We start from the raw sequence: 576,716 nt of genomic DNA on the forward strand, positions 1-576,716 counted from the left end.
CAGTCTGCTCATCCCATTATATCCACTCTGCTGCTCCCAGTCGTCAGCTATGACGAGCCTTCACCTGAGTTGACAGGTGACTGTCCCGAGGCAGCGCGGCACCCAACAGGGGAGCCTTAACCTGCCAACTTTCTGTCAGTCCCCCAAAACCAGCTCTGTCATGTCATCTCCCCCACGCCAATCACAGTGACACATCAAGTTTGTGTCAGGAAACAGTGTTGGAGATTACAATCTAATACAACACTGCCCTGGGCAAATGGGAGGACTGGGCCATCATTATAAGACAGAGATGATTGTGTAAATGTTCCAGGGTCACACAAAAACAACATTTTAAATAGGATGGTTTTGCTACAGGGTAAACCCCTAATATGATTGCGTGTGGAGTATGTATTCCCAAGAGAGAGCAGCAATAAGAACATTGATAGGCTAAAGAAACAAGATATACATTAAATTTTATAAAACATCGCAAGTCAATCCCAATTATTAGAGAGAGAATGTAGATATAGTTTAGTTGAATCTAATCCAGTATTGTTTTCCCCACAAACAGTGCAGCAAATGGTCTACCTAATTTACAGGATGTAGTGACATCTAGTGGAACAACTGGAAAGTTGCAATCAAACAAACTTGAATCCCTCCCCAGCCTATATCCTCAAACTACCACGCCCTAAAATAAATAAATAAAATGGCCCATTCAAGTGTCACTTTTTAGTTTGTCCCTCCAGGGCTAATGTAGTAATGTGGAGGTACAACATACCAGAGGGGTGAGCAGGAACATTTTTAGGATCACAAGATTTGAGTTATCAATTTACTATGACAATATTCCTATAATCCTTGCTGCTTTGTGTGAGTAATGTGCATGGCATAAACTTTTACATTAAACAAACACTCTCTCACAGAGCATATGAGGATAAAAACGTGTTGGTTCATGAGCTTTTATACTTTAAATGCGATATAATCAAAGCTGCACCTTCATCTTTAAAAGACTTGGATGATGACCTAAAGAAATGGACTCTGAGTGTGTTACCCTGTGACGGTTCTCACATGAATGGTGCCCATGGCAAGCCCTCATTTTGGGGAAGGAAGAAATTTAGTATGTTTTCACAAAGCATAAAACATAGTGTCCATAGTATCCAGCAGCAAGCAGGGGGTGCCTGCTCAACACAGGGAGGTATCTGGTTGCATGTGCATGAAGACCCAATTGGTACCTAGTGGCCAGTCTTAATTGATCACCTGGTTTGGTTTCTAGTGTTATATTCAGGAGAAATGTAGAGGGCTGGCTGTCCATGTGTTGGAGGATCAGGGTGATGTTAGAGCCATGCAGTTGCAGTATAAGCAAGGTAAAAATATAATTTAATTCAGTATTGATCTGGCATTTTCTTTGATTTTAGAAAAGCTGGAAAAACATTAATTGTTTTTGGCTACTTTATAGAGTAATATCTGCTGCAGGTTAATACAACCAGAGATACAACAACCAGGATGCCAAACACTGATGAGTTGTTATCCATCATAAAAGGATGCTACTAAGTTACAATTTATGAAACTTTAAATTATACCTCGTGTTATCTCAGCAGTGCTCAGCAATGCTGTAACAATTCATAATCTTTTTGGGAACATGTGCAACACACTCTTACTAAAACCACAGGTTCAGCTTCGAGAGGTTGGAGTTCAAGCTGTGAACAGGGTGAATAGTAGTCATGTGAATAGTCGTCAACCAGTTGCTTCCACTAGTTGCACCATCAATTATTCCTACAGCAACACGCCCAGAATGAAGAGGAGAAAAAACTGAAATCACAGAAATAGAGAGAAATACACTGAAACGTTTGTCAGATCTGTAGGAAAAAACATTACATGTAAAGTGTAAGATGCTACACTTGGTATACAGACTCAGATTTCTGGGAAAAACAGCCAAACAAACAAGTAAAGATTTTGCTAATAAATGGCTCAGCACACTGCCAAAGATGAATGTGGAGCATATTTTCTGCTTGTTCCACATAATAAACACCTTTACAACCTGATGTTTCCTATAACATACTCTGAGGCATCCATGCTCTCTTTCTAAAATATGTCTTTGTTTTGCTTTATTTCTGACTAGATGGAAAATCATTTGTGCATTGGCAGAGGTTATGGTGACATAGCATGGGAGTCACGGATTTTTGAATGTTAGGAGGGAGAGAAGCAGCCTGTGCCATATGGCTAACGATCGCAATAATAAATCAATTTCAAACTCGCCATCATAATTTGTCTGAGATCTTTTTTTTTCCATTCAGATGATTTCAGATAGTTGTAGGGTTTTTTACTCTCAACCGGAAAGTAGTATGAAAGCAAAGCTGGGAGAGTTCTAACCTGCTGCTGCAACTTTACGTGGGACTAATATGAAAGCATTCACAATCAGCTGACAGAGTTCCTCATATGTAAATGAGTAACCTTTAGGAGGGCTCTGGGTGGCAGAGGTGACAGATGGGCAGCAACCATTATGGAGTGATTGGTGACTTGAATAAATATCCCATATTCTGGACCTCAGCTAGTTTGGGCTAAGCTAGACACACTTAATGTGTAGGATTATGGTGGATCAAGGCTTTGACATCAAATATAATGCAAATTTCATGTGCACAGACATAAAGGTTTCAGTGTTCACCAAAGGACATCGTCAGATGCAAGAGATGTGAACAAAACAGTGAAAATGCTCAGTTTTGACTTCATGTAGAGTTTTTCAGCAGCACTTGCAATAAGCACATCTTACAAGCTGCACAGGTACCGCTGCCTAAAGTGCATCAACTTGATGATAAGGAAATTGCATTACAACAAAATAATTACTGTTGCCTGAGCTTTGGCCGCCCTAGTTCTGAAACTCTGCTAACAAGGCAAACGAATGTACACATAAATCATGCATGACTTATTTTACAGATCTCATGTGCTCTGTAAGAGAATAACAAATACATGTATTTGATTTTTTTTGGTGTTTTTTTAGACAAATGCTAAAATTTCAAGAAAGTAAAAAACATCGGTAACAGAAACAAGAATTAGCACTTATTACAAATCAAAGGTAGGAAATGAGTTTAAAATGCATGTGAACCAAATGTGCACACCTACAAATAGAACCCATGCATTTAAACACCTCAATAAACTTGGTTGAAAAGTGAAGTGTATCATTGTGTTTGGATGAATGAACAATGAGGGTGTATGAGGGTTATTAACCTTACTGGAGTGTGGCCATGGATTTGGCCATCACACCAGGCCAGGACAGCATTAGTTAGAGAAACAGCCAAAAGGCCAATGGTATCTCTGGAGGAGCTGCTGAGATCCACATAGATAATGTTTCATGTTTTAAAAATGTGAACCTGCCCAAAATGAAAACAGAACCAAAATAGATAGAAATTAGAAACAAGTTTTGTTGTCAAGTCAACAATTACACCAGAGAGGATTCTTTTATTTCAGTAGCTGGTGCAGAAAACAACAAACATGTAAAACAGCAGACATGGAAGAATGAACCCTGCCTCACTTCCAGTCCGCCATCTTGTGTGGCTCCGTGTTGCTTCACAGTTCTTCACAACATTGAAACACTGCATACGTTTTCGCCCATGGATAAGTATCTAGAGTTGTTACAGCCTCCTGATGAGGCCGTGTACCTCAAGAAAATTGCAGTCATCAGCAAGGTGGATCCATATGTGCTGCCCCTTGGTTTGTTTAGTGCAAATCCGGACGACTGGCCGCACAAATCACACAATGAAGGAAGGGTAGGGCTCTCTCTAGGGTTTTAAAATACTTTAAAATATGTGACAGTCCGTTAGGGCTCATTATATGTTTCTTTCTTTATGATTATTATTGAGGAAATATTGCTTAAGATAATGCTTGTATTTCATATATATATATTGTTAATTTAATCATGTAAAAGACATTTCATTACTGATCAGATCACGGTCTTGGCAGACTACTTTCTGGAATATTATTACAATAAATGTAGGTGAGCATTATTTATTTACCTGTCATCAAATGTGCCCTGCACACTTGGGCGTGAGTGAGATTCAAGCCGTCCAAATCCACCCTGGATATCCAATTCAGCCACAGTAGTTGACGTTGTGTACTCAGTGTTTTTGTTTTCTCACACTGATTTTCTATCACAGCTAGCCGACAGTAGAATGAACGTTGGTCTTGACCACCACGTGCAGCACAACCCACAATTATGCAAGTTTTCACCGTAGTTATGGTGGAATGGTCCAGAGTTTTGCTTCACTGATTACGCTAAAACAAAGAAAACAGGCTGCAGCTGCCACCCAAGATGGCGATCCCGAGGTGTGGTCATGTGGCCGCAACGCCATGTGAAAACCCCCAATTGTTTTAACAGTAATATAAGCATATCAACATATTTACAAAATAAGAAGATATAAACATCAAATAAGATTGAGAACGTTAATATACAGGATTCATAGAAGCCAAAGCATTGTGCAGATATGTTTAAACCAAATGGTTTGGTGCAGTAACCAGTATATGTTGTTATTGGGACAATGATTGTATGGTTCATTAAATAATTTTTGCATAAACCAACTTTAGTCTCAGTCTGAGACTGAAGTTTTGATAGGGTTAGGGTTAGAAATCCACTTTGGTCTCAGCCCATCTTGGACTAGCCGTCAGCTTCAGCCTCCCCAAAAAACCTATCTGAATCCATACTAACGTAGACATCACGAGTATTACCTTGTGTGTAAGATAATAGCCGCTTCAAATCTTACGTCTTCTTCCTTTTAAGACAGACCCCTGAACAGAATCAGAGCAGAATCTCTACATTGAACAGCAATTTTAAGGTGTAAACCATATGACAAATTAGGCCTCTCCACAAACTGTAGAGCTATTGATCAAAGGAAACTTTGAAAAAAAGAAAATGTATTTAACATTTAAGTTGAATTTTTTAAGGAAACTGTTAAATTGAAGTTAGAGCACAGCGAACAGTTTCCTTAGACGTTTCTTTGCTTAAACCCCCTGGCAATATAATATTTAACTAGGAATTCTTGTAAAAATACTGCACAAGAGGCTTTACATAAGTATTTGTAAAAGTGAAAAATGAGAGGGAAAGAGAGTACAACAGGAGAAAGAAACATCTGGAGGTAGACAGATATGTGATGTTACAGTAGACCGAAGTAAGAAAAGGCTGCAGAGACCATATCATATCATATCATACCATACCATACCATATTTATTTTTATAGCACTTTAAAAGGCAACATATGGTTGACCAAAGTGCTGCACAAGTAAAACACAAGACACTGAAAAAATATCCTAAAAGCAGTAACATAGCTCAATAAAATCAGGCTAAACAGTACAATCAATGCCAAACTCCCATTATATTAAAGATTAAAAGTGTGTTTTCAAGTAAAATTTAAAAACATCAACTGGGGGCTTGTCTTATGTGCAGAGGCAGTTTGTTCCAGAGCTATGGAGCCACAACTGAAAACGTCACAATTTATTCTGTAATTTAGGAACCACCAGCACCATCTGGTTGGCTGACCTGAGGGAGACTTAAAAGCAAATAAAAGGACTTTAAAATTGATCCTGAAATAAATAGACAACAAATCCAAGGAGGCTAATACTGTAGTGATGTGCTCTCATTGTTTGTGCCTGTTAAAAATTGTGCTGCTGCATTTTGGACTAGTTGAAGGCAGAGTGACCTAGCTGGATTACTAATTCCAAGTCCCACCTACAAAGGAGAGGCTTAATCTTAGAGAGACATCTAAGATGAAAAAATATGATTTCACCACATCATTGACAGGGTTATCAAACCTGTGGGCGGCATCTATTGACAAACTGAATCTTAGTTGGTACCAACAGACCTCAAAGGAAGGGTCAGGATGGAGAGTACAGCACTGGGGAACCTGACAGAACATTTGGGACTAAATACGTTCATTAAAATTAAATAAATTAAGGGCTATCCATGATTTGATGTCACTAAGACAGTAAAGAAGGGGCTGAATACTTTGAGCATCAGATTGCTAAAGGGGGGACATAGATTTAATAGTATATAAATGGAATGAAATCCCATATTTCCATAAAATAGTACAGGGAAAAAAGAAGTAGCCCAAGAATAGAGCATTGTGGTACCCCCCATGGCTGATCAGCACAGGATGAGGTAGAGTTGCTAATCCTCAGACAAAAACGTCAACTATCAGAGAGGAAGGACCTCATCCACTGGAGAGCTGACCCTCTGATTCCCACCCTTTGCTCCATCTGTGTAATCCGAATATCATGGTCTACTGTGTCAAAGGTGAGATCTAGGAGTACCAGCAGTACATGTTGCTAAAAAATATCGTTAACAGTTAACAGAGCTGATTTTGTGCCGTGGAATGCTTTAAAAAGCATACTAAAATACCTCAAATATTTCATGCTCATCCATGAAGTTCTCTTGAGTTGGGAGTAAACAATCGTTTCCAGTATTTTACACAGAAAAGGCAACTTTGAGACAGGTCTATAATTGGCTAATATAGCTGATTCTAGCCCAGGTTGCTTCAGCAGAGGATGAACAGCCGCATGCTTAAAGTCATTTGGTACCTGGGCCATTGTCAGACTGCCATTAATTAAGTTGAGAATAAAAGGTCCCTAATTGAGAAAGACCTCTTTATCCAGTCGAGGAGGAACAATGTCACATGGACTGCCACATGGTTTGGTAAGAGACACAAACTTCTCTAGAGTAGAGAGAACGACAGAGCAGAATTGGTCAAGCAGACCTGAACAGGACAATAGCATAGATGGGTTATGGGAAGATAGTAAGATCAGAGATCTTATAGTAACAATTTTTCCACATAGAAGTTAGGAAAATTGTTACACATCTTTTCCGAGGCCTGCACAGATATCTGTTCATTCACATTTAAAACAAAGTTCAGTGTATTATAAAGAGCATGAGGGTCCTGCAAGTTGGCAGCAATAATCCAAGAAAGATTATTCATTTTCGTAGCTTTTGCTGCTCTCTGATAACAACTCCAGCTTTCCTTTAGCATTTCAAATGAGAATCGAAATCTGTCTTTTTTCCACTTCCTTTTTATCCTCCTCCACTCTTATCTTGAGTGTTGTGATTAAACCAAGGCTCTGATTTGGGCTTTGGCCGTTTTAACCTCATGGGAGCAACAGTATCCAGGACAGATTGACAAACTGAGTCAAAGTGACACAGTAAATCCTCATGGTTGGAAGACGCTGAGGTTGTCCAAAGATAGCCCAAAGCTGTACAGCAGTAACAAAGTTAAAAGCACTTGACTCACCTGGGGAAATCCAGGTCTCAATTAAACAGAGGAAATTCAGACCACAAAAACAAAAGTCTTATTTGTCACTGATCTAGCATTCACTAAGCCCATCCTGATGGACACTGGCTCGCGGGGTTCATTGTTAAGTAGAGTGCACACCACCAGGCTGCAGATTCTGCAGGTTCGCTCCTCGCCAGTGCAGGAATCCTAGAGGGAAATGCAGAGGCTGAGATGTATCGGCAAAAGACCCGAGATTCTCCGGGAGTGCACGACAGTCCGACCTTCAGCTTGATGAGACACAAGCCACGCACATCCAGGCAGGGCCATAGCCAGACTTTAAAAAATACTAAGGTCCAGTTTCAATGAAGACCAAAGCTTAATTAAAATGGAAGCATTTATTGAAAAACATAAGCAACTTGAATGTGACATTTATTTGAGTGTGTGTGTGGTTGTGTGTGTTAATCCATGGGGATTTACATCTTCTGAAGCAACAGGGACTCAGGGCACAACCATGATGAATCACTGATATGACATGAATTAGTTAATATGAATGTTGATTGTTCACACTGCACAAACACAATGAAAACACAAGACTTTAGCATACTTCTTACCTCTGTACTCACACTATCACCTATCTCTCCTGACAAATCAAAAACAGACTAAGGTTATACACCTGACTTAGTCTGTCTTTAAGTCTGAATTAATTTTACAGGTGCTTCTCAAAATATTAGCATATTGTAATAAAGCTAATTATTTTCCATAATGTAATGATGAGAATTTAACATTCACATATTTTAGATTCATTGCACACTAACTGAAATATTTCAGGTCTTTTATTGTCTTAATACGGAGGATTTTGGCATACAGCTCATGAAAACCCAAAATTCCTATCTCACAAAATTAGCATATCATTAAAAGGGTCTCTAAACGAGCTATGAACCTCATCATCTGAATCAACGAGTTAACTCTAAACACCTGCAAAAGATTCCTGAGGCCTTTAAAACTCCCAGCCTGGTTCATTACTCAAAACCCCAATCATGGGTAAGACTGCCGACCTGACTGCTGTCCAGAAGGCCACTATTGACACCCTCAAGCAAGAGGGTAAGACACAGAAAGAAATTTCTGAACGAATAGGCTGTTCCCAGAGTGCTGTATCAAGGCACCTCAGTGGGAAGTCTGTGGGAAGGAAAAAGTGTGGCAGAAAACGCTGCACAACGAGAAGAGGTGACCGGACCCTGAGGAAGATTGTGGAGAAGGGCCGATTCCAGACCTTGGGGGACCTGCGGAAGCAGTGGATTGAGTCTGGAGTAGAAACATCCAGAGCCACCGTGCACAGGCGTGTGCAGGAAATGGGCTACAGGTGCCGCATTCCCCAGGTCAAGCCACTTTTGAACCAGAAACAGCAGCAGAAGTGCCTGACCTGGGCTACAGAGATGCAGCAATGGACTGTTGCTCAGTGGTCTAAAGTACTTTTTTCGGATGAAAGCAAATTCTGCATGTTATTCGGAAATCAAGGTGCCAGAGTCTGGAGGAAGACTGGGGAGAAGGAAATGCCAAAATGCCAGAAGTCCAGTGTCAAGTACCCACAGTCAGTGATGGTCTGGGGTGCCGTGTCAGCTGCTGGTGTTGGTCCACTGTGTTTTATCAAGGGCAGGGTCAATGCAGCTAGCTATCAGGAGATTTTGGAGCACTTCATGCTTCCATCTGCTGAAAAGCTTTATGGAGATGAAGATTTCATTTTTCAGCACAACCTGGCACCTGCTCACAGTGCCAAAACCACTGGTAAATGGTTTACTGACCATGGTATCACTGTGCTCAATTGGCCTGCCAACTCTCCTGACCTGAACCCCATAGAGAATCTGTGGGATATTGTGAAGAGAACGTTGAGAGACTCAAGACCCAACACTCTGGATGAGCTAAAGGCCGCTATCGAAGCATCCTGGGCCTCCATAAGACCTCAGCAGTGCCACAGGCTGATTGCCTCCATGCCACGCCGCATTGAAGCAGTCATTTCTGCCAAAGGATTCCTGACCAAGTATTGAGTGCATAACTGTACATGATTATTTGAAGGTTGACGTTTTTTGTATTAAAAACACTTTTCTTTTATTGGTCGGATGAAATATGCTAATTTTGTGAGATAGGAATTTTGGGTTTTCATGAGCTGTATGCTAAAATCATCCGTATTAAGACAATAAAAGACCTGAAATATTTCAGTTAGTGTGCAATGAATCTAAAATATATGAATGTTAAATTTTCATCATGACATTATGGAAAATAATGAACTTAATCACAATATGCTAATATTTTGAGAAGGACCTGTAGGTTTGACTCACAGTAATATTTTTCTGAAAGAACACAAATATAGTCAAAGCGTGCTTTATTAAGTAATACACATATTTAATAGTGAAACTGTAATTTTGTAATGTATTCTTTGCAATCAAATTTAGGCTGGATATCACTGTAATAACTTAACTTTCCGTGGTCAGTAGTAGTCTAAAGTGAATGTACTAAAGACAACACAAATCAAACAACGTCATCAATGGGCAGTAACTATTCTAACCAAATTTAAACAGCGTTATGAAGGATGAAGACTAGTGAACTGTTATTTGGAGAAGAATAAAATTGAAGTAGAATATTTTTAGCAAGTTACCACTGTTACATCTCAACATCAGCTGTACTCTTCTTCTTCTGGTCTTTATTTTAGCGGTAGGGTATGCAAAGCTGCACTCTTCGTAGACACTGAGTTTGGCTGCTTTACACAGTTGCAGCGCCTCCTACAGTAACCTGGTGGAACTACCCAGAGAACCATGCCGGCAAAAGTATTGTTTCGATTATTTTGTTATTTTATACACAGCAGAAAAATACTGAGGTCTGGACCTCGACTTCCTCAATGGTAGTTACTGCCCTGCAACCAGACGTCTGTGTCACTTCCTCCAGAGAGGTGGAGCTGGAATATGGAGTAGGTGAGCAGGTACCTCAGCCTGAAGAGGAGCAACAAAATTTTTTTCATTTTTACCAAACTGCACTAGTAAGTCTGCTGACAGATGAAGCTCCGGGAGTATGTAGGCATTCAAAGAGCGGTATGGAACTGACATGTTGGACGACACACATTAAAATCACCATAAACGTGCAAAAAGTAGAAACGGTAGAGGGCAGGCCACGTATACAGGCGCCTGTCAAGCCAGGTCTCCCTGCTCCAAATTTAGAGTAACTCAAAAAGCAAAGGAACACCGAAACACCGCATTTTTCCCAGCAGCCTTAAATGAGCATGACTGTTGCTTCCTCACTAATACAAAAGTGAGTGATTAGTATTATCATTCAAATTGTAATTTGGCAGTTAATTAAACTGACCTTGGTTTCTATTGCTGCTGTAAATGGGCACCCAGAGTGCCGTTCTGATTCTCGGCCGTCTGTGAGACCTCTGTCACCAGTGCCCGCTACAGGATTAAGTCACCCCAGTGACAAAATCAAATTAAGCAGCTGCCACTTCCTACCTGCAGCTCGGAACTTAAAATGATCAACTTATGACCAGCAGGGGAGAAGAGATGTACCCCCATCTCCATCCTCCTCCTTGGTTTAAGGCATTTCTAATGATTAGTTTTATTACTTTTTTTTATTAAGAAAGTGAGACATTCTAAGTGAACTACATGAAACATGTCTTCACACTCAATAATTTGATGAAAAAACTGTGACGATGCATTTAAAATGTAACTGAGTGTGTTTAACAGTTAGTTTTTCAGTTGTAAGAGTGGAAAATTGTTTTCTGCGCTCTAACTTAGATTTAAGCATGCAAAATGGAGAATTTAAAATGCAAGAGACTGAGATCTCTTGTGTGAAACGCTCTCGAAACATTCTTGGAGAAATGGGATGAAGTCAATGAAGTAGTAAATGTAAAATAAGAACTTCAGAAATGGCTCCCCTGCATCACACAAAGGCAAATGTCACACATACAGGATTTGAATCATTCTATTAGAAATATTATTCATATTTGAAATACCACAATCTTGCATGTTACCTTTCTCAGTGCATTTTACACACGGAGATCATTGGTGGTGCACTGCCTCCTACCTGTACATTGTGTGTAAATATTCAACAGCTTTCCTGTAAACAAGCACCCAATGCCAACATGACAATGGTTCAAAGGCTCATAAAATCACATAAACCACTTTTAAAGGAAAGAATTAAATAGTTTTAAGACATGAAAAGTCCAATCTGTTCTGTAGCTTCAGACTCAGATAAGAAACAAACTGCTGTTAACCTAATGGGATCATTTTACATTAAAACTGAAGAAGTTTGTAAAGGAGGACCAGCTACGCACTTATGAATGAATGCCATCATTTTTATCAATTTGATGGTTTCAGATTTTGTTTCCGTTATTATGTATGGCAGGGTCTTAATTAATGTCATGTTTTTAATTTGCATTGATTTGCACTTTAAGCCTCCTTTTTTGTGATCTTAGCTAAGCTATGGACAGACATTGCAAAGTACCTTGTCCCTACAAAAATGAGCTGGTTAATTTAAATAATGAAACCTTTTAATAGAACCTCACTTCTAAGATCCTGAACTGTCCCTTTAACAAGACCAAATTCCATTATATATATATATATATATATATATATATATATATATATATATTTATAGGTTTTGTGTGTGGCATGGTTCCTACTGACCTAAAAGACAGTCCATACATGTAATGTAATGTTCATGTTGCTAAAGTTGAAACAGGTAGGAGAAATGGTCTGTGTGAGATGAGTTTGAGAAGGATTCAGTAACAACAGAGTGCCTGACAAAACGGTGCCGTACAATCAGAGAGCAAGTAGATTTGATGTCAGCAGGGTCTGTATTTCATTCGTTGGATATTTCTTCAAGGTACAGATGAAAAGAAAATCTCCATATTGTCTTTTGCATACAAACAAGATCAAAGCTAAAAGTTTTTTATTGTAACGCCTGTGAGACCATGGGATCTGTTCATTTTCTGGGCCCCAAACCTGTCTGTGTCCTTACCAGCCCCTGCTCCTGTGTACTGAGTCAGTCTCGTGACATGAACGGCACATTTATCTGCTCTGTGAATTGTGTGAGGTAATAAGCCGTGTCTCCAGAGAGCATTTAACCTGATAGGAAAAGCTGATTGGGACTAAAGGGCCCTGAATCTCATTTCTGCTTCCACAGTGACAGGTGACTACTGAGGTAAACACACGTCTATGGCAACAAGAACTAGGGGAAAGAAAGTTTGGATCCTATTATGGCAAGTGCTTCGGAAAAAAAAATGCCCTGGAAAGAGTGGTGTTCACCTCAAGAACTGCAGCAAGGGAATATAATTGGAGGTAGATGCATGTGGGTAATTTTTGCCGACCATAAAAAACATAAATTCAGATTATGCAGATTATGTCACAAAACCAATAAAAGCTCATGAGGATGCTGCCTTGTTTTGCTTTGTTTGCTTGAGCCTGAGAGAAACAGAGAGGGGAAGGCAGCATGGTCAGACCAGGCAGCAGCTGTATCCACAGATGCTCACGTAAAAACATCCTTATTCACATGTTCCCCTCCACTTGTTTGTTTCCTGGTAATTTAGCCCTTCAGCACAAGAAAAAAGGAAAAGGAAAATGCTGCTTTGTTTTCATACTAACAAGGCAATTAGCAATCATTACAAATTTACACACTGGGCTGGCATACAGGCAGATAATGGTAATAATTAATCAATGAATTTCATGTCCAATTTATGCATGTGCCTGTGTAAACATGTACATTATTTAGACAAAAGTGAGACACATGAAACATAAAATCTTTATCTACTTTTTAGTCTCCATTGCAAAATAGCTCAAGCTCAGCGTGATTGGATGAAGATCATATATGAACAAATCTTGCTACTGTTTCTCATTTGCATTTATATCTGGACTGTACCACTCTTTTACATTAATACACATTGATCTAACATTTCCATTGAATCTCTGGGTGCATCTTTAGTGTCGTTGTCCTGCTGGAAGATGGACCTTCACCCCAGTGTCAATGCATTTGCAGCCTCTAACAAGTTTTCTTCCAGGATTGTCTTGTATTTTGCTCCATCCAGTATTCCATCAACTCTGACCAGCTGTCACCTGGCTGCTGAAGAAATGATGCTGCGACCACTGTGTGTCTCATGCTGGGGATGGTGTTTTCAGGCTGATGCACAATGTTAGTTTTTTTGCCATGCATAGTTTTGCATTTTGTCCAAAAAGTAACATTTTAGTCTCTTCGGACCAGAGAATTATTCCCTGCATGGCTTCTAGAAAATGTAGGCAGGACTTCTTATGGGTTTATTTTAACAATGACTTTCTTCCTGCCACTCCTCCATAAGGTTTGTAGAGTGCAAAACTAATATATAAGATTCTCCCAACCCAGTTGTGGATCTCTGCAGCAATGGTCTTTTGCTTGATTCTCTAATTAATGCTTTCCTAATGCTCTCCAACCTCTCAGTTTAGCTAGACGGCCATATCTTGGCAGATGTGCACTTTTGCTACACTCTTTCTGTGTTTGAATGATGGATTGATCAGTTCTCTACAAAGTATTCAAAGCTTAGAAAATTGTTGTAAAAGCTAACCATGTTTGAACATCACCACAACTGTGTTCCTTGGTCCTCATGAAGCTGTTCGTTCACCAGTGTTCTCTAATGAACCTCTGATTTATACAGAAATTAGGCTACACATTGTCATAATTTTTGGGGTATCAGAATAAAGTTGACTGAATACAAATGTATGCAACTCTCAGGTTTTTGTTTGTTGAAAAGGGGAACCACTGCTTCTGTCTCAAGATGCTGCCACCACCATGTTTCAGTGGGGATTGTGTATTCAGGTTGATTTGCAGTGTTAGCTTTCAAAGTGTGATAAAACTTTACAGCAATATTAACACAGGCAGAACAATATTTGTGTGCTCCTTGCAAACAAGTAACAAGGACATCTGAATATGTGATAAAATTCAACCTCTGTTCAATGAAAGAAAACAATGTGCCCTCCTACCTGTTCTGCAGGATAATTTGAAAGGCCCGAAAAGACAAAAAACAAAATGTTTGTATTTTTTATTCAGGTTAGGAATGACAAGCATTTTAATTTAAGTTGCATTATTTCCTTATAAAGATAAATGTTTTCAATTCAAGTCTGTTTAGACTGCTTAGGGTCATGAAAAACAGATATCTGTTTTGCCAGAGTTGTATTGACTTAACTTTGTTGAACTTACCAGTAAATCAGAAAAAGAATTAGCATTTCTGTTTTTTAAGAAATAAAATGACTGGTTTATGATTGTATGCCTCATTATAGGTGCAAACCCTGCATTTAGTTTTTTATGCATGTGGGGTGTCAGCCGTAAAAGTATGCCATCTACTGTGCTGCACTCAGTACTTGGTTGGGGCACCTTTTGCATGTACTGCATATTGGCATCAGCCAATGCTTGTGCTGAGGCCCCAAAGAAGCCCAGGTTGCTTTATAGTGATCTTCAGTTTTTTATCTACATTGTTGGTCCTGGTGTTTCTCATCTTCCTCTTGACAATGACCTCATAGATTCTCCAAAGCAGGTACTGGTAGTTTTTGCGGTGCTGTAAACTGCTGTAAAGTGCTGTAAAACTATATCGAAGGCTGTGCCAACTCTGGACTTGAGAAAACACAGTAGACCAACACCAGCAGATGTCATGCCTCCCAGAATCATATGTGAAATGAACTAATGTTTTGATTATACTTGGATTTATTGAGCTGCACCACATGCCACCCTCATATTAATGAATGTTGTTTTAACACTTAACATGCACTTGTTCTCATACCAACTACGTTTAGCTTATAATTACCTGCTATGGTCAATCAGCTAATACAAAGATTTTAGTTTGCTTGTTTGTATTTAATTGTTTTGGTTCTTAATTGTCTAAATGCTCTGGGACAGGCTAATTCAAAGCCCAACACCTCTGTGGAGATGAGTTTTTATCCTACATTACACAGTACAAAAACATAACTCCATTTTAAAAGCAGGTCTTTAAATTAGATTCGGTTATTAAGATGCAGGAATGAGTTTCTCAGCATCACCCTATTTTTGTGTGAATGTGTGTGTTCTTGTAAATGCCGCCAAGAGAGGACCAACAAAAGAGACGTTTAAGGACAGTGAGGGCGTTTTCCTGGTCCTCACTTTTTCCTCACTCTTTTTAGGTTAGGAGGTTAGGTTTAGAACTAAGGTCTAAATGGAGTTTAGGTTAGGTTTAGGGTTAGGGTCAAGGTCAAGCAATAGGAATCAATGGACAATTAATGGAAGTCAATGTAACGTCTTTGTAATGATAGGACAAGAAATGTGTGTTTGTGTGTCATGGAGTTTAAACGAAAATTCAACATGGAAAACTCACCATTACCTCCAGCTTCGTCTAATTACTCCTCCATGCAGCTCTGCTCCACCAATCAGCGTCAAGTCTGCATTTCTCCCCGGCGAATAATCCTTCAAGGCTCCACTTTAAAAGATCTTCATCTATGGAACCCTCCGTTCTGCAGCTGGACTTTGACCCTCCTCCACCCCATCTCCACCATTTGGCTTCCAAACTCTTTGCAAATCTCCTCAGGCCTCCACTCCACCACCAGGATCGGATCCCAGGGGGGAAGACATCTTTAAATTTAACCCTAAGATGTTCATTCAAGCCCATGTCATTCTCAGCATTCACGTCTTCCACCGGAGTGCGAGCGCCAAAGATGTATACATTCACTAATAAACTTTTCTAATTGCATCCCTGTCTTCTCTTGTGAGTTTCCAGGTTGAATTACCGCTTAGACAAACTGCATAGTAGGTCTTGACTGGCTGCTTTGTAATGTCAGTGGCAAATTTGCTCTAAAGAGGGGTCAAAGTCATTTTGTTCTGTTGCACAATTGACTTTGGCAGGAAAGGCTTTAGCTTATTTTTACATTACTGGTCCTAAATACATCATTTCAAGTGATAAGAGATGCAACAGCACTGTAAAACCCACCTCATAACTGTACATTGCCAATAAACATTTCCTTTCTGAGCAGTCACACAACAGATGCAGGGTCTTCCGCTTTTTTTCATCACGTTCATGGTCGCCAGCTCTGTGTGGCCTCATTTCATATGCAGATTCATCTGGCTTGGGAGCAGCAGTGGCCCTTGCTGCAGAGTGGCCCCGATCGTCCCCAGGGTCAAGCCCTCTGTTTAGTGTCCCCATGGGCCAACCCCCTCCTACCCCTTTTTACCTGCTTCATCTCATATAAGCAACTATTGCTGCCATATGTGAGGCAGCAGGAAAGCAGATGCTGTTTTTCCATTTGTGAAATCAAGCTTTTGGAAAGCGCGTAGCATTTTGATGGACCGCATGAAGTCACTGAATGAGTGTAAAGGGGAGAGGGCAGTAGAGAGGCAGCAGGCACACCTAATTGGTGCTAACACTGCAAGTCCTGATCAAAACTGTGAAGATATGCTGTTCTGACTAATTAGAAGAATGGGTTTAGTTTTGTATGTGTGTGAACACTGGTATTCATCTATGTAAGTACTAAGACCTTAAAGACAGTCAGTGCACTGATGTCTGTCCCAGTGTAAGCAGTTTCTGCTGATACTCACAGACAATACGGGGATGAGGGTGTGTGTCATTAAAAGAAAAGCCTGAATAAAATGACACACTCTCTTGCCATTCGTCCCAATCATCCATCTTTCACTGTCCCCAAACGTCCACCATCACCGAGAGCCACGGGAGAAGCTATGACAAGCCTGACACCTGTCAGTCATGCACTCAAAGACAGGATGGGGAGGACAGCAGCAGTCACAGTTCCACATGTTACAACAGAGCTGTCCTGCATCAAACAACGGTTAGACATCCAGAGCTACAGTGCCTTGCAGAAGAATTCACAACCTTTGAACTTTCAGCTAGAACATTTAGTCACGTTACTACCACGGACTTCAATGTGTTTTATTGTGATTTTATGTGACTGGTACATGATAGAAAATGATTCACGGTTCTCATTTTTTTATAAATAAAAATCTGAAAAACGGTGTGCTTCTGTATGCTTCTCCCTCTAGTATGATAACCCTAAAAGAAATCCAGGACAACTGATTGTCATCAGAAGTTACCTAATTATTATGCAGAGTACACTTCTGTGTAATTGGTCTCAGTATAAATCCACCTGTTCTGTGAGGGCCTCAGAAGCTTGTTAGAAACCATTAGTCAACAAACAGCATCGCGAAGACCAAAGAACATGGCAGACAGGTCAGGGATAAAGCTGTGGAGAAGATTAAAGCAGTATTAGATTATAAATCCACGTCCTGACATTTAAACATCACATAGAGCTCTGTTCAATCCATCATCTGAAAATAGAAAGAGCATTGAGGAACTGCAGAGATAGACAGCTCATGTGGAAGAATCTGTTAATAGAACGGCTATTAGCTGTGCACTCCACCCCATTTTTAGTTTGCCAAAGGCTATGCAGGGGAAACAGCAAATATGTGGAAGAAGGTGCTCCGGTTAGGTGACAATAAAACAAAACTGTCCATCATGTAAAACATTACATGTGGATGAAAACTAACATTGCTAACACCAGAACACACCATCCTCACAGTGAAACACAGTGGTGGCAGCATCATGCTGTGAGGATGCTTTTTGACAACAAGAACTTGAAAGCTTCTCAGAGTTAATGGAGAGATTCATGAAGCTAAATACAGAGTTATTCTGTTAGAGGCTGCAGACGACTTGAGACTGGGGAGATGGACAACAAACCTGAACACACAGCAGGAGCAACAACGCAACGATTTGGATCAAAGCATGTTAGACGTTGTTCCAGTTAAGGTTCAGGCCTAAGTCCAGTTTCTAATCTGTGGCAAGACTTAAACATGTCAGCTCACAAATGTTTTTAACTTTTATCTGATGGAGGTGGACCTATTTTACTAATGAAAAAGGTTGATTGCAGAGAAAGGTGGTTCAACAAAGTAAGAGCTCATGGGGTTGAAAGAAAAATGGATGGAACACTTACCTGATTTTTTTTTAAATGTTGTAATTTTTCTTTTGCTTCATTGTTATACTCTATTTTGGTTGACCACATAACATTCAAAATAAATATTTTAAGGTTTGTGGTTGCAAATTGACATAATGTAAAAAGATTTGAATAATATGAATCCTTTTGCAATTGTTTTCCATTCAGATTTTATTTTTAGGAACTTAAATAAAGCAGAGGCTGTTTAATTCTATCATTTTTTTAACAGTCCAAAAGCAATAAACCATTAAGATTTACATCCCAAATATCCCAAATGTTTTGATGTGGTTGACATTAACACCACAATTAAAGTTTTGCTGACTTGAATTTTGAAAGGTTAGATTTTCCACAATTATGTGTCAAATCGTTGAATGACTTGCAGCCGCCCACTCCCTCCTGGCGACAAATTTCATTACCAAACCTGATGTATACAGCAAACGCAGCCACAGTTCAAATGGAGGACATAAATTTCAGCCTGTGGGGTACAGCAGTCACATTACAACTAATCAACTTTGCTCTCCCTGTACCCGCCGTCCATTCAGATGAGTGAGGGGAGATGAAAGGAATATACAGTGTGATGTGTTATTTTTAATCAGCATAAATTACCAACATACATCAGGTAAGGCTCAAATTAAAATCCTCATCTGACAAAGCAAGGGGAAATGTGCACCTTCAATCATGGATCTGTTGATTTAATGCATTCACGTAAAGGCCCAAAGAAAAAGAATCCACCCAGTGTTCCTGCTGCATATTTTTCCATTAAATAGATAGGCTCCTATGATGAGGGTCAGCCAAGTCAAAACACAATTCTGGGGTTAAAAAAATAAACAGAATTTGCGAAGATTGGCAAATACATATTTTATTGATTCTGTGAGAGAAATATTGTCAATATAAAAAGCTTTCCCCAATAATTCACTTGCAGAAAAAAGAAGCATAAAATGTGTTTCCCCTGAAAACTAACAAAGTTGAAGAAGGCTGTTATTGTATTGCCTAAAACATCAGGAAGTGCCAGATGTATTGTATTAACATGTCCATATGTGTATAAGTCACCTATGAAAAGCTACCACTGTGACCATTGTGTTGGCCTATCACTTAATCTGGCTGCTCTGAGTTGTACTGAACAAGCCATACCTCTTGTCATCCTGCTTATCTATCCCAAACCCAGTGTTTGATCTGTTTTTGGAACAACTTTACTTCTGCTAAATTGTGTCCAAGTTTCAATCATTTTTCCCTGTATTTGCTCCAAGAATTTGGAGATGGTTCTTCCTTCTTACTCCCTGTGCTTTTTGTGATGCACCAGTGGCACTGGAAGTGAAAGTGCCCCACAGCATGATGCTGCCACCACCATGTTTGACAGTTGGTACTGTGTTGTTAGGTTTGAAACCCTCTTCATGATTCCTCCAAACAGCTCATTCTTTGTTTGATCTGACCATAATAAATTTGTCCAGGAGGCATTTGGCTTGTCCATGCGGACAACTGCAAACTTCAAGCTTCAAGGTGCTGATTTCACTCATTATTGAACTGACATCCATACTGCACCTGGATTCTGAGTCAAATCAAACCTTAAATTACTTGTTTGTCCAAGATTAAACATAGTTGTGGTCTATGAATAAATGGATTACATCGCTTTCCACATTGCTCTTAAAAATGAGATCCATCTTATTTTCTTCCTTCCAAGTTTACTGTCTGATCCACTGCCAACAAGAACACAGTCATAATTTCCTTCTGATTATCTGATCAAATGTCCATCAGTTAAATTTGTTGTCAAAAGAAGGACAAATGTCCTGCCTTCATAGTCACCAGACAGAGTGATAAAACTCCCTGTTCCCCTAAGTCTGGTTCTCATAGATCCTGTCCTTCTAACTGGGTTGAACCTACAATGACACCATATCCTTTAAGTCTTTTTTACTGCAGATATATTGACATATTGACAGCACCCTTTCCACAAGAATTTTCACCCCTGGTTTATATGTGTAAAAGCTTTAGAATAAATTAATCTTTTATCGCAGTAGAGTGATCTCATGCTGATTTTATTTCTTTAAATCTAATGTCAGGATGTGTCAAATTTTCATGTACTGTATCTGACCCAAACTGACACCTCTAATAAACGAAAGCAGGTCAAGATGTTCAAGAGCAACCAGAACACCCCAAGGCTCAAGCTTATAATAAACTGGAACATGCTGGAACAGCAGTGTGAATGACCACAGTAAAGCAAGTTTTACATGAACCTGAACTGAAAAGGAGACGACCAAGAAAGAGATATTTTCAACATGGTCTAACATGAATAAAATTTGTGGCTATTTACATGGACAAATCAACTGTCTTCTGGAGAAAAATATTATGGTCGGATGAGACAAAGATTAAACTGTTTGGCCATAATGACAAGAAGACAAGGGCGACTGTGGCTCAGTAGGAAGAGTAGTCGTCTTGCAATCAGAAGTTTGTGGGTTCGATTTCACCTTCCTCCTGCCATATGTCGATGTTCCCCTGGGCAAGGCACTTAACTTCAAGTTGCCTACCGATCTGCGTATCGGTGTATGAATGTGTGAGCGTTAGTGAGTGCGATTGGGTGAACGTAGCTCTAGTGTAAAGTGCTTTGAGCGGTCTGTATGACTGGAAAAGCGCTATATAAGTTCAGTCCATTTACCATTTACTTCAAAGCCTAAGAACACTGTAAAGCCTGGTGGTGGTAGCATTATGCTGAGAGATTGCTCTTGGTCTGTCATCTTGGCGCTTGTGCTGCTGCTTCTTCTTCTTCTGCTGGCGGTTCGCAACAAATTCAGAGGTGCATACCGCCACCTACTGTACATCATTGCATAGCTCCACCCACTTTATTCTATGTTTTAGTTTTGTAAAAACAATGCTTTATTTATAATACTCTTGATTTCCTCCCTATCTCCCCTCTGTTCCTAATATTCCTTTTAGACTGAATTATCTCCCATTCTGGCACTACGTTTACTGGCGGTGAGGAGTGTGACAGCGCATGCGCAACGCGAATCGATTAACTCTAACCCTAAAACCTACAGCTAGATGTTTGAAACTTGAACGCAACATGTTCCAACAAGATAATATCCCAACCACAGGTCAGAACTGGTTTTGGAATGGCTAAAACGGGCTAACATTATCTTCTGGGATGGTGCTGACCTCAACCCTATTGATAGTGTATGGCCTATGCTTAAAAGCCAGAGAATTTTAATTAGCTCTACCAATTCTGATAAGAAAAATGGTTATATATCTAGCCCAACCTGTTAGGGATCTAACCAAATATAAATATTTTTTCACATTGAAGTTCTTTTTGTATAATCCTTCCACCATGGAAAAAAAAACAGTTAAAAGCATCCATAAAAAGCTAAAACTGATATAATAATGGATAATTATATCCATGATGTACACTTGGGAACAAAGTCATAGTTCTAGAAACCAGACCCTGGACGAGGAGGGGAGTTGGGTCAAGTGTCTTACCAAGCTCACTGAAAACAGCTGTGGGGTAAATAGCTCAAAAGGAACATTATGGGAAATAGTTGGTATTACAGACTTACAATTTCATAAAGAGCATCCCACATTTATTGCCTAAATTGTCTAAAAAAGATGCAAAATATGTCTAAAACTCCTCACAATTCTGGTTTACCGCTTTGTTGGCACTGGCCTGATAAATCATGGTAGCAAGTTAAAACAATTCAATTTAGGTGAACGTTATGTACTCTTATTAAACATTTTGTTAACAACAGGATCCCAGAAGGGCCAACAGAGAATCCAGAGAGTCAGTGGTCACAGAGTTATTAGAGCTGAAGGGACAAAGAAAGCACGATTTGGATATCACCTAAAAGCCAACAGGTCTTTTTTGTTAGCTGAATTTATGAACCTAATTAGTGCAATTGATCTAATTAGTAGTAAAAGTGCACATATTTAACATTTGTGAAAATATTTAAAAGTGGATGATTGAGAGTTCTTGGAAAGACCTCAATAAAACACTGGAGGTAAGGAGAGGCAATGGGACTCGTCCAATTAATCAAATAAGTGTGGTAATTACCTAAGTAAGGGCTTAAGGAGTGCAGTGAATGTAAGGACAATGACTTCCTGAAAGCGCTTAAGACCTCTTATTTTATAAGAGCTATAATCTGAAGGTGGTTAAGAGTCTGAATTTATATATTGAGGCACATAGCGGATGATTGCATTTTAATGAAAAACATAAAGACATGGAGGAAACACGGGAATCTGGGAGACAACAGCGATGACAACAGATTACCCGACAATGAAGAGACAGAAAACAGGAACTTAAATACAACTAGAGTAAAAAAACAGGTGGGTGCAATTAACAAAACACAAACTGGTACAGATCATGACAGAAACTAAATACCCTTGTGATTTTTCACACTTTTGTGACATTGCAAACACAAATTTTAATGTATTTTATTTTTATTTTATAAAATACTTTAGACCAACGCAAAGTTGTGTGTAGCTATGAAGTGGAAGAAAAATGAAAAATGATTTTCAAATAAATAAATAAAAAGAAACCTGAAAATTGTGGTGTGCACTAATATCCCCCCTGAGTCAATACTTTGTAGAACCACCTTTTGTGGCATGCCCCTGCCAGCTTTGCACATTAAGATATTTACATCTAGGACATTCTTCTTTGCAAAATAGCTCAATTTCAGTCAGATTGGATGGAGATTGTCTGTGAGCATATTTTTTTTGAGTCAGATATGGATTTAGGACTGAACTTTAACCGAGCCATATGACCTTTGATCTAAAGCATTCTATTGTAGCTCTGGTTGTATGTTTGTATGTAAGGGTTAGGGTTAGGGTTCGTACATGATCAGACCAACTTTAGCAGATTTTCAAGTGTTGGAATAAAGATTTATAACCTAACCCTGCTTTAAACATCTCCACAACTGTATCTGTGATGTTTCTGGTGTGTTCCTTGGTCTTAAGATTAAACTGCACACAGATGGGTTCTATCAGGTAGATTGTTCCACTTCACAATCATGCACTACCCTGTCATCCATCCCATAAATGAAATACACTACAACTTGTGCTTGTAATATCGCAAAATGTGTAAAATTACAAAGCGTATGAAAACCTTTGGATGGTGCTGTAGCTTAATAAAAAACAAAACAGAAAACCTTTTGCAAATGAAAAAAATAATACTATTTCTAAACCTTGTGTCACTGAGTTTAGAGACAGAAACAAATGCAATAAGGACGGTCTTGGAATCAGTGCCTAGATTACTTTTATTGAACAGATGGCATTTCAATTTTGAACTTTTGCACTGGTGCAAAAAAAAGCTTGGAGAGTCAGGCTGTTTTTCTCACATCACTGACAGAAGCCGCGCATCAGATGAAGGGGATGTGTGAAATAGTGTTCCTAAGCATTTGTGTCTCCATGCTCAGGACACAGACACTCAGACAGAGACGATGTGGAGGCTGGACCATGCTGCTCTATCAGATGTTAAATTTAAAAAAAAATCTATCAAAGGCAGGAAAATCAGGACAAACTTTCTACCAGTGCTGCCACTGTTTCATTGTTATATGTTGTACTATTAAACGATAGGTTGTAATATACTGAATGTGTTGGGTTTTGTGAGGTTCTATGTAATTATGTAAATTTGTAATGAAATAAACAAAGATAGCCAAATTGTTGAGGTTCCTGTCACATCAAAAACTGATAACCAGTCGCTGATTTAATGTCGTTCCTCCACCATCCGCTGTTATTGCCCCACATTAGCAGCATCATGTTCTCAATTTTCCCCCAGCAGCATTGCTCGTCCTGGCAGCCAGCTTGCCCACGCAGGCACGAGTCGAGAGGACAACTGGAGAAAGATCACAGTTCAGACTCAGTCAGATGGAAAATATGGAAATCAGGCAGCGGATGGACGGACCGCTGTGTGTTCCCCCTGTTACAGCAAGCTGCCACAGTTTGACTGACAAACTGACTTTTTGAGGTTCCTGTGCCCATTCCAGTCAGAGTTTATTGAAGGTGATTTTGATCTCCTCCATGAGGCCACAGCAGTGGTGCCGCCATCTGTCACCTTGATTGCATGGCGGCCTCTCTGGGGGGAGCGCCATGGCTCCTGATCGTTTACAGATTGTGCTGCTTTCGCCTCCATAAGGGCCACATGCACAGGGCCAGATGGTGAGCATACACGCTTATTATGAGTCTTTATCTCTGTGCAGGAAGGAGTGGAACCATTAGGCCTCCCTCAGGATCTCCGCTCCTCTCTGCAGCCATGCTGTTCATCCACAAATACAGTCCTCTTCCTCAGCTGTCACTGGCCCGCGACAATACGCACACACGCGCAAGCAAATGCATAACACACAGGACCACTTGTCAAAAAAAGCAAACACAGACTACTACTCAGGACACATGAGATCCTTGTTAAACCATCAGCAAACACAGACATACACAGACACCTGTTTATAATGCCAAATAAAGGGAGTATATGGCATGCAGTGAAACGATGTGGGGGATGGGTGTTGGGCTCATGACATGTGTGTGACATGTAGGACTATCGACATACGCTGGGAATGTCACACCTTTATGTGTCACGTTACAGGCATCCTGCTGGATCATTGGACACATGAGCTTAGGTTAGGTGTGCCTAAAGATACGTCAATGTGTGTGTCAGGGAACAATGAACAATGGGTGCCACATGGTTGTCTAGATCTTATGTCAGTGTCACAGCCATGGTGCATATATACATCCATATTCAATAAACTAAAATTGCCATTCCAATGAGGCTCGTTTGTCAGAATAAAACCACCTTTGGAAAATAACAACCAAGCAGGTGTTAAACAGACTTTTCATTAAGCTCACATTTCTGCATTAAAAATGTTTTATTATTGGTCTGATGTAATATTCTGATCTTAAATGCCATGTTTTCGTCAGCTTCAAGCAGAAAATCATCATTACTAACAGAAATAAAGGCTTGAAAATCTCACTCTGTTTAAATAATTCATATAATATATTTCACTTACTAAAACAAATTAACTTTTAAATAATATTCTAATTTACTGAATATATATGTATATTTATTGCAATGCTTTCTATGGCAATCTTGTCACCCATCATGGTGAGCTAGCTGATGTATTGCTTCTATTGGGGAGCAAAGATAATTCATCTTCTACTTTCTCAAGTATATGTCTGGAAATTATCATCAACCACTGAGAGCACCATGCTGTGAAGCAGAGTTAGGGTGCACAAATGTCCGTTCATGTGTGGCTGATTTACACAGATACGGCCTGGTATGAAACTCTGGCAGGAGGCTGCTGTCCCTATCCCTGACATATGTACAGCATGACCAGGAGGGTAAAGAGTATGTTCGGGATTAAAAACCGACATGTGTGACGTCAACACGCATTTGTCATGCTCATTTAGAGGCCCAAAGTTCATTCACTTTAATGGCATTCACTGTTTTGTAAACTGGGAGATTTTACAGCTACATGGGATAAAATGTACCAGTAACCGTGCCCTAATAAGCATTACAAACCTCTTTAAATTCCATTTGATCCCAAATAACAAAAAGCATTTTAGTGCAGATGTAATACTAAAGGCTTAACTGCTCACAGCAGAGTTTCATTTCTTTCAATTACATCTAATCTAGTGTTTGAACTGCCTGAGTAAAGATCCACTATTCAAGTGATAACATGATCTAATGAGTGAAGAAACACTCTATTCCATAAATAGCTTCTCAAAGTCTTAACAGCTGCAAACTGAGTTTAACAAGTTGTTTAATAGAGATAAACATGAAGCCTGAACTCCATTGTCCTTCGCTGTCCCTGATTTTCTTCCCTCAAGCAATACGGCAGTGTGTTGCACTTTTAGGACAACAGCCGGCTTTCTGTGAGGGTAAGCCCCCTCATCAGTCTCCTACACGGTGCACAAACTGACATACTGTTTGCCAGCCTGTGGTCATATTTTCGCTCCGAGCAAAGTGGAAACGCTCTGCGTCCGCAGACTGCCTCATGACTTTGATCAGACCACGGCAAAGAAACCTTGAAAAACATTAAAAACACAATCCATAATTCATCAACTAGTTTATTTGTTTGGGCACAAATAATTGTCCTTTAACAGGGTAAAGAGAAAATACACATTTTTTGTGGCCATGAACAAGGTTTTGGCATAATTCTTACTGAATATTTAACCACTCTTCTCATAAGAAACAGTAGAGTTCATTTAAACTGGTTGGTTTCATGATGCATGGATAACTTTTAAACATTCACCATACATTTTCACTAAAGTTAAGATCAAGCTCTATCCAGAAGCTTAATGTTAGCCTTCTTCATTCATTCCAAAGCAAGTTTTCAAATGCTTTTAGAATCCTTGTCCTGTTGTAACATCCAGTTGTGTCCAACTGCAACCATCTCACCCAAACAGTGACACTCAGATCAAAGTAAATTGGTCAGGATGTTCAGAATCAACTCAACATTTTACAGTCAGGGGAGACCAAGACTGAGTTGTTTGGCCACAATGACAAGAAATATGTCGGGATGGGTTTAGCTTGGGCTTTCAAACCTAAAAACATTGTACGAGCTACCAAGCATGGTGGCAGCATCATGCTGAAGGCCTCTTTAGCTGCCAGTGGTACTGGTGTAATGCACAATAATGAGTATGAACGACTACCTCTAAATTCTTCAACTTCATCTTGAATCAACAACCAATCAGTTCAAACTTGTACAGAATTGGATTGTCCAGCAGGACGACATTAACCATCTGGAATGGCCATGACTTCTGCCATGCTGAAAATGTATGGAAAGGCATTTTAACAGGGTGTGTAGAATTTGTATTTCCACTCTAACTCATAAAACATTTTCTTTTAACATGACAGTCAGCGATGATGGTTGTATATAAACCTTTGACCAGTACTGTAACACTTCAATCCATCATATTGCATTTACATATATTACAAAATATGGCAAAACCTAAAGCTGCAATAGTCACAAAAAGTTGAGAAGAGAAATGTGTATTTGATCATCAAAGAAGGTAAACTGAGCCTGATGGGGTGCTGGGCTGTACAAAGCAGCACCTGAACAGGAACCAAGTACAAATCAGTTGGGTATCATTGGGAAGTGCCACAAGCAGTTGACCATCCTGTCACCCACTGATGGTTTTAACCCAGGAAACAGCAGTTAAATTAACCGCTGTGAGCTGCAACTAACCACAGCCTGCAGCATGCCAGCAAAGTCCAACCAAGCTCTTTCTCAATCATTGCCTGGTCCCCGTCTAAGAAATTTGTCCTGGAAATTTGTCCTAAAATTGAATATTCTTTTACAGTAATCAAAATGTATCTCACAATAAAGGTTCAGCAGAAAGTTTAAGCACCAACAGGTCCAATTTGGCAGTGATTCTAGTACATATGTAGACCAGTGCTAAGTCCAGCGCAGTTGCAAAGAACTGGAATGTCCAGAACACACACCAACTAGCATAAATTGGGCCAACACAAGAGGAGCAAAGGTGTAGCCAGGCAGTTGCTGAAGCATCTGACAGTCAATAAAAACAGTGATTGAAGGTCTTCAGATTTAGAAGCTGCCTCTTGGTCACGTCAGGAATCTTTTAGCCACTTGACAGAGAGTAAATATTGATCATGATGGATTTGCATGGGGCTAGTAGTTACTGCCATATGAGTCATGACAGTTTATTGAAATGGACTTGTCTATGGAGAGAGAACCAGTTTGGTGTCACATCAGGGTGTAGCTTAAAACCTCTCTTCCAGTAAATGTTTTAAACTCCTTGGATTAGATTCAGAGTCTTTCTGGAGGATTGCAGTTTGAATAAATCACATAATCTATCTTAATATCTATCTGATGTCCCTATATCAATTCTAATCAATTTAGCTTTTTTACATAGCACCAAATTACAAAAAATGTCATCTCAAGGCACTCTACAAGAGCAATAGATCTAATTCATATCTAGATGTATACTATTGAACTCAAAGTCTAAAATTGGTGCCCAATTTATCTAGTTTTTTCCAATACAATGATACCCATCATATCATCGCATTAAAATCTAATTACATACAACCCAATTAGAATACAATAGAATTAAGTAACTCACCTGATGCTAATTATAAAAATATCTATATAAGAAACTCCAGTCTATTACATTGGCTTTCACAGCAAATTTGAGCATGAACGTCCTGTTTACATTGATTCTGTAGTATTCCAATTGGATTTCACCACAGGCTTTGACTAGGCCTCTACAAAACATCCACTTTGTCCTTTTGAGTCATTCAAAGGTGGTTTTGCTGGTGTGCTTCATTGTTCTGCAGCATAATCCAAGAGTGACTGAGCATATGTTCATGAACAGAAGAGCAGACGGCTGGTCATTATTTCAATAATCCAAGTCTGCTTGAGCTTAAGGTTAATTGATGGTCGGACATTTTCCTTCAGGATTTTCTGATACAGAGCAGAATTCATGGTTCCATTAAATAAGGCTAGTCAGTCAACTCTTGAAGCAGCAAAGCCCCTCCGGACCATCACATTACCACCACCATGTTTGACTGTTGGTGTGATCTTCGCTTTGTAACTGTCCCAAGGAGGCCATTTTTGCCCAGTCTCTTTCTTATTGTTGAATCATAAACACTGATCTTAACTGGGGCAAGTGAGGCCTGCAGTGGTTTGGATGGTGTTCTGGGTCCTTTTCTGACCTTCTGGACGAGACACCAATGCATTCTTGGACTAATTTTCTTATGCTGGCAACTCTTGATAAAGTTCACTGCTGTGCCATGTTTATCCCCATTAGCATTAAGAATAGCTTAGTAAGTCTTTTCAAACCAATAAATGTCTGGGAGTTTGTTTTTCATCTGTTCCCGAATTTCTTTGGATCAGGGAATGATGTATTGTTTTTAGAGATCATTTAGCCTATTTCATGTTATGAGACAGGCTCTATTTAAGTGATTCATTGTGTGTTCTGGTCTGGCAGGAAGGACCGTGGGTCTGACTTGTAAAATTAAACTAAAGTTTCAGAAAAAGTGATAAAACGCAGCTGACAATGACTTAACAAGGAAGGTTGATTACCTTTTCCCACAGGAACATGTTGGTCAGGATGGTTTTTCACTTAATAAATTAAATCATGATTTGAAAAATGTGTTGATTTCTGACATTAAAAAATGTTTGATAAATTAAAATACTTAAGGGTGAAAACAGAAGAAATCTGTAAAATGGCAGATACTTTTTAGTGCAGTTCGTTTTAAGAAAGAAACTTGTACAACACAGGGATCCAGTTTGATGGGAATAAACGTCCAGACAGACAATGTTGAAACAAATGGGTAAATGAAGGCTTTCACACAAGTGTCCATTATTACAGAACCCCCATGACATCTGTACGTGCTGTTCGGACACATGTAGTGAACTCTTTACAACATGATGAGGAAATGATACAGCATGCATGGGTATCTCCATGTACTCCACTGATTAATCTCATAAATATTTGCAAAGAAGCACCAACAATAAAGCAGAAACAGGCAGGTGCTGCAACGCTGTTTGTTCCCAGGACCTGTTGAACTGTTTTTAAATAGAACAGTAAGCCTTAGACAAAGATTCAGTCATTTTGAAAATATTTTTAATAATCATGTCACTCAAACACACTAGCTATGTTTTATATGAGATTTGGTGGCCAAATGACTATGTTACTGAGGAATCGTTTTCAGATTCCAGTGAAGACATACCATTGGAGAACACCAGATCTGAGTTGTTTAGAGAAAGCTTCCTCTTGTTTGTGCTGGCATTGGCTCAGGGAGCAAATCCACACATACACACCAGTTCAGCATGCACACTTGCTCTCAGCCTTTTTCACCCCTCTGCATCAATCTGTTCCCAAGCTGTTCCCACATTTTGGTGAAATTCCCAGGCTTATTCCTTGGCAGATAGGGACACTGGGGCTGATTGCTCTAGCCTGAACCCATCAAGACACCCCAGTCTGGATGTTCCAAAAAAAGCAGCAACCTTGAGCTTTTTAAAACAACTCTAAATGTTATGAATGCAAGATCACAAATTACAAACTTGCTCTAATTTTAGCACAAACACTTAACACTATAGCTTCCATGCTTTACTTCAATGCAGAACAGCAAATATAACAATCATTGAGGAACATAAATATAAAATCGTATCTGGCACAAATTCAAATGCATATTTTCTCCCTATCTTTATGTCTCATAAATTACAGTTCTGGTGCGCTGCACAAATATTACCAAGCTGTAAGACAGCTGTGCCCCATTAAAATGTGTTATGGTTGCTGATTTCCTACAGCACATGGTCATCTCGCCAAATCTATGACTAGTAATTAGCGGAGATGAAATGTTTAATTGTGCCTTAATTTTGATAAAATTTGACTGTCATCCATCCTATAATCAGGCATTATGCTTGCAAATCAACTTCAGCAGATGTAGGCAGGGAGACATGTGCTGACCTGACAGACATGTCTAGATGTCACAGCCACTCTCAGACTGCTTAGACCCCTGGAAACAGGTTGGTACATTATTGCTGATTAACGCGGTGAGAGGATCTAATGTTTTACAATCACAGAAAATAAAATTGTTAGTCAACACTCTATGCAGTTTGTTAAACGGTACCCTGCAAAGCATTTTGTCGCAATTTTATAAGATTTTATGTGACAAACAAATCTATAATTTGGAAGTAGAAGAAAAAACATTTCCTACAAACAAGAATCTGAAAAGTGTGGTGTGCATTTGACAGCTGATAGCTTTTGGGGTATGTTTCTACCAGCTTTGCACATGTTGAGACTGAAATTTCTGCTCAATAAACTTTGCTGAATAACTCAATCTCCGCCATTACTGTGTAATTTCTGCACTTCTACTGGGTCATTCCAATACATATACTTTAATCTAAACCATTCAATTTTAGCTCTGGCCAGATGCTTAAAGTCATTTTCCTGCTGGAAGATCACTCGCAAGTCTTTAACAGTTCTTAACAGGTTATTTTTATAACGATATTTCTATGTTTAGTTCCTCCCATCTTCCCATCAACTGATAAGCCAAGCCTTCCCTGCTGAATAAAAGTCTCACCACAGCATGATGCTGCCACTACCATGTTTTACCGCAGGGACTGCCTGCACAGAAAGCCATGTGATTTTCATTTTTGTTAACAAGCCTTTCGCATGCAGGCCAGAAAGGTTGAATTTGATGCATATGATCAGAGCACCTTCTCTGATGTATGCTGTGTTCCCTACAAGGCTTGTTGCAAACTGTAAACATGCATTCTTTCGGTTTTCTCTTGTTTTGGCCACTCTTAAACAACAGAATATGCCTGCTCAGAACAAAACCCCAGAGCATTATAGCCATCGCCATGTGTCACATTTTACCTTATTTTGTTAAATACAATAAATTGAAAACCATGTATCATATTTCTTCTACTTCACAATTCTGCATTACTTTGTGTTGGTCTGTCTCATAAAATAAAAAAAATTGGATTTTGTGGCTGTAATGTTACAAAATGGAGAAAATTAAAGGGGGACTAAATACTTTTATGAGGCACATAATATATATAAGGAAAAATAAGAGAGTGCTGATAATCTGATTAGGTCACAGTTTTGGAAACAATCGCTGTCCAACAACAGCGGAGCACGCAGTTGGTCTTGTCAGAATCATAGGTCTACAGGAAGGAAACTTTCTCTGACAGATGGATGATAGGAGTGCAGGAGTGGGAGAAGGTCAAGATGGGAGAGACACACAAAGCTTTCCTCACTGACGGGCAGAGAGTGTGCGATTTCTCAGAGTACTAAACCGTGTGGCACTGCCAAAGCACGACGCAGGCAAACTGACAAGGGCTGCTTGTGGGGATGAAAGGACTCAAGATGATGTGGAGGAGAGGAGCTATAATAATGATGTAATGCAACAAAATCTGGGCCATTGGATCAATATTTAACTGCTACGAAAAATACTAAGAAAGAGTTGGAGGGATTTTGTGAAAGAGTTGACCAGTGAAGGCGATTTGCATATTTATGATCAAAGTCCTCTGTCTAAGAGAGGCTGCTCCCTCCCCTCGAGACATTAGGGGTGGTTATTGTCATCTCAGTGCAAGTCGGTTTTCCCCAACATCACAGCATAAAACATATAATTACAAAGGGCCACGACAGGAAATGAGACACAGGGCAGCCCTCCAGGAGCAGCCCTTTCTGATCACAGCGGCCAACTGTCACCCCCGTCCATATCTGCTCGTCTGTCGCAGCTTTAAGCAGCAAGCGTGGAAGGATTTCACTGCAAACTTCTGAGTGGATCTGCAGTGGTAGGACATCCTGCCTAACATGTGGCACCCACAATAATTACGGCAAAATTAACACAGGCGGGTTTATGGCCCTTCTGCTGCCGGGAGACGGCTGCCAGATAGACACAGGCCTCATGTTTGAGCAGCCATACTCAGGTCCAGACGCCCACCAGTATCCAACACTTCTCACTGCAACAACTGTTATGCAGGGGAGGACCACTTTCAGCAGAGCTGCCTGTCATAAGCCCTCTCATCCTCGCTGCAAAGAAAATGGCAGATTACAAAGTGAGAGGAGCCAAATGAATATTGTTAGTGGTGGACTTATTCTCAACCACCTGCTTCATTTGTTATCAACCCGTTACATTATTACCATCTCAATAATGGGCATTTTAGTTTTAAAAGTAGAACTGTAGTTTTTTTTTTTAATAAACTAACACAATAAATCACTTTTAAAATGTAGAAGAAACATCGTTCATTTTTCTGATTTAAAGATTTAAACCAGCGATGTCCAAACATTTTCCCATGTTGACCCTTGGGTCCCAGAAATCAGAATTTTCTTTATTAAAAACAGAAAAACAACTTATATAAAATATTACTTTGACCTTATTAACAATAAACTAAACAGGCAATATTTCTATGAAACAAGCATAGTAGGCCTTTTTTTTGTCAAGACAAGATTTGTAAATCATCATAGATTGGCATGTCTAGCAAAATAAATTTCCTTCATTATTTTATCTCCTCAGCCTCCCTGGTAAGGCCTACGCCAGGGTATTGGAGAGGAGAGTCCGACCGATAGTCGAACCTCGGCTTCAGGAGGAGCAGTGTGGTTTTCGTCCCAGCCGTGGAACACTGGACCAGCTCTATACCCTCTACAGGGTGCTTGAGGGTTCGTGGGAGTTTGCCCAACCGGTTCACATGTGTTTTGTGGACCTGGAGAAGGCATTCGACTGTGTCCCTCGTGATGCCCTGTGGGGGTGCTCCAGGAGTATGGAATCGGGGGCCCTTTATTAGGGGCCATCCGGTCCCTGTACGAGCGGAGCAGGAGTTTGGTCCGCATTGCCGGCACTAAGTCGGACCTGTTCCCAGTGCATGTTGGACTCCGGCAGGGCTGCCCTTTGTCACCGGTCCTGTTCATAACTTTTATGGACAGGATTTCTAGACGCAGCCAAGGGCCGGAGGGGGTCTGGTTTGGGGACCAGTGGATTTCGTCTCTTCTTTTTGCGGATGACGTGGTCCTGCTGGCCCCCTCTAGCCAAGACCTACAGCATGCGCTGTGGCGGTTCGCAGCCGAGTGTGAAGCGGCTGGGATGAGGATCAGCTCCTCCAAGTCCGAGGCCATGGTACTCGACCGGAAAAGGGTGGCTTGTCCTCTTCAGGTTGGAGGGGAGTTCCTGCCTCAAGTGGAGGAGTTTAAGTATCTCTGGGTCTTGTTCACGAGTGAGGGAAGAATGGAGCGGGAGATTGACAGACGGATCGGTGCGGCTGCCACAGTAATGGGGGCGCTGTGCCGGTCCATTGTGGTGAAGAGAGAGCTGAGCCGAAAAGCAAAGCTCTCAATTTACTGGTCGGTCTACGTTCCTACCCTCACCTATGGCCATGAACTTTGGGTCATGACCGAAAGAACGAGATCACGGATACAAGCGGCTGAAATGAGCTTCTTCCGTAGGGTGGCCGGGCACTCCCTTAGAGATAGGGTGAGGAGCTCGGCCATCCGGGAGGGGCTCGGAGTAGTACCGCTGCTCCTCCACATCGAGAGGAGCCACTTGAGGTGGCTCGGGCATCTATACCGGATGCCTCCTGGACGCCTTCCTCGGGAGGTGTTCCAGGCACGTCCCACCGGGAGGAGGCCCAGGGAACGGCCCAGGACACGCTGGAGGGACTATGTCTCTCGGCTGGCCTGGGAACGCCTTGGGCTCCCCCTGGAGGAACTGGAGGAGGTGTCTGGAGAGAGGGACGTCTGGGCGTCTCTGCTGAGTCTGCTGCCCCCGCGACCCGGTCCCGGATAAAGCGGAAGACGATGAACGAACGAACAAATTTTATCTTGGTCTAGGAAAACGGTAAACTCTATCCTCTTCAACAAGAAGGGAATGTGGGTCACTTTTCCTTTAGAAATGCCACGTTTAGTCAAGTTTAACAAATAGTGCCTCCAACAGCATTTTTGATTAAAAGCTGTTATACGTTTGTCATACTTACTATAAAATTAAACTGAAAGCAAAAAATATGGGTAATAAAATATGAATCCTTTGTTTTGTAAGTATTTATTCATTTGAAGGTGATTTTAACCTTCCTAATAAAACTCTTGACCTACAGTACAGACCAAAAGTTTGGGCACACCTTCTCATTCCAAGAGTTGTGTTTATTTTCATGACTATGAATATTGTAGCTTCACACTGAAGGCATCAAAACTATGAATTAACACATGTGGAATTATATACTGAACAAAAAAGTGTGAAACAACTGAAAATATGTCTTATATTCTAGGTTCTTCAAAGTAGCCACCCTTTGCTTTGATTACTGCTCCGCACACTCTTGGCATCCTGTTGATGAGCTTCAAGAGGTAGTCACCTGAAATGGTTTTTACTTCACAGGTGTGCCCTGTCAGGTTTAATAAGTGGGATTTCAAGCCTTATAAATGGGGTTGGGACCATCAATTGTGTTGTGCAGGAGGTGGATACAGTACACAGCTGATAGTCCTACTGAATAGACTGTTAGAATTTGTATTATGGCCAAAAAAGCAGCTAAGTAAAGAAAAACGAGTGGCCATCATTACTTTAAGAAAGGAAGGGTCAGTCAATCCGAACAATTGGGAAAACTTTGGAAATGTCTCCAAGTGCAGTCGCAAAAACCATCAATCGCTACAAAGAAACTGGCTCACATGAGGACCGCCCCAGGAAAGGAAGACCAAGAGTCACCTCTGCTGCGGACGATAAGTTCATCCGAGTCACCAGCCTCAGAAATCGCAGGTTAACAGCAGCTCAGATTAGAGAACAAGTCAATGCCACACAGAGCTCTAGCATCAGACACATCTCTAGAACAACTGTTAAGAGGAGACTGTGTGAATCAGGCCTTCATGGTAAAATAGCTGCTAGGAAACCACTGCTGAGGACAGGCAACAAGCAGAAGAGACTTGTTTGGGCTAAAGAACACAAGGTACGGACATAAGACCAGTGGAAATTTGTGCTTTGGTCTGATGAGTCCAAGTTTGAGATTTTTGGTTCCATCCACCGTGTCTTTGTGCGGTGCAGAAGAGGTGAACGGATGGACTCTACATGCCTGGTTCCCACCGTGAAGCATGGAGGAGGAGGTGTGATGGTGTGGGGGTGCTTTGTTGGTGACATTGTTGGGGATTTATTCAAAATTGAAGGCATACTGAACCAACATGGCTACCACAGCATCTTGCAGCGGCATGCTATTCCATCCGGTTTGCGTTTAGTTGGACCATCATTTATTTTTCAACAGGACAATGACCCAAAACACACCTCCAGGCTGTGTAAGGGCTATTTGACCAAGAAGGAGAGTGATGGGGTGCTGCGCCAGATGACCTGGCCTCCACAGTCACCAGACCTGAACCCAATCGAGATGGTTTGGGGTGAGCTGGACCGCAGAGTGAAGGCAAAAGGGCCAACAAGTGCTAAGCATCTCTGGGAACTCCTTCAAGACTGTGGGAAAACCATTTCAGGTGACTACCTCTTGAAGCTCATCAACAGAATGCCAAGAGTGTGCGGAGCAGTAATCAAAGCAAAAGGTGGCTACTTTGAAGAACCTAGAAAATAAGATATTTTCAGTTGTTTCACACTTTTTTGTTCAGTATATAATTCCACATGTGTTAATTCATAGTTTTGATGCCTTCAGTGTGAAGCTACAATATTCATAGTCATGAAAATAAAGACAACTCTTTGAATGAGAAAGTGTGTCCAAACGTTCGGTCTGTACTGTACATAAAATTGAAAAAACTGTTCATCTGCATTAAAACACCTCTGCTGGCGGGGGAACTTGTATCATTGAATTACGATTCAAGATCGCAGGCCACAAAACATCATTCAAAAGGCCACAAATGGCCCGCCGACTGCTCTGTGAAAAAGCCCTGATTTAAACTCACTGAGGAATCCACTTGTGGAATAACTTCAATGAAATCCGATCCTCTTGTCTATGAACAGGGGAGTTTGTTTGTAGATGACAGAATAAACTTGTGGATATTTGGTGACTGAACCCGGTAACCAGACCTTTTAAAGCCTTGTTCCCCATCCACATCTATGAAGTGCCAAAAGGAATGGGACATCAATACAAAAGAGGCAGCCACCCTTTTGTCCTTGATTTCCTTGTTTTTTTGGGGGGTTTTTTGTTCCAGGATTAAAGAAGAACATTTGCATTTCGAAACACGATGATCAAAAACAATTACCCGCCTCCATCTGTATTTTTCTCACAGCAAATGAAGCGGATTACAAGCCTTGCGGAGCTCCGGCTTCTTACACGCCTCTTCTCACCAACAATATTTGAAGTTTCCTGCAGTAACTTCATTAGCTGTACTTTGTCCAGAATTAGTGGAGCGTGCTGAAAATTGCTAATGACAGATGTTTCTCCACACTGTCACACTCCTTGTATCATTTGATTTGGAAAGCAACATAAGGTGTTCTGCTCCATCAGTATGTCACAGACTGTCTGCAAACAGCTGGTCATAACTCAGTTCAGTGAAAACCATTACTTTCCAATGAGGAGCTGGACGGGGTCCAAATTGGGGTTCTGGCATGGCCTCGGCGGCGCCCGTGACGCACTGCAGCTCTGCATATTGCAGGTATACATGAAGGAGAGGGGAAGAGGTTTTACATGAGTGCTCTGTCCCTCTGCCGAAAGCAGTCAAACAGACTCAAACATGGTTTAAATTTAATCTGGATAGGTCCTTGTATTTATACCTGTTGGACTTTTACACATTTTGCTATGGTACAAAAACGTATGATCAATGTATTTTATTTGCACTGCGTACGAGAGACCAACACAAAGTGATGCATTACTGTGAAGTGAAAGGTAAAGGATGCAAGGTTGTAATATTTTTTTTCACGGTCAGCCAGACTGCATCAAGATTGTCTGTGAACATTGGACTTTGACTAGATCATTCTACCACATGAATAGGCTTTGATCTAAACCAGCTTTGGATGTATGTTTTAGGTTGTCATGCTCCTGGAGGGTGAACCTCTTCGCCAGTTCTAAGATTTTTGCAGCTTTCCTGTCCCTTCTGAAGAAAAGAATCGCCTCAGCATGATACTGCCAACACCGTGTTTCACTGTTGGGATTGTATTTAAAGGGTGATGTGCAGTTTTTTTTTTCCTCCAATAGCATTCTGTTTGTAGGTGAAAAACTTTATTTGGTCTCCTCTGACCAGAGCACCTCCTTCCATATGATTGCAATGTTCCCTGCTCGGCTTGTGGTAAACTTTAAACATGACTTCTAATGGCTTTCTTCTTGTCAATGTTCTATAAAGGTGAGATTTGTTGAGTGCAGGACTAATTGTTGTCCTGTCAACAGATTCTCAAACCTGAGCTGTGAATTTCTGCAGCCCCTCCAGAGTTACTAAAGGCATTTTAGCTGCATCTTTGATTTAATGCTCTCATTGTCTAGCCTAATTTTCAATTGAAGTCTTGATTGCTTTCCATTGTTAGATGAGTGATTGAATGGTGCTCAATGACATCAAAATATTCTGTTGATTTACCTAAAGATCCAATAAAAATGGATTTGTTATATAATTTGTCATGAACGATGTCATGAACGACCCAAAGGCTAGAGTTTATTGGAAAAGCAAGCTAAAAACTTTGAAAGACTCATGGCTCGAGACACAGTTAATAAGGCTCGAGTCGCAGCAAATTCTGGCTTTTTGGAAACAAAACCTCAAAATGTAAGAGAGGACTCGATCCTTTATTTTACAGCACAATACACTTGAATAAATACACCTTAAATTTCACCTTAAAGCTTGTCTCATATCATCGCTGTCAGGCAAGAAGCTCCATATTTAGTCATTGGTGTAAAAACCACTAATCACCCTTCACATCTGTTTCATGTTTCATTGATTCATTTCGAGTAAAAAGTATCAAAGAGAGCATATAACATTGACCATAGGTTCATACCATTTCAGAGTGAATGTGATGATGATTAGTGATCTTGGTAAGATGATTTTTCATTTAGAGTTAAAACCTTGTTTTCTTTCTGAGCCAGATATTTTCCTGTGCTTCGTGGCTTGCTGTACATCTTACTGTAATTTGTAGCTACAAAGATCAAGTCTGCAGTTGCTGCAGCATTTGTGCAATTTATGTTAATGTAAAAAAATTGAAGTGTATAGCTGCAATATTATTTCAATTATTTTCTTTTGGTTGAGATTTTTTTGTGAAGCTAAAAGCTCTGGCCAGCACTGTGTGCCAGGACATCTCACAGCTCAGCTGCCGCCGGCATTCAGCAGAAGTGTCTTTGACACCTCGCTCCATCTCTAAAGATAAGGCAGCTATGACGTTCTGTGTTCCCAGGCTCTGTGTGTTAGTCATTATTGGGTTTAAGTGGTAAAGATCTCTGCAACAAATTAGCATGCTGATGGCATATGGCAAATTAATCAAAAATTCTTCATGTTAGACACATCTTCCTCTTACTGAAAAAAAATAAACAAAGGAAGGATTGTTTTTCACTTGAAGATTATATTGTGCAAAATTGTGTCTGAGATCAAGATCAATTCGTCAGTGGTTCATTCATGGTGTAATGCAAAAGTATTTATACCCCTATTTCCATTTAGGCACATTACAACCAGAAACTTTTTATTTTATTGCCATTTTATTTCATTGACCAACACAAAGTGGGGGGAAATTATAGTACTAGTATGGAAGTATAATGAAAATGCTACATAGTTTAATTATTTACTGATAAAAATCTTAGAAATAAGGCATGCTGAATTAAATCCTTTCTCTTCCCGTGTCAGTGCTTCATAGAGCCACCTTTTGCTGAAGTTACTCATCCAAGTCTTAAGACTTACATTCTTTTTTGCAAAGTATTTCAAGCTCAGTCAGGTTAGATGAGAATGGAAGATTTATCAAAGATTCTCAATTGGATTTAGGTCTAGACTTTGACTAGGCCATTTCTTGTAGCTCTATTTTTTAGGGTTGTTGTCCTGCTGGGAGGTCCTTGCAGCCATGTCTTCTGCAGTGTCAACCAGGTTTTTTCCCAATATTGTGCTTTATTTAGCTTCATCCATCTTCCCATCATTTCTGACCACTGCCTCTGCTAAAGACAAGCATGCCCACAGCACGGTGCTACTATAACCATGTTTTTATAGTGGGGATGGTTTGTTCAGGGTGATGTGCAGGGTTTTCTTTTCCACATGTATAGTTTTGTGCCTAAAGGCCAAAATGTTCAGTTTTGCTTTCATTTGACTACAGTACCTTCTTTCACATATTTTCTGTGTCTTCTACATGACTTGTGGTAAAATGCAAACTAGACTTGTTATGGCTTTCCGTGAATAATGGCTTTTTTTCTTGAAACTCCAACTTCATCCCTGACCTGTCTGCTGTGTTCCTTGTTCTTCAAAAGGCTGTTTGTTCACTAAGATGTTTCCCAGAACTGCTGTATTTATACTGAGATTAAATTACCCACAGATGGAGTCTATTTGCTAATTAGGTGACTACTGAAGGTCATTTGTTCTGGCAGAGATTATTTAAGGGTATAAGAATATATTAAAAAAACACAAATACATGCCACAATTCTCAGATTTTTAAATAAAATTTTATTTTGAAAACTTAAAGTTTATGATTGTTAGGTGATCAAATATGAAAAAGTTCAATTCTAATAAATTCAATTAAGTTTATTTATATGGCGCCAATTCACAACAAATGTCGTCACTTTACAGAAAACTGTTTTGCATGGCACTATATGTCCTTGTCATCATTGTCTGCCCATTTTTGGTGATAAAAAATCCAAAAACAACATAACCCAAGAGATCTTGGGTGCCAACAACACAAAGTAGTCCTGTTTACAGTATCAATCAATATCTGGTGATTTTGTGTCAGCACATCATTGAGAAACTGACAAAAAAAGGGAGGAATTGAAATAACGAAGACGAATGTTTTGACTCAGTTCTATGGACGATGGGCTTTCTGGTCCCTGTGGATTGAATCTGTGCCGCGAAGCCCTGTCATCTCAATCACTATAATATGGCTAATCCCAGTCAGAGCTCTGATGTCTCGGGGATGAGGATGTCCTCGTTCTATTCTGCACAAACTGGAGTCCATCTATTCCTGCACTATAAACTGTATACAGGCAATTTAAAGAACCCATATTATACCAATTTAAGGTCCACAGCTTTGAGGTCTAGATGATTTAATTAAATAGGCATTCTAGTTCTTTGTTGGCACATCGTTGAAGCAGGTCATTCCAGTGTCTTCTTTGAATGTTCTTGTCTTTTCAAGGCTGTTCATCCAAAAAGACAACATCTGCTCGAACTGGTCAACTGGCACCACTACAGCAAGGCAAAGGTAAGGTTGATCAGGGCCACATTTTAGTTTGAAAGAAAGGAACTGTAAGCATTGAAGTGCTGGAGAAGAGAGGATGGGCCAACAGCTGGTGTGAATAAATGTTTTTTTATATTATTTTTTTGAAAGCTACTGTAAACCTAAAGCTCACCTCATATTCCCAAGACTAAGACTCTGATGTAAAACCAGAGTTATATCACAAGCTATGAACATCTCACAGAGCTCTGTTCACTCCATCATCTGAAAATGTGAAGATTATGATGCAACTGCAAATCTTCCAGTTAAACTGACAGGCCGTGCAAAGACAGTATTAATCAGAGAGGCTGCCAAAAGGCCAATGATAACTCGGGAGGAGCTACAGTGATTCAGAGCTCAGGTCAAAGAATCTGTTGACAGGACAACACTTAGTTGTGCACTCCACAAATCTGACCTTTATGGAAAAGTGGTGAGAACAGACATATTCTTAAAAGAAAGCCATAAAAAGTCCAGTTTGGAGTCTGGCTGAAGTCTTGTAAGGGACACAGCAAACACACTTTTATCTAAAGGAGGTAGAACATGATGGTGGCAGCATCAGGTCATGGGGTCATGATGCTGGTCAGAGTTAGCAGGAAGGTGGATGGAGTTAAATACAGGGTAGTACTGGAAGAAAATCTGTTAGAGGCCACAAAAGACTTGGGGCAGTGGGGTAGGTTGATCACTTGGCAGGACAACAATCCTAAAAGCTACAATGTAATGGTTTACATTAAAGCAAATTAATGCGTTACAAGGGACCAATCAAAGTCCAAATCTAAATCCAACTGAGAATACATGCTCAGAGATGTTCTATCTGTATATGACATGCAAGTCTTTCTCTTACAAAAGAAATGTTTTTATTTATAAGCTGTAAAATTCAATTAAGAAAACAATTATTCACATTAAGTTTTGTCATCTAAAATGAAAACCAACTTTAACCATTAAAATGTGTTGGAACTAGCAATTGTTTAGTTGTTTAATGATTCTTTAGATATTTACTCACAAGCAACAAAGAGCTGTTGTGTTTCCTCATTAACTCCAAGTTATTGTTATCGGATCATCAGCGGGACAGTAGAGGGATTCAGAGCATTCTGAAGAGATATTGTCCATTATGCTGCAAAGTTGTGTCTGCAAGGTTAAACCCATTTATATCCCTCATGTTTCTGTATCTTTCTGTTCAGAACAGTGAAGTGATGCTGAACATGAACATAATTTGTGCCTTCATTGTCACATAGACATTAGGCACACTTTTCAGAATGCATGGAATGCTCCTGTTTTTAACGGGATGTTTTCTTTTTAAGTGAGTTGTAAAAAGGCATGTCTAATGAAGCCCTACCTCCCATTCCACTCTTTGTGGTGCAGCGATGCGGTTGCCCTCTCTTGCTTTATACAGTAGGAGTCAAATTAAGGCAAAAGTGACAGTATTAATACCGTTAACACAACTAATTGCTGATAATAAATGAGATATCTTACCACTTTTCTACGCTGATCGTTGTCTTCAATCCCCTGACCCAAGACTGACGATTGTGTTAATTACTTCTGATAAGGTTAGGTGGCGCAAATTTACATTTAACTATGTTACAGTGAGAGGAAGAAGACGTGGCACCCTCTGATTCATCAGCTCAGTCAACACTAATGATTCTAATTCCTATTTAAATTTAGTATTTAACACAAATCAAATTGAGGCTCAACCCAGAAAAATCAGACTGGAAATGGTAGAAAGATGTAAAACAGACAGGCTGATGATCTTTTAACATTTTCTGCCAAGAATATGGAAGACAAAAAGTGTCAAAATAAAATGCTAACTTATACATGTCATAATAATAAAGAATAATAAATAAAATAATAAAAAAAAATAATAATAATAATAATAGAAATTGAAAATAAACAAAACTTTTATCCATAAGTATTTACTAAATGTCATGCCTAATCTACCAATGCATTAATTAAATTATGAAATATAAAATTTGAATTCATCGTATGTTAAGAATGTATATGATTCTCTCAGTATTTGATTATTTCATTGTACCTACGTTCCCACCTACTGACACTGATAGGTAAGATATAGAATAAAAGAAATTCATCATGTGATACAGCACATAACCAAAATTAATTATCATATTAATTATTAATGTTTTCTGGGTGAAAAAAAAAACAATTAAGGAGAACTTATTTATTTCAAAATGTATTTCAAAAATGTTTTTTACATTTATTAAATATCAATAATATATTTACCAACATGTACTCACTCTATGCATTTTGCATGTATTTATCTGCAGTTTGTTTTATTATTCAATGACACATTAAGTGATCATTTAATGATTTACATCAAGTGACATTAGTATTGGACATGTCATTTTGAAAACCTTAAGGTAAAAAAACAGCCCCACGCCACATCCAGACATCACTGATGGAGTGGTGTTTTTGTGGTGATGAGCAAAGAAATCCACAGAGTTACATTTGAGCAGACTATTGTCTCCCAGTATTTCCAGTATTGCCATCCTGCAGCAAACTTTAAAAGAGCATCAACAGCTTTTTCTTCAACAGTGGAGTGTTGTGCGATGAGGCTGTGCACAGAGGCTGTTGAGGCTGAATCTGTTATTCCAGGTCTTTCTGAAGCTCTTTGTCAGTGTTGCATGTCTCTTAGACAACTCTTCTTCTAATGATAAAAAATAGGATTTTCACTAACCTTGGTACATATACATTTAATTCTATTTGTTTGTTGAAATACCCTGTCTTGTTTTAAATAAATACATAAAAACTGAAATTAGGACTAAGCCACATGATAATTAATTTGCTCTCATTAGGAGCAGGACTGTTGTTTAGCTATTTTATTAGTTTTCTGTATGTTTTTACACCTGCAGGTGTTAATATTAGTTATGCTTTGTGTTATTCTACTTTATTGCACATGACTGATCCTACGATGGAGTGGCGACCTGTCCAGGGTGTCCCCTGCCTCTCGCCTGTAGACTACTGGAGATAGGCACCAGCTCCCCCGTGACCCACTATGGAATAAGCGGTATTGAAGATGAATGAATGAATGATCTGTTTTGTTCTCTTGAGTTGTCACTGACATATGTTTTGAATTTCATGTCAACAGCCCCATTAGTAAAACATTTACTGAGAAAAACTTTGACCTGTTTAATACTAATAAGAATTTATTCAGGATTTAAAATTCCTAAATTGTGGCACTTTTATCCCTTGATACTAGGATGTCTTTTAATAAATGTTATGCTTTAATATTAGAAAAATCTAATTAAGTGAAAACTGAAATTAGTGTTTATGTTTTAGAGTTTTTAAATACATTTAAATACTTTTTAAATTAGATTTTTTTCAGTTTTACTGTGTTCATCTATATCTTCTGACCTTCAAAGTGTGTCTGTTGATGTCTCTCTTACTCTTTCTCAGACCATGTTTCTATGAACATCTCTGAGCTCAATCTAGCATGCTCCACTTTGATTTCTTTAAGAGTCCGCTTGCAAACAAAAACTCACATTTATCTCTATAATGGGTCGCAGTATTTAAGTAGACAATGTGGTTATTACCGCATTCCTTCTTTCACCTCTTCCCCTCCACTGCTCATTTCATCGTCTCTCTCTATTTATTTTATTTTTTTGATGAAACTGTTGAGCTGGTAAGTTCAATGCGGAGGCACGTATGCACTCTGGAAAGGTAATCTAGCAGCCAGTTGAGCCATGACAAATAGGGACAGCTGGCCTAATTGAATCATTTGAGCTAAGACAGCTCAACTTGGTTATCCCCTCTGCAGTGCACACTGATATTAGTGGAGGAATCATTAGCCATGAAATCATGTCTGCTCTCTTCGACTGCATCTTTTATGACATGACAGCCAACCCGGCTTGTCTCTTTCGCTCTCGCACCGAGAGGAGCCGTTCATCAAAAACAGGCAGAGAAGGAGGTAAGCAGGGCTGAGTAGGATGTCTTTTTGTCTATTTCTGGGTGCTCGTGCTTATTAGGCTGTTTCACCAGATGACAAGAGCAGTGCAGCAAAGTTACAGCAAAGCCTTAGAGTAAATAAAAGATATTTTCCTCTTCCAGAATGTATTAAACATGTTGCTTTAGAAGATATTTTTCAGGAAAGCATTTTATTATCTTTCTGTCACATGCTGCTGTCCTTAATGAGGCCCAATATACATCAATTGAACATTTCAGAGTAATGCAATCAGGTGAGAATGAGGAGTACCAGCGGGCCTCTCAGTGGAGGAAAACCACATGTTCTTACAGCCTTCTTGTGTCACGCCCTGTTTTCTGTGGTTCTCTCTGCAGGTTTTAACACCGCATCCTGGGCAATATTAGAGATGAGAGGCTTGAAAAAACCACAGTGATCTCCACAAAAAGGGAGCAAATAAATAAGTACAGAATAAATGGGGAATTATCTTATTATTTGCATTTTATTAGGATTTAATTTGATAGACCAATGGTTTTAAAGTGCATGAAACTGAGTACAAAGGCACACCACACTTTTCAGTGTTTTTCTGTGAAAAGGTTCCCTGGTATGCGGATGGGACAGTGAAATAATCTCCTCAGTGGATGGTTGTGCTCTGCCTAATAATGGATATCCATCCCAAAGAGAGCTCACCTGGTTTAATGGTGCTCATACTGGGGATACTGTGCAATGTTCAGGCCCATTTCCTTTTGACTCACATTGCAACAGGGGTGGCATGACCCCAATGAGACGCCTGCTTTCCCCAGGTGGCAGTGAGCGATGCTCCTCTGCAGTGCAGGAGCAGGAGACCGAGGAGACCCCTCTTCACCCAGTGGGTTGGGCTGAAGAAATGGACGTCCACACGGGTTTAACTGCTCTCAGCTGCACCCTTCACGCCCTCAGGGTCTCCTGCCTACTTTCTTGGAAATTTTGACACAAGCAATTATTGAGTGTTAGGAAGTGACAGGTCTATTCCAGGTTTCAAACAGGCCTACGGAGCGGATGCGGGCTTACAATTGTGTTGAATACCACTCCAGTTAATCCAGTCCACTGAACTAACTGAGCTGTGTGTCTGTTTTTTCCCCTCCGGGCTCTTTAGACAAGGCTCCTTCCCCTCTCTCTGGATGTTTACACATCATTAAGGTCTTTCTGTCCAATCTCTGCCTTGTCTTTAAAAGACCAGGGCTGCTGTAGGGCCGTTGTGGAGCAAATGACACAAAGAAAACAGTGCTGCAAAGGAGGCAGCAACTGAAAATCTGAAAAATGTGGCTTGCATTTGTATTCAGGCCCTTCTATTACCTCTAAATAAAATCCAACACAAAAAAAATGTCTTCAGAAGTCACATAATTAGCAAATAGAGTCCCCCTTGTGTTTAATTTAATTTCAGTATGAATCCAACTGTTCTGTGAATGCCTCAGAGGTTTGTTAGAGCACATTAGTGACCATCATGTAGACCAAGCAGTCAGGTCAGGGATAACCTGTTGGGGAAGTTTGAAGCAGATTTGAAAACATCTTCAGCTTTGAACATATCACAGAGAAATGTTTAATCTGTCATTACAGGAAAACGATTGGCACAATGCAAACCTCAAGACAACCATGTAAACTGGCAGGATGGGCAGGGAGGGAGAGCGTTAATCAGTGAAGCAACCAAGAGACCAGTTGTAACTCTGGAGGATCTCAGATGGGATAATCTGCCCACAAGACAACTATTAGTCATGTACTACACACTCTGGCTTTAAATAAACTCCTCGGCATCTGTACATGAGGATGTTTTTCTTCAGCAGATACAGGGAAATTAGTAAGAGTTCATGGCTGCAAGTACATAGTCCAGCAGGACAATGACCTAAAACATACAGCTAGTGATACAATCTGATGGTTTAGCATATTCATGTGTTAGAATCGCACAGTCTATATCATGTTCACAGAAGCTCCCCATCCTATCTGACTGAGATGCAGCTGTTCTGCTAAAAAGCAGACAGAACTCTAGAAATGCAAAGCTGGAAAAGACATATCCCAAATGAACTGCACCCTACATGTAGTGAACGGCTGATCTACAAAGTATTGTCTCAGGAATAAAAATGCAGAGCACTATTTACATTTTTAATAAATGTAAGGTAAAACGCTTTCAAAAGCCACGTGTCATTTCACATTTTCTTTCACTTCACAGTTGTGCACTACTTTGTGTTGGTCTGTTACACAATATCCTAAGAGAATACCTTGAAGTTTGTGGTTGAACACAACAAAAAGTGAAAATTTCAAGAGGTGTGCATATTTTAGCAAGGCACTGCATTTCATCTGAATCATTTAATTTTCTGCCATTTTATACAGTATTACGATGGTACGTTTGGCACGAATGCATTTCTTTATGTTTTGGTTCCAAGGAGCTGGACTTTCTTGTGACTTTTTAAACATTTGTAGTCCTCCAGGCTTTCTGAGTTTTTCTTTGGACTTTGCCTATTTTACAAGAAAGTCTGGCTCCTTGAAGGGAAATTATAGCATTTAAAAAAATCTTTGAAAAACTGATTTCTGAAAGAAAAAAGTAGCAGCAGTGTGGCAGACACGTTAGACAACACTGGTAATGAAGCATTGGCAGAAAGCGATAATTATTTTAATTAATGATAATGGTTTTAATGATTCAACATTTTGGCTAATTGATTATGATTGATTGCACATTACCAAACAAGGAAAGTGAATCAGGGAGGTAATCAGGGAGATGACAGCACAGGTCAACACTACAGCGTGACGGAACATACACTACACATGCTAATCAGACCCGAAGAAACGGAGAGAGGGAGATGCAGAGACCAGCAGATGGAGGCAGGGTGGATGAGTGGAGCAGGAAAGGGAATTAAACGGTCTTAAAGATAACAAAGCCACAAAGCACGAAACAGTTGAAAAACTTTCTCTTACTGCTTTATATTTCTTTGTCAGTTGTATGCATGCCTGTGTGCTGGATTTTAGGTAATCTTCAAAGCTTAAAGTACCTCACTGTCAGGGAGGAGGTGTTCCATCTCCTGCTTCCTCATCATATCATACAGGATCACCTTCTGACCCAGACAGTGATTAACATTTGAATCTGGAGTTCCTCTTCTCCATCTCCTCTTCCTGCACTTGTCACAAGGATTTTACCGCTTCTCAGGCTCCCCACTCCACCTCCATCATCAGCTCCTATTGTCTAAACCTCTCCTGTAGCTGATGGAGCTTGTAACATGCAAATCTCATGCAGAGGTGGTGCATGGCATGGTGGAGTGTCTTGCCCTCTGAACTTCCCCCACAGTTTTCTGTACATGGGTGGACTGGGTTTGAGTTTAATTAATGAAATGTATGATAATGTGATTTCTTTAATAGAATGACAAAGTCTAATGGTGTTGTGTGATTATGATTAATACGGCACTCTGGTGGGAGAGAGCATCAGCCAGCCGCTAAATGAGGACCTCAACTCCCCTGTTTCCAGGGCTGGACACATTTCAGCTTTGCCTTGGACCTCTTAACTCAGACAGTGCAGAACATCTTGCAGTTAACTTTGCTTAGTACTTTCTAAAGGAGTAGTGTAAGATTTTATGGAATAGTTTTTCTGATGAATCACAGTACATGGATCAATGTCATGCCGCTTCAACAGAGAGATTGCTCCTATTGAACACATAAGACTGATTTATAGGGTACATTGCAGAACAATGTGTTCTGTTTAGTTTTAAATGTTTGTTCTCTCTTGGTCACCTTCATTTCCTGTTTTGTTTGGTTTTATTAGTTCCCTGTCATACATCCATCCATCCATTCATTCATCAACACACACCGACCAACCACCTTATAGAGGAAGATCATTTCTGCTACTTGTATCGGGGATCGTCAGAACAAAAACAAAGGTGTGAACTGGTTAGAAACTGACTGCGCTTTAGGCTTAACGCTGAATTGAATGTTGAAATATGAAATCTGAGTTCTCCTCTGTTTACAGTGTGTTTTTAAAGAGGAAGAGGCCTCAGATTTCATCTTTCAAACGCATGCAATTCAGTATGAACTGAACATACAGTTCAGTTCAGTAAGAGATTAATTGGGATGCCCAGCCAGTTTCAAACCAGTTCACACCTTCTTGCATGTGACCAAAACATCTCTCAGTGATCCAGGCTAACAACGGCACTAATGACGCCCTATTGTTAACAGTATAATCTGGAATGCAACATTCCTTTCTCTGGTTAGCAATCTGCCTCAACCACAACCTGGGATGGTCCCATTCTGAGTTACTGAATCGTGATTGAGAAGTTTTTCCCCATAACCTCTCTGAATTTCTGCAGCTAGAGAAGATTCTGGCCTCCTGGTACCTGTCAGCAGTTTAAGGACTCCCCACAACCACCCAGAGCTCGACCATCACAGCCGGTTACCGCTGCTGTTTACATTTGTCTGATGACCTTAATCATGAAAATGTGACAAATAAAAGTAAAACCCAAAGAAATCTGTAAGACGGTAAAATACTCATGACAAAGCATCTTCTCTGCTGAAAGATCTAAGCTTCAGCTTTACAGCTAAGACGTAACATGCATCTTTAACAGTTAATTAAACCTTTTAGATCAAAACATTCATCTCCCAACACTTTGCATCACCACCTGTCTGAAGGTTGCTTGAAGGACACATGTGCAGCCTTTGTCTGGAGAAACAGTAGGTCTGAAGGAAGCGATTCACCACAATCGTTTGTCACACTGATATTTGGTAAATGTGATAATTAATACTGTAATTTTGCTAAACCCACTCTGTGAGGTCCATAATTAAAACTGATGTACCTACTTAGCGCACCAAGCATCACAGGTGGGCCCAAATTAATCTGCAAATAGAGCTAAATTGCCTGTGCTTAGCATTTTCGTCAACATCCCTCACTTTGGGGGGAAGAATCGGTAATTAATTCTGATATAACAAAGCCATAAATTTGAGGTGAAACGCAGCCTTGACAACAGACGCAATGACAGCAAGAGACCTCATCTAGACATCCCAGATGGGATCCAAGAGTCCGCTTTCTCCCAAAAACTTGGCTGAGACTTCTTTTGACAACTGTTAGCTACAGTAAACACAAGAGTTGAGATTCAGAGGTAGAATCTCTTCCTCTTCGCTGTTCAGCCTTTTTGGTAGCACTTAAATAAATTGCAATGAAAGCCACATTTGAGGATGCAGAGACAAGATGTAAATGATTAGATCTGGAGGGAAGCCAAATGAATGAATGCATTTTTAATAGTGGCGTGCAGGGAAGTGAAGAAGCATCCAGACAGCGGTGGAGAAGCACTTTCAGGTAGAGGTTTTTCACATTTCTGCCCTAACTTAACAGAAGGTATAAAGTTTTTTAATAATTCAATCTCACAGCCTGTTGAAATGATTGAGAAACAGCTAATCGTTTTGTTTCTGTGTTCCTAACAAAAACTTTTATTTTTCTATTCCAGCTGAAACAGGAGCATCAGACGTCACAAGGATTGTTTGTATTGGATAGATGTCAAGTGAGAACTAAATGTGTTTCAGATTTGAGAGATGTAAATTATGGTCATTGGTTCAAAAGTTGGTGAAGCAGTTTTTGGCTTTCATGAAAGAAAATGTGTAATCTTGCTACTTATTGATTATAATGTAAGTACCAAAAGTAGACTGTAAGGTCTACAAATTGGTGATATGTCATGCAGATAAGGTTTTTATTATTTTATTAGGCAGTTTTTCTACCAGACCCACTACTTGGTGGTTTTTAGTTGTTCTGTTTTAAGCACTACAGGAGCTTCAAACGATGATTCCCATAATTATGAGGGAAAAAACTAACAAAAAGTGGTTACCCCCTTTGTTAAATCACAAATGAACTGTGATTGACCAGATTTTGTTTTTGTTTTGATACCATTTTACAAAACATGTGCCGGTTTCATCAGTCGCTCTCCTGTAGAATCATGTATTCTCTTAAATAGAACTTGTGTGACAGCATGAAGTAGGCAATAAAATTCTCTAAGAGCAACACATCCTCAATCTAAAGTGATTCATCAACAGATGAGAAAAATATACTGACATCTATCAGCATGGAAAGGGTTACAAAGCCATTTTTAATGGTTTGGGTCTTTGGGAAATCAAAGTGAGGGCTCCACTAATGGAGAAAGCAGGAGTTCATGAAAGATTAAAAAGATTAAAAGATCGGCTGGCCTTACTTGCCTCATTTAAGATCAGATTTTATGGTTCAATCATACAAAAGAGACAAGAGTGAAAACACCTCATCCATGACCCAAAACCACTGCTGACCAAAAAGAACACAAAAGTCCATCTCACATTTAATAAAAAACATCTTGATGATCCCCAAGACTTTCAGGAAAATATTCTGTGGCCTGACGAGACAAAAGTGGAACTTTTTAGAAGGTGTGTGTCCTGTTACATCTATAGTTAAGCTAACACAGCATCTAAGTAAAAGAATCATACCAGTGAAACATGGTGTTGGTAGTGTGATGGTCTGGGGCTGCTTTTCTGCTTCAGGACCTCCTCCCTAGCAGAAAACCCTAACAGCGAATGTCCAGCCATCAGTTTGTGACCTGGAGCTTAATCACACTTGGGTTATGCAGCAGAATAATGATCTGAATCACACCAGCAAGTTCACGTCTGAATGGTTCAAAAAATTAACAGAAAGTTTTGGACTGGCCTAGACAAAGTCTGGACTTAACTCAAACTGAGGTTCTGTTGTATGTCCTTAAACAAAACCATCCAATGTGACTTTTATGAAGAAAACCTACAAAGAAGAGTGGGTCAAAACTCCTCCACAGTGATGTAAAACTATTTCACCTAGGGACAGGTTGGTTTGGATAGCTTTTTCCATTAATAAATGAAATTATCATGCTAAATATGCCTGTTGTATATACTGAGGTTATCTTTATCTGATATTCTGATTGTCTGATGATGCAAAACATTTAAGAGACACAAAAAAGTGGAGCAAATATATTTTTTTACTAAAATAATGGAAAGTAAAAAGATAATTGACAAGCACAAGACATTAACAAACACAAAGATGATATGAAGTGAAACTAAACTGAAAAGCTCTTAGCATTAGAGATTTTTTTCTGGTTGTTTTAGACAGAGCACAAACCGGCTCTATTGTTCAGGGGAAAACACCTGATTAAACTAAACAACAGTCAAATCAAAGAAATAATCACGTATTTATGAATATTTAATATGGTCATGGCAAATAAGGCGAGTAATTAGGACTTTCCGTGATTTAGCAAATTGTTATTCCATGTTAATGTGAGATCTTCAGCGTATTCCTCATGAATAATTTATGAAAGAAGCCCAGAAAGTTTTTTGCGTGGAACCAATCAGGAAGTTTTTGTTGATCAGACGTGTACATGTGTGCAGAGACAAACGATTGCACAGCTTTGTTTAAATTCTTATTGTTTTTGTTTCATTTGGACTTCTGGAAATGGCAAAATGTTTTATGTACAAGGCAGTCGGCTCTGAGTAGTTCTGGAAAAAGAGGTGATACTGGCATCCCGCACAAGCGCCTGTTCATGGCCAGTTTTGGTCAAGAAGAATCCAAAGAGTAACAGTTTAGAAATTACAAAAAAAGGGGATAAATTTGTGAGAAGGAAGACAAATGTGCCACTGGCTGTCAAACGTTTACTGAACGCCAGGATTTTGTTAGAAATGGGAGAATGAGGAGATCCTGGCTGACTAGAGGCGGGGGGGGGGGGTCTCCTTCAAAGGGGTTAATGTGAAGGCAGGGGGAGAGGATGTGGGTGTGGCAGGAAGGGCAGCGAGTCAGAAAACAAGAGCAAAACAAATCTGTGATCTGGAACTCTGAGAGCAGCTACTCAGGAGGGATTAATGAGAAGTAGGAGGCTGTGAAATTATGTGGCCTTTGAGTGGGGAGAATGGCCCTAGCGGAGCGTGGCCCTGAAATGAGGTGAGACAAACTTCACCTGATCCACAATTAATGGCATCATGCGGATGGGTGACACAGAGGAAGGAGGAGGGGAAGAAAACCACAGTTCACTTTGTGAAAATTATAATCCTTCAAAAAGAAGCAACCATCGGAAACTGGAGGCTTTGTGAGAAGACAAAAGGATTTTACATGTGTGTGTGTTTTTTTTTTAATGTAAACAAAGACGAAATTGTGGAAAGATTTAGGCAAGACGAGGGCAGAAGATAGTTGTGAGACAAATAACAGAATGGAAAAATATAAATAAGAAGCAAAGGAGCGAGAGACAGAAGGGGGAAAATGAGGCAGAGTTGATTGCACACAGGGTGAAGAGCAATAACAGGAGCCCGAATGATTAAGTGGTGTTAGGGACCAGGAACACTTGTTTGCAAGGACAATCTTTGTGTGCTTTTGTTGTCTGCCGGCCGCCTTTATCTTTGTGTAATTCTTCGTCTGATGAAATGTGTTTAAAGAGATGAATTGGGATCGGAGGAGCCGTCCTGACATGATTATGAGGGATTCATCTGCAGCCATCTGCCACCGTTATGAAGGGAGGGTTGGGGGGGGGGGTGCGGGTTGTGGAGAGATAGAAAGGGAGGGAGGGAAGTGCAGACCTTCTGTTCGGGAGTCTTGCCACAGAACCACTATTACACAGGCCTCTGGCATCCAGTTCATCATGAAGACTTCCTTTATCCCTGTATGTGAAGGTGAGCTTAGAATCAAATAAAAAAAGGAAGGCCTTCGTTTGCGCAGTCGCAGTCAGCAAAACACATTAAACCATAACCTTATCTTTCTGTCAAAAGTATATTGCATATCATTGCTGGAATTCAGGCTGCAACATGGCAGACAAGAGGGACCTGCAGAGGACAGTGAGGGGAGCTGAGTTAAATAGCATTAGTATTAACAATATGATTAGAATCATACTTGCTAACTGTAAAATCAAATGTACTCTTTTTTTATTCACATATTGTTTATTTAACAAGGGAAAAAAAAAACCATTAAGATTAAAACCTCTTTTCCAAGATTTATAGTTTCACCATTCATAGAGTACTCTCGAGATTTCACATAGCTTTAAACATTTGGGCAGTTACAAGAACCTAGTGAGCAAATTTCTCTGTCCTTTAAAATTCACTTCAATTGCCCTAAAGTTATAAGAGAAGACATTTTTTAATCATTTTGCTTGTTATTCCAGGTAGCAGGAGTAGAAAATGTAAATGCCTTTTTTATCGAGTTCAGTTCTGACATTTGGCACCTGAATCATGATGATGTCATGACAGTTGGGAAAAGTTGGATTTCCTACACAGAAATGAGCATAAAGAATCCCAAGAATGCATTTATAGATAAAATCAACCAGTGAGAGAGTCTGCAGACTGGTAGAGATGGACAATTTGCTATAGCATACAAAGTACAGTGATATACATGATAGCTGCAATCAGTCAAAAACGCAGAACACAGTGATACATAATATCCAACTCTTTCAAAAACTGGGCAGAAGTGTTCATAAATAACAAATCTCCATGATCCATCAGGGGGAGAAAGGTTGAAGTGATCAGGTGCTTTCTGACTGTCTGTGAGAAACATTTTTTATTTCTAAAAAAGGACCCCAACTTAAGTTTCATGTTAACAACCAGTTTATCAACATGAGATTTGCAAGATAAATGATCATCAGTCAGAATACCTAAATATTTGTAGCATTTGACAATTTAAATGTTGACCCCTTGAGCAGTTAACAAGCTGGAAGAAGAGGTGGGAGCTGCTTGCCATTCGAAAACAGCACAGCTTTTCATTTATCTGCATTTATAGCCATCTTAAGCCTAATCGGACGGGCCTGAACGGTGTCAAATGTAGATTGCAGATGTTTAACTGATTGAGAGACTGAAGAAGATGAACAATAAATAATCACCTCATTGACATAAAGATGGGACACATCAGCTGGCAAGTTATCACACAAGTTGTTCAGATTAATTGTGAACAACAATGGTTCTAGTATGGAGCCTTGAGGTACTTGGTTTTAGGAGTTTAGCTCGTCTGATATTGGCTATAGCACGGTGATTGCTTATGTCATTACAAGTTAGTTAAGAACTTTTCAAGAAGAGAGGATTTCTCAAGATTTGTGTGTGTTGCCTCATGAACCATTTGCATTAAATTAAAATGATTACAGATTTAAAACAGGCAGAGAAGAGGGGATAGCCAGCCCCAGTTCAAATCACCTGTAAAAAGAATCTTATTGAAATCTAAATTTAAAGCTGATGATTCAAAGCTGAAAGGGACTCATTGATGGTGGGCTGTAGCAACCCACAACAGAGATAAAATGACCCAAAAAAGCTCCAACTTCAAAGCAAGAAATTCTGTCTGGACAGACATGACTAGACTGGAAGAAGAAATTTCTGTTTGACATATATCACAATGACACCACCTTTTTTGGGACGGTTACATCTAAATACATTATAACCTTTGATGGCAATCGCTCTGTCTGTGATGGATTCTTTAGCCAAGTTTCTGACAAAACCAAAATATCAGCATCAGATGAATTATCCCAAATTTTCACATGATCTAATTTGGGCATTAGACTCCTGGAATTAATGTGTGTAACTCCAAGCCCTGATCAAGATTTAAAGTAACTTGGAATACTGAGACAATCAGTACTTGGGCCAGGGTTAGGGTCAATATTACAAAATAGTGTTCAGTAACTGTAAAGAGTCCTCCGTGCAGAATACCAACTGCAATTGATCACATCAGGGTTAAAGAGGGTAAACTGAGAGACAAATGTTAGGAGGGCAATTATCACTGCTGCCATGATGAAAAGAGCAGCAGAGGGTGACTTGCAGTCACAAACTACTGGGAGCTAGCTTGGATGTTGTCATATCATAGCAGGTACTCTAGTTGCAACTTGACGGACAAAAAGGCCATTTAGAGGATGGTGAGGGAACCAGGACTATTTCTGTTATTATTAGCATGATTACAATAAGCTCATAGTAAAACCAAATCTGGTTCTCTTTATTCTACTGTCATATTGCACGTGTCATATTGGAGCTGCTACTCCAAAATGGTAGACACAAAGGGTCCTGCAAAGAATAGTGAGAGGAGCTTAGATTAGTAGCAATAGGGTTATGGGTACATTATATTGGCTCAGAGAAAAATCAAATGGTGTTCGTTTTATCATACTGCTATATAGTATTCTACAGTTGGTACTACAGCTGCAACATGGTAAACACGAGGGCCCTGCAGAGGTTGTGAGGGGAGCTCATATTAGTAGCATCATAATTAGCATTATGATTAGCATTATGGGTGTTCACTCTTAAATCATTGCATAACATCATCTTGTATTTTGAAGCAAGCGCACCAACGTCAACATGGTTAGACAAAAATGGCAGTGCTGAGGAGAATGAGGGTAGCTGAGATTATTAGCGTTATGATTAGCTTTGTAGGTGCTGGTAGTGAAATGAATTGCAGTATTTTTTGTCCTTTATTGAAGAGAGCTGAGAGGATCATTGGAGTTGTGAATATGGTGAACTGTTGTAAAACAATATGTACTCTACATCATCTATTTATTAAAAGACATTTTCCTTAATGTCATCGATTCCAGAGAAGCGCTGTCTCTTCTGTTGTATAGTCATTTGTAAACAATTAAATAAAAAATGGATTTGATATTTTCCAGGTACAGCTTGTATTAGCTGTGTTCCACCATGATGAAAATAGCACCTTCAGACTAAATCCTGTTCACACACCAGTTGGAGAAGAGGGCACAGCAGATGGGTCCGTTGCTCATCACAATGTCCATTTGTTCTAAAGGGGAAAGCGGGGGCCTCAGACAGCTTGCCTTAAGTTGTGTAATCGGCTTTTAGTGTCACAAATAAAAATCACGCATTGGCTTTTTTTTTCTCAGGTTGTTTGTTTCTTCGCCATCATTTTTAAACTCGGACATTTTCTGGCACCTCTGAATGTAAGAACATTGTATAGCAACATGGACTCATGGCAAAATTAATTCTTGAACATCCTTTTTTCTTGAAAAGTGTTGCTGCTTCAATGGCATCCGGCTTCCAGTTGGTCACAAAATCAGTTTTGTTAATTGACAGTTGTTCTGACTTTTTTTTTTTTACAGGTGCCAAAATGAAGCAGTTCTCCTGTTTTAACAAAGCAGCCTCATTTCACTCTCTCCCACTTTACAACTCAACCATCTCTTCATATTACAGGTCAACGCTGCGGTGCTTAATTATGTGCCGGCTGCTTGGGGGCCTCTAATAACCTGTCATTGAGGGGAATTTGAATGTCACACCATTTTGTTGGGCCCTAATGGCAGCAGGCAGATCCACTGATGAGCCGTTTTGGGACAATTACAGAGAATATTCAAATCACAAGTCCTGGGTGTGTGGTGAAGAAATGGTGCCGCGCACAGCCTTGTTAGAGGGTTAGTCCAAACCGAGTACATGCATGAACACGTGCACATCCACACTTGTTGTATCTTGACCCTGCAATCCACCTCACTTGACACACATGAAAGCTACGTCTCCCCCCACTACTGTTGCTGCAGCTCAGACAGTTTCACTGTAGCCTGAAAGCTTTTATTATCCATCTAATCCAGCGATGTCATCAAGCAGGGAAGATATGCATATCATGAATTATTTTGACACTGAGACCTTTTAATTTTCACTGGCAATATTTCATCCCACCAATCAGAGCCCGGAGTGGTTGTCGCCAGGCGGACATAGTGGTTTCAGAGGACGAGACCCCCCCATCCCCTCCCCCATCCAAATCATCCAGGGGACTATAATGGGTTAGGGCCACAATTGTGTGTGTGTGGAGAGGGGGGGGGATGTGCGCGCACATCTCATCAACGCCCCATGCAAGCCGCTGCAGGAGGCAATGCACAGTGCGAGAAATCATATTTTATGATAAAGATGTATACATTCAGCATTAAGACATTTTTAAAAGTAAGATGGCCATAAGAGCAAAAGCTAAATTAAAAAGAGTATATGTACACTTCAATTTAAATGTCATTATTTACTATATTGTATATAAAATAGGGTGTCAATATATTAGACTTAACCTATTTTAAGTCTTGGAAGACTCATTATTCTGTTGCAGTTTACCCCTGTGCAGTTTGTTGCAATCCAGTTTTTACTATGAAGATAAATTGTGTACACTATAAAGTTCAAAATGATCACAGAGTTAATATAACAGTTCAAGTCTGTGTTACCTATAATAGAGTTAAATTCAGTCCGATTTAAGTCGGTTGATGAGTGGGATTTATACCACTTTATGTGCTCCTTCTACTGTACTACCATATTCTTAAAAGCTTTGTGAAAATAAAGGGTTTCCTGTCAAAACGGGATACAGAAAAACTAGTAAATGCTTTAATTTTTCGTAGATTAGATTATTGCAACCGGTCTCTGTAAAAAAAACAATCAGGTAGCAACAGGGCACTATTAAAGCAACCTGGGCTTCCTGAACAACTCAGCAGAACCACAGGCTGATCATCTCCATGCCATGCTGCAGTGATGCAGTAATTCATGCAAAAGGAGCCTCAAGCAAGTATTGAGTGCATATACTGTGGCTGAAATTTCTGTGTTTTAATAATTATTTTATTGTTCGCATGTAATATTCCAATTTTTTGAGTAGCTGAATTTAGGGTTTTGTTAGCTATAAGCCAGAATCATCTACATGAACAGAAATAAACTTAAAATATATCACTCTGTTTCTGCAATGAATCTATATGAGTTTCAAAATTTGATTTAACTTACCGAACTGCATGAACGTTTCCGTGATATTGTAATTTATTGAGATGCACTTAACATGTACTTAATGAATAGACTACCTATATACTCACAGAGTTGCACTGAATTCCCTCACCACTGAGTGCCTGCAGCCTCAATGTGCAGTGTGCTACTGTGTAACCTCATACTCCTCACCCAGCTCCCAGTAGAGCGGGTATTATGTGAGCAAATTGGATGCTCAAACAGTCAGTCCGTGACCTTCCCTCATCCTGGATGTTGACCCCCGTATAAAGAGAGACATTACATCTCGTTACACAACAACACGGCCCCGGCGCCTTGCCGCAGATAAAGAAAAATGTCTCAATTAAATCTTCACTGGGGCCCCTCCGTCGAAGAGTTATCGTCGCTCCGGCAGAGCTGATCGCTTACACTCACACATCCTCAAAAGTTGACATAAATTGCAGGAGTCACATCATTTCCTGCCACAGTCTGAGCGGGATTTATGGCTGATCCCATTGACTGGGAGCTGAACCTCCAATAAAACTCTTCAGGAGACTCACCTTATCTCCTCTGCATCAGCGCCCCATCTTCCCTGAGTACAGATTAAACATGCAAATACTCACAGGTGGGAGGGTGATACCGAAAACATGCTTATGCACATGGAGCTCTCTGGATGCAAGCGGCCTGATATGGGGTGGAGGACTGAAGCTGATTGAGTTTTATCAGCTGGAGTGAGAGTGAAAAGGAGGGTTTGCATCGCTGCTTATCGGAGATTTAGAGAGGAGGGAAATTATATGAAGGTTTTATTTGAAAATGAGAGGTGAGGGCTGCATGTGCCTTGTGTGAACAAGGCTAGAAACCTTTAAGACAGCATGAATAAAGAACTGAAGAGATCATTGACCGCTGAAACTATGTGATTGAGATGAATAAGGCTCAGTAGGAAGAGTAGTCGTCTTGCAATCAGAAGGTTGTGGGTTCGATTCCAGCTTCCTCCTGCCATATGTCAATGTGCCCCTGGGCAAGGCACTTAACCTCAAGTTGCCTACCGATCTGTGTATTGGTGTATAATACAGCCATGTTCATTTAATAAAGTATGAACATGGCTGCTGTTTGTTAATTGTTATAACAAAGTTTGGACCCAACATGTTAAAAACGTATGTCCAATCCATCTTGTATCCTCAATCAAAAACAAGTCCTTCATTATATGAGATGAGATTGGTCTGGACATCTCATTTTTTCGTCTGCTGTCTTTCTGTCTCTCTCTAGTGGTGAAGTGCAAAAAACAAATTTCAGAAATGTGTTTAATGTGTACACTGGCTTATTAAGAGGTTTTTACTTAGTGCACATTTAGCTTTTTATTGCATGAACAGCATAACCTCAGAGCCAGAAATCTGGACGAAATTATTAGTTCTCTAAAACTCTGACAACTCAGGGTTCAGACCAGGAAGCAGGGTCGTAGTTTAACACTCCTCTCTGCAGCTTCTGTACTGCTACCCACCCATTACCCAATTAAGACAGTGTCTCACCCACGGCCAAAATTGAATAAATTAAAAAATAATCTAAAAGGAGGAAACCATTAAAATCTCATGAAAATAAAGACAACCCACAGAAAAAACACAGTGGAGGGCAATAATTTTGTTTCTTCCCCTTCACAAATTCATTCTCTTGTTGATAGTGTTACTTCATCATTGCGTGGTGCATTAGACAATGCAGCCCCCCTGAAAAAGAAGGTAATTATTCATAGGAGACTGGCTCACTGGTTTATTTCAGAGCTGCGTACTTTAAAGCACAATTTCAGAAAATTGGAGAGAAAATGGCGTTCTACACACCTAGACGATTCCTACTTAATCTGGAAAAATAGCCTACTGTTGTATAAAAAGATACATCACAAATTAGAACAGCTTATTTCTCATCATTGATGGAAGACAACAAGAATAATCCTAGGTTTCTCTTTAGTACAGTTGCTAAATTTACAGTCATAGCTCTGTTGAGCCATTCATTCCCCCAGCTCCCAGCTGTAATTACATTATGGGATTCTTTATAAATGAAATTGATTCTATTAAAAATATGATCATTGACATACTCCCGAAGATGTTAACTTCATCCTCAGTAAGTGAGACAACATTGGAAGTAACTGTAGAACCTGATTTGTGTTTAGACTGTTTTGATCCTGTGGAGCTTCCTGAGTTATCAGAAATAGTAGCTTCATCAAAACCTTCAACTTGTATGTTAGACCCAATCCCAACCAAATTATTTAAGGAAGTGTTGCCTCTGATTACCAGCTCCATTCTAGATAGGATTATTCTATCCTTAGTAAATGGATATGTACCACAGGCTTTTAAGGTAGCGGATCATTATCTGCTGACCTGCTGCTGTTAACAACTTAGAGCTCACATTTAACAGATGATACACTTGGTCCTGTATTTCAATGTTTAACCCTGTCTCTCCTAGACAAAGCTACTGGCACAGCTTCTACTGTGACTAACTGTGTGTGCTCTCTTTTATACTCTAGGCTTGAAAACTGGCTCAGAGTTCATCTGCTTAGCTGTCCTTCACTCCTAGGTGAAGCCACTAAAGAAGCTACAACCATTATTGTTTCACTTTCTTTCCTATAGAAAGTATCCCTGGATCAGTGCTTCTGTGTTATAATAATAATAATAATGATGCATTTTATTTGACAGCGCCTTTCAAAACACCCAAGGACACTTTACAACATTAAAAACACAATTAAAACATTGGGGAAAAGAATAAAATAAAAACATAAAACCACAAAATAAAAACCTTTAAAGTGAGAAGGCTAACTTGAACAGATGAGTTTTCAATTGTGTTTTGAAGAAGAGAAGAGAATCAAAATTACAGATGTCAGGAGGAAGAGCGTTCCAGAGTTGGGGAGCAGAGTGACAGAAGGCTCTCTTCCCCGTGGTACAGAGACAGACAAAGGGCACACTGAGTTGGATGGAAGAGGAAGAACGAAGGGAACGTGAATAGGTGGTGATATGTATCGGACAGATAAGGAGGGGCGAGGTTATGAATTGCCTCGAATGTGTACAGCAGGATTTTGAATTGAATTCTAAATGAAACAGGAAGCAGGTGAAGTTGCTGTAGAACTGGAGTAATGTGATCAAATGAGACCGTTTTAGTAACGATGCGAGCAGCAGAGTTTTGAACCAGTTGAAGTTTACGGATTGATTTCAGAGGCAGACCAACGAGAAGAGAATTACAGTAATCAATTCGAGAAATGACCAGACTGTGAACCAGGATGGAAGCAGAGTGCAGGGAAAGAGATGGACGAAGTCAGTTAATGTCACGAAGGTGGAAATATGCAGACCGGGTAATATTATTAATATGAGAATTAAAAGACAGAGTGCTGTCCAGAATGACACTTTTGACCTGAGGGGTTATTGTATATTCTAATATATCTCTAAAGTTATTGACTCTAGAGAGAATTGATTTAATGTCAATGAGTAGAAACTCAGTTTTATCACTGTTTAATTTGAAAAGGTTGGATGTGAACCAGGATTTTATTTCTGCTAAGCAGGAAGTGAGTGAGGAAGGAGGGAGCAAAGAGTCAGGTGCAGTGGATAAGAAGAGCTGGGTGTCATCAGCAAAACAATGAAAGTGGATGTTAAATTTACAGAAGATACTACCAAGGGGGAGAAGAGCCCTGGGGTACACCAGAGACCACGGAGGATAAATGAGACTTGAATGATTTAAGCTGGATGAACTGAGTGCGGCCAGAAAGATAAGACTGAAACCAAGCGAGGGGTGTGTGTGTGATACCAATGGAAGAAAGTCTCTTTGTGTCTCTGCTCTGTTCTCTCAAACCCCCAGTCGGTCGTGGCAGATGGCCGCTCACACTGAGCCTGGTTCTGCTGGAGGTTTCTTCCTGTTAAGAGGGAGTTTTCCTTTCCACTGTCTCTACATGCTCCTCCAGGAGAAATGAATGCTGTAAGTCACTGACTCGATGTAATCTGCTGGGTTTGCTTAGATAGAAAAACGTTTTAACCATTTTTAATAAATAACTGAATCTGACTGAACTGTTCGATAGTTAGGATTAATTTGAAGGTATGTACCTGACTTGAAATCTGTATGATTTAATTGAACTGACTTTGTAAAGTGCCTTGAGTGTTGTGAAATGGCGCTATATATAAAAAAACTGAATTGAACTGAATTTTTAAAAAAATCTAATCTTTAATTTAGCACATTTATTTTATAGGGAAAAATAGGTTAATCTTCAAACAAAAACGTGAACCCTCAACAATTCTTTCAGAAATGTCACTGAAGCAGTTTTTTTAATTATACTTTAGATTTTTAAGTTGATCAGAGTAGGAACTTTTAATTAGTTGTCCATGACACCCTGTTTCCCTGGGGTGCAAATAAATATGCGACACAGACAGGACTTCTACAAATTTTTCAAGTAAAAATCCCAAACTTTTTGTAACAGCTTTTCAGAGTTCTCAGTCCTTCACATCTATTTTTAAATATTAAGCAGCAAAGTTAAACATTAGTTTTTGAAAGACATACCTATAGTAGTTAGTCTTTAAATATGGACCCTCTAAGAACCAGAAGCAGCAACGAAGGACCAAGGAAGTAAAAAGGGACACAATGAATAAAGGAAGAACATAAGGAATGGAGGTAGGACACAAAGAAGACAGGAAAATGAAAGAAGCAAAGTAGATAGGATAAGAAAGGAAGAAAGGACACAACATAGGGAGGAATGACAAAGTAGGAAGCAAGAAAGAAAATAAGGCAGGAAGGAAGGAGGAAGAAAATATAAAGACCACAAGGAAGGAATCATAGGACACCTAATAGGAAAGAAAGTAGGGAACAAGGAAGGTGAAATAAGATGGAAGATAGATAGGAGAAGGAAGAAAGAAAGAAAGAAAGAAAGAAAGAAAGAAAATGACATATAATAGAAAGGAAGAAAGGGCAGACACAAAGTAGGAAAGCACAACATATAGACATTGAAACAGGAAATAAAGTCTGGAAATACAAATATTTTTTCATATTCTTTACTTTTTATTCCATACCTAAAAAATACTGAAATCAAATTCAGTATTTTTCCATTCTGCATAGGAAACCTGCACAGAGGCCTACTTCCCTTAGCCATTAGCTGCAAGTTTGGACCAAAACCCACAAAGACGGGCATCTTATGGTCACCAAGCCTCCATACATACCAGATGCCAATTGGTTGTTTGGAAGACATGGCCTACCGTGTATCCCTACCATCAGAAGTGTTCACTTTTGGAGTTTGCTAAACAAGGCTGAGACTTTAACAGGGACCTAGTGTTTTAATTAGATGATACAAATATTGAGCTTTTTGCAAACTATCACTCCAGGTGTGTTTGGCATGTAACAAAAGATAAAAGTGTGGAAAAGCACCTCATGCCCACTGTTGAGTACAGAGGAGGATCTATGATGCTGTGGGTCAGTTTCTCTTCTAAAGGCCCTGGAAAGTGCATGGCATGCTGAACTCTTTGAATTTCAGGGAGATTTTAGATAAAAGGCTCTAGTCCCATTAACTGAAATTGGGTCAACATTGGGTAGAAAACATATTGGTCAATAAGGACAGAAAATGTTCACCAGATACAAAATCAACCTTCTTTAATGGCAATGCCCGTCCCCAGAACTAAATCGAATAAAAAAAAACATCTGGGATTGTGCAAAGAGAAATGAAGAAACAACATTCTCTTCTTATGCTCTAAACTTGTGAAATAAAAACAAATTAACAGTATAGGGGGAAATAATTTGTTGCATAGGTGATTTTGATGTTGGGACATTTTGCCCCCTTTTACTTAATATACTATAATTGAAAGATGATACATTTTTCAATGTAAGATAACAGTCCTGCGGTAAAAGATTAAGTATATCTACACTTCTTTACCAGCAGTGTCAATAAATGCGGAGGCTGCCTTATGTGCTTCAAATTTATGTAAATAAATTTTAAAGTGAGAACGTTGTATAAAGGACTAAAGCAAAACATATTAGTCAAGACTGCACATTGAGTATAAAGTGGCCAAATAAAAATAAAAAATGTCTTTAAAAACACATTCCAGTTAAATGAAAGGTCCAGAAGGGTCAGAATTGAAACTAAACATTATTTCCAGTCAGAATCCATCCAGATGATGCAGTAGCTAAGTAAAGGCCTTCTCCACAGCTTGGCACAGGATTTCATTGGAGGCTGAGAATCAGCATCATCAGTGGCTCCAAGGCTTCCAGCTGGACTTGGCTGCTACCTCTGACTGCCTACCAGCACCTCGGCTGTGGGGTGGAGGGGGTGGTAGGCAGGCCACAGGATAATCCTGAGGCACCTCGATTATGCACCAGTAAAGAAAAGTGAATTTGCTTCTCCCTCTCTTTCTGTGCAGGGAATGTTTGCCGCCCTCGGCGATCTGATTTGACACAGAGAGGAGGCCTGGACAGTGATGTGAGGATAAAGTACGCCATGTAAAGAAAATAAAAAATCAACAGCGACAACAGAAATTGAAAACTGGCACCGTTTCGCTTATTTTGTTGTTTATCATCATTCGCATTAACAGTGTACAGGAATCTACAGCTTTTAAAATCTGCACGGGTTATATTACATCTGCCGAGTTTGTACACAAGAAGTAACATTTCCGAGGACTCTGTCAGTTGTTCTTTCTTAATATTACAGCTAAGGCAAACGACAAAACAAAAATCTGAACAATTTTCAAGTATTTTCTTTGCAAAATGAGCTGAAATACTGAAAACAAACTACATGCAACAAAGATTAACTGCAACACGGACAAATAAAAAAGACAGTAATACTGCTGACATATGCACTTCCTGCTGACATTATTCTGTGGGTTGTTGTTGACCTAGGATGACATAAAATGCTAAAATTAATGCTTTTCAGAGCATGGCCATCACGAGTTATGCTTTTCTCTGCTGTTTTCCCAGTTTGAATCCAACCCCATTTGACATCTCCGTACCACAAAAGACTGAAAGTGGCCTGGTCAGCACTGAATGTAATAACTGTTAATGACACAAGTCAAAATAATTAAACCTGAGGTGAATTCAGGAGATAAAAAAAAAAAACTTGGCTGCTACGAGCTCTTATCATTATTTGTGACCTATAATAAAAGCCAGAATTATTCAAACAAACCAAAAAAAAAAAAAATCCTTCATGTCAGGGAATGAGGCACCATTTACAGAATATACATGAACCATCTCCTCCACATCGCTTGTTTAAGTCCTTCCAATGTGTGAGTGTGCACCAACATGATCGCTGGTTTAAGGACACTGCCGGCTAAACTGTGGTGACGACACTGCAAAACAAAATAGCTGAGGAATTCCAGGTAACTCGGGGATATATTTAACAAGCAAGCAGCTTACAGGTCTATCTTTTTCATGCAGAGCTGTGGTGGTACTAAAATGACAGAAGATCACAGCCCAGGTTGATGTGAAAGAGGAGGCTGAGAGCGGAGGTAGCTTAGGGAGCCTTCAAAGAAAAACAGGCAAGGGGCGGGGCGCGGCGCTAATGGTGTAGGGGTTAAGCGCGCGACCATATACGGAGGCTACAGTCCTCAAAGCGGCCGTCCCGGGTTCGAGTCCCGGACTCGGCGACATTTGCCGAATGTCTCCCCCTCTTTCCTGTCTGCCTATTGTCAAAAAAATAAAAATAAAGGCCACTTGTGCCGGAAAAAAAAAAAAAAACATTTGAAAGAAAAACAGCCAACCGAGGAGCGCAGGTTTGGGTTTTTACCTGCATAATTATGTCTTAGATGGATCGACCTTTTACAAAAACAATCAAACAAATTAACGGGGTGGAGGCAGCGGCATCTAAATAAATGAAAAATCATCTAAGTTACATTATTTCAGCATTTCAATTAATAAAGTGAAATATATAATAGCTGGAGTCATTACATGCCAAGTGAAATATTTCAAACTTTCCTTTCTGTTAATTTTGATGATTAAGGCTTACAGATAACAAGCACCCAAAATTCTGTTTCTGTGACAAAAATGTTATCTTATACCTACACCATCATGGGAAAGACTGCTGACTTGGCAGCTGTCCATCAGACAGTCACTGACAGCCTCTGCAACGAGGGTGAGCCACAAAATGTCATTGCTGAAAAAGCTGGCTATTCACAAAGTGATGTATCCAAGCATTAATGGAAAGTTGAGTGTAAGGAAAAAGTGTGACAGAACAAGCTGCACAGGCAACAGGGCCAACCGCAGTCTTGAGAGGATTGTGAAGTTAAAGGCTAGAGATGCACCGACATGAAAATTTGGGCTGATGTCGATATCAGATATTAATATTGCTGTTGTGAGTGATAACCGATATTTACCGATATTATATACATGTATATTTCCCTAAAACCCCACAATCCTTATCTGCATCTATATCACTGTCATATGCCCAAACAAATACCTCAATCGAAAAAATAGTCAACAGATTAATCTACTGGTAAAATAATCGTTAGGTGCAGCTCTAGATGGAAGTAAACACTGGTTGTTGATATCGGCCCGGTTTTACTTATGGCACAAACACTGTTATAATGGTTATAAAATGGTTAACATCGGCCGATACTGATGTTAATGCCAATATATCGTGCATCACTGTAAAGCTCAATCAAGAAATTTGGAGAAGATTAACAAGGCCTGGACTGAGGCTGGAGTCAGAGCTTGAAGATCCACCACACGGAGACATATCCAGGATCTGGGCTACAACTATCCCAGCCAGTGATGTCATCTGCTGGTGTTTGTCCACCATGTTTTATAAAGTCCAAAGACAGCAAAGACATCTATTAGGACATTTTAGAGAGCTTCATGCTTCCTGGCCCCCGCCCAACAATACCAGTACCTGGTTTTATATCTATGCTGTCACTGTGCTTGATTGGGCAGCGGACGTGACCTAAACCCCATAGAGACTCTATAGAGTATATTGTCAAGAAGACAAGGAGACAACCCAGACCCAATAATGCAGACAAGCTGTAGGATGCTATCAAACCAACCTGGGCTTTCTCAACACCTCAGCAGAACCACTGGCTCATCACCTCCATCCCCTGCCGCACTGATGCTGTAATTAACGCAAGAGGGGTCCCCAACTAAACTGAGTGCACACACTGTGTACATACTATAGACAAAGCTTTTAGTAGGCTGACATTTCTATACTAAAAACCATTTTTTATTGATCTAATGTCATATTTAAATTTTATGCAGAGTTGAGTTTTAGGTTTTATTGGCTGTAAACCAAAACCAATAGAAATTAGGCTTGAAATACATCACTGGGGGGAACAAATCTATATATAACCTCCACATTGCGGGCTGAATTACTTTAATAAATTAACGTTTGGATGACGTTCAAATGTATTTAGATATCCCTGCACTAATCAGCCAAAAAGGACATAAGCTGTGATTTAAAAATCACAATTCAGTGTAATGCATGTGAGCCAGTGGCTGGTGTCTACTTGTTCTTTGAACTTACTGCATTTTCTCATAACGCTCAGATCATTTGAATGAAGTATGAATAAATAATTACAATTAAATCTCAAAAAACACGCAAATTATTTGTGGATGTAGGCATCAGGCGAGATTGGCACACAACATGCTGAAAAATAAACAGAACAAAAAAAAAAAGTGATTGAAAATGCGACAAATTTAGAGGACAAAGTATTCAATGAACAAATATTGGAAAAGATGCAAGAAAATAAATTTATGCACAAAAAGAGATGACAGTTAAAAGAACCTCCCGTTAATCTACTTGTTCAACATAGCGTTACTTAATTCCAGAAAGCTACCGTATTTGGTTCTGTTGGATATAGAGTCCTTTGGCTATGTCCTCTAGATATATCTGCAGTTGGTCTATAGTTGTACACAAACAACCTTGTTGCGGGATATGTAGCCTAATATATGCACATGTTGAAGTTATTGCATGTTCCACTTGGCAGTCCGGCACATGTGCTGTTGAGAGGAGAGCCGAAAACTAGTAATGCAGGGTGAAGTCCAACACCACACTGAGAGTATCTGCAAATGGACGTAGCAGGGAGTAGAAGAAGAAACATAGGAAGCTGTCACCAGTAGAATGAGCGTGTCAGGAAGTTGGCAGCCGTGCTGAGCCAGCCCAGGCCATCTGTGACTGATCCTACGCGAGTGACGGCCTTGTCCTGCTCCTGTGATGGACTCTCGTCCTCAGGTAGGTAGTCTGGGATGTCTGTGTTCTCCTCAACCAGCACTGATGAGTCCTCCTGGAATGGTAACATCAGCTAAGAGAAAGACAGAGAGCAAAACAAAGGATATGAAAAGTGATCTGATTTAAAAGAATAAACCCAAACAAAATCTAATCTAAAAATGGTGTCATGGTAGTAAAAATGGTAGTAACAGCTGATAGCTTGATAGTTTGACAATAAAGCCAAGAATCTTCTCCTGTAGTTGCAAGACATAACTGAGGTATGACTGACCCCTGCTGGCCACATGATGTACTGTTACAAGTGTTCCTTCTGTGTGCGTTTCCACTGCAGGAACCTTTTCCAGAAATCAGGGTCGTTTTCTGGTACCAATATTTTACTGCAGGAACCAGGGCCACATCAGATTACCAGCAGGCCTCCACGTACATTTTCATTGTAATATCAGCATGCACAATCATAATATCACAAAGGATTGATTAGAAGACAGTAATTGCACGTGGCAAAAGCTGCCACTGTAATATTCAGTCTGTAGGACGGAGTCTAACTGCCCACAGCTGGCGCTAAAGATAATGTCTAAAATGCTAAAGTCACCAAGAGGGTTAGAAGCCAATATGAGGAAAAAAATAGGGTTATAACAGATATCGCCATGGTAATATTAACAAAAATATCTCGTGATTTTCCAATATCGTAAAGCAAAACAATCCTAGTAGAAATCTACCCCAGAAAACAGCCCAGATATTAAGGTAATACATTTTGGAGAGACCTTAAACCAAAGACGTGCATTGACTGATCCCCTAAAAAAATATTTTCCTCAGTGACTTAATTTTGCAAAAACCCCATTTTAACCCTGACCCACAGTTTGGTTCATTTCCAATGTGAAGCATAAAATCTGGTTGTTTATGTAAGAGGAATGCTCCTTGTTTTTGCATCATTCACATACACTTGGCACAGTTCATTTAAAGTCAATAGCTTGGATTAACTTTACTTTGCTTTTAAACCGTAATCGCTATAAAACGATCTGAGATTAATGCTGTATTAGTCTGGTTTCGTCGTTTTTTTTCAACTCGTTCTGGACTCTGCTGTGACTTGAATCTATCTTCCCAGATCTCTGATTCTGAAGCAGCAACACTTCTGCAGTTGAAGTGTCCCTTTCAGCGTCAGCGGCTAAAATTTACGTAACAGAACAGTTCTGTGGTAGAATTGCAGACGACTGCTGCAGAAAAAACACAAAAACCAGCGTAATGGGTTAAAAATTTTACATCGGTATTTGATCTAATTCCTGTAAAATGCAACAAGCTCAGCCTGAGGCAGAGATGTGACTACTCGTGTCAGCTTGAAGGTCTGAGCCGTGACCAGTGAACTACATAACCTGTCAAACAGATACACACCACATCTAACACACTGACCTTTCATCTGACTTCCTGTGTGGGGGGTTATTTTATGTAAAGTAGTTTGAGTAAACAGTGCAACACTAGCTTCTACCTCCCTGCTGTCCTCACCTCTCCGCCGTCATCCGTCTTTACCACCTGCTGAGCCTTCATTACTTTGGTGGAGTTAATTGCTGTTCCCAATGCCTGAGAGAAGACACCCAAAGTCATAAAATTAATCTATAACACAGAGTATCAGTTTTTTTTCCCACAAATAGAGGGCAAACTTAAGTTGCTATCCATATCAAAAGGAATACCTCAGCCTTAAGGTCGGAACGGATGCGGACAACGCATCGTTTGACAGCCATCTGGAAAGTAAAACTGATGACTCCTCGAATCTTTAACAAAGCCTCCTCACACAGGCTCCTTCGAGTCTGACAAGAAAAAGGAAGCAGGTGAAAAGCGTGCAAAGAGTTTCCATCCTAAAGGTATTTGAAACTACAAATTAGTTTGCATGATCTGTTAAATGTGTACACAGCTTAGTGAGCATTACACAAACATTGTGCATGTTGAGTTTTGAGCTTCCACAGCGTCCTGGTTAGTGCGGCCCACCAGAGGCCGTCTGTCTGCTGTAATGTAATCTGGCTAGATGCAGGCTTCCTGCTGAGCAACATTCAGGTTCAATCTCAGCATCCTGCTGTTCGGTGGCAGACATTTACAACCTGTGCCCTCAACCCTCTTCTTAGGTGCCACATAGACAATCCTAAGATGCTGCGGCACATCTGTGATTATGACAGCAACAAACATGATGATCTGAAGAGAGATATTTGCACATCAACCAACACCAGGTGTGTGTTTGAATGCGACAGATGCGGGGTAAAGTCCTGATGCATCCTGTGAACACTTACAGAGTCGTCCAGTCCGTCAATGTGCAAAACTACAGTTTTGGCCCTCTTGTTGTTGGAGCCCAGGAAGAAGTGGGCTTTACGTTGGCAGGAGGCAGCAGCTGCTTCGGCCCGCTCAGCCTCTTCTTTACCAGCTGACTGCAGAATCTCATATATCTCAGACGCCAGCAGTTTGGTCTCCCCGGGTGACGAACTCCTTCAGGATGAGAGAGGACAAAAGTAAAATATTGAAAACACAAGGCAGGTGAAAATAAAGTGAAATGATCAGTGCCCGTGGGGAGATTAGTCACCATACTTATGTAATGTGTAGATCTATAATGATGCTGTTGGAGCAATGCGACTTAAAGGTAACCACAGTATATGTTAACATTTGCACGTGAACTATAAAAAACATTGAAGTGCTCTAAACTGAGCTTTTTAACAAATCCAGATTACAGCACTCAAGCTGGCATCGTAATGGCAAACCAAACATTGTATTAGGTTAAGTTTCCATATGTTGCTAGAGGGGTCCTATTAACCCATCCTATTAAACTGACCAAATAAAGGGGCTGGTTTACCTCAGGGCCAGTGTCACCACAGACCCTTAAATAAAACTGTAATGAAGTCTGACACCTCCACACACCTCCCTATGATAAGACAGGAGCGGCCGTCATTTATTAAGCCCGAGTAGGAAAACTGCAAGGGTCTATTGTAATTGCAAGAATTCTTATTCTTTGTTTCTTCTGTTGCCTCTTTGCGGGGCAATTTGGGGACTTTGCCATGGACGAAAACGCGTAAGATTTTTCCCAAAATTGTCCCCCGCGTAAAATTCTTGTTCCTTAATGTCATGGTCAGTGGGCGTGGCCAAACCACTTAGCCATGCCCCCAAATTCCACCTGTGTGTCTCAAGAAGTCAAGTGAAGATGCAACTGGAGAGACTGAATAGGAATAAGACTGCAGGTCCAGATCATGTCAGCCCTAGAGTTCTGAAGGTCTGTGCAGAGCAGCTCTGTGGGATTCTGCAGCACCTCTTCAACCTTAGCCTGGCCCAGAAGAAGGTTCCAGTGTTGTGGAAGACCTCCTGTCTTGTTCCGGTACCAAAGAAAACTCACCCATCAGTCCTCAATGACTATAGACCTGTTGCCCTGACATCTCACATCATGAAGGTCCTAGAGAGACTCCTGTTGGCCCACCTGAGTAAGCAAACAGTAAACCATCAGGACCCCCTTCAGTTTGCTTATCGCTGTGGAGTTGAAGATGCCATCATACACCTGCTTCAACAAACCCACTGTCATCTGGACGAAGCCAGTAGCACTGTGAGGATCATGTTCTTTGATTTCTCCAGTGCATTTAATACAATCCAACCTGATTTGCTTTGTCAGAAACTCCAGAAGACTCAGGTGGAGGCCTCAACAATCTCCTGGATCAAAGACTACCTGACAAACAGACCACAGTTTGTGAGACTGAAGGGTTGTGAGTCTAACCAGGTAGTCAGCAGCACAGGAGCACCACAGGGTTCTGTACTCTCACCATTCCTTTTCACTCTGTACACCTCAGACTTCCAGTACAAGACAGACTCCTGTCATCTGCAGAAATACTCGGATGATTCTGCAGTCGTGGGGTGGATCAGAGATGGACAAGAAGCTGAGTACAGGAAGGTGGTGGACCACTTTGTGGCATGGTGAGGAAACAATCATCTCATTTTGAACGTGACTAAAACAAAGGAGATGATTGTAGATTTTAAGAGAAACAGGAATAAGTCAAAAACTATTTATATTATGGGAGAAGAAGTGGAGGTGGTGGAGGAGTATAAATACCTCGGTGTTCACCTGGACAACAGACTAGAGTGGAGATGTAACTGTGAAGCCATCTACAAGAAGGGACAGAGCAGACTGTACTTCTTGAGGAAGCTTAGGTCCTTCAGTGTTTCCATCAAGATGCTGCATATCTTCTATAAGTCTGTTGTGGAGAGTTTGATCTCTTCTACCATTATCTGCTGGGGAAGCAGCATCAGAGCCAGGGACTTAAAAAAGCTCAATAAGCTGATAAAGAAGGCTGGTTCTGTTCTGGGGACTCCTCTGGAACCTCTGGAGATCATTGTGGAAAGAAGGATTCTTCATAAAATGAAGAACATTATGGAGAACCCTGAGCATCCTCTTCATAAGACTGTCCTACAACAACAGTGTCTTCAGTCAGAGTCTTCTTCAGATCTGCTGTAAGACGGAGCGCTACAGGAGATCATTCCTACCCACAGCCATCAGCATCTACAACGACTCTTTGAAGAAACCTTCATAATATGAGCTATAAAAACATTTAATTTCCCTTTGGGATTAATAAAGTATTTTTGAATTGAATTGAAACGTGAGATAGGCCGAACCGTTAGTCGTAGATATCTGAAATTTGGCCCACAGGTAGAGCTCCTCAAACCAAGAAAAAAAGTCTCTTGGGGGTATGCCCTAAAACGCACAGGAAGTCGGCCATTTTGGGTCAAAGGCCGATTTTTGGACGTTTTTCACTTTTACTCACCTCGAACTTTAACGAACTCCTCCTAGGGATTTTGAGCTATTGGCTTCATATTTGGTCAATGTGCAGTGAAGGCATGGGGGATTAAAAGTTATCAAAATCGTGAGTTTTTGGCCATGTTTAGGAGGCGTGGCCGGGGCACGAACTTGGACTTCGCGCCCAAAGTGAAAAATTGCAATACCTTTCCCAAATAAATCCCAAATCTCACCAACGTTGGCATGAAGGAGGACCATCGGGTTCCCGACGATCCAATGGGGTAATATGCTGACATCATCAAAGCCACGCCCCCTGAGAACAGGAAGTCACTTTTTTCACTTGGAAAGGTGCCTCTATGACCCTCTTAACCCAAACAACTTGAAACTGTGTTAGGTGACTGATAAATAGTGAATCTAACTTCGTTTGAAGCACAGTGACTTTTCATAAAAGGCCGTGGCGGCGCGACCAAGTTGGACGTCACGCCATGGCCATACGTTTGGCTCTAATTTCCACATACATCATCTGATCTGCACCACATTCAATGCGATATTCTAGTTCAGTCTCCAACAGAGATCTGATGACATATTTGGTGGGTGTGGCCTAATTCGTCCACAGCGCCCCCTAGAAAATAAAATAAAAATCAGCCCCAAGCCATGCTTTGACCGAGGAATCTGAAATTTGGTACACATATGTATCTTCTCAGGACCTACAAAAAAGTCTCTTAGAGCATTGGTCCAAACCCCACAGGAAGTCGGCCATCTTGGATTGAATTTGCCATTTTGACCCCGGTTTTGACCCTTCTAGCCCGCATATCTGAGCAAACTTCTACAGCTTTTGACTTAGACACTTGAAAACCACTCAGTATACTCTTAAGGCATTGGGGATCAAAAGTTATCAAAGGCTTTTTGATACATGAAAGCGTGTGGGCGTGGCCACGCCTCAAAATAGGACTTCTCGCCATAAAAGACGAAATTGATATAGCTCCTACAAGGAAAGTCACAGACCTGAAACCTTCTGAAATTGATCTGCCTCTAGGCCTCAACAATATTCAATGGTCAGATAATGACATCATCAAAGCCCCGCCCCCTGAGAACAGTTAGTGTCCCATTTTCCTTTAGAGTCAATGTTTGATGTTCTTCACCTAATCAATGTGAAACTGTCCCAAGTAACAGATAACATGATGGTCTTAGACAGTCGCCAGTACTGACTGCTTTAACTGGAGAGTGTGGCCATGATGGCGTGGCAAATTCTGATGTTACGCCAAGGCCATACGTTTGGCTCTAAATTACACATGCATGGTCCAATTCACTCCAAAATAAACATGGTTGATCTTTGTCAGCCCCTAAAAAGCTCTATTGGATTACATTGAAATTTGGATCAATAGCACCCCCTAGGACACTTCAAGGGCTATATCTCCCTCATACATCATCGGATCCACTTGAAATGTAGCTTACATGATCATTAGTTAATCGTGGACATGTTGACACAGTCAATTGATGACATGATTTTAGCCCCACCCAATAAACAAATGACTGTAGCTTCCATCTGGAAGGTCCGATTTACTCCAAATTTTGAATGCTTCTCGCCAGACCAGAACTCTGCATGACCGATGATCATATGACATGTCGCTCACAGTCCCTCTTAGTGGCGACATTTGGAATTGAACGGCGGCCTCGTTGGTGGCATGCGGCCAGCGATGCCGGGCTCCCGCGGTCGCTCCACAGGCCGAGTTGCGCTGAGGTGCGAGGGCCTTCAAGGCTGCTTGCAGCTTTAATTTTCATTGGTTTTCAAGAAACTACATTAAAATATAAAGGTATGCACTGCACTTGTAAAACTAACTAAATCCCCTTAAATCTATCCCAGGATCAGTTGAGAACCATTTCTGCCAACGGTGTTTCACATTACTGCCACCCTACAGTACTTCAGCTTTACAACCACTCAACCATGAGACAACAAGTGAAAACCAACATCCTGTCATGAAATGTTGCAGACTAGCAAACACTGTCTAGCAAAGAAAATAAATAAATGTCAGGTTAAGGTTTTATGAGAAAGAAGGTGCCCTGTAGGCAGGCGTTTCTGACGCGGCGAAGACAGCGACTTACTTCTGCATGATATTCTGCAGACTCAGCATCATGCCCAACTCGCCCTTCAGCTTCTCCCTGTTGGCTCGACATTCTGCCAGGTAGCGCACAGCCTGCAAGGGAAAGGGCAGCTTTTATCTGCCTCCTATTAAAAGCTCTGTTATAAGAGGATCATTTTAAAAGGGGCGCCCAGGTGCAGCTGCACATATATTACATAAGCTCTGACTTTGCGTTCGTACTTCAGGAGTTTCTTACATAAAACCACTTAAATGTGTACCAGCAGTAACAGGTCATGTGCTGCAAAAAAAGAGTTTCAGTGAATCAAAATGCTGAGAGGAAGCCTGTACTGTATTTGCATCACAACAGGCAGTAGCACAAAAATCAGGCTGTTTTCATGCCAAAAATAACCTTACAGCTGCTTCAATGTGGTAAAGGTGGGGGAGACAAAAACATAAATATAGGAAAGCCAGTAGAAAACCCATTGAGAACAAGTTTAAATTGTATGCTATTTTATTAATATAAACCTACTCCATCCCTGTCTTTAGATGACAGAAAACATCAGAACTGTATAGATTCCTTTAGGCAGCAGGTAACGCTTACCAACAGTGCTGAGTAGACAACCTGTGGGTTAGGATGGTCGAAAAAAAGGATGAGACCCGGCAGGCAACCTTGGTCTTCAACTATGGCTCTTCGATTCAGGGGGTCCGCAGCGAGATCTCTCAACTGGTTTACCACAGTCAGTGCATCCACCTCCGCACTCATGGTGCCTCTAGCTTTGATGGCACGTGCATCAAACCAACCTATTCTCTTTACTGGAAAAATAAAAACAGGACAAAATGTATGATCTGACTTTCTGAAATGTAGGTGAACACAAAACTATAATTTTTTGTATCAATTATCAGGTTAATGAACTGTCAAAACTTAAATATTATATACTAAAAAACCTGATGTAGAGGTTTTCATTCTCTTATTCGATCTTTGTATATCCAAAATTGAGTTCAGGTGCATCCCTTTCCTACTGATCATCATTCAGATGTTTCTACAACTTGGTTGGATTAAAACTGTGGTAAATTCAGCTGATTGAACATGACTTGAAATGCAACGAACTTGTCTTTGTTACATTGTTACGTTAACAGTGCAAATCAGAGCAGAAACCAAACAAACAAGTCAAATAGATTATCTATAGACCCATGAGACCAGATTGTCTTAATGCACAAAACTGCTTGAGAATTTTTAAAAAAACAATTTGGCAACACTGAATATCCCAAAAGCATGCCGCCTCCATTATTTGGAAATCTATTAACTCTGGAACCATCATGATCCTCCATACGTCTGGCTGCCCGACCAAAATGGGAATTTAGGGAAGAAGACTCTTGTTCAGAAAGGTAAACAAGAACACAATGGTCATTAAGACAGAGCTCCAGTGTTAATCTGTGGAGATTGAACAACAATCCAAAAGGTCAACTCAGTTCTGATGAAACCAGACTAGAACTTTTTGGCCTGAACTCCAATGATTATATCAGAAGAAAAAACTTGACATGGCTAACAGCATCACCACTGTGAAGCAAGGTGGTGGCAGTATCATACCGTGGGTGTGTTTTTCTGCTGAAGAAACTGGATAACTAGTTCGACTGGTGGATAAGAAGACAGCAATTAAATACAGATTGATTTATTTAAAAAACTTGCTCCAGAATTATTTGGAAGTCAGACGAAGGCGACAGTTTATCTTCCAATAGGACAATGCACTAGAACATAGTTAAGAATACAAATTAGAGGCTGTAGGAGCAATTTGTGAAAGTCCTTGAGTGGCCCAACTATACCTCAGACATCTCTGGAAAGAGCTAAAAATGTCTACTGATGCTGCCCATCCAGCCTGACTGAGCCTGAGAGCTCCTGCAGAGAAGAACTGTAGGAAACACCCCAAAATTAGGTGTACCAAGCATGTAGAGACATGCCAAAGAAGCTGTAATTTCCACCAAAAACTATTATAATTATAATTTTTTAATTCTTACATATTTAATAAATTTGCACTTTTTCAACTTGATATTATGAACTACTCTGTGTGCATTTAAAAAAAAAATAAAACTGCTCTTGTTGGTTATAGAATAAGTCTGTAAGGTAACAAAATGGGGAAAAGGTGAAGAGGTGTGAATACTTTCTGGATGCATTGTATATTTATGCATATATAACACATAATATACATTTGTGTTGAAATAAATTATTGAATTATAATTGCTAATAGGTTTTATATAATTCGCAGTCAATGACATGCGCTATTACAGCAGTTGACTGGATATAATTTGATTTTATTGACACACACTAAGAAAACCGCAGCTATCATAAGAAACAAAATATATTTAGGTGTGTGGTGGTAGGTACATTCTATAATAATTCCGTTTACAAAACTACTTTAAGACTGACTTGTTTAACTGTTTGTAACGATCAACTTAAAATACTCGTTCTTGTCCACAGGCTCACCTTAAATCACGCCCTGTGGTACACAACCGATTGCGGCTAGGCTAAGCTAACAATCCGTGCTCGAAAGCTAGCTTTATTTCAGTTGGTCATTAAAAACTCCCGAGCGAAACCCTGGTCGGTTTAGCCAGTAGGTGTACAAAACCGACACCAGAACCAACTGTTAAGTTACGAAACAACCCAAAATAAACCGTAACAACAACAATTTCACCACCACTTGGCCTGTGTCCCCTTTCTTCCCCTGCGCTTCTTTAGCTAGCAGCTGTGCACAGTAGTGTTTGGGTTTGAGGCACATCGAAAGGGTGCAGCTGTTTTGTGATCAAGGACATTCCAGTGTCCCAGACGGGATGTCCGTAAGTTTACATGACATTTTTCCGCCGGGATGTGTGGGGATATAAAACAAACGTAAAAAGATGTCCTAAAATCTGATTGGATATTGTAGCTCGATAGAGGTATTTATGGTACGTTCAATTTCTATTCGGAAGTCGGAATTTTTCACCACCGAAAAATAAATTTCAACTGGAACGCCCGCGAAAGTCGGAAAGTCGGGGCAACACGACCATACCCGACTTCGCCATTCAAGATGGTTGCTACTCGCATCAATAGTAGACATTTGTTTTTACTGTGACTGTTTTAGTAGTTATTTGTTATTTATGTAACATTTAGTCCGTCATACACGTACTATGTATCAGTGTTTATAATACGAGTTGTTTCAACGCTGTGTATATGCCGCAAAATACCGCGTAGAACAGTGTTATAGTTGTAAGATTGCTGTTGCAGTTGCTAGCAATACCAATGAAAACAAGCAGGAAACTGGAACGCTACAACTCGGAGATGACGTAAACTCCGACTTACTAGTTCCGAATTCCGAGGTTGATGGAACGCAGCATTATACAACTCTATGCGTTACATTAACGCTCAGCTTGGACTCCTGCTTTACTTGCACTGCCATACTTGCACACTGATCACCTGCACTGTTGTACTGCTCTCGCACCCAATACTGCTCTATATTTACTCTCACTCACTTAAAACTGTGCATATTTATTTATATTATATTGTAGATATGTTTATACTGTTTAATTTGTACTGCATTGCACCGACTACGCCAAAACAAATTCCTTGTATGTCCAAAAACGTACTTGGCAATAAAGCTTTTCTGATTCTGATGTCTATGGTAATATGTACGTATGTAGCAGAAAGATGCCGCATAGGCTTCGTTGAGATGTCAGTGCGTTCGCCATACTGTGAGTGGCATCACTTTAGAGAGAGTTTTCTGATTAAAAGCATAACTGTTTACGTTCCACTAACTTTGGTTAAATATATGTTGATATCAGTACTACAATATCTGCAGAAAAAATGTAACAATTTTACAAACAATTTTAATGTTTTGTTTTTCAGATGTCAGGTATAATAATCCATTCATCCACTGGGTTGCGGTGGTGGAGGGGGTATTTCCAGTGATCACCGAGGTGGGATACACCCTGTACAGTCCGACACAGGACAACACAGACACACGGCACAGAAAACCATGCACACAAACACTAATACATAAAGTGAAAAACAAATGTCATGTATAATTTTCATAAATGTTATTTGAAAAAAATACATATTAGAGAGTTCAGCCTGCTTAAAAGGAATAGTGAGTATAAAATTAAAATTCTTGCATCATCGGATTGAAAGTGTGTAATTACTGACAAATTGTCTAATCGCTAAAAGCATTGTTTCAGGGATCAGTTGAGTCAACACACACACCTATAAGCCGTAACATTACTACTACCTGCATTAAGATCAAAATACAATGATGGAGAGGCTCCATTCGTCCAAAACGTGTATTGCTTACCTGAGTTGGATATCCACCATTGGTCCCCAAGAACCATTGATGGAGGCCAGAGACATAATGGTTTATACCCAAATGACAAAGAGATGAGTCATGCTATTCACATCAACTGTCAATGGCCATAATATCATGCCTCATTCTTTAACTACTTACTGTTACTCACTATCTAATGTGAAACAGAACAGACTGGTTTTGCTAAGGCCTCAGAAGACCACACAATCACACAGCTTAACCTGAAAAACCTAATGCCACTCAGAATATGGCGGCGACGTTGACGTAAGATCCGGACACTCACGCAGTCCCTGGCTTATTTTCTCCATCTCTATGGTCGTGGTAGCAAATGGCAAAATAGGATTGGTCGAACGGCAAATGTTGATTGGTCAAGCGATGTGTCAATCACAATAATTCGCCAATCCGTGCTCTGTAATTCCCATAATCCAATTGGTTAAGAATACATTCCCGAAGCTCTTCCTATATTAACTTCTCTGTGTGTTACACGCGCGGCGTTGGTTCTGGAAGCTACCTAAACTAGCGAAAGTTGTGTTTTTCAGTAAGTTTAACTTCTATGCAGCTGATATTCGACCACAAATACAACGGTAACAACTCAGATAATTGTAGCCACCGACGTTTCCATATACTACATAACGTGTGTGGTAATTAAATCTTGAGAAGTGGGACATTTGGGATTAGCCAACCGTCGCTGCTATCGCTAGCATCAATTAGCACGGTGACCGTGGGAAAATCCAGTTAATTGATGGTTAATCTCGTTTAAAGCATGGCACCCGCTGTCCTTTTTGAACTGGTGTGTTTTGTTGGTTTAAAGGGGCCAAATGTCAAAATAAACGTCGATGTGTTGTAACTTTGGCTAAAAGCGTTTGCCCTGCATGTTTATTTCCACGGATACAGTGAAGGATAGGCAAGGTTACACTGGGAAGTTGAATACTTTCTGGGAAATCAAAAAACGGAGAAACAAACGCAAACATTACCATCAGAGGTCAGGGTACGTCTGCGTACTCGCTGTATATTTGCAGTACTTTCTCTGTTAGAATTTTATTTCTTTGCACAGTTTTACCACTTCTTAGAAGGATTGGTTAAGAAATGCAGTTGTTTTTTTTAGATCATTATTGGCACTAATGATAATATTGGAGCACAAACTTGTATTGCTTTTAAAAGTAAGTGTTGCCGAACATAATAACAAAGATTGCCATAGATTATGTGTAAAAAGCATCCCCTGTTTGCTTATTGTATTGTTTATTTTCCAGCTGCTTTTTTCAGACTCTTGTGGATCATGTTGATCTGGAGGCATGTTCCTCTCTGTGTTTTTGAAACCGATCGACAGAAATGAGTAAAGAGCATGCAAGGATTGAGATGGACCTGGTATGTGACTGCCTTTTTTTTTTTTTTTTTGGATAATTGTGATTTCCACTTGTGCAACACGGCAAAATTCATAGTGTCATTGTCATTGGTAAACCTTGTAAGAAGATAAGCACTGCTGCTCATCAGAATACATTTTTACCATAGTCATCAGATATTTCCTGCTGAGACTTTGGTTTAATCAAAGGAATCCTCTCTAGTTTTAACAGCATGGCGCATATACAGAATACAAATGTTTATTTTTTTTACTCAAGTAATGACTTGTACTGATCTCTCTCCCAAAACTGAGGTCTTCTTTGTTCTTGTTGCATCAAAGTCCACCTAAAAGGTAGACCAGATGAAGTGGTGTTCATAATCCACAGATCTTGGGGGGTTTTTTTGTTTTTTGTTTTTTTTAGGTAAGGTTTTGTGAACAGAATCTGGTATTTCTGTTTGCCCTGTTTTGTAGATCTTGGTGATGGATGGGAAAGCTCAAGGAAAGTGGTGGGGACATTGTGATTATAGAATAGAGCAGTGAGAGACATATAATGGCACTAAATATTGTCTTTAGTGTTCAGCAGTAGTAACATGTCCTGATATCCTGCAGCTCTGAGTTTTCATAAAGCACCAGTCGTTATTTTAATGAACATATAAAGTTTCCTTTCATATCAGATTAATGGGGTTTGTTTTATAGGGGATACTAATCTTTTGTCCCCTAAGTAAACTGGACTCCCTGTAATAAACCTTTTTTTTCCCCTGCAGGCTTTTGGCTCTGCAAAGCCCTATGGTTCTTCAAGAAGTTTGGTAAGGAGAATCGCTTCAAATCTTCCCATTAAACCGTGCCCCAGGGTTCATTTCCAGGTAAGGGACAATGTGCCATGACCTTGTATTTATTTGCAAAGGTATTTTATCCAAATCTAAAATGTCTGCAGGGATTTAAAGTTCTTTAAAAGACTCGTTGATTTAGTCCTGGCTTTCCACTGTTGTTCCGCCCATTTCTCCAAAGTCGTCAAAGTCGTGTATCAACAAATTTCATGCCCTCATTACTGTTTGCTTTCTTCTTCTTCTGGCTGTTTTCGCTTATGAACCATAAACACAGAAAGTCACTGAATTCATTTTCACACTAAGGACTTTATAATGAGAAATCTGACTGTTAGGGCAAAACATTTTATGCAGAGCCTGTTGGGGATTTAATTGACATTGGATTTTATGAAATTTTTTAAACAGCTTTTCTACTTATTTTCTTTTCAAAACTGTGCTCTTTCTTCTTTTTCTCTTCATTCTCCAGCTGCCCTCCCTCGCTGTGAGGAATGCAGTCTGTCTGCTTTAGGTCAGTCTTGCTCAGCAACCTTCATCAACCTTGAGCTTCATAAAGACCCACTGAGAAATATACTCAAACTATACAGGTCCTTCTCAAAATATTAGCATATTGTGATAAAGTTCATTATTTTCCATAATGTAATGATGAAAATTTAACATTCATATATTTTAGATTCATTGCACACTAACTGAAATATTTCAGGTCTTTTATTGTCTTAATATGGATGATTTTGGCATACAGCTCATGAAAACCCAAAATTCCTATCTCACAAAATTAGCATATTTCATCCGACCAATAAAAGAAAAGTGTTTTTAATACAAAAAACGTCAACCTTCAAATAATCATGTACAGTTATGCACTCAATACTTGGTCGGGAATCCTTTTGCAGAAATGACTGCTTCAATGTGGCGTGGCATGGAGGCAATCAGCCCGTGGCACTGCTGAAGTCTTATGGAGGCCCAGGATGCTTCGATAGCGGCCTTTAGCTCATCCAGAGTGTTGGGTCTTGAGTCTCTCAACGTTCTCTTCACAATATCCCACAGATTCTCTATGGGGTTCAGGTCAGGAGAGTTGGCAGGCCAATTGAGCACAGTGATACCATGGTCAGTAAACCATTTACCAGTGGTTTTGGCACTGCGAGCAGGTGCCAGGTTCGTGCTGAAAAATGAAATCTTCATCTCCATAAAGCTTTTCAGCAGATGGAAGCATGAAGTGCTCCAAAATCTCCTGATAGCTAGCTGCATTGACCCTGCCCTTGATAAAACACAGTGGACCAACACCAGCAGCTGACACGGCACCCCAGACCATCACTGACTGTGGGTACTTGACACTGGACTTCTGGCATTTTGGCATTTCCTTCTCCCCAGTCTTCCTCCAGACTCTGGCACCTTGATTTCCGAATGACATGCAGAATTTGCTTTCATCCGAAAAAAGTCAGTGACTTTGGACCACTGAGCAACAGTCCAGTGCTGCTTCTCTGTAGCCCAGGTCTGGGGAATGCGGCACCTGTAGCCCATTTCCTGCACACGCCTGTGCACGGTGGCTCTGGATGTTTCTACTCCAGACTCAGTCCACTGCTTCCGCAGGTCCCCCAAGGTCTGGAATCGGCCCTTCTCCACAATCTTCCTCAGGGTCCGGTCACCTCTTCTCGTTGTGCAGCGTTTTCTGCCACACTTTTTCCTTCTCACAGACTTCCACTGAGGTGCCTTGATACAGCACTCTGGGAACAGCCTATTCGTTCAGAAATTTATTTCTGTGTCTTACCCTCTTGCTTGAGGGTGTCAATAGTGGCCTTCTGGACAGCAGTCAGGTCGGCAGTCTTACCCATGATTGGGGTTTTGAGTGATGAACCAGGCTGGGAGTTTTAAAGGCCTCAGGAATCTTTTGCAGGTGTTTAGAGTTAACTCGTTGATTCAGATGATTAGGTTCATAGCTCGTTTAGAGACCCTTTTAATGATATGCTAATTTTGTGAGATAGGAATTTTGGGTTTTCATGAGCTGTATGCCAAAATCATCCGTATTAAGACAATAAAAGACCTGAAATATTTCAGTTAGTGTGCGATGAATCTAAAATATATGAATGTTAAATTTTCATCATGACATTATGGAAAATAATGAACTTTATCACAATATGCTAATATTTTGAGAAGGACCTGTAGCTCTTCTGCACTTTCTCTGTCTAACCCATTGCTTATTTTTCTAATTAACTTACACATTTATATATAATTAAGATGTTTATATAAAGACAAAGGTGTAAATGTTACCCAGTGCCTTGTAAAAGTGTTTATACATCTTGAACTTACACAAATTTAAGGTTTTCCTTGGTTTTTATATTATTACAATAAGGTTGTCTGAGGACTTAACCAAACAGATGTATTTCTGAGACTGAATTACACTTTATTTTCTAATTATGTGACCTCTGAATGGAATCTGCTGCACAGGCTTTTTTAAGGGTACCAAAATAAAGGAAGCCGAACACAAATGGATGCCAAATTTTAAACATTTTATCTATTTTTTTTATTTTTCTCATTGAAAACGTGTTTAATTTTTTTCCTCTTCAGGTATTTGCTACTTTATGTTGGTCGGCCGGTGTGTGTGTTGAAGCACTGTTTGTCCTCGTCAGATTACTCTAATAACCTTTTATTACATAAGATTCAGTGCTGTTAGATGTTGTGACAGGAAATTAGAGGCACATTAAACAGATTTACGTGTCCTTCAGGATGCAAGACCAGCCCCTTTTCTGTCTAGTAACTGTTTAAGGTATGTCTCATAAGCGCTTATTGGTTTTCAGCTAGTCTTTTGGCATTTGCTGTCTCTGAGTAGGAGTACTAGCAACACAGCATCGGTGTACATGCTCATGATCGCCCCTTTCAGAAATGCAGAGGTACTGTCTGTCTCACGTTGTGCTAGTCCAGTGCAGCTTAGCGACTCATTTCTTGGTTAAGTGTAGAAACAGAGGTGTTGTCTCTTCTGAGTAGGTTGTGGGTAAAAGGCAGGGAGCTGTGTTGATTAGCCATGTTGAATGTGCTTTGGTAACGTCTTGGTAAAATAGAAAAATACCTTTTTGTCCAGGAGTCTGGTCAGATGTCCAGATTTATTTTGTGTAAACTTGGAGGCTAATGTTTTGGAATTGACTGTTTCTGTGCTTTTTCATCCAGAGGGCACTGTATTATTTGTTTCACTGCTTTAGATATTCTTCATCTTCTGGCTGACTATAAGGTCTATTTGAAGATGCTGTGACAAACTGAGAATGGTTTCAGAAGTAATCATTTGTGCTTCACTGATGTAAGCAGGGTTTGTGAGATTCTTCCTTTTAAATGAAGCCAGATGGCCAATTAACCTCAACATACATGCACAGTTCTTCTTGTATGTAATATTTTCCTATAAACTCACCATTTACAATTGATTTATTGAACTACTGCGATGTACTGATGTCTAATGTTTTTAGTTTATTTTAGGTACAGCACTTTGTAATCTGTCTTAAATGGTATTATATAAAGTTTTCCTCCATCCCTTGCAGCTCTACCCATACACTGAGGAGGCTGGAGTCCTTATCAGTGCCAGGAGGCAGACCAGCCGGGTCACCTCTCTTGCTGATATTGCCTGGATCGAAGGGGACGAAGAGGATGATGGAAGCTACTGTGGCAGACCCAGGTGAAAGCTCTGAACAGTGGAGCTGATGTGCTTCTGTAAAAAAAAAAAATTATACACAGCATTTTATTTGGATTTCATGTAATAAGCCATCAGAGTACTGCTTAACTGAAGTGGAAGGAAAATCATACATTGCTTTCACAAATGTAGTTTAAAAAGTGGGTTGTGCATTTGTATTTAGCCTCCCTGATGCCTCTCAAATAATTTAAGACAATATATTGCCTTCACTTAATTAGTAAATAGTCCACCTGTTAGTAATTGGATGTCATTATAAATCCAGCTGTTCTGTGAAGGCCTCAGAGGTTTGTTGGAGAACGTTTGTGAAATAACCCAGCATCATGAAGACCAAGGAACGCAGCAGACGGGTCTGGGAGAACGTTGTGGAGAAGTTTAAAGCAGGATTACAACTACCAAGACATGGCTATCTACCTTAACTGACAGACGGGACAGAGAGACACAATAAACAACCAGAGAACCAGTTAAAGGCTTAAAAAGACTGATAGGTGTTTCTACAAAGTATTCAAGTATTTCAGGTCTCTATTTGTAAAATGTTTTGAAAAGTCCCCTATAATGTTTCCTTCCACTTCACCATTATGCACTGCTTTGTGTTGGTCTATCGCACAAAGGTCTAATAAAATACATCATTTGTGGTTGAAACGTGAAACAATGTGACAAAATGATGGGATTAAAAATACTTTTGCAAAGCCCTGTATGTAAGTGTTGGAACATTTCTGACTTGTGGCCTGGTTGAAGCAGGCCAGGGGTCCCACCAGGCTTCATGTTTCGAGCTCAACAGCCTCGTCCTCGGAGAAAACTCCTCACCCGTCAAAGGTCCCTGCCCAGTCTGCACGAAGGAGCTCCTGACCTGCATGGTCCGACTGTTTCAAACGATGAGGCGATCCAGAAGATCAGCGCACTGGAGACAGAACTGGACAAACTCAGAGCTCAGATAGCTCAGATAGTCTTGGCTCAGGAAAAGACTGCACAGTCCGGTACCAGAGTCATTATGCATTCACCAACGTGTCCACTAGATGGCAGCAGACCTTCACATGATTTACAGCTTTCTTTCTTTAACCATTTCACTCCAGCTGCTGCTACCGGAGCTGCTCCACCTTCTGGCAGCCCCCCTCCTCCTCCTCCACCTCCTCCACCTGCACCAGCACTACAGCGAACGTTTTCAGCCATAGAGCTGATAAAAAGGAGAAGAGGCAGGAAGACGGATGAGCAGACGGCTGTGGGTTCAAAGCCAGCAGAAATCCCCAGCATGCTGGACATCCTGAAGGACATAGACAAAGTTAAGCTGCGGTCTGTGAGGAGGTCTGTCTCACAACTTCAGGCTCAGATTTGGTGCTTAAAACCTTCAATCACAATTTTTACCTGTTTTTATCCCTTGTTTTTTCTAGTCGTTTAGAGAAAGTTGAGGTCAAAATGATGTCCAAAGATCCAGCCGACCCAGCAGGTTTCATCGCCGAAGCTCTTAAACGCAAATTTGCCCATCGGTTTCGGAATAACAGCGGACAGGAAGGAAGCGACAAGGAAGATTGGAAGGTTTCCATCCCCGAAGCCAAACCTCAAACTGAAACCCTTCTGGTGAGACGAGTGTCTTCATCCACTAGAAGGTGAACATTTTGAAGCCAAGTTTGCAAGTAAGTTCATTCCTGATCTGCTTCGTTCTGTCTCGTCTTCAGTTTGGGCAGCACATGTTGAAACCAACTGGAAAGAAAAAGTTGCTCTGACCAGAGGGACCTGAGCCGGTTATCCAGAAGGTCTGTGGATACTTGGCAGTGGCTTCTTTCTGGTGATCTTCTCTGACTCTGGCCTGGCTGGACCAGTTATTAATCATCTCATAGAGTCCAATGTTGGAGATGTTTTTGCACTTTTATAACTGCTATCTTTATATTTAGAAACACTAGCGACTGATTAATAATCTTATTTTGTTATTATGAAGTATTTGTTTTAACTTGTTGCACATGGAATGGGTGATCAAGTCTGCATCCCCATTTTTAAGGAGCAGGAAAAGCTCAAGGAGGAGGCTCTCTCGGACATGTTGAATCTGGTGCAGTATTGTTGAAGTACTTGTACGAATTGTAGTGTGATTTGACTGGGAGTTATTTATGTTGTGGCAAAGGTAGATGCTGTAATTTGTTTTTAACAGGGAATAATGTGCCGGTTTTGTCCGTTACGAATTTAAAGAGACTCGGATTGACATTTGAAAGTATTTTATCTTCCGTGTCAGGATTTACCAATTTAAGTCATTTCTATTTTATTTTCCTTTTTTAAAAGCCAAAGATATTCTTCTGATTCCCTGCAGGATCCTGCCTTATTTTGCATTGTACATTTTTCCCCAGTTTTATTAAAGTTCTTGTTAAAAGTGAAGTAAATCAGCCTGTGGTTTAAACTGACATTTTGAGGCATTGTGTTGGTCTTCATATCATTTCACATTATGGTTGTATAGCTGCTTATTTAAGTCTTTGTACAAGGGAAGGACAGGTTGCCAGTGACATGTAGCTTTTAATGTCAAAGATTTGCAGAAGAGTTCTCTAACAAATTGTAAATCATCTTTAATAAAAGTTTGTCTCTCTTGACTTTCTTTTTTGGTTGTTTTTGAATCAACTTTATTAACATTTGACTAAAACAGAAAAAAAAAGAATTTGGTGGGAATTTATATTCAGCCCCTTATCTGTTAAACCAAGGAAACCTGCAGAAAACTGGTCCATTTGACACCAATCTGGCTGGACCTTGAGCTATTTTGAAGGAGAATGAGGAATACATTTGTACCACATATGCCTTTTTAAATACAAAAATACACAGGGGAAATAAATGCCTGTTCTCCAAACATGGTTAGGATTCATTGCATAAAATGCCCGTTTGGTTCTACATTGGGAAACTGCACAGTAAAGCACAAATGTTGCACTCAGAAACATGAACTGACCCCAACGGCAGCACATCTTGGTGAGGCAAACCATCCAACGGCACCAGAGAGGTTTACATACATTACATTTTAATTTAACCATTTTATTTTCATGGAGCAATGATCATACAAAAAAAATATACCTTTTATATATACATTTTCTGATTACAATTACAGTGGGGCTAAAAAGTATTTAGTCATACACTGATTGTGCATGTTCTGCTTAGAAAGATGAGAGGTCTAATTTTCCTCATAGGTACACTTCAACTATGAGAGTGCAGGAACACAAGGTAGCACAGGTGGAGTTAATATGGCATCTGGTTAGTTTTGAATAAAGTTCAGCTCATGGCTTCAACAGTAGGACGACAGTTCAAACGAGCGGTTCTTGTCTTCTGTACGTCTGTGCTTCGAAGGCAAACTGTGGAGCCGACGGGAGTCACTTCAGTTCAAGGGGAAAAAGTACAACGAACATGGAGATGCGTAAACAGTCTTCTCAGAGGCAGCAGAAGGACTGGGCTTGTCACATTTCTTCTTTGTTTTTACATTAAGAAGAATCTTCAGTTCAAATGCGAAACGACATACTATGAGAGACAAAAGGAGAAGAAAAAAATCAAGGAAATCACATTGTAGGATTTTTAAAGAATTAATGTGTAAATTACAGTGGAAAATGAGTATCTGGTCACCCAGAAACAAGATGTCTGGCCCTCACAGACCTGTAACTTCTTCTTTAAGAAGCTCTTCTGTCCTCCACTCGTTACTTGAATTAATGGCACCTGTTAACAGCCTCAAACAGTCAGACTCCGAACTCAACCATAGCCAAGACCCAAGAGCTGTTGAAGGACACCAGGCTGGGAAGAGTGAATCTACCATAAGCAAGCAGGTTGGTGTGAATAAATCAACTGTGGGAGCAATTGTAAGGAAATGGAAGCCATACAAGACCATTAATAATCTCCCACGATCTGGGGACCCCCGCAAGATCTCATCCCGTGGGGTCAAAATGATTATGAGAATGATGAGCAAAAACCTCAGAACTACACGGAGGGACCTGATGAATGACCTGCAGAGAGCTGGGACCAAAGTAACAAAGGCTACCGTCAGTAGCTTAAGCGAGTACATGTCCAGGCCCGTCTGAAGTTTGCCAGAGAGCATATGGAAGATTCAAAAGAGGACTGGGAGAATATCATGTAGTCAGATGAAACCAAAATAGAACATTTTGGCTCAAACTCAACTTGCGTTTGGAGAAAGAAAAAGTCTGAATTGCATCCCAAGAACACCATACCTACTGTGAAGCATGGACGACTGATCTATGTTAAGGGAAGAATGAACGGGCCCATGTATCATGAGAGTTGAACTTTTATTATTGACCAAATACTTATTTTCCACCATAATTTACAAATAAATTCTTTAACAATTCTACAATGTGATTTCCTGGATTTGTTTTCCCCTCATTTGTCTCTCATAGTTGAAGTGTATGATGAAAATTACAAACCTCATCTTTCTAAGCAGGAGAACTTGCACAATCAGTGGCTAACTAAATACATCTTAGCCTCACTGTATACATACAGGCTCAATGGATTCCTGCCAATATGGGGTTTTATTACTGGCAGGCTGTAGCTTGACTTGACACAGACCTCATTAAACCTATTGCACAATTATTCCAACAAAATGTCTGGACTGAACTAATAGTTCTTCCACCTGAGCTGTAGATCTCTACAGCTCCTCCAGAGTAAATTTAGGTGGTACGGTCATCTCTTGGTAGGTTTGCAGCTGTGACTTATGGCGTTCATTTTCAGGTGATGGGTGTAATTTTTTTGCATGTCGTTTTATAACCTAACCTCCCCGACCCCTCTGCTGTGTTCCTTGATCTTGATGATGCTGGGTTATTTCACTGAGGTTCTCCAACAAACCTGAGGCCTTCACAGAACACGAAGGTGGACCACATCCTTAAATTAGGTTACTTCTGAAGGCAACTACACTGCTCAAAAAAATAAAGGGAACACTTAAACAACACAATATAACTCCAAGTAAATCAAACTTCTGTGAAATCAAACTGTCCACTTAGGAAGCAACACTGATTGACAATCAGTTTCACATCCTGTTGTACAAATGAAATAGACAACAGGGGGAAATCTTTGGTGATTAGCAAGACATTCAATAAAGGAGTAGTTCTGCAGGTGGGGACCACAGACCACTTCTCAGTACCTATACTTTCTGGCTGATGTTTTGGTCACTTTTGAATGTTGGTGGTGCTTTCACACTCGTGGTAACATGAGACGGACTCTACAAGCAACACAAGTGGCTCAGGTAGTGCAGCTTATCCAGGATGGCACATCAATGCGAGCTGTGGCAAGAAGGTTTGCTGTGTCTGTCAGCATAGTGTCCAGAGCCTGGAGGCGCTACCAGGAGACAGGCCAGTACACCAGGAGATGTGGAGGAGGCTGTAGGAGGGCAACAACTCAGCAGCAGGACCGCTACCTCCACCTTTGTGCAAGGAGGAACAGGAGGAGCACTGCCAGAGCCCTGCAAAATGACCTCCAGCAGGCCACAAATGTGCATGTGTCTGCACAAACGGTTAGAAACCGACTCCATGAGGATGGTATGAGGGCCCGCATGGCCCTCCATGTGCTCGCTAGAGCTAGCCTGACTGCCATTAGGTACTGAGATGAGATCATATGCTGGTGCGGTTGGCCCTGGGTTCCTCCTAATGCAGGACAATGCTAGACCTCATGTTCCTGGAGTGTGTCAGCAGTTCCTGCAAGATGAAGACATTGAAGCTATGGACTGGCCCACACGTTCCCCAGACCTGAATCTGATTGAGCACATCTGGGACATCATGTCTCGCTCCATCCACCAACGTCACGTTGCACCACAGACTGTCCAGGAGTTGGTGGATGTTTTAGTCCAGGTCTGGGAGGAGATCCCTCAGGAGACCATCTGCTGTCTCATCAGGAGCATGCCCAGGTGTTGTAGGGAGGTCATACAGCCACATGGAGGTCACACACAATACTGAGCCTCATTTTGACTTGTTTTAAGGACATTACATCAAAGTTGGATCAGCCTGTAGTGTGTTTTTCCACTTTAATTTTGTGTGTGACTCCAAATCCAGGCCTCCATTGGTTAATAAATTTGATTTCCATTGATAATTTTTGTGTGATTTTGTTGTCAGCACATTCAACTTTGTACAGAACAAAGTATTCAATGAGAATATTTCATTCATTCAGATCTAGGATGTGTTATTTGAGTGTTCCCTTTATTTTTTTGAGCAGTGTAGTTGCACTGGGTTTTATTTAGATGCATCAACGTAAAGAGTTGTTGAACAATGTTTTCTTCCACTTCATAATCAAGCTGCTACGATGTGTTGATCAATATACCCCTCCAGAAGCGAGGGGTATATAAATACCTTTGCGATGCTAAAGTATTAGACCGCATACTCATGGAAAATTTACCAACAGGTTTTATTATTCAAATCGTAACTGCAACAGGCATGTATCAAAAAGGTCAATACAGCAAAGCCTTTACAAAAATCTGGCTCGACACTGAAGTCTTCCGAAAAATGGCTGTCGCAACAAATTGTAAACAGTTGTGTCAACAGTCTTACAGCACTTTACAGCAAAATACAAATCAGCTAAAGTAAGAAACAGCACCTGTTATCGTTCCAAACGTTTCAACACAAACACGACCTGTGCCACTGTACAGAGCCAAAACAAACAAACAAAAAGGAATGGAATGTTTGGATTCACTCGACTGTGTTTGTACGAAAAGGAAGAAATAAAAAAAAGAGCTGGAGTTGTCCCTCACAACAGAAAAGGCAAAGGGGTTGGACAGTGCATTCAAAAACAAGCACACTATGCACTTAATGGGAACAGGAGTTGGTTTGGTCACTTAGCGTAGTTGTGCATAGTTATAAGGCATCAATCGAGCAGTTTGTTAGGTTTCATGTAGCTGTGAGAGACATTCTGCACAGAGGGAGTCTCCTTCCATTTAGCCAAGCCAACAACGGGAAAAAAAAGCAACCTGCATCGTCTGTAGCCTCCTCCTTCCCCCCCTCGTTCGCTGGATAAAATAAAAGACTGGTAAAACCCTGAGCGAGTGGAGTTGCATGAAGTGGAGATCCAGGTGAGATCTAGGAGAGTCTGACCACTCTGGTCAATTAGGACTGGGATGATGAACATGATCGGGACCTTCCCTGGCCAGGGAGACCATACGGAGTGCAGGAACACAAGGTAGCACAGGTGGAGTTAATATGGCATCTGGTTAGTTTTGAATAAAGTTCAGCTCATGGCTTCAACAGTAGGACGACAGTTCAAACGAGCGATTCTTGTCTTCTGTACGTCTGTGCTTCAAAGGCAAACTGTGGAGCCGACGGGAGTCACTTCAGTTCAAGGGGAAAAAGTACAACGAACATGGAGATGCGTAAACAGTCTTCTCAGAGGCAGCAGAAGGACTGGGCTTGTCACATTTCTTCTTTGTTTTTACATTAGGAAGAATCATCAGTACAAATGCAACACGGCATACCCAAAAAGTCTCAGGAGGGTCTTTGAATACTCCAGTTGTCCGACAAATCGGTTTTTTTTATCGGTCTTTTCAAATGGCACTTCAAAAAAACCCAAAACAATTATTTTTCAGTTTATACTGTTTTCCCCTCAACGTTTCACTACAAAATAAGTGGCATATTTAGTCAATAATGCCTAGAATACAGTCCCCAAATAAATAAAACAAAGCAAATAAAAGAAGATACAGCAGTTGCCAAATGAGGTATCTATGTATTGCTCTATGCCAAAAAGAGAAATTAAATAAATTAAATAATAATAATAAAAAATAAAAAAAATCAGTGGTTTATCGAGATGGGAGGCAAAGCAACATATCAACAAGGTGTTCAAATCAGGCCGGGCCAGCGGTGGGAGCTCCACTTGCCCTCAGTGTGTGGTGAGGCCCTGGGGCCAGGGTTCAGGAGGTTGAGGTGAAAGGGCAAACAAGGAGTGTCAGTATTCTCTGCTTCCCTGAGGTATTTCTTTGGAGTGGCTTCCTCCCGCGTCTGCGCCGGCCGCGCTCAGCTCCGCCTCCTCGGCAGTGGTTTGCTCCTGCTGCAGGCCGGCCCAGCTGGCCTTGTTCAGCCCCATGTGTCCCAGCATGGTCTGAGACAGACGCGTGTCGGAGAAACGGGCCCACTCTCCGAACAATGGCTCCGCCACGTACGTCATAAAGCCTGGAGACGATAGATCAGCAGAGGCATTAGTTACGTTTACATGCGTGGATGTCATTAATGTTGCACTTGAGCTCTTGCCCGTTGACAGCTGGAGATAGGCCCCTACATGCATGCATGGACGGATTAATTTCAAAGGCTTAATGTTTTGTTCATTCCAAAACCAGTTTTGATGTGTTTAGATCATCACGCTGTTCGAACTAAGTCTTAGTTTAATCATCTAGCTGCTGATTTGATGTGAAGTTGAAGAATTTGGAGGTAGTTTCATCCTTGACCAGTGCCACTGGCAGCAAAAACAGGCCCACAACATGATGCTACCACCACCATGCTTGAGAACCAGTCAGTGTCCTTAGGCTTCAAAATCTGACCTGGACTTCTCCAAACATGCTTCTTGCTATTGACGCCAAATAACCGAATGTCTGTTTCATCTGATTATAAAACTCTTCCTCTGAAGACATTTCATCTATATTATCCTGGTTACACAGAGACCCAGAGGTTCCAGCAGTTTCGTGTTAATGATAAGGTTCACCCTTGGTTCTTGGTTGGTTCCTAACCAACCCCCTTTTCTTCTGAGGGTGACAGTTCGGGTCAGATGAATGAAACACCAAAAATGGATTTGGAGTGGATAAAGTTGGCTTCTGCAACAGCAACCAACCTCGATCCTATTAAAAATGTATCTATGCTAGAAGCTTGTTGATAGCTGTAAAAGCTTCTCTGCAACTTGATATAGCACCTTTATCCATATATTTATTGGGGTGTGTGCATATTTTTTAGTTTATGTAGGACTTTGACCATGTGTGGATTAGAGAATAGATTTAATTCAGACTTTATAAACACAATACAAACAAAAGAATGATTCAAAATACATCATAAATCCCCACATTAATATGACATGCTGCTGATCACAAGTGTATGGAAATTCTGACCAATATAACAGGAAATATTATTCATAGCTACCATCCTTACCTATTTGGATGTTGCCAACAGTATTCGTCTCTCTGTCACAAAGTGGGCTGACTGTAAGTTTGTGTTTCTTCTCGATGTCTCCTGCATGAAACAAGCAGCGATATGGTCAAAAAAAAACAACGAATAAACAGTTTTTAGAGTTATAACAATATAAAACTAAAGCCCAAAACAAGTGACCAAACATAACGCATGCAACAGATACCCTGTTGGAAGAACTCCTCTGTCACTTTCTCGCTCCACTGTTTGCTCAGCTCCCAGGGTCTGCAGGGGTTGCAGATGTCTGCACACTTCAGAGCCATCTGCACAGGAGTGGAGAGACAAACAAGATAAGAACCTGCTGGTTTGCTGACAATGTGAGGTCCAGCACTTGCAGCAAATATATCTAACCTGCAGGACAAAGTGACGATGGCTGGCGGTGTTCAAGCACAGGCTGTCCTGGTCCAGATGCGTGCGAAACCTGGACAGGTAGTCGTTCTGTCGGCTGATGTCTGTTGCCAGAATTAAAGAGCCTAATTCCCTCTCCATGTTTATGCTGGGGTTAAAGAGAGAAAAGCAAGATCAGGCTTGTCTTTGCACTCCGGAAGACAGAGTCAAGAGGACTGAACGTGTTCTCTAGGACTGCATGTAGTTTCCAGGTTACCTGTCTTCAGCCGGCAGATGAGAGAACAGTCCAGTTTCTCTGAGGAGACCCACCGCTGATTTCCAGTGGTGGTTTTCAAGAACTGAGGTATTCTGTTTAATCAGGGAAACAGAAAGTTGCACACATTTTACTTCATGCTTCCTGAGTTAGGCATGTTGCTTGCTAACATTTACAACGTCTTACTCTATAGAGTGTGGCTAAATAGTGGTCAGTCTTGATGAGAAAAGGCTGGTTGACCCCAGGATGGTCCAGGTCATGTGTGGCAGCAGCAAGGAGTCCCAGCAGGATGTCGTAAGACGTTAGAGACTTTGACAGCTGATGTGACAACAGTAACAAGACAATTATGAGACACAACAAATAAAACAAGGAAACTCTGGAGTTAGAAATTTCCAGCAGGTCTTTTCCTGGCTGAATGAAAGCTTGTTCAACCGGAATTCGTCGAATGTCTCACCATGGGCTCCTGCAGGTAGCAGTACATGGCTTGTGTAACATCTGCAGCATGAACGGAGTTGTGATATGGGTTGTCGTTGTGGTAGTCTTCCTGCACCAGCACCAGAAACCTCCAGAGTTTGACCATATCCAGCTGGAAGAGGTCCACCAGGCCGTACTGGTTCAGCAGGTGGAGGGTCAGGGTGATCAGACTGTTTCCTAAAGGTGAAAAGATGCACTATTAGCTTCCCTACTTTGTTTTGGTGAGTTTTTAGTCTTTATTTGTTTTACTGTTGAGTTTAATGTCCTTGGATGTATTTCCTTTCTTTATAAAGGCACTTTATAAACCATTCTTTTGTAGCTCTGGCTTTATGGTTCGGGTCGTTATCCTGCTGGAAGCTGAACCTCCATCCCAGATTAAACTCTTTTGCTGCCACCAACAGGTTTTCTTTCTGGATTGTACTTTATTTAGCTCTAGCCACCTTCCAGTTACCTCTGACCAACCTCCCTATGCCTGCTGAAGAAAAACATCATCATGGGGATGGTATGTTCAGGCAGGTGTGCTGTGTTAGCTTCCCACCCCACACAGCGTTTTCCATGTAGGCCAAAATGTTCAATTCTGGTCTCATCTAACCAGATCGCCACCTTCCACACGTTTGCTGTGTCTCCTACATGGCTTGTGGCAAACAGCTAACAAGACTTTCAACAATGGCTTTGTCCTCGCCACTCTTATAAAAACGTAAGATTTGTGGAGTGCATGACTATTAGTTTTCCCACTTGACCTGTGAATCTCTGCAACTCCTCCACAGTTACCAGGGGCCTCTTGGCTGCTTCCCTTACTAATGCTCTTCTTGCATGGTCTGTCAGTTAGGTAGATGACCATGTCTTGGTAGGTTTGCAGTTGTGCCAAAGTCTTTTCGTTGTCAAATGATGGGCTGAATAGAGGTCGTTTCAATCCATCCTCTACATCTTTCTCCCTGTCTGCTGTGTCCCTGAGGTCTTCTGGATGATATTTGTTCATTAATGCTCTCTACTGAGCCTCTGAAGCCTTCATAGAACAGATGGACATACACTGAGATTAAATTACACACAGGTGGACTTTGATTTCTGATCAGGTGACTTCTGAAGACAATTAGTAGCACTGTATGTTAAAGAGGGCTGAATACAAACGCACACAACATCCTTCACGTTTATGTACTACCTTGTGTTGATCTGTCATCCCAATAAAAAATACACAGACATATGTGGCTGTAAGGTGACAAAATGTGAAAACATTTAAGGGGTAATGGCACATTATAAACTAACTATGGATTTAACATATAGAAAACATGGCTAGCCCCTGACTGGTAATTCACTCGGGCTGATTTAGTCACTTGCAGAAAGTTGATGATTATCTACTGCTGGTAGATTATCCTGATTATCCTTTACAGATTTATCAGGACTAAAGTGAACAGAGACCGGAAGAGGAGAGATTGAATCATTTTACATTCTTCACAAAAGGTTTAACAGAATCCAAATCTATATATTGAACAGGTCCATCATTCCTGCAAAATTCTTCCTGCAATGATACATTAAACCTTTGACCTCAGGCTTTTAATTAGAGGTTTCTCTGCCTAAACGTTTTTAAAAACGACTGTAGGTCCCTGTGTTTTTTTAAATGGTCTGAAATTTCCAAAATAAAATAAAAACGTGTTTTTCTTATCCTTTCTGTATTTTTTGTTTTACAATTTATACATTAAGCCATCTCAAAATTGGCTTTTATAAATAATTATCATTTTTCCCTAAAAACAAATGATAGTTGCAGATTTTTCATGTTATGCCTCCATCTATAAAACTCTCCATCAATCTGTCATGACGTGAAATGATGAATGATGATATATTTTAAAATGTTAATACAGATTTTTCCACACCAAACTTTTATGAATTTTTTTAACTGATCTGTAAGCCTTTGATCTGAAGCTAAACATGTGAGGACTAAATTAAAATTAGGTGATTGAATCGTGAAGGTATGTTTACACAGGAAGGTCAACCAACAGATGGCAGCATTGGTAGCAGTTTAGATGGTTGCAGAACCTTTAGGGTCAACACATTTTGAGCAACCTTTACATTTTGCAGATCATCACATCTTCTACTCACCATTTGTCAGCTTATCAAAGAGGAAAATGTCAAAATTCCAGTTGCCAACTTTTTCCAGCATGCACTGAAAGAGAAGGAAGAAAAGACACAAAATTAAGGATACAGGGGGGGAAAAAAAACTTGTTTTTATATAGTGTTGAGGTGTTATTGTAAGAACAGTGGGCATCATACTTTAGCCTGTCCGCTGTAGTCTTCATCGAGGATGTGGAGGGGGATCTGCTGTGGGATTCCTCGCAGCAGGCGGGACGAGTGCAGGTATCTCTGGAAGCTGAGCAGCCTGTGTACCCTCTTTTCAGTGCCAGAGTCGGCTGACGCGGACCCGCAGCTCAGCCGTGCTGCAAACAGAAATATTTTTCTAAAAGATGCAACATATGCATGAAACTTTATGTTGCGTCTCCGCCCCACCCCACCGAAGCTCATTAGGCTTGGAGAAGCATTTGGCTGGGCATGGGCTCGGTGGGGATCCGACACCAACACAGCGGTATCCAAACAGTCGCTGCTGACACAGCCGCCTACTCATAAGCCTTTCGTTTGGGACCACACGGCAGACATGCTTTGTCAGTGGTCTCCCTCTTTCACGCACACTCAAACACACCATGTACAGAGGCAAAGTGTCTGTATAAACTGCAGCTGTGCTCCGGAAATACGTCGGAGGGAGGTACTTTGAGGTCAGGACATAATTTCTTAATCACATAAAACAAAGACACACCTCGCCAAGTCTTCCAGTAGAGGAAGAAACCGTTTTATAACGCCTCTTGTTATCAGAGGCTGGTATGTTCAGTCAATTTGCCATAAGGACCTAATTCTAGTTATACTCGAATGACCAATAGAAAGGCTTGGATCATTTAAAGCAATACCCGCTTTTTTAAAAGACATATAGGTTGCTTAGAAGTTTACATACACTCATCAAACTTCAATGATTTTTAAGAACAAGAACTGGGATCACAAGTTTGAATTTATTTTCTCTAATCCAAATAGGTTCAAAATTAAGCATTAAGGCTCCAACATATACAGGGGTTGGACAATAAAACTGAAACACCTGGTTTTAGACCACAATAATTTATTAGTATGGTGTAGGGCCTCCTTTTGCGGCCAATACAGCGTCAATTCATCTTGGGAATGACATATACAAGTCCTGCACAGTGGTCAGAGGGATTTTAAGCCATTCTTCTTGCAGGATAGTGGCCAGGTCACTACGTGATACTGGTGGAGGAAAACGTTTCCTGACTCGCTCCTCCAAAACACCCCTAAGTGGCTCAATAATATTTAGATCTGGTGACTGTGCAGGCCATGGGAGATGTTCAACTTCACTTTCATGTTCATCAAACCAATCTTTCACCAGTCTTGCTGTGTGTATTGGTGCATTGTCATCCTGATACACGGCACCGCCTTCAGGATACAATGTTTGAACCATTGGATGCACATGGTCCTCAAGAATGGTTCGGTAGTCCTTGGCAGTGACGCGCCCATCTAGCACAAGTATTGGGCCATGGGAATGCCATGATATGGCAGCCCAAACCATCACTGATCCACCCCCATGCTTCAGTCTGGGCATGCAACAGTCTGGGTGGTACGCTTCTTTGGGGCTTCTCCACACCGTAACTCTCCCGGATGTGGGGAAAACAGTAAAGGTGGACTCATCAGAGAACAATACATGTTTCACATTGTCCACAGCCCAAGATTTGTGCTCCTTGCACCATTGAAACCAACGTTTGGCATTGACATGAGTGACCAAAGGTTTGGCTATAGCAGCCCGGCCGTGTATATTGACCCTGTGGAGCTCCTGACGGACAGTTCTGGTGGAAACAGGAGAGATGAGGTGCACATTTAATTCTGCCGTGATTTGGTTTTATGTTTTTTGGATACAATCCGGGTTAGAACCCGAACATCCCTTTCAGACAGCTTCCTCTTGCGTCCACAGTTAATCCTGTTGGATGTGGTTCGTCCTTCTTGGTGGTATGCTGACATTACCCTGGATACCGTGGCTCTTGATACATCACAAAGACTTGCTGTCTTGGTTACAGATGCGCCACCAAGACGTGCACCAACAATTTGTCCTCTTGAACTCTGGTATGTCACCCATAATGTTGTGTGCATTTCAATATTTTGAGCAAAACTGTGCTCTTACCCTGATAATTGAACCTTCACACTCTGCTCTTACTGGTGCAATGTGCAATCAATGAAGACTGGCTACCAGGCTGGTCCCATTTAGCCATGAAACCTCCCACACTAAAATGACAGGTGTTTCAGTTTCATTGTCCAACCCCTGTAGATTCAGCCCACCAATATTTGGTTAATGTCTCTTTTAAGCAAGTTGCACAGAAACCATATACTTTTTATAGCAATTAACAGGTTTTTGGCATTGTCCTGACTCTATATTTGACCAATTTTCTTAGAAATGGTAGAGCTAATGTACACTGATTGGTTTCCTGGTGCAGCTTCTGCTTTTAGGTGTAGTGTATATATTTTCAATAAGGCTGAGGCCGGGGCTATTACAGAAACCATATGTTAATAAATTCTGTCCAAGTTTCAACCATCAGACACAAACTGTTACCTCAGATGGAAGGCAATTAGCTAGGATGTTAAAGGACAACCCAGGAACCGCCGACGCTCAAGCTGCCTATAGACTGAAAACTCCTGGACTACCAGTGTCATTGTTCACCATTAAGCAAGGTTTTAATCACTCTGGACTGAGAATGTTCGACCAAGAAAGAAGCCTCTCCTCCACAATCAACAAAGCTTGACTGAAATTTTTGGAGAAAGGTTAAATGGTTACACTAGAAAGATTAAGCTTGTTGAAAATTGACAAGAAGAATGTCTGGAGAAGTCAAGGTGAGACTTTCAAACAAAAGAACACTGCACCACGTGCCAAGCATGGTGGTAGTAGCGTCATGCTGAGTGGCTGTTTTGCCGTAAGAAGGCGGACTAACCTCAGATTCTTCACCTTCCAGTCAACAGCTAGAGGGGTGGAAACCTGGACATAGTTAAATGTTTCAACTAGAAAATAACCCTAACACACATCAATATTGGTTTGTATTGGTAAATGTGTGGGTTATGTTTAAAAGCTGAGTCACGGCCAGGAAACCAACAATAGCCATCTACCACAGCAATCCAGAATTATGTCAGGACTGGTTCCCATGCAACTTGCAAAGGGAGACTTAAAATATCAGCGGGGCTATATGTGTATATATAATTTATATGTAAATTGTATGTATAACTTTGACGTTCTCTGGATTAAAGAATATTCGCAGTATATTCAAACCTGTACACAAATTCCTGTTAATAAAAAGCAGAGAAGTTTATCTAGTATATATCAAATCCATCATTAAAAAAACCCAAAATATATATGGATGTATGTAAACCTCTGATTGGCACTATATGGTTTAACTGCTTAAATGCTTGGTAAACATTGTTTTAGGTGTTCAGCAGATTGCCATGGGTTTTGCATCTCGTGGGAATGATTTAAGACACTGGACTGGGGTCCATACTCACTGTGAAGAGTTCGGAAGTCTATGCAAAGGTACGGGTGGGAGCTTCGTCGTTCCGGTTCAAATCCAACCTGACTTCTTACTCTCACATCTCCTAGAAGAAATTAACACTTATTTCCTCAAGATTCATACCGTGCAAAAAAATAAAAAGCATCAGTGTTCTCATAGATGTACTACTGGGAGTTATTTTGTAGGACTACACTGATTTACAGGTTATTCGTTTTGTTTTTCCTTAAGTGCCATGAGAATGGGCTTTACCACATGATGATGTACGAAGAAGGCGAATAAATCAAGCGCACATTTTAAAAGGACAAAAATAGTGGACACTAAGAGCTTTTGAAGGACAGCCATTCTAAACGATCCTGGGTTTCTGGAAACATCCAAAGATGGAAAGAGTGTGGAAATAAGTCAATATGGTTAACTCTTAGCAACTATTTTTGTCTGGGTTATTCAATTTTAACATGTATATTGTTCCAGATTGGGTTGCTTTACACATGTCTTTCCCTTTTTGAAAAGTGGCTAGGAGAAAGTGGGCTTTAGGTGGTTTCCCATTAAAAGAAACCTCTTCAGGAACTCGGGTAGTTTTTCCTCCCTCCCTTCGTTCCCATAGCAGAAAACAAGATCAATCTGACAAAAACGGTTGGAGGTGTGTAGGTGGAGCTTTATGGTGTGAGGATGCTTAACGTTTTTCACTGGTTGAATATCCACGGCATTTTATTTCGGTTATTTCCTCTTCTGCTGGGCAACATTTCTGTTAACTTTAAAGTTCCCTCAGGATTTTTGTATTTTATTTGCCAACCCAACAATTCAACTCAGCTACTCTTTGTGAAAGTTTCAAAGTATTTTACAGAGTTTGCATTCAAATCTGTGGATAAAATCTGCCAACCTTGGTGGAAATATTTAATTTAAGAAAGCGCTGTCTTCTGCTTTCCGCTTCTCCTCAAATATGGAGAGAGAGAGAAAAACTCTCATCAAAGCCTTTTTACAAGGTTTTAAGGTAAAGTCAAAATATTTTTCAGCGTTTGACTGAGATAGAGATAAAAGTGATCATATCTGCCCAGGATTGTTGATTGTTCACAGATTTTAAGTTGGAATGGAGCAGAAGTGCTGCAGGATACTGTTGGGAGACATTTCAGAAGCTTCTATTATTAAGGATCTATAGATTACTATTAACTTCCTCCATATTAGAAGTGATTTTGATTTAGAGCTTAACTGCTGTATAGTTGTCCTAAATATTTGTTTAGATAGCCAATTTGGAATCCCGATTGGAGCTCTCCTTTCTTCTTTTGTTTCCGCGAGTCGGGTTCAGTGCAGTCATTTTAAAAGTTTCAAGTGGCAGTCCAAGGCTTTTAAACCATAAACGCTGTGAAGCAACATCACGATTTCACCACATAAATCGCTTCAGGGGAGATAATCTACATAGACGGCTTTCAGTTTTCGGACTTGGTAATGAAAACGAACAGCAAAAACAGCGCAGACAGATTAAAGGTTCCAGGAAGTTAAGATCTAGAAAAAACAAAACGTTCAGGGATCCATTATCGTAACGCGCCTTTATTGTTACGAGGGAAAACAGAAGTCATTGGTAACTACTTAAAAGTTGATAAACTGTCTGATGAACTTACAAAAGTCAGATATTCAATTACAATAAACTTCAGTTACATTTATTTTATATTAACTGTTAGGTGTTTTGATAAAAATTTGTTTCTTAATGTGAGCTTTTTCTCACCACTAAATAAAATTTTAAACAAATGTTGGACCTCACTTGTTGAACTATAGAATGTATTAATTTAAAGCCTATTTTCACATCTGTGACATTCAATGTGGGATGCACTATAGTTGCATCTATGTGTATTTGGCAAATTTATTTTTATATTCAATCACTGATTTTCATTTACAGTGTTACATTTTCAATTTAAAGCTTATAAGGAATCTGACAACACTTTGTTCAAAGCATACCAAACTAGGCTCCAGTCTGACACTGTTTCATGATTAATCCGAGGTCGCCTTCTAAACGGTGCCTTTTAAACCTGTGCTCCACAACAAAAAAATATTAATCTGCAAGCTTTGTGAGTCTGCAGATATTTGCATACACAAATATCTATTAAATGTACTCAAAGAAGGAAAAATGCAAAATGCATCTTGTTTAAGCAAAGGAAATGAACTTAATTTTAAGTTTGTGGGGTGTTTTTTGGAAAATGCAAATAAAAATTAATTAAATGGGGCCTTTTTGGTATAGTTTTCCTTTACTTTGGAGATTTGACAGAAAACCCGTCGAATGACCTGAAAATAAGAATTTGAAGACAACTCTTCATATGGATAAATATAATCAACTCTAATATGGTAAAACCCATCACGCTGGCATTCTCAGAAAACTAAGAAACAAGCAGAAGCTGTGATTTCGGAAAGTACGATGTGACCCAGGCCTGGCGTGTGCTATTCATGTGCAGGAACAGTCACACACAAACACACACTCCCATGTCCCAGAAGAGGAAACAGAAGTGAACAGCTGAGCATGCAATGCCATGTCAAGAAAGTCTGCTCTACTATTAGTACTCAGAGCCACTGAGAGCAATCTAGTGTCAACCTACGACTGTTTTAATTAGTCAGGTGGAGGAGCGGGCTCCAGAGCTGGACCCCACAGACGGTGGACGGATCAGCATGTAGACTACACTCAGAACCGAGAATATAGTGAGGTGGCAGAACGATGCTGTGATGCTGATGCAGCAAAATGCCAGAGCGCGACTCCAGGCAAGGCTCTACAGTGCCGCGCAAAAGCATTCATGCCCCTTAAAACTTTCCACATTTTGTTATGTATCAACAACAAACTTTATTATTTTTTTTGGTTTTGTGTTATAGACCAACACAAGGAAGCACATCATTGTGAAGTGCAGGGGGAAAAAACATATACATTTGTATTCAACCCTCCTAGTCAATACATTGTAGAACCACCTTTGGCTGCAATAACATTTGCAAGTCTTTGTAGGTATGGCTCGTCCAACTTTACCTATTTAGAAACTGAATTTTTTGTCCATTCGTAGTTGCAAACTATCTCAGGCTCAATCTGATTGAATGGAGAGGGTCTGAACAGCAGTTTCCTTCTACTAGGGGTGAGGGATAAAACCACATTTTCGGTGCATCAAAATGTAAACATTGACGATTCTGACTACAACAAATGTAAATACTCATTTCTCTTGACGTTAATTTACGACCTAATTTTGAGGAATGCAAAAGGCCGAACTCAGAAGTACATTTCTCATGTACATATAAGGTTGTGTGTACCGCACCCTGCGCCCTCTGCACCAAAGGGAGAAGGATTTGGACAAGAGCCACACCGTATGCAGGTCGTGTAAACCTAAAAGGAAATGTTTTGAAACACGACAAATATGAGGAACTTTGTTTGCACGATTTGACACAGATGGGGAAATAAAACGGCTGATATTTATTACCTGTGACATTAAGCCAGTAGAGCATCAAGCTAGCGATGTCAAATCTTACCCTAAAGCTAATTACAGGGTCGGTTGCAATTTTCTCTGCGAAGTATCTGCGACTATCGAGAGTAGTTAAAAATCAGGTTCGCTGTATCCACTACACGGTCTGTGGCAAACTGAAAACAGGACTTCTTATGGCTTTCTTTTAACAATGGATTCCTTACTTCCACTCTTCCATTAAGTGCAAATGTATGAAGTAATCGCCTAATAGTTGTCCTGTCAACAAATTCACCCACCTGAGCTATGGATCTCTGCAGCTCCTCCGGAATGACTGTGGGCCTCAAATGCTTCCCTAATTACTGCTCCCCCCAACAGGTTTGCACTATGCAATACTCTTTTCCTTTTTGGATCAGGAATTAAAAAGTACTTTGCAAGATGTTTGAAGCTTGGCATATTGTTCTATAGAGAGAGAGACTAAATCATTATTTGTAAAAACAAATATATAAAAAAATATTTCTTTCTTCATTGACAACAGTTTACTGCTGTGTGTTGGTCTGTTACATAAAATCCGAATAAAAAACAGTGATGTTTGTTGTTTTTAAATGGTGAAAAAGTTTGAGGGGTAATATTTTTTTTACGAGGCTCTGTATATAGACGTAACCTGATCAAGGGGCTAAACACTGAAATCTTACGTTTCCAGCATGGCATGTCAAATTGCATCACGTGTGCATTGAAATTAAAGAGCAAAGTTGCACGCATGTGTACCCACAACCAGCACGTTACTTACTTGGAAACAGCTGTTTGAACACTACACAAGCTCCTATCAAAATACCAAAAACTAAGAATTATAATTCAAGGTATAACAATGCTTCACATTTTGTAGAGAAGGTCTTTGATCTGTGCAAAAAGAGAAGACAATGGATAACCAAAACCATAAGAGTGCATGCATTCCTGGGAACTGAGTGTGCTTGAATGTATAAGCATCTGTCACATATGGAGATGCATGTGCTTAGGCTCAGCGTGGAGTGTGTGTGTGTGTGTGCGTGTGTGATTCTTGTGTTTTCGAGTGTCACAGAGTCCATGTTTCCCCCAATGGTGCATTAGTGCCAGTACTTTGGGGTGGATGTAGGTCTGGCCATTATAACCGATGTGGCGAAAGCTCTGAGTGCTGCTATTTGAAAGCACATCAGCATTAAGTTAGCTGACTAAAGCTGGGCCCAGGCAATCACCAGTCTGCATTAGCATGTTTCTCCTGCTCACACTCAGTTTAATCTGAAAAAATAAAACAATCCTGCAGAGACAGATGCTTTATGCCAATGACGCAAGAGACTGCCGTCATACTTGGCCAAGGAAAATGATTAAAACGCTAAAAGGTCCTATAGTCAGCTCAGCAAAAGCAGTTGCTCTGAGTAGCTCTTTTGTGGAAGAATTATTATAGCCTCATTGAAGATTTTTTTTTTCCTGAATGGATTAAATCATCTTTAGGCATTAATTCATTATTTATTTTCTTTTTTCAAATATCTGCTTCTCAAAGAGTTTTTCCACAAGTCCAATCAGGTGATCAACATACGTTTAGACTTTGAAATGTGAATGTGAGACATTAGGAATATTTTACATTGAGTGGGAAGTAAATATAAACAATATAAAACATTGCTGTTAAGCTGATGTGTCCACATGTTTTAATGTTGTTCAGGGCCATGTAAGAAAATGTACTCCTCAGCCGGTGCTCTACATGCTCCTCTCTCATCCTCCCCTTATTCAGCCCTTTGTTGTCCACTCTTCAGAACCTCCCTGTTCAACTGTATTTTAACAATGGACATTCCCACAAAAACAACACAAGCATTGTTCAGATGTGAGTCATCAGTAAACTCAGTGGAGGTATACAAACCTACAACAATCTGTACAATGGAGTAACACAAAAACAAAACACCCTTCACTGAAACTGGTTCTTTCTGAGCTTAAGAAGCCACTTGCTCAACATCTTCAACTCCACCGTCTTTACATCTAGTAAATCCCTTCATTTCAGCTCCACTACCCTACATGCAGGTAATTATTTCACTTCATCCTTAGAAAACAAAAGATACAAGCTTAATCCAGAGTTTATTGCTTACTTTTCCAGAATGTCTTTTCTATTTTCTTCTGCAGTTTTTATAATATTCTGGTCTTTTGAATACAAATATTATTGGTCATCTAAGTATTCCATAAAACACAACATTGAAACGCGCCCCTGGAATTTGGGCTAACTCAAAATGCAAAATCTGTAACCTTTGGACTTAAGTAAGATCTGGAGTATCCTACACTAAAAGCATATTCTTGAAAGTACAGTTTGTGAATTTTGGCATCTTCACATGGTTGGAAAAACAAAAAAATAAATAGATAAAAGCAAAATCATGAATTTGAGTTATCTTAAGACCAAAATAAATTGTGAAATTGCCCTTTTTTTCTGAATGACTGTAAATTTAGCAGCAGGTCAAAACCCAAAGTACTGATGATTACTGATGAAACACCAGGCATATAATTTAGAACCTATTGGCCTAACATGCATGGTTTTGAACTGTGGGAGGAAGCTGGAGTACCCAGAGAGAACAGGGGAGCGCAACAAAAAGGCCATGACCAGGAATCGAACCCCAGACCTTCTTGGTGCAAGGTTCTATGAGGCTCTCATACTATGAAAGGCCAGGGTAAAATATTCACATTTACAGCTTACTACTGGCAATGAAGAAGAGTTTTGCTCAGCTACGCTAGTTGGTTAGTAAGGAGTGACACACTCTAGGCAGTGAAGTGGCTTTTATGGAAGAATATCATCAACACACACACACACACACACACTCTTGTTTTGCTATATGTAGTGAGGACCATGTGTTGACTCCCATTGACTTCCATTGATTTTCAGTCATTTTCAACCCTTTCTATGCCCTAACCCTGACAATAACCCTAAACCTAACCATTACCAGTGCTTACCTAACCCTAACCTTAACCTAAAGTCAATTCATACCTTCGTCCTAAACCTAACAGTTAGCAAAATAGGTCGTGAGGACCAGCAAAATGTCCTCACTTTGGTACAAACGGTCCTCAATTTGTTGGTGAAATCGGGAATGTGAAATCTCACTGTGATGCCAAGACAGGAACACACACACACACACACACACACACACACACTTTTAAGAAACGTCTAGAAAAATGGAGTAGTTTAGTAAATGGCTCTTATGAATAAATAAAAATATAAATTGTTTCCTGCCAAACATATTCTACAGGTTCAACCCAAAAGGCCAGCATTTGAACACCCCTACTTCAATGTTTCCACTGAAAAAAAAATGTTTGTACTAAATGACAGAAGCTGCCTGTATGCTCCCACATCAACGTTACACAGACAGACCTCAGAGTTTTAACCTGACTCTAATCGCATCCATCCCCAGTAACCTTATTGATTAGGAAGCGGCTGCTGATCCAGCTTCTTCCCAGATGCATTTTGCTCCATCAGACTGGTAGATCTGTGAACCCTTCATCCTCTCTTCCATTTTCTTAACTGCTTACTCTGTTTGGAGTTACTCAGGGCCAATGGATACCCCCACACGCATGCAGTATGTACACAAAGACACAAGCAAAAACAGCAGACTCACCAGCTGACCAAATCCAAAAGACTCAGCATTGCAAATATACACAAACTAATCTTATTGTGACTGAGATTAAACAAGCAGGAATCAAGTTGTTTGAAATATGTATGCTAGAGTTTCATCTTATCTTCATAATGTCTACATCCCCAAATCCATCCTCCATTTTCCTGTTTTTTAGGTTGTTGGACATTGAAAACTGGCCACGATCCTGGGGGATGGAAACTTTTTGATATCAAAGTGTGCATGTGTGTGTCTGAAGGTGAGAACAGGGAAACACTTACCTAGCATACGAATGTACAGCGCTGTCTGGTCAGAGCTGTCATAGGAGATGGCCCCTCGTCTCTGAAAAGAAAGATGTGATCAACCAAAGTTCGTAATAAAATGATCATGTTCTCCATGTTTTCTTCATTTCTGGATAAATGCTCCCACTGTGAGGTCTCAAAGCCTCAAAATTATTTCTCATTTGCTTTTTGATTTCTTCAGATTGAAGCATGATACATTGCTTTTTAGGATCTTTTTTTGATATCTCACTCAGGTGATCTTTGGTATTAAAAATGTATTTGATGATCTGAAACATTTCAAACTGAAAAAAGCAAAAACGCAATAAATGTAAAGGGGGTTCAAATACTTTTTCCTTAGCACTGTCAACAAATACCGGCATCATTTTTAGAGTTTAACGTACTTTCACTACTTGCCAAGTGCAGGGTAGTGTAATGCTGCTAACGCTCGGTTCTAATCTGTGTGCAGAGGAGTGTGCATGTACATCATTGCTACACTGATAAACCATGTTCCTGCTTCATATCACCAGCCTGATACGGTGCGGCTATCAGTCATGTGAGAAACACATGTGCAATGAGGAAACTTACACGAATAAATGCGACCACAAACACACACTCGGCGTTCCACATGAAGGTAATTATAACCTCTGATCCCAATGTGACCCCACCCAAGAGCCGTGGTTTTTTGGGGGTTTTTTTGTCTTATGTTTAGTTTGCTTTGAAAGTCGGCCAGAAAAAAGCCGCTGTTAAAACACAAAAAAGTGTAGATAAAAAAAAACAAAAAAAAAACAATGAATAAATAACTCTTCTCTCTTCTGACGTCAGCAGGTGATACGAGTTAGACCAGAAAATTTGCCTCTGGCTACAGTCTTGTGTATTTACATTTCATTTGTAAATGTTCCTCAATATATGCTGTTCCTGTTTTTAAATAAAACTACACTACAACTACAGCTTGAAGGCATCTGAGCTTTTATATATAAAAAGCAAATCTAAATCTAAAATGGTACGTCTGCTTTGGGCTTTTTTAGCACATATGTCCCAATCTGATCCCAACTCATGGTCCCGCCAAGGTCTTTGATACAATCACTTACAAAGTCCTTGACTACACTTAACTCCCAGTACCTGTTGTTGTTGAACTGCTGGAATTTTGTGTCAGTCACGTCCAAAGCTGTGCAGCGGCTTTTTGCACTGCCAGTTTTTCTATATAGCCAATTTTTGTGAACATGGCTTGCAAAGATGTATTCTAGGAACACTATTTTTTTGCTCAAAAATAATCTAGGTTTTCTTCCAATTATCTGTTTTTCACCCTTTACAATGACATGGACAGCGAAAAAGAGACTGTAATGGTTGCTGTAATGTCCTTTTTTGTGTCATGTGACTTGCTCTGTGTGCTGGGGACTGCATAGAGAGCAACAGAGACAAAACAATCAATCGGGTTTGCAGAGAGGGTCATGAGGGCCGATCTTGCCTCCATCCAGAACTTCTAAGGCTGTCTGAACACAATTAACACTTTACAGCATATTTGCAATATTCTAACCTCTCTTGAAAAATAACAAAATGGGTGTACAGCGTTATATATTTGTTCTTTATAGTTTTGTTCTTTTCTATGTTGATTTATGTGCGATAAACTTAACAAATAAAGCTGATTGTTAATTAAATTTATAAAGCAGGGGGAACATTTCTTTCTGTAAGATTTGTCTGCAGATGACTCACTAGATGAAGTGAAATGCATTACTAGCTAAATTATCAACAAGACATATCAACACAGAGAGTAGACTTCAACAAACTAATACACGTGAAAACAATCCATGGGAGAAAGATGCGAGTTAACTGACAAATGCAGCTCTATGTGGCGATTCATATCTTTAGTAACAGATAAAGATATGATTAAAACTATGTGAGTTTTAGGTGACATTTCTTAACCTCAACAGCAGCTTATTAAGCCTGTACTGCAGAAACTGCTGCTGAGGCAAGTTATATTTTTCTTTTAAAGAAAAGAACAAACATGCTGGGTTTGTGCAGAGCTATGGGACTTTGTGCACCAAACACATTTAAAGAATCAGAAAAAGGCGCACATGCCGAATATGGAAATATATTTTTTTCCTCATAAGGCTAATTTGATTTAGATTTTTAAAACCTGTAAGGCTTAAAATTATGTTTTGTTGCAACAACTGCAATGTTTTGTTATATACTGATGTACTTTATTTGGAATCATTGACAGTTCTTCACAATAAGCAAAGGAAATACATAAATAAGTGTAATGTTTCTCCATTAAAAACACTTTGACCTAAAAAAGCCTCTGTTTGATTTATTGTATTTTATTGTTAATAAGCATTAAATAAAACAAAAGAACCATAAACAGTCACAGTTTTTAGTTCATATTCCAGTTTTTAAAATAAACATTAAAACTGGTCGCCACATTCACAAAATCTCCCGGTTAGTTGGATTATGCGATTGTTAAACACAGAAACTCAGACGCCACCAGCTAAAGAAGGGATATTTCAACCACCAGCGTTATGGAGCTTCTAACTGTGCAAGGAAGGGTTGTGATGATGTGCATCATTCCTTTATGCAGTAGGGAGCAACACGTGTTTTCCTCTTCATCTAGCAGTTTCTAGCTACCAGGTGGCCAATAAAAGTCAGTTACCTTTTGGTTGGGGATAATCGGTCTTTGGAATGGCTTAAGGTGTTACCAGACTGGACTACCAGCATTGTATTTTATGATCATTTAATGACAACTGTCTGGTCAAACCTCAAACACAAACACAGGCACACGCAGACGTAAATGATCCTGCTCCTATGCTCATGACTTCATATCCTTAGGCTTACCTTTGGATCCATTTCCCACACACACCTGACGATGTCTGTGCGATGAGCTCATGACAGCCGCCAATCCAAAGCTAATATTTTACCAGCTAGCAAACACCTCGAGTCAGGGTGTGCAAAGCTGTATTTTAGTGTCAACAAGGCTCTGTTTTTACTCACAGTGCCAGTGTTTAGTTTTAGCATTATATATTGTGTGCACGTATGCATGGGTTCACGTGTGCACAAGTGTAAGAAGGTGGTAATTAGAAAGTGTGGGATCTACATGATGCATGCTTTAGGGCTGAGAATTGAGACCGATTTGAGCGGTAAACCAAACTTTTGATCAGAATTTACTGAGAAACAAAGCTCTAAATGACATGTATCCAAAGTGTTGGCACACGGTTGGTGTCAAGGTCAGGTTTATGTCCTGAACAGAGAGGAAAATTTAGTTTTACTGTCAAAAGTGGCCGAAAGCAGACACCCCTTCCACATGGACCACACACCCATCACTCTGTCTAGGTCCAGCAAAAACTGCTGCTGATTCGGTGTGTTTGAGCTGAAGGTCATTTGTGGCAGGTTAGGGTCAAAAAGTCTTGGACTCAGTGTCACAGATGCAAAAATTTATTTATTTAGAATAGTTCTTCCTGACCCCCTGTCTTGGGGGCACAACACTGTGCAGATTTTAGTTGTTTTTCTGATTCCAACACATCAGATTTAAAATGAGGGGTAACCAACAGGCCGTCTGCAAAACATGACGTGTTTACACCAAGTGCTGCAGCAGACCCATGTTTAACATGGAGGGGACGTGTTCTGAGTTACCAGAATCAGAAATAATAATTGAAATGTTTTACATTTTTAGTCTGTCTTGATCTCTCCCTTGAAAGGAAGTTCTAATTTAAATGAAGCACTTATTTAATATATCTTATCTTATTAGGCCTGGTCTCTTATGACAAACTTTTGTTAGAAAAGAAAAAGTCACAAAAATTGAATACCAAAATATTTAACATTAATGTGTTGCTTTAGTTTAAAACACTTACTTCTCCGTTTCAAATATTTCAACATACTGATTTGTAAAATAAATACAAAAAATATATTAAAGCAAAAATACAGTGGTTACAGTGCTTAATATTGAACAATTTAGTCATTCTACTCTTCACATCAGTGCATCTCCATCACAAAATCATGGGAAAGTCCATTTATTACAAAAGGCGGAGCGTTCCTGTCATTTCTGGAAACTGGCCCATGCCTGATTCTTACTGGAGGCAAAACGTGACGTTTTTCACAACAAATGAGAGCCCTACACTTTGCACAGCTAACACCAGGAAAAGCCATCTATGGTCAAGATAAGATACTGAATATTTTCACAATGAAGCATCTACAGGTCCTTCTCAAAATATTAGCATATTGTGATAAAGTTCATTATTTTCCATAATGTCATGATGAAAATTTAACAAAAAAGTACTTTGGACCACTGAGCAACAGTCCAGTGCTGCTTTTCTGTAGCCCAGGTCAGGCGCTTCTGCCGCTGTTTCTGGTTCAAAAGTGGCTTGACCTGGGGAATGCGGCACCTGTAGCCCATTTCCTGCACACGCCTGTGCACGGTGGCTCTGGATGCTTCTACTCCAGACTCAGTCCACTGCTTCCGCAGGTCCCCCAAGGTCTGGAATCGGCCCTTCTCCACAATCTTCCTCAGGGTCCGGTCACCTCTTCTCGTTGTGCAGCGTTTTCTGCCACACTTTTTCCTTCCCACAGACTTCCCACTGAGGTGCCTTGATACAGCACTCTGGGAACAGCCTATTTGTTCAGAAATTTCTTTCTGTGTCTTACCTTCTTGCTTGAGGGTGTCAATAGTGGCCTTCTGGACAGCAGTCAGGTCGGCAGTCTTACCCATGATTGGGGTTTTGAGTGATGAACCAGGCTGGGAGTTTTAAAGGCCTCAGGAATCTTTTGCAGGTGTTTAGAGTTAACTTGTTGATTCAGATGATTAGGTTCGTAGCTCATTTAGAGACCCTTTTAATGATATGCTAATTTTGTGAGATAGGAATTTTGGGTTTTCATGAGCTGTATGCCAAAATCATCCGTATTAAGACAATAAAAGACCTGAAATATTTCAGTTAGTGTGCAATGAATCTAAAATATATGAATGTTAAATTTTCATCATGACATTATGGAAAATAATGAACTTTATCACAATATGCTAATATTTTGAGAAGGACCTGTACTTTCATAACGGCTTTCTCTTGAAGCTTGTCCTTGAAGAAATCATGGGTGGTACAGTCCGCATATCTTAGCATTTGATCAATGACGCTAACTGGAATGTCATAGCAAAGGTAATCTGCCCGGTGATCACAGGAAAACAAAAACAGATAGGGGCCCTCTGTTAACTTTTATTTAATCACCATCTTTGTTGGTCATGAAGTCACAGAAGCAAAAACAGACGGGACTTAACTCACCAAAGAAAGAGATAAGGTTGATTTCCAAACAGAATATAATGGATTCTTTTTTTAAACACTGGCTTCATTACAGGAAAATAGTTGGCTGTATTCAATTCTAGATAAAGCCAACCTTAATTTAAACCGGGGTATTATTGCTACCACAATAACGGTTTTACTTGCACAGAACCGATCGACAAACCTACAAGATAACCAGCAAACTTAGATTACCTGCCTTCTGGATTCTGTCATTCAGAAATAAAGTGAGCAACACAAAAACATCACTCTGAGTAAGTAGTTCAAAGAAAGTCATCCATCCATTGTCTGAATCTGTTTTTTCCTACTGAGGATTGCGTGGGTGCAGGGTACAATCTGGCCAAAGCGGACAGTCCATCAGAGAGCAGCACATAAGACAAAGGAGACAAGCGGAAAGAACCTAAGAGGTACCAGGAAGCCGTAGCAACAACGTTCCTCAGTGTGGACTCTGTTGCTGAGCGGAGAAGACTCAGTCGGCCATTTTCAGCATCAGTGAGATGTTTTAAAATAAAGTCACTGGAAAAGCGTTAGAAGCCATTTTAAAAAGGAAAGTGTTTTTCTGCAGAGGCATCATCGCATTTTATTCTGGCAACTACTTACAGAGAGAGCAAGATTTTCAGCAGAAAACTGGAAGGCTGAATGTATAATAGCAAAGTTGCACCGCTTCCTCTTTTGAGATTTCAGCCTGCTGTTATGAAACTTGCTAGATCTGAATATGCAGGCTGCCGTTTGGAAATATACAAGTTAGGGTAGCAAACATTCACTAGAGAACGAACAGATTGATCTGTACTCACCGTGCTAATACATGATGCCAGTGACCTCCTGAAAACTCTTGTCCACAGCAGTTGCTCTCACCCAACAGCGTGGGGTTGTCTCTGCTCGTAAAATACCTGTACATCAGACGTGTCTAAAGTGCGGCCACTTGTGTGTGCCCCCCCCCCCCCCCGACAGCAGTTCAAGAATAGTAAAAGTTTGGTCCCCCAGCAAAGGGAGTTGATGCAGAAGGACACTTTTTGTAATTTTTGAAAGCTGACGTTTTCAGTCACAAATTGAAATGTTCTTAAACTGAGAGTGTTAGGTACTTAACAATGTATTTTCTTTTATTAGCCATGTTAATTTCCTTTCATTTCAATATCAAGTAGTGACGCAAACATCCAGCGCGTTTTTAAACCACAACAGACTTGGCTACACCTATTCAATAAACCTGGATAATTAAAGCAAAGGGTTTTTGAAGAAAGGTCTTGTCCTCGTAGCTGGAAACAGACTAAAATCAATTTCCAGACCAACAAAGTAGAAAACATTTAACCTAAAACACCTTTTTCTCCTTTTATCAAACCTACAATATTTTGTTCTCTTTGTTTCAGTAAAATACTGTATAAATAGTTTATTGCTGAGCAGATAAAAAGGAATATAGTTTACATTAAAATTATTTTAATATTTTTTCAAAAAAGAAACAAACAAAAGCCCCTGAGTGCTTTTAACTTGAGTTGGGCCCTCGGTGCAAAAAGTTTGCACACCTGGGCTGTAAATAATTACAGAACGCCCAAAGCAGGTAGGCTGGTAAAAATATTTTCAATGTTCTTCCAACAGTTCTTGAGGCAAAATCTGAAATGGCTAAATTCAACATTGACAAGTCAGAGTTTTGGAAGAACATGAGATCAGAACCCGACCACCAAGGTCCAGTTGGTTCATCTGTGATCATTCCTTTAACCTTTGGGGGTCTGCACCTATTTTGGCTGTTTTTAGATGCCTTTATATTAAACCACATACAATAATGTCTATTATAGCCACGTTTCAGCACATCTTTACCTATATGATCTTGCGTTTTCACTTTAACATACTTTCTAACTTAATTAGTGAAATTATACACAAATATTTTCCATAAAATACAGGTAAACCCTGAGTTATTCATATCCATGGCAGATTTAAGTAGACTGAAAGTAAAATTAACGAGTCCAGGCTTGAATCTGAGCTAAACATTAGGGTGATGTCAAGGCGGCCTTTAGTCCCCAAAGACTTCGAGGTTATCACCAATGATATTGTCGATATACCAGTGGAAACATGCAAAAAGCCACTGAGCAATTGAAAGGTTGGTTTGAAATGAGGATGTTGAGTTTACTCACATAATCAGACAACGGAGGAAAAACAAGACTAAAGGGTTTACCCCTCTGTATTTATTAGGTTCAGCACTTTTTACGGTTGAGGTTGGACCACATGGTCCACTAGCACTAGTATATTCATCATGTAGAGTTGCATCAGATGACTGGACCACTTTTCTGTCCCCGTTTTGTAAAATGGTGTCAAATGATGACTATAATCAAAGAAATGCAATGCCAGCCCATCCCATTCCACTTTTACATTCTGATAAATATATAAAATCAAATATCTCAGGTTTTGCATGGCCCGTCAATGTCAAAATAAAACTGACGGCATGTTTTGAGTGGAGTTGACAGCAGTGCTCCAGGTGACCCAGTTCACCTTGTTTGTGCCTTAAAAGTATCACGTGATTTGATCACATTGACGTGTTCATCGACTCCCACGAGTTAACAGGCCTGGTTTTCTTTTTCTCCGCTTTCCCTGAGGATTTCAGTGAATCTACACATCTCCTCGGCTGTAAAGTATGTGAAAAGGCTGATTTCAGGAAGGGCTTGTATGAACTTGTGACTACAGGAGTTGAAATGTGGCTTGCAAGCAAGTGCAGAATTTCAGTGATTGTAAATGTTTATATCTGTAAGCATGAATACATGCAGATTTCTGCTTTTGAGTGCATCTTCCCCTGCAGTCCTCCAGTGTTCTCCATATTCGATTCATCTCAGCCCTCAGAGTTGCACTTAGCTCGCAGCAGCTTGAATACAAACTAAATACTGTTTTGTTTGGTGTTTGCTGCAAGCCCAACAGTCTGCTCATTGTGCTCGCTACAGTTCCTTGTTAGCTTGTTTACATACGTCTTTGCTTCTTATCTGTGGCTTAGTCCAACAGCCTGAGGTCAGAGCACTCTGCTTTCTGAGGTCAGGACCTAATGTCAAAATTCCTGATAGAGTAAGCAGTCCCAGGGCTTCAGTGTCTGTCATTTTCTGACTCCTATAGTCCCGGGGATAGTATAAAAAGAGCAAAAGCTTCATATATGTGAACTCAGATGACCTTGCAGGCATTTGGTAAGAATTTTGGCAAAGGATGATAAAAGTGAAAAATAACATTTTGTGCCATTTAACAGCTCTCATATGATTTAAGTTCCCAGTAATATTTCATGAGTAAAACACAGGCCAAAGCAGGTTTTAAAGGAAGAAGGAAAAAAATCGTGTTTGACCTCCTATTTCAGTTCAATGCCCTTCAAATGATATTCAGAGCATTCTTAAAACGTCCTTGTATCAAAGACGGGTTTCAAACCTGCCTTTATGCGTTATTGCACTTAAACACAGGGTGTAACCGAGGACAGAATACCTGCAGACAACCAGCTGAGGCTAGGCAAATGAGCCCCAGCACTAACTGCATGTACCAATATATCACTAACAAAGAACATCACACACACACGTAAATTTCCCCCGAGATAAAAGCAGCAAGACTCGATGCCATTTCACAAACTAAATGTTTCTTGAGTTATGACCTCTCGCAAAGCTTCGCTGTGTGGGTCAACACATTCCAGTAACCCCGTGCTAAGCCATAAACACGGGCAGAGTTGGAGAGGGTGAGTGACTCTGTGCGTTTTGCGTTAGAGCACCAGCAGCTACGTACACAAAAAGTGCTGGATGGAGCCTGCCTGCTGGAGGAGTGTTTCATGAGCACCATGTTCAGTGTGACACACTTCAGCTGCTGTGAGTTTTAAGAGTAGGCAGCTGGATTGATGAGGGGGCATCTGGGGTGTGTTGACCCCTCCGATGCCTCAGCGAGGGAAGTCACAAGGAGCGTAGCTGCAGAACAAAGTTGCACGCTGGTTGCACTTCTGATTTTCTTTTTTTTTTTTTTTTTTACTGGCAGGGAAAGTGCCATAAAATAATTCAGACCTCTTTTCTTTACAGAGTGCTATAAATGCTCTTTGTGTACATGGGCTTTTAGCAACGCTGTACGAGTCGAGAGGTGGTGCTTCAGGTTTTCACAGCCTGTCTACCCTGTGCAGGAATTTCATTCATTTAAATACTATCCCCAGGCTCTAATTGCTTCTCAGGGTCAGCTTAATTGTCCCCTTCATTTGAACCTTCTGAGGAGTGCTAACAAACCCCTGTCCTCAATGTAGGTGAAAGCTGCAATGATACAACTTGTGATAAATAAACATGTTTAAGTTCAATGGTTGAACTATTCAATAAATAGAGGTCCATATTTGTAGTTACTGGGAAAAACTTAAAAGACTTAAATTATTTCAATTCCTGCAATGATTTTTTTTTTATAGGTAAAGGAAAACAACAGTTCACTGCTGCTGACAATAAAACCTCTAAACCTCTAAAACCTCAATGATTTCCTAATATTTACTGCTGACCAAGCCGTTCTTTGGGATATTATGTTGCGTTAAGATGACGATACATTTGAAACATATTGAGCAACCCTTAGTGCATCTTTTTCTACCACACTTTTTCCTTCCCTTAAACCTTTCATTAACATGCTTGGTTGGATACAGCACTCTTAATAGCTATGACTTTTTATGGCTTACGCTCCTTGTGGAGGCCATCCACGATGGTCTACTGGACAACTGAGCAGTCAGCAGTGTCCTTCAGGATTGAATAAAGCACAAAATAATATTTCTGTAATAAAATCCTTTTTTTTTTTATTAATCTAATATTCACATTTCAATGGAAACTAAACAGGCTGTAATGCCTGGTTCACACATCAAGATTTTAAAAATGTCAGGTGATTTCAAAACCTGAGAGACAACATGTTGAACATGCCCGATTTAAGGTCGGAGCAGTCCTGACGTCCTTCCGAGCCGACTGGAATACTCTTAACACACCACACATGGCAGGAATATCTCAAAACATGATGGGGGCAAAAATCGGCATACAGGTCCTTCTCAAAATATTAGCATATTGTGATAAAGTTCATTATTTTCCATAATGTCATGATGAAAATTTAACATTCATATATTTTAGATTCATTGCACACTAACTGAAATATTTCAGGTCTTTTATTGTCTTAATACGGATGATTTTGGCAAACAGCTCATGAAAACCCAAAATTCCTATCTCACAAAATTAGAAAATCATTAAAAGGGTCTCTAAACGATCTATGAACCTAATCATCTGAATCAACGAGTTAACTCTAAACACCTGCAAAAGATTCCTGAGGCCTTTAAAACTCCCAGCCTGGTTCATCACTCAAAACCCCAATCATGGGTAAGACTGCCGACCTGACTGCTGTCCAGAAGGCCACTATTGACACCCTCAAGCAAGAGGGTAAGACACAGAAAGAAATTTCTGAACGAATAGGCTGTTCCCAGAGTGCTGTATCAAGGCACCTCAGTGGGAAGTCTGTGGGAAGGAAAAAGTGTGGCAGAAAACGCTGCACAACGAGAAGAGGTGACCAGACCCTGAGGAAGATTGTGGAGAAGGGCCGATTCCAGACCTTGGGGGACCTGCGGGAGCAGTGGACTGAGTCTGGAGTAGAAACATCCAGAGCCACCGTGCACAGGCGTGTGCAGGAAATGGGCTACAGGTGCCGCATTCCCCAGGTCAAGCCACCTTTGAACCAGAAACAGCGGCAGAAGCGCCTGACCTGGGCTACAGAGAAGCAGCACTAGACTGTTGCTCAGTGGTCCAAAGTACTTTTTTTGGATGAAAGCAAATTCTGCATGTCATTCAGAAATCAAGGTGCCAGAGTCTGGAGGAAGACTGGGGAGAAGGAAATGCCAAAATGCCAGAAGTCCAGTGTCAAGTACCCACAGTCAGTGATGGTCTGGGGTGCCGTGTCAGCTGCTGGTGTTGGTCCACTGTGTTTTATCAAGGGCAGGGTCAATGCAGCTAGCTATCAGGAGATTTTGGAGCACTTCATGCTTCCATCTGCTGAAAAGCTTTATGGAGATGAAGATTTCATTTTTCAGCACGACCTGGCACCTGCTCACAGTGCCAAAACCACTGGTAAATGGTTTACTGACCATGGTATCACTGTGCTCAATTGGCCTGCCAACTCTCCTGACCTGAACCCCATAGAGAATCTGTGGGATATTGTGAAGAGAACGTTGAGAGACTCAAGACCCAACACTCTGGATGAGCTAAAGGCCGCTATCGAATCATCCTGGGCCTCCATAAGACCTCAGCAGTGCCACAGGCTGATTGCCTCCATGCCACGCCGCATTGAAGCAGTCATTTCTGCAAAAGGATTCCCGACCAAGTATTGAGTGCATAACTGTACATGATTATTTGAAGGTTGACGTTTTTTGTATTAAAAACACTTTTCTTTTATTGGTCGGATGAAATATGCAAATTTTGTGAGATAGGAATTTTGGGTTTTCATGAGCTGTATGCCAAAATCATCCGTATTAAGACAATAAAAGACCTGAAATATTTCAGTTAGTGTGCAATGAATCTAAAATATATGAATGTTAAATTTACATCATTGCATTATGGAAAATAATGAACTTTATCACAATATGCTAATATTTTGAGAAGGACCTGTACAAATCCTGCCGTGTGAACCAGGCATTAGTCATAACCAACCAAAATAAACAGCAATGACACTTCTGAGTACTGAAATAAATATTTTTTCAATGATACCGCAATTATACGAACCTGTATTAGAATGTTTGGCTTGTGCATAAATAATTCTGCAGAAACGTAAAGCTGATATTCTGTGGCCACAAGTAACTTAATGTTACTGAGGTGTACTGGGTGTTATTGGGGCCACTTGAGTAAATGTAAAAGCAATTGCTTAATCCAATTTTAAAGTTTAGCCCTTGTAACCAAATTATTTTTCATCGGTTTGATCTAGCCTAAAAATGCATAAAGCTAAGAGCAGCGTGTACATGTTGACATACAACACACAGGTATTGGGGAAAATACAAGTTCTTTAACAAGGCAAATGAATGCAGGCATTTAAAACCAGACCTGAGGCTTAAAACCCAACCAATACCTTTCTGTAAAAACTACTAAATTTACACATGTGCACTATATATGATCCAGCTTTATTAGTTATTATGTGTGTGAAGGTGTGTCAATGTGTAGAACCACTTCTTCATGAGTGATTTGCAACCGACGCTGCAGCACAAAAACATGACGGTCACGTGACAACAGCCCCCCACGTCACATGAATCATGAAGAGTGCACGTTTTTCAGTGAAGACAGGATGTTGTCCATTTACCACAAACGAAACACTCATAAAACCCCTCCAATAGCAGTCTAGCTCATATATGCAAAGCAGGTTTAAAACCTATGTTTTGGTACAGCAGGGGTTAAAAGTTTGTGAAAGATTGCGAAACGGGCTGGCTCAGAGTCTGAGCAGCTCCTTTAGCATTCTTACCACATCCTGAAACAACATCAATCTGATGGCAGTTTGAATCAACAAAGTAACTCCCAGAGAAAGCACCACTGCCCTGTGTTCTCTTATCAATCTGTGCAAAGAAGCATCTACACCGAGCTGGAACAAACAGCCATCTCCTACCCTCATGCACAAGCTTATCATCTTCTTAAACATCTCGGATTTGAAGGAGGTTATCTCCAATCAGATGACAAAACGATCTCGACAGCTTGTCTGACAGTGATGTTACAGACTGAGTAGATCTGCGTACAGCCTGCGCTGCCTTCCTACCATCATCTAAAAAAAAAAAAAACAGCGTGACAACCCAGAACAAATCAATGTTGTATTTGTATCCCAGTTTATTAACCAGAATGGTTATTAACTAGACGCGAATGAATGTAGTTTTGGAAAAAGTTGTACGCATTCATATTTTCCAAAACTAGCAAAAGTGCCCACACCGCTTGAACTTTTAACAGTTTGTCATGTTTAAACCACCATTTCCAATATATTTATTTGGATTTTATGAGATGTATGGGATCTTTTATGATGTGTTCAGGGGAATGTGCATTGGTATAAAATCCCAATGGAATACAATTACGTTTGAAACATGACCAAAAAATAGAAGCATATGAATACTTCAGCAAGGCACTGGAAATCCTCAATGATGTTCTGCTCAAACTTTGTAAACAATTTTAAATTTTCCAGCTTATTTGTCACATTTAAATTATTTCTGAACTGTGAAAAAAAGTGCCTCCGCAGCATGATGCTGCCACCACCATATTTCAAGATGGGGATGGTGTGTTCAGGATGATTCACAGTGTCGTTTTTTTCCCGCAACACAGCGTTCTGTATGTAGGCCAGAAAGTTCAAGCACCTTTTTTCAACATGTTTGATAATTAACAAGGTGATTTCTGAAGGTTATTAAATGCATTTTAGAGCATTAGAGGTAGCAAAGTAAAGGCGAGTGAACACAAATGAATGCCACTTCGCATTTAATTTTTCTTTTATTATTTTGATACAAAAATGATTTGCTACTTTGAGTTGGTGTATCACATAAAATCCAAATAAAAAACATTGAAGGTACATTTTGGCTGCAAGCGGACAACAATGGGAAAACGTTTAATGGTTACGAATACTTTTGCAAGACACTCCATCTGTAAAAATGCATGCAGCGATGTCAAGCTGAGCAAAAGCAACAGTGTTTCATGGTTTATTTGAGAACCACATGACTCGTTCCTGCATCTTTCTGCTTGTCTGGTAATTCCAGTCCTTTCAATTTGCGCCAATTTAATCAGTTGCCATTTTGTGTTTATACATTGCTTTTCTTCAGAGAGAAAATTACAGGGGAACCAGGATCCCCAACTGCATTCAGACAAAAACCTCACTTTATCTTCTAACAATCCAGGAATCAAACATGTGACACACACAAACAAATAACAAAAGAGGAAAACAAATCTGTTCATTGCTGCAGTTTTTTTCCCTTTGACCAAATCATAAGCATTCCACAGCCAGCGAGTGAGATATCCTTCTGAGACCGAGTTGTGTCTTCAACCCAACTCTTTTGTCCACTGTTTACATCTGCGAGTGGGTGGGGGGTGGGGGTAGAGGAGAAAGAAAGAGAGGCAGCTTGTGAGTGAGCAGAACAAGATAGCCAGAGAAAAAAAAGAGAGACTGAAACTCCGGCCATCTGTGAATGTGGAAGCGAGCCAAACCACTGCCCACAGAGACCAGGCACATGCCTAACTGCCTCTTTCTGCCATGGCAGCTCTGCCCTGCTTCCACAAACAACAGGCTTGTTGAACCACACACAAAAACACAGTAGCCATCAAGGACAAATGGACCCTTATGGTCATAAATAAGGCCTAAACATAATATTTGTGGAAGTGTAATTCCTCTGTAGCAAAGGTTGAGTGACACTGCTGCACGAATGCATGCAGGTTCACTCATTTTTCTGCCCGTGTTTGTTTGAAAAGAAGACGGACAAAGCATTTCGACTGCAGGTCTTTTTGTTACTCATTTGCCACGTTTTTGTTTTCACTTTCATGACAAAGAATAAATGCAAAACACCAGGACAACCAACACAGAGTGCCTGAAAAGGAAAAATCTTCTGGTAGACCCCATACTGGAGGGACGGTGTTACAACTGGTGTCTGTTAGCAGATAAGCGGCACAAAATCGAGTCACAATGTAAACTCTGAGGCGCTGCAACCTTTCCAGAGAACTTTCCCTTGTTTTGGTCCGAGACGCAAGTTCCAAGAATGGAACTGACCTGCATTTAGCTCCATCCATCTTTCTACCACCTCTAACCACATTTAGTGGCAAAACAACTAAGTCTTATTACTGAAAGAGGCAGAATGTTGCAACAGAGCAAAAGGAGAATTTTACTGTATTGACCAAAACTATTTATTTCCTGAAGCTTAATTTAAACAGGAGCCCTCTTGAGATCAACACCTCTTCTTCAAGGGTGATAGGACTGCACACATTTACAGGTTACAAGCTAAACATTTGACATCAACATGAAAACACGTAAGCAAAATAAAACAGTTTGGAGTCAACATAGGTCCAGCTTAAGAACGGTACATCTTGTAAACTCCCCTAGAGAGACAACACCATTTAGCTTTAGTGTACTCTGAAGGTTATCCTATGCCTAAGGTGTCAAACAAGAGAACAAAGCTCTCCAAGTTCTGAACAAAGCCTGGGTTGAAAGAAGAGTTTACCCAATATAACTATATACAAAAAACAAACCAGTACTGTTATCTCATTAGGCTCATTGAGGGCCTAGATTATAAAGTGCAACAGTGATGGATTCTGCACAATGGACTAGATGTAAAACATTAAAAAAAAGTGTTCTACTGAATCCAATGTAAGCAGCTTCTACACCTGGGCAATAGATAAAATATATTCAATTTATCACAATATTGTTCCAGGTGACAACCTAAATGGCAGCCATTTCAATCTGCTGGAAACTCGATTTCTTATTCAGTGTCAGAGATGTTAAATCAATAGACAAACAACTTTCTTTGAACAGGAAAGCAGCTCTGGATCAATGACTGGTTTTGAGGAAGAAACAGTAAATAAATGGGATATTTTATGCGACAAATCTTCCTGCACAAAAGAGATCGCAGCTTCCAGCCATCCAAATTTCTTAAGTTCCGTGAACGCTACAGTCTGGTTAATAACCCCTTGAAACAAGAAAGGAAAATTTTAAAACTGTTTGCTGTAGCAAGACTGAAAGACTTATGGAGGCGTCAAGGAGGCATACAGAGCATGCCATCACGGCGCAGCCGACAAACATTTAGCATACCTAGAAAGTATCCTGTAGTAACCACTTTCCGTAACAACATGGTTTGTGTCAACAGGGGCTGTCTAGTCATTCCTTACTCAGTGCTTGGCTTCTTTCTGTGGCATTTCTGTGTCAGGTATTGTGATTTAGTTGTGTGTTAGGCAGGTAATGTGCCCTCTGGTCAGTATTTAGGACCTGTGTAGTATGATTATTCGTCAGATGGATAAGCATTTTTCTCATACCATGTGTTATGGCTTGTTTTTACAGATTTGCACATATTTCAAATCAACAGTTTTCACACTTGACAACCAAACTGCTCCTTGACTTTTTTTTTTTAACTGAACTGGTTAAAAATCACTTCTATTTTTGGATTATGTGAAAGGACAGCTGGCCCTAGCAGCATGTACATAAATAAGATCACCACAGTCATGAACACTGAAAAATATAGCCTGACAATGTTAAAGGCACACCCTAATGCTATAAAGTCCTAGTCTTACCCTCAGCTTTTTTACTAATTGCTCATTTTGCATTCTGAAATAAAGGCTATCATTAGGGGTGCACCGAATGCAGTTTCCTGGCTATCACCGATCTTTAAAAAGCCTGACATGCTGATTCCAACCGATACCAATTTGTTTTATAACTGACACTGTCAGGTCCCAATGCAGTTTTCTCCTTGGGCATAGAAAGCAATTTCGGAGACATAAATAAAGTATAGTGTCATCTGCAAAAAGGTGCACTTCAGCTACTGACGCTGTCTTCCAACCATTTTTAATAATAACGGAAACTAAAATATGATAGCTGAACTGTTCAAAAGTGATGTTAAGCCAACTAATGAACCATTTCACGACATCAACCAGTAGAATACAGTGAAAGGCCACGTTAATTTCTTAAGACCATGCATTAGGACTTCACAGACCTGCCTGTGAGGATGGATGACAGGGTCATCCAGTTTTACACAAACAGCTATGTGAAGTAGAAACTGCTGCACAAAACTCAAGTGGACATCCAACTAAATAGGGCACACATACACAAATGAGCTCTGCACAAAAGCCGATAGCCAGAAAATGACTGGCAAAACTTACAATGCAACCAAAAGACATCAAGAAAACTACCTTAAAAATGCTAAACAACATGTATAAAAACAATGCAGAAAAATGTGAATTCCCAGTGATTTGTGTCTACATCTTCTTCCCTGAGCTCACATTTTACACCTGGTTATGTTATTCTTCTGAACAAAGAACTAATGGATGACACATCAAAGACAAATGCTATGAAATGACTCAGTACAGGTTAATGCAATGTAGATGCACTAAACTGTGTTACTTGTTTCTCTACAAACATAAAAGAAAAGCAGAAATGTGAACTTACGACCTAAAGACGGTTGTTTCTGCTCACACTTTTTATCTTTAACCATACAGCAGGTGGAATAAATAGAGGCGTACTAACCAGAGGGATATTTTTAATACCCTAGAAGAAAAAAGGAAGTTCAAGTCTTACTCAATTTATGCTATGTCAATGTGTCACCATATGATAGCATAAATAACAGAGTGGCACGTTCCTTCTGATAAATTCCAGGAGGAAACTCAAGCGTAAAGTTAGTGCTGGCTGAAAGAGAAGCCTTTTATCTAAGGTCAGCACGCACAAATTCAAAGCTGGGAGACGGCTTCTTGTCTTTCGTAAAAGATCCAACTGATAAGAACATGGTGAGGGCTTCTGTGCAGCTGAATGCTCATGTTGTGCGTGTGTCTGCTTACTAGGTATGGGCCGAGTACCAGTATCAGAAGAATATCTAGGTTCTAAAAAGTTACCCTACCATAACTGTTAACATTTTTACATTCTTGTGGTTTAAATCCTTTTCAATGAGCTGCGAGATGCTTGAAACGGAGTTAAACTGTTAAGCTTTTGTTTGTTATTTTGGATTCTAGTTTTTCACAGCTTTTATTGTACACCGAGATATAAACAACAATGCCAAAAACTGCTGTAACGTGCATAATACTTAACCTACATAGCAGTGGTAATCATTTCAATGTTTTTAAAAGCTCTTTTAAATTAAATGTTGCTTTGACATCAGACTTGAAAACTTTGCAACCATGCCAGCTGGTATTCCATAGAGAAAACAAAACCTGATCCAAATGTAGTAGAATGTAATGTATGGGTTAGTGGTAAGGGGTGAACTAAGTTGAAGTTAGAGGTAGGCTACACAAATGAACAAATATTGATTTATGTGTGCAGTAATTTAAATACCCATCAACCACCTATAAGATTTCTGCAGATTATTAATTCAGTATGTGGAAATAGGTTTATTATAAGCTTGTGTAATCACCACTATGACTGTATAGTTGTCATAGTGGATATTTAGATTCTGTTTTACCTGTGTTACCTGTCCTGGATCAGGTGCCCCAAAAGTATACATACAAGCTTTAATATAAACATACACTCAGAACAATATTTCTTTGTCTGTTATGTAGTCGTACCTTAACCACTCGGTTCTTTTTAACAAGTTTCTGGCATACTTCTGGATATATACATGACCACTCCTCTTGGCAAAATTGGTACAGCTTATTAGATTCCTATTTTGACTGTTTTTAGGCATCAAGCAATCATTTTAAATATGTTTGGCTGTTAGGCCCCAACCATAAGCTTAGTGTTTGACTTGTGTAGCCCGATCTGTTATTGTTCATTATTGAACACCCAGTTGTGTCCATGTTTCAACCACCTAGCTGTTGATTTGTTGGCTGTTGGCACCCACTTTGTGCAATGAACCAGTGCCTCTCAGGCAGTGAAACAGACCTTCAGCATGATGCTGCCACCACCATGCAGTTGGGTGTCTGAAAGCTTCACATTTGACTACTAACAATAGTTTAGAATTAAATATCCAAATAAGGATAGAGATACAAATTAGTACAGGTGTGTGTGTGTAGGAACTTCATTATTCAACAACCACCTGCAAGATTCCCGCAAATTATTAATGCATTTGTAGGGAAATTGCTTATTATACACTAGTGTGATTCCCACTATAAAAGTAAAATAAGAAAGTTTTTTTTTTTTTTTTACCTGTGACAGCTGTCTTGGATCAGGAGCCCCGAAAAGGGAAGAGCTGGAGCTGAAACTAATGGCTCCCCTCCGGCTGAGGACATGCTTGGGAACCGGCCTGTCTAAAGGCAAAACCGGTAACTGATAACATACTTCCATTGAACAGTCAGGGCTGGTTCCGGATCAAAAATATAAAAGAAAAAAATAATACATGCAATATAAAAAGAAATAGATGAGTGATGAATTATAAAAAATCTCCAACAAAGGTGAAAGGAAATAGCTTTCAGTATGGTGAAAACAATCTGACACGAAGCTGTAGAGTGTTTCTGTTCATTATGAGCGACTCAAAACTTGTCCAGATCTCCTTCATCGATGCTGCGTCTTGTCTACCTCCGCCGTTTTACCTCCCTCGGTGTCATTCTGTGAGAAACTATTCATGCCGTCGTTGCTGCTGTTGCATTTGCCCCTTTCTTTCTCATTTTGCTCAAATCCGGGCCCACGGACGACGAGACCTTCCTGTCATTTTCTGGGTCTTTATGAAATCGCTTCCTCATTTTTCAAAGCAGAGCAAAAACGTCCGCTCGCCCGGGCTTCGTGGCGTCCCCGTGGATCCGCATATTGCAACCCCCGAAATGAAAACAAAAGGCACGACCGCTTCCAGAAAATATCATCAACATATCATTTTCTGGTGCCAACACCGGCGGGCGAAGGAGAGCAGAGGCAGCTCCGGGGATGGGGGGGATCCTGACGGCGGCGGTCGGCAAGGGCTCCTCTCTCATTCAGGACTCGGCCGGTGGTGAAATCTATTCAATATGCAGGGGCTTTTCCGACTTTTTTCTGAAGCTGCGTGATGTCTAATTCACCGCTGGTCGTAAAACACAAAGTGTCTGGCTGAGAGAGAGAGGGGGGAACCCCGACGTTGGTCTCATTCAACGCCGCTCCTCTGGGGGTACCGCAGTGACTTAAATGGTACAAACATAAAAGCATAAACCAAAACAAAAAATAACCTAAAGACAGCTTAATGCTCTACGGCTACCTGCCTATCGTGCTATAAAATGACCACATTCTGTTGTTTTAAAGCGCACAACACCTGCCAGAGATGGTGCTGTTGGAGCGAGCCACCTTTAAAAACCGCCCTTTTCTACGGTTAGCCAATGGCGTGAAGGCAGTGTTTGTAAACTGCACGGTAATTGGACAATGCTTTCAGCGCTGTATGTAACGAGACATGTGAGTGGCTGCAGAGCCAGGGCGGTCCCTAGAATTATATGAGCAGTCATTTGCAGACTGCGTGGACTTTCTCAAGGGTATTCCTCCACAACGGGGCTGGCCCTGCAGCGGTCCATATCACTGCCCGTGATTACCTTTCTCTCATGAGTCATACTACTTGGGAGCTGTTTGAAACACAGCGCAGCAAACGTTTTAAAATGTTGCATCTCTGTTAAGTTATGGCAATTTTGCTGCATAAGTGTGGTGACTCAAAAATTCATTTTATGTTAAATTAGCCTAATATGCCGGTTAACATTACTGCAAAGGTATTCGCACTGTTGCCACGTTTTAGCCAAAAACCTCAACATATTTTTGTTTGCCATTTTATGTGACAGAACAACACAAAGTGCATAAGTGGCGTGAAAGTAAAAATGATCCTACATGGTTCTCAGGTTGTATTCACTACAAATAATCAGAAAGGTATGGCATGCATTTGTATTTTACCCCCCTGAGTCAGTTCTTTGTAGAACGATCTTTCACTGCAACTCAAGCTTTGACACTTTTGTGGTATGTCTCTATCAATTGTGCACATCTAAAGACTGAAATTATTGCTCACTCTTCTTTGCAAAGCAGCTCAAGCTAGGTCAATTTAGATGGAGATTATCTTGCAACAGCAATCTTCAAGTCTTACAGATTCTTGACTGAATTCAGGACTGGACTTTGACTGGGTCTTTCTCTGACATAACTGTGTTTTCATCTCAAATTTATTCTAATGTAGCTGTGGTTGTATATTTGTTTCATCTTAAAAAAGTTTTTTTTTAGGATTTAGCTCCATCCATCTTCCCATCAACTCTGACCAGTTTCCCAAACCCTCCTGAAGAAAAGGCTACTACACTTTTCCATGCTAAGAAAGACAAATTTAACTGTTGAGTAAATATTTCTGGTGGCAAAAAACCCCCGAATACAATCATGGCGTGGAAAGTAAATAAATGCTACCCATCACTGTTATTGAAGTAATTATGTTTTAAAACTGCAGCTAGAAAGCTATCATAAGTGATGTGTCTGTTTAGCAGCTGACTGCAGGTTGGCTACCTGGTATTGACCCTTTCCCACCTGTTGTCGGGAACTGCCACTCAGCTGCCTGAAAGAAGATTAATACAATTTTCCTTTGCTTACACAAAGGACACAAAAACATGGAAACTGAAAAAGCACCACATAATTAAATCACACTAAACACCTTTGTTTAAAATTATTTTGTTAATGCCATGATATTGTGCTACTTTTACATAAGGTTAACATGTTTGTTTTCATACCTGCTGATGATTTCATTTTAGATGCACCCTTTTGCTTTACATTTATTATCAATTTTTTCAGAAGACTAGCTGCCTTCCTGCACTATCCAAGTGTCACCAATGAAGAATATTCAGCAGCCATGCAGAATATGACAATTTTCACTCAAGGTTTCTCATGCCATGTCCATGTGTTGAGGGACAATGAGTGCACCATGGCAACAGCCATCCAAGGCCAGTGTCAGCACAAGCATATGCCTCATGATGCCTATTTCTGTGATCCGGAATATGGTTGCCTGCCATCATCCCCCCCCCCAAGCAAAATGCATTACATGTTTAAGGGCAAGTATGACACAATTCTTTTTGTCCTTTCTTGCATTATTGTATTTATATATATTTATTAAAAAAACACCATACACCTACTCCTGCTGTAAAGATTGAGATTTTTACTTATAGAGAAAACATGTGAATGTTTAACAAGACAGTTATGTCAAACATATGATTCTATTTTCAAAAGAAAATCATACATCTAGGTTACACATTATGAGAGTCAAGCTTTGTAAACAAAAAGTCAGCCTAAAGAAGGTTAAGCTGTTTTTTGTTGGACTGATAATGCCAGTCAAATGTTTACATATATTAATCAGTGTCTTCCTTCTTGGGCAACACTCGCTCAGTCCATTAAACTCTCTCCGCTGTGCATTGTGACACTGGTGTTTCAGCATCTTCCAGTTTATACATTTGGGATAGGTCTAGATTCAGTCATGGTTCACTTTTATGCAGATGATAATATTATTTATACAATAACAACTTCCTCTTCAGATATATACAAATACAATATACTGTGATCAGTCTGCATTTGATCTTTTTTTCAAAATTCTTTGGTCAAGCTAAAAATGATCCCCAATGCCAAAACGGCTAAATACAGGTTTTCACACATTTCTGCTTTTCAACAGCTAACTTTGCACTTCTTCTGGAACCTCAACCATACTAAAAATCTATGAACCATGCCTAAAGGCCAACTTCTGGGAAACCAGCCAATTTAAATGAAATCTTGCATTTCTTATTAAATGAGCTGGTTAAATATAGATTTATGAGAGGACTTTGAAGATGACTATAGAAAGTGTGTGGTTTCTCTCCAACCTGCTGAAGAATACTTGTGCAAATATTGGTGAGGATATTTGTGGATATTTCATGTATGTATAGTTTTGTACCTTTAAGGATTAAAGAAAATACAGCAATAAATATTGAACTTGTGCAGCAAATTTTTGTTTTTAAAAATACTTTAAAGTTGTATGTTGTGTAATCTTGCAGCAGTGGAAATAGAATGGGTTAAATGCATATTTAAAGGCTAAAATTAATATGACATTTATGCTGATGGTGACCTGTAATATTTTTACATTTCTGCCACAGCAACACCCATGAAAAAGGAGCTCCCTCACTAAAACCTGTCCCCTACAAACCAGATAATTTTTCTAACTCTATTAAAGGTGAATAAGCAGTACTACAATAATCAATTTTCAGTTTAATTACTTACGCTGTAAAGATAGAAGTAAAATATTATTAAATCCTTACATCTAATATAAATGACAACCCTATACTGAAGTTGCACTACTACCTAGATGTCTGTTGTATCCTGCTACTGAGATGAGCTTAGAGTCTGCAATCATGTTACATGATGACAGGTTTAATCAGTGTTACAGCTGTGCCAGTGTGTGCACACAGCAGCATATATTTTACACCCACTACATCAAGAGCCCACAAGGGACAATGATTTAGGAAGCCTTTGTGTTAATTAATTTACACCACAATGTTTTTTTGCCATTCACAGTATGCATAAACAAACGGCTGAACATGCCTAGGGACACACCTTTGAGGCAGGTATGTTGAAACTGTTGCGTAATGGTCTGAAGAGCCTTAGGAATACAGGTGTGCTGCGAATTTTCTTCACGGGTGCACTACATACTTGTGGTACTCCCGAGGGCAACCCTCACAGAGTTCACCAGAAAAAAAATATTTACTCAATGCAGGCAGAGCCATCTTGTGGAAAAATTGGGAAATTACAATGGCACTCTGGTAAAAGTTTACGTTGTTGTCTATTGCTAACAGCCACTGTGTGTAAAGACAACAATCTCTCTCTCTGAAGGCAAAATGAGATTGTTGTGGACCTTGGGAGCACACACAGCATGCTCCTCTGACCATTAAATGTTCTGTTGTGGAGAAGGTGAGCAGCACCAGGTTCCTGGGTGTGCTTATTACAATATATCTCTCCTGGACTCCTAATGCTGCAATACTTGCCAGGAAAGCCAAACTGTCTCTACCTCTTCTGCAAATGAAGATGAGCCAGACTCTCAGCAGTTGAGAAGATTATTGGTGTCTCTCTCCCTTCCCTTACGAGATTTACACAACCCGCCAAAAACCTTTCCATCAGGCTGTCATATACCTCAACTCTCTTCATGCTGTGCCCTTTCTCTTTGTCTTGCCCCCTAATCATACAAACCTTGCCCTAAGTTACTATTTTTTCTACTTGAATTTTGTGTTTGAATTTTGTTACACTTGGATCTTGTATTTCATTTTATTTCCTTATGTTGCATAGCTGCCCCACAGATCCTAGAGCATCTCATTTTAAATATTCTGTATTCCCCATAAAGATGGTTTATCTGACAATTAAGCAAACTTTGACTTAACTTTGATTTTGAAAAACATTCCCACAGCATGATTCTGCACAACGTGATTCTGTCTCCACAGCTTTATCACTGACATGTCTGCTGTGTACCTTGGTCCTCGTGGTACTATTTCTTCTCTAAAGTTCTCTAAGAAACCTCTGAGTCTTGTTCTTCACATATAAACTGGATTTTTAATTAGATTAAATAACACACAGGTGGGCTCTATTCACTAATTAGGTGAATTCTGAAGGCAATTGCTTTTGGCTTTTAGATTTTGTCTTGGGGTATCAGGGTAAAGGGTTCAGACTCCACCCTTTGGCTTTTATATATATATATTCATATAAATGTGTATATGTATGTTGCTGTGTATATATATATTTTTTAATCCATTACTGTAGTGAAGAGGTGAAAACTGCCATAACGTCACCGTGGAGTTGTAAATCTACTTGGCAATGCTTGCTCTTCTTTTGCCACTAGGTGGCATCCTTTTTCTGTGTTAATACCTTATCAGGCTTCAGGTATGTTTGACCAGCCTAAGGATTTAGATAATTTGCAATACCGGGAGTTTATTTTATTAATAACCCTTTATTAAAATGTATCTGTGAAATTTCCAAAGTCATTTCACTGGAGTACAGACCTCTGATCTCGCTGGGGATTGTGAGACATCAGGAGCCGTTCTTTCAAACAAACATCACTCCTGACTAACATCCTCACAATTTCCTACAGGTGGCTGCAGTTCAGAGTGTGTTAAACTTCTGCATCTGAGCTCGGTACTCCAACTGCAATGTGGCGGACAAGAGCGCCTTGGAGTGGACGGTGAAGGGAGTTTGATTTCATTTGATTTGAAAAGTCAGAACTTGCAACGTAAATTGGCCCCATTCACTCACAATTTCTGACTTACGTTAAGTTGTCATTGCAGGATCATCACTACGAAACGTTAAAAACCTATTGTAAGAGAACGTCTCAATAGTTTGTTTCAGTTTTATGCAAAAAAAAAAAAGAAAAAAAAAAAGCCATACCTCATGTTGGAACCACCAACATGTAGGTAAATGTATTTTATTTTGGTTTTATGTGATTTATCAACAGCAAGCAGAGCATTGTTGTGAAGTGGAAGAAAAATGTAACGTTTTTTTTTTACTAATACAATCTGAAAAGTTTGGTGTGGGTTTGTATTCAGTCCCCTTTACTCTGATACCACTAAATAAAATCTAGCATAACCAACTGCCTCCAGTGGTAAATGGAGATCACATGCGTGTAATTTAGTTTTAGTGTAAATCCAGCTGTTCTGGGAACTACAGCCACTGTTAACTGTACCTTCAGTGTATTGGAAGCAAATCATGATGAATCAGATCTCCAGCTCCATAGCGGTAAAATTCCTCAGCTTCACTTTTCTGTGAAGAAATCAAGGATTAAACATTTTGTGGTTTAGAGGAGATGGGGTTTAAGGCATTCTGTTGAGTGTATCTCAGTTTTGTCTTTAACCTAGAGTTGCACTGGTTCCCCTCAAAGCAGAGTGACGTCTTTTTACGTCATCTCATGGAAGATGAGGTTACATAAATTTCCATGTGGGAGTTCATCTTCGTTACAGTAAAGTTGATATATCTTAAATATGATGTTAACTTTCTAACACAACACAGGGCTCATATATTATTCATTGTGCAACTCAATCTGAATATCCATCTATTGCTAAACGTTGTTATCTTGGAGGAAATGTGCTGGATTCTTCTACCACTTTGGAAAACAGAACTGCAGGATTTCCACGCTGCTGTTAAAAAAGTGTGACATTTCACCAATGTACTATATTAATACAACATAAGCTGTTGATTTAATGCTATGCATATAATATTACAAGAACAAAAGTATTGTACACTGCTCCCCTCAGCTGTTTTATAAATATGAACACCAAGCCATTCATTCAGTGCTAGCTTGTGAATTTCTGTCACTGACATGTAGAGGATGCTCACATTCTCCAGGTGAACATTTAATTATTTTCTGGAGGGAGGGATGGATGGATGGATGGATGGATGGACGGATGGATTAGTGGATGGATGGATGGATGGATTAGTGGATGGATTAATGGATGGATTAGTGGATGGATTAGTGGATGGATTAATGGATGGATGGATGGATGGATTAGTGGATGGATTAATGGATGGATTAGTGGATGGATTAATGGATGGATTAGTGGATGGATGGATGGATTAGTGGATGGATGGATGGATTAGTGGATGGATGGATTAATGGATGGATTAGTGGATGGATTAGTGGATGGATTAGTGGATGGATTAATGGATGGATTAGTGGATGGATTAATGGATGGATTAATGGATGGATGGATGGATGGATTAATGGATGTATTAATGGATGGATTAGTGGATGGATTAATGGATGGATTAGTGGATGGATTAGTGGATGGATTAATGGATGGATTAATGGATGGATGGATGGATGGATGGATGGATTAGTGGATGGATTAATGGATGGATGGATTAATGGATGGATGGATGGATTAATGGATGCATTAATGGATGGATTAGTGGATGGATGGATGGATTAGTGGATGGATGGATGGATTAGTGGATGGATGGATTAATGGATGGATTAGTGGATGGATTAGTGGATGGATTAGTGGATAGATTAGTGGATGGATTAGTGGATGGATTAGTGGATAGATTAGTGGATGGATTAGTGGATGGATGGATTAATGGATGGATGGATGGATGGATTGGTGGATGGATTAATGGATGGATTAATGGATGGATTAGTGGATGGATTAATGGATGGATGGATGGATGGATGGATTAGTGGATGGATGGATGGATGGATGGATGGATGGATTAGTGGATGGATGGATGGATTAGTGGATGGATGGATGGATGGATGGATGGATGGATTAGTGGATGGATTAATGGATGGATTAGTGGATGGATTAGTGGATGGATTAATGGATGGATGGATGGATGGATGGATGGATTAGTGGATGGATTAATGGATGGATGGATGGATGCAACTTTAAAAGAATGGGATAGGTTATACAATTTTTTAAATGTAAGTTTGCTTCCATCCCAGACATATTTTCTTTCCAGACTTATCCAGATCTGGAAAATGCCTAAATCAAATTTCCAGATTGTATAGGAACCCTATGTACGAGTCTATTTAAAAAATTGTACAGTAAAGGGAGTATCAGACAAACATTTACACCTTGACAAATACTGATAATTTGCAACAAAGAAGAATAAAAGCATAGTCTATATATCGGTACAAAGTGCAAAGCTGTTTTCCAGTTTTTCAAAATCCTTGGTTTCTGTTTACATGGTAATAAGGAACTTGAATGTAAAAAAGAAGAACATTTCTTTGTGTGCATCGGATGAAGATCTGTGGCCTCTTTCAGCACAAAAATGTTTTGCAGATGTCCTGCACACAGTGGGACAGTTAGGACGTGAACCTGAAACCACAACAGAAGATGCTCTGACTCTCATGGCCTGAAAGATTGACAGTAAAAAAGAAAAATACTTGAAAACCAAGCATGGATTCAAAAAATATTACCAAATTATTAATAAATTAGATTAATCCCTCCCAATTAACTTAAATCATTTGATGAAGACCCACAGTTTCAAAGATGAATACAATCAGTGCTTTTTAAAGGTATTAATACCTTTTGAAATTGTCCACATTTTGTCACATCTTAACTACAAACTTCCATGTATTCTACAGGGAGTTTAAGTGATCGACTGAAACTAAGTAGGACAGCACTGTTTAGAGAAAGGGGATGTTTACATGGATTCAAAAATGTGAAAACTGTGGCGGACACTTGTATTCAACACCCTTTACTATGATACCCCCAAATAAAATCAAAAGAAACTAAATGCCTCTAGAACCCATGCAGTTAGTCCAGCTGTGCGTTCCTCAATCTCAGTAGCTGTTCTGTGAAGGCCTCAGAGATTTGTTGAAGAACATTAGAAAACAAACAACAAACAAACAACACTAATGTACTACTCCACTAATCTGGCCTTTATGGAAGATAGGTAAGAAAGAAATCATTGTTGAAGAGGCCAAAAGAAGTTCTGCTTGTTGCAAGCATTGTAGTTGATTCGGCAAATATGGGGAGGAAATGCTCTGATTAAATGTGACCACATTTAACTCTTAAAAATGGCATGTGTGAAGGAAAACTAACACTGCACTTCACCCTGAACACATCATCCCCACTGTGAGACACGGTGGTGGCAGCATCATACTGAGGGGATGCTTTTCCTCAGCAGGGACAGGAAAGCAAATATGTGCTATCCTGGGAGAAAACCTGATTGAGGGTTCAAAAGACTTCCAGTAGGACAGTGAACATAACCATTTAATTTATAAACATTACACATGTGGACTCCGCTTACTTTTTCTGAATGGAATTTTATATATGTGTAAGAATAAAAGGTGATAAATACAAATTGCTCAAGCATAAAATGTGCACAACTTAAAGCTCCCCCATCCCATAACTCATAACATCTGTGATGAAAACATGTAGAGATCCATATTTAGTTCAAAACCAATTTCCAGAATCGACACTGAAAATGTTCAAATATATTTGGACAGAAAGATCCTCTCTCTCTTGTACAAAGACTTTTTAAATCACAGCCAGTGATTGCTTGCCATGTGACTTCCCCCTAACTGAAATATTCATACAAGAGAACAGATGGCACCCTTTGCTCTTGCTTCCTTTTCTCGTCCCGTTCACACTTTTATCTTGTGAGTGAGCTGTTTGTGCGCAGCTACATGCGTGTAAAACCTCCTCTCGTGTAACTTAGAAGTGCCTGCAGACCTTTTTTGCTATACATCCTCAAATTACCGCTGAGCAAGGAGTTTCACACTGCGCTCTTTAAAGCTGCTTCTTTCAGCTTCAAAGGCAGCACTGTCTGGCTTTTATATTAGCCTTTCATCTTTTTAAGAAGTCTCCATACTGCTCTTAATTTGTCAATCTTTATTGGAGTTTTGCCAGCCGCCGCTGCAATATTATGAGTCAGGCGGTAATGGCTTTAGAATTATGAATTCACTTTAGTCACACAAACACAACCCAGAACATCTCTCTAATTGATCTCATCTGAATTCACTTTAAGGCGTCAGCTAAATGGTGAGGACCGGAACAGTCCTCTCTCGTTAATGAACACGTAATCAGACCAGTTCAGGCTTTTTAAAGATCATTGATTAAAACTGAATAAACTGGCGTTCCCAGAGCTTCATAAAAATAATAAAAAAAAGAATATTAATGAGTAATCCTGCATTATAGGAGAAGTACTCAAACTGTAGAGGATTGTGGTGAAATGACAAATATTAATAAGATTGCTTTTATTGACATTTGAATAGATTTTCAGATCAAATGAGGCAGCAGCAGATTTATGCTTAAGAACTGGATGTAAAAGTGGTGTTTTATTTTTATTTTTATGTTTTTCTCACCTTTAAGGCATTAACTGGGTACATGCTTGAAGCTGTGGTTCCACACCAGCATTCTGGTGTCCCTGTGTGGATTGGTGAAAACAAAGGGAGAGAAATTAGAGGGAGTGAGAGACAGAGGGAGAGAAAGAGACGTTCATTATTTTCAACAACATCTGTCTAAGATGGTTAAACATGACTCACTGACTCTGATGCTTCGGTGTGAAAAGCACTGCATTCATTTCCATGCAGCCGTACTATAAAGGGAACAGAAGTGCAACATGCGGCTGTCATGTTGTATTAGTCAAGAGGAAAATGGCATACTAGGTATGCACTGATGGGTCACAAAATGGTGAAAAATCAGTCTTTCATGTAAGGTAATTAATCTATGATTTAAAGCATTTCAAAAAACGTTGTCAGACTTGTAACATTGCATAAAAGTTAATAAATAATTGCTGAAAACACAGCATATTTGTTGAAGCATAGCAATAGAGCATCATTTCCAACCTGTAATTCACTTTTATTGTTTTTGCTGCATTTATCTCATGGAAAAGACCAAACTGAAATATATCCATGATATGAGATACCATGCTTCGCAAAATTGATTCATCTACAGGTACATCTCAAAAAATTTGAATATTGCATAAAAGCGTAATAATTTTTTGCCACTCATCTCAGAAAGTGAAACTGAATCATTACACATAGAGTGATATATTCCAAGTCATTGTTTCTTGTAATTTTGATGATTATGGCCAACAGATAAAGTAAACCCAAAATTTAAAGTCTCAGAAAATTTGAATACTGTGAAAAAGTTCATTACTGGAAACTGTTCTTGATTGGCCAGTAAACTGTCCTGACCTGAACCCCATAGAGAATCTATGGGCTGTTGTCAAGAGGAAGAAGAGAGACACCAGACCCAACAATGCAGATGACCCAAGGGCAGCTATCAAAGCAATCTGGGCTTCCAGTAGTACTCGTATTCCCACAGAAAGACTGGTATGCCATAATGGTGCGCTGTTCAGAGTGCCCCGGTGGTGCAGCTGAATAGCCAGTCATGTGCAGTTGCTAGGGCAAATGACTAAATATATATGGCCAATCAGGTGTCACAGAACTTAATGGCTTTGGGGCCCTGAAAATGTCGCCCCACGCAGGTAAAAAAAAAAAAAAAATGCTTGTCAGAGGGATGATGGCGAACTTAACGAGTGAGGTGCAGCTTCCACTGAATTCAGTGAGATCCTTATTTATCTATCTGTTCGCAAGAAGGACAGTGGAGGAGAAAACCCGGGTTAAGGAGCTGGGACCCAGCAGAGCAAGGAGAAAAATCAAGTCTACAATTGGAGTTTTTGCAAGAGTTGGTTCGAGCGCAAATCGTGGCTGACCAGCTGTGGAACAGCCAATGCTCTTTTCTGTTTTGTCAGCATTCTTTTTAAAAGTGCCAAATGTGATTTAACGTGGACACCGTCAGGACAAACCAACTTGAAGCATCTCTCCGAACGCATTAAGACGCATGAACAACCAAGAGTTCATATGGAAAACTGTGTCAAGCTAGCTGTGCTCGGAAAGATTAGCATAGCGGCGCAGCAGGAAGACGGACACCGCGTTGAGGTAAGAAGGCACAATGAAGAGGTTGAGAGGACTCGTCATATTTTATCTAAACTTCTTGACTGTTTTAAGTTTTGTGATGGTTTTGGACCTGGCATTCTGTGGGCATGATGAAACGGGTGCTGTTCAACTTGTATTCTTGTCTCACTGTTGATTGCATTTCCTATATTGGAGTAGGTAGAGAAATGTATTGTTACATCAGCCCCACCAAGAATATTTTTGACCAGCCGCCACTGCGCCACCTACCATCAAAAAAGAGAAGAAAAATGGCATGCTAGTCACTCTTCAATGCTATCACCAGCCATCCATTGCTAACGCAGGTGAGTACTCTCCTTCTCATTGTCCGGCTGCTCAGGTACTGGCTCCGGCCTGTCATTAATCAGATTAGTCGCTGGCTTCGGAGTGGATATAGCCTCCTGCAACAAAGAAGTATTCACCGCTGGGTGTGCAATAGTCTTAATTTTGCTACTGATACCGCGCCATCGAATTTCCCATTTGGATTTAAGTCTGGACTTTGATTGGACAATTCTAATACATGAATTTGGTTAGATCTAAACTGTTTTGTAGTAGCTGTGGTTGTATGTTTAGGGTTGCTGTCCTGCTGGGAGATCAACCTTTGTCCCAGTTTGAAGTTATTTGGAGTGTCTATAGGATTTTCTGGATTTAACACCACATATCTGTCCATCAACTCTGACCATCCTTTCTGTCCCTGCTGAAGAATAGCATCCCACAGGATGATGCCACCCCCATCATGCTTCCTGGTGGGAATGGCTTTGTTTCAACAATGTTTTTTCTTTTTTTGGTAGGTTTACAGGTGTACCATATGCTTTCCCTCTTTAAATGTTGGATTGAACAGTGTTCTTTGAAGTCTTTAGAATTTGGGGTATTGTTTTAAGACCTACTCGGAACTTTTTCACAACTTTATCCCAGACCTGTCTTCAGTGTTCCTTGGTCTCCACAAAGATGGCTGTGTTTATACTGAGATTAAATTGCACACATTTGGACTCCTTTAAAACACAGGTGACTCCTGAAAGCAGTTTGTTGTATTGGACTTTATTTAGGGGTATCAGAGTAAAAGAGGTTGATTAAAAACACAAGCCACACTATTAAGATCTCTATTTGTAGAAACTTTTTAAAAACCATGTATCCTTTTCCTTATGCTTCAGTTATCATTTTATAGTCTATCAAATTAATTCATAATCTTAACACTGAAGTTGCCTTTGAAAGGCACTGTACACTTTTAGCATTAAAGCACAGACATATCAACCTAGGCACTCACACACAAACCTGAAGATGTATCTACACAAAATGCTTAACAGGCAACCCAGAAGTGACAAAGAACATGAGGCCAACTACAACAACCTCCAAACAAGTAAAAAAATGCATTATTAGTGTGTGGTGTGTGCTACTGTCCTCTACGCAACTAGTAATTATCACCACTGAGTCATCCATCAAATGTATCTGCAGTGATGTTATTAGCCATTTTATGGTCAGGCTAAACGATAATGTTTGTTGTCAGCACAAGTAGCAAGCAAATCAGAGGCAAAAACTATCAGTGTTAAATTACACTTTCACAGGGGTGCTTGCAGCAGGGATCATTTGTCAGTTAACACGCTGATCAACGATGCAGAGCATGTAGCATCCCCTTACTGAGAGGAGACATGCTGTAATTATCCAAGCTAGTGTTGGCAATAAAAGTTGGTTTGGGAATTAAAAGATTTCACTTAGCTCTGTTATGAAATATGAATCAATTTCTATTCATCCATTGCATGCATTACAAGGAAAAATAATTATTTCAACCTATTTTTAATCATCAAGATGCACAGAGAAATCGGCTGGTTTTTACACTTGACAGGCCCTAACTGGTGATTAGTCACCCTTACTGTTTATTCTAAACAGTAAGGGTGACGAGGGGCATCCATGTCTTATTCCTCTTTTGAACCTAAAATCTTGGGCTTGTACTGTGATTTGGAGAGACAGAGCTGTATAGTATTCCCACAACATTGAGGAACCTTTGTCCAAAGCCAATATTAGGGTATGGTCTGCATTATAAAAAGGGGGCTCAACACCATCAGAAGCTTTATAAAAGCCTAAGAATAACATAAAACCCCCTTCATTAAATAAGTCACTATAGTGAAGCAGATCTAACACAAGTCAGATATTGTTGGGTATTGATCGACCTTTTAAAAAAACAGACTGTTTTAACCTAATTATTGTTAAGATCACTTGTTTTAATTGTGCAGCAATAACACCAGAGATACTTTTTTATGGTATGTGTTTAACAAAGTAACAGGTCTTAAGTTGTTAATTATTTGTTTATCTCTTCTGGATTTGGGGATTAAGATAATTAAACCTTCTTTCATGCTAGGAGTAAACTCTTTTCTCTCTATACATACATCTATAGCCCTAAGTAGAAGATCTTTTTTATCTTTTCAGATAAATCGATAAAAATTGGTTGTAAGACCCTCAGTGCCTGGTGATTTATTAAATGGCATTTTGGAAACCACTGTCTCTAATTCCCCAGGCTTGAAGTGTGAATCACATACATTTTTAAATGACTCTTCAATTTGTGGACTTTTACTTTGGATTTGCTCAAGGAGATGATTAGAATTGTCTCTGAGAAGTCAGCGGAATATAACTAAAGATTTATTTTCCTATAATCTCACTGTCATTGCATCCCTCATCCTTAATCAATAAGTTAGTTACTGAGTTCTTTTGCTGTTTACTTTTTCTGAGCGGCTAAAATACAAAGAGTTATTTTTCTCTGGCTTCAATCCCTTTTACTCTCAACCTGACATACAGGTCCTTCTCAAAAAATTAGCATATTGTGATAAAGTTCATTATTTTCCATAATGTCATGAGGAAAATTTAACATTCATATATTTTAGATTCATTGCACACTAACTGAAATATTTCAGGTCTTTTATTGTCTTAATACGGATGATTTTGGCATACAGCTCATGAAAACCCAAAATTCCTATCTCACAAAATTAGCATATCATTAAAAGGGTCTCTAAACGAGCTATGAACCTAATCATCTGAATCAACGAGTTAACTCTAAACACCTGCAAAAGATTCCTGAGGCCTTTAAAACTCCCAGCCTGGTTCATCACTCAAAACCCCAATCATGGGTAAGACTGCCGACCTGACTGCTGTCCAGAAGGCCACTATTGACACCCTCAAGCAAGAGGGTAAGACACAGAAAGAAATTTCTGAACGAATAGGCTGTTCCCAGAGTGCTGTATCAAGGCACCTCAGTGGGAAGTCTGTGGGAAGGAAAAAGTGTGGCAGAAAACGCTGCACAACGAGAAGAGGTGACCGGACCCTGAGGAAGATTGTGGAGAAGGGCCGATTCCAGACCTTGGGGGACCTGCGGGAGCAGTGGACTGAGTTTGGAGTAGAAACATCCAGAGCCACCGTGCACAGGCGTGTGCAGGAAATGGGCTACAGGTGCCGCATTCCCCAGACCTGGGCTACAGAGAAGCAGCACTGGACTGTTGCTCAGTGGTCCAAAGTACTTTTTTTGGATGAAAGCAAATTCTGCATGTCATTCGGAAATCAAGGTGCCAGAGTCTGGAGGAAGACTGGGGAGAAGGAAATGCCAAAATGCCAGAAGTCCAGTGTCAAGTACCCACAGTCAGTGATGGTCTGGGGTGCCGTGTCAGCTGCTGGTGTTGGTCCACTGTGTTTTATCAAGGGCAGGGTCAATGCAGCTAGCTATCAGGAGATTTTGGAGCACTTCATGCTTCCATCTGCTGAAAAGCTTTATGGAGATGAAGATTTCATTTTTCAGCACGACCTGGCACCTGCTCACAGTGCCAAAACCACTGGTAAATGGTTTACTGACTATGGTATCACTGTGCTCAATTGGCCTGCCAACTCTCCTGACCTGAACCCCATAGAGAATCTGTGGGATATTGTGAAGAGAACGTTGAGAGACTCAAGACCCAACACTCTGGATGAGCTAAAGGCCGCTATCGAAGCATCCTGGGCCTCCATAAGACCTCAGCAGTGCCACAGGCTGATTGCCTCCATGCCACGCCGCATTGAAGCAGTCATTTCTGCAAAAGGATTCCCGACCAAGTATTGAGTGCATAACTGTACATGATTATTTGAAGGTTGACGTTTTTTGTATTAAAAACACTTTTCTTTTATTGGTCGGATGAAATATGCTAATTTTGTGAGATAGGAATTTTGGGTTTTCATGAGCTGTATGCCACAATCATCCGTATTAAGACAATAAAAGACCTGAAATATTTCAGTTAGTGTGCAATGAATCTAAAATATATGAATGTTAAATTTTCATCATGACATTATGGAAAATAATGAACTTTATCACAATATGCTAATTTTTTGAGAAGGACCTGTAAGCACCTTGTACTCTTTGCAAAAATAGAGCATCTACTTTGGATTGTAATTCCATTAATGTTTGACTTTTTGAATCGGAAGAGTTACAACTTTGATTAATTTCTTTGAAAAAATCACATTCATGTCGTTTTTCCTTCTTCCTTGGCAGAAATATATAGTATTTAATCTTATATTGCAAGAATTCTCCTTTATTTATGTTATCTGTGATCGTCATCAGGTTCCACATCCTTGATAATTTCTTTAATCTTAGAGCAATATTCTTGTTGTCTAATAAACTGGTATCAAATTTCTAATATCATTTACGTCTCTTTCTCTTTATACTAGGTCCTACTTAAAACTACTAAGGAATGATCACTGTGATTTGGCGACCATCTCTATACCCATAAGGACCGAAAAAATAAGCCACTCTTCCCGCTTTCCTGGCTTGATCAGTAAGTGGCCCAGTCCTCTTTGGGTAGCACTTCAACAAATTTAATGCCTAACTCTTTGCAGTAAGTGGAATCTTTTGTTTTCCTCCAAATTTATGTCTTGATTATCCTCTATGTAAATACAAAAATTCACTGCTTTGGCTAGACTAGCGAGCGTAGCACTGCTATGTGTCACCTGTTTACTTTTACTAAATACTTCAGTTTGCCTTAGTACTTAGTTTTAAGGGATTCATGTGAACAGTATGGAGGACCAATCCTGCCATAATTAGGAATATATACAGAAATAAATAAATGCTCAATAAATTAATAAGCATACAAATCAATGCACAAAAAATACAGTAAATAAATAAATGTAGGCAGTAATTAAAGTATTCAATGAGACATAAATGCATATATCTAATTTAATTAGCTTCTTTATTTATTCACCTTTGTAATAATTACCTCATTTATTTATTATCCATTACACATTTCTACTTTATTAATGGACTGAATTTATATAGCGCCTTTCCAGTCATACAGACCACTCAAAGCGCTTTACACTGGAGCCACATTCACCCTGCCACAGTCGCCTCCTTAATGACTCGTGTTTATATTTACTTTTTTATTTGTTCAATGCTATTTATTTATGCTGGGCTTTGAACATTTTCGTATGCATTTCTGCCTCATTATGCAAATGAGGAGGAGCTGTGTCTTCAGACGTCAGGTTCTCCCTATTGGTTGGTTAGCATTAGCCTGCATAGCTCGAATCTGCATGGCTTTTCCCCACAAAAAAGCATTTAGCAATGGTTATCTCAGCAGATAGACATTTGGTGTCCTAACCCTAACCGTAACAGCATTCTAATTCCCCCAGTCTATTAGCAGCTTCAGAAATGTAAAGAGCACAGGCATAAATAGCATTGAACAAACACGTAGAGTAAAAAAATACTAAGGAAAAATCCAACGTACAGAAAATATTAGAACAAAAACATAAATAGCCTTCACTTGTATAGCACTTCATCAAGTCCCAAGAGACCCCAAAGCGCTTTACACTACAATCAGTCACTACAACCTATTCATACACTGACAGAGGTAGACTGCATTGACAGAGGTGAGGCTTCCATACACAGGTGCCACCAAGCCCTCTTACCACCATCAGCAGGGAAGGAGGGTGAAGTGTCTTGCCCAAGGACACGACTGAGACAGAGTAGGGGTTCAAACCAGCAACCCACCGGTTACAGGACAAACCTCTACCAGTGTCGCCACCGTCGCCCAGGATATGCAGTTATTCACATTTAATCACTTTGTGTATTTAATTGTATGCTTATTTATTGATCATTTATTTCAGTATATATTCTTAATTATGGCAGGATCGTCCCTCCATACTCGGACCTGCTTTCAAAATAAAACCATAACTCAATGACGGACTTCTTTCTCAATCTAACCAGAGCAAACATATTTTAAGAACTTCAATGTTGAAATAGCGTCTTTAACATTAATATGAACATTTTTTTTCAAAAATTAAGCTTGTATTTAATTACTATTTCATTTTAGACTGAACGGAAGACGTCAAGTGTTTTTCAACAATGTATGGACTTTGATGGAAACGCAAACATTTGATAGGGGGAAAAAATAAAAAGCTTCTCCTTCGAGCCGGAGTCGAACCAGCGACCTAAGGATTACCGTGTATACCCTACAGTCCTCCGCTCTACCAACTGAGCTATCGAAGGGAGATGGTAGAACTCCAACATCCAGGTTTTTGTTGCCGACGTGGCTTCCACGCCGCTAGCATAGATTAGCATAAACTCGTTCATTGTTTAAATCCAAATCTACGTGAGTCCCCGCGGGAAGCTAACATAACTTCTTTATGGCTTACTGCCAGGGAAGTCTACAAATGCACACAAGAACGCGATATATCGGATGTCATAATAGATATGTAGTGATATACACACGTAGTCGTTTCAGATGTGGAATTAGCTGAAATGGTAGAGCGCTAGCTCATATCGAGCCCCCTCCCCGCACAAGGGAAAATGACGCAAAATGCACAAAACAGTGCGAGTTTTCACGGAGTAGTGAACTGAGGATTATGGGGAGGCATTTTAGCATATTGTAGTTCATAGATTTTAGAGAATGTATTTAACGGAAGGTGGTCGCGAACCCGGAAACCTTGATTTAATCTGCGTCGTTCCTAGGCCACTTTGCATAGTCCCTTACAGGAAAGCATATTCTTTCATCCATACATTAAAATTATGTCAAACTTTGTGGATTGTTTAACACAATTGCACTGACTTGGCAAACTTTGTACTAAAACATTTACAATTATAATGTTTATATATAATAGTTCATATGTGTAGTTTATATGTACCATGGCAAATGAAGTTCAAATAGTGTAAAATGCCCCTTTTTAAATGAGATATAATATTATTGTTTAGTCTTGTAGACGTATACAAAAATAAAGTCAAAATCGTTTTTGTATGACGTTAAAAAAAGTAAATGTACATCACATCTACATGGTAAATGCAAACTTATTTTGATTGTTTAAGCCTACTACCTCTCATTAATGTAACAATAGAGTACCTGCACTAGTATTAGCCTTTGAGATTGAGCTTGCAGCAAAGAGTAGAGTAATAAAATTTCACCACGGGGTCATCAATGTTATGTGATGAACAGCGCCTGCCCTGACCTCCCTCCGACCCTCAGCAGGAGCCTGTTGTTCAAAGACAAGCTGCTGGGACTTACAGTGGCCCTGGCCTCAGTTAAGTAAACATTAAACACTCCAATCCAAGGCAATTAAAAGCAGCACAATGAATCAGAATCTATGAACAGCATTTGTTCACAAAAACAGAGCACCACACACAACACACTTCCATTTATAAACAACTAATAATATAATAGAAATAATACAGTATTATAATATAACAGAAGTAATATAATAGCAGTATTCAGTAATATAAAGAAAAAAGACACGGGGCAGTGGGTGCAGGAGCCACTTGTTTGGCAGGTAAAACCGGAGTTGGAACCAGTGGAGGGGCATCTGAGGGGTGACCAGCACCCGCTGCCATCACCATCGACCCAGGGTTCAGTAAAATAAACTGGAGTGGTGGCACAGGAGCTGGGAGTGGAAGAGGAGCTGCTGGGGCGATGGGCAGCACAACCGCGGCACCAGCAGGTCATCTGCCTGGGAGCCTATCCCGATCTCTTCGGGGGAAGGACAAACTCACGTGGGAGCCCTGATGTGGAGGGAGTTTGATCCAGCCTTTCCCACAGAGCTGGAAACTGAGCTGGCCACAGCGATGCCACCTTCAAAAGCAAGGCCCTGGGTAAGGACACCTAACTCCTGGGTGCTCGAATAAACCTGCAATCAAAAAATTGTCATTATTATAATTAACTGCAATATTTTCTTTCGAATATCTATGTAAAAAACTACTGTGCTTACCACTGTGTACGAGTCCTTTGATTCAGGACAAAAGGCACTACATCAGGGTGTGGCAGTTCAGCACTAGGTCTCAGATGTGGTGGTAATCCGTCCTTCTTGTTTGGATACTTGTGCAGTGAACACAGCTTTATGCACAAGGCCTCAACTAAGCGACTGGTGCTGGGCCACTGAGCCGGACCCCCTGGATGACCAATCAGACGCCTCTCAACACTTTCCACAGCCCGGTGTCACTCCTGTGTTTTTAGGGGCCTTAAGTGACCCTGGGCCAACTTGTATCGGTGTCTGGGCTGATAATTGATCTTCCTCTTGTCCCCATCAGGAAGAGTAGTCCACCAGCGGATGACCGCTGTGACCTGCTGCTCATCCAGGTAGAGTGCCTGACAGAGGGACACCGTGTACCCAACCAAATCCTGCACCTTATCATAGCCAGGGATGCCATCAGGTCCAAGAATTGGAGCCTGCAAGAAAGTATTAAAATACGAAACACAGCATGTAAAATCTCAGAGTGTTAAAGCACATATACTGTATGAATAATGTGGCACTGCAGCTAATGAGTAGTCTACTCACAGGGGCCTGGTCTGCAACACTGCACCCAGCTGATGTTGCAGGACCAGAGGCTCCACTTGGCTCAGCAGGACGATGAAGAGGTGGGTGCAGAGGAGGCTGGGATGGTTGCTGATATGGAGGCAGTCCTTGGCTGGATGTGGAAGGCTGTGGTGATGATGGTGCAGAGGAAGAGGGGTTGGAAGCCTATGGGATGCTGCTGTCTATTGAGACGGTACTTCCTACTCCATTTTTGAATTGAATGAAATGTAAAAGTATTTTAAATAGTGGTTTCATTCAAACACATCAACAAAACACCACCGGCTCATTCAGTTTCTGTTTGAATAGCTTTAGACCTTGTTTGGTAACAACCATTATTCATTATGAAAAAGAAAAAATCTTCATTAAAATACAACACATTTAACTCTTTAAAGTCTACTACTAATGGGTTGCTTCTGTATCTGTACTTTTACATAAGTAAGAAAATCGAGTACTCCTTTTACCGCTACATATCAGTGTTGAAGGTTTCTTGAAAAACATCGCCATAAGAAAACCATTGCTGCATTTCAAGACACACCTGTATAATAGTTTTTTCTTTTGTTAGGGTTTTCGTCCGCACATCTGAGGTAACATTAATCATTCTTGCCTGTGTATGCCCCAGGAGGTTGGTAGCGCTCGTCCAAGGGTCTCTTCAGGATCTTGTGGCTGAGTCGGTCTATTGCCTCCCTATCAGCGCTGCTGTAGGTCCTCAGCTCAGTTTCCTCTCACTGCTTCCTCCATCTGGTCCTGGTTTCAGCTCTTCAGACCTTCCAGGAGGTAAGCCTGGAAGTGAGTGTCACTGGTACTGGTCCCTGCAGGTTAAACAAAGAAAATGACATAAACTCTCTGTGTTCAAAACAAAAAAAACATTAAACATATAATCACCCAACTGGGATGAAATGATTTAGGTGGAAGTGAAAGGACTCCAAGGGGGTGGAGCCACGACCACACCGGCAGCAGCAGAGATCCACACCACCCTTCTTCAGTGTCCCTGTCTCTTGAGGTACAGAGGAAAGCCCTCAGGGTCCTACAGGCAGTGTGTCTCTGCGGGTCTTTCCAGACCTGTTGAATGCACTCATGGTTCAGCAGTGATACTGCCAAAGTGTCGGAGGTCAGGAGCAGAGGCAGGAACAGGGCCTTTTGAGGCAGCAGTGGGTGTAGTGGAAATAAAACAATTATTTTGTTAAGTAAAGATTGTCACCGAATGTCTATTTCAGCACTGCAGGACAGCTACTAAGGTTACAATGTTTAGTGCAAAGCATTATGTTTAGTGGAGAGGCAATATGATGAGACAGATGAGTTAAGGAAGGAAGCAGTGAAAATCATTCTGATTTTCATCCAAGCACCATTAAGTCAAATACAAGAAAAGTGAGATGGGATCAGCCAAGTGTGAAGCAAAGCAGTGCAAACACTGACACTTACTACAACATTCTGCAGCCACTTATTCCAGGGGGAACGGGGGACATGTTAGATGACAAGAAGGAGCTGATTAGGATAAAAATTTAATAAAAGTTCACATAACTTTTAAATTCCCTTTTTGCTTTGAAGAGCACATGTAGACTGACACTCAATCAGTGCCAATTCTCTGTACAATACCATAAACGAACATTTTGTGTCATTTAAAAAATAATTATATCATAGAATTATTTGTTAAACATTGTTTGGGATCTACATACCTTGAGGAAGTTGTTCCTCAGCTTGCGAGGCCACAGTCGCCATCTCCTGGTCATCTCCCTCCTTAAAGAAATCCCCAGCAGCAGTGTCTGTAAAATAATACAGAACTAAGCACGTCACCAACACATCATCAACATAACTGAAGCTCACCACGGACTCAGACAGAGAGGGGCGACAGTGTTTGGCTGGGGACTTTACAGGACCTTCTCAAAATATTAGCATATTGTGATAAAGTTCATTATTTTCCATAATGTCATGATGAAAATTTAACATTCATATATTTTAGATTCATTGCACACTAACTGAAATATTTCAGGTCTTTTATTGTCTTAATACGGATGATTTTGGCATACAGCTCATGAAAACCCAAAATTACTATCTCACAAAATTAGCATATTTCATCCGACCAATAAAAGAAAAGTGTTTTTAATACAAAAAACGTCAACCTTCAAATAATCATGATACAGTTATGCACTCAATACTTGGTCGGGAATCCTTTTGCAGAAATGACTGCTTCAATGCGGCGTGGCATGGAGGCAATCAGCCTGTGGCACTGCTGAGGTCTTATGGAGGCCCAGGATGCTTCGATAGCGGCCTTTAGCTCATCCAGAGTGTTGGGTCTTGAGTCTCTCAACGTTCTCTTCACAATATCCCACAGATTCTCTATGGGGTTCAGGTCAGGAGAGTTGGCAGGCCAATTGAGCACAGTGATACCATGGTCAGTAAACCATTTACCAGTGGTTTTGGCACAGTGAGCAGGTGCCAGGTCGTGCTGAAAATGAAATCTTCATCTCCATAAAGCTTTTCAGCAGATGGAAGCATGAAGTGCTCCAAAATCTCCTGATAGCTAGCTGCATTGACCCTGCCCTTGATAAAACACAGTGGACCAACACCAGCAGCTGACACGGCACCCCAGACCATCACTGACTGTGGGTACTTGACACTGGACTTCTGGCATTTTGGCATTTCTTTCTCCCCAGTCTTCCTCCAGACTCTGGCACCTTGATTTCTGAATGACATGCAGAATTTGCTTTCATCCGAAAAAAGTACTTTGGACCACTGAGCAACAGTCCAGTGCTGCTTCTCTGTAGCCCAGGTCAGGCGCTCCTGCCGCTGTTTCTGGTTCAAAGGTGGCTTGACCTGGGGAATGCGGCACCTGTAGCCCATTTCCTGCACACGCCTGTGCACGGTGGCTCTGGATGTTTCTACTCCAGACTCAGTCCACTGCTTCCGCAGGTCCCCCAAGGTCTGGAATCGGTCCTTCTCCACAATCTTCCTCAGGGTCCGGTCACCTCTTCTCGTTGTGCAGCGTTTTCTGCCACACTTTTTCCTTCCCACAGACTTCCCACTGAGGTGCCTTGATACAGCACTCTGGGAACAGCCTATTCGTTCAGAAATGTCTTTCTGTGTCTTACCCTCTTGCTTGAAGGTGTCAATAGTGGCCTTCTGGACAGCAGTCAGGTCGGCAGTCTTACCCATGATTGGGGTTTTGAGTGATGAACCAGGCTGGGAGTTTTAAATGCCTCAGGAATCTTTTGCAGGTGTTTAGAGTTAACTCATTGATTCAGATGATTAGGTTCATAGCTCGTTTAGAGACCCTTTTAATGATATGCTAATTTTGTGAGATAGGAATTTTGGGTTTTCATGAGCTGTATGCCAAAATCATCCGTTTTAAGACAATAAAAGACCTGAAATATTTCAGTTAGTGTGCAATGAATCTAAAATATATGAATGTTAAATTTTCATCATGACATTATGGAAAATAATGAACTTTATCACAATATGCTAATATTTTGAGAAGGACCTGTATTTTTTGTGCCAGCTGTGAAGCGGACAAATGCTTCCCCCGTGCAAACAGGGCCTTCACACCAGCAGCCGTCAGTGGCCTCCTCTGAGTAGGGGAAGGAGGAGCAGTAACAGTCGCAGTGGGCACAGCAGCAGCGGCAGTAAAGGAGGCAGACACAGTGACAGCAGGGAGGTGGGCTTGAGCTGAAGCCTGCTTCTTCAGCACACAAGCCTTGAAAAGGACCATGTTGCTGTTTGGCCTGTCTTCAGGTAGGTGATGAGAGCCTGGGCCTCTTTGCTTGCATCCTCATACACCTCCTTCATGGACCTGTCCCCGAACTTCACCATCAGACACCCAGAGTTATTGGTCCTCTGGGCCTCCTGGAGCATGGCCTGTTTTATTCTGGTACACCTCCACAGCTTCTCCTATCTCCCTGATCTGGGAGGTGTACCTGAGGAACAGGTGTTTACTGGCCGACAGTGGGTTGTCTCTCTCTTCTTCCCCCATAATGCTGCTGACCAGATAGACTGCATAGCCGAGGAAGTTCTCCAATGGCCACCGGAAGCTCTGGCCCTGGTATTTTCCAAACTGGATCTTACAGTGAGGAAGAACCAGGAACTGGTCACCAGGACCCCCTCCATTCTGCCTCCTTATGCTGAGCCCTCCCTGCCACCACAATCTCACTCCTATTCGCCTCCTCAGTTGGTCCCATGAGGAGCCGACCCTGAGGATTTCTGCAGAACAAGGGGTGTGCATACATAATCTGAAAGGAAACAGGCATAAACACAAAGTTACTTGTATAAATATTGTTTGAGATAATCAATCATTACACTTTATTTCGGCCATTTTTTTCAATATGTTTCAAAGAACTTACAAATGAGCAACATTTATTCACCATGCCTTCACTGCTGCTCTGAAGCAAAACTAAATAGTATAATTCATTATCAAATATTCTACCATCTTATCGTTTTTAGCTCTGTTGTGCTGCCAACGGCATTAAGAACCCCGTTGTTTTAGGTGGGACATAAAATTATTTTGGATATTAAAAAAATTTGACAAATTTATTAATAACAAAAAATAGCACTAGTTGGTATAATCTTGTTGCTACAATACCAAGTGTAATTTCTGTTTATTTCTTGGAGGGGGGGTTGACAATATCAAATATTAGGCACGCATGTTTGACGATTCATAGAATTATTATAACTGGGATCGAAATAGCACTTAAACATATTGTATTCAGCTGGGCACAGCCTCCAAAAAAAAGCACAGATTATTATAGAAGCTGCACAACGTGATTATGATGCAAACGTCGCCATATTAATGTATAAATATGTACAATAACAAGCAATGTTCTTTATTATCATGCATTGACGAGTTACTCCACTTGCGCTGCAAAAACCGGAGATGTATAGCAGAGAAAAAGATAGTATTCTGTGCTGTCTTTGTTGTGTAATGTGTATTCAACATTTCTAATAAGTCCAATGAGGTATATGACCACGACGCTACGTGATACGCAGTGTTGTTTTTACTAAAAATGTTAGGCGAACAACAGGATAAACCTAGAATCTGACATACATTTAGCTGTTAAAAAAGGAAATATGTTTTAATTTACCGCTCGCAGAAGAAGTACAGTCAGACATCGATGAAACGATAAAAGCTCCCGAAGTTACTCCGAGAGTTATAAAAGATTCAGAAGGTGGAAGGTGATTGGTCAAAAGTAAGCCAAAGTAAGCCCACCAGCTCAGGACGTGATTGGACCACCGGAATATGAGGCGCTCAGCGATTGGCCGGTTGGGCTTACTTTGGGTTTAATTTCAGCTTACTTTATCCCTATGTTGCTGTCATATCGAGATGCTCCAGATGGTTTATAACGACAAATATTTAATGATATTCGCCTTTTTTTTGTGTACATATGGGGAATTAGCTCAAATGGTAGAGCGCTCGCTTAGCATGCGAGAGGTAGCGGGATCGATGCCCGCATTCTCCAGCTTTTCTTTCTTTTTTTTTTTTTTTTTTTTTTTGTATTAGAATTGAATTCTACAACTATGATAGCCGGATGCTTAGCGTTAATTAACCCCCTGTAGGTGTACCATACCCAGCCTCGCATAGAAGTAAGGCAAGGCTTGTCTTTCCCTAAATGTACCATGCTGTGACAAACATCTTTATCCAGAGTTTTATTCATATTCTAATGCGGCTTATACATTTTTAAAAGTAAAAGTGAAACTTTGTTTTTCCATCTGCCTGTCCTTGCTTTAGGCTGACTGAATTTATTTCCGTAGTAGAAGCTCAGATTAGCCGTGTGGTGGGTGATAATGGGAGTGGAGAATGTCTCTCACCTTTTCTGGGACTCTTTTTTTTTTTTTTTTTTTTTTTTTAGAAGTGCTTGCGTTAGATCAAGTAATTTAGCACCCATAACTTTGCCACTTTTACTATTTGTTTTATTCTGTTTTTGTGTCTTACTAGTAGGTTGCCAAACCAAGTGAGAAAAGCAAATTGTACACAGTGATCATGAACCTTTTAAACTCAAAACTGATTTAATTTGTGGAGGAAGTGCAACTATTGATGTGCTATTTTTTGCGGACCTTATCAGACTGTTATTTTAAATTGTAAGTGGTAATAGCTACAGTGCCATGCAAACGTATTCATGAATTTCAATCTTTTTCATACCATGTCACGTTTTATTCACAAGCTTTATTTTTTTAAGCTTTTATGTGATAAACCACCACAAAGTAGTACATATTGTGAAATGGAAGAGGGATGATACATGATTTTGAAAATGTTTTACTTCTAAAAATCAATACATTGGTTAATGCCCCTCTCTGCGCCAATTTCAAAATAGCTCAAGTCCCAACCAGCTTTGCACATCTAGAGACTTTATTTTTTGTCCATTTGTTGGATTAGATGTAGGGCACCTGTGACTTTGACTGGGCCATTCTATCAAATGAAAATGCTTTGATGCAGGCGCGTAGTTAGACCTGGGCTTCCAGGGCCGAAGTCCAGGATGTTTTCTGAATCGCCCCGGACTTCTTTATAGAATACATTTAGAAGTATTAAAAAGATGCAGCCACAAAATGGTATTGGAATTCACATTTGTATTTAAAAACAATCAGATTTTTTCAATTGTGTTGCATATAATCACGTCCCGCTCCACCTAACCAGACAATGAGTTATAGGGAGAAGACACAAAATACTTATTTGCGCACCACGAATGACTACGCGCACAGCCAGAGACGGACTCCATTCTGGAGAAGTCCAGAACAGCAGTTTACTCCAGGTCGACCTGCCTCCTTCATTACCTGAAAAGTTACACTGAACGCCTCGAACAGGGCTCATCATTTCAGAGCAACCACAGAGCCAACCGGAGAGTGGGAGCCTGGTGTATTTGTGTTCAGGAACAGGTGGAAACAGAGCGGTATAAACCAGACGAAGATGGCGGTAAAACCTGAATGCTGACTCAGAATGGGATGATTGTAAGTTACAGCTAATCACTGATTCACCCAGCAAGACATGAGGTGGAGATTCACTCTAATGAGCATCTTCAGGATCATCATGAGGAACTTTCACCTGAGCTACAGGTGAAGTTAAATGATCTGTGATAGAAAACAGCAGCAACCTTCTCTGTGAGCTTCTAGCGGGATTTGCATCATAATGTGAAAATATCTGGTCCTTTACTTCAGTCAAAATAAAAACATTTAATCCTAACGTAGCTGAACACATTAAAAGTCCTTCAGATCAACACATTACATCTCATTGCTGCAGCCGGTCTTATAGTCTAGTTCTACATGTAGAAAGAACCAGGTGTTGCTCAATAAACCAGGAAAATATCTCCTGGTTCCAGTAAGATGTAGTAGAAAGAGCAACAGTAAGCCTCCCTCTTCTCTTTCTAATTTTCTGTGCTGATTCTAAACATAAAGTTCTGGCTTTAAAGATGCAGTATAATTAAGAAATAAATCATCCCAATTTACCACAGGTGGACCATTTATTAGTCAACTATTTTATTTTTCTGAATTATGCATGTAATATTATATAAACTAAACTAATTAAACAAGGATACAGTTTTACTAAAGGTAAGACATACATACCATATGTATACAGTTATTAATAACTGTAATATTAGTACTGATAAGGTCCAGGACGAGGCTCTATGCTCTATTTTAAAAACCACAACTTAATAACCTTTCCTCTTAAAGTGTTTAATAGTAAGAACTGCACTAATGTCTCACCTGTTCAGTGCAGAACAAAAGACTGTGTTGTAAAATGTTTCATTTATTATTTTTGGCAGGCTAAATTTCTCCAGAAGTGGAATGAAGGGCTGAAAAGATGGCAATAAAAGAGAACAGGTTAATAAAAGAAGGAACAATTTTAATAAAATGTTTCCAAAGCTCTTGGCATAATAAAATAAATGTGTTTTAGGATTTTACCATTTGACTAAGATTTAGGAAAATCTACTTTATACCACTTTCCTTTTTTGAAATATAAGAATAAAGACAATGGAGCCTCAGGAGTGGAAAACTTTGATGAAAATGTAACGTTTTAAAAAGGTTATTTATGTAGATGACAAAATAAGCACATTTATCTGACCCATAGTAAACATCTTTGAGTTTAAGAAAAACTTTTGTCAGCAAAAATTCAGATTAAGTTCTTTTCTAAATACCTCAAAATGTGTCATTATTTGCTTCAGCAAAATGGTTTTCATCAGGCCTAAACTCTGTTTCTCCTTGTCCTTCATTCAGCTTCTAACAAAAATAAAGAGTACAATTATTGCAATAGTTTTTTGTTTGATTCACAATAATTTACATTCAGTCTAAAACCAGCCGAGACAGAGAACTGGTACAATATGACCTATATTATTTTAATTTTAAATCCCCTATAAAGTGTCTTATTGAAATCTAAATATTTTGGATTTTGGCTAAAGACCCCAATGTTTAGAGACATGACATTGTAACTTTAGCTGTATGTGTAGTCCTGTTGTTCTCCACCTATTTAGATCTCTGATCTGTGAAAACATGCCATTTATCACCCTTTTTCTTCTTTTGCCCTCAGACTAAACCAAACATTTGAACACAGCAGCAACTATAACTTTAAATAATAGCAGTGAGAACTACTTTTACTTTTGAATTAATCTGCTGCAACCTGTTATTTTCTTCTTTTGAGATAAATTGAATCCGTAAAACCTGTAATCAACTGTAAAGGTACATTCCTTGGATGTATTTGTTGTGCTTGTTTTAAAACGTTTTCACAGTCTCCGAGTCAGACTTGATCGAGCCCTCTTTGCTACTTTGAGATTTGTTACCCTTTTATAGAGAGAAACTTGACATTTCTCTTAGCTTCAACATCATTTTTTTCACCCTGTAGGGCATGTTTAGAAGCTGTTAGACAGCTGTGAATACTGGCCTGCTCAGTTTCAAATATGGACAAGGTAGAAATAGGAAGCCAATCTAAAAAAAGAACTGACACCAGCTGAATTGGACCGTACACCGCGTGACTCAGCGTGACTCAGCGTCTGGCCGTGTATTTCTTCTTCACGCGAACCTTTACTAAAGCGTTGGTTTGATTGAGTTTAGGTGGAGTTTAAAGTTGTTTTCTCAAAGCTAAGACCATGGAGAACTTGGAGAAGCAGCTGATTTGTCCCATATGCTTGGAGATGTTTACAAAACCTGTGGTCATACTACCCTGCCAGCACAACCTATGCAGAAAATGTGCCAATGATGTTTTTCAGGTAATCAACTAAATAAAATCCACTTATTTTTGCTTTACATAACATTTTAAGAAAGTAATGGAACACTGTTGTTTGTCTTTTTAAAGTTATCACTTAAAAAATGTTTGGAACACAAGTTAGTGTTTAAATGGAAATGTACGGCCAGTTAAAGACCATTTATATGCTGGGTTGGAGCATTATTAATGTAATAAATTACAAGTAGAAGCTTGGAAAAAGTTGTTCCAAAGTATTATATTTCTCTGGATTTACACGGTTCTCAAACCTTATGAACCAATTTGCCGTTTTCCCAGCACAGTTACACCTTGGCGCTGCCTTCCTGTTAATCCCCTCGATTAACATTTCATAACTGTTTATTGAAGAGATCTACTTATCCATCATAGCCTAGCTAAGACACTAAATATAGGGTTTGAATTGCTTTTGCCTCCAGGCTGCAAACCCCTATCTCCCAACCAGAAGTGGCTCGCTGACGTCTGGTGGCCGTTTCCGATGCCCGTCCTGCAGACACGAGGTGGTTCTGGACAGGCACGGTGTCTACGGCTTGCAGAGGAACCTGCTGGTTGAGAACATCATTGATATGTTTAAACAGGAGTCGAGCAGGTGAGACAGAGCAGAAACAGTGCCTCGCAAACATTTTGTCATGCAACAACCACACCGCGACCAACACAAGTTTGCACATAATTGCAAATAAAATAATATAAATTTGCTTAGTATAATAATAATGTTTAAAAGTGAACAGAAAATGTATCGAAAAAAGGTTTTCTACTGTTTGAAAAGCAATGTGAAAACTGTTGTGTGCATTTCTCTTCAACCCCCTTTACTCTGGTACCTCTAAATAAAATTCAGTTCCACCGATTCCTTTATAAAGTCAGTCAACTTGTAAATAAAGTACCCAGGTGTTTAACTAAATCACAGGAGAAGTACAGATGTTCTGTGGAGGCCTCGGATGTTTTTGTAGAGAACATTAGTGCATAAAGAGCCCCATCAAGACCAAAGTAGTTGTGTTGTGGCTTCCAACATCTCATAGAGGACTGTTCAATCTATCATCTGAAAATGGAAAGGGAATGGCATAATGAGAACCCTACCCAGATATGGTGGTCCACCTAAGCTCAGGGTCCTTGCAAGGAGAGCATTAATCACAGAGGCAGTCAAGAGGTGATTCTAGAGGGGCTGCATAGATCCACAGCTCAGGTAAGAGAATCTCTCGACTGAAAAAAAGAAGAAGAAAACCATTGTTGAAAAAAAGCTATAAGAATTGCTGTGTGCAGTTTGCCACAAGCCATGTAGAAGACACCTCAAACATGTGGAAGAAGGTCCTCTGATCAGATGAGACAAAATGAGAACACTTTGTTTTACTCAAAACCTACACCACTGCATCACCCTAAACACACCATTCTTACCGTGAAACATGCTGGTGGCAGTTATTGTTTTTCCAGATTGGTAGTTTGGTCAGAGCTGGAGGAGGGATTGATGAAGCTAAATACAGGGATGTTTTAGAGGAACATATGTTAGAGGCTGCAAAATACATGAGTCTGGAGAGGTGTGTCACCTTCTAAACATACAGCCAGAGCTCCCACAGAATGGGTTGGATTAAAGCATATTTATCTTAGCCAAAGTCCAGATGTGAACCCAATTAAAAATATGTAAGAATATGTAAAAACGCTGCACACCTGCGCAGTTGGTAGCACTGTTGCCTTGCAGCAACAAGGTCCTGGGCTCGACTCCCGGCACACAGTCCAAAAACATGACTGTTAGGTTAATTGTTCTCTCTACATTGCCATTAGGAGTGAATGAGTGTGTGCAAGGTTGTTCTGTGTGTGTCTGTGTTGCCCTGGGATGGAATGGCGACCTGTCCAGGGTCTACCCTGCCTCTCGCCCGTAGACTGCTGGAGATAGGCACCAGCTTCCCCGTGACCCACTATGGATGAAGCGGTAGAAAATGACTGACTTAAAAACTCTCAGTCAAAGCTGTCTGAGCTTAGGCTATTGAGCAACTGACTCAGAATACAAATGTAATAAAATGTAAAAGAATTCAAGTGGCATGAATAGTTTTGCAAAGCACTGCATTTGTTTATGATTTGCATCTTCTTGCGTGCAGCAAGTACCTTATTTATAAGACGTAAAAGGGAATAAACAGTAAGTGTCCCAGTTACTGATATGGTCTAAGCACCTAGGCTTTCTGAGTCAGGTCGTTTGAATTGTTTACAGGATATTTCTGGTAGCAGTTGTGTTCACCGACAGTTTATCCAGTCAGTAATTAAATATCCAAAAGTAAATGTCGCATAAAAACCCCACAACCCACCAACTCATAGATTCAAAATGCTTAATTTCAGACACAACCAAGAGATTGTGACCTAGTTTTAGAAAATCCAATCCTTGATTATTTGTTATGGTATCATAAGATTGAGCTTCTTATTAGATGTTTTAATTCATAGTGAGTAGAAATCCTATCGCACCCACACCTGTGCACTCATCAGCATACAGCTATATCGATTACCTTGCTGGCAGTGCGTGCGTTAATGGAAAAGAAATGTCTGACGGATCGCCGATAATATGCCAAGGTGTGTAACAGTGACATTATCAAAGCGACGTCACATGTCACATCAGTATGCAATGAAATGACGGAAAGGTTTTGCTGTTTTTCATCACACCTCAACAGCAGTAGCAGGCCAACATCAGAGAGCAAGGAGGAAATGCCCATGTGCGACGTTCACAAGGAGGAAAAGATCAACATTTACTGTGTAACCCACGGCGTGCCCACGTGTTCAATGTGTAAGGTTTTTGGTGCCCACAAAGACTGCGAGGTGGCGCCTCTCAGCAGCATCTCCCAGGAAAAGAGGGTGAGGGCTTGGAGTTTTAGATGCACTCTTCACTAATGGATGAAAAATTGTCTGTCATCACCATAAATGTTATGAATACAGTTTAAACCAGAAATGTACACACACTATATAAAAAAGTCAAGTCTGAGAGTAAATGAGACTAAACCTTTCCTGTTTTAGGGTAGTTAGGATTACCCACATTATTTTTATTTGCTAAATACCAGAATAATGAGACAGAATGTTTTTTTTTTCATTTCTTTCTTCAAATTCAGAAGTTTACATGTCTTCAATATTTGCTAGATTTAACTGTATTACCTGGGTCAAACATTTTGGGTCTCATCCTACAAGCTTGTGAATTTTAGTTTGCTGGAATTTTATTCCACTCAACCCAATTCAACACCTGGCCACTCCAAAGCATTGACCTTGTTGTCCTTAGGGCTACTTGTCACTCACTGTCCATTTGAATGGCTCATTTGCTCACAATCTTTAACATCTTAACTCAGGTCTTAAGATGTTCAAATAGTGTTCTTTCCACATTTTGGGGTCTATTTTATGAAGTGGACCAACAAAACACCCATGATGCTACCACCCTCGTACTTCACAGCTGGGACAGTATTCTCAGCCATGCGAGCTTCCCCCTTTTTCCCTCCAAAGGCGATGATGGTCATTATGGTCAAACACTTAAATTTCAGTTTTATGAGGCCAAAGGACATGTCTCCAAAAACATAGGTATTTCTCCCTGATTGTATTTAGAAACCTTAATCTTGCTTTTTATGCTTCTGTTGGAATAATGGCTTCTCCTTTGCTAAGCGGCCATTCAGCCCATGCCTGTACAGGACTTATTTCACTCTGGATAATGAGTCTCTCTTGTGTCTCCTTCCTGAACAGTATGATGGTTGGACATTCCTAGGATGTTTATACTTGCATTTAATAGTTCGAACAGATGAAAGTGGAATTTTCAGGCATCTGGAAATCACCAATGAAGACCCAGACTTGTGTAGGTCTGTTGTGAGTTAGCTTATCGGAAGCTGACAACGCCAAGATATCGTCATATTTTCTTCAAATTTCTTTCAAATTATTTAAAGACATAGTAATCCTATTTTTTGTAAAAGAGGCAAATGTGGGCAACCCTTTTTTGTGAGGCAAAAAGTATTTTTATGCAGTAAATGTCAACAACTGGTTTCAAGTGTCTCTGATTTCATTCAATAATCCCTCCCACCTTGCCTTTGTCTGCAGACCGAACTGAGTGACGGGATTGCCATGATGGTTGGGAACAACGACAGGATCCAAGGCATCGTTAGCCAGCTACAGGAAGCCTGTCATGTCATAGAGGTCAGTGTTGAGCGCCTGCAGCATCCGGCTGCTCGCAGCGGGCCTCAACCTGTGCATGCACTATCCCACCTGTAGAGGCTTACAACCTGATGTAATGTGCCCTTGCCACTGTCACTCTTTATGCTTTTTTCAGTAACAGTTTGTGGCGTTCACACAAAAGGAGAGAAAGGAAAATTGCTGTTTTTAGTGCCACAGTGTTCTGTTCCCTCACTCCCTTCACGCACTTTCCTTTTCTTCCTGCCTCAAACACCTGATGTCTGCTGTATTCCCTGTAGCACTGACAACAAAACAAGCAGTGTAATGGATGAGGAGGAGAACAGGCAGCTTTCCTTTGGTTTATGGTTCACAGTTAGGCCTAGTTCAGAGAAAGCTGGATTGGCTCCAGTTCCCAATGTGTCACCTTTAACAGCTTTACTCAGATCAAACATAAGGAAGGAGGTTACTGTCATGTACATTGCCGTTCAAAAGTAATTGTACCGCTTAAAGTTTTTGTCATTTTGTCACATAAGAAACAGCCTTAAATGTGTTTTACTGGGATTTTATGTGATAAACCAACATAAAGTAAGTAAGGGAAATGAAACTTAGTTAAACTTTGTCTTTATTAATCTATCCTCTTAAAAAAATTATTCTTCCCCCTTTACCCTGATTTTATGAAGTATTATCCTGTACAACCTATTAAATTCAGGGTGTCAGCCTCTATTAATCAATATGAAGAGCAGTAGTCTTGTACTTAGAAGGTTGTCGGTTTAAATTCCAGCTTTTTTTGTGTGCTACATGTTGATGTGTCCCTGGGCAAGGCACTTAACCCCAAGTTGCCTATCAGTCTTCATATTGATTAGTGGGGCTTGGTGATTGTGGCTCTAGTATACATTGCTTTGAATGGTCAGTCTGAGCTCAAAAGCTCTATAATAAATTCAGTCCACCATTCAAAAATTAAATGATTAGAAATGAAGAGTCCACCTGTGTGTAATTCATTTTTTGTATAAATACAGATATCTTTTAAAGGCCTCAGAGGTGCTTCATAGTACATTAATGAACTAAGAGCATCACGATGACAAACCTTGAACATGTCATTGAGTAATTTTGAATCCATCATCCAAAACCGGAAGGAGTATGACACAACTACAAACCTACCTGTCCAGCTAAACTGACAGACCAAGCAAGGAGAGAATTAACAGCCAAGGGGCTTGTGGTAACTCTGGAGGAGATCCACAGCTCAGGTGGACATTACCTATACCGATTTTAAACTTTAGAGGATGAAAAAATAAGGATAAAGGAGCTGTATGTGCATGTATGTGTATGTATACTGAATTGTTTTTCTATATATGAAGAAAAAAGAAAGGCAGGTCGTGCAAATATGCTTATTTGGTTTCACAGCAGAGTAGCTGACCAGTCAGGTTGTAAGGTGTTCATTGTGTTCATCAAGGAGATAGCCTGGGGTAAGAAACTGCCTCTCTGGTGGATGGTTTTTGCCATTAGCGCTCTGTAGTCTTGGCCTGAAGGTAAAAGTCTAGACAGTTTGTGTCCAGGATGTGTGGGGTCTGCAGAGATATTAGCTGCCCTTTTCCTGACCCTAGACCTTTACAGGTCCTGGATGGAGGAAAGGTCAACCCAGAAAATTCTGTTTGTTGCAGTCTGGACCTTTGCTGTTTTTAATGGAAGAGGGGCAAGTAGAAAGTCATTATGGGAAGAAGCCATAAGAAGTCAATAAGAAACCATTTATGGCACACTGCAAACATGTGGAAGAAGGTGCTCTGGCACGATAAGACCCCAATTCACCTTTTTGGCCTCCATGCCAATCTCTACCAGTTGCACAAAGCTAAGACTGCATCCACACACCATCCCCATAGTGAAACATGGTGGAGGCAGGTCATGCTATAAGGCAATGCTTTTCTTCAGCAAGGACAGGTAACCAGTTCAGAGTTGATGTATAAATACAGAGTAATTCAATTGACCTTTTTCCACCTGTTAGAAGCTGCAAGCGACTTGACACTGAGACGCAGGAGAGCAACCCTAAACATGCAGCCAGAGCTGTAGAGGAATTGTTTGGATGACAGCATATTCATGTGTCAAAATGGCCCAGTCAAAGTCCAAACCTAAATCCAATTGAGAATCTGTGGTAAGACCTAAAACTTACTCCAACTGGTTCAATCCGACAGAACCTGACCAACAAAAAAACAACATTTCAGTCTCTAGATGTGTAAAAAGCTATAGAAAACACAATGAAGTTGGACAAAATATAAAAAGGTTTAAGGGGAATGAATACCTTTGTGGGGTGTTGTGAGCGAAGAAAATACACAAAATAATAACACAAAAAATCTAGCTGCACTTGTTTTTGGTTTTCAATATTCAAAGCTGGTTTCTCCCACAAATTACATTTACATACACTCTCTCAGCTAACCTAAATTATTAATGTAGATTGAATTTCCCGTCTTTCCCCCACATGCTTGTATGTCTCTTTTTTTCCCCGGCTCCCAATCCCAGGAGAACGGTCGGAGGCAGAAGACTAAGGTGTGCGAGAGGTTTGACCAGCTCTACTCCATGCTGGAGGAGAAGAAGCGAGAGATGAGTCAGAAGGTAACAGCCAAGCAGGAAGAGAAGGTGAATTACATACAGAGCCTGACAAGAAAGTACGGAGACCATCTTGAGGAGAGCTGCAAGATCGTGGAGAGGGGGATTCAGACTATGGAGGAGACAGAAATGGCTGTTTTCGTTAAGGTCAGCAGTAAACTTTTACTTCTAGTTTAAAATAAACTCTGCATTTATAATCTAAAAATATGACTTCCTGTCTCTTTCAGAATGCAAAGGATCTTCTTAAAAAGTGAGTCCTTGTTTATGTCCACATAAATATATAACTGCAAGGCCGAAAACAATGTATATTCCTTCTTTATGGGTGCTCCTGTGGTTTTAAACTTTTTTATTGATTTTCTTGTGAATGATTCACCAAATCCCCATCTGCTGCTACACTCTAATGCAGCTAGGTCACACCTTCTCTCTGGCTGATGTGAAAAATAATTCTGCGAAATGTTGCAAATTGCTATCTTGAGCTGTGGCATCCTGAAATAACCTGTGCAAAGTGCTGAAAATCACAAATGTAGAAATACACTTCAGGAGGTGATACCTGGAGTGTGTGCGGCTGGAATTTAGTCAATGGATGTGCTGTTTTAAATAATTGCCCTCAGGATCGAAGACGCATCCAGTACGGCACACTTGGACAAAGTTGAGCGCGATTATGAGAAAATGGATCACTACAAAGTTGACTTCAGAAGAGAACGCAAGGCTCTGAGCAGCATCGACTTCATCCGAGGTAAAGGGATGTAGATTATTTACCAGGGGCATCTTTTTTCAGTAGTTGTCTGTGTTTTTTCTGACCGTGGCTCACTTTCATTACAGATGATGATGACAAGGATGAAGAGGAAGTTGATGCAGAGGTGGGAGAAGGTGCACAGACTGTTTCTGGAGGGACTGCAGTTTCAGAAACCCCTGGGCAGCCTAATGCTCCCCAGCAAATAACCTCCTCCCTGAGCCCAACCAGGAGCTCTGCTTCAACCTAACTGTTATCCGTCAAACAGGCATCTTAACCAAGAGCCAAAGAGCTGCTGCTCCTTGGTGTTGATTTCTGATCCGTTGTGATGCATTTTCTCTCAGACTGGGGAAAAAACCATGCAAGAGAAATTTTAGATCTGTGAGAAAGGAAATCTCTGATTTGACGAAGGCCAGACCTAAAGGAGGATGATAACAATAACACAAATCAGTCTTATTACTTTTCTTCATATTTATATATTTTAATTCATCTGTTTTGATCATTTTTTAAAGACAATGTGTTGCTATTGGCCTTTTCCAGAAATCAGAGATATTTTTCATGCCGCTGACCTTTAACAACTCACTGCTTAAACTACGTAATTAGACGACAAGGTATTCATTTCCTCTTTTGCCCCTATCATGGTGTTTTTTTATGACCGATATAACTTTATGAGGGCAGCAGAGAAGTGAAGAAAAAAATCACAGTGACATTACAGTGTTTCATTACTCATTTCTTCTATTTTTGGTCACATAAAACATGGATATTTTTCCTATATTTCATTTCATTTTGCCCTTTTTGGCAGATTTTAATCATTGTGACATTAAATTTGATAAATTTGAACTGTATTTCTTGAGAATTCTTATAATGATAATGCACATTACTACAAATTTCTCATTGTAACATCTCCATTTGCTTCTTAAAATATTAGAATATTATGGATAAGTTCATTTGTTTGAGTAAATTCATATTATGTTTACTCATTATACACTGAGGGACATATTCCAAGCTGTTATTTCTGTCAATTTTGATGACTGTGGCTTACAGCAAAAACCAAACATTTATCTTCTAAAAACATCAGAATATTACATGAGACAAATAAAATAATAAAAGCATCTTTTGGTCTACACAATCAAGGGTCACTCTGTGGTCCATTAGACATTAATCACAAGGAGTGTAAGCCACAAAAGTCATTGCTAAAAATGGTAGCTCTTCGCACAGTGCTGTATTCAAACACGTTATTGGAAAGTTGAGTGGAAGGAAAAAGTGTGGTAGAAAAAGTCCATAGTAGAATTTGGGCGAATTGTAGACATCACTTACAGTTGGAGTCATCGCTTGAAGAGCCACCACACTCAGACATACCCAGCTGCATCTTTTGAATTCCTTGTGTTAAACTACCACTGAAGCAGAGACAACAGAGAAGTGTCTTACCTAATCAAAGAAGAATAATAACTACACTGCTGCTCAGTGGTCCAAAGTCCTGTTTACTGATTAAGTTAAATGTTGCACTTCATTTTGAAATCAAGGTCCCTGAGTACCAGGATGAGTGGAGAGGCACAAAATCCATGTTGCTTGAGGTCCAGAGTGAAGTTTCTACAATCAGGGATGATCTGGGGATTCATGTCATACGATGGTGTTGGTCTACTGTGTCACAAGTCAGCATAGCCATCTACCAGGAAATGTTAGAGCAGTTCATGTTTTCCTCTTCTGACAAGCTTTATAAAGATGCTCGGAAGGCCGTCATTAAGGCAACCAGGGTTTTCATTACACCTCAGCAGTGACACAGGCTGATCGCTTCTATGTCAAACTTTAAGTAGGCCAACAATTGTGGATTAAAAATCCTTTTTCTGTTTTATGCCATAATTTTCCAAGAAGATAAACTTTGGATTTTCATTAGCTGTAAGTAATAATTTTAAAAATTACCAAAAATGAACGATTCCACTATTTCGCTCTGTGTGGTGAACCCATTTAATTTCAGTTAAACTTTTTGATTTGCATATTAAAATAACTTTTTGATGACATCTGATTTATTGATATACACCTGCACAATGTTTCTTTCATGTCTCCATGTTTTTGTCAACCACTGAATGATCTTATTCAGTTTCTTTGGCCGAAGGAACTCGTTCTCCACCTCAAAGCCCACTCAAGAGATTATACAATTGTCCAGTTCGTGCTCACGACTCAAGACCGCAGAGGCTCTTTGTGGTCTCACCTTGACACAGCTTCACTTCAGAGATAGTCCATCACTGAGTCCCATCAAATCACTGCACAGCATCACTCTGCGAGTTGGATCCTTTACAAATGATTCCCAGAGTAGCACTAGGAGCTCTTAGAGCATACGTGAGCTATAGAGGATGAGTCACTCAGTGCACAGATCTTGTTTAGTATATCCTGACTCTTTAAGGTCAGAGGTCAACACACAAGCACACATAATGTAGTTTGCACTCATTAGTGGTGCATATTTGAGCTGTCTATGGTTGCTTCTTGATGGCGTAATGAGAAGTGCCTCTTGAGGATGCAGGTTGCAGAGGAAATGACTCTTCCGTTTGCACCTGCAGGAACTCCCAAATCTTTACATCTTTTGGAAATTGTTGCTTTTTGTTTGTGCTTTGGTTTTACTGTTTGCTCTGCTACAGTTATCTATTGATCTGTACAATTTAGTTAAAAATGCTATGAAAATGTCTGCTGTCATTTTTATTTCTTAAAGCATTCCGGCTACACATGTCTAAACCTTAGAAATAGATTTAATTCCCATATTTGACTGGAGCTTCAGTGTACTCCTGTAAGGATATTGACAGAGAAGTGTAAGCGTTGCATTTGTTTATTTTTTATTTAAAAATATAAATATAAGACGTGTCGTTGCACAACAGAAAAAATGTCTGGTTGCACATAAGTTTATTAACAAACATAAATATCATAAATACAGCGGTTCATAATCTAAAACAAAATACAAATTCATGTCTGAACCAAAGAAAAGTGCATCTTCTCAAACTCTACAAATTCGACACCAACATCAAAATGCCAAGGTATAAGCGGACCAGTCCAGTCCGTTTACGCTCCATCATTTTCAGGTTAAAGCTTTAAATTATAGAGTGATAAAGCAGCACTATATTGCACACAGCATGTTTTTGTGCTAATAAATGCAGAACGAAAAAAAACAAAAACAAAAAACAGAGGGAACTGAGATCTTTGGCGGACTGGAGAGATGGTTTCATTTCCCAAACAGCTCCATCATCCTTCTGTTGTTCTGCGCCTGCTGGGCCAGCTGTTCCGCCCGGGACATCTCCATCATCTCCCGCAGCAGGTGGAATGTCAGGTCCAGGGATATCGGCGGGTCTTCGGACCTCTTCCTCCTCTCCATCGACTCGTCCCCACGGTCGGCGAAGCCGCCAATGAGCGCCCTGATGTTGCCAACTTTCCCCTGCAAGAGGCGCCGCGTCAGCTGGAGCTGCTGCGCTCTGTTGAAGATGGACGGGGATCCGCCGGGATAGTACAAGGATGGGAAAGAGTTAGAGTCCCCGTTTCCCAGCCGGATGAAATACTCCTCACCGAGGCGCTCCAGAATGGGACCCGGCTGCTGCTGCTGCTCCTGCTGCTGTCGCTGCTGTTGTTCGGAGTTTTGGCTTTGGAGAGCGGGGATGCGCAGGGGACCGCCTGGGCTCTCAATAGCCCGACATTCGTAGCGCGGTAAGAAGGCAACGAGCAGAATCACGGTGGTTCCGAATAAATTGAGCTTCATGTCAGGATTTCAGCTGGAAATCTGGGAAGAAAAACACGCGTTTAGGATACATGTTCGTGGGAAATGTGCTGCGTAAAGAGAGAATTACGCACGAAAAACACACCGGGAAAGACCTATTGGTGTTCCAGTTTATGGATCTGTAATTTCCGATAAATTCTATTTTACCAATATTCATACATGCTCGTGTTAGAATTAATAAAAATATTTTTTACAGACTGTGCGCAGAGTTGGTTTTTGGTTAAGATATTACACCCTTCTACTCCAATGTTACAAATTACAAAAAAAAAACAACAAACAAAATCAGCACTAATAATTGAATAAACATCTATTTTGCTTTTAATTGAAAATATAAACCATGCCAAGTAAAACATAACATAGGATTAGGCCAGGAAGACGTCCCTACCTTCAGTACAGGTAGTCCAGAGGTCTACAACCGAGCAGGTTGCCAGGTATAGTTGGCGAGATGCCGCCCTCCTTCACTTCTCCGAAGAGACAAGAACACAGTTTCTTAAAGGGGGAAGAAATGCTGAATGGACGTATATATAGCTACCGTCACTACAAGCGCGTCGCTGCCAGCCCCAGATTGAGTCTGCGCGTCCTCGCAGGGGTGCAACGTGAATGGACGCCTCTGACAAAGTGCTTTAGTTAGGATGGGATGAGTCATACGTGAGCGTGCGCGCGTGTGCACAAGCATCTACCTCCCCCCCGTTTGCGCTTGAAGATGAGGCCTATAGGTGCCACACCTACAGGCATTTTTCACTGGAAAGGGTTTGTTGGAAATTGTAGAAGCACTTTGCTTAGAAATTAACGGAAGCGTTGGATCAATATAAGCTCCAAATTGTGTTTTTTTTTTATATCCATGTAATTAATTCAATGTTTAGTTAGTATTTTTGCTTTTCGTTGTTGAATATATTGCACGGATAACACACATGTTCTGAAAATGAATACTTGCTTTTTAACATATGCATTCAAAATGATTTATTTCTGCTTGTTGCACCAAAATAATGACTCTAAAGCAGTTCCTCAATTGACCTGAGTTGCAATTAATGAATGTGCATTTGCAAACACCTCAGGCTCAGAGAGAGACATTGGCTCCAGTGATTCATTGCTGCTGCTCATATGTACGTCACTACCTCTCCGCCTTACTGACTTGGCCACCTTGTTTTAGAGGGACCTGCCACCGTAACTTGCTTTCAAAATGTAGAGCTCAGTGTGGTATCCGACAAACCTTTGGAATGTTAAATGATTTCAATCTTTAATGCCACTGTTTCACTTGTTTCTCGATTTTGTTGTAATACCTCTGGATTTCTCCCTGACTGCTAATAGTAAAGCGTGTGGTTCCAAAGAAGTTGGCACTTTTTCGCCTCAGCAGAAACTAACCCTTTTAGTGAGTCACCTTAACAATGTGATAACTTTTCCCATTATTCCTAAAGAGAAACCCAGACATTTTGATCAGGAAAATTATGTTCCAGACATATATCCAGGGGTTAACGTGATTCAGTTAATTCTGTGCTCTCAAGTGAAAGCAGCCAATCTGTGACAAACTTATGGAGGAAATATCATTTTTTGTACGTGTAGCATGAGGCAAGATTTTGATATGAGAGATCAAAACAACGTACTGCATAATTTTCAAGTAAAGTCTTTATGAAAGAGTGTCGGCAAGAGTTATTGTTAAAAGAAAGAAATTTGGTGTCCAATACAGGGCAATCCTGGATGAAAACCTGTTAGAGGCTTTATTTCAAAGTATATATTCAATGATTTAAATTGCCTAGTCAAAGTATTGACTTAAATCTAACTAGAAATGTGTGGCAAGACTTTAATGTTGACGGACACCTTCTATCCAATCTGACTGAGCATGATCTGTTTTAAAAGAAGGAATGTGCACAAATGTTAATTTCTTGATGTGCAAAGCTAGTAGAGACCTGCAACTGCAACTACAGTGAGAGGTGGTTGTACAAAATATTGACTCGAGGGTGCTTCATACAGGGGCACTCTATATTTTTCAGATTCTTTGTGGGTAAAAAGCTTGTAAACCATGTATGCTTCCACCTTTACAGTTATGTGGTGCTAACTGAAAAATGTAGAACCTAATGATTAGCTCCTGGATTTTTAAAAATACCTCTCATGATTTTACTGGGACATCCACCCCTGTGATTTTAGCCAATGTCCTAAATGTTTTCTGTGAATTCTGATAGTAAAAAAAATACTTTAGAAAGACAAATTTGAAAGTGTTTAGAAATAGCCTTCCAACTCTTCACCGATAGAAAGACAGCAAGTCTTTGTGATGTATCAAGAGCCACGGTATCCAGGGTAATGTCAACATACCATCAAGAAGGACGAACCACATCCAACAGGATTAAATGTGGACGCAAGAGGAAGCTGTCTGAAAGGGATGTTCGGGTGCTAACCTGGATTGTATCCAAAAAACATAAAACCACGGCTGCCCAAATCACGGTAGAATTAAATGTGCACCTCAACTCCACCAGTTTCCACCAGAACTGTCCGTCAGGAGCTCCACAGGGTTAATATACACGGCCTTTGGTCACTCATGCCAATGCCAAACGTCGCTTTCAATGGTGCAAGGAGCGCAAATCTTGGGCTGTGGACAATGTGAAACATGTATTGTTCTCTGATGAGTCCACCATTACTGTTTTCCCCACATCCGGGATAGTTACGGTGTGGAGAAGCCCCAAAGAAGCGTACCACCCAGACTGTTGCATGCCCAGCATGGGGGTGGATCAGTGATGGTTTGGGCTGCCATATCATGGCATTCCCTTGGCCCAATACTTGTGCTAGATGGGCCAAGGACTACCGAACCATTCTTGAGGACAATGTGCATCCAATGGTTCAAACATTGTATCCTGAAGGCGGTGCCGTGTATCAGGATGACAATGCACCAATACACACAGCAAGACTGGTGAAAGATTGGTTTGATGAACATGAAAGTGAAGTTGAACATCTCCCATGGCCTGCACAGTCACCAGATCTAAATATTATTGAGCGACTTTGGGGTGTTTTGGAGGAGCGAGTCAGGAAACGTTTTCTTCCACCAGTATCACGTAGTGACCTGGCCACTATCCTGCAAGAAGAATAGCTTAAAATCCCTCTGACCACTGTGCAGGACTTGTATATGTCATTCCCAAGACAAATTGATGCGGTATTGACCGCAAAAGGAGGCCCTACACCATACTAATAAATTATTGTGGTCTAAAACCAGGTGTTTCAGTTTCATTGTCCAACCCCTGTATATTTCCTCTTTAATCCAATGAAAGCAACAAGACTATGCTGAGTTTTTAATTCACAATTCCTGCCTTTTGTCATTGATTTGTCTGGTCTGTGTTCCTGTAGGCTTGGAGTTAGAATTAAACATCCTTACAACCTAGTGAAGACCAGATCATTAATATTCTGTCCTGAAATGTAAGAACTATTAATGTGTGTGCTTTTTTATGATGACCACACAGGCATATTAGTTGATAACAGCATCATTTGGAGCCCATGTGAAACTGGTTCTCATACAGTGCCCTCAGTTCGCCAATCCACATGCTCCAGGGGTTGTTGTCAAGTCCCATCATAAGGAACACATGTTCCCTGACACAAATAAAACACCACCAGAGGAGGGAGAGGCTGCTTGTGGACATCTAATGTCACCTCATTTTCAAATCACTGTCCATGGACAGATCACTGCGACAGAAATCCTCTCCTGTGACGCTACGCCGGAAACTCAGGCTTAAATTTTCATCCCCTTGTTTCCTCAATTAGAGGGAGCCTCTTAGATGATTGTGTTGGATAAAGCTTTCATTCCTGGGAGGAATCATGGGAAATAGGGATGCTTTTTAGTTGACAGGCAGCTACAAAATACTGGAGTGTGTTTAATCAAATTTACAAAGGACAAACTCCACCTGCAGTGTCCCAAAGCGGCTGATTCATTAATTGATCATTTGCCGTTCTGTTTCTGGTTTAATGCAAGAAGGGGACAAGTGCTTTTCACACAACTATCACTTTGAAAGCATTCCCACCTGAATAAAGTCATGTTTTTCTGAACATCTCCAAAGCTCTGCAAAACTTTAATTAACCAGTCAATCTTCACGTTGAAGTGCTTACAGTGGCTGGGACTGCAGAGTTGATACTTGACACTACCTGACCCGAGTCCTGTAGCTCAGGTGGCCCTCTGGTTTATAGTCCAGTGATACAACCTTTAATTAAAAAAAAACCCTGGCCTTTCGTTTTACAAAAAGACATGGAACATTTTCGGGAAATGGCATTTACTGTTATAAAGCTTAGTACACATCCACCTTCTAACCCGTCATATACAATCAGCTGCTTATGACTAATTGAATGTATGGTAAACTATAAATATACCAGTAAAAGTGCAAGAAGAAACTAACAGCTACCTTAAATGATTTTAATGTCCATAAATCAATCACTGCTAATTAAAACCTGAACCAGTCTAATAGCCTGTCAATAAAGTTAATTAATGTAAAGATGAGTTCTTGATCTTTCCAGGAAGTTTAACACTACAGTCAAGAAGAAGATGAGATTTCCTATATTATTTGAAACAAACAAAAGAAGAATATATGGAAAAATTAAGTTTATTACCGATTGTAGGAAAAAAACCACATATCATTCTTATCAATATCTAGCTGTTCCTAAATGACAAAATTAAAGAGAATTGTCATGGTTTACTTGATATCGGACCCCAGAATGCAGACGAGCAGGCAGCATGATGGTAAGTGAAAAGGTTTTAATGACGAAAAAACATAAACTCACTCACAGCTGGAGGCAGGAACAAAACAACGGACGGGCAGGCGAGACAGGCATGGCATGATCCGAAAACAAGACTTGAGCATCAAAACTTGACATGAGCAGGAGAACAAGACATGAGAGTCAAAGCTAGAAATGAGCATGAGAGTGAAAGATGTTTCCGCGAAGACAAACAGAGCAGGTGTGAATATATCGAGTGAAAACCAGGTGGAGCAAGGGGACAGATTAACTTGGACAGGTGAGCCGGATAAACTTAATTGACAGACAGAACAAAACGTGGCAAAACAGAGACTCTAATAAACAAACTAGAAAAACATGAAGCTAAAGCATAACCAGATCCGAAAACCAAACTTGACAAAACATGAACAAGACGACAAAACTAAAGCATGACCAGGAAAATAACAGAAGCATGATTCAAAATCTAAGAAGAATAATAACAAAAGAACGAGTCAAAACCTTAACTGTGAAAAACATAAGAAGAAACCCGAAACCAAAAACCAAACAACCCTACATCATGACAGAGAATAAAATAATATTGCGGGATAAACAAAACAAAGTAAGCTTAGAGCTTGGGAATAGGAAAGAGGAAGGGACTGAAACATTGGGAGATCGCCCTGACAGGTTCAAGGGTTCATGACTGGTTCTGCCTGAATTATTTGCAAAATTCTGCCTCTGCAGCAGCCCTGACTCAATGCACAGCAATGGCACATGAGTATCATGCAGTAATTCAGTAATATACATATCAATGGTTTACATGCTAGCTGTGAGTGTATGTTTGAGTTCCTTCTAAGACAAGAGATATCAAAGATTGTATTTAGTCTGATTTTGATCAATTTAGAAATCAAAAAATCTTTAAAATAATACATTTATTTCTGCAAATTCCAATATTGTTTTTATGTGTCAAACTTTTAATGTAAACCTGTTAACTATAAATGATTATATTTTTGAAATGACTGAACGTGAATTTAGCCTCAGTCATGAGATACTTATCAAGGCTAATATGATAGACTGTAGACAGTTTTAGTACTTAACGGGTTTTGTCTGACCTCTAGAGGAGGTGCTCTAGAAAAAAGTACAATACATTAATTGTTGGGCTGTAAAACAAGATGCCGTTCTCATGTCATCCGAAGTTCGCTTCTGATTGGTTGATCGGTCCCACGTGACAACTCCTACCCCGGAACTGGCTGTTTCCAACATGCAATGTTAGAAACCAAGACAGTATATTAGAATCAATTCAAAACAAAACTTGCTTGACTATATAAACACAATGTGATACATTATGTTTATATATTTTTTTCTAAAATTTCAGAAAGATTTTGTTTTGGGTTTTTTAATGAACACAATGTAGTGCTGCATTTTAATCTTACCTGGGGGAGGTGCCACTAGTATACATCAGCCTCACTGTGATTCAAAGATAGGAACCACTCCATTCAACGACCTGGGCCAGAAGTGATAGCCTGCCTGTCACAGAGCAACCTTCAGGTCATCCTAGATAGCTGTTGTGTCAAATGTTTCCTGTCAGTCACTCAGAGAGAGAAAGGGGATTCAGAACCATCTGTTTGCTGAGATCCAGTTCTAGAGTGGTGGGTTACCTTGATCCAAACCAAAATAAGACACTCAGTTCTTAGCAGTACTAAGCATTTGTCTTCTATTGGAAGTTGATCATTCCAGCCATTCTGAAGACAGAAAATATAATTTTTCCCAAATTTCCAGTTCCAGTTCACAGTTAGAGATTAGAATCAGAATTAGGCCGTAAAAATACAATTCCTTTTGGCAGAGAGACAGACACACTCTTAATAAAGTTTGCAGATTACGTTGTTATTTGTTTGTAAGTCTTTATATTTTTTTGTTTGCTGGCGTGTTTTCCCAGGTAATCATTAGTGAGAAGATACTGGTTGATTAATAACAAATTAAATTTTTGATTTTAGTATTAATTAACTCTTTCCTATCTTTCCCTGTTAATTGAGAAAATATTCTGATTATTCTTTTAATAATAACAATAATAAAAATAATGTAACAAAAAGCTATCCTGGAAAGGTGAAGAATTTATCCTTCAGGCTGATTTTGATTGATTATTAGAATGACTGATTTATGAACATAAATTTATTTTAACAGAGCTTATTGCTGCTCTGAGGATTTTCTCAGTGACTTTCTCATAATAAATAGTTCTGTGATGTTGCAGGAGTGGGTTTTCTTTGGTTCCTCCTGTAAATTTACATCCACCTCAGCAGATTCCTCATCAGAAACATAAGTGTCCATACTGAATCAATATTCCTGCAGGCTATCCAGCCTCTAACAGTCTATCATGTAGGTCGAATGTTGAGTTTGAGGTTTCCCTGACATTTCGTTAAGCATAGTGATTGCCTATCCTGTCGCAAAGGGGATGTCAGAGTAAAATAACACCTGAAAAAAACCCACTTATTCTCACTTAAACCCACAGTTTATGGCCCAATTAATCTTTTAAATTATTTTTATCATCTTTTAAATATTCAGAGGAGGTAAAGCAACATCAAGCTTAAAAAGCATGCTTTTTGAAATTATAAGGAGCACAAGTAGTTTTATGTTATAACCTAAATGTAAGTTCTTTAAAATTAAAAATCAACCTGCAGTTAAAATAAAAGGGATAATAAATATTGTAAGAGATCGTGAACACATCCTCGGACATGAATCTAGATTTTATAGAGCCGTTTTAAAGTAAAAACCAAACAAAAACAATGTCTTTTATCTTGTTAATTTGTCTTTACACCTTTGCATTTTGCTACACGTGGCTTAGTGTTTTCTACCTTCTGGCTCCCAAAAAGACAACAATATACTTTTAAAAAGCCTCATAAAGGTTGTAGTAATTCTCAAGAACATCTGGGCGCTGGTGATTTTATCAAAGGTTACTGAAAAAGGACCAAACATAGCAGTCGTTTAGGACCAGATTTATTGTGTACAACACAAGGATGGTATCTGTAGTAAATGTCATGGGCGCTTTAAGGAGGGAACATGTTACACAGTGCAACAGTGAAGCCTCATTATGTGTTAGGTCATTTCCTCAACAACAATTCGTACAGGATTTTGATATAAGTACATCTCAATAAATCCGAATATAACTAAAGATGTTATTTATTTCTTTAAATCAACTCAAAAAGTGAAACTTATATAAATTATACATATTTATTAAACTCATAGTTATATATTCCAAGTATTTATTTCTCTTCAGTTTAATTATTTTGGCTGGTGGCTAATAAAATGACCAAATTTAGTCTCTAACAATACGCAAAACCAAGAAATGATAGATTCATAATACAGAAATGTGATGCTAAAGCAGATACAATCATGGGGAAGATGATTTGTAAGTTGTCCAGCAGACAGACATTGACACGCTCCACATGGAATATACTGTAAGCAACAAAAGGTCATTGCTAAACAGGCTGGTTGTTAAGAGAGCTGTCTCCAAACATATTTATGGAAAGGTGAGTGGAAGGAAAAACTGAAAGAAAAAGTGAAAGTGCAACAGGGTGTAATGGAAATTCTTTTATTAAGTGCTCCAAAGTGTATGACCTTTAGGTTACCTCACTCCTCAGAACATCTGTGTTAAAGGAGGAAGCTGTAAAGCCATTATCAGAAGTTTAATGGTTAAAACCCATCATTTAGGGTGATGTCTCAGGAAGAGCAGATGGGTCTGTTCCTAGATAACTTTGTCACCTCTGAACCCGAGGAGGGTCTGGGCCATAAAACACAGACTCTTTGAAGTTGAGATAACACTGTCATGTTTGGTATAAATACTGTGTGTAAATGTTGATCGGGGCTCTGCTTCACTGACTAACCTCAGTGACAGGGTCTTCAAACGCTTAATGCCTTTGAATAAAACTTATAAAGACAAAGTCTGGATTTTCTCTTGTTGTGAGTCAACTTCTCTCCACTTTGATAAGAAAATTCCAATACCATTTTGGCATCACGAACAGGATCTAATGTGCCAGAGGAATCCACAGGAGGGAACACGGACGCCTGGCCAGCCTGAGACGTTGTCCTCAGTCCACCTCCATTTTACGGAGGGGAGTCCTCATGCGGCTTCTGGCCGATTGGATCCGAACTATTTGTCTTCAAATATATCTGGGTGAGAAGTTGCTCTGTATGATATAATGTATATTATTTTTTATTACACATTAACCATCATCTCCTAACTAATTAATTAGGTTCCGGAGTTGCGAGAGGGAGGACATCAGCTGAGGGCCTGGTCACCCTGTTAGGAAAAACAGGGAGGTTGTTATTGGTAACAACAAGATAAAGCAAAACACAGGGTTTTGCGAGTGGTTTTTTGCAATTTTCTACACCTCATAAAGGAGAAGAGCCAGATGACAGACGTGCCGCTGAACGGGTAAAAAGGAAAAAAAATGGTTCCGGAACCTTGAGGCATCAGGGGTGCCTCCTTCTCCAGACTCTGTGATTTATAAAATAATGAAAGGAAAAAGTGGGGATGATTGTGTTAAATGTGCTTTAATTTGGAAGATAAGTTTGGGTTTTCACATTGTGTAAGTATGAGTGTAAATAAGTTAAATAGTTGAAAAAATATATATATATATATAGTTTAAATAGTTTCAAGTAAAACAGTTGATGGATGGAGATGGAAAAAATAAAAAACATAAGGAAAGATTAAAAAGCACAGAGTGCATCAATTACGGGGTTAAAGAGTTAAAACTTTCCTGAAGGAAGTTTCGTTTGTCTTAAATATTGCGATCAGTCGGAAAAGAAGGTAAAAGTGAAAAGGGACGTTAGAGATGCGAAAAGAAAGTTGTTTTAGAAAGGAGTATAGTGCATGTTGTGGAAGGAAGTGACAGGCAGATGGACAACTGATTGACTGACTGATAATATTTCTGTGTGCAAAATCTGAACCTATACTAAACTTTTTCTTCTGCCTCTCTCACACACAAATACACACATATATGGGATTTGAGTGCAACATCTGCATTTTTGAGTCTGGACTTTAGAAACCTGCCCTTCCCATGGCTACTCCGCCAGAGACGCTTCTTCAGCATGGCCTGAAAAAGAGGGAGCCTGTCTGCCTGCTTGCTGCAAATGAGAGTGTGAGTTTCCACCAGAATGAAACTCAGAAGAAGTCTGGCCCCAAACCCACTGAGATGGACAATGATCCATGCTGTTTGCCAGAACCAGAAGAGCGATACACTGGATTTATATTGAAAGCATATCTTATGCGGGCAGAAGAGAAACAGGCCGGAGCAAAGTTCTTTCTCCCTCTTGGAGAAGTTAAATTGGACAAAGAAGGATTGAATGTCCCACCAACACACCTGGGAAGGGCCTGGTTTTTTTTTGGACTGATAGAGGACTGTGTGCCATGACAGTCTGACTCTGGAGCGATTAAGAAACTGATGGGGGTAACGTACAAACACACACACATTTGCATAAATCTTTTCCTATTTTCTGCAACGAAGAACGCTTATTAACCGCTGCTCATGTGACTTGCTTGCTTGACGTTGACAGATATAGCGGGTTAAAATGTTAATTTAGGGTTAGAAAAGTATTTTTAAAAGAGTGATAACTTAGCTCATTTGATACTTTCCAGTTAATTCTTTTAGAGAAGCAAGTTCTCTTTCATCGTGGAATATTCAGGGTAAATTATTCTAGTTATTAAAAGTTATTAAAAAGCAGAGGAAGTTACAACATCTCCAAAACTCAGCAGTAACCATGTGTTTCTATGTCATTCTCAGGACAGATCTCATGAAGGAGCATTTTTAAAACCCAGCGCATGCGTAACACCTGATGGGTTTCTCCTTCAGGCATTGTTTTCTGTTGTCAGAGTTTGTATCCCATAAATCTAATGGGTAGAGACCTCATTAAAACAGGCTTAGTTCTACTGCAGATGGTCCTCATACAGTCTCTGACACAGTACTTACAGTGGGGTGCAGTTTTTGTCCGCAAGTGTTAACTGACGCTTATGGAAGGTACAAATTCATTGTTTTTCACAGCAGCTGCTGGGAAGAGGTTATATTAGGGTTTTTTTTCCCCTCCCCTCTTCTGATTCATGCAGCGTGTTGATTTACACTGTACCTTATATCAGGTCCTGACAAAAACTATGAAAGGCTTGGTTCTGCAGTTTCTTTTTTCTCCCTTTGGAGAAGGAAAGGGAAACCTAATCAGTTCTGTGCTGCACAGAAATATTAAAACACTTGTTGTTTTCTAAGAAATCACCAGTTAAAACTTTTAAAACTTTTGAGAGTAATTGGTTTTGTTAAACACATTTTCCTTGGTAAAACAAACCTTTAAAATGAGAATGGAAAAAATTGGGTTATTTTTGAAGGTAACAAAGATTCTGATTGGACAGTGGTACCACACAAAATTAAACTAATCTCATGTTCCCTAAAAGACTCTGCATAGAAAAGGCCTTCAGAATCGTGGAGTTATTTTTCACCACAGTACCAAGTTTTTAAGCATGCTTTTTCTTTATTTTAAAACAGATCTGTGTGTTTGTTTTGTTTTTGGCTTTTTAGCATAATGTTTGTCTGAAGCTTCTTATGAACTGGGTTAGGAGCAAATATGATCTGAGGTAAATTAGGAGTTGTGAACAAGTGATTTTTAAATCTGATTATTGTCCAAGCAGAAATAATACACTAATAGGTGTGGGGATATTTAGCCAATCCTTCAATCTCTGCAGAAAGCTAGCATCATTGTTCAATGCAGTAGTATTCAACCTGTGGTTCTTGGGGGGTTCTGAAGCCCGTGAGCCATAGATTTTGGGTCCATAAAATTATAATACTTAATTAAAGGTAGACTGATTACCTATTAAAATAGATCTAAGCCAATGATGAGTTCCAGTCATTTGGTGGCTTTGAAATGCAATAATACTCAAAATTTCAACTCTGGGGAACACAGATTGGGGTTGAAGAGTTTTGTTTTGGAACCACGGTTAGGATTTTTATAAAGGAATAAAGACAAGTAAAATCCTTTATTTTAGGGAAAAAAAAGACAAAAGAAATAAAGGTCCTCTCAACACTAAAGAGGATGGCCGGCTCAAACTCCAGTCTCCTTGTTTGATTTCTTAGGGTTTAAAGATTAAAAGAATACCTAGGAGTACAAAGGTACTCAAGGTGATTTCAGATTACTAAGAGATAAAATATTGGAACATTTCTCAGCATTTGGATTGTAAAAGAGGGGTTCTAGTAATAAGTTCTCCCCAACTCTCTGTTCTCCTTTTGAAACACTATGTTGGAACAAAGTCCAGTTTGGAGTCAAGCTTCTTAGCTTCATTTCTGGTTAAGTTTAACACTGCATAAAAACGTCAATGCCGACTTAAAATACTTCTTTGCATTTAACCTGAAATTCTGGAATACAGCTGCGATCAAATTGAGCCAAACAAAAAGAGAATTATAACAATAACTCTCAGGGTTGTAGTTATTATTATTACAGAGTTACAGTACAAAGAATTGGCAAAAGGTTTCAGCATCAGTTAATTTGGATTAATTTAAGAGAAAACTGTTGCTGTGCTTCTAAATACTTTGAGATCTCTGTGGACTATGTGCACTCATCTTAAAAAGGATCCTGACGATTGTCATAACAAAATTGATCAATTATAGCATTAAAAGATATGGCTGAGAAAACATATTTTGAAAAGAGATTGTTAAAAATATCTTTGAATTCTTGAAGCTTCAAATTTGGCCATTTGTCTGTCTTTGATGTTTTGTGTTTGTTTTATTGGAATTAATGTTTGTTTATATGTTGCATGACACAATAATCCATGTTTAGAATAATGTTTCTAAATCCCAGATTGATTAAAACTTTGAGTTTTCAGGAGAGTTAAGAAGCAGCTTGTTTCGGAGGTAGGTGCATGTTAACAGTTTTGCAGTTTAAGGTTCACTAAGATGGGTTTGAATGAAGAAACTGTGGGTCCGCCCATAGGCTGTCAATCAGAGGTTAGTTCTGCCTGACTCCGCCCACCTACCAGGTTGGTTCATGCCTTTGTTTTCATGGAAACGCTCAGCACCTCCCTTCCTGAGTTTTAACACTGTTTATGAGATAAGAGAATCAAAATGCTTGTATTGATTGCCGCCTTAATAACATGTTTTTTTTTTTTGGATGTAGCATGACTTTTAGATTTATGTGTTTTACTATTAAAAGGTTAATGAAATAGTTTAAACTAGTTTGAAGAATTAGTTTTGTATGCAGAATCATTGGTGATTTATTAGATTGAAAGTTTTCCCTGGTACCATTAAGCTAACTGACAGTTCAAGATATGCCAAAAGTAAGGAATATATTTTTGATACAGAATCTGAGTCATGACTTCATACATGGTGGGAATTATTTATTAGATTCAATTTGTAGGGTTTATGCATCCTAATTACATTAGATGTCCGTTAATCTAATACTTATCTTCATACAAGACAAATCAGGATGATATGTGACTATTTCTAAGTGAGACATTGATGAACTGAATAACTAAAGTTTGTGTTTAGTTGTTAATGGAACTGAATTGCAGTTAAAAACATCTGGATTTTCTTTATGTTGCTTTCGTTAAATTCATAGTGACACATAGTTATGTCAGAATTCATTTCTTTGGTTCTAGGTTATGTGATCTTGGTTACTAGAACATTTTTGTACAAACGTTTTGCTGGATTGTCGCATGGGTTGGACCCTGCGCCAGAAGGGGGGAATGTCAGAATAAAGCAACATGGGGTTCCAAAAGTTTTAGCACTCATGGGAAAAAGGGTAGCTCATACCTCCAGTGAGGACTTAGTGACAATGCGAGAGAAACGTTGTACTTTGTTTATATAAATGGTGCATAGCTCCCTAAGACCACATTCTGAAAATCTGTCTGAAAGATATGGTGTTGATTCTTTTGTGAAATTTTACATCTCCACCGATTAGACTATTTTTTTAAATTCTCTTTGGGTATTCTGAAACTATGGAAATATTGACCTGTAATCAGACCTTCCTCAAATATCATGTCACCCTTTTGATATTCAGAATATTTAGCTGATGGTCACTGCTAGTATATCAGGTGAAGTCAGAAGATCAATTATTTTGATTTTGTTGGATGTTTTGATGAAGTTCATGTAGTTAAGCACTTAGGCTTGAGAATGGGACTTTGAATTGAAAATTAGCCAAGCGTTGTGAAGGTCCTGCTCTCACTTATATGAGATTGAGACAAAGGACACAGGCAAATCTCAGTCCTTTTGAAGTGCTGTGTGGCAGGTCTCCTAATTTGGACATGGGGATATTGCCAAGATCATTTTCTTCCACATCTTTGTGTGAAGATAGGATGTTGTTTTACTGTCAAAACCTGTCCACTGTGTTTCCTCAAGTTTCACAGACGGTGAAGGCTGCATTACCAGAAACAGCCACTTCCACCCTCCAGTCCTTTATTCCTGGCAACTGGATTCTGGTCAGAGTATCTAGGAGAAAACACTGGAAGTCCAGGCGCTGGAATGGCCCATATCAGATTCTACTAGACACCCAGGAAAGCTGCAGGAAAGCTCCAGCTCCTCCAGCTTCATCTGGCTTCCAGGACACAAGTCATCTTAACTGGATCATCCACGGCCTGAAAGGTGTGAGGACAGCGGACCACCACAAGACAAAAAACTGTAAGCTGATCACTGGCGAGTGATTGAAGAGGTGGTTGAAGAACACTGTTCTTACAAGGGCACAATAATCTCTTGGGCAGTGCAACGTTATTTCCGAATCTACTTAAGGCCATCGTATTGCACTGACAGTTAGAAATCATAAGGTCATTTGCCTCATTGCACACACACCACAGTGAGAGACACATAGGAAACATACAGGGAAGACCTCTACACATTTGCACATAACCTTTCTCTGGATGATGGACTGGCGACGTCTGCAACAGAGAGATGGTCAAACATGCGCCATGATGCTTATTCTCCTTAATTTCTTAACATTTGGTGGCTACTAGGCGCTCCTTTGCCTAGACAGCAAGGGTCAGCCAAATTCTTTTCTCACACTTTGACAGCGAAACTGACTCTGAGGAGGAAATCTCGGATGCTTTTATCTAACTTTCATGTTTATTGCTTGATATCTATCATTATGGTATTATTACAAATTTGAATGTGTTCATTTCCACTGTTGTTTAGTTGGACTATGGAAGCCTAACTTCCAGCAGGTTAGAGTTCCTGTTTCTAAACATTTCTCTAGAGGAGCTTCCTACGACCGCCCACCTGTACCAGACTGGTAACAGGGCAGCTTGGAGTGCAGAAGCCACTCAGGAGAGGCAGCAAGATTTTTGAGTTTTGTTTATGATTTGTTTTTTTTGAAAAAAAACTGTTTGCTTTCAGTACCAGAAGAAAGGACATTCCACTTCAAGGTCACGATGCAGTTATGTGGAACATGGTCTGATTATGATGCTAATGATTGGTATTGCAAGTATTTTATTACCTTTGTGTTCATTTGGGGAAAGGTACAGCAAAGATCATTTGTGGCTAATCTGAGTAATTACGCCAATAATACTCATCAGCTGATTCGAAGAGAGATTCATCACTTTTCTGACTGCCATGATCATGCTGATAATGTCTGGTGGCACCTGATGCATCAAACCGATAAGAAATGAGGAAGATAAGAAATGATAGTATGTGCTACTACAGGAATTCTTTATGGATTTTGGGGTAATAGGAATCAATTGGATATCCAGATATAGGTACATATATTTGTATCGCACAGGAGGAAAACACAGCTTATTTCATTGGGAAGACAGAAAGTTGCAAAGCTATTATATCTGTTTCATGTGCTTTAATCAACAGACATAAATTTGAGTCATGTCCTATCAGAACTGCTGCTTATACTATTTCAAGATCTTTGGTCCCAGATCCTTTTGTGTTAATTCTTAATCTTACAGCCTTACCGAATGGAAGTCAATTGTATGACCAGGCAGGTAAATTAACCAGGGTTCTTGTTACTTTTCCTAGTAGAGATGGGTACTCTTGTCCGAAGACCATGGTTTGGATGTGTGGAAATAGATCATATCTGTATCTGCCTGCTAATTGGTCTGGAGTATGTTATCTAGCTCATTTACTACCTACATTCACGACTTATAATTCAATCAGCCCATTATTAGAGAGGAAGGTTTCACTGTTCTGACCAAGGAGCAGCAAGCTCTTAGAACGATTAGTTTGCAAAAGAGAATGGCTTTGGATTATCTGTTAGCTGAGAGGGTGATGGTTTTGAAGAATTTTCCTTTAGTTGTGATTATCTTGTAATCAGAAGAAAGGAGTTGTAATGGAAATTCTTTTATTAAGTGCTCCAAAGTGTATGACCTTTAGGTTACCTCACTCCTCAAAACATCTGTGTTAGAGGAGGAAGCTGTAAAGCCATTATCAGAAGTTTAATGGTTAAAACCCATCATTTAGGGTGATGTCTCAGGAAGAGCAGATAGGTCTGTTCCTAGATAACTTTGTCACCTCTGAACCTGAGGAGGGTCTGGGCCATAAAACACAGACTCTTTGAAGTTGACATAACACTGTCATGTTTGGTATAAATACTGTGTGTAAATGTTGATTGGGGCTCTGCTTCACTGACTAACCTCAGTGACAGGGTCTTCAAATGCTTAATGCCTTTGAATAAAACTTATAAAGACAAAGTCTGGATTTTCTCTTGTTGTGAGTCAACTTCTCTCCACTGATAAGAAAATTCCACTACAATGGACAATCAGAACCTGGAGAGGGCTGCTAAGCAAAGCCCATTTAGGAGTTTGGGGGGAGATTCACAAGGCGTAGGATAGATCTGGAGTCAGACATTCAAGAACCACCACATACAGATGTGTACAGGACATGAACCACAACTGTCAAATTCATTGTGTTCTGAACAACATCAAAGACATTTTACCCGGACTAAGGAGAAAACAGGCTGGACTGTTTCTTAGTGGTCCAAAATCCTCTTTTTAGATGGAAGTGAATTTAGCTTTTTATTAGGAAATCAAGATCCCAGAGTATGGAGGAACAGTGGAGAGACACAGAATCCAAGCTACTCGAGGTCAAGTGTAAACTTTTCACAGTTATTGATGATTTGAAGAGTCAAGTCATCTACCTTTTAGAGTGCTTCATGCTTTTCTCCATTGATGAGCTTTATGTAGATACATATTTTAATTTCAATCAGGACTTGGTACCCACTCGCACTGACAAAAGCACCAACCTGCATTAATGACTGTGTGGTCCACTTTGTTTGAATGACCTAAAATCAGGCATGACCCAAACCCCACAGAGATGTTATGGACTATTGACAAAAGAGACTTGCAACCCAACAGTGCAAGCGAGCTGAAGCCTGGGCTTCCTTAACAGCTCAGCAGAGCCACAGTCTGAAATAAGCACTAGAAATGAATTAATCTTTTTAATGTATAAGGGTGCATTCACACTGCTGGTCCGGTCCAGGGATCGGTTCAGGGATCAGTAAAAGTGAGAAAATCCACACCTTCAGTTGGACCAGTTTACTTTCACACTGGTTTTACACAGACCCAGCAAAGTCATGCAGTTGCAATGGATTGTATCAGGGGCAGTACTGCGCTGATTGAGAAGAAAAAAAGCAAGAAGAAGAAAGTTCATCTCATCAGGGTTTCTGTTGCTACTTTAGTGTTCAAATGTTGTGCGCCTGCACCTCTTCACTACTCCACGTAGACCCATGAGTCATCTTCAAACTCTTTCGTCTTTGGATTCGCGCTCTTACTTTGTTTTTCCTCTGCTGCTAAAATGAATTAACTTTTAAACATTTAAATTTATTGTACAACATACACAGTCATAATGAATAAATTTGAATATTATTGAAAATGATACTGAATCAGATTTGAATATTCCCAGTTAGGTGTGCTTGGATCTTTAATAAACTCCACTTTGCTCTAATAATGTGAGAGAATGTGGAAACTCTGCTTGCTGTGTGAGAAAGTCTGCTTTATTCTCATTATTGAACATACACTTAAACAGGATTCTATAAATTTAAAATTACCAAATGTTCTGTGCATGATTTCACACTGTTATGATATATTTCATTTGAATGATACGTGGCTTCTAGAAGAAATTAAATGCAGGAAGATGTCTGATGTTTTTTTACTTTGGTTTTGTGTGGAAAAGAAAATTCAGTCTGAGTAGAAATCTAGGCCAAAGTCATTCTACCAAGATTGTAACCTAGTTTTCCACTTCATAAAACCTATAGTAGTGGATCCATAAATACCATTTATTGCTTTTACTATCTCTCCCTTGTAATATAACATATAATAATGTAGCATATAGTGAATAATTCAATCAACTGTATTCAGCTGTAGAGAGAGAAGGAGAGAAACAACAGAAGAACTTTGGTTCAAAATGACAGAAAATCTATGTTCTAAATGTAACTTTCTCAGAGCACCAGTGACCTTAAACACGCTGACTTCCCTTCAAAATGGCGATCCTTGTTCATGTAACAGAGGTGTGAAGGCTGTAATGGCTGAGTGGGTTTTCTCCTGTCTTTGTGAATGTTTGTCAAACTGCTCTGTCTTACAGCAATCCGTGGTCCGCTCAGAAGATGTTATGTAAGGGCAAAAAGGTTTTGCAGGAGAGGCATGTCTGTGTCTGCAATCACTACTTTGTCTTTATGTAAAACCTAAGTTTCTATGGCAACGGACATCCCTGATCTATGTTTTGCTCTTAAGGTCCATTTATTCTTGGGGAAACAGAAAATGTGTTTAATGTGACCAAGTGTAAGATGGAAGTCCTGGGCAGTATATTAGCATATGTCTGTGGCTAAAGACTGAAGCTCATAAACTAAGCAGTAATTTTTCACTTAGGTAGAGATGGTCATAAAAATGTCATAGTTAGCGCTGGCACTGTTATAGAGTAGGAAAGAAAAATAAAGACCACATTTAAAACTGAATCTCCACAACTGTTTTTGTTTAAGCTAGCATTAGCGCAGTATAGCTAGTAGCTCAGTATCGGTGTTCCTCTGCCTCAGCCCTGCTTGTTGTGGCTAAAGGATAAAGCTTGTAAACACAACAGTCACTTTACACAAGCGACAAAGAATATTTTTTTAATCTGAGATGTTCACAAAAATACAGACTTTGCCCTCGATCAGTTCATCCCTTTGCCAGTTTGTATCCCCATTTCACACCTAAGCGTTGCTAGTTTGTCCCTTCCTACTTACATTTCCTACTGGTAAACAAAAGATTTTGTATACCCATTACATATCAGGATACGAGCTGCTGCAGTTCATTATGTGCATGAATTATGGAGATATATGAAGATAAAAAAATGCCTAAATCTCACATATGATTTAAATCAGTTGTTAGATGTTTTTTATCTACAAGAGTTTATATCACACACTTTGGTTCTGATTCCCGTTTGAGCTCCTGGAGTGTGTTGACACCAAAAAACAAAGAAATTAAGACTACCTACCATTGGTAGATATTGATTAGAGCAATGAGATTTCCTTATGAGTAAATTACTTTTTATTGTCAGTCATCAAAGTAGGTACAGAACCTCCTTTTGGCAAGTACGAATTGAGGCATGGTCAGTACGAAACATCGCCTCTTCGTCCCATAGGTATGAAGAGGATGTTTCATGACTAGCACATATTGACATCTCTAATTGGTTGTTAATATGAAAGCTAGTATTAGGTAGCTGATACAGGAAGATAGAAAAATAAATGTTTAAAACCACCATGAGACTATCTCAAAGGTTGTGGGATTGTTTATTGATTTATTTCCACGTGCACATCGTTTTAACAAATAATTATTGTTGTCATTGTGTTTAGTAGTCTTTAGGAATGCTGTTACTAAGGAAATTGTTTTAATATCACTGATGTTTAGGCACCAGATTTTTTTATAAGAAGTATGTTTTTTAGGAAGTAATATTTCCTTCTGTGTTTTAAGTGGGATCTAAGGACTTAATTTACTTGAAAGGCTGCCTTGTCTCTCAGTCACCCTTTATAAAGCCAAGCATTTTCCTGCAGTTTCATTCTGGTTTAGATGGAAACAGATTGTAAAAAATGCACATAGCTCAGAAACCGTTAACACGTTTAGCCAAGAAACTATAAAATAAGGATGACCACCTCAAGCTTTCAACTGCAACAAAGTCAAAGTTCTCTTTATAGCCTTAATAAAATGACTGAAAGTTCACATGTTTTTCACTTAATGTGCGTGCATAAGCAGAAGGGTTTGCTTCCTCATTTTCATGCCATGTGCACCAAACATTCAGAGGCGATCTCTGTGGGCATTTGCATCATCGCTTTATAAATTAATGGATGTCCACCATTGTGTAACATAGGATGCAACTCAGTGAAGATGCAGTGAACTCTGTAGTAACTGTGAAGGATTAGATGCACTCTGGTTTTTGTACTTTTACAATAGCATAATGAGGATAAAACCAAGGAGCAGCGAACTAGGTTGAAGGTCATTCCCAGTCATTGCAGATAATGCACTCTCTACTTTGGCATTTATGACATTAGAGGATAATTGGGATGGTGTCTGTCCAACGAAGAGATGCTGTACATAACTTCTTCAGTTATGCATGTTTCACTCCTGAGTAAATCAAATGACTCATACTTTGCCATCTTTTTTCGGTGTGTTTATCTGGTTAAGATCAGATGATGGGTGAGAGTTTTCTACTGTAAGCCGAGAAGTGTATCCCTCTTCTCTAATTGGCCATGTAGGTGTCAATGTTCCCGCTTTGTTTTGTCTCTGTTCCTGCATAGGGTGCTAGCAGGCACTGATCACATGACGGTAGTGGGCCAAAATCAAATGAGAAAATTGCACTTTACAAGCAGCAGTCTGAAGCAGATCCTCTGTTCTTTCACAGAAACTAAACAAAGCACCATCAATCATTTGTATTTCAAATACTGTAAAGTGATTATTGCTTTAATTACTGCCAACTCCAGCTCTGCACTGCTTTAAGTTGTCTTGTGCAACGAATATATTCTTAATAAACATACTGAGGTGCTGAGAGCATTAACTATGTCAGAGCATCATAGTTGGACCGAACCTTGTTCTTTGTGCTTAATTCAATTGAGTGGCTGTAATTTAAAAGCTTTGAGAGCTCAGCATCAATCTACTGAACCAGCTGAATAAAACTAATGCAATGAATCAATCATCGGAGATACGCACATTAATCCAAGGCTTGTCTTTGTCAGAAACCTTTCAGTGACAGGTTTAACTCTCCAGGGGAACGGTGGTATGTGTATGTAGCAAGAGGCAGTGTGATTTGAGGCAGAGTAGATACAGAAAAATATAATGCTGGTGCAGTAAGTTCATCAGGGGGAGTGTTTGGCTGACTAAGCAGTGGCATCGTTTCTTGAAATGAGCAGATGCAACTGTCACATGTGATAGTTGATGTGCAGGAGCTGGCCCCCCTTCACCCACCTTCATCAAGCGGTGTTGAAGGATCGTCCGAGTATTTAGCAGTGATGTGTTTGTAGCACCAGTTTGTAGCACCAGTAGACAAAAAGTACAGCTTGAAGTTGTCAGGAGGTGGAAATGTACAAAATGAGATTACTTTGAGTAAAATGTGTTTTTTAGCTCATAAGCAAATATTTATCTACAATTTTAACAGCAGATATTTGAAATTTTGGCATCATCAGGTGCAGGTTAGTCACCTGCCTCCTAGTGCACACATTTCTGCTTATGTATGATTTCCAGTAAATATGTTAGGCATTTTCCAATGTGGAAAATAAGATGTTAATCTGATGAAGGTCAATTTTTACAACAGGTGACCCTATTTGCAGTTAACTAAAACAAGCTGCTCCCCTCTATTTCCAGGCTTTATGCACTCCTTGTTTATTGTTCCAAAAATCTGGTCTTCATAGAAGAGGGGCAGATGTGTGGAGTAGAAAGACATTACAGACAGAAAGCCATATAGCGGACACAACAAAGATGTGGAAGAAGGTGCTCTGGTCAGAGGAGGTCTAAATTGAACTTTTCGGCCAGCTAAAAAACTAGCACTACACATCACCCTGAACATACCATCCACACAGTAAAACATGGTGGTGGCAGAATCATGCTGTAAGGATGTGTTTCTTGAGCAGTGAGCAGGACAGCAACCCTAAACATACAGCCAGAGCTGCAATGAAATGGTTTACATCAAAGCATACTCGTGTGATAGAATGGCCCAGTCAAAGTCCAGACGTAAATCAAATTGAGAATCTCAGGCTAGACTGAAAAAGAAATTCACAAGCACATCCCACCTCACTGAGTAGAAGCTGCGTTGCAAATAAGGATGGGTAAAAACTTTCAGTCTCTAGATGTGCAAACCTGTAAGGGTCCCCCCAAATACTTGCAGCTGTAATTGGCTGTTTTATAGTATCATATAGTAATATGACAACAATCATGCCAGCCTTATGAGAGGACACTAAGCACCATTTCCATCACTCAAATACAATGACAGATAAAATGCATCATCATAAATTATGTTTTTGTCTCCTTTTTAAACTTAGAAATATTGTTACTAGTTTTTCTTACAGTCCTACAAAATATTTTCTACACCACTAGATAAAGTAAAATAATATAAATTGGTCTATACATTTTTCTAAATAGCGGCTTATTATTATCAATCTTGTAAAAACATTGCAAGCATGCATGATGGTCTTCACCCAGATGAAGTATAATATAATGAAGCTCTTCTCTCTGTATTCTGCTCCAGCTGCATTTGCAGATGCAGTGTCATCGTGTTGTTGATGCACTGATGTTTTTTTACATTCATTAAGTCTTCTGCAGCCTTGTTGTGACTTCTTTGCTCCATAAGCCGCATCTTTCTGCTCAGCTGGTCTATTTTTATATCTACTCACCCTACTTTTGGCTTTTCTTGGTCAAGTTTAGTACTTTTGAATCCTCTGTTGAAAAAGCTAAGTAACCCAGCATCTCTTCATTTAGCAGTTTCACTTTACTTGCGAACACTGACTTCTGTATGTGGCGTAAGCTGCTTAGCGCATCCTGCCTTGACCTTTAAATCTGCTTTTTGTTGTAACCTTCCTAATCTTTGAAAAACCTCTAAAGTTTCTGGACTATTATAATTTTTTTCCTGCAATAAGTTTTCTTAAATATTCGCTAGAAATTCCTCTCATCAGTATATCGTTACATTTCAAACACTGTCTTAAATTTACAGCAGGTGTTTTTTTCTTATTATAGTCTAATTGCAAAGTAAGTTAAGTTTCCGTTGCTACTTTTGCCATTTTAATGACATTTTCTCTTTGTCCCTCTGTAAAAGTCCATCTGACGGGCAGAGATGTTGTTTGCCTTATTAGTTCTTTTGAAAATAAAAGTGGAAATAATATATGTCACATGTGCTAAAGGTTGCCTTTGTTGTCTTGCCCCATTGAGACAGCAATTTATATTACCTTTCATGAGACCCTGCAATTAAATTACGGTGGTGCTTTCAAAAACCCAGTAAGTGCTCAACGATGGGAGGTTTTATGCTCATGCTAAAAAAAAAAACCATTATATTAGAGTACCTGTATTTTAGCTAATTATTGTTCTGACTCACTAATGCTTGTTTAATTATTTTGACTAACCTCTCTTACATATATGTGTATATATGTTTTTCACATAATTATTTCATAATTATTTCAATTATTGTTTTAATTGCTACTTAAATTGGACAAGACGCAGTGGGCAAATATTCACTGATCAAAGCTAGACGTTTTTATTCATGCATTCCAGAAAACTTATCATTTGATTACCGAGTTGCTTCCTGACCAGAGTTTTGTAATTAGATTGTTTTTACCCCTCTCAGTCCCTCCTGATGTGTCCAGCTCACTGGGCTGTACACATTACTCCCACACAGGCAATTGTCCACTCAGATGGGCTTCCCTAAGCTCCTTGACCCCTTTCAGCATCACCGAGCATGAATTTCATTACCTGCACTTATATAAACATTAATTAGATGAGGGATTTGGAAAGTGACGACACGCCGATCTTTTATTCTGCAACAAGCTGGAAGTCATCTTCCCTCTGTGAAGTTTTGCAACCGCACAAAAGTTGGGAAGGTATTAGGAGGGAAGGAATCTCTCTGCATCCCATCATAATCATGTTTTTAAAAAACATATACACAGTGCCTTCATACTACTGGAACCTTTTCACATTTTGTGATTTAGATTGTTTTAAACTAAATCTGAAAAGTCTGGTGTGCATTTCTGTTCAGCCCTTTTTATTCTGATACCCCTAAATTGAACAGGTTGCAGCCACTTTGCCTTCAGAGTTGTTTTGATAACTGAACAAATTTCCCCTGTGTGTAATTTCATAAATATATAACAGCTTTTTTGCAAAGAAAAGTTGGTTAAAATTTAGTTGAAGGTTTTTGCTTCTCTCTATTTTCTGTGATTGCAGCCTTTTTCTTTTGCAACATTTTTCTGTTGCATTTCTTTTTTGCATTTGTGCGTTTTGATATTTGTATCATTTATGTGTTTACAGCGTGTTTATGTGATCGCTACGCGTTTAGCCATTTGCTGCACTTTTGCACCTGTCGGCCACCATACTTTTCCCTGTAACTGTGGCGAAAGGTTGTTTCTTCATATGGACTTTGGCGGACTGAATACAAATGCACCCCACACTTTTCAGATTTATATTTGAAAGAAATTTCAAAATACATCCAAAGTATATCTAACGTAATTTTAATGCTAAACACCTGTTTGAAATTATCTGTAGTGTGCAGAAACATTGTTTAGTTTGAAACTACAGACTAAAACTCCTCCATGCAAATAAAAGAAAAATTAGTAGACATGCTTCCGCTACCATCTCGTGATGAGCTTTGAGGGGAAATTGAAAATTGGCCAGTTATTTTAAAAGTCAGAGTTTTTTCCCAATTCATACAACCCGGTTCTTTGACGCTGAAAAGAATAACCAAATAGCTTTTTAGAACAAATTTCAAAGGCCAGCCATCTGTTATGATATTGATGTGCATTTTGTACGTATGCACATTTCTCTGAACGCATCTTTGTTGCAACAGTTTGTGCAGCGTTAAAACCACATATGTTGCAATCCAGACCGATCTTTACACATAACACCTGTTAGCATAGTTAAAGAATCCTGAGCCTAAAATATGTTGTCCCATAAAACAGAGAAATTCACACCATGCCTATACTACCCAAGAACGTTTTGATCAATATTTTTACCTCTCTCTGTAAAAAGAGGGGCTTTAACAGTGCCTTCAAAAACACAAAAAAATCATTACAGCACAAGCAGGAAGCACTAACATCGACATCCTATGGTTGGTTAAGCAGCCTGGGTGTAAAGATTATCCCAAAACAACTGCTGTTTATGTTTCCTTTGACACCATTTACCATTTCCACTCTATTATCGTTTTTCAACACATTTTTACAGTTTAATGGAAACAGAGTCAAGACAAAGTGAGACATAATTTAAGGAAAACTAATACACAGCATTATCCTAAAAGGTTTGCCTGTGCAAAAGCAACAGACATGTTTGGTAACTACCCATGTCAGTGTGTAAAGATGGTATTGAAAAAAAATAATTCAATCACATTAATGTGTAGAATTTGGTACACTTTTCACGCTTTAGGGTGTACTTAATCTTTCACAAACCTTTCCATTTTGGTTTCTTTGTTTAATAACTAGCAACACTAAAACATCTGCGGTGAGTGTCTTTGTACTCTTGGGGTTAGAACGTAGCATGGTAGAGACCAGGTTATTTGTAAGTTAAGATCCTATACCTGACAGAGAGGTAAAACCTTTTCTTTTTACCATGATGCCTTGCAGAAGTATTCGCATCCCTTGAGACTAGGTCAAATTTTGTCACATTACAATCACAAACTTCTGTGTATTTTATTGCAATGTATTCTGAGAGGCAAAAGCAACTTAGTGCATGTTCATGAAGTAGAGGAAACGTGAGAAATGGTTTTCAACTGTTTGCAAATACAAATCTGGAAAGTGCGGCATGCTTTTGTATGTGCCCCGTCCTGAGTCAATGTTGTTTGCAACCACTTTTGCTGCAGTCAACTGCAAGTCCTTTAAGTCAAGTGTACCAGTTGTGGAAATTCAACAACATCTTGGCAATTTCTCTTTGCAAAATCTCTCAAGCATGCAGGATAAAGAATCTGTGAAATGTGATTGCTCCAAGTCTTGCCAAAGTTTCTCAATTGGATTTAGCTCTGGATTTTGTCCCTTGTCTTAAGGTGTGAAACCTACTGGGCCTGTGGAAAAAAGATAACTTGTTGACCTTTACAACATTTCCCAAATTAAAACTCTGTTTATTTTATTATAAATGTAACCAAAAACACAAGTTTTATTTTGAGTTTTTGGTTTCAGTACAAAGAGAAGCTTCGGACTTTCAAAATGAGATTAAAAATGTATAGTTTTTTGGAGCCGCGAGTCATTTACGTATTTTAGAAGACGAATAAATAAAATGCATAATTTCCAGCCTTTTGAAAGAGCCTAGAGAAAAAAAATCCTTGCACCCCTAATGTCAATTTATTTTAGAAATTCTGAGGAGAAATTGCATAAATCTGTTAAACCCTGCCATTCTATTGCATCTCTATTTGAAAACATTGTTTGTCTCTATACTCAATTCACCCAATTCACAACATGGGCTGCAGGGTGGCGCAGTTGGTAGCACTCTTGCCTTGCAGCAAGAAGGTCTTGGGTTCGCATTTCTGCATGGAGTTTGCATGTTCTCTCCGTGCATGCGTGGGTTCTCACTGGGTACTCTGGCTTCCTCCTACAGTCCAAAGACATGCCTGTTAGGTTAATTGGTCTTTCTACATTGCCCTTAGGTGTGTGAATGAGTGTGTGCATGGTTGTTGCCCTGCGATGGACTGGCAACCTGTCCAGGGTGTACCCCGCCTCCTGCCCATAGACTGCTGGAGATGGGCACCAGCTCCTCTGCGACCCACCATGGAAGAAGCGTATTAGAAAATGACTGACTGACAATTCACAACACATGTTGTCTCAAGGCACTTTACAAAGTTAATTCAGTCGAATCATACAGATTTCAAGTTGGGTACATACATTCCAATTAATCTTAACAAACCGTGCAGTCTGATTTAGTTTATTATTCAAATTGGATAAAACGTTTTTCTATCTAAGGAAACCCAGCAGATTGCATCGAGTCAGACACTTGCAGCATTCACTCCTCCTGGATGAGCATGTAGAGACAGTGGACAGTCACTGGCGTTGACTTTGCAGCAATCCCTCATACTGAACATGCATGTGGCGACAGTGGAGAGGAAAAACTCCTTTTAACAGGAAGAAACCTCCAGCCGAACCAGGCTCAGTGTGAGCGGCCATCTGCCACGACCGACTGGGGGTTTGAGAGAACAGAGCAGAGACACAAAAAGAACACAGAAGCACTGATCCAGGAATCCTTTCTATGGGAAGGAAAAATGAAACAATAATGGTTGTAGTTCCTTTAGAGGCTTCATCTAGGAGAGAAAGACAGCTAAGCAGATAAGCAGTTTTCAACTCAGTAGTATGAAAGAGAGCACATACTGTTGGTCACAATAGAAGCTCAGCAAGCAGCTATGTCCATGAGAGACAGGGTTAAACACTGAAAGACAGGACCAAGTGGATCATCTGTATATATATCAGTTGTAGTCATGGTTACTAAAAGCCATTAGAAAGGCCCAAGGAGCCAAATGCAGCTCTGGACCCGCAGGCTGTAGACCCTCAGAGTAGACATTCAAACACATAAATATGCTTTGATTGAACCTGTTAAAGGCAGCTTTCATGTCAGAAGATGAGCCTCTGCACCAGTCTCAAGTCCTTTGCAGCCTCTAACACCTTCCTCCACATGCTTGCAGTGACCGTATCACAAACTGCAAACAGAACTTCTAATGGCTTTCTATTTGCTACTGTTCAATAAAGGCCATAATGCATGCCACACTTTCAGATTTCTATTTCATTCCACAATTATGCTTTTCTTTGTGTTGGTTAGTCCCTTACAATCCAAATAAAATACATTAAAGTTTGTTGTCGTACTGTGACACAGCGTGAATGGGGTGTAAATACCTTTACAAGGCCCTTAATATGCTTGGAGTTGGGACTAAGCATATGCAGCAACATGCCTGACTGGGTTGTGCAGGACAGCAAACAGCTGCAGGGTGGACAGAGTTCAGTTTAACTTGGTGAGGCAATGACTTTCAAATAATGCAGAAGGAGCAGGAGCCTAACCAACCACAAGCAAACCGTACATAGCCTGAGGTGATTCACACAACTGCGTCAGGATGCTGCTTTGTTGCCCTCCTTCTCCCTGGCAGCAACAAAATGTAAAGAATCATAAAAAGGATCTGCTAAGTGTTTGAAATCACGTGAAACTGACTTATCTTGTTTTATTTTGAAGCAGATATGGAGCCAAGGCTTTTCTGGTTGTCACTCCACATTACTCTCTGCTGTGCATGCAGGCAAGAGAGAAATTAAATGGAAGTGTAAATTACCCCCAAACCTGCGCTCCAGAGAGATGTCAAAAAATAACACAGAGATTTAACAGTTGGGATATTTGCTTTGTTTTTTGAAAGGCTCCTGTATAGTAAACCTTCTCAGAACCACGGTCTAGATTGTCAGTTTGATCAAAGCTCAGCCTTGTAACTTTTCCTCACTTCCTTGTGAATGCGAAATGGGAGCAGAACAACGGGAAAGGCACCTTCTGAAACGTCCCATCTTACCTGGTAGCGAGAGGAGAAGCAAACAGAATGAGACTCAATAAAATGAAGAACCTCGGAGTGCTTTCAAAAACGGATTCAAGCGTTTTTGAGATGCTGTATCAGTCTGGAATTGTGTTATCCATTGGAGGAAATCCTGTCTTTGAAGGATGAAGGTGTTGGAAATCAGCTTTGCACGCCAAGATCCAAAACTCCAAAGAAAGGTCTATTGACAGCCACTGCATAGAGGGCTGATTTTGAGCTTCTTACGTCAGGGTTCTCTTCTTTGTGCACGGCTTTAGAAATGGTTCCTGCAAGGCCTACCTCCTTTTCATAGGAGCTTTGTGTTTAGAAGGTCACAACCTGTATTCTTCTTGAGAATGACTGACAGAGGTGCAGGATCCGCTTAGTGATTTTACAGAAGTCAGCATATTTGAGGCACATGGCCACTTATCTTTAATGGTTTAATGGCTTTCTCTGCTAATGCACTTTATGCATGCTGGTCACATGCTGTTGTGATTTATTTGCCACCTGGTACTTGTCTCATAGAGCAGAACAAAGTAGAAATCTCACTTTTAACAGCAGAGATGCTTAAACTTAAAGTCCCAATGGGATTTAAAGGAACATCAAGTGTTTTTCACCTGAGTCGCTTAACACAATTCTTCTATGAGACTCTAGTGCACTCTAGGGAAAAGTGAGGAGATGAAATCTGCACATCAAAGCAGCCACACTCAGACCTGAGGGCTCCAGTTCAGATAAATGTGATCTATTTTATTTATATCGCAGGAGCGTCCCCCCCTGAGATCAAGAAGCTGTTCGGCCTCTGTCAAGCTACCAGTAAGGACAGGCGCCTTGCAATTACAAGCTGTTGCATGGCGTTAATTCAGCTGGGTGAATAGTGCGTGAGCAACATTTAATCAGAAACGTTTTTGGAGAACAAAGCAAATAGACTGTCAAAGATCTCTTTCAGAGACTCATGAGGAACTCTTTATATCATCATCGCAGACTTTCTGATCCTTCATGAATCCCATCATCCAGAGATGCTTGCCATGCTGGTGACAACAATGCTCTGCTAGAAATGTGTGACAGTGGCCCTGAGGGTGAGTGGAGGAAGGTGACTTCTGCCCTTTAGCTAATGAGCAGCTCTCGTCTGGGTCATTCAGCCACGTTGACTGGGGGGAACAAAGTTATTTCCTCCTCATGGATCTCTTAAAATCTATTCAGGGCACATGAAAAGTGCTCTACATCGGATGGAAAACTTCATTTAAATGTATGCGAGCCAACAGTGCAAAAGCATTTCCTACTGGAAATGTAGAAAGACGGCAAGTGTAATAGTGCATAATAAACTAGGCTATTTTCTTGTTTGAGTGACAGAAAAAGATATATATATATATAGATAGATAGATAGATAGATAGATAGATAGATAGATAGATAGATAGATAGATAGATAGATAGATAGATAGATAGATAGATAGATAGATAGATAGATAGATAGATAGATAGATAGATAGATAGATAGATAGATAGATAGATAGATAGATAGATAGATAGATAGATAGATAGATAGATAGATAGATAGATAGATAGATAGATAGATAGATAGATAGATAGATAGATAGATAGATAGATAGATAGATAGATAGATAGATAGATAGATAGATAGATAGATAGATAGATAGATAGATAGATAGATAGATAGATAGATAGATAGATAGATAGATAGATAGATAGATAGATAGATAGATAGATAGATAGATAGATAGATAGATAGATAGATAGATAGATAGATAGATAGATAGATAGATAGATAGATAGATAGATTGCATTTACAGTACCTGCAAAATTAGCATTACAACCACAAACCTCAGTTTAACCTGATGGGTTTTTATATGGAAGAGCAACACAAATAAGATAATAATTGTGAGGTCAAAGGGAAAAACTAAACAGTTTTCAGATTTTGTTTTCACAATTGAAAATCTGAAATGTGTGCAGTCAATACTTGTCACTGCAATCATCTGCAAGTCTTCTGGGGTATATCTCTACCAGTTTGGCACATCTACAGATGGCATTTTATGCACATTTTGCTTAGCAAAGCAGCTCAAGCTCTATCAGACTGAATGGAGGGCCTCTGTGAATATCAATTTTCAAGAGTTGCCACAGATTCAGATTAAGGTCTAAATTTTGACTAAGCCTGAATATGCTTTTACCTGAACCAGTGGTGTCCAGACTTTGTGCCACGCAAGCCAAAGTCATAGTCAAGTTTAAATTACCCCTGGTAACAAAAATCTTTATTAGTTTTAAATTAAAAAACACAAAAGTACCTGTTCAACAATGCACTAATCAAGTAGTAATTTTGTATAATGAACAAAGTAGTCCTGATTGTTGTAGGAAAGGATCTGTATATTATTGTAGAACCAAGATATAAAAAGGGTCTCACCCAAGACATTTAATTTCCAACTGTTTTGGGGTTGGCTGTTTTCTATTTTGTTGGTGAAGAAGAAAGGTTGATTTTATTCTCAGCCAAGTTAAATTTATAGATGTGTCCAAGTTTCCTTTAGAGTTAAAGTCGCTGGATGTTTGTGGTACTGTTACTATGAAATCAAGCAAAAACTGTGTTTTATATTAGAAAAATTGTCATGATTCCAGCCCTTCAGCTCTACCTTGACTGTGCTGATTACTCATTACCTTCACCTGCACTGGGCTGCTCCCTATTTAAACAGCTGCTCGTCACCAGCTCAGTGCAAGATCATTTGTTGCCCCAGTCACAACTTTCAAGCCTTGTTTCATGTTCCAAAGGAGTTTTCTGGTTTTCTGATCCTGCCTGTTTTTTGAACACAGATTTTTGCCAAGTCCTTCTGCTGTTTGGAGGAGTTCTGACCTCCGATTGCTGAAACCTGCCTGTCTCTGACTCTGTCTTTTGATGACTGGACTTTCATTGCCTGAGACCCTCCCGTGCATTACCCCGGATCATTTCACAACTCAGCATCTGGTTGGTGGATTTTCTCCCTGTTGTCTGTTTGTCCCCGGAGCCCCAAGACCTCCCATTGTCCATTACCCCCACCCTCCCCGGCTGGATTCCAGGCCTCTGTGGACCCTCCATTCCTGACCTACCAGTTTGACCACAACCTGTGGAGCCCTTTCTACCCTATTATTTTTGTAATAAAACTTTTGGTGAACCGCCCTCTTGTTTGGTTGCGTTTTGGGTTCTGGTTGATTTTGCTTTAACGTTACAGTACGATCTCGCCAGTATGAACCGACAGCCAAATCCCGATTGGTGTTCTAAGATAGAGGGGGCTATTACTGGCCTAGAAAGAAATGTCCAGGAGCTTTTACAGGGACTTTCTTCTCTTAGGGTCTCCCAAGCCCAAGCTAGGCCCTCAGTTACGCGGCCACTACCCTCTACTGTCACTCCCACGGCTAACGCTAACAACCTCTTGTTTGGCTGCGTTTTGGGTTCTGGCTGATTTTGCTTTAACGTTACAAAAATACTTTGTGCTGTACTCAACATGTTCCATTTTAAACATGTCTTTTGTCATCTACATTCTTGCCCTACAATTATATAAAGACGTGCCTGTCTGCATCAACCTGCTGTGCTTTTACCAATGGGCAACACTTTGGACTCAACCAGCACTCCAATGGACTGGTTTATGTGTAGGGTATTTGTCCTGTTTGAAGAAAACCCCCACTCCACACTCATGTGCATGATGCTGCCAACACTATGTTTCATCATCCACATGTTGTGCTCAGGGTAATGCGCTGCCCGATGTTTCCTCCAACTAAAATGTTTTTCAAGTTGTGCAATAGTTTAATTTTGATCTTATCTGACCAGAGCACGATGACCATTGACCATGTTTGTTGTGTCCCCTACATGGCTTTTAGTAAACTCCTAATGGCTTTGCCATTCTTCCGTTAAAGGCCTGATTTGTAATGTTCATGACTAATAGTTGGGATACTGTTTTATATCCTAACTCTGCTTTAAACTTCCCAGTAACTTTATCTCTGACCTGTTTTCTGTATTCTAGTCTTCAAGATGTTTGATCTCTTATATTCTCTAACAAACCTCTGAGGCCTTCACACAACAGCTAAATTTACACTGATTTTAAATCATATAGAAGCAAACTTATTCCTTTATTAACTAGGTGATTCTGAAGGAAATCTTGGTTGCACTGGATTTTATTAATTGGTAACATACTAAAGGGGACTAAATAAACAAACTCTCACCACATTTTTCACAATTTTGTATAAAAAACTTTGAAAACTGTGTATCATTTTCCATCGACATCATAACATACAACCACACAGAAATCCCCCTATAAATACACTGAGCTCTTTAACTAAAACCAAATCTCTACTAAAATCTATAGATTCCCAAATAATTGACCGTTTTTAAACTTTAATAAAATGGTAAAATATATTTAAAAATAATTTTTCTTATATGACTTATTTCCTGAATTCATTGCAGCCATTTGTAGTTTAGTTGATGTCTGTAGAGACTGAAAGCCCTCGCTGATAAAACCTGTCACAGACACCTCCTTGAAACTGTTTTGTTTAAATGAGATATTTTCACAAGCTCCTGTTGGCTCTCATTAAGTTTCATGTAAAAAGAAATAGCCCTACCAAATACTAAATACATCCTAACGGCACATTATATTTTTCCCCTCACTCAAATACTCTTTCATGGGAATTCCACATCCATCCTGAAGGAAAATTTCACTCATGGGTTAGTGACTCTCCACTTTCATTAAGCTGCTGGTTGGTCTCATTACCACTAATGTGCATCTACAGACTAATTAACAGCAAATCAATAGGGGCCCTGGATGCTCCCTGCACAAGGGCCCAGCGCTCAGACAAACCAACCCTCATTATTGGAGCTGCTCGGAGGCTTCAAAGAGGATTTCTCAGGATCTACCAGAGGTACCGGATCACACATTAGCCTGCAGGCTTGGCAAAAGTTTAAGAGTCTCACTGTTCTTCTTGCCTTTTTCTCTGTGTGTTTGCATGGGAAGCTGACTATTTTATAAAAAAATATATATATATTTATTTAGAGTAAAATCCTACATGCTGAAAAAGATCAAGAACTTTTTACCTCAAGAGCCATATAGAACGATAATAATAATAGTGATAATTAAAATAAGTGTTCCACAAATAGACATTAGACACAAAATATCTCCTGCCAGTTATTTCAGCGTATTCCAGATTGGAAAGTCAGCTTTACTCCAGGGCGTCATAATGTGTGTGTTTGCAATAGGATCCAAGTGCTGATGGAACCAGAGGTGAAATAGAGAAGAATATAAAAGGACAACTTACAACTTAACACTGAAAACAGGAGTCACGATCGAAAACAGTCGGCTGGCATGTGAGGACATGGAGCAACAGACATGGAACAAGTAAGCCAACAGCAAAATCCAGCAAATAAGAGGAGAAAAAACAGGCCGCTTTATACAGAGGAGAGTGAGGAGAAATGGCATGGAGAACAGGAGAGAGTAAGCAGGCGAGTATGAGAAACAGCTGAGACCGATGAGGGCTGAATGGACTGAGGGAGAGAAGAGTACATGAGAAGAATCTGAGCAGGGAGAAAACACAGGAAGACTTCTAACAGAAATATCTAAACATAACAAAGTGCAAGAATAAACTAAGACAAAGGTGGTCAAAGCAATGAACTAAAATGGTAACATTAAGAGAATATACAGGTCCTTCTCAAAATATTAGCATATTGTGATAAAGTTCATTATTCTCCATAATGTCATGATAAAAATTTAACATTCATATATTTTAGATTCATTGCACACTAACTGAAATATTTCAGGTCTTTTATTGTCTTAATACGGAGGATTTTGGCATACAGCTCATGAAAACCCAAAATTCCTATCTCACAAAATTAGCATATCATTAAAAGGGTCTCTAAACGAGCTATGAACCTAATCATCTGAATCAACGAGTTAACTCTAAACACCTGCAAAAGATTCCTGAGGCCTTTAAAACTCCCAGCCTGGTTCATCACTCAAAACCCCAATCATGGGTAAGACAACCGACCTGACTGCTGTCCAGAAGGCCACTATTGACACCCTCAAGCAAGAGGGTAAGACACAGAAAGACATTTCTGAACGAATAGGCTGTTCCCAGAGTGCTGTATCAAGGCACCTCAGTGGGAAGTCTGTGGGAAGGAAAAGTGTGGCAGAAAACGCTGCACAACGAGAAGAGGTGACCGGACCCTGAGGAAGATTGTGGAGAAGGGCCGATTCCAGACCTTGGGGGACCTGCGGGAGCAGTGGACTGAGTTTGGAGTAGAAACATCCAGAACCACCGTGCACAGGCGTGTGCAGGAAATGGGCTACAGGTGCCGCATTCCCCAGGTCAAGCCACTTTTGAGCCAGAAACAGCGGCAGAAGCACCTGACCTGGGCTACAGAGAAGCAGCACTGGACTGTTGCTCAGTGGTCCAAAGTACTTTTTTCGGATGAAAGCAAATTCTGCATGTCATTCGGAAATCAAGGTGCCAGAGTCTGGAGGAAGACTGGGGAGAAGGAAATGCCAAAATGCCAGAAGTCCAGTGTCAAGTACCCACAGTCAGTGATGGTCTGGGGTGCCGTGTCAGCTGCTGGTGTTGGTCCACTGTGTTTTATCAAGGGCCGGGTCAATGCAGCTAGCTATCAGGAGATTTTGGAGCACTTCATGCTTCCATCTGCTCAAAAGCTTTATGGAGATGAAGATTTCATTTTTCAGCACGACCTGGCACCTGCTCACAGTGCCAAAACCACTGGTAAATGGTTTACTGACCATGGTATCACTGTGCTCAATTGGCCTGCCAACTCTCCTGACCTGAACCCCATAGAGAATCTGTGGGATATTGTGAAGAGAACGTTGAGAAACTCAAGACCCAACACTCTGGATGAGCTAAAGGCCGCTATCGAAGCATCCTGGGCCTCCATAAGACCTCAGCAGTGCCACAGGCTGATTGCCTCCATGCCACGCCGCATTGAAGCAGTCATTTCTGCCAAAGGATTCCCGACCAAGTATTGAGTGCATAACTGTACATGATTATTTGAAGGTTGACGTTTTTTGTATTAAAAACACTTTTCTTTTTTTGGTCAAATGAAATATGCTAATTTTGTGAGATAGGAATTTTGGGTTTTCATGAGCTGTATGCCAAAATCATCCGTATTAAGACAATAAAAGACCTGAAATATTTCAGTTAGTGTGCAATGAATCTCAAATATATGAATGTTAAATTTTCATCATGACATTATGGAAAATAATGAACTTTATCACAATATGCTAATATTTTGAGAAGGACCTGTAAACAGGGATAAACCTGAGATAAATAAATTTAAACTCCAACACCTAATGCTACAGGATCATGACGCAGGGTGCTCTACATACATCCTAATGAATATTTTTTGTTTTACTTATTATTTCTCGTCATAATGGGTTTCACAAGTTAAATAGACCCTGGAGCTCCTTTTTCAGATTTTTTGGGTAATTCTAGATAGTTGGATTCTTGTATGTTCATAATGTAGGTTTAAGTACCAAGTTGCTTTAAATCCACCATGTTTTAATCTAACTCAAGTCATCGCTGTCTGAATATTGGGAAATGATGAGCTGCCAAGTATCTTCCTAAAACGTTAAACTCTTTAAAATGGGTTAATTGGTGCTATACACACAAAAGGAGAGCTGATCAATAAGGCAAAAGATCACATGTGAGAGTGGCAGCTATGTAATCAGCCGAGGTGAGTATGAAGAGCCTTAAACATTGCTGTTGCATACAAAGGTGAGTTTGGTCTTGTATGGAAAAACATTTGAGCTTTAATCAAGCAGGAGATTAAGAAATGCTTATGGGGTGGGGGGTGCAATGTGCAAACAATTGATTAGCTTTGTGTGATACGCAAAGAATGTAAACATTTTCTGACAATAAATTAATTTTATTAATATGTAATTAATAATTAATTAAATACATATTAATTAATACTGTAATTAATATGAAGACTATGTCAATATTTGTGAACACCTTTTTACATTTTTTGGAGCTGTTTTGATATGTGGACAATCTAGTATACTAGTTTTACCTAAATGTACCATCGAAAGGCACCTGATGGTAAAACACCTCCACATGTCTGCTGCTGTAAAGACTGCCAGGCTTTTGTGGCTGGTTGAATGCTACAGGCAGCTGGACTTGGACTTTTGCCTATTTTTCTTTGTACCAGTGATTTACACTCAGCTGCACATAGTTTTAGGTGAGTAATTACGCCCAGTATAGAGCAAATTACTTATCCTAATACTGATGTAAACTTTGGTCAGTTCACCCTTCTTTCTCCTTCATCACTATAACTGAATGAGAAACCTTTAGGATGGCAGAGAGTCTGTTACACACCTAGTAATGGAAAAAGGTTTTGTCAACTTTTCTATTTAAGGATATTACTAGAGAGTTTATCCCTCACATGCAGCAAAGCACTGAAAAATGTTGGCCGTGCCCATCGCTTAGGTGGGCCAACATTGGTCTCACCTTGGCTAACAGTGTCTTACAAAGTATTTATACTCCTTAAACTTTTCTATGGCCGTACACCTAAACCAACAGGCTGGGCCAGGAAAGCATTATTAGTAAAGTAGCCAGGAGGCCTGTGGTAACTCTGAAAGAGCAGTAGAGATCCAGACTCTGTTGACTGGACAACTATAATCATGCAGTCCACAAATCTGGCCTTTTTTCAAGAATGGCAAGAAAAAAGCCATAGCTTAAAAAAGGCATGAAATGTTTAGAACTAACTTTTATAGCAATTTCAATCCTCGGAGGCTGGTGTCCTGCAACTTTTCGGTTCATCCCTGCACCAGAGTACCTGAATCAAATGACTGAATTCCCTCCTCAGGTTGCAGTCAAGCTCTACAGAGCCCTGCTAATAATTAAGTTATGTAGTTCGGTTATATTGAAGCAGATACACATCTAAAAGATGCAGGACCCCTCAGGAAAAAAAATACCACTGCACATGAGCACATTGTCCCCTGGATGAAACACAGTGTTGGCAGCATTATGCTGTGAGGGGGTTTTTGTTCAGCAGCAACAGGAAAGCTGTTCAGAGTTAATGGGACAATGACTTGGCTTGAGTTATTTTTGCAAAGAACAATGGGCAAAAATGTTTGTTTATAGATGTGTAATGCAGGTAGAGAAACACTGCAAAAGACTTGCAGCTGAAACGGCAGCAAAAGGTGGTTTTATATAGTTCTGACATAGGGAGATTAAGTACATATGAATAGCACAGTCCGTAGATTTGTATTTAAAAAAAAACTTCTCAGTATAATGCATAATGTTTCCTAGCATTCCAATGTTGTGCACAGCTTTGTGTTGTTCTGTCACACAAAACCCCAATAAAACCTATGAGGTTTGCGGTTGTAACGTAACAAGCTGTGAAAAGGTTGAAAGTGGATGAATCCTTCTGCAAGATTGTGACATTTAGATGACATTATGTGCAAAATAATAGTCTTACAATGGGCTTAAACTTCAAGGTTTAAACAATTTATTCGTCTTTCTAATATCTTAATATAAATTGTGTTTGTCAATGTTAAGGTATAGGTTAAAACTGAGTTCTAAAACATAAACAACTAATTCCTAAGTGTTTAACCTGCTTTTCAAGAAAACTTGCCACTACACTGCTTAGTGTAAGATCATTTATATTCTCCTGTCTTTGTCTGTTGATGCAAGGAGCTTTTTGAAGCACTGGCAACATATGGAGGAGCAGCACATCAGGCCATGGATGTCACTGAAATAATGATTTGGGATGACAAGTCCCAGAAGCTGTTAAGCTGAAAGGAATGAAAAGGGAAGAAAAATAGAATCCTCAAAAGAAACATTAGTTTGAGGAAAGTCATTGTCTATGATTGTTGTGTGGACTGAAACTCTCTTCTGTGTTGTTTTCAAACTGAGACCAAATCTTAATTGTGTTAAAGGTAATTGGTTGTTTTGGCTCCTTTGGGAAGTGGAGAGTAAATTATAGAGCAGCAACCCTTGTGATGACAAAACATAAGTATTGCAGTTTTCAGAAAGCTTACAGTTGTTGCACAAAGAGTTAATAATCCCATCTTCACCGGCAATCTTTTTAGACATGATACATTTTCCAAATTTAGGGCGGATCACGATAAAACCCTGATTTGTGCAATATCTCCAAAGATAAAGAGACATTAGAAATAGAAGCACCTGAATATTAATTTTGCTTGAAGGTTATTAACCCACCAAATGATTCAATTAAAATACATAAATAAAGGATATCAAGATGAAAAAGAGAGAAAAAGCTGTTGTATTTTTAGGTGCAAAAACCTACTTCAGTTGCACTGCAAACACAGATGGTTGTAAAGCCCTTATGCAGAGCAGCAGCGCTGCATTATCTTCACAGGATGTCTTCAGGCACTGTGTTGAGTTGTGGGACACCTAAAAGCCCAATCAGCCCAGTACCATGTCACCGCATGATACAGTCACAGTTTATGTTACCTATTAAAGGTTTGGGCTTGGACCACAGATTTAAACTGTTTTCATATTAACTTTTTTATTATTTATGTAACTTGTTACAAAGTTGTGCTTCGGTTAGGATCGGGTTAAATTTGAGTAAAACTGGAAAGAGGTTTCCATTGTTAGAGCACAGACTTTTGGAAAGGTTATCAAAAACAGGGTCCTAAACTTCCACACTTTTACAAACAAAATTTTATAAAGATTCCAGGATTTCTTTTGCCCAGGTGAAACAAGTACACATTTCCATTATGAATCTATGGCAGACATTTCTACAGCAGTCAGGCTTTCAACCTGGAACCTGAATAAAAACAGCAACGAGACCACGGGTCCACAACCTGCAGCTCCGGAGCCGCAAGTGGCTCTTTGGCCCTTCCACAATGCCTCTTATTAACTTTGTCTAAAAATGATAAATAACCAAACCTAATGTTTTTATTTATAGAAATAAAAAGATACAGGTTTTAGCAGCTTTTCAGTTCTTTTTTTGTGGAACATCTGTTTTGAATTTCAACCACTGAGTAGTGAGGGTAGAAGTTGGTGAATAAGTATGGGTTCCTTTATTTCTGATGCCTCAAATTTTGTGAACTTAATGGAGAGATTTCTTATAGAACAGGATCTCTTGCACAGTTCTTTCTGATATAAGGCTGTTATTCAGCAATTATTTCCTATTCACAAAATGTTGTTCTATTCTTCTAGAAATGTTTTAATCTGATTCTCAGGTGATAATTTGGTCCTGACAATCCTGGGAATGCAAATACCTCAAATTAGGAATTCTTTAAAGTTACCATATTGTCTAATGGGCCACTGTCAAATTAGACATCTCAATGATTTTACCCCCATTTTGTAACCACATGTGGCCATTTTTATTCCCACCGATTTCCATTTTATACCCGTTAACAAACCATTTTGTATGTCGTTGCTTAACCACTGTGTGTTAGTTTATTTCTCTTGGTATTTAGGGTATTTATTATATATAATAATCTATTTGCATTTTTGTTATGAGCATCATATACTACACCCTTTTTGTATGTTGTGGTTCTGATTCCTGATTTGGCCCACTGACCAATTAATTTTCTTATCTATTTCACAAAATGACACTATTCCATGATGATCGGTCACATAAAAACCTACAAAACACATTGACGTAGGTGGATTTGATGTCCATGTGGAAAAGATAAGAGTTTGACAGAGAAAGATTCACTTGAATTTCCTTTCAACCTACACCATCCTATTGTTTCCAAGCAAACACTTTACACTTCCTATAACCAATAAGGTCTTAACATGTCATGAGAAGCACAAAAGGGAAAATTTGTGAAGGAGAATAAAAGCTTTGTTAATCATATATCCATTGTTCCTCTGACAAAGTTGTGAGAGACTATAGTTTGGTGGAGGCCGTGACTCAAAAGAGCATAGGGTGTATGTGATGACATCAATGTAAAAAAGCTTCCACTGTGCAGCAGATTACCAAACTGAGGGACGACCTCTGTAAGTTACCATAACACCAAGCTCTACCCAGGTCTGCCTGCGTCCAGCATCCAGCATGGAGCCACTTCAACACACCCTCGCACAAACACATACGTAATGCTTCTGCTTGCATGGTCAGACCCCCTCTCTCCTACGCACACACACACACACACACTTGGACATAATGTTGTTGGAATGATATCTCAAGGACTCTCAATGCCATGCTGGGTCCAGGCAGCCGGCCAGGTTGTTGGGAGCAGGATTGAACTGGACGGAGAAGGGCGGCACTTCCAGGAGACCTCAGCTATGTTTCTTGCTCATCTGCAAATATTACCGCTGCCGTCTCCTGGCTTCACAGGACCGGTCACAACTCTTGGTCACAACAAGGGATGTAGGATTGCATTTTAGCCACTTTTTGAGTTTAATTGAAAGGGGAAGCCATTGTTAACACTCATTCCCACTGCAAAGCAGATGATTAAGTTTATTCTCTGATCTGTCAGAGTGGAAGCAGCAGGTATCTGTGAGGCACTCCTCATTGCCAAATGATAATTCTGTCCCAACTGCAGATCAATAAAATCTCTGACCTCAACTGTCAGCCAACTAAACTCTGTTCACAATGGGACACTCGGTTCCTGAGTGGTATGGAAACAGGAGGGAGAGGGTTGTAAGACCAAGACTGGCTTTTTTGTGTAATTTACCACAGGGATACGTCTACAGTGCTGTTAAAAAACATTTGTTTTGTTTTCACTTTATTTCTAATAAATGTTATTACAAGACAAAACAGGCTGTGTAAATGCAAAAACAGTATTAAAATTATGATTTTATTTATTAAGGTAAAAGGCTATGCAAAACAACCTGACCTAATGTGAAAAGGTAATTGCCCCAAACCTAATATCTGGTTTTGTCGTTCTTGGTGGCAACAACTGCCATCAAGTGTTTTCAATAACTGGTAGTGAGTCTTTTACATCACTGGGAATACGTTCTGGCCACCACTTGCAGGATTGTTTTAAATCAGCCACATTAGTGGCCATGAAGGCCTGTTGAAGGTCATCCCACAGCATCTCAATTGGATTTAGGGTTAGACTTTGACTAGGCCATTCCACAACCCTTCATTTTGTTTATCTGAGTCATTCAGAGCTAGACTTGCTGATCTGCTTAGGATCATTGTCCTACTATATTTACACCAAGTGCTCTTGAGCTTAAGGCCACGAACTTATGGCTTGACAAATTCCTTCAGGATTTTCTGCTAGAGAGCAAAACTCATGGTTCCATCAATTACAGCAAATTGTCCAAGATTCTCCCATAGATGCCATTTTGCCCAGTCTGACCCCTGTTGTTTAACCATAAACTGAGGCAAGTGTTGTTCTGGGTTCTTTTGTGACCTTCTGGATGAGCCAATCCTGGGAATGTTCTTGACAATTCCATATTGTCTCCATTTATGGATAATGCTTCTCAGTATAGTTCAGTGGAGTCCCAAAGCTTTAAAATATTGATTCGCAAACTAATGAATTTCAAAAACAATGTTTCTCATCTGTTTCTGAATTTCTTTAGATTGACATAATGATATGGTGCATTTGAGATTACTTATAGCCTAATTCATGTTGTCAGCGAGGTCCAATTTAAGTGATTTCCTGTTTCCACAAAATATTTGGACCTGGGTGTGCCTGGTGAAACTGAGCTAAAATTTTTTGTTAAGTCATGATTTAACAAGGAGGACAACGACCTTTTGACGCCGGGTCAGGTTTGTATGGTGTCAGGGTGTGGTTTTGGGTTGGACCAAAGCGCAGACAAGAGCTTGGCAGCAGCATAATCTGAATAATCTTCAGCTTTATTCCAGGGTACAAGCGCAACAAAATCACTGCAGGTAAACCAGAGATCCAAAAACTTACATCTGCAGGAACATGGTAAACGTGGCAGTAGCGGGTAGACCCGAGTTGTGTAACGAGCAGGCAGAACAGAGTGTAAACGAACAGAGGAACCAGCAGGGAACAATGAAACAAAACCAACTAATATACTGAGGGAGAACAAATGAAAGTAATCAAAGGAACTAAGAACAGGTGAGACAAGGAGGCAGGGAGGCAGAGGGAGCAGGTGAACCTAATAAAACCAAAGCATGAGGAAAGGGACTAAAGACAAGATAGTAAGCAGACCTAAATGAAACTATAAACCAAGATAAAAATAAAGCATAAGAATCAAGGATAAACATGAACTGAAGGAAACTGAGAAACTGGAGGGAACACAACAACCTAAGCACTTAGCAAAACAGAAACCATAAGGAAACCCTGACTACAAAAGTAAAGAAACCTAAGAAAACAATAACTAAAGCTAACCTATAAAGGAGAGGGTGGAAAACAAAGATGAACTAGAGGAACAAAGCTAAGAAGAACTGGAGAATAAAGGGAACTTAAACTGAGTAATAACTAAAAGGGGAAAACAAATGACGAGAGAAGTAATAGAAAAGAAACTAATAAATGAGAGTGCAAGGGAACCAGAGAACTAAGATAAATAATAATAATAATAATCATAAGGAAACCATTCTAAGAAAATAGACAGGAAAGCAATGCCAAGGGAACTAGGAGAGCACACTGGATGACAGAAGATAACCCAAAACAGAAAACCACAACTAACATAAATACAAAACACAAGTAAAATAACATCAAGCTAAAAGGTAAACAAAAACACAAAACCACAAACAAAGTCCAAAATGTCACATCCTGACATATGGATAGTTTTTTCACCTAAATAATAAATTAAATTACCATTTGTAAACATATTTTTATGTACTCAGTTGATCTTTGTCTAATATCAAATTTGTTTGATGATCTGAAACACACTAGCAGCTTTTCAAGGATCTACCCCGACCCGCGCCCAGTGACTGGAGATAGCCACCTGCCCAGTCCCAGGACCCGGCATGGATAAACGGGTACAGACAAAGTGTGAGAAATAAAGGAAAACAGAATTGTAAGGGAGCAAATACTTAAGGCTACATTTAAGTGAACAAGAGAAAAACTGGTAAATTGGATGAAAGACCAAATCTGAGGTGTTTGACACCTCTGTACATTGGCCTAGTCAAAATCCATACCTCAACCCACTTAAAATGCTGTCCTTAAGGCAGCTGTACAGACATTGTAGTCCACAAACAGCAATGAAATAAAGCAAAGTTTGTGCTAAATTTCTTCCAGCTCCAAAAAGCAGATCTACAAGCTATTTAAATATGGGTTTACAAACATTTTGACAGTAATAATAACTCTCTTTTTCATATGATCATGATGCATCTGTGACACATTAACTAAAACATGATCTGATCCCCCTTTATCATGAGCAATTAAATAGACTTTATGTTGTAAAACAAACTTAAAATATAGCAAGGTTTTTGAGAAGATAACAGAAATATATTCCTCTTGACAAAATGTATAAAAATACTTTCTCTGTCCTTAGGCCAAGTAGGTCAAACAATTTTATGTAATAAGTGAAGGACTAAAAATACACAAGCAAACTGTCAGCAGCTAATCATGTCTGATTTATGCCAGGATGGTGCTGATGAGATTATTTTGCTCCTCTGTGTGTGGGCCCGCGGCACTCTCATCTCCTCTTTCATGCTAACAGGTCAACTTTAGGAAAGGGGAAGAAAGTTTTAAGCCTCAAGCCAGTTTTTGCATGGCTGAATTTTTTTTTTTTTGTTATTTCACGCCCATGTAACATGGGAATCCAGTAATCTACCGATAACTGTAGCACTCAGATTTTGTTTTCAAATGACATGCATTTTAGCTTCAAAGCTAAATAGAAAAACGTTACATGAAAATGGACCAATGTAATATGTTATCTGCGCGTGCATTTGATGTAATGTGCTGCAACGTGCAGCTTTAATGTGCTCTGCAGCCCTCTGAATATAGCAAACCACTGATCCTGTTAGGAGGTTGTCCCTGCTTGATGAACCATTCACCAGTGGTATTCATTCATAAAAACCATAAATGTGCAAAGCCGCTTACAGTCTTTATTTATATCTCAGTCATTCAGTTACACGACAGAGAGTCTTTCACAATGATAACAATCAAGCGCCATTTAATAGATTTCACTTGCATTAGGTTGTCCTGTCCTGTATGGAGAAAATATCTTTAGATTTGTGGATGTTGAATGTCTACTCCATTTATAATGTTGTCAGAGTTTATATAAATATCTCAGGAGCTGTTTTTAAACTGTGAACTCTTTTCAGCTCTGCAGCCTCTACCGATTATCTGTCTAAGACCCGTCAAAAATAAAGAAAAGAAGATTAACTGTCAACTATCTTTAAGTTTTCTTGTAATCATTATTCATGCTGAGTGCTTCTGTTTATTGTTTCTTGTTCTTCTCTTGATTCCTTAGTCTATTACCAGCTTTTCTTTTCATTCATTTCTTACTAATCGTTACACCTGTCCTGTGTCATTCATTACTTCAGTAAGTATCAGTAAATATGCTGCTTTCACCTATAGCATAGTTCTGTCTCACTTATCCGGTTTCAGCTATTGGCATGGTTTTGTTTTCCTTATTTCAGGAATTGTTAAATCCTAACTGCCTGCTTGTTGCCTGGTCCTGTGTTTGGTGTCTTTTTCTTCTTGAGAAGGCTTGAGAAGGAATGAAAACCAGCAGTCGAGGACCGTACGATGAAAAGAGGCAAAAACAGGCTGCAGCAATATTTTTTTTTCTTTAATTTTAAAGGTTTTTTTTAACCGGTCTCACCATTTGCAGTTGCAGTTTCTGGCACCAAGGCCACAGCAACAGCACATTAGGCAGGAATGCTGCTTGTTTAAATAGATACAGATATTACCACTGGTCATATTTAGGGGGAATCTCATAAAGTGTGTATTTACCTATAAACTAATGGATACAATTTACCACTAAAGTTATTTTATACACACATATAAACACACCCTCATCTTTATCGCAATGGTCCGCCCCAATCGGGTGGATGATTAGGGAAATCCCTCCAGGTGTAGCTGTAAGCCTGTCATCCTGTGTGAATTTCAGGAATCTTGCCTTTAGGAAGTTGATTTCAAAGAACGGCAACTTAGTGGTCTTCAAAATAAAAGCACAACAAAACTAAAACAAACGTCCTGCCGGTGTGTGCTTCACCTTAGTGAGGAAGATGCTTTCCAGCAACCTCTCACCTCTCAACCATGGAAAGTTCTCAGTCACATATACTAAACATTCATTTTCCACATTTCTTGTTATATTTGATGTGAGATGAAAGAAAGTATACTTACTCACAAGCCCAACTTCAGTTTTACAATATACAATGAAAAACATGTTCTTTAAAACTGCTGTCATTATACTTTATGCTTTACTTCGCTATACCACAGAGGGACATTTATTTTTCCTTAATGTCCGACAACTTTACAGTACCTTGCAAAACTAGCCTTGAACTTTTCCATATTTTGTCATGTTACAACCTCATTTTCAGAGAATTTACTTGGATTTTATGTGGTAGACCAACACAAAGTAGTGCACAGTTTTGAAACGACGGAAAAATTACACATGGTTTTTAAGATTTATTTCTGATACACCTCAATAAAAGCAAGTGCAACTCACAGCCTTCAAAGGTCACCTAATTGTGTTGTTCTGTAAAGGCCCTGGAGGTTTGTTGGAGAATGTTAGTGAACTAACGGCATCATGAAAGCCAAGAAACACAGCAGAAAGTAAAAGGATAAAGCTGTGGAAAACCTTAAAGCAGAGTTAGGTTAGAAAACAATATCCCAAGCTTTGGACACCTCACAGAACACTTTTCAGTCCATCTTCAGTCCAACCTAACAAGTAAAAATTGTCTTGAGATCTGTAAATCTGGTTAAGATGAGACATCCAAAAAAGAAATGTGGTCCTACAATTCAAGGCTACAAGGCTAAATACAAATGCATTTTTCAGATTTTTGTAAATGGTTTTAAAAGACATGTATCACTTTCCTTCCACTTTAGAAATTTCTACTTCTTTTTGATGGTCTATAACATCAAATCACGGTAAAATACGCAGATGATAATGGTTGTAATGTGACAATTTGTGATTAGGTTCAAGTGGGGTAAGTGCTTTTGCAAGGCAGTGTAACAGCCTTCTTTCACTGCACAGAAGATGGTGAAACAAGAGTCCAAACTTTCTACTTTTTGCAAAAGTAAATAATGATATAAAACTCAGGTTTTAACTTCTCCCACTGAATCTAACTAATAGAAAATACCCTACAGCTGCATGTGCTTGTTTACTGAAAGCAGTAATATGTCATAAAAGGGACTTTTTCTGAGCCTCCAAAGCCATGGAGTTGCAAACGGTCAAGGCTCATACAAAACTTAATCCGGTGTGTGCGGTGCATCTGTTCATTCAAAAATAATCCTGTTTAGCTGAATTCACCCTGGATATAAAATCAGGGAGAAATGACACCAGCAGCCGAGGCCAGCTAGCTAACAAGAGGACCATGTTTAAATAGGGTGATTTCAGACGATATCTGTCCGCGTCACTGAGGACCTTATGGACCTCACTTAATCACACCCAGGGCTTTAAGGCCACTAATTACGCTTTTCTTCCTCACATCTCCAAACAGAGCATCACTTGTGACCTTATCTCTGTGTCCGCCAGAGTGTTAGCATTCACATGGCAAGTGTGGCGATGAATGTGATTATTGGAGGCTGAAATAATAACACTGACATCTTTGAGCCACCAGTAGCCATGCAGTAAGTTGTTGTAGAGCCCCCACCCCACTACCCTTCCTCCTCCAAATTAGAGAAGACAAGGATAAAAATAGAGTCATTATGATGCCGGATCTTTGGGAGAAACCCATACACAATGCAAGATGTGTCTGTGTGTTGGGGGGGGTTGATATTAATAATTCAGGGAATTTAATCTCTCATACAGACACCTACAGCAATCCGGTTTTAAAGTTTATCACAGCTCCGGAACCTAGAAAAAAAATGATGTGCCGGCACATCAGAGCACAGGAACATGCAGCACACAAATTACCAGTTTAGTGCTTCATTTTCAAGTAATACAACCTCATATAAAAATGAAAGATAACGACTTATAAGCTTTGACTGTCTAAACAAAAGCGAGTTTGTTATGTTGGTTTAATTAAGATTGTATTGGATTCTTCTGTTTACTTATGTAGTGTGAAAAGGTTTTTGCTCCCTTACAGATTTCTTGTTTTTGTTTTCATTTGTCACTTATATGTTTCAAATCTAACCAGTTTTAATAGACAAAATGACCAGCTTAATCAAAAAAACAGTTTCAATAAATAAAATCAAATTATGATTTCATTCAATTTGGGGAAAAAGCTATCCAAACCAAGCTGGCTCTGTCAACAAGTAATTGCCCAATTTAAACCTAGTAACTAGTTGTGCCACAATGCAGCAATGGTTGCTATCAAGTGTTTGTGATAACTGGCAGTGAGATTTTAAATCGGTGTGGGAGGAATTTTGTTTGCAGCAGCCCTAGGCAGACAGACAAAAGGCATTAGCCCAAGGCAGCCATATGCCCCGCACAGAGCCCCCAGGCCAGAGGCACAGGGTGAGACACAGGGCACCGAGCCCCTCTGATCCAGCCATACTGTCATCTCCAGCCATGCATGCCAAGCTCAGCACCCAGTCCCCCATGCAGCCCAGGACTACTCAGCACCAAGCAAGGGAGACCTCCTCAGAGCCCCGCAGCATGCTGAGCAGCCCCTGAGAGGTCAAGAGTGAGGGATGCCCACCAGAGCCCAGCAGAGTCCCTGCAGCCCAGCTACCCATAGGCCTCCAGACAGGAGCCCACCACTCCAGGACTTACCCTTAGCACCCATACGAACAACACCACCCACAGCAGGGTAGGCCACTGCTGGCCCCCCACATAACAGCATCAGAGATCCCCAAACTGCCAGTCTCTGCCAAACCAGCACAGACACTGGAGTTGGAGCAAGGGGATTAAGTTTCCTGCTCCCCTACGTGTCTCTGATGTATTAAAATTGAGGTGCAGGTGGTGCATGGTGCTCCCCCCTCCATCGTTCCACACATCAAGACCCTACTGATGTGTGGTGTGGCATTTGAAAATTTGCTGGTGTTCTTTGAATTATTGTCCTACTGCATAACCAAAGTGTGTTTCAGCCAGGTCAGACTTTGTCCTTTAGGATTTCCTGATATGGAGCAGAATTCATGGTTCCATCAATTATTAAGTCATCCAAGTTCTGAAGGAGTAATGCCACCCCAGCCCATCACACTACCACCACCATCTATGACTGATGGCATGATGTTCTTTTTCTGAAATGCTGTTAGTTTTACACCAGGTGTATTAGGATTGTCATCAAGTTGTATAGTGGTGAGAATCCAAATGCAGTAAAGCAGATCCAAAAGGCAAATATTTATCAAAAGGACTTACAAAATGAGGAAACGGAGAGCTTGGTTTAGTGTGCTCGATTGCTAGTTTTTCAGCATTTCAAACGGTGTCACAAAGTTTTTCATTGGTTGCTTTTTCAATCAATTTTAGTCATTTTAAAGGCACAGAGTGTCCATCTCCTGATGTCTCTGCAGTTACCAGATCTCAATCCAGTAGAGCCCCTTTAGGATGTGGTGGAACAGGAGTTTTGCGTCATGGCTAAACAGCCAACAAATCTGAAGCAGCTGCGTGATGCTGTCATGTCTGAGTGTACCTATACTATTCTTAAATCTGTGAAGACAGCTTATGGATATTTATTTTAATGACTAATACAAAGTTTCCATAGTCCACATTCGCTCATTGTGTCGGCAGGTGGATGGTAGCAAATCTGATTTGAGCTTTTCTGGTTGGTTTTTATGTGTATGTTAAAAAATGTATTTATTTATTCATTTAGACAGGTTTCCTATACAGTATGGGAAAATGTGTCTAGAAAAGTACAGAATTTAAGTATTTCCCAGACTTGCAATAGTATGAAAAAGAAACCAGAGTATGAACAGTATTTATATTTCCAGATTTTACTAGCCATGCCATTCTCTAAACGTTCTATCCACCATCATCTTTCCATCCGTTGTTCTTTTCTTCCATCCAATAATCCATTTGTTCATCATTCATCTGTCATACATAAATCCACCCACCCATCCATCTACCTCTATTCTCCTATACCTTCTTCCTTCCTTTATTCCTTTCTTCCCTCCATTCTTGAGCCATTCCTTTACTTATGCTTTCTTTTTCTTCCTTTATTTTGCCCTTCCTTACATCCTTCCTCTCATCCTAATTCCTTCTTTCCATTCTTCATTTCCTCATTCCATTCTTCCTTCACTCTTGTCCTTCCTTTCTTCCTCCATGATCCTTCCTTCTATCATTCTTCTCTTCCCTCATTCCTTACATCTTTTCTTTTATTCCTTATTACCTTCATTCATTCTTTTTTTCCTTCCATTCATTCTTCCTTTTTCCCATTTCTTTTATTCCTTCTTCCCTTCTGTCTTTTCTCCTGTCTTATCGTGTTCCTTCAATCGTTGATTCCTTCCCTAATTCTTTACACCCTTTTCCTTCCCTCCTTACTGCCATCTTTCTTTCCCTCCCTCTTTTATTCTTTCTTTTCATTCTTCCTTCCTTCTCATCTTTATTTCTTCACCCCATCCTCTTTCCATCCTTCCTTCCTTTCTTTACGATCAGTTTTTTTCATGTTCCATATTTAAATCCGAGCCACTGTAGAAATATGTTTCATAAAATCCCAGGAAGCTCTTGTAAATTAAAACGTTCTCAACAAGACAGCGAAGTTTGAACATTTGATTAAACACTGCCACCTTGTGGCCATAATGGGAACATTCTCTGTCCACCTATGACCCGGAAATAAATGCTCGTGTTTGTTCCTGCTTCACACGTGCTGCTCTGTGAGATGACCAACATGGCGGCGTGCAGTGTGGAGGAGCTGTTGGCCAAAGCTGAGGAAGAAGAGGCCGAAAAACTAAAGAGCGTCTCCGTCCAGAAGGAGCTGGATCTGGAGTTTGACGTCGGAAACCTCCTGGCTTGTGACAAAAACCGCATCGAGTCCCGGGACTTCAGGGTGCAGAGAAAGGAGGACTTCCTCCGAGCCTTAGCCCGGGACAACACGCAGCTTCTCATCAATGAAATATGGAAACTACCCACGGAGAGGATCGCGGAGGTTATCGTAGCCAAACTACCGGAGCAGACCACCCGACTGCCCAGAGAGAAGCCCCCACCGAAGCCCAGACCCCCGACCAGGTGGGAGCAGTTCGCCAAGCTGAAAGGCATCCAGAAGAAGAAGAAGACTAATCTGGTTTGGGATGAAACTGCCAAGGAGTGGAGGAGGCGCTGGGGCTACAAGCGAGCCAACGATAGCACCAAAGACTGGCTGGTCGAGGTCCCGGAGACCGCAGACCCGAACGAGGACCAGTTCGCTAAACGGACCAAGGCCAAGAAGGAGCGAGTGGCCAAAAACGAGCTGAACCGGCTGAAAAACATCGCTAGAGCGCAGAAAATCAAAACCCCCGGAGTGGGGCTGCTCCCCAAAGCCCAGCAGTCCAAAGACGAGCTGGCCAAAGCCGTGAATGTGGCCAAGACCTCCACAGCTTCCGTGGGGAGGTTCCAGGACCGCCTGCCCAAAGAGAAACCCCCGAAGAACTCCGGTAAGAAGAGGAAGTTTGAGCCCCTGATCGGGGACTTCTCCACCGAGAAGCAGAAACAGCTGGAGCTGCTGAAGCTCATGGGCAGCAAGATGCCCAAGCTGGACATCACCAGAGCTGTGAACACACAGATGAGACAAGAGGACAGAGAGGAGGCTGCGGCCAGACGGAGGAAGGGTGCTGGGGGCAAGGGGCGCAAAGGCAGCATGGCAGGGAGAGGGAAGGGCAAGGGGGGCAAAGGAAAAGGAGGAAAAGCTGGAGGAGGAGGGAAGAGAAGAGGAAAACCAGGGAAGCACTGAGGACATCTGGAGTTAGACTGGACATTTACTAATGTACCCTGTGTATGAATAAATCTGTAAACTGATCCAAGCATTCATGGATGATTGATGAAAATACTTATGTAATCTGAATGTGAGTCACGTAAAAATATACTTCAATATTGCTGCATAACAATTGAATTAAATTCACCTGGAGTATTCTGTTTCTTCAGAATATGGTCAAACCACCACTGAGGCTTGATGAAATATGTTTTGTAATAAATGTAAGTATTTTAATATTGCAGTGAAATAACTGGGTTCATTTCGAGTATTTGGTCTCTTTAGAACAAACATATATGATGTACTGACCGATATGTTGTGAAATGAGCTCAAACCATGATACTACCACCACTGAGGTTGGATGAACTAACATTTAGAATAGTAATGTAAACAGTGCTATAAAAACGGATCTGATTTGGGATGTCGGTGGATTTTGTAACAACGTGTCAACTTTAACAACATATTTCATTTCATATCAAAAGTTGAACAGTTAAAAAGCAAAGATTGTATAACGTTTCATTAAATCACTTGTTTGATGCAGGTTGTGTCTTCCTGCCTGTTCTGCTTTATTTTAATAATCCGTTCAGTTGAAGTAGTCACATTTATAGCTTGTTCTAGTGTGAATGCAGCAAACTGGCCTCACACTGACAGCCACTGAGAACTGATGAAAAGAACACATTTTAAATATTATTGTGAACTGCTTGAGAATTACACTTTCATATTGCAGCGAATAGTTGGATTTGTGCTTTTTCATTCTGTAAATAAATACAGGACCGCATCACAGCTGGAAGATAATTAGCTATATCCTAATATTTTTATGATTAAATGGTTTCATTTGCAACTATAGTGAGTGGTAATTTTGTGAAAGGGGGATATTTTGATCTGCTTGTATCTCACTGGTAATATTTCTAAAAGAACATTTTAATATGGCAAAATAACCATCTTTGAAGAAACTATTTCAATTTTTGGTCAAGTGAAAAGCCTGTGAAGGCTGAATCTGCTCAAAACAATGTTTAAGCTTAGCCAGAAATCACATCTTACTACAATTCAGTACATCCTGATCTCAATATTTTGGATTGGACACACAAAAGAAAATGTACCGTGATTTAAACTAGTGGTGTCCATTTTTGATCCTTGATCCTGGATGTTTTTTAGACATGACGTTGACCCAGCAAAGCTGATTCAAGCAGGGAAACTCCTAGAAAACGCAGGACATCAGCCCCTGCCCTCTGACACTGGTCACTACGAACCAGTTAAACCAGTCAGTTTAATAACAGTGAATACAGAAATTTGTACAGCGGTCATTGGGGTAGTTTCAACTAGAGAGGGGAAGGGTTATCAATCTGATGTGTCTGATCATTTGATTCTGGCTCAGATAGCAACCTGGTGAAAATGCTGGGTTGTCTTGACCCGATTATGGTCACTGAAGTCACCCTCCTGCGTTGCAGCTCAGCGTGGTCAGCCAAATTATGCACATCAACAATAATCTATATAAAAATGAATCTCTTCAAATAATATTGGATTTTTGAAAAATAACAGCACTTACAAACAAAATGATCTGCTCTGAGCCCAAAGGTGGCATTGTTTTGATTTTAGGTCAAAGTTGCACATCAGAAAGGGAAAACATGATCCTTAGCAAATTAAAAGAAAAGGCAAAATAAAAGCCATTTTATATAATAAACCAACGAAACATTGCAATATTTCCCAGCATGTTCAGCCTCAGCAAACTGTTGACTTTATCTAACTAATGGAATAGAAACAAAGATCCATCTGAATAAAACAGTAAATAAAAAAAGCATTTTGTAATAAATAGGTGAGATAAAATAGAATCCTAAAGCCACCACTAACCTTGAAAAATGCATCTCGAGTGCCATCTAGTGGTGGTCAGTGGCTCCTCTATCATGAATATCAATGAGCAGTGATCCAACCAAGCAGGGCACTTAAACTGAAATACCTGGCAAGAAAAACATTAATAGGAAAGGCAAAAAAGCTTCCCACAGATTTTCTTGCAGGTGGGAGAATCTTTAAAAGGAAATTAGTCATTTACTCCACATATTTGGCCTTCAGGGAAAGTGGCATGAAGGAAGCCCTTGTTGAAAGAAAGCCCTGTAATGTCCAGCTAGCAGTTTGATACAAGCCATGTTGGTGACACAGCAAATATGTGCTATGAAGAAGGTGATATGACAAGAGAAAAAATATAACTTTTTTAGACAACATGCAATTTGTGGCAAAAGAAAACCAACCACTGTACCACCCTAAACACAATATAGGAGCACGGTGAGACATGGTGTTGGCGGCATTATGGTGTGGGGATGCTTTTCTTATGCAGGGAAGCTGCTCAGAGATACATACAGGGTAATTCTGGAAGGAAAGCAATGACATGGTTTAGATCAAAGCATGTTCATGTGCTTGGATGGCCCAGTCAAAGCCCAGACCTAAATCAACATGAGAATCTATGACAAAACCAAAAAACTGATGTTGGCAGAAACTATTAATCCAGTCGGACTAAACTTGAGGTATTTACCAAAAAAGAATGAGAAAAAATCCTAGTTTCTACATGTGCAAATCTGATAGAGACACGGTCCAAACGATTGCAATTGAAGCCAAATGTGGTTTTATAGAATATTGTTTTAGAGGGGACGGAAAACAAGTACGAACTCAGCTTTTAAGTTATATTTATTTAGAAAATGTGAAAACCCATGCAACAATTTCCTGACATTTCCCAGTAATGCACCACTCCCTGTTGGCGTATTAGATAAAATCCTAACAAACTCACTGAGGTTTGTGGTTGTTTTGTGACAAAATGTGAAAAAGACCAAAGGGAATGAATACATGCACAAGGCACTAAACATGACACAATGCTACGAGGACATTTCTTGCCTCAGAGACTTGTCTGATGTTCCTAAGATTTCCTCTCCAAGGTCAGGCCAGGAAATGTGATCTAACTTCAAAATAAATACAATATTAACTGAGCTTTGATGCTGAAAAGTACCCCAGAAATGTAAAACACTTACATTGTTTTCTTTTTGTAGGAAGTGAGCATCAGGACGTTTCCTGAGAGGCTTCACTGTAGTTTTTGGTTATTTAAAGATTGGGAACATCATGCTGAATTAGGAGCAGTGAGGAAAGTGACAGCTCGCAAACCCAGGATTTACACTTTCAGTGTTTCGGCAAACAACATAAACTCAATAAGCAACACTTAAAACGAGCACAGTGCTCGTTATCTGAGTTTGTTTGTGCATGTTTTTTTACATCCTGCATGTTTTCAAAGTGACTTGTCTTGCAGCCATTCAGGGTTTTTGCTGACGGACGTTTCCCATGGTTTGAGGTGTCTTCACTTCACATACAGTACGATCGTCTGGCTGAGTGACTCCTCCTGTGTGTAATTGATGGATGCTTTTTAATTGCTGACACAAGCACACGACAGAGCAGGAAAGGGGAGGAGGAGCAGAAGTTTCTATCACCATCTGTTGAGCAGCCCATCACCAAGCGTGTTGGTCTTTGTTCCTGCTCAGTCATGCCATGGGAAAGTGGGACACAGTCAATAACCCAATCAATCAAGCCCTGTTTTGATTAAATGATTCATGAATTATTTCTGCTCTGCACCAGCAAAGTGGCCAGGTGCTCATAGAAAAACGTATATTTAACAGATTAAAAACCTTCTGATTAGTATCTGCGTTATTTCACTGGGTTGCCAGTGAAATACATGGAAAAATCTTGAAATACATGGAAATACATGGAATTTCCCAGGATGAATAAGGATGGAAAAAACAAGAGCATGTGAAAATATTTATATTTATATTTCCTTCCTTCCCTCATTTCCTCCTTCCTTCCTTCCTTTTAACAATATATTTCCTTCTTGTGTGTAGCCTCCCCTTCTTACTTTACTTTTATGTGACTTTTCTTCCTTTCTTTCCTTCCTTGTGCCTTACCTTCCTTACTTCTGTCCTGCCTTCTTGCATATTTTCTTCCTTTATGGTGCCCCGACGTCTTTGTAGTTTCTTGTTTTTGGCTCCACATTCAGCGCCTGTTTGATTGAGAAATTTCTTCAGTACATTCATATTAAACTTGTTTATATTATATTTTAAAATGGACATAAAGGAATAAGAACTCTGGGAAGTTGAGTCTGGAAAAGCCCTGCATTTTTACATGAGAAGCAACCCTGTAGCAACCCTGAAGTAAGGTTAATTTGTGCTCTGCATGTTTGTGTAAAACTCACTGTTGGAAGGAAGGAAGGAAGGAAGGAAGGTAGGAAGGAAGGAAGGAAGCTCAAGGCGGTGCTGCAGTGGATTAGTCAGCTGCATTTATTTTGAGCACAGGATCTTCTGTCTGGGTCAGATTTGCAAGATGCAGCACATCTACATGCAGAGCAATGAACATTTTGAAGTCTTCACCACCGTCCTTTCTCCCCAAGGTGAGTGGATGCACATCTGCAGTGAAGTCTGGTTTAGCATGACATTATTTAGTGTTATTATTAGATCAGGATCAGTGGATTCTTTGCTTTCTCTCCCGGTGGATTTGATCAACTCAAGGATGCTGCTGCAGGATGCCTCTGCACATGAACTTGTGTAATTGTGTTTTGTCGTGCATGATTGATCTGACTAAGTTTTTTATTTTATTTCTTTATTTTTTGCTGATTCCTCTCCTCTTTCTCTGGACAACAGGCAGATATGGATACAAAGCTGAAGCTGGAAAGGCAAGTTTGTATTGTTTCTTTAATCAAACATCCCTCAATAAAAAGAGGCTATGACATCCAGAAATTGTTACATGTGAAAACACTTTAGTGGCTTTTTGATTGATATTGTGTTAAGCATGCATTATATTTATGAGAAACATACTGAAGAGTAACCCCAGACTGAGGGTTTCTATTTTCCAGCGCAGGAGTTAATCTCTGAGCTTTGGCATTTAATCCTCTCCATTCACATTGTCCTGCCTGCAGACCGCACACATTAACATTACCATCACTTACACAGTTTCACTTTTAAAACCTAATGTTTTACTTATTTAGAGCAAAGTCCAGAATTGTCTCTCTTATTTGAAGACAATCAAGTGTAGTTCTCTCTGTGTCCGTTAGGTGGTGGTGGTGCGCAGCCACAGGCCCCACTGGCCAGACGAGCTGGCCCTGGCTCCAGGTGACGTCATCCTGGTGCTGTACAAACATGAGGAGGGGAGTTGGTTTGGGCGGCTGCAGGACGGCCAGTGGGGCTACTTCCCCGCCTCATGTGTGATGGAGCTGGGCCAGGTTGGTCGGCTGCATGAATGAATGTGCTCAGTAATGCTGCAGAAGAGGACTGAGCTTCTCCTGTTTACACTGAGGGCAGATACAGGGCTCAGCACAAGTATTCACACCCTTTGAACCTTTTTACATTTTTTCAAGTTATCGCTACAAACTGATGCTCAGCCCCACTAAGGTTATACTGTGTACAACGTTGTAATTATAGATGCAGAATCTTTTGAGGTTTGTCTCAAAAGTTTGTTCCTCTTCCAGAGAATGAAGTACTTTACCATTCTTCATGGCAAAATAGGTCAAGCTTAGTCAGACTGCATAGTTTTTGAACATGGATTTTAAACCTCTACAAGAGATTCTCAATAGACTTTATCTCTGGACTTCAATTGGATCATTTAAACATAAATATGCTTTAATCGAGCTAATTTAAGCCATGCTGTATGTTTAGGGGAAAGTTAAGGTCTTTTGCAGCTTCCCACCGCTTTTCTTGCAGGACTCAGACATGGTGTGCAGAGATTTCCTTGTAGACCACAAAGTTCAGCTTTTGTCTTATCTGACCAAATCAGAGTCTGATGCACCCCTCACATTGCTTCTGAAACACTTTAATTGTTACTTCTTATGGCTTTCTTTCAACCATGGCTTTCTTCTTGTTACTCTTCCATAAAGGCCACATTTAATAATTGTCCTGTTGACAGATTCTCCCACCTGAGCTCTCTAATGTTAGTTGCAGTGGGTTTTATTTAGGGGTATCAGAGTAAAGGAGTCTCAAAGCAAATGCCCTCCACAGTTCACTTTTTTCTTTTTTTGCAAAAACGTTCTAAAGACCATGCATCATTTTTCTTTCACTTCCCGTTTGAAGCACTTTCACATGAAATCCAAATAAAATAAATAAAAAATTGTGATGGTAAAGTGAGAAATATGTGAATGCTTTTACAAGGGGACTGTAGTCGTTTAATCCTTGACAACATGTGTACATTTTAGTGTTCTTTTTGTATCTGCAGAAACAAAATTAGATCTAAAGTAGAGATTTCTAAGGTTTGGGTTCGGGATCCCACTCTATATAATGAAACGGCAAGTGTAGGAGTTCTGAGAGGATTTCCAAAAATCCAAAATACATGTAAAGATATTTTGTTTCCTTTTCAGGCAAATCTGCCAACTAAAGGATTGCAGAGAAGGTTATCTCTGAAGGTCACAGCAGCGAACACTGAAAGCAGCAGGTATGGGAAGGAAGGATCAACACTACAAACAACCACATAAACAGTTGCACGCATCCCCCACTTTCAACAAGCCCGCACACCGCAATTCAAGCTCAGTATCCAGCAGATGTTCCCTTCATCCCCCCATGTCCAGATCACATCCCACTGCTTTCCTTCCAGTGCCCCTGAACAGGTGGCCCCTCTCTCCTCTCATTAGATAACAAAGCACACTGATTACCAAGCCCCCCCATCCCACACACACACACACACATGCACAGAAGCCAGCCCCCTCTTTTTAACGGAGGGAGAGAGAAATGTTCCTGACTGTGCTGATAATTTTTCTCGTTAGAAGGTTTTTAATCGAAGCTATCAATATACTGAGAGACGTGCATAGAATTAAGAGATGCTCTTTCGGGAAAACTGCTGCGAACCTAGACACCTCTAGTCTTCTCCACAGCTTCTTGTCCCTTTTGTCCCTCTGCTGGCAGCTTAATTTAGGCCACGGGGAATAAACAGGGTCTTTGTGTTTGTTATTTCCTCTTTGTCCCCCAGTGGACACATTCTGCAGGCGCTAAGGAGGGGGAGCAGCAGACGAAGAGGTGGAGGAGCAGGGCTGGACATGAGCCAGGTTAAGCGCGAGGGCCCCTTCCTGGTGCAGAGGCCTCAAAGCCCTGTGCCCGAGTCTGTGGCCTCCCAACCTCAAATGCACAGATCTCCAAGTTTGCTCCACAGGATCTTGTCCAAGTGCCGAAAAAAGAGTGAATGCCAAGGAGCCACCAATGGGGCCTTCGAGGGTGACTAAGGAGCAACCTTTCTTTGTCTGTGGTAACTGAGAGGAGTTGACTTTGTAGGGAGTATTTTTGAGATGAGATGGTTTTCTGAAGCTTGTAAAAAAAACTTTCTGGGCCTGAAGTCGACTCTTCTCGACTTTCATACATTTCAGCAGACAAGCAGGAGTTTAAAGTGCTGAATGTAAACAGCTAGATGAATGCTGTTGTCAGGTTGCACCTTATAGATGATGGACAATATTGTGGCACAAAGCAGTAAGCAAGACAAGAAAAGCCAACTTGGGTAATCTATGAATTAACAAAAATAGTCATTTCCCTGTCTCTACTAGCTTTGTACATATAGTAAATGAAATTTAGCTCAAATTGAACTTTGACTGGGCCATTATTACACAGGACTCTGCTTCAGTAATTCAGGATAACATGAAATCTCTACTATTGCTGAATTCTGTGATGTTGATATTGATTAGGATTATTTCTACATTTGCTTCCCTTTCTTTCATCACAACGTCCTTACTGCTCTTTGTAAGCTTTAGCTACTCGGTCAACAAAAGCTTGGGCAGAAAAAAAATCGAACAGGCCAAAAATATTACTGTCATAGAGAGTAACCCTCCATGGCATCATCCTAGCAAGTATGGTATCAAAGCATTCCCTTGCAACTGTAATATTGTGATGTAAAATGTGATTTGGTATTTTGCGCAGCTCTAATCTAAACCAATACAGCTTTGGCCTTATTTTTAGGGTTATTTTCCTGCTGTAAGGTGAACCTCTGCCCCAGTCTCTAACAGGTTGTCCTCCAGGTTTGGCCTGCATTTAGCTCCATCCATCTTTCTTTTATTAGCTCTGATGAGCTTCTACTGAAAAACCCAACCCCACAGCATGTTGCTACCACCACTGTGTTTTGCAGTTGTTGGTGGATAATTTCATGATGATGCGCAGTATTAGTTTTCCTCCACACACAGTATTTCGCATGTTAGTTTAAAAGATCAAATTTAGCCAGAGCACCTTCTTCCACACATTTGGTTTTAAAAGTACAATAGAAATAATGCGCACATCTCCCACTCCTTGTTCCATTATAGAGGGGAACCGCATGTAAATCCTAATAGAACATGCAGCCTCAAACCCAGCAAGTAAAGTCATATTTAGGACCAATGTCATGGTTGAAAACCACAGTCTAATATATACTATAATAAATTACAGTCACAGCAATCATGTGGTTTAGTTGTAAGAAGTGTTTTGTTTGAGACGTGTATATTTGTCATATTTTTTTCCCCTATGCATGCACATATGTTTTTGCTAATTACATAAAACATTATGAGGAGAATAAAAACCCATAAATCTTCCACTGGCCTATACAATTTCCATGTAAAACATTTTCAAGTCTCCGCTCAAGATCCTGTTCAATTTCCTTCAAATACTGTGACCCTCCATTTTTTTCAGAAAAAAAACGAACCCAGAAGCAAAGGGAAGTGTGAGCTAGTTTTTCCAAAAGCCTTGCCAGAAGAATAGGAATGACGCCCGTTGTCCCAGCAACACAAAAGCAGCTCACAGAAACTGCATGTCTTCTTCTGTGGTGCGTCTCAGAACGGCCCTGCGGCTGTTGATCACACCTCCTTTCAGTGGAAACAAACTGCAAACTCAACCCCAACCTTGGCCTTGACATCCATGTAGGAAACTCCTCCACCCCACCCCTCTGCGTGGTGTTTGATATTCTGTGTTGTATAATCTTTTGTTGTCTGAGGCTGTGGGAGGCAGTCACTCTGGGGCCAGCTTCTGGGAGGCACGTCTTGCACAGGAACAGTTGTAAGGGTTGCAAAGGGAGATGACTTCTCCAGTCATCTGAGCTCAATCTGACACACAAGGAGAGTATTTTAGTGACCTTTACGTAGCAATGGGTCGATCTTGCATGATTAGAATGACATGCTTTGCAAAGGAGTCATATTCCTTGATCTTTTTCACAAGTGGAGAGAAATGTTGCATGTTTATTTTTCAACACTTGTTACAAATAAAAATCTAAAAAGTGTGGCTTGCATTTGTATGTAGCTTCCCCATCCCCTGAACCAGTACTTTGTAGAACTAGCTTTGCTGAAGCTACAGCTGGAGATCTTTTGGGGCGGGGAGGTACCAATCTAACTGAGCTGTCAAATCAAATGCATTTGGGACCTGCAAGCATTTTTACCTTAATTGTGGCTTTTGTTGAAATTTGTTGTAATTTTCTCTAATAGTGTTTTCTTCCAGGAAAGCTTTATCCATCTTTCCATGAACTATGAAAACATTCCCTGTCCCTGCTTAAAAAAATAATCCCCACTGCATGATGTCACCACTGCTACATTTCAAACTGTTTAGTAGTGTTTTGCAGATGTGTGCAGCGTTTGATTCCCGCCACACATGGCGTTTTAAATGTAGATCACCCAACGTCTTCTCGACCAGAGCACCTTCTCTAGATGGTTTGTGACAGACTACAAACCGGACTTCAGCCTAATCCCTGCTCGTTTTTAATGTGACAAAATGTAAAAATGATTTCAGTGTTGTTAAAAACAGATTTTCTACTCCTTTTGATGTTTCAGAATGAGAACTATCTCCTTTAATGGTGAGCAATGACTCCACCTATATCATTGTGATTTAAATCAGATAACAATATATGAGGTGTGAATACAAATGCCTTTTCCACATCGCTGAAGTCGTCAGCTCCTGATAAATTCAAATAAACTTCAGCCTGGACCTGTCTCACAGGGACTAATGTATGCAGCAGTGGAAACAGTGACCTAATTCGGCCTGAAAAGTCCAATTTTAACACATGCGCTTTTGAGGGGCTGTGGAGTCTCCCGCCTAAAAGGCCGTCCTCCCCCTGCTGTGTTGGGTTGGGTGTCTGCTGAGGGAGCGAGGGAATGGAGGGGTAACGGGTTGCCTGCCAGATGACTGCTCCGTCATCCCTATAATGGGCTCCCATCTGCTGTCTTGCGCACACATAAAGCCATAGTGTGTTCATTGGAGTTTGTGCAGATGCTTACAAGTGTGTGTGTGTGTGAGGGGGTATTTTTTTTAGCATTTCCTTCATTTCTGCAGTGCTGCAGGCATTTCTACAAATGGACTCAAACATACCTTACCTTACTCTGTATGATCATTACAGATTCCCCGATCCAAGATTGTCTTCATATCAAAGTAGATATCTGTATAATCTAACTAGATCAGCCGGATGTGTCTATAAAAAGAAATTTACGGGCAATTGAGTTTGATGTAGAAAATGCTTCCCTCTTTTAGGCAAAGCGTACAAGCATTTGGTATCGTACTAAACAAAGATGCTAAGGAGGTTATCTACCGCCTGTTTGATATTGACTACTTGTAAGTATTCAACTGAAACTCACTTTAAATATTCTGAAAGATCCCTTTAGAATTCTGCACAACACAAAAGGTCGAAGGTCATGCCCGTTTAGGACCAACAAGCTTCTTCATTTTGGTCGCCCACAAACAAAAGGCCCCCTCATCCTCGAATGACAGCAGAGGCAGCGCCAATTGATTGAGTGGTGTGTTTGTGGTGCCCATGTGGAAATTGTTTATATGCACGCGTGCTGCTGCTCCTCCAGCATTAAACAGGTTGTCATGCTCTCTGCCTCACTCCATTTGTGGAAGGAGGGGGGGTGACTGAGTGAATAGGCCTGTAAAACCAACAGCCTAAAAGACAAAGGACCCTGGGGGCATTAAGTCATGGGTGAGTGGGCCCCTTTAGGGCCAGCAGCTGACCCTGTGGAGAGGCGTCTTGTTCTGGTGGAAGGGGCTCGTGTCCCTGGACCTCAGGCCAAGATGACATCATGCCCAAACATTTACATTAAAGTCATCTTTAACCACTCTTATCAATTTTCAACCTCCGTTTTCCTGAAGTACTTGCAGCTCCAGCTAAGGAACCCAGATCAATTATAAAAAGAAGTTTCACAGTTTTCGTTCTCTCTCCAGCTTTTGGCAAAGAAATCAGGATGTTTTCCACTCCTGCTGTGACCATGTCAGGAACCTTAAAGGATCATGACAAATCTTTATTACGTTGGGATTTGAACAAAGACGACCAGGAAAGTGATGCAACAGATGCGTTTATTTTTCAGAAATGAAGTACATCTTTACAAAGAGAGCTGGCAGGATAACTATGGCAACATAGTGATGGCTTTAACTGCTACATTAAACAGCACGTTTTATAAATGTGCTTCGCCGAGCATCTTGCGTTTATTGCTCATGCATACCTACAGTAGTATACGGCAGCTGCTTCTATCTTGTGCATGTAGTTATTTTCCTCAAAACCTATAATCTGACATGGTCAAAGCATTGTTAACTTAAAAACAAATGAACTCGCACTTCATGGATGGAATTTACAAACATAAGTCAAACCAGCCAGCGGGAACATATGACACAAATATAAACAGGTTCGACACATCGGAGTATAAATCACTTACATAGATGTTAGTCTACCGTCTGTACCAAACTCCCCCGATCTTCCTCCTTGATAAGATTCTCTGCTTATTCTCACTCAGAGGTTTAAAGGAAGGATAATCCAGATTACAGGCAATGCAGGGTCCACTAAATGCTGAGAATACAAGATTTACAGCTGTAGTGCAGATTATAAAGTCGTATAGGAGTCATTTTAATGGAAGACAACGCGGATTGTACCGTAACCCTCGTACTTCCGAAGCAGAATGTAGAAAAAAAAAATACCTGCATGATCTGTAATTATCATTTAGGTGTTTTGCAACTGAGCCAGAACTTTACAGGTTCTATAAAACAACCAAGCCTGGTTTTTCACAGCTAGAATAAACGACTCGGAGCCGAATCATTATGCCACTAAAAATGTCTGTCCCTGCAAATAGCCGAGCCTTATATAGCTAGCCTAATTTATACTGGTTGCTTCACAACTTGGCCAGTTGATCTCCAATCAGTACCAGTGCTGATCTTGGTGTTTAAATGATGCAAAGTCCGAAGGCGGCTTGTGAGGCTGGATTTTAACGCTGGTCTTGGGGCTAAAAACAAAGATTTTGATGCTTTTATTTACACCTGGAAGCCAGACGTTCATTAATGCCACTGAGTTCATATTTGCTATGCTAGCTGCACTTAAAACACGAGAGAAATCAGTAGGAATAAACTTTATTACAGTAAACCAATGACCCACAGTAAGATGGGCTTGTACTGCTAACTAGGGCTGCGACTATCGATTATTTTGTTAATCGATTAATCTCTCAACTATTTTTTTAGATTAATCGATTAATAATCGGACAGCAAAAGCCGCTTAATAGGAGACTTTTCACAGAATTTGAACCAGGTGAAACTAAAACTATGCCGCTTGAGGAGTTCTGGATAGAGCAAATTTGCAGACAATAAAGGTTTTTCAACTTAAATGCAAAATGTTGATATTTGTTGTACAATTTTTTGCCTTGTTACTGCTCTGAGTGTGCTGTTCTTTCTGCAAATGACACATTTTAGAGTCAGTATACTCCAGTTGACAATTATTCGATTACTCAATTAGTTAAAAGATTACTTCAATAATCCATTAATAACGACTAATCCGCTTAATTGTTTCAGCCTTACTGCTAACAGTAGTTTTCACCGCAATTCATTTCCCGAACAAATACAACGTAGCCTGAAACACAAACGGCAATTACAGATCATGAAAAAAAAAAAAAAAAAAACCAGTGAGGAAGTTAGGATCGGTTCAGGGAATGTCAGCAGGATACAAGCAGACACTGGCTGCTCTACTCACAACCATCTTGCCTAGAAAATACCTAATTGCAAGGCTTGTTTTTTTGTTAAGTAGTGTAGTTAAAATACAAACTTCTGCAGCCAAACAAGAGAAACAAAAGATCAGGCATTCATTACAAACTAACCCAGACACACAAACAAAGAGCTACGTCATGATGATGAACAAAAGTTTAAATTTATACGTATAAAAAAGTGCAGTTTGTCTATGATTAGATTTTAGAGATGGAGTCCTGCTATTTAAAGGGGGATAAATACTATCTAAATGTTACAAAATGATCATTTTCTAAAAATCGGGAGATAAAACGAGCATAAAATAAGGGGCAGTGCATGTTGTTTTGCCTTGGAGATATTAAACTGAATGGCAGCCCAGTCCTGTTTTTTTTGTTATTAAAGAGAAAATACAATAAAATTCTTTAATAGTTTCTCTGAAAGGTTTCCTTTTCAACGAAATAAATAAATTAGTTGATATTAAATAAATAAAAATCTACAACCTAAAAACCTGATCCTTCTCAGCCAAATGTTTGTTGCTTGTGATGTGAAAACCTGTCAGTATCAACCGTCACAATGAAACATCTGACAAAGGGGATTTCTTGTATTTATTTAAACAGTGACATGCTTAGAGCAAATGTTTTTTAGGCTGTTTTTATCAGCAAACTAAAAAAAAAAAAAGAGGACGGAGAAAACTTCATGGTGTCCATTTTATTTATATTAACATCTACGCTTCAGAAGAGCCTGAAATAAATTAAATAATTAGAGATAAACAATAAAAGGTACCGTTCCACGTTTGAGGTTCTTTCACATGTAGATTGCAAGGAAATACATTCAACTGACGTCTCCACGGACTCCGTGGCCTCGAATGGGAAATGCTGTGTTGTAAAACAGACACCATTGCGAGTGCTGTCCAGTTTGCCCTTTTGAAGAAAAAAAAAAGACGGAAGAAACACACTGCTCCTTTCCCAGCAGCAAAATCATCCCAGTAGTGCAATTCTGACTGAAAGTTGCTCATTTTCTTCCTCGAAACCTCACACCAGCGTCTTGGATTAGCGTCTCAAACGACTGCTACTACATGAAGACACAGAGCTGCATTTTGTTGCTTCAGTTTAAAATGAAGGGAGTGTTATGTTCTGCAATGGGTGTCTAGTTAAAAACCTGTAGTGTGATTTTAAAGCATGTTAAGCCAATAAAAAGCTACACATGTGGTACGTGTGACTTTTGTTTTTATCAAATTGAACTAGGTTAGCAAAACAAGCTGAGAGAGACACATTATGAAATGTGTTTCTTGGCATTTAAAGATTATATATAAAGAATATATCACTTGGAAGCAGCCAAGGCTAGTAATATACACGCTATTTGTTTAGATCCTAATGTAGGCAAAGTTGTAGGTGAGCGAAAAAGACTAGGTGACCTAGAAATATGTTAAAAACAGTACCAGCGGTCAGGGTTTTGTGTGCACATTCTTGGCAGTGTTGATCTGGACCACTGGATTGTCTCCTTCAGGACTCAGTGGACAGTTGTAGTTGCTGGACAGATGTAGTGCTGCTTGTGAGGCTTGGGAGCGGAGGACGGCTTTAAAGGACGAGAGCCTTTGAGGCAGAGCCAGACGACAGATAGGGGTTCAGATACTGTCGAGCCTGTTCTGTCATGATGAGCTGATCCTCGGTCTTCCCATAAACCACTGCTTCCCACTCGCTCACCTGTAGGGAAGGTGACTGGTGGTTAGTTTGGCTAACACATGCTCATAGCACTGACGTGTACTTTCCACAGGAACCTTCTACTGTACGCTGGCTGTCAGTCATGGGTGTTTCCCACTGCAGGGCACAAAAACAGGCAATTCACATAAATGATGTCCCACAATGAGAGGAGAACTCCTACTGAAGGAGTGCTGCTTCTGTGATCTGGGGAGAGGGACCGTAGCAAGCTGCAACGGTAGAGTCCAGAATGTGATTTAAAAGGGCTGTATCAGACTAAAACAGCATTAATATCAGATTGTTCCACAGCAGTTATGGTTTAAAAGCTTATTGAAGTAACTTCAAACAAGGTGTATATGTGCAACTGTAACTCATTTTAAACTACTGCCTCAATTCAATATGTATGAAATTATAAATACTGTCATTTTCAGCAAGAAAACTAGAAACTAGAACTTTTTTACAGCGGTTACACTTTATAACCTATGTAAAGCACCTCTATCCAGACTCATTGGAAAACAGTAACTATAATAGACTTTAAATTAATTTAAGAGCAGTGATTTTGTCTTGCTTAGAGAAGAAGAGTGATGTAAAACAAGTCTGTGTTTTACATCTATAACTTTGACAGCATTTACACTCTGAAACAGAAATAAAACAACTCAAATATGAGGAAATCTGTAAGTTTTTAAGTTTTTTATAGTTAAAGCCTGAACTGCGTGTCAAAGCAGCAATAACCTAACATGCAAATGAAGCATCTGTTTTTTTGTTTTTTCATGATACACTATTCTGTTATCTCTGATAATAAATGTGGTAAAACCATGCATCATCCCAAAAGAGGGCTTTGATTATACTGCTTACTTTCTCTTTACCTCCACAGACGGCTAAAAGCAGAAGTCCACACATCATTTTAATCATGTATTAGTGGCGCAAAGCAAGATGAGTGACTTGGTTTGAATTGTGTTTTTGCAAAAAATAAATAAATAAATACTAATGACTACAATTAAAAGCTCAAAAAATATATGATGTGCAGACGAGTGTAAACTGGAAGATGGCTAAAACAAAATGCTGGGGTAGTTCAATCAGAAAGAAATGTTCAGTTCCCTCACAGAAAACTCCACCCTTGGTTCAGAGTACTTCCAAAAAGCACTTCCTTCCTTTGAGGGACTATTTATGGGATTAGATTTCTACCCCAGTAATCTACATGGAAAATGGTTCCTACAGTGGAAATAGTACAGGGTTAATAGACCCCAGAACACTAAGCTGGTTCCTGGAAGAGGCTCCTGCAGTAGAAATTCACCTAGTTTTGGACTTTTGTTCATGATTTTGTTCTTTATTAAACTGTCATTCAGACTACGTTTGGTTTCACATACCTGTTCAGGTGGTGATTTTGGTGCGTTGAGTGAGGAAGAACCTTTTTCCATTTCAAGCCTGGAGAAGTGGTGGGTTTGACTGTGGACTCCTAATAAGGACTTGTCATTCTCAGAGGTTGACTGCCTGCCCTCCTCTTCCTCAGCGGTCGGGTTGACCAGTGAAGAGTTTGTCATCTGACTTTCTTCTGAAACCTGCAGAATGACAGGAGGTAAATGACGTCCCTAAAATAAAGTTACTGCTGTTATTATTGTATGTATCAAGCAACACCCAAAAACCTTGAAACACATGAGGGAGTAACAATAGTGGATCCGGGACGTCACAAGACTGTGGACAAGAATGGCAGTGGAATGAGGGGTGAGAGAGTGATGGAGACAGTTAATATTACCAAGGTGAAAATAAGCAGATCGAGCAACGTTATTGATGTGGGACGTGAAGGAAAGTGTACTGTTCAGGATAACACCCAGACTGTTGAGAGTTGTTAAATGGGATGAGAAAGCAATCAGATTTGGAAAGACTAACAAGAATGAGCTGTTTTTTTCACTGGTTAGTTGGAGAAAAATTGTTATAAAACCAGCGATTGAGCTCCCTGAGACAATCAGTAAGGCAGCAGAGTAGGTTTGGTAGACAAAGGTCGTTCTCAGATCGATGAGAATGAGGATGGACAGAAGACCAGAGTCAGCAGGGAGAAGAAAATTGTAATTTTTATGACAGCAGTTTCAGTGCTGTGGTGGAGTGAAAAACCAGATTAATACTGTTCAAATAAGCTATTAAATGTGAGTGAAGTTGGCCGGCGATTACCTCAAGAACTTTGGAAATGAACGGTAGATTAGAGATAGGATGGAGATTACTGAAATTAGAGAGGATAAGATATGACTTGTTGATATAAGGAGAAATGGCAGCAGATTTAAACAAAATCTTGAATTGATTGTTATTCAGTTCAGGTTTCAAGGGAAAATCTGAACATAATAAATCTCTTCTGACAAGGCCAATAGCTGCCCTGATCCGTGGGCCTTGTAGTTCTGTCACATCAAAACATCTGAATACCTCAGTCAGTGGTATTCGGAGGTACACAGAATGAGTGAACACATCAGAGCACACTCAAATAATGAACAATTGCACGACTCATCTCAATAAATTATAAGAGCTAGCAATAAAATTCTGGAGATGGTTAAGTCTTTTAAAATTTGGTTAACTTTTAAGGCCCTACAGAAATCCTATAAAGATACAGCATAAAGATGTCATGATCTGAAGACAACTTACTTTTTGAAACACTAGTAATAGAGTTAGTGAGGCAGAGAGAAAGGTCTTTCTGAAAGAGTTGAATTGTAAAGGTGGATGAGTTCAGGTATCCAGGGTCTGGGGGACAATATAGAAACAGATGAAGAAGAGGGTGCAAGCAGACTGGAGGCTGCATGGAGATGACCATCAGGAGAGTTGTGTGGGAAAGGGGTGGCAGCAAGATTAAATGGGAATGTAGGACCTAATACAATGTTTAGTCTGGAGATAGTGGAACTACCTACAAGATAGGAGGCAGAGATGGAGGTGGCAAAATTGAGGGTACCGAGAGTCTCATTAGGAGTAAACAGGAAGGACAGGATTAGAAACAAGCAGATCAGAGGAACAGCTCAGGTTGGCTGGTTTAGACAAGAAGTTAGAGGCAAGGTTGACATGGTATGAAGAGAGGATGTGTATACATTGGACAGAGGATGTGGGAGAAAATCTGGCAGGCAGGAAGAAAAGAGGAGTAGCCAAAAAAGAATCATGGACATAGTGAGGAAGAAGATGGTGTAAAAGCAGAGGATGCAAATGACAGGGTGAGATGGAGGTAGGAGATCCGCTGTGGCGACCTCTGAGGGAAGCAGCTGAAAACAGAACCAGAAGTATTACAGTTGATGTGAACCTGTGATTTAAGACTATCAGACTGACTCACCTGTGCATTGTTGAGCTGCTCTTGGAAGAGTTGGAGATCAAGGCTGTCTTTAACCCAAGGGTCCAGTACAAGAGACTTGCGCACCTTTCTGGCTGGACCATCCATCTAAAGTCCAATATTTATTGTAAAGGTTACATCAATATTTCTTTATCGGGAATGTAAAATAACCATATCAAGCATATGGGGGTCAGAGTCAGACATACATTATGTTTCCATGCTCTGTGGTCACACAAGTCTGCTTTGTTGAAGATGTCTCTTCCTGTCTCCTGCTTCAGAACTTCTAAAATGTCCTCTTCCAGAAACACCAAAGGTTGTGGCTGCAAACCACAACAGGAGGAGTTTAAATGACAACCATCCTTGAAATGTAGTAATAACAATCAACCTTATGATCAGTGCCTTACCTCCATCCTCAGTGGTCCGTGCATTTTCTCCTGGGCTGCTAAAGCTTTTTTGAATGGGGTCGGGGTCCGTGGGGTTGGAACTGCTGCATTTTTACGTAATTTAGGGGTCCTGGAACTGAAAAAATGTCTTTAACTACAACATTTTGATAAATAATGACATTTTGAAGTTTATTTCTCACAATTTATGTATTTACCCATCATTTTCTTTCTGATGTTTGGGTGTGTTTTCCTTCAGGAGAGGTGTATTGAGGAGGCATCTCTGACCACACACAGGAGTTGAGGTCAAGGCGGGATCATCCAGGTTCAGATGCTCCGTCACTGATATGTTGCAGAACTTAAATGACAGATACATGATATTTAAACCAGAAGCAACATCTCTATATTAATTGCAAGAGGACACAAAGGTCCTAATATGTGAAGACAAAATCTTCCACTTACTCTTGATGGGGAGAACAGCTGAGACTTAGTGGGCGTTTTCTTTGGAGAGTTTGAGATATTCTCCAAGAACAAGGAGCAAGTCCTGTCGCACAGAGGTTGTCCCCTGTCTCTCCTTTTCTTCCTCTCACTGGAGTCCTTGACGGATTTCGAGCTGTTGATGGGTGTCTGGGAGGCAGCGGCTACCAAACCATACGGTGGACAGTTCCCATCATGGCCAGCGATGGCAGTGGGATTGTTGACAGTGTAACCTATTGGATCATAAACTGTCCTCTCCTGCAAGAGATCTGTGAAGCCGGTTTGGCTGTGCCTGGGCAGTGTCGCTGTGTTCGATAGATTAAAACCGGCCACATTACTCCATGTTCCAGGGTTCTGCTGGGAAAAAAAGAAAGCCTCTGTAGATACATCCATCATATCTGATCACCACAATTATTCTGCTGTTTTTGCTTCTGGAACTTACTGAATCGAGGAGCTCCATGGTCTCTGCAAATTCTGGAATGGTCTGAAGGCTGGAGAGCACAGCGCTAGCCTCTGCAGTCAGGAACTTGCTGGGGGAGACTGGAAGCTGCTGAGGAGCTGCTGTCAGAATCTCCGGACCTCTCCAGGACCCCCTATCTGCTTGCTCCTCCAGGCTGCTGCTGCTTGTGGTCATTGAGTCCTCAGACAGACTGTCTGACCAGGCTGGGTACGGCTCCACATTCTAAGGATCAGCAGAGGAAAAGAAAGATCTATAAAACAGGAAATGTCGTGTAGGTAGTTTGCAGAACAAATGTGCTAGTAAAAAAAATTTTTTTAGGGAATTTAAATGGTAAAAACATAAATTATTGTGTACAGCGTACATAATAATAGTATTCACACCGCTTGATCTTTTTTATATATATATGTCATCACATCACAACCTTAAACCTAAATTTGTATTTTATGTGATGGTGAAGGGTATTAAAAATCATTTACAGTTGAAATTGTTTGAGGATCTGAAAAGTGTGGCGTGCATCAGTCCGACCTGAGTCAGTACTTTGCGGAACCACCTTTTGCTGTAATTACAGGTTTCTTGGGGGCTTGTCTGTTCCAGCTTTGTAGATCTAGAAATAGAAATATTTACCCAATCTTCTTGGTAATAACTCAGGTTCAGTCAGATCAGAAGGAAATCATCTGTGAACAATAATTTTTAAATCTTGCCACAAGTTCTCATCTCTTTGTAGGTCTGGACTTTGACTGGGTCATTCTAATACATTGTAGCTACAACTGTATGTTTACAGTCGTTGTCCTGCTGGAAGGTGGACCTCCGCCCCAGCCTGGGGTCTCCTCGAACAAGTTTTCTTGCAGGATTGTCATCCATGGGGATGTTGTGCTCGGGGTCATTTTGCATGCAGGTTAAAATGTCAAGTTTAGGTCTCATCCGGCCACCACATCTTGTATCAAACATTTGCCATGTCCTCTATATCTTGGTTGCTTCCCTGCTGGTTTAGGTGGACAGCCATGTCTTGGTACATGTGTGGTTGTGCCATACACTTCCCCTTTCTAGATGATGGGTTGAACAGTGCTGTGATGTGTTCAAAGCTATGGATATTGATTTATAATGTAACCATGCTTTAAAAAGTTCTTCTCCCTGACCGGTCTACTGTGTTGCTTTGACTTCATGATGCTGTTTATTCACTAATGTTCTCTAACAAACCTCTGAACCCTTCACTGAACAGCTACATGTAAAGCAAACTATTTACTAATTTACTTTTAAGGGTAATTGGTTCCATTCCACACTTTTCAGATTTCTGTTTGCACAGTGTGCTACTTTGTGTTGATCTATTGCATATAACCCCTTTTTTTTTTGTCAGGGGGTGTGAATACTCTTGTGAAACACTGTTCGCATGAATGAGGACAGAGTAACTCAATCTTGACAGAGTAACTGCAGAGACAGACTACAGGGTCAAAAAAGTAAAGGCTTCATGTGTGAAGCGGATGGTGAAGGGTTCAGGACAACAGGAGACGATGGAGCAGCTTCATGGGTGGAAGCGCAGTTACTGTAGGAGGTGAGGTGACTACAAAGCACAGCTTAAGGCCAATCCCGGGGAAAATATGAGATGGCAATAGGTTTAAATATAGCAAGACTACAGGCTCACATGGAAGCGCTCAAATCTTGTGCTCACACATAAACACAGAAAAAAGCTCATTATGGAAAGTCAACCACCAGAAGTGTCATTTATTTGTTTCCATCAAATCAGACAACCTAAAAATAAGATTTTCTCACTCTGATATTATATCTCATTGTTTATCAAATTCTTTACATTTATGTTAAAATGAGCTTTTTTTAACAGTATATGCAAGCTGCAAACCCACACAGGCTGCTAACTAAGTCTGCTAAAACACACGTACGGAGTGTGTTCTTACACGTGAACCTCTGCACTGCACTTGTCGCTGGACTTCGCTCTCTGCTGACATAAGCAGCAGCTCAAGCTCCTTAATTCTCTGTTCTCTGTCAGGATCATCCAGGCAGGATGGCTGGAGTGTGCGAACATCAGGGAGGAGAGTTCGACAAGAAGACAGGAAGGGGAAAGAGTTAAGAGAGTTAAGATAATCAAAGAAAGGGGACAAAACACAACAAATTCACAAACATCGATTGTTTCAGTGTTAGGTGAAAAAAAAACAGGACAGTCAAGTGTTTCATTGGCTTGATTTGTCCAACGTTAGCAAACGACAAGCGAGTGTAACAATAAAGATAGGAAAATTAGGACAGGTTGATGTCTTTTCATGCACAATAACTCAAATGCAAAGACTCACTGATATGAAGCTGGAATTTTCAGGAAGGCCGTCGATGACGTGTCCGCTGGGAGGATCGTAGGAAAAACTAGCCAACTGCAACACACAGTATCAAGCTGAAAGGTGCTCAAATAGAAGACTTTAAAGGAATTGTGAAGCGGAGGCTGAAAAGGGACCTGGTCGGGAGCCTTCACAGGCAGAGGGCTGTGAACACTGTCCTGTGTCTCTGGACAGGATCTGTTGTTACGTCTTTTCCCGTTACCGGAGGAGGAGAAAGTCCTGCAGCTGTCTTGTAGGTAACCTTCATGCTCCACTTTCCTCCTCATGGTGGAATTCCAGTGGTTCTTGATGGAGTTGTCTGTACTGTAAGGAGAAAGGATTGACAGCATCAAACGTACAGCCAGATTCCTTGCTGGCTGGAAGAAAGAACACGCATGTGAGGCAACATTACCGGCCAGGAAGCAGCTTCGAAATCTCTGCCCAGCGGTTGCCGAGCCGTTTATGGGCTTCATAGATGATTCGATCCTCCTCCTGAGTCCACGAGGACTTCTTCACCTCCGGGTTTAGGTGGTTGTGCCAACGCTCACGGCACTGTTTTCCAATCCTCCCTTGCAGGTGCTTGGCAATTACTGACCAGCGCTTTGGGCCGTACTTGTGCACCAGGTCAATCACCTGCACAAACACCAGAACATGAAACTGTCTGTCATGTAAACCTTTCACAGACAAACCAAATGTCTAATCTTTAAACAGGTGCACTATCCAACACATCATTTCATTTACAAAACGATGGAGTAAAGATGGATATACATAGACAGTCATTCAGACAGAGAATTGTGATGCTCCAAAGAATTAGAGGTGTTCAGGGGGCGCTGAGTGTAGCTGCAGCAGATTGTTTTCATCCCATTCTGTCAGAACTAAAAAATGTTGTGATGTTTTGGTTGGGAGGTCAAGCTAACAGTAACAGCTCTGATTAGATATAGCTAGCTTTTGTAATGTTTGGATCGAGAGAGGCATGATCTGTGATATTTTTTAGCAACAGTGACCTGCAAAGAGGTTACAAAAAGTCGAGCATTGAACTGCAGCTCCTTGCAAGAGTATTGATTTCATGTGATTGACTTACATTAATCAATGTTTGGTTCCAACATGACAAAATCAGAAAATGGATAAGTTTGCAATGTAATTAAAGAGCTTTGTTTTGCTTGTTTTGTTAGGAATGGTGTAGTGGAGAGTAAAAATAGGGAATGGAAGTTAAAAAAAAAGAGCTTGCACATGTGCAGAGCGTAGTTAGCCTTAAGGTACATAATATGTTGCACATTGTGGCATTTTGTGTTCGTCAAGTACTCTATCACAGCATCCCTCTTTCTCCAATATGATCTTCTTTTTAGTAATCCCTCCTTGTATCCAGATCAGCAACTCCCAGCTCCACTTACCTTTTGATCCTCTTCTTTTGTCCAGGGTCCTTTTACCAGCTCTGGATTGAGCACCTTCTGCCAGCGGTGCTGACACTGACCATCTGTCCTCCCCTGTGGCAGCAGACACGTAAAGTTCAAAAACAGCTCATCACCTTAACCCAGCGGCCAATCTGCCACCTGAAAACTGTAACTTACTGGGACTTTGCAGCCACAGTGGGGCCTAATGCAACTGGTAACAATCTCTTGACTTAAGCCCAAGCATGGATGAAATGTTGTCTTGAGATAGATGGAAAATACTCACTGGAAAAAAGGTAGCTACTAATTTCCAGGATTCGGTTCCATGCTGCTCAACAAGCTTTTTCAGTTTTTCATCCTTAAAAAAATGAGAAGAGAGGAAAAAATTCAATAATGAATATGTTTCCGTTGTCTTTTTTCATTGTACAAACAGTTGCAAACCAGCTAACTAATTTTATTATGTTTAATATTGAAAAAGTATGTGACTCCTAAAGTCAAACAGCATCTCCAATGGATTTAGGTCCAAACTTTGACTGGGCCATTCTGAAACAATTATTTTGAGCTATTCAGAGGTGGACTTGCTGATGTCCTTTTAATCAGTTTCCTGCAGCATAACCCAAGTTTGAGCTTAAGCTCTTGAACTGAAAGCTGGATATTATCATTCAAGATTATCTGCTAAAGAGCAGAATTGTGTGGCGAATGAAACTAAAAGCAGCAAATATGGTTATTTACAGTTGATCAATGAACAAGAGGGCAATTACTTTTCCACACAGCGCCAGGTTGGTTTGGATAGCTTTTTTGCTTAATAATAAAATCATTAATTAAAAACTGCATTTTGTATTTACTCTGGTTATTTTTACCTACTGTTAAAATGTGTTAGATGACCTGAAACAGGTCTCCCTAACTCTACTTTTCACAGCACAGTCTGTAAAACCATTTAAACACGCTACAGTTGGCCACAGGTCACTATGCAAACATTATGGAGTCTCTTTCAGTTTCAGCCTCTTATGCTCTCAGATTCTCAGGTCACACCCTAGATGTTTTATTTCATCCTCTTACCTCATCCCGGGACCATTTCACTTTGCACAGGAGCTTTTTATCTTTGCTCTTCTCTTTACTCTCTGGATCGGTGGAGTGGAGCTCTTCATCCTCATCAAGGCTAGAATTACTACAGAAATAACGTAGAAAGACAGTAAAACAAGAGGATATGTCAGTAGAAGAACGAAATGACATTGTTGATTATATTTACAGCATCACAGCCAGTACATCCAGACACTAAGTCCAACTTACAACAATGTCTATTTCCCCAGATTTAAAATATAAAATCAAAAAAAGAAACCACACGTATGCCACGCACAAATGCACAGATGACTGTCTGATTTAATGAAGCATAAAACAGAAGAAAACAGTGCTACAGGTTCGTAGAATGCAGTATTTGAATGCCTCTGATTTGGAAGTTATTGCTCAACATGAAGAAGGTTATAAGGTGGACAAAAAAAAAAAAGATTATCCCACGCAAACAGTCTTTCACTCACAGGGATGCATGAGTGGGTGAGTGAGTGGGTTTGTTGATGAGGTGGAGGTACGATGGAAAGGCGCAGCAAAACCCGGAACGGTTAAGCTGTTTAAAAAGTAACAAAACCTTCTGGCATTTAAACTAAAGCAACCTGTTGCTCAAGGCATCAAATTGCTCAACAGTTTTCTTTTTGCTTTAAATAATCCAAATGGAGGCAACTTTGTATTCATTAAGTTTAAGCCAGAGTATGTTTTAACTGTCTGAACTCCTGGATATAATTAACCCGACAGAGAGATAAATAGGTCAGTTATTAACAAAACATTTGATTATAGTTCTGAAAAAAATATAAATAATCTAACTTTAAATGTTTTAATCATGAACAACATGGCTGTGTGTAAACAAGCTTGTTTTGTTTTTGTTACAAAAGCAGGCTGGTACTTTCTACATAACTTCACTTGCTACATACAGGAACAACCATAGATGTTATGTATTATCAGACACAAGCCTGGTCTGACCTTGCTTATCATCTGCATCTTCTCTGTTTTGTTATTATGTGGGATTAGATGAGAAAGGAGTGGAATTATTGTTAAGGTTTATATAGATCTAGGCCTGGGCAGATTAACAGTGCTAACTTATATCAAGGTTTTTAAATGTTACAATGTGTTCCTGTGCACTGTGGGTCAGCGGGTTGAAAGACGACTGCAACACATTTTCTTCGCTTACAAGAGAGACAAATTCAGCTGTTTGAAATATTTACATTAGAGAAACCCCATGGTTTGATAGCTACAGGGAAGCAACCCATTATTCTAATTAAGGTAACAGTTTGAAAAACAAGTTGGTAAGCTGCAAACTGTGTATAAAGCAGCTGATCGCAGGCTGGATAACTAAAAAGATTGCCCGACTAATCAACCAGCTAATATCAGCTTGTTGGACTTGATTCACGTTCTAAGAATCACAGCAAAACGGCTTATGCAATAAGCACTTAAAATATATTATACTTAAGTTATTCTAAAATATTTTCTCACATCTAGGCATTGAAATAAAATTAACAGAAAATTACATTTTAACTGTAAAAAATCAACATTTATTTTAGTTGCAGCAGTATGAATAACAAAAGCTTTTCTGTTTGACATGAAAGCAATTAGATCAGATTTTGCGTTTTGAATTGTTGTGTAAAAACTGTGACACCTTAAAGATGCCTTTAAGGCAAATCTGTTATTACATAACTATTACCAGTGCTCTTTAACACTAGTAATTGTATTCATCTCTAAGAGCAGGTGCACTTGTATCATTGTGGAGGTTGTGTAATTATAGATTATTGATGCCCTTTTTATTTGGGCTACTATATTTGCATTCTACCATAGCTTCAGCTTTATACTATGTTTGCCCATATTTTACGTGTAATAACTATTAGCAGTTGCTCATTATTAGCTGTAATTCACTAGACTCTGGACCTGCTTAAATGTGCAGGGGCTCTTGTATGATTTTTGAAAGCTGACGCCCTCTCCTACAGGACAATGACACGAACCTATGTAAACCAGATGGCAGGCGAACCACACGGTGACACGGCTCTATTATTGAAAGCGATGGCACCTACCTGCGTGTTTTCACGGTGTCCATGACAGCCGGCGGGACGGTTGAACCTCTTCAAAGACGAACCTATGTTTGGCAACGCTCTAAAATCCCACATGAATAACTGTCTATCCATAGAAATCGCCGTTAGTCGTCTGTGAGATGCTGTTGCATTCAGTTGGTAGAGCGTTGCTAGCCAGCGAGCTAACTGGAGGCAGAGTTACATCAGATTTACAGGGTAACAAAAAAAAGCGCCATTCACCTGCTATAACATCGCTCCAATAAAAAATAAAAAAAATGCGTCACTCTATGTTTTTTTTAGTTCGTGTCCTTTAAAATGCGATGTACCCGTATAAAGAGCCAGCAATCACACGGAGGAACTAACATGGCTCTCCTCACTTTCATTCAGAGATGTTTCTAGCAGAGCCTCTCCTCCGTCTCTGCCTCTGTGTGGCGTTATAATTTTTGTCCATCCCGCCGATTCTCGCGCCCAGCCCTCTGTGCAGGCGGCCTCACCGCTGATTGGGCAAAATTGGCCAACACTCTAAACTAATAGGTCATACGTTTGGAGGCGCTTGTTGCTCATTGGTTAGATCCACTAAAAGCTTTTCTTTCATTGGTTGGGATTTTGAAGAGGCGGGTGTTCAATTAGCCCACTGTACTGTCAACTTCTGCAGCAGAATGGATCTTTTCATTAAATGTGTGGGGGCTGAAAGCAGGGTGTTTGGGATTTCAGGAGGCCTTTTTAGGGGAGGGGATGTTTTGTCAAGGGGTAACAGCTTTTACTAGGCTTGAGGCATCTCCATAAATTAGAATTTCGTTGAAAAGTTAATCAATTTTAGCAACTGATGTCAACAAGTGAAACTTTTTGTAAAGATTCAGTACAATTACACACAGAGGGATATATTTCAGATGTTAATTTCTGTTAAACTTTGTGCCCTCCTCAAATTAGGGCATAAATAATCTATAATTACACAACCTCCACAATGATACAACTAGACAGTCTACATTCACTAGCAAAGCCCCATCCACTGTATTTTAATTTATGGAAATAATAATATTTGTTCATTTAGAAAAGTTTTTTTAAAATTATTAATAAAAAAAATATTTAAAAGGTTAATATCCCGACAATTATTGAATGTTTAATAACTTTGATTAAGTCTGTGTTTAAATGATTGTTATGTGTTCTTTGGCCTTCACATTGAAAAAAGGCAGAGAAAAAGAGGTATGAATGCAAGGTGATTTATTTGCATTATTTATTCGTTAAGCATGCGTGTGTTTGCGTGGAAGGTGTCACCAGCATGCAAAATGCATCACTACGAAAACATAAGAAAGGCAAAGGATATAATAAAATTGACTACAAAGAGTTCCAGCACCATTTTGCACCACAAGCTGTTAGCTATAATCTTCCCTGAATGAGCAAAACAAAGTTTGAACTAATAAAAACATGCTAGAGACATATGGGTTCATTGGTTAAGTAGCTGGCTGTTCACATAGTGCTGTATGCAGCTATATTATTGGAAAGTTAAGTGGAAGGAAAAAATGTTGTAGAAAAAGGTGCAAAACAACATTGGCAACAGCACAATACAATTCCCTTTCCTTGCACTTGACAATTATGTTGGTTTATCTGATAAACTCCCAATAAAATACATTGAAGTTTGGATACAGATAGGACAATTTTACTGTCCACTCAAATGGACTGGTTGAGGGATAACAAACAAGTGAAGGATCTAAGGAAGTAACCCGTTCCCCGTAAATTGCTTTTTTCATTTCGGCCAGGGAGCAATGTGGAGAGTGTTAGACCTCTGATTCCTGGGAGTTCATCTTGAAGAGGACCTTACCTTGGGCATGAACATCTTGGAGCTGCAGAATACATGATACTTTAATATATGGTGTAATGCCCCTATGTATGCTTGTCTGTGTGTGTTTTTATTCATCTGTTTTTATATATGTTTTGTTGGTTGCTTTTTAAATGCTCTGATTAGATGACAATTTCATTTTATTGTACACGTTACAATAAAAGTGCTGACTAGAAGAAAACATTTCTGTGGATTTATGTTAAAATAATAATTAAATTCCAACTTTTCCGTTTTTAGTCAGGTTTTATGTGTAAACATTAGTGATTTCATTTTAAACCCTTTTAAATGCTTTTCCAATTTGTCACATCTCATTTAGTACTCTGGGACAAGAAAAAAGTGCCTATTTAAAAACATTATAACCCTAAACTCTAAATAAAACAAGACTGTGTTGTTGCAGTGTTAGATCTTACATGCCTTAGATTGTGTATTGGCACCTTTAGCTTTGTTATATCATTTTCAAGTAATATGTATAATGCCGCTATCAGGTGCACAGGCGATTAAGACAACTTTTTTTGGCACTACAAGTTAATGAAAATGTATTTCTTTGAAGTTTGTATAAAAGCAACATGTTAGCAAAAGGAGGCTGTGGGTGAAAGGCGTAATAAGATGCAAACTGTTAGTGTTTTACTGTGGCTGTCACTAACTTTTGTAGGCAAGGCAGCCATATTGGATTTTGAGGTCGGGATTGGTGAGGAATCTCCAATTTTTCTACCCGGAATTAAAATTTCCAGGAGTTTAAATTAACTTTCCCAAACTTAAACTTGGTCATTTTGGCTTCTGATTATGATGGGACATATAATTTCACCATATCTGTCAAACAATCATGCGGTGACTTAGGATAAAAAAATTAAAAAAAAGAATTTACCAATTTATTTCTATTCAACTGTTTGTCAGTAGGGTGGTACTTGGAAAACGTGGTGTTTACCGAGGTGGTATTTGTTAAAAAGAAAAGTTTGAGAACCATGAGTTGATAAAGCTGCTGCGTTGTTAGGCCTTCAACCTGTGTTTTGCTGCCATCCTGTGGACACATCTTCTGCGTCTGGACTGTCTGGATGTTGTTTTCCAGAAGACAAATTTGTCTCTAAAACAGCTTTATTTGGAATTTTTGTTTTGTTCATATGTTAACAGTTCTATAACTAGTATAACTAATTGAAAAATAGCTAATTATTGAATGAAATGTAACAATAAAAAGTCAGCTGAGTAACAGTTTGGATGGGCATGGATTTAACAATGCAATGGGCCTATAGAAAAATATTAATACATTGTATGCAATGTTCAAATAAATAAAATATTATATATTAATACATTATGTATTGTATAATCATTATATTAGCTAATAGTCCATTAACTAATTTAACACTATGCTCTTGCTGCTTTAATTCAGTTCAAATATATTATAAGTAGGCATAAACTACATGTATGACCTAAAATCTGTATGTTTTATGATGTTAAGGGGTGGATATTAGCAAACTTGTGCACGGAAAATAAAAATCCAAGTTATTTCCGTGCTCATTGTGCAATGTGAAAAGTACCAAGGTAAGCAATAGGAGGAAGTAAGTCAATATGCAACCATTAAGTGTCACTGCAGTCTTGTTGGAAGAAGTCCCTAAATAATATTATGCAATGTGAGAAAATAACTTTTTATCAGGACAGGAATAACAGAATCACTTAAACGTTTAGTCACTTGACTTTTTTTGGATCACACTCAGTGGCTATGAAGAGAACAGAGAGGACAAAACGCGGATAAGAACCTAAATAAAGGAATGTAATATAAGGTTTTTAATCTTTTGTAACTTCTTCACATAACACAAAAATACTAAATCAGTATCAGTTCTACAGATGTTAATTGTAGGTTTATCCTGTTAGAAGCTGAACTTCTGTCCCAGACTCAAGACACCTGCAGTCTTTATCAGGTTTCCTTTCAGGATTACTTGCTACCTCCCATTCATTTCTGATCTGCTTACCTATCCCTGCCTAATGCATGCTGCTGCCAGCATCATGTTTCACTCTGTGGATGTTGCATTTTAGTATGATGTGCACAATCAGTCTTCCTCCACACACGGTTTTGCAAGTACAGAAGGTAAAAAAAATTCAATTATTTATATATCTGTGCTGTCCTCTACATCAGTGATCCTAAACCCTGTACCTCAGGGCCCATTGTCCTGCATGTTTTATACACGTTTCTGATTCTGCCCAACTGATTCAAATGATACGGCCCTTTCAGCATGAAACCAAGTTCTGCTGAAGCCTGTTAATGGCCTGTGCATTTAAACCTGGAGCAATATTATAAAACATTTGTGTCTTGAAATAATGGATTTCATCTCCACTCCTCCATGAAGGTAAGATTTGTGAAGTCTCCAATGAGTATTCATTCTGTTAACAGATTCTTCAGACCTGAGGTGTGGATGACTGCATCTCCTCCAGAGTTGCTAGGGGCCTTTTGGTTGCTTCTCTGATCCATGCTCTCTTTGCCAAGCCTGTCACTTTAGGCCGAGATACAATTCTTGTGAAGTCTGCAAGGCTCTTGTGTCTTACCCTGGCCTTTAGAGAACAACTGTATTTACAGCGCCCTGAAAAATTATTTGGCCCCTACAGATTACAGGAATTGATTTTCCTCTGAACATCTATTTTTGCTTTTCTTATCACATCTAAATATTCCCAGATCATCAAACAACTTTTAATACCATACATCATTTATTTTATGAAATGAGGATTTCCTTTATTAGCCACATGTTTAGTTTAATTTAACAAGCCACACCCAGGTTTGAGTACTGTCAGTTCTCTAAAATCAAGGAATTACTCAAATATAACCAGTCTGACAACACTAAGCAACCTAAAGAACCACTGTAAACATGCACAAATGTGGTGAACAATTATGAGAAGGGTTAATTGCTATAAAGCAATACAATACAATACATATGTTTTCTTATTGATGTTTGAGAAGGGTATAAATAATTTTCTACATGCCATTTTCAAATAAAGTACACATAGTAATTGATAAATAGCTGTTGTTTTTCAGAATGAATGCTTATTTTAAATCGCTTTAATCTTTTTAATTGATACACCTGTTTAGGTTCGAAAGCAAATTGACTGACGTATGAATAATTTTGCACGTACTTAAATTTGTTAAATTGCTTTATTTTGAAAAACCCGCCGCCGGAAGTACAGTTGCTGCCCAGTTTGGTCGTAGAGGTGGGTTGGAGCTGCGCGCTCCCGTGACTAATTTCATTGGAACTTTCTGCGGCAGAAAAAAGCCCGATGTTTCCTGCTTCCCTCTCATTAGTGAGGCGTTCATGGGCAGCGACCAAAACACACTTTTGGTTTGAGTGGCCTTCAGGGGGCTTTAGCCTCGCCTCTGACGGGAAATTGTCAGCTGTTCGGACGTTTTAAACGCTGCAGTTTGAAATATCCCCTCTGGAAGTAAGAAGAGGAGCGAGCGCAGCATCAAAATACTGTAAGGTACGTGATGTCCATGTTCAACAGTTACCTTGTCCTGGTTTTCAGAGCGTAGTTTTAGCCAACTCTTTCGATGTAACATGTTCTGCTGTAACCTAGTGTTTAATGGTTCTTTAAGTAACCGTATAACTTAGAGATGTTGCATTAAATGACACAATAGTGTTTAAAAGAGGGTAATAGCGGTGGAGTTAGCCGCTTTACTGCGTGGGTTTGACAGTGGGATTTTTGAGCATAGGCTGTTACACACATGATAGCTTGTTGGATCCTGTTCAATGTCTCATCTCCTGCATGTCTTCATTTTCTCTGTGAGTGTGTGTGGTCAGCTCCTCCCTACTGTGGCTCATTTCCCCCCCTCCCCTGATCTCTGCTGGAGAGACTTTCCCCCTAATCCACGTAATACGTGTTTAGATTTAAGAATAATCACTTGAGAAAGTGAAAAATACACAGTAATGCTGGAGCAGCTGAAACCATTCATTGCCCTTACGTTTTCTTTAAACCTTTTGTTCACTGTTCTTGATTTGGAAAATACTTATTGGTATCTACACAAAACGCTGCATAATTGTAAAGTGAATAAAAGTCAATAATTAGTCATTGTTCAAATAGTTCAAGCTCAGTGGAACTGGGTGGAAAGCTCCTGTCAACATCAACTTTTAAGTTTTCCCCAGTTCCTTGATTGGATTTAAGTCCCATTCCAACAAGACTCTTCTCCTGATTATCTATCGCTTTAAAGCAACTCTTCTTCTGTTGTTTTGTTTTTATTTACAAGTTATTAAAAAGCTGCCTCTGTCAATTTTTCATTTTCTCTTGAATCTTTGTTGTTTATTCCTTGATGTCAACAGGTGGTTGTAGGAGGAAGATGGTTTCCAGTTTAGTAACCCCTTCCACATTTTCAATGAATCCAACTTGTATTTAATGGCTGACTTATTAGGAATGGTAGATTTGGTACTGGTTGTGCTCCAATTAAAAGAAACAATTATTCAAAACAACAGGCACTCTTTTAAAAAATACCCACGGGAAAAAAAACCAGTCTGACCTAATTCTAATTCGATCAGTAAATAAAATCAACAAACCGCAATGATTTGCTCTAAGAAGAGGAGACATGGGTGTTGGCCCATATCAGAAGTTTAAAACAATGAGAATGAATGAACTTGAGTCACAATTGTAACCTTTAACTTAAGTCAAATTTTGAGATGCAAAAAATTGCAAGATTTTTATTTCAGTTCACAAAAAAGTTTCCCACGTTCAGCTGAATGTTTTTGAACCTGTTGCTTTAAAAATAGTCCTACTTACAGATCTGTTAAATGTATTGCAGCTGAAATGGTGCAGTTTAAAGGCTAAAGAACAGATGCATTAATTCTTAGATGAAACCACACACAGTTAGACTGGCGTCTTTTCAGAGCATCAGAGTAAAGGGGGCTGAATACAAATGCACGCCACACTTTTTCAGATCTGTTGGCTTTGGTTCGACAATTTGATAGAATTCCAACAAAATACGTATTAGTTTGTGGTTGACCAGATTTTTTTTTTTTTGTAGCAGGACGCCGTTGTCTCTGTGCGCAGCCTGTGTGTAGTGCTGAGTGTTAAGTGTTGCCCGGGTTGTCACGTCAGGTTCAGGATCAGAGTTAATGGATGAGAACGACTGCATGGATCAAGGTTGACTGAGTTCACGCCAGGCAAGCCTCCCCAGCTGCACTTCCTCAAACAGAGATCTGTCTCTTCTGCATTTTAATGAGATGCCAACATGTGAAACTAGTCTTAATTGTCCTCTCTTAAAAACAATGGTTCAAAATTGGGCTTTTCACCAAACAAACTAGTCGGATCCAAACCCATGTGGTAAAACGAGAGGTTTCTTGTCGATGACGGTTGCATAACTCAAAATTCTAGGTGAGGATAATAGTTTTATTTTGTCAAACAGGTTTTCATCCTGCTCATGCAACAGGTCCCCGCCTTCAGTTTTGCTCATCTTGCACACTCACTGCTTTGTTTATCTGAAGCCACACACCCCGCCGAGCCGTCAGGTCAGGCCTCCCACCCTACTGTCTCTTCAGCTTTGGTTTTTCCGGCTCAGATTCCTTGACATGTGAAATTCAGAACCACATGCAGTAAGAATATATGTTTAATGTCCCCACAGGGTATTTGCGGGTGAGCTCAACACTAGCGAAGTTATTTCAGATCCTCTGTTGTAGTCAAGCCTATCACCACAAGTTAACTCATGTTGAGCATAGAGGGCTTGAAGGAATGTGCTTAAAACAACCTGGTCTGCTTCCTTTTCATCCTCATGGTCGCTCAAGCGATTTGTTCTTAACAGCTATGATAAACTTGGCAGTGTTAGCTGGTGACCTGCAGGAGTATCGGATTGATAAAATGCGAGTTACACAAGGCGATCACCGGTTATCTCCGTTTTAGAAGGATTTCTGGAATGTTAAAAAAAAGTGTGTTCAGAGCGTTTCACCATGAAAACGGGAGCAGATGTGAGACGATCCGGGGAAGTGCCAACCATTTGTTTAGTACATGCCAGCCTCTGTTGCATAAACTGAAGCGTTTCATAACAGGAAAAGGCCTTAACTTAACCACTTTTGCTGAATCGCTGTCCTAACTAGAATTTCAGCAAAGCTCGCTTAAGGAAGGGTATCTAAAATTTCACCGATCTGTCGTTTGTCTTCAGAAATGGGAATCAAAGTGAAACTAAAGCAGGGCTTGCCGTAGCAGCGATAGAGAGAGCGCAGTTCTGGACTGGGCTCGTTTCTACGAGCTGGAAGACGTTTACCTTCAGGAGTGGAAAACGGCAGAAACAGAGAGAGAGATTGCAAACAGCAGGGAGGTTTTTGGTTCATAGACAAAATCTACTAAACAAACTGGGCTGACCTCACTAGCATCAAACAATGGACAAGTCAGAGCAGTAGACTAAAGGCTTTGTTGCAATGCAGACATTGTATAACCCCGAGGTTGTGCTTCTTTGTTTTACATTTGGTTAGATCGCACGGTGCGAGGAACCTACAGTACGCCTTAAACCTAATTACACATCTCCTGTCATCACACTCCGCTTGTGTCGTTATTTTGTCTAGAAGTTAAGCTCATAATTATTCATACCACTGTGAGATCTAGGTTTGGAGAAATCTTTACCAACATGTTTCTTTCTAGCTGGAAGTAATCCAATCGTATCTGGAGAATCCTCCTTTTACATTCCTGTCTCAACAAACTTCTTGGTTGAAAGAAAAATAATTTTAAAGCTAAATCTGCCAGGGGTGTGAATAATTTTGGGCTTACCTGTACGTTAGACAGAGCAATGCCATTATATTTATACCACCTTCTGGTTTTGTGATGGAAGCCAACTTAAAATAAGATATAAACTTGCAAGTGGAAGTAAATGCATTTAAGGTACTAAGTAACTTTAGGACTTTCAGTGTTTGCAGCAAGATGCTGCATATCTTCTATAAGTCTGTTGTGGAAAGTTTGATCTCTTCTACCATCATCTGCTGGGGAAACAGCATCAGAGCCAGGGACTTAAAAAAGCTCAACAAGCTGATAAAGAAGGCTGGCTCTGTTCTGGAGACTCATCTGGAACCTCTGGAGATCATTGTGCAACAAATGACTCTTCATAAAATGAAGAACATTCTGAGCATCCTCTTCATCAGACTGTCGTACAACAACAGCATGTCTTCAGTCAGATGTCCCTTCAGATCCGCTTTAAGACGTACCTCTTTTCTTGCAGGACTACCTGATATTTAATTCCCATTGTCATCAACTCTGACCAGTTTCCCTGTCCCTGTCTATCCCCACAGCATAATGGTGCCATCACCATGCTTGACAGTGGGGAGGATGTGTTAGGCCTTCACAGAACAGCTGTATTTATTCTGAGATAAAATTTTACCCGGTTGGACTCTAGTCTCTTTTTGATTAATAGGCGACTACTCAACTCAATTAGTTGCACAGGATTTTCTTACAGCTGAACCAGTTTAAAAAGGCTGTGTGTAACAGAATGTGAAAAGGTTTAAGGGTGTGATTGTTTTAGCAAGGCAATAACCTTTCGGCAACAAACAGGAATGTCACAGACTGCATGTGTGAGAGGCGTGTGGGCGATTGATGGCAGAGCGGGTGAATGAATGCGGAGGAAGGTTTTCACAAATGGACTCTAACCTCTCTGCAATACGCAACAAGGGGGAAAAAAAATAGACGACAATTACACATCAGCAGTGAAATTGAGGACATTATGACGAGGCTCACAGACTCATTTGTAGCCAACAGTGTGCTCTCATGTTCTTCTTTGAGAAACTGAAAGCACCTCTGGGCCTGGTTGTTTCTAGCAGTGGGGTTAAACTATAAGCAAGTAGCAGGACATGTAGAAAACAAATCTGTAATTTGACTTTAAACAGGTCAAAAATCTGAATACCTTTATTTTAAGTTCTTTGCATCTTATTTAGTGGTGGTGTTCCTAACTTGGACTAGAGTCTTCTCAGTTAAAGGGCCAGTATTTTACATGGATTGGCTCTTTCTGGTATAAGTCTGCTTGTTTTGACTGACAAGAAGAGATTATTGAGGCCTAGATGCACTATTAGAAAAGCCGTCTATAAACTCATACTAAAGAAATGCAACACAAAGTCTAACTGATGACTAAACGCAGCTTCTACAGTTGCAGTTAGTGGGACACCGTCACCACTGGATGACTGTCGCTACCCCATGAGCTGCAAATGGCCACTCTTGTATGAAAAGTAAATTCAGCAAAGGAGCCGCGACAAAAGCAACATGTTACATCTTTGTCTTGGTTCGTTGATTAGATAACAAGAGTTTAGTAGCAGTTATTCTTAAGAAATCTCTCGAACATAAGCAGCGTGCCTGAATCATAAAGTCTGTAAGCTTTAATGTATTTTTATTGGGATTTTATGTGACTGACGATACAAAGTTGAGCCTGATTCCATGAAGACCAAGGAAGGAATCTATAATCTACAAATGGAAACACAATGGCACAACTGCAAACCTACCAGGGGGAGCTTTAATCAGCGAAGTGAACTGGAGGAGTGGTAAAATAAACTCACAGGGGACACAGCTAATGTGGTTGAAGAACGTGCTCTGGTCAGACGCTGTGGTTGGCTGCCCTTCACCTTGAATTCATTGTCCACACTGTGACACATAGTGGTGGCAGCGTCATGTTGTGGGGATGCTTTTCTATAGCAGGGACAGTCGGAGGCAGTCAGAGTTGATTGATTTACGCACACTATCCTGCAGAAGAATAGAAGCTCTTCATCTTTTATGTGTGATTGAAAACTAGAGCAAACCTATTGCAGTTAAAAGCTTTTTTGAGCACAGGCCAGACTAAATGGTGCATGTGGGACTCAACAGACACAACAGGCTGACATGTTTTGAGCTCAGGCTAACACCAGTTTCAGTTCCTTTTTTTCAGAGTTGTCTGCCCTCTGTCCTTCTGTGCAGCAGAGTCTAAGCATGGGGAATGGCCGCTTGTACATTTGAAGCCTTACCCAGGAGAGCTCATTACTTCATGACCCAGGGCCTCTGAATGCTGACAGACTCCAAGATGGAGGAGCACTCCAGTTTCCCTAATGTCAGCATACCCTGCCACAATGAGCAGAGGGACAAGAAGAAGCGTTACACAGTGCGTTGGCTACATTCATGTATATGTGTGTGTGTGTGTGTGTGTGTATATATATATATATATATATATATATATTTATAAATACATGACACTTTGCATATGAAAACTGTTGCTTTTTTTCCCCCCAGGTTTACAAAGTGATGGTGTCAGTTGGACGACAGGAGTGGTTCGTCTTCAGGCGATATGCAGAGTTTGATAAACTCTACAACACAGTGGGTCCAATTTTGGCTTCATAACTAAATGTGCAACTTGGCAAATTTGAGTCTTTAATTGAATTGTTTGTTGTACATAATGATATCAACAGGTATGCTAACGGTAGACTCTTCATTTTTATTTTTTTCCAAAACATTTATTAGTTTTCAACAAAACAACAGAAAAACTGAGATACCCTGAGAATCACTTATAACTACAAAACAGGAAATAATCCATCCACAAAAAAAAACAAGAACAAAACATGAAAAACAATAATAATAATAACTGATCCCTCCTCAACAGGCGTGATAGTTCATCAGGTAAGGGGTTAAACAGAGGAAACCAGATTTTAGTAGACGGCTCCTCGTTTCCGCCTAAAACATCACATATTTTCCCATGAGAGATGGCTCTAATTATTTCCCTCTACCACAGTGTGACAGTAGGTAGTTTATCTTTTCTCAAATTAATGAGAGTACCTTTATGAGCCAGGAGTAGCAATATATTGCATAATTTATACTGTGATGGAGTAAGCATACTTGCCTTTGAGGGACGACCCAGACTAAAACATGCAGGGTCTTTCCTGACCCAGACCTTGAAGATGCCCCTCAGCTCTTGAGATAAAGCACCCCAGAACTTAATTTAATTCACTGACAAATCCAAACGTAATGTGCCAATTTCCTTTTGGCATTTTGTATGTAGAGGTGATGCATGGAGAAGAATTTTATGTAGAATTTTATACTGAGTTTCCTACAACCTTTTACAGGTAAAGGTGGATCTAAACACAAGTATGGTTTCTTCCCAGTCATCATCAGTGTACAGATTGCCAAGCTCTCCCTCCCATTTCCATATTATGCTTGTAGTACCAGTACTAGGGGCCTGTGAGCCCTGCCTCCTCGAGTCCAAAGAAAGCTCTCCAGGTCATCATACACACCCAAATCATAAAAATATGAAATTTTATCTTATGAAACCTGAAGAAAGCTATAAAATGTTCATTGGAAATACTGAAATGTGACTGTAGTACATGTATCTGGTTTAGGTCACCAATAACACGCACCCACTCCATCAGTGAAGTCTGAAACAAAGTGCAGTCCTCCCTTCCCATCCGCCTGTGTATTTCCCACCCCACCCTGATTGTGTTATGCATAACAAGGTTATTCTTAATATCTATGTAACTTTTTTTCTGTCACCAACCACTAAACTCCATGAAGGACTGTAACCGGTGGACTTTTGATAATAAAATTTTACGTTACGTTTTTTCTTTCTGATTCAGTTAAGAAAACAGTTTCCATCGATGAACTTGAAAATTCCGGCAAAAAGGATATTTGGGGACAATTTTGACCCAGGTAAGTGTTTGCCAGTACGACGGCTAAACTGAAAGCTCTGATAAACGTGCTGATGTGTTTTCTATTGTTTCTGTTCAAATATGCACCCAGAATTCATCAAGCAACGAAGAGCGGGGCTGCACGAGTTCATTAAGCGGATTGTCTCACATCCTCAGCTATCCAGCCAGTAAGTGTTTCTGCAAATACGGTGTGGAGAGGAATAATTTGATGCCAAATACTTAGTTTTATGGTGGATTTCTTGGGATGTGGAGAGACCGAATACCAGCCAAAAATCCTGAAGCATCAAACCTAGAAGGAGATTTAATGTCATTGAGGCAAAATCTGGCTGCCGCAGATTGGTTATGTGTCCATGTGGGACGGATATTACAATCAATCAATCGATCCATTGATCAATTCTAGATTCTCCTGACCTTAAAGTTGTATATAAAGCACAAATAATTCATTTCATTCCATCTTCTCCTCCAACATGGATAGGATCAGTCAGCTAGATCTGCCCAAGGATAGAATTGCTCAAACACCATCAGTGAAAAGAATGGTGAGAAAGGGACACTTTCCTGCCTTCGTTTTTGTTGAGGTGTAATTTGTTTAAATAAAATAAGAACAAGGAAAGAAAGGAGTAGGGCCAAGATTCTGCCTGAGATGTTTGCAAACCTGGTGACTCAGAAAACAACCCCTCACTGGTTCGCCTGCCATCAATGTTTATCCAGCAAATATGAATTTTGTCCTGCAAATATTTATCGCACTGAATGAAATGTAAATTAGTTTCTAACATGAGATTGGGTGGATTTAAAAAAAAAAATGTGGCGGGTTGAAATCAACCGTTTCCATCCTCCTTTGTGTTTTATTAACCTTTTTAAAAGATAATCTTCTTCTGAACTCTGACTGGAAATCCCTTGAAACTACATTTATTACTACTGTAAACATATTTGGTTCTGCTTTCTGTAGAGGTTCTTACTGCTGTTTTTATTTTATACATTACAGCGAAGATGTAAGGAGCTTCCTTCTAATGGACAGAATGCACCAACTTTCAGATGCCTCTGAGGATGAGGATGACAAAGTAAGTTCAACATTAAAGACTCCTCCTGGATCATGCTTTATGGGTTTATTTCACTGCTGAATGCAGCATGTGAACAGATGCATGAAATAGGCCATGGTTGTGTTTTATTGCATCCTGCTTAGTCTGGATGTCTCTAAATATGCTTGTTGCAGGTGTGCAGATCCTATCGCAGCTTTCCTCCTCGGTTTGTTATGTCCTGGTAGTTAATCTAGATAATGTTTGTCTGGTGTTTAACAGCACAGCTCTACCTCCAGAAACATTAACCTGGGACCCTCTGGAAATCCACAGTACGTTTCCTGCTTACGTTCATTTTTTGTGCATAGTTTTTATTAAGCATTTAATCCTTCATGAAGTAGGGGCACAAATTATCCCCTGGTAACATTAACATATCTTTCTCTTTCAGGGCAAAACCTACAGACTTTGACTTTTTAAAGGTTATAGGAAAGGGAAGTTTTGGAAAGGTACGGAAACCCTGCAGTACTGGGACATATGCAGTCCCTTGCATAAGTATTCATACCCTTTGAATGTTTTATTTTTTTTTACATTTTGTTACAGTGAAACCAAAAACTTCAGTCTGTTTTATGTGGTAGACTAACTTAAAGTGGTGCTTAATATTGAAGTTGTAATGAAGTGTAATTCCTTGCAAACATAAATATGGAAAGTGTGGTTTGCATATTTATTTAGTACAGCAATTTGTACTCTGACACCCCTAAATAAAACCTAGTTGGACCAATTGCTTTAAAAAGCTCCAAGAAAGTACCTAATTAGTGAATTTAGTTTAAAAAACCCTTTTACTAAGAAAATCTAAAGTGTAGCATGCAAATAGTTCAACTAATTTGCCTAAAATGTCACCTTATAAGTAAACAGAGGGAATCTGAAGGAAAATGTATTCAACCCCCATTACTCTAATATCCCTAAATAAAATCCAGTACTACCAGCTGCCTTAAGAAGACCTCTAACTAATGAAAATAATCAAAAAGGCAATTAGTTGACCTCCTTACCTCTAATGCCCCTTAATAAAGTCCAGGTCAACTAATTGCCTTAAAATGTCCCCTAATTATTAGGAGAGTTCATTCTGAAGACAGTTTTATTCTTTTTTTTACAAGATAATCTGAAACATGTAATGTACTATTATATATTGAACCCCTTTTAATATGACACCCCTAAATAAAATTTATTTAAACACATTGCCTGAAGAAGTCTCCTAAGTGGTAAACGGTTGAATAGTGAAGGGAACAAAGAAAAATCCGAATAGTGTAGCATGCATAGGTGCCAAGACCCTTTTCAGCCCGATACCTCTAAATGTAGTCAGGGGCTATAAAATGTTCCTCAGAATTGACCTAATTAGTATATAGTGCGACTTCTGGAGACGTGGGGTTCAACTGGAGTTCTTTAGAGGTATCAGAGTAAAGGGGTCTGAATGCAAAAGCATGCCTCACTTTTAAGATTTGCGTTTGTAAGAATATTTCAAAACCATTTCGAATTTTCCTTTCGAATCACAATCATGCAGTACTTCGTTTTGGTCTGTCAAATGTAATCCCAGTAAAATACCCTGAAATTGGTGTTTAGAGCGAGAAAAACAAGAGTTCCTATCACATAAAGACTAACCACACAAATTGTTTTAGCAGTAATCTTTTAGACATCTATGTGTTAAAGTTGGTTAATATGAATACTGCCTGTGTTTTGTGCTGGGGAACAGCCAAGTTTTTGTTCTGCATGTGTTGGCCTTTCCATTCAGGAAGTGAGAGTCGCTTCGGGAATTACTTTGGTTACGTCCCTGTGCGACGTCTAATAGGCTTCGTTCTCCTTGCAACGCAGGTTTTCCTCGCCAAACGAAAACACGACGAAAAATATTACGCAGTCAAAGTCTTGCAGAAAAAGGTTATTCTCAACAGAAAAGAGGTAAGTTTACAAATCACTGCTGCGTTGGGTCATGTGAACCTGTTGGTCTTGCTGATCCATGTCGTAACCCTCCCTGTACGTTATTCCCCCAATCAGCAAAAACACATCATGGCAGAGCGCAACGTGCTGCTGAAGAATGTGAAACATCCCTATCTGGTCGGGCTTCACTATTCCTTTCAGACCACAGACAAGTTGTACTTCGTCTTGGATTTCGTCAACGGAGGAGAAGTGAGTCGTTTCAGTTAGTGGGGAAATAAGGCGCTCACACAAGACTGACTCACATGACTCAGCTGTGGAATGAAGTAATTCAGGATATAAATATGGAGCAGCTTTGATTGACATGACCTTGGAGCTGTGTTCCTCCTGGTTCAAACATCTGAGTGTGTGAAATTCCTTTTAGAAATGACAGCATAACTCTGAGCAAAGAGTGTGACTTTTGAGTGCGACTTCCTCTGGAGATCTGTCGAGTATGATTCTCAGTCTTTTTAAAGCTGCCATTTGTGACCGTGAGAGTGACTAACAGCAGCCTACGTCCCTGTAGGTCTGCCTCTTGCCTACTTGTAGACTCTTCAGATACATTATCAAACCACTGGATTTTAAATCTAGATAAAAACAAGGGTATGCTGCTGTGTCTTCAGAAAAACTTATTGGAATATTCTCATTCCAGCTTTTCTTCCATCTACAAAGAGAACGGACCTTTCCAGAACCCAGAGCAAAGTTCTACATTGCTGAAATGGCAAGCGCGCTTGGGCATCTGCATTCTCTCAACATTGTTTACAGGTACGCTGAACCACGCTTTGTTTAGGGTTGAGGCTTTTCTGGCATATTTGAGAAATGTGCTAAAAAAAATAATAGCACATTTTTACTTCCTGTCATTTCAAACACAAACCTCAATTATTTCATTGGGAGTTCATGTGAAAGATCAACACAAATTAGTGTATAATTGTGAAGTGGTAAGGACATAGAAAAGGTTTTTTTTTTTCTTATAAAAACATTAAAGTCTAGCATGTATTGGCATTTAGCCCCACTTGGATACGTCTAAATAAAAGTGCAACCAATTGCCAGCTGTTTTGTGAAGGCCTCCGGGGTTTTTACAAAAACATTAGTGAACAAACAGCATCATGAAGACCAAGGAGCACAGCAGACAGGTCAGAGATAACGCTGTGGAGACACAATTGAGACATTTCTGGCCATCTAAACAGACGGAAATGGTTAATCAGAGAAGCAGCCAAGAGCCCCAGCTCTAGAGGAGCTGCTGTGATCCACAGCTCAGGTAATCTATTTACAAAACAACTGTTAGTCATGCTTTCTACAAATCTGGCCTTTATGGAAGAGTGGCAAGAAAAACTCACTATCCCCACAATCAAAGTGGTGGCAGCATCATGCTCTGGGGAGGCTTTTATACAGCAGGAACAGGTAAGTTAGTCACATTTTATTGAGAGAAGCATGAAGCTAAAGACAAAACATTCCTGAAAGAAAACCTGTTGGAGGTGCAAAACACCTGAGACTGGGTCAGTTCACCTTTCAGCAGGACCCTAAACATACAGCCAGAGCTACAACAGAATGGTTCAAATCAACGGTCATTTGTGTTGTTAGTTGCCCAGTTAAAGTCCAGACCCAATTTTAATTAAGAATCTAACTAAACTTGAACTACTTTGCAATGAACAGGCAGAAATGTCAGACTATGTCTGCAAAGTTGGTTGAGAAACTCCAAACACTGTAGTTGTAAGTGCAGGAGAAGCTGGTTCTACTAAGTATTAAGTCAGAATGGTAAAATACATTGAAGTTTGTAACATGACAAAATGTGGACAGATGCAAGAGATATGAAAACCTTTGCAAGTCATTGCGTGCAAGGTTGTGAAATTGCACAGATCAAAAACTAGAAAATAGATCTAAATTCAGTTCACACCGATTAAAACTGGGTTAATTGATATAAAGAGAGATATAGGTAAAAATTGTTAATTAAATCCACTTTCTCAATATGATCTGCTATGAAAACTAGTTTAATGTTGATGGATGACACCGTTCATACATTTGCATATTTTATGCATCGTTGTGTATCATTGACATGTCTGGTCTGGACTGATTAGGTCACATCTTCTTGTTCCTCTTCTGTTCTATGGCCTCACAGCCAATTTAATTTAATTAAACATCTGCTGACAGCCACATGTACTCCTTTTATCGTCATCTCTTCACAAAACGACTCAAATTCGGTTTGAAACGTGATTCGGTGTTATATTTGTTAAATAACCTTCATTTTTAAAGCTGAATGAAGATGATTTAAAATAAAACTTATTAATGCTGTACTTCATCATGATTTAATCTAAAAATGTCATCTGAGAAGACAATCTATGTGCTGTTATATCAACAATATTCGCACGTTCAATGGTCAGGAGAAAAAAAGGCTGTGTAGTTGACAGCCTGACCAGCAGACAACCAGTTCTTGGTTTTGGGAGTTCATATCCCAACTTTTTCTGTGTAAAGTAGCTGAAGCTTGATCTAAATATATTTACCATTCGAGTATACGTTTAAATCTTAGAATGTCATTTATTGGCCCCACAATAAAGAGCGCTAAGTTTAAGTTATCCAAGTTAAAACCCTGTGTGTTACAGCTAATCACAAACATGCTGATTTGAACAGGTTTGTGCGTAACACTGTTTAGGTGTTTATGTCTTTTTGTTTATTTTTCTTTTAGAGACTTAAAGCCAGAAAATATCCTGCTTGACCATGAGGTGAGAGTTGATTTTTCATTTCAACCCTAAATACACACTGGAGTCACACTCCATCCTGTGATTTTTTTTTTTATCCCAGTTTTCTAGGAATACTTTTGCCCCGACGCTGTAATTTCCTGTCCCAGCTGGATGTGAGGCATGTGATTGGATTAGGTTTTTACTGTGTCCTGCTTGTCCTGTGAGGCACCGGTGAATGGGACTGACCGAGCTACATTGCTGCCAGCATTCCTGGCAACAATGGCAGCCTCAGTGTCCGGGGGGATATTGAAGTGCTTGTGTGGCACGTTATCTAAAAATGTCCACGTCTTGTCTTTGAAGGGACACATCGTGCTGACGGACTTTGGGTTGTGCAAGGAGGGCATTTCCCAGACAGATACCACCTCTACGTTTTGTGGGACTCCTGAGGTAGCATGTCTGTTGTTTGCTCCAGCCTAAATAGAAGTTTTGAGTCCATTTTAAATGCGTTAAAATCATTTGTATGACTTAGTTTTTTACAGGGAAAACAGATTGCATCGACACAAAAATGTTAAACTAAAACTTTCTATCAAGTCATGTCATATTAATCTTTTTGTTCTTCAGTATTTGGCTCCAGAAGTCCTTAGGAAGCAACCGTATGACAACACTGTGGACTGGTGGTGTCTGGGATCTGTGCTGTATGAAATGCTCTTTGGTTTAGTGAGTTTCACTTTAGTTGTTGAATCAGTTTTGAATTATCACACGGTGTCACAGGTATGCTAATGCTGTTTGTTATGTTCCAGCCGCCCTTTTACAGCAGGGACACACATGAGATGTATGACAATATCCTCCACAAACCCCTAGCAATGCGTCCTGGAGCCTCCAGCATAGCCTGGTCTGTCCTTCAGGGTCTGCTGGAGAAAGATTGCACACACAGACTGGGCTCCAGAGATGACTTTGTGAGTCATAATTTACCTTTCCTTTCCACTTTTAACTTTTTTTTTTTTTTTTTTACAGTTTTTCATCCTACAACTACAAAGTTTAATGTATCATTCAGGAATATTATGTGATAGATCAACAAAAACTGTTGTGTAATTTTTTTTAAAATGATACGTGGTTTTCAATAATTTTCTGTTTTTTACAAATAACAATGTGAAAAGTGTGCCATACAGTTGCATTCAGCACCTTTAAACCCGATACCCCTAAATAAAATCGAGGTCGGCCATTTGCCTTTAGGATTTAGGGAATAAGTTGTGGAGAAGTTAAAGTAGATTTAGGGTGTATTACCTGTATCACCTGCTTTTAACATCAGAGAGATGGGAAGGCTTTGGCATAACTGGGAACCCACAAAGACGTGGCCCTCCACCATAACAGGCAGGCCTAATATAAACATGGATGAAGGCTTCTGCAGACCAGTTTTTTGTATGTGTTTTTAGCTCTCTCTGCTGGCTGACCTGGAAACAGGGGTTTCGTCATAGTTTGGAAAAGTATGGAATTTCATTATTTTTTTCTGCAGGCCTGGATAAGTATGGAAAAAGAAAAATAGTCTGGAGATATAATAGGACTTCCACTCTATTCCTTTTCCCGTTGTCTAAAAGTTGTCTCCATCCATCCAGCTGTCCACTCTTTCATGTGCCCACCATCCATCCAACTTCCTTCCTTTCTTTGTTCCTATCTTCCTTCTGTCTTTCATCTGGTCCCTCCCTTTGTTCCTTCAACCCTTGCATCCTTCCCTCCATCGTCCGTTCCTTAAAGGGACAGAGAGGTCTGGAAATGTGAGTTTGGAAAAGTATGGAATTTAGACATGAAAAATGTGTAGGAAGTCATGATATGTTTGGTGTTTTTTTTTTTTTTTTCAGAATGAGATCAAAACCCACAGTTTCTTCTCATCAATCAACTGGAATGATCTGGAACAAAAGAAGATCCCTCCCCCATTTAAACCTAATGTGGTAAATATTTTGGTTCTTCCAGTAATTCAAACCTTCACATTTGCCTTGACTGGGTCCTTTGTAGCAATTTATGTTGTTTTAAATAGCAAATTGTACAGTATTCTGCATTTTAAAAAACTTTTAGGGTTTTACTTAAAATTTGAAACCTTTATGAGATAAAAATCCAGTTATGCTCATGCAGTTTGATATATTTAATAAGCTTTCATTTTAAAGGACACCGCTTTCCTTCATTGCATTTTACTTATGTGTAATTTAACACTATATTTAGCCCTTTCCGTGTGTTTATTATGTAAACAAATGAGCATCATTGTTGTGTTTTTAGCCCTACATGTTTTAAATGTTTTGACAGAACTCATCCTGCGATATAACAAACTTTGATCCTGAGTTCACGGAGGAGACGGTTCCCAACTCCATCTGCTGGACTCAAGAACATTCCATTGTCAACGCCAGTGTTATGGAGGCTGATGATGCCTTTTTGGGTTTCTCGTACGCCCCGCCCTCGGATGACTCATTCCAATAAAGTCTCCCCAATTGGGGGGGTGGGGGGGGTTATTTGCCTTAAGGTTATTTGCCTTAACCTTTGCAACATGTTTTTGACTAAAGGGAAAAAGTTATACAAAAAAAGGGGTTTTGTTGTTCTGTGAAGCCAAAGCAAGCAACGGAGAATAACGTGCACTTAAAAGTGAGTTTGATTGGAAGAAGGTCTTTATATTTTACCTGTTTTGTATTTATATAAATATGTATAACAGATGCTATATTTTAGAATGAAGCTAATGTGATTTCAGGTCTTTTCTAAAAATGAGCCTCAAAATTATCCCTGAAATAAAATCAGTAAGCAGGTGTTTGAAAACTTGAAACAGTTCACTGTACTTTAAAAGAAATAATTTTAACTGAGAGATTCAATCGTGTTTGTCCATGTTCTTATTAGAAAAACTAAACATGTTAATAACACAGCTGTATGAAGGTTCTGCTTAGAAAACCAGTGGATTCAGCATTTTGGTTCATAGGTCATACCAGTTCAGTTGCCTAACAGTTTCTGTTGTTTTCTTTTATACTGGAATATTTGTTTGTTTTTGATATTATCTTCTTCAACACATCTGTTCATATTAGTTAAAGATTCGCAATGCTTGTCTTCAGATGGCCTTCTGCAGTAATGATTAAAAAAACCAAAGGCAAAAAGTTCACACTGTGTGTATTTTATTATTTGGGCTTTAAATCTTGTTTTAATATTATCTAGTTCACTCTGTACCAAAAATATATAATTGGAAACAAGACATTTTGTCTGTGAAAACAAGGATCCTGAAAGAAAATGTGTGAACATGGAACAAAAATATTGATACTGAAAAACTCTTGGATTTAAAAAAAATATATATTTATAAAGACAGCATTTTCTTTAGGTGAGTCTGTTCTGTCGTGCTGCTGACTCAGGGTTCAAAGCTACAAGGCCCAGTTATCTGATTTGCATCAGAATTGCATGCATAGGAAGGTTCATCCTTCCTGTAGACAGCTGCCTCTGACTTGATTAAAGGGCCATTCCTCTCAATTGAATGAGTCTGGAAGACATTTGACCCGCTCTGTCTCGAAGCTGGAAATACGTAAAACTAGAACTGAGATATTTTATGTTGACCAAAGGCATTTTTAAACAGGGTTTGTGATTTGTAAATCCTTTTAAATTTGTGAAAAATCAAAAAGAAAATGTAGATAGACAAATTTAGATTGAGTTTACAACACAGGAAAAGCTTAAACCTTGACAGAATTATTGTACACTGACCGATCATAAAAAATACAGTTTAGTTTGTAAAACCTTTATCCAATGTTTGACAGTCTCAAACATAAGGCTTTTTTTTAGCCTGAGAACTTTAGAAAGTCCAACTTGAAAATTATGCCACCCAGGTAGCCAAAGCATGGAGAGAATTATTGTACATTAATGACAGATTATATAAAACACAGTTGGTGATTTCTGAAGCCTCTATCCAATTAGTGAAACTTTGAAAATGACAGATTTTAAGGTGTTTTTTTATTTCTTTTTGTTTTGCCTGCAACCACCTCAGTAGGGGTCCAACTTGAAAACAGCAGATAAAGAAATCATCCATGCTGAGATGGAAGAAAGGTGAGATAAAACTGTAAACACTTTCAGAAAGAGGAATCTATATATATATATATATAAAAAATAAACAAGAAAAGATGCAACAACTTGAATATTTTCTCTTCTGTTGTACTGAGTGGAGCCTAAAAATGGAGACCCAGCCAACTATAAACTTCCAGCTAAAAGGTATGACACAAAAACCTTTATATTTAAATGCCACAACTATAATAAAGCTTTGAAAAGACCCAAGCTGTATTTTTAATCGGTCATTAATTTGGAATAATTCTGTCTAGGTTTGAGCTAGTTTAAGCAGAATGTGTAGTTTTCATGTTAGACTCCTAATGAGGCCTCAGCCACACAAAAAAAGTGCCTTTCCGTCTTTTTAGAAGAAGGTTTAAATTTCCCAAATATCAAAAAAGCACTGTCTATAATCTGGGATTATCTGTCTATGTATGTAGTGGTCAAATAATTATTAATTTGTCTTAATAATAATAAAAAGAAATTACAAATCATAAACTCTGCTTTATAATATATATATATATATATATATATATGATGAGAACGAAACATCTCAGTTTAACTTCGATTGCTCTAAATGTTTTAGATTTAGAGGTTTAAATGTCCTCTAGATTAAAGGGCCTTTAATCAGGAGCCCCGAGCTAATGCCGCGAATCGGAAGCTAACTTCATCGTCGTGTTGAACCAAAACCAAAAACCTTCGCTAGATTTTCTTCTTAAAAAAAAAAAAAAAAGGATTTTAAACAAATGGCTGATATTTTATCGTTGAAAGAATCAGTTGTGATCTATTTAGACAGAAGTGGTGGTCTTCAGAAGCTTGCGGGCGACTGCAGACTGCTACACGGTATTGTTTTGCTATGGCGTAGCTGAATGTGAAGGCTAACATCACTTCTGGTTTAACGTTTCTAACGTCTGCTCCTTATCGCCAGACTCCCAGCAGACCGCGGCAGTCTACAGGTTCAGGGTTCTGGTAAATCCTTCAGATTTAATAGAAGTAGATCCTGGATTAGGGGACTATGTCCTGCATGACCCCCTCAGGGCGACTGTGCTGTTTCAGTCAGTAAGTGAAAACTTTAAAACCACCTAGCTAAAATGAGATTCTTCTGAATCTGTACAGTAAGGCTGACTGTATGTCCTCATTTCTTCATTCAGGTTTGTTTCTTGGCTATAAAGACACTTTCACTTACTGAAAAAATACATACAGCGAGTCAGGTATGAAACCATGTATACCTGATAACTAAACTGTAATGACCAATGGAGTTTAGTTAGATTATTACAAACCTTATTGGGATTTTGAATGACACATGGTATTCAGAGATTTCTACAAATAAAAACCTAAGAGTGGGCAGTTAGCCGAGTCTAGTAATTAAATCTCAGTTTCAAGACATCTTGGAAGGTGTCAGAGGTGTGTTAGAGAACATTAGTGAACAAACATCATGAAGTCCATGGGATGCATCAGGCAGGTCAGGGAGAAACAGAGTTAGTTCATAAAACAATATCCCAAACCACTCAACATCTTCCAGAGGGTATGGCACCAACTTATCAAGACATGGCTGTGGACCTAATACGGCAGGCTAGGCAACAAGCTTATTGCTCAAAAGAAGCAACCGAGAAGCCCATGGTAACTTTAGAGGAGCTGCAGAGATTCACAGTTCAGGTGGGAGACAATATTGACACGGCTATTAGTCATATCCTTCACAGATTTTGCCTTTATGAAATAAGAAAGTCATTAGAAGTCCGATTCACAGTTTGCCACGAGTCATAGAGACACCGCAAACATGTGAAAGAAGGCGCTCTGGTCAAATAAGACCAAAATAAAACAGTTTGACCCACATCCAAGACACTGCATGTCACCCTGAACCCAATCACCCACTATGGAACAACACAATGCTCTGGGGATGCATCTCTTTATTAGCTGGTCAGAGTTAATGGGAAGATGAAGGCAGGAAATATAGGACTATCATAGACGAAAACCTGTTAGAGACGGCAAAAGACATAAGGCCAGGGTGGAGGTTCACCTTCCTTCAGCACAGCAACCCCAAACATGCAGCCAGATTTACAATGTGTTAGATCAAATCATATTCTTATGTTTGAATGGCCTAGTCAAAGTCCAGATTTAAAATATGTAGCAAGACTTGAAAGATGTTGTATACAGATGTGTTCTATCTAATCAGATTGAGCTGGAAACTTGTAGCTGTACTTTTGGCAAAAGGTGAACTTACAGAGTATTAACTTAGGGGGCTGAATTCAAATATTTCACATATTTATTTGAAAACAAATATTTTAATTTAAGCTTTTTCATTCTTTCTACGGCTGTGCACTAGTTTTGTTGGCATATTACCTAAAATCCCAATAAAATACATAGAAATGTTTGATTATAAGGGACATGAATACTTTTACAAAGCACTGTATTTTGATTTATGTATTAATAGAAAGAGTCCAGGTGCTTCATGCTGACTTTATTTTTCTTATTTTCATTTGAGGTGAATGTTTCTCTGTCTTTTACACACCTTCCTCCATTCCCCGAGTACACGCTGGACCTTCGTAGTTTCCACCGAGTGTTTGGTCCTATGACACCGGTCTCCATGGAAGGGGCGGTCATTGCCATGACAAGGGTCACGAAATACACCCAGGGCGCGAGGTTCCTCTGCACTGATGACGACTGCCCTGGCTCTACAGGTAGATTTTACAAATGAATTTTGAACACATACCTCTCTGGGGTTCGTTTGCTCTATTCAGTACTGTTAGAAATCTTAACCCACCCATCATTTTCATCGTATTTGTTGCCAGCGTGCCAGACGTCTTCACATTTATTTTTATTCAAGTAGTCTCGAAAAGTCCCTTTCATCTTTTTTTCCTCTGGTGTTTTTTAGTTTTCCTATGAATCATTCCAGCATAAGAAAACAACTTAACCAAAGGACTAAATCATATCTGTCTACACATAAGAATAAATGATCATAGCAAATACTGACTTTCAAACTCCTGAGGGCTGCATAAACTCTATATTGCCTTAAATCCTTACCTTATGTTTAAGCAAAGTTCAACAAATCAGTGCCATCAGTTTTTTTCTAGCCAAATACAAAGAAATTAGGGGTTGTTAAAGCCGTTTTCACTGGTTTGTACATGCGGACTGCATTTTTTAGCGGTCTGACAACAGTTGATACACTTTTAGGTTGGATTTGCGTTTTATTAAACTCTCTGAGCTACCTTTGTTTAAAAGGGTTCCACCACATCCGAGTCCATGCACCCGGAGCCACTGAATCAGCCACTGTGAGAAACGACTTCAGCTGCATGATCTGCAGCTCACAGCTGAAAGAAGATGTGAAGTTTAGAGTTTTAGGAGGTGATGTCAGATTGTTTATGAATTGCTATGTTTTTTTTTTATGTGCATATTTGATTAATTCTCTTTTGGAAACAGACAAACAGCTGGTGGAGCTGATCCATGTTAAAGCGCTAGATGTTCTGAGAGGCCATCAGCAGAGCTCATTCAGATACCAATCTGTCACTCTGTTTCTGAGAGGTAAGTGTGCAAGTCTACAGCGACTCTTCTGTTTCTTCTTTTTAACAATGTCCACGCAGCCTTGCAAAAGTAAGTGAACTTTTGCACATTTCATCGCGTTACAGCCAAAAACTGCAACATATTTTGTCTCGTAGACCAACAGAAAGAAGTGCATAACAGCCTGACAGAAAAATCTAAAAACATTTTACTGTAGTTATGGCCAACGAGTTTATTACAGATTGAAGCTCAGTCAGGTTCAATGAAGATCTGTTTTCCATCATACAGTATCTCACAAAAGTGAGTACACCCTTCACATGTTTTGTAAATATTTTATTATATCTTTTCTTGAGACAACACTGAAGATATGACATTTTGATGGAATGTAATGTAGTCAATGTGCTTGTATAACTGTTGTAAATTGTCCCTTCAAAATAACTCAACACACAACAATTAATGTCTAAACTGCTGGCAAAAAAAGTGAGTACACCCCTAAGTGAAAATGTCTAAATTGTGTCCAGAGTGTCAATATTTTGCGTGGCCACCATAATTTTCCAGCACTGCTTAACCTTCTTGGGCATGTAGTTCACTAGAGCTTCACAGATCCTCTTCCTCTCATTCCTCTCCATTACGACATCACAGAGCTGGTGGATGTTAGAGACTTTGTACTCCTCCACCTTCTGCTTGATGATACCCCACAGATGCTCAGTAGGGTTTAGGTCTGGAGACATGCTTGGCCAGCCCAGCACCTTTACCCTCAGTTTCTTTGGGAAGGCATTGATCATCATGGAGGCGTCTTTGGGATTGTTATCATGTTGGAATACTGCCCCGCGGCTCAGGATCATGCTTTGCATCGGTAGGTCACGGTACATGCTAGCATTCATGGTTCCCTCAATGAACTGTAGCAAACAAACTGTTTGTGGGCTTTCTTGTGCATCATCTTTAGAAGAGGTTTCCTTCTGGGATGACAGCCATGCAGACCAGTTTGATGGAGTGTGCAGTGTATGGTCTGAGCACTGACAGGCTGACCCTCAATCTTCTTATAGCCTAGGCCATCTTTATGTAGAGCAATAATGACCGCTGGAGATAGGCACCAGCCCCCCGTCCTGTGCTTGCAAGGTCCACCGACCCTGCAAGGACAAGCAGGTATAGACGATGGATGGATGGAAACTTGCATAGAGTATTATTTGTTTGCACAACCAGATTTTTTTCCATTACCTTCGCTCCCAGTCATGCCTAACGGGGTCAGATTTGCTTATATTTGCAGTCACATCTATTGATGTTAGCCATTCGTTTTCTGCAGCTATCTAATTGAGCGTTCATTCTGCAGCATAATCTTAGAAGGAGAGAGTAAATGGATTTTCGTGCAACCAACAGTGTCTCATGCAGGGATATTAGGTGTTTCTGTCCCTTCTAATAATAATGTCCTGCCAGGACCCATGGGAGCTCAGCAAATTTCAGCAGCAGGATTAACATATTCTGTTGACCCAGTCATGTGGAGGAACCCAATACACCGGGTTCCTGTTACTAAACATATATGTTAATAAGTTCAAGGAACACTCATTAGCTAGCCGTGCAGGCCGCTCACAGAGAAATCTTTGTTCTGAGCGCCTCACTCTGTTTCTCTTGGCAGGAGCTGTAATTAGTGTGCATGTCTCTTTAATAATTGTAAAGCAAAAGAGAACAGCGCCTGTTGAGTGTTGTTACTTTGTTTCCTTCCTTCTCACACAGATGAGCTTTGCCACTCCATGACAATCGGTCGACTCTACAGGGTGGTGGGCATTCCCTCGCTTGTGTATCAGTGGCCAAGCATCACCTGGAGTGTAGAGGCAAACAGTGTCCAACCGTGGGAGCTACAGCGTAAGACAGCTCACATCCATACAGTGATAGATTAATAGAAATCTTTACACGTTTTTATTTATTTATTTTTTTTTTTACATTTTTTACTTATGAGTATTTTTTTAGGATGGCTACTTTTTACTTTTACTTTGGATAATTATGTTAAACTAATGCTACTCTTGTGTACCTTTTTTGGCTACTCTACCCACCTCCGGTTACAACCCCAATCTTCATGTATTGTTCTACAAAGATTTGAGTTTCTCAGTCCCTGCTGAAACAAAGTATCCTCGCAGCATGATGCTGCCACCACCATGCGTCACAGTGGGGATTGTGTGTTCAGGGTCATGTGCAGTGTTAGCTTTCTACCACACATGCCATTTTTTTAATCTAATCTGACTAACTTACCTACTTCCTCCTTTGTCTCCTATAGTTTTTAATTGAGCTTACTTGTGGTTTTCTTTTTGCCACTCCTACACAAAGGTCAGTTTGGTGTATTTAATGATTTATAGTTATTGTGTCAATAGATTAGCCCACCTGAGCTGTAGCTCCTCCAATGTTAACAAGGGTTGCCTTTCTGTTTGAAACTGTCATTTTCCTGCCTGTTAGTTTAGGTGGACGACCGTGTCTCAGATAGGTACTTTTTACATTTTCAGATGATGGATTGAACTCTATGAGATGTCCAAAGCCTGGGATATTGTTTCAAAGACAACTCAGCTCTAAGCTTTTCCACAACCTTTTCATTGACTTCTCTGGACTTCCTGGTCTTGGTTTACTAATGTTCTCTATTAAAACCTCTTAGGCTTACAGGGCAAATATATTTATACTGAGATTAAATTAGACACAACTTTACTCTGTTTGCTAATTAGGTGGCCTCTAAAGGCAACTGGTGACATGTGACAGTGTGTTAAAGAGTTTATGGGATGTACATTTGGCAAGGCACTGTTTCTCTATTAGGTTTTGTCATGTTTCACAACTCTGCCTGCAGGCTGCCATAAAGCGTCCCCCAGATTCCTGGAGCTGTCAGACTGCATGGCCTCTTCTCCTTGGAGGTTCCCTGCCATCGTAGCTCACTGCTTCGGGTCGGACCTGACTCCTCCTGGCTCGTATAACACACTTAAACTGTGCCTGCTGCTAAGCTTGGTGCAAACTAGAACAGATGCAAACGAAGCGTTTCACAATTTGGATCTCCTCGCGGTCACAGATGATACACTCGTATTAGACAGGTAAAACGGGGTTGGTGACGAATCAACCATAATTGGATCAAATATATACAAAGCTGGACTCCAACGGCCCCCTCCTTGTCTTTGTGCTAGGCTAATGACGTACAGTTTGAGTTTGGCGTGTCGTGGGGTCAGGCATCAGGCCTTCGGGGAGATATTCGCCTGCCTGTCCCGAGACGAACACGGAGCCGGCACCGCCAACATCCACGCTGGTTCTGCATTACTCGCCTCTGGGGGCACTTGCATGCTGGGAGATCTTGGCTTTTACAAAAAGGACAAACTGGACTACATACAGTCAGGTTTACTACACTCATGGTTTATTAAGAGCAGAAACTTTTCCGTCAGACATGAAATAAGGATTTTTTCTGCATTTTTAATGAAGGTTTAGGAGTGGATGTCTTTATTTTGTCAGTTCTGGAGAGCCGATCTGTATCTGTGTTCATCCCTGGGAAGAAGTACGGCGAGGAAGCTGACCAGCAGCTTTTCTTTCCAGTCCAGTGCAGTTTCTGGGCCCTCACAGACTCCTCTCAGCGGTCTGGGAGGATGGACCCAGCTATACTGGGAACTGCAGTGAGTGTTGTCACAACCTGATGTTGACATCATGCAACAAGATATTTCTGGGCAGCATTATTTCTTTGATGTACTTAGAGTTTCCCTCAACCCAGTGGTGACATGAAGGCAAAAAAGGAAGATAGAGCGGTTTAGTTGTCCTAAAGGGCTTACATTTCACATCTACATGGTCTTGTGAAGTCTGGAAGAAAATAGAAATTGCATTTATCATTTTCCAGGTCTAAGTATGGAGAAATGTTTGAATTTCAATGGCTTTCTTACTTATTCTTTTTTCTAAAAGGCAAAACTGAATAAAAAAAAAAAAACACTAGATATTTTAGCACATTGACTTTTATTTAGACAAAATAATTTCCCTTTGAATTACAACATCATACCTTCAGTTTGAACATCGCCATTTTGTTACTTACTGGGAGCTCACAGATCAAAGGGCCATTTTACAGCTTTTCTGGTCCTCTAAATAATTATAATATTAGATTTTTGAAGTAGATCTGATTCTTCCCTTGAGTTTTCCATAAATTCCAAACAAAGAGTTGAAACCGCTATTTGTTTGATTTTTTCAAACAGAATAAAGGATCATCAGCTAGCTTTAGAGAATTAGCTTTTAGTGTAGGTTAACCCCATCCTGATTTAATTGGTCTAAGTGATAAAAATAAAGATTTTTTAACTAAACCTCATCATAGTTTGTCTAGATGTATAAAAAGCTGTAAAATCGACCTTTACCACATAAATCAGAAGCTAACTTCAGCCTCGTCTTGTTTAATGATTTGTAGAACGTGCAGAAAATGGATAATGATTATTGTACAACGTTTTACAGGAAATGCTTTGTATTCAAGTATTATAAAAGCTCAGGAAAAATCTGAAAATTTGAGTATGAGGAAGTCTGAAATTTATAAATCAAAAACTAAAGCAGCGTATTTGAAAAGAAATCTACAAATGTCAGAATTATGCTGGGAAAAGGTCAAATTTATGTTCAGCATTTAAAAAGAGACTCCTGGTCATTATGCTTTAAAAACAGCACTGTGGACATTCATTCTGATTTATTTTTATTGTGAGCAGGAAATGGGTCCTGTTCAAGCACGGCTGGCAGAAACCTTTGGCCTCGTCATTCAGTGTGGAGACAGGGTGGGAGAGCAGGGCGTATTCGCCCAGGCTGTCCACACCCTCCAGCAGGCTGTACAGCATGGAAGTCGCCCCCATCCATCTTGCTGGGGGTTTTCCAGTGACGATTACAAGGAGGTTTACAAACAAGTTTTATTCCAAAGTTCTTTGTATTGATTTAACGTTTGTTTTATTTTATTTTCTAAGCGCTTGGTTTTTCAGTTGGTGGCTCATTCTCGGGGTTTGCAAGCGGAGCTCAGCCCTGAAGCAAAGAAACTGATCCATGGTTACTACATGGCGAGCCGTCGAGCTCGGACTCAGAGTCAGGGTGTCAAGATTTCTCTGGCCTCGATCAAACTGTTGTAAGCTCTCCTGCAAAATACCAACCACTGTATAACACAACATTTGCCCAAGTACCATGCTTTCCAGTGTAATTTCAGCATCATCCACTGGATGGCATGCAAACTCAAAGCTTTGCTCCCTCCACCATTTTTCACTAAATTATGACAACTGTTTACAAATCTCTTCTACTGTGGTGACACTTTTATGTGGAGCTAAAAGCTATGAAAATAAATCTGTTTTCACTAAGTAGGCAGAAGAAGGAAGCCACATTATGCTCTTAATCTGAAGACATTTATTTCACAAAACATCCAGCAGCTTTGATTCACTGATTTAAATCTTAAATGACACAGTTTTAATCATTACCTGTAGAAAATCAGTTTTCAGAACGTCAACAAGCATGCATGCTGTCATTTGCACGGTCTCATTAGTTTCCTGTTGTTTGGTCACAGAATCTCTTTGGCTGAGGCCCACTGCAAGTTATGCCTCAGGACTAAGGTACTGGAGGAAGATGCAGTGATCGCTGTGCTCCTGTGTGAAAACTCTGTCACTCTCAAGCACGGTAGTAGTTTTTTTCCATGCCCCCTAAAGTGTGCAAGCTGCAGTTTTATATTTACATCATCATCTAGGTGGGAATTATTACAGTTGTTGGGGACAGATTCAACACACTGTTAATTTCTGTTCATTTTATTCAGTCTGCCTTATAACTAATTAAAACCCACATTTCACTATAGTGCACATGTCAATGTACTGTACAGTATACAGTTGGGGCTCCTTTTGCATCAATGCAGTGTGGTCTGCTGGTGACCAGCCTGTAGCTCTGCTGTGGTGTTAGGAAAAGGTTGCAGCTCGCCCACGTCTTTTCATCTTGCTCTTGACAATAACCTACTGTCTTACTGTGGGCGTTTAGGTGCAGAGTGTTTTTTGGCCAATCCTGCTTAGTGATACTATAGTCATAATTTTAACTGTTGGCAGGTACCAAGTCCTCCTGGAAAATTAAATCAGAATCTCCATAATGCTCGTCAGCAGATGGGAGCATATATTGCCCTAAAATGTGCTCAGCTGATTGTGCTATTCTCAATCAATTAGAATAGCATGAATCTTTCAACGCTATTGGAATTGATTGAGGAGCCACTTTAAAATAGAGGCATGCATTTATGTTTTTTTGTTATCAGTCCCATCTAGTTTGTATAGGATGAACCAAACAAAATCAGACATCACCTACAAACTGATCTGGTTCAAAACTGCAAGAACAAAACCTCCTCAGGCCTCAACAGCAAGAACAGACCTACCTGGTGGTCCACATCACATAATCACCTCACCACAACCATAACAAAGAGGGAGATGTTATTCGTTCTTCGCTACCAATACAGTTATTGTCCAATAATTTTATCTGTCAGCTATATTTACAACTTCTTTCAACCCTATTTTTAATTAATAACAAGGAAGAGATAAAGCAGATTTTAGAAAATGTTTTTTTATGTTTAGAAACACAAAAACCGACCTTGCGCATACTTATTTTTATGCAGATATAAACACTTATTCAATATTCTGGTCAAGAATAGTGAAAATGCACTTAGGTGACATTAAATTGAACTGATAATCCTTTAACTGCACACATTGGGCTCCTGAAATTGTCCAAAAAATACTTTATGTGTCTATGAAGCTACGACAAAACCAAACATTTACTAAACTTTAATTGCTCTTTAAATTACGATCATTCCCCGTTAGGGTAAACCTGTAGGTGTTAGACTTTAAAGGAATACACTAACCCCTGGATGCTGGACCCAGTTCAGATGTTTTATTTACCAAAATCATTCATCTTTCAGAAAAATACGTTTTTGAATCGCTTACAACTCGGTTCTGAATTTCACAAACTGGCAAACCGAGTCATCTGGGCCGAGATGAAATCAGCCAGTTCCTTTCTGGGGAAACAATCTTGAAAGCGGGCTAAACAAATATATATATTTTTTTACAATTTGATCATTTTAAACCATAATTTTAGATTTGCAGTTTTAATACTGTGATTCTTAGAATGAATATAATTGTATAACATATTCCTCTTCATATTCAACATTGTGTTCTTTGTGTGACACTTTTCTATACATAAAAAGGGTCATAGGATAGAAATGAACACTGGCAGCAAAATGAAGCAAAGACCCAAACTCTACAACTTAAGTCAACATGATTTAACAGAACCAACACACCTAATGAATACAGCCAACATGGACTATATTATACCCACCAACTTCCCTCTGATAATTCCCACCATGATAATGATAAATGCTATTGTTACATCATGCGGTTTATTTTGTAGAAAAACCTGATTCAGATATTGTGAGACTACGTTGTTTTATTGTACGTTTTGTTTTCTCTTGGACTGGTGTCTCCCCCTCCAGGGGCTTCTGCCCTCGTCGTTCCACCCGACGCGGTTTTTCCTTGCGACTTGGGAGATGTGGATGGTCTACGAAGGAGAGACGCAGCTCTGGACGAGCTCCACCAGAACATCTTGCGCTTCGTCTACACATTCGCACCAGGAGCAGATTCGTACATTACAGAGGAGTAACGTCTCAATATATTTCATAAGGTAGAACCAAATAAGCAACACAAATCAAAGTCACACAAACTGCAGCAGTTGAGATTAAAAGTTTATTAGTGATTGCAAAAAAAAAAAAAAAAGTGGTCCAAAAGTAAAAAAAGGCAAATAGAAGCATGCATTTTCACATAAAATAAAAAACAACAAAATGACAACACACACTTACTCGATATAGCATTCGTAATCCATAGGATTCAATATGACGTTGAGGTCAGGACTCTGAGCAGGCCAGTCAAGCTCCTCCACACCAAACTCTCTAATCCAATCTTTATGGACCTTGCTTTGTGCAGTCATGTTGGAAGAGGAAGAGGCCATCGCCAAACGGTTCCCACCAAGGGGGGGGGGGGGTTGAAGGCCACACAAAGTTTGGAGGTCTGTAATGATCGATGATCTGTGCGCGATGAACGTCAGCATCACACAACTGGTTCAAAATCCATACTCCTAAAATAAAAATCAGTAAATCAATCAAAATGAAAACAATCATTGCTAATAATAGAAAAACAGAGTTTTAGTTCAGTTTGTCACATTTTCAGCACCCCTTTTGGTCTGATGGGTAAACGGCGAAAAGTGAACTCATCATTACAACTAGAAATATAAGCCAGTCCCAAGGAGTAGAATAAATGCAATAACTTACCAGCACTCGATTTGTTGTTCTAAAAATCCTGCAACCAATCACCTGAAAAATTCAGACCGTTTTAGAAGCGTCAAGAAGCTATTTGGCATGATGAAATGTAATGAAATAACACATTAAAAAGAAAGACTACAGGTGAAACTGAGGCTGCAGCTGGAAATTCAGTCATCACAATCTCACCACTCTAATGTCTGATGGGTAAACGGCGAATGGGTGAATTCATCACAATTCCAGCTGTGAATGATGCTACTTTCTGTAGTTTCAACTAACTCAAAACAGCAAAAATTTTGTAAAACTAAGACACCAATACCAAAAGCAATATTTTCCATAATTTTATTTTGCCTTCTTTTGGTTAGTTTTTTTTTCTAATTTACAGAGGAAACCTCAACATTTTTGAGGAGCACTGCACTGTTTTAAACTTGTTCTGGTCATTACACATCTAGTCTGATATATTTAATTGGTATATATGTAATTCATCAAAAGAAATTAAACAAGATTGCTCACCTCGTTCTGGAAGCAAACACAGGATTGCACCTCTGATGCTTCTAGATCACCACAGGAAATCTAAGTTATTGGGAAATAATTAGAGAGAAATTATCTTTCTTGCCATACCTATTGCATATTACTAGTCAGAAAGGCCTTTATATCGTGCTGGCATTTCAGTTTGTCACATTATCACCATCTTATCGTCTGACGGGTAAACGGCAAAAAAGTGAACTCATCACTACTGCAGCAATTGCCAGGATAAGAATACAGAAGTGTTATAAACTCACCTTAGAGAGCCACATGGTGAAGACTGATGCACATGATCTGAAATGAGACCAGAATGGACAAGGTAAGGGCTTCGAGTTTTCCAGCCTGAAAGATTATTCCCTCTCAGGCACACCATGTGTTTGGATGAATGAAATGTACTGAATGAACAGCCAATATGGTGAGGACAGATGACTGATCACCTGAAGGTCAAAGGGCACAGCCTAACACAGCTTGGGAGCACAGCTAACATGGCTAATCTGAGGACAGGTTCAACAGCAGGTCACAACCTTTAAAATCACCATACCTCCTTTGTGATGGTTTTCTGAACAATGGATCTCAGCTCGAATTAGAATATGGACACCAGGGGACGTGTTTCCTCCTTTCAAGTGTCGAAAAAAAATGATTTATTGCTGTCCTTCAGTGAAAGGCCCCATTCTTAATGAAACACGTGGGGGGTTATAAACGCTGTTCTCTATAAAAACATTAACACTTGATATAAATGTGGAAGTTGTTCTGATCCGAAATACTTTCTTTAAATGAAAAATGCACTCACCCAAACCACGTGGCCTTGCGGACCGTCTTAAATATACAGTCTTAAATGTACAAACCAAATAACAGAAATCACCGATTTACCATCGTTTCATATACAAACAGGACAACAGCCTTTTCACACGTAGAGGTTCAAAAACAAAAAGACCATGCTGCTCTTAAACCACGTGGCTGGGGTGCTATCTATGCTAACCACTCGCCAAAGAGCTAACTATATGGGGGGGTGGGGGGAAACTAGATCGATTTCTACATTTAACAAACTAGGATACGTACACATAAAGCTCACCTCTACTTACCCACAAAACGCATCAGTAGTGGTAGAAATACTAAGCAGCGAGGTGGTAGGGCTGCTCCGATTATATTCTCGGCGTTGAATAAGACTTCTTCCGCTCTGCCTTTTCCTACCTGCGCGTCAGAGATGCGCATTGCACCGAGACGCACAGCACGCTGTTAAACCACAATATCTAATCGACAACTGCAATACCGGTCCTATAAATGTGCTGTCAATCAAGTAAACTCCGTTTTATGTTTCAGCAATAAAAAAATAAAAAAATAATAATAAAAATCGGTTCATGTATTTCTGTCATTTGTGCTAAATTTTGAACACATCTAAAAACGCCACTCCTCTTGTTTAATCAAGCAGTGAACCAGTACGGGTAAAAAAAAAAAAAAAAAAAAGATACCGGCATCATAATCGATGCATCAAAATTTGTCGTAGGATTAGTAAAAAAAAATAATTAAAATCTAAAATTCAGACATGTGTTGTATTGTGCATAATTGTCTCAAACATTGTGGTTCCCAAGTTTTAAAATTGTGACCTCAGAACAAATATATTGGACAATTTGTTCTACTCGTTAATGTGTTAAACAGCAGTATAAACAAGTAGGCTGCATATCAACTGGTTATTTTGTGTTAGTTTTTTTGAGACTCTCGTACTTTAGTGTACAAAGCGACTACAATTTAGAGCTATAGGATAAAGCAGCTTTATTTTACATTTTCCTTTGGTCTCTTTCTGTAGTTTATTACTGATGCTATTTGAAACGTTATTATAAGGATACATATAAATATATTTTCTGATTTGATCCGTTATTCCATATAAAAGCAAACACCACAACCATATTAGACTGAATGTTATAATAGCCTACATTATAAACAGCATTTGTAAATATAATAATATTAATCCCAAATGTCCAGTAATGATAATAAAAAACACATTTTGTGTCATTATAGCCAGCTATACGCGTTTTAAATTCTTTGGAGACTTGTCTTTTTGCATTCTCTTGTAATTTATTCACAAAAACACATTTACAGCCATGCATGTAAAAATAAGAAACATGAGATAAAGAGCCTCCATTGTCGGCACTCTGACACACCACTTCACATGACAGATGCTAAGTTATTCACACATGCATTTAGTGCAAATGTCTCAAGTCACAGTGCACGCTCAAGCATGACGGGCTCCACCGAATGTCTGCAGAGATCAGACTTGGGACATGCGTGGAGCTGCATGGCGCACACACAAACAAGAAAATACATGCTTTTTTTTGTTCACAAATTATATACAGTAAAATTCACGGAATATATTAATTTACATCAGCTTGGAGCTGCAGTGGAAGGACAGTCTGATTTTTTTTTTTTTTTTTTTTTTTTTGGAGCTCTTGCGAATTTCAACATCGGTTTCAACAATTAGGCCTACTGAGAGGAGGAGGATGGGCCTTGATTCTCTGAATCTGAAGGATTTTTCAGGAACTGTCCAGTTGCTCCGACGTACAATCTGGATCGCATTGGCCATTTCTGTAAAAACAATTTTAACTGAATTAATATAAGTTTCAGTTTTAACAAGCAATAACTGATACTATGAAATTGTTTAATAATTGTACAAATTTAGTCATGCCCCAGCATTATGATGATGATGATTGATAGCACTGACCTTCACAGGGTGCAGGTATCCTTCACCTTTCAGTGAGTGTAACGCCTCTGTTTGTTTTGTGCTCTCTCCTTCATCTGCGCCTTCCTCCTGCAGTGTTCGAGTCAAATGGGCAATATAGGTGGTGGCTAGTATCAACACGTCGAGTTTGGACAGCTTGGTATCCGGCGGCACTGACGGCAAAGTCCTCTGGAGCTCCAAGAACGCGTTCCTCAGGGTCTGGACCCGGCTCCGCTCCCGCGCCGCGTTGGCCGCCGCCGGGCGTCCTCTGCCGCCGAGCGCGCCGGTCTGGAGCGTCCTGGACCGGTGGAGCTCACCGCGACCACGGCCGTCCGGACTGGGACTGGAGCTGGGACTGGAAGCCGGGCTGTCATCCACATCCACCACCGAGCCGGAGCAATTACCGCTGTCCATCTGGGGCGACTAACTTCCCACTATATGGGTATTACAAATCTGTAGATTTAATGTCAGAAATATATTATTTACTGAGGCCAGTTAGAGACAAAAATATGATTATTTATTGTAGTTATTTATTTCTTTTAACTGTTAACTTGGATTCTATAATAAACTTGCTTAAAGTGCAGTTTACATGTCTCTGATCTTGTTTGTGCAAATTAAACCGACAAACAAAACTTGAAAAATCTAAATACACGCAAACAGCTTTACTGCAACCCAAATAAATGCTCTGACTGCTCTGGTGCACCAGGAGCCCTTTTTTTGTAGCATGCATTTTGTTCTTATATATGCATATGTGAGATTTACCTCTGCTATTTATCCAAATGGCTGTATTGATAAACGTCATGAATACAGTCCAAAATGGCCTTCAAGTCGTCAGATTGCGCAGACGTAGTTCAACATGTATCCTCAGTATCATTCAAAGGCGCGCATCCAACTCCTCACCTGCGTGCGCAAAAGTCTCCGGAGCTCCTAATTTATTGGAAACATGTGGCGCAAATTCTCTCCGAGTTTATTAATCCCTCGGCCCATAGCCTAACACTCCCTCACAGCGGAGCAGCCGGCTCTTCGCTCAACTTTTTCTCTGTCTGAAGGCTTGTTTTCACCGCCAGAGGCAGGGCTCTCCCTTGCTTTTTAACTCGGACGGCCGTAGCCCTCCCTAATTGGCTGCGAACCTGACGCTGCGGTATATTTTCTGCAAAGGGGGAGCCTATAAAAAAGTTGCAGCGGGAGGAAACGTATACCTTCGCCCGCTCCCACCACCCCACACACCATATTGATCGGATATAAATCCACGTAAATTGCTGTTTTTCATTGAAACAAACAGACAAGATGGTATAATTTCTTTTATTTTTTGACGAATTGCCAGGCTGTATTGGGTTGCAAGCTCATTGCAACGACTAATAAATAAAATCCGGCGCTGCAATCAACAGACGGGCCTTTAGGAAATTCTTACGAGACCCATAAATTAATCACTCTGATTTCCATGGCTCCAAACGGAGATGTCGGCGAATTAATGAGAGGAATTATTCATATTATGTATATTCTCAGACTGCCTCAATAAACATTGTTTTTATAAGGATGGGGTAACTGCTGCTCCGGGCCACTAATTATGAGGCGGACTTTGGAAAGGTTAAGTAAGCTTGTTCTCCTAATTACCCCGCATCTTACAGGGGTTACCCGGCCACGTGGCTCCTTAAGCCCCATTCAGATGACAATAAATACATCCTCATTGTTTCAGATCATTCATCAGAGTTGTTTGAATAGAAGGATGTGTTGTTAGCTTAGCACTTGTAATAAAAGGGCAGGCGGATCATTTAGTTTGTGCCACTTTACATCTTGTGGTTCACTCATTTAACCAAAAGCCTTTTGAAGAAAAAAATAAATAAAATACACACACCATAAGGAAAAGTTGTGCAAATGATTTATTTCTTTAGTAAAATCTAATCAGAGATAAAACAGGTGGGATTATCAGAAGAACTGCTGTTTTACTCTCTCCTAGATTATTAATTCAGTTAGCTACTGAAATGAAATAATTAGAGGATATGCCATTAAAACAAATGAATATAATCCAACAGGTTTAGAACATTTCAGCTCCAGACTGCCTGGCTTAAAGATAAAACATCGACTTGTGATTAAAAAGTTGTTTAGACAAAACAGAAGCAGGCTGTACTGGAATCTGATGGTTTTCCAGTACAGATCTGAAGACTTCAGATGGGTGGTGAGACAGCTACATGGCTGACTTTGTTGTGCCCTGCACATTAAAAAGGGAAAACAAAAATGGATGATTACTATACAAAATTTAAAATATATACAAAAAATTAGATAGAAATTAAAATTAGCTTATTCTAATATTTTTACATGAAAATATTTTTTTTCCAATCAAAATTATTTGTCAGAAACAAAGGTCACTGATTTTATTAGGTAAGAATTTCTACTTCTGGATTACAGATACAAGGATAGTTATCAATGTACCACACCAGTAATAATAATAATAATAATAATAATAAAAATAAAGTATTAATTTACTACCTAAGAAAACAGAGTCAGACCCTGACTTTGATTAACCGGTAGAATGGACCTAGGTGGCTGCTGTGGCTCCCAGCCTTGCTTGTTAACGGGTCGGTAAATGCGGCCAGGATGTGGACCCTGACCCACATCAAAGTCATCTGCAACATAAACAAAGTCACAGACTCAGGAGAAATTCTAACGTGCCCAAACACATGCAGGACAAGGGAAATAATGATGAATCAGAGGGTCTCTAACATGCAACCTTCATCTGGGACGTTTCTCTGGTGTGTTCTCTATATTCTACATGAAAGTCAAAGTCAGTGTGGGTTAAGGAGAGTTTTCAAATTGTAGCCACAACAACAAAAGAATTAAATCAGAAACTGACACAAAAAATAAGACTGGTGAATTTTACTGTAGCCAAAGAAACTCAATATCATTTATAAGTAAAAGATCAATGATGGATTCAATAAGACAAAGAAGTTTTGTGACTCACTTGTTTGAGGATGAGTAACCACGGGCCAAGCCGACATTTCATTGTTGTTTCTTCTCTTGTTGGCTTCTTTTGATGCTTTCCAGTTAATAAGGAACTGTCTGGTTAACTCATTAATTTCTCTACCATCAAGAGTCTCTGTATAAACAAATCAGTCATAAAAAAAAAACAATTGGCTTTTTCAATGTTTTTATATTTAAATAATTGTTTTTATATTAAAACGGCTAGAGTAAAGCAGTTAAGCGTGTGTGTGTTCAGGTGGAAAATTTATAACATTTACCAAGTCTTCTGCACACAGTTATAAGGCGATCTCTGTACTTGTTTTTTTTACACACAGGATTTCCACTCAGATCGAGCACAAGCAGCTGAGGCCAGAGCTCGAACACACCCTCCATCTCCTGCAAACAGAAACATATCTACTTATTGTCGTGTTGTAATCGCTGCTGATTCCAACGGGACCATCAGTGCCTTTACTGTTGTGCTTGTAAATTAAGTAGGAAATAATTTTAACGTTGCTCTGAACAAAACAACGCATGCCTGCAATATGACAGCAAACAGAGACAAACACATGATAAAGCCTCAGAGAAGTGGTAAACGGGAAGGTTAATGTGAGGTACAAGCCAATAGGAAAAAAAAAGGCATAAATAACACATCAGTCTGTTTTAATAAACAGTGTCGCCGGTGTCATGTAACTACTAGTTTTCTCCTGGGGCAGCGCTGCGAGGCTGGCTCCTCCAGCTAGTTGCCTGCAGTTGTATGTTTATCTAAAGGCACATTAATCCAAGTCTGGAAATATGAATACTCTCTGGACACGCTCTGATTGTTCATTGCCTTCCTGTCTTGGCCAAAGCGCTTCCACTTTTCCAGACTGAGCTGCAATCAGTTCAGAGGGGACCCCTTGAGCACCACGCGCTCCCAGGCTTTGATAAATGATCGTGTCAAGGCCGTCACTCAGAAGGCCCTCACTGAAGAGGAGCCCAGCGCCAAATTGCCCCCCAACGCGGGGGCTTGTGGAGGAGCACAGGCTGGAGTCTCACTAGACTTGGCTGCCTCTCCTTACTGAACTAATGATGGGCCAGTTATGAACCTGTATTTGACCAGCACTTCGATTCCTCTGTCCTCTCTGCCCCGTGCGTGGCTAACAGCCTCCGAAGATGCTCCCCATTTGTCACCCAGGCTGACTGGTTGTCATAATCTATTTTAAAAATCCATAGTGTTTCCTCAGGATTTTCACCAAATGCTGCAGAAAAAGAAATTGATCCTTTAGAGAGCTGTCCTTGCAGAATCAATGGTGGCAGACGAGTTGTATAAATTATAGGAGATATCTGTTGAGGGTGACACATACACAACAATTACCTACATCAGTGGTCAAAAAAAGAAACTTATTTGCATCAATGAAGAATCAGTCAATTATAAAAGGCTTGAAAAGTGCTGTCAAAGTTGTGGAGTTTAAAAAAATCAGCCTCTTTGGTTTGTAAATCAGTTCAAGACGTTCACATGCAAGACAAATCTTCATTAAGTGATATTCTGTGAGTTAAGGAAATCAAACATGGGATCCTAAGGTACTAAAGAAAAAAAAACACCTTTCAAGGAAAGAGAAACTTGTGCTAGTTAAAAGCTGTCAGTGAGAAATGTCTCTGGGGAGCAGCTTGCTGATTTGCTGCATAATTTGGATCCTTTGCAAGTCGTGCAAACTGGGAACCTCTGGTAGGAGTTTTGCAGGATTTGGTCCCCTACAACCCTGCTCTCCATATCATTTCACACACCACTGCAGAAAGCTACAGAGCAATAACAACGTGAACCTCATTAGCTAATTTTACTATACCTTGTCTGCGTATATTCTATAATAGGGCACTCCCTAGTTACACCAAGCTTTCGGTTCAGAACAAGTTCACATCTTCTACAGTGACAGCCTTAGAGGTTTTTCACATTTTATCACCTTAGAACCACAAGCAGCAATGTTTTTTATCGAGATTGTATTTGACAGACCAACACAAAGTTGTGAGTGAAGGTGGTGTGTATTTGTGTTTCACTCTGATTCCCCTAAATCAAATTTGGTTTCAATTCAGAGGTAAATAAAGTCTGCTAGTCGTTAATTTTGTATAAAACCAGCTGTTATATGAAGGCCTCCAAAGTTTGTTAGAGAACATTATTGAAAAAACAGCATCATGAAGGCCAGGAAACACAGGAGACAGGTCAAAGGTAAAGTTGTGTGACCTATGTATGAAGAAATCCGTTGTTGCAAGAAAGCTAGAAGTCCTGTTTAAAGTTTGTAGAGGAAGGTGCTCTAATCAGATGAAACTTTTTGGCCTACATGCAAAAGGCTATGTTATCATCCTAAACACACAATGCCCAGAGTGAAACACGGTGGTGGCAGCAGCATGCTGTGGGAATGCTTTTCTTCAGCGGGGGCAGTGAAGTTTGTTCGAGTTAATTTGAAGATGGATGGAAAAACGCACTGAGGAGGTAACTTAACCATTTGAACCAGGCTCGTTGGAGTAGGGAAACATGTATTACATGCAGGACTGGTTTAATTGGACTAATTTTGGACATCTCTGTTTAAATGTTGAAATGACCTAGTCAAATCCAATTCATAATCTGTGGCTAAAGATGAAAACAGACGTTCACAGATTCTCACCATCCAATCTGAATGGCCAGGTGTTATTTTTGCAAAGAAGATCGGGGAGATTGTCTCTATAAAGCTGGTAAAGAGAGAGAGAGTGTTGTTTCCTGGGGGCCAAATACAAAAAGATGCCACACTTTTTAGAAGAAAAAATGCATCACTTTTCGCTTTCATGCATTTCTCTGTTGTTGGTCGATCGCATAACCTCCCAATAGTTGAGTTGACAGATGGAAGAAAAGTTAGGTCTTAAATAACTGAATACTCACCTCAATATAAAGCAATTTGTTCTTAGCAGCAGAAAAATTTTGGAGTTCCTTCAGCACTGACAGCTCTTTGATATCCTCAATGTTGTTGTTACTAACATTCAGCACACAAAGAGATTCCTGTCCAAAGAATTCATGTAAATGAAGAGAGAGGAGGTCATGTTACTGAGACACTGAAACATGCTTTTGAAGTCAGATCATCAGTGTTACAGTTATATAAGAAAAAGTATGAAACGTAAACAGAAACTTGTAACTGACACACATTTTGAGCTTCTTTTAGAGGAAACACATCGCAGGGTTAATGTTTGTGTTGGAAAACCACATGGATTCTTCAAATTAAGTTTTCTTCAGCATCTAAATTTGTTGCCATTTATATACAGTGCCTTGAGAAAGTACTCAGCCCCTTGTCTTTTCAACCTCTTGCCACATTTCAGGTTTCAAACATAAAGATATAAAATTCAAAATTTTTGTGAAGAATCAACAACAAGTGGGACACAATCATGAAGTGGAATAACATTTATTGGATGTGTCAAACTTTTTTAACAAATAAAAAAACTGAAAAGTGGGGCGTGCAATATTATTCAGCCCCTTTACTTTCAGTGCAGCAAACTCACTCCAGAAGTTCAGTGAGGATCTCTGAATGATCCAATGTTGTCCCAAATGACTGATGATGATAAATATAATCCACCTGTGTGTAATCAAGTCTCCGTATAAATGCACCTGCTCTGTGATAGTCTCAGGGTTCTGTTCAAAGCGCAGAGGGCATCATGAAGACCAAGGAACACACCAGGCAGGTCCGAGATACTGTTGTGGAGAAGTTTAAAGCCGGATTTGGATACAAAAAGATTTCCCAAGCTTTAAACATCCCAAGGAGCACTGTGCAAGCAATCATATTGAAATGGAAGGAGTATCAGACCACTGCAAATCTACCAAGACCCGGCCGTCCCTCTAAACTCTCATCTCGAACAAGGAGAAGACTGATCAGAGATGCAGCCAAGAGGCCCATGATCACTCTGGATGAACTGCAGAGATCTACAGCTGAGGTGGGAGAGTCTGTCCATAGGACAACAATCAGTCGTACACTGCACAAATCTGGCCTTTATGGAAGAGTGGCAAGAAGAAAGCCATTTCTCAAAGATATCCATAAAAAGTCTCGTCTAAAGTTTGCCACAAGCCACCTGGGAGACACACCAAACATGTGGAGAAGGTGCTCTGGTCAGATGAAACCAAAATCCAACTGTTTGGCCACAATGCAAAACAATATGTTTGGCGTAAAAGCAACACAGCTCATCACCCTGAACACACCATTCCCACTGTCAAACATGGTGGTGGCAGCATCATGGTTTGGGCCTGCTTTTCGTCAGCAGGGACAGGGAAGATGGTCAAAATTGATGGGAAGATGGAAGGGGCCAAATACAGGACCATTCTGGAAGAAAACCTGTTGGAGTCTGCAAGAGACCTGAGACTGGGATGGAGATTTATCTTCCAACAAGACAATGATCCAAAACATGAAGCCAAATCTACAATGGAATGGTTCACAAATAAACGTATCCAGGTGTTGGAATGGCCAAGTCAAAGTCCAGACCTGAATCCAATCGAGAATCTGTGGAAGAGACTGAAGACTGCTGTTCATGAACGCTCTCCATCCAACCTCACTGAGCTCGAGCTGTTCTGCAAGGAAGAATGGGCAAGAATTTCAGTCTCTTGATGTGGAAAACTGATAGAGACAAACCCGAAGAGACTTGCAGCTGTAATTGCAGCAAAGGGTGGCGCTACAAAGTATTAACGCAAGGGGGCTGAATAATATTGCACGCCCCACTTTTCATGTTTTTTATTTGTTAAACAAGTTTGACACATCCAATAAATTTCATTCCTCTTCAAGATTGTGTCCCACTTGTTGTTGATTCTTCACAAAAAATTTGAATTTTATATCTTTATATTTGAAGCCTGAAATGTGGCAAGAGGTTGAAAAGTTCAAGGGGGCCGAATACTTTCACAAGGCAATGTATCTGAACTACTGTTGGTGCTAAATATGAATCTCAATGTTAGCTTCCAGTGTTTCCAAAGACTCACAGCTATTTCTTTAGGTCATCCAAACAGGTGGCTGAGACTCATGGTGTATTTATAAACAGCGTGGACGGGACACGAATTAAACTGTCCAAGTTGATTTGAGCAACAGAAGTCTCTTTGACATCAACAGTGTTTAAAAACACACAAATAAAAGAGGGAGCAAACTACGTGGCTATTTCTGTTCTGCACAGTGTGAAATGTAGGTCATACGGCAAGAGCAAGGAGGGTCCTGGAGTCAAAGAGCAACTGCTCCCCTGGCTCCAGCTTTTGATTCTCCAGATGAAGCTCTCTGAGCCCGCGGAGCTCCTCCAAACCCTCCACCATTAGAATTCTGTTTCCACTCATATACCTAAAAATAAAATACGAGCAGGAAAACCACACACATGTTCACACATACCTAAGAGCTCAAACTGAATACACTAAATACATTAAAACCGTCTGTACTTACAGTTTGGAGAGTCTCTGCAGATTGGAGAGATTGTCCATATGAGTGATGTTGTTGTTCTGCAGGTACAGATGGGTGAGGTTGGAGGCAAAATCCAGGCTGCAAATATTTGTTAAGTGATTGTCGTACAGGTAAAGCACGGTGAGGTTCCGGCACATGGACAGATCTCCCTAAAAATGTTAAAAATAGGAGAACTTAAAATGAAAAACAGAAGCAACGGATAAGTGATGATGTCGGCTACTCACAATCTCTTCGATATTCTTGTTGGAAAAGTAGAGATGGGTGAGGGTCTTCAGGTAGTGCAGCAAGGAGAGGCCCCTTTTCTTTTTGAAGTGTGTTCTAGATTTAGCTATCAGATCTACAGTCAGATGTACCATTTTGGCTCGGCTTCAGAGAGGATATTTCTCAGCTAATTGTAGAGCCCGCAGCTGTGACCTGGGTCGTTTGTAGGAAAAATACACAAATATTAGCTGATATAACATCCAAACAAATTCCACGCAGAAACTGTCTGATAAGGGAAAATAACTTCAGATGTCTAAACAGGTTCAACATCTCTATCTTTACCTCAGATTTATAATAAGTTGTTAAAAAACATTTCACCATACTCCAAGAGGTGAGCATTTCCCAGCAGGGCAAATGTTTGGGTGACCCCCTCAGCTTGTGTAGTAACCATAACGAGCCCCTCCTCCCCATGTGCAGTCTGAGCAGTTTCCTCTGCTTCCTCATGTTCTGATCCCAAGGGACTTTTTTATGAGCTTGACCTTACACCGAGGTATTAAATTTTGCACTTTGATTTTACGTTTCTTGTAGAATAGGTTTTACTATATATCACCTTTCCACCTGCTAAATAAACAGCTGTCAGCATTTGTGTAGCTACTGACAGATTACTATACTGGCCTTTAGGCACATGCCGCAGGGCCCGAAAAGTCCAGGGAGGTCCCGGTGCCATCAGAGAAATATGATATACTCTAGAATTAGACTAGAGAGGGAAAATAAATGAATTAAAGAAGTCTGAACGAATTTAATTTAAAATGGATTGATTTAAGATGTAAAATAAAAAGGGAAACACAAAACTCGTATGAAAGAAAAAGATCTTAAATGAGCTAGAGAGAGAAGTTGCTCGTAATTCAAAAGTAGATCCTGAAAAGATTGAAAAATTTTACAATAACACACAAAGTAACCAAAAAACGTTATTGATAGAAGGGAAAAAATACCACGATGTGGCCGGAAATAGATGCACAAAATGATTACTACGGCAACAAATAGGGGACAAAATGAAAACAGCAAATGGCGTGAAAATCTTAAAAACATCTGCAATATATTTCATCTAAACAAATCAGTGGAATAGGAAGTACATTTTGTAAATATAAATATTTTTCTGCATATCTAGACCAGGAAAATCCGTAAATCAAACGTAATTCTAGTCCAAACAGCGTGTAGGAAGGAGTCCTGTAAGACAATGTTGACCTGGCACTTTATACATAAACTAAACTAAAAGAGCTAATAACCATCAGCTAACCGAGGTCCCCGATTCCAAGAAGCACAACTAGAACATTTGAAGCGCAATACTCAAAGCTATCCCGTAAAACAGGTTTTATGAAGTGAATAACCAGCTAAAGTTCAGTGAGGGGGCTGGTTATTAAAAGCGCAACACGACCAATAGATGCATGATATAAATTGAACAACAAAACAATTTAGCGTAACGTTTTCTATCCAAAAAAAAAGAAAAAAAAAAGGTGTAAAACACTAATTTCTCCTTCCGGTTGAGGTCAATAGATACCTTTAAATTTAAGCAAGAAAAGCAGCTTCAAAGTTTAAATCCCAGCAGCAAGCTAGGTTAGTTTGATAGTAATACGTGGTTGTTATGGAAACAACTCAACACCAGCAACCACGCGTTGCAGAATATGGCGCAGGCGACCGCTTAAAATTACATGCATGTTTAGTAAGTTTAACCGAAAATAAAGTCTTAAAATTATTAAAAGCAGGGCCTTATAAAGATATCTAAATCATTTCAATGTTTTACATTTTTTCACGTTAATTTATTTTATTCAGATTTTGTGTAACAGACCAACGCAACGGTTAACGTAAAGACTAATTTTGAAGAGGAAGGCAAATGAGACAGAAATAGAAATGAAAAGCTGAAAGAGTGGCGTGCATCGGTATTCAGCTCCTCTGGGTCAATACTTGGTAGAACCACCGTTCACTATTATTACAACTTCTAGTCTTTTAGAGTAGGTCTCCAGCAGCTTAGCTAAACACAAAATATTTTACCCATTCTTGTCTGCAAAATATCCCAAGCTTAAACAGGTTGATTGGAGAGTGTCTGTGAACAGTAATTTTGAAGTTATCGGTTTTCTATTGGAAGTCAGGTTTGGACTTTAACTGGGCCATTCTAACACGAATATGTTCAGGATTAAAACAATACCATTATATTTCTGGTTGTATATTTGTGGTCCCGGTCCTGCTGGAAGGTGAACCTCCACCACTGTCTGGAGTGATCTTTGCATCCTCTAAAAGGTTTTCCTCCTAGATTGGTCAGTATTTAGCTCCATCCATCTTCTCATCAAATCGGACCAGCTTCCCTGACCCAGGATAAGTAAAACATCCCCAGACCATGATGTAGCCACAACCACAAATTAGTTCTCCACCACAAATAATTTTGCACGCAGACCAAAAACTTAAATTTTGGTCTAATCTGACCGCAGCACTTTCTACCTCGTTTACTGTGTTCCTCACACGGCTTGTGTTACACAGCAAAGATGTTGTGGCTTTCTGGCCTCTCTTTTGTAAAAAAAAATAATTATAATTTGTAGAGTGCATGACTAATAGTTGTACTGAAGCTGTGGCATATTCTTTTCATTTTGGATGTTGCACAGTTTGCACAGTGCTCCATGGCATGTTTCAAGTTAAGGATATTATTTTATAACCTAAACCTTCTTTAAACATTCCTACATCATTTTCTCTGACCTTGAGATTAATTTACACACAGATTGACTCAGTTTAACTAATACATGGATTTCAAATAATTAGTTAATTTTCTACCAGTAACATGACAAATATCTCTATATTCATAGAGAGAAAACTTAAAATGTATCTAATTGACCAACGTTTTAAAATTTGCCTTGTTTAGCAGTTTAGATTCCCCCTATCATTACATTACACAGATAATCTTTCAGTAAAACACACCAAGCCAGGAACCGACCACTTGCAGTGACCCCTGCATTGTTAATCTACATCATGCCACGACCTGAGCTTCCTGAGGGAGGGACCTCTCTCTACTTATGCAGGAGCACATGGTGGAGAGGAAGTGTTGTACCTCCAAATTTCTGAGCTGTGTCCTCCATCTCTGCCTAATTCTTCACTAGCCCAAACTAAACATCTCAAGATCTCACCTGGGTCATTTGAGCTACAGGGCCTACTTTCAGTGTCCGTAATCGATAGCTAGTAATCTCATTAATCATCTACACTCATAGCGGTGTCAAACGTTTAATATGTTCACTCATTGAAGGACTAGGAACATACTGTGGAGTTAAAATACAAAGAAAATATGGTTAATGGATTTTTGGCTTTTCCTAATGCAATTTTAGTCATGCATACAAATGTCCATCTGGAGATAATCACCATGTTTACATACTGAACAAGTTCAGTATGTTTCAATGAATCTAAAATAACAATGAATAGGGAATATGGGAAAACAATTTTAGCTGTGCATATTTTAAGTCCTTCATCAGCACCATGACAGACATCCATGCAATTCATTTAAGTATCTGGCAAAAACATGAGCTAATCAGTGGTCTTTGCAGAAACCTTATTTAACAATTTTACATTCATAATTAAATTTATATAGCAGGTTTCCTTTTTCTTCCTTGAACCTGAAGACAATTTAGATAATACTTAAAGAAAATCATTACAAGAAGTAGCGCCACAGCTCATGTGCATGAGAAAGACCAGGCATTTCCACAGCCCCGCTGGGAATCTCTCCTCTGCGATCCATGACATTACAAATACACATTAAAGCATTACAATACCAGAAAAACAAGACCTGACACAAACGCAGGCCAAAACAGCTGTCAGTGGAAAAAAGAGGCAGACTAGGTGAACGTCCGCCTCGATGAAGAGCAGGCACACTGGGGTGAATGGACTTCTGTGTGCGTGGTTGGCACCTCTGCGCTGCATCATCGCCTCAACCGCGACCAGGGCACTCAGCCGGCAGGTCTACCGCTGAGAGCCCAGCAGCGTGGGGAGTGAGCCTGCAGGGACATCCCACGCAGGGCAGGCAATTCCCCCCGAGCCTGTGCAGGAGCTGGAGTTTCTCATTCTATTATGTAATGCTATGACAAGCAACACTTAAATGACTGCGCAGTGCTGGGTGGGAGCTAAATGTGACCACAGCGGGTTAGTTAAATGTTTTGCTGCAGAGAGTTTTACCCTAAAACATGTTTCATTTGGAGGCCTAATAATATCGTATGCTGAGAAGTTGGACTGCAATGTTTACCTAATCTACATTATTGAAATTATCTACTCATTTCGTAAAAAGATACCCTCACACGATGGTGCCTTTAATATTTTATTTTTTTGGATGCATAACTGCATTTTGCTCCAAAAACAACCAAAAACCTCTTAAATCAGAAATGATGCTAATCCAAGCAGTTTTACATCCTGGCATGCACAAGAAACAACTTCGAGGTAAAATTCAAATCGCTTTGTGTTTCAGTTTTAATTGGCAGATGTGTTGATTTGATTGAAGAGTTTGTCCTTAATGACTTGAGACATCAGGCCGTGAATTGCCTCTATGGTCGTCTTGCAGCTGAAACAAAAACCGAGTGAAAAACAAAGATCAGCAGAACATACAGAGAGGTTATATCTGCACGAAAATCTGTCCATAGACGTATATCAGCAAATACTATTTTGCTTCTTACCAACAAATAGTTGCAGAACAAATATATAAAGAGTATTACTTTTTTTTTTGATAATTTAAAAAGTGAATGGATGGATATTATTGCATCTATCCAACAATTAAATTTTAGGCTACAGGCAAAGGTAACATGGTTAATGTGTGGAAAAAGGATACATAGTTTTCTACATTTTTACTAATAAAAATCAGGAAAATGATGTGTTTGTTTTCAGCTCATTATATCATACCTCTAAATAAATACTTGCCTACAGAAGTCACCTAATTAATATGACAAAAATTTGACCTTTTCGATGTACATGGAAAACACTGTGTGTGATAGAAGACTAACACTGAACATCACCTCCATGGTGAAACATGGTGGTGGCAGCATTGTACTGTGGAGATGCTTTTCTTTAGACTTCCACCTCTAATCTCAAAAAGGCGTTTCTACATTTTTTAAGTATTTCAGGGGAGCTAATTACATTTCCATGCCACAACTTTCAGAATGTCATTTGCAAATAGTTTTTAAAAACATGTATCCGTTTCCCACAATCATGTGATACTTTGTGCTGGTCAATCACATACAATCCCATTAAATTACATCGAAGTTTATGCTATAATGTGACAAAATATGAAACACTTCTCAGTATGGCTAATTTTGCAAGGCAGTGTAGGTAACTGAGTCCAACATAAAAGCAGTTCATGTGTAGTTTTTTCTGACGCATTCATTTTAAAGGAAAAAAAAGTCCACCTGTCTCGTGTTGCTTTGGCCAGTTTGTCCTCAGATTTCCTGTCGTGTGTGTCCAAGCCGAGCATGAAGCTGCCTCTGCCCAGCTGGGCCTCCGACTGCTCCAGCTTCTCCGACAGGTCAAACACCTGGCCCGTGGTGTAGTCCGAGTTCTGGCCGTCCAGCACACAAACATTCATGTGAATACAAGGAAAGGACTCCATGCACAGTTTGCCAACAAAAACTGGACAACAGATTTTCCACACACAAAGAACAGCGACTAATCTGTCCAACAAGCTGCTGAAAACACTTTGTGAGCTGTGGTGAATGACTGAAAGTCGGGGGACCGTTTGCTTAAGGTGAGGTCGTGTTTATAGTAGAGAAGGTAATTAAAACACAATGACTCAGAGGCCCCTGACGAGGGGGACAGTGTAGCAACTGACAAAGCCCGTCACCCACAGAACAGCTCGTTCTTGACATCTAGTCAATTCATCTTCATCCAGAACGTCAAAGAGCTCACTGTTTGCCTGACGTGTTTTTGAGGTATTTAGACGAGTGCAGGACAGAGGAACGTCAACCATGATGGGCTTTCAATTTTTAGAGCAAACGGCGGAGAGAGTGGAGGGAATCCCATCCCATTTTACATCGAATCTCTGTCAAAAAGTTCACATCTAGCTTATTACTAAAGCCAACAAACATGGAGACTTAGCTAATATGCAGTAATAAATCACAACATCACAAGCTGGTGAGTACATGTCCAAATGAGTTATAGTTTAATAATTAACCATTAATCAAAATGCCAAACAATTAGTGAGCATTTTCATTCCTGAAGTTGCTTACATACCGTTAGGAGGCTGGAGGAACTTAAGGTATTGACCCAATATTTATTCCAGAGGAGTTCCAGCAGCTTTCTATCAAGGGAAGACTTGAAGTAAGTCACTTCCAGGGCGTAATACCTAAACAGAATACGTCCAGGGAAAAATATGAGCCACGACGGTACAATCAGAATGTGAGAGCTATGTTTCAAATACAAATGTACTCACTGTTTACAGTGCACACCAAAATCTTCGATCTTATTCAGGGGGATTGTCTGATATTCCGATGGTCCCTCATCTGGAGGCTTGTAACCCTGAAAATTCAATAGAGTGGCTATGAAATATAAAATAAAATCCAGTTCCTTTTAACCTTACATTGCCAACAGTTAAGCATTTACAGAAAATGGTTCACATTTGTGAAAAAATATTAAAAAGCAAAAGAAAAGAAAATCCAACAAATAAAAAACATAGGAAATGATAGAACTAATAAACTACAAACAAAAGAAAACAGTCGCCTCAGTAAATGTCGGTGCTTTACCTTTGGGTACGTCCTAAAGGCACCGAGGTTGACCTTTCCTGCAGAAATAGTCCGAGTGGGGTCGATCTGCAGCGAGCAAAATACAGTAGAAAGGGGAAAACAAAGTCAGAGGTCGTACAATCCTCCTGGGACCACTCGAACCTGGCCCCTAGGAGCCCCCCACTCGGGCTGTCAGCACGCAGAAAATACACACTTCATTAAACGACGCCGCCAGCATTGGAGCACTGCTGTACCAAATGAGGTGTAAATAGCATTTATGTTTGCAACAGCAAAAAAATAATCAGTACAACATACAAAGCTGCAACTCAGACATATATAAACCTTCTCAGTTACACATGTTGTTGTGGTTTTTTTAATCAGGGTTTCTACAAGTTTCAGGAACCTAAAGTTAATACCAACACATTCATAAATGACTTAAAAATCACATTACTTCTATAACTTATTTAATCGCTTTTTAGTTTATATATGACTTACTCGGTCGCTTAATTAAGTCAAATTCAACTTTGCGAGCCTAAATTTGTGTTTTACGGCGTCCGACTCTATTGTTTTTACACCTACATTACCAAACAAACAACACCTACAGTATAACTATCACAAACTATCAAAATCCCTGTTTTCAAGCTAAGTGTCGTAAGATGTGAACGTTCCTATGTCCATGAGCTTGAAGTGGAACGTAACAAGAATGTTTTGGTTTTAATTGCTTAAATAAAAGAATAAACCAGGCCAGTAGAGCTTTTCCACCGGATTGCAGGGAAAGTTGAAGGTCTGAATTCCTTTTGACTGAGCTTTTTGGTTCCCTGCAGCATGGTGGCCTCAGGTTTTGCCACATCTTAATGGGAAAGTTCCTCAGCTGGAGCTGCAAGTCACGGAGTGGACAAAAGCAAACTGTGTTCCTCAAAAAAAAAAAAAAAAACCCAAAAACCCAAAGTTGGAAGAATAAATGATTGAACAAATGCACAAATTTTAGACTTAAGTAAATATATGTCCACACTTTGGAATGAAAGCTCAAGAATATTTAAGACTTAAATCATAGACTGAGATATTTAAATGTAAGAATTTTTATTACTTTATAAAATACCTTGCAGAATCCTTGTTTTTTCAGTAAAATAAATAATTAAATTTTAGTATTTTTCGGTCTTACCACAACAGCCACAAAAGGTTCCTGAAACTGCTGGTTGAGCATCTGAGTGCTGACGTCTATGCCTGAGAGCCAGCATCCGTAGCCTGGGTGACTATGGTACCAGCCAATGGCATTTTCCAACCGACCGACCTGAGAGAGCAGATTAGGTGCATGATGTTGAAAACTTCAAGTTACAGAAAAAATGATGCTGAGATAATGCTATATGATTGTACTTGATTCAAGACTTTTCACTGACTATAAAAACTTCCACCTTTGAAAAATCACTGGATTTCTAATTGGAATTTGATCCCTTTTGTTTCTCATAGAAAGATGCCAAATAGATAGGATGACGTGCATCTTATCACATGATTTACCTAAAAAACCTTGTCAAAAGTACAGAAAAAAATTTACTTGTCAAAAACATCCATCCTGAGTTATGTGTCCTTTAACAGTCCAACAGAGACCAGTATCTATAAGATAGTATTATGGTTTACTCATCCTCTCGGTCACAGTAATTCAATATTCAAAACAACTATAATCGGTACTGTATTATAAGACCAGTCTCTATTTTTTCTGTACTGAAGAATCTAACAGAATAAATTAATAAAACCAACGAGCTGATTGTTAAATAAGAAAAAGAAATAAGCCACGACATAAGAGGAGCTCAAATAGATCAGGCAAAAAAAAAAAAGATGACAAGAGAACAATATCAGGTCCATCTATAGGTCCATCCAAATTGCAACCTTTATTGCAACATAAACATGTGTAATATCACAATCATAAAGAACTGCTTGGATGCAACAGTTGGTAGGATACATTTTACGTGCAGGTTCCGCAAATTTTGCATGCCAATAATAATAAATGTGGCCTTTTGAAAGGACTTCTAAGCGCTCGATGCTCGATGTCAACTAAAACTGATATCGCAGTATTCAGCAATAGCTTCACAATTTCCCTTGATCAGTTCTGATTGGTGATCGGCAGGTCAAACACAGAAAAATTCATTGTCATTAAGAGTTGAGAACTAGGAACATCCACCATGTGTGGTCTACATGGGCATCAACTAACAGAATGTCCTTGTGATTAAAAATTAGATAACGGTTAGGGGCATTATGTTTTGATGCCCTTATTGGCCATGAAAAGCCTGATCAATGCAACTGTAATTCTTGCAGTGTCTTCCACTATTGGCACCCCTATAAGGCACGTAGAATCTGTTAAAATATCGTAATCTAATGCAGGAGATCTTCACTGAAATCAGTCGTCTAACATTTAGCTTTGGAAATATGTAGATATTAGCAAGTCTTGTACCCAACATACATTTGCCTGATGTGAATGGCATGCTCCCAATGTCTTTCCCATTTTGAAGAGTTGCAAATAGAAATGGGCCTCAGTGTCACATAAAATGCAAACCACAAAGAGACAAGAAGTAATGGATTACCATTCAAAAGTTTCTACTCTAAACAACTTAGAAAAATAAAGTGTAAATCTAAAATGATTTAGTTACATACATGAGATAGAAAGGCATTATTTATTTAAGAATCATGATAAAAATCCTTTACAGAATCAAAAACTAGTTAAGTCAAGAAACTAGGTAAAAGTACAAAGTTTTTTATTTATTTAGTTGGAGTCAAACACAAGTAAAACCTGCTGTACAAAAAGGCATTAAATTTATTTCACATTTCATCTTAAAAACTACTTATTTTAAAGTGTATTTTCATTTTGCATCCAAGCTAAAGCACTCTAATCTAAAAGTTAATTATAAAGAACTACTTCTAGAAGAATGGGCACTTCATACACTAAATGCAAATAAACAGAAACATGTGGCAGCAATCCACAAAAAGTTTTAGTGCAAGTTAAACCTGGATGTGTTTCAGTTTTTTAGTGGAAGTCAGCTTCTTACCTGTTTGGCATTTTCGATGTAGGCAGCCATGTATTCATAGGCTGCAGCCTGGGCGTTGACTCTGGTTTCTGTCCCCTCGACAGGCAAAGCAAAGCTGTCCATAATGTTCATGGTTTCTCCATCCACCTTCCCCAGCATGAGACCCATCACCTCCAGGTTTCCACCAGAGCGGGCGTGCATCACCATCTTTAGCAGGGCCAGAGCTGAGATTTTGCAGTACTTGAAATAGTGGTGACTGAGGAGATAAATCATCAAATATCACATCTCTACTTTTATTAACCATGTCTGGTTTAATGCACCACTTTCCTAAGTTTTACTCCCATTTTGTAACCGTAATCAAACCATTTTGTACTCGTGTACTTCTTGCTGCATTAGTTTAATTTACTATGTAGGGAGGTATTTCTTGTAAGAATGGCACATACACTTTGGAGATGTATTGCCATAAAGATCCACAAATCTCATGTTTAGAAAAATTGTATTTTTAAAAAATAATTTAATATTTTCCACTGGTAAGCGAAATATGATTATGACTACAGAACACAACAAAATAACAACAGGTGACCTCTGCCTCGGAGGTTTTACCCCCTTTTCTGAGTTTGTGATGAGAAAATATTAAAGCATCAATTCAAGCCATCGGTTGTCACAGAGAGCACAAAACACCCCAAATTACAAAGATAAAATGGGAAAGGGCGGCGGCAAAATTAAAACCAAATTACAGATGTAGACGATTGTAAACAAACAATAAGGTGCTGCTGCGGACAATCAGTCTGCTAGCCTTGATGCTAGCTAAGCTTTAATTTCACCAGAACTAACAGAGCCCATAAAACACAAAATAGCCCAAACACACATTTACTTAAATGCTCAGCAAAGCAGACAACAAAATAAAACATACTCCTTCGTCCATGGCTTCGCGGCGAGGATTTCTTGCTGCTGTTTTTTGTCATATTTGTAAATTTCATCGATGCTCTGGACCTCTTGCATTCTGTTGGACAGCTCCCATGTTTTCTGAGCCGTGCTGCTCCCTGCCATAGTGAGTTAAATGTCAAATCACAACAACTGATATGTAAAGCACCAAATTCCTCCTCAAAAAAAAAGACAAAGCCGGATATTTCTCCTAAGATTGAGGTTTGACATCCGCTCGCTCAGGAAGCCATGACAGTTGGATGATACCAACAGGCCAATAGGAAAGAAACAGAGTGGCCGTTGGTCTCAATGTTGTAGATATCTACAGGTAATTTATTAATGCGATACATTTTTATTTAAAAAAATAATATTTAAGCTATTTATGTGACTTCTTTTTACAAGTTGGAATAAATGGTGTATTTATTACTCTTAATAAACTACAAAACACCGCCAATAGATGGTACCGTCCATGACAGGCCGTAACTGACTGTTAAGGAGACGCTGCCATCTAGCGGCGGTTTTGCTCACGTCTTAAAAAGTAACTAATCCTCTAAACCTGTCAACAATTATTATCCAGCGGCTTCCTGGTAGTATGAGAAAAGCGTTTTTATTTTTTTTTAAACTTTTAATCTGCTGTGGTTTTTGTTTTAATGGCTGAATCATTTATCCTTCATAAATACAATGTAGAAACTACGCACCATCACTTGCAGGATTCAAAAATAAGTTTGTAATTCTCAGTAATACATAACGCAGACAAATAACGGCATGTGAAAAATTTAGATAGATAGATAGATAGATAGATAGATAGATAGATAGATAGATAGATAGATAGATAGATAGATAGATAGATAGATAGATAGATAGATAGATAGATAGATAGATAGATAGATAGATAGATAGATAGATAGATCAAACAAATCTACATCCTAAAATTAAGCTTTCACAAGCACATGCCTCTGGTGACATCACATTGGGCAAAAGACAGCTGACGACAGTACTTCGTAGGTTAATTTATATGTTTTGTTTCTGGTTGTTTCTACTATTTATTTGCATGTTTTAAGCAAGTTCCGAAACGAAAATAAGAATATAAACAGGGTTGCCTTGATCCCTTGCTTCAGCTTCAACATCCACCAACCTGGGGGTCAGAGTTGCTCTAACATGTAAGAAACGGAACTTCGGTAAAGTTAGAAAGATATTCACAGATTCGGCTTTTTCGGATCAATAACTCATCAGCGGAACGTTGCTTCTACAAAACCAACACCTCTCTGCAACCACAGCAAGGCAGACAGTGAGCTACAATGGTATGTTCCTCAAAACGAGCCTAACACCGCGCTGGGAGACTTGCATTGGCCTCTATGCAGAGCTCGCTGCTCCTCAAATGGACAGGAACCGTCTGCAAATTGCAACACCAGAAAAATATGATGGAAAAATATTCAATAACGTCGCCAAGGAGAGGTGTATTGTCATTAAAATCATTTTATGTGTATGTGATCTCACGTTTTTCATACTACATTTCTTGGATCGGAAATTAATACTTTTTTTTTTTAGAAATTTCCCAAAGACTATAGCCTAAATAGCCAAATATTCAGTAAACTAGATGTAGGATAGAAAAAAAAAAAACATCACGAATGCCAGTTTGCTCTATCAATCAAATAGCTTTGGATAATGCACTTTCATTTTAATGATGTTTAATCATTAAAGTAAGCAATAACTTCACTATAGTACGTTGTAGTGCCATCAAACTCGTAGCACACAGAAAGTACCTCATATTGACCAAACGACAACTATTAATTTGGAAAAATGTGCTTAAATAGATTTTTTGTCATTTTTTTACTCTCAAAATAAGTATAAAATTGTCAATAACTTCACTATAGCATGCTATATTGTTTGGCGTTTATGGATTTTTCTTTGTATAAAGAACTAATGTAAACCTGGATAAGCTGGTAATACATAAACCATTTGCATCAAGTGATTGCATCAAATGGTTTTGGTTATTCATTTAATTTGTTTAGGTATAGTCAACTTAAATTTACAATAGTCGGAACATTTTAAGTTATATAAAGTCAAGTTGTTTAAGTATTCAGTAACAGAAAAAGTGGGTCTACTTGTGAGTGTACTTAAGATTACAATATTCAAAATTTATTATGAGTCTACTATAAATAAAATCATAGTTTAACTGAAAATACTAACTGCAACTAAAATATGTCATTCCAATTAAATTCTTCTTTTGTCAGTGAGCAAGTGATGTGATGTGGAGCTTGCAGGCAATTCCCACTGCAGTCTCCTTCATTATGATGCAAGAAACAAGACAGAAAATGGTATTCAGGTGAACAGGGTTTTGTGTGCAGCTGTAAGGACTTCATTAATATAGGGATTTTTATTATTCATTGTGATTTTATTTTATGTAATATTGCATGTAAGACGTTTTGTGTACTCATGTAATATTGTCTGATTTCATGTTGTGACACACTGCAAACAGTAAAGGAAAAGATAAATATTATTTGGTTGTAATACAGTTATTATCAGTATAAGCATGTCTGCATCAATAAAGGCAATGTTATGTTTATTCAAAAGATTCAAGATGATGTGCTCTCTGTGTGCTATGAGTTTGATAGCACTACAACGTGCTACAGTGAAGTTATTGACTATTGTATACATATTTTATTGGTAGAAAAATGACAAAAAATCTATTTAAGCACAATTTTCCAAAGTAATAGTTGTAGTATGATCAGATGAGGTACTTTCTGTGTGCTATGAGTTTGATGGCTCCACAACGTACTATAGTAAAGTTATTGCTTACTTTAATGATTAAACATAATTAAAATTAAAGCCATAATCCAAAGCTATTTGATTGATAGAGCAAACTGGTATTCGTAATGTTTTTTTTCTATCCTACATCTAGAAAAAGAGATTTTACTGAATATTTGGCTATTTAGGCTATAGTCTTAATATAGTATTAATTTCCAATCCAAGAAATGTAGTATGAAAAACGTGAGATCACATACACATAAAAATGATTTTAATGACAATACACCTCTCCTTGGCGACGCTATTGAATATTTCTCCATCATATTTTTCTGTTGTTGCAATTTGCAGACGGTTCCTGTCCATTTGAGGAGCAGCGAGCTCTGCATTGTTAGGCTCGTTTTGAGGAAAATACGATTGATGCTCACTGTCTGCCTTGCTGTGGTTGCAGAGAGGTGCTGGTTTTGTAGAAGCAATGTTCCGCTGATGAGTTATTGATCCGAAAAATCTGTGAATATCTTTCTAACTTTACCGAAGTAGAAAACGAAACTCTTCGCAGTCTATAGAAATATGTCAAACATCCATAACAGGCACTAATGTCAGCTAAACAGCCCGATTCCTGTGCCTCTTGTAATGTAATTGAAAAATGCTCACACAAAGCAGAGGTTTTGCGGTTCAGGGTGCTTTTTTTTAGTCTAATTTTGTGGTTTTGTTTACAGTTTCGCGCTAGCAACATCAATGAGTCTGTCGGGACGTTGTGTCATGGTTGCCCTTAGCAACGCGTAACGCTTCGTCCATCGTGCTTCAGCAGATTTGTCAGATGTTTTGGTCGAGAAACTCACATTTAAACTTTTTTAAAACCAAGAAACTCGTTTCAGTTAGCTATTATATAGAGGGAGCCGAAGTTCTTTGGTACTATATGAACATATACGACAATGGGACATTTTTTGAAGACAATATTTCAACATCTACACACACAAACCGAGGTATGCAGCTTCTTTGAACAAGCAATGCATTGGCATAAACTCAGGCAGCGAGCTGTTAAATGATGTTATTGTGTTATTGTCTTATACAGCCTGGTGTTTTACAATAAATAAGTGTCCAACATGCCCCCTTCCGCCTCAGCAGCACAGGAAATAACTCAACATTTCGACAGAGGTACTGTGCAAGTCCTCCAAAGTGAGCATGCTGTATTTTCTTGTAGTATTGTCTAGTATGGTGCTTTCTAATTAGCATTTTCCAGATTCAGGTTTAACTGCTCTAGGAAGAGATTATGAAAAGAAGAAGCAGAAGCTGCTGCTGGAGCTGCAGCTGGAGTACAAAGATTATGTTGCCAAGGTCTGGTCATTTTCCTTAAATAAGTATGTTTAAATATGGTTAAAACTCTTTGTCACTTTTCTAGTTAAGCCTAAGTGGATCTAAAGGACTGCTATGTTTTGTCCTACTTTCTTTCTTCAGAAAAACGATTGTAAAACCCGTGTGCATGACGGGCAGCACCAGGGTCTTTCCTTGCCTATAGAGGAGAAGCTATCAACAAAGGTGTGTGATTGTTTTGTACAGTGCATTGCCAACGTATTCATGTTGCAATGTAAACATCAGTGAATTTATTTGGATTTCATGTACTAGACCAACCCAAGTTAGTTCACAACTGTGATGATGAAGAAAAATGATGTATGGTTTTTGGTACTCGTACTCGTTGTCTTCCGCTGAGCCCAAGGCGTTCCCAGGCCAGCCGAGAGACATAGTACCTCCAGCGTGTCCTGGGCCGTCCCCTGGGCCTCCTCCCGGTGGGACGTGCCTGGAACACCTCCCGAGGAAGGCATCCAGGAAGCATCCGATATAAATGCCCGAGCCACCTCAACTGGCTCCTCTCGATGTGGAGGAGCAGCGGCTCTACTCCGAGCCCCTCCCGGATGGCCGAGCTCCTCACCCTATCTCTAAGGGAGTGCCCGGCCCCCCTACGGAGGAAGCTCATTTCAGCCGCTTGTATCCGGGATCTCGTTCTTTCGGTCATAACCCAAAGTTCATGGCCATAGGTAAGGGTAGGAACGTAGACCAACCGGTAAATCGAGAGCTTCGCTTTTCGGCTCAGCTCTCTCTTCACTACAATGGACCGGCACGGTACCCCATTACTGCGGCAGCCGCACCGATCCGTCTGTCGATCTCCCGCTCCATTCTTCCCTCACTCGTGAACAAGACCCCAAGATACTTGAACTCCTCCACTTGAGTTAGGAACTCCCCTCCAACTTGAAGAGGACAAGCCACCCTTTTCCGGTCGAGAACCATAGCCTCGGACAGCCGCTTCACACTCGGCTGCGAACCGCCCCAGTGCATGCTTGTAGGTCTTGGCTAGAGGGGGCCAGCAGGACCACGTCATCTGCAAAAAGAAGAGACGAAATCCACTGGCCCTCAAACCAGACCCCCTCCGACACTTGGCTGCACCTAGAAATCCTGTCCATAAAAGTTATGAACAGGACCGGTGACAAAGGGCAGCCCTGTCCAACATGCACCGGGAACAGGTCCGACTAAGTCCCGGCAATGCGGACCAAACTCCTGCTCCGGTTGTACAGAGACCGGATTGCCCCTAATAAAGGGCCCCCAATTCCATACTCCTGGAGCACAACCCACAGGGCACAACGAGGGACACAGTCAAATGCCTTCTCCTGGTCCACAAAACACATGTGAACCGGTTGGGCAAACTCCCATGAACCCTCGAGTACCCTGTAGAGGGTATAGGGCTGGTCCAGTGTTCCACGGCCTGGACAAAAACCTACTGGTTTTTGGTCTTTTTTTTTAAAAATAAGCAGCTTCCTTTACTCCGAAACCCCTAAATAAAATCCCCAGCCATTAATTTTCTTTCATAGAGATCACCTCTTTGTATTTTAATAGTTGATCTGCAAAGGCATCAAAAGGTCAGCAGACAGATCAGAAACACAGAACACTCAACAAACATGTGGAGGCATTTTTAGGCCTATATGCAAAAAACTACATGTGGCAAAAAAAGTATCCTTCCACATTACCCCTTCACATCATCTCTACAGTGTAACATGGTGGTGGCAGCGTCATGCTGTAGGGATGCTTTTCTTCAGCAGAGACAAGGAAGCTGGACTGAAAATGAACAGAGCTAAAGACAAGATATGACTGGAAGAGTATTTATTGGAAAAAAAGAGGCTGCAAAAGATTTAAGACTGGGGCGGAGTTTCACATTCCAGCAGGACAATGACCCTAAACATACAGTCAGAGCTACAACAGAAAGGAAACTTAGATTAAACAATATTGGGCCAGGGAGGCCCTTCTTTTGTTCAGGACTCCCTCCCCAGATGAGAATGGGGGCTGTTGGCTGTTGGGCCCTGGGGTCAGGCCGGGCGGTAGGGGTCTGGGCCGGGTGCCAGCACTAGACTGGGCTGGTGCCGAGATGTTCTATACTGAGCTGCAGTTGCCACCAAATACATCTTGCATTCATTAGTACCGAGCGCCTTTCTGTAACAATGCTGTTGTTATATATGTTTCTGCAGGTGTAGAAACAGTCTTCTAGAGTGTTATCTTGTATTCCCTTTTGCCCAACCTCTCTCTTTTTCTTGTCCATTGCAATTGAAATAATCCCAAAGCAATTTCTAATAAAGTTTTTTATATATATATCAAGCGGAGCATTATAGCATTAGCCGTAATGCTCCACTTGTGAAAGTAAATCTATTAAGCTTCTTCTTGGCACTCAGACAACAATCCTGATTGCTATTCTGCTGGACAGGACATGTTAGAAAAATAAAAAGATTAAACCATATTCATCTATTGGAATGTCCCACTCAAAGCCCAGATCTAAGTCAAAACGAGGATCCCTTGGAAGACCTAAAAATTACTGTTCCATCTAATCTGACTGAGCTTATCAGTTTCTAGATGTTAAAGCTGCTGGAGACGTACACAATATGTGCAGCTAATAGCAGCAAAAGGTGTTTTACAAAGTATTTACTCAGAGGGGCTGAGTAAAAATGCATGCCACACATTTCTTATTTATATTCGTAAAAAATATTAAAAGCTTGTTTGTCTGTCCTTGTCACTACTGTGTTGAGCTATACCTTAAAAGCATATTAAAATACATCGCAGTCATTTTAACACAACCAAATGTGAAAACCCTCAGCAGTATGAACACTGTTGCAAAGCACTGAGTATGTTTTTTATTTATTGGTCACAGGAAAGGCTGAGAGAAGAGAGACAGAAAGAATGCAACCTTTTTCTCCAGGAGCAAGCTCAAAACAGGAAGATAAAGAGAGGAACACCTCCTGTTCCTTCTAAGGTACAAAACTGAGAAACAAGAGTAGATCTTTCTTAGAACTAAAGACCCAACTGAAGAAGATACAAAGCTGGTATATGTAGCACAAAACAAAAACCTTCTTTTAAAAATTGTCCCCATAATTGATCATTTCAGCCAGAACTGCAAGCATCAGCAGCAACTAGTTCCGGCCCTGCTCTGTCCTTCCTAAATACCCAGACAAGCACACCGCCTGGATTCAAGGAGAGCTCTGAATCCAGGAGAAATGCTGCCACTCTGACCAAGGCAGGAAATAACGGAAGAACCCCAGACACCTGGAGACATGGCCCACAGAGGCGAAGGAGATGGCAAATTGATCAGCCAAAGAAGACACACAGCTCTGAGGAGGAGCTGAACACAGATGAAGAAGAGGACTTTGATTTCAGAGGCCGAAGGAGGCAAGACAGAATCACTTATGAGCAGGAGTACAATGAGGAATCGGGAACCCCAGAGCGCAGAGGGAGAAGGTGCAGCATGTTTTTATTATTTAGAAAGGTTTTGAACTTTTTTCAATTATTTCCACAGAGTTAGGGGTTAGTTTGTAGAATCTTGATTGAATTCATTTTGTTTTGCATGGGCTTATGGCAGAGCTTTGCAAAACATGAGGAGAATGGAGGCCTTTACTATTCAAAACCAAAACAGCAATGATGGGATCTAGAAGAATAAACAAGCTTAACTTCTATACTTCTTTAGCTTAAAACAATTTTACTTTCAAGACTTATCACAATAAGAACAAAGTAACCACTTCAAGCTGCTGCTGGGTAACTGCTGTCTGCTGAATAGTTCCTGCAATAGAAAGCTTTGTTTTTCTGACTGTGTGTTTCTCTGCACGTCATCAAAAAATGGCTCACAAACTTTCTAAATCAGCAAAGTTTAAGATACTTTTTTGGCACTAGTGGCCTTTATTTTTTGACAGTAGGCAGACAGGAAAGAGGGGTAGAGAAAGGGGGAGACATTCGGCTAATGTCGCCGGGTGTGGAACTCGAACCCGGGACGGCTGCTTCGAGGACTGTAGCTTCTGTATATGGTCGCACGCTTAACCCATACACCATCAGCGCCGCGGCAATGCTCAACAGTTTAAACAAGTTGTAATTTGTGCATCTTTACTCAGCATTAGTCAAACACCACAGAACACGGAGAAAGCAGCAAGACCTACACTCGTTACCAACAAGGAGGAGAAAGAGTTTGCAACTGGACTCATGATCGGTAAGGTCCACTATTATTGGAAACCGCTTTAAGAGATATGTATATTCACCGGATTATTTTTCTGTCGCTAATGCAGGGGCAGCAGAGGAACGGAGAGTTACTCAAATGAAGAAGGAGCAATATAGGCAGGAATTGCTTAGACAAATTGCAGAACAACAGGAAAACAAGATAAAGTTAGTATATAATGAGGGAATAATCACTGTAATCCTCTACACCTTGCTCAGTAAACAGGACTTTAAACGATAGTGAATCTGGGTATTTTCAACAAGATGTAGGAGTTTTCTGACACAATATAGTGTGAGAAGAAGGCAAAAACATTTTCCCTAGAAATGATATTTAAAATGACTTGAACTGTTATAAAACACGTATGTCTGTATTAAGCTTTAGAAAGGGGTTTTTGTCTGTTTTTATGAAGTGTTCAGAAGTTTAGTTTTTCTTTCAAGGAAATGGGTAATGAAGTGCTTCTGGGGGAGGCTTTGCTAACAATCTTTTTGAATGTATTTGCACACACTTTTTGCTGTAAATGCAAATGTATTTTCATCATTAGAATATATTTTTACTTTTTTTAAACAATGTTTTTTACAAATTGGACAAAAGGTTGTTTTTCAGAAGGACAAAGCAGGATCAACACGTTTTCCTTCTAGGAAGGACATATTGATGGTTCATGTAAATAATAATTAAACATCACTGACTGATTCAGATTTGGTTCCACATCCTCCATTCACCAATTTTTGCAAAACAATGGAGAAAATGATTGAGTACAAGAAAAGCAATAAAACATCAAATGACCCACAGCTACCATCCTACATCAGGATTCCTGCTTGGGCAACACATCCAGTGGCCATCAATGTTTGACAACAAGGGAAGAAACAGGGTCTCTTGGGGCACAGGGCCATCCAGTGGTCCCCAATCAATATCAATCAATATCACATGACACTCGACAACATAAACCTAAACCTGTATCAAATCATAGTTGTTTTATTTTTTAAGCACTTTTCAGTTTATTGGTTCAGAATATGTTGACATTCTGGGAAGATGTTATGACCTTTTTCTGCTCTCTAACAGTTTTCCTGTGATCTGAGAATTAATCATTTTATCTGCTGTTATTTACACTTTTTGCACAACATTGCTCCAACATAATGAAAAATATATTAGGGTGGATGGATCTAAAATATATATTAAAGAACAGTTTTGGCAATAAACTGGCCAAAAGTGAACCTATAAATAATGGCACATATAATGTGAGCAGGTTAGGGTTAAGTGGATGTATAATGAAAAGAAACACGACACTGACTGACATGACCCTGAGCGACGTGTGATGATTTCTAAATATCTTTTTTTCCCAGAGAGAAGAAAACGTTGCTGAAAGTTGGTACCACTGAAGCTATAGCTCCTGGGAAAGAGGTAGATGAACCACATTTAAAGAAAAAGCAAAACAGATTCCCTGCAGATTGACTAATTACTCAAACATGATGTGTGAACAGCAGTTTGGCTCTGCATCTCAGCAGCCCGAGAGCTTCAAACGGGATGTTTTTGATACCATGGGGTTTGATCCCAAACATAATGATCCAGTTGAAAGCCAACAACACAGAACTCTTGGACAGAATTCCCTCGTGTGCTTCAGTCCAGCCGTCAATCAGCTGCCAGGGAGCACATTGCCTCTGTCTGGGATGGGAACAGTGCAAGTGGTCCCACCATTTGATTATTACAGCGGCTTCACAGGCATACAAGGACAGGTGGCCTTCCCATGGTAGCTAACAGTGACTTTATTTCATTAATAAACTGAACAACACCAATGTGAACTGGCTGTAAATTCTGTGACTGTGTTTTGCAGGGTCCCTGTTGTTCCTCCTGTACCTCACACGGTTTCCAACGCTGACATGAGCCGGTATGATGCAGCTTTTTATCAAGGAGGAACCAGAAGGCAGGATCCCCATTCTAACCGCAATCTGAGTAAAGTTTCACAGTCACTTCAGTCAGTCATGCATGTGCATTCTTGTTGGTGTGATGTGCCGACTGATGCATTTGTTCACAGTGTCTTTCAAGTCCTTTAATAATATTCAACAGTCAAATGAGATGTCGAAATCCAGCCGTCAAAGGTCAGTGTCCTGCAACTTTTAGATGTGTCCAACACATCTGAATCAAATGGCTGGATGGCCTCCTCAGCATTCAGTCCAGTTCTACAGAGTACTGCTGTTAACTAAGGAAAGTTATACATTGTTTCGAAGTTTCTTTTTACAGATTTAAATCTGTGAAGTGCAGCGTGCCATTATATTCTGCTTTGGTCTAAACCACCCAGATCCTCTCTGATTGACTGTTCAGAGTCATTGTTATGTTGCTGCTCACCAGTCTTTTAAAGGCTTTTATCAGGTTTTCTTTAAGCAAACTGTAAACAGGACTTCTATTGGCTTTCTTTCAACAATGATTTTCGTCTTGTGTATGACTTATATTTGTCCTATTTGGCAGATTCTTCCACTTGATCTGTAGATATCAGGTCTGCTCATTAGGGTTTTAGAGTAAAGGTGACTGAACACAAATGCACACCGTACTTTGTGTTTGTCTCCATATCTTCATTCCCAACTTGTCTCTGGTGTTCCTTGGTCTTTATAGAATAGAATAGAATAGAAATATCTTTTATTGGCCCACAGTGGGGGCGTTTAGGTGTTACAGCAGCAAAGCGAAAGGCAAATGTAAGCATGCAGATAAACACAAATGGTAGAAAATAAAAAAGCAAAAAATAAGAAATAAGAGACTGTACAGTAAGGACAGATTTACAACATAAGAAAATAATACTGCTTTGTCATATAACATAATCAGATTCAAAGAAATGTGCAACTTAGTAGGATAAATAAAACATATGTACAATATGTGCATCAATATTTCTAAATAAAAACAACAGATTATTTACAAGAAATGGAAAAACTGTACAAATAACAGCAGGGATGTAAACACTTATTGAGTCTGTTGGGAGCTGATGGTTATAAAGTCTAACAGCTGCTGGGGGCAGCGGTCTTTCACTGAAGGAGCGCTCCAGCTCTGCAACAGCTTCATCCATGGGGTGGAGACAACAGTGATGTTATTTTTGTCTCCCACCATCTGCACTGGGTCGAGGGGCCATCCTAGGACACTACTGGCCTTCCTGATGAGCTTATCTAACTGCTTCCTCTCAGCTGTAGATAAGTTGCTGCTTCAACAAACCACACCATAGAAGATGGTTGATGCCACCACAGAGTCAAAAAAGGTCTTCAGGAGCGCCCCCTGCCCTCCAAAAGACCTCGGTCTCCTTAGTAGGGTGAGTTTGCTCTGACCCTTCCTGTAAGGGTCAGAAACTCACCCTTCAGTGTCGTAACTCCAGTCCAGTTTATTGTTCAGGTGAACACCCAGGTACATCAGTTACTTGGATGTTCACTGGTGTCGGTGTGGTGGTGGGCCTGCAGAAATCCACCACCAGCTCCTTGGTTTTCCCCAGGTTGATCAGCAGATGGTTCTGCTGGCACCAGTCCACAAAGTCCTGTGTCCACTGTCTTTACTCTGAGTTGTCCTCACCTGTGATTACTCCAACTATGGGAGAGTCTTAAGAGAACTTCTGAAGATGGCAACTAGAGGAGTTGATGGAGATGTCTGCAGTGTAGAGGGTGAACAGGAATGGTGCCAACACAGGTGGGGTCCTTGTATTGCAGACCAGCATATCAGAGACACAGCCCTGTGTCCTCACATGCTGCAGGCAGCCAGTAAAGTAGCCCAGTAGCCACTGGGACAGGATATTGGTGGACATTTGACTATTAAAATGGTACCATTGTTAACCGATGTTCTCTAACAAACCTCTGCGGGACTCACAGAACAGCAGGATCTATACTGAGATTAAATTACACACAGGTAGACTGTGCCTTCACAGAAATATGGGTCTGAATACAAATGCACACCATACTTTTCAGATTCTTCATTGTAAACATTTTTTAAAACTATGTATCCTTTTCCATCTATTTTTACAATTATGCAATAGTTTGTGTTGGTTTGTCACATTAAATCCCAGTAACATTGACATTTGTGGTTTTAGCATTAAAGAAATGAAATAAATAAAAGAGGGGTTGAATAGTTTTGCAAGTCACTGCAGGAAGCATTGTTTTAGCTCTGTTAACGTTTCATATATGTACTTTTACTGCAGTAAAAACAAATAGTTATCTTTATCTAGCAAGTTCTGTTTAGAAATTATTTATTCCTCTTCACTTTTTTGTCTTGTATGAAAACAAATCTAAATATTATATTACAATTACTGGTAGTAACTTATAAAACTTAGTAACAACTTCCTAAATTGCTCGACTATTTAAATGAATCAGAATCTTATTCTGAATTATCTTCATAGATAGGATGCTTGGAGGGGCTCAGCAGAAGGAAACATATGAGACTCCCCTTCCAATGTCTCCCCCTGTCAGAGCCAATAAGTAAGTGTTCACTTCAACTCTTCCATACGGAAATCCTTATTGATTCTGATGTAAAGGTAAAGTGGTTTTACAATGTGTTGTATTACAGACCTTTGTGTTAAAACAAATTTTAAAAGTTAAATGTTGAAATAAAGTTTTCTATGTTAGATAAAAGTCTGTTTTCCAGAAGAAGGAATGACAGCAATCAGCACGTCTAGAAGGGATTTCTTGTAATTTGTTGCTCCTTCTGCTTTTAGTGGGTCTCCTTTGGATATTGAGGGGCTTCATGCTGACGGTTCCAGGCTAAGGAATGAGAGACCCCAGAGCTACAGAGAAGCACTAAGGCAGCAGGTAAATAATTATTGCATCGTAAAGAAAAAAAACGTGTGTTTCTACAGCGCATTGAGGCTTTCTTTGTTCAGGTTACAGAAAAAGAAGAGTGTACAAGAAAAGAGAAAGAGGAGAAGAAGAGGCGAGATGCTTCTGAGCTGGAGGCTGAGGTGGTGTATGACCCCTGGGGGAAGGGCGGAGGAGGAGCTCCAATTAAAGACAAGCATGGAAACCTTTTTAGTAAGTTGGCTTTATTTGAAGGTTTTTGTTTATTAGATTTATTTAGTCTTCTAACATTTATTAACTTATCAGAGGACTTATCCTTCCTGAGATATGCCTGTGTTACTGGTCATTTAATCTAAAATCTTAATCTTCAGTTAAATATATTTCGATGTTCCAATTGAATCTCCACGCTGGCTACAACAGTCTTTTTCAAGTAAAAGCTGGGGTGGAAATGTTACTATGCATAGCACTTTCTCCTAATGTAAATTTTAAAAAGAAGGGAATCACAGTTTTATTAGTTTTTACAATCAATTGACCCACCCTCCATGACTGATGTTAAGACTTGGGAAATGGAGTTTGCCAGGCAGATTCCAGATGTCATTTGGGAAGAGACTGTTTTGTTCCTTCATGGACTTTACTAAATAAAATAACAAGCTCCATAAATTGATCTCAGATATATCTGGTCAGTGAGATAAACGTAATGGCTAAGAGGCAAATCTAGTTCACTGCTTTTTCCTAAATTGATTTGAATTGAAATTCTAGGTCTGGTTTGACTGACTGGAAAGGTAAGCGGTGCCTAGTTTTAAGATTTAGCTCAAAAAAAGGCTAATAATCTCCATAATCTCAATATTTGTGCTACATGGGTTGTGTCTATGTATGGTTATATTTGTATACGTTAGTTTTTACAGTGTAACCTTTTGTTACCTAAGAAAGATGGATCTCAATGAAATTAGCAGAAGCTGATGTAATTTTAAAGATTTAGAACAATAAATACAAATACAGGGTGTTTTTTGTGTTTGTTTTCAGGTGACCTGTATCACATGCACAGGATTAATAACAGAATGACCTCTCTGAGAGCTGAAGCTGGGGCTCCAATTTCTCAGCAAGGTCCCTATCAGCTCTGTCCACATTTTTGTGTTTTGGAAGTTGCCTCTTTTTTCACTTTCTCGTGTCTTGTCTAACTTTGTAGAGTCGAGTCATCAGTCGCCTCTGCAGCAGGACAGGTACAAGGAGGAACTGGAACAGCAGGTTAGGTTAGAGGGGCTTACAGAGCCTGGTGGCATTCATTGAACAAATTGAGGCATGCTTTGTAATGTTTGTTTTTATTGCAAAAGTTAGTACTTTTGGTTTTATTTCAGCAGCTTGTCAATGTATTCAAACAGATGGAAGAGAAGAAGAGAAAGCAGGCCGAGGAACGGGAGCGTCTTAAGATCTTAGAGGAGAAAGAAGCGAAGAGGCTTGCGACGGAAAGGGCCCACATTCAGCAGCGATACGAGGATGAGCAGAGGAGAGAAAAAGAGATCAGAGTGAGGGCCCTCACAACATCTCACCAACTTCCTTCTCAACATTGGATTAGTTATAGGGTCACTTTTTTTTGTTTCTGCAGAATAAACACAAACGCAGCAATCAAGCTGAAACTCGTGACACCAAGGAGGATATCAGCAAAGGGCAGAAAATTCAGAGTTCTCGTCGAAATGAGGTAGAACAAATCTTCAAATAGGATGGTGATTTGTTTTTTTTTTAAACAGATTTGTCAAAGAATGTCAAAGATGGACCTTTTTTTGGTTCTTTTAACAGAGAGGACCTACTCCTCCTGTCCCAGCTTTGCAGAGGAAGCATACAAATGTTGTGACATCAAGGCCTTCCTCTATTGTGAGCCCACTTAAATCAAAGACTGTAAGTCACCTAGTAATGCACACTTATACATTTGTTGTGTGGGGGCCATAAAATAAAATATTAATGAACTCACACATATATATTTGCTAGGAGCGCATTGTATCGGCGCCAAACACCCAACCAGTTCCTGAGAGCAAGCCTTTAGCACCCGGTGAGTCTGAAATAAATGCCTGGTTACATACATTTACCTCCTTACAAAATTATTCATAACAGAACTTTTCCACATTTTGTTACATTATAACCATAAAGTTTGATGTGTTTTATTGGGATTTTATTTCCATCCTCTGAAAAAGGAAGTACTGTATGTAATGTATGGCACAGCAACAAACCTACCAAGACATGGCGGTCTTCCTAAGCTGACAGGACAAGCAAGGAGAGCATTGATCAGAGATACACCTAAGGGAAAAATGGTAGCTCTGGAGGAGCTGCAGAGATCCACAGGTTACGTAGGATAATCAGTTGACAGGAAGAAGGCAGCAAAGAGCTAGGATTAGGGTGGAGGTTTGTCCTGCTGGGTTTCCTTAGATAGAAAAACCTTATATCCAATTAGAATAAATGACTGAATCTGACTGCACCGTTCAATGGTTAGGATTAATTGGAATATACAGGGGTTGGACAATGAAACTGAAACACCTGGTTTTAGACCACAATAATTTATTAGTATGGTGTAGGGCCTCCTTTTGCGGCCAATACAGCGTCAATTCATCTTGGGAATGACATATACAAGTCCTGCACAGTGGTCAGAAGGATTTTAAGCCATTCTTCTTGCAGGATAGTGGCCAGGTCACTACGTGATACTGGTAGAGGAAAACGTTTCCTGACTCGCTCCTCCAAAACACCCCAAAGTTGCTCAATAATATTTAGATCTGGTGACTGTGCAGGCCATGGGAGATGTTCAACTTCACTTTCATGTTCATCAAACCAATCTTTCACCAGTCTTGCTGTGTGTATTGGTGCATTGTCATCCTGATACACGGCACCGCCTTCAGGATACAATGTTTGAACCATTGGATGCACATGGTCCTCAAGAATGGTTCGGTAGTCCTTGGCAGTGACGCGCCCATCTAGCACAAGTATTGGGCCAAGGGAATGCCATGATATGGCAGCCCAAACCATCACTGATCCACCCCCATGCTTCAGTCTGGGCATGCAACAGTCTGGGTGGTACGCTTCTTTGGGGATTCTCCACACCGTAACTCTCCCGGATGTGGGGAAAACAGTAAAGGTGGACTCATCAGAGAACAATACATGTTTCACATTGTCCACAGCCCAAGATTTGCGCTCCTTGCACCATTGAAACCGATGTTTGGCATTGGCATGAGTGACCAAAGGTTTGGCTATAGCAGCCCGGCTGTGTATATTGACCCTGTGGAGCTCCTGACGGACAGTTCTGGTGGAAACAGGAGAGTTGAGGTGCACATTTAATTCTGCCGTGATTTGGGCAGTCATGGTCTTATGTTTTTTTTGGATACAATCCGGGTTAGCACCCGAACATCCCTTTCAGACAGCTTCCTCTTGCGTCCACAGTTAATCCTGTTGGATGTGGTTCGTCCTTCTTGGTGGTATGCTGACATTACCCTGGATACCGTGGCTCTTGATACATCACAAAGACTTGCTGTCTTGGTCACAGATGCGCCAGCAAGATGTGCACCAACAATTTGTCCTCTTTTGAACTCTGGTATGTCACCCATAATGTTGTGTGCATTTCAATATTTTGAGTAAAACTGTGCTCTTACCCTGCTAATTAAACCTTCACACTCTGCTCTTACTGGTGCAATGTGCAATCAATGAAGACTGGCTACCAGGCTGGTCCAATTTAGCCATGAAACCTCCCACACTAAAATGACAGGTGTTTCAGTTTCATTGTCCAATCCCTGTATGTACCTGACTTTGTGAAGTGCCTTGAGACGACATGTGCTGTGAATTGGTGCTATATAAATAAACTGAATTGAATTGAACTTTAGCAGGACAATAGCCCTAAACATTCAGCCAGAGCTTTAATAGAGTGGTTTACCTCAAAGAATATTCATGTTAGATCGGCCTAGTCAAAGTCTATACCTAAAATCCAACTGATAATCTGTGGCACAACTTGAAATTTCTACTTTGTGTTAGTCTTTTACACAAAATCCCAATAAAATACATTGAGGATTCTGACAGTAATGTGGCTAAATGTATAAAAACACTTTTTATATTCCTGTTTTTAATCTTCTTCCTCCTGCACTCCTGATGCGTTCCTCAGCAGGTCAACAGGAAGTGATCAGAGAGCTGTCAGCACTCCGTAACCTTCTGAGGACAGAACAGAGAAAGCTGGAGCTTCAGCTGGACCAGACGGAGACTCACCGCTCTCATTTGAGCAAGCATTAAAGTACGATAATCCTTCATAATTCTGTCTTGTTAAAATACAATAATATTTTTGCTAGCAGCATAGTGGCTGTTTCTGTTCTTTGAACTGGTGAAAAAACATAACCCAAGTCAAAAACTGCCCCTTCTCTATGCTGATTTGTCCCAATCTGATGCCTTCAATTAAGCAAATAAAGAATCTGCTGACATATTAACCACAAATACTTCCATTGCCTCTACATTTCTACATTTCCTGAAAAGAAAAATGTCTGAAATTTCAACCAGCTTACATACAGAGGTACTCATAGATATATGCTATGAAATCAGCACTGGGTTCCCCCTGATGGCTTCACTTGATATACAGGATCACATATCTGTCCGCTGCAGGACACCAGACATCGGTCCGAAGTGGTTTTGTAAGACACAAAGGGACTGATTATTACAGCCAAACTTCAAGAGCAGTAACTCTGAGCCTTTACTTTTCATTTGGTTGATGACATCACACAAGGCACAAGAATGGAGCTGATCAGCTGTTATTAGTGAACATTATACCCTATTAGCCATGTTTGACAGATTTCAAGATTGTCAAGCATTTAAGTTACATGTTTAGGCCAGAGTTTGACTCTGATAGCCTTCAAACTGTAATGATGACAAAAATAATTTCATGTTTGTTTTTGAATGTTACCATCTGAGCAGAAGTCTGGGTGATAGATTTAAGGAGCTGCATCTCAGAGATGCAGTGAGTAGTTTCTGTTCTTTTAACAAAATAAGGCTAACAAGAAGGAAGGCAGTCACTGTTCCACTAGAACGGAGAGAGGGGAACAGCACAGAAAGTACACAGCTTCCACCGTTTTCATAAAAAAAAAAAAACCCAAAAAAAACACATGCAGATAATTTTTACTTTCCAAGAGACCAGCGGCGGTTTCCCCATTCAGGCAGAAGGGACACCCTCCAGTATTTTCCAACAGCAGTCTAAGGGCCAGGCTAGTTTAGCACTTTGTTTCTTTGCCAGATAAACTGTGGCTCATGGTTCCACTCAGTGGCTGGTGCCAACGCAGAGAGCCTGCTGGCCAGGTCAGCTGCATGGTGGTGATAGTCTGGGGCCAGGCATGGGGAATTAAGGCAATAAAAAACACTTTTTTTTACATTTCAGATTTTTAAAGATTTACTAAATGAAATATTTCTTTATTTAAATGAGCTAAATCTTTCAATCTGAACATTGCAGCACCACTTGCATGTACTCTGGCGATAAAACGGAGGCCTTCTGTTTTCCTCAGATCCTGTAAAGAAAAACAACTCTCCATGTGGATACAGGTTTGACGCTTCACCCTGGGAGAAACACCACGTCATCTAGTTCTCCATGAGCCGGTCTCCACAGGGTATTTACACTTACAGTGGCTTGCAAGATGTTTCCATAACTGCAGATAAGGAGGCTCCTGGGGGCCCTCCTTTAAACCCATCAACATTAACAGATTGTGCAACACAGGTTCTCCTCAGTGACCAGAGTCTGATTAGATGGTATTTGCAAGATGATTTAAACTTAAAACTTTTGTATATGCTTATAGAATTTTTTTATTCATGCATTAAAATAAACGTTTAAAATAAATCTGAATTGTGTAGTTATACTGACTGATTATTGATGAGATAGATCCGTTAAAACTCACTGATTCTTCGGTTCAAATCAGCCAAGTTCAAAAACTTTATTGACCTAGAACCTGATTAGAATGCCAGATGATGTATTGTACAGAAAGTTGTACATAATCTTTTTCAACATAGAAAACTTTACATTGCTGTATCATATACATTTAGTTTTCTACATCCATGAGCAGGAATGCATCCAATTTACACTTAAAGCACGGCTAACGTTTGTAATTTTCTCTATACATATATCCTTCCCCAGACCAAGACAATCAGAAAAAAAACAATATATTATCAAGTTTTTGATTTTGTACAGTTGAGCGACAACTAAACCTACATGAAAACAGAAAATAGAATAGTGACTCCATAAAGCAGCTAGCATCAGTTTGCTTCCTTGTCTTCCAGCTCCAGACGCCTGGTTACTGTCTCATCTTTTGTTAAAAACATAACATATAAAATGGAAATAAATTAACCTTTCACTTTCCACAGTCTTGTTTAATTACAAACCATACCGTGTTGGACAATCTGGAGGAGGTGCAGTCAAATAAATTATCACAAAAGTAAAATCTCCAGTGCAATCAAAAAAAAAAAAAAAAAAAATCAACCAACCAAGATCAAGTGCTGCAAAGAAAAAAAACGGGAGAAAAATAAACAAAATCTAGTGTCGTTATTATAAGATTATTTTACACCGCGGCAAGTTTGTACAACTAGTTTAATCCGAGAGACTAACCACTGCTAATGTTAGCCGTCTGCAGTGCAGAGAGATCGTCAGCCATGTGTGAGAGATAAATGTCATGTTTCATAGTTGCTGAATATTTGCATGTAGCTGAAATCATTCATTCTTCATCTTTTAAATATACAGTAAGAAGCACACGTGTTGAGATTTAGATCAGAGATATTGGTACATGTCAGTTGTTGATCAGTAGTTTCAACCAGTGGAGGCGTCGCTACACCTGGTGCAAGACACGACTGTTTTTATGATGATACTCACCCTAACCCTCCATCTGTGAGGGTTAAGGGTTTCCAACCAATCAGGTTAAAGTGTTCGCCATACAACAGAAGGGGAGGGGGGGGGGGGCCCTGAGGAGGCGCAGCACGACCGCACAGATCAGCGGCGGGGGTTGGTTTGTGTGTTAGAGGTGCAGCATCACTGGGCCTCCTCCCCAGCCTCCTCCCCCACCTCCATGTCTGTTTCTGGCTCTGCATGAATCCGCTCATGTTCCGACTCAGGCAGCTGTGCAATGTTAAAGACGAGTCCGATGCGCAGGTAGAACTTCCTCAGCACGGCCCGGAGTTCAGGGATCAGGTCAAACTGCATGATCTCACACAGGAGGGGGTAGTATCTGGATGCATGAGCCTTGAACTGTCAGGAGGCAGAAAGACAGAACATTGCATTAATCCATTACAGCATCCTGCAAAAGTGTGGATCTTTCTCACATGTTCTGATGTCATATTCTCATCTGGTAAACTGGTATTGTTAGAACGGCCTAGTCAAATCCAGACCTAATTCCAGCTACAATAGCAAATCAGTTTATTGCTTTTTAAGGCTCTATATGTGCTTGTTAACGTTATCATTATAAAAAAATCACTCATCTTTGTGTTTCTATATTTAAAAGTGAGTAGGTGTTTTGGTTTCTTACCCTTTCATCACTGATCTTCAGCACCTTGGTAAGGAACAGCAGCAGCAGGTTGGTCCAGGCCTCTCTGTGGCTTTCTGAGGTCAGAGCCAGAAAGTATGCAAGAGCCTCGCTGCAAACACTAAACAAAACAGAAACATTTCACAGATGCACATTAACACACCATCGACAGAAAAAATGTAAAAAGTATAACCCAACCAAAGCTTCCTGCCTGACTGGTGACATGAGAACCTGCAGGATGATGATCCCCATTAAAGCTGCTCATTTGATCCCATTATTCCAACATTTTCCTTCACCGTTAAAGTTCGAGAACTTAGACAACATGTGACCTTCTCCAGGACCAGTTTCCATCTGTGTCTGGACCCTGAACTGTGTGCTTGCAAACAAGGATGCAGATGTGGCTGCTTAAGGAACAACATGTGTCTGTGTTGCATGTGGTCCCTGCTAATTCTGATACCTGACCCACTCGCGCATTCATTCCCACCGTAATCAATCTCGTCTCACTTGGAATGACTCAACAGTGAAGTAGGAGAAATCAACGAGTTCCTCTTGGTATCACTGGTTGTGAGGCGCTGAATAATGGTCACGCAGCGACGGAAATCCTGACTTTGTATGAGAACAGGGAAGAACTACGAACAAGATTTAAGATTTTACTAATAGCTGGACATTCATTCTAACGTGAGAAAATTTGATTAAACATACTGCAGTTTTAGTTTACTTCATAAAAATGACAAACCAACTAGAAACCTTCAAGCAGAATGAAAACAAGCAGAGCAAAAACACCAAAAGTAAAAAAAGCTGTGATTTTTCAACTTCTGTATTGAGTCTCAGGTCTGCTTTCTTGCTCATATTATTGTGGAGGAGCCTCCTGACTGAGTGGGTGTCCTCCCCAGATAAACTGAACAATGTAAAGGTTCAACAAATGAACTTGTAATGCTTCCCAGGGTGTGTGAGCAGTGTGTGTTCCTCACTTGAGCAGTCGTCTCTGGACCTCCTCCCAGGCGTCCTGTCGCCTGTCGTCGATGTACATGCGAAACAGAATGCGCAGCCCACACGCCAGACTGCTGGTCTCCTGCTTCAACAGGTTGGGCTTCGACTTTCCTTTGAAACCTTCAACACAGTTAAAGGCGGTTAGATACCCACGCAACCAGCTTTGATTTGCCAATTTGCCGACTTCCTTCTCCTACCTGCTTTCCACAGTAAGGTTCTCTGCTCGTTGTTAGAGTTGAAGGCCTTGGCGAAGCGGTGTGACTCTAGCAGGCAGTCCAGCAGCTTGAAAAGCTGCTCTGAGGTCAGATAGTGATACATCCCCTGGTCCTGGGTCTCCACTTGGACATCAGCAGCACACGCAGCGTCCCGCTTCATATAAAAATAGATTATAAATCAATCATTACCAAATATTTCTTCACAGATCTGGCTCATCACCAGGCTGGTCACTAAGCCAACGTTGTACCTGAGCAGCTGCAAAGTTTTCTGCGTCCTCCTTCTTACTGGTGGCGGGGAAAAACACGATGTTATCAATGGTCTGGATCAGCTCCAGCTGCACGACACACTTTATCAGCAGGGCAGAGAATACGCGCTGCTCCTGGATCTCTGCAGGACACAAAAGGAAATTCTGATCTGGAAACCAATGGAGGAGAAAAATCAGAACACAATCAGTCTGTTTGCAGAGTGGCAGACTCACTTGTTGAGGTCCTGCTCCTCGGGCCGTCCTCAAAGATGCCCGACGCCGAGCTGTGCTGACTCTGCCGGCGGTTCTCCATCGCAGCCCTGTCAGCGCTGCTGATGGACTGCTGGTCGTCAGAGCGGGACTGAATATCCAGGGACTTCTGGGATATGGAGTCCTGAGACCAAAGCAGATAGAGTTACAGTTGTACAACAAAGTCCGATTATACTCAAAACCTGGATAAACACACTGGTATGATTTCCTCACCAGCTGTTTGTCAGTCAGGCTGTGTGTTGCAAAGTGCTCTCCTTCTGCTCCTGCTGGTCTCCACGTTAACAACCTTGAAGTCAAAGAAAATTGATAGCAGAGAACAAAATACAACAAAACTCTCAATATGTAAAATCCAGTTAAAACTGTTTTAATTACACCAGTATTGATTTAGCGTTTGGTGTTTTATTGCATTTGCAAGCAGAAGAACATCTCAGCATCTATAATCTCATCTATTGTACATCAGACATTTTTTTTTTCTAGGGTGGTCAGGGTTTAAATACTAAAGTTAATCAAGAAGGAAGGAAGAAACTCCTAGGCAATAAAGTCTAGGAATCAGGAGTCACGTTACCTGAATATTTTCCGTTTTTGACCGTTTTATTAAATGGTGACAGAAAAATGTGAAGGCCATCAGTCATTTTGACAGCAACTCACACCCTTAACCACTTGGTGGCGAGTTAGCATATTGATTAGCTGTTTCCTCCTGCTGAAGAGAGTAGTTGCTGGATCAGGAAACCCCACATTCAGAGAGTCCTGCAAACTTCTGATCACTTCCATTACAGAAATGTTCCCTGATTTCAAAACTTTGGCGCTTGTAATTCCTGTTTCTATTGTGGCGGCAGAGCGCGGATTCAGCCTCCAGAACAACATCCAAACAGGCATGAGAAGTCGTCTGTCCGAGACAAAAGTCCAAAACCTCATGACAAAAGCCTCAGCAGCAATCCCACTCCAGACTTTTGATTGAGCACAAGCGGGTGGGAAATTCAGGTCCATGCGGACCAGGAGGAAGTTGTGAGACTGTGCATTCAGGCCACAGCAAGGTGATCTGTTCTTATTTTAAGTGCAATGGTTTAATTTCTTTGTTTATATGTAGTTACTGGGACAGTAAGTGTCAGTGTCGTCAATACGGAGAAAAAGTTACATGTATTCATCTGGTTGATAAGGCTTCTCTGTTCATCTTGTTCAGACTGAATATTAACTAAATGAATGAAAATAAATGCTATTGAATGTTTAATTATTATCATTAAAAAAAATAAAGTGGTGCTTGATTTTATACACCTGTGGCTGTGGGAGCGATTGGAACTTCTGATTTCATTTATTTGAAAGGCTGAGCGAATACTTTTGGCAATATAGTGCATGAACAGTGGGAAAAAGGCCAAAGCTTCTGTGCGCAGCATCGCCCAAACCATTTTCTAAGGCAGGCAGAACTAAATGTGAAATAACAGATACTTTCTCTGTAGCAAGCCTGCAGACGCAGAGCGACACTAGTGCTGCCAGTGTGGGGAGTACGGGATGCTAGTGATGCTGAAATTTGTCAGCATTGTGTTCAATGATTCCTGAGGTTTTCCCTTAAATCACAATGGAAGAGGTTTCTCCTTCAAAAACAACACACACACACACAAAAAAAAAAAAAAAAAACATCAATAAAACGTTGAATAGCCCCACCTCTCAGTTGTCTTCTTTATGTGAAACAGATATGTCCCACAGAAACTTCCATCACTTAATATTTGTTGTTTCAATACTATTTCATCATAAAAGGCTTTCAGAAACATTATCATATATGAAAAATGACTCCATTATACTGAAAATCCCTAGTTCTGGCACTGTGCTTAATTGCGTTCCACAAACTAATTTTCAAGCAACAAAAGTGCATTCGTACTTTCAGGAAGAAATGCCCAGACATGTATCACAGTGGCAGCTTACGCGTGGGGGATTGTTGTCTTGAAGATGTCCAGCATGCAGTTACATGTCTTGTCCCAGGTCTCCGGGGAGAACTTCTCCCCGTTGAGGATGACCACGTTCTCTAGACAGTTGGTACCTGAACGGGCTAGTTGCTCGTTATCTACAGACAAAGAGGCGGAGGCAGAGGAGGCAGAGACACAGGAAGTGGATATCAATCAAGGGAAGTAAACAAAAAAGTGCAGTACAATAGTTTTATAAGATATTTCCTGATCTCCTTTATGAAAAACACAAACATTACTGATTATTTGCATAAAAACTTAGTTTATGATCTAGTGCACAATGTAAATGCAGCAAGCAAACTCACCTTGCTGCACACACCAGTAGAGCTGAGCCAGGATGTCATCCAACAGGACACCATTGAGGGACTCGAAGTATTGAGTGAAGACATCACAGATGGCATAAAGTGCATGATTGCATGTTGTGGTCATCCACTCTGCTTTCTGAGGGTTCGACAACAAAAGCCTCATTAGTGAGCTGGCTTCTCTACACATGAGAACAAAAACAATGACGGAACAAAGCTCTGATATTTTAAGGCCGCCGGCGGAGCAGCGGAAAGACGAGACAAAAAGGGCTGATGGGGATGACAGACTTGTCCTTTACCTCGGTCTGCTGCTCCGGTAGCTTCATGTTGTCAAAGATCCTAAAGACGATTCTGAACAGGTCCTGCCACCAGTGTTTCTCGAAGGTGTGCCCGTAGGTCTTCATCACCTCAAACATCACTGTGAGCCCCCTAGGAGAGCCACGCAAACACACTCGTCATCGACGCAACAACTTACATGTCAAATATGTCAGTCCTTCCCCTGATTTATATAATCTGCAAACAGGTTTTGGTTGTTGGGTTAGCTCATGCTGTACCGTGCAAAAGTATTAGCACCCTGGAAACCCAATTTTTCAAATAAAAATCTAAAAACTGTAGCATACATATGCATTCAGCTGTATCAATTATGCACTACTCTGTGTTGGTCTGACACATAAAACCTTAATATCAACCATTGAAGTTTGTGACAAAATGTGGAAAAGTTCAGCAATGAGTACTTTTTACCACCTTAAAAGTCCCGTGATGGACAGGTTAAAGCACAATCCCACCTACCTGGTCCTGACATCCAGTTTACACCTGTTGATGATGCAGGAGAGCTCAAACAGGATGGGGAACCAACCTCGCACCCACACACGGTCCTCAGGGGCTACATTCATGTCGTCACTGGTGTAATCTTTGAAGGCCTGCCGGGGATAAAGAAACATGCTCAATGTGGGCAAAATGAATCCTCCCACACAAATATTTATTCCCATCATCATAGGTAAGATTAATTTTTGATACGCCTCTAAGTATATTAAATAGCATCGGCAAGATTCCTGAGTGTGTCATAACATCAAGAGTTATGCCCGACATTGACCTGGGGCCTCTCGGAGACGTATTTGGCGCAGTGGCGGATGAGGCGGATGGCTTCCATGCTGGTGTCTGGGAAAGAGGCGTTGCAGGCGAACTCTGAGAGACACTTGACGGCGTCCTGGAAGGAGTCGATCGTGGCTGCAAAGTGCTTCTCGAATACATTCGCTGAGGAGTGGAGGGGAAAAAAACAGACTTTGAGTTAAGGTTCAACATCTTCTGAGCAGCTGACAAACATTCACAAGTCACTTCTTCCAGGTCTTGTCTCTAAGGATGAATTTCTTTAATAACTGAAAAAATATAAAACATGACTTAATACAGTATATACGTTTATAATATTATAAATATGGATTTATGTACAAAGGAAAATGATCCAAAACATGTTAATATCAAATTTTTGAATGAATCAAACAGGAAATGCTTTTATTTTTAAGGATCATGAGGGTGTTTGTACCGACATAGTTAACCTGAGAAAACATGAACCGACTGCTGGATATTGTCACCATTATAGACCATCAAACCGGCAATCTGATTGGTTAACCAGCAGAGCAGGTCAGCTTCAGACCAATCAGCTTTTACCACAGCAGTTTAAGTGCCACCCACTGGTGAAGCCTCCTTACACTGAGGGACTGAAGGTTCATAATAATTAAACTTTTTAATAAATATTATGCATGAAAAGAATATATAATTAGTGAAATTAAATTTAGTTGCTGTCTGTCAACACTAACCATCAAAGTTAGTGGGTGGGGTTAATACTGGCATAGTCAAAATGATGACTTCCTGTTCAATTTAACCATCAGATGTCAGGGTCTATTTGAATGAAAATAAAGGAATTACTATAATTCAATAATTGCTGAAATAATTAAATGTGTTTATAACATATGATGGAGTTATATTTTACCACTGATGCTCAGACCTAATTGTTTATTTGATTAATTACTGACTATTAAAGCATTATGGATACATTTATTTATCCGTTAAATTTATTTAATTATTTTCCAGTTTTATGCAAACTAAGTGGTAGAAATAATGGCAGTGTGTCACTGACCTCCACACCTGATTACATGAGAAATAGATTCCTGGTACCAGAGTCAAGTCCTCAGTGTTTCGAGCAAGAGTATAAAACGTGTTTTTCGATGAAAGGTGCGACTCTACCAAGCTTGAAACATGATTTGCCATTTCTGCCAGCTGAATGATGGGTTCGGAGATAAAAATGTGGGACTCACTGACGATGTGGCCGGTGGTCTGGAAGGCCAGCTCCACGATGCTCTCGTCCTGGTCAGACGCCGCCAGGTGGAACACTGAAAAGATGTTCTTCCAGCCTGAACGGATGTTGGCCGCCTGGGAGTTCACCATCTGAGCTATACAGCGCACCACCATGTCTCTGATGGTGGGAGACCTGGAGAGAAGCAGAGGGCGCAAGGGTGGGGAGCAAACCATCAGATAAGGAAGGAAAAGAGGGAGGCGAAGGGATCATATCAATTAGCTCTAAAATCAATTGATAACGTCCCCAGGCTCATTTCAAGGTGATGTGATTACTCCAGCTTTAGCTCAGCTGGTTTGTTGCAGCAACTGTTGCCATGGTGAGGAGCATTTGTAACTGCTCAGCGAGCATGAATGAGAGAAAAGCTCTGTCTTCGCTAACCATCTCTCTCTCACACACACACACACAGAAACATGAGCGACTCTAATGGACTCAACGCTCCGCCCGGTTCACATGGCTGCCAGCCATCTCCTCCCTGCTGCGATCTGTGAGCGGATTCTCGTTTAAACTCCTGGTTCTTGTCAGTAAAACTGTGTTGCATTAAAAACCTTAGGTTTTAACATGCTGCACACAGACTGCTATAAAGGAAAGGCTAATAAATCAGTCTGGCTTGTAAAATATTCGTATTTAAAGACCAGCTCACACCAAACAGGGACCAAAAGAAGGGCTTTTTATGTGAACTCAGTGGAGAAGTAATGCAAGAAGACTGAAATGGGCCAGCTGAAATGTTGGCATGAGACTGAGTGGAAAAAAAAACAAATCACTCCAGGCTTTAGGGAGGATGAGACAGGAGAAATGATGGTGAAAGAGGCAGAGCAGCTTTCCTTTTGTACCTGTTCTTCTTCATGATGTGCTCGAATGGCCTCAAAAAGTCCTTCTGGAAGCGGAAGTTAGCCAGCTCTCCTTTCTCCAGGAACTTCATGGACAGCTGCCTGAGGGAATCCACCGCAAATATCGCTACGTCTTCATTGGGATTACAGCCGACCTGCAGTGGAAAAATAACAATTCTCTAATTTAATACTCCCCGTTTTCTGTCGTCCTGTCAAGTTCAGATTTCTCAGAGCAAATTGGGGGACAGAAGTGAAACTGCTCGACCTGTAAAATGTATAAAATAATTATGATAACTGTTTAATAAATGACTGCAGTGCTTGGAGGATGCAAACCGAGGATGTTTATTGTAAAAAATGAGCATCTGAACCATCGCTGGACAAAAAGACTAAACACCTGGTTTAATTTGGCGAAGCACAGAACTTAAATAAAATTATGTTCAGATTCATTTCAACAGGAAACTATATTATATTTATGAACTTTACTTTGATCAAACAACCAAGCAGTTCAGGTTCATTTGTTTCAGCTTTAGAAAATTGAGTTTGTGAGATTAAAGATTTAGGAAATAACTACTTTTATATAGTGTCCTCTATTTCAGTATTGTATTGTAGTGAAACATGAAAAAATAGGTCAAATGTTTCACTTTTATTTGCTGTAGAAAGGGAAGAGTAGGTGATGATGTTTTTATTTTTGCCACCAACAGGAAAAATGACCTCCTTGGTTCAATATGTATAAAAGCATCCAGGACCTCATCTTGTAAAAGGCTTTTCTTCAGGTAAACCACCTGTGGTTAATTTTTATGCTAAGGAGCTCACTAGTTTATTCTTTTTTCCCCTCAAAACGCTGAAATGTTTGGAAAACTGAGAAACGTTCCAATTTTATAAAAACTACAGACACACAGTTGAGACATAAAAGTAAAAGTGGACGTTCTGTAGAACGGCTGAACCGATAAACAAGGATGAGATGCTGGCATTTAGCTGCAGGCTAAGCAACCTGATCACTGTTGTTGTAGTTTGTGCTGCTAACCGTGTAGTTTCAGACAAGGTGAGAAAATAGTCAGCTCATCTCTGCTCAAACAAAATATTGTTTAATGCTTCTAATCTATGTATGCTGCCTCTCGCCCGTAGACTGCTGGAGAATAGTAATCTGTGTACCATGTGTCTAAGCAGTGAGAGTCATAAATATGCATGTGGTATTAGGGATCAAAAACCTGATTCAATTAATGCTGTAAAAATCTTTTTTCCATGATTTTGGTTTAGATTCTGTGTTAATAATTCAGCAGTGGATGAAATAATAATTACCTGTGGGTAAAAAGGAGAGAAGGAAAGAAGGAAGGTAAGCAGCAAGGAGTCAAGGGACCAAGAAAGGAAGGGAAGGAGAGAAAAAAAGCAACTACGATGGTAAAGGAGCAAGAAACGAAGGAGAGAGAGCAGAGAAACATCCAAGGAAACAACGATGGAAAAGGTCAGAATTAAAGGAATCAAAGAAAACAAAAGGAAAAATGGAAGACATGAATAGTAGAGATGTAACTGTACAAATATTGGTACCAAAAATATCCGGTACAGCCCTGTTGGTTCGGTACGCACATGTACCGAATGAATAATGTACACATCTTTCAACAGTAATAAAGTACATAGCTCTCTTTGCACTGAAGTGAATTACTCACCTGAAACACCATGAAGCTGAATGTAAAACATCCCTGGTAAAAAAAAATTGGATACTCCAGGTAACTAAATGGTTACCTGGAGTATCCAATCGGCCTAAATGCCGTACGTTTTATAAAACGCAAGTTGGAGGAATCTCTGGTGATGAGAGGAGTTTACTGATGACCCGAGTAAAAAAGATAAAACATCATATATTTTTCTTGATTTAATCGTACCGAAAACAACGATGACTTTAGAACCCAAATAAGTACTGATTTTTGTGCACTGTAAGACCCCTATTGAGGAGAGGAAGGAAAAAAGGCAAGGAATAAGGAATCAAGGGCAGGTAGAAATTATTTAAAAGAAGAAATAAAGAAAGGACGGAAGACAGACAGACAGACAGACAGACAGACAGACAGATAGAAAGTAGCAAGAATAAAGGGAGGAAGAAACACCTGAAGCAAGCAAAAAAGGAAGTAGGAAGGGAAAAAAGAAAGGAGGAATGAAAGGAATCAAGTAAAAAAGAACCAGGGAAGGAAGAAGGAAGTAAGAGAGGAAAGAAGGAACCAAAGAGCAAAGATAAGAAAGAAGCACTGAGAGAGGGAAGGAATAAAGGAACAAGGGAAGAAGGAAGGAAGCAAGAAAAGAAAGAAGGAAGAACATAACCTAGGGAGAAAAAGAAGGAGGTTGAAGGAGGATGGAAGTAAAGAGCGTAAATAAAATGACACCTAAAAATAAAATGACACCTGTATGGGATGGTCTTCATCGCACACCCACCTTATTGAAGTGGTCTCCGATCACCTCCCAGATCCTGGACCATTGCAGCCTGATCCGGCCCATGTTGTAGTAGGAGATTTCAACTATCTTTTGCAGGCTGAACATGCGTGGATGTGTGGGCGAGGCCAGCTCATCCATGGACACAGCACACAGCCAGCGCACGAAATCCACTGACAGACAGAAACCCCCCAAAGAGAAAAAAGGTGCTTTAAACATGAACAAGTGTCACAGCGACACAGAAAACAGCTACATGCAACTGTCCTTGAAGCACAAAGAAGAACGCCTTGACTTACCTATTGCGTTACCATCTAGTCTGGTGGAGCCTGTGAATATCCTGAAAACATGCAACAATATTCTGTGAAGCACTGTGTCTGCATTACAAGCACGGAGCAACAGATCTGGAGTTAAATGAGTAGAGATATGGGAGAACATATTTATACCTGTCCACCGCCACCACCACGCTCTGAGAGCTCGTCTCACCAATGGACACCTGAATGCTGGCAATCTGCTTACGGTCCACTGTTCCTCCAACTACAGAGAAAAGCAGGGAGCAGTTCTACCGTTAGAACCTTCGTACTATCCCTGGGGGCACGGATGTCTGTCATATGTTCTGGATCTGAAGGTTTGTTATTGACCTAGACCCAGGTACTCGTCGTTGCTCTGCTCCTTCGTGCTTGTGATGAAGCCCTCTTTGCCCCGCACCGTTCCTGAGATGTAGCGTGCTTTCACCCCCGTACCGATCAGCTGAGCCAGCTCCAGCTGACTGATGCACTTCATGATCTGAGAAGAGGAAACAACCAGGGGAAATTTAGAGAGGCGCCTCTAGAAATGGACAGGAACGGCCTAAGGAAGACAAAACCAACTACAGATCTTTGCTAAACCGATCAGTCCTGTTGATCCTTCTGACATGTCGTCACGCTACAACCACAAACTTCAATGCATTTTCCTGGAATTTTATCACATAGAACAACACAAAGTGGTGCAGAATTGTGAAGTGGGACGAAATGTATAACATAGTTTTCAAAAATAAAGACCTTAGATGTTTGCAAAAGATTAGTGAACAAACAGCATCATGAAGACCACGGAAAACAACAAGGAGCATGGTTGGGCCATGATACCATATGGCAAGCTTCAAACATCTCATGAAGCACTGTTCAATCAGTCATCTGAAAACCAAGAGTGTAGCACAACTTAAAATCTACCAACACATGGAGGTCCACCTAAACTGGCAGACCAGGCAAGGAGGGCATCAATTCAGAGAAGCAGCTAAAAAGTGACAGAGAAGCTGGTCAGATTTGATGGAAAGATAAAGAAAATATGCTGAAGAGCAATAAAGTCTCAAAACTAGGGTGGAGGTTCACCTTTCAATATGACAACTCCAAACCAGAGATTCATTGGAATTATTTAGATCAAAGCAAATTCATGAGCTAGAATGGCCCAGTCAAAGTCCAGACTGAAGAAACTGCCATAACAAAAGCTCTCGTCACATGTGAAAAACGATAAAGGATATTAATACTTTTGTAGGAGACTGCGACTGTTGCATAAAAGCCACTGAGAAGATCTGCACTGTAAAACTACACCGTAAAAAGCCCACATTTCTTTCATTCCACCCTCTAGTAAAGAATCTATTTGAGTCCTTAAGAACTGCTCACAAAAAATGTATAAAATAAAGTCATGATGTTGGTTTTTGCAGTTACGATCCAGAAAAACCTAGATTCTTTTAAGGCTGATCGATAAAGACCAAGATGCTGCAAAGTGACCTGCTGAATGGTTCTGAAAACTCTCCCAAGCTAATGCAGACCTCATGCCAGGAGTTGCCCAGGTAGTTGCCATCAGTGTGTGCCACAGTGATCAGGGTCTTGATAGTGTCAATGTTCTTCTGCTTCATTTCTGCGATGCCGGAGCTCGCCGTCAGCAAGGTGAACCTGGCCAGAGCCTGGACGTAAGCATCCCTCTCCAGCTGTTAGGAAATACAAACAAGGCTGCTGGTAAGAAACACAGAACATCACTCACACTAGGGTTCCTACAAATCTAAAGCTTCAACAGTAAATACTTTTACAGACTCAATTTCCTGGATTTGTCTGGCAGGTTGTTTTTTTACATTCTGGTCATAAATACTAAATATTTGCCTCATATTCCACCTCCAAACCTGAAACAATACAATCTTCAGGTTGGCTTACAATCTGCTAAAGAGCTATTTTACTATTCGTTGGTATTTGAACTCATCTATATCAAATTCATTTCCAAATCTGGTTTCTCGGCAAATCATAAATTACATAAAACCGATATAAAAACTGATCTTAATAAAGGAATGTTGCTATGCGGACATTCTTTGACACAGTCCTAGGGTTAAACCACTAAACGTCAGTGCTAAAAAAGATGGCAGTATGTTGAAAGCATATTATTGGAAAGTTAAGCGGAAGGACAAATGCAGGCAAAGGTGGACAAAGAACGACAGCCTATGTGAAGCAAAGCCCATTTAAGAGTTTGGGGAAGAATTACAAGGCATAGAGTTTGGTCTAAATTAAATTCACAATTCTAATTTCTGAAATTCCAGCTAAACATCAAAATAAACAGAAATGGGCATTTTAAATATATATTTATATATGTGCAATAAATACATAAAAAACCCAAATTTAGTGTCAGTATTCTAATATTTTGAGATGTACCTGCATATACGAGTTTCTCTTTCTGAATGGAATTACTAAAACAAAACTTTTCAATCAATACTTTTTTTATTATGACGAATGTAAAAGCTGAATTAAAAGAGAGTCTGGATCCCAAAATAAGTTGTGAAATTATCCCCATTTGATTTCTGACTGTATTTTTACTGTATTTATCTGTAGGTTCTTTGTCAGTAACTCAAAAATGAAAAATAAATTGGACAAAACCTCAAAAGGTGTAATCTGGAAACTCAAATTACAGTAAAGATTACATTTAAATGTAAGTCAAAATAAGAAGTGCTTTATATATCAGAAAATGTAGCTCTTAATAAAAAATAAAGTTTAGAAACTCAACGACGTTTCCAAACTTCCTAAATTTTATTTATTTCTCCATTTATCCAGACTTGGAAAATGATCAAATTAAACTCTGTACATTTCCAGACTGCACAACAAGCCTGTGATGCAGTGATTCGGGCCGTCGTACCTGTATGGAGAAGATGCATGCTATCCTGATGGCGCAGCGTATTCCTTCGAGACACAGCGACGCCACTTCAGTATCGTCGCAGTCCTGCAGGCCCACACTGAAGGCAGCCAGGAAGGGGGTCCATGCCAGCTGGGAAACGTCACACACAGACGAGGTTTAGCTCCGCGTACATTCCCAGCAGTGTGTGTGGATTCTCAGCTGATGTACCTTGAACATGGGCCTGACATGCTCCAGATGCGTGGCGCTGGTGAAGGGAGCCTGGACGTGGCTGACGGCCTCCATCAGAGCTTTAGCCGTCTTGGCCATCTGCTCCATTTCGACGTTGTAGAGCAGGCGCCTCTGCTTCTCGCTGGCCACACCTGCATACAGGTAAGCTCCAGAGAGTCAAACACAAAGGCAGATCAGGAGAGGGAACATTATGTCTAACATCAGCAGTGGTGGCTTTTTGTATGGACCATACAGGTCCTTCTCAAAATATTAGTATATTGTGATAAAGTTCATTATTTTCCATAATGTCATGATGAAAATTTAACATTCATATATTTTAGATTCATTGCACACTAACTGAAATATTTCAGGTCTTTTATTGTCTTAATATGGATGATTTTGACATACAGCTCATGAAAACCCAAAATTTCTATCTCACAAAATTTGCATATTTCATCCGACCAATAAAAGAAAAGTGTTTTTAATACAAAAAACGTCAACCTTCAAATAATCATATACAGTTATGCACTCAATACTTGGTCGGGAATCCTTTTGCAGAAATGACTGCTTCAATGCGGCGTGGCATGGAGGCAATCAGCCTGTGGCACTGCTGAGGTCTTATGGAGGCCCAGGATGCTTCGATAGCGGCCTTTAGCTCATCCAGAGTGTTGGGTCTTGAGTCTCTCAACGTTCTCTTCACAATATCCCACAGATTCTCTATGGGGTTCAGGTCAGAAGAGTTGGCAGGCCAATTGATCACAGTGATACCATGGTCAGTAAACCATTTACCAGTGGTTTTGGCACTGTGAGCAGGTGCCAGGTCGTGCTGAAAAATGAAATCTTCATCTCCATAAAGCTTTTCAGCAGATGGAAACATGAAGTGCTCCAAAATCTCCTGATAGCTAGCTGCATTGACCCTGCCCTTGATAAAACACAGTGGACCAACACCAGCAGCTGACACAGCACCCCAGACCATCACTGACTGTGGGTACTTGACACTGGACTTCTGGCATTTTGGCATTTCCTTCTCCCCAGTCTTCCTCCAGACTCTGGCACCTTGATTTCCGAATGACATGCAGAATTTGCTTTCATCCGAAAAAAGTACTTTAGACCACTGAGAAACAGTCCAGTGCTGCTTCTCTGTAGCCCAGGTCAGGCGCTTCTGCTGCTGTTTCTGGTTCAAAAGTGGCTTGACCTGGGGAATGCGGCACCTGTAGCCCATTTCCTGCACACACCTGTGCACGGTGGCTCTGGATGTTTCTACTCCAGACTCAGTCCACTGCTTCCGCAGGTCCCCCAAGGTCTGGAATCGGCCCTTCTCCACAATCTTCCTCAGGGTCCAGTCACCTCTTCTCGTTGTGCAGCGTTTTCTGCCACACTTTTTCCTTCCCACAGACTTCCCACTGAGGTGCCTTGATACAGCATTCTGGGAACAGCCTATTTGTTCAGAAATTTCTTTCTGTGTCTTACCTTCTTGCTTGAGGGTGTCAATAGTGGCCTTCTGGACAGCAGTCAGGTCGGCCGTCTTACCCATGATTGGGGTTTTGAGTGATGAACCAGGCTGGGAGTTTTAAAGGCCTCAGGAATCTTTTGCAGGTGTTTAGAGTTAACTCGTTGATTCAGATGATTAGGTTCATAGCTCGTTTAGAGACCCTTTTAATGATATGCTAATTTTGTGAGATAGGAATTTTGGGTTTTCATGAGCTGTATGCCAAAATCATCCGTATTAAGACAATAAAAGACCTGAAATATTTCAGTTAGTGTGCAATGAATCTAAAATATATGAATGTTAAATTTTCATCATGACATTATGGAAAATAATGAACTTTATCACAATATGCTAATATTTTGAGAAGGACCTGTATATGCAGTTGCCCAGGGCAATGGCAGACTCACTTTGCTTGTTGGACTTCATGGTGAGCTCTTTTGTTTCCTTCATGGCAATCTTCTTCCCTGCGATCTCATCGTATATGGCTGAGAGATACTCCTCAGGCAGGTCTTTGCTGTCATTGATGCCACGGTTCATCTTGATGTATTGTTCTTTTGTCATTTTATTCTTTACCTTTGCAGATTAATGAAAGCAAGTCAAATACAGCTTATGCGCAACATTTTTTGATGGTATTTAAAAGGGATAACTGTTGTCAAAACACCAAAACCCTGCTGCTTCCCTGAGGTGGACGTCTTACCTGTGGGCTGTGAAGGTCTGTCGTCAACATGATGATTGAATAGGCGAGAACATAAGCTGTGTCTGCGCTGGCAAAGAGAGTTTGTCTGCAGCATTGAAAACAAAATGAGAATAATAGGTGAGCAGAATAAACAAATTGCAAAAGCATTCAAAGCCTTGAACATTTCCACATTTTATCACATTTCCTTTCAGTTTTATACAAAGCAAATTAAACTCACCCCTGGTTGCATTCCAGGTATCTTGCTGCAAATTTCTCCATGAGCCGGTCGATCTTTTGTGCCTCACCAGGGAGCCGAAAGCCCTCCAGGAACATCCTTAGAGCTGAAACAAAGTCCTTCCCCTGGAAGTCCATTTGATCCACGTAGGCGTACATCACCTCCTTATTGAAGCGGTCGTTATCCCCGAGAAATTCACCCACCTGAGTCTAAACACAGCAACATGCAGAGGTCAGGCTGGACGTTGCATTATTACCTGCATAATTACAGTGTTAAGGTCTGCCACAGGGACCCCACAGCGTAGGAGCTTGGTTTCTGGCTCTCAAAGATCTCAAAGATTGTTTTTCTTTATTGTAGTAATTAATGCTGCAATGAATGTGATCTAATTGTGATTTAAGTCTAAACATGAACTTTTCTACCTATGGTTAGCAGCACCTAAGGGGAGCTAAAATGTATTTTGTCAAGGATTCAAATGAAGCTAACTGTATTAATTAATTAATTATGTTCAGCTTTTATTACAATAAAGAGTTGTTTGATTACATTACTGCTATAATTTTCATTATTAATATAATTGTTGATGAAGTCTGGCAAGTGTACGAAAATAACTAATGTTTGCGTTTACTTTTTTAATATAATGTCAGGATATCTGGTTATGGGAGGACACCCCCATATATATATATATACAGTACAGACCAAGAGTTTGGACACACCTTCTCATTCAAAGAGTTTTCTTTATTTTCATGACTATGAATATTGTAGCTTCACACTGAAGGCATCAAAACTATGAATTAACACATGTGGAATTATATACTGAACAAAAAAGTGTGAAACAACTGAAAATATGTCTTATATTCTAGGTTCTTCAAAGTAGCCACCTTTTGCTTTGATTACTGCTCCGCACACTCTTGACATTCTGTTGATGAGCTTCAAGAGGTAGTCACCTGAAATGGTTTTTACTTCACAGGTGTGCCCTGTCAGGTTTAATAAGTGGGATTTCAAGCCTTATAAATGGGGTTGGGACCATCAGTTGTGTTGTGCAGGAGGTGGATACAGTACACAGCTAATAGTCCCACTGAATAGACTGTTAGAATTTGTATTATGGCAAGAAAAAAGCAGATAAGTAAAGAAAAACAAGTGGCCATCATTACTTTAAGAAATGAAGGTCAGTCAGTTCGAACAATTGGGAACATTTTGAAAGTGTCCCCAAGTGCAGTCGCAAAAACCATCAAGCACTACAAAGAAACTGGCTCACATGAGGACGTCCCCAGGAAAGGAAGATCAAGAGTCACCTCTGCTGCGGATGATAAGTTCATCTGAGTCACCAGCCTCAGAAATCGCAGGTTAACAACAGCTCAGATTAGAGAACAGGTCAATGCCACACAGAGTTCTAGCAGCAGACACATCTCTAGAACAACTGTTAAGAGGAGACTGTGTGAATCAGGCCTTCATGGTAAAATAGCTGCTAGGAAACCACTGCTGAGGACAGGCAACAAGCACAAGAGACTTGTTTGGGCTAAAGAACACAAGGAATGGACATTAGACCAGTGGAAATCTGTGCTTTGGTCTGATGAGTCCAAGTTTGAGATCTTTGGTTCCAACCACCGTGTCTTTGTGCGGCGCAGAAGAGGTGAATGGATGGACTCTACATGCCTGGTTCCCACCGTGAAGCATGGAGGAGGAGGTGTGATGGTGTGTTGGTGCTTTGCTGGTGACACTGTTGGGGATTTATTCAAAATTGAAGGCATACTGAACCAGCATGGCTACCACAGCATCTTGCAGCGGCATGCTATTCCATCCGGTTTGCGTTTAGTTGGACCATCATTTATTTTTCAACAGGACAATGACCCCAAACACACCTCCAGGCTGTGTAAGGGCTATTTGACCAAGAAGGAGAGTGATGGGGTGCTGCGCCAGATGACCTGGCCTCTACCGTCACCAGACCTGAACCCAATCGAGATGGTTTGGGGTGAACTGGACCGCAGAGTGAAGGCAAAAGGGCCAACAAGTGCTAAGCATCTCTAGGAACTCCTTCAAGACTGTTGGAAAACCATTTCAGGTGACTACCTCTTGAAGCTCATCAACAGAATGCCAAGAGTGTGCAGAGCAGTAATCAAAGCAAAAGGTGGCTACTTCGAAGAACCTAGAATATAAGACATATTTTCAGTTGTTTCACACTTTTTTGTTCAGTATATAATTCTACATGTGTTAATTCATAGTTTTGATGCCTTCAGTGTGAAGCTACAATATTCATAGTCATGAAAATAAAGAAAACTCTTTGAATGAGAAGGTGTGTCCAAACATTTGGCCTGTACTGTGTATATATATATATATATATACACACACACACACACATCTGGCCTGGGAACATGTTGGGGTCCCCCAGAATGAGCTGGAGAGTGTCAGTGAGGAACAGGAAGTCTGGGTTTCCCTCCAGGACCAGCTAAACCATGACCTGATCTCTGATGAAGGGAAGACAATGGATGGATGGTTTATGTCTCAGCTGAAATGTGTTTTTGAGGTTTGGCTCAATTACTCAATTTCTCTGGAACAAGGTGTGTCATTTTGAAAGTGTTCTCTTCTCTACTTATCTTTTTATCTTCACTTTTTATTTTTACCTAAAACAAAACCAGTTTTTTACCGAGTCGAGCCTCTCCTCCTGGTGCAAGAACTGTGCAAGATCCTCTGGGGTTGTACCTAGCATGCCTTGCTCTTGAAGGTACTGGATTCCTCTCTTTGGTTTCTTGTTGAACCTAAAAAAAACACAAACATTTAACACTAAATTTAGCTATGATCAACTCAGTGTTTATCAGGATAAATGGGATAAATTCACTGTGTGCGCACTCACAGGTCAATCCCCTGTTCGATGATCTCCTTTTGCTGCTTGAGAACTTCAAACTGTTCGGGGTTGTCAGTGCCGGACATCTGTGTGCTGTAGCTACCGATACCAGATGAGGCCGTAGAGTCCAGGGAGTTAATGCTGCCGTAACGGTTTATGGTCTCTGGAGCCTTGGTCTCTGTGCTGTCCTGCTCCAAAGGCTTCTCCTGGCCTGAAGAGCAAAAAAACCCCAAAAAACAATAATTTACTAAACAATAATTCTGTTTTGTTGAGAAATGGCTACTAAAACCACTGTAAAACTAAATATCTCTGAATTTGACTGAGTTTGAGGCTAAAAAAATGGGCTAATTGGACTGAGGGTGAAAACTAAGAATTTTAAGGTGGAAACCATAAAAAAGGTGATCCTGAGGCCGTTTGGACGAACAGAAGGATGGATGAACAGACAGAGAAAGGACAAACTGATGACTGAAGGGATGGATGGAGGAACAGGCAAACATGGATGGAAATAAAGTATGGAAATGTTTTATTTTATTTTCCCATACTCATTAAGATCTAATGAGTATTTCCCGACAGTGTAGGAACAGTGTAGGAACGCTGAGCACCTGGCGAGAAACCCAAACAGACACATAAAAGGTGTAATGATGCAAAGCAGCATTGGGACTTTTCTATACCTAAAAACACTGCAGGCAGTCAAAATGGGAAGAAATGTGATCTGATGGTCAAGAGGGTAGTTTTATGAAGCCATGTGAGAGTAGCTCAATGATCCACTGCTGTAGCTGGAACAGTTTCACCCTGTAACCCAGACTGGGTCCAACTGAAGCGTCCGATTACCCAACGGAAACTCTTTAAAACATTCAGGAGAGCCTTGCAGACATGTTGGCAAGCCCTGATGTTCTGCATTCTTACAACATGGACAATACACTGGAGCAAACGAGCAAGGGAAAACAGGGTCCAAGTGACTAAATGCTCACCAAGTGTTTCTATCAGTACTTCAATCCCTTTAGAGCTGACAGAACATTAGACTATGCTGCATATTTCCCAGCTTAGAAGTCACTTCGGGTCTCAACAGGTTAAGTCAGACCAAACATGGTTCTGGTTACATTCTATGGGTGTAAAGGTGTAACACAAAACCTGCAGCTCCAAAGTTATATAACAGAATTAGATAAGGACTGGTTGCAGGTTTCAGTGTTTACCACGGTTCTAAAGAGAGTCACCGTTTCAGACAGATCATATCTTTTCCCTCACACTGTTCTAGTTGGGAGTCAACAGTACCAGATCACTACAGGCTTTCAGAGCATTGTTCCTATAAATCAAGTCTATAACTTGTTCTCTCTTAAATCGTTCTGTTATATGTCTCAGTGGAGCTCTATGCAACAGTCACTGTCCTCTTTAAAAAACAATTATGCTATCAATACCTCTAAAATTATCCATTGTATCATTCTTATGGTTTAAATTGTCTTTAAATAAAAAGCCAGGGACGCTTGTGGTAAGATTGGAGTTTGACAAATGGCAAACCATTTTAACATTTAATCTTAAAATCAAGTCTTCCTAGTAAAAAACATTTTAATCCACGATCAACATATCCACTATACAGGACATTAATCCTTATAGGACAAATAAACTGTTTTTATTACTAAACTTGTTTCTTATCATTACAATTTTAATTCTAGATATCATAAAATGTAATTCCTATTGGTTAATAATATAGTGGCTGATATATTTCATTTCAGTTTCTCTGGTAAAAGTTATTTTCATTTGAAAGAATGATACTACTGCAAACTAAAATGGGGATTTGAGACATCCGAGTTTTAGATTAAACAATAATCCATCTTTGTAATAATTTGTCCGACTATATACAGGTCCTTCTCAAAATATTAGCATATTGTGATAAAGTTCATTATTTTCCATAATGTCATGATGAAAATTTAACATTCATATATTTTAGATTCATTGCACACTAACTGAAATATTTCAGGTCTTTTATTGTCTTATTACGGATGATTTTGGCATACAGCTCATGAAAACCCCAAATTCCTATCTCACAAAATTAGCATATCATTAAAAGGGTCTCTAAACGAGCTATGAACCTAATCATCTGAATCAATGAGTTAACTCTAAACACCTGCAAAAGATTCCTGAGGCCTTTAAAACTCCCAGCCTGGTTCATCACTCAAAACCCCAATCATGGGTAAGACTGCCGACCTGACTGCTGTCCAGAAGGCCACTATTGACACCCTCAAGCAAGAGGGTAAGACACAGAAAGACATTTCTGAACAAATAGGCTGTTCCCAGAGTGTTGTATCAAGGCACCTCAGTGGGAAGTCTGTGGGAAGGAAAAAGTGTGGCAGAAAACGCTGCACAACGAGAAGAGGTGACCGGACCCTGAGGAAGATTGTGGAGAAGGGCCGATTCCAGACCTTGGGGGACCTGCGCAAGCAGTGGACTGAGTCTGGACTAGAAACATCCAGAGCCACCGTGCACAGGCGTGTGCAGGAAATTGGCTACAGGTGCCGCATTCCCCAGGTCAAGCCACTTTTGAACCAGAAACAGCGGCAGAAGTGCCTGACCTGGGCTACAGGTGCCGCATTCCCCAGTCCTGGGCTACAGAGAAGCAGCACTGGACTGTTGCTCAGTGGTCCAAAGTACTTTTTTCGGATGAAAGCAAATTCTGCATGTCATTCAGAAATCAAGGTGCCAGAGTCTGGAGGAAGACTGGGGAGAAGGAAATGCCAAAATGCCAGAAGTCCAGTGTCAAGTACCCACAGTCAGTGATGGTCTGGGGTGCCGTGTCAGCTGCTGGTGTTGGTCCACTGTGTTTTATCAAGGGCAGGGTCAATGCAGCTAGCTATCAGGAGATTTTGGAGCACTTCATGCTTCCATCTGCTGAAAAGCTTTATGGAGATGAAGATTTCATTTTTCAGCACAACCTGGCACCTGCTCACAGTGCCAAAACCACTGGTAAATGGTTTACTGACCATGGTATCACTGTGCTAATTTTGTGAGATAGGAATTTTGGGTTTTCATGAGCTGTATGCCACAATCATCCGTATTAAGACAATAAAAGACCTGAAATATTTCAATTAGTGTGCAATGAATCTAAAATATATGAATGTTAAATTTTCATCATGACATTATGGAAAATAATGAACTTTATCACAATATGCTAATATTTTGAGAAGGACCTGTAGAGCAGAATTGTAAGAAGTGATACTATTTGGTGCAATAAGCATGTTTACCTGAAACCTTGAACTAAATATTGTAGCTTTTATTTCATATTTTGCTTCAGTTTCCAAGGATGTAAACCTTGAGGAAACACTGAGCTGTATAGATAAGTGTATATATGAGTTGTCATATAAGCTTTCAATTAAATTAGTGCTATTTTTTTGGTTCAGATTCAATTGGTCCAGGTGAAACTTCTAAAATATCAGAGATTGTGACTCTTTATCAAACCAGAATGACTCCAAATGACAGTCTGCTTAAAATTGCTTTTTAATGGAGACATAAAACCAGATTTCCTTATAATACACACAAGTGTGTAGTACATAAAGTTTCTGAATTACAAACAAGTGTGCAACACAGATATTCACAGTTTGTTTCTCCATAACATATCTGGCATGCAACATGAGTTACTTAAGCTCCGTACAAACTCCACAAGCACAGACAACAAGAAGAAAGTGGACTCTGGACAAAATATTTCATGCTATACAGGAACGCAAGTGCAGAGCTCCTGGGAAGCTCTCATGGGTCCCTCCCACTGCAGATTATACCGATTTAGTAATCAAGCCCACTTCAGATTTCTTTCCAGTCACACAGTATTTGTCAGACATAACCTGAGAACAAAGAAAAGGAGCAACATGCATAGAAAGAAAGTTGCAGGAAGTGCAGGGTTGCAAGAATAGAATGATATTGCTTTGCTCTTCTGAAATGTTTTATATATGCAGAACAAGGAATGTTTGCAGAAAGTAGCGTTTTAAAAATGAAGTAAGGGTCAGGGGAGTATGAAAACCAGAGAGCAAAGTGTACCGGAGTCAAATTCCTTGTTTGTATGTACGAACTTGGCAATAAAGCTGATTCTGATAACACACAGAAGGACATATTAGCTACTTTTGAAGGCAGCCTGGGAAGCCTGTCTTTGGGTCTGCGTTGCCCTCTAAGGTGTGATGTTAGCTTGCTGTGTGCATCCGAGTGAAGCATTAGCTGGTGTTATTCTGCTGCGAGGCATGTTGAATGTTATATGAACCTAACCATACCCCCTGACAGACCGTCAAGCTGAAACAGGTCTTACAATGAAAAACTACTTGAACTACTGCCACAAAAGGTTTAATACTCAGCTATTTTCACACACATTCTACTAAATACTCACTAATGTCCCAGCGTTACCTGTTCTTGCTTTGAAGTTATTCAGACAGAAGAGGATAAAGACAAGAAAACATTAAAAGAAAGGACCTTGTATGTGGTTATCATAGAATTCAGTCTATAATAGAAAGATTTCTAACCTCTAACAACACCGCACATCCAACTTCCCAGCCGCAGCCAGCAGTGCAATTTCAACATTCAGGATTTTAATGCGAGCTGCTGTTTGTATACTAATGAGTCGTCATGGGTTTTGGCAGAGGAATATCCCTGACAGAAAGCTGCCTGTGCTGCTTGGCTCTGACAGCTTAGCCCGAGGCTGGCCTGTGGTTCCAGAGGCTTAAGGGATATCTTCTCAGTCCTTTCTCAAAGTTTCAGCTTCATCTTAGTTCAGGTTCCTCCTTTGGCTTACGGCAGAAATCCTCTGCTGTGCACAAGACCCAGTGGCCCGTCTCACAGAGAGGATATGCTCCACTATCACAGACTGCCGTTTCATCATAGTTCAGTGTAAGGTATTGCTCTTTTTTTGGGTCTGAACCTCCTGGATTAGCCTCTGTGTGCTGAAGCATTATCTCGCCGCCTTCTGTGGCTGGAACTGAGCCGATGGGTTCTTCTTTTCAGCAGTCAATCCTACAGCTGACTGCGGCCACGCTGATGGGTACAAGCCTTACCGCAAACTCCTCTTAAACTCAGAGGGGACTTAAGACCGATCCAGAAAGATTATAGCCAAAATCTGCATTTAACCTTCCCCGTTTTACAGTCTGCTGCAGGAAAGGCAACAATATGGAGGGCTGTGTTCAATGCAAGCTAAGCATAACATTACAGAGAGCATGTTTCTGTCTTTATTTAAGTAATAAATGAACCATCAAACTAGGTCTGATGAATCTAGAATCATAACCTCATTGTGTGAAGACACAGTAATACGGTATACTGTGTAGAGTTAGGCATAAACTTTTGGACTGTAACCAAACCTTCAAATCCTCCTCAGGAAATAATACATTTGCTCATCCTTCCATGCATGCATGCTGCCACAATAAAAATACCTAATCCCTTTTACTGTGCTTATAACTGCAAGGGCAGCACACATGCATCAAGCTTCACTTTCTCCAGTAACTTCCTGCAGCTACTCCTGCAGGAACAATCTGCAGCACCTGGAGGTACATCTTCCATTCTCTGTAGACTTTATAAGTCTGAAGGTCAAACGCTCCCTACACTTGTCATTAGTAAAAAGACAAAGATGCAGCAACTCCACATTAAATAAATCCTGCTGTATTCCCCTGAAGGGGTTTGGCTCCATGTCTGCTATGTGTGGGAGCTGGAATGATTCAGGCGTTTTGGGGCCATTGTCAAAGCAAAGTAATGGTCCCTGCAGCTCAGCTTGGAAAACAATGTAGCATTTCAGCTAAGGCTGCATAATATACCTGGAATATATAATCATTGAATTATCAGTGTATGACATATTAATGCCACAAATGGTTGAAATGTAAGGCTGTTGATCTGCCGATACCAATTTTGGTAGATTGTGATTTCTCTTTAAGGACCTATAATGTTAGAAGATACAGTAGGAGCATGCAAAATGTTCTCTCTTCAAGCCTGCCTGCCATTAGCGCTTAGAGCACATGCTGAGTGGGAGGGAGCAATCAAAATATAACAGGGTTTTTCTGAGGACTGGACGATATCAGGAAAACGTGATAATATTGGTCAATGCTGAGATAACGGTATGACGATATGGTAAATAATAATTAAAAAGTGTTATTGTCTCTCTGCTTGGGGTCCAAATGATGAGTAGTCTACCCAGCTACAGAAAAAAAAACTTATTTCCTTTTAAACCACAAGATTTAATTGAGATAAATTGCTTCAGACAGACGTCTGCTGTTTTGGCTTTAAAAAAGCTTAGTTGTACTTTTTCAATGACTTGACCACTTTATCACCTCTTTACCTTATATTACTTTTTATGCTGCATTAAACAAGGAGTGTCACCAACTATATTATAGAGAAAAAGAGTCTGAATGCATGGCACTTAAATAATTAGCTAACACTCTTTGCAGAAGTCTTTGCAGTGTTCATATTGAGTATAATGATACTGCAACAACTGTGATATAATGTGCAACGCTAGTTTCACAGCTAATATCCTGCAGTCTTAAAATCAGCTTAATCACAAACAGGACCTCTGGTTCTAATGCATCAACAAACTGGTTAAATGGTTAAAAGAAAAACAAAAGTCACACAATTTGCTTCTTGCTTTTGATTTTACTAGAGACAACATCTCATAAATGACTCACCTAGGCTGGTCTGGGAGTTGGGGTTAACATACTGGTCTTTGCTCCATTCTACCATACATTTTAGGATGGACACTAGACATTCAAGGCCTTTCTTTCTCAGAGTCAGCTCCTAGTGAAAAATATATAAAAAAAAAAGGTAAAGAAATGATCAGTAAAACCTTTACTGCTACATTGATCCTAAGGGGACAGTTTGGGATTTAATTGTGGTTCGGCTAAAAGGCTGTAAGTAGTTAACATCTTACCAGATGCAGATAACTCTTGATTTTGTACAGATCCAGATTAGTTGGTCATGGAGACTGAAGCTAAATGTCTGAGAAGAACTAAAACCTCAATGAATATTTTATGAACCTTTATACCACCGTTCTGTTTCCATATCAGTGACGCAAAAAATGAAGGTAGGAGGCGCCACAAATCATGTTCCTAGGAAACATGTAAAGGCTTTCCAGTCAGTACCTGATAGAAAAGTACGGTAGTGTAAACATCTGTAAAATTGTGTTGACATAAACTGCTGTAATATTTTTGTTTTTTCCTTCCGTTTATTTTTAAAAAGTTGCTCTGTTGTCAGTCTGTGTTTAACAAAGGAAGTCTAGGAATGGTGCCATGACTACGACATCCATTTTCTGTCTAAAAAATTGTCAATCTCTGTGTAAAATCTGCTCATTGGAGATATGATGAAGTTTTAAAGCCTCATGTGACATTTGGGGATTTGTAGAAGTCCACTTTGGTCTAGGCCTCTCTCTAACTAGTCTGCTTTACTTTCCTACACCAACTAGTCTGGATTTATAATAAATTCAGAGCACTGTGTACTGTAGGTAAGATATTGACTGCTTATAACCTTTCAAGAGAACCTTACTTCATAAATCCCAAACTATCCCTTGAAAACAGGCACAGAATCAATAAAGAATAGAAGAAACATAAAAGGTCACCTGTTGGGGTGTTGTGCCGAGCTCGTGACCTCCACGGCCCTGGGCTATTTTTGAGAGGTCGTTGACCAAACGCTCAAATATGTTAGCAGCATTCAAGTCACAGTCGTAGTTCACGTAGATGTCCACCACACTCTGGGCATCTGAACGAGACATATGGGAGAGATTGGTTACAGTGTGTTCATGAAGCCTGAGGAAACCATTTACATAGCACCTTATAAGGTGTGGGGCTAAAAGGATACAAAGATTTTTAAAAGTTACGGTTTAAAACAGCAAAACAAATTCTGTCAGTTGGCTAAAAGTAGGCTACTGCAACTTCCCTTACAAGAAAACACAACAGGCAGTTTGAAAATACTTCCAATTCGGACCATTAAGGTGTGGAAATTTAAAGTTTTCCTGTCCATGACTACATTAAAAGGTATAAAAACTACAGTTTGCAAGCAACATGTAGCATGTCTGTCAAGCAGCCAAATGCAGGCTAGTAATCAGAGGTTGAAATTAGCACCCGCCACCGGCCAAATGTGGGTACATTTATGAAGTAGCGGGTTTGCAATTTGAGCAGGAAAAAAAACTGCATTCAACTTGCACAACTGAGCTGTCGGGGGTAGCAATATGTCTGAGTTGCTTTGAATGCCATTATAAGTTAGAAAAGAAAAACTGAACAGTAACTCTAGCAATGTGTTGCTACATTCCTCAGTGTTTCCCCTAGCATTATCCAAGGGGGGCGGGTCCCCCCCTTTTTTTTTTACTTTTTGTGTGCGAATACTGAAGTACTATGGTATTTTTATACAAGATAATCATACCATGATAATCCCATATAGGTCCAAGCCTACTGCTGTCTTTTATGAATACTTAAATCTATTAATAAATTAAAGTTGATTTAATTAACTGTAAAATTTATAAAATTCTAACATATAAGGTCAGTATTATTCCTTATTGCTGTATCACTAGTGGTGTAGCAGGAGAAAAATTAAGCAAACAAAAAAGAAGAGAGCAAACCTGCACATATTCTGGTGAGGGTTTGTATGACCATCCACTTATGGTCATAAGAGCTTGTGGACGTTTCAAGTATGTAGAGGAAAATCTCTTTGAAGAACACCTGAAGAAAAAGAGATTCACATGGCATCTTAAATGGTAGCCCTACAAAAGGAGCTATCGCAGCTCAACAATCCGAACTACAACGGAGTAATAGGGTCATTGTAGAAAAAGGGAAAAAATAATAACGTGCCAAACTTGAATTAAACTTTCGCCAAAAAACTCCAAAATATCTAGATTCATTTCACATAATTACAAGAGAAAACTTGGATATTCTAAAGGTCGTCCATTTGCAAGTAAAAACAGGATAATTTTCCATGATTAAAGGCATAAATTTATAATATTAAAACTAAGATATTCTCTGTCATTGTAACGTCAGAAATTAGCAGAAAAGAAAATTCCAAAATTTATCAGAAAAAACACGGAAGTTAACTGGAATTAAACATTTGCGATCAAAAAAGCCAGACGTCATAAGGCTGAAGTGGACTGCACCCAGGAGATGTGGTTCTGGTACAGGAAAAGAATCCGGACGTACCACTTACACTTTGGAAATATCCAGATGTGCATCTTGTAAATCTACCACTTCAATCTTAGATGGCGTATGTATTTTCTGTCACAAATGTCTGACTTTATGATCTTAGTTAATTTCTGAGTTTTTTCTGTTATATTTAAATGTTTGATTTTCTTGTGAAATTCTGATTTTACGATGTTAGAGAATATCTTAATTTTAATGTTATACATCAGGCCTGTCGCAATAAGCAATAAATCAAATAATCACGAATTAAATGAATTGCATGATAAATTCAAATGAGCTCGATAATATTTGTTTTGTTTTCCTTGTGTCTCCCTCTCTTTCTACTGGATGACAAACGTATTCTGTCTGAATAACTTCAAAGAAGGTTTTTCTCAACTAAACCCGGCAATGCAACTAACCTGCATCTGTACCAAAAACATAATCATCCGATGCAATTTTCCCACCAGGGAAAAAAACAACAACCGGGCCGTCTTTGTCTTCCTGACAATCGACAATCATTGGAGCGTAGCTACAGATTCACATATGGCCTTTTGAGGCATCTGCTCTTATTCAAATTAAGTGCTTTTGTTGTTAGTTTGCACTTTTTGTTTATAAAACCTGCAGTTTTGCCTGTTTTCCCTATCCGAGCATAATGACAATTTTGTTTGCAGAGACGTCATAATCCATTTTATTTATAGTTTTTGGTTTATTTATTTATTTTGTATATTTAAATGTCTTCCAGTTCCAGTGTTAAATGTTCTTTAGAAATTAAAGTTTACTGATCTTAACAGGGTGTAGTTACTGGCATTATTATTCCATTATCATTATATTAGTTGAAACTGGTCTCCAAATGACAATATTATTGTTTATCACAATATTTTCACAAAATAGTTTTCCACTATAGTTTCGACAAGGTCTTTTTAGATCATAAGATTATGTTTCAATAAGCACAATCTGTTATGTTAACCTACAACAGCAAAATCAACCCCTAACTATCGTGATGGCGCCGCTGATGGCCGCCTTGGAGCTTTGCTCTCTCGTTTTCTGAATGTTTTTGTGTTTTGTGGTGTCCTCCATGTTCATCCCATTCAGACACAAATTCTTGTCTGGGGCTACACTTCATCCTACAGCACCTCGACCATCCAGGATGTAAGCCAGGATCATGTTTGTGGACTTCAGCTCAGCCTTCAACACTAGCAAGACAGACATCTTCCACCAGAAGCTCATCCAGCTCAAAGTCCCGGCCTCCGCCTGTCAGTGGATCACCAGATTCCTGAAGAACCGGCAGCAGCAGGTGAGGCTGGGGAGCATCTTCTCCTGCACAAGAACCATCAGCATTGGCACCCCAGCAGCACCCGTGCCCCCCAGGGGTGTGTTCTCTCCCCACTCCTCTTCTCCCTCTACAGAAATGACTGGACCTCAGCCGACCCGTCCGTGAAACTCCTGAAGTTTGCAGATGACACCACTGTTATTGGACTGATCCAGGACAGTGATGAGTCTGCATACAGACAGGAGGTGGATCGGATGCTGCACTGGTGGGGTCAGAACCACCTGGAACTTAACCCACTCAAGACTGTGGCGATGATGGTGGACTAGGAAAAAACCACCCCAACTTAACCCCCTCCATAAAACACTGTCTGCTGTGGATCACTTCCAGTTGCTAGGAACCACCATATCTTGAAAACCTGAGATGGTCTTCACACATAGACACTGTTCGAAAGAAGGCCCAGCAGAAACTGTACTTCCTGAGGCAACTCAAGAAGTTCAACCTTCCACAGGAGCTGCTGGTCATCTTCAACATTGCCATTATTCAGTCTGTCCTGTCTTCATCCATCTCAGTGTGGTTTGGCTCATCCACAAAACAAGACAGGTCCAGACTGCAACAAACAATCAGGTCTGCAAAGAGAATCATCAGGGCTGACATTCCCTCCATCCAGAACTTATACAGGTCTGGGGTCAGGAAAAGGGCAGCTCAAATCTCTGCAGACCCCACACACCCTGCACACAACCTGTTTAGGCTTATACCTTCGGGTCGGCGCTACAGAGCACTGTTTACTAAAACCAGCCGCCACAGAGACAGTTTCTTCCCCCAGGCTGTTTCTCAGATGAACATTGGACAGTCAGTTCCAGAACATCACCATGCATACTTGCCTCACTTGGATCTCTCGTTATATTCCATTGTGAGATCAATTGTGTATGTATGTATATTTAAAAATTATATTCTTTATTGTTGAGAGCAAAGTGTATCGGAGTCAAATTCCTTGTTTGTCTGTACAAACTTGGCAATAAAGCTAATTCTGATTGCAGAGTTTTTATGGAGTCTAATAAAAAGCTATAAAAAGCCTTAAGTCTAATAATCCATACTTCTGGCCTTAAACATGTAAATTGTGTCTAGATTTTCCTTTCTGGGTCTAGAATTTGTACATTTATATAGAAAATGCTTCTTTTGCAGCCTTTAGGGAAGTTTTTTATATTTTATACACAAATACCTAATTTATTATTTTGTGTTTCAAATATCTATTATTTTTGCTCGGCTCTTGACTTTTTTAATTTTGAGCCCCATAAATTCAAGCTTAACATCCCTAGTTCAGTGTCTTCTGCCAGAGGTGTTAATTTTTTTTGTTTTGTTACTCTTTTAAAAATGGTTAGCTGGATTTAAAAGTTTACCCAGTGTACCTATCCAACACAATTTTCCATAGACATTTTTTAATCTTACTTGGCTATTTAAGCAGTCAGGAGTTCCAGTAAAAAGAAAATCTTTCTAAATGACCAGAAGCAAACATGTTACCTCGATTTGCATCTTGAGGTGGGTCTTAAAGTGGGAGAGCAGAGTAAGGAAGATGGAGAGGGAGAGCTCAAAGACTTCAGGCACAGAAGAGACGCCGTTCTTGGACAACGCCACGCACAAATACTGCTTGATGGCGTTTATGAACATCTCGTTGGTCTTGAAGATGGGCCCAGCGTTCTGCAGGATGGACAGCAGAAGCTGGAGAGACAACACCTTCGATCGCAGCTCGTGGGACCTGAGGCAGCCAGAAGAAGAGCTTTGATAGTTATATTATTTACATTGAAATGTATATTCAAAAGGTGATACAAGACAGCAACACTGAGATCAGTTTGCAGATCTGCTCTCTCAAAGTCTCTGTCATGGGTGGATTGATTCAACATTTCATTTCATTGTTTTTTTTTGTTTTTTTTTTAAACCTAAAATAATGTGGCATCCATTTGGATTTACATTCCCACCCAGAATATGTTGCAAAAACTGCTTTTACTGCAATTACAGCCGCACTACTTCTGGAGAATGTGTGTCAGTTTGCACATCTAGACACAAAGTTTTGCCCATTCTTTATGTCAGACTAGCTCAGGTTCAGTCAGACTGACAGAGGACACCCTATCAGACTCACTGCCATATTTACATCTGGATGTTGAGCGGGCCATTTGAACACATGAATATACTTTGACCTAAACCATTCCACTATAGCTCTGGCTGCATGTTTATAGCCAGCTGGAAGGTGAACCTTCAATCACGTCTCAAACCTGTTGCAGCCTCTAACTGGTTTCCTTCCAGGATTGCCCTGTATTTAGCTCCATCTGTCTTCCCTCAACTCTAACCAGCTCCCCTGTCCCTGTCCCACAGCATGATGCGACCACCGCCGTATCTCACTATAGGGGGTGATATCTTCATTTTTTGCCTCGTATACATTTTACAAGAAGGTCAAAACGTTTTCCCCTGTTTAATGTGACCTCTGCATGGTTTCTTTCTGCCACTCTTCCAAGAAGGTCAGATTTGCCCATAGTTTTCACCGCAATTAATTCTCCTGAGACGTGGATCTCTGCAGCTCCAGCAGAGTTCTCTCTAGGCTGCTTTATTGATCAATGCTCTCCTTGCTTATCAGTTTTAGTCAAGGTCTAGTAGGTTTGCATCTATCACGTTCTTTTTACATTTTCAGATGATTCAACAGTGCTCCATGAGATGTCTGAAGTTTATTTTATGACCTAACCCTGCTTCAAAGTTCTCCACAACTGTATCCCTGATGCTTTGTTCCTTGGTCTTTATGCCTTGAACGGGAATTACAACAGTTTACAAAGTGAGAGGGCATGAGGAGATGAGTCTGCAGCAGATAGTTTAAAATCATTAGCAAAACTGACAAAGAAAATGCTCAGGGTTGACAATCAAAGAGACTGCATGCACAACCTCTGTCTGTCTGCATGTTTCTTGTGTAGCAGAAGGGCAAGGGAAAGAAACAACTGAATTTCAACAAATAACGTAAATTCAGCTACTTTTTATGCTGGGTTTAACTGCTCCTCTTTTGATGCTTCCCCTCATTTCAATTACTGGGAAGCAGACAAAAGAGGATTTAAGTGTCAAAACAACATTATTTCGCTTTTTTGAACAATTTATTAAGTTAGATCCAATTACAGATTTATGATTATATACAATTCATTGGCAAGAAATATTTGTCTTGACCAAGTTTCTATAATTGGCTTTAGTAGGAAATAAATTAATAGCAAACTGCATTTTTGTGTCAAAAAATCCCTTTAGTAAAGGCAATAAAGTGGACCAGAAGATCACTTATAGAGTAGTAAGGACTCTACAAGAGAGTAAATCTTTTGGCCGCATTTATGTTGCCACGTAGTGAAGCACTGCATCGGTGGTATTTGAAAATAAAAATACAACCTTCACATTTCCTGCATGTATTAAGCGTCAACCACCCTCGAAAATAAAAAATCTATTTGGACAAAGCAGAAAAGCTGAAAAGAAAGAAAAAAGTAAATAAATAAGAATAAAATGGCTGAACTCTTATTGAAAGGTAGTTCATGTCAGCATTTAGAGGTGAAGACAGAAGCTCAGGTGTGTCAAATGTGATCCTAGACACGATAGTTCAGCTGCAGATGTGAGAGAGTGAAATATCTGGCAAATAAACCTTGTTAGAAGAGTAAATGTTTATATATGATACAGACACAGGACATCAGCCTTCAGGAAACACTACATAGACACACAATTTAAGCACTTCATTACAACAGAGCAGCGACCAAAGCTGTTCAAGACAGCTTAGACTACATTTCTTTAAGATTAAATTGCCTGAAAAAAGCAAAGAAATAAAAGAGAGAGTTGCAATAGAGTTTCAGGTAGGAGCTAAATGCAGAAAATCCAGCTTCTACAAAAGGTATAACTTTTGGTACAATCCTATTTCCCCTGAGAGAAGCGTGTTCAGAAGAAATATTAAATCTGAACAAAAATAATTTACTTTGCATTTGTGGTGCTTTGAAAAAAAGAGGAAGGATTAAAAGGGCTCCTGTGCTTCATGATACGAGGAGGTGATTCAGAAAATGCTGACTGACGTCTCACTGCCTCCATAACCAATGAAATTTAACAAAAAAAAACACACTACAGTGCGGGCGATCCTCATTTTAAACCATGACTCACGATGTCAGAGAAAGAATAAAAACCGAGGAATTAAAAGGCTTTTTTATTCAGCCTCTGCAAGAAATGAAATCACAAAGGGTCCAAGAAGTTTAACTGAGTAAAATTTTACATCTCAGATTTCAAGCAGCTTAGAATAAAAACTGGCTAGATGTTAAATCCAACAGCTAAATAAACTAGAGGTCACTATTAGATGTTGATTAACTGTCAATCAGTGACACAAACCAAGAAATTATAGCACAATAAAAGCACAATAAACACAACTTCCTGTAAGCTGAAAGAATTACATTTCTCCTATGATTTAGCAGCAATAAATATATTTAAACATAAGTAAGTAGTAAGCTTTTCACCAAATGAGTCTTTGCAAAGATAATTTTTTTCTTAATTATGTAAAAAAAAAACAACTAAATCTTACTTTGGATCAGGTGGTCCATCCGACAGCGGCTTCATCGACAGCTTGCAGAGAGAGCGAAAGACGAGAAACGCATCCTTCTGGAGGATGTGGGAGAACTTGGCGCCTGGCGGCTGGCCGCCTGTTGCTCCTGATTCCTAAAGGAACGTAAAAAGAAGCAGAGAGTTCAACAAACGTCTTTAATCTTCTAGGCTATTCAACATCATGACTGAAGCCCTACAGATCAATGAGCTTCTTTCACCGTGATCACAGCTCAGAGCAATTATGCTGACCTGCAAAAGTCATGCACAACTGGATGAAGAGGGTGTTTGCTTAGGACATAACAAGAAAACGTACCCTACCCTGCAATGGTGTTTCTGCTTTTTCTTTCACAATTTGTCTCGTTAAAACCTGGAACTTCCCTTATTGGGATTGTCTGCGACTGAGCAACACAAGTCAATACTTTCACTGCAAATACAGCTGCAAGTCTTTACCAGCTTTGTGCATCTAGAAACGGGATGTTTTACCCATATTTCAATGCTAAATTGCTCAAGTTGAGTCAGGTTGGATGGAGAGCATCCAAGCAGCAGTTTTTCCAAGTCTTGCGACAGAGCCTCAACTGGATTTAGGTTTGGACTTTGACTAGGCCATTCCAACAGCTGATTAGGCCTTGATTTTAAAATATTCCTTTATTGCTCTGGCTGTGTGTTCAGGGTCCTCGTTCTACAGGAAAGTGAACCTTCTCCCGGTTTATTTTACACGTAAAATCCACATTAGGCAGTGAGTTACAGAGTAAGATGTTATAGGAAAATCCCAGCAGGAAAAATCAGACTGCAAAAGTTCAGGCGCAGCGCAAATGTGTGTTTAATCTATTGTCTTTCTTTCCTTCATTCAGAAAGCATAGAGGAGGACGGCTCGGGCAGCACAGTTATTTATTCATTAACCAAACATATCAGATTCCTCTGATCACATCACTGCAGCACACCTATTTGGAAATGTAAAAAAAGTCCAGAGTTCAGCTGGCTTCACAACAATTTACGGAGAAGCACCAGAGAGGATTTCACACACATTCAGGTGCTGCTACATTAAGGGAAGTTAAAGTTTATGGTCATTATAGTTTGAATTTAAGACCAAAGTGAACCTAACAATCTACTTCTTGCTTGACATCTCAGCTTGATTTTAACCTACTTACTAACTAAAGCAGGCAAAATCTACCATTACCCATTTAAGTTGGTGGTTTTCAGCTCTTGCATGTGACTCCAGTGCTTTAACAGATAAAGGTTACAAAGCTTCAATACCTTGAAACATTTTACATTAAGCTTCATTATGAAAGGTTTCAGCCAACTGCTGAAATTCCCATTTTCAACCCACATCTTGTGAAATATACATGTTTTATGACAGAGGAAATCAGTGGAAAACTAACCAGAGATTTTATTTCTCTAAAGAAACTACCATGACCCGGCTTTGGAAGGAGAACATTTTCCACGGCTTTATGGGAAGGTCCAGCTGCATATTAATTAAACCATCAATAATTATTTAAATGTGTCGGGTAACAAAAATGATTGTTTAGTGCCCTGGAACATGGACAGTGTAGTTTTGTCAACACATTATGATTGGTGGAACCAGCAAAACACAAAGTTCAGACTTAGCTAAAGACATGTTTAACTCCTAGTACAGACATTCAAGGCCCAACATTCAGTCTCTTAAATTTAAAACTTAAAGACCGGTTTAGACCAAGGCCAAACGGAGCACGTCTGAGAACCGGTACCCTAGCTCTGCTCTCTTACTTCCTCACCTGAGTATCGGTGGAGGAGACGGACAGTCTGTCATCAGGCAACGAGGGCGTAAAGCTAGCAGAAATAGGCGTGCCGGGAATGCCGTTTGCATGGACGTGCTCGCTGTCGCTCCCCACTGTCCCCTCATCCTCCATCGAGCTCTGGGTGCCCTCCGTCGTTGCCTCGGCCGGCGCCGACTCTGCTGGCTCACCCTCGCCGGTTGCCTCCTTGGTGTCGGAGCAGAGGTTCACTGGGTCCAGGCAGTGACCTACAGTCACAATAAGTAGAGGAGGAGACTCATTCATGGCGTCGCCTTTAAACATGTTTTAGGAGACTGTAGCATAAAGCAACCTGGCTAAAATCGACTTGGCTAAGCCAAAAACAATAACAGTAACATTATCATTAACATTAAGCTAGTCTCTCAAAATATATTCCTTAATATTCCCCAACTGCTGTTATGATGACATGTGGTTAAATATCTTTACTGTGCAAACAAACACCTGGACAGCGTTTTAGTTAAAAAGAAAATAAATATTCCTTGAGTCACATCTGCAAAGCTCTCTGACATCCCGGAGGAAGAACTCTGATTGGCTAACTTCAGTCTCATTGGCTGCGACAAATATGACAACTCCCACATTCCCCTAAACTCTCATTCTGATTTTTATCCCAAACCAATCAATGATTTTTTTCTAAACACAGCGAACACACAAAGCTTCTGTGAATTAACAGGTGCTTGAAGAATTTTAGCATTTAATCCGTTTCAGAAAAAGAGCTGCCATTTCATTCCAACTTCCAGTGCACAAGTAGTGTTCAGTTTAAAACAATAACATGTGTCTTGTGTGTTAACTGCTTTTTCTCATTAGTTAATTAGACTTGCTTCCTTTTCCTAATAATGTTTAGTAAACTTTTAAATGCATACTGTCTCAATGAATACTAATTCAATTAAATGAAATCTCTTCTTTCTTTTTCCAGGTCATTGGAACACACGGTTCAGTCAGATGACAAAGAAAACCAAAATAAAAACACGAGCATAGAGCAGACTGGGAGCTTGGAGGAACTCTGAGCTACTTCCTTTGAAATACATAATAACAAAGCATGTCTCACCTCCAGCCACAGTGTTGACCACCTCCTGCAAAATACTCTGGACAATTTCCTGGGCTTTCTCCTCGTAGTTTTGGGTTTCCTCATCCTCTTCCTCACCTGCTCCTTCATGCTGTTTGGATGCTGCATCTGAGCATAACCCGCAAATACAGTTAGGATGTGATTTAAAGACATTGTTGCTTTAACAATAAATAAATAAATAATGAATAAAAATGGAAGTTAAAGTAAAAAAAAGTACAAAAATAAAAGAATATATTAACAAAAGACAGAATTTATTCTTTATATTTAACATTTGTTATATTGGTACTTGTAGTGAGGGAGCACTATGAGTTCATCCTGCTTACTTTTATAAGCTACATGTACTGTGAATCTCCAAGTGTAAAAAGGTGCAAATATTTAACTAATTCATGTTTACGTGTACATTTTAAATGTCAGATCAAATTGTTTTGTTATTGAGTGAAATAAGGGCCTAATTAATTTACCCATCTGACCCATTTGTAGGGTTTTTTTTACTAACGTGTATTTATGCTAAACTTACAATAAAACTCGAGATGCTTTGGTGAGACAAAATGCTTTGCACTTTGGCACAAAGCATGCAACCCAGTCTGTCTACTCTTGGCATCAAGCGGGAGATCCAGCTCACCATTTATTGCACAGAATAAAAGCAGAACAGCACTTCTTCAAGGTGCAACTGACAGATAAGTTCTATTTTTTATCTAATCTTTATACAGGTTTACATAAAATAATGGTAAAAATCCCACTTTGTACTGCTGCAGTGGCTTGGTCTGCCTCGGTCTGCTCGTTTTCAGCCGCGCAGAACTCAGAACCTTTTTCAGGATCCGGGTTCTCGTCAGGGGCCGGCTGCTCTCCCTGATCCTCGTGCTCCCCCGACACAGACCTGCAGCTGCTGGACTCTGGGGCCGGCGTCGAAGGGGTGGACGGAGTGGAGGGAGAGGCGATGCTGGGAGTCGCAGGGCTGATGGGGCCATTGGCCTCCTGGGTCGGAGCCTTGCTGGGTGGGTGAACGTGACTCTGGAGCTGGGGGGATTCTGGCTCGGTGTGCTGCCGGTGCCGCTCTCTCTCCAGCTGTTTAGCTTCCTGCAGCTGACAGAGGGGTGGGAGACAGACGCAGGCCAAAAAAAAAAAGACAAAAAAGAAAGAAAAACAGACACAGAAGTGAGAGAAAAATCATTATTAGAAAGCAGCATGGATTAGAAACTTAAGTAGGAAAACATTGGTTAAGATCGTGTCTGCCTTTCCTGTTTGGACACTGAGCCTCAGCAGGGTTACAAGACCGTTTCTGTTCTCTCCCCAACATATACTTGGTGTGTCAGCATAAATCTGCTGTGTGTCTGTGTGGAAATGCACATAAATATGCTAAGAGCAAAACGGCATGCTACTTAAACAGCAATGAGACAAAGTGAATCACTTCATGCTGGCCGGTACGTGTTGGGTCCATTTACGTTTGCTGGTGGCAGAAAGCATTTTTGTTGGGAAATGACTAAAATTTACAGCAACCACTTGGATGATGTGTGTCATGCCTGCTTATAAAGAGCAGACTGGCTGCTGGATGATGGTAACATTTGGTTTTATTCACATTGGGATGGACGATACAGACTTAAATCATTATCATGATACTTTGAGGTACTTTTGGGTGTAATAATAAAAGTATTTAAAATAATCAGGCTTTTGGCTATAAGCCTTTACTAATCATAATACTCAATAAATAAAAGCTACACACTGTCAAACTGGCTATTTCCATACACCTGTTACATAAAGAGGTGCAACTGAATATTTAAATAGAATGCAATAATAGTAACAGTGATTGCTTTGTGTTGATATTTAGTGCTGCTCTTATTAAACCAAACGTAGCCATCCAGCCTGTTTAGGGGGTCTTCAGACATCAGAGTTTAGTGGTATCACAACAAATCTCTATTTTTAACTGCAGAAATCTTTATTTCTCTATTATGAGAAATGCTACGCTTCTTGCCCATCCCTAGTTCTGACTTGAATCTGACAGAGAATCTGTAAATGGAGCTAAATGATTAGGGCGATGGCAAGGAGGCCAAACTCACCTGGCGCTGATCACCTAAGATAAAATGCCATCAGAATACCAGAAGAAACATATAAAAAGCTGGTCAGCATTTACAAGAAAGGCTTAATTGTTGTAATGCAGATAACGATATTCCATTGATTGTTATTCAATAAAGGCATTTGTTTAATTGAAGTTAAATAAAACCACATAAATATTACTCCTTTTACAAGAATGTATTTATGAGATGTCCGTGTCATCACCCATCAGAAACTAACTTCTTCTTTGAATCCTTCAATGACGATACTATTAACTCTAAATCTGCTTGGAGTATGAATAATTTTGGGCTTAACTGTATCTGTGCTGTTAATAAACGACACCATTTAAACAGGAAAAAACAACTTTCAATATGGTAAAAAGAACACCAACAAGCAGAGCAAATTGTCTCAGCCAACTTAAAATACCAGCTTTGCAATCCAAGTGCATTTGCAGACTTGCAGAGACTAAAAGGTTAAAAAGAAAATCACACAGGTAGAGTCGACAGTCGGGAAGCTGGACGGGACTTTTGAAAATGTAAATAAAGTGACACGTTCACAAATTCACAGTGATATGGCTCCAGTGAGACATTTACCTACACTCACCATGGGTATGTCTTATTGCCTAAAGCTGTGTTCTAAGTGTGCAATTGTTTTCTGTCTTTTTAATTTTCAAAGAATCGACAGGAACACCAACCGGCGATCTCAAGCAATGTCAGAAAGTTCTTAGGAAAATGCTGCTGTGACCGACGTCTGATTATATTTCTCCTCTGCCAGCCACGAACACTTCTACAGCTGTTTTCTTGTCCTTCTCTTCCTCTCGATAATGAGGTGATAACATTAACCTGTCATCCATTCACTGCGGCACTGACACATCCATCAGATCTTTTCATCATGGTTCTCTGTGGGGAACAAGTCTTGTAGTCTGGCCTTCTCTGTCGTACAGTGAGCCAGGTTGCTATCAACATCTTACATCAAGTCTTGCGAGATGTTTGACGGTGCGTGCCGTACATCGCGTCGTTCATTGTGGCCTACAGTAATGCATTCAATCTGTTTTTGTTTTTTTTGTTAGGGTAGGATGATAATAAAACTTTAATGAATTGATTGGTCATGGGGGAAAAGTGTTTGATTATGTTTTTACATGTTATTTTATGGGCTGTACTACTAATTGTACTTTTTACCCAAATTATCAATCAATCATAAATTACAAGTTTGAAACTAGCGTAGATTTTCTGTAATGAAAACATGCTCAAAGTTATACATAAAATGTAAAATATAAACACAATCCCCACAGATTGGACTAGACATTTGGTATGACGCACCTCACCAACACGGTATTTGTAGGCCCACCTGGACGTTTAATCATTCCTCTTGGCATAATTGGTTAAATTCATTTAAAATCAAGGTGAGGTCACTGTAGAGCAGCAAATTTTTTTTCGCTCTTCTTTAATCATGGCATTTCCATCTCGCTCCTTGACTTTAGGCACCATAGTCACTAAGATCTAGATTTGGTGCTGGCTTAAATGACAATGAGAGTCCATCCAGGTGGCCACATATATTATTGGTAGGTTTGAATGTCTGACACATAAAGTTAAATTAACTACCAAATATTGCCAGGCATTCTTTTTTATATTTGCAATATTGCAAACTTCCAAACTACGAAGGTAATTTGATTTATTGTCCTGTTAGAACAACCACTTCTATCAAAGTTTCAACCATCTATAAATTTCTGTTTTGGAGAAAGGATCAAAGTCAAGATTTGTCCAATTTATAATTAAAGGGCAACAAATTATAAAAGCATTCATGCCCATGATAAAGTGTATTTAAACATCTGATCGGAGGTTAACCTAATGAAAACTGGAAATAAGAGGACAAATCTGGTGAGACTGGGGACAAGTATGAATGTTTCCTTTTCTGATTTATTGCGAGAATCTCTGAAAAGCTGCTCCCAAGATCAACGTCTACTTTTAATTGGACTAAGGTTTGAAGTGGTTTAAAACCACACCCTTATTAGAAGCTGTTCCATTCCAATTAAACAGGACTGTCGCTATTGTCACATGAAAACCTGACAGATTTAAGTCATCGACACAGCCTTTCTACATAAGCGATTAGTATTGAAGAGGAGCAGCGAAGGGAGCAGACAAATGTACTGCAGGGGACAGACGAGGCAGCGCAAACAAACTAAGCTCATTATTTAAATGCCACCTCAGTCGGATGGTGAAGGCTGCGTGAGACAAACACTGCGTGTGTGTATGTGTGTGTGTGTGTGTGATCACACCATGCTGAGCTGCAGCCAGTGGGATGCATCTACACACAAATACAGAAAATTGATCTCCTGTGGGCAGGGACAGGACGTAAAGTCCGCCTTGTCTCTCAATCCTCTGCTTTTACTACTCTTTCTGTGTCTGACTTGTTATCAGTCACATATCACTGCACATATTGAATATAAAAGCTTTCACCACTTCCTGGTGCAATTAAAAACTAATGTTGTGGAAAAGCAAGATGAGCGAGAGAGGCGACAGCAAGCAATAAGATGGAAAGAGTGTGCAGCATTCATGTGCAGTGTTGGAGCAAAGAAAGAGAACGAATGAGTCACGGATGAATGAGGGAGGGTCAAAAAAAAAAAAATAAGCTGAATGCCCAAACACAGATGCACAGGAAAGAGTTGAAAGAGTTCTGATCAGGCAATGTCACGGGCAGTCCTGCACGCTTTTTACCTGGCGGTCACGCTTTCTGGAGGCCAGAGACCAAGATAGCTTGTGATTTGTAAGCTATATGTCCAAAAAGGGGGGAGGGAGGGAGGCAGGTGAGGAGGGGAGAAGTGTCATTCAAAAAGAAAAAGATGAGATTAGAGTAAGCTGTTTTTTTTTGTTGATACGATAATACTGGTGCATCTCAACAAATTACAATTATCACCGGAAAGTGAATTAACTTCAATAATCAAACGAGAACCCAAACTATTAAACACAGTAGATGTATTACCTACAGAGTGATTTATTTGCTGTTAATGTTTATCATTCTGGATTATAGCTGATAAAATCAAAATCAAGACCAATATTAAAATGAATAAAGAAACTTCGGCCTTCCACTAAAAGGTATGCCTGTGTACTGAACAGTATATTTACTCCATATCTGGTCGGGCCTCCTTTTGTATGAATTATTGCATCAACGAGGCGTGGTATGGATGTGGTTCTGCTGAGGTGTTCGCAAAGCCCAGGTTGCTTTGATAGTCGCCTTCAGCTTGTTTGCTTTGTTAGTCTGGTGTCTCTCATCTTCCTTTTAACAATACTCCAAAGATTCTCTATGGGGTTTAGGTGAGGCGAAACAAGCCAAACAGGCACAGTGGGTCACAATGCTATTTACAGCAAGTATTGAAATAAAATCAGCAGCGTTAATCTCATCAGCAGAGGGAAGCATGACATGCTCGTTCAAGTTCCTGGGAGATGGCCATGACCACTTAGGACTTGGCTCCACAAAACATAACTGACTGTGGGAGCTTCATACTGGACCTTAAACAATGTTGATTCCATGCCACTCTTCTCCTTTTCCAGATTCAAGGACCTTGATTTCCAAATGAAGTGAATAATTAACTTTCATCAGAAAAACAAGGAGTTTAAATAACTGAGCATTTAACAAAATTCCAAAACTTTTTCTCCTTGTCCCATTGAAGAGACTCATGACATTGTGTCTAATTATTCAGAAGTGGCTTTACATAAGGAATGAGACTGATGTAGCCCATGTCCTGGATACATCTGTGAGTGGTGGATGTTGAAGTTCTGACTCCAGCCACAATCCAAGGCGTGGGAATCTCCCCTAAAGCCTTGAATTGGCTTTGCTTCACAGTCCTGCAGTTTTTCTTGTTGCTTGTGCACTTTTTTCTACCAAAGGTTTTTCTTCCACTTAACTTTCCATCAATATTCTTTCATACAACACTCTGAACAGCCAGCTTCTTAAGCAATAACCTTTGGTGGCATACCTACCTTGTAGAGAGTCTGAATGACAACTGTCAAGTCAGCAGATTTACCCATTATAGCCTGGGCCATAACATTACACTTCATTAAACACTGTGTGTATTGAATCTATACTAGTTGTACAATTTGAATTGAATTATTGAAATTAATTTACTTAGCAACGACACTCTAAATTACTGAGATGCACCTGTATTACAATCCAAAGCGATGCTTTATAAAATGCTAATATAGCATGGCATTGTTAAAATGCTGATTGCGTTCTTTAATTCATTATAACATAAACTAGCTTCTATTAGAGCAGTTTTCACACAGTGTGGCTCAAAAGAGAAGACGCTTTGCGACTGTAAGGTGTTTTTAAGAGCATTTGGACGTACAGCTTGATTCTCCATGCGTGCAAAGATGACATTGAGCATCTGCGTGAGCGTGGCCTTCGCCGTGGTCTGGTTGATGAGGTTCTTGCTCGCCAGGTAGATGTTGTAACAGGTACGGACGGCTTGCAGCACGGTACCTTCATGGATTTCTATGTGCTGGGAGGTCACGGCTGTCAGAAGAGCCTTTAGAGAAGAAGGAAAGACAGGAGCTGTGAGATGAATGCAATCTTAATAGAGTGTCTAGTACTTTTCCCTTCTGGTAGTATTTCCAGCACTCTTCAGCATGCAAAGCTACATTAAGAGTGGCATACTGCAAGTGGAAACAACAAACTGCACATATAGGAAGTAGTTTTGAAAACTATTTAAAATAAATCGAAACACTTAGTATATTCAGAGCTGGTGTTTGCTCAGCCACATTGTCCTAAAACCACATATCTGCATAGGAGCAGATTAGAGAAAATTAATCTATTTTAACTGCTACATTAATGATTATTATTTCACTTCTTGATCTCAGAAAATCTGATGGTATTTGGTTCTCAGTAACCAATAACTGCTGTGATTCATTTTCCAACAGTAGTAAGTCCAAATCCAATTGATTCATGAAGCACACTAAAAAAAAACAAGTTCACCCAAAGTGCTGCACGAAAAAAAGACACATAAACGACATAAAGCAGATTTTAAATTATTCATAAAATAGAGACATTAAAAGGAGCCTGTCAACTTCCACTGGGCCAAAGAACAGAAAAGAGAAGATGCCTCTAATATTTAAAAGGAATATTGGAGATAAAATATATTTATTATTTAAAGGATCGGTGAGCTGTGCCCATGTCTGTGTGTTCCAGTTAAAAGACGGGGAGCGATTGAACAGGCTGAAAGGGATGCTTGACTGACCCCAAAGTATTCTGTAACATATTGGGAAATTAAGAGAGAGGTAGCATTTAGCTATGCATGGTGGCTTTTCTCACAGACTCATATGGCAAAACGATGTGCACGGTTAATTTAATAATATTAAGAAGGGCCGCTGTGTTGGAAGGAATGCAAGGGAGAAAACTGGGCAAACATTATCTCTGGTTGACAGCGAGTATGGAGACCTGGAAATTAGGGCGCAAAGGTTTAAGTGGAGTGAAAAATAAAAATAAATTTGTGACTTATATCTTGTGAAGGACGTTTATGGTTCACCAGGACATTGCAGTGGGCAAGTGATCTAAACACTTTCAGGTAGTGAGGTAGGGTTAGCTAAGTATGTGAGGATCACATTTCAAGTAAAGTAAAATGTGTCTCACAATGAATATTGAACTTTCTCTAACTGGATAAAATTCATGAGATCACCGAGCCAGTATGAAGCATTTGGTGGAATGGTGGACTTCCAGGGTAACAATATTCTTCTACACGCAGTCAGTGCTGTAAAGGCTATGACGTTTTTATGCCTTTTCATTAAAGTAGTATGTTTTTTATCATTTTGCTGTTTGCACAAGCTGAATCTTATAACACTAAACAGTTTGAGTATCTTCGTAATCAACCGAGATAATTAAGAGAATGAGATGAAACCTTAATAATCTGTAGCTGCACGCCCTCATCTGTCTGCGGTCCTTGAAAACAAGCACAGATGGTCTCGATGATCCTGTCAATGAGCTTCTTGCCTGGGGCTGTGCTGTCCGGAGCGCTGCCCGTCAGGTGGCCGTATGCTATCAGCTTCTGCAAGTCACATAAATATATGTAAAAACACAGCAATAGGAGTGCAATTTGACCTCAGAGCTTGACCTGGTAACCTGTACTGTCTGACATTTTCTGCAAGGACTAAAAATCACATCTGACTCCACCATCCAGATATCAAGGGCTGGCCAGAAGTTTACATACTTTCATCATTAATTTGGGGCTCCCAATGATGCATTTGAGCTGTTCTTTATTTCAACGTAAAGTGATTATACAAACAAACAACTTCAATGAATTTTAACAAGAACTTACTGCACAAGTTTGATTTTAATGTTTGATGTTTAATGATTTTCTATAATCCACAAAACTTTTAATATTTACTTACAGATTTAGATATATGCACATAGTCCCTCTAATACTAAATCAAATGTCCCTCATCAAGTCACAGATTTCAAGTCACAATTTTTCTGGTGATAAAACAATTTCCGGCATCACAATCAATGAAATGTCCAATAAGGTTGAGGTCAGCGCCATTCCAGAAGCTTCATCTCAGCAGAAAAAAAACTGTTTTGATCTGTATTTGGGAATACTAGGTTCAAGAATTTGGATGTAATCCTTCTTCATCTTTCCATCCACTTGTGCACTGCACCGGTGGCAGTAAAACAGACCCTCAGCATGATGCCACCACCACCATACCTATTAGTGTATTTGTGGCTTTGAATGCCTATATCGCTTCCCACAATAATTCTTCAAATCACTGGCCAGATAGCCTAATCTTTGTCTCATCAGACCATTAAACCTTTCCCCAGAAGACATTTGGCTTGTCCATGCAGGTTATTGCAAATTATGGTCAACCTTGAAGGTCAATTTTGGAAAAGGCACTTATTAATTCCCTCATTTCGCTGCAGACAGTGACAGTGGTGTTCAACATTTTCCTATTAAAGCAAGGCTTAAGCCTTGCTGGTACCTTAGTTATTCTTGGACATCCTACCCTCGTACTCGTCGTCTTCGGCTTTATTCAGTATCGGGTCGCGGGGGCAGCGGACTCATTAGAGACACCCAGACACCTCCTCCAGCTCCTCCGGGGACAGCCAAAGGCGTTCCCAGGCCAGCCGAGACATAGTCCCTCCAATGTGTCCTGGGCCGTCCCCTGGGCCTCCTCCCGGTGGGACGTGCCTGGAACACCTCCCGAGGAAGGCGTCCAGGAGGCATCCGATATAGATGCCCGAGCCACCTCAAGTGGTTCCTCTCGATGTGGAGGAGCAGCGGCTCTACTCCGAGCCCCTCCTGGATGGCCAAACTCCTCACCCTATCTCTAAGGGAGTGCCCGGCAACCCTACGGAGGAAGCTAATTTCAGCCGCTTGTATCCGGGATCTCGTTCTTTCGGTCATGACCCAAAGTTCATGGCCATCGGTGAAGGTAGGAACGTATACTTTTTTTTTTCTTTTTCTTGCTCTCGGTGGAAGACACATCCGTTTTCTCTCTCTCCCTCCCTGCTGATCCCTGCTTCTGCTTTTGTCTGTATTTTTCTCAGAGCCTCACTTTGCATACCCTCCAAACTTGTAAATTATGGATTTGGTCACCTGGTCTCTCAACGTAATTGATGAAATTTTTTCGATGGGAAGACAGGGCTCTTGTCCAGACGGGAGGTTCTTCTCTGGATACACAATGGATTCTTGGCAGCAGTGGAAGATTGTATGCCTGACTACGATGTCGGTAGAAGATGTGTACATATTTGGACTTTTGATAACAGGATTTCTGCTTTTTGGAGTTGGTGGTTACCTGGTTTATCGACTGAAAACGTGGGCGGCTGTTCAAAGCATTCCAAAGCTGCCTGTGATGCTGGATGGAGTCTGTAGAGCGATCAACACTCAGACTGAATTGTTAAGAGAGCAGAATCGCAAGCTGGACACGATTCCTGAACAGAATCGTAGCCTGGCAGCGGCTGGACTCAGAGGTTAAAGGATATAATCTTGGAGAAGTTGTGCGCTTGAGATCTGCGGAAAGTACCAGAAATTTGGCTATTTGGATTCGGAATTGAGACATACCAGTAAAACTCTTAAGGTAGTTGGAAATTCAGAACTGCCTGAACTACAACATTTACTGTTTCTCTAAATCTGGCGTCCCAATATGGCCATGGCAACTTCTGCTAACTGGCTATCAACAAAATATCTCCTGGATGTTATATAAACATGACGCTCTTCCCCAGCACTCCCCTACCAGCTGTGTGCTGATAGGACTATGCGGCCGATTGATAAAACTTCCACCTCTCTTCTCAAGGACAATGGCGCTTCTATCAGTGTTGACAGTCTAATTCTTGCAAACACACTCAGACTTACAGACTTCGCATCCTCAAGATTCCACCGTACCCTTGCTAAATCTTTACTTATGTGTGTGTTGCTTGGCCCTGCTGAGGTTGTTTTGTACTACTTCAGACTGTATTCTGCTCAGAATAGAGTCTGAAATATGATTTTTTTTTTCTCCAATCTTTTCCGGTCGAGTACCATGGCCTCGGACTTGAAGGAGCTGATCTTCATCCCAGCCGCTTCACACTCGGCTGCGAAGCGCCCCAGCGCATGCTGTAGGTCTTGGCAAGAAATGGCCATCAGGACCACGTCATCTGCAAAAATAAGAGACGAAATCCACTGGTCCCCAAACCAGACCCCCTCCGGCCCTTGGTTGCACCTAGAAATCCTGTCTATAAAAATTATGAACAGGACCGGTGACAAAGGGCAGCCCTGCCGGAGTCCAACATGCACCGGGAACAGGTTCGACTAAGTCCCGGCAATGCGGACCAAACTCCTGCTCCGCTTGTACAGAGACCGGCTGGCCCCTAATAAAGGGCCCCCAATTTCATATTCCTGGAGCAATCCCCACAGGGCACCCCGAGGGACACAGTCAAATGCCTTCTCCAGGTCCACAAAACACACGTGGACCGGTTGGGCAAACTCCCATGAACCCTCAAGTACCCTGTAGAGGGTATAGAGCTGGTCCAGTGTTCCACGATCGGGACGAAAACCACACTGCTCCTTCTGAAGCCGAGGTTCGACTATCGGCTGGACTCTCCTCTCCAATACCCTGGCGTAAGCCTTACCAGGGAGGCTGAGGAGTGTGATCTCCTTGTAGTTGGAACACACCCTCCGGTCACCCATCTTATGAAGGGGGACCACCACCCCAGTCTGCCAGTCCAGAGGCACTGTCCCCGACTGCCACATAATGTTGAAGAGGCATGCCAACTATGACAGCCCTACAACATCCAGGGAATTGAGGTACTCAGGGTGGATCTCATCCACCCCCGAAGATCCGCCACCACGGGGCTTTTTAACAACCTCAGTGATTTCAGCCTGGGTGATGATACAGTCTAACCCCGAGTCCACAGCCTCTGTTTCCACCAGGGGCCGCGTGATGGCAGGATTGAGGAGATCCTCAAAATACTCCTTCCACCGCCCGATAATGTCCCCAGTCGAGGTCAGCAGCCTCCCATCCCCACTGTAAACAGTGTTGGCGAAGCACTGCTTCCCCTCCTGAGGCGCCGGACAGTTTGCCAGAATTGCTTCGAGGCCAACCGGTAGTCCTTCTCCATGGCCTCACCGAACTCCTCCCAGGCCCGGGTTTTTGCCTCTGTCACAGCCCGGGCCGCGGCACGCTTGGCCTCACGGTACCCATCAGCCGCCTCAGGAGTCCCACAAGCCAACCACAGCCGATAGGACTCCTTCTTCAGCTTGACAGAGTCCCTTACTGCCGGTGTCCACCACCGGGTTCGGGGATTGCCGCTGCGACAGGCACCGCAGACCTTACGGCCGCATCTACGGGCAGCAGCATCGACAACTGATGCGGAGAACATGGTCCACTTGGACTCTATGTCTCCAACATCCTCTCGGAATATGGTCAAATCTCTCCCAGAGGTGGGAGTTGAATACATTCCTGGCCGAGGGCTCTGCCAGACGTTCCCGGTGGACCCTCACTATGCACTTGGGCCTGCCAAGTCTGTCCGGCTTTCTCCTCTTCCAGTGGATCCAACTCACCACCAGATGGTGATCAGTGGACAGCTCAGCCCCTCTCTTCACCCGAGTGTCCAAAACATGCAGCCAAATGTTTTGACGATACGACAACAAATTCGATCATCGACTTCCTGCCTAGGGCGTACTGGTGCCAAGTGCACTGATGTACGCCCTTATGCTTGAACATGGTGTTCATTATGAAGAGTCCGTGACTAGCACAGTAGTCCAATAACGAAACACCACTTGGATTCAGATCGGGGAGGCGATTCCTCCCGATCATGCCTCTCCAGGTGTCACTGTCATTTCCCACGTGGGGGTTGAAGTCCCCCAGGAGAATAATGGAGTCCCCTGGAGCGGCACTATCCAGCACCCCCGACAGGGACATCAAGAAGGCCGGGTACTCCGCACTACCGCCTGGCCCGTAGGCCGAAACAACTGTCAGAGACCTGTCCCCTCAAGACACCCTCATGAGGACCACACAATCAAGGCATGTGACGTCGCACAGTACAGCAGAGCCGGGGTCCCACCCAGGAGCCAGGCTTGGGGTCGTGACCCGTCGGAGAGCGCCTGGTGACTGGGTTGCTCCTCACGGGACCTGGCCGGACCAAGCCCGAAGGAGAGACGCTAGACCATCCCCAAGTGGGCCCACCACCTGCAGGGGGAATCGTGAGGGACCGGTGCAAGAGGATTGGGCGCCAGAAGAAGGTGGAGATCTCGGCGGCCCAATCCCAGGATGCTTGGCTGGCTCTAGGGACATCCAACCCAAATTATTTTAATATACACGTTAAACTTTAACACAATTGGGGATCTCGTTGATTTCAGACAGACCTCAAAATTGGTTTTGGACGGGATAAAGCAGAATAATTTCAGGTTTCTGTTATAACTCAGCTCTCAGGCTTGTAGAAAATCAATGAGCTGTCAAGCAAAATAAAAGAGACATTATTACCCTCAGCTCTTTCTCCATATCTTTCTGCAGAATTAGCTAAAAATGGTTAATGTTGGTGGAGTCCCCATAAATATGACAACGATCTGCTTTACCTGGGAAGCTTAGGTCCTTTGGTGTTTGCAGCAAGATGCTGCATATCTTCTATAAGTCTGTTGTGGAAAGTGTGATCTCTTCTACCATCATCTGCTGGGGAAGCAGCATCAGAGCCAGGGACTTAAAAAAGCTCAACAAGCTGATAAAAAAGGGTGGTCCTGTTCTGGTGACTCCTCTAGAACCTCTGGAGATCATTGTGCAAAGAAGGACCCTTCATAAAATGAAGAACATTATGGAGAACCCTGAGCATCCTCTTCATGAGACTGTCCTACAACAACAGAGTGTCTTCAGTCAGAGGCTTCTTCAGATCTGCTGTAAGACGGAGCGCTACAAGAGATCCTTCCTGCCCACAGCCATCAGCATCTACAACGTCTCTTTGAGGAAACCTTCATAATATGAGCTACAACAACATTTAATTTCCCTTTGGGATTAATAAAGTATTTTTGAATTGAATTGAATTGGTGTCATGTTTTTTTTTTTTTTTTCTGTGCTATAAAATATCTGGACACATGTTTCCACCCAAGTTCCCTCCTAGATGTTGAACAGGTTATCGTCTGTTGCTTTTTATTAGTTTCCTCCAAATTCTTAAATGTCTTCACAGCACCTGCCTCTTTCTCCTGCTTAGCTTTTATATACATGGTTTCATTACCTTTGAAACTCTCTACTTCCACATACTGTTTTGAGATTAGCTTCAAACTCGAGTCTGACTCATATTTAGGACCTAGATCCAACCCCCCCTTCTTTTTCTCCATTTTGTAATTTGCTCCATTAAGTCCTCGTCTGAAGGTAGCTATAAAAATCCTGGTTTAGCAGGTCATATTGGTCCTTCAGTTGTTGGACCCTCTTGCTTTCTTTCCTATTCTGCAGCTTCAAGAGTCTGGGTGGACCCCTTTCCAGGATGCAAACTGTCTGTTCTGATAGTTGGAAAATCAGAATCATATGCTATCCATCACAAGTCCCTGCAGGAATCATCCAGGTTTTATTTTGCCACAACTCAAAACAAATACCCAACCAGGGATTTTTATCCTTTTTCAAGAGAAATCCTAGTTTACTACCCCCTATAATGGTTTGTACATAAACACCATGTATGTAGACATCTGGTCCAAACTGTATATGCAAACATTTTGGAGGATACCCGTCTGAGTCCTCCTACCACTGACCTGTAAACAGTCGAGTGAGGTGATGACAATGCGAGGACATTTGGATTGACATGCCAGCTCAAACGGCAAGAAGTACTTGTCGGCCTCAATAAAGTTAGTCTTCGATTTGATCGGCGGTAATGTGCTGGAGCCTGATTTGCCATCTCCACTAGGCAGACTAGGAGAGGAAAACACAGGAAAGAAAAAGACAGTAAATATGAGGAGAAAAACAGATCACTCAGTTCAGTCTGTCAACTTGAGAAAGGAAGAAGGGTTCAAAATCCTTCTGACACACTCGTACTTCTCTTGACATCCACGCATGACTAACAGAGCATGAAAAACTAAGTGCAAGGGATGTTATGTTTCCCATACAGGAGATCCGCTTTTTGTTTGAAAGCAGGAACAAGACATTAAGCAGCCTAAGGCTATCTGTCCATTTTATAATTTAGATTTAGATTGTTACCATGTGTTTGTTGGTAAAGTATCTCCTGGCTAAATGTTTTTGTTTCTGAAAAAACATTAAAAACATGGACCACTGGTTCCCCAGACACTGCAGCCACACCCACTGCACAAGCTGGAATAAGAGAAAAACAGCGAAAGGGTGGGAACAACAGAGGGAGGCTGGGATGGAGGCAGAGAGATAAGAAAGGGAGGAGGTTACATTGTTTATGTCTTGGCAGTGAGAAGAGGTGACTTCAGCCCGTTTCAGAGGGACAACCTCACCGAGTACAGCATGGTACAATCATAAAGGGGCAGTAAAATACAAGGGGATGGAGAACCATGAAAAGGAGTTACAAATGAGGTGGATATCATAAAGAGAGCGAGATGAAAAGCAGGAAAGAAATTGGAAAGATCCAGAGTGTGGAATGCTGATCCTGGACAGGTCAGCACTCCATCACAGGACAAAATCTAAACCACAAACCCCAAATCTAGTCTTTGTGCCTGGCTAAGTTAACTGGCTGCTGACTGTGGGAAGTCATTGATCCACCTTTCTAAATTTAGAGAAGGTGCATTTTCTTTTGCTTACCCAGCTTGTTTTAAGTGAATAAAAGCTAGCAATGCTTCCTGTTTGGGACTTTTAGAGTCACTGGAGAAAAGATGCAGAATAATCCTAAACTGTAATTGAAGGAATTCGAGATAAATTCACCTGATGGGACTATTTTAATTTTTCAGAACATGCAACCTCTGACAGGTGACAAAGATTAATAGCAGATTTTGAGGTAGAAGAGACAATAGGAATGTTTCTAGAAGGCAAAATAAGTTGTTCACGCAGTATATGTTTGAACAAGAGTACAAGTACAGTTGAAAATTAGTTATGGCTGGGTAATTATTGAATTATATAATTTACCATTACAGGAAGAAAAAGGTAATTAAAAAGAAGTCATCCTGTAATGATAACAATAAACAGTAATTGACAGTAAAGTAGATTTTGAAATTATTCTTCAAATGTTTCCGTCAAAACATCAATAAATGCTGCGTTTAGATTTCAATGCATTTTTCAAAGCAGTTATTGTGAATTGTTTCAAAGTTGCACTACTGAATGCAACAACTTCATGATGGGGTCACACAAGTTTTAATTTCAGAGCAGAATTTGTTTTCTGGGGCTCTAGCTGTACACAGGAGATAGATTTATAACCAAAATGATTGATGAGTGCTAAAATGCCACATAATATTGTGATAATATTTTATGTCCACAGCGCTCCCATCCTTCTTTCCCCCAGGTCCAATTTTTCTGGAAGAAGGGCTGAAAACAAAAGAGCCGTAGAACAGAAGCTGTTTTCACAGAGTTCATATTTAATGTTCAAACAGCTGCTTTTTATTCACACAACCATTCCAACCTGTATTTTATTGTATTTTACTTTCTTTGATAAGTTTTTATTTTTATTTTTTATAAAATACTTTTTAGTAAATCTATTCATTAAGAAACTGGATTTTTTTTAAATGTTTTATTCTTTTTCTGATATTTCTTCAAATTGTTCATATTCTTATGCTTCATTTTTCTTATTTATGAATTTTATCTGGGAAAAGTACTGTATAAAAATGAACACATTTAAACCTTTGTATAGCAGTAAATAGTAATCTGCTTCATAAAGAGACAGTAATTCCAATGTCAACGAAGAACAAAGTCTAGCTCTATTAGTGATTTAATCCAAGCAGCATGGATCTGTGGTCCGTCTTCTGCTAAATGTGCTTCAACTTCAGCTTTAGTTGAGGACATTTTAACGCTGAGAAGCTTTCCAGAAGGAGAGTAATAAGACCAGGCCACACTTGCTCTGGCTTTACAGCAACAGAGCTCTAGATCAATCAACAGATTTTAAAACACCAAGGTTGGCTGCGTTTAATGTTTAGACTGAAAATCAGATTATTTGTTGCATCAACTGGTTGTTCTATATGGTTTCACCATATATTCCTAATATGCAGGTACTTAAAACTTGGGGAAAAAAGCAAAACATGATTAATTTATTGAAAACTCAAGGGTGAGCACCAAAGGTGGTTTCTTGATGCTAAAATAGTTTATTTTCTTTCAATTTCAATGCTCCAACGACCAAGTGAGTTCATTTTTAAAAATACTTAATATCCACTAAATTCTGTCTCTACACATCTATTTTTGTATAAATATAGTGACACTGTAAAAACATGGTATTTTTACTCTTAGTTGCAAACAATAACTTGCATTAACTGAGATTACGAGTCAGTTCTTCATTCAACTGAAACAAACTGGAAAAATCGAAGATTTAAAAACATAAAAATGACATTTCTACCAAACACTTATTGAGGTTTTAGGAAAGTTTTAGTCATCAACAACTTATTTAAAACATGGAAAAATCACCTCAATGTTAGAAAAAATATAAAAACCCAAACTTTTGTTTAAAAGAAAAAAAATATATTATACAAGACCGATATAGATGGAACATTTTAATAAAGAAATGTTAGAAGTGTGTAATGGCCTACAAAACAATTGGGTAATCTAAGCAAGAAAAGGGCATTGGTGAAGAAGCTGGGTGATGACAGAGTGTTGTTTTGAAGCATATTAATGGAAAGTTCAGTGGACGAAAAAAGTGTGGTAAAAATGGTACACAAGCAAAAGAGATAACAGCAGCCTTTAGAGGATTGTGAAGCAAACAGATTGGGAACTAGACTGTTGACTGTTTTTAGATTAAAAGATAAAAAGTTGATGAAGATCCCAAAGTCTGAAGATGCTGGTGTTGTTCGTCAGGATTTTATCAAGTCCCAAGTCAGAACAGCTGCCTACCAGGAGCACTTGATGCTTCCTTCTGCTGACAAGCTTCATTGAGATGCTGATTTATTTTTCCTGCAGGACCTGGCACCTGCTTACACTGCCAAAAGAACCAATAACAGCTTTAATGATCACACTGATCTGACCAAAATACCACAGAAAATATTTTCCAGAGGAAGATTGGAGACACCAGAACTAACGAGCCAGATAACCTCAAGGCTGCTATTAAAGAAACCTTGACTTCCTGAGCAACAGAGCTAGAGGCTAATCAAAATGTATATAACATATAAATTAACTTTTTGAACTGGATTGGTTTAAATGAACTTCAATCACATATCTAATTTATGGAGTTGCACCTCTATGCACCATGAACGATACATCTGAACCACCTGGGCTGAGACCAAAAGCAGCAGCATTTCTGCCAACGTCAGGGAGAGACTGTGCCCTCTACATGTTTATTCCATCTGACTGACTGTGAAATTCGGGTGAAACTGGAGGATTAACGAATGACACGGTGAGCACTGAGGGGAAAACTGAGAGAGAGAGGGAGATTGTGTGTGAGAAACAAAGAAAGTTAGAAGGTAGAAAAAAAAAAAGACTTGGCAGGGTAGGCAGAAGATGTAGGGGCTACATTACATTCCAATGCCCATGTTACTTGGCAATCCCTTTCTGGAGCAAACCACAAATAAACATACAGTCAGGAGTCACAGTGAAATATCAGCAACAGGCGGGGGAGTTCATAAAGGAAATTATTAGTGACCACACAAAGGAGTTTTTAAGAAAAAGGCCAGAGAAAGAAACAAAAACGTGCTGAGGATCCCCTCTACAAGCCTGAACACTGGAGAACAGTGACAGAGAGGCCAGAAACTGAGCCATGAATATTACACATAAGAAAATAAACATAAAACCCATCAAATGACCAAAGGCTTACCTTAATTTTTCTGATTCTGCCTTAATTTCCTCTGAAAGAGAAGAAAAGAAAAGGCAGAACTTATTATTTTGCACCATTTTACTCAGAACAATCACTTCTGCTTTACTTATTTTTAAAAAACAAAACCTTGCTGTTCTTTGAGGAGAAACAATAAAAAGAAAACATTGTGATGCTTACATTAAAGTTATTTTTTAGCACAAATGCTATTTAGCTGTCAAAGTGTCTTTTTTATAGCACGAACACGCGCAGAACAAAAAACCCTGAGCCTTGTTAATATAGTGCCTCAGCAGCTGCACAGCGCCAGAATACAATCATTGTTCACCCTTCACCATGTCTGCGAGCTGGGCCAACATTGTGTTTATCTCACAGATCTTCAGGCAAAAAAGGAATTGAATAAAGTCACTGAATACTGTGAAAACAGATATAGAAGAGCAGAAAAAAGAAAAGTCAAACAAGGGGAAGGATGAGAGAGAGGAAGAGACAAAAATAGAAGGCTGATTGGTACAACACATTAATGGGGCCTTCAGTGATTGAGTGTTTAAAAGCACAGATACAATTGGCAACGTCCTCGTAGAACTGCACCTGCCTGCGGTCGTTAGGAAAAACCTTAGTCACACTCTATTATTGCATTGCTGCAAGGCCAAGAGTCTTTTCAGAGAACCCCATTTAGAGACAATATTTAGCTCCTAACACTGTGAAAATAAATTAAAGCTGGTTTCAAATAGTCTGTGGGTCAGCCGTGAAAACAAAAAAGCTGGGATGTGGAACTGTGTGGGGCTTGTGTCAAATTCATTACATACATACAGTCATTATGTGGACCAGGACACTTACAGAGTCGGACTACAACTCTAGGGTCCAATTTATCCATTTTTCTTTTACAATGAGAACAGCTCATCTCCTCCTCATAAACAGCAGAAAGATTTAAAAACAGCTGAAAACCCTTCAATATCCAATTTTTTTCCAATTAGTATTTTTTTTTTTTCAAAGAAATAAGTGTAGCGTGGCGCAAAAATACTTAAGTACTAAAAACAAAGACTTGGTACAGTGCAAAAAGAGCTTGAATTTAGAGACAGGTTTTCTGGCGCAAGATAATGATTGGTTCATTAGCAGATTTAGGCTACCAAAGGCAATGCTGTTGCAACTGTACTCGGAGCTATAGTCAAGGTTTGGGCCTGTACCCATACAGCTGTTGACCACACTGAGGTTCCTTTAGCAACCAAAGCATTTCAGAGGAGGCTGACTGAGCAACTGGGATTGTATCAGTCCACCCCGAGCCGAGTCATCTGAGTGGGATGGAATTGGCCGCATGAAATTCCCATGCAACGTTCCTGAGCAGGCAACAGCTGCTTTTCTTACTGAAGTGGGGAAACGCCAAACAGACACGCATGGCAACGAAAGCACCATAAAAAGATTAATTTGTTTATGTTAACAGGAATTACTTTTATTCAATCAATGTGCAAATTATGCGTGATGCGCCATTGCATTTACCCAACATTGTAACAAGGTTGCCAGGATCAACACACCATTCATTCATTCTACTGAATGGTGGTTGGAAACAGACTGTAAGCTGCACACTAGTCGTATGTGTGTTTTATGCACGTTCTCCCTCATTTTAGAGCATCTGCAACATACCATGAAGTTGCTCTTCTTCTACATGTTGAGAAGATTTTTGACCATGAAGAGGATAACATGTAGAGTATATTTACATAATTAAATGGAAGCACGTTTGGGAAGGTGTCAGATATTGGATCACATGCACTCAACTAAACATTGATCTACAAGTTTATAAAAAATATGCTTGAATTCAAATGTTAGCAGCAATTCATAAAGACAAAAGGTTTATGCATCCAAATTTCTCAATTTAGGTGTTCGCCTAGAAGGAAATCCACACAAGGCTTTAAAAATGAGTCCATCTCTAATGGAAGCATACGATCCCCATATAATCCACATATGCATGGAATATAAGAGAGATGGATAAATCTCAGAAGATTTTGTTCTTAACATTTCCTGGTGCTAAACTACAAGAGAAGAGGCACTTAAACTAAATCAAATTCTTCCTAATTGACAGACTAATGGAGACAAGCAAGAACAGTGAGATGAGAGACACAAATGTGCAGATGGAAAGATTTTGAAGCGGATGTGCTGAATCCTAACAGGGCCAGCCAATTAACTTTTTATAGATTTCATAATGTTTTTTTCACTAGAACACAACCAGAGTGGCAGCTCTAGAGTTAGTTTTTACTGCTTAATCTATATATTGAGATAAAGTCAGAAGTGTCAGAAAAACGTTTTAAGTTATAGGTAACATTTGTTGACATTGGATTGACCAACACAGTCAATCAGCGCAGGTCTAAGAAAGGCGATGAAGCAGGGAGTGAGTCTGAAATACAAGCAGCAAAAACCTTAGCTCTGCTTATTGTTCAGTTTACATAAAAACCAGCATTAATGCTGCAGCACAGCTAGCTGCTACAGGAAGATAGAAAAGCAAAACTTACATGATGGATTGCTTTAAATGTTGCTTATGATCCTTTTAGTTTTTTCATCCAGTACCTAATGGTTTTGCAAAGTTATTTTAGCGGCTGGGTGCAGTATTTCTACTGATTTTATTGGTGTTGCTGAGGACATAGCGACCATAATAAAGTTCCTCCAGGAATGTAATATATGCTGTTAATGTTCATATGATGGAAAAATTGATGAGCAAGGGAAACCGTACTCTGCTTGATAAGTATGCCTAATAGGTATGTTATGTTAGTGTGTACTATATAGAACATTAGTTTTCAGTTTGCATGGCGTTCCTGCTCTTCCCGTATCAAATATCCCAGCAGATGTTTCATGTTTTTAGAGGAACCGCCTAACTCTAGCATAACATCTTCCTGATTCTCTACACTTAAGATCATTATGACCGCAGTGCTCTCCAGCTAAAATGTTAATTATAAGCAATTCACAACCAAAATAAAAAATCTCTTTAATCAAAAGCGCTGAGCGATGCTTCAATGTTCTTCAATTATTGAGTTACTGACAATCAAATTCTCAAGAAAACCTCTACAAGGAAGGCACAAGATAATACGCTATTTGGACTGATTCAGGCTGAGTCATGGAAACCTCTGTACTAAAAACAAAAGAAAATGGATTGCGTGATATGGCTGCAAGTTGGGATAAGGCTATAGGTATCAAGGTGTTCAAAATTTAGTCTCAAAACCACCAACATTTTACTTCATATAGAGAAAGTGTCAGTGGGACCAGCCGTGTGGAGCAAAGAGTAGCAAAACGGCGCCCTCCCCCACCTATTGATATCCAGCAAGCTAAAAGATGGCACCAACACTTCTACGTCTCCTAAAAGAACCGATTCAGCTTTTGGAGAAATGTCCGGTCGTGAAAAACAAGAACTAGTAGGACTCCTTATAAGGTAACGCTGGAGGTTCCACCTGAGCATTACAGGTCCTTCTCAAAATATTAGCATATTGTGATGAAGTTCATTATTTTCCATAATGTCATGATGAAAATTTAACATTCATATATTTTAGATTCATTGCACACTAACTGAAATATTTCAGGTCTTTTATTGTCTTAATACGGATGATTTTGGCATACAGCTCATAAAAACCCAAAATTCTTATCTCACAAAATTAGCATATTTCATCCGACCAATAAAAGAAAAGTGTTTTTAATACAAAAAAGGTCAACCTTCAAATAATCATGTACAGTTATGCACTCAATACTTGGTCGGGAATCCTTTTGCAGAAATGACTGCTTCAATGCGGCGTGGCATGGAGGCAATCAGCCTGTGGCACTGCTGAGGTCTTATGGAGGCCCAGGATGCTTCGATAGCGACCTTTAGCTCATCCAGAGTGTTGGGTCTTGAGTCTCTCAACGTTCTCTTCACAATATCCCACAGATTCTCTATGGGGTTCAGGTCAGGAGAGTTGGCAGGCCAATTGAGCACAGTGATACCATGGTCAGTAAACCATTTACCAGTGGTTTTGGCACTGTGAGCAGGTGCCAGGTCGTGCTGAAAAATGAAATCTTCATCTCCATAAAGCTTTTCAGCAGATGGAAGCATGAAGTGCTCCAAAATCTCCTGATAGCTAGCTGCATTGACCCTGCCCTTGATAAAACACAGTGGACCAACACCAGCAGCTGACACGGCACCCCAGACCATCACTGACTGTGGGTACTTGACACTGGACTTCTGGCATTTTGGCATTTCCTTCTCCCCAGTCTTCCTCCAGACTCTGGCACCTTGATTTCCGAATGACATGCAGAATTTGCTTTCATCCGAAAAAAGTACTTTGGACCACTGAGCAACAGTCCAGTGCTGCTTCTCTGTAGCCCAGGTCAGGCGCTTCTGCTGCTGTTTCTGGTTCAAAAGTGGCTTGACCTGGGGAATGCGGCACCTGTAGCCCATTTCCTGCACACGCCTGTGCACGGTGGCTCTGGATGTTTCTACTCCAGACTCAGTCCACTGCTTCCGCAGGTCCCCCAAGGTCTGGAATCGGCCCTTCTCCACAATCTTCCTCAGGGTCCAGTCACCTCTTCTCGTTGTGCAGCGTTTTCTGCCACACTTTTTCCTTCCCACAGACTTCCCACTGAGGTGCCTTGATACAGCACTCTGGGAACAGCCTATTCGTTCAGAAATTTCTTTCTGTGTCTTACCCTCTTGCTTGAGGGTGTCAATAGTGGCCTTCTGGACAGCAGTCAGGTCGGCAGTCTTACTCATGATTGGGGTTTTGAGTGATGAACCAGGCTGGGAGTTTTAAAGGCCTCAGGAATCTTTTGCAGGTGTTTAGAGTTAACTCGTTGATTCAGATGATTAGGTTCATAGCTCGTTTAGAGACCCTTTTAATGATATGCTAATTTTGTGAGATAAGAATTGTGGGTTTTCATGAGCTGTATGCCAAAATCATCCGTATTAAGACAATAAAAGACCTGAAATATTTCAGTTAGTGTGCAATGAATCTAAAATATATGAATGTTAAATTTTCATCATTACATTATGGAAAATAATTAACTTTATCACAATATGCTAATATTTTGAGAAGGACCTGTATATCATTGTGGAACAAGAGCATTTACTGCTTTTGTTTCAAGCAGTTAGATCATGTTTTTGTATAATTACCAATAACCTTGAATCCTCTTATTATTTTGTTGCTTTACCGTACGTTCCCATTTTACCCTTAATTTGACCCAGATTCTAACATCAGATGATAGTGAGATGTTAAGGGGTTGTTTGCTATGCTGATGTTCGAATTCATTTAAGAAGGAGTAATTTTAGGCTTTTCCCCAATCATCGGGGGGCGACTACATGTGGAAAGCTCCGCTTTTCAAGCAACTACAAAAGACGAGGCTTGCATTAAGCACCAGCATCCACACAATCCTCATTGGCCAAAATTAATCCGGACACTTCAGTGTGAGCCCATATGCCTTTAAGCTGTCATCTATGCAAGTGCAGCAGTAAAGCCGCCTCGTGCTGTTTGCGCTTTGTTGTGGAGTGAATGCAATTTCAAGGCAAGGAGGGTAGGAACAAAAAGAGGTTTTAATTGCCAGAAAATCTACAAAATGATCATGTACTTTAGTCAGATACTTCCCTTACGTTAAAGTCTTCTGTAAGACCTAGAATATTAACAGCCTGCTGATGGGGAGACAAAGATTCACCAAATTTCAGATGATTCATATCTATCAGAAAGTTGCTTTTGAAAACCTATCTCACTTACAATCGCCTACATAACTGAATCTACCTGTGTTTATTATAGTATAACCTCAGTGCCAGATGCCTTCAAGCAATGATAACAGCCTGCGTCCCTCAGAAACTAAACAGTCTGATATATGAGCCCGAGACTTTAGGAACATCGGTGAAAAATACATGAGATGAACTGCACCTCCGCTTGAATTCAGCTCAGACAAAATAACCAAATGTTGACCGTGCCAGGATTTCAGAACATGGCTGCAATATTGCATTTAACTGGAAAAAAGGAATGAAAACTATAAGAGAAAAAGATGATCACTTACACACATTTGTAAAGATAAGTGAAATTTAATTAGAAGGCTAAAATTGAGTAATAAAGGCAGAACAACCTCCCAGCTTCAGCATACAACTGAGATGCAATGACGACACCACAAGGCCTCATTCAGAGGAAAGCCAGCACCACACACTCATCCTCTCAACCTGACAGTCAGCCATGACAAGCTTCTACCCTGCTCTGTGTAATGTTTCAGTAGGAGCTTATGAGTGATCCCCTTTAACCACGCTTACTGTGAGCTAAAGAAAAAAAGCTGATCAGGGTCTTAGATATCGGCTGCACAAACGCTTAGTCAGCCTATTAGCCTGCAAATACGTACCTACAATAGATAAAGGTGAGGAAATAGCAGGAACATTAAACCGAGGGTTAAATTCTGGATTGGAAGGTAAACATCTGTTAAGACTAAAGGAGAAATGTCTGCTCCAGGAGTCACATTTTAAACTATTCCTACTTGTATGTTTGTGTCAGTGAGTGTATTTTAACAACATTTTTACAAATGTGGGTATTAATATTCATGGACTCTTCCACAAATATACAAAGACTCTTAAAACCACAACTTCCATTTATTTAAGATTTATCTAAGCAGGAACAAGACACAAAACAATGTTACATTTAAAAAAAACTGTTGTCCTGTGTTTAGGTCCTCTAGCCAAAGGCTAATTCGCAGGCACTAAATCTGGGCCCATGTGCTTTATTGGAATTCTAAGCAGCAGATAAAAGCTGCATGATTTCAGAAAAATAATCAATTTTCATACTGTTGTTGAAAATTGCTTATGTCGATATTCTATTTGGCTAACATTTTTCAGATTATTCTTTCTTTGCCATCACACAGTGGTAAAAAAAAGCCACTCTCTGTTAGCTTAAGCATCTCAGCCACTAAAGATCTACATCAAGCATGGACACTAAGGGCAGTTAGTCCAACTGGCCAAACATACCACTGATACGCAGAGCGAGATAACACTTGAAATATTGTATACTTCCAGATATTGCATCCAAGCATTCCTTTGCGTACACTGATATTGCAATGGTGATTACAATTTGTTAGAGTGTGAAGCTGTAAAACAGACCAACACAGAGTAATTGTGGAGTGGAAGGTAAGTGGTACAGGTTCCACTACATTTTCTTACAAATAAAAGTCTGAAAAGTGTGCCGTACATAAAATAGACCAAGGGAAAACAGTCGGGGAAGGGATGAGGTTGTGGAGACGTTCACAGCAGGGTCAGGTTAGAAAACAATATTCCGAGCATACTGATCATCTCATTGTTTAGTCCAATATCCATAACCGATGAGCATATGGCACAATTGCAACCTGACCAAGACATGAATGTCGATCCAAGCAGAGTAATTTTCAGAGAAGCAGCCATGGGCCAATATTAGCTCTGGAGGGGCTGCAGAGTTTCAAAACTTATTAATCTTGCACTCCACAAATCTGGCCTTTGTTGAAAGGCAAGAAGAAAGCCATAAGAAATCACATTTATTTTCTAAATAGCCTAGATCACAACAGAAATTATTCAAGATTACCTTTTAAATATAAAACCGGTCTATAAACTATCCTTTTACGAAACAAACAAAATGACCTTATTATTTATATTATTTTCACAACTCTATTTCATTTTCTGCTCTCTGTACTCACAGTTCTGCCCCAACTCAGCAGAAATTACAAAACAAAGCACCTTAATTTTGTAGCCTGTAAGAATATTTACCTAAGCATACAAACATCACTACTTACAGGGGTTGGACAATGAAACTGAAACACCTGGTTTTAGACCACAATAATTTATTAGTATGGTGTAGGGCCTCCTTTTGAGACGTTTCCTGACTCGCTCCTCCAAAACACCCCAAAGTGGCTCAAAAATATTTAGATCTGGTGACTGTGCAGGCCATGGGAGATGTTCAACTTCACTTTCATGTTCATCAAACCAATCTTTCACCAGTCTTGCTGTGTGTATTGGTGCATTGTCATCCTGATACACGGCACCGCCTTCAGGATACAATGTTTGAACCATTGGATGCACATGGTCCTCAAGAATGGTTCGGTAGTCCTTGGCAGTGACGCGCCCATCTAGCACAAGTATTGGGCCAAGGGAATGCCATGATATGGCAGCCCAAACCATCACTGATCCACCCCCATGCTTCACTCTGGGCATGCAACAGTCTGGGTGGTACGCTTCTTTGGGGCTTCTCCACACCGTAACTCTCCCAGATGTGGGGAAACCAGTAAAGGTGGTCTCATCAGAGAATAATACATGTTTCACATTGTCCACAGACCAAACTTTGCGCTCCTTGCACCATTGAAACCAACATTTGGCATTGACATGAGTGACCAAAGGTTTGGCTATAGCAGCCCGGCCGTGTATATTGACCCTGTGGAGCTCCTGACGGACAGTTCTGGTGGAAACAGGAGAGATGAGGTGCACATTTAATTCTGCCCTGATTTGGGCAGCCGTGGTTTTATGTTTTTTGGATACAATCCGGGTTAGCACCCGAACATCCCTTTCATACAGCTTCCTTATGCGTCCACAGTTAATCCTGTTGGATATGGTTCGTCCTTCTTGGTGGTATGCTGACATTACCCTGGATACCGTGGCTCATGATACATCACAAAGACTTGCTGTCTTGGTCACAGATGCGCCAGCAAGACGTGCACCAACAATTTGTCCCCTTTTGAACTCTGGTATGTCAACCATAATGTTGTGTACATTTCAATATTTTGAGCAAATCTGTGCTCTTACCCTGCTAATTGACCCTTCACACTCTGCTCTTACTGGTGCAATGTGCAATCAGTGAAGACTGGCTACCAGGCTGGTCCAATTTAGCCATGAAACCTCCCACACTAAAATGACAGGTGTTTCAGTTTCATTGTCCAACCCCTGTATATTATGCATTTTAGGTAATATTTCTAAATTTCTTGACCTACTAAGTGACATGTGAAAAATGCTTTTCTCTCATTTTCAGGATTGTATTTCTTCCAGCTCCCGAGAGGTGATGTAAAATTGTCTTTGCTTTCTATCTAAGGACCACCTATACTATATCCAGAATAAATATTTTATCATTTTACAAGAGATTTTTGTAAATAGATCCAGATAAAAATCCATATATACACATTCTGGCATCTGAATCATATCTCCTTTTTATGTATGTCTCAGTCAGTCGGCGCCCCCCTAAAACAACATTCCTAGTAGGTGGCAACATCATGGTTTGGGGATGCTTTACTGCAGCAGGGGCAGGGAAGCTGGTAAGAGTTAATGGGAGGATGGATGAAGCTATACAAGGCCATCCTGGAAGAAAGCCTGAGGTTGAGCTTAGGACCTTAAACATACAGCCGGAGCTACAATGGAATGGCTTAGATCAAATGTACCTTGTGTTGGTCTATAATATAAAATCTAAATAAAACTAAAGCTGTTGTAGTTTGTAGTTGCAAACATCACAGAAAAAGTTCCAGGGATATTAATATTTTCACGAAGCACTGTAGCAACACATCATTTGTGCTAGTGGTTGTGGCTACACATAATTTAGGTAACACCACCAAACAAGAAGAAAGGCAGACAGCTTTCATCATGTATCACATCAAAGTGTGTCCCACTGCAGCCGAGAGCCGTTTGAAGACCTCCTCGGGTCTCCCTCCTCCTGAGCCCCACCCTGCCGGAGCGCTGTGACAAAGCATTCTTCAGCCCGGAGCAGCAGCAGAGAAACCTGCAGGGAGTGTCTGCCACGGCTACAACTTGGCACAGCCACAGACGTTTGAATTACTGGTCCTACACACTCCTCAGGCATGTTTGGGTTCATAGAATGTGTGTTGTGTAACATCAGATTATTCAAATGTAATCCCATCTGTCATTTCAGATGACAGCAGCATCCAGGTTCTACTTGCATAAAAAAAAAAACATGGAAATTTAAGGGTTTAAGGGAAATTTGAACTTAAATTGGTTTGTAAAGTTTGGACCTTGGCTATGAGGTTAAAAAATTGTTTAAGAGGATCAATACTAATCAGCTGTTAGATGAAATGCCTGTTTAGAATGACAAAACAATACCCAGCTTGACACAATGTAAATTAAAGAGACGTTCATCATCATTTATTCTGTAAACAAATCGATAGCTACATACCTAATCTCTTATTAATATATTTAATATTGAAGAGACATTCTTGCTGGTTTAATAGCTATGAAAAAAAATACTTTCAAAGATGATACTAATTATTATTTAAATAAAGAGTTGCTGATGTTTGAGGTGAAAGATTTGTTTAAGACTTCTATCATAAATAACTAATCCAAAATTTCCCAAAAATGCAGCTCTAATAAGACTTCATAACTGCATGTTTTTTTATTCTTCATTTGCAGAAGGAAACAACAAGAATAGCTCTCTGTGGCTAACAGAGAGTAAGTTCAGCCGGTCATTTTTGGTCTTCAGACGGGTCCGGTTTGTCTTTATTTGTTACCAGCTAATCTGATTTCTTGGGGGATCAGCACTGCAGCTGAGGGTCTGTTTATACTCGAAAGGACAGCTAAAATGATTATATAAGGCTTTAAGCCTGAAGCAGTTTGACGAGTATCCACTTTCTTAAAACCATTACTGCAGCAGCTGAACAGGGACAAAACGCCCCGAAAACCTTCACAATACAAGCCTTAAGAAAAATATAATGTGCTCTGAATTTCTTCTCCACTTGTAAAAACACAGCAGTCTAAATGCTGGGTGCAATGTGTGTTCAGCCTGCAGACCGTACGTACGCGATCGACTTCTTTATGAGATGTGAGGTTCTGAAGCTCTGGTTTCATTGGTCATCCTACGATATACATACAAACAATAGATTTCTGTGGGTAACCCTTTTACTTAATGATCTTTGCGCGTGGTTTGGAAGAGGAAGCTACAGAAGGATCCAAGTATTGAGTAAAAACTAGAGATTCTCCGGTCACAGATTTTATAAAGTTCTGATCTGCCAATACCAATTTTAGCTGATTCGAAAATTTCTGAATTAGAAATGGAAAACATACATGTCTCAACATTAAAATGTTTATCGGAAAACGTGTTTTTTTCCCTTAAAACCAGCACAAACTGTGCATCACTTGATGTACAAATACAGTAAAATCCTCCAGGGTATGGGACAGAGATATCGATAATTAAAACTGGACTAAAAACAATAGCAGCATCATTTACTCCTCCACAAAGCCAATACAGCCATACTAATAAACATTTAATTTTTCAACGAGACATATTAAACATACATAACATGAAACAGCTCTGATTTACTGTTTTGAGTTAAATTGTCAATAATTCAGGAGCAGCTTTTCTGTTGTGATTATTCACGTAAGATTGATATTAGGAAGTATTGTCACACTGTGTGAGAGAGCAGTCTCAAAACTTGACAAACATTTCAAGACAAACAAAATGGTTACGGACGTGACATCTTAAACTGATGTTAGTACCTTATAATGGCGGTTAGTACAATTAGCGCGATAAGCGTGATTAGCATGGCTAACTCTAAACACCGGTCATTGTTTGTCTTCCCTGTGGTCGGTACATCCTTAACTGAACTTTGAGTTTTTCAAAAGATACCAACATTCGCATATGTCAAAATGAAAAAACAGAGTTAGTTTGCTGTAATACTTTCATCTCGATACCTGCAGACCTTCGCCTCCTGCTTTGAAAGTAGGAACATGAAGGAACAACAGACATACCTCTGTAGAAAATGCTATTTTCACACACAGGATTTAAACACAAACTGCTGCTAATAACATTGCTTGAGCAACACAGCTCTCGCATACCTTGTACACTGCGTATGTGCACCACTGCTACTGAATCAAAGCAAGTTTGACTGAGAAATTGTAGCAATTACTTGATAATGTATAATCTTACACTACATAATGTAGACCTTTCACTCACCTCGGGAAGCTGGGTGGTTGAAACTAAAATAACAGCATCACTTATTGTCTGATTATTAATTATCTGACCAGTTGGGGTATCCCAGAGAGCACTGAAACCTCAATTCCCAGATGGTCAGTAGATCTTTTAATAGAAAAATATTTAAAGAAGACTGTGTCATCATGCACCCTGCCATGATGCAGCACAACACTGTGAATTCAAGGAAAATGACTTCAGAACAACACACTTTTCAGAGGGGGACCATAATAAAAGCGGCACACATACTTTAAAGACGCAACAAGCCTTCATGTTCCACAAAATCCCTTTTATTTCCTCAGGTTTTAGATAGGAGACAGTGTGACAGCAGCTATACTATTAGAGCAACAAGCAGATGTACAAACCGGAATACAGACGTGAGCTAGAAAATATCTGTCATGGGAATAGTTTGTGGCTCTGAGCATCTTTCTACACAGGTTTTCAACCCAACCATTTGCGAGAGGAAATTAAGTCCCCTTTTAACAATGTTGACACGTTCTTATAAAGCAAGAAGTTGATAAAAATCAACATTTCCATCCTGGAATTCTAGATTATTTGTGGGAACTCAAGACAAACAATATTTTTATAAAGGAAAAACGTGTTCTTATAGTGGTTTCAGATAGAAAATTCAATAAACTGTTTCATGATGAGACATCAAGAAAAAAATAGTTTAGGAAAATCTGGTGTAGCACATTCATTCCGATTAAGAGAAAGTACTTGATTACTAAAATTTTCGATAGCAGAAACCCCAGATCTGACATTAAAAACATTAGCAGAACACAATTATTCTGCACATGTAAAAGCACAACTGTTACAAAAACAAGACATGAAAGGAGCTGTTTGATGAACAGCATCATTGTTTAGTAAGGAATGCAACTGTGTGTGCAGCAAGTAGAGTCAGTCAATGACAAGCAACACTCACCAGGACATGGATTCTTGCTGACTTAAGCTGTTAGATGAACACTAATTCAATAACCAGATGTTCTGCCAACAACATATCCATCAAACAGTATCACTGTCACAACACACGTACTGCAAGAGCACAAATACGAGAAGCTCTCTTGAGTTCTTTACCATTTTATCACTGATGATACAACATAGGATGCACAGGGATGTTTAGCTGGTATGAGATAGCAAGATAAACATACTCCTCCCTGGAGATGCTCTTCAACTCATAACAGCTTGCAGGGAGAGAACTACAAGTTCAGGCAGAGTGAGGACAGTAAAACAGAGATGGAGACAAGTAGCAGGCTGCCTCCAAAGTAAGTCTGGTCTATGTACCTGTCCTCCTACGGCCCTGTGAGCTTTGTTCATGAGAAAAAAATAAGAATGTGATGTCTTATTGCAAAAATACAAGCAAGAGGCAGTAAGCTCAGTCTCACTGTAAAACTATAGACATGTTTAATTTTTCTGACCTTAGGTTGGGTAAAAAAATCTGTATAACACAAGTACATCTCAACAAGTTAAAATATCTTGAAAAAGTCTACTTATTTTAGTGATTCGTCACACACAGAAAGATATTTTTCAGTTTTTTTATTTTTGGTAATTCTGTTGATTACAACTAATGAAAACCAAATTACAGTTTTTATTAGAAACAAAAACAAAAATGTCAAGCTACTAAGAAGTATGTCCATGTACTGCAAAGTAACTGGGGTCAATACTTTGTCGAATATTTTTTTCTTCCACTCAACTTTCCATTAATAGGCATGGATACAGTAGCATCTGACCAGCCAGCTGTTGTGGAGGAGGTCAGTGACTGATTGTGTAGGTCATAACATGGCCAAATGTAATAGTCTAATTTTCTAAGAAAGGGATTATTGGGTTTTTATTATTTTCTGTAAGCCCTAATCATGATTAAAAATTTACAGAAATAAATGCTTTTAACACAATCGCCATCTTTGTCATGAATCTATATATTTGAGTTTCACTTTTTGAATTCAATTTGTGGAACAAATTTCATTTTCAGTGATATTCTAATATACCGAGATGCCCTTGTAATCATGATAGTCCTACCAAGAATGTTCACACATATACACGAGAAAACAGCTTGATATCAACTTAGATAGTGTTTGCATCTTGCAAAAATGCTATGGTTGGCGACAGCTACAACATAAGAAGTCAACTACTAAAGTTCTTTTAATGCATGATTGCATTGACTTTTGAACAATGGTGACGGGGATTCGGAACAACAGTATGATCAGTCATGCAGGAGAGGCAAAATACAGTATAAAGTAGGTAAAATAAGTGGAGAACACGCCAGAGTTCTTCCTCAGTTTAAATATTTCTATTGGGGCCATTGGCATAAAATTAACAAAGGAAAATCATGGGGGAGAAATTTGGAATGACAAAGGCAAATATGTATCGGACACATGGAGACAAGGACTTGCAAAAAGGTACAGAAAGCCAAGAAACCAGCTAAACTTGGTCACTATTTAGAAAGCTTTATTGCTGCTATTTGCAAATCAATATCAGCTACTATTGCATTAACTGGTGGCCTATAAAACAATTTACTCATCACCAAAGTATTGTTCAGAGTGATACAAATGGTGAAAGCAAGGTGCTTCTCGTAAGACATCTGACAAAGTAGTCAAAAGACTAATAAAAAAGTTGTCCAAGAGCCAAGGAGCACTCTCAGAGAGCTTCAGAAACATCTGGAAATAGCAGGCACACTTTTTCCCATGAAAACAATAAGCAATGCACTCAATGCAACGGACTCCATGCACAATGCCTGCACAAGACTCCACTTCTGAAGGAAAAGCATGGCAAGGCTTCTTTAAAATTGGCTACACAAACTTTAAACAAGCCAGTGAAATACCATGAGAATATAGTCTGGTCTGATAGGCCAGAGCTGAAGTTTTTAGATGTCATTGCAAACACCATGTTTGAGAAAAAGAATGGGTCTGCACAACCTCCAAAAAACATCTTGCCAAAAGTAAACTTTACAGGTGGAATCACCACTGCGAGTGCTGTCTTACACTATATGGTACTGTCAGACTTTATTTAACTGAAGGAAAGATGAATAGAGAATAGTACCAGGATAATCTTGATAAGAATTGAAAGATAATGTGGATTTCCAAGCACAACAATAAAGCCAAACAAAACCAAGGAAACTCTTAACTAGTTTCAGATAAAGAAAGTAAAACTGATGAGCACAGTCAATCCCCTGACTTGGAAAATATGGAAAGGACTGATGGCCAGAGTGCACAGAAAGGAACCCCCGAACCTTCAAATTTGAAAGACAGACTGTGAAGAAGAATGGGTCAAAATTACACCTGAGCAATGCCTGTAACTAGTTTCTTCAACCAGGACATGTGTTGAAGTTGTCACTACCCAAAGAGGCTTTTCCACAAGGTCAGTCAGTCAGTCATTTTTTAACGCTTCTTCCATAGTGGGTCGTAGGGAAGCTGGTGCCTATCTCCAGCAGTCTAAGGGCGGGAGGCATGGTATACCCTGGACAGATCTTTTCCACAAGGTATTTAATACATTTCTGCAAGTGTGTTCAATACTTGTTCCCTGTGTTATTCCAATTTATTACCCACAACTTCATCTTGGAACTCCTTTGCTTTGATTTTTTGGATGTGTGGATTACTCAGGCTTTTCAAAACTTAGGTGTGTGTGTCAATTGCCCCATTAGAAATAGAGCGAGAGCAATGTTGACGTGATCAATACTTGAGATAAAAAGAGATTAAGACTTTAGGATGAGTCCTGGAACACAACAAATTGAAATAAATTGTTGCGTTATAACATTCCTAAGATTTAAAGAAGACATTTTTAAGCCCACCTTCAACTCAATTATATTGGCTGTAAATGGTATCGACTAAATTTTAATGCTTTCAATGGGCATTGAGAATGTTTAACGACAACAATGTGCACAGATATTCTAAGACCACACAGAGACTCTTCAATTCGCTTTTCTGAAGATGAATTTCAGTGTGTGTGAATGGTTAAGACATCCACTAAAGCTGGGGCTTAATATTTCAATTACAAAAAACAAAAACAAATAATGCTTAAGGAATAATGATTAATGTTGGAGTGTGACTGTTGCTCCATGCTATCAAAGAGGGGTCGCGTGTCATTCTGTACCAGCCAACAGTGGACATTTCTGTAATGCAAATTAACAAATAAAATGCATACCTATAAATATAAATATAGATTAAAGAATCAAGTACATTGTACAATTGATTAAAATCGTGTGATTGTCAGAACTGGTCAATGATATGTTTTGAAAATTTGGGGCTAAGCTATTTCAAAGGTCTAGTAAAACTTGATAAAAACCTTTTTTTTTCTGTAACTAATAACACATTAATAATAACAAAACATAATAACAAATATGCTATAGGAACAATTAATTATGTTGGACTGGGCTGTTGCTCCATACTATCTAAGAGGGCGAATGTGTCATTATGTAGCAACAAACAGTGTATACCTGTCGTTTACTGCCATAAAAGTGGTGACCTTCTTTTCTGTAGGTCTAAATGCAAACCAGGGGGTTAGGGTTGACCCTAAACAAAGAGAGTCTTTAAGGTAAACAAAAACTCGTTAGGTGACAATGAGCATAGACAGTTCCATGCATTACAATGGAGGTCCATACTGTTGGTTAGTTAGACGTGTATGTGTGTGTGTGTGTGTGTCCCTCCACTCTCTAACAAACATATAAATATCCAACAGCTGTAATTAAAAAGAGCTTGATTAAAATCCGACCCGAGACATTTCCATTGTCCGGTGTGAAAGGAAAGGTTGCACAACTCTAATTAAATTTGGTGTGGAAGAAGAAAGTGATGTCAAAAGGTTGTCCGGGCTGACTAATCGCGTGTGTACCTGTGTATGTGTGCGTGCATGGGTGTGTGATTTGTATGTGTGTATGTGAATCTTTGCGTGTGCATGTCCCACCAATCCACCACCCCCACTCTCGCTTGCATAAGCCCTTGTCTAATCACTAGTCTCAGTCCCTTGGCTGAATCAAGGCTCTTATTTTCAGGCCAAAAAGTCCCAAAGCACTTCGCCTCCACATGGCCTTGATTAATCAGCTGTTGGTTTTGTTACTGAAATCAATTCAGTTTAATGATTCCACTCTGGTCAAATGATTTAGCACTTTCTGGTCAAATGTTATGACCGACCCTTTCCGTTCTGTGAAAGGGAGTTATTACGTTGCTGCAACAGCTGGAGACAAATACCCAGTCAACGGAAGATAAAAACAATGTGGCTGATGTTAAATAAACTCTCCTCAGCTTATTCAGCCAAACTAACCTTTGCTAATCCAACAGCCTTCAGAGGACAGCCATAGTTGAGTAGAACTTCAACCAAACACTCCCATCATTTGGACTATCTCTGACTACTCAACCATGCAGGTGAAACCAGATATTTACATAAACTTTATAAAGACACAAAACCACTTTTTCCTACCTGAAAATAAATCTGATTAAAGTTTACCTGTTTTATGTCAATTCTATCTGCTAAAAACCAGAATAATAGAACAAATTCTTTCCACAAGCTTCTCACAATAGTTTGCTTGAAGTCTGGCCCATTCCTCCTGACAGAACTGGTGTTACTGGGTCAGGTTTGTATGCTACCTTGCTCACACCCCTTTTCAGCTCTGCCCACAAAGTTTCTATCAGTTTGAGATCAGGGCTTTGTGATGACTGCTCAGAAGCATTGACTTTGTTATCCTTCAGCCACTTTGTAACTACTTAGGCAGTATGCTAAGGGTCACTGTCCATTTGGAAGACCCATTTATCTGCAAGCTTTACCTTCTTAGCTGATGTCTTTATGTTTCTTCAGGATGTCTACATGAAGTCCTTTTCTAGTGTCCATATCAGCCTCTTTATGATAGGACCCATAGGGATATTTGCTGTTTTGTGATATGCACCAGTCCTTCCTGCAGCAAAGCACTGACACAACATGATGCTGCCTTGCCCATAATTCACAGCTAGGATGGTGTTTAAGGGGCTGCAAACGTATCCCTCTTTCCCTCCAAATGTAATGATGGTCATTATGGACAAACACTTCTGTTCAGTTTCATCAGAGTACAGGACATGTATCCCAAAACTAAGGTCTTTCTCCCTGTATGGATTTGCAAACTGTAATGTAGCTTTTTATGATGCTTCTGATGCAACGGCTACTTCCTCTCTGAGTGGCCTTTCAGCTCAAAGTTGGTACAGGACTTGTTTTACAGTTGACACTTTATCAGCTTCAGTCAGCATCTTTACAAGGTCTTTTGCTTTAGTTGTAAAATACCCAGTCAGAAGCTTGCAAAACCATGACATCATAATCTGGAATTTCACTATACTTTATGTAAACTTCTGACTTTCTCATTATTTTGCCATTTAGCAAATATAAATTATTTTGGTTATCCTAACTACGCTTAAAAAGGAAAATTTTAGCCTGATGTGATGTCAAACAGTGAGAAAAAATGGTTTTGTGCATTTTAATACCATACATCCAGCTCACAAGACCAGACGACACACAAAAATTGGGACAACATTTTGCAACAGTTTTCGGAAAACTAAGAATACCCACCTTTGCTTTCACAAATCGAGTAAATATTTTATAAATTATTGTGTTTTATAGGATTTGTAGCTTGGGTACTCCATATTTTAATACCCGTCCAATTCGATAACTGTACTGATCAGGGGTGGAAATTAGCAACCACAACTGGCCAAAGGCATCAACTACATGCCACAGGGGCATGGATTGTGGACAGGGTAACAGTATTAAGTTGTATACCTGATCTTGTTTGTCTGTGTTGCCCCGCAATGGACTGGTGACTTGTCCAGGATATACCACGCCACCCGCTCATAGACTGCTGGAGATAGGCACCAGCTTCCCTGCAACCAACTATTAAATAAGCGGTAGAAAATGACTTAAGCTACATTATCATAAAGACACATGAGAACAGAGAAGTGGAAAGCAAGTGCCACCCAGAGCAGGTGGAATAAATTCTGACTTTCTCCCAAAACTCTGTTTCAATTTAAGTACATTTTAAACCCTCAATTGCTTACATGTATCATCGGCTCCTTTCTCATAGGCCTTTCTTCCACATCTCAACCCTCCACTACACATCTTTGATTCTATTTGTGACAAATCATTTACTTCAAATCAAACGTCCTGAGATAAACACAAATTATTGATCAGTACAAAATATTTAGATAAACTACAAGCACTACCAAACTGGCACAGAAAACTGAAGCCAGTGAAAGGGATTTCTCTTCATCTAATCTGCTGGCAATATAAGTAACTGATCACCATTGTCACAATGGAAGCTGCGTCAGTGGAGAGAAATTATGTATTATTAATGACGGATAGATAAATCACTGTAAGGCAAAGAGTGAGAGGAGACCAACAAATACATTTAAATGTAGCTCAGGTTGTGTAAAAATGAGAGACGTCCGAATCAATTGCCAGAGATCGAAATGTGGCAATTTTCCCATGATTCCTTCCTTTGACTACATGCAGTACATTTTTCTCTCATGTGTAGATGTCCTTAGAAAAACAATTTAAATAATAATTGGTCTGAATCGCCATGTCAGACCTCAAAGAAAACCAGAAATCGGTATTGCCCAGAGAAAGCCTGATCGGTACGTCTCTAAAAAAATATAGATATAATTTTAGGGTAAAAACTCACCTTTGTTAATTTCTCATTATCATTAAATAATATGAACTGCTCAAACCAGCCCTTAGAACATACTTAAGCTATGAAACCACTCCTGGAAAACATCTTTGGTGCTTGAATTTTAAAGCGCTCTGACAAATAAAAGAAACATCAAAACGTCACTAAATGCGGCCATCTCTTTCCTTTTTTACACCTTTGTTCCAAACGATGCCTATGAGCTACTACCAGGAGCGCTGCAGCACACAAATGACTCAATTTCATTCAGGAATAAGATGTGCATTTAAGTGAAGATGTCACAAAGATCGGCGAACAATTTTTTCTGTCCGTGCTCAAACGTCCAAGGCCTGTCCCCAACAGCAGCCTTTTATCCCAGCGTTTCCCCTTTTAGGAAGGTTGTGTCTGGTCTTTGGAAAGTCACGGTCAAAACCTCAATTAATGACAGGATCATTTATAACTTGGTGCTTATCGTGGGTGAACAGATGCTGGCCATAGAGAAGCTAGGATCCTGCCATCACCATTCTTAATGATCAGAGGTGCATTTGTTGTACTGGCCTCCCTGCCAGCTACAAGCATGAGGGGGGCAGACAGTGGCCTTGTGTTTTGTGCAAAAGCACAACTTGCAAGCTCTTGCTGTTTTTTTTATTTATTCACAGCTCTAATTCAAGGTTCTTTTGACCATGGATGGGGAAATATTCCCCAACAGAACAGAAATGCAGTGGTGCAACGCAAACCTTCACAAAAATGTGAAGTGAGCTTTTTTTCTAACGAAGATCTTGCAGCACAGCAAAATATAAGCATTTCATGTGTTTTAAACATATAATAACTTATTACTGATGAAGAATATGTAAAGCATAGCCAAGTCTTTTTGAATGTGTATTCAAATACTGTAAATCAGTCTTTTCCTTTATTGTTTTTATCTTTTCTAAAGTCCCTTTATGTTTAAAGGGGCATTGATCAGAGTTTGGTTTGCAACTTTTGACATTTGGTTTTGCAAAGCTTTGACTTCCTGATACCGGCTATAGGTGTTTCTGATTTTTTCCTTAAAACCTACATCAGCAGATTTAAAAACGTTCTGCCTTCCTACTGTGTGCAGTCACTATGCTCGGTTGCGATGTGGCAGACGAGAGGGCCCCTGCAGAGGGTCGTCACTGGAATGTTCAAACCCTCTGTCCACGATCCTTTTCTACGCTGCTGCACGAACAGGGCTCTTGTGTTTATTAAGGAAATTCAATTCAAATCAGTTTATTTATATAGCGTCAATTCACCACAAACGTCATCTCAAGGCACTTTGCAAAAAACAGTAAAAAAGGCTATTAAATCCAATGATACTGACAGATCCCAAGCCAACTGATCCTCATTAAGAAAGAATGCAGTCAAGTTCAGTTCATAATTCAAATTGGTTAAAAGGTTTTTCTATTCAAGGAAAACCAGCAGATTGCATCGAGACACTAACATGCAGCATTTATTCCTCCTAGATGAGCAGGTAGCAACAGAGGACTGTCGCTTTCATTGTGTCAACCAATCTGATTTTATCTGGAGACTGTTTTCTGGTACACATACATTTATGCTTTAAAGGGAAAGAAGAAAAATGTTTCACTTTGAATAAAGTCGAGTAATAATCCCAAAAGATCTGAAGGATGTTACTATGTAAGGCGTTTATCGAGCAACAGAGTATCAACATGAATTGAGACTGAATGTTAAAGAGTAAACGTCTACATAATTATACCAGATATTGGTTATTAATAGTGGATTTATTTCCAAACGCTAAACAGTTACGAAATCCAAACTACAGGAAATGCATGATGATCTGTAGGATAACACTTCAGAGAGGAAATCAGGTAAAGCTGCTGATGAAATGATTAGGAAGAGTGAGTAAAAACTAAAGATAAGACAGAAACTAACAGAGCCACTCACTGGTTAAACAATCCTTGTTTCTAATACTTTATTTTAAGACTGCTGATTCCTTGGAATCAGTGTTGGTCAATCTTGGTTCTCAGGTCTCACTGCTCTTATTTTTTTTAGACGTCTCTCTGCTCCAACACATCCATTTTAATTACCTTCTAAGCAGGTCATCAAGTCCACCAGAAGCCTGGTAATGACCCTTCAATTTAAATCAGGAGTAGCAGACCTCTCCTAAATAGGAGTTTCTGTTAGCTTTGTAAATAAAAGTGAAAACCAAAAGCTTGCTGGAGGAAGTAGCCTCAGTGTTGTTTCATATTTATACCCCAAGAAAAAACAGAAACATATGGAAATCTGATTAAAGGTTTCTAGACACTCTGATCAACCTAAAAACGTAAAGTAGTAGCTTCTGGTAGGTCCTGGTAGGTCCTAGGATGGAGTAGACAAGTGATGCTGATACCTGAATATCCCCAACCAACTTGATCTACAGCTTCATCGGGAATGTTTTGCAGTGGAAGAGCATGGCTAATGTCTGCTCTTAGGACTGGCCATGGCGTGAAGTACGCCAGCCAGCGACTCGAGAAACTAGCACCAAACTATCCAATAAAGTAATTAACCTGGAAAACAGGAGCCAAAGAAGAGAGCTGCACATACTCGGCCAGGCAGAATCCACCAAAAGCGCCCTCCTGACTAAATGCTTCGCTCTGGCTTTTCTGCCAAAACTTTGCTACCATTTCTTCCAACCGTTTCAGCAATGAAAAGGGCAAACCGGGCCTTTGAGTAGAAGTCTCAGACTCCAGTCCTTTAGTGCTGGTCTGCTTCAACTTTTAGATGTTTCCGTAGTCCAATGTACCGATTCTGATTTCTATAGGGAACAGTAATCAGCTCAAATCTGTATCGGCACGTCAGAGCTTTACAAAATCAGAGCTTTGACCAAAATAATCTTTGAGCAAAGGAGGGTGCACGACCAACATGATTAAACACCTGCTCATAGATGTACATTTAGCAGAGTGTCTCGTCTTTGATGCACTATGTCAATCTTCATCCGCTGCCTCTTCCTGTGGCTCCGACAGCCAACATAGCACCTCGCTGCAGTCAGAATCAGGTAAGTAAAACAATAAAAGACATCTTATACCAACGCTGAGACAGATAAGTTATACTCCACCTAAAATGGTGGGTCAACTCAAATGCAAATGTGCAGCAAACATTAGCCTCGTGCATTTTTTTCACAGACAACCAGAAATTGCTAACGTCAGCCAGGCAGTTGGCTGCGAAGTGCTAGTCCGTTCACTATAGCGTTCAAGGGAAAGAGGTCAGTGCAACAAAACAAAGAGTAAACCTTGCAAACTTTTTGACCCTGCCTCTTAAAAGAATCCGAACTGAGTATTGTTAGGAACTGGAATCAAAAACGAGAAATCGGAATTAGAATCATTTAAATTCAAAAGATGCCCAACCCTAATGCAAATCTGATTAATAAATCCAAACCGCCCTCTCCATTATAGCTTGAGTCTAAAAACAGTGGGATCATCCATGTCTATAAACATATGTATGTATGTTTGTGTGACGACAGTTGAACAAAAAGCCTGAACCCACTTTAAAAAAAAAAAAAAGAAGTGATGAACAAATACAGCCAGAGGGCCTTTGATATTTGGAGTGGACTGTCAGTCTTAGCCCATTTCTGTTCTTTCCTATCAGACTGCTCCTCGCTGAGGAACCAGCTGACTGATTCAAAGATAAAAGGACTCCCACTACTGCTGCAGCTCGGAGACTGTGAGATATTAGGATAATATACTTCTTGTGAAACTGCAGAGTGACATTTTGATAATCATGGAGAAAGGTCGGTGTGGGTGCTAGACTGTCTAGCAAAAGGTAAAGCTTCTCAGATCACCCCTTTGTTTTGTGAGTAAGAACTATCACACAAAAGCTAGTTTTCACACTGAGGCAATTTCCAACTGGAAGACTTTTACACTGCAAGGATGAGACTGATAAAGACGCTCTCTTTGAGATGTCTCTGGAGCAGGAGGGGATTATGCAAGTCGTTCAGTATACTGGGTCACCCAGTTGTTTTTGATGTGCACTATTACTATGCCGTCTCTAAGCTCAGTGCAGAGGTTCTCATTTTGCACAATCTGAGTGTCCGAGCTCCATCTAACATGTTTTCCCCCCACTTTTTTACGCTTTTGATATGAGAAGTCTGCTGCTGCTGGTAACTGCAATAAATCCCTGCCTTAGCTAAATGCTTTCTTCAAGCAGCAAGCAAATAAAATCGCATAATGATGTCAAGTAAGATGTTTATACTCGAAAAAGACTGGCAGGTCACAAATCAAAAGAGCAGCACCATGCAAATCGTCTACTTTTAGCACAAGTTAAACACAAACAAAACTTAAGGACTCTTTCTGTAGCTGCATGGACGGTGAGGAGTTGTGATGAATGTATTTGTGTGTGGGTGGTTCTGTGCACCAAAACAGACAAGTATTAACTAACATAAGAGGCGCATTTAACTTCCAGGCCATTTCAAATCTGTGCACCACTGGGCATGAGAATAATAGCAGCACTGTCAGGACAGGTAGGATGTTTGGTTGCTTCATAACATGGGCTCTTTGTTTCTCTGATGGTGTCATGTTACTACCAGTGCTGAAACAAAAAAAAGGAAGCCCAGGCCACTTCCAAGCAACAGAGCAGATTAAACAAAACTTAATCTGAGGTTTAGGTGTTGAGCGATATCTAGAATATGTTATTCCACCTAAGATGAAAGGTGCATCTTAATTTATATGGTTTGAAAGTGTCTTTTTACAGGGGCTTTCCCCAATTCATGTAGAATTTTGTCAAACATCTGCAAAGTCTTTGGAGGCAAAAGGAAGTGTATGTCTCTGGTTTACCATGTTAACCTTCAGGGCTTTCTCTTCTGCTTGCAAATTTAAAATATGAACAGAGATGTTAAAATATTAAGATATGTACTTTTATTTGGGTAAATCATACACCTTGGGACATTTCTGACACCACAAATATCAATGTATTTTATTGGGATTTTAAGTGACAGATTAAAACACAGAAGTGGGTAATTATGAAGTGGAAGAAAAATAATTCATGGTTTTCAACATCTTTTGCATCTAAAAATCCTAGAGAGAATGGCATGCTTTTGTATGTAGCCCATCTGATTCACACATGAACTGCAGTTTGGAACAGATTCTTTATATATTTAGGTCTTGACTTTGACTATGCCATTCTAACATATTAATATGCTTTAGAAACCATTCCATTGTAGCCCTGGCTGTAGGTTTAGGGTTGGTGTCCTGCTGGAAGATGAACATCCATCTGAATCTCTAGTCTCGAACTTACTGTCTTCTGATATTACCGTGTAATGTTTCCCTTTTGCTGTCGATGAAAAGCATCGCCACAGCATCATGCTGCCACCCCTATGTTTCACAATGTGGATGTTGTGTTTAGGGTGATGCGCAGTGTTAGTTTTTATGCTGTATATTCACTAATGTTCTCTAAAAAAAGGCACCGAGGTCTTCACAAAACAGCTGTATTTACACTGATATTAAATTACACTGGCAAACTCAGCTAATTAAGTGGACTTCCAAAAGCAATTGGTTGCACTGGATTTTATTTAAGCATATCAGGGTAAAAGGGGTTGAATGTAATTACAATGCACAGTTTTCAGATTTTTTTATTTTCTTTTAAACTAAGTATCCTTTTCCCTTCACTTAACAATATACTTAACTCTGTGTTTATTCTATCACATTGTATTCCAATAAAATACAGTGAAGTTTTTTTTGCTAGTCACTAGACACCATTATGGGGCATATTACTAGAACAGCTCTAAAACAACATCCCCCAATCAGTATCAATGAGAATCATTAGATTTTAGCTTAGCAAAATCATTTGAAATAAATCTATCCATCGCAAAAAATCCACAAGACTTAGCAAATAGTCTTTTAGACACACATGCTAACATGGCTTTATTAAGCTAGCAAACGCAGTTGGTATAAAAACGGATGTAAAAGGCGATTACTTCAAAATAAAAGCGGGCATTACGGGTAAGATGGCGAGTGTCCTTTATATTTTAAAAACAACGCTTTATTTGTAGACATACATTGTCTTTTATGTCTCAAGTGTTGTAAATGACGTATGCTAGTTTGTTTTAGCACTTTAGTTAGCATTGGATGTTTTTTTGATTATCTTTATCGTGAAAATAACCGGAAATGCACATATAATTTCCGAGACTTGACACGGTCCTGGTATAAAAATGGTGCTGCTGTCAACAGAGCTTCACGTTTGTTGCTAATTAAACATCACGTAGCAACACATCAGAGACTGGGGAGAGCCCTGGGTAATCAGTGATTAAACTGGTAAATGAATAATAGGTGCCGTGTAGGACAAAGGCAGCTGCTCGCTGTGTTCCAGGAGGAGACGGGAACATCTCATCTTTAGAGACCTAAATATAATTCATCTCGGTTTGTGTAAATTACGTCAGTGTTTAGAGTTGTTACAGTCTTTATCAAGTTTGCTACTCAACGATGTTTGGCCTGTTCTCCCCTCGCAGCACAGTGTTGCAAACACCCACCCGTCCTGCCGCAGCATTTCCGTGTTTCGTACGGAATAATTTCCACGGAGTCCACGCCACGTCAGAAAATAACACTCATCCCCCCCCCCCCCAATGATCCAACACGATAGCCCACCCCACCTCTCTGGGAGCAGCGGGCTTGTAACGTAGAGAAAAACCCGCCGCTGCTGGAGGAACACTGCGACATTGTTCCAGGATAAATAATAAGAGAAAGGCTGCATGACGTGTCTAAATCAATGGGGTCCAGGTCAGGATCATAGAGATGCTAATGCACCAGAACTTACCCAGTGCCACCTCGCAGGCTTTGCGCAGCTGTGAGTGATGAGCCTTCTTCACCTCCTTGTCGGCCAGGATTTTTTCCAAAGCTCGTGTGAGGAACATGTTTTTCGTCTTTTTGCCCTCATACATGTCGCACCGGAATCTGGAGCGAGGTGTGCCTGGTCCCAAGGAGACGGTGAGGGAGGAAGAGTGAAGCTGGAGGCCTGCAGCCGCCTCGAATAGAGATGTATTCCCTTCGCAAATGTCAGCCGCGGGATCCCTTAACAGACACACATAAATAAATACAGAAGGTTGGGGTAAATCCCTCAGATTGCCGTTAACGACCTGCCTCCTGCGCCATGTTGGAGAGAGGAAACGACGTCACGTAACGTCCGAGAGCGGCCGCGGTGAGGCAGCATGGAGCGAGTTGCCTCCACCGATACATGTTTGGACCCGAAGTTCAGCTGAAATACAAACCTTTGATAACAAGTACCAAACCGGCAAATACTAAGTTTTCCAACAGGAGTTGACTTTTTAATTTTCTTGTGGTTTAATACATGTTTCGCTAATTTCATTTTCTCATCAGAAACCATTAATGAAAAACAACAAGGGGCGGTTTATAGGATCTCCGTCCTAAAATAGAATATATTAATGGTCAAATCCCGAGGAACAGACATGGACAGTTAGTGTGATATTCCTGTAATATTTATAATATTTAAAAAACATGAAAAAATGGCAAAGAAAAACAATTGAACCATTTTCTGATATTTTAACACCCTTCACAAAAACAGTGTATTTCTTTATGGGGTTTCCTGATAGTTCTCATGTTGACAGATTCCCCCACCTGAGCTGTGGGTCTCTGCAGCCCCTCCAGAGTGACCTCAAGCCTCTTGGTTACTTCTCTGATAGTGCTCTGCTTCTTTACATCATGTAGATATTAGACGATTGGTCTGTTTATACCATATTTTAGGGAAAAAATGTAAAGCAGGCTTTCACATTGCCTTTGCAAATATAACAGAACTCAAGTTCATGTTATTTTAGGCCACTGCACAGTCACCGGTTGCACTCCCTTATTATAGTTAAACGACTGTCATTAGAACTGTTAATAATAATAATAATAATAATAATAATAATAATGATTAGAATTGGAATTAATGCAAATGGATTTAAAGAGATGTTAGACATTGAAACCACTTAACAGAAACCTTAACCTGAATTTTATTCACATTCTACACAATATGAATATGAATAACCATGTAATGATAACAATACAAATATTATTAAACTACTGAGAGCTCAGATTTATTTGTTTACTTTTAACGCTGGTAAAGAGTGAGTGATGGGGTGAATGCACTCATAAATGGAAATTATTTCTAAGCATGTTGAGTCTGTCACAACTCTCAAGTCAAAACCTGGATGATTTTAGATGCGATAAAATTAAGAACTGAGTCTACCTTTTTTACTTCATTTTTTAGAACCAAAGCATATTATTTTAGAACAATGGGACAGGATAAATGTGTTTATCTCAATAAACTCAATTCTTTATTCACTGAATTGAGTGAAGCTGAGGGAAACAACTTCATGTTAATCACTTTTATTTAAGTAATGTAATACAACCCTGCACACATCAAATTGTACTATTCTACAACTGTAAAATATGTGTCACATTATTATATAAAGTATGACAGTTTTTTTATGCAGTGGATATGTTCAATAGCAACTCCCGCTTGCAGCCTTCTGTAACGTTTATCAGAGTCCAACAGCAAATATATGTAGAAAATCTGGCAATTTGACAACACAGATTTGGTCATCGTAGGCGGCATATAGTTTGCTTACTCTCAGGACCGTCTTATGAGTCAGCTCCATTTTTTTCTGAATCTATAAATAAGAAATGAGCTGAAGAGTCTGCAGCCTGGATAGAAGTTGTCATTCAAAGGTACAATCATGTGATAAATTTAGGACACCCTACAAATACTCATATACTCAAATACTCATATTAATTCTAATATTGATTCCTAAAATTGTTTTTATTTACCTCTGGAATTAATATACTTTTTTTTTTTGCAGGTAAACCACAAAAATGGACCCCGTTTACCCAATAAACAAAAGATTATTGGTCTTAAAGGCACCCTCCACACGGTAGAATTCACTCCCAAACCATAACACTTCCACCTCCACCTCCATGCTTTCAAAGGACATTAAAAGTAACATTAGAAAGATTTAGTGCATGTGTTATTCATTACAAATGTGACTTGTCTCTAGTAAAGTTTACTATCCAACATGGCTGTGTTCGAAATATTTATGAAACAGACATATACCCCCTTCCAAAAAACGTTTAACTTTGTTCCTTCTGACTTGGGAAAGCTGTTGAAATAAACTATTTATTATATTATTAACCATTACAAGAGTTGAAAATATATTTAATTGGGTTTTAACAGAAATAGCCAGCCAAGAAAGATAATGTGTAAATGATTACTTCTACTGATATAAACCTTCCTTTCACTCTATTATCACACATTTAATATTATCTCATGTTAAGCTCACATAAACATTTATGAGGGTTATACCTGAGTAATGAAACAGCTGAAAAATGTATAACAGAGAATTTAAACTGGCCTGTACATGTTGATTATTGTTTAATGTTTCGGAAAACATAAAAAAATCTTTACATATTTAAAACCTGCTGTTGTATTGAGTAAAGCCCTAACATCACCACCATTTGTTGTAAAAAACATTTGTTGTTAGCACTCTGAACCCTCTGCAATCATTTCATATCAGAAATAAGAAATAACAACAAAACAAATCTCAGAAAAATAATGCATTTCATTTGCTGCATTTCTTCTTCAGTTATTCTCCAGACAGCATCTGGGAGGAATATGAAATCTACCAACCATATTCATATAAATGGAAGTCTGTTCTTGTTGATGCTGCACTTCTGCAGACTCAGTGAGTTATCGCAGCTCTCATGGTCTTACAGCAGTTGGGCAAGATTAGTGGTTCAGGCAGGAAGAAACTAAAGACCTGTGACCCTAAGCTCATATGCAAACACATCCTATTCTTGTAAGACCAGTCAGTGAAGCTGCCAGAAATTACATCTGAGAGTAGGTATAAAAGAGCTTTAAAAAGCAAAGAATTATCATCTTTTATATCCTGAAAACCTAAAAAACTTTAAGGCATGAAATACAGATAAATTACAACCAGTCTTGTTTTTTTAAAGCAAGCAATTTTAACACACACTTTCTGAAACACAAAGATCCTTTGGAGGCACAACTCTCTAAAACAGAAGATTACCATATATGGAACCGTGAAGCATGACTGCCTGTTGTAATAAGAAAGTGCATCGTATTCTTGACAGACAAGGACAAATATCTGATGGATGTATGGCTGGCAACGTGCAACACAGAGAGGCATGGAGTGAGCACTCTTACCACAGAGATCCGGCTGTGTGGGAAAAAGTCGGTAAGATCCATAAAAATGAACAGGAGAAGAAGGTAGATTTATTCTCATCCACTTAAAAACCAAAAACTGTCTTAATGTTCAAAACACTTGACCTGCATTGTCAAACAATTGCACACTTGGCTTCAAGTGAAGGAACAACCCATGGCTAAGGAACAAAGACAGATTATGCATCAGTAACTTCCCTTCCACCCATCACATGAATAGCATTAGCTTCAAAATACTTTTTTTCTATTCTGTGTTGCTATGTCTTATGCCACTGCACTGCCCACTGATATAAATTATTCTGTTGCTAATAATAGGACAGCAGAAATGACATCTACCAGACAGCTGTGAGAAGTTTTGTTTTTTGAATCACAATTTGTGTCACAGAGGCCTTTTACATTTCTGAGTAGGGTGCCGGCCTGCCAGGTCTCCAAATGACTGCCCTCAGACTTTATTCCTCCCAACTTCTACCTTTTAACTTGATATATAAAAAATCACCTTAGAATCTTTGCTATCACTACTTTTATCTTGGGTGGTCTTTGTTTTACGTATTGATGCCTGTGTTTAGTGTTGCATAACCTTACTCATCTTCAGCAATCTTTGGCAGCATGCTTGGCTGTCTTGTGCTTGTTTTCTGTACGTCAAGCCTTTTGTTCACATGTTTCTCAGACATGGAAGTATAAACTATCATGAACTAGAAACTTGAAAAGAACTGAAAGACAATAACTGTAAAAATAAAAATAAATGTCCCTCAAATGCACTGGATAAAAGTATACTAAACTGATATTTATCAATCAATATGAAACATCAATTCTGCTTCTTTTGGAAAATTTGGAAAATATGGAGAGTTGTGGAGCTAGGTCCATATCTGTACCTCTATCCAAAGACAGAACACAGTTATCTCTGCATTTTGAGCTTCTAACTCCTGGAAAAACATAACCTTTCAGGACATGAAAATAACTCAGGATCTATAAACAGGCTTACATTTATATAAGCAATGTTATAAAACAGTGAATTTCTTACCACACAGTCAAAGTGGGGAATTTTGACGCACAGGTAAAGGAGCATTTGTGTATTGACAAGGATAGACAGATTTGTTTTCATGTGTTTGCAGTGCTTCAACCTGAACTGGGCAACTACTTTGACTTCTGGTTCAGGTTCCAGGAATGGGTCACAGTGGATATTGTCACATGGATAAGCAGAAGAGCTCAGATTTATATTGAAAACATTTTATACATATTCCACATAAAGTAAAACTATTACAGCAATGGCAGTCAAAAAAGAGGGACTGTAAAGCAAGGATCTACAAAATTATAGAATAACACTAAACGGTCAACATTGTCACATTGCACAGTAAAGAATCACATAAACATAATTTCCATAATTTATTGCTAATTAAATGAATTCATGCAAAACCAAAATGTTTTAACTCATGATTAAATGTCTTCAGTAATGACTGTTTGGTTGTTAGTAGAAATGCTGGGATTTTAATGTTGAATTTCCACAAAGAAACATATTTAGATGTCTAAAGCATTTTAAAAGGTACCCGCTTTCCTGACAAACAGCAAAACCACCACCATTAGTCTCAAACAGATGCAGACAAGTCAGATCACAGGTTTTTTTGTTTTTTTTTTCTGTTTTTTTATTGTGTTACTCCACCACTGGTAAGCAGAACTGACAAAGTTGCCAAACAGGAACAGAAGTAAAATGTTTGCATTGTTTTCATGTGTAAAAACTGAACAAAAAATTCAGGACTTCACTATGTGAAAAACAAAAAAACGCACCGGAGGGCAGGTTTTGTTACCGTCTTCTTATATTAAGAAATGTTTCCATATGCCGATTATTTTAGGGGAAGTCACAAAATCAAGACCTGTCTCCATATCAGGTAGACTACTAGGCTCAACAGTACGGTCAAAATACTGTAGCTGAGGGGAATTTAATTATTATTCATGCTGCTTGTTTTTAACTCGCAATTAATTTATTTGACACGTATGATGAAAGGGTTTAAGCTAACATATTATGTTCAGTGTCGCTGTTCATTCATTTCATTCAACAATAAGATTCAACCTGAGTAAAGAACAAGGTATGTTCAAAGATCTTCTCTTTAAACTTTACATTTGTCAAACAAGGGTTCTGGTCACGTGTTGACCTACACTCATTACAGAATATTTATTTTGAGCTTTTAAATATGCATTTGAACTGTTCTTTTTTCAGGCTGTATGGGTAGTAAAACACAGATCAACAGGCTTGTGGATTAATGCTGAACTCTTTTCTTGGCAGAACTTGAATAGCTAATTTAAACTAATTGGTTTTCAGACACCAACCTGGCCTTAAAGCATAGTCCATAAAGTTTTAGTGTATCATAGTATGAGCTTCCCATAGATGTCTATTTGGTTATACCCAGGGTGCCTATACTGTTGTTACATTTGAGACTGAGAGAAGATTCCATGACAAATCTGAATATTTGAAGGCAATATAATTTACATTATATTACACAGCAATCCAGCACTAACGATGCATGATTTTATTCCTCTTTTTTGCCTTCACCTATACTGTGCATTGAAAGCATGTCTTTTATTGGGATTTTATGTAATAGACCAACACAAGTTACCACATAATTGTGACCAGGAAGAAAAATGAAATGTGGTTTTTATTTTTTCATACACTAAAATCTCGAAAGTATGGTGTGCATGTATATTTAGCCCCCCAAGTAAATTATGTTTATTTAAGATTATAGAGCGCCAAATTACAGCAAAAGTCATGACCACTTTACAGGGAGGAATAAAAAAAACATTTCTAAGAAAACCAGCAGATTAGATAAATTCTTCACTTTCAAGGAGTCCACCATCCTGAGAAATCACAGCGTGACAGGTAAGAGAAACCACTCCCTTTTCAGCAGGTAGAAACCTCCAGCAGGAGCAGGTCTTAGGGTAGGCAGCCCTCTGCATCATGTGGCCGGGAGGTGAGAGGACAGGAAGACGCATTAAACATGATGTAGAAATCTAAATATGTGTTGTGTTACACATAAATTTGAAGGCTCATTCATAGACTGTCTACTAATGAGGATTAGAGTTAGACGATCAGGGCAGTGGGCTAATAATCCTTACACTTCCTTGTTAGTCAAACACAGGCCAAGGTGCTCAAGCTTTAAACAAAAAGGGCACAATACCCTCTAGTGGTCTAACCTTGTTACTACACCATGAACCACTAGTTTAGGTCAGGTTATCTTAGGTATTACAGTTTTCACAAAACAAAATATGAAACAAAATATAAGCTGTATACATAATTTAACATTTTATATATCTATATCTATATATAGATATAATTATTATCATCGCAAACAAGTAATTATAATAAAAAATGTAATTGGTAAAACATTAATATATAAAAAAGATTGGTAAGTAGTTGACTAACAACTATCACTAGTACTGTTACTGTTACTGCTACTACCGACATCACTAACCAGAAGATTAAGAATAAGTATATTTAAAAAATTGTTAATAGGCAAAAAAAAAATAATAATAAATAGAAACTAATTGGTACTACTTTCACCATCCATACTGCCACCTTATAAAATACATAAGAAAAACATAAACAACAATAATAGTAATAATACAAATAATATCAATAGCCTCACTGACACACAATCCTTTATAATGCCATTTATTTTGTTTCCATGTCCTTGACGAATAAACTTAAAATTTTTAAATATCCAGCTTTGTACCTTCTGCTGTTTTCTTTTCTTTGTTATCCTCTAGATGACCTTTACAACTACACCAGCAAAACATTTTACAGGAAATTCTAATCTCTTAAATCAGCAGGTCTGCTAAAGGAGCTTTAAGGAAGGAACACTGGAAGATGCAGGTCGTCCACACACCATATGTAGATAACATCAGAATAAAAATGATAGCTACAAAGAAAGCATTTACCCATAACTGGTACAGCTCCCGTCTCCAACTATTGTTTGTCTAGCCTCCTTTATTTGCATCTTTATTTGGAAAGATTGTTTCATTAGGATTTACATGTTCAGATTTAGTAAGATCCATTTTAAGGCCTTGATAGATACATGTATTTCTGTTTTGGAAGCCATTTTTTATTTGGGTCGCTTTATTTTTTTAAAATAACTATTGACTGCAGTGTATTTTGAAAAGACAAATGATGCACATAGATATGGATCGTTATGTACACTTTAAGTGCTTATTGTGCTTTAGCCTGACCTCGGTGAAGACTTTGACGTCTGATTCAGGTTCCATTAACGGGTCAGAACTGTGGTCGTCACATGGATAAGAAAAGGAGCTCAGATTATTATTGGAATTAGAATTAAACATTTTATATATATTCCATATATCCTAAAATCACTCCAGCATCACCAGCCAAACAAACAAAGGGGATTGTAAAGCAAGCATCTACAAAATTATTGCTATTTTTTGCTCCCAATCCTTTCAGTCCTTCTAGGATTTGACTTTTTTCATTGTAATGCCAGCCAATAGTTATAGGTTAAAATATATAGTTTCTATCAGTTCCCAGACCATGTACCACACAAGAAAACAACATAATATCATTAAAGGTATTCTAGACATGAACCGGCATACAAACATACCCTCAATATCACACAAGCGTATGCGCCATGCCTGGAGCATTCAACTTTTGTCACATTTATTCACATTGCAACCACAAACTTCAATGTATGTGATGGAGCAACAAAAAGGTAGGTCATAACTGTAAGGTGGAGGAAGAATAATACAGGATTTTCATTTTTGTTTTGAAAAGTGTGGCGTGCATTTATATTGAGCCCTACTTGAAGCAACTACTTGTTGCTGCAATTATAGCTTCAAGTAACCTATTCTGGGCTGTATTTCTACCAACTTTACACATCAAGATAGTGAATTCTTTGACCGTCTTTCTTTGCAAAATAGCTCAAGCTTGGTCAGCAGTGGCAGTTTTTCAAATGGGCCATTGGGGCTGTTGCTCAGGGCAGCATTAGAAAGGGGGTTGATTGTTTAGGGGGTGGCAGAAGGAGGGTCTCTTCCAGAGCATCACTCAGGCAAGAACCGCCACCGTTGGTATGACTGGATGAAAAGCGTCTGTGAACATCACGTTTGAGGTGTTACCACAGATACGTTATTTAAATTGGGTCTGGACCTTGACAAGAACATTCTAAGTCGTAATACGGTCTTCTATAATCTTTCATTTTTAAAAAGTCAATATAAATTTGTCATTTACTACTTTTTTTAAAGAGCTTTAGACATTCTGAATGTTATTGCATAGAAATCCCTTCGACTGTGACCAGCAGTAAAAGACGTTTTACGTCCTACAGCAGCTGCTATTTAGTGATAACAGCGAACAACACAAACTGCAGGCAATTACTGAAAACCTTTCAAATCTGATGCACATATTTTCCAGTAATTGCCTGCTCTTTTCTAAAACACACTTTTTGAGATTTAAATGGGCTTGCGGTAAAAGATTAAGTGAGATTGAGAAAAAATATATATTTTTAATGATTTCAGTATAGTTTCTAAAAAAGGTTTTCTAAACAAAGTGAGCATCTGTTGTTTCTTGCTGTCAATTTTACTGTAATGGAGGAATTTTAATGTAAGTCATTTTGTTCCTCATTCAGTTCTCTACATCTGTTTTGTTGTTTCTGTATATTTAAGGTCCTCACATCTGAAAACTTTGAATTTGAAAGACTAATATAATATAATATAATATAATATAATATCATGTTTATAAGCCGTCTAGTGTACTGATCCATATATTGCAAAAGCCATCAACTAAGTATTATTGTAAAGTAGCATTAATAGGGGATATATTTCATTTAAAACAGCCTGATATTTTGTCATAAGACTATGGACCTGGTGACTTTTTTACATAATACTTATTTTAACATCATGTTACACGTCTTCAACACATAGTTTTTTCCATCCATATCTGCAGTTTTTCCCCCAAACCCTAATTCAAGTAACAGAATATGAACACATTTTCAACAAAAACGTTTTTGAACAATATTTGATTTTTCCTTTTTGCAGTTTCTCACAGACTTCAGAAAAGAACCTCAGCACAGTGATCTCATGTATATATTTATTTTTAGCGCATTTTCATCATCCCTGTCCAATGTTTGACATGATAATCACAGCTTTTAACACGCCAAGGAACATACATGTAGACAACTTTGTCAGGGTAACAAAACAAAGTATTTTAGCTGTAAAGCAGAAATCTGGAGAAAGATGAAACAGGTTGTATTTTCCCCCATTATTAAGAGTTAACAGGTACGATAATGTCATCTTTTTTGTGGTGTTGTTCAACTTTCTCCACTGTTGTCTTCATCTCTCCTTGATCAGAAACGGTTTGTTGGAACAGAACATGGAAATATTCAGGTTCTCCCACACAAACCTGTAAATTGGAGAAAAGAGAATCGCATATCTGTTTATTGTATAGAACTACTTCTTTATCTGATTTTTTAAATATTGTTATTTATTCATATGTGTTTGAATAGATTGGTATATTACAGATTGGTATATGATTACACTTTACTCTAATTAGTACTAAATAATGTAAAATAAAATCAGAGTTTCATTCACCTTGACTTGGTAGGTGGCGAAATGTAAACTCTTGAATTCTCTTGAAAAAAAATATGCAGCCTCACTCCTCTGTCATGTCTTACGTAACCAAACCTACTGGTTCCTTTGTCTGAGGTCCTCCATAACACTTAGTTCATTTCCTGAGAAAGGAGCGGTTAAGCCTGAAGTCATTCAGGTGTAGAGATTAGACTGATGCAATGTATTCGTTAACAGATCTTCTGAGAGTTTCTGTCTTTCACAAATCAAAAAGTCTAATAGTTACCATTGTGTTCACTAGCAGCTCTGCATCACTGTCGCTTAGGCAGAAATGGGTGTGTTTCTAAAATCATTGAAAATCTTTTCAGTAAATCACTTCAAACATCAATTATAATTTTATACAGCAGCTGACAAATATTGAACAATAGTGACTTAATCATGTAAGAGCTGTAAGTAGGTCTTACATCTGAAATAATGTCAAGTTTTTCTGATATTTGCTGAATAATTGTCGTAGACATTATCAGGCCCAAATAATCAGGCCTGATGCCCCAGAATAAATCTGCTGTGCCCCAGTAAAAGTTCCAGATCATGTCACTGAAACTCATACAGTTTGTCTTCTTTTAAAAACTTTCTTAGACAAGCATGAAGGAATGAAATCTGCCCTTATTTATTGGTCATTTAAGCAGGATAAAGCTAAACACAGCTAATTCTTAATAAACCACCAATTATTTGAGCAGAAACAGGAGAAAACAACCTGCTGGAAATGACAAAAGTAAAAGAGGAAAAAATAGATTTATGCAATGATCTGCATCGAATATATTTTTAAATTAGAATCATTTTTCCAAGCAGTATGTATAATCTTTTGGTTAATGGTTTTTAGATTCCTCCAACATTATTGGCTTTACAGAAGTTAATAAATATGAGAATGAACTCTGACCAAGAAGAATAAAAATATTTTGAATCTGTTTATTTATTCAAAGCAAGTCAAACGTTGATTTTCTTTTCTTAAACAGCAGAAAACAACAGCAAAGTCAGCAATGTTTTTTATTTTCAGAACCTTTAGAATATGTCATAATTACATGTTCAAAAACCTTTGTGTCAGAAATTAGTCAAACTGTCTATTTCAACTCTATGTGAGGAAAAGGAAGTTTAACAAAAAGCTCAGTTATACTAAAACCACCTGAAGCCAGTTATTATAGATCATTTAGATCATATAGTAATTTGTAAAACAAGAAACATTTTTCTACCAGTATTTCTAGCATCTTAAGTCATAAAATTGTGATTTTTAATGATTTTTTGTAATATTTATTACAAAATAAATTGTCTGGTCCATGCATTTTGAGCAGTGGCAATAATATAGAGAAATTGAACTGGATTAAGCAGATAGCTTACACTAACAGATATAGCAGCAAGCTTTCAGATTTGCTTATGAGGTTGTATGGGATATGATTTGAGGCAAGTGGCCGGGGGGTGGGGGTTGTGCCCCGGTACAGCATTATGTCCAGAAACGCCGCTGATATTGGTGCAATATTTTAATATTGTACAAAGACTTCTTAAATCTTGGATCATTAAACAAGATTCTGACTCTAACTGCTTGTTGCTGAAAATCATCCGTGAACCAAAAGTTGCACATTTTAATGTCTAGTCCTCTTTAAAACATTTAATTAGATTTTTTTTTAACTTGTTCAGAGGCATGAGTGCGGTATTATTTCAGCTCTAATATGTTTCTAGTTTAATATAATATTTTGCATATTTTAAAGAAATAGAACATGAGAGCAGAAATTTAACATCCAAAGTTGATTTATTGAATGTATGTTTTTATATTTGCAGCACATCTAATGTTGTAACAAACATTATTGCAGTTAACTCTCAGAATAACAACACAGTATATTTTAGCTGGGAAGCAGCGTCCTGGAGGAAGGTGAAGCGAACTGTGTGGTCTTTAGTTGTTGTGGTCAAAAGGTTCGAGAAGATCATTCCATTTGTGGTTTTGTTGCACTCCCAGCACTTCAATGTTCAGATAACCAGTGGAACCACATGCATCTGTGACCCATAGATGGAGGTAATCATCTCCAACATAAACCTGCAGGAAAAACACAGAGAAAAGTTTTAATTCATATGTGTTTTTGTTTTTTATTCATTACTGAAAGTCTCCAAGAAACAACAAATCAAAAATAAAGTTTTTCCCTCTTTTAGGATAATGACAAAAATGAAATAACTGATTCTTACCTTGAAGATATAGTGTTGAACAAGCAGGTTCTTTACTCTGTAAAAGACTGCTTTGTATTTATCATAAACCCTCCCGGTCTTTTCCTCAACGTTCCTAATTACCTGAATAATAAAAAATCAAAACTTTAAATACAGAATGAGAGTGTATGTCTGTAAAGTTTGAAGGAATAAATGAATCAAATGAATCTCACCTGATCACAAATTGTCTGAATGTGGTCAGTAGCAAAGTAGGTTTTTGACCATTCTCCCAGTGGGACATCCATTCTGATGATGTCTTCTGTTTTTATCAAAGAAACAAAAGCTTCAATTTGTCTGAAATGCTTGAAATCAGCTGGACATCAGTTGAGTTTTAAACATATTTATACTGTAGGGTTGCAGCCTGGAAGGTGGTTCCCCGTCACAATGGGAGGAGCTCCATGTGAAAACCTTAAAATGATTCCTAATTCTTCATAAAGTTGATTGTAGGGTAACATTTTTAAGTACGGTAGCTATAAACTATAATTCAGTGAACAACAGAAACAAAGACAGGAAAAACATTTTTTAGAGGCTACAACATTAAAGCAAAAACAAAACAAAAAACAGATAACATTGATCTATACCTTAATTAATAAAAGAAAGAAAGAAGTTTCAAAGTATTTCTGCTGTTCACCTTAAATACATTCAGAGTACTAAAATGTAATCTGTATATTTTACACGCCTTACTTCCCATACATTTCCATACTTAAAAAAATGTATGTACTAAATCTTGTCTGATTATGTTACATGTTTCATAACCCAGCGCTGCTTAAATGGTATAAATTCCTCCCTTAAAGCTGCTACAGTTCCAGAGAAACAGTCCACTGTCATACCTGCTTGTGTTTTGAGTTCTTGAGTTTGCGTTTTGTAATTTTGCCTGGTCTAGTTCTTTGATTTCTGTCTCCCTGCACCCCAAGCCCACACCTGTTCTGTGTTTTCCCCTGATTGTCTGGTCACGTGTGTCATTGGTTCCCCCTGCGGTCCAGTTTTGTATTGAAGCCCGTTTGTTTCCTTTGTTCACCGCTGGTTCCTTATTCAAATAAGAGATTTGTATTTGCTAGAAAAGGAGCTAGAAATCTCTCAAAACGTAATAAAACCATATAAAAGCATTGTACACAACAGTTTTTATCTGAACCCCCCCCAAACATCACAGAGTAAACTTATTTATTTCACATGACATTTCAATTTAGATTAAACTAAAACGAAATGCATCCTGTTTTTGTGTTGACACACGTTGATTTTTTAAAAATATTTTACATTTATACAGAAGAAATTCTGACTCTTAGGTGAGCTGTCAATATTTCGCCTCAATGTAAGATTTACAACAGAAAAACCGGAGGTCACACCTTATATTTCTATGGAAATGTTTCTTAAGAGTACATTTGATTGGGAAACAACATAACCGACTTCTTTACGAAAGAACAAGGCAACTACAACAGCCCTGTATGTTTTCATAATTAAAGTAACTTCATATATCCCCATAGATAAGAGTACATGACTTTAAAACCATAACTACATTTAACACTGATATTAATGCTGTTTTGATCTAGTTTCATTGATTTCTTTGGCATTTTGAACCCTGATGTAGAGATGGGTGGAGGTCTTTGTTCCTACAGTATATTATTACAACACTCCTGCAGGAGGAGTTATTGGCATCAATCCAGTCTTTACATCTTAAAAATTATTTCTGAACCTCCTCTTTCTGATGAGCTCGATGCTTGATCAGGCATGAATACGAAGACACGAAACATAGCAGAGTGACAGAAAACTGCTGTTAGGCAACAACAGCTGTTCAAAATGTATTGTTTAGTCAAATAAATGCAATTAAAAGAATGAGAAAAACAAACATATTTAAACACATTCGACTTTCAAATGAAAGTTGTAAAATGCAGGAGTCAAAAAGTGAATAATGTCTCTTGCACTGGGGACCGGTCCAGAATGTACCCCACCTTTCACCCACAGACCACAGGAGACCACCACCAGCCCCACTCCACCCACCCACCTGCCTCTACACAGATAAGCTGGTATTGACAACAGTTAGATGGAAGAATGCCTCTTGTCACAACGTACATTTTTCATCAATCTTATCTGTACATCAGAATGATCCGATGTTGAACCTCCTGTTTATTTGGAAATGTATGTTTTATCAGTGAGTGATTTAAGAAGATGCCACATCACTGATTTCAGTAATAGAAAACTGATAGAGCTGTACCACTACATTTTTAGTTATAAAACTTATTTGATTATAGTACAGCATAATTTTATGTTAGTTTTAAATCATTTTCTTTTTATATTAGTTCTCAACAAAACTGTATCTATATACATATTTTTTTTAAAGTGATAACATTGGATTATTATACTGACTTTGCATTTCTTAAATTAATAAAAACATCAGTCCATCCATCCATTTTCTATACCTGCTTCTCCTGCTTAGTCAAGCCAGTCTTCCAGGCTTTGGGTACGGTACATTCAGACGTAGTTTGGTATGAGATGACAGACAAGCACAGATAAGTGAACTAAAGGGGCAACACCCTTTGGAACATAACCAGATAATGCTAAAGAAATAAAACACTACAAATCCTGACAATTTCCGTGGAACCTTTCATGTTGCACCATTTCTCTACAACAATCCTGTCTTGACACTAAATGTCTCCCATTTTCTCAGGAATTGTTTCAATATTTTGTGACGGATTAAAGGGCAACAATAGAGGCAGGAACAACTGCAGGTACTTCGTAAGAAAATGTGATTACTAATAAATAGAAGAAAGCAGAATTTAAATAAACTTCATTGTCCCTCAATGGGAAAATTCAGCAACAAATTGATGGGCAAATCGAAGCATGTAGATTCACAAAAGGGTAAAAATGTATAAACAGAAAGTAAGACACTGTACAATACGGACATAAATTTGAGCATAAGAAGAAATACTGTGCAGTTATTTAAAAAAACATTCATTAGATTAAAAAAGTGTTCAGCTGAGTGGGATAATTAAAAAGAATTACAATATGTGCATGTTATGGTATTATGTCACCAAATACATACACTTGTTTGCCCCTGGTTGTGCAACAGGGAAAACAAAGCACCCTAAATACAAAGAAATTCAGATTTTGCTTCACCGCTCCCTGTAGCTGGTTATGATCCGGCTAGCCTTCTGCGCAGTACTTCATGACAGTCGGACTGCAGCTACTCTTGAAAATCTGCCAGTGATTTGGAAGCGTAAGCAACTGGTGACCACACATCCCCCTTCTTCTGAAGCATGACTGCCCCAACCCATAGGTATTTGACCTCCTATTTTTCCAAACTCTCAAAGTTTTTATTCACAGTGGGCTTGAGCACAGGAGATCTGACAAGGGATTCTCAAGGTTTGGTTCTTCTGGGTCTAATGACTCCGAGACAAAGAGCAGAGAAAGTCGGGTAAGAAACAAGGTTGCAAAAACAATAGCAATCAGGCAACGTCTGTAGGTGCGATTACCACTCAGGTGAGTTAACAATCTGATACCTCCGGCAGCTGAAGAACGCTCCCCTGATGAACCTTGATGCGCTGCAGCTGTGCAGCTGCACCTGCCTGTCACAACCTGTAGGGGAAGGAAAGAGAAAGAGAGCACACCACACAAACCTGTGCTCAGCTCCGTGGCATAACAGTCATGTCCTCTTTTCCCACTCATGGGGTTTAGAAAAATCGAAAGGCCCTGGTGGTTTGATGGTGTAGGGTGCTGCTGGGGTTGCAACCCCCATTGCCGGAGTTGTTGGCGCAACTGCCTGGTCAGCCACCCTCCCCGCTGCTGAAGCCCATGTTGCTTGTGCTGGGTCATCCATAGTCGCTAGCTGATTGCAAAGCTGATGTTTCTAACGCCCAAGCACGCCAACTTCTGACACCATGTTGTGTTAGCTTCAGGTATACACCGAGCCTCTATTATTCTCCTACAGTTTCAGCATACACTTGTCCTACATGTGCCAAAATGTTGAGCCATGTTATATAACATACAAAACTGAACATTAACAGCCACCAGAGGTCAGAAAACTATGACGGAGCCAAAAGGACATTGAAGGAAAAGCAAAATAGTATTTATCGTACAATGTCCTTGAAAACACGGTAGAGCTTCCATTGATTTCTTTGTTTGTTCCAATGAAGAAGCATCACTTTCCTGTATGACATATGAGTTTAGTTTTGACAGGAATCTTCTCAAATCTTTTGTGTCTATTGGCTTGTTTTTAGTTTAAACAATTAAATTATGATCTAAGAATAACTCAGAAATGTGACTCGAGATGAATAGGAACGCTCTCTCTAACACGTACAAATATTATTTCTGTAGATGCCACATTCTGATTAACCAGATAATTGGGAAGTGCCACTTGGACTCCTCTTGATCAGAGCCAACCCTGGCTGGTGCATTTAAAGTATTATTTGCTACTGAGTAGCTGCCACGGTTCCTACGCTACTGAAACCAGTGCCCTTTGGACCTTCTTCAGAACATGTTTAATAGTAGTGGTAATGGTAGTTAAGGGTACATGTTAGACTTTACAGAAGTGATGAACAAGCTATTAGCTTTTCTTGTTTACCTAAACTACAGGTCCTTCTCAAAAAATTAGCATATTTTGATAAAGTTAATTATTTTCTATAATGTAATGATGAAAATTTAACATTCATATATTTTAGATTCATTGCACACTAACTGAAATATTTCAGGTCTTTTATTGTCTTAATACGGATGATTTTGGCATACAGCTCATGAAAACCCAAAATTCCTATCTCACAAAATTAGCATATTTCATCCGACCACTAAAAGAAAAGTGTTTTTAATACAAAAAAACGTCAACCTTCAAATAATCATGTACAGTTATGCACTCAATACTTGGTCGGGAATCCTTTGGCAGAAATGACTGCTTCAATGCGGCGTGGCATGGAGGCAATCAGCCTGTGGCACTGCTGAGGTCTTATGGAGGCCCAGGATGCTTCGATAGCGGCCTTTAGCTCATCCAGAGTGTTGGGTCTTGAGTCTCTCAACGTTCTCTTCACAATATCCCACAGATTCTCTATGGGGTTCAGGTCAGGGGAGTTGGCAGGCCAATTGAGCACAGTGATATCATGGTCAGTAAACCATTTTCCAGTGGTTTTGGCACTGTGAGCAGGTGCCAGGTCGTGCTGAAAAATGAAATCTTCATCTCCATAAAGCTTTTCAGCAGATGGAAGCATGAAGTGCTCCAAAATCTCCTGATAGCTAGCTGCATTGACCCCGCCCTTGATAAAACACAGTGGACCAACACCAGCAGCTGACACGGCACCCCAGACCATCACTGACTGTGGGTACTTGACACTGGACTTCTGGCATTTTGGCATTTCCTTCTCCCCAGTCTTCCTCCAGACTCTGGCACCTTGATTTCCGAATGACATGCAGAATTTGCTTTCATCCGAAAAAAGTACTTTGGACCACTGAGCAACAGTCCAGTGCTGCTTCTCTGTAGCCCAGGACTGGGGAATGCGGCACCTGTAGCCCATTTCCTGCACACGCCTGTGCACGGTGGCTCTGGATGTTTCTACTCCAGACTCAGTCCAAGGTCTGGAATCGGCCCTTCTCCACAATCTTCCTCAGGGTCCGGTCACCTCTTCTCATTGTGCAGCGTTTTCTGCCACACTTTTTCCTTCCCACAGACTTCCCACTGAGGTGCCTTGATACAGCACTCTGGGAACAGCCTATTCGTTCAGAAATTTATTTCTGTGTCTTACCCTCTTGCTTGAGGGTGTCAATAGTGGCCTTCTGGACAGCAGTCAGGTCGGCAGTCTTACCCATGATTGGGGTTTTGAGTGATGAACCAGGCTGGGAGTTTTAAAGGCCTCAGGAATCTTTTGCAGGTGTTTAGAGTTAACTCGTTGATTCAGATGATTAGGTTCATAGCTCATTTAGAGACCCTTTAATGATATGCTAATTTTGTGAGATAGGAATTTTGGGTTTTCATGAGCTGTATGCCACAATCATCCGTATTAAGACAATAAAAGACCTGAAATATTTCAGTTAGTGTGCAATGAATCTAAAATATATGAATGTTAAATTTTCATCATGACATTATGGAAAATAATGAACTTTATCACAATATGCTAATTTTTTTAGAAGGACCTGTACATATTTACATATCACTTGTGGCCATTTTATGAGAGTCTATAGATGTTCCTCTCCACCATTTTAGTAGTCCATTACTCTATGTGATGGATAGTTAAAGTAACATTAAGAATCAATTTTCTAAAAGGTTATTGACTTCTAGTTTGGCAAATTATTCAGTAAAATATTTTATCAAAATGATATTTTACTCACCTTCTGATTTTGAAATGTCCTTGTTCCTTTATTTGTACATAGTTCATTAGTTTTCTTTATTCCTTCATTTTGGTAGTTTTAGTATAATTGTTCTAGCCTAGGAAAGAGTTGTTAACTGAAATATGTTTACTTGGAGTTGAATGGTTTCTATCAATAAATTCATAAATTTTGTAGAGAAGTTGGTGTGAATTTATTTCATATGTGTACAGAGTTTGTTGTTCAATAATGCCAGTGCACAAATCACTCTTTCATCTATAGTCCTTATTGCCCCGCCATATTGGGCTGGTATTCCCAGTTTAATATTTGGCAGACCGAATGGTTATTTAATTAAATATTAAATAATATAAGCATCCTAATTGCACAACAATAGCAGAAGTGGAAATACAGTCGATCCTTGACACTGTTTAGTCATTTACTAAACTGTCGTCTGCTTCCTTTTTGATAGTGTAAGTTAATGTTTAGGTTGATTGTATATGTCAGTAATTTGTAAAAGTTACAGTATGTTGCTTTCTGTGACTTTTTGCAGACTCTGTAGTTGTAGAAAATAGCTGAAAATCACTCATTCAAAATCTCAGTTACACAGAGAAATTCTTGTTAATTTCTTTTCAAATGAGAATTTCTTCAGAAATTCTTTAAGTATGACCCTACCCACAAGAATGTGATTTGTTTCCCCACTGAGCTCCACCCATGATCGGGAACACTTTTCCAGTCTGCTTCCAGAGCACCTACAGTATACAGGTCCTTCTCAAAAAATTAGCATATTGTGATAAAGTTCATTATTTTCCATAATGTCATGATGAAAATGTAACAATCATATATTTTAGATTCATTGCACACTAACTGAAATATTTCAGGTCTTTTATTGTCTTAATATGGATGATTTTGGCATACAGCTCATGAAAACCCAAAATTCCTATCTCACAAAATTAGCATATTTCATCCGACCAATAAAAGAAAAGTGTTTTTAATACAAAAAACGTCAACCTTCAAATAATCATGTACAGTTATGCACTCAATACTTGGTCGGGAATCCTTTTGCAGAAATGACTGCTTCAATGCGGCGTGGCATGGAGGCAATCAGCCTGTGGCACTGCTGAGGTCTTATGGAGGCCCAGGATGCTTCGATAGCGGCCTTTAGCTCATCCAGAGTGTTGGGTCTTGAGTCTCTCAACGTTCTCTTCACAATATCCCACAGATTCTCTATGGGGTTCAGGTCAGGAGAGTTGGCAGGCCAATTGAGCACAGTGATACCATGGTCAGTAAACCATTTACCAGTGGTTTTGGCACTGTGAGCAGGTGCCAGGTGGTGCTGAAAAATGAAATCTTCATCTACATAAAGCTTTTCAGCAGATGGAAGCATGAAGTGCTCCAAAATCTCCTGATAGCTAGCTGCATTGACCCTGCCCTTGATAAAACACAGTGGACCAACACCAGCAGCTGACACGGCACCCCAGACCATCACTGACTGTGGGTACTTGACACTGGACTTCTGGCATTTTGGCATTTCCTTCTCCCCAGTCTTCCTCCAGACTCTGGCACCTTGATTTCCGAATGACATGCAGAATTTGCTTTCATCCGAAAAAAGTACTTTGGACCACTGAGCAACAGTCCAGTGCTGCTTCTCTGTAGCCCAGGTCAGGCGCTTCTGCCGCTGTTTCTGGTTCAAAAGTGGCTTGACCTGGGGAATGCGGCACCTGTAGCCCATTTCCTGCACACGCCTGTGCACGGTGGCTCTGGATGTTTCTACTCCAGACTCAGTCCACTGCTTCCGCAGGTCCCCCAAGGTCTGGAATCGGCCCTTCTCCACAATCTTCCTCAGGGTCCGGTCACCTCTTCTCGTTGTGCAGCGTTTTCTGCCACACTTTTTCCTTCCCACAGACTTCCCACTGAGGTGCCTTGATACAGCACTCTGGGAACAGCCTATTTGTTCAGAAATGTCTTTCTGTGTCTTACCCTCTTGCTTGAGGGTGTCAATAGTGGCCTTCTGGACAGCAGTCAGGTCGGCAGTCTTACCCATGATTGGGGTTTTGAGTGATGAACCAGGCTGGGAGTTTTAAAGGCCTCAGGAATCTTTTGCAGGTGTTTAGAGTTAACTCGTTGATTCAGATGATTAGGTTCATAGCTCGTTTAGAGACCCTTTTAATGATATGCTAATTTTGTGAGATAGGAATTTTGGGTTTTCATGAGCTGTATGCCAAAATCATCCGTATTAAGACAATAAAAGACCTGAAATATTTCAGTTAGTGTGCAATGAATCTAAAATATATGAATGTTAAATTTTCATCATTACATTATGGAAAATAATGAACTTTATCACAATATGCTAATATTTTGAGAAGGACCTGTAAATATGCTTGAAAACCAACTTATGTTGAGCTTTTGAGTCTGATAACAGCAGACACTATACTTATCTGTTAAAAGCAGCAAACAGAAACAAGATGGACTGTGGAGGATGGTCAGATCCCAAGCCCGCCGATGGGGATCTTCTCATGCTTTGTAAATGGGTGAGCTTCAGTTATTATCTACATATGACTTTCTGTAAACTTTCTGTTCTAACTTCTCTTTTCCTTCGATTCTCACACAGTTTTGGAACATTTCAGAGTCAAAAACAGACCAAAAGTATCAGGATTTCAAAGCAATTGAATACATGTCACAGGTTGTGACAGGGATAAACTATCTCATCAAGGTAATAAACTGTGATTTTATATTATGCCATCGTGTTCAAGACTATTCAATGTGAACAAAAAAAATCTTTCTGGGCTAAATATAATTTTAAAAAAATAGAACTTTAATTGCTTGACAGTGTGAAACTGAATAGTTTTCTATGCATATTTGTTAAAGTTTGTTCAAGTTTTTCAGTACAGCATTATTATTCAAAGAGGAACCCAAATGAAAAAATTATGTATGACTTTAATAGACTAAATTTGTTGTTATTTATTCAACTTAATGTAGAATTTAGTCGACTAAAAAAGATTTAAACTATAATGGCTAGAGATGACTAAAATGCAAGTAAAACTAATTTAAACTGCACTTTTAACATAAACGCTGTCTTTCAGGAAAAAATTGGGAAAACTCCAAATGTCGACATGATAAAAATGAACTTAACAAGTTCTGGCCTTTACAGGAAACCTGCAATAAACAGTACATGTTAGGTCCTGTTTAGAAGATTATTTCTACTCTCTTCTCTTTGCAGGTTCAAGTTGGAGAAGATGATTACGTCCATCTGCAGATCTTCCAAAGCCCTCTGCTGGGGAACACAATTGCGACTACATTTGAGGGAGTGCAGGGTGACCACAAACGAGAAGATCCTCTAACACCATTCAAGCCCTTCAGCTACAGTGAAAACACAACCTAATTCAGCTTCATCCAGATGGCTGCTTTAAAAGAAAATATCACTGTGCTGTTTTCATGAGCAAGCTTACTACAACAATGTTCATTTACAATACAGGCTGTGTTAAATCTGTGTATCACTGGAAGCTGTAACAGAAATGTCAAAAATGTCATAAAATAAATCAATAAACAATTTTAAGGTTTACATTTGTTTTTTATGTTTGAAAAAGAAAATCTATATCCTGTCTTATGTGTGTTACATTAACATTTTTTTAAATGTAACACATAAGCACTAAAAAAATAAAATCTGAAAAAATAAATTTAATACTACACATCTCTTTGCCTAGCAGGATCTGGCCAAAGACTTTTATCAACAATATCCTCTTTATCAGCAATATCCTCTTGGCAAGAAAACGTTGGAAGAACCATCTTGAATGACGGATCCATCCTTGCACAGCTGCGGCATCGATTTAGTCACAAGCCTCTTCCACGGCCTCAATGAGGGACACCTGAGCCCGAGGCCTTCCGTTTTGCTTAAAAGCAGGAGAACTCACCTGCTGCATTTTTGTAGTGCTTAAACCTGATTAGTGTGTCTGTAATAAAGTAATTGTGTCTTAGCACACCTGATTTGTGTGTTTAATCAACTGGCTCATAGGTGTGGTGATTTGTCAGTCAGTGCTTTGGAATTGGAAGGAAGAGAAATTATGATATACCTCTGTGTCTAACGTATACCAGCGTGTTTTGTGTTTCACAAATCACTGTGTATTATTCTGCAAAAAGTGTGAGGCTATGTGTTTATTGTGGTGAAAATCTGGTCCAATGTTTTGCTCCTTGAGTGTAAGGTGTTGATAATTATGTGATTCTTTTGTTTTCAGTGTTTATGCAATCATAAAAAACTGTAACACGGTTTGGTTTTCCGTTTGGTCGGTCCTTAGAATCTGAGAGACAGCAGCTCAATTCATGGCAGTAGTAACTAGAAATGGTTCTTCCACCACTGGAGGGTGCAACAGGATGCCAGGCCAGCTTTAAAAGATGCTGCTACGGGGGCTGTCGCTGTTTTTGTGGAAGCCAATGCTGGTTATTGGCAAATGGGTTGTCAATATAGTTATTAGCTATTAACTGTTAGTCAGTACTTACTTTTAAATGATGATGTCAATATAGGTTATTATTTAATAAACAGTGTTAGACTCATAAGGTGGCTGTATTTACTTGAGATGGAAACTATGTCCTAAATAGTATTATGTATATGTATAACATGCTGAAAGGATGACGAAGAGACTTTCTACAAACTGTCTGTTTATTATAGATCATGAATTGGGACTGTGATGTTACTCACAGAAAATAAAATGAATCATTTAAAAACACGCTGGCACTCTGTAGTCCTTGGCCACGAGGGTGCCACAAGGATGCCAGACCAACTGTAAAAGCCTCTAAGATGCTGCCACGGCGGCTGCCTCTGTTTCACTGCAGTCAAGCCAGACTCTTCAGAAATGACGGTTAAATCCCCTCACGTGGTTTTCTTGTGCACCAAAACACCGGCAGTGGCGCTTGCTGAGATCTTAGTGAAATCAAAAGGTTTTAAATGAACTGACACATGGTGGTTGATGTCCTTCTTGCTGTTATTTATATAAGATATTTAAAGGGCACTGTTGCCTTGCAGCAAGAAGGTCCTGGGTTCGACTCCTGGTGGGGGGTCTTTCGGCATGGAGTTTGCATGTTCTCTCCGTGCATGTGTGGGTTCTCACCGGGTACTCCGGCTTCCTCCCACAGTCCAAAGACATGACTGTTAGGTTTATTGGTCTCTCTAAACTGCCCTTATGTGTGTGATTAGGTGTGTGTGTGGTTGTTTGTGTGTTGCCCTGTGATGGACTGGTGACCTGTCCCGGGTGAACCCTGTCTCCCGCCCGTAGACTGCTGGAGACAGGCTCCAGCTCCCCCGCGACCCACTATGGAAGAAGCAGTATAGAAAATGACTGACTATATTCAACTAAGAGATGTGTTTCCGCTAGAAAAGGAGACAGACATCTCTCAAAACATAATAAAACCATATAAAAGCTTTTCTGAAGTGAGGTTCTGACAAGTAATTCTCCATTGTGAGAATATTTTCTGGAGTAGACCCAGTCTGAATGATCTCAGTTCCAAACAAAGAAGCAAAATTACCATAGTAAGACTCTGTTAGTTTAATAGTAATTCAAAATAGAAGCTGGAAGACTGTCCACATCGAGGAAAACAGAAAAAACTAAAACAAGAGCAAACAAAAAACATAAAGTAACAAACAATAGAAACCAACTAAAAGCAAACCTCTTGCATTTCACCTTACAACTTTCATTCCATTCCAGTAAAATGTGGTGCTTTAAAAGATGCCTGGTTATGATCATGTAACTGAACTGGGTTGTAGTTGAATTTATGTAGGCATTGAATTATTTCTTCATAAAACGCATTCCACCAAAGAAAGGAAATATTCATAATCAGATAAAAACAGAACTTAACATTTTTATAGATTTTAAAATACAAGTCCTTGCAAAATGTCTATGCCCCCTTTTCAAGGAAAGTAGATCCTATGTTTGAATGGTAGTCAATGCCAAGTCTGGGATGTCTGGCACCATAAAAACATAAAATAAGCAAACATGTGTTTTGATCACAGTTTTTTACAGTCATTGAGTAAATATGCCCATACACATTTTTTTTTCTCTTGCTCTTGGTGGAAGACACATGTTTTATCTCCCTCCCTCCCTACTGATCCCTGCTTCTGCTTCTGTCTGTATTTTTCTCAGAGCCTCGCTTTGCATATCCTCCAAACTTGTAAATTATGGATTTGGTCAGCTGGTCTCTCAACGTAATTGATCAAAGGGTAAGATACGGGATGTTCTTCTCTGGATATACAATGGATTCTTGGCAGCAGTGAAAGATTGTGTGCCTGACTACAATGTCGGTTGAGGACATAGAAGATGTGGACATATTTGGACTTTTGATAACAGGATTTCTCCTTTTTGGAGTTGGTGGTTACCTGGCTTATCGAGTGATTCGCAAAACGTGGGCGGCTGTTCAAAACATCCCAAATTTGCCTGCGGTGTTGGATGGAGTCTGTAGAGCCATCAACATTCAGACTGAAATGTTAAGAGAGCAGAATCGCAAGCTGGACTAATGTATATTGCTATTGATTTGTATGGAGATAAATTTGTCTCAATATTATTCAATAAAAAAAAAACAAAAAAAAAACAAATTTCAATCAAAAAAAAAAAACCTAATCTCAATCAAAAAAATAAATTGTGGTCAAAACGTTTGGAATATTCAATCAAAAGAAAACTAATCTCAATCAAAAAATATTAAGTTTAATATAAATTTTTTTAAATGGAATATCTTATTTTGGGGAGAAAAAAAATTGTTTGATAAAACTTTTTTTGATTAAAATGACTCATTTTTTCTCACGAACAGAAAAAAAGTTAATTGCAAAACATGTCAAAAATCTTTGGCCTCACGGTACCCGTCAGCCGCCTCAGGAGTCCCACAAGCCAACCACAGCCGATAGGACTCCTTCTTCAGCTTGACAGCATCCCTTACTGCCGGTGTCCACCACCGTGTTCTGGGATTGCCGCCGCGACAAGCACCGCAGACCTTACGGCCGCACCTACGGGCAACAGCATCGACAATAGATGCGGAGAACATGGTCCACTCGGACTCTATGTCTCCAACATCCCCCGGGATCTGGTCGAAGCTCTCCCGGAGGTGGGAGTTGAATACATCCCTGGCCGAGGGCTCCGCCAGGTGTTCCCAGCAGACCCTCACATATATTTTCTTCTAGATGCAAAATGGAAAACCAAACTGGAAGATCACAGGCAGAGGTAGGATGTTCACATAATTTCTATCTTTTTTTATTAGTGTTAATAAATTGCTATCTGTCTGGTATTTAGATCATATTTTGAATTATATGTAATGTACCTTTTGCTGTGTTATGTTATATTATGAAATTAATTCAATTAGTGTTCTCCTAATTCCCTACTCTAGTATGACCAGCAGAGGGCAATTGAAGCAGGGCAGCACATATTGGCATTACTCAACAGAGCGATTCCTCAAGCTCCTAGAAAGGGTCAGAACTTGAGAGTGGAGAGACCACCAAGTGTTGAGTCAGAGATGGCCAGGTAGAAAAGCGTTTTTCATTCTTTCTTTTTTTTTTTAAGGGTCGGGTGTATTTACTTAGCTATATTTCTGTAAGTCAGTTTTTTTAATGGTTTTTAATTATTCTATTTGATTGTTAGATAAATGTACATACATTATTCAGTTTTCATTCTACATTACTTATTTACTATCTAGATGTGCTGTTTATATTACTGATTGAGAATGGTTGTTATCTCCTTATATGCATAGAGGAATATGATGTTGCAACATGAGCACAGGATGTGAGAACAGTCTGTTTTCACATAAAGATAAACTCCCTCAGCAGTTGAAACCTCATGTAACTTTTCTAATAAAAGCATGAAGAGCGGAGACTGTCTTCAGAGTGTGTTTGGAGGATTGTAACTGAGACAGTCTCCGGGACACTCTCCTTGCAAGTTAAAACAAACTAACTTCTCTGTGTCTTTCTTTGTGCAGATGTTGTAATGAATGTTGGGGTTTAAACCTAACATTGATGTATTTATATTTTTTATTTACAATAAAGTCATTTGCAGATTGTAGGCATTCATATGATTAGCAAATAGAATTATATTAACGTAAACATGTTATGTATTCAGTGGTGCAGGTCAGATACAAAAAAATACCACCAACTAGACCACCCTGACCAACGCCCTTGTACCTGTAGCCTGTTTCTATTGCACAGCAGGATTTGTTTTGTGCTTCAATAGTTTAGTACATTTCTTCTCCAATCTTTATTCTTTTTAATATTTAGCTTCATTTTTAAGAGGTATTTTTCTTACGGGAAAAATGTATTCTCGGTTCTAATTATTACAGTGTTTCTACATTGCAGAAGTTTTAACTTTGTTATTTTACTTGAAAATCTACAGATCATTCCCTGGCTTTTTTAAAAGAGGTGGCAAAAGGAGAAATGATCTGATGAGGCCCAACAGTATATCAAAATTTGCAAAACTTTGGAAGCCACTGGAAGTAACTTTTTTTTTTGTTGGCTTCACAAAATGACACCATCCCTCTTCTGTTGAGCTGGAACATTTGCAAGCAGGACTTGGGAAAAGGACTTTGTCCGTCACCTCTGATGTGACGCATGCAGAGGTGATCAAAATTTAAGCAGCTGTGTTTTGCTTTCAATTGGTTCTTTTAGGGGAAAAAGTCGTGTATATGCTGTTGTCTTAACATTTTCCATATCTATACATAAAATTGTTACTGTTGTGGAGATATATTATGTGTGTGCATCATTATTATTATGTTCATAACCAGTGTGGGAAATAAAATGTATAACCTGTGTTAGTATAAGACATAGTGTATTGTGTGGTCTGCAGAAGTATTTCTCACAGAAGAGGTGAAGTGGAAAATAACTGAAAATTGCAGAAGTGTGTGAAAATTGGTGATAAGTGTTACTCCCTGCTTATATCAGTAGAAACGGGGGCAGCTGGTGGACAATCACTGTCTAAATATGGTAAGCCGGAAAAAGTGTGTACGTGACTACATGTGAGAAAAAACTGTAAACAGGGCGCTGCCCATTTTTATTTTTATTTTTATTTTTATTTTTTTTTTTTATTTCAGACAATGATTTCAGTAAATAAATCAATTTCAGAAATGCTTATAACAAACGAACAAATATCCAAATACCATACAAAAAAGTGTTTGGTAAACATTAAATTAAATTTCCAGTTCCAAATAAATTAAATTAACTTAAACACAAATAGCAACCAGTAAAATAAACATAAAATAAACATATTCCAACAAGCAAACTTGTCAGTATATTTAACCTGAGATCTGACATTGATTATTGATTAATATAAATTGTCTGAAAAGGGGTATGAAGAAGTAAAACTTATTTTTAATACCCCTTCTCCCTCTAATTGCACTTAAATTAACTGAGTAACCTTCCTAATTAACATCTATGTTTTTGATCCAGAATTCACAAACCAAAAACTAATAAATAAATATATATACACAATTATCTATATATATACATATACACACATATACACATATATATATGTACACATATATACATACATACACATACACATACACACATACATATATATATATATACACACATACATACATATACACATGTACACATACAAACAAACATGTACCTCCACATATGTACATGTAACTGCACACATGCATACCTACACTCACAGAAACACACCACACATTAGGCCTAAATCCACATTCACATTCTTGTATATCGGCACTTAGAGACCCCCCCCCAAATCATCAGAGCCACAATCCAACACCACAGCTCCACCACCAGCTCCCCCCACCAATCCCAACCCCACACCCCACAGCGCAAAGAGGCGGACAAGATCCCCAGGACCCCCCTGAACTACCAAGCCGTCCACAAGAGTCCCCTGAACCCCGACCTGCCCCCCACCACCACGAGGCACAGACCGAGGAGCAGCGAGAGAAGCCAGGCTGCAACAACTGCAGCGTCAGGCTGCAGCTACAGAGTACCAGAAGCAAAGAAGAGGGCCCAGCACCCCCATGCACCCCATGCAAACACACAGCAGAAACACAGACACGCACACACACACACACACACATACATACATACCGTGCTCAGATGAGATACCATTCACCTCGCCTCTTCATCCCAATACATGTTGAAAAACATCAGTTTTAGTCTTTTTTTAAACAGACTCATGCTTGGACATTGCTTCAGCTCTTTTTGGAGTTTATTCCAGACCTTCACACCACTGACTGAAATGCACATTCTCTTCATGGTGGTTCGAACCCTCAAGGTTCTGAAATTGAGATTTTCCCTATAGTCATAACCCCCCACTCTATCAGTGAACAGCTTTTGAATATTTTCTGGTAGTTGTTTATTTCTAGCTTTATACATCAGCTGAGCTGTTTGAAATTCTACCAGATCTGGGAGTTTGAGGAGGCAGGACTCTATAAATAGTATGTTAGTATGGTCGTGGAATCCTGCCTTATGAACCATTCTGATGGCCCTTTTTTGTAATGTGCATAACGGTCGCAGTGAGGTTTTATAGGTGTTGCCCCATATTTCCACACAATAGCTCAAGTAAGGTAATATAAGTGAACAATACATAATATGAAGAGCATCATGATTTAGAAAATATTTAGATTTGCTGAGAACAGCAATATTTCTGGATATTTTTGTTTGAATGTATTTTATATGAGGTCTCCAGCAAATCTTATTGTCTATCATTACTCCCAAAAACTTAATTTCCTTAACTCTCTCTACTGCTATATTATCTATTAGGATCTGAACATCTGTTCTTCTTCCGCAGTTTCCAAACAACATAAACTTGGTTTTATCCAAATTTAATGATAATTTGTTCATATCAAACCATATCTTAAGTTGACATAACTCTAAGTTGATTTCAGCCATAAGCTGATCCAAATTATCACCTGTACAAAAAATATTAGTATCATCTGCAAACAAAACAAATTTAAGTACTTTAGAAACTTTACAGATGTCATTAATGTAAATAATAAACAATCTTGGCCCCAGTACTGACCCCTGGGGAACACCACAAACAATGTCCAAGCATGGTGACCGGCAGTCACCCATTTGCACAAATTGTTGCCTGTTGCTTAAATAACTTTCCATCCAGTCCAGGACTACTCCCCGGATGCCATAGCGTTCCAATTTCTTAATTAATATTTCATGATTTATTGTGTCAAAAGCTTTTTTGAGATCAATAAATACACCAACTGCCGATTTCTTATTATCTAAGGCGCCAGTGACTTCCTCTATCAATTCCATGACTGCCATTGCTGTAGATCTTTGTGATCTGAATCCATACTGACTTTCAGAAAGCAGATTATGTTTATTAATGAATGTATCTAGTCTACTCACAAATAATTTCTCCAAAATTTTGGAAAACTGTGGAAGTAGAGAAACAGGCCTATAATTTGTGAAATGGTGTCTGTCCCCATTTTTATAGAGTGGAATAACTTTGGCAATTTTCATCTTTTCTGGAAATTTACCCGATTGAAGTGACAGATTACAGATATAAGTCAGAGGCTGGATAATTTCCTCAATTACCTTCTTGATTATTGTCATATCAATACCATCACAATCAGTTGACCTTTTGCTTTTACATTTATTGACGATATCTATAATTTCTTTTCCTCCCACAGCAGTGAGAAACATAGAAAAAGGATTTCTACTGATTAATGTTTCATTCAGAGCTCCAGTTGTTGTAGGATCAGGGATTTTTTCTGCCAGTTTGGGTCCCACAGTCACAAAAAATTTGTTGAAATTATGAACAACGTCATTACTCTCCTCCAATTTGCCATCATTATCTATAAAAAACTGCGGAAAATTAATTTTTCCCGAGTTTTTCTTGATAATATTATTTAATACATTCCAAATCCCTTTGATGTTTATCTTATTTCTATCTAATATTTTACTGTAGTAATCCTGTTTAGCTAATCGTAGAATAGCAGTTAATTTATTCTTATATTTCTTATATTTATTCTCCACCTCTAAAGATCTATACTTTATGAAATCTCTATAAAGTTTGTTCTTTTTTTTGCAGGCATTTTGTAAACCCTTTGTCATCCATGGAGCTTCTGAGTATTTGTTTTTGTGAGAGTACATTATTAATGGACAGTTTTTATCATATAATACTTTAAAGGTACTTAGAAAATGTTCATATGCTATATCAACATTATCTTCTTGCAAAACAGACTCCCAGTTGTGTTTCAGTAAATCATCTTTGAAAGATATGAGTGATTCCTCTGTTCTTACTCTTTTAAAGTGTGGATTACTTTTATTCTTATTTTTTATATAGAAATTGTCACTAACAACAAAGACTGGAAGATGATCACTAATATGCTGAATAATTAATCCACTTATTGTATTATTATCTAAGATATTAGTAAATATATTATCTATTAATGTGGCACTGTTCAGTGTGATCCTGCTGGGTCAGGTGATTTTGGGAAACAGGCTCAAACTGTACATGGTGTTAATGAACTCTTCAGTAGGTTTATGATTAGTTGAGTTAAGTAGATCAATATTAAAGTCCCCACAGATGAAAAAGACCTTCTGAGATGTAGCTGTGTATGTTTGCTCAAACCATTCTCTATATATTTCCATATTGGAACCAGGAGCTCTGTAAACACAACTGACAATGACATTTTTTGACTTTTCCATATATATTTCAACGGTTATACACTCAAATACATCTTTAGTCACTCTGGTCATGTTTTCTACTATTTTATACTTTACGTTTTTATCAACATACACAGCTACTCCTCCTCCAGGTTTCCCTTCTCTGTTGATATAATTAAACTCATAACCTTCCAGCTCAAAGTCAGCCTCCTTCTCATGACTGATCCAGGTTTCAGAGATCGCTATGATGCTGAATGGTTGTTTAAACTGGCTCAGACAGTCTTTGATGCTGTTAAAGTTTGCATATAAACTTCTGCTATTGAAATGTATGATTGAAAGCTTATTATCTACTTTAACTTCCCTGTTGTATTGATCCGTTGTGTAGTAGCAGCAGTTATCAACCATATCATTAAAGAAATTGTTATCTGGATCCACATCCACTTCCATGTCCTGACTTTTATAATCCGTATAACTGAATGTCTTCAGCTCCAAGTTATCGGCACTAACAGTTGTAGGTGTTAGTGTTGTGTTCATAAGTGAAGAAGAAAGAGTTCCTGTAACTTGTGACATGCTGAAGTGAGTCGTGCGTGATATCACCTGTGCTCAAACGATCCTCAGATAGTTCAGTCATATTTATCCAACTCCGTGATGTCCCGAACGACCAGAACCTTCGCCTCCTCCGGTGTTCCGATCAGCTTAATGAAGACTTTACAGTTCGTGGTCCACGTGGACTGGATCTTCTTCTGTCTCCTCAGGAACCGGGCCTTCCTTGCGATGTCGGCGTTTTTCTTGGTCAGGTGCTCGTTAATGAACACGTCTGACCCCTTCAGCAACCTGCCCTGTTTCAGCAGAGCAGATTTGTGATTCCGGTTGCTGAACCTCATGATGATTGCCGGTCTGTCGTTGTTACCTCGTCTCGGGAGAGGGTGGCATGCTTCCACGGAGTCACAGTCCAGCTTTATTCCCTTGGACAAGAGGAAAGAGGCCACCTGTTCCTCCGTGGACTCCGTCACGCGAGGTGACGGCTCACCAGCCGGACAGGGCCCTGCCACCGCGCCGGCGTAAGAGTGGGGCCTGACACGCAGTCCGGTGATGATCACTTCGTTCATCCTGGTGTAATGTTCCAAATCTGCCACGCGATTCTCCAGAACGGCGATCCGCTTATCCTTTTGTTCATTAAGAAATCGCAAAGTTTTCACCTCTTCAACCAAGTCCAGGATGTACTTTGCTGGAGTCGGATGGCCGCGGTTTCTCCAGAAAGAAAATCCAACGCTTTCCTTATCTCCTCAAAATCCTCCCACGCTGGATTCTTCTTCGGGCTCATGTTCGGGATCAGTTCCTAGATTGATCCAGAACAAGAAGATCACACAAGTCCATCAATGATTTTTGTTTGGCACTATGGGCCTTTATTGACAGTTTCCAGACAGGAAATGGACAGAGAGAGAAGAGAAGAAGACATGCAGCAAAGGTCTCAGGGTCGGGAATCAAGTGTGTTTTAATAAAAGCAATGAGCCCAGTGAGAAGCTCTGAAGTCGTCTCGGTGTGTGTGCTGATCACGAGAGCTTCCCCTGGTCCAGGTATTTTAATTACATACAGCTGTCTCCGTGTGATTTATTTAAAATATGTTGTGAATTTCTCCAGGTTACGGTGAATAAACAAACGCGCAGAAGGCCTCTTTAAAGAGGTACTTCAACCCTGTTGACCTGAGTTATTTAACACCAAGTTTTTATTTTTACTGTTTTAGGTACAATTGTTTGCACCTAATTGAGATGTACATGTTTTAGGATCTGGAACTTCATTTAGTGCACACTTTTTATTCTTTTCTTTTTTTATATATATATAGTTATCCTGTTTATTGAGAACTACCTACCCTAAGATGCTGGATCTAGAGACAGATGGTTGATATACAAAGCCGCAGGTGGGCTTCCAGCCATCTTGACATATTTCAGCATTGGTTTATTCTACTCCTAGAATATTTGTGAAACCTCTAAACTTATTTTCTTGTGTTTTAAAAGGTGGGAATGGAAGGCGAAAAATGTATCCTGTCCTGTTGGAGGCAGAGGGATACATGGGATCTCTCATCAGAAGAGCATCAAGTGGGGGGAAGTATTTGCTATACTTAATGCCCCTCCAAGGTGAGTTGGATTTAACACCCTTGCCTGCAGATTCACCTGAATGTGCTCTTATGCCAAAAGCTGCTTGTAAGAAATGCAAGGCTTCAATGCCTCTGCAAATGCTGGCCTTGCACATTGAAAAATGCAGTGACTTATCAAGCTCAGACAGTGAGGTAAATGTGGTTGGGGTATCAAGGTTGCAATTGGACCTTATTTTAGATGTAAATTAATGCTGTTTCTGTATTCAGGAGGCAGATGTGATGTACATAGAGACACGTGAATTTTATTTTCTAAATAATCACGTACCAAATATTTGGGAACTGTTATTAGTTCAACCTGTATAAGCCATCTAGACTGTAGATGGATGTAGATTGTAATATCTTAAACTCCTTTTCAAATGTGTCATATCCAGCTAATGTGATTTTGTCATTCCTCTTACTTCATTTTATATTATGTGATTAATTTTTTTTTTCAATGCATGGTTCCTTAAAATTACAATTGTATATTTTTTGCATTTTTTATACCACTCTTCCTGTTTAGATGGATGAAATCAAATGTCCATTGTGCAACAAATTTTTTCCGTTGTTAGACATAGAAGGACATGCCAGCTTCTGCGGTGAAAAGTAAGTGTTAAGCAACCAGATTTGTTTATATAGTGATGTGTGGTATTTTCATTCGTTTTCAGCGATTGCTTTTATGTGCTTTGTAATAAACAATATTTGTTCCTCCTTGGTTTTTATTTAACTGTATATAAAAAAAATAAGAAACTATAAGAATTTATATGATAGTTCCTTTCTATGTTTTGTCTTAGAGTGGACCAGTATCTAAATCAAGCAGATGGAAATGAGACAAATCTGGATCATATTTCTTGGTAATCAATCTGTTTCCTTTTATTTTAGAAACTTCTTGAAAGTAATAATTATTTTTTATGAATGTAGAGTAATTAAAAAACCTCAACAGTGAGGATGATGTTGTTCGCTGGGCAGCATCACAGGTGGACACCAGCAAAACGTTTGAAATATGTGTTTCAAGGTACAGTGTGATTGTAAGAGGACTTCAGCTTTGGCAGCGTCAAAAAAATGGTGGCCCAGTGAACCCTTTGAAAGTCTCCTTTCTAGGAGAATTAGGTGTGGACACTGGAGCTCTCAGAAAGGAGTTTCTTACAAGTACGTCTGTCTTTTTATGTGATGTTGAATAGTGTGTACAGCAACATGAACAGAGTTGTGTGCAAGTTATGTGAAAATCTGAAGCAAAGTGCAGATGTTTTATTTTTCCTAAAACCTCATTTTTTTTCGCCCTTTTGATAATTCGAAATACCATGAAAATTAGTAGGCTATGTTGTCTATAATGTGACTTATTTTGTTTTCATTTGATTTGGTCTATAGCTATTGTTGCAGGGATTGAAAATAGACTGTTTGAGGGTGACAGTGAGATGGGCAAAATACCAAAATACTCTCTCAACGACCTTGATAAACAGCTGTTCAAGTATGTTTTTCACTTTTTATTAATTTCATAATCTGAGATACATTCTTATTTTAAAATATGAGAAAATGTAAAAAACACAAAGTATAAACCTTGAGACATATAGATGATGAGACTACTCCTATGAAGAAGGCTTTTGGCATTTAAAAAACACGTGTTAAGGTTTTAAACACCAGCATTGTGACTTCAGGTGATGGAAAGAAAACAAGGTGCTTTGCGATACCTTAGCTGATTGACCTTTCATATTTACAGAGTTGCAGGGGAAATATTTAGTGTGAGTGTAGCCCAAGGAGGACCAGCACCACGGTTTATGCAGGAGTGGTGTTACAACTACAACTTCAAACTCATGGTGTATATGACAGAGTTATCGACATTACTAACAATGGTATGTTCAGTGAAAGAATTGAATCCACTGTAAAATGTATCATTTACTTTGTTAGTGCCTTTCTCACATTGTGTGCTTTGATAGTTAATTATTATGTAACGGCAAATAAGTTCTAGAAGCACTTCTATTTACACAAACAATGTGAAACGGTTAGATTTAAATTCCTATGATGTTTGCATGCATCCAAGATTGTCATTTTGAAGCTGGTAAAATTAAAGTTGTAATAATAGAAGTGAAGAAACTATATTTTTCTGTACACCACATCTATAGATTGAAGGTGCATCTGACCTGTCTGTGTACACTAGAGATATTGGATTGTGGCTACACCATACCGACCATAATACAGACCATAAGAACACTATATTGAGGCAAGTTTTAAATTTAGAAATTAGAAGTAATGTGACATTTCTTGCTTTGATACAAATTGATCAGTGTAACACAATTAGTTATTGTGATAACTAGGAAATTATTTCAGATTATACAAGACCCTAAAATCCAGTCACTTTTAACATTGAACAAATCAATACATATTTTTGCATGGACTTTATAGGGCTATCACTCTGCATGCAACAACAAAACACACCAATGCTGCAACAACTGCGAGAAGGCCTTGGAGTTGACAACTTTATTAATGTAATGGAGAGAAAGACAGATGAGTCTATTTGTTGTTGGACAAGATGACAAGGTACACTGAATTTAGTTCATTTTGTTGATCTGTTATTTAGATCCATAAAGCTATCTATAAATGTTTAATGTTCTAAGTTGCTTCTTTTCCTAGGTTGACTCAAATTACATATTGTCACACATCGCCCCAGAATTGAGTCCACAGGGTTCAATAAAACAAGCAAAGGAGACCAAAATCTTGGAGTACTTCCAAGATTTCTTGTACGAACTTGAAGGTATGTAAATAGTTGCACAAACGAACTGTTGGTGACTGTGGCGAAGTAGTATAGCCACAGTCACCAACAGCAAGGGGTAGTTTTTTGTAGAACAGGTTTGTAAATTGTTCAGTTCGATTCCAGCTTCCCTTTGTCGCATGTCAATGTGGTCAAGGCACAATAACCCCAAGTCTCCTTTTTTTTTTTTAAGAATTTCGTTTGGCACTAGAGGCCTTTATTTTGATAGTAGGCAGACAGGAAGGAGGGGCAAAGAGAGGGGGTCCAGCAAAGGTCGCTGGGTCCAGGACTCAAACTCGGGACAACCGCTTCGAGGACTATAGCCTCCATATGTGGTCGCGCGCTAACCCCTACACCACCAGCGCTGCGCTCCACGTTTCCTTCAGCGTATTAATGAAAGTTCAATTTTGGCCTCATCTGACCAAAACGCCGTCCTCCATGCTTTTGGGGAGTCTCCTACATGCGTTTTGGTAAACTCAAGATAAGCCTTCTTGTTTTTGTCTGTAAATAAAGGCTTTTTTCTAGTCATAAAATACAGTTCTATGAACTCTATGGCTTACTCAGGTTGTAATCAAACAATGCCAAGAAGAATGAATACTTATATATTTTTAGTTAGGAATTTAAATTGCTTTTGAATCTACATTAATGTAACACAAGATGTGTTGAACCCACAGAAATATAATCATTACAAAAATATAATCATTAACATTATGAATATTTAAAGTTTGTAACTGCTGAGAAGATGTAATTTAAAGAATAATGGAAATTCCTCCCCTATTACTTGCAGATTGAGCTTAAGTTTTAATCCTACTTGAACTAAATACTTTAATGATGAAATAACAGTTTTCTTCTTCTTTTCTTAGATACACAACCAGCAGAGAATGAGGAGACACAGACTAACTGTTCCAGTGGTGATGCAGTGGATGACTGGGCAGGCACACAAACATTTGCTTCTGCCAAAGGGTTTAATTGTTGGAGTGCATGCACTTTTTCAGCTGACAGCAGACACTGAAGAACAGGCACATTGACCCCATGTTCAACTTCTTCACTTTGCTGTTCTTGGGACAGCCGCTCCTCAGCATGCTGAATCTGCTTTGACAGATTACTCACAAAAAAATACCAGGGAAAATAAATAAAAATCTACAAATCCATGTAGTCATCTGTCATATTTATGAAGCCCAAATGTTGCAATTAAAGCAAAACATGCAAAACATACCTCTGTCAGATCTGGTTCTGACACTGGTTCCTGCAGCATACCGATCATCCACAGTTGATTGGGTGTTAGGTTTCTCTCTGTCCTCAAGGGATGAGAATTCCAACTCTCCTCGAAAACCTGCAGATCTTTTCGTAGTCGTGGTATAAAGACATAGCCCACACAGAACAGATGGACCGACAGGTCAATGAGACCCTCTTCCTCCAAACTGTAGAGCATGTTGTAATATTTTGAAGTCACACTCCAAACATCTCTCCATAGGCATTCAATTCTAAACAAAATAGCATATATAAAAACAAAACATTACAACTGTCAAAATCAGGCAACTTTCTTTTTTTGAAATAATTGTATAATGAACATTAGTTATTGTTATTCACAAATGCGGAAATTTGGCTTTGGTTTCACATGGTAGTTAAAAAACAACATACAGCAAATTCCACGCACACAATATGAGGACAGGAATAAACAATGACAAATTACTCCAATATTATGTATTGATGTTGCCCTTACTGTCTTATATGTTCTTCCAGAAGGGAGTTTACCAAATTACACAAAATTGGAGCAACCCAAGTCATCCACAATCTGTTGGGTCTTTTGCTTACTATGCTTTTTGACAGATCTGCCAGTTTTCTTTGCTTTATTATTAGGAAGATGTTGTCAAATGTGAGTGTTGTAGCAGATATTTATAGAAAAACAATGTAAAGTAAAATAACCAAGATTGTTCTTGTTGTAAAGACAAAAAAGACAGATTTGTGGTATGTTACCTCTGGTTATGAACACTTTTCCCAGCAATGTAACTGTCACGTCCAGTACCTCGAACCGTAAACATGCACCTTGCAATGTCCACATTTTCAACCCCGTGATCACCTCGAACTCTATAAGACAAAGTGAAAAGTTATATTTTGCAAAATCCACACCTATTCTACCATAACATGTATGTATGCTGTAGAGGAGGAATTAAGTACAAATAAAAGAGGATGCAAATGGAGAGGAATTAAGGGAAAAGGTGAAAGAATTCTTTAAAAAAAAACTTTTTTGTATTGTATATATACATTATTATATATATTGTATATTCCAGCATTTGGCATTTATTCTGGTCTTTATACACCTAACCTTCTGATCTAATGAGTCATCTGAAATGCTGGAATAGCATTTTCTTACAGATAGATCATGCTCTTTCAAACGTCTATACAAAGTTGACCTTGCAATTTCAGAAAGGCTACATAAGGAAGTCAATGGTAAACCACTACTAAGTAGATCTGTGAGAGTTTCACTTTCTATGTTAACTTTGGGTCTCCCTGCATTCCCACTGTGTTCAACCTGAGCTACATCGAATAATCTTGGAGCTGAGGCGTGAGCTGAGGCATAAGAACTGACAACTTCAGTCAACCTCTGAAAATTCTCAACCACTGACTCCGCAAGGTCAACATAAGCTGCTCCGGCTCTGAGAAACTGTAACTCCTGACAACAAACAAAGTACAAATAGTCAAAGTCAATGGGCTGCCTGTTGAGAGTAGAAATCACTCTATGCCTAACTCTTTGTAAAAGCTGATGCAGCATAGATTCCTAAGAAAAAAACAAAAAAAATATGAGAACATATTGATTAGTCTTTACACATTTAAGAAATTCCACAAGGTTATTATTTTACATGCAACTAACACAGCATAATACTTTAGGTGTTGACCAAAGTAAATAAATCAAAATGCAATTAGGCAGCAGCATTCCTGGGTCTGCGAACTGTCCAGTTGGTTTTCCATTCTGTGTACAAGAGGGTAATATCATGCCATTGCAATTAGTCTATAGTCACTTCTGAATTAACAGAAAATTCAACCGTGACTGGAAAAAAAAGGAACAAAGGTTATCTGACACAATATCTGTGGGTCTGGTTGGATATCTTTTAGGCTATAGTATGAACAGAGAGTTCAAGGTGATAAAGCAACCCACAGCCCCCCACCTCAAAGATGAATCTGGTGCCGCTGAGAGACGGATTGGAGCATGAAAGAAAAGACATAACTTTGAACTCAACACGAACTAAGGTCGGTGTTAAGAGTAGTGGGGATTTATTTTTAAATTGGTGTGACAAAATATCACCTAAATACCAGACAGATAGCAATTTATTAACACTAATAAAAAAAGATAGAAATTATGTGAACATCCTACCTCTGCCTGTGATCTTCCAGTTTGGTTTTCCATTTTGCATCTAGAAGAAAATATATATTTAGATGTTACATTGTCTCCCCTTATCTACAGCACTGATTATGTGCTCGGGAAATAAATAATATGATTGTACAGTCACGTGACATGTGTGGTGTAGATCAACATGGACGTAATGACACTGTGTTTCCCCACCTTAGCATCGCTGCTAGTTAGTACACACACGAAGGTAACAGTTTTTTTAACATTTATTTCCATCACATACATTTGGAGTGTGAAGCGGCTGGGATGAGGATCAGCTCCTCCAAGTCCGAGGCCATGGTACTCGACCGGAAAAGGGTGGCTTGTCCTCTTCAGGTTGGAGGGGAGTTCCTGCCTCAAGTGGAGGAGTTTAAGTATCTCGGGGTCTTGTTCACGAGTGAGGGAAGAATGGAGCGGGAGATCGACAGACGGATCGGTGCAGCTGCCACAGTAATGGGGGCGCTGTGCCGGTCCATTGTGGTGAAGAGAGAGCTGAGCCGAAAAGCAAAGCTCTCAATTTACTGGTCGGTCTACGTTCCTACCCTCACCTATGGCCATGAACTTTGGGTCATGACCGAAAGAACGAGATCACGGATACAAGCGGCTGAAATGAGCTTCCTCCGTAGGGTGGCCGGGCACTCCCTTAGAGATAGGGTGAGGAGCTCGGCCATCCGGGAGGGGCTCGGAGTAGAGCCGCTGCTCCTCCACATCAAGAGGAGCCAGTTGAGGTGGCTCGGGCATCTATACCGGATGCCTCCTGGACGCCTTCCTCGGGAGGTGTTCCAGGCACGTCCCACCGGGAGGAGGCCCAGGGGACGGCCCAGGACACGCTGGAGGGACTATGTCTCTCGGCTGGCCTGGGAACGCCTTGGGCTCCCCCTGGAGGAGCTGGAGGAGGTGTCTGGAGAGAGGGACGTCTGGGCGTCTCTGCTGAGTCTGCTGCCCCCGCGACCCGGTCCTGGATAAGCGGAAGACGACGAACGAACGAACGAACATTTGGTATTTTGCCACGCTAAATGCAACTCGACAAAGGTGCACTAGTTAACGGATTTAACATAAAGACAGGCAAACATTACACAAGCCCAGTTTATGCACTTTACCTGATGCTAACATTAGCTAGCGTGCTATGCTAACCGGGATGCGGCGCACAAGATAATCGACTGTCTTCCTAAATTGTGTAAAACTTTCTTCTTTGAAAAAAGGATGGACACTTTCGCAGCTCTTGAACTGTAAATCTGTGAAGATTACCATCCACGTTCGGTGTTACCTCCTTTCTTCTGTACAGTTGATGTCTCCTCACTGAAGCGACGCTGCAAGCCCTGCAGTTCGAGCAGAAGTTCAGAGATGCGGGGGATCAGAGTCTGCTGCTTTAGTCAGCGCTAACCAATAGGGAAACGTCTTACATCGTTCGTCTTTAGGCCCCGCCCAGGATGTTCATTGTTTCCAGAACTCAAAATTCTTTGAGTTCAACCAAAAACAGAGAGCGTCAAAACCAAAAGAGCGAGTCTCATAACCAAAGATTTTTGACATGCGCAAATAAAAGTTTATATTTTGCAAATAACTTTTTTCTCTTCGTGAGAAAAAAATGAGTTATTTTAATCAAAAAAAGTTTTATCTCCCCAAAATAAAATATTCCATAAAAATAAAAAAAATTTGTTACAACTCTGAACGTTTTGATCACAACTTAATATTTTTTGATTGAGATTAGTTTTTTTTTTTTTTGATTGAATATTCCAAAAGTTTTGACCACAATTTATTTTTTTGATTGAGATTAGTTTTTTTTTTGGATTGAGATTAGTTTTTTTTTTTTTGATTGAATAATATTGAGACAGATTTACCTCCATACAGCTCTGGCGGTCAGTAGGGATGAAATAGAACCAGAATTGCAGCCTCCATTCTAATTCATCCTAAAGGTGTTCAAGAAGGTTTAGATCAGGACTCTGAAGAGACCAATTATGTTTTTCCACACCAAACCTTATACACCTGTAGCTATGACGGTGATTGTAACACCAGAATTAATTGATTTGGCTGCTCATTTTGTATGGTATAGTATCATAATTTGTTAGGTCAGTGATATTAGTTACCCCACTGGAAAGATTTCCTTTTATTGTTATCCTATTATTTAGGATAAATGTATTAAAAAGAGTTTATGCATGAAAAAGTGCTTTTAAACATACAATAGGTAGCATTTTGCTGGGTGACCCCGAGCTTTGGAGTGCAGTACATTTGGATGATTTCTTTCCCTCCCCTTCCCACCTGCTCACTGTGTATGGTGTAATGGGAAAAGCGGATTTCAGTAGTACTTGTGTAACTTGATAAAAGTATTCACCTTTTTCCCAGTTGCAGGCCTATATTAATGCTTGTTTAGCCACTCACCTCAGGGAGGAACCAGCTGCAAGGGAGAGAAATGTTCTGATTGACTTCAGTTTCCTGTTTTGCGTTGAATGACCAGACATCTGCTTAGTCACTGTGATGTGACACATCCTGTGAACAAGTCTGTTATAAAAAGGCTTTGCAGTGCAGTAAGTTCAGATGATCTATTTCCCTACCTTACCAACCTATGTCACTTTGGTGACAAGAGAAACTTTGGTTCTGTTTGATTTTCTCAAAGCTTGCTTTTAAAGTTTTGAATTTGTACTATGACTAGGTATTTTATGATTTATAAACTATCAGCACATATTTGCTTTACTTCAATGGCATTTTCTGTTACCTTTCCTTTTTCAAACGGCACATGACAGAAGATGACCTCTGTGTTATGTCATTCATACAATTGGAAAGCATAGTGGATGACAAATGAAAAGTTACTAAAACTATGATCAATTCCAAAACGTTTGATAAAAATTGCTTCAAACACATTTAATTTATTGGAATTTATAGGATTACTAAGTGTGGAGCTAGTAAATTTGTTAAAAAGTCAATTACTTCCTAACATGGATGAGTATTTCAAAACTTACAGTGTGGTTATGCTACTAAGTTAAAAGATTAATATATTTATATATATATTAATATATATTTTAGGATTTTTACAGATGTGTACCAGATGTCCCAGTGATTTTGGAGAGATAGTTGCTTCTTTTTCTTGCCCTATGTATGGTCACTGACATTGAAAAACCCTTAAATCGCCACTAGGGGGCTTTGTTTCTCAGTGAAACGTTTCTGTGGCCTGGCATGACAGGTTGCTTTATGGAAGCCCATTTCCGCCATGAAAGAAAAAATAAAAGACCAGCAGGAGTCATAATTAAGTCATAATTTCGACTTTCAAAGTCATAGTTTCAACTTTCAAAGTCATAATTATGAGATTCAAATTCATAATTATGAGATTCAAAGTCATAATTTCGACTTTCAAAGTCATAATTTCAACTTTCAAAGTCATAATTATGAGATTCAAAGTCATAATTTCGACTTTCAAAGTCATAATTATGAGATACCGGAGCAGTTAGAGACAACCCCACCAGAAAAACAGCATGCTCCAGCATCCAGTTAAATATGATCCTAAATCCAAGGTAAACTGTTAGGACCTCATTATTCGGTAACATTTGCTATTGGATTAAAAGTCAGTAAAAGGACTGTTCGCCTTTCTTGATTGCCTAGGTTATAGTTGTGTTAGTTTTGTGTCGCCATGGAAACGCCTGCAGACTGGCTTTATCATATATGTAAACGAGTGAACTGTAAGTATCAGAGAAAAGCTGCTGGATAGTTTCAGTTTAGATTCCTTCGTTTTAAATGCTTTTTGATTGTGTGGTGGTGTGTACATCGGTCTTTGTCTTAGCTAGCTGCAGGTTAACCGTCAAAGCGCGCTAACCTTGTTATAGCATATTTAGCATGGTTTTTTGAAGTAGTCCGTTGATTAGATCGTTCTTATTTCAGAGTGCGAAAATAAGTTTGTTAATGCACTCCAAGAATTCAACAAGTTAATATGTTTAATCATTTTGCAGCAAAAATATAAGCACTAGCTAGTAGGTGAAAACACACCCATCAGCTTGTTGTATGCACATGTTTTGTTAAGCATAATGTGATTCACTTTCTTCACCGTTAAATAGTTTTTGTCGATATATAGACAAGAGTAAAATATAAGTACGGTAATATGCATCAGTTTTCAACCTTTTTTCTTAGCAGTTTCATGTACACTTAAGCTAAGCGAATGCCGGTGATCTACAGCTTTAGATTGACAATATTTATAAAAGCAATTAAAAATAAAGAAAATTGAAAAACATGGAACTAAACAACAAAACAAATAAAATAAAATAAAAAAAAACAAGCAGGCAGGCCCTGCTAAAAATGTTAAATTCTTAACTTTACTCAACTTTCAGGATACCTACAGGGGCTAAACAGACAGACAGAGGAGGTTCCTTTGACCTGAACCTAAACCTAAACAGAGGTAAGTTGCAACTCTTGTAAAAATCCAATATTGTCTGTTTAAATGAAAGTAATTAAGATCAAATCTAAGATCCTTTTGATGATGTTCATGTACTTGACTGTTTTATAAAGATGACAGTTTTATTTTGGAAAGTGTTCAACCATTAAAATATTTTAGGGGACAAATGTAAACCCAGAACTTTAGTTGTGGAGACACTGGTAGAGTTTTCTTTATTACTTTTATGTAGTTTCTTTGTGTATTGGTTTATGATTGCAGATCTGTACAGCTGTTTGGTTGTCTGTTATCCTGTTTTTTTAAGCTGGAGCTTGAGTCTGAAATAAAGTTTCTATCTGTCATGTAGGTCTGGACAATAAATCAGTAATATATATCACAATATACACGTGATCAGTATCAATAGGTAGTACGTCTGATAGAATATTCAATATATAGAATATTCTCTGAACTCTGATCCAGAACCACATAGCATTCTGGAGGATGTAGGTGGAGGAAAGGCTTTAGCTACTCAGCCTCTCAAGGCCAGCTCAGCTAGGTTGATGGCATCGTTTAACTCACTCCCTCACTCACTGGTGAACTAGCAGCAAGCTAAACTTGCGGAGCAGTAGTTTCATGTTTCACCACTGTGCCTCATAACTGTTTAGAAAATAAATGAATAAATAACGGTGTGAAACCTGTGGATAAAATAGGAAAGGTCACATCACCAGTTTGGCAGTATTTCAGATATAAAAAAAAAACTAATCAATAATTAGTGATATAAACTGATATAAAATGCTTGTATCGTGAAATGTTTTTCAGTAATATCATCCAACCGTACTATCATGTTCATAATAAATCTTTTGCTATGTATATTTTTATTAGACATTATTCATTAGTTATTGTGTGTAACTGTCACAGGATGGATGAGATATATGACTTCTTAAAATCACGGGATGTTTCAGAGGAAGTCATACAACGACTGGAAAAGGATAAGGTAGCTAGATTGTTAAGGAAATCAGTACCATTTAGGAGTTATACAACACTATTATAGAGACATAGTGAAGACAGATAAGTTTTATCATGTGGCCGTTTTTACTGTTTTTTTTTTTTTCATTTTAAAGGTTAAATAACTGTTTTAACAATTTTTTTTCTCTAGATTGACTTCAGTGTCCTTCTGCTCATGACAGATGAGCAGCTTAAGGATTATCTCCCATCATATGGTGATCGACTTGCACTTCTTGGATATTGCAGACGGAGGGAAAATGATCCTGCTGGCCGGAAATAAAAACTTTTTGACCGATTGAGAGCCAAGATTTCAAGGAACAAAGGCAACGATCAGAAGCAGGTCTCAGAAAATGTTAGCATCAGAAATGCTCAAAAAGTTGAGATAGGATGGCTGAATTCTCGAGATGGGAAGTTTTTTCAAGTTAGGACAAAGAAAGGTGGTGGAACAAGAAAAATTGATGTGTTAAAGGACTGTAGAAAAAATGAGTAAATTGAAAAGGCAGTGAGTTTGTTTTTTCCATCTCAAAGAAATTCACAGGGAAGAATTACAGATTTTGAGGTTGACATGACAGATTTTCAGGAACATTCACTTGATCAACATATTACCGTTGGAGAACTTTATGAACAGACAAAACTACCTGTTTTGCGATTTTACCTAACAACCAAAAAGAAGGACACTGGCAGTGACTCAGAACCAGACAGCCCCAGTGGAAATGAACAAGGAGCTTTAAGTTTTTCTACTCACTCTCAGGTTTGCACACCACTGACTCAATCCAAAGCACCAGACAGTGTTGATGTCATATATGTTGGAACCAGCAGTGACCTGACAAACAGCGGCAGTGATAATGTTCACCTAGTTTACTCTACTGATGACATGGGTGATTTGTCCAATGTCCAAGAGCTAGATGCAGCAATCAATGTTGACATTTTAGAAGACAGTGGCACTGTTACCTTTTTCACAGGACACATTTCTAACACAGATAGTCTCAGTCTTGATGACACCCTTCCGCTGTCTTCACAGTCATCTAGTCCAGTGCTTTCTTCTTTACACTTTGATTCTTTGGACGAGCCCATTGTTCAGAGAGAAGGAATTAAAAAAATCCTTGTTCTTCACCGTGGCCAAATCCTGAAAGAAGTAATTTCACATTTTTGTGATCTAAGTGTCACTCAGGAGGACATATGTATTCAAGTGGTGCTTCCTGATGGAAGGCGAGAAAAGGCTGTTGATGATGGAGGAGTTTTGAGGGATGTCCTCTCTGAGTTTTGGCAGGACTTTTATGAACAGTGTACAATGGGCAATAACTTTAAGGTGCCCTACTTGCGTTATGATTTTGGACAGCAACAATGGGAAATCATTGGCCGAATCATTGCCTTTGGCTGGCAAAAACAGAAGTACCTGCCTATAAAACTTGCTCCAGTAATACTGGAACAAGCAGCTCTTGGTTGTATAAAGAGTCCTCTTGTTGATAGCTTCCTAAGGTATGTAACAGAGTCCGATCGAATGGTGTTTGAATCTTGCCATTCAGATTTTCAGAGTGTGGACAGAGAAGAGCTTCTGGAAATCATGGATCTCCATAACTGTCGAAGAGTACCAACAGCTGATAACATTGAGCTACTACTTGAGGAGCTTGCCCACCAAAAGCTCATTCAGGAACCTGCCTTTGTTATTGAGCAGTGGAGCACTGTGCTTTCCCCGCTGAGGTCAGAGTTGGAAAGTATTACAGCTGCATATGAAAATCTCCAACCAACATTAAGAAAGGTTATACGTTCAATTGTATAACCCTGCAGTCATGAATGTACAGCAGAAAAACATCAGCAGATATTTAAGTTCTTATCTCAGAGAATCAGACACACAGCACCTGTCACTTTTTCTTCGGTTCTGCACAGGATCTGATTTGTTTCTTCAAAAAACCATCAGTGTTAGTTTCACTCAACTTCAAGGTATTCAGAGACGGCCAGTTGCCCACACATCCGGTTGCTACCTAGAGTTGCCAGTTAATTATGATAACTATCCAGAGTTTCGACACAAAATAAACAAGGTCCTAGAAAGTGGTGTATGGGTGATGGATATAGTGTAACAGACTTCAGCTGAAGAACATGTGACTAAGGATATTTTTTGCATTAAACTTTCAAAGTTTAGCATAGTCTTAAAAACAGTTTTTTAGCTCATCTTACCTCCACAGTGTTTCTATTTTGCATTGTATTGTTCTCTAGAGTATTTATAAGACCTGCAATGTCACAGTAGGCACTCTCCTACCGGCGTTTGTTTTTTTTCTGTTAAAAGTAATCCAAAGTTAAAGTTTAAAACATAAATTTGAGTTGGCAGTAAAATTTATTTTCTCAATATTTTGGGTTTAATAAATGTAAAGATATTGTATTGCTGCTATAATTTTATTTGACTTTTAATCATTTTACTTGAGGCCGCAAAAGCTGGTTAATTCCACAGTTAAAAATACAATATGGCCGTTACGCTTGTAAACAAGCAGCTCTTAGTTGTATAAATCATTTATGAATAATTTCTAAGGTTTTCTTATATTATTCACCTACTTTAAATGTTCAGTGCATGAACATGTTGCTACTCTGTTTGAATATAGTTCTGGAACAAATGGAGTAAAGTGTTTTATTTACCCTTATTCATGAAAATGTGTTTTTGTTTACTCAGCATTTTATTTATATCGCTGTTATAAGCAAGCATAACCTTAAAATATCTTCAATAACAGATTGGTGCCATTGCACCAATCAAGATTGAATAAGATTTTGTAAAAATACAGACCATGCCAAAGAGTTTTTGACCATATTAGTGCTTGTTGTGGTGTTCCTTCTGAGAGATAAGTAATGTCTGTCAAAAATATTTAAATATATTAATCTAAGATATGAGGAGATGTGTCACTTTGTGGAGCACCAACAATAAAGAGGTCTATTAAAAGACAGGAAAACAGAACCACTTCAGTTCATTGCATGTCAGAAGCACCAAGTTTCGCAAACTCCTTTCAAACGACATCAAACACAGACAACAGAAGTCATTTGAAAACAGTTCATTGTCTTTTTAAAAAAAGCTTTTTGTACAATAACTCCTTGTGAAGAACAAAGAGGACTCATACAGCAATCGTTCAGCAATAATGACACTGAAAATAGGTGAAGTGGAGAGGAGCTCCGATTGGTCTGGAAGACTAGCGGCCTACGGTCGGTACTTTGCGGCAGCTCTCACGCTCAGCTCCTGTCTGGGTTCAAACACACCGAAGAGGCTCTTTTTCCTCAGAGGGATCTTCACTACACCTTTGGAGGCAGGTAGTGGTTTCTGCATCGTTCAATGAAAACCTGAATGGAAAGAGAACCATAAGTAACGACAAAGTTCTACATTATGTGAGAACCCGTACAGGTGTGATAGGTGTATTTATGTACCTTCAAACTTCTATCATTGACAACTTCTTCGACGTTCAGCTCTGACTGCATGAGCTTTAACTGGAGGAAAGACAACACAAGAGTAAGATGAGACAATCATTGAGTTTGCACAAAGAAAATGCAACGTAGGTTAGGGCTGCACAATACATCGAAGATATCGTCATCACAATATCAGTGTGTATAACATTCATATTGCGAAGGACTGTTAGGAGTGCCATAATTGTTGGCTAATATATTACAAGTGTTAAGAGCTTGCATTTTACAAGTTAATATAATACTTGGCCAGTTGGACAGAGTCTCATGATACCAGATTTTCCAACGGAGACAAATGACGTTGACCAAAATGCCAAAGGTCACAGAGTGATGAGAAAGAGAGGAGATGAGAAAATAGGCATGCATCCCATCTGATATCCTCCTTGCAGTACGGTATTTATCAATATTATTGCCATTGTCTGCCTTAAGTCTGGTTTTTCCCTGCAGGAGGGATAGTTTGCTTTGAGATTAACCACTCTTGTGTTAACACATCTCACTAAACCAAGAAGTAAACATAACCTACATATACAGTGCCTTGCGAACGTATTCGGCCCCCTTGAACTTTTCAACCTCTTGCCACATTTCAGGCTTCAAACATAAAGATATAAAATTCTAATTTTTTTGTGAAGAATCAACAAGTGGGACACAATCGTGAAGCGGAATAAAATTTATTGGATGTGTCAAACTTTTTTAACAAATTAAAAACTGAAAAGTGGGGCGTGCAATATTATTCGGCCCCTTTACTTTCAGTGCAGCAAACTCACTCCAGAAGTTCAGTGAGGATCTCTGAATGATCCAATGTTGTCCCAAATGACTGATGATGATAAATAGAATCCACCTGTGTGTAATCAAGTCTCCGTATAAATGCACCTGCTCTGTGATAGTCTCAGGGTTCTGTTCAAAGCGCAGAGAGCACCATGAAGACCAAGGAACACACCAGGCAGGTTCGAGATACTGTTGTGGAGAAGTTTAAAGCCGGATTTGGATACAAAAAGATTTCCCAAGCTTTAAACATCCCAAGGAGCACTGTGCAAGCAATCATATTGAAATGGAAGGAGTATCAGACCACTGCAAATCTACCAAGACCCGGCCGTCCCTCTAAACTTTCATCTCGAACAAGGAGAAGACTGATCAGAGATGCAGCCAAGAGGCCCATGATCACTCTGGATGAACTGCAGAGATCTACAGCTGAGGTGGGAGAGTCTGTCCATAGGACAACAATCAGTCGTACACTGCACAAATCTGGCCTTTATGGAAGAGTGGCAAGAAGAAAGCCATTTCTCAAAGAAATCCATAAAAAGTCTCGTTTAAAGTTTGCCACAATCCACCTGGGAGACACACCAAACATGTGGAAGAAGGTGCTCTGGTCAGATGAAACCAAAATCAAACTGTTTGGCCACAATGCAAAACGATATGTTTGGTGTAAAAGCAACACAGCTCATCACCCTGAACACACCATCCCCACTGTCAAACATGGTGGTGGCAGCATCATGGTTTGGGCCTGCTTTTCGTCAGCAGGGACAGAGAAGATGGTCAAAATTGATGGGAAGATGGATGGAGCCAAATACAGGACCATTCTGGAAGAAAACCTGTTGGAGTCTGCAAGAGACCTGAGACTGGGATGGAGATTTATCTTCCAACAAGACAATGATCTAAAACATAAAGCCAAATCTACAATGGAATGGTTCACAAATAAACGTATCCAGGTGTTGGAATGGCCAAGTCAAAGTCCAGACCTGAATCCAATCGAGAATCTGTGAAAAGAGCTGAAGACTGCTGTTCATGAACGCTCTCCATCCAACCTCACTGAGCTCCAGTTGTTTTGCAAGGAAGAATGGGCAAGAATTTCAGTCTCTTGATGTGGAAAACTGATAGAGACAAACCCGAAGCGACTTGCAGCTGTAATTGCAGCAAAGGGTGGCGCTACAAAGTATTAATGCAAGGGGGCCGAATAATATTGCACGCCCCACTTTTCAGTTTTTTATTTGTTAAACAAGTTTGACACATCCAATAAATTTCATTCCACTTCACGATTGTATCCCACTTGTTGTTGATTCTTCACAAAAAATAACAATTTTATATCTTTATGTTTGAAGCTTGAAATGTGGCAAGAGGTTGAAAAGTTCAAGGGGGCCGAATACGTTCGCAAGGCACTGTAAAAGTAGTTCGAATGCACTTTTCTAGACCAAATTTATTATAGTATATTATTATCCACAGAATTATGTTTAACTTTTCTCGCTTACGTTGGTCTGCTCCTTTCGAAGCTGTTTGATCAGTTTCAGATTTTCGCTGTCTTTTCCTCGTTCTTCCCGCAGCTGTGCCACCACATCCGATTTCTGCGCTATACAGGCCTTAATGGCTTTGTCTCTACTCAGATGGGCTTTCATCAACTGTGAGATGCAGGTAAGAAATGCGGGACACAAGTTACAACCGTGCAGAAACCTAAAAAGGTCAAAGTTGAAAAATGTCTTATTCTTCTGGCACTTACCGACTCATAAAGTTCTTTGCAGGTCTGTGTGGCGTCCACTTTTCCTGAGAAGGACACGGTGGGCACAGTAGTGTTCAGGGCGTGGACGATACGGTCGTCTATGGTGCGCATCACCTTCAGCCCCTCCTGAGAAACAAAGACACTTTAACTTACATTTTAAAGGATCAATTTTATCTCAGGTTAAAAACATTCATGAACATGAGCTGTGTGCATTCAACATAAACAAAGGACAAAACAAGGGCTTGCAGAAGTACTCAAATTTATCTCCAATTCAGGTCACAGATTCTCACATTAAGGTCTGGACTTTAACTAGGCCTTTCTAAAACATGAATATCTTTCTCTTGCTGTATATTTAGGGATGTTGTCTTTTTGGAGGGTAAACCTCCATCTCACTCCCATGACTTTTACACCCACTAATAGACTGTCTTCCAGGATTTGCTCTGCATTTGGACCCATCCACTCAGACCGGGTTCTATGTCTCTGATGAAGAAAAGCATCCTCACAGCATGATGCTGCCACTACTATGTTTCACTGTGTGGATGGTGTGTCTGGGGTAATGTACAGAGTTAGTTCTCAGCCACACAGAGTTTTTGATGAAAAGTAAATTTTTCTGTTCTATGACACCATGACCTTCTTCCACATTTTTTCCCCTACACGGCATGTGAAAAACTTCAAGTGGCTTTCTTTGAAGAATAGGTTCTGTTTTGCCAGTTTTGACAAGTGTACAGCTAATCTGCCAACAGATAATCCCACCTGAGTTGTGAATCTCTGAAGCTCCTCATGAGTTATGACAGGCCCCTAGGATGTCCCTGAAAAATACTCTCCGTGTCCTTCCTACCTGTCAAGTGGACAATCATGTCTTGGTAGGTTTGCAGTTTGGCCATTTTCAAATGACAGATTCAGTGTTTAGGGAGATGTTTAAAACTTGGAATACTGTTTGCTATGGAAGCAAATCGTTACCATATTTCAAATGAAAAAGCATTTTAAGAATGTGGCCGCATTGTTTGACTCATAAATGAAATAAGTTATTAATAATCCTATTTGCATTTTAATTTTCTTCTTCAAGACTGCTCATTCTTTCACTTAATTAAAATGAAAAAGACATTTGAGATTTATTTTTCAAAATGTACCCCAGCAAATAGATACTAAAATTCAATTTGAAATGTAAAATTTGAAAATGAAAAAGCATTTCCAGAAATGCTTTTTCATTTTAAGAATATGGCTGCATTGTTTGACCCATAAATAAAATTAGTAATCAATCATCCTATTTGCATTTGCATTTTCTTCTTCATGACTGCACATTTTATGCCATAATCAAAAAGAAAACAAAGCAGACATCGCTTTTTCGTTTTCGTGGTCTGCCCGCAAAATACTGCCCAGAACTCGAAAACGAAAAAGCATTCAGAGCTGCGGGCGCAGAAGAGTGACGTCAGCAGCCGCTCTTCCTCAGCTCCCTGCTGACCGAGCTACCCATCTTGTTCGGTAGGGGGCGCTGTGCACGTCTGCATTGCATTACATTGCAAACGTGCCGAGAAATTGATTGAATTGCAGCAGGACCGAGCTCAATTTGTGGCAGTGGCAGGAAGAACTGGTAGTTCCGCCACAGCTCCACAGTTCCGGTGGGGTGGCAGCTTCGGTGGCAGGCTGCCACAGCTTGCCGCACGGTGGCACGGGATTCCGCGAGGATGCCAGAAAGTGCCAGACCGGCCGTAAAACTTGCCAATGCGGTTGCCGCTGTTTTTGTGGAAGCTGATGCTGATTATCGGCAAATGGGTTGTCATTATTGTTATAGCCTGTTACCTTTACATAATGATTTCATTATTGATTATTATTTAATAAACAGCTTTAGACCCATAACATAAGGTGATTGTATTTACTTGACATGGAAAATAAATAGCACTATGTGTATGTGTGACGTGTTGAAAGGATGACGATTTATTGCACAAACAGTCGGTTTATTATAGAGCACGAGCGGCTATTCTGAATCGTCACTCACAGAAAAATATAAATAAATGCTTAAAAAGACGCTGGATGTCCCACGCCATAAGGCTGCCACAAGGATGCCACAGCCTGCCACCGGAACTACCAGTTCTGCCTGCCACTGCCACAAATTGAGCTCGGTCCTGCTGCAATTCAATCAATTTCTCGGCACGTTTGCAATGTAATGCAATGTAGACGTGCACAGCGCCCCCTACCGAACAAGATGGGTAGCTCGGTCAGCAGGGAGCTGAGGAAGAGCGGCTGCTGACGTCACTCTTCTGCGCCCGCAGCTCTGAATGCTTTTTCGTTTTCGAGTTCTGGGCAGTACTTTGCGGGCAGACCACGAAAACGAAAAACAATGTCTGCTTTGTTTTCTTTTTGATTATGGCATAAAATGTGCAGTCATGAAGAAGAAAATGCAAATGCAAATAGGATGATTGATTACTAATTTCATTTATGAGTCAAATAATGCAGCCACATTCTTAAAATGAAAAAGCATTTCTGGAAATGCTTTTTCATTTTCAAATTTTACATTTCAAATTGAATTTTGGTATCTATTTGCTGGGGTACATTTTGAAAAATAAATCTCAAATGTCTTTTTCATTTTAATTAAGTGAAAGAATGAGCAGTCTTGAAGAAGAAAATTAAAATGCAAATAGGATTATTGATAACTAATTTCATTTATGAGTCAAACAATGCAGCCACATTCTGAAAATGCTTTTTCATTTGAAATATGATAACGATTTGCTTCCATAGTTTGCAACCCTACTTCCTCCACAGTGTCCTTCAGGACACGTCTGCTGTGTTCACAAGCGGATTTCAAGAGGCCTTCGGAGAACACCTGAATATTTGCTGACATTAAATTACTCACCAAACAGAGGTTTTCTAATTGGGTGCCAGATGGTTGCACTGCAGTTATCTTGGAGGGGACTGAATACAAATGGCACAACTTTTTTTTTAATAGGGTAATTTTAAAAACAATTATATTTTTCCTGTAACTTGCACAACTGTGTAGAAAATTGGACTCCAATGAAAGTTCGAGGGGTATGAAAACTGCTGTGATGTCCTAAATAATCTAATCTAATCCAAGTTCCTGATGGTTACTTTTAGGATTTATGTAATTATTAAAGCAATTTGACCTGAATGCAAACTGTATGTGTTTTTAATCAAGAACAGAACTAAGCGACAATTCAGTGATTAATCAGACCCGGGTCAGCTGATGGTATCTCCAAGCACACATGCTGCCAGGTACCAGTTCTGTAATCCAGTCTGGATCCTTGAAGGATCAGAGGGGTCACATTACTAGGAAGATAAACAACCGGCCACGTCACCATCTGAGAACTAAGGACTGCGGTCGGTCTCTCATTGCGCAGCTTTTGTCAAAAAATAACGAATCCCTTTGATTTAATTTACCTGAAACATGGAAAAATCCTCACAGTTTAAAGTTCCATCGGGCGCCGCCATATTAGACTGTAGGGTCCTTCACAACACCAGCACGAGATGGCTGTCCAAGCAGCGCCTGAACGGAAACTTACTTAATTACTTAGTTCTCATCAGGCACTCTGCCTGATTGCACCGCTTTAACCACTTGCAAGTCCGCCATATTATAAGTGGCAAATTAAACTGGGTTTCCTAAATAAAATAAACTTATTAAATAATTAAGACACAGTTATGCAGTATTTATTTTTATTACTAATAATATAAATAAATTACACAAAACTGAACAAATCACAATAAAACAGAAGAAGCAAAATAACATATTTGGTATTTGTTTCATAAAAATAAAAAAAACCAAAGCAAAACATGAATTATCATTATATTTTATTTATTTATTATTTTTTCACTTTCTAACTAATGTCCTCCTAACGCCTCACATTAGACCATACTGTCACTTTTGTTGTATTGTGAAAATACCATAAAGTCATACTAAAGAGGATGTATCCAGAATAAACAGGGTAAAACATTACCATATGACAGGCATCTAACTGAACTACCTTGCATGAAAGATGTGGTGGATGTGCACGGCTTTAAAACCTACCGCTGTTCAAGGGTTGTGCCATTGTTGTTCTGTTTCAGTACAGCTGTTAACAGGAGGAACCACTGGCATACTGAGCTGGGAGAAGTGTGCTGTATGGATGTATGGTTGGATGGTTGCACAGGCAGTGCCAACCAAACAGGAACACCTGCATGTCACCATTATTACAGGAAATGCTTCTCTATCTTTTGATAGATCCTTTACAGCCATTACATGTTATCATTTTTGGCTTAAACTGTTGGCATGACATGGATCGCCTTCTATAAAACATCTAGAAATGATGTGTTCGAATGGAACTTGTGATTCCAGCATGGCAAGTCATTCACACTAGGGGAGGAACTGAACCTATCTGAGCTTTCAAATAGGTTTAGTCATAGTCTATAGTCATAAAGCAATTAAGTACAACTTTGTTTGAAGATAGTGCTTCACGATTAACAGTAAAACAAGAAGTGAAAGGGGGGCCAGTAAACTCAACCCCATTTAAAAAACACAAAACACATGCATGAATAAAAGATGAAACAACAGAGGCCATATGGAACATGATCTTTTTTTGGACATGTAATAAATTTGAACAACTTGAATCGAACATTTAGGCCAGTGTTTTATGTGACCTCGATGTCATTTCGTGTTATATTTCTTTATGTGTTTATTATGAGTTCAAACGAGGTCAAACTGACTTCCAGCGTATCAAAAACTTGCCTTTCACAATATGGCGGCCACGTTGACGTGCTACCCTGACCCATTCCGGCGTCTTCTACGTCATACGCTGCGCAGGGCCTGCATTTGTGCAGTAGTTGACTTTCTGTAACTGAAGGAGAAGTTTCAGCTGCTGTTTGCTGCACGGTTTCTGGACACACCGGCAGTTTAACCCAGACAGACATGAATTTCGTCAGATCTCGTCTCTCCGTCGGAAACCTTTTCGGTTCGTATGAATAAGTTATTTTTGTAGCTAATGTCGATTTAAAAAAAATCGAACTAGCATGCTCCGCCTTCTCTTTCGCTTTCTACTTGTTCTTAGTGGGCTTTTCAGAACCTGTTAGTGGCTCACATTCCATTTAAATAAGTGATTGTAATAAGTGACCCGCTAAATTCATGTTTTTGTGGCTCAGTAATGTTGAAATGAAGGTTGGCTGCAAAATACGTGTTGTTTTATAGTCGCATAATAGCATGCGCGTTTCCTGCTCATGTTAGTGTATGCTGCATGAGTTTTTCTTAATGGAAACTTACAATTATCTCTATTTTTTATTAATTATTTTCACATTCTCAAACTGTAGTACATTTTTCATAGTATTAACACGTATTTAAAAAAAATATACATTTTCAATACATTTTAGTCTTGCATTAACGGGAAGTCTATCCATCAATTATTTATTTATATGTTTAGTTCATTTGTTTATTTGCTTTTAGCTTAAGATGAATAATTAATTTATCATTTAACTTTATTCTAGTAACAGTTTTTATGTTGCCTAAATTTAATTTTGCTTTTAGTTGAACTTCAATAATTAAACGTATTTATTTCTTCTCTGCCTGTCCAAAAAAAAAAAAAAAAAAAAAATCACCACCTGGGTTTAACAAAGCAAATAAGTAAGAACCCCCAGTTGGATAATTACTGCATGGATTATTATTTTTGTTCAACTCGCTGCTGCAGGAGTAGCTTCTCATTTCCTAAACAGCCATGTTGTCATGGAGAAGATGTTCATCTGTTTCAGAAGTGTTTCATTATTGGCCACACATCAACCAAAGAAAACATGTGAGGGGATTGCTCAAACTACTTAAATTGGGTTTAGAACTGTCCAACGCATTAACTGGAAGGATAGCGGAGAGCCATCATCTTTATGGAAGAAATGTGGTCGCAAATACACTCTTGAAAGATCGCAACCAGGGATGAAATTAAACGTTTAGTGAAATCAAATCGTAAAAAAGACAACAGAACTCATGGCTTTGTTCAGTAGCGAGAGTAAGAGCGTTTCCACACTTCCAAGGCGAAGGGAACTCAATGGATTGAGACCAAACAGGTGTGTAGCCTTTGGAAAACCACTGATCAGTGAGGCTAAGCAGGGAAAAAAGGCTTCAATTTGCTATAGAGTATAAAATTGGATTCTGGAGCAATAGAAGAAAGTCCTGTGGTCTAATGAATCCATACTTACCCTCTTCCAGAGTGATGGGTGTATCAGGGTAGGAAGAGAGGTGCATGAAGTGATGCCTTCATCATACCCTGGGCAGGGGTTGCTGCAGTTGGTCCGGCTTTGGTTCAGCAACCTTATGGGCCCAAAGACTGAGGTCAGCTGACTACCTGGAATACCAGGTGTCTGACCAGTAAATTTTATGTTCTTGCATATTTGATTATAATGCACTTGTCAGTATCTTGTAAAATATCTGCTATAAATCTAGCTTCAACTAATTTGTATGAAAAGTGGCCTACAAATAAAATTTGATAGAACAATAAACAATATCCCAGTTCAGTGATTGCTTGTTCCATCTAAAGTTAATAAATAGGAATAAATCATTTTGAGCGAGGTAAATTAGAAAATTAGCAAATATTTTGAATATACAGTACATCTGTTTGTTTAACTTCAATCCAGGTCAGCGGTTCCGAGGGATGTGCAATAAACTTCCAGAGACCAAACCAGAGTCCTCACCGGCAGCTCCAGCAGAAGGTGGGGTTTTGGATTGCAGACAAATTGTCCCTTTTCCTTAGCCCTAACATGCCCATCCCTGCAGTGCAACTTGATTCACTAATCGTCTATTCTTACCTGCACTACAGAAAGGTGTTGCATGCCAGATAATGTAAGACTTTGTTAAAATAAAAAACAAAGTGCTAAAATATAAGTTGTCCTAATGTTTTAAAAGCGCCCTGGACTTGTGCTTTATGATTGTTTGAAGTAGTCTGTAGTCCCAAGAGACAGAGAGGAGCACAGGAAATGGGGTCATAATCTGGGTGATGGAGCAAAACACTGATTTGAGCCGAGGAAATGAATAAGCTGATGCCCACTTACCCCTCCCTTCCCTCTGTACAGAACCCCGTCCCTTATTCAAACCCCCCGGCTACAGACCCTCCAACTTGGACAGGAAGATTTTACTGTGGGCAGGTCGCTTCAAGTCCCTGGACCAGATCCCAGACACTGTGTCGTAAGTAGCCCTTTCCTGTTTATTCCAGACCCCCCCCGCCATCGTATTACCTCCACATCACAAGAACAGAGCTGATTAAGTGGATGAGCGGCCGTGCAGCGTGTAGCAGGCTCCTCTGAGACGTCCTTAGTTCAAACAATGTGTCTGTTTGTGCCTGGAGGTAATTAACGTGGCTCCTGACATCAGGGTGGAGATCACATCTGATCTGCTGCTGTGATTAGAGAAAGATCTGCTTGTCATGCTTACAAGGTAAATTCGGCCTACCTGTTACTGTAGACATGGAGCTTAGTGTCCAACACAGGGGCGAAACTTGCTTGTCCTGATTATAAATATTTATATATGATGTGAGCTCGAAAATCCAGCAATTTTTTAATGTAGCTGTAAAAAAAGCAAATATGAACAAAATATAGCGTCTTCCCTGTTCGTTCCTCACTCATACTGAACCAACAATGGCTTTTTAATCATGAATTTTCATATTCCCCACAGCTTTGAGACGATTGACAACGCCAGAAACAAAATCCGAGTGAAAGCTGCCTATCTGATGATGGCGTTGTCAATAGGAGCCTGTGTGGTTATGGTGGTCATGGGCAAAAAAGTGAGTGACAAAGCAGAAATTCATCGCACGTACGTTCTGTTCTGGTCCGCTAGCTGTCTGTTCTACAGAGATGTGGCATCACGGGAATTTTTTCATGTCTGTGCTAGTCTCTTCTGCTGAGTCATCCTGAATAAGGTAACAGGAAACGGGTCTTTGTTTCGACTCAACGTCCCAAAACAGAGCCGTGGTTCTGTGTGATTGGAAAGCTGCAGATGCTGAGACCTTTACATAATAAACCAGAATTCAGTTGACTTCTGGGATTATTAATATGCACTTAAATTGTTCATTTTTCCAGGTAGGAATTACTTCAGTGACTTTATTTATTTTGTAAAACTAGTGTGTAGGTTTCACACCAAATGAACATTATACTGAGAGGCTCAAATACATCTACTGCCTAGAAAAATAGAGGCACATCGAATCTTTTCAAACCTATTCATTTTACAACTCTAAAAGCCTCTTGCTAATTAAAAACCTGAAAGGTATGCCGTGTATTTGTTCCCCAACTCACTACTTTGTAGAACCACATTTAGCTGAAATCTCAGCTTCTAGTCTTTTTGAAGTTGGTTTCTACAAGCTCATTATCCCCAGAAACTGAGGTTTTCTCTTCACAAAATAGCTTAATCTAGTCAGATTTAATGGAGTGGGTTTATAGGCAGTAATTTTAAGTCTCGACACAAATTCTAAATTGGATTTCAGTCTGGTCTTTGTCAGGGCCATTCCAACACATAAATCTATCGCGCTTCAAGGTGAATCTTCACCTCAGTCTCAAGTCTTGCAGCTACTAGCTGGATTTCCCCATCTTCATCTTCTCTCAGCCTCCCATATATTATCTACCTCATCTAACCTATTTGAAGAGAAGCATCCCCATAGCATGATGGTGCCACCACTTTGTTACACCGTGGGAATGATGTCTTCAAGTAGTAGTCTTCTTCCCTAAACAGCATTTTGCATAATGGCAAAAAGATTGAGTTTTGGTGTAATCTGTGTCACTAATATGTTACACATACACCTTAGACAACACAATATATTACAAATATCTCATATAACTGTAAATTATGATATGAACCAAACTCCTACCCTGATTCCATCCTGTTTTTGCAGGCTGCTGGCAGAAATGAGTCCCTGACTGTATACAACTTGGAGAAGAAGGCCAAATGGAGGGAGGAACTTGAGAAAGAAAAGACTCAGTGATAAAGGACAACTCTGCTTAATAGCCGTAATACAGTTGCAACCAGAGATTTTCATACAAGATATAAAAAGAAAACACTCCTCCAGATGCAACAATGGTCATGATGGTTTTAGTCCCTATGTGCATTTTCAAACTGTGATCTGGCTTTTCTGACTTCTACCTTGTAGAGTGGCCTTACAGCCCATGTCGGACCAGGACTCTTTGCTTTTGTTCTGAGGTTTCACACCAAACATGTCCACCTCTGGGACGCAAAAGCAGTTTCCTTTCTTAATGGTATAGCTGGACATTTCCATGCTGATGAAAGTTTCCCCTTTAGGCATCTGGACATTTCAGCCAAGGATGAACCAGTCTTTTGGAGATCCTCAGTTCTCTTCCTGGTAGTTTGTTTCTTTAGATTTTCCAACATCATCGCAAGAAAACAGTTTGATGCATCAACGTAAAATACATCCAAAGGGGTCCCTCGTTTGAACTCAGAAGTATACAAAGTCATTACATCATCGCCACCTGGCCTTAGCAAATAGAAACAGTCTGATGAATTGTCAGTGAGAAAAATGCCATAAACCTAAAAAAGTGTTTGTGTCTTTTTACACATATGTACCAGAGCTCTCAACCTACGGAGGAGTAGAAAGGTAGTGACCATCTCACAGTAAGAACCTGAACTAGTGGCACTTTTCACAACAACCAGGACATTGGGCTCAATGTGCAGAAACCTATAGCGGTACCAAGCCAAAATCTGCAGTGGGAATTGAATGAAAATAGATTTCTGACTGCTTAATTTTGAATACATAACTGTGGCAATTTGTTTCCATTGTGAATACATGTTTTAGTTTTAAAAATAGTGGAGTAGTGGATCCAGTGTAAAAGATTCTTCATCTTGTTCATATATTGATTTCATTAAGTTTGCTAATGGCTGTTGTGGCATCTGTGTCTAAAGTAATAAAGAAAAATCAGTTTAATGAAGTAATGATTCTTTGGATACATCCTGCCACCTAAATAACTTACTGGCGGGTTTTACTCATACTTTGAGCATGAGTTTATGAATTCATACCATTTGAAAAGAATCAACATGGTGTAATAAATGGCACTGTTATAATTTCAAACATGTATTTGTGGAAAAAATTACTGAACAAAAACTAAAATCACCTTTCATACCTCGGCGAAACACCCAGCGATCACGTGCAACAATAGAACTAATCCACCGAGTTTCTGAAATGACTTTTATGCAAATGGCAGAACAGAATAGATGCACAAAAACAAACAGTAATGAACACGAAGAGCTGGTCATCTCTCGCAGAGATTTTTGACTAAATTAAGCAACATGAGAAGAGTACTTGGTAAACAAACATTCAGTTAGGCTAACTATGATGATCACCAGGATTTTCAAGTTTAATCTGGATTTTTTTTTTCCTTCTTGAAACTTTATGGAAGGACATCCATATATTAGGGATTATGGCACCATCAACTAAAGATGCTAACTCCCAATTGAAGAAAAAAAAAAAAAAAGAGTCCAACCATACATCTTCAGGATGATACATGTCTTGATTTTGGCATAATCAATCAAGAAACCTTTACCTGGATTAATGTTGGACTGCTCACAGATTAAAACAGCAAATTTACCAAATGCAGAGTTTTTTCAGCTTAGCTGAGACAACGTAATCCTCTGATTTTGACAAGAGTTTGCAGTTTCAGTCCACTATCTGCTTGAGTTCCCCTTAGTTAGAAGGGTAAACAGTGTAATCTTTGTCAAACCAGGAATGGGGGCCTGGTCTCTATACATCTCGCTTCCTGAGGAGGGAAGAGCCATATCATCAACCATCTTAAATAGCAAACATACCTACCGTCGATGAACAGGCATCAGTCCAGAACTAAAGTGCTGCAAATGAAAGGAAATGATCATTTAATAAATGGAACAAAAAAAAATAAAAATAGGAAAATACCGCTGGTTAGCTGCTGGACAGAATCCAGGGTTATATAGTCTGTTTTGTTTCATCCAAGTCCAATTGTCTCAGTGCGAGGGAAGATTCCGATTCCCGTGGTTCCATGGGTTTTAAAATCAGGACACGGCAGTTTAAACTCTTGACGGCGGAGCCAGTGCATGTGGGAAAGTTCCAATACTGGTAAGAAGGAATGATATGAGATCCGGGTGGGAATGCAAGCAATCCACCGCAAAGCTACAACGTCATCTTTCTAATTAGTCTATGTGGTTTCTGACAAGATGAGGAAATGAATTCTCCATTTTTTCAGTTAAATGCCTCTCTTGGCAGTCAGTCCGAGTGACGCAGTCAAACATGGGGGTCAATGTCTTGAGGTCAGTCCAGTGTTTAGGTTACATCTTTCTTTGTGTGTAGGAGGAGAAATTAAGTGGAGTGTGGAACCAGATCAACATTGGTCCATCTTCCAAGTTATTAATGCTTCAGACAAGCAGGGCAGTCCAGATTCTCCCATTTACTGAGAGAGTGCTTGCCAATCCTATGGGAACAAGGAGAAGGACGTTCCTCTTTCTGACGAGGCGAGGAGGAAGACCAAAAATATGAGAATGGTCTGACTGGAGATCCTGAAGCTCTGGTCAGGTGCAAAAGTTGGCATAAAAACAGAAAAATGTGAAACTATGACCTGGCTGACAAGACTTCGGATCTGACCCATGTCGGATGTATGCACAAACGTGCTCCTGTAATGTTACATAGTAGTATAATAATCAAGGTAATGATTAAACCCATCTTTCTGGGAAAGGGGAGGAGGGCTGTTTGTCACCCTGGATCTTTGTGGGCAGAGACTGAGAGACGTGAGCGTAGGTGAAGATGAAGCTGGAGCTTGGGAGAATTTTAGCATTATAGCTGGAAGCCCTCCATCGGAGCCTCGCATTGCTGGAAGAGGAACTGCTGCTGCTGCAGGTCGACGGCCGGAGCCAGCGATTGGTCTTCGTCTTCAGTGTTGAAGTAGCGCTCGATCAGGTCGAAGGCTTTCTGGTAGATTTCCTGGTTCTCGTGGCCCTGCAGGAACTCCAGTTTGTCCAAGCCTGAGAGGGAACAGAGGACATTAGAGCTGAAAATAGTTGTCTTTATTTTACCAGGGAAACATAACATTTTCTTTTCAAAGCTCCGGACTGATTTTTCATTTACAATGGACCAATAGAAAAAAATAGATGGACTAACCGTAGGCTTCTTCGATGAGAGCACAGTATGGGTTAATGCCTCCTCCCCTCTTGGCCTCCAGCTCTCCCAGTCGCAGGATGTTTTCTAGACCATTTAGAGCCACTTGGACTATTTTGGAATCCATCACCGTGAGCAGGTCGCACAAAGGTTTTATACAGCCAAGTTCCACTAGATGCCTACAGGGGGCGGCACAGACAGTATAATTTGACTTATCGCATCACCAAAATAAAGAGGTTGTCTTTGAACAACAATGGATGCAAAGCTTCTGTCAAAAACACTTAACTTGTACACTTTAAACATACATGGAATCTTAGGACATTTATTTAAAAGGAGATTCATTAAACATAATAAAGACAAATAGTTTATTTTCTATTCCCTGTGTGCTACATGTAGGCTTTTATAGATGTTAAATCCATCTAAAATAAAAAGTTCACTGCCTTAAAGGACACTTTATTTTATGTGATAAACCTATGTGAAAATAAGTAAAATTGCAGACATAAAGTTGTTAATAATAATAATCTAATAATTTTCACCTAATTTGCTCTGCAGAGCCCCCGGAGGTGGCGTTGGTAATAGCCCACGCTGCCTCCTTCCTTGTGCGAAACTCCGCTACTTGCAGAATACTGATGAGAGGAGGCATAAGGTCTGCATCTATCACCATCTGTGAACAAGGAACTCATTAGCTCTTCTGAAAGTACTACAATTTCAAACTTAAAATGCCATGTCAACACACCTGTATTTGTGCTCGATTCCCTGCAGTGATGTTGGAGATGGTCCAACAAGCTTCCTTCTTAATAGACTCCTTGGGGCTGCTCAGAAGGTGAAGTAAAGACTGCAGCGCTGAACAGTTCAGAATCACCTGAAATAAGTGACAATAGTCAGAACACTCAAAGTCCTGCAGCTCAGACATTAATACTCAGATGGAGTAGAGGCTGCCATTACTTGTGTCTGCAGATCATCTCCAGTGACTATGTTTCCAACGGCTCTCAATGCAGGAGACACCACCTTATAATCAGCGTGCCTGAAAAAAATAAAAAAGGTACATCTTCATAAACTATAATATCATTAAAAAGTTAATTTATTTTGTAACAGATCAGGCTGTGGCCTCAGAAAGCCCAGGTTGCTTTAATAGTGGCCCTCAGCCTGTCTGCATTGATTAATCTAATCTGCCTATTAAGAATAATCCAACGTTTCTCTGTGGGGTTCAGGTTAGGCGAGTTTGCTCGCGAATCAAGCCTGGTGATACCATGGTCATTAAAGCAGGGTTTAGTACTTTTGGCATTGTGAGCAGGTGCCAAAGTCCTGCTAGAAAATGAAAACAGCCTTTTCATAAAGCATGAAATTCTCTAAAACTTCCTGGTGGACAGAAGTGCTGCCTTTGGCCTTGATGAAAACATAGAGGAACAGCTCCCAGGGATGACATAGCTGCCCAAATTATCACTAATTTAGGAAACATAATAGTGGACCTCAAGCAACTTGATTTTTTACCTGTTCACTCTTCTTCTCAGAACTCTACGATATTGATTTGCACATGAAATGCAAAATTTACTTTGATCTGAAAAGAGGATGGTGGACCACGAAGCAACAGTCCAGTACTTTTTCTCCACATCCAGATAAGACACTTCTGACATTGTATCTGGTTCAGGTGTGGCTTAACACTACGCCCTGGACACATCTGTGTGGTGGCCCTTGAAGCTCTGATCCCAGCCACTGTCCACACCTTGTGAATTTCTCAAAACTCTTAAAAGGCCTTTGCTTCACAATCTTCTCGACATTTTGCTTTTCCCTGTAGCTTGCACACCTGTTTCTACCACAGTCTTTCCTTCCACCCAACTTTCTATTAATATGTATTCGTACATCACTCAGGTTTGTTGTCTTGCCCAAGATAGAGCGCCATAACGTAACATTTCTGTATTAAAAATCTTGCACAATTTTCTAAAAAACTGGACTTTTGGGTTTTATCAGAAAAAATATCTATCTATATATATATATATATATATATATAGATAGATATATATATATATATATATATACTCCTCTCTCTTTAATTTACTAGGATGCACTTGTATTTGTAACAAAACACTCAGAACAGAAGAGATGACCAGTGCACAGTCGACATTCTGTGACCATTTTAGTAAATTATCAAAACTATGCAAATCTGGTTGTTTGCTTATAGCCCATAAAAAAGACATATTTCAGTGTACATGTTTAATGGCTTACATCAGCAGTTCGACTAGCCTCCGACAGACTCCTGAGTCAATAACAGCCTGGATCTTGTCATTGGGGCCATCAGAAAGGTAGGACAGCGCCCAGCATGCATCAGCTAGGATGTCTGTGTCATTAACAAACAGCAGCCAGGAAAGCACACTGAGACACGGGGACACCTGGGAGATGACACGGTGTTTAAGTTCAGTTAGAAAAATACCTTTGAGATTTGAGACAACAAGCCTGTGACCTTGAATGACGAGCTATTCTGTACTTCAGCAAAGTGAGATGTGGGCAGTTGCCATAGTGATAGTTTATCCTGGCAAATTACCTTAGCAAAGTCTGGAGGTGGGTTCTTTCCTCTGCACAGGTTTGATAGCGCCCACACCGCATTCCTCATCATGGTGAGACGATTTTGTTTGGCCAATAATCTGCGAGTGGAATTTTACAGATCAAACTTGCAGTTTTATTTTATCAGTAGGGTCTAAAAGTTGAAAATGTAACACTGAGAAGCTACTTACTGCAGCAGAGAGGGCAGAATGTTACAATCTATGACAAAGTCTCTGCATTCTGTGCTGTCGCCTGCAATGTTTCCCAAGGCCCATACTGCCTGAGGGGGAAAACAGTAATTCAAGTTAGACAGAAAACAAAATAGAAATGTATGTTTTTACCAGGCTAATGGATATATTTAACTGAAAAGAACATTGCCGGAGAAGCCAGTGGTAATAAGAAACGTCAGTAAATCTTTCCTACCTGTTCCTGTACGTCCTCAAAGTCCGAGCCGAGCATCTCTATGAATATTGGCACGGCCCCTGCCTGGATTACAACACGTGTTTGATGGGATGTACCTGAAGCAATGTTGGTCAAGACCCATGCAGCCTCGAACTAAATCAAAACAGAAATCATGAAATGTGTATGGTAATATTAGGTTTGTGTAACCCATTTAGACAGGACAGGAGGCTCGATACAAGATTCCTACACATTTCTGGCTTCAATATTCCATAACTTACTAGACAAAAATGTCAAGAGTTATAAGTGTCATTCTTCCCATTTTGTTTTATTTAAGTGCAAAAGTTAACAATTACTGTATGGCAGACATTTCTACAGTGGTAACTTTTAACGTGGAACCTAAAAAAAAAAAAACACGGAAATTAACACAGGAAGGATTGTAGGAAGAAAGGAAGGCAGGAATAATAAACTGATGAATGGACAGAACTTCATGACGATTAATTTGGGAATAAAGTCTAAAAATAAAGAAAATAAAGTATTTTCTATTTTCTTTTCTCCATAGTTATACATACATCAAAAACATTCAATTCTACATTTTTCCACACTGCGTAGGAACCTTAGAGCGGCCTCCTTAACTTATTTTCCACACTTGCACTGTTGAGCCGAACTGGTAGGCAGAAGTACCTGCAGGGTGCAGTTTTCTCTCCTCTTCAGAAATTTAACGAAATGCTCCACCACCCCTGGAGTAGCAATAACTTCATCAATTGGTGGGTTTGGTTCTGTGTGACACATACAGTGGAACAAGGAAATACAATTAAATTAAATGTTTACCATCGGTAGTTTTATCTTTATTGTCATAGAATGACAGGTAGGAAGTAGAATTGTTGATAATGGCTGATTTTCAACATACATGTATTTCAAACAATATCTACCGTAAATTCCGGACTACAGAGCGCACCTGATTAAAAGCCGCAAGCTCTAATTTTAGAAAGAAAATCAATTTTGTACTTGTACAAGCCGCACCGGATGTTAAGCCGTGGGTGTCCCACGTTGTAATATGAGATATTTACACAGAAAGACATTACACGTGAGGATTTTTTTAAAGTTTTAATTTAATCCATATGGTAATATAAACAAATGCATATTGCAAATGCTTTTTCTCAAACAGTGCCTGTAACACGGCTACCTTTAAATATACGTACGTTATCAGTAACACACAAATTTCGTTGCTTATGCTTTTTCACTGAACAGAGCACGAACAACATTCCAATATCTCCTAACTGATATACACTGCAGCCTCCCAGGTCAAAAGTCATTGATCGCCTTCTTCATCTTCATCTTCCTGCGCACTGAAACCATCAAAGTCCTGTTCTTCAGTGTCCGAATTGAACAGCCTCAGGATCTCGTCACTCACTTCAGCTTCTTAGTTGACGCTCTCACTTGAGCGTCCCCTTAATCACGCGGCAGTCCAGCCTTTCGAAACCCGTTGGGGATTTTCCATGTTGATGAGGGTGAATATAAATGTCTGATTTACAATACCGATAATTGAATTGTGCAAGTGCTCTTGATTTATCGCACAAGTTCATTGGTCTACTGTTACCAGGCAAAATGTTTTTGGCGGCATGAAAAAAAAAAAAAAACATGCATTAGCCGCACCGTTGTAGAGGCCGCAGTGTTCAAAGTGTGGGAAAAAAGTAGCGGCTTATAGTCCGAAATTTACGGTATATTTCATAGGTTCAGATCACGGTATTGAAACAATATGGTGATCATCCAACACAAACAGAACATGGTGTGTGATCTTAAGAATGAAGTCCACTGCCATGACCACAAGAGTGAAGCGTCCAAGAGTAAAACTTACAGCTAGGAGGACTGTACCTTTAGAAAGAAGTTTCCTAAAGCGCTGGGTGCCTATTAGCTGCTGCTCTGGAGAGCTGGAGAAGATCATCTGAATCATGTCTTCAGAGATGACTCCACCCTGCAACACAATTTGTTTATGGCTGATTTGATCCAAGGTTTATTTTTTAATTTACAGAGAAGCAGGATCCTTATATAAATGTTTTCTCACCATGAGTGGGTCCAGGTTGTTGGCCTGTGATTCCAGGTAGCCACTGTCCGCCATTCCATCGTCCTCCAGGACGCCATCCTCCTCCACAGTGGCAACATTTCTTCTTTTAAAAAGCTGTAATAGAATTAGAATGCAGAAATACGGTTTTTGAATCGATCACCTCGATGTTACGTAATTATGAAGATGCACACAGTGCTGTGCAGGGTGAAACTTCTTGTTTGTTCACTAATGTTCTCTAACAAAACTCAAAGGCCTTCACAGAACAGCTCCAGTCATACTGAATCAGATTACATATAGATGTTTAATAATTTGGTGACTTCCGAAGGGAAATGATTACACTGGATTTTATTTAGAGGTATCAGAGGACAGGTGCTGAATAGAAATGCAAAATTTTTGAAAACCAAGAACCGTTTTCTTTACATATTGCATATAGGTGGCATAAAAAGAGAGTTAATATCCAGTGAAATTGAATATCCAGTGTTGCATCAGTCCCTTACAATTTTGCACACACTGATATTGTGGCTTCAACATATTCTGCAGTTCTATCCATTCCATAAATTCCCAATAAAATACACTGAAGTTTGTGGTCGCAACATGAAAAAGTTCAACAAGTATAAATGCTATCAGCAAAGTAAGTTCTGTATATCAGCTGTGTTAATTCAGTTTTGATGCCGCAAAATAAATCACTTACTTGTTCATCCTTCTTCTGCTTGCGGAGCTGCAGACCTTCCTCTTCCCTCCTCCTTCTCATCTCATCTGTGTTGAGAGACTTGTTCTTGTAGCTCTTGAGTCTTGCATTGTCCTTACCCTGACTCATGGTGAAGCCTGACAAAAAAAAAAAACAAGTATCTATTATTAGCACAAGCTTGGATAGGATTTTCCAAGCCGTTTCCACTGCTATGTAGTATCCCTATACATGTATTCTGGTCATCTCGCCCCTTCGTACCTTGAGTATGAAATGGGGCTGCCAGCTACATAACACTTCATACCCAACATTCATCAGTTTCCAGCCACTGAGAACTGATTTAACTGATTTGACTACCAAGACATTAGAGTAATTTTCTATTTCCTACTCTTAGTGTACTTTAAGGAAATAATGTAGTGAGTAATAATATATATTTACTTGCAGGGGTGTGCTTATTTCATAACAGTCATCTGGCCCAAACTGGGTTTAGAACCAGGATAAATACAAACAGGGTGTAATGCATCTTTCAGAAAATAATTGGGCTTTAACTGAGTTTTGAGCATTTTTAGAAGTTTTTCTCTCCATAATTCAACAAAAATACTTCCGTTCACTCCAGTGAAATCTAAACTGATATGATATGGTTTAAGCACATTGTTACAAAATGGTTTCTTTACAGTAGAAAATTGAAAGGAAACGGCAACGTGTGGTTACAAAATGGGCAAACCAAAAACCCGAATCCATCCTGCACAAATAACATCTTGTAATTTTTTGTATGTGACATTGTAAACCATTTACGTTTCAGGACGCTGACTTAGCTTGACTGCTAATATTTATTTAAACTGTACACATAGCTCAAAATAAGTCAAACTTCTGGGGTATTTAGATTACAAGTTATTTTTATTTAACCAAGACTTTTGTCTTTCATTATAAATTACACAACCATCTCTTAAAAATATTTAGAAAATGTACAAAGAGTATCACTTTTGAGGAAAAAAAGGGGCCCTTCAGCTTTTGCGATGAGCTCTGAGTCTTTGAAACTGGAAGGCCCCCTTTACCATCACCCAAGTCTTTAGCTCACTCCACAGACTCTCTATCAGATCTCTATCAAGTTAGGACTATTTCTGGTGGCACACTAAAGTCTTCCTTTAAGCCAAATTCAAGGGGTAAGAATAATTTTGAGCAATATGGCATTTAAGCAATCTTCTGCAGCACTACTGTGACACCTCTTCTATGTCCTAGCCAGCAGCCTTTCCATTGCTAATGCTATATTTCTTTGCTTTCAGTTGTTGTTAAAAGCATTATAAAACACGTGTAAGCACCAGAGGTTGCACTATTGGAGGCAAACCTGTAATTTATGCATGTATGTTTGGCAATAAAAAGCTTTATGGTTTTAATCCAATTTGATTTGGAGCCTTTTGTGTATCTTTAGAGATGAAATAGAACCCTTCATAAATACATACCTGCATCCTAGTATTTATTTACATGTGACCCAGAGGGCCTAATGTGACAACTGTCAAGTCTTAGCGGAAGACTCCTTATCAACACCGCAGCCTCAGCCTGCTTTTAATCTTAAACAGCTAATAAGTAGATCATTCCCCTAAACAAACATTGCCTAACAACTGACATTTCAATATACATTGCTAGCAGGGTTAGCTTTCTTTGGCTTTACACAGCCTAACTACCAGCAAACCAAACTTAATTTGGTGTTGTAAGTCTGTCTTTTACACATTCATATATATGAAAAAGCATGGATTAGAAGCAGAATAGAGCCCGAATCGGTCAGGTTGGTTATGTCACAGCCAGTGTTGGCCGCATTCATCATCCGAAGCTAACAGTCGAACAGCTGCTAACTGGACGTTAGCTCAGCACGAAACCCACCTCAGCACCATGTACAGCTTAATGTTCCCAACCCCGTCTGATTGGAATTATAAAATGTACGCTAAATTACGTAGTGGGAACCATCAGAAAGCTCAAAAAATTTGATATCTGTAACATTCTGACCTGTCAGATTGGGCTCGTAATCCCTGTATTTGTTAGGCCACCGTTGAACAGCCGTCGCCGGTATGTCAATCAATACGCATGCGTGAAACTGAGACTTCTTTTACCCGAAGTAGCTCCGCCCACATGGCGCTTTTACTTTGTAAACAAAGAAACTGTCCGCCTTTATAAATAAAAATGTTTCAGGTGGTCTCAGAGTTTCCACCTCATGGCATAGTAACGTTGCTCTTTTAATCTTTTACTGATAATTAGGTTGTTCAGACATTTAAAGCATGCTTTTGGCTTCAAGGCATTTTGCCCTCACCGTCCCGCCCTCTGACAGCTTTTATTAACGTGATGCCTGACAATGCAGGTGTCACTTTCTAATGTTAAACCACTTTGAAGTGGACTAGACGAGACAATTTGGCGCCGATGACCATTTTATGGCCCTGCCACACGCCAAAAAACAACACGCACACACATTCTGCTTTATATCCTATTCAGGACATTGTAGTGGCTTCTATTTATTTTTAAACCATATTTGTGTGTGGTAATAACACCGTTAAGCATGAATCTATTTGACAATTTATTTAAAAAATGTTTCAAAGCTAATTTTAAGTCAAGTCAAGTTTATTTATACAGCGCTTTTCAGCAACAAGGCACTCAAGGCGCTGTACATAAGGAAAAACATTACAATGATACAGAAAATCAAACAACAGAGGTAATTTAAAAAATAAATAAATAAACATATAATAAAACAAAGAGAATAGAATGATGGATAAGAAAATGAAAGGAAAATTGGACTGAAAACGTAACTAATAATGTTTAGATGGCACAGTCAAAGGCCACTCTATACAATTAGGTTTTTCATCTTGATTTAAAGCAACTTAGGGTTTCGGCGCTTTTACAGTTTTCTGGGAGTTTATTCCAGATTAGTGGAGCATAAGAACTAAAAGCTGCTTCTCCATGTTTAGTTCTGGTTCTGGGTATGCAGAGAAGATTTGAGCCAGAAGACCTGAGAGGTCTGGCTGGTTGATACACTGACAACAAGTCTGTAATGTATTTTGGTGCTAAGCCATTCAGTGATTTATAGATTAACAGAAGTATTTTAAAGTCTATTCTCTGAGCTACAGGGAGCCAGTGTAAGGACTTTAGAACCGGGCTGATGTGCTCCACTTTCTTTGTTCTAGTGAGGACGCGGGCAGCAGCGTTCTGGATCAACTACAGCTGTCTGATCGACTTTTTAGGCAGACCTGTGAAGACACCGTTGCAGTAATCAATTCTACTAAAGATGAACCCATGAATTAGTTTTTCAAGGTCCTGTTGAGACATTAGTCCTTTAATCCTGGAGATGTTCTTTAGGTGATAGAAGGCCGACATAGTTACTACCTTTATGTGCCTCTGAAGGTTCAGGTCAGAGTCCATCACTACACCCAGGTTTCGAGCCTGATTGGTGGTTTCTAGCTGTATTAACTGAAGCTGTGTGCTAACTTTTAAACACTCTTCCTACGTTCCAAAGATTATTACTTCAGTTTTATTTTGATTCAGCTGAAGAAAATTTAGGCCCATCCATGCATTGATTTCTTCTAAGCATTTACCCAGCGCTTGAATGGGTTCATAGTCACCTGGTGACATCGTAACATATAGCTGTGTGTCGTCTGCATAGTTATGATAACTTACGTTGTTGTTTATTAAAATCTGATTTAGGGGGAGCATGTAGATATTGAATAGGGGGGGCCCTAAGATGGATCCTTGGGGAACGCCACATGTGATTTTTGTGCTCTCTGATGTAAAGTTACCTACTGACACAAAAAAGTCCCTGTCCTTCAAGTAGGATTTAAACCAGTTGACTGCTGTACCAGAAAGGCCGACCCAATTTTCCAGGTGCTCTAATAAAATGGAGTGATCAACTGTGTCGAATGCTGCACTAAGGTCCAATTATACCAGCACTGTGGTTCTTCCACAGTCTGCATTTATACGGATGTCATTGAACACCTTGACAAGAGCAGTCTCTGTACTGTGGTGAGCAGGAAGCCTGACTGGAAGACATCGAAGCGGTTGGTCATTGTTAGGAAGTTGTTTAACTGTTGAAACACAGCTTTTTCAATAATCTTACTGATGAAGGGGAGGTTTGATATAGGCCTGTAGTTCTGCAGTAGCAGCTTGTCCAAGTTGCTCTTTTTCAATAGAGGTCTGATAATTGCTGTTTTCAGGGCCTGGGGGAAAACACCTGACAAAAGGGAAGCGTTTATTATTTGTGTTAAACCAGATGTTATTACAGGCAAAGCTTTCTTAAGGAAAGCTATGGGTAAAAGATCGAGACAGCAGGAAGAAGAGCTTAGTTGGTGTACGATTTCTTCTAAGTTTTTGTAGTTTATTTGGTGAAATTGGGAAATTTTGTCAAAATCTGTTCTTGGTACTGGAGTTGATGTGGATATGCTGACTGCCCCTCTGATCTTTTGGGTTTTTTCAGTAAAGAATTTAACAAATTCATTGCAGGCCCTGGTAGAGTGGAGCTGAGATGCTACAGTTACAGGAGGGTTTGTTAACCTGTCGACCGTGGCAAATAATGCACGAGCATTGTTAATGTTTTTGCTGATGATCTCAGAAAAGAAAGATTCCCTCGCATTTTTCAGTTGCAGGTTATATCTGTATAGTCTCTCTTTATAGATAATATAGTGAACCTGGAGTCCAGTCTTTCGCCACCTGCGTTTACCTTTTCGACACTCCTTTTTTTCACACATCCTTTTTAGAATGTAAACAAAGGCAATGATAAAGGCTCAATCATTCTTACACAGGTAATACTACGAAAATAAATAATACTAATATTTCTGGATAAACCCTAATTGTTCTTCTCGTTTTCTCTCTGTCAAAGATAACTGTGACAAAAGAGCAGCGATTTGCAATGTGGGCTGATGACCTTTGTTTGACCTTTCGCCTTCAAAACAAAACATGTGCAGTCTGCAATGTTTGGAAATACTATTTGCTATAAGTCATTTGATAAAGTATCTTACATCTTGTGACACATGGAAACAAAAAAGTCGCCTCCCTTCAAAAGATTAGTTTCAGGTAAGTGGCCCATCAAAGTGCATAATTAAACACCTGCCACCCATCGTAGTAAACATTGTTGCAGTCTGAAGCGAGAAGGCTATAAATATGTCATGATGCGATCTAACTCAAACCCAAATAATCACATTGTCCAAAAATGAACGCCACGCAAACAAGAGTGGACTTTCAGAGCTTCGATATGTGGCACGACTATATGGACCTGAGCAGGATCCTTCTGGGCGACCGGCGACCGGTGGAGCTCGGAGACACGGAGGAACCCGGCGAGGATCCCGTCCAGCAGATGCGTCACATCCAGGCTTCACTCGCTCGGAAGAAAGAGAAAAACTCCTCAGAGATCAGATCAACCAGCAGCAGAAGCAGCAGTCTGTCAGACACCAGCTGCGGCGGCGGGACTTCGGCTGACTTCTGCCGCTTCTGCAGGCAGAACGGGGAGTCTCCACGGGTGTATCGGTCCCACGCACTCAGATCGGACGACGGGAAGGTGACCTGCCCCATCCTGTGGAGCTACACCTGCCCCATCTGCGGGGCCAGCGGGGACCACGCTCACACACGCAGGTACTGTCCTAAAGCGAAGCGAAGTGATGCGGCGACAGAGCTGCCGGGGTTCAAGTTCTGGTAACTGATGATGGACTCAGATGACACCCAAACTGTACATAATTACAAAAAATTTTTATGAACATGTGTTCAGTTTTACCTCCAGTGCAGACAGTTGGATCTGCAGCCTTCAGTCTGTCGGTGTTAAAGAACAGTTCATTAAAAACCTTTCAGAGTTACGCAGTTCATGTGGCAAACAGTTTATTTTGTGTTTGTTTACTGACAGTGACATAAACCCCCAATCACTTGTTCTAAAGACTTTACCAAAACAAAATAAACCGTTTCCCGAAGAGTCGACTCTATCAATGCTTTTTATTTGTGTGTATAAACGTATCAAACCTATTTATCACTGTTTGCAAAAGTTTGGAACATTACTATCTAATCGTTCATCGTATAAAAATCTTCACTATAAAGGTTGAGTAAAGAGGGGTTACATAAATGATCTTTTATAGTTTCATAATTCCTGTCCCGTGGTTTCATAAGAGGTCAAACTCGAGCTCATGTTTATAGCTAAATATTAAAAACCAGTTCTTTGTTTTATAAACACTTAATCGGTACAGATAACACTATAGTCCAGAGCTGTAGTGGCATAGATTCAATGCCAAACCAGCAAAAATGGCTGTATCAATACATAAGACCAGATGGACTGTGTGTAGATTTAAACAAGCAAACAAATAACTAAAAGATAAATGCAATTTTCAAATTGAATCACGGCTTTTCTTTATTTTTATTAGTTTCTGCGTTGCAGATACATAGTGAAGGCATGAAATCTATGCAAAAAAAGTATATAGAATTATGTAGCAAACAAAAAATTGTGAAATAACTGAAAACAATTTTGATATTTTACTTTATTTAAATGTGCCCCCCTCTTTGTTTTGATTGCTGCTTTCCATTCTCTTGGCTTCGAGCTTCATGAAGCGGACACCTGAAATTATTTTCCATCAGTCTTAGTTCCCAGAGGTACTAATAAAATAAAGACAAACTATTGAATGAGAAGGTGTCATGCTGTATAGCAGCATAGCAGCAGTGTCTGCAATAATCCACTCACGTAACACTGTAAACTTTGTCTTTGAAAAGTTCCAGTTTCTCCACAACACAAGACTTTATTCTACATCGCACATCACAAGGACGTATGAAGGAGGGAACTTTAGCTTTTTAACGAAAAGAAGCATCCCTTTTTGAGCTCCGAAGTCCCAGCTAGATTATAAATATCATTTTACTGTTCACTGGAGAGGAAGCAACGGGTAAAATGGCACATCAGAGATGGAAAATGAGAATAAAGGACAGAGCTTGAGTTCAAGCGAAACTTTATTATAAAAACAAAGTTCTTGTTAAAACTATGTAATTTTTCCAGTTCTGGATTAGATAGAAAAGGGTGTCAAGGAACCGAAAAATGAATCCATATGTGATATTACGTCAATAAAAATAGTGAATGAGTTTATAAACTCATTCAGTATTTACCAGAACAATTATTATACAATAAACGGTTGTTTTCTTTCTTCATTAAAGCAATAATCAGTTATGGTATTCAGATGTCCATCAAAAAAGAGAAAAAGACTAAAAACATTTAAAGGCATTATCAGATTAAAAATATTTTTATTGTCAATGTAAACAAACAGGCATGCAAATAAATAACTAAATAAATATGTTCATCAAAACTGATATGCAGGTGTTGGCGTTATAATGATTCAAAATCTTAGTTACCACTTATAAACTTGCAATTACCTGCTCAGATATGGTGAAAACAGAATTTTCTAACAATTTACTGGATTTGCCAGATTGTTTCTCAAAATGAACTAACTTGTGACTCAAAAACATTAAATTACAGATACATTTATGTATTAGGGATGTTGAAAGACTGCTGGAGCACTGACTCTGTTTGTTGCTGTTTTTTGGTGATATTTTGGCAAAACGACTTTATCCAACACATTTTTACATAACTGGAGTCATCTAATCCACTTTTATCAGATATACTGTCAGCTTTTTTCATGCTATAGAAGGAACATGATGCCTTTTGTTCAGCTCACCATTTTATGACTTTGGAGATTAGGTTAATTAAAACCAAGATACCTCACTGGCCAATCTTAACGGAGCAATGCAGGGGTTGGGTTAGAAAGCTTACACAAATGTATGAATGAGTCATAAATACTATGTTATCCAACACAGTAAAGGGGACAAAGTCTCGCTCTTTATGTGTTCAGAGTTACTAAACAGAGTCATAAACAGAAGGCAGTTTAGGTGGTACCTTGTGTTTTTTATCCATTTATGTTTTTACCTAAGATGTGTGTGTTGACTCTGGTGTTGTAAGTTTCAAACACGTACACGTGTTCATGATCCCAACGTCATAAAAGTCATGCAATTACACAACGGGTTTTTTGTTAAAATGAAGTGAAGACCCTCACTTTGCACCATTCTGTGGAGAGCAATCATCCAGGAGGACTTAGCTAATAAGTGGTAGGTTTTTGATAAGGTTGCTGATAGTTTGCTGTGACACCTACTTTCTTCTTCTCTTATTTTCTAGATTGGTGGATTTATAGTTATTGTGTGTTCTTAGATAGGTTGAAGCATCAAGAATGGCAAAACACAACATTGGTCTTCTGATTGCCATGGCGGTGGCTCTGATTATCTTCATCATCACCATGGTGTTCTCCGCTCTGGCAGCAGCAGGAAGCTGTAAGTCTTAGTATGAAGATTTAAATTAATATAATTATTAATTTGATTATATATGTTTCTTGCCATAGGAATCAGCTCTTGTTTGATTAAAAATATAATTAAATATTTTAATTACTTTTTTTAGTACAACCTCTAAGATGGTATCAAAGAAAAGCTATTACAAATAATACACAACTTGCAAAAAGACCAAACATATAAGTAGAAAAAGGTTAATTCTATAGTAGTCATTTCATTGTTTGTCTTTTATCTTGTTTTCTGTTTGTCCCCCACAGCCCCATTTTTGTACGACACCAGCAATATTTCTGCTCAGTTTGTCATCCAGCTCACACCATCAGGTTGGACCTTCACCATCTGGACCATCATTTATATCTTTCTGGCTTTGGTGATGGTGTACACCTTCTGTGGCATCTTCAGAAAGTAAGGAAAAAAAACTCAAATTGGAGTTTTTTATTTCAGTGAAACATTGCGTAGTAATATTGAGTTTGGTGATTTGTAAATGCTCTCCACAGGAACGCTTATGGTTATGTCTACTGCAGCCCTGCTGTCCTACCGTATGGCTTTTATGCGTTTTGGTGCTTGAATCTGGTCCTGAACGTCTCATGGCTGTTCCTGTGGGACAGAATGTAAGATAGCAATCTTTTTATATATCAGAATGATTTATTATTCAGTATTTGTAAGTAGTTTCTTTTGAGAAAGAATCCTCAGACATTCAGAGAGTATTACATGCCATATTTATTGTACTCATTTAAAGTGTCAAAAACAACAATAACACTGCATTACTGGTGCATCAAATGCATTTAGGGGATATTTCATTATTGTCTGGAGGGATCAGATAACAGTAGCAAGGAGTCAGAATTTCATTTTTACAAAACATTTAAAGCCAATTGTCCCCATTCAGCTTTAACTGTTCTTTCGAGTTTCTTTTTGTTGGTTGTATTTTTATTAAAATTATTTTGTGAATTTGTAAAAAAAAAGTATTATTTACAAGAACAAAGAAAAATCTGGAAACGTTTTTTTTTTTTTTTATCTGATGGCGTTATGACATCCCACCTTGCAAGCCATCCATCCTATGACTGACATACAGATATCTGCAGTTGTACTGTACATGACACCAGTGATTAACCTCTTCCTCAAAGGTTTCTGAAAATTCTTCAAGGGGGAGTTTTGTATATTTTATCCATGAGTTTGAAGACTGAAAGTGCTGCATTGGGGACAGACTATTGCATTTCTGCATGATCTTTTCAGCTGACCTTTGTTAAGGAGATAAGCAGTAGAACGTACAAATTACAGGCAAAAGAAAACAGTTGTATGTCTGTGCAGTACACTGTTTTTCTTCTAATCGTCCGTTTTGTTTTTAAAGGTTCATGCCTGCCGCACTTGCTTTCCTCATCCTAATTGCACTGACTAACTACGCTGTGATATTCTTCTCCTGCTACGGTCTGAGCCAATATGGAGCCTGGCTCAACAAATACCACAAAGTAGACCTGTGGCTCCATCGAGTGTTGGTAAGTTATTCAGCTCAACTCTTTACATGCTCAACTGTTGTGTCAGCTTCTGTATTAATCTCTTTTTTTCACTGTATTGCAGATTCAGAATGGGATATCCATATATGCCACATGGACAACCATAGCATCACTTGTTAACCTCACCATTGTGTTAGTGTACGACGCCAACGTATCCAACACAGATGCTGCCACGATTTCCCTTTCACTTTTGACTGCAGTTGTGGTTGCATGGTATGTTCAAATCAGACAAAAAGAAACCCTTTGCTTTATTTTACCAAAAAATGAAAATATGGAGATAATGTCTTGGCTCATTGACTCTCTCAGGTTTTTCTTGGAAAACTTTGTCTTCGACAAACATGTGAGGTTTATTCTCACCATCTACCCGGTTGTGATTTGGGCACTGACGGGCGTCTTCACAGAAAACTACAACGCTGCTGATCCCACTCGCAATAACATCTTCATTGGTAAGGAAAAAGGGTGCTAATCTCAGTCAACAGTATTGCAATAACTTTTGGTTTTATTTGCAAGAGCACATGCATTTATGAAAAAGTAAAGAGAACATTTATTCTCTTTCAATTTCAAGGTTTTACGATCTAGTACGTAACAAAAGTGAATCATCTGATCCTAACCAAATATTAAGAGTTAATTATAAATTTTGAAATAAAAATTCGGACAAGAAATGTGCATATTTGACAGCATACAGCAAATTACAAGTATAAAGCACAGTGGTGGTTGGGTAATGATTTGGGCTGGAGCACTTGACCAAGTCAACATAAGATGAAAATAGCACATCCATATAATTCAAAATCATACATATTAATAACAAACCAAGCCAATGTAGAACCCTAAAACTTTACTAAAGAATGAACCAACACTCCTCCAATAAGGGCAGTATACGGTGCCTTGTTCAAACACACTTTTGTGCTGTTGGAACACTTTACAACTGCAAATTTGAATGCATTATATTACACATGGATATGCTTGGATCTGAGCCATCATATTGTAGCTCTGGTTGAATCTTCAGGGTCATCGTCATGCTAGAAGATGAACCTCCTCCCCAGTCTCAAGGCTCTAACAGGTTTTTCTCCCAGGATTGCCCTGTATTTAGCTCCATTTATTAGCTCCATCTATTTTTCTGTCAGCTCTGTGCACAGTTTCTGTCTCTGCTGAATCCATCGCAACAGCATGATGCTGCCACCAACATGTTCCACAGTGGAGATAGTTTGTTAAGCATGAGGGTCACATTGCATTGTATGTGCTGGAAAAACAGGTCAGGTTTGGTCTCATCCAACCAGAGTAGCTTCTTCCACATGTTGTCTATGTCCCCCTACATGTTTTTTGGCGATCTACAAACTTAACTTCTTATGTGTTTTATCAAGATATTCTTCAGAATTTACAAGTTATCACTCATGCGATGTAAAAGGTTTTTTTTTTTAACACCATTTTTAACATGTTGTCATCATGAATTTCCACTCATACAGTTTGAGACACAGCATGGTCCAGATGATTATATTTATTATTTAAATTTTCTTTAACATCACTATGCACAGCCTACTGTAAAATCTGGACAACCTGTTTAGATGCCATTTGTATTATAATGACTGACGCTGTTTCTCTACTATAGCTGCACTGTTGGGCGTCGCCTGCTTCCTGTTTGTCACACGGATACTTCTGGTCACCTGGAGGCAAGTCAAAAACCCGCTCTACAAAGATGTAAACCCTGACGACATGTCACCGATGGAGATTGCAGAGAAGCAGAAAAAGATGTTTAGATGAACGTCTTGACTGAATGTGTTTGTTTGAGGTCTTTATTTTATCACGGACTTTATCCTGTGACCCTTGTGAAATGTACCTGAAAATTCTTTGCATATGTTCTCTAAGTTTATGATAGGTTTGTCCTTGAAAAGACTGCTGACTCGTGATGAAGCCTTTATGAACCCATATGATAAACAGCCGTCAACATGCTCTGATGTCCCTGATGGATCAAAAAAACGTGTGTGCTGTTTTTATCTTAAGACATGTTTTGTCCTTTAAACTTATTAAGTGTTGCCATGTTATTGTTTGCTTTTTGGATTAATTTGCTTTTCTATTGTAAAAAAATAAAGTTTGACTCAATATATATTACTTCTGGATTATTGCTTTGTACGATGATAAGAATGTCAGAATCAGAAATGTATTACTTACCCTGAAGGCAAATTAGATAATAATGCAACTGAAATGATTTAAAGAGAACAAAATAAAGACAAGTGTGATGGAAAATTCTTTTAAAATGCTCTGATATTCCCTTCACCTCTCTCATTTGTTTCTGTGTTGTATCACTCACAGGTGACCTTCCATCTACCTCTCACCTCTGACCTCTGTGTTTGATTAGTGTTCTGTTTTTATTAGCAGATGAACTCTAAATTCAAATGCTGGAGAGTTTCATGGTTAACCCTTCCTGAAGTGTATATTTCAAGGGAAGGTAGATGGGTGGCCTCATAAATAACTTTGTTAACTCTGACCCGGGGAGGGTCTAGGGGCCATATTTCTAAAACTCTTTGCAGTTGAGATAACACTGTCATGTTCTGGTATAAATACTGTGTGTAAATGTTGATCGGGGCTCTGTTTCAACTGACTTGCTTGGTGACAGAGTCATTCAAACGCTGAATGCCTTTGAATAAAACTTATTAAGACAAAGTCCGGATTTTCTCTTGTTATGAGTCAACTTCTACCCACTTTGATAAGAAAATTCCACAACAATTTTAGCGTCACGAACAGGATCTAACGTGCCAGAGGAGACCGCAGGATGGGACATGGACGCCTGGCCAGCCTGGAGACGTTGTCCTCAGTCCACCTCCATTTTACGGAGGGGAGTCCTCATGTCCGCCTGCGGCTTCTGGCTGATTAGATCCGAACAATTTGTCTTCAAATATATCTGGGTGAGAAGTTGCTCTGTATGATATAATGTATATTATTATTTTTATTACACATTAACCATCATCTCCTAACTAATTAATTAGGTTCCAGAGTTGCGAGAGGGAGGACATCAGCTGAGGGCCCAGTTACCCTGCAAAAGGAATTGCAGGGAGGTTCTTATTGGTAACAATAAGATAAAGCAAAACACAGGGTTTTGCGGGTGGTTTTTAGCAATTTTCTACACCTCATAAAGGAGAAAAGCCAGTGGGCAGACGTGCCGCTGAACAGGTAAAAAAAAATGGTTCCGGAACCTTGAGGCATCAGGGGTGTCTCCTTCTTCAGACTCTGATTTATAAAATAATGAAAGGAAAAAGTGGGGATGATTGTGTTAAATGTGCTTTAATTTGGAAGATAAGTTTGGTTTTTCACAGCGTGGAAGTTTGAGTGTAAATAAGTAAAATAGTTTAAAAAGTTTCAAGTAAAACAGTTGATGGAAAAATAAATAAAAAAACATAAGAAAAGATTAAAAAGCACAGAGTGCATCAATTAAGGGGTTAAAGAGTTAAAACTTTCCTGAAGGAAGTTTTGTTTGTCTTAAATATTGCGATCAGTCGGAAAAGAAGGTAAAATTGAAAAGGGACATTAGAGATGCGAAAAGAAAGTTGTTTTAGAAAGGAGTATAGTTCATGTTGTGGAAGGAAGTGACAGGCAGGGGGACAACTGACTGACTGACTGATAATATTTGTTTGTACAAAATCTGAACCTATACTAAACTTTTCTTTTGCCTCTCTCACACACAAATACACACATATATGGGATTTAAGTTCAACATCTGCGTTTTTGAGTCTGGACCTTAGAAACCTGCCCTTCTCCATGGCTACTCCGCCAGAGACGCTTCTCCAGCACGGCCTGAAAGAGAGAGATCTGCCTTCCTGCATGTTGAAAATCGCAGTGTGACTTTCTACAAGAAAAAAAAACAAAACTCAGAAGAAGTCTGGACCCACTGAGATGGACAACGATCCATGCTGTTTGCAAGAGCCAGAAGAGTGATACACTGGATTTATATTGAAAGCACATCTTATGCGGGCAGAAGAGAAACCGGAGCAAAGTTTCTTCTTTCTCCCTCCTGGAGAAGTTAAAGTGGACAAAGAATGATTGAATGTCTCACCAACAGACCGGGGAAGGGCCTGGTTGTTTTTTGGACTGATAGAGGACTGTGTGCCATGACAGTCTGACTCTGGAGCGATTTAGAAACTGATGGGGGTAACGTACAAACACACACACATTTGCATAAATCTTTTCCTATTTTCTGCAATGAAGAACGCTTATTAACCGCTGCTCATGTGACGCTTGCTTGACGTTGACAGATATAGCGGGTTAAAATATTATTTTAGGGTTAGAAAAGTATCTTTAAAAGGGTGATAACTTAACTCATTTGATACTTTCCAGTTAATTCTTTTAGAGAAACAAGTTCTCTTTCGTCGTGGAATATTCAGGGTCAATTATTATAGTTATTAAAAGTTATGAAAATGCAGAGGAAGTTACAACATCTCCAAAACTCAGCAGTAACCAAGTGTTTCTATGTTATTCTCAGGACAGATCTCATGAAGGAGCATTTTTAAAACCCAGCGCATACGTAAAACCTGATGGGTTTCTCCTTCAGGTATTATTTTCTGTTGTCAGAGTTTGTATCCCATAAATCTAATGGGTAGAGACCTCATTAAAACAGGCTTAGTTCTACTGCAGATGGTCTTCATACAGTCTCTGACACAATACTTACAGTTTGGTGCAGTTTTTGTCCGCAAGTGTTAACTGACGCTTATGGAAAGTACAAATTCATTGTTTTTCACAGCAGCTGCTGGGATGAGGTTATATTAGGTTTTTCTTCCCTCTTCTGATTCATGCGGCGTGTTGATTTACACTGTACCTTATATCAGGTCCTGACAAAAAAACTATGAAAGGTTTGGTTCTGCAGGTTCTTTTTTCTCCCTTTGGAGAAGGAAAGGACACCTGATCAGTTCTGTGTTGCATAGAAATATTAAAACACTTGTTGTTTTCTAAGATATCACCAGCTAAAAACTTTTAAAACTTTTGAGAGTAATTGGTTTTGTTAAACACATTTTCCTTGGTAAAACAAACCTTTAAAATGAGTATGAAAAAATTGGGTTATTTAGAAAGAATCTGTTTGGACAGTGGTACCACACAAAAATTAAACTAATCTCATGTTTCCTAAAAGACTCTGCATGAAAAGGCCTTCAGAACCGTGGAGTTATTTTCCACCACAGTAACAAGTTTTTTTAAGCATGCTTTTTCTTTATTTTAAAACAGATCTGGGTTTTGTTTTGTTTTTGTTTTTTTAGCATAATGTTTGTCTGAAGCTTCTTATGAACTGGGTTAGAAGCAAATATGATCTGAGGTAAATTAGGAGCTGTGAACTAATAATTTTAAATCTGATTATTGTCCAAGCAGAAATAATATATTTAGCCAATCCTTCAATCTCTGCAGAAAGTTAACACCATTGTTCAATGCAGTAGTACTCAACTTGTGGTTCCTGGACTCCTGAAGCCTGTAAGCCATAGATTTTGGGTCCATGAAATTATAATACTTAATTAAAGGTAGACCGATTACCTATTAGAATAGATCTAAGTCAATGATGAGTTCCAGTCATTTTGGTGGCTTTGAAATGCAATAATGCTCAAAAATTCTACTCTGGGGAACACAGATTGGGGTTGAAGAGTTTAGTTTTGGAACCAAGGTTAGGATTTTTATAACAGAATCAAGACAAGTAAAATCCTTCATTTTAGGAAAATAAAAGAAATAAATGCTCTCTTAACAGTAAGAGGATGGTCAGCTCAAACTCAAGTCTCCTTGTTTGATTTCTTAAGGTTTAAAGATTAAAAGAATACATGGGAGTACAAAGATACACAAGGTAATTTCAGATTATTAAGAGATAAAATATTGAAACATTTATCAGAATTTGGATTATTAAAGAGGGGTTCTAGTAATAAGTTTTCCCCAACTCTCAAAATTTAAATAGCCAAATTAAAGAAAATGATGTTTGTTCTTTTTGAAACACTATGTGGGAAAAAGTCCAGTTTGGAGACAAGCTTCTTATCTTAATTTCTGATTAAGTCAAACACTGCAGTTTTGTTTAGTTTGGGTATACCATAAAAATGTCAATGCTGACTTTTCTAATTTCCCCTCGGGGATCAATAAAGTATCTTTGAATTTGAATTGAATTAAATAAAAAATACTTCTTTGCATTTAACTTGAAATTCTGCAATGCAGCTGCGATCAAATTGAGTCAAACAAAAAGAGAACTATAACAATAACTCTCAGGATTGTAGTTATTATTACAGAGTTACAGTATAAAGAATTAGCAAAAGGTTTCAGCATCAGAAAATTTGGATTCATATAAGAGAAAACTGTTGCTGTGCTTCTAAATACTTTGAGATCTCTTTGGACTATGTGCACTCATTTTTAAAAAGGATCCTGACGATTGTCATAACAAAATTGATCAATTATAGCATTAAAAGATATGGCTGAGAAAACATATTCTGAAAAGAGATTGTTAAAAATTTCTTTGAATTCTTGAAGCTTCAAATTTGGCCATTTGTCTGTCTTTGATGTTTTGTCTTTGTTTTGTTGGAATGAATGTTTGTTTATATGTTGCATGAAACAATAATCCATGTTTAGAATAATGTTTCTAAGCATGGATTATTGTTTCAGATTGATTAAAACTTTGAGTTTTCAGGAGAGTTAAGAAGCAGCTTGTTTCTCAGGTAGGTGCATGTTAATAGCTAAGCAGTTTAAGTTACACTAATGTGGGATGGGATGAAGAAACTGTGGGTCCGCCCATAGGCTGTCAATCAGAGGTTAGTTCTGCCTGACTCCGCCCACCTACTAGGTTGGTTCATGCCTTTGTTGTCATGGTAACGCTCAGCACCTCCCTTCCTGAGTTTTAACACTGTTTAAGAGACAATAGAGTCAAAATGCTTGTAGTGATTGTTGCCTTAAAAACATGTTTTTTGGTATAATAATTAAGGATGTAGCATGACTTTTAGATTTATGTGTTTTATTACTAAAAGGTTAATGAAATAGTTTAAACTAGTTTGAAGAATTAGTTTTGCATGCAGAATCATTGGTGATTTATTAGATTGAAAGTTTCCCTGGTGCCATTAAGCTAACTGACAGTTCAAGATATGCAAAAGTAAGGAATATATTTTTGATAAAGAATCAGAGTCATGCCTTCATACTTGGTGGGAATTATTTATTTGATTCAATTTGTAGGGTTTATTCATCCAAATTACATTGGATGTCCATTAATCTAATACTCATCTTTGTACAAGACAAATCAGGATGATATGTGACTATTTCTAAGTGAGACATTGATGAACTGAATAATTAAAGTTTGTGTTTAGTTGTTGATGGAACTGAATTGCAGTTAAAAAAAACATCTGGATGTTCTTTATGTTGCTTTTCTTAAATTCATAGTGACACATAGTTATGTCAGAATTCATTTCTTTGGTTCTAGGTTATGTGATCTTGGTTACTAGAACATTTTTGTACAAACTTTTTGCTGGATTGTCGCATGGGTTGGACCCTGCGCCAGAAGAGGGGAATGTCAGAATAAAGTAGCATGGGGTTCCAAAAGTTGTAGCACTCATGGGAAAAAGGGTAGCTCATACCTCCAGTGAGGACTTAGTGACAATGCGAGAGAGACGTTGTACTTTGTTTATATAAATGGTGCATAGCTCCCTAAGACCACATTCTGAAAACCTCTCTGAAATTATGGTGTTGATTTTTTGTGAAATTTTACATCTCCACAGATTAGACCATTTTTGAAATTCTTTTTGGGTATTCTGAAACTATGAAATGTTGACCTGTAATCAGACCTTCCTCAAACATCATGTCACATTTTTGATATTCAGAATATTTAGCTGATGGTCACTGCTAGTATATCAGGTGAAGTCAGAAGATCAATTCTTTTGATTTTGTTGGATGTTTTGATGAAGTTCATGTAGTTAAGCACTTAGGTTTGAGAATGGGACTTTGAATTGAAAGTTAGCCAAGTGTTGTGAAGGCTCTACCTATTGTTCTCACTTATATGAGATTGAGACAAAGGACACAGGCAAATCTCAGTCCTTTTGAAGTGCTGTGTGGCAGGTCTCCTATTTTGGGCATGGGGATATTGCCAAGATAATTTTCTTCCACATCTTTGTGTGAAGATAGGATGTTGTTTTACTGTCAAAACCTGTCCACTGTGTTTTCTCAAGTTTCACAGACGGTGAAGGCTGCATTACCAGAAACGGCCACTTCCACCCTCCAGTCCTTTATTCCTGGCGACTGGATTCTGGTCAGAGAATTTAGGAGAAAACACAGGAAGTCCAGGCGCTGGAATGGCCCATATCAGATCCTACTAGACACCCAGGACAGCTGCAGGAAAGCTGCAGGAAAGCTCCAGCTCCTCCAGCTTCATCTGGCTTCCAGGACACGAGTCATCTTCCAACTGGATCATCCACGGCCTGAAAAGTGTGAGGACAGCGGACCACCACAAGATAAAGAACTGTAAGCTGATCACTGGCGAGTGATTGAAGAGGTGGTTGAAGAACACTGTTCTTACAAGGGCACAATAATCCCTTGGGCAGTGCCACGTTTTTCAGAATCTACTTAAGGCCATCGCATTGCCTGAAAGTTAGAAATCATAAGTTGGACTATGGAAGCCTAACTTCCAGCAGGTTAGAGTTCCTGTTTCTAAATATATTTCTAGAGGAGCTTCCTACGACCACCCACCTGTACCAGACTGGTAACAGGGCAGCTTGAAGCGCAGAAGCCACTCAGGAGAGGCAGCAGGATTTTTTTTAATTATTATTATTTTTTTTAAAGTTGTTTATAATTTGTTTTCTTTGAGAAAAAACTGTTTGCTTTCAGTACCAGAAGAAAGGACATTCCACTTCAAGGTCACGATGCAGTTAAATGGAAGATTGTCTGTTCTGATGCTAATGATTGGTATTTCAAGTATTTTTATAACTCTTGTGTTCATTTGGGAAAAGGTACAGCAAAGACAATGTAGGGCTAATTTGAGGAATTGTGCTAATAATACTCATCAGCGGATTCGAAGAGAGATCCATCACTTTTCTGACTACTATGATCATGCTGATAATGTCTGGTGGCAACTGATGCATCAAACCGTGAGGAAGATAAGAAATGATAGTTGCTATGTTTGTTGTTTGATTCCACGTGCTATTAATGATCAACCATTTTTGGTACCAGTTCCTATTGATACTACTTATGCTCTAGCTACTTTCTTTCCAGATAACCGGTTGGTGGAGGTCATTTTTCCTTGGGTGATGGTTTTGTAGAATTTTCTTTTAGTTTTGTGATTATCTTGTAATCAGAAGAAAGGAGTGTGATGGAAAATTCTTTTAAAATGCTCTGATATTCCCTTCACCTCTCTCATTTGTTTCTGTGTTGTATCACTCACAGGTGACCTTCCATCTACCTCTCACCTCTGACCTCTGTGTTTGATTAGTGTTCTGTTTTTATTAGCAGATGAACTCTAAATTCAAATGCTGGAGAGTTTCATGGTTAACCCTTCCTGAAGTGTATATTTCAAGGGAAGGTAGATGGGTGGCCTCATAAATAACTTTGTTAACTCTGACCCGGGGAGGGTCTAGGGGCCATATTTCTAAAACTCTTTGCAGTTGAGATAACACTGTCATGTTCTGGTATAAATACTGTGTGTAAATGTTGATCGGGGCTCTGTTTCAACTGACTTGCTTGGTGACAGAGTCATTCAAACGCTGAATGCCTTTGAATAAAACTTATTAAGACAAAGTCCGGATTTTCTCTTGTTATGAGTCAACTTCTACCCACTTTGATAAGAAAATTCCACAACACAAGAAACAAGGGACAGAGGACATGTTTGGCATAAACCAGATACATCATTCCAGGAAAAGAACCTCAACCAACTAAGGAGCATCGAAGTAGAAGTGTCATGGTTTAGTTTGCTGCAGCTGGCCAGCCCCAATACTTTCATTTATCAGAGGGTGCATGAAAAAATGCAGGAAAATGTAAGACTGTTATGAACGGGGGCCATGCAACACCACAATGATCCAAAATAAACCAGAAAATCCACCAAAGACTGACTGAGAGTTAGGAAATGAAAAGCGTGGGCCGAGTAAAAGCCTAGATCCTGATCTTCTTGAGATGCAGTGTGGTGACTTCAAGCAGACATGGAAGAACCACTGAAACATCTTCTAGCTAGAAGTGATGAGTGGGGCGAATTTTCAGACTGATGTCAGAGACTGGTAGATGTCTACAAGAAGTGTCTCACAGAACTTATGTTAACCTAAGGGGACAACATTCAGTATTTGAGGAAAGGGGGTCCTAACTTTTATTAGAAAAATTAAACTTTTTGTTGGTATCCTCTATGTAAAACAAGGTTAATATTAGCTGTTTATCTGTAATTTATTTGTGTTCTTTTCCAGAGATAATAAAAAAAAAAAAACACACATTTAGACATTAATATGTGAACATTTCTTTTAAAAGACATGTCATGGGGGACAAACACACAATACGGGGTGTCCAACTTATTTCTATTAGGTAAATTAATATTTGTAAGGTGAAGTTGAATGATTCTAAAAGTCAGTCAGTCGGTCAGTCATTTTCTACCGCTTATTCCATTGTGGGTCGCGGGGAAGCTGGTGCCTATCTCCAGCAGTCTATGGGCGAGAGGCGGGGTACACCCTGGACAGGTGATTCTAAAAGTCTCAGCTTGTAATAAAAATCTGGCTTTATTTTATTACTACTTTTCTGGAAGTTAAACAGTACACAATTATTGAGGTTAATATGCCTCAGTTGACTCTGTGATCCTACAGATTTAAAGAGCATCATTTCACAGTTACCTTTGAATTAATTTGGGATTACAATGATAAAAGAGGAGAACATTCCTTCTTTTTTACTGCAGTAATTCAAATCTAACATATGTGTTTATCTGTTCTGTAATTTGGTTACTATGAGTTATCGCGCTTTGCTTGGAGTCCGCTCCACTTGAAGGGAAGCTTCATGGAATAAATGTTATCAAATAAAACGGCTTTTTACTGAGAGGCTGTGACCTCCACATCTATGAGAAGTTGTTACTCTTCAGCTGTATACTCTGTGTTGAAATAAAAGTAACAGAGGTAAGTAAAACCATTTATTGTAGGGAGTAGAGCCAGCACTGAACAGAATCAAACTGGAAACATCTCAAACAAAAATATATATGCAAATGTAAAAGCTTAGGAACCAACATTTGGGCCCTTCAGCTGGTCTGTAGCCCATGATCCTCCTTTGTTGTGTTTTCTTGTCTGTTTCTTTGCACTCCCTGTTCAGTTGCTGTATTCATTTTAGATTAGATTTATGGTTCATTTTGTGCTTATATATTTCTGTTACTGCTTCATGTTCCCACTCATCTGTGTTAATTAGCCTCCCTCCTTCAGTTGCTCCACATTTCATCTGATGAGCCCTACTAGTTCAATAGTCATTTCTCCACCCTGCCTCTGTATTTTTACTCTCTGGTTTTCATTGCTCACCACTGGATCCTCCTGTTTACTTCCTCCTCCATGTTCGTTTGCCCGGCTGCTCCATGCCAGTTACTCTACCTGTGGTCCATGTCTTGCCTTTTCTGTAAGTTAACTTGTTCACTTTTTATTAAATATTCAAACTCACCATGCGGCTCCCGCACTCCTGCTTGCACGTTGGTCCTGGTCATCCCCAGCCTAATATGACAAATCCTTTACCTAAAGTCAAATTTGCCAAAACATTCCTTGCAGTACGTGCAGCAGCAGAGCCAACAGTATGTCTGATGTAAGAAGGTACGACTTATTTGTTGAATGACGTCAGCTGATATAACAAAAATTACAAGCATAGTTTCAAATGTTTTTAGTTTCTGTTAAACAAAAAAGAAGCAATATTAATTAAAAAGCACCATAATTTTAATAAAGGAATGTGCAATAAATGTGTGTGTGTGTGTGTTCATGCTTCTGAAAATAACTGGACTTTCTGTAACAAGCAAAGTGTGCACATAAGATAAGAGCTGCACGTGACCCCCGGGTGGGTCATAAACGTTCCTCTTGCCTAACTGTAAGCCTTCTATATAACAGGCCGACTTTCCCCCCGATGCTCCGCATTTACTCTTTCTTTTCTCACTGGTAATTTGGTGGACATGAAGCGGGTGAGCAGGGGCAAACAAGGTATTTTATAGTTCAAGTTGCTGTATCCTATACATGTGTTGACTGTTTCCTGTCATGTTGCAAGTGTTTAATTGAATTCCATAAAATGCAGGGTGATGTAGCAACATGTGAATCTATGTGTAATGTTACACAAATCACTTTAAAACCTATATTTAAATATTTGCTTATAATGAAAAGGTTTTTTGTTTTCTTTTAGTATTCTAATATCTTTAGAAATGTATTTTCTTGTATTTGTCAATAGTATAATATCAGCAGACTACAATGGGAAAGCACAACTTTGGGCGTCTTGTTGCCATACTCATATCTGTTGGTGTCTTTGCAATAAGCCTGGTTTTCAATGGGCTGTCTGTGGTTGGAGTTGGTGAGTTAAATGATATTTTATCTCTTTTACTGTTGCTAGAAGATGTGAATTCTCCCTGCGGGATTATAAAATCAAAAATCATGCAAGTTTCTATTGAGTACGAATCAGTGGTTTTTCCTCTTTTACAGGTCCATATACAACAACCACGAGCAATGTGTCGGCAGTGTATGACACTGAGATCACCCCTTCAGGCTGGACCTTCAACATCTGGATTGTCATCTATATCTGGCTGGTGGCAATGATTGTCTACATTGTTTCCGGTCTTTGCAGAAGGTAGTGGGAACATTCTGACCATATTTTTTACATTTAAAAATAAAATGATGTTTTCAATAGCTCTGCAATGCTGATTAAGTACAAGTGATTTAAAGACTGTCCTGGTTGTTTTGTCCTGCAGAAATGGTTATGGATATGTCTACTGCAGCCCTGCAGTGTTACCCTATGGATTCTTCATCAGCTGGTGTCTCAATCAGGGATTTAATATTTCTTGGCTTCTTGTTTGGGACAGAGGGTAAGAGCCTCCTCCTGAAAGCATCAGGTCGCTTTGGCAACAATCTAAGATGAACCTCAAAATGAAACAGTTTCGGTGTTTAAATTTGTGTTTTCTGCTTGAAGACTGATGATTCCTGCACTCATTTTCCTTATCCTGATCATCTCTACAAACTACTCCATGGTTTGCTTCATCTGTCATGGACTTCACATTTATGGACCCTGGCTGAATAAGAACAGCAAAGTGGACCTGTGGCTCATTCGTGTGCTGGTAAGTGCTCGAAATGCAGGACCAGCCCAAGAAATAAGCAAACTAAACAGGTGCTAAAGGCCCGCAAAAGCATTAGTCTCTCTCCACCAAAATCAGGTTTACAAATATTGAAGAAACACACAAGTATCACTCAAAGAAGCATTCTGTTTTATAACATTACTTCTCTGCTAAGTCAGCATAAATATCTGAGCTTTGGCATTAAATGGGAAAAATATATATTAACATTTATTTTAAAAAAGCAAATACAGTTGAAACCAGATATTTACACATGCTGTATAAAAATATAATTTTCTCAATGTATGAGATTAAATCGACATAATTTTTGCTGTTTGCTAAATGCCAGAAGATTGAGTTAGATCTTTATTTAAATGTTATTTTAACCGTCTTCAGTTCAGACGTTTACATACATCTTTTTCTGGCTTCTTCCTTGGTGAGTGGCTTTTCATATATTGTCAGAATGGGACTCATTCAATGTGGGTAATGATCCTCTCTTACCAACTTCAGCCAGCATCTTTTCAAGGTCTTTGGCTTTGCTATTTTGCACCAAAACACGTTCATCTCTGGGTCACAGAACCTGTCTCTTCAGGATAAGTAGATGGATAGATAGGTACAGTAGCATACAAAACATACATCCGTACATTAAACATACATTGAGTCTAAATCCATAATAAAGTAAAAAATTTAGCTAAAAGTACCTGTTAACACCATAGCTGCACTAAACAGTTCAGCAGAGTACAAATAAAAGTGAAAACGAGCAGGAAGTGTTTATAAAGCCCTTGAATTGTTTAAATAGATAAAAGTGGCAGTTTAGGCTTCCACAAATCCAACCCAAGGATGAACCAAATTTGTGGTGTTCACAATTTTGATATCTTGGTGGACTTTATTTGATTTCCACAGGATGACACAAATGGAAGCAGTGTGTTTGAGATGTTTCCTTAAATGTGTGCTCATTCCTCAGGTGAGCATGCATTTAACTCAAATGTTATCATCATCATATGGGCCCCCCAAAGTTGTTTAGTTGTAGCAATCTTACCATGTGTAAATCACAGAATCTAAAAAAAGCTACATAACACAAACGCCTCCTCTCAGGCAGGTGGCTGAGGAGCATTTAGAGCATGACCACCAGGCTCAGAAACAGCTTCTACCCTGATGCTATCAGACTGCTGAACTCGAGCCACACTCTGTAGACTCTCACTACACACTGACTTGTACTAAACATTTCACCCACCAAAAGTGCAATATGTTACTCACTTATAGGTGCAATATTAAGGATTACCTTATGCTTTACATTTGTATTTAGTACTTTGCTAAGTTAATTTCAGCTTCACTGTTTACCAGTTTCGTTTTTTTGCTCTTTGCTGCATATATTTGTATTGATAGATTTAGCTCTGTATTTTATATTTAGTTTTCTTTTTACTTAAGTATTAGACTTGTTAAACAGGACCGGAGTCCGAATTTCATACCTTAACATGTAAATGTGAGCTGGTATGACAATAAAAATGTCGGGGAAGGACTGTGGGTCGGACCAAAGCACAGACAAGAGCTCGGTAGCCGCATCATAGTTACTTCCTAGTTGATTCATAAAAGTCCAATAGGAAACAAAACACACTGCAGGGATGAAACAAGGACTAGATCAAAACTTGCGCAAACCTGCAGGTACTCATAGCAAGGCATAGCATAGTCCAAACGAAGCATAGGTATCCAAAGCGTAGCATAAACGAAGCATGAACAAAGCATAGACATAGAAACGTAGCATAGAAACGTAGCATAAACGAAGCATAGACATCACCGACATAGAAACAAGGAACCAGCAAGGAACTAAACAAACAGAACAACTAATATACACAGAGCACAGAGAGGGGAACAAAAGGCAAGTAATCAAAGAAACAGGGAACAGGTGTGACAAGGAACAGGTGAAACAAATACAAAGGCTGAGGATGGGTGAAAGGACTGAAACAGAAAACACAAACTAAGCAAGAGAATAAATCAGAGGAGGAAATAAAGAACTAGAATAACTATGAACTAAAGTAAACAGAGAAACTAGAGGGGAACATAGAAACAATAACTTAAGAAATAAACAAAGAGCCATAAGGAGAATCAAAATTACAAAATAAACCAACAAGTCCAAAATGTCACTCCATGACAAAAAATCCTTGAATTCTGGAAAATGGTAATGAATGTCTCCTAAGCTCCCCTACCCCCCAAAAAATAAAAAACACAGCAAACTTATTTGAATGACTTAATAATTTAAATGAATTAATAAACCAACCATGAAAACAGCAGCTGGACAGAAGACCAACAGTTTAAAGTAGAAGCCATTTACAAGATTACATACATGTACAAAGTCACACACACATACACACACACACACGCGCAAAACAGTTAACATGTCTTTATATAGTCTGTTAATCTATTATATTGTTTTCTAGTTTTATTCTTTTATTATCTGTTATACATTAAATCTATGATGTTAGAAAGCACAAATCAAGCACTGATTTTAAATAACATTAGCTGAGCTCTGGTAGTTGGGAGGGCGTCAAACTGAATATTGTTAAGGGACCCATCCGAGGGCAGGCTCTGGCATAATCTGATTTTATTTTACAGAATTTAATGACCAAAAAAAGCTCCAAAAACATATAAGTCTTGCCCATTAAATCTGAATCTTCAGGTTCTTAATGGTGTGATGATATACACAACATGGACAACCATTGCAATGTTCCTCAACCTGACAATCGTGCTGAAATATGAAGCCAACATGTCCTCGGCAGACTCAGCCACACTCTCATACTCTCTTTTGACTGTTGTACTGCTTGCATGGTGAGTGTGGTTTAATTGAACATTTTTCATTTACAGAAGAAAAAGATTAACAGGGGTTTCTCAATCAATGCCTTTTCAGGTTCATTGTGGAAAACTTTGTCCTGGACAAGTATCTGCGGTATGTTTTTATTCCCTACGTTGTTGTGATCTGGGCTCTGACTGGAAACCTGGACAAGAATTATGACACCTCCTCACCCAGCCGCAATGGCATCTTCATTGGTAAGAAAAAGGGAAGCAAAAAGCATATGTAAATAATGAGAATGTTGGTAAAACAAAGTTGATTAAAGCAAATCTGATAAAAAAAAAATTTACTTTTGTCTGTGGCACCCCAATCCCACCACAATGTTGAGTAGCCACCCCCTTCTTGAACTACAACAGTTGTTTTTCGTTAAATGTTTTCGACACCTATCCAGGAGTTTTGGGTCTGCTATTCACATGGAGGCCCTTTCTCCCAGGAACATTCCAATTTAGAGAGGACAGATGGTTTGAAAGACGGATGAAGGAAGCCATCTTTGTCAAAAGAGAGAAACCGACACTGAATCAATGGGAAGGGTTGCGTTTCCAGCTTTCCACAATCTACACCCCTGCTTTTAAACTTGTTCCAAAAAAATTATAAAAGCAGTCTCATCAGTATCCTAGTAAACAAGTCACATGAAATAATGACCCAGAGAAGGACAGGCACATCCAGTGCACAACTCATGCAAGAACACCAGTGATTATTTGCAAGCTAAGATGAACTACTGAGTTCATGCTTAACATTTGAGGGCACAGAGCCATAAAGATCTAACCATAAGGGTATATAATAAAGCTCAACCTGACTGATTGTCTTCTTACAGCCGTCCTGCTGGCTGGATCCGGTGTGATGCTCGCCATTCGGATAGTTTTAGTGGTATGGAGAGACGTCAAGCAGCCACTCTTCGAAGACGCTGCTCCTGAAACCATGGAAGTGTCAGAAATTGCTGAGAAGCAGAAAAAGATATTTTGTTGAGATTTCTGTGTAAACAACATATTTCTGTGTATATTCTGGCACATTAACATGCACTCAATTTTCAGCTTTGACTGTCTGATCTATGAAACTCTAACGGTTGCCTAAACTCTAGGTAAGACTGGGATAGAAACACTGGGACTACGTTGCAATTACAGCAGTCCAGATAGGAAATGATGTGTTATTAATTGTCTTAAACATTTGTATATTTAAAATATTTTCTCCGCTTGTTTTTTGTTAAATTAAAACCTACATTCCAAAACCAGCCATTGTCCTCTTTTTACATTTGCCTTGCTTACTACTAAATGTTTTGTTTAAATCAGTTAAATTAGGATAATTTGCTCAGCGGGAAAAATCTCTAAATGTACAATTTTTTGCATTTTGCTTTTAGGTTAATGAACATCATTTAAGGAGTTTAATGGGTTATGTATATAGTTTTATTTCAAATCTGTTCCAAAAAATAAGTTCAACTCACACAAAAAATTTAGAAAAATCAAAACATTAATTTAAAGACTTTTAATTAGTTGGCAGAAAAATCCAGTGTTAAGTAATTATTGATCCCCCTTACAATCTCTTTGAAATAAAAATAACTACAGCATTTTTCTGATTTTTTGGACCCTGGGAAGCTTGTTAGTCTGTCTTTGAAAATCTCGTATTTTCAAAGAGACATTTTCTGGTAGAGACATTTTAGTCTCTTCCAGAAAATTGAAAATGCATTGCCACAATATGTCTTTCAGCACAATGATCCAACATTTATGGCCAAATAAAAATTGAATTGGTTCACAAGACACATCAACCTTCTTTCTTTGTCTTGCCAGTCCATAAAGCCTATAGGCAGAGCAAAAGAGAGGACGTGCAAAGATTAATGTTCAAAGATCCCTCTCTGTATGCTCCAACCTTGTGAAATGTTATGTTATAGTAGAGAACAAGCGCTCTCGTATTTTAAAAAATAAATACAATTTTCAAAGCGTGATGATGGTATTGGAATAAAAGATACATTTATTTTATTTATTGGTATACCCTGTGTGGCCAGCACCGAAACTGTTAAAGCTGCCAGATGTAAGTTGAAGACACAATGCACCAAAATATGGTCATCATCAATATAAAAAATAAATACATAGAGCAAATATAATATAAAAATTAAAAATCTTCTGGGTATTCATATACAATATAAATTAGGCTTTAAAGCGGAATAAAAACACCTTCTGGAACATGACATGCAAAATAATTATTCTTGTTTTAATTTTCCTGTTATGAGTTCATTTGTTTAAACATCAAATGTAAAAAAAAATAATTATGTGAAAAAGTACAAAACTAAGATTTTTACTTCTTGTTTTAATTACATGTAAAACGTCACACATCAGGAGCAACAAAGCAAAAGCTGTGAACACTCACGCAGAGCTCCAGGCAGTCAGATGCAAGGCCTAGACCAAGACATCTCTTAGAACAGTAGTTTATTATCAACATACAAAATGTGTTAAACATTACAAAAACTGAGAGCTATCTCGGGGGAAACGATCGTTCCCAAGCAAATGAACAACCCGTTGACATTCCTTGCAGTGCGTCATATCAATCTACAGGTGGCAGTCAAGTCAGGCAACTGACGCGTAGAAGAAGAAGCCGCTCTCGTAGCCCGATCTTAAAATCCTGAACGACGTCTTTCAGGCAAAAAGTCCCACAAATAGGACATATAAATTGTATCGTTATAAAATTGTATCGTTATGGTTATTAAGTGAGTTTAAGGTAACTCAAAAGGTACCAAAATATAACACGAAAAGACAGACTGAATGATGAAGTGAACGTGATTAAAAACGCCGCTACCCGTAAGACCAAACACAGGGTAAAGGTGACGACGAGTTTCTGCGCGGGCTATTTACAACTGCGCCATTGTTTCAGCGAATCCTGATAAAGGTTTAAAATTTAATGAAACTTTAATGATTACTTGCTTATATTTATCTAGTATATTGTCTAGTAGAGAGGTGGGTCCCATAAACGTATTTAGCAGGCTGAGGTCAACAGTTGTAGGGAAAATGAAGGCTACAGTTAGCTAGGTAGCGTCGTTTTACTTTAAAACACAGACAACATACAAATGGAGACAAAATATCCGGCTTTGGTGAGTCATGGTTTGTTTTCTTTCTGTCTTTGTGTCACCCATCTTTAGAAGGAGGGCTGCAGGCTAACCTATGCATGCTTTTACCCATGCTGTGTGTTTAACTGTAGTAGTTAACGAGGGTAATTTAATACGTTTTAAGTATTTTCAGGCGTTACATCAACTACTATTTGATCAAGACAATTTACAGTCAATAACAATTTGATTCTAAGTCCTCCCGATGTAGAACCACAATTGTATTCAATGATCCAACTACTATGCTTATTTCAGTGGAGCAGATGGTCTCTCGTCATATTGTGATATATGTTTTGTTTCGACCTGTGTTCTGATAACGAGGGCTCCGTCATATTTGTCTATATGATCTATGGGATAAGGTACTCACACATGAACAAAAGATCATTTGTTAAAGTGGCACAGAATCTAAAAGTGAACAAATAACACAACTAAAACTTGTGAACCAATAAAACCATCCAAATAAATGTACATTGGGATGTCTAAGACAGACAGTACTATGGCTCAAGGGTTTCCTCTGTTTACAGAAGAGACCCAGGAGAAAACTCTGCTTCAGTACAAAAAAGAAAAGGTATGCTTTTGTTCATTTAGGGAACAATTTGTCAAATTTGCTCTCAAAGTTCTTCTGATTATTTTAAATCTCATGTAACTGAGCGACATTTACATTCAGGAAAAGTTGATCATATATTTAGGATTTTATGTTTTCAGTTCAGGCTAGGCATATTCACATTATTATCATGATTAAACATTGTTGTATTTAATTAAACATTGTTGTATTTAATGCCCCTAAGAAGTCTCTACACATATGCTATTGCACTGTATTTTGTTTTTGTTTTACAGTTTAAAATCTTTTTATTTTCTGCCTGTAACCTGGTGCGAGGAATTTTATTGTATAAATGTTCAATGAAAGTCAAGGAATCTTGAAGCACATTTATTGGAATCATGTATTTCAACTACTTGTTTGAAAATGTATTTTTCTGTTATTTTAACTATAATTTTTGCTCGAACTTTATGTTTCAGTTTGTCTAGTCAACTGGGAGAAACCTTCACAAATCAGGGTGTCGACAAGATGTTTGATGATAAAGGTGTGACTGCTTACCTTTCTGTACTTGGTCATTTTGTTTAGATATCTAAGTGTGCTTAATTCTTATAATTTATAATTTTTTTTTTTTTTTTTACAGATGTTTGTGCGCTTGAGCCACACCCACCTTCTGTTTTGTTTCAGAGTTCTGATTCTGGGACAAACATCAGTGAAGCATCCATCTCTCCAGTCCCACAGGAAAAACACTCAGCTAAAGAACTTCCAGAACACCAGATTTCTTTGCAGTGTCAAGTCAGTACGATGATTTTTATCAGAAGTTACAGAGTATAGTCGTAATACTTTCTGACGTTTTAGTGTTATAAATGTCTTAGCGTCAAGTTATTGTATAACCACATTCATGTTTACAGGCTCAGCACCCGGCCGTTTGTTTGGGCTTTATGTACCTTACTTGAATTTGACACCATTTGGTTTAAAGGCTGGGGACTTGAGGTTGGACTCTTTCATCACCCAGGCTGAAGTCACCGAGGTGGTTAAAAAGCTCCGCGGTGACAAGGCTTCGGGGGTGGATGAGATCCGCCCTGGGTACCTCAAGTCTTTGGATGTTGTGGGACTGTCATGGTTGACACGCCTCTTCAATATTGCGTGGCGGTTGGGGACAGTGCCTCTGGACTGGCAGACTGGGGTGGTGGTCCCCCTTCATAAGAAGGGTGACCGGAGGGTGTGTTCCAACTACAGGGGGATCACACTCCTCAGCCTCCCTGGTAAGGCCTACACCAGGGTATTGGAGAGGAGAGTCCGGCTGATAGTCGCACCTCGGCTTCAGGAGGAGCAGTGTGGTTTTCGTCCCGGCCGTGGAACACTGGACCAGCTCTATACCCTCTACAGGGTGCTTGAGGGTTCGTGGGAGTTTGCCCAACCGGTTCACATGTGTTTTGTGGACCTGGAGAAAGCATTCATGACTGTGTCCCTCGTGATGCCCTGTGGGGGGTGCTCCAGGAGTATGGAATCGGGGGCCCTTTATTAGGGGCCATCCGGTCCCTGTACGAGCGGAGCAGGAGTTTGGTCCGCATTGCCGGCACTAAGTCGGACCTGTTCCCAGTGCATGCTGGACTCCGGCAGGGCTGCCCTTTGTCACCGGTCCTGTTCATAACTTTTATGGACAGGATTTCTAGGCGCAGCCAAGGGCCGGAGGGGGTCTGGTTTGGGGACCAGTGGATTTCGTCTCTTCTTTTTGCGGATGACGTGGTCCTACTGGCCCCATCTAGCCAAGACCTACAGCATGCGCTGGGGCGGTTCGCAGCCAAGTGTGAAGCGGCTGGGATGAGGATCAGCTCCTCCAAGTCCGAGGCCATGGTTCTCAACCGGAAAAGGGTGGTTTGTCCTCTTCAGGTTGGAGGGGAGTTCCTGCCTCAAGTGGAGGAGTTTAAGTATTTCGGGGTCTTGTTCACGAGTGAGGGAAGAATGGAGCGGGAGATCGACAGACGGATCGGTGCGGCTGCCGCAGTAATGGGGGCGCTGTGCCGATCCGTTGTGGTGAAGAGAGAGCTGAGCCGAAAAGCGAAGCTCTCGATTTACCGGTCGTTCTACGTTCCTACCCTCACCTATGGCCATGAACTTTGGGTCATGACCGAAAGAACGAGATCCCGGATACAAGCGGCTGAAATGAGCTTCCTCCATAGGGGGGCCGGGCACTCCCTTAGAGATAGGGTGAGGAGCTCGGCCATCTGGGAGGGGCTCGGAGTAGAACCGCTGCTCCTCCACATCGAGAGGAGCCAGTTGAGGTGGCTCGGGCATCTATACTGGATGTATCCTGGACGCCTTCCTCGGGAGGTGTTCCAGGCACGTCCCACCGGGAGGAGGCCCAGGGGACGGTCCAGGACACGCTGGAGGTACTATGTCTCTCGGCTGGCCTGGGAACGCCTTGGGCTCCACCCGGAGGAGCTGGAGGAGGTGTCTGGGGAGAGGGACATCTGGGCGTCTCTGCTGAGTCTGCTGCCCCTGCGACCCGGTCCCGGATAAGCAGAAGACGACGAGTACGAGTGGTTTAATTTAACTTGTTTTACATTTTATAGGGTCCCCGTAGACATTTTCAGCTCCCTGCAACAAGCTCACCAATATCTAAACTGGACGCTGGTAAGATATTCATCCAATAAAATTTTTTTGTGTGGCACATTTAAAGGCAACAACAGTGGACCTAAAGTGCTTCGCAAGAGCAATAAATAAAATACTTTACATGTTTACAGGAATCTCCCTGTTTGTGTTGTGTAGTGGTGTTTCTCTTTTTTTAAAATGCAGAGCTCTTAGTTTTTATTTCTCTGTTTTTTGAAAGATTCGGGCATCCCGTTCAAAGCACACGGGCCAATTAAGACTTCCAGTCCAAAAGAACACAATGGTGTCACCCCGATTCTTTTTAACAGCGAAGATGAGGCAGAAGAACCACAAGCACACCCCGTACCCACCCAGAAGCCTCAATGCGATGGACAAGGAACTGAGGAGTACGAGCGTTTATTTTATTCTTTCCTACTTGTCAGAAAGACAAATAATTGAGATAAACTATGAGTTTAAATTTGTATCTCTTTAGTGTTTTTTTTTCATAGAGTTTCAACTGTTCGTTTTATGTCTAGGAATGATGACTGTGAACTGGAGTGTCTTCTAAGCAGGTTTGCCCTGACCAAGGTGTTCAGTCACAAAGCAATGTTACAGATTCCAGAATAAGCCTTTTTTTCCTGCTTTTGACACCAAAACAGTTTTTTCAGTTTTATTTTTGAGCTTTGGTTGGATGTAAGTGCAGAAATCCCAAACAAGGTTTATTTAAGAAATGGTTTTGAGGCTTTGATAGAATGATCACAAATTAACTTAATGATCATCTTTAAAATGCTTAACCTAACGAGCATCTTGCTGACCCATGAAAATACTTTAATCCCAGAGTGTCAAACTTCAGTCCTCGAGGGCTGGTGTCCTGCAACTTTCCTGGTCCAAAACAGCTAAGCAGGACTCGGGCCCTTAAGGACTGGAGTTTGACACCCCGGGCTTATAATATTTCACCTGCTATAAGCAAACTACAAAAAGTATCTATTACAACAATAAAAGCGCCTCACAATCACATAAAAGTCTAGGATTAAATCCACCTTAAAAAAAACAAATGTATCTAAACTAATTTCTTTGCTAGGGCTAAACATAAAAACCTTCAGTTATAGCTAAAACTCCAGCTGAAAAAGTAAAAGCCTGAAAAAGCTTTATTTGGGTTATTCCTCCCACAGTATGGGTTAAAAACCAATTGTACATCTGTGGAAACAGTATAATGTGCCATCATTAATAGTTTTTGTAAATCGATTGAATGAGTATTTTCTGTTTTGTTTGTTCAACAGCAGGGATGAAAACATCAAGAAATCAGTTGGAGAAGCGAGAAAGAAGCCTGAAGATGCTTCTAGAAGAAAGTCCACTCAGCCACCTGCAGAACCGTCCTCATGTGGAGGAAAGGACATGGCTGGTTTCCTCAAGACGTTCCAACTGACGAGAACGTCCAAACCATCATGGTAAACAAAGATAAAAGCACCCCATAATAATCTGTTTAAGTGGATCATTATTAGAAACATACGTTGTCATTTTTTAATGAATGACACACTTATGTGTTTTTTTTTTTTTTTTTTTAAGTTCCCAGAAACCTCCAGTGAAAGCGCCGCCTCTTCTTCCTCCTTCTTCTCCAGAGCCAGAGGATGATTTTCTGATTCTGGAAGACGATGCACCGCTTCAGTTTTCCATTCCAAGAAAAAGTGCCTCGAGTAAGAGACACCGGCTGAGCAAGAGCTCCAGCTCTAACAAAGAGAGCTCAACAGACAAGGAGACAAAAGATGGTCCTGTAGAGGTTCCACAGAAACAAAAGGAAGTGGAAATGGCCACCAGCAAACTGGACGGTCAGGCTGTTCATCAGAAAATGACGAAGAAGAAAGACAAAGAGAAAAATCTTGAGGTGGTTAAGTCTGACAATGACAAAGGAGATTCACCCACTCACCAGGATCTTCCTGCAGACGAAACAATTGTGGAGCCAGAAGAAGAACCTGCCCAGAAAACTGGAACAAAGAAACACAAGTCCACCAAGAGGAAGAATTTAAAAGGCGAGAAAGACATTGCTGCAAAAGGTGGAAGAAACTCATTAAAAGAGAAGAGAAAACAGGCTGAAGCATCTAAAGCTGTGTGGGAGACAGAACATGGCAATGTGTTTAGACAACTAATCCAGGGGAACAATGTTCAGGAGGCAGCAGATACTGAAGATCTGAGTGACTTTACAGGTAAGATCATCACCTCAGCTGGCATTGGTGGTTTTCTGTCTGTTTACCCTTTACTCCCAGTTCTTATGAATTTAATTTAATTTTACTTCATTCGTCATGGTCAGTTTGGTAGATTCTCATTTCAGAAACATGCAAGTGGTTAATTAGTAGGTCAGGAAAATAGTGTAAATTGTACAAGACACATTTAGAGAGAGGTTTCTGTTAATAATTTAGAAATCTTTCACGCTAGATTTTAGAACTGAGAGGTTGGCATGATGGTGGCCATATTAGGTTTGTTGTCACTTTATAAAATCATATGATGCTTCATTCACTGGACAGATTAGACCTTTATTACCTTTAGTAAAAATGCCATCAAAGAAAATCTCAAAACATCATAACACATATAACCTGATCTTAGTTAGGTTAAGTTTAGTAAACCTAAACATTTATTTTCCTAAACTTGATTATTTCTTGATATAGGCCATTGTGAATGCTGCACAATGCATCATGTTAGATGCTTTTGTCTTAGAACTCAAACAGTATATGTGTAAATACATTTTTTTGATCTTCTTGCTACCCTGCAGACAAACACATAAACTTTGTAGTGAATGAAGAGGCCAAGCAGGACAAAAAGTCGGCCGCATCCACAAGCAGCTCATCTGAAGATGCTCAGCTTCTCAGAAAGAGAAAGAGGAGACAGCCTGGGGAGTGGTGGATGAGTTGCCCTCAGAGCCGAGAGAGAACAGAAAACCTTCAAGCCCTCAAAAAGTCCAAACAGAACAGCAAAGAGCCCAGCACAGCAGTACCTTGGACTTTAAAGAACAAGAAAGACAAATTGTACTCAAGAAAAAACCCAAAAGAGCCCGTAAAGTTATCCAGCGATCATACGAATAAAGTTAAAGGGAATAATGGAAAACAGACTAAAAGGAGAAATGCAAGAGATGAGAAGATCAAAGAGATAGCAGAAAAAATCATTACAGCTAAAGCAGAGCTGGAGGATCAGCAGATCCCCGATGAAGACCCAGATCCGGAGTCAAGCCCCTTGGTCTTCTCAAAGAGAGACCACGGCATCAATTCAGGTAAGATCACAAGGGCTGATGGATAGATGGTTTCATCAGTTGTAGAATTTGGGGTTATCTGTATGAGTTTAGATGTCTAAAATAATAGAAAAACTCCCTGGAAAATAAATGCTATGTATTTTTGAAGTTAACTCAGCTTTATCCTGTTTAGATAAATGCATCCTAGTTTGGTTGTAAAAGTAGCCTAAATTAGAAATGGTAGTGGCAGTGCAAGATTTTTTTTTTGTTGTAGGAGGTGGGCTATTTCAAAAAGTCTATGATCAGACCTCCCGTGAAAATATATCTACCACATCTACAGGCCCTGCGTCTCAGCTGTGTCAACCAAAGGAGCAGCTGGGGGAAACTGAACCAACAAAACGAAGGAGCAAACCACCAGGTGATTGGTGGGTAGTTTCAACTGAGCCTAATGATTTGGAAATCATCGCCTCACAGCCTTGGCAGCCTCCCTTAAAGGAGCCCAAACATCAGAAGAAGCAGGAAAAACTGCCTAAGCAGAAGCCATCCAGACTTGGCGCTCCAAACAATGGCAATGTTGCATCAAAAACACCAGGGGGAGCTCCAGTGACTCATGTGAGGCCACTGTCTACTCCAAAGACCGTCAAACGCTGTCTTGAAACATTTGAAGACATGTTCACTTCGGTCGGGGAGACCCCCACTACGGCCACCAACAGAGATGCACGTCAGTGCAAAAGACGTAACGTCACGTCCCAGGCTGTAGAGGGGAGCCCTGATACCGGCCCTGCAACATACAGCAGGCCTGATGTACGCAGTGGAGCGGATGTTGATGAATGCTCACAGCCTGACCTGGAGATCCTACCGGAAAGAGCATGTCAGACTGAGGACACGTAAGGAAGAGGCCAGATTACTCCATCTGTCTTGACTCTTATCTAGGGTTTGGTTTGACTTTTTTTTGTTTTTTCCTTTAACAGCTTTAGAGTCCTCAGCAGTGGACCTTCCTCCATGATTGAGCTGGAAAAGTATGACTACGACGATGACGACATGAGTACGTTTCAATCATGCAGCAGTTTTCACTTCTTCATATTTCTGTTCTCCAATGTTCGCTTTCAGTCAGGCTGAAGGATGAAAACATATTTACAAGTTTCAGCAGAGCAGTATTGAACCATGTAAGAGAAATACGTTTTTAATGGTTGCCTAACACTTTAGCAGCGCAGCATCACACGCTGTGGTTATTGAGGTGCTCGTTTGTTTCACTGTTTGGTAAAATATGTAAAAGTGTTAAAATGATCAGTAACTTTATACTTTAAAAAAAATCACAATCATCCTCCAGGTAATAAAACAGATGGGAAACATTTGATCTCAAAATACTCCCTGCACCTGCATTATTGGTACCTCTGGTAAAAATGTGCAACAAATTTGAAATAAATCTTTTATTATAGCATATAATTAATAAGGAAAGCATTTTGAAAAATCCAATGTTCTCATGAAATTAATGTAAGGACTACAGACATTTTAGCAGAGATTCTGAGGGAAAGGAGCTGGTGAGAGGATACAGAAAAATGTAAAACACATTTGATCCCCTTCTCAGGTTGTAACGCTCTACTGCAGAGATTGGAAGATTGCATTCTCTACCGGCTCAGTGGAAAGCAGCGGTTTTCTGTTGATTTAATCAGACGACTTCACCTCATTTGACTTTCGCTCTTGTCAGGCTCAAAATGTGGGCATCCGCGCTGCAATATTTACACCAAGTCCCTCCAACTCCTGTAGGGGATAAAAAATGCAGAGCCTGGGGTTTCTGACTCCGGGGTGTTGCTCACATTGACGTTGAAGTTGTACGGCTAATGCTGTTCCATTAACCTCACTTGCATTGAATGTAACGGCTCCTGAAAGGACATTTTTCTGACCAATTGCCTCCCGTGTTCCAGAGTTGCCGTCATCCAGGGTTCGAACTTGGCTGTCTGTGTCTGATTTTTGCGCTCCTCCCCTCGAAATGCTGGCCCTACACTCAAAGGATAAGGAATACCTCACTGAATGGTTCCAGAATCTCTGGTCCACAGGAACTGGCGGTAAGAACATGTTTCTATCACCTAGGATTTAATTACAGGTCGTCTTGATACTCTTATGTCACAGGTGTCAAACTCCAGTCCTCGCGGGCCGGTAACCTGAATCAAATAACTAGGTCATTAGCAGGACTCTGGAGAACTTGACTGCATACTGAGGAGGAAAGGCAGCTATTTGTTTGAGGTGTGTTGGACCAGGGACACATCTAAAAGCTGCAGGACACTGGCCCTCGAGAACTAGAGTTTGACACCTGTGCTCTATGTGATGTGTTACAATAGTACAAAATAATGAACGGGTCAAATGTTTCAATGTAATTCGGCTGCAGGAGGCACTACAGTCACTCCTGACCAGTTTCAGTGGTACTTCTACCAAGACCGAGCCCTGGGTATCCAGGTGGACATTAACAGCAGCTCCATCTGTTCTGGAAAGCTGGTGATGGGCTCATACATGAAGAAACCCCTCTGGGTGGATCACAGTGCTACAACAGTCAGTACACGTCTCACTCTCCTTCCCACATGTGAGAATACTAGTCACTTTATTTCTAAATTTTATTTTTTCTTCATCATTTCAAGATTTTCAACTTATTAACAAACGCGGTGAGTGTTACGGTCGATGGCAGTGCGTCTCACTACAGCGCTGGAGAAGCTTTTATGGTGGAGTGTGGTAAGAATAACATATTGTTACTTTCGCAGAATTAGGGCACAAATAAAGTCCCTCCTTTTGAACCGTGTCAAGAGACATAAAGTGTGTTTAAAAAATTAGCCTGTGTGTGTGAACATATGAATATTTAAAGTCAATATGAACAATACTGAGATTCAGGAGATATAACCGAACAATTTAAACTGAAGAAAAGATGGTTTAAAACTTACTGTAAAATGTTGTTTTAAATAAGGGGCACCTTCTGTTGAGGACCAAATGAGGACAGAGCTACGTTTATTCCCACGCAATATGATTAAAATGACACGTATCAAATCAGACGCACATGATTAGAGGGTCAGTACTCAGCCTTTTTGAAGGCAGTTTGTCCTGTTTAAATCTGAGCCATTTAGTCTGGACTCCTCCTGACTGTTGAAGTGAGAGTAAACACATACAGGTCCTTCTCAAAATATTAGCATATTGTGATAAAGTTCATTATTTTCCATAATGTCATGATGAAAATTTAACATTCATATATTTTAGATTCATTGCACACTAACTGAAATATTTCAGGTCTTTTATTGTCTTAATACGGATGATTTTGGCATACAGCTCATGAAAACCCAAAATTCCTATCTCACAAAATTAGCATATCATTAAAAGGGTCTCTAAACGAGCTATGAACCTAATCATCTGAATCAACGAGTTAACTCTAAACACCTGCAAAAGATTCCTGAGGCATTTAAAACTCCCAGCCTGGTTCATCACTCAAAACCCCAATCATGGGTAAGACTGCCGACCTGACTGCTGTCCAGAAGGCCACTATTGACACCCTCAAGCAAGAGGGTAAGACACAGAAAGAAATTTCTGAACCAATAGGCTGTTCCCAGAGTGCTGTATCAAGGCACCTCAGTGGGAAGTCTGTGGGAAGGAAAAAGTGTGGCAGAAAACGCTGCACAACGAGAAGAGGTGACCGGACCCTGAGGAAGATTGTGGAGAAGGGCCGATTCCAGACCTTGGGGGACCTGCGGAAGAAGTGGACTGAGTCTGGAGTAGAAACATCCAGAGCCACCGTGCACAAGCGTGTGCAGGAAATGGGTTACAGGTGCCGCATTCCCCAGGTCAAGCCACTTTTGAACCAGAAACAGCGGCAGAAGCGCCTGACCTGGGCTACAGAGAAGCAGCACTGGACTGTTGCTCAGTGGTCCAAAGTACTTTTTTCGGATGAAAGCAAATTCTGCATGTCATTCGGAAATCAAGGTGCCAGAGTCTGGAGGAAGACTGGGGAGAAGGAAATGCCAAAATGCCAGAAGTCCAGTGTCAAGTACCCACAGTCAGTGATGGTCTGGGGTGCCGTGTCAGCTGCTGGTGTTGGTCCACTGTGTTTTATCAAGGGCAGGGTCAATGCAGCTAGCTATCAGGAGATTTTGGAGCACTTCATGCTTCCATCTGCTGAAAAGCTTTATGGAGGTGAAGATTTCATTTTTCAGCACGACCTGGCACCTGCTCACAGTGCCAAAACCACTGGTAAATGGTTTACTGACCATGGTATCACTGTGATCAATTGGCCTGCCAACTCTCCTGACCTGAACCCCATAGAGAATCTGTGGGATATTGTGAAGAGAACGTTGAGAGACTCAAGACCCAACACTCTGGATGAGCTAAAGGCCGCTATCGAAGCATCCTGGGCCTCCATAAGACCTCAGCAGTGCCACAGGCTGATTGCCTCCATGCCACGCCGCATTGAAGCAGTCATTTCTACAAAAGGATTCCCGACCAAGTATTGAGTGCATAACTGTACATGATTATTTGAAGGTTGACGTTTTTTGTATTAAAAACACTTTTCTTTTATTGGTCGAATGAAATATGCTAATTTTGTGAGATAGGAATTTTGGGTTTTCATGAGCTGTATGCCAAAATCATCCGTATTAAGACAATAAAAGACCTGAAATATTTCAGTTAGTGTGCAATGAATCTAAAATATATGAATGTTAAATTTTCATCATGACATTATGGAAAATAATGAACTTTATCACAATATGCTAATATTTTGAGAAGGACCTGTATAATGAGATCCAAAGAGCTGCCCGAGGCCTTCAGAAAGAAGATTGTAGCAGCTTGTGAGTCTGGTAAAGGATATAAAGAGATCTCACAGTAATAAAGAATCAGCCGTTCCACTGTATGGACAATACTCTACAAGTGGAGGAGTTTCAGGACAATTGCCAACGTGCCCAGGTCTGGCTGTCTAATTAAGTTCACTCAGAAGGTAGATCACAAAATGCTGAGTCTAAAAACCCTAAAATGGAACCATGGGACCCAAAGCAGGAACTTGCTACAGTTTAAATGAAGGTGCAATCAGAAGAGACTGCACAGGTTCAATGAATGAGGTGCAAGAACAAAACCTTTGCTGTCTCAGAAAAACATGAATGCCAGACTAAAGTTTGACAGAGAGAACGCAGACAAAGGCTGGGACGTCTGGAATAATTTTCATTTGACAGATGAGTCCAAAACTGAATTATTTAGGTGCCAGAAGAGTGAACGTGTTTGGCATCAACCAAACCTCATACCTCCCGATGAGCATGGAGGTGGATGTGTCATGGTTTGGGAATGCAGGATCTGGACTGCTCACCATCATATAATTCAATATCAATTGTCCCATCTGGAAAGATTTAAGATGAAGCATAACGGGACCCTGCTACATGACCCAAAACACACATGCGTAGGACTGGCTGAGAACTAAGACTTGGAGAGTCCTGGACCTAGTCAAAGCCCAGATTTTGATACTATTGAGATGCTGTGGAGGGACTTCAAGCAGACGGTCCATGCGACAACCCCTCAAACGTGTAACAGATGAAAAGTGAGGAGTTAGACAAGCTTTCCCCAGACTGAGGTTAGAGTTGCAGGAATCATCTCGGAACATATTTCAACCAAAGGGGGTAACACTAGCTATAAGGGGTGGGCTGTGCTAAATGTTTCATCAGTTAAAATACACATTGTTGTTGATATTTTATAAGTAAAACAGGATTCATTTTTAGTGTAATGAATGAAATGCGATGAAATCACTTCCTTTTTCAGCCATGGATCATAACCAGATTAGACATCGACATCAGAGTGTCCTAGTTTTTTCACCAGCTTGTCTTAACATGTATCTTTATAAAGTTTTTAAGCGCTTAAAGCTAATATTTTTGTTGAACTCTTGCTCTTCTGTTCTTGCAGGACGAGCCTACAGCATCCACAACAAAAACGTACAGCCGGCTGCTCTTTATTTCACCCGGATGTTAGCCGAGAGTTCGGACAGAAGTAGTTAAAGTCATACAATTTATCTGCATGCACTGTAAAAAGGCCTATTGGTATGACTAATTTAATTTTAAAATGTAAGCTGTAAATACAAATTGTGTGTTTTTTTTGTTTTGTTTTTTTTTGCAGAAAATTTGAGGCAACTTTTCCTAAACTGAAGCTGTATGAATTTATAAAATTCTGCTTTAGCAGAGACAAAAAACAACAATTTGTAAATAAATTACTGCTCTTTTTGTATTGCTCATCGTTTTTTGTTTTTGATTTCACATGTAATTCCTTTAGTGAAATGTTATTTAGAATTGCAATGTTTTTGATATACTTTTAGTTAAAACAATTCATTCATTGTTTTTACCAGTAAGCGTAATAACGCTAATTTAGCCAGTAGTTATCCTCTTAATTTATTCTGCATTAGCTTACGTTTACATTTTTAGGTTGAAGAAACGAACTCTGTACAGAACAAAGGGGAAAAAAATGTAAGAAACAGTTAGGAAAGTATTGCAGTTGGAAAATATTTGTATATATTGCAAAGTTTAGAAGAAACACTGAGGGGGATTGTATCGCCAAGAAAGAAAATGAGTAAAGCCTTGTGAGATCTCATATAATTTACATTAACATAAATATTTCAGACAAAAACTGTGAATGAAAAATCACCAAAGTGCTAATATAAGTTATATTTGAATTTAGTATGTTTTCTGTTCAGTCCTCGTGGAAGTGCTAGTTATATTTTATTTCTGCTGTGGTCAAATCTGGAATTTGAATTAAATTAAAACAGATGTTTGATGATGAAACCTCAGTAGGACATTGGGTGTGCTTCATGTTCGTCATCAGAAAGGATTTAAACCCACCCAGTCCCCCAAGGAGATGAACAGTTCCTGCTTCAGATGCAGGATTAGAGCTGCGGTGACGCTGGTTATGATTGTGTTAAATCACTGATAACTTTCCTCAATGTTTCTAGTGTGGAACAGTTTTTTAAAGCTAGTAAACTTTGTTAAATACAGTAATAGAAACTAACTTTAAATGAGATAATCAGTTTTTTGAAGCTGTTCTAGTGTCTGTTAGCCACATAAATAAAGGCAAAAGTAATGAAACTACACTGTGGATATAACTGGAGATTAAGATAAGACTCTTGTATCTCCACACTATATTCATTTTAACAAAAGGCTGGTAGATTTATCAAAAACAGATTTTTGAAAATTATGAAAGTTTACTCCAACAAATGTTTTTTTATCCAATTTATAGCAGAATAAGAGATGTGTTTTCTCTGTATGAACAAAGCAAGAAAAACATTTCAGCGAATTTCACCACGACGCCATTTAATTGATCTATTTAAATGAAATGTATTTATTTAAAAAGGGACCGCATACAGTGGTAAACAAATAAGTTAAATATAAATGTACCTGAATTAGCAGACAGGCTAGTTTTCATTGGTAGCTCCTGTGCCTCATGTGAAAAAGACATTTATACCAATGTGATAATTAAATAGAAAAAAAAATACAAGCATATACAACAAATATGTGAAGTTTAAAAAGAGTCTGTCATAAAAATGACAGATCCGATTCTCAAGAGTTATTTACATTGTAGTCGAAGGCAAGATGAGATGACTGAATGACAGATTGTGGTATAGAAAGCCACAAATGTGGAGCTTTAAAAGAAAAACTATTCATAAATGCTCCATAAAATTTGATGTTATCTCTGAGCACTACAAAGTGTCTTTTAACCATATATCCTTGGCCTGTAAATGCTCCCAGAGTTGCTTTTCTACTGGTTTTATAGTAGTTGCTGCTGTTTGGGAGTCAGGGCTGCATGTGATTGTGGGTTGGACTCATGAAAAACCAAACACCTTATTCTGCTGACTCTTTGGTGAGATTTATCGGAGTGGATGGTTAAAGTTTGAAGAAACGAGATATGTTGGCAATTTAACTTTTTAAATTTTTCATTTAACAAACGGAGCGGGCTCAGTAGTAGGCAGGTTTTTCATGCATGCAGCCTAAAACTCATACTCTAGGGAATTTGATAGATTTTCTTACTTTTTAGCTACATTTTTAAAATTCTATTCAGATGGATCACAGATGTAACAACCAACCTCTCTCCAACAAATGACCCATGATTGGGTTCAAAAAGCTGTTTTCTGTTGCGAGTCACTGTTACAGGAATGCAACTAATGCTCAGTAAACACAGTATAACTTATCCTCTTACTGTCTGACCTATGAGCCAGCAAATTCTTTGACCCTGTTGGGAGTTTCAAGCATTGCTGCCCCAAACCTTATGCTATCCTTGCATATGGTGCAGGCAAAACCACCTAGAACTAAACCCTGGAAAGACAGTGGACTTCCTCCATGAAGAAGTACAACCTTCCTCAGGAGCTCCTCGTCATCTTCTACACTCCCATCATTCTAGGATCAGAAAAAGGTCAGCCAACATCTCTGACAACCCCTCACTTCCTGGACACAAGCTGTTTAGACTTTTACCTTCAGGTCGGCAACACAAATTACTAATGACAAAAACGAGCATATATACATATATATATATATATATATATATATATATATATATATATATATATATATATAACATGCATGAAGGAGGATTCTCTGCAGGGAAAGGATTCTCTGCAGGGAAAGCCTCACAGTTTGATCATCTTCTATGGTCTGATTTTCCAGTGCAGCTCTGGATGAAGCTCCGGCAGTGCGAGTTGCCTCGGGGCAGATTCGCAGAATAAAATTCTGCTTTAACCGCTGGAGAATTTTAATGATATTCCAGGTCTTTAGTTGTAAACCATGTCTACACCCAAATATGCTGTCTGTGTCACAACATAGGTCCAGAGGAATGGAGATCTGCCCGCTATGCTTTGATAGTGTGTGGGTAAAGGAGGGTTGACTGAATCACTTGTGAAGGATTCTGTTTTCAATTTAACATAAGATGTTGGATCTCAGTACAGCTCCAACTTGGCATCCTGGAAACATTGAGTAGAGATTAGTTTATTCTAGAGGCACTGTTAATGAGTGTTGAAAGAAGTAGCCTTTAGTCTGAGCGAAGAAAACACCTGAAGACGATTTAAATACCACAGGTGAAACTAGGACTGTGGTGGCTATAATAAAGATTCATAAAAAGAAGCTAGAAAACAGCATTATTTGCCTCCTCACAGCTGTGGTTGGGTGCACAATTCCATTTCTATAATGTCAGATTACTGGAAACATGGTGAAAACAGTCCAACTCATCTGTTGCCTGTTCAGAATGTGGCAGCCATTTTTCACAAAAAGCTTCATATTTACGTTTCTTAGGTCATAGGTAACGTTTGCACTTCTCAGTCTGCTTCAAATCAGCACAAGCTGAAAAAAAGCCGCAGTTTTTCTGGGACTTGCTTATTGATTATTTTTTTGAAAAGCAAAGTTTAAAGTTGAATTCACAAATTGTGAAACAGGCTGCAAAGATCTACAGCTCCCCAAGATTGAGATTTAAAATATTTGCAAATAGCTGAGTTTCTCTTGTGTTTGTTGATTATTTTGCTGACTTTGTTTTGTTTTTGCACATTTAAGTAGACCACCCCAGTTGCTGTTGAGACTAGGGAGACTATTTTACATGGTTTGTGAAGGACTACCTTTTATTCCATCCTATAATTTAAATGATTTTCTGTATCATGATTGGTTGGAAGGAGGAGGAAGGTGGGGCTGGGATTCATGCTAGAACCGCCACTGCTGAGAGATTTTGTTTTACTGTCAGGGAATTAAAAAAAATAAAAATAAAAAATCAGTTAAGGACTGTAAAGCAAACTTGTCTCGAAGCTGATCAATGTCAGAGGGGAGAGGTAGCTCATGTCTTTGTCTCTGCTGCTTTTACAAGCTGTAAGTTTGCATTAAGTAAAGAGCAGCCACTGAATAATGGATCCCATAGTATAATTACAGCGCTCCCAGCATGCACTGCTTCTTACACTGCTGTCCTTTAATGCATCTGACACAAGTGTATCTAAAAGCATAATTACTATTCTAATCCCCAGGTACAGTGCAGCAACGTCAGGTTTCTCTTGGGGGTTTATCTTCATGAAAATAAAACTGTAATTTTGTTTTAATGTGCAGAGACATCACTTTATTCTATAAATAATCCCCTTTTAGCATTTGGATGAAGATGTGAGCATATGTGAAAACCCAAAAGTAGTTAACCAAAGTTAGATCAAACTTAAATCAGTCAAGGCTACTGAAGACAGGTGAGCCAGAGCAACCTGTTATATCTACCACCTAATACAAAGCAATGATTTCACAAAGGCAGTTGAAGCCATAATTTGACGGTTTGCCTACTAAACTTATTTTGCATTGTGCTGCACTCAGGCAGCAGGAGAAAACGCCTGCAGGAGAACCCTGGCTACCAGTGAGTATATTTTACATTCAGAGGGTATAAGCCTGGAAGCAAGTGTCAGCTCAGAGCTTTAAATTAGCTGATTTCATCAATCCAGACAAAGGCTTTACATGTTCTTTGTGAGCACAAAGTTTCACGATGAAGTATGTCTTTCCCTCATTGTGGCTTTGAGAGTTTGTTTCCAGTAGGCACCAGCGGTTATAATAAAACTGTTGTGTAGCTCCATGAATAATAGGCTAACAATCCAGGGTTTTCTTTCAGGTTCAGGTAAATCACAGGAAAGTAGCTTTTAATGTGTTCATTTGAGTTTTTGTTGCCCAAAGACTTTGTTAAGGAGGAAGGACAATTAAAAGCTTTATGTCATTTTGCAAAACTGTCAGGATGTGAGATTTTGGACTTTGTGGTTTGGTGTTTTTGTTTTACTAGATGCTCTTGTTTGAAGTTTTGTATTCTTGTTCATCACTTTGTGTTCTGACAATTCTGGTTTCCTTTTGCCTCCCTGTCTGTTCTCCTCTCATTAGTTTTCCTCTTTTAGTTGTTAATTACTCAGTTTCTGTTCCCTTTACATTCATTGTTCCTCTTAGCTCTGTTTCTTCTGTTTATCTTTATTCTCCAATTCCTCCTTTAACAGGTTAGCTTTAGTTACTGTTTACTTTTATTCTAGTCATTTTTTCTCCTGTTCTGCTTGGGTCTGTGTTTCTCCTTATTGGTTAATCTGTTTCACCTGCTCCCTCTGCCTCCCAGCCTCCTTGTGTCACCAGTTCCCTGTTCCTCTGATTACCTGCCCTATTGTTTCTTGTCCACCTTTGTCTGTATTTAAGTTTGCCTTTGTCCTTTGTTCCACGCGGTGTCGTTATGTCTCTTTGGATTTTGTTCTTGCTGCGGATCCTGTTAAGTTCTGTTTTGAAGATGCCTTGTAATCAGGATGATCCTGTCATCCAGAACCTCGCCTGCATGTAAGTGGACTCACTTTAAATTGAAGGAGTTTTCGACCACCTCTCTGCTTTTCTCCGTGCTTGTCTGCCTTTGGGTCCACCCCAAAAATAGAGTTATGACAAAAACAAGGTATTTGTGCACAAAAATGTGCAACAACAGAAAGTGTTGCATGCCAGAGACTAACCTTTAACCCCTTCTACCTTAGACCTCCTCCAGCATCTACAGACATTCTGCATATATCGATTTTGAAATAAGATGCTTATAAAACATTAACTTAGCATATATACACAATAAACAGACATAGATTACATTTTCTGCTGGTCTATGAACACTTATCATGCAAACAAAAGGTAGGAAGCCACCCATAACATTACAGAAAGTCTGGTTCACAACAAGTTTCTAACATTTACTCTTTTGCAAAAAGATATCCTTCTTTATAAAGTGAAGAATGTCTTGTTGATTTGTCCAAGAATCTGCTTATGATGGCAGTTTTTTAAATATATATGTTCTGAAACCTGTTGGATCATTTCTTTTATCCTGATTCTGGGTTTATGCTGAAGGGTCAGAAGTTGGATAATTCTAATCAAACATCTGGTCAAAAATTGAAAAGAAGCTATTCATTCTTCTTAGATCACCTTTTCGACGAGTGCAGCGATCTGATCAGACTGCACTGTGCCTTTTTAACAAAATGACATTAGAAATTGTAAAATAGCAACATGCTGTATATATTTTTCCCATTTAAGCATTTATTGAATTTAATCTTTCTCACAACATACAAATAAACCTTAACTACATGCATAACATCACTGTTCTACACAAAAAGGAGAAGTGACACATCCCAAGAAATTATGCAGTGAGAACTCTATCCTATGATCTAATAAATGACATGAATTGACTCTATAACTGGTTCTTCTTTACCTGCCCATTGTTTACCTTAGCAATTAGCAGTTTAATTGAGACAGTCTCTGTCATGTGTTCAATCCATTCCTTGATCTGAGGCCTGTGGGCACTTTTCCAGTTCCTCAGAATACGTCTCACAGCCACAATACATCCAGCCATCACAGACAATAAAATTACTTTGGTCACTCCATGGGGTATGAGAGAGATTTATCTCCCAACAAACACAATTAAGGTGATTTAGGTATGGATAGTCCAGTCCATTTTTCCAAATTTACCATGACTTCCATCCAAAAAGGAAACACCAAGAGAATTGTCTGCAGTAATGTGGGCTCTGCTCTAGTCTGTGGTGAAGAAAGAGATGGGCCAAAAAGAAAAGCTCTTGATCTACCGGTCCGTCTACATTTCGTCCCTCACTTATAGTCATGAGATATAGATCGTGACCGTATAGAATGAATACAAGCGGCTGAAATGAGCTTCACTCAGCCATAGAGATAGGGTGAGGAGCTCCATAATTTGAGTGACGCTCAAAGTAGATCCGTTGCTTCTGCGCATCAAAAGGAATCAGTTGAGGTGGTTCAAGAATCTGATCAGGATGCCTCCTGGCTGTCTCACTTTGGAGGTCTTTCCAGGCATGTCCCCTTTGGAGGAAACCCTGGGGAAGATCCAGAACTCGCTGGAGGCACTATAAATCCCATATGGCCGGAGAACGCCTAGAGATCCTCCATAATGAGCTTGAGGATGTCTGGGGTTCCTTCCTGGACCCGTTGCCTCTGACCCGACCTTGGATATGGGAAGACTATGGATGTATGGTTGAACAGTGTAGTGACATAAACTTGCAAGAATCTGACTTTTGGCACACATTTAACTCTTTGACCAAGACTTTTACAGCGAGCCTCCATCACGGCATTAGATGGATCTGAAATAATATTTCATCCCAAAAATGATGTTCCTGAGATTTTTCAAAACATGCCATGCTTGTGACTCCTGTATGTGCTTATTCATAGATGTAAAATTTGGCCTTTTAAAGAGAATGATCTTTTTCTTCTCGCTCTCTGTAAGCTTTCCATAATTAATTCATGAGTAGTCATACCTTTTTAAAGAGGGTTTATAGACTTTAAATGCCCACCTGTCTTTTGATTCCTTCTTAATGAAATGTCTAAACAAATATTTTATCAACAACTTAGTTTTGTTTAAATTTCTCCAACCTCTCACTGCATCTTAAACAAGCATTTGAAAAGAAAAACACTAAAAACATAATTTTTCTTTCTGGGTGTACAAGGAGACGTGTCACACATCCCATCAGTGGCTGACGACGCCACAATGAACAACCCGAGAGCAGAAGAAGCTGCAGCCTGATGGAAATCAAAAGACTTACCTGATTGATAGATTTGGCTGCAAAAAATAAAACCCCATAATCCCTGTATTTCCTTACAATAATTGGAGCTAGGACTTTAATGCAGCCCATTGCATTGAATTTGATTGATTAAAATTGAATTAAAATAACTGCCATCAGTTAAAGTAACTCCAAATTATGAGTAAAATCTTTCATTTAGGTTTAAGAGAGGAGACACTGATAGAACTTTATCAGCCCAAATAAAATCACACTTTCGTTGGTTTCATAAAACATTTGTCTTTTTTTTATCGTTTGTTTTTGTCATGTCTTACTTTTGCTTCTTTTTAAACCTAAATCATTAACAGGGTCAGTCTTGGTTCTGCTAGTGACTATTTCCAGTTTAAATTTAGGTCTCCACATTGTGATGCTTACAATAAAATTTATTTTTATTTTACACAATCTTGCCTCTTATTGTACAATAAGATATCTCCCTGAGTGAGGACAAGAATGTACACTAGTTCACACAAACGGGTGCTAGATGTGTCTAACATTCACACTCTGACCAAATAATTTATATAAAGTCAACACACATTGCAAATGTTTGTATGAACTCTGTTATCCAAACTTAATTGCTTGTCAATAAAGGTTTTGCTAGTTTTCAGATTAGACAGAGAATTAAATTCGTACCTGTCAGCATTTGCCTGGATTAATACCCATTATGAAGCGACATGCTCACCACTATAGAAATTAAAAACCATACAAAGCTTTTGATAAACTAGACATTGTTGTGTTTTAGACAACTCAGTATATGATTTATTGCTTCTCCAGCAAAGTAGTTGTGAGTGTCTCACAACTTACAGTCAATTTCCATCCATCCACTGTCTATACCCACTTATCCTTGCAGGGTCGCGGGGGGCTAGCTCCTATCTCCAGCAGTTATTCGGTGAGAGGTGGGGTACACCCTGGATATCCAATCCAATCCATCAGAGGACAACACAGAGACACACAAAACAGATAATGATGCATGCACAAACCCACATCTTTACTCTCAACTCTCACTACTGATCTCACACTTCGTATAACCTAAAAGGTCCTGTGGATAACAGAGTTGACTTATCAAAGTGCCAGAGTGGATCATCCCCTTTTACCTCAAGCAAAGACAGAGTTGCAGTGACCTGAAGGATAAACAGGTAGTAGATTTATAAGAGGCTTCTGGCTTATTTCCCTCTGTAGTCCACACATTTTCTAAGGGATTTTGGCCGTGGCCCATGTATTACTTACTACATCTTAAACAGTAAAAAAGAGAATCCAGCCTCTACCAGTTCTAGGGTTTTAAGAGATAAACGATCCGGTTTTAATCTGGTTCTAAGTATTTAAATCTTACTTCAAGTATACAAAAATATACACCAATAATCCAAATGTGTCATTTTCTACTGATTAAAGGTGAAACCAAGAAACAATTTTAGTAAATAACTAAGTAGCCTACACATAAACCCCTGGAATGTAAAGGGGGGTACGTTCATTTTTATCATAACTATTGCAAGTTTGAACTTTTCTCTTTCCATACGCAAATAGAACATGAAGAAACAAAACTACCCAGCAAAGCAAAGGCCTGTCTGATGGCAAATCCCCAAAATTTCTATTGATCAAGTAACTGGTTAAAATTGGTAGAAATCTGTCAAAGACTGTGGGGAAACAGGAGGCCAGTTTTAGAAAAAAAAAAAAGCTAAACTACCACAAAATTACACTTGTGTGAAAAACCATGTTTAGGTACTTTGGATAGGCAGTTTCTTCCCACAGTCTCTCCGATGAACACAATTAACACCTTAAAGCCTGAGTAGTCTTCTACTCTGCAGTCAAACAAAATAGGAATATTTGCAGTACCTCAACCTGCCTTCCTTTTTTTCTTTTCTTTATATAAAAAAAACGGCTGTACATACATTTACAACTGTTCCCTTTTGCTTATTTTATTTCCTCTAAAGTTTATATATTGACACCAAATGTCTGCATGCAGTGAGAGCTTGAAACCGAAGTCAGATTTCTTGTTTGTGCACACAATCTCGACCAATAAAGCTGATTCTGATTCTAACCAAAACAGTCATTTTACCCGAGGCTGCAAGAGAAGGAGTAACGTTTCTTTTGGCCAGGACATTTTATACTTTACAAGAACTCAAGTGCAGAACTCCTAGGAAATCTTCATAGGTCCCTCCTACTCAGTGGCCGATTTAGAAAACTTTACATGCATGGGCAAAGGACGCACAAAAGGTCTAGGCAGGTTGGCAATGCTGGATCTCTTACACTTAAACAACACAATATAACTCCAAATAAATCAAACTTCTGTGAAATCAAACTGTCCACTTAGGAAGCAACACTGATTGACAATCAATTTCACAGCTGTTGTGCAAATGAAATAGACAACAAGGGGAAATCTTTGGTGATTAGGAAGACACACTCAATAAAGGAGTGGTTCTGCAGGTGGGGACCACAGACCACTTCTCAGTACCTATACTTTCTAGCTGATGTTTTGGTCACTTTTGAATGTTGGTGCTGCTTTCACACTCGTGGTAGCATGAGACGGACTCTACAACCCACACAAGTGGCTCAGGTAGTGCAGCTCATCCAGGATGGCGCATCAATGCGAGCTGTGGCAAGAAGGTTTGCTGTGTCTGTCAGCGTAGTGTCCAGAGCCTGGAGGCGCTACCAGGAGACAGGCCAGTACACCAGGAGACATGGAGGAGGCTGTAGGAGGACAACAACCCAGCACCAGGACCGCTACCTCCACCTTTGTGCAAGGAGGAACAGGAGGAGCACTGCCAGAGCTCTGCAAAATGACCTCCAGCAGGCCACAAATGTGCATGTGTCTGCACAAACGGTTAGAAACCAACTCCATGAGGATGGTATGAGGGCCCGACGTCCACAAATGTGGGTTGTGCTCACAGACCAACACCATGCAGGACGCTTGGCATTTGCCAGAGAACACCAGGATTGGCAAATTCGCCACTGGCGTCCTGTGCTCCTCACAGATGAAAGCAGGTTCACACTGAGCACATGTGACAGACGTGACAGAGTCTGGAGACACCGTGGAGAGCGATCTGCTGCCTGCAACATCCTTCAGCACGACCAGTTTGGTAGTGGGTCAGTAATGGTGTGGGGTGGCATTTCTTTGGAGGGCCACACGGCCCTCCATGTACTCGCCAGAGGTAGCCTGACTGCCATTAGGTACCAAGATGAGATCCTCAGACCCCTTGTGTGACCATATGCTGGTGAGGTTGGCCCTGGGTTCCTCCTAATGCAGGACATTGCTAGACCTCATGTGGCTGGATTGTGTCAGCAGTCCCTGCAAGATGAAGACATTGAAGCTATGGACTGGCCCACACATTCCCCAGACCTGAATCCGATTGAGCACATCTGGGACATCATGTCTCGCTCCATCCACCAACGTCACGTTGCACCACAGACTGTCCAGGAGTTGGTGGATGCTTTAGTCCAGGTCTGGGAGGAGATCCCTCAGGAGACCATCCGCCGTCTCATCAGGAGCCCAGGCGTTGTAGGGAGGTCATACAGGCACGTGGAGGTCACACACAATACTGAGCCTCATTTTGACTTGTTTTAAGGACATTACATCAAAGTTGGATCAGCCTGTAGTGTGTTTTTCCACTTTAATTTTGTGTGTGACTCCAAATCCAGGCCTCCATTGGTTAATAATTGTGATTTCCATTGATGATTTTTGTGTGACTTTGTTGTCAGCACATTCAACTTTGTACAGAACAAAGTATTCAATGAGAATATTTCATTCATTCAGATCTAGGATGTGTTACTTGAGTGTTCCCTTTATTTTTTTGAGCAGTGTATATAAATATATAGTGACAATTAGAGTGATCTAATACAGTTTACGTTGCGTTTCTTTATTGTAGGATTTGCTTTTATTATAAAATGAAATTATATATTAATTGACTACATCTATAAAGCCTGGACTATCTAACTTCATAATGCACCTGTAGACCAGTGCAGATGATATTTATTAAAACATCTAATATCTCTGCACTAGAATTTATACAGATAATAAATCCATACCAGGTGGTCCAGCTGGATAGGCTGGATTCCCTGACTCTGAGCCTTACTTCTCTCCTTCATCAGTTTCCTCTGATTACCTAAATGTGGATTTCATTTCTTAATTTCTTCTCCTTTTCATAGATTTTTAGATTTACCATTGAAAGGAAAATATAGAGGACTTAATGATATAATTACCTCTTTAGAAAGATTGGTTTAGAACCAGCTCTTACCAGTAAAACCCAAAGGATTATTAATGTTATCTGTAGATTTTTAGCTCCTTTTCATAGATTTTTAGATTTACCAGTGAAAGGAAAATAATACTAGTCTTAAAAATTTGAACAAAAGTTGTTTTTATACCAGTGACTCAGCTTCCTTAGTCAGAACTCAGTGATTGCTTAGTTAAATTTAAATTATGGGACTACAACTGCATTATACCAGCGAACCCAAGGATCATTCTCTCTCGGCACAAGATGCTTTTCCCTACATAGAGGACTTAATGATATAATTACCTCTTTAGAAAGATTGGTTTAGAACCAGCTCTTACCAGTAAAACCCAAAGGATTATTAATGTTATCTGTATCATTGTAATGTTGGCCAGAGATTTTTAGATTTCTCAGAAGGATTGTAGTTTTTCTGTGTCTGTATCTGTGTTTATTTTCTTTGTGATTATATTGTAATTGTATGTACAGCGCTTTGAGTGTCTCGTTACTGAAAAGCGCTATATAAATAAACTTACCTTACCTTACCATTATCTTCTCTCTGATTCTGAAATCTTCCATCCTTCACCGTTTACGCCAACATCATTTTTCTCATCTTCACTCATTTCTTCACCTGTTGCCCTTTCAGTAGCCTCCTTCACCTGTGACCCTGGTCTCTCCATCATTCTTCCTACCTCATATCTCATAGTCTCTTCTTCTTTCTCGTCCCTTATTTTTTTGCCAAAGAAACTGGAGATATCTCCACTTTTAAATTTCCTTTTTATTGTGATCTGCAATGTGCAAGCATCAAGATTGGGAAGAAATTAGCCCATTTATTACCACAAGATGTCTATGACAATATAGAACCAGTAATGATCACATTAACACAGGTCACACCAGCATTTATATTTAGAAATCTTATTCTCATGGCTGCCGATTTATTATTTTCCCTATCTGACAGAATTAGACATAAATCATAGCAATTAATCACAGGTGGACCATTATGATGGCAGTAAAACAACAGGTTCATGATAGAAGGAAGATATTGCATAAATGCATAAAATAGCCTTTTATGCATTTAGGTTCAAATATATAAAATATCAGGCTATAAAACAGCATAAGGTTTAAAAGAAAGTAAGATCCCTGGGGTGTTGAAAAGATTTTGAAGGTTGTACCCTAAACATGGCACATGTTTTTTTTCAGGGGCTCTGGGCACTAATGCTGCAAAACATGAATAAATCTGTAAATTCAATAACAGCACAACTTCTCAGTTCTTCAAAATTTAGGTTTAATTGATCTGTGATTTACAGGTGAAAATACATTCCATTGTTTGCAAGAAGGTCCAAACGCCAATGCAAACTTGTTTTTCTTAATGCATGCTGTGAGATTAAAACAGACCCCAACTCCTGGAGGTGATTCAACATGGCAGCACCCAAGGTAGGCTCTGTGTTTGTACAACTGATCATGTTTAGATTTTTCCACCTAATGACTTCGTTTCTTGTCAGGTTCGAAATGAAATGTTTTCCCCTTAGAAAACAGAAAATTATTCTCTACGGTGAGATATCACTCTTAGCAAGTATGCAGATGTAAATTATGGCGGAAAGTGATCATCTTCATCGGTTTTGTTCTTTTTTTAATTTAGGTTTTGAAATAAAAATAATTCTGAATAAGTACCCTGTATACCCTGCCTCTCGCACATAGACTGCTGGAGATAGGCACCAACTCCCCCATGACCCACTATGGAATAAGTGGTATAGAAGATGAATGAATGAATGAATAAATAATACACGTTTTGTCCTTTTATGTAAAGCTTTAACAATTCAGCAAAGGCCCAACCTGGTCGTCTTTATTTAGTCACCCACCTCAATCCATGTAAAATGTATTCATCAATTCAAACACTAGTCAGATGTGCAGAATGTTTAGTTCATTCATAGTAAAAATTATATAGGTCTTCAAAGATATGGTGTTTGTACTATAATACTCATTGCCAGACGCAATGTTTATATTGAAGTATGTCCTCAAAACAATGTATAGTGAAAACAGCTAAAAAATAACTGGCCGAATAGCTTTTACACAGAAATATTTAACAGATTATAAACAATCTTGTGAGTTTTAAAGCCATATATCAGAGGAGTTTTAAAGGACTCCTTTTATAACTTCCTTTAAAAACTAGTTGTGCTGCAATGGTAATGCTAGCTTGTCAACAAACCAGAAAAAGTGGTAATCATTTACGAACTTCCCTTTAAGCATCATGTAACACATATTTCTGCTGCCTGAAGATCTTCTCGGTTTCCATAGATACTATTGTTCCTCGGTTTGTCTCAAATCGTAGTCAGTTTCAATTAAAAGTCTTGCTAATGTGAGAAGATCTTATTCTTTAATAACAGCCTTTACGTCATTCACTGCTTTTCATTCAAGGCCGATCTTGGAGGCGTCGCTGGTTCCTGTCACACCTAAAAGTTGCCTTTTGCCTTTTGAAAGATTGGGTGAAGTCTGTGTGCGGCATACCTCTTTTCACTTGTGTGTACCTACTCAAATATTTCTTTTCAAGGACAGGAAAAAATAATGAACCCTGTTGTGGTACTGGACTTGTTGTGCACACTTTTCTGAGGAAATAGACTGGAAGAAGAAAAAACATTATTCTCTTTGGCTGAGAGAAAAATATCCCCTCAGGGGGAGTCATTGTATTTTAGCTGAATTTATTGACTAAATGAAAATGAATGGATATCAGCAATATTAATTGTTGGCTGTGCTGCAAAGAGCAGTGCAATGAATGGATAGGTCAATTGAGTAATTGACAAATTCAATTGCAGCATTCATACAGGCAAAGCTCATTACTTGATGTTCTTTAGTGCACTTACAGGAAATAATTTTTCCTTACAAAGTTTTGAATTATTACTTCTAAAAAGAGCAAAACTGGAAAGGAAGAAAATTAGCGGAGCAGAAGAACAATGAAACAAAATATCTAATGCATGGTAATTTGTTTTCCACAGTGGGAAAAAAACTATTTTCCATCACATTTTGTGAAAATTAGGCAAAGAAACAATAAACTAATTTCACAGTTAAACATCTCTAGGGTTCCATCAAAGTTATTTAGGACTCATAAATATCTCAATTTAAATTGCAAGGGTTTTGTTATATTCTAATGTTACAAACAGAATTCTTTTTGCTCTGGTAAATGTGCATGCCTTAGTTTGTGAGCACGTCTTTCTTCATAAACTCAACACTATTGGCAAGCTTCTGAATACATCTTACATCATCACCTCGAAATTCAGTGCCTTGCAAAGTTTTTATATCCCTTGACTTAAAAAATATGGCACAACCAGAAACCTTCCATAATTCAGTAGTTCATCTACGATAACAGGTTGAGTAAGAAAAGCATTAATTTTAGAAGCAGCAGAGAAGTTCATGTTAACTCTGGAGGAGTTGCAGAGATCCTCTTAGCCTAAAAATGTTTGGCAAGGAGTCCTAGCTTAAGACTGATTCTGTTTTCTGCCGAGAGCTGTGATGCTGTCGTCTAAGAGCTGTGATTGGTTGTTAAAATAAACAAAAAAAGCACTCCTAGTAATCAATGGAGAGAATTTAGACTGGATTCACAAATGTGTAAATCATGATGATGAAAGTTAGCAAGATTAAATGATTTGTCACACAGCGTCAAAATGTTTGAACGAAACTTATTTACATGCTCGGCACTATTTCCCTTAATAATATGTTTACTCACCATGCTGGTCGTTTTTATACTGCATCTGTTTAATTTCATATTAATATTAAAATTCTGCACTTTACCATGATCTCCTTCTTGTATAATGATGTTTAGTTTGTTAAAATGACCAAAACAAAATGGAGTAAAAAATATGGAGAAAACTGAACTGAACAGAGGAGCAGAGCCTGCTGGTGGAGGAGAAGAGAGGAGTGTTGAAAGGTAGATTCGGTCCTGGGATCATGGTGTGAACAAACAGGCCTTCCCAAGCAGATGAATGCGTTGTTACCCCTGCTTTCAGCATCAGCCTGGAATATGAGCAGCTCTGGTTCCTGCTGCAGTCCGACGCTAGAGAGGAGATAGCAGCACACCAGAGAGCTTCTCCACAGACGCGGAGCGTTGTAGATGATCATTTAGGCTTAGGCTGCTGACATCGTCATGTACAATACAGCAAATACTACAGTATATATATCTTGTTTTTTTGATTTTTTGCTATTTTTTCAAATTTATTTTTTGAAAGTATTATACAGTCTGTAAATATTTAAATAACTCAGTACTTTACTGTTTGGAATTTTGTTCACTTTTTATTCATGGTAATTTATTATTGTTTTTATAATTTTTTATCATTCCTAATATGACCTTACTAGAGTGCAGCTTTAATCTTTCCTGTCGCTTAAACTATTTAATTTCATCCTAGGGGGATGATAAAGTTTATCTTATCTCTATATTAATAATTGTATGATTGTTATAAGGGTTTGTGTGCTTATTTACTTGATTATTATGGGGGTGGATCCCTGCATGATCGAGCCAGTAGCATTTTATTAATCCACTGTTGTTCATTGTACGGAGAATAGCTCTCCTTTCTCTCTTTCCACCATCTTACCTGTTTAAGACACTCTTAAGCTCACTAAAAGTCTTCCTCATTACTCTTAACATTTCCTCACATCAGGAGCTCTCCAAAGGCCTAAGGTGCATCGTGTATAACTTTTATCTTACCAAGAGAAAATTCTAAAACAATTAGTAGAATTCGAGAAAATCTACAATTTTTCTTAGAATGATGTCATTAGGAGCTATTTTTAGTCTTAGGATTCTTTGTGACCACGGTCCCTGGTCTTTATGCAACTGTTTCAAGAAGAAAGCCAAAGCTGAAAGAAAGCCATAAAAGTCATGTTTAAAGTTTGCCACAAGCCGTAGAAGGAGATACAGCACGTTTGTAAAAGATGAGACTAAAATTAAACTTTTTGACCATAATGCAAAACTTAATGCGTGGCTGAGAAATAACATTGCTCATCACCCTAAACACACCATCCCCAAAGTATAGTATAATGGTGGCAGCATCATGCTATGGGGATGTTTTTCTTCAGCATGGACTGGGCATATAGTCAGAATTGATGGGAAGATCAACAAAGCTAAATACAGGACAATTGTGAAGGAAGATTTGTTAGGCAGCAAAAGATTTGAGTTTGGGACAACGGCTCACCTTTAATCAGGATAGCAAACCCAAATCAAAAGCCAGAGCTACAGAATTTTTTTTTAAATCAAAGCATATTCCTGTGTTAGAATGACCCAGTCAAAGTCCAAGTGGGAAATCAAATTGAAAATCTTGGGCAGAACTTATGAAGTATAATGTTCACAGATGCTCTCCATATAATCTGGCAGAATACAAATGTATGCCACATTTTCAGATTTTAGAGGGAAAACATTTGGTATAATTTTTCTTTTAATTTGTAACGATGCACTACTTTGTGTTGGTCTGTCACATAAAATAAAAATATATTCAGGTTTGTTGATGTAGTGTGACAAAATGTGAAAATGTTCAAGAGGAGTGAATCCGTTTGCAAAGCATAGTATCTACCTGCAATATAAAAGCCAAGGTGTACTGTAAGTATAAACATATCTTTTTATATAACAGAAACAATTCTCATTATGAAACATAGTCCCTTCAGGAATGAATTTATTTCTCTAATCATGGAGCGATCATAGGGATATAATAATTTCTGCCTCAACACTTCAGTGCTCCTTTCTCTCCCATCAGTAGTCAAAAAAATTACATCCAGACTCCATCTTCCATAACTGAAACCTGGTCCCTTTTCTCTTCTGCCACAGTTTGAATTACATTCAAAACTGACTGTCGAGAGTTTGAAATCTGGAACCAAATATCTCTTGAGAATAAAATGCAATGAGAGACACAAAGTAATGTTGAAAATAGTGTTCAGTTCTATAGGAGGGGAAAAAAAAACATTAAATTGACAACAATTATCTTTCGACATCTCGTTTTGTTGTTTTGACCGATTATTGTAGTTTTCTATACACACTACAATTTCTTCGCCCTGGACCATAATTGAATTTCTTTTTTTATCCTTTCTCACTCGGTGATGTTACACACTCTACCAGAATTCTCCACGGAGGGGTCATCCAGGGCTTTCTAACCTTGCATCTTCTCCAATTGAACACTTTCAGAGCTGCAAATGGCTGATGAAAGCAGCTTCTGCAGCCTGAGCCACCCAGGGGACCGAGGGCCACTAACCTCTCCGATATGGACTGAAAGGTTGAAAGAGGAATCAAATAGTGGCGGATCACATAAATCTTGAAAAATGAAATCCTGTTATTTATAACTAAACTGAACTGATTAAATTCTAAAATAGTAAAAATAACACGAGCATGTGTCCAAGGCAGTATCCAAAATGTGAAAAATGTACTGCAACATTTATTCTGTAAAATGTAACTGAAAAACTGGCATACCTATTGGAAGGAAAAAAAGGTGTTATATATGTGCACACCCTTAGAGCATATTTTTATTCAATTGTAGCATTCAGTCTTCTTTAGAGTCTATCAGCATGCCACATCTTGACTTTGGAATATTTGCCCACTCCATCTTAAATGAGATTGTAAGATTTCTTTCCGGAATCTAGCTCATTTCAAAGCTTTAATTTGATTTTTCCTCTCATGCAGTCATGGTTGGAGTCACTGTGATGCTGGAAAATAAAATCACTGTGCATCTTTAGCTTTCTAGCAGACAGCCAGCGGGGTCAACAAAACAGCCAACAGCCACAACACGACAACAAAAGCCACAACACAACACGATAACAAAAGCCACAACACAACACAATAACAAAAGCCGCAACACAACAACAAAAGCCACAACACAAAATGACAGCAAAAGCCACAAACCAACATGACAAAAAAGCCACAACAAAACATGACAACAAAAGCAACAACCCTCCATGACAACAAAAGCCACAACATGACAATAAAAGCCATAATACATAGGATTATACATAGGATTATTTATACCGTGAATTAATGAAGACAGCTACCAATATTTGATTAAAACATGGAAGCAAAGTGATGCTACTAAAACTGGACGTTTCACCAGAATGCATCAAAACGCAAGATGGAAACTGATCAGGAAAACTGTTAAGTATGGAGGACTAATCCTGCCATAATTAAGAATATATAGAATATATCCATAAATAAGTAGATGCTCAATAAATAAATAAGCATACGATTAAATACACAAAATGCAGTAAATAAATTAATGCAGGCAGTTATTAAATTATTCAATGAAACATAAGAATATCTGTAGAAATTAATCAACTTCTTTATTTATTCACCTTTGTAATAATAACCTGATTTATTTATTATCTATTACAATTTTCAACTTTATTTATTAATTACTTATTTTTAAATGTATTTATTTATATGTATGTTTTAATATTTTCTGTCTGTTTTATTTTCCTTTGTATTTTTTTTATTCTATTTATTTGTTCATTGATATTATTTATGCTTTTTACATTTCCGTATGCATTTCATTATGCTTATGAGGAGGGGCTCTGTCTTCAGACTGTCATAATATTATATTCTTGTGTGATGGACCAAAAGGCAGACAAGCACGGAGAAAAGCAGAGTGGGTTCGAAACTTCTTCTTTAATTTAAGAGAGTCCACTTACATGCAGGCAAGGTGCTGGATGACAGGATAATCCTGATGTCAAGGCAATTTCAAACTAGAACTAAACAGGATCTGGAGCAAGAACGAAATCCAAAGAGACATATTACGAGGACATGGAAGAGACGTAACGACACCACGTGGAACAAAGGACGAAGGCAAACTTAAAAACAGACAAAGGTGGACATGAAACAATAGGGCAGGTAATCAGAGGAACAGGGAACAGGTGACACAAGGAGGCAGGGAAGCAGAGAGAGCAGGTGAACCAGATGGGGACAAATTAGGACATGGAGGAGCTAGACGAAGAACAAAACTGTAAACACACCCAGGGACCAGAACACAGGGGGAACAGATCTATAATTAATAATAATAATACAAACAGTAAACAGAAGAGAACCTAGGAAACAGAACCCAGAAACGAGGACTTAAAGACTAACCAAACAGTAACAGAAAAAACACCTGACTAAACGTAACTAATTACAGAATCAAAACCACAAACAATAAACTGAATATAACCTAAAAAATAAGACACCAGAACGGGAACTCAAAGACTAATCATACTGGACAGCAACCACCTAACTAAAACGTAAACAAATACAGAACCAAGAGACACACTGTGACACAGATGTCTACTTCTGCCTATTCGCTGGTTAGCTTTATCCTGCATAGCTCGAATCTGCACTTCTTTTCCCCATCAAAAAACATTTACCAATGGCCAACTTGGCAGGCCGATGTTCGTTGTAGGACCTCTTAACAGGGTCCTAATTCCTCCAGTCTATTAGCAGCTTCCCATAAGAGCTCTGAATCTCCATACAGCGAGTCAAGCACACAGCAACGCTCCAAGCACCCCGTCAGCCACGTCACAGCGAGCCGCGAGGGCCAGGCAATGGCCTCAGCCTACCGGTGTCCGACCTCTGACGGTGAAGACACAGCACCTCCTCATTTGCATAATAAGGCAGAAATGCAGACAGAAATGTTCAAAGACCAGGCATAAATAAATAGCATCAAACAAATAAATAGAGTAAAAAAATACAAAGGAAAAATAAAACAAACAAAAAGGAAATACTAAATCATACACATAACTAAATACATTTAAAAATAAGTAATTCATAAAAAAAGTTGAAAATTGTAATGGATAATAAATAAGGTCTCATTGAATAATTTAATTACTGTCGACGTTTATTTATTTACTGCATTTTTGTATATTTACTCGTACTCGTACTCGTCGTCTTCCGCTTTATCCGGGACCGGGTCGCGGAGGCAGCAGACTCAACAGAGACGCCCAGACGTCCCTCTCTCCAGACACCTCCTCCAGTTCCTCCGGGGGGAGCCCAAGGCGTTCCCAGGCCAGCAGAGAGACATAGTCCCTCCAGCGTGTCCTGGGCCGTCCCCTGGGCCTCCTCCCGGTGGGACGTGCCTGGAACACCTCCCGAGGAAGGCGTCCAGGAGGTATCCGGTATAGATGCCCGAGCCACCTCAACTGAATCCTCTCAATGTGGAGGAGCAGCGGCTCTACTCCGAGCCCCTCCCGGATAGCCGAGCTCCTCACCCTATCTCTAAGGGAGTGCCCGGCCACCCTACGGAGGAAGCTCATTTCAGCCACTTGTATCCGGGACCTCGTTCTTTCGGTCATGACCCAAAGTTCATGGCCATAAGTGAGGGTAGGAACGTAGACCGACCAGTAAATTGAGAGCTTTGCTTTTCGGCTCAGCTCAGCTCTCTATATTTACTCGTATGCTTATTTATTCATTGAGCATTTATTTATTTCTGTATATATTCTAAATTATGGCAGGATTGGTCCCAGGCCCGAGTTTTTGTCTCTGCCACAGCCCGGGCCATGGCACGTTTGGCCCCAGGGAACCTGTCAGCTGCCTAAGGAGTCCCACAAGTCAACTACAGTCAATAGGACTCCTTCTTCAGCTCGAAAGCATCCCTTACTGCCGGTGTCCACCACCGGGTTCGGGGACTGCCGCCGCAACAGGCACCGCAGACCTTCCGGCCACAGCTACGGACGGCAGCATCGACAATAGATGCAGAGAACATGGTCCACTCGGGCTCTATGTCTCCAATCTCCCCCGGGAATCTGATCAAAGCTCTCCCGGAGGTGGGAGTTGAATACATCCCTGGCTGAGGGCTACGCAGAACCTCACTATACACTTGGGCCTACCAAGTCTGTCCGGCTTTCTCCTCCTCCAGCGGATCCAACTCATCACCAGGTGGTGATCAGTGGACAGCTCAGCCCATTTCTTCACCAAGATATACGGCCGAACGTCTGAAGACATTACAATAAAGTCAATCATCGACCTCCTGCCAAGGGTAGTAGTGTCCGGACTAATTAAATAGAAAATGGACTGAATTTATATAAGTTTTCTTGTCACACCGACCACTTAAAGCATTTTGCACTTGAGCCATATTCACCCAATCGCACAGACATTCACACACCAATACACCGATTGTTAATCAACATGGGATTAAATGCTTTGCCTATGAGGCACATTGACATGTGACCGGAGGAAGCTGGAATCAATCCCATAACTTTCAGACTGCAAGACAATTATTCTTTCTACTGAGCCACACTAAAAAGTGCGGTTGAAAGGCAAAATCCTTGTCTTCCAAAGAACAAAACACCTGCAACACTTGCACCCCAAAACCATGTAAAAAAATGTGTTGTAGTCCAAAGATACGTACAACACTGTACATCACCAAAGAAACGGTTATGCCCACTGTTAAACATGATTTTGAAAGCATCATGCTCTGGGGTTATTTTTTCCGATAAAACTATGGTCATGAGCATTTCTTCATTCAGTTATGACCCAGAGTCTTCAGGTGTCTGCTAGAAAAGTGGAGATGAAGAAGGATTTTATTTTTCAGCATCAACAAAAGAATTGTCTCACCAGATGAAAATGTACATCTTGGACAAGCCTAGTCATAGCTCAGATCTCTATCTGACGTACAATAAAATCTGTGAGGTTAACCTGAAGGGGGTTGCAGATAACAGATGCCCTGACTTTTACAAGGTAGAGTGGATAGACACATCAAACATCACCCTTTCTGATGTCAAATTTGATTTAATCTGGGTCAAAACATTTGACGCTTTTGATCCACTTTAATCCAAGATATTTGTACCTTTCCCATGCTGTCTTTAAAAAATTTATTGGTTGATTTTTCTGTATATCTGCCCCCACTTCCCCACTTTGAAACCATAATCAGATTAATGTTGCTCTGGTTGCTTCACTGGGTTTCCCAGTTATTAATTAGAAAGCCACAGGGTTGCAAATGGGTTATTTGGTATTTTTGTGACACAGCGGTCATTAGGTGTGTGCTCCTGGTATTTATGGTATTTAAATCCAGCTGGATCAAGCTCACTGAATGTCTAATGACTGATAAGAAGAGATGTCTGTGCCTGAAAGATGATGTTTGTTTTTTTAATTATTTTTTTAATTTAAACCAATTAAAGCGACATGTTCAGGCAGCAGGTAGCTGGGACATCTGCAGTTCAGATCATCCTCAGAACCGAGCCCTTTAATCATTCTCTGTTCGGTTCCTCTTTGATTTCATGACCCACTAAGTCAGAAAAAACAGTAAAACCTTTGAGCAAGTTTCCTTCAGCTTGCTTACACTGTCAAACGTTTACATCCCCACAATTATATCAACAGCCACACATCTATGATTTCAGCTAAAGAGGTAAGACTGTAGACTGGCATTTATTACAAACTAGTTATATAATCTATCAGCCAGGGCAAGTTATGGCTATTTTTGCTTGACTAAAAGAAATAAAAAAATATAATTCTCAGCTGATATGGCAACAACATAGTTTCATTCAATGCAGTATTATAATAAGGCCACAATACATGTAAAATTTAATTTAAAACTAATGGCAGGATTTCAGTAAACTGATTTAATCGACTGTCATTTTGTTTTCACTGAATTCTCTGTTGAAGTGTAAATAAATACGATAAAAAGTTCATTTTTTTTCTCCAAACTTTCTTGGTATTCAGAATTCATGTTGATTTATTTGTAAAGAAACTGTGCAGTACGGGAACACACACCGCTTTATTCTGCTGTCAGCCTGCCACAGTCAGTATTCTGAGTCTGCATTCATTTTTGTTGGCTTACAAAAATATAAAGCTTGAATTAAACGGCTTTCCAGGAAAGCTACATAAACTGCAGATATTGCAGCATTAGTGGGAAATGTAAAAGCTACCAAAATGTTGCAGCAATAACCCAATAATTACATAAATTGTTTACATACTATGATATGCATATGCTCTGTTTGCACTGATTCCATTTTTGTTTTCTATAAAGTATGTTGTGTGACTGCACAATATATTACAAATATATTGTTACCACAGATTTTATCTATAATATCACGATTGCATTATTTCCTAATATTGAGCAGTCTTAAATTGTGACAAAATATTACCATGCATGTTTATAAACCTAAAAAACTATTTTAAGGGCATCTAATGTACAGAAATGAAGGGCAATTTGTTAAATATCCTGTCTGGTCATGTCAATGAAGCAGGTGAATTGTTTACAATGTTCTGGTTTCCATAGTGATTGAGTACTGGAATGAAGAGTGCAAAATTAACAGTTTATGCTAAGTGTTAACTTCATTTCCGTGATATCCCCTTCTGATTTTTCCATGTCTTTTGCCCTTATCAGATCATCTTTTCATGCAAGAGTAGAGAACATGCATGATCTTCTAGTGTCCTATCTGACAAATTTGTTATCTTAGAAATAACATGTTGGGGATAACGTGCAACAACTTTGCTCGTATTTAAAGCACTGAATGCATTTTAACAGCCTTCATGATGACTGCAAAGCCAAAAGGTGCAATTCCCCCTTACATGTAATGCACACATTTCTTAGGTGAATGCTGCAAGTTGTAAGCCATGTTCCCTTGGTTCTGTAAACTCAGCTGCATGCTTTAAAAGTATAAAAGGCACATGAGTTAGGCAGACTAATTTGCAGCCACAAAAAGAACAAGAATTCCAGCAGCAATCACTCTTCAAGGCAAGAAACTTACTTAACCTATGAACAATGGTTTCCATTATCCTTTGAGATAATTTGCATTGCAAATGTATTATATTGCAGAAATAGACATGTTATGACAATAACCAAGAGTTCTATTGTTAATGTTTAGGATTTTGTTGTTTTTTTATGCAGAGGAAAGGAAAATATGTCACAGCATGTGAATTATATTGAGTTCGGGATCAAGTAGAGGATGGGCAGGTTAAAAGCAAATGTTTTTTTTTATTTATTCAGAGTGAAAACGTTATAAGAGTTCTTGTAAACGGAGCAAGCTGTTACAGCTTGGACATGGTTTAGAGCAAATCACACACAGGGGTAAACACCATGAAGCAACACTGTTGTAAAGAAACCTGATTGTGAATGGGCTGAGGGTATGCACTGACACATGGAAGAAGGGAGTAAATCACCACTCAATCCAGGTGGGAAATAAAGAGCGGATGCAATACTAACAAAACTGCACAAGTTTAGAAATCCAAGGACTTGGTGGATCTTAATATACAGAAATCCTGAACACGACTGAGCCCTGAACAAAAGGAGCAAAACCTGCAGAGCATGAACAAGATCTATGTTGAAAATTAATTACTTACGGCTTTTAAAATCCCACTCTGCATTGACAGCGTTCTTACCCCATACAGAACAGGCATCTTTACTACTGAGCAAATTCAGAGGTTCCAACCGAAAACCATAAACATGTTATACCTTTTAGTTATCTGCTTCTTCTCTTCTCTTCTCTTCTTTTTTTCTTTTTTTTTTTTACAAAAAACACAATTTTCCTAAATATTTTACTCAGTTTTGTACATTTATTCTTTTTGTTTCCAGAATTAAAAACATACAAATATATAAATCTATAAATATATATAAATCTATAAATATTAAACATCAGTTTTAATTAAATAATATATATGGAGGACTCCACATGAATACATTCATTTATTAATGTAAAAGATATTTTCACCATATTAAAGAACAACATATGAGAGAAGGTATGGTGACTAAAGGACGTGTGCATATTGTTATATTCTCAACTGTACTGCTTAAACTTCTTCACATTTCTGTGAGGGTCCTGCTATTCATGCATGAAGAGTTTAAAACTGGCAGTGTTACTGCTGGATGATTTACTGAACAATCATGGTGATCTCTCATGTGTCCTCTCTCTGCATCTCATCCTTCATCCTACATTGCAACGGGCCAGAGAAAGCATTAAATTCAAGCTGAGGAATGGAATGAAATATCGGACCAGAAAGCAGGTCCAGGCAGAACGAGGCACAGTCCACGAACCTGTTTGACAGTAAATCCAGAAATACAATCGTTCATGTTATATGGCTCATCATTTTCTGGATGCTCAACATATACTGCCAGCAGATGATTTCTGTGAAAAATACTTCTGAGGTGCAGACAGCACTAACAAGAGAGGATCTGAAGTGTAAAATACACAGTATTTCACAGCGAAATACACTGCTCAAAAAAATAAAGGGAACACTTAAACAACACAATATAACTCCAAGTAAATCAAACTTCTGTGAAATCAAACTGTCCACTTAGGAAGCAACACTGATTGACAATCAATTTCACATGATGTTGTGCAAATGGAATAGACAACAGGGGGAAATCTTTGGTGATTAGCAAGACACTCAATAAAGGAGTGGTTCTGCAGGTGGGGACCATGGACCACTTCTCAGTACCTATACTTTCTGGCTGATGTTTTGGTCACTTTTGAATGTTGGTGGTGCTTTCACACTCGTGGTAGCATGAGACGGACTCTACAAACCACACAAGTGGCTCATGTAGTGCAGCTCATCCAGGATGGCACATCAATGCGAGCTGTGGCAAGACGGTTTGTTGTGTCTGTCAGCGTAGTGTCCAGAGCCTGGAGGCGCTACCAGGAGACAGTCCAGGACACCAGGAGACGTGGAGGAGGCCGTAGGAGGGCAACAACCCAGCAGCAGGACCGCTACCTCCACCTTTGTGCAAGGAGGAACAGGAGGAGCACTGCCAGAGCCCTGCAAAATGACCTCCAGCAGGCTACAAATGTGCATGTGTCCGCACAAACGGTTAGAAACAGACTCCATGAGGATGGTATGAGGGCCCGACGTCCACAAATGTGGATTGTACTCACAGCCCAACACCGTGCAGGACGCTTGGCATTCGCCAGAGAACACCAGGATTGGCAAATTTGCCACTGGTACCCTGTGCTCTTCACAGATGAAAGCAGGTTCACACTGAGCACATGTGACAGACGTGACAGAGTCTGGAGACACCGTGGAGAGCGATCTGCTGCCTGCAACATCCTTCAGCACGACCAGTTTGGTAGTGGGTCAGTAATGGTGTGGGGTGGCATTTCTTTGGAGGGCCGCATGACCCTCCATGTACTCGCCAGAGGTAGCCTGACTGCCATTAGGTACCGAGATGAGATCCTCAGACCCCTTGTGAGACCAGATGCTGGTGCGGTTGGCCCTGGGTTCCTCCTAATGCAGGACAATGCTAGACCTCATGTTCCTGGAGTGTGTCAGCAGTTCCTGCAAGATGAAGACATTGAAGCTATGGACTGGCCCGCCTGTTCCCCAGACCTGAATCCGATTGAGCACATCTGGGACATCATGTCTCGCTCCATCCACCAACGTCACGTTGCACCACAGACTGTCCAGGAGTTGGTGGATGCTTTAGTCCAGGTCTGGGAGGAGATCCCTCAGGAGACCATCCACCGTCTCATCAGGAGCATGCCCAGGCGTTGTAGGGAGGTCATACAGGCAGGTGGAGGTCACACACAATACTGAGCCTCATTTTGACTTGTTTTAAGGACATTACATCAAAGTTGGATCAGCCTGTAGTGTGTTTTTCCACTTTAATTTTGTGTGTGACTCCAAATCCAGGCCTCCATTGGTTAATAAATGTGATTTCCATTGATGATTTTTGTGTGACTTTGTTGTCAGCACATTCAGCTTTGTACAGAACAAAGTATTCAATGAGAATATTTCATTCATTCAGATCTAGGATGTGTTATTTGAGTGTTCCCTTTATTTTTTTGAGCAGTGTATATTTTTCAGCTTTAAACTGCTTTTCTGTGTTATAAAAAGTTAAAAACATGAACATAATAGCCCATTCGTGTGTTTTTTTATTAAAACTTCTACTTTTCTGTGTTACCTATTTTTAGGTTGACAGAAACGATAGCTGGATATTCAGTTTCAACTGTTTCCTTTCCAGTCCTCCTCTATAACAGTGCTGTCAGACACATATCATTGTGACTATTAAGTGTTTGAGGATTTTCTTGTGCTTTGTTTTCCTAATATTCCTGTTGCTTATGCTCTCTCAGTGTTGCCTTATTAGTTTATTCCTTTGTGTTTAGTATCCTAATTTATTTTTGTGTTCTTTGTACATTTAGAATGGTTTGTGTTAGATCTCTGTTAGATTTTGTCCCTGTGATTCTTTGTATCTCAGTTTTGCTCTATTGGTGTTAATTACTCGCCCTCCCTCAGCTTCCCTGCTTTCATTCTGCCTCAGCTGTTCCACATTTCCTTTGATTGGCTCATCTAGTTCCATTGCAATCTTCCAGCCCTGCCTTAGTATTGAAGTTCTCATCCTTTCATTTTTTACTGCTAGATTTTCCGTTAAACTGCCATAGGCTTCATTTCTCTGCCTGTCTGCCTTTTTTTCTGCATGCTGTATGTCCCGTTCTCCTTGTGCCACACCAACAGTTTAAAAAAACAAATCTATTTATTAAAGAGCTCTGTTCCCAGTATTCTGAATTTGGGTCCTGCTCTAAACAACATGACATATTTTTTGCATTTTCCTCCTCTAAACTGCTACTTTTCTCATTTCAAGTAGCTCATTGCTGTACTGCATTGTTAACAATAGCTAGCTTGTAAAAATTAACCATATACAGATATTCAGCTCTAACTATATTTTTTATTCCTTTTTTCCCAAAACTGAGTACATGCCTCACATTTTTGTAAATATTTTATTCTTTTATTCTTTTTTCCTGTTGCCAGCAGTTTAGACATCAGTGGTTATGTGTTATTTTGAGGGAACAGCAAATTTACACCGTTATACAAGTTTTACACTGACTGCTTTACATTGTATCAAAGTGTCATATCTTCAGTGTTGTCCTGTGACAATATTTAATAAAATATTTCAAAAATGTGAGATATTTTATATCCGTGCTAGAACTACATGTATTTATGTTAGCATCTCCACATATAAAAAATAATCTTGTGCTGGTATTGGCATTTAAGTAATTTGTTAGTTGGTTTTCTTTGCAGTCACACCCTAGTTTTCTATTTACTCAATATCTCAAAGAATAAAAGCCCACCAAAAGCACCCCACCAGTGTTTATGTATGGGGCTCATATAAGCTGGAAATACATACAGACCGGTTGTCCACATGTTAGGTAATAGGCATATGTTAATAGCTTATATAGGTTCAATGCAATTATAGGTAAAAAGGGGGACCATATGTGCTCTAGATCTGTTGTCCAATTTGAACTGATCTTGTTAATACTTATGTGAAACCTAGTGGTGTTGTCAGACCAGGCCCACCTGGTACCCATCCAACCTGAGCAAAATGCTTATAGGGCCCATGTAAATTTGGAACAGACTTAGAAATAAAATACTTACTAATAGTTTATTAACATTTTCTTAAGGTGTTATATTTCTTCTGGAGGAAGAAAAACTCTGAGAGGCAGAGAGACTAATTGTTTATCGTTCTCTTAATTGCAGTAAGAGCCCATTTATTATGTAACTTTAAATCTTTCCAGTTCTTTACCTTCGACAAGAGCTTCTAGACAGGATGTTCGCAGCAGGAAACTGAGGACACAGTAGACATGACCAGGGTTTATTTCTGGCTCCAATCAAAGTTGGCCAGTTGGCGCCCTGTGGAGGGATGTGGAGTCAGTTGGCTCGTCTGAAGCTGTTGAAGGAGGAGTACCTGCTCGCTTTCTGTCACACTCTTAAAGCCACCAATTAGGGGAAAAGCTCTGTGGATCTCCTCTCTTTCGCCTTGAGAATGTAACATTTGGAGCCAGATATAATGGGGTTGAGAAGCAGCCAGCTGTCACTGAAAACCATCTGTCATCCAAGGAAATAAAATTAATATATGGCAGACACTGACTCACCCCTCACACTTTCCTTAAGCTAACTAATTCAAGAGGTGGAGATAACAACAGCAAATTCTGAGAGAGCTGTTTGCATTAGAGCATAACGAGATGCATTCAACCATGTTTTCAACTGCACATGACAGAGACACAAAGTTCGACCAATAACATTTAAATAAAACATTAAAGCTTTGCCAATGCTGTTCCCCATTAACCTGTATAAGTCAAGGCAGTTCTTTTATTGTAGTGTCTTGCAATTTGCTTCCAGAAGGCGTTATCTTTCTCCTCTGCAGGTAGTGATTTATTTCATTTTAGCACAAGCTTGTCAGAGATGTAGTGCAAAACATAAGTAAAAGAGTAAGATTTTCCACCTTGTAGTGCTGTCTTTTATATCTCAAAGTGAGAAATGACAGTGACACTGCAAATTTTCAACAAATTCTTTCCTTTTGAATTTTAAAAATGCTTAAAATCCTTGGGACAAACTCATAGGTTAATCAACTGAAAGTAAAGAAACACGAGTCAACAACTATGGACACATGCATTCAGTCCTAAGGGTAATTTGGAGACAAGACCTGCACAATGCCTGGGGAGTACATACAAAATTCAGGCAGAAATACCCCAGGCTGGGATTCAAACCTAGAACTGTCTTGGCTCAAGGCAACGATGCCAACAACTGTACAGCCCATGAGAGAAATGTTTCAGCCAAGAAATGAGAGTTGGTAAGAACGACATATGTTGCATTAAAGCATGCCCCTTTATAGGTTATCTACCTTAACCCCCAGGGAGTTTCTTTGTCTCCATAACATTTCAAGTATCCACAGACACACTAAAATAAAGACAAATTTGGAGTCTGAAACCAGATTTTGATAACAATTGCACATCTACAGTTCAGGTCAGAGTTAATATACTCTCATCATGGGAACAAATGTCATCCATACTTGTAATTTATCTCATAATCTGTAATTTATTGGTACCACTTGCACTAAAGTAGACCTACAGCATGATACAGCCACCACCATGTGTGGTAGCCTAAACCTTTATTCTCTAAAAGAAACTTCCTGCCATTGTGTCTATATAGCTTAATATTTATCTATTTTCACCATATAATGCTTCTCCAGAAGGCACTTGGTTTGTCCAAATGGGCCACTGCAAATTTCAGCAGAACTTGAAGATATTAGTGATTGAGTGTTGAAACAGTACAATTATCCAAAGGCAGGGTGACATTACGCTTCTTTAACCCACAAGAAATTGTGGGCAATTCTCAAAAGTCAGGTTTTTGCCAGAAAACAAGCAAGCTTGTGAGACTGGTCAAATATCCAGTCAGAATAATACAAAAACCTTGTAGATAGCTGCAAAAAAAGGAAAAAAAACAACAGCATGTGTTTGAGGTGTAACGTAGAATTGAGGCTTTATGTATAACTATGACCCATAAAGTTATAACAGTCTTACGACATAATCCCAATGATCAGGACATGTAAGGAGGTGAACTACTCACAGAGTATGGGATTGGCAGGTGGAGGTGCTTGAAAGTTTGAAAGGAAGCTCTGTTTGTCCTTTCCAGGATGGAGGCAGATGGAATAGCCCCAGTGTGCAAAGGGTGGACAGGCAGGTGAGCGGATGGTAATAGAGCTGCAGATGGGCTACACTTGGAGGAGCGGAGGAAAGGAGAAATGGCCAAAGGAGAGCTTCTCTAAAAATACAAAGACAGAGATGCCAACAGCTGGAGCAGGTAAGCCTGGGAAGGGCTGAGGGCAGGATCCTGCAAGTGAGGAGAGCAGAGGTCTGAGAGTATGACAGATTGGCTGAATGGATTTTTCCATTTAAAGAAAACCTTTCCGTGAGACCTGAGACTGCAATCGTAATAACTGATATATGTGAATCTTTCAAACCACAAAACAGTATTGGCTCTCTAAATTTAACTTAAATCAAGAGTCCTCTGTGGTTCATGTTCATACTGTACAGTTCAAATGAAATGTGACCTGGTCTTTAAGTGGCTTCTAAGTGGATCCTAAGCTCATGTTGGGAGTTTATAACCGTCTCAGCTGTTGTATGTATCTGTATGAATAGTTTCTCTCCTGGGTGCTCTAAGATAACATAAAGGAACAAGCCTGCAGCAATTATTTTGACTGTGTGCTGTGAAGCGCGGGCAGAGGTAAATGGACATATTTGTCCTGGTATTGGACATCCTTGCTCTCATCGAAGCTGCCAGTTGATCTTTCACACATTGAGGAACTAGCTGTAATAACGTAAAATGAAACACTATTTTTGGCCCTAAGACCATCACTGGAGGGGAATAAACTAAAAGCTTTTTCTGACAGATGAGATTTTTTTTTTCATTTTCAGAAATAAAGAGGACCTCTAATGCTAACATGTTTTTTTGGCACTAGTGGCCTTTATTAATCAGTAGCTAGACAGGAAGTAGAGAAAGAAGGGGGAGACATGCAGTAAATGGCCCAGGGCAGGGAATCAAACCCATAACAGCTGCGTTGAAGACTATAGCCTTAGCAGATAGTGTGTTTCTCTACCACAGAACAACGTGAAACTCACCTATCTTCATGTTTTCAAGTCTTATTTTCTTTTTAGGAATCCACTAACACGGCTTCCAAAACAGCTCTCTTATACTGTTTTACTGAACTACCCAATTTTATTAGGCAATGTAAGTTTATTTGTATAGCACTGTTAGGATTATTAATCTGAGAATATTATTTAATATTTAAAATTAATATTTTAATATTTTATCAAATAATATTTCGGTCTGTTAAGGGTTGTCCTGTGAATACCAGCCCAATAAGGCGATGGTATTAGGACAAAATAGAAAGGTGTGAGACGAGCTCTGGCATTATTGAACAGCATAAACTCTGCACACACGGAATAAATTCACACAATTTCTTAAAATACAAGAATTTATTAACAAAAATAAGTCAACGCAAAGCCAAACATATTTCAATCAACAAACTCTTTACTATGCTAAAACAATCCAACTAAAGTACCAAGCAGAATTAAAGAATAACGAAGACTCATGTGCTATGTACAATATAACAAGTTGATTAAAGATGATTGAAAATTATGGCCAAAAGAGTGATGCAACATTACCATGCAATATTTATGTTTAAGAACCAAGGATTATCTTGAAGGATCTGGAAATGAAATTAAGTTAGTCTTGGAACCAATTTAGGGAATAATCAGCAACATTTAGACAACCAATCACAATGCAAGATTAGATAAAATATTATTTTAATAAAATAATGTTTTAAATAATGATCTGCTGAATAAAATCAACCTTCTGGATGACCATTTCTCAACGGTGTCTAATTAGCTGCCTTTATTTATTGAAATAATATTGAAGAAATATTATTAAGAGAGTATTTTGGAAAAGAGTCAAATCTTTCTGGACAAATGGGGCTTAATGATATTTACTTAGTTATCAAATCTAGTAAAATCATGTTTAGGGACTATTATTCACTAGCTTGAAAATTAACTACTGTTGTAAATATGAATCTGAGAATATTATTTAATATTTAATATTATTATTTTAATTTTAATATTTTATCAAATAATATTTTGGTCTGTTAAGGATTGTCCTGTGAATACCAGCCCAATAAGGCGATGGTATTAGGACAGAATAGAAAGGTGTGAGATGAGCTCTGACATTATTGAACAGCATAAACTCTGCACATATATGGAATGAATTCATACAATTTCTTAAAATACAAGAATTTATTAACAAAAATAAGTCAACTCAAAGTGAAACATATTTCAATGAACAAACTTTTACTAATCTACCAAGCAGAATGAAAGAATAAGGACGACTAATGGGCTATGTACAATATAAACAAGTTGATCAATGAAGCTTGAAAATTATGGCCAAAAGAGTGATGCAACATTACCATGCAATATTTATGTTTAAGAACCAAGGATTATCTTGAAGGATCTGGAAATGAAATTAAGTTAGTCTTGGAACCAATTTAGGGAATAATCAGCAACATTTAGACAACCAATCACAATGCAAGATTAGATAAAATATTATTTTAATAAAATAATGTTTTAAATAATGATCTGCTGAATAAAATCAACCTTCTGGATGACCATTTCTCAACGGTGTCTAATTAGCTGCCTTTATTTATTGAAATAATATTGAAGAAATATTATTAAGAGAGTATTTTGGAAAAGAGTCAAATCTTTCTGGACAAATGGGGCTTAATGATATTTACTTAGTTATCAAATCTAGTAAAATCATGTTTAGGGACTATTATTCACTAGCTTGAAAATTAACTACTGTTGTAAATATGAATCTGAGAATATTATTTAATATTTAATATTATTATTTTAATTTTAATATTTTATCAAATAATATTTTGGTCTGTTAAGGATTGTCCTGTGAATACCAGCCCAATAAGGCGATGGTATTAGGACAGAATAGAAAGGTGTGAGATGAGCTCTGACATTATTGAACAGCATAAACTCTGCACATATATGGAATGAATTCATACAATTTCTTAAAATACAAGAATTTATTAACAAAAATAAGTCAACTCAAAGTCAAACATATTTCATTCAACAAACTCTTTACTATGCTAAAACAATTAAACTAAACTACCAAGCAGAATTAAAGAATAGCGAAGACTAATGGCCTATGTACAATATAACAAGTTGATTAAAGATGATTAGAAATCATGACCAAAAAGAGTGATGCAACATTACTATGCACTGTTTATGTTTGAGAACCAAGGATTATCTTGAAGGATCTGGAAGTGAAGTGAAGTTAGTCTTGGAACTAACTTAGGAAATAATCAGCAAACGTTTAGACAACCATTCACAATGCAAGATCAGATAAAATATTATTTCCATAAAATAATGTTTTAAATAATGATTTGCTGAATAAAACCAACCTCCTGGATGACTAATTCTCAACGGTGTCTAATTAGCTGCCTTTATTTATTGAAATAATATTGAAGAAATATTATTAAGAGAGTATTTTGGAAAAGAGTCAAATCTTTCTGGACAAATGGGGCTTAATGATATTTACTTAGTTATCAAATCTAGTAAAATCATGTTTAGGGACTATTATTCACTAGCTTGAAAATTAACTACTGTTGTAAATATGAATCTGAGAATATTATTTAATATTTAATATTATTATTTTAATTTTAATATTTTATCAAATAATATTTTGGTCTGTTAAGGATTGACCTGTGAATACCAGCCCAATAAGGCGATGGTATTAGGACAGAATAGAAAGGTGTGAGATGAGCTCTGACATTATTGAACAGCATAAACTCTGCACATACAGGTCCTTCTCAAAATATTAGCATAGTGTGATAAAGTTCATTATTTTCCATAATGTAATGATGAAAATTGAACATTCATATATTTTAGATTCATTGCACACTAACTGAAATATTTCAGGTCTTTTATTGTCTTAATACGGATGATTTTGGCATACAGCTCATGAAGACCCAAAATTCCTATCTCACAAAATTAGCATATTATTAAAAGGGTCTCTAAACGAGCTATGAACCTAATCATCTGAATCAACGAGTTAACTCTAAACACCTGCAAAAGATTCCTGAGGCCTTTAAAACTCCCAGCCTGGTTCATCACTCAAAACCCCAATCATGGGTAAGACTGCCGACCTGACTGCTGTCCAGAAGGCCACTATTGACACCCTCAAGCAAGAGGGTAAGACACAGAAAGAAATTTCTGAAGGAATAGGCTGTTCCCAGAGTGCTGTATCAAGGCACCTCAGTGGGAAGTCTGTGGGAAGGAAAAAGTGTGGCAGAAAACGCTGCACAACGAGAAGAGGTGACCGGACCCTGAGTAAGATTGTGGAGAAGGGCCGATTCCAGACCTTGGGGGACCTACGGAAGCAGTGGACTGAGTCTGGAGTAGAAACATCCAGAGCCACCGTGCACAGGCGTGTGCAGGAAATGGGCTACAGGTGCCGCATTCCCCAGGTCAAGCCACTTTTGAACCAGAAACAGCGGCATAAGCGCCTGACCTGGGCTACAGAGAAGCAGCACTGGACTGTTGCTCAGTGGTCCAAAGTACTTTTTTCGGATGAAAGCAAATTCTGCATGTCATTCGGAAATCAAGGTGCCAGAGTCTGGAGGAAGACTGGGGAGAAGGAAATGCCAAAATGCCAGAAGTCCAGTGTCAAGTACCCACAGTCAGTGATGGTCTGGGGTGCCGTGTCAGCTGCTGGTGTTGGTCCACTGTGTTTTATCAAGGGCAGGGTCAATGCAGCTAGCTATCAGGAGATTTTGGAGCACTTCATGCTTCCATCTGCTGAAAAGCTTTATGGAGATGAAGATTTCATTTGTCAGCATGACCTGGCACCTGCCCACAATGCCAAAACCACTGGTAAATGGTTTACTGACCATGGTATCACTGTGCTCAATTGGCCTGCCAACTCTCCTGACCTGAACCCCATAGAGAATCTGTGGGATATTGTGAAGAGAACGTTGAGTGACTCAAGACCCAACACTCTGGATGAGCTAAAGGCCGCTATCGAAGCATCCTGGGCCTCCATAAGACCTCAGCAGTGCCACAGGCTGATTGCTTCTATGCTACGCCGCATTGAAGCAGTCATTTCTGCCAAAGGATTCCCGACCAAGTATTGAGTGCATAACTGTACATGATTATTTGAAGGTTGACGTTTTTTGTATTAAAAACACTTTTCTTTTATTGGTCGGATGAAATATGCTAATTTTGTGAGATAGGAATTTTGGGTTTTCATGAGCTGTATGTCAAAATCATCCGTATTAAGACAATAAAAGACCTGAAATATTTCAGTTAGTGTGTAATGAATCTAAAATATATGAATGTTAAATTTTCATCATGACATTATGGAAAATAATGAACTTTATCACAATATGCTAATATTTTGAGAAGGACCTGTATATGGAATGAATTCATACAATTTCTTAAAATACAAGAATTTATTAACAAAAATAAGTCAACTCAAAGTCAAACATATTTCATTCAACAAACTCTTTACTATGCTAAAACAATTAAACTAAACTACCAAGCAGAATTAAAGAATAGCGAAGACTAATGGCCTATGTACAATATAACAAGTTGATTAAAGATGATTAGAAATCATGACCAAAAAGAGTGATGCAACATTACTATGCAATGTTTATGTTTGAGAACCAAGGATTATCTTGAAGGATCTGGAAGTGAAGTGAAGTTAGTCTTGGAACTAACTTAGGAAATAATCAGCAAACGTTTAGACAACCATTCACAATGCAAGATCAGATAAAATATTATTTCCATAAAATAATGTTTTAAATAATGATTTGCTGAATAAAACCAACCTCCTGGATGACTAATTCTCAACGGTGTCTAATTAACTGCCTTTATTTATTAAAATAATATTTGAAGAAATATTATTGAGTATTTTGAAAAAGAGCCAAATCTTTCTGGAGAAATGGGGCTTAATGGTGTTTACTTAGTTATCAACTCTAGCAAATGATGTTCAGGGACTATTATTCACTAGCTTGAAAACCAACAACCTTTCTGTTGACTAGCCTTAATGCTAGCACACGTGTTCTTACCGGCTGGCCGTTGGGCTAACAAAGAAGCTAGCTAAAGTGCTAAGCTAGAAGATAGCTTAGCACCAGAATCAACACATACCTTTAAAATACCAGGGTTAAAATGCATAAGCGCTGACGGCGCGTTATGAGCAATGTTCTGGTTGAAACCACCCTTTAAATAAAGTTTATCTTAACTTTAAAACATATAAAGAACACGGAACCGGCGCGTGCTGTAGCTAGCCTACTAGCACTAAAGATCGCCAGGTTCCACAAAACAGAACTTCATAACATGAAACGTTTAGATCATTTCATCCTAAACCTATCTGTTAATCTGCCCAAACCTAACCTCTGACCGTAGCGAGGATATGTAGTCCAAGGGCGAGGAAGTTCGACGAAACGTCCACAGTCAAACAAGTGGAACCTCTGCGTTCGCTCTGTGAATGAAAGGTTAGCTTCCCGCTAACCTCCAGCTGTGGATGAAGAACGAACGTTGTCCGCTGCGGACTCTACCGTCTTCCTTCAGGCTGAGAGACTGCGTCCTGGCCGGGCCTCTCTCTCTCTCGAACAGTTTTGCTTCTGTGGGGCCTCGAAGAGAAAATGTAAGCAACTCTTACACCTTAATTTCCCCGTTCATGAATGAAAATACCGGATACACAGACAGTATTTCATTCTACTTAACTTTGCATATGATCGATGATCGTATGGCTTTGGATCCAGTTGAATTTATGTCTTTTTGCCAGCAAAAGACATCAGCGCGCTTTCCTCTCCTATCCGGTACCTCTGGAAGGCCGCGTGGAAGAGAAAAATTTGTGGAAAGGTGGGGGCTTTTATTTGGGTAATGGCGCCACAGGATGTCCGCAGTTACCCCCTTTCCTGGCTGTGCTGGAAGAAGGTTAATGCACTTTATTTTGAAAAGTTCCAGGAAAGTATGTACCGGAGTTTTAGTGTTGAAACCCATGGCTGTGGTCCCAACACAACCTTTTTGTTAAATATTCTTTAGTAGCAAGCACGTGTTCTTACCAGTTAGCATTTGAGCTAACAAAAGAAGCTAATAGCTTAGCACCAGAATCAACACATACCTTTAAAATACCAGGGTTAATAAAAGAGTTAAGCGCGGACGGCGCGTTATGAGCAATCTTCTGTGTTTAAAATCATCCTTCAAGTAAAGTTTGTCTTAACTTTAAAAACACACAAAGAACACAACCTGAACACGTGTGCTGCAGATAGCCTGCTAGCACCAAGATAGCTGAGTTCAACACAAACAAAACTTCATAAAATGAAAAACATTTAGATCATTTCATTCTAAATCTGTCTCTGCCCAAAACACCTAACCTCATGAACCATGGTGAGGAAACATTGTCCAAGGGGCGAAGCTTGAAGAAACGTCCACAGTCAACAAGCGGTTAGCTTTCAGCTAACCTCGGGGGTTGAAGGTGCGTTCGCTCTGTGAACAAAAGGGTTAGCTCCGGAGCTATAGCTGGGCGGCTCGTTCTGTCCGTCAACCAGCTGTGCATTACCGTAAACACGGCGGTGCGGGCCGTTGTCCTTCCTTCAGACTCAGCTTGTAGAAACAGCTTCTCCACTGGGGATTTCTCTGCGACACAGTTTTGGCAGGCCTCGGAGAGAAAGTAAGGAATGCTTATACCTTCATTTCCCCTCTTTATGAATGAAATCACCGGGTACACAAACAGTGCTCCACTCATACTTAACTTGTGCATATGATCACGTGATCTTATGACACTCTTGGAGCCAGTTTGAAGAGTTTATGTGTTTGTTTTGCCAGCAAAAGACATTAGCGCGGTGGGCCTCTCCTGACCGGTCCCTCTCGAAGGCCGTGTGGAAAGAGGTCGGCTTGTTGGAGAGGGGTTGCTCTTATTCTGACAGTGGCATCATGGGAAGTCTGCTGCTACCCCCCTTTCCTCAGTTGCTGGAAGTCAGTTAAATGCAATTTATTTTGAAAGTTCCAGAAGAGTTTAATTTTGACATCCATGGTTGTGGGTCCCAACAGCACCATTCATACGCAGGGTGTTTTACAGGAAAACAAAAGTGAGACGCATTAAAACATACATAAAATGACAAAGCATTCATGAAAAGGAACGTTAACATGACAAAGCATAATTATTAATACATAATAAATTTATATTTTATGTTTATTGGTAAGTTGCAGTAAACAAAGTGTTATTTTCAAAGGTAATGCTCATAGAAACTAAATGCCGCCTCCCATTGTTTAGTCCTCAGCTGGACAACACAGATTAAAGGGGTTTAATCAACCTGCCGCTCACCTGCCTGTCCACCCTCGCTCGCTCTGCAACTCCCTGGACTCCTCCTGGAAGTAAAGGAACACAACCTTCTTCATCAATACAATCAGTTCTGTGGATAAACACACCTTCCTCGGATGTTCATCTCGCTCATCTTAACAGTAAGCTCAAGTCCTCTCAAAGAAACATTTAGTATCTCATCATTATTTCCAGCCATTCTAACAGTCATCTCTTCCCCTATTGGCTGCTCGGAGATTGTTTCTGGTTCCTGCCAAAGACATTTCCACTGTATTGCTGGAAATAAATAAATCATTGAAAAGAACTGACTGCTCTGGTTGCTGTTGTGCCTACTCAAGGGTTTAATTAAAACCACTTTGACACAACTTGAATATGAATGCAGTAAAAACAGCAAAAAATATATAATCTTCTCTTCTAATGCTCTGTATCTTGAATCTTTCAAACAAACAGCACTATAGAATATTCTTTTGTGAAGATGTTGTTGGAGTGTTTAAAAGTACAAGAATCAGAGAAAAACATCCTTAGCAGTAACTGTTGATATAACTAAACCTTATTTTCATTTACCTTACTTTGTTGTTAACACTTTGTTTCTGCAGGCTGTTTGATGACAGGCCTTTCATCATCATCACCATAAATGATAAATCCTAAACTATCCATGGCTGAAAACATCAGGCAAAAGAAATTTGAAAGTTTGAGTTCAAACTGCCAATAAAAGATGTTTCCATCAATAGTCTGAGCTCTTGTTTGAGTTCGGTTTGCCGGGTATGACATTGGGAACTATCAGACCAGATATTGCAGGCTTTTATTACAGGTTACTAGGTGTAATTAATAGATTATCGTATATCAAACCCTGCAGAGAAAGGCAAAGACTGGAGTGCAGGTTCTCGTTAAGCCTCCTAAAATTGATGGACAAGAACAAGCTTTTAACACGGATTATTTTAATTACCCTTTTATGCTGTTCAACTGTTGTGGGTGGAGAAAAGCAAGACAGATATTCCTGAGGTAATAATTTTTGTGTGTGAAAAAAACATCTTCTATACCTGCTTTGAAGAAGCAATATTCCACATGTAGAAAAGAAGGAGCTAAACCAGCCCTCAGTGTTGCAGTCTGTTCTTACGTTCTGATAGGCAGGACTCATCATTCACACAAGGACAGGACGGACGGAAAAATTCAAAACTGTCATCCTTTATCAGACAAAAATGATTAAACCGAGAGGCTTTCCACTCCTGCAGTTCAACCTGGCATCATTCCTCACAGGTTCCAACCTTTCTTAATCAGACAGTTGAAACACTGAGTACTGACTGCAACCGCTACGTATACCATGTAAAGGCAGGAGGTCAACATACACAGTGATCCAGAAGCCGGGTGCTCTGAATTCAATAAGTGCAAATCTGCTCGTGCGACTACAATTGAAATGACAGGTAGCTCAAGCAATATCCTGCAGGGCCGGGGGTGTGGGGGCTTTGGGGAGAATGGGTGAAATGGCTGCTGGTGAAGGGTGAAGGTTGGCAGGTGTGTGTGCTAAATTTAGCTGCTAGGTGTATGAATGAAAATAGGTAACCTGCACTCTGAATTTAGTTTTTTTTCACTGGAAAACACCTGTTTTCCAAAACACCCTGTAAGCAGTTTCTAGAAAGATTTGTTTAGTTACAAAGTAAATGCTACCTAACCTAAGGGGTGGGCATGTTATTCTTTCTTCCTGTGTGATGAAAATCGGAACTTTAGCATTTTGGATTTTACTTGGGATGAACAGGATGTTTGCATGGAATTATTTCATGCATACTTTTACTGAGATGTGGCTTTTGCTGTTGTGGTGGTGCATTTAGATAGAAATATCCAGCCAGAAGAAACAACACATCAAACTTCCAATTAATTTATTCGTTTTAAATGACCAATTTTAACAACACCATTATTTATAAACATTACAGCAATTAAAAATAAACCTAGGAAATGAAATAAAATTTTTTAAATAACATTTAACATGTTATAAATAGAGAGAACCTCCTGAAATGTGCCAACAGCTACAGAAAAAAAGTTTTACGATTCTTAAAGTCAGAAAGAGAGGAGGCTTGTCTGACATGCAAGGGCAGAGCAAACCACAACTTTGCACAAAAGCACAGTAACCTTTAAGTCTATGCTTGGTTCTAGAAAAGTTTTGGATCTGCTTGTCGGCAGACAAAAGGGAGGGTATATATGGCTGAATCAGCTTAGAGAGCTCAGAGAGATAGGTTGGGACAAATCATTATGAGATTTAAACAGAACCTCATGGCACTTGTATTTTGGGAAAGATTGGTTTTCTTTGTTCGTATTGGTGAGATGTAATGAACTAAATGTACCCCATTTATTTAGAGGAACAGATTAGCTAATTATATACTGATAATAAAGCTAAAAGTTTGTCAAGGTCAGTTTTAAACATTGTAGACACTAATTAAAAATGTTTCAGCAAGGAACATATTAAAACATTTGCATTAATAAAATGTGATGATAGACTATTTAATTAATTAAAGGTGCTGGTATACTCAATTTAATTATTTTTTATTATTCTGTTTTATATTAGGTGATGAATTTAGATGTTAAAATGTTACGTAAGATGTCGTATAGATACATATGATTATCTTAATGAAGTATTAAGCTTTTTAGATAAAAGGAACCACGGCAGGATAAATCTGAGGATGTTGATCTGCTGTTATGTCTTACAATGTTGAGTCCAATATAACAAATGTTTTTAGTGTAGGTTTTGCAACAGAACATAACCAATTATTACAGAAATAGGTAAAATGTTTACCTTTCAACAGTTTCTTAAGCATGTTGTGGTGTCTCTTGGTCTGGTGAGATCAAAGAAGCTTAACATATAAATGTAAAGGTCAGTGAGCAGATTTTGCAGCTGTGGGCATAATCCTTATGCTCTTCTGTTGCGTTTAAATAAACATCCACTCTGGTTTGATTGCTGAGCTGATGTATACAGGTCCTTCTCAAAATATTAGCATATTGTGATAAAGTTCATTATTTTCCATAATGTAATGATGAAAATTTAACATTCATATATTTTAGATTCATTGCACACTAACTGAAATATTTCAGGTCTTTCATTGTCTTAATATGGATGATTTTGGCATACAGCTCATGAAAACCCAAAATTCCTATCTCACAAAATTAGCATATTTTATCCGACCAATATAAGAAAAGTGTTTTTAATACAAAAAACGTCAACCTTCAAATAATCATGTACAGTTATGCACTCAATACTTGGTCGGGAATCCTTTTGCAGAAATGACTGCTTCAATGCGGCGTGGCATGGAGGCAATCAGCCTGTGGCACTGCTGAGGTCTTATGGAGGCCCAGGATGCTTCGATAGCGGCCTTTAGCTCATCCAGAGTGTTGGGTCTTGAGTCTCTCAACGTTCTCTTCACAATATCCCACAGATTTTCTATGGGGTTCAGGTCAGGAGAGTTGGCAGGCCAATTGAGCACAGTGATACCATGGTCAGTAAACCATTTACCAGTGGTTTTGGCACTGTGAGCAGGTGCCAGGTCGTGCTGAATAATGAAATCTTCATCTCCATAAAGCTTTTCAGCAGATGGAAGCATGAAGTGCTCCAAAATCTCCTGATAGCTAGCTGCATTGACCCTGCCCTTGATAAAATACAGTGGACCAACACCAGCAGCTGACACGGCACCCCAGACCATCACTGACTGTGGGTACTTGACACTGGACTTCTGGCATTTTGGCATTTCCTTCTCCCCAGTCTTCCTCCAGACTCTGGCACCTTGATTTCCGAATGACATGCAGAATTTGCTTTCATCCGAAAAAAGTACTTTGGACCACTGAGCAACAGTCCAGTGCTGCTTCTCTGTAGCCCAGGTCTGGGGAATGCGGCACCTGTAGCCCATTTCCTGCACACGCCTGTGCACGGTGGCTCTGGATGTTTCTACTCCAGACTCGGTCCACTGCTTCCGCAGGTCCCCCAAGGTCTGGAATCGGCCCTTCTCCACAATCTTACTCAGGGTCCGGTCACCTCTTCTCGTTGTGCAGCGTTTTCTGCCACACTTTTTCCTTCCCACAGACTTCCCACTGAGGTGCCTTGATACAGCACTCTGGGAACAGCCTATTGGTTCAGAAATGTCTTTCTGTGTCTTACCCTCTTGCTTGAGGGTGTCAATAGTGGCCTTCTGGACAGCAGTCAGGTCGGCAGTCTTACCCATGATTGGGGTTTTGAGCGATGAACCAGGCTGGGAGTTTTAAAGGCCTCAGGAATCTTTTGCAGGTGTTTAGAGTTAACTCGTTGATTCAGATGATTAGGTTCATAGCTTGTTTAGAGACCCTTTTAATGATATGCTAATTTTGTGAGATAGGAAGTTTGGGTTTTCATGAGCTGTATGCCAAAATCATCCGTATTAAGACAATAAAAGACCTGAAATATTTCAGTTAGTGTGCAATGAATCTAAAATATATGAATGTTAAATTTTCATCATGACATTATGGAAAATAATGAACTTTATCACAATATGCTAATATTTTGAGAAGGACCTGTAGACTCCGGCCACTGAAGAATTAGCTTAAAGTAAATTTCTAGAACAGGTGAGAAAATGGGGTGAAAGTAAAAACTGACACCCTCCCCACTGTACTGTGAAACATTGTGGTAGCAGAATCATACTGTGGGAATCCTTTTCTTCAGCAGGGTCAGGGAACCGGATCAGAGTTGATGGGAAGATCGAAAAGACTTGAGACTGGAGCAGAGGTTCTCCTTCCAGCAGGACAACAACATAATGATTCAGGTTAAATAGTATTCAAGTATTAGAATCTCCCAGCCAAAGTCCAGGCCTAAATCCAACTGAGCATTTGTGCTTTACACATTTATTTTCACAGAGGTGAATTATATGTAGTACAGCTGATTACAAAAGCACAGCACATATTTGAAATTTTTATTTAATAGAAAATTCGAAAACCACAATATTTGCTACTTTTTGCTGGTCGATTACATAGAATCCCAATTGAACACATTAAAGTTTGTGGTTGTTATGTGACAAAATGTGCAGACATTTAAGTGTTATGAATATTTTTAGCACCATAGAAGCAACCTTTTTGACATCCAGAATACGTCTCTGTGTACAGCAGGTAAGATTATATCATGACATCTGCACCAACTTATATATTAAAGGAAATATTATGCAAATGAATAATAGATGCACAACAACATAGAGAGATTATATGACTATTTTCCTGTACAGAGGAGCACCCTTAGCTATTTCTGGACAGGTTTATTTAAAAAATGTTTAAGATGAGGAAATTGGTGCTATATAAATAAAACTAAAATGAATTGAATTCAGAATCAGAATCAGCTGTATTGCCAAGTTTGTACAGAGACAAAAGGTATTTGACTCTTGTACACATTGCTCTCAATAATAAAGAATACCTTTTTAAATGTACATATATACACAATTGACTTTACAATTGTATAACAAGAGAGCAAAGCTCCGAGGCTGCCATCAGCGGCACCATCTTCGGCTCATTTGAATTCAATTGAATTGAATTAAATACATAGATAAGTCACATAGAGAAATTACAGATAATGAAAACCAAAAATTTTGTCTCAGAAAATTTGAATGTTACAATACATCAATAAAAATAATGTTTTTTGAATAGTTTGTTACTCAATACTTGGTTGAGGCTCCTCCTACAAGAATTACTGCATCAATGTAGAGTGACACGGCGGTCGTCAGCCAGTGGCACTACTGAGGTGTACTGGAAGCCCATGTTGATTTGATGGCGGCCTTCAGGTCAACTTTCTTTGGACAATCATCAATAGATTCTTTATGAGTTTCAGGTCAGGCTAGTTTACTGGCCAGTCAAGCACAGTGGCATCATGGTCATTAAGCCAGCTTTTGGTTGGTTTGGCAGATGACATGGCATCCCAGATCATCACTGGCTGTGGAAACCTCATGCTGCTCTTCAAGCAACATGGACTCTGCACCTCTCCACTCTTTCTCCAGACTCTGGGACCTTGATCTCCAAATGAAATGCAAACTTTATTTTGATCTGAAAAGGGATTTTTGACAACTGAGAAACAGTCCAGTTATTTTTGTCCTTAGCTCATGTATATGCGCATTGAGTGTCTATGAAGATCAAACCAGCAGTTTCATGGACAAAATGTGTAATTTGGGTTAACTTGGAAAGAGAAACCCTCCTGGTGTGCTGATGTCTTGATTGCAGCGATCAGCTGTTAAAACGGTGGAGCCACGCCCCTTTAGTCATACAGCTGATTGCCCCAAATCTCGAACAAAGAGTCATAAAACTCTGAGGCGGGAACTCAGTGGAAAAACTCCAGTAATAAAACTGGAACAAAGGAGTGGTCAGGCGAGGCCCAGACCACAGTTGCTTTGAATGAAGAACATTTAAAAGTCCAACTTCTAACTCCTGGCTGATTTGGGATCAGCCGGACAAAACATGAACACACACGATTCAGCAGCGCTTGTACAGCAAATCAAAACACAGCTCAGCATAAAACACTTCAATCAGTATTGCATGCAACAAGTTAATACCTTAGATTAACTACTGGTGATTCTAAATCACCTTAACTATGCCTCACCCTGCCCAGACTTCTAAATGCACCTATCCGGTTTAAATTAAAGAACGAAATTACATTGGCATTGATTTCTTCTCTCTACCGGTTAAGGATGGGTCAGGTCTGAAGAACAACGGGGGAGGGGGATCACGCGTTCGTGATCAACTCAAAAAAAAAAAAAACGGTAAACTTCTCATCTGTCCAGGAGGGGAAAATATGAAGAACCGTTTAGTTGACTGAATCAAGAAGGAGGAAACTCATCTCCTTGGAAATAAAACCTCTGGGTTTTCACCTGCGCCGTGTGTCGGCGTGGTCTTCGATCGGCATATGAATCTTCTGACCTTCTTCTATTAGACAGATTTCCAGCTTTCAAGCTCTTCCGGGAATGGCCTTGTGGAGCAAAAGTTTGCCTGCGAGCTTTGGTCTCTCCAGATATGCGCCTCCGTTGCATTGTCCCGTGAGACACGCTGGAAATGGCAGCGAAAGTTTGTTTTCTGCGGGTTTTATAATCCCGGGTGACGTCAGAGCTGCGATGTCTGTTGAGCTGCGCATGTTCAACTGTGCGACCAAAATGGATGACTCCAACACCCATGTAAGACGCTTCTAACATTGTCTCTGGTTCAGGAGTAGATTCACATGAGGAATGTAAAATTTGTAGCACATGTCTGGGATTTGTCTGTGGCTTTTGATGCACTGACTCCAGCATCAGTCCACTTCTTATGAAGCTCTCCTTAATTCTTGAATAGATTTTGCTTTATCTCTGTTCTGGTGCACCTTTTCCTAACACAAATTTTTCTTCCACAAAACTTTCTATGAATATTCTTGGAAATAGCACCCTGTACACAAACAGCTTCTTTGGCGATGGCCTTTTAAGGCCCCTTAACACCCATAACACCACCTTGTGGAGGGTGTCAATGACTGTGTTCTGGACATCTGTCAAGTCAGCAGTCTTGCCCATGATTATTTAGGCCATAATTTGACCATTACATAATGTTTATAAATTAAAAAAATTTTAAGTGGGGGAGGATTTCAATAAAAATAAAATGAAAACTTGCAAAAGGCAAACCCTCACTGCACGGTATGAGGCGAGCAAGACATGAAGCAAGGATGGTAAATCAGGCAGAAAACATTGGGAAAGAACAGGCATGGAAAATGAGAGGCAAACAGTAGAATCCAGTGATGAACAACAGCCAACAGAGAAGTAGAGTGGTAACTAAAATGAATGAAACTGAATAGAAATACGAGAAAACTCAGGGAACATGTCTACCAGAGATCTAACAGGAAAATTATCTAAAAGTACAACGGACACAAGAATGAACTGAGAACGAATACGGCAACATTCTACTAACAAATAATGAGCACAGGGAGATTAACTGAATAAGACAAGACCTTAAGAATATAATAAATAGCATGGAAAAGATCAAAACACAAAGCCCTTAAAAAACAAAAACCCAAGAATGAATGTTTCTCCCTCTCTCTCTCTCTCTCTCACTCAGTCTCTCTCTCTCTCTATATATATATATATATGTGTGTGTGTGTATATATGTATCTATATATATATATATATATATATATATATATATATATAAATAACCCTTCTCAGCTAGGAGAAAGGTCTTAGTACCCCTCTCCTAACTGAGACCTTTGTGCAATAAGATCATTTTGATCATTTGTAACCTTTCTGCAAACTATGGTTTTAGCTAAAAAATGCCAATGAGTGAAAAACTCTCACCAGAAGAGCTAAACTTTACTATCTACAGTAAATAAAATGTATTATACAGACTGGTGGTGTGAAGTTAAGAAACTGCTAAAACTGAATCAAAAGGTGTTTCAAGTATTCATTTAAATGTGTGCACCTTATGTAGGTCTTATTCAAAAACGTTTGTTCCATTTTCCATCTTTTTATTCACTTCACTTTTTTTAAGACAAGTGTGTAAATTATATGTCAGAAACTAATTATCCCTCACCACCACAAGCTGCAAACAAAAGCAAAGTTCATCTATAGTTCAGAGAATATGAGCTTCTTTGTGGAAATCTGTTCACTGAGCTTTTGGCTTGCAGCAGCTGTGTGTGCTCAAGGCTCAACATAACCACGGTTAAAGTTTTATTTTTCTATTCAACACACAGCCGGACTAGGGCACTCTCCTTCACCCAGCAGTGATGTAATTTCACCAGCCAATTTCATAAACATATTGTTTTATCTCCTATAAAGACAGGAAAAAAACACGCATACAAATTATGTAATAATATCAGAGGACATGGACTATTCATGATGGCCAGCAGGAACCTGCCCAGTTAGACGATGAAGATGCTGCAGATTCAAAGCCCAGTGTTTTCTGGACCACTGTACTCATTTTTTTTTTTCTGAAGACACTAATTTGACACAAGATTTACCTTCTAAATCTGTTGAAATAGAAAGACCTTTGTTGTGTTTTGGTTTACCGTAACGTGATGGAAATGGATATGCTCACAGTCCATTAATATGACAAATAGGATCATTTTAACAACAGCCCACTTAGTAAAACAGAAATGTCCCTTATTTGAGAAATATGAAACTATTTTTATGTGATACAGTAAGCTATTGAATTTTTTTTTCCAGTGTTTCAAAGCTGTGCATTTTCCACAGTGGGGCAGGTAGAGATTTATTGTATAAATTGAACTTTCTGTCACTCTTGTGAATTATAAATCTTTTCGTATCCGTTTTTTTTTTTTCTGGCTTGTTACTTGTAGACGTATCTACTGATTCTGTTGATAGAGTGGGTTAAACTTTAGGCAAAGTGCTGTCAAAAAGTAATTATAATCATCCTCCTTGTTAAATCATGAATTTCCTGTGATTAAACACATTTTCTGGTTCATTTTCATTGGTCACACTCAGACCTGATTGCTGCCAGACCTAGAATCAGGAAATCCCTTAAACAGAAGTTGTATGACAACATGAAGTGGGTGAAAGGACAAAAAACACATCAAGCACTTATCCAAGAAAATGTAGAACATAAGAAAGACAAAGTAATCTACAACTATTGATTTGGAAATGGTTACAAAGAAGTGTCTAAGTTTTCGGGACTCCAGCAAACCGTAGTGAGACCCATTATCCATAAATGGAGAAACATGGAACAGTGGTGAACTTCCCAGGAGTCGCCAGCCTACATAAATTACTCCAAGACCATATTGACAATTAATCAAGGAGTTCACAAAAAATCAACTACTGCATCGGAGACCTCATTTTTCTCAGGTAAGGTCAGAAAAAATGGCATCGGTCGAAGAGTTTCATAAAAACATCTTGATGATCCCTAATATTTTATGTAAAATATTTTGTGGACTGACAAGACAAAAATAGGACACAACATTTGAGAAAATTATCTACAGTCAAACATGGTGGTGGTAGTGTGATGGCCTGGGGCTGCTTTGCTTTCTCTAGGATCTGGACAACTTTCCATCATGGATAGAACCATGAATTCTGCTACCTACCCCAAAATCCTAAGTTACCAGTTATTTCAACACTTGCCACCAAGGGTGACTCAACAAGTTATTAGATTTAAGAGGCAATTACTTTTCACATAGACCCAGGTTGGTTTAGATTAGCTATTTCTAACCAAAAATTAATTAGCTTTAATATGATTTTATACAATTATGTATTAAAAATTAATACAGGAGAACACAACAAAACTTTACCAATTTTAAGTAGAGATCATAATTTTGAATCCTAGAAACCTTTGACTGAATCCTACAGGTTTAATCATGTCTATAATTAGACTAACTGGAGTTAAAATTGTTTACTCTGATAACCAGACATGTATTTATATATAAAACTTTAGTTATTACTTATTTACCTGTAGATTTATGTAGCTCCAAAACTAACCTTGCTCTGCAGAGCTGCATGGTTTGCAATAATCCTCTTCAATTTATTTAAATTCAATTCAATTCAATTCTACCAGTTAACTTCAATTGATGCATAAATACAAAGTAATTAATTTCAAAGGGCTTCCTCCAACAGCGATGGACTGGCGACCTGTCCAGGGTGTACCCCGCCTCTCGCCCATAGACTGCTGGAGATAGGCACCAGCTTCCCCGCGATCCACTATGGAAGAAGCATTAGAAAATGAATGACTAATTTCATAGGGATGCTGTTTGAGGTTTTATATAACAAACAAATATTTAGGTAAATCAATGCAAAAAGCAGTGAAAAACATGAATTTTGTGAATAGCTTCCAACACAGTATAAGGTCTCCAATACAAGCAAGAAAATTACAGAAAAGAAACTACAAGCAATTATGACCGGAATGGGCAAAGCATTTTATTATCTAAAAAGTTACAAGAATGTACTGTATAATATTAATGTTTCTGGATAGTGGGAAAGTGGAAATCTCTTTATAGTATGACATAACTGGACTTTGGACAGTAATGTTAAGTTTTTAACTAACACTGCTGTTACTTTGAAAATAAAAAAAACCTCCAGGAAAATGACTCAGAGTTTCTGCAGGCTAGAAATGGATGGATTTCATTTAAAGTTGTCCTTGCTGAGTGAGCTGAATGTACTTATCCTCCTCGCTGGAAGGCACATTAAATGGCACTTGAATAATACATTGGAAGGTTATTGAAACAGAGAGAAAAACCAACAGAAATCTTTCTTGTCTTTCTTTTAAAGGTGAGGGTAGTTTGAAAAGCAGGATTTGAATTTTTTCCTGAAAAGGCACCTGTTCCAATTTTTGTCATGGTCATTCCAGTTGGTCTCTGATGTAAAATTCAACTTGTTTTTTTTTTTAATCACTGCCCCTCTTGAAAGCAGTAACACATTTAGTGGACATAACAGAGCCAAAATGTTCTAATTAGTGTGATGTGGCACAGTTTTACATCTCTCCAGCAGGTGGTCTGAGCATCTGGTCTGTACTCCAGACAGGATTCCAGTCACAAATCATCAAAAGGAGACTTACAGCAGGGATTTTTCCCAGCATGCTGAGAAACACTCTGGGACCTAACATCCAAAATGCTAATTAAGCAAGAATGACATGTAAAAAATAAAACTAAAATATGTTAAACGTATAAAACTGACGATGATTATCTATTTGTTTATATTTTCAGCATTTCCAATTAATAGTCAGGACTGAAATAAAGCCGGCCTCATTTACGGACAGAAGTACTTTCATTCTTTTTATTAATATTTAACTCCCCAGACATTAAAATGCTTAACCAAAATGATCTATTAACATTGGTACTATGAATTTTAATGTGAAAGCCATTTTATATCTGCAAGACATTTAGTGGTATGTTATCTAAACTGACGTTTTAAAATTCTTCACCATAAGACTGTCCCAAACCGTCAAATCTTTCAAAAAGCACGTTTGACGGCCCTAACCATTTCACACTCCGGGAACGTTATTACCTTAGGATAAAGGTGACGTCTCAGAGTGAAATGGCATTCTGCTAAGCTAATTTTTCTCTCGAGAGGAGGAGCAGCTCTCTGTCACAGAAGGACACAGCTTTTTCTAAGCAGCAGCTCTGACACTCCTGCGGTACCTTGAAGGCTTTGATGAGTTTCAGTGGAGGAGGCTAACGTGACACTGACTTTGGGTACAGTCACATCACTCCTGCTGTGTGGGCATCATTTGAAAATCCTTCAGCCAAGTGGCATTTTCTGTCATCTTATCAGACCGTTGAGCATTCAGAATGTCTTGTGCTGACTGCAGTTCTGTTGTTCGCTTGCTGCTTCTGTCAGCTGCACCTGATGGATTAAAGAAAATATATTTTCTCTCTGCAGCATCACTTAGTTTATTTTATTGCTTTTAATATTGCTGTTTGAAAATAATGCATTATCAGGACACCTTTGATGGGTGAAAAAGCTGGCCAATGAACTTCCTTTCCCCATTTGAAATTTAGAATTTCAGTGCTTCGAAAACTTTCTGCTGATTTTGTGTTTTGTCCTTAAAGTCAGCTTAATTTTTAGATTAAAATAACAACCTTGAAGCAGGTATTAGACATTCTTTTCTTTAAACCCACACTTTTGTATTAAAAAAGTTTTTTTATTAGTTTGATGTAATATTCGAATCTTAAATGTTGTGGTATCTGTCATTTTCGGTATAGATTTGACCCACATACAGAGAACACTCAGAAGGAAAAGTTTTATGATTTTTATTGTCAATAAAGTAATCTAGTACCGGAACTGGGAACACCAACTGTAAGGGAAGGAAGCAGAATGGATTGGTGAACAAGCGAATGATATGAGGCAACTGATTACTTAGATCTGAGAAATGACTTCCTAAATTATTGTAGCAAGAACTGCCAGGGGTAGAGAGATTCAGAGTCTTAACTTGCGAAGGGGAATTGTCCAGTTGTCTTTTCTGTTGTGAGCTTTGTGCCAGCAAAAGGGAGCTCAGGTGCCGATGTTCGAGAAGGAGGAAGAAGCAGGGTGTGCTGATGCCTGGGTCTTGGTGTCGAAGGAAACGGGAAGCCGCCAGCTTGGTCCGTGTCCGAAAGGTTTAGACGGAAGTGAGAGAAATCCACAGGAAGGTAGTTTCTTAACTCAGTAGTTAATAGTCCAGAAGCTCAGAGATACTCTGGAAACGAAGCCGGAACTCAGCAAGGTAACAAAGCCTCAGGTAGAAACCTGCGAGGGAACAAAAATGCAAGATTACTTGAGTTCAAAAACGAAGCACAAAATTAGGAGTGGCTGAGCTTGTTACCACTAAGGCAAACACTCTGACATCGAAGTGCTGGCAGCCTCCCGCTTAAGTACTCCTCCAAGCAATCAGCAGATAGGAAGCACCTGTCGTCCAGCGCACCTGAGAACTCCAGCACCAACTGGAACACTGAGTGGCTAGTTTCGTTGTCCGATGAGCTAACTCCTCCCTCCTACTTCCCTATGTCTAAAGGGATTGCTCAATCCAGCTCTCCATCCAACGTGTCCGGACTTCCCTAAACCTGAAAGGTCTTACTAAGCAGGTTTACTGAAAGTTCTGTTTAAGCTGGTGTCGGAAAATGACTCGCCTAGCCTCTGACAGCCTTCATACAAAAGTCTCGCCCTTCTTCAACTGGAGGTCTGGACGACTGAGTAGCCTATCGCAGTCATCCACACTTTCAACAGTCACTTTTGTTCACAGCTGCTCATTCCCTAATTTTACAACTGGCTCTTGGTATATGGGCTAGGTTAATTTTAGTAGCTCGGCACGAGCCCCAAGGGCGCTGTTTTAACAAGCTTGGCTAAGGCAACCTATAAAAACCTTCTAAAATATCTTAGAACCAGGCAACAAGACTTTTTACCACCAATGAAAAACCAAAAATAAGGTACTCGTACTCGTCGTCTTCCGCTTATCCGGGACCGGGTTGCGGGGGCAGCAGACTCAGCAGAGACGCCCAAACTTCCCTCTTCCCAGATACCTCCTCCAGCTCCTCTGGGTGGAGCCCAAGGCGTTCCCAGGCCAGCCGAGAGACATAGTCCCTCCAGCGTGTCCTGGGCCGTCCCCTGGGCCTCCTCCCGGTGGGACGTGCCTGGAACACCTCCCGAGGAAGGCGTCCAGGAGGCATCCGGTATAGATGCCCGAGCTACCTCAACTGGCTCCTCTCGATGTGGAGGAGCAGCGGCTCTACTCTGAGCCCCTCCCGGATGGCCGAGCTCCTGACCCTATCTCTAAGGGAGTGCCCGGCCACCCTACGGAGGAAGCTCATTTCAGCCGCTCGTATGCTTTTTGGCTCAGCTCTCTCTTCACCACAATGGACCGGCACTGTCCCCATTACTGCGGCAGCTGCACCGATCCGTCTGTCGATCTCCCGCTCCATTTTTCCCCCACTCGTGAACAAGACCCCGAGATACTTAAACTCCTCCACTTGAGGCAGGAACTCCACTCCAACCTGAAGAGGACAAGCCACCCTTTTCCGGTCGAGTACCATGGCCTCGGACTTGGAGGAGCTGATCTTCATCCAAGCCGCAACACACTCGGCTGCGAACCGCCCCAGCGCATGCTGTAGGTCTTGGCTAAAGGGTGCCAGCAGGACCACGACATCTGCAAAAAGAAGAGACGAAATCCACTGGTCCCCAAACCAGACCCCCTCTGGCCCTTGGCTGCGTCTAGAAATCCTGTCCATAAAAGTTATGAACAGGACCGGTGACAAAGGGCAGCCCTGCTGGAGTCCAACATGCACCGGGAACAGGTCCAACTTAGTGCCGGCAATACGGACCAAACTCCTGCCCCTAATAAAGGGCACCCAATTCCATACTCCTGGAGCACCCCCACAGGGCATCACGAGGGACACAGTCGAATGCCCTCTCCAGGTCCACAAAACACATGTGAACCGGTTGGGCAAACTTCCATGAACTCTCGAGCACCCTGTAGAGGGTATAGAGCTGGTCCAGTGTTCCACGGCTGGGACGAAAACCACACTGCTCCTCCTGAAGCCGAGATTCGACTATCGGTGACTCGAATAATTGAATAATTATAATAATTATTATAACTGAATAATTGGATGTCCACGATTTAACTAGAATTTTATATGCTTTCTTTAATTAGTAACGCTTATGCAGGGGTCAGTAACAGCTTAAATTCAGCAACACATAATAATTTCAAGTCTGCCTCCAGTCTGTCAGTTCTAGAATATGAGAATATGCTTGTTTCACTCTCTACAGCTTCAACTGTGTATTTTAATAATTATTGTATGGATTACACAAAATGATATTTATTGTAGTTTTTATGGATTTAACTGTAGCAGTTAATGAATGTTGCATGGATTACATGGAAAGATCTCACCTTATTTTGACACTAGTTAAACAAGTACACAAAACACACACGCACACACACACACACACACACACATATACACTCTCAGACTCTGACAGTATCATTAACTGTAAGCAGACAATCATCATAATTGATAGAAAATAAAGGCTTGAAAACATAATTCTGTTAATCTATCTAATGTGTTTAACTTAGTATATTGAGTTAATAGAATTAACTAGTTTTTCAATAATATTAAAATTTATTGAATATGTGTCATGATCCTTAGCAGATGGCTCACCTGTCTGGAAGATCCTCATTTGACTGGGGATTTAGGAGCTGCAGGACAACCAGACTTCACCTGATCATCAACATATATGGTAGAGCCAAGCTGTAATGGAAATTCTTTTATTAAGTGTTCCAAAGTGTGTGACCTTTGGGTTACCTCACTTCTGTGAACATCTGTGTTAGGGAGTAAGCTGTAAAAGCCATTATCAGAAGTTTAATGGTTCAGACTCATCTTTTAGGACAATGTCAGGAAGGGCAGTTGGGTCTGTTCCTAGATAACCTTGTCACCTTTGAACTCAAGAAGGGTTTGGGTCATAAAACACAGACTCTTTGCAGTTGAGATAACACTGTCATGTTCTGGTATAAATACTGTGTGTAAATGTTGATCGGGGCTCTGTTTCACTGACTAACCTCAGTGTCAGGGTCTTCAAACGCTGAATGCCTTTGAATAAAACTTATAAGACAAAGTCCGGATTTTCTCTTGTTATGAGTCAACTTCTACCCACTTTGATAAGAAAATTCCACAACAATTTTGGCGTCACGAACAGGATCTAACGTGCCAGAGGAGACCGCAGGATGGGACACGGACGCCTGGCCAGCCTGAGAGTTGTTCTCAGTCCACCTCCATATTACGGTAGTGGAGTCCTCATGCCCGCCTGCGGCTTCTGGCTGATTAGATCCGAACAATTTGTCTTCAAATATATCTGGGTGAGAAGTTGCTCTGTATGATATAATGTATATTATTATTTTTATTACACATTAACCATCATCTCCTAACTAATTAATTAGGTTGCAGAGTTGCGAGAGGGAGGACATCAGCTGAGGGCCCGGTTACCCTGCAAAAGGAATTGCAGGGAGGTTCTTATTGGTAACAATAAGATAAAGCAAAACACAGGGTTTTGCGGGTGGTTTTTAGCAATTTTCTACACCTCATAAAGGAGAAAAGCCAGTGGGCAGACGTGCCGCTGAACAGGTAAAACAAATGGTTCCGGAACCTTGAGGCATCAGGGGTGTCTCCTTCTTCATACTCTGATTTATAAAATAATGAAAGAAAAAAGTGGGGATGATTGTGTTAAATGTGCTTTAATTTGGAAGATAAGTTTGGTTTTTCACAGCGTGGAAGTTTGAGTGTAAATAAGTTAAATAGTTTAAAAAGTTTCAAGTAAAACAGTTGATGGAAAAATAAATAAAAAAACATAAGAAGAATATTAAAAAGCACAGAGTGCATCAATTAAGGGGTTAAAGAGTTAAAACTTTCCTGAAGGAAGTTTTGTTTGTCTTAAATATTGCGATCAGTCGGTAAAGAAGGTAAAAGTGAAAAGGGACATTAGAGATGCGAAAAGAAAGTTGTTTTAGAAAGGAGTATAATGCATGTTGTGGAAGGAAGTGACAGGCAGGGGGACAACTGACTGACTGACTGATAATATGTATTTGTACAAAATCTGAACCTATACTAAACTTTTCTTCTGCCTCTCTCACACACAAATACACACATATATGGGATTTGAGTTCAACATCTGCGTTTTTGAGTCTGGATTTTAGAAACCTGCCCTTCTCCATGGCTACTCCACCAGAGACGCTTCTCCAGCACGACCTGAAAGAGAGAGATCTGCCTTCCTGCATGTTGAAAATCGCAGTGTGACTTTCTACAAGAAAAAAAAAACGAAACTCAGAAGAAGTCTGGACCCACTGAGATGGACAAAGATCCATGCTGTTTGCAAGAGCCAGAAGAGCGATACACTGGATTTATATTGAAAGCATCTTATGCGGGCAGAAGAGAAACCGGAGCAAAGTTTCTTCTTTCTCCCTCCTGGAGAAGTTAAAGTGGACAAAGAATGAGTGAATGTCTCACCAACAGACCGGGGAAGGGCCTGGTTGTTTTTTGGACTGATAGAGTGTGCCTGACAGTCTGACTCTGGAGCGATTAAGAAACTGGTGGAGGTAACGTACAAACACACACACATTTGTATAAATCTTTTCCTATTTTCTGCAATGAAGAACGCTTATTAACCGCTGCTCATGTGACGCTTGCTTGACGTTGACAGATATAGCGGGTTAAAATATTATTTTAGGGTTAGAAAAGTATCTTTAAAAAGGTGATAACTTAGTTCATTTGATACTTTCCGGTTAATTCTTTCAGAGAAGCAAGTTCTCTTTTGTCGTGGAATATTCAGGGTCAATTATTCTAGCTATTAAAAGTTATTAAAAGCAGAGGAAGTTACAACATCTCCAAAACTCAGCAGTAACCATGTGTTTCTATGTTATTCTCAGGACAGATCTCATGAAGGAGCATATTTAAAACCCAGCGAATGCGTAAAACCTGATGGGTTTCTCCTTCAGGTATAATTTCCTGTTGTCAGATTTTGTATTCCATAAATCTAATCATTGTTTTTCACAGCAGCTGCTGGGAAGAGGTTATATTAGGTTTTTCTTCCTCTTCTGGTTCATGCAGCATGTTGATTTACACTGTACCTTATATCAGGTCCTGACAAAAACTATGAAAGGTTTGGTTCTGCAGGTTCATTTTTCTCCCTTTGGAGAAGGAAAGAGAAACCTGATCAGTTCTGTGTTGCATAGAAATATTAAAACACTTGTTGTTTTCTAAGATATCACCAGCTAAAAACTTTTAAAACTTTGAGAGTAATTGGTTTTGTTAAACACATTTTCCTTGGTAAAACATACCTTTAAAATGAGAATGAAAAATGGGGTTATTTAGAAAGAATCTGATTGGACAGTGGTACCACACAAAAATTAAACTAATCTCATGTTTCCTAAAAGACTCTGCATGAAAAGGCCTTCAGAACCGTAGAGTTATTTTCCACCACAGTACCAAGTTTTTTAAGCATGCTTTTTCTTTATTTTAAAACAGATCTGTTTTTTTTTTTTTTTTTTTTTTTTTTAGCATAATGTTTGTCTGAAGCTTCTTATGAACTGGGTTAGAAGCAAATATGATCTGAGGTAAATTAGGAGCTGTGAACTAATAATTTTAAATCTGATTATTGTCCAAGCAGAAATAATATATTTAGCCAATCCTTCAATCTCTGCAGAAAGTTAACACCATTGTTCAATGCAGTAGTACTCAACTTGTGGTTCCTGGACTCCTGAAGCCTGTAAGCCATAGATTTTGGGTCCATGAAATTATAATACTTAATTAAAGGTAGGCTGATTACTTATTAAAATAGATCTAAGCCAATGATGAGTTCCAGTCATTTTGGTGACTTTGAAATGCAATAATACTCAAAATTTCTACTCTGGGGACACAGATTGGGGTTGAAGAGTTTAGTTTTGGAACCAAGGTTAGGATTTTTATAACGGAATCAAGACAAGTAAAATCCTTTATTTTAGGAAAAGAAAAGAAATAAAGGCTCTCTTAACAGTAAGAGGATGGTCGGCTCAAACTCAAGTCTCCTTGTTTGATTTCTTAGGGTTTAAAGATTAAAAGAATACATATGAGTACAAAGGTACACAAGGTGATTTCAGATTACTAAGAGATAAAATATTGGAACATTTAAAGAGGGGTTCTAGTAATAAGTTCTCCCCAACTCTCAAAATTTAAATAGCCAAATTAAAGAAAATGATGTTTGTTCTTTTTGAAACACTATGTGGGAAAAAGTCCAGTTTGGAGACAAGCTTCTTATCTTAATTTCTGATTAAGTCAAACACTGCAGTTTTGTTTAGTTTGGGTATAACATGAAAATGTCAACGCTGACTTTTCTAATTTCCCCTCGGGGATCAATAAAGTATCTTTGAATTTGAATTGAATTAAATAAAAAATACTTCTTTGCATTTAACTTGAAATTCTGCAATGCAGCTGCGATCAAATTGAGTCAAACAAAAAGAGAATTATAACAATAACTCTCAGGATTGTAGTTATTATTATAGAGTTACAGTACAAAGAATTAGCAAAAGGTTTCAGCATCAGTAAATTTGGATTAATTTAAGAGAAAACTGTTGCTGTGCTTCTAAATACTTTGAGATTTTTTGGACTATGTGCACTCATTTAAAAAAAAAAAGGATCCTGAAGATTATCATAACAACATTGATCAATTATAGCATTAAAAGATATGGCTGAGAAAACATATTCTGAAAAGAGATTGTTAAAAATTTCTTTGAATTCTTGAAGCTTCAAATTTGGCCATTTGTTTGTCTTTGATGTTTTGTCTTTGTTTTGTTTGAATGAATGTTTGATTATATGTTGCATGAAACAATAATCCATGTTTAGAATAATGTTTCTAAATCCCAGATTGATTAAAACTTTGAGTTTTCAGGAGAGTTAAGAAGCAGCTTGTTTCTGAGGTAGGTGCATGTTAATAGCTTTGCAGTTTAAGTTACACTAATGTGGGATGGGATGAAGAAACTGTGGGTCCTCCCATAGGCTGTCAATCAGAGGTTAGTTCTGCCTGACTCCGCCCACCTACCAGGTTGGTTCATGCCTTTGTTGTCATGGTAACGCTCAGCACCTCCATTCCTGAGTTTTAACACTGTTTAAGAGACAATAGAATCAAAATGCTTGTAGTGATTGTTGCCTTAATAACATGTTTTTTTTGTATAATGATTAAGGATGTAGCATGACTTTTAGATTTATGTGTTTTATTATTAAAAGGTTAATGAAATAGTTTAAACTAGTTTGAAGAATTAGTTTTGCATACAGAATCACTGGTGATTTATTAGATTGAATTTGTAGGGTTTATTCATCCAAATTACATTAGATGTCCATTAATCTAATACTCATCTTTGTACAAGACAAATTAGGATGATATGTGACTAATTTCTAAGTGAGACATTGATGACGTGAATAACTAAAGTTTGTGTTTGGTTGTTGATGGAACTGAATTGCAGTTAAAAACATCTGGATTTTCTTTATGTTGCTTTCGTTAAATTCATAGTGACACATAGTTATGTCAGAATTCATTTCTTTGGTTCTAGGTAATGTGATCTTGGTTATTAAAACATTTTTGTACAAACTTTTTGCTGGATTGTCGCATGGGTTGGACCCTGCGCCAGAAGAGGGGAATGTCAGAATAAAGTAACATGGGGTTCCAAAAGTTGTAGCACTCATGGAAAAAAAAAGGGTAGCTCATACCTCCAGTGAGGACTTAGTGACAATGCGAGAGAGACATACTTTGTTTATATAAATGGTGCATAGCTCCCTAAGACCACATTCTGAAAACCTCTCTGAAATTATGGTGTTGATTCTTTTGTGAAATTTTATATCTCTACAGATTAGACCATTTTTGAAATTCTTTTTGGGTTTTCTGAAACTATGAAATATTGACCTGTAATCAGACCTTCCTCAAACATCATATCACATTTTTGATATTCAGAATATTTAGCTGATGGTCACTGCTAGTATATCAGGTGAAGTCAGAAGATCAATTCTTTGGATTTTGTTGGATGTTTTGATGAAGTTCATGTAGTTAAGCACTTAGGTTTGAGAATGGGACTTTGAATTGAAAATTAGCCAATTGTTGTGAAGGCCCTACCTATTGTTCTCACTTATATGAGATTGAGACAAAGGACACAGGCAAATCTCAGTCCTTTTGAAGTGCTGTGTGGCAGGTCTCCTAATTTGGACATGGGGATATTGCCAAGATAATATTCTTCCACATCTTTGTGTGAAGATAGGATGTTGTTTTACTGTCAAAACCTGTCCACTGTGTTTTCTCAAGTTTCACAGATGGTGAAGGCTGCATTACCAGAAACAGCCACTTCCACCCTCCAGTCCTTTATTCCTGGCGACTGGATTCTGGTCAGCGAATTTAGGAGAAAACACAGGAAGTCCAGGTGCTGGAATGGCCCATATCAGATCCTACTAGACACCCAGGAAAGCTGCAGGAAAGCTCCAGCTCCTCCAGCTTCATCTGGCTTCCAGGACGCAAGTCATCTTCCAACTGGATCATCCACGGCCTGAAAGGTGTGAGGACAGCGGACCACCACAAGATAAAGAACTGTAAACTGATCACTGGCGAGTGATTGAACAGGTGGTTGAAGAACACTGTTCTTACAAGGGCACAATAATTTCTTGGGCAGTGCAACGTTATTTCAGAATCTACTTAAGGCCATCGCATTGCCGGAAAGTTAGAAATCATAAGGTCATTTGCCTCACTGCACACACACCACAGTGAGAGATTCTTTCCTCCCACTTTGACAGCGAGACTGACTCTGAGGAGGATATCTCGGATGCTTTTATCTAACTTTTATGTTTATTGCTTGATATTTATCATTATGGTATTATTACAAATTTGAATGTGTTCATTTCCACCGTTGTTTAGTTGGACTATGGAAGCCTAACTTCCAGCAGGTTAGAGTTCCTGTTTCTAACTATATTTCTAGAGGAGCTTCCTACAACCGCCCACCTGTACCAGACTGGTAACAGGGCAGCTTGAAGCACAGAAGCCACTCAGGAGTGGCAGCAGGATTTTTTGTTTTTTTTGTTTTTTAAGTTGTGTTTATAATTTGTTAATTTTCCTTTAGTTGTGATTATCTTGTAATCAGAAGAAAGTCCCTCCTTTTATCACAAGTAAAAACATTTAATATAAAAACGAGTAAGAAAAATACTTTGTATGAGCGAAAACCCACGGACGGTAAACAGATTATATTTTGTGGGAAATACTCATACGGCCCCGCCGCCCTCGGCGACCATTAAAAGTTAAATGTTGATTAATACTTGAAATCATAAAAATAAAAGAATGATACTTGAAATCATAAAAATAAAAGAATAATACTTGAAATCATAAAAATAAAAGAATAATACTTGAAATCATAAAAATAAAAGAATAATACTTGAAATCATAAAAATAAAAGAATAATACTTGAAATCATAAAAATAAAATAATTAAAAAATCTGCCCTGTTTATGTCATCATTGTACTTTTTCTCATTTCACTTAAGCAACAACTTCTTCCGATTTTCTGCTGTAAGGTTATTTTATGAAATACAATGTATGAGTACACTCAGGCTTTTGATGTGATTTATTTACAACATGTCATCATAATCGTCTCCTTCATTTTTGTGCATTTCTACCTGGTTCAGTGTTGCATATGCCACCATGAACAATACCAGAAATTCTGTAGGAATGGATGTGCGTCATGTTCTTCCGTCAGTGTTCTGAGATGGGTCCCGTCTGATGTCCATCTCTTCTGGTTCGGTATCACCTCCTGTGGATCCTGCTTTAGATAGAGAAAGAGTCCTGCTACCAGAATTAAGCTCAGGCTTATCAGTCCTGTCCACATGTTACAGAGAGCCATTTTATAATTGGGCGCAGATCAGCTGTTTTCTTCACCGGTTTGAGACGCTGGGCCATCTTTGAACCCGGACTTCCTCTGCTACCCCGTCGGTTGGTTTGGCTCCTGTAACGGCAAAACTGGCTTACAGTGGCTTTTATGGATCCAGGAAGGCCTCTCTGCTATTTTCAGAGCTGTGGGCGTTGTCAGGAGTATTTGAAACGGCCCTTTCCACCAAGGAGTGCTCCAATCCTTCCGGTGGAGTGTCTTAATCAGGACCATGTCTCCAGGCCTCATTCTGTGGGATAGGAGCAGAGATTATCGGCAGACCACTGGACATTTGTTCTTCTTTTGTCTGCAACATTTTATTCATCCACTCAGCTAATGAAGGTTCCTGTTGTGCTTTCTCTATTTCATTCATGTCAGAGGGCAGAGAAAACGGTCTGCCATGTACTATTTCTTTGAGAATACAAATTCACATCAGCAACTTGGTGTCACGTGATCTCAGGCTCAGAATATAGTGGGTGGAGCCATACAATGATGTACAGTAGGTGGCAAATGGAGTAAGACCAGTTTGATTTGGAGTTATTCTCATCCATAATTTAACCAGGGATAGGCATCCGGGCCATGGCCTCCCTGTTTCTTCCATTGTTTTCCTTAATCTTTAACTGAAACCCTAATGCATTAGAACTTAGATCTATTAATTTATTTACAAAATGAGTTCCATTATCTGACCTTATAATCTGTGGGATACCATATGTGGGGAAGAAATGTGTCACTAGGTTCATCTATTACAACTAGGCAATATTTCTTCCCCCGTGTTTGCAACAAATTATGCATGATCTGCAAAAATGATTTGCATAGTCAGAAATATTTATAGTGTAGCATTAATGCTTTACCAGATGTGACATATTCCCCCCTTGACACGTGGGTCTTCCCATGTGTCACTGTAGCCGCTGTGTTGTATACATTTTTTTGGGAGGATTGGTTTATCTTCTATCTGATAGATGTCATCTTTTTTCTGTGCTCCTTTCTTTAGCCAGGCCTTTATTTCTGTCT

The 576,716-nt window shown here is 39.5% G+C and overlaps 25 protein-coding genes, 6 long non-coding RNA genes and 2 other non-coding genes across 81 annotated transcripts; 17 read left to right on the forward strand and 16 right to left on the reverse strand.

Annotated features, from left to right (window-relative positions):
* Window positions 1-64,059: 64,059 nt before the first annotated feature.
* On the reverse strand, window positions 64,060-78,319 carry armc1 (armadillo repeat containing 1). Its single transcript, XM_047349931.1, has 7 exons — window positions 77,942-78,319; window positions 76,064-76,275; window positions 75,485-75,576; window positions 70,908-71,100; window positions 70,317-70,433; window positions 70,132-70,206; window positions 64,060-68,710 (listed from the first exon to the last, which is right to left on the reverse strand). Exons 2-7 carry the CDS (start codon window positions 76,223-76,225, stop codon window positions 68,519-68,521), a joined length of 831 nt encoding a protein of 276 aa, XP_047205887.1. The 5' UTR covers window positions 76,226-76,275; window positions 77,942-78,319; the 3' UTR covers window positions 64,060-68,518.
* Window positions 78,320-80,196: 1,877 nt separating this feature from the next.
* On the forward strand, window positions 80,197-88,184 carry mtfr1 (mitochondrial fission regulator 1). 5 transcript variants are annotated; one of them, XM_047348987.1, is made up of 8 exons: window positions 80,197-80,325; window positions 81,038-81,152; window positions 81,891-81,989; window positions 85,469-85,602; window positions 86,356-86,591; window positions 86,688-86,916; window positions 87,003-87,189; window positions 87,288-88,184. In XM_047348987.1, exons 2-8 carry the CDS (start codon window positions 81,117-81,119, stop codon window positions 87,333-87,335), a joined length of 969 nt encoding a protein of 322 aa, XP_047204943.1. In that variant the 5' UTR covers window positions 80,197-80,325; window positions 81,038-81,116; the 3' UTR covers window positions 87,336-88,184. The 5 variants fall into 5 exon arrangements, with proteins under 5 accessions (XP_047204943.1, XP_047204945.1, XP_047204947.1 ...); XM_047348989.1 differs by having other exon boundaries at window positions 80,268-80,371; XM_047348991.1 differs by having other exon boundaries at window positions 80,281-80,325; window positions 81,051-81,152.
* Window positions 88,185-91,948: 3,764 nt separating this feature from the next.
* Window positions 91,949-128,816, reverse strand: pde7a (phosphodiesterase 7A). Of its 5 annotated transcripts, none has more exons than XM_047349770.1 (13): window positions 127,739-128,816; window positions 108,696-108,756; window positions 105,588-105,620; window positions 101,377-101,463; window positions 98,056-98,219; window positions 97,885-97,948; window positions 95,771-95,967; window positions 95,503-95,634; window positions 95,320-95,411; window positions 95,067-95,211; window positions 94,882-94,978; window positions 94,680-94,760; window positions 91,949-93,716 (listed from the first exon to the last, which is right to left on the reverse strand). In XM_047349770.1, the coding sequence occupies exons 1-13, from the start codon at window positions 127,874-127,876 to the stop codon at window positions 93,493-93,495; spliced, it is 1,515 nt and encodes a 504-aa protein (XP_047205726.1). In that variant the 5' UTR covers window positions 127,877-128,816; the 3' UTR covers window positions 91,949-93,492. The 5 variants fall into 5 exon arrangements, with proteins under 5 accessions (XP_047205726.1, XP_047205725.1, XP_047205728.1 ...); XM_047349769.1 differs by having other exon boundaries at window positions 101,377-101,466; XM_047349772.1 differs by lacking the exon at window positions 105,588-105,620 and having other exon boundaries at window positions 127,739-128,815.
* A 9,426-nt stretch (window positions 128,817-138,242) lies between these two features.
* Window positions 138,243-140,312, reverse strand: LOC124857729. Its single transcript, XR_007035665.1, has 3 exons — window positions 140,139-140,312; window positions 138,495-138,547; window positions 138,243-138,376 (listed from the first exon to the last, which is right to left on the reverse strand). It is a non-coding gene; the product is annotated as an uncharacterized LOC124857729 (long non-coding RNA).
* A 5,996-nt stretch (window positions 140,313-146,308) lies between these two features.
* trnay-gua lies at window positions 146,309-146,394 on the reverse strand. The gene is given in 2 exon segments: window positions 146,309-146,344; window positions 146,358-146,394. It is a non-coding gene; the product is annotated as a tRNA-Tyr (tRNA).
* A 668-nt stretch (window positions 146,395-147,062) lies between these two features.
* Window positions 147,063-148,881, reverse strand: LOC124857728. The gene is made up of 3 exons (XR_007035664.1): window positions 148,668-148,881; window positions 148,101-148,558; window positions 147,063-148,019 (listed from the first exon to the last, which is right to left on the reverse strand). It is a non-coding gene; the product is annotated as an uncharacterized LOC124857728 (long non-coding RNA).
* A 5,175-nt stretch (window positions 148,882-154,056) lies between these two features.
* On the forward strand, window positions 154,057-154,129 carry trnaa-agc. The gene has a single exon. It is a non-coding gene; the product is annotated as a tRNA-Ala (tRNA).
* Window positions 154,130-157,633: 3,504 nt separating this feature from the next.
* On the forward strand, window positions 157,634-166,153 carry trim55b (tripartite motif containing 55b). Its single transcript, XM_047349090.1, has 8 exons — window positions 157,634-157,861; window positions 158,289-158,458; window positions 160,518-160,698; window positions 161,914-162,009; window positions 164,494-164,727; window positions 164,808-164,830; window positions 165,192-165,316; window positions 165,403-166,153. The coding sequence occupies exons 1-8, from the start codon at window positions 157,742-157,744 to the stop codon at window positions 165,561-165,563; spliced, it is 1,110 nt and encodes a 369-aa protein (XP_047205046.1). The 5' UTR covers window positions 157,634-157,741; the 3' UTR covers window positions 165,564-166,153.
* A 1,962-nt stretch (window positions 166,154-168,115) lies between these two features.
* crhb (corticotropin releasing hormone b) lies at window positions 168,116-169,653 on the reverse strand. The gene is made up of 2 exons (XM_047350141.1): window positions 169,453-169,653; window positions 168,116-169,070 (listed from the first exon to the last, which is right to left on the reverse strand). The coding sequence occupies exon 2, from the start codon at window positions 169,047-169,049 to the stop codon at window positions 168,522-168,524; it is 528 nt and encodes a 175-aa protein (XP_047206097.1). The 5' UTR covers window positions 169,050-169,070; window positions 169,453-169,653; the 3' UTR covers window positions 168,116-168,521.
* A 49,445-nt stretch (window positions 169,654-219,098) lies between these two features.
* rrs1 (ribosome biogenesis regulator 1 homolog) lies at window positions 219,099-220,726 on the forward strand. The gene has a single exon (XM_047349849.1). It carries the CDS (start codon window positions 219,121-219,123, stop codon window positions 220,165-220,167), a length of 1,047 nt encoding a protein of 348 aa, XP_047205805.1. The 5' UTR covers window positions 219,099-219,120; the 3' UTR covers window positions 220,168-220,726.
* A 10,729-nt stretch (window positions 220,727-231,455) lies between these two features.
* On the reverse strand, window positions 231,456-246,749 carry mybl1 (v-myb avian myeloblastosis viral oncogene homolog-like 1). Of its 6 annotated transcripts, none has more exons than XM_047349026.1 (17): window positions 246,569-246,749; window positions 246,246-246,424; window positions 244,192-244,300; window positions 243,419-243,490; window positions 243,136-243,228; window positions 242,157-242,377; window positions 241,882-242,068; window positions 241,727-241,801; window positions 241,322-241,447; window positions 239,412-239,651; window positions 238,955-239,326; window positions 238,711-238,850; window positions 238,517-238,631; window positions 238,319-238,432; window positions 238,116-238,220; window positions 236,185-236,376; window positions 231,456-234,823 (listed from the first exon to the last, which is right to left on the reverse strand). In XM_047349026.1, the coding sequence occupies exons 2-17, from the start codon at window positions 246,266-246,268 to the stop codon at window positions 234,698-234,700; spliced, it is 2,310 nt and encodes a 769-aa protein (XP_047204982.1). In that variant the 5' UTR covers window positions 246,269-246,424; window positions 246,569-246,749; the 3' UTR covers window positions 231,456-234,697. The 6 variants fall into 6 exon arrangements, with proteins under 6 accessions (XP_047204982.1, XP_047204980.1, XP_047204985.1 ...); XM_047349024.1 differs by having other exon boundaries at window positions 246,246-246,428; XM_047349029.1 differs by having other exon boundaries at window positions 238,955-239,323; window positions 241,337-241,447; window positions 246,246-246,428; window positions 246,569-246,748.
* Window positions 246,750-251,253: 4,504 nt separating this feature from the next.
* On the forward strand, window positions 251,254-267,457 carry sgk3 (serum/glucocorticoid regulated kinase family member 3). 3 transcript variants are annotated; one of them, XM_047349296.1, is made up of 18 exons: window positions 251,254-251,538; window positions 256,963-257,143; window positions 257,272-257,355; window positions 258,606-258,678; window positions 258,769-258,844; window positions 259,660-259,735; window positions 259,973-260,022; window positions 260,139-260,196; window positions 261,554-261,637; window positions 261,734-261,865; window positions 262,305-262,417; window positions 264,333-264,369; window positions 264,688-264,774; window positions 264,949-265,044; window positions 265,128-265,283; window positions 265,941-266,099; window positions 266,184-266,273; window positions 266,623-267,457. In XM_047349296.1, the coding sequence occupies exons 2-18, from the start codon at window positions 257,048-257,050 to the stop codon at window positions 266,791-266,793; spliced, it is 1,638 nt and encodes a 545-aa protein (XP_047205252.1). In that variant the 5' UTR covers window positions 251,254-251,538; window positions 256,963-257,047; the 3' UTR covers window positions 266,794-267,457. The 3 variants fall into 3 exon arrangements, with proteins under 3 accessions (XP_047205252.1, XP_047205254.1, XP_047205255.1); XM_047349298.1 differs by having other exon boundaries at window positions 256,966-257,143; XM_047349299.1 differs by lacking the exon at window positions 265,941-266,099 and having other exon boundaries at window positions 251,259-251,538.
* Window positions 267,458-267,598: 141 nt separating this feature from the next.
* On the forward strand, window positions 267,599-283,598 carry mcmdc2 (minichromosome maintenance domain containing 2). Of its 3 annotated transcripts, none has more exons than XM_047349294.1 (15): window positions 267,599-268,545; window positions 269,306-269,436; window positions 269,529-269,588; window positions 270,860-271,055; window positions 271,597-271,719; window positions 271,795-271,896; window positions 273,604-273,732; window positions 274,697-274,934; window positions 275,025-275,230; window positions 275,314-275,501; window positions 276,558-276,737; window positions 276,822-276,961; window positions 277,391-277,500; window positions 279,338-279,525; window positions 283,491-283,598. In XM_047349294.1, the coding sequence occupies exons 1-14, from the start codon at window positions 268,458-268,460 to the stop codon at window positions 279,502-279,504; spliced, it is 2,058 nt and encodes a 685-aa protein (XP_047205250.1). In that variant the 5' UTR covers window positions 267,599-268,457; the 3' UTR covers window positions 279,505-279,525; window positions 283,491-283,598. The 3 variants fall into 3 exon arrangements, with proteins under 3 accessions (XP_047205250.1, XP_047205249.1, XP_047205251.1); XM_047349293.1 differs by lacking the exon at window positions 267,599-268,545 and adding an exon at window positions 268,599-269,220; XM_047349295.1 differs by lacking the exon at window positions 267,599-268,545 and adding an exon at window positions 268,606-269,220 and having other exon boundaries at window positions 275,344-275,501.
* Window positions 278,400-279,763, reverse strand: LOC124857821. Its single transcript, XR_007035691.1, has 2 exons — window positions 279,701-279,763; window positions 278,400-279,458 (listed from the first exon to the last, which is right to left on the reverse strand). It is a non-coding gene; the product is annotated as an uncharacterized LOC124857821 (long non-coding RNA).
* Window positions 283,073-284,497, reverse strand: LOC124857820 (transcription factor 24-like). Of its 3 annotated transcripts, none has more exons than XM_047349307.1 (3): window positions 284,295-284,497; window positions 283,398-283,847; window positions 283,073-283,261 (listed from the first exon to the last, which is right to left on the reverse strand). In XM_047349307.1, the coding sequence occupies exons 2-3, from the start codon at window positions 283,806-283,808 to the stop codon at window positions 283,160-283,162; spliced, it is 513 nt and encodes a 170-aa protein (XP_047205263.1). In that variant the 5' UTR covers window positions 283,809-283,847; window positions 284,295-284,497; the 3' UTR covers window positions 283,073-283,159. The 3 variants fall into 3 exon arrangements, with proteins under 3 accessions (XP_047205263.1, XP_047205261.1, XP_047205262.1); XM_047349305.1 differs by having other exon boundaries at window positions 284,157-284,495; XM_047349306.1 differs by lacking the exon at window positions 284,295-284,497 and having other exon boundaries at window positions 283,398-284,086.
* A 758-nt stretch (window positions 284,498-285,255) lies between these two features.
* ppp1r42 (protein phosphatase 1, regulatory subunit 42) lies at window positions 285,256-293,653 on the reverse strand. 4 transcript variants are annotated; one of them, XM_047349301.1, is made up of 9 exons: window positions 293,532-293,653; window positions 291,997-292,186; window positions 291,755-291,921; window positions 291,517-291,655; window positions 289,240-289,356; window positions 286,631-286,748; window positions 286,354-286,488; window positions 285,882-286,018; window positions 285,256-285,603 (listed from the first exon to the last, which is right to left on the reverse strand). In XM_047349301.1, the coding sequence occupies exons 2-8, from the start codon at window positions 292,126-292,128 to the stop codon at window positions 285,882-285,884; spliced, it is 945 nt and encodes a 314-aa protein (XP_047205257.1). In that variant the 5' UTR covers window positions 292,129-292,186; window positions 293,532-293,653; the 3' UTR covers window positions 285,256-285,603. The 4 variants fall into 4 exon arrangements, with proteins under 4 accessions (XP_047205257.1, XP_047205260.1, XP_047205259.1 ...); XM_047349304.1 differs by having other exon boundaries at window positions 291,997-292,193; window positions 293,533-293,585; XM_047349303.1 differs by lacking the exon at window positions 293,532-293,653 and adding an exon at window positions 292,357-292,477.
* A 2,652-nt stretch (window positions 293,654-296,305) lies between these two features.
* cops5 (COP9 signalosome subunit 5) lies at window positions 296,306-302,908 on the reverse strand. Its single transcript, XM_047349084.1, has 8 exons — window positions 302,635-302,908; window positions 301,743-301,977; window positions 299,867-299,995; window positions 298,726-298,791; window positions 298,416-298,501; window positions 298,217-298,328; window positions 297,397-297,545; window positions 296,306-296,558 (listed from the first exon to the last, which is right to left on the reverse strand). Exons 1-8 carry the CDS (start codon window positions 302,769-302,771, stop codon window positions 296,468-296,470), a joined length of 1,005 nt encoding a protein of 334 aa, XP_047205040.1. The 5' UTR covers window positions 302,772-302,908; the 3' UTR covers window positions 296,306-296,467.
* Window positions 302,909-305,782: 2,874 nt separating this feature from the next.
* Window positions 305,783-322,056, forward strand: LOC124857951 (centrosome and spindle pole-associated protein 1-like). 4 transcript variants are annotated; one of them, XM_047349563.1, is made up of 22 exons: window positions 305,783-306,376; window positions 306,466-306,548; window positions 306,634-306,728; window positions 306,849-306,929; window positions 309,580-309,681; window positions 309,814-310,163; window positions 310,808-310,902; window positions 310,979-311,075; window positions 312,249-312,306; window positions 312,387-312,652; window positions 312,737-312,855; window positions 315,266-315,344; window positions 315,581-315,674; window positions 315,746-315,893; window positions 316,683-316,763; window positions 316,846-316,904; window positions 317,039-317,182; window positions 317,263-317,355; window positions 317,454-317,552; window positions 317,643-317,703; window positions 319,795-319,917; window positions 321,170-322,056. In XM_047349563.1, the coding sequence occupies exons 2-21, from the start codon at window positions 306,497-306,499 to the stop codon at window positions 319,914-319,916; spliced, it is 2,295 nt and encodes a 764-aa protein (XP_047205519.1). In that variant the 5' UTR covers window positions 305,783-306,376; window positions 306,466-306,496; the 3' UTR covers window position 319,917; window positions 321,170-322,056. The 4 variants fall into 4 exon arrangements, with proteins under 4 accessions (XP_047205519.1, XP_047205518.1, XP_047205520.1 ...); XM_047349562.1 differs by having other exon boundaries at window positions 305,784-306,376; window positions 312,390-312,652; window positions 319,792-319,917; XM_047349564.1 differs by having other exon boundaries at window positions 305,784-306,376; window positions 312,408-312,652; window positions 319,792-319,917.
* Window positions 321,579-405,869, reverse strand: arfgef1 (ADP-ribosylation factor guanine nucleotide-exchange factor 1 (brefeldin A-inhibited)). 3 transcript variants are annotated; one of them, XM_047349557.1, is made up of 40 exons: window positions 403,814-405,869; window positions 377,543-377,573; window positions 373,395-373,551; window positions 367,089-367,235; window positions 365,544-365,723; window positions 363,916-363,969; window positions 359,893-360,235; window positions 359,135-359,260; window positions 358,051-358,298; window positions 356,280-356,413; window positions 353,228-353,462; window positions 349,890-349,989; window positions 348,894-349,033; window positions 347,968-348,076; window positions 341,342-341,543; window positions 341,135-341,246; window positions 338,500-338,705; window positions 338,283-338,367; window positions 337,993-338,158; window positions 336,097-336,248; window positions 335,890-336,018; window positions 334,544-334,702; window positions 333,378-333,522; window positions 333,183-333,273; window positions 333,036-333,076; window positions 332,743-332,912; window positions 330,328-330,479; window positions 329,457-329,629; window positions 328,238-328,398; window positions 327,934-328,064; window positions 327,444-327,573; window positions 327,148-327,283; window positions 326,805-326,943; window positions 325,101-325,173; window positions 324,852-325,011; window positions 324,621-324,760; window positions 324,355-324,526; window positions 324,139-324,277; window positions 323,171-323,288; window positions 321,579-322,893 (listed from the first exon to the last, which is right to left on the reverse strand). In XM_047349557.1, the coding sequence occupies exons 1-40, from the start codon at window positions 403,935-403,937 to the stop codon at window positions 322,678-322,680; spliced, it is 5,826 nt and encodes a 1,941-aa protein (XP_047205513.1). In that variant the 5' UTR covers window positions 403,938-405,869; the 3' UTR covers window positions 321,579-322,677. The 3 variants fall into 3 exon arrangements, with proteins under 3 accessions (XP_047205513.1, XP_047205515.1, XP_047205514.1); XM_047349559.1 differs by lacking the exon at window positions 363,916-363,969 and having other exon boundaries at window positions 359,893-360,229; XM_047349558.1 differs by lacking the exon at window positions 363,916-363,969.
* On the forward strand, window positions 400,413-406,068 carry LOC124857952. Its single transcript, XR_007035722.1, has 3 exons — window positions 400,413-400,505; window positions 400,655-400,828; window positions 405,855-406,068. It is a non-coding gene; the product is annotated as an uncharacterized LOC124857952 (long non-coding RNA).
* Window positions 406,069-406,659: 591 nt separating this feature from the next.
* On the forward strand, window positions 406,660-425,867 carry LOC124858265 (cystatin-A-like). Of its 4 annotated transcripts, none has more exons than XM_047350217.1 (4): window positions 419,166-419,300; window positions 424,757-424,836; window positions 424,917-425,018; window positions 425,526-425,867. In XM_047350217.1, the coding sequence occupies exons 2-4, from the start codon at window positions 424,771-424,773 to the stop codon at window positions 425,685-425,687; spliced, it is 330 nt and encodes a 109-aa protein (XP_047206173.1). In that variant the 5' UTR covers window positions 419,166-419,300; window positions 424,757-424,770; the 3' UTR covers window positions 425,688-425,867. The 4 variants fall into 4 exon arrangements, with proteins under 4 accessions (XP_047206175.1, XP_047206173.1, XP_047206174.1 ...); XM_047350218.1 differs by having other exon boundaries at window positions 419,243-419,300; window positions 424,754-424,836; XM_047350216.1 differs by lacking the exon at window positions 419,166-419,300 and having other exon boundaries at window positions 424,693-424,836.
* Window positions 415,565-418,467, reverse strand: LOC124858267 (cystatin-B-like). Of its 3 annotated transcripts, none has more exons than XM_047350221.1 (4): window positions 418,444-418,467; window positions 416,203-416,288; window positions 416,012-416,113; window positions 415,565-415,865 (listed from the first exon to the last, which is right to left on the reverse strand). In XM_047350221.1, exons 2-4 carry the CDS (start codon window positions 416,272-416,274, stop codon window positions 415,725-415,727), a joined length of 315 nt encoding a protein of 104 aa, XP_047206177.1. In that variant the 5' UTR covers window positions 416,275-416,288; window positions 418,444-418,467; the 3' UTR covers window positions 415,565-415,724. The 3 variants fall into 3 exon arrangements, with proteins under 3 accessions (XP_047206177.1, XP_047206176.1, XP_047206179.1); XM_047350220.1 differs by lacking the exon at window positions 418,444-418,467 and adding an exon at window positions 416,860-416,984; XM_047350223.1 differs by lacking the exon at window positions 418,444-418,467 and adding an exon at window positions 416,709-416,827.
* Window positions 425,868-431,231: 5,364 nt separating the features above from the next.
* Window positions 431,232-440,928, forward strand: LOC124857745. 5 transcript variants are annotated; one of them, XR_007035667.1, is made up of 11 exons: window positions 431,232-431,249; window positions 436,542-436,584; window positions 436,744-436,818; window positions 436,916-437,637; window positions 437,826-437,885; window positions 438,047-438,180; window positions 438,400-438,499; window positions 438,749-438,881; window positions 439,152-439,249; window positions 439,432-439,566; window positions 439,660-440,928. XR_007035667.1 is itself a non-coding variant. In XM_047349146.1 (10 exons), the coding sequence occupies exons 4-10, from the start codon at window positions 437,555-437,557 to the stop codon at window positions 439,499-439,501; spliced, it is 678 nt and encodes a 225-aa protein (XP_047205102.1). In that variant the 5' UTR covers window positions 431,232-431,249; window positions 436,542-436,584; window positions 436,744-436,818; window positions 436,916-437,554; the 3' UTR covers window positions 439,502-440,928. The 5 variants fall into 5 exon arrangements, 1 of the variants encoding a protein (XP_047205102.1); XM_047349146.1 differs by having other exon boundaries at window positions 439,432-440,928; XR_007035668.1 differs by lacking the exon at window positions 431,232-431,249 and having other exon boundaries at window positions 436,462-436,818; window positions 439,660-439,780; window positions 440,641-440,928.
* Window positions 439,492-444,528, reverse strand: LOC124857743. Of its 5 annotated transcripts, none has more exons than XM_047349142.1 (5): window positions 444,414-444,528; window positions 443,151-443,190; window positions 441,755-441,865; window positions 440,994-441,118; window positions 439,492-440,917 (listed from the first exon to the last, which is right to left on the reverse strand). In XM_047349142.1, the coding sequence occupies exons 1-5, from the start codon at window positions 444,414-444,416 to the stop codon at window positions 440,603-440,605; spliced, it is 594 nt and encodes a 197-aa protein (XP_047205098.1). In that variant the 5' UTR covers window positions 444,417-444,528; the 3' UTR covers window positions 439,492-440,602. The 5 variants fall into 5 exon arrangements, with proteins under 5 accessions (XP_047205098.1, XP_047205099.1, XP_047205100.1 ...); XM_047349143.1 differs by lacking the exon at window positions 444,414-444,528 and adding an exon at window positions 444,266-444,402 and having other exon boundaries at window positions 439,492-440,882; window positions 440,994-441,261; XM_047349144.1 differs by lacking the exon at window positions 444,414-444,528 and adding an exon at window positions 444,266-444,399 and having other exon boundaries at window positions 439,492-440,882.
* Window positions 444,529-445,915: 1,387 nt separating this feature from the next.
* Window positions 445,916-448,850, forward strand: LOC124858400. Of its 2 annotated transcripts, none has more exons than XR_007035826.1 (4): window positions 445,916-446,668; window positions 447,476-447,543; window positions 448,435-448,510; window positions 448,673-448,850. It is a non-coding gene; the product is annotated as an uncharacterized LOC124858400 (long non-coding RNA). The 2 variants fall into 2 exon arrangements; XR_007035825.1 differs by lacking the exon at window positions 445,916-446,668 and adding an exon at window positions 446,786-446,833.
* Window positions 448,851-451,541: 2,691 nt separating this feature from the next.
* Window positions 451,542-457,990, reverse strand: mix23 (mitochondrial matrix import factor 23). The gene is made up of 5 exons (XM_047350145.1): window positions 457,838-457,990; window positions 454,445-454,570; window positions 454,200-454,346; window positions 451,924-451,983; window positions 451,542-451,839 (listed from the first exon to the last, which is right to left on the reverse strand). Exons 1-5 carry the CDS (start codon window positions 457,886-457,888, stop codon window positions 451,792-451,794), a joined length of 432 nt encoding a protein of 143 aa, XP_047206101.1. The 5' UTR covers window positions 457,889-457,990; the 3' UTR covers window positions 451,542-451,791.
* Window positions 457,991-459,225: 1,235 nt separating this feature from the next.
* Window positions 459,226-464,328, forward strand: fam162a (family with sequence similarity 162 member A). The gene is made up of 5 exons (XM_047349775.1): window positions 459,226-459,381; window positions 461,042-461,116; window positions 461,477-461,588; window positions 462,075-462,183; window positions 463,285-464,328. Exons 1-5 carry the CDS (start codon window positions 459,339-459,341, stop codon window positions 463,372-463,374), a joined length of 429 nt encoding a protein of 142 aa, XP_047205731.1. The 5' UTR covers window positions 459,226-459,338; the 3' UTR covers window positions 463,375-464,328.
* Window positions 464,329-464,442: 114 nt separating this feature from the next.
* On the reverse strand, window positions 464,443-474,297 carry kpna1 (karyopherin alpha 1 (importin alpha 5)). Its single transcript, XM_047349774.1, has 14 exons — window positions 474,210-474,297; window positions 472,215-472,348; window positions 471,524-471,637; window positions 471,334-471,433; window positions 470,143-470,237; window positions 469,483-469,614; window positions 469,251-469,339; window positions 469,061-469,160; window positions 468,745-468,908; window positions 467,467-467,545; window positions 467,258-467,383; window positions 467,058-467,185; window positions 466,525-466,700; window positions 464,443-466,388 (listed from the first exon to the last, which is right to left on the reverse strand). Exons 2-14 carry the CDS (start codon window positions 472,338-472,340, stop codon window positions 466,201-466,203), a joined length of 1,617 nt encoding a protein of 538 aa, XP_047205730.1. The 5' UTR covers window positions 472,341-472,348; window positions 474,210-474,297; the 3' UTR covers window positions 464,443-466,200.
* A 2,669-nt stretch (window positions 474,298-476,966) lies between these two features.
* On the forward strand, window positions 476,967-478,702 carry LOC124858257 (nanos homolog 2-like). The gene has a single exon (XM_047350205.1). It carries the CDS (start codon window positions 477,391-477,393, stop codon window positions 477,871-477,873), a length of 483 nt encoding a protein of 160 aa, XP_047206161.1. The 5' UTR covers window positions 476,967-477,390; the 3' UTR covers window positions 477,874-478,702.
* Window positions 477,671-484,145, forward strand: LOC124858256. Of its 3 annotated transcripts, none has more exons than XM_047350202.1 (8): window positions 477,671-477,809; window positions 480,370-480,521; window positions 480,794-480,938; window positions 481,031-481,144; window positions 481,882-482,026; window positions 482,109-482,257; window positions 482,351-482,490; window positions 483,651-484,145. In XM_047350202.1, the coding sequence occupies exons 2-8, from the start codon at window positions 480,422-480,424 to the stop codon at window positions 483,800-483,802; spliced, it is 945 nt and encodes a 314-aa protein (XP_047206158.1). In that variant the 5' UTR covers window positions 477,671-477,809; window positions 480,370-480,421; the 3' UTR covers window positions 483,803-484,145. The 3 variants fall into 3 exon arrangements, with proteins under 3 accessions (XP_047206158.1, XP_047206159.1, XP_047206160.1); XM_047350203.1 differs by having other exon boundaries at window positions 480,403-480,521; XM_047350204.1 differs by lacking the exon at window positions 477,671-477,809 and adding an exon at window positions 479,852-480,302 and having other exon boundaries at window positions 480,403-480,521.
* Window positions 484,146-494,022: 9,877 nt separating this feature from the next.
* On the forward strand, window positions 494,023-499,088 carry LOC124858307. Its single transcript, XM_047350297.1, has 8 exons — window positions 494,023-494,154; window positions 494,396-494,515; window positions 494,644-494,788; window positions 494,910-495,023; window positions 495,128-495,272; window positions 497,941-498,089; window positions 498,169-498,308; window positions 498,926-499,088. Exons 2-8 carry the CDS (start codon window positions 494,416-494,418, stop codon window positions 499,075-499,077), a joined length of 945 nt encoding a protein of 314 aa, XP_047206253.1. The 5' UTR covers window positions 494,023-494,154; window positions 494,396-494,415; the 3' UTR covers window positions 499,078-499,088.
* Window positions 499,089-500,765: 1,677 nt separating this feature from the next.
* On the forward strand, window positions 500,766-513,774 carry si:ch211-161h7.4 (triadin). 6 transcript variants are annotated; one of them, XM_047350487.1, is made up of 15 exons: window positions 500,766-501,187; window positions 501,724-501,767; window positions 502,217-502,281; window positions 502,378-502,529; window positions 504,311-504,371; window positions 504,568-504,733; window positions 505,610-505,774; window positions 505,893-506,527; window positions 507,091-507,585; window positions 507,884-508,430; window positions 508,515-508,588; window positions 509,469-509,609; window positions 509,930-510,090; window positions 510,177-510,267; window positions 513,457-513,774. In XM_047350487.1, exons 1-15 carry the CDS (start codon window positions 501,164-501,166, stop codon window positions 513,546-513,548), a joined length of 2,913 nt encoding a protein of 970 aa, XP_047206443.1. In that variant the 5' UTR covers window positions 500,766-501,163; the 3' UTR covers window positions 513,549-513,774. The 6 variants fall into 6 exon arrangements, with proteins under 6 accessions (XP_047206443.1, XP_047206442.1, XP_047206445.1 ...); XM_047350486.1 differs by having other exon boundaries at window positions 500,768-501,187; window positions 505,607-505,774; XM_047350488.1 differs by lacking the exon at window positions 501,724-501,767 and having other exon boundaries at window positions 500,770-501,187; window positions 505,607-505,774.
* Window positions 513,775-518,730: 4,956 nt separating this feature from the next.
* LOC124857634 lies at window positions 518,731-521,515 on the forward strand. Its single transcript, XR_007035643.1, has 2 exons — window positions 518,731-518,843; window positions 521,003-521,515. It is a non-coding gene; the product is annotated as an uncharacterized LOC124857634 (long non-coding RNA).
* The last annotated feature ends 55,201 nt before the right edge of the window (window positions 521,516-576,716 follow it).

The sequence above is a fragment of the Girardinichthys multiradiatus genome, chromosome 21, assembly GCF_021462225.1.
Source record: "Girardinichthys multiradiatus isolate DD_20200921_A chromosome 21, DD_fGirMul_XY1, whole genome shotgun sequence".
In the NCBI taxonomy this organism is placed as follows: Eukaryota; Metazoa; Chordata; class Actinopteri; order Cyprinodontiformes; family Goodeidae; genus Girardinichthys; species Girardinichthys multiradiatus.

Bases quoted from the DNA above. Each gene is read 5' to 3' on its own strand.
- armc1 (XM_047349931.1), bottom strand. From the start codon at position 76,225: ATGAGTGCGGAGGTGGATGCACTGACTGTGGTAAACCAGTTGAGAGAT. The intron at 71,101-75,484 runs GTAAGTCGCTGT...CTCATCCTGAAG, and splicing joins CTGCAGAATATCATGCAGAA to GAGTTCGTCACCCGGGGAGA. The intron at 68,711-70,131 runs GTGAGGACAGCA...TCTTTCTCTTAG, and splicing joins AGACGGATGACGGCGGAGAG to CTGATGTTACCATTCCAGGA.
- mtfr1 (XM_047348987.1), top strand. From the start codon at position 81,117: ATGAGTAAAGAGCATGCAAGGATTGAGATGGACCTG. The intron at 81,153-81,890 runs GTATGTGACTGC...TTTCCCCTGCAG, and splicing joins CAAGGATTGAGATGGACCTG to GCTTTTGGCTCTGCAAAGCC. The intron at 86,917-87,002 runs GTCTGTCTCACA...TGTTTTTTCTAG, and splicing joins AAGCTGCGGTCTGTGAGGAG to TCGTTTAGAGAAAGTTGAGG.
- pde7a (XM_047349769.1), bottom strand. From the start codon at position 127,876: ATGGAAGTATGTTATCAGTTACCGGTTTTGCCTTTAGACAGGCCGGTT. The intron at 108,757-127,738 runs GTAAAAAAAAAA...CTTTCTTTTCAG, and splicing joins ATCCAAGACAGCTGTCACAG to AGACGAGGGGCCATCTCCTA. The intron at 95,212-95,319 runs GTAACCTGGAAA...CTTTAACCCCAG, and splicing joins CATCTGCCGGCTGAAGACAG to CATAAACATGGAGAGGGAAT.
- trim55b (XM_047349090.1), top strand. From the start codon at position 157,742: ATGGAGAACTTGGAGAAGCAGCTGATTTGTCCCATATGCTTGGAGATG. The intron at 160,699-161,913 runs GTGAGGGCTTGG...CTTTGTCTGCAG, and splicing joins GCATCTCCCAGGAAAAGAGG to ACCGAACTGAGTGACGGGAT. The intron at 162,010-164,493 runs GTCAGTGTTGAG...TCCCAATCCCAG, and splicing joins AAGCCTGTCATGTCATAGAG to GAGAACGGTCGGAGGCAGAA.
- crhb (XM_047350141.1), bottom strand. From the start codon at position 169,049: ATGAAGCTCAATTTATTCGGAACCACCGTGATTCTGCTCGTTGCCTTC.
- rrs1 (XM_047349849.1), top strand. From the start codon at position 219,121: ATGACCAACATGGCGGCGTGCAGTGTGGAGGAGCTGTTGGCCAAAGCT.
- mybl1 (XM_047349026.1), bottom strand. From the start codon at position 246,268: ATGGACACCGTGAAAACACGCAG. The intron at 239,652-241,321 runs GTACGTGTGTTT...GCTGATCCTTAG, and splicing joins CACGTGTAAGAACACACTCC to AATGTGGAGCCGTACCCAGC. The intron at 238,632-238,710 runs GTAAATACATAA...ACATTTTTTCAG, and splicing joins CATCAGAAAGAAAATGATGG to TTCCAGGACCCCTAAATTAC.
- sgk3 (XM_047349296.1), top strand. From the start codon at position 257,048: ATGCTGACAGACTCCAAGATGGAGGAGCACTCCAGTTTCCCTAATGTC. The intron at 259,736-259,972 runs GTAAGTTCAACA...GGTGTTTAACAG, and splicing joins CTGAGGATGAGGATGACAAA to CACAGCTCTACCTCCAGAAA. The intron at 266,274-266,622 runs GTAAATATTTTG...ATGTTTTGACAG, and splicing joins CCCCATTTAAACCTAATGTG to AACTCATCCTGCGATATAAC.
- mcmdc2 (XM_047349293.1), top strand. From the start codon at position 269,124: ATGGCTGATATTTTATCGTTGAAAGAATCAGTTGTGATCTATTTAGAC. The intron at 269,437-269,528 runs GTAAGTGAAAAC...TTCTTCATTCAG, and splicing joins CGACTGTGCTGTTTCAGTCA to GTTTGTTTCTTGGCTATAAA. The intron at 271,897-273,603 runs GTAAGTGTGCAA...CTTCTCACACAG, and splicing joins TGTCACTCTGTTTCTGAGAG to ATGAGCTTTGCCACTCCATG.
- LOC124857820 (XM_047349307.1), bottom strand. From the start codon at position 283,808: ATGGACAGCGGTAATTGCTCCGGCTCGGTGGTGGATGTGGATGACAGC. The intron at 283,262-283,397 runs GTCAGTGCTATC...TTGTTTTTACAG, and splicing joins GATACCTGCACCCTGTGAAG to AAATGGCCAATGCGATCCAG.
- ppp1r42 (XM_047349301.1), bottom strand. From the start codon at position 292,128: ATGGTACATCTGACTGTAGATCTGATAGCTAAATCTAGAACACACTTC. The intron at 291,922-291,996 runs GTGAGTAGCCGA...TAACATTTTTAG, and splicing joins ACAAGAATATCGAAGAGATT to GGAGATCTGTCCATGTGCCG. The intron at 286,749-289,239 runs GTGAGTATTCAG...TTCTGTTTGCAG, and splicing joins ACAAATTGCTTTATATTGAG to GAGATGGAGGGTGTGTTCGA.
- cops5 (XM_047349084.1), bottom strand. From the start codon at position 302,771: ATGGCAGGGAGCAGCACGGCTCAGAAAACATGGGAGCTGTCCAACAGA. The intron at 299,996-301,742 runs GTAAGAAGCTGA...CTGCTCTCTCAG, and splicing joins ACATCGAAAATGCCAAACAG to GTCGGTCGGTTGGAAAATGC. The intron at 297,546-298,216 runs GTATGTAAGCAA...CTGGACGGCCAG, and splicing joins GTTCCTCCAGCCTCCTAACG to AACTCGGACTACACCACGGG.
- LOC124857951 (XM_047349560.1), top strand. From the start codon at position 306,497: ATGCCCCCTTCCGCCTCAGCAGCACAGGAAATAACTCAACATTTCGAC. The intron at 310,164-310,807 runs GTGCAGCATGTT...ATCTTTACTCAG, and splicing joins CCAGAGCGCAGAGGGAGAAG to CATTAGTCAAACACCACAGA. The intron at 315,894-316,682 runs GTAAGTTGGCTT...GTTTGTTTTCAG, and splicing joins CAAGCATGGAAACCTTTTTA to GTGACCTGTATCACATGCAC.
- arfgef1 (XM_047349557.1), bottom strand. From the start codon at position 403,937: ATGTATGAGGGCAAAAAGACGAAAAACATGTTCCTCACACGAGCTTTG. The intron at 363,970-365,543 runs GTACGTCCAAAT...TTGGACATATAG, and splicing joins CACGCATGGAGAATCAAGCT to CTTACAAATCACAAGCTATC. The intron at 349,034-349,889 runs GTTTGCTCTCTT...TGTCTCGTTCAG, and splicing joins CCTCACCAGAATATGTGCAG to ATGCCCAGAGTGTGGTGGAC.
- LOC124858267 (XM_047350221.1), bottom strand. From the start codon at position 416,274: ATGGATGTCCCACTGGGAGAATGGTCAAAAACCTACTTTGCTACTGAC. The intron at 416,114-416,202 runs GTGAGATTCATT...TTTATTATTCAG, and splicing joins TTCAGACAATTTGTGATCAG to GTAATTAGGAACGTTGAGGA. The intron at 415,866-416,011 runs GTAAGAATCAGT...TTTTTCCTGCAG, and splicing joins TTCAACACTATATCTTCAAG to GTTTATGTTGGAGATGATTA.
- LOC124858265 (XM_047350217.1), top strand. From the start codon at position 424,771: ATGGACTGTGGAGGATGGTCAGATCCCAAGCCCGCCGATGGGGATCTT. The intron at 424,837-424,916 runs GTGAGCTTCAGT...ATTCTCACACAG, and splicing joins TTCTCATGCTTTGTAAATGG to TTTTGGAACATTTCAGAGTC. The intron at 425,019-425,525 runs GTAATAAACTGT...TTCTCTTTGCAG, and splicing joins GGATAAACTATCTCATCAAG to GTTCAAGTTGGAGAAGATGA.
- LOC124857745 (XM_047349146.1), top strand. From the start codon at position 437,555: ATGGATGAAATCAAATGTCCATTGTGCAACAAATTTTTTCCGTTGTTA. The intron at 438,882-439,151 runs GTATGTTCAGTG...CCACATCTATAG, and splicing joins TATCGACATTACTAACAATG to ATTGAAGGTGCATCTGACCT. The intron at 439,250-439,431 runs GCAAGTTTTAAA...TGGACTTTATAG, and splicing joins CATAAGAACACTATATTGAG to GGCTATCACTCTGCATGCAA.
- LOC124857743 (XM_047349140.1), bottom strand. The intron at 441,262-441,754 runs GTAACATACCAC...TATTTTGTTTAG, and splicing joins AAAAGTGTTCATAACCAGAG to AATTGAATGCCTATGGAGAG. The intron at 440,918-440,993 runs GTATGTTTTGCA...ATGGATTTGTAG, and splicing joins CAGAACCAGATCTGACAGAG to ATTTTTATTTATTTTCCCTG.
- mix23 (XM_047350145.1), bottom strand. From the start codon at position 457,888: ATGGCGGCGCCCGATGGAACTTTAAACTGTGAGGATTTTTCCATGTTT. The intron at 454,571-457,837 runs GTAAATTAAATC...TTTGTTTCTCAG, and splicing joins AGGATTTTTCCATGTTTCAG to GAGGGGCTGAAGGTGATGCG. The intron at 454,347-454,444 runs GTAAGTGCCAGA...TGCATCTCACAG, and splicing joins GCAAAGAACTTTATGAGTCG to TTGATGAAAGCCCATCTGAG.
- fam162a (XM_047349775.1), top strand. From the start codon at position 459,339: ATGAATTTCGTCAGATCTCGTCTCTCCGTCGGAAACCTTTTCG. The intron at 461,117-461,476 runs GTGGGGTTTTGG...CCCTCTGTACAG, and splicing joins ACCGGCAGCTCCAGCAGAAG to AACCCCGTCCCTTATTCAAA. The intron at 462,184-463,284 runs GTGAGTGACAAA...CTGTTTTTGCAG, and splicing joins TGGTGGTCATGGGCAAAAAA to GCTGCTGGCAGAAATGAGTC.
- kpna1 (XM_047349774.1), bottom strand. From the start codon at position 472,340: ATGAGTCAGGGTAAGGACAATGCAAGACTCAAGAGCTACAAGAACAAG. The intron at 470,238-471,333 runs GTACAGTCCTCC...TGTGTCACACAG, and splicing joins TAGGAAACTTCTTTCTAAAG to AACCAAACCCACCAATTGAT. The intron at 467,186-467,257 runs GTGTGTTGACAT...CCTTGTTCACAG, and splicing joins GGAATCGAGCACAAATACAG to ATGGTGATAGATGCAGACCT.
- LOC124858257 (XM_047350205.1), top strand. From the start codon at position 477,391: ATGAACGCCACGCAAACAAGAGTGGACTTTCAGAGCTTCGATATGTGG.
- LOC124858256 (XM_047350202.1), top strand. From the start codon at position 480,422: ATGGCAAAACACAACATTGGTCTTCTGATTGCCATGGCGGTGGCTCTG. The intron at 482,258-482,350 runs GTATGTTCAAAT...TGACTCTCTCAG, and splicing joins ACTGCAGTTGTGGTTGCATG to GTTTTTCTTGGAAAACTTTG. The intron at 482,491-483,650 runs GTAAGGAAAAAG...TCTCTACTATAG, and splicing joins TCGCAATAACATCTTCATTG to CTGCACTGTTGGGCGTCGCC.
- LOC124858307 (XM_047350297.1), top strand. From the start codon at position 494,416: ATGGGAAAGCACAACTTTGGGCGTCTTGTTGCCATACTCATATCTGTT. The intron at 494,516-494,643 runs GTGAGTTAAATG...CCTCTTTTACAG, and splicing joins GCTGTCTGTGGTTGGAGTTG to GTCCATATACAACAACCACG. The intron at 495,024-495,127 runs GTAAGAGCCTCC...TTCTGCTTGAAG, and splicing joins CTTCTTGTTTGGGACAGAGG to ACTGATGATTCCTGCACTCA.
- si:ch211-161h7.4 (XM_047350486.1), top strand. From the start codon at position 501,164: ATGGAGACAAAATATCCGGCTTTG. The intron at 505,775-505,892 runs GTAAACAAAGAT...TTTTTTTTTAAG, and splicing joins AGAACGTCCAAACCATCATG to TTCCCAGAAACCTCCAGTGA. The intron at 506,528-507,090 runs GTAAGATCATCA...GCTACCCTGCAG, and splicing joins AGATCTGAGTGACTTTACAG to ACAAACACATAAACTTTGTA.